The sequence below is a fragment of the Maniola hyperantus genome, chromosome 6, assembly GCF_902806685.2.
Source record: "Maniola hyperantus chromosome 6, iAphHyp1.2, whole genome shotgun sequence".
NCBI classification, from domain to species: Eukaryota; Metazoa; Arthropoda; class Insecta; order Lepidoptera; family Nymphalidae; genus Maniola; species Maniola hyperantus.
The window spans coordinates 10,260,321-10,837,036 of NC_048541.1; the positions used below are offsets into that span (position 1 = coordinate 10,260,321).

General features: G+C 36.3%; 22 protein-coding genes and 1 long non-coding RNA gene across 29 annotated transcripts; 9 read left to right on the top strand and 14 right to left on the bottom strand.

The window, feature by feature from the left end:
* The first annotated feature begins 86,714 nt into the window (after positions 1-86,714).
* LOC117982786 (snake venom serine protease homolog KN4-like) lies at positions 86,715-89,871 on the top strand. Its single transcript, XM_034969205.2, has 6 exons — positions 86,715-87,002; positions 87,078-87,136; positions 87,847-88,053; positions 88,382-88,552; positions 88,634-88,789; positions 89,167-89,871. The coding sequence occupies exons 1-6, from the start codon at positions 86,948-86,950 to the stop codon at positions 89,809-89,811; spliced, it is 1,293 nt and encodes a 430-aa protein (XP_034825096.1). The 5' UTR covers positions 86,715-86,947; the 3' UTR covers positions 89,812-89,871.
* Positions 89,872-96,309: 6,438 nt separating this feature from the next.
* Positions 96,310-168,453, bottom strand: Bx (Beadex). Of its 4 annotated transcripts, none has more exons than XM_069499140.1 (6): positions 168,229-168,453; positions 105,361-105,533; positions 103,819-103,994; positions 103,056-103,181; positions 98,245-98,395; positions 96,310-97,627 (listed from the first exon to the last, which is right to left on the bottom strand). In XM_069499140.1, the coding sequence occupies exons 2-6, from the start codon at positions 105,457-105,459 to the stop codon at positions 97,493-97,495; spliced, it is 687 nt and encodes a 228-aa protein (XP_069355241.1). In that variant the 5' UTR covers positions 105,460-105,533; positions 168,229-168,453; the 3' UTR covers positions 96,310-97,492. The 4 variants fall into 4 exon arrangements, with proteins under 4 accessions (XP_069355241.1, XP_034825259.1, XP_069355240.1 ...); XM_034969368.2 differs by lacking the exon at positions 168,229-168,453 and adding an exon at positions 120,653-120,825 and having other exon boundaries at positions 103,819-103,991; positions 105,361-105,516; XM_069499139.1 differs by lacking the exon at positions 168,229-168,453 and adding an exon at positions 120,653-120,825 and having other exon boundaries at positions 105,361-105,516.
* An 18,920-nt stretch (positions 168,454-187,373) lies between these two features.
* On the top strand, positions 187,374-194,998 carry LOC117983204 (malate dehydrogenase-like). The gene is given in 3 exon segments (XM_034969686.2): positions 187,374-187,450; positions 194,052-194,205; positions 194,207-194,998. Coding segments are annotated over 3 exon segments (1,023 nt in total).
* Positions 192,370-193,377, bottom strand: LOC117983202 (malate dehydrogenase-like). Its single transcript, XM_034969685.1, has one exon. The coding sequence runs from the start codon at positions 193,375-193,377 to the stop codon at positions 192,370-192,372; it is 1,008 nt and encodes a 335-aa protein (XP_034825576.1).
* Positions 194,999-198,008: 3,010 nt separating the features above from the next.
* LOC117982798 (uncharacterized) lies at positions 198,009-209,964 on the bottom strand. Its single transcript, XM_034969221.2, has 12 exons — positions 209,409-209,964; positions 209,177-209,209; positions 209,034-209,099; positions 208,353-208,750; positions 207,650-207,784; positions 206,119-206,245; positions 205,204-205,290; positions 203,573-203,633; positions 202,539-202,646; positions 202,085-202,237; positions 201,190-201,465; positions 198,009-200,104 (listed from the first exon to the last, which is right to left on the bottom strand). Exons 1-11 carry the CDS (start codon positions 209,484-209,486, stop codon positions 201,194-201,196), a joined length of 1,518 nt encoding a protein of 505 aa, XP_034825112.1. The 5' UTR covers positions 209,487-209,964; the 3' UTR covers positions 198,009-200,104; positions 201,190-201,193.
* Positions 209,965-210,835: 871 nt separating this feature from the next.
* On the bottom strand, positions 210,836-212,912 carry LOC117983205 (RWD domain-containing protein 2B). Its single transcript, XM_034969687.2, has one exon. It carries the CDS (start codon positions 212,711-212,713, stop codon positions 211,838-211,840), a length of 876 nt encoding a protein of 291 aa, XP_034825578.1. The 5' UTR covers positions 212,714-212,912; the 3' UTR covers positions 210,836-211,837.
* A 1,540-nt stretch (positions 212,913-214,452) lies between these two features.
* Positions 214,453-218,228, top strand: Nup50 (nuclear pore complex protein Nup50). The gene is made up of 2 exons (XM_034969514.2): positions 214,453-214,854; positions 216,146-218,228. Exons 1-2 carry the CDS (start codon positions 214,687-214,689, stop codon positions 217,871-217,873), a joined length of 1,896 nt encoding a protein of 631 aa, XP_034825405.1. The 5' UTR covers positions 214,453-214,686; the 3' UTR covers positions 217,874-218,228.
* Positions 218,229-220,589: 2,361 nt separating this feature from the next.
* mip130 (Myb-interacting protein 130) lies at positions 220,590-223,083 on the bottom strand. Its single transcript, XM_034969515.2, has 2 exons — positions 222,977-223,083; positions 220,590-222,646 (listed from the first exon to the last, which is right to left on the bottom strand). Exons 1-2 carry the CDS (start codon positions 222,993-222,995, stop codon positions 220,923-220,925), a joined length of 1,743 nt encoding a protein of 580 aa, XP_034825406.1. The 5' UTR covers positions 222,996-223,083; the 3' UTR covers positions 220,590-220,922.
* Positions 223,084-226,302: 3,219 nt separating this feature from the next.
* rtv (QVR superfamily protein rtv) lies at positions 226,303-228,688 on the top strand. The gene is made up of 3 exons (XM_034969528.2): positions 226,303-226,506; positions 227,025-227,201; positions 228,124-228,688. The coding sequence occupies exons 1-3, from the start codon at positions 226,443-226,445 to the stop codon at positions 228,333-228,335; spliced, it is 453 nt and encodes a 150-aa protein (XP_034825419.1). The 5' UTR covers positions 226,303-226,442; the 3' UTR covers positions 228,336-228,688.
* An 8,340-nt stretch (positions 228,689-237,028) lies between these two features.
* On the bottom strand, positions 237,029-257,824 carry LOC117983068 (uncharacterized). Its single transcript, XM_069499148.1, has 5 exons — positions 257,614-257,824; positions 239,635-239,845; positions 238,902-239,021; positions 237,822-237,963; positions 237,029-237,614 (listed from the first exon to the last, which is right to left on the bottom strand). The coding sequence occupies exons 1-5, from the start codon at positions 257,614-257,616 to the stop codon at positions 237,395-237,397; spliced, it is 696 nt and encodes a 231-aa protein (XP_069355249.1). The 5' UTR covers positions 257,617-257,824; the 3' UTR covers positions 237,029-237,394.
* A 5-nt stretch (positions 257,825-257,829) lies between these two features.
* Positions 257,830-260,784, top strand: LOC117983057 (E3 SUMO-protein ligase ZBED1-like). The gene is made up of 3 exons (XM_034969513.2): positions 257,830-258,461; positions 258,800-259,002; positions 259,130-260,784. Exons 1-3 carry the CDS (start codon positions 258,268-258,270, stop codon positions 260,665-260,667), a joined length of 1,935 nt encoding a protein of 644 aa, XP_034825404.1. The 5' UTR covers positions 257,830-258,267; the 3' UTR covers positions 260,668-260,784.
* A 1,275-nt stretch (positions 260,785-262,059) lies between these two features.
* Positions 262,060-263,562, top strand: LOC117983214 (uncharacterized). Its single transcript, XM_034969699.2, has one exon. The coding sequence runs from the start codon at positions 262,346-262,348 to the stop codon at positions 263,396-263,398; it is 1,053 nt and encodes a 350-aa protein (XP_034825590.1). The 5' UTR covers positions 262,060-262,345; the 3' UTR covers positions 263,399-263,562.
* A 1,052-nt stretch (positions 263,563-264,614) lies between these two features.
* crim (QVR superfamily protein crim) lies at positions 264,615-269,655 on the top strand. The gene is made up of 4 exons (XM_034969527.2): positions 264,615-264,768; positions 265,875-266,015; positions 267,340-267,493; positions 268,318-269,655. The coding sequence occupies exons 1-4, from the start codon at positions 264,720-264,722 to the stop codon at positions 268,448-268,450; spliced, it is 477 nt and encodes a 158-aa protein (XP_034825418.1). The 5' UTR covers positions 264,615-264,719; the 3' UTR covers positions 268,451-269,655.
* A 707-nt stretch (positions 269,656-270,362) lies between these two features.
* LOC117983062 (uncharacterized) lies at positions 270,363-272,132 on the bottom strand. The gene is made up of 4 exons (XM_034969521.2): positions 271,246-272,132; positions 270,849-270,926; positions 270,603-270,756; positions 270,363-270,526 (listed from the first exon to the last, which is right to left on the bottom strand). Exons 1-4 carry the CDS (start codon positions 272,044-272,046, stop codon positions 270,363-270,365), a joined length of 1,197 nt encoding a protein of 398 aa, XP_034825412.1. The 5' UTR covers positions 272,047-272,132.
* A 26-nt stretch (positions 272,133-272,158) lies between these two features.
* Positions 272,159-274,159, bottom strand: LOC117983063 (uncharacterized). Its single transcript, XM_034969522.2, has 3 exons — positions 273,191-274,159; positions 272,791-272,950; positions 272,159-272,319 (listed from the first exon to the last, which is right to left on the bottom strand). The coding sequence occupies exons 1-3, from the start codon at positions 273,965-273,967 to the stop codon at positions 272,159-272,161; spliced, it is 1,098 nt and encodes a 365-aa protein (XP_034825413.1). The 5' UTR covers positions 273,968-274,159.
* Positions 274,160-274,926: 767 nt separating this feature from the next.
* On the bottom strand, positions 274,927-295,843 carry LOC117983060 (NADH-cytochrome b5 reductase 2). 4 transcript variants are annotated; one of them, XM_034969517.2, is made up of 14 exons: positions 295,684-295,843; positions 291,557-291,688; positions 290,868-291,018; positions 290,565-290,686; positions 289,169-289,253; positions 287,942-288,186; positions 287,336-287,548; positions 286,453-286,622; positions 285,094-285,278; positions 281,671-281,893; positions 280,213-280,331; positions 279,012-279,216; positions 276,807-277,001; positions 274,927-275,101 (listed from the first exon to the last, which is right to left on the bottom strand). In XM_034969517.2, the coding sequence occupies exons 1-14, from the start codon at positions 295,719-295,721 to the stop codon at positions 274,929-274,931; spliced, it is 2,256 nt and encodes a 751-aa protein (XP_034825408.2). In that variant the 5' UTR covers positions 295,722-295,843; the 3' UTR covers positions 274,927-274,928. The 4 variants fall into 4 exon arrangements, with proteins under 4 accessions (XP_034825408.2, XP_034825415.1, XP_034825417.1 ...); XM_034969524.2 differs by lacking the exons at positions 285,094-285,278; positions 286,453-286,622; positions 287,336-287,548; ... (4 more) ...; positions 291,557-291,688; positions 295,684-295,843 and adding an exon at positions 282,786-282,939; XM_034969526.2 differs by lacking the exons at positions 285,094-285,278; positions 286,453-286,622; positions 287,336-287,548; ... (4 more) ...; positions 291,557-291,688; positions 295,684-295,843 and adding an exon at positions 282,556-282,579.
* A 2,845-nt stretch (positions 295,844-298,688) lies between these two features.
* Positions 298,689-305,161, bottom strand: LOC117983061 (proton-coupled amino acid transporter-like protein pathetic). The gene is made up of 8 exons (XM_034969520.2): positions 304,870-305,161; positions 304,373-304,523; positions 303,819-303,940; positions 303,447-303,531; positions 302,059-302,303; positions 300,746-300,958; positions 300,233-300,402; positions 298,689-299,246 (listed from the first exon to the last, which is right to left on the bottom strand). The coding sequence occupies exons 1-8, from the start codon at positions 304,944-304,946 to the stop codon at positions 298,996-298,998; spliced, it is 1,314 nt and encodes a 437-aa protein (XP_034825411.1). The 5' UTR covers positions 304,947-305,161; the 3' UTR covers positions 298,689-298,995.
* Positions 305,162-305,953: 792 nt separating this feature from the next.
* LOC117982936 (proton-coupled amino acid transporter-like protein pathetic) lies at positions 305,954-317,301 on the bottom strand. Its single transcript, XM_034969374.2, has 8 exons — positions 316,686-317,301; positions 315,903-316,053; positions 315,196-315,317; positions 312,582-312,666; positions 311,930-312,174; positions 309,665-309,877; positions 307,276-307,445; positions 305,954-306,323 (listed from the first exon to the last, which is right to left on the bottom strand). Exons 1-8 carry the CDS (start codon positions 316,757-316,759, stop codon positions 306,073-306,075), a joined length of 1,311 nt encoding a protein of 436 aa, XP_034825265.1. The 5' UTR covers positions 316,760-317,301; the 3' UTR covers positions 305,954-306,072.
* On the bottom strand, positions 310,972-311,591 carry LOC138402424 (uncharacterized). The gene is made up of 2 exons (XR_011236802.1): positions 311,352-311,591; positions 310,972-311,111 (listed from the first exon to the last, which is right to left on the bottom strand). It is a non-coding gene; the product is annotated as an uncharacterized lncRNA (long non-coding RNA).
* A 1,907-nt stretch (positions 317,302-319,208) lies between the features above and the next one.
* LOC117982935 (protein yellow-like) lies at positions 319,209-335,187 on the bottom strand. Its single transcript, XM_034969373.2, has 4 exons — positions 335,156-335,187; positions 333,631-333,865; positions 321,458-321,646; positions 319,209-320,777 (listed from the first exon to the last, which is right to left on the bottom strand). Exons 2-4 carry the CDS (start codon positions 333,854-333,856, stop codon positions 319,612-319,614), a joined length of 1,581 nt encoding a protein of 526 aa, XP_034825264.1. The 5' UTR covers positions 333,857-333,865; positions 335,156-335,187; the 3' UTR covers positions 319,209-319,611.
* Positions 335,188-395,225: 60,038 nt separating this feature from the next.
* On the top strand, positions 395,226-395,855 carry LOC117982985 (achaete-scute complex protein T3-like). The gene has a single exon (XM_034969440.2). It carries the CDS (start codon positions 395,226-395,228, stop codon positions 395,853-395,855), a length of 630 nt encoding a protein of 209 aa, XP_034825331.2.
* A 40,016-nt stretch (positions 395,856-435,871) lies between these two features.
* Positions 435,872-436,916, bottom strand: LOC117983048 (achaete-scute complex protein T3-like). The gene is made up of 2 exons (XM_034969506.2): positions 436,196-436,916; positions 435,872-435,911 (listed from the first exon to the last, which is right to left on the bottom strand). Exon 1 carries the CDS (start codon positions 436,914-436,916, stop codon positions 436,203-436,205), a length of 714 nt encoding a protein of 237 aa, XP_034825397.1. The 3' UTR covers positions 435,872-435,911; positions 436,196-436,202.
* A 117,757-nt stretch (positions 436,917-554,673) lies between these two features.
* Positions 554,674-556,938, top strand: LOC117983096 (achaete-scute complex protein T3-like). Its single transcript, XM_034969560.2, has 2 exons — positions 554,674-555,319; positions 556,628-556,938. Exon 1 carries the CDS (start codon positions 554,729-554,731, stop codon positions 555,311-555,313), a length of 585 nt encoding a protein of 194 aa, XP_034825451.1. The 5' UTR covers positions 554,674-554,728; the 3' UTR covers positions 555,314-555,319; positions 556,628-556,938.
* Positions 556,939-576,716: the final 19,778 nt, after the last annotated feature.

The following is a 576,716-nucleotide window of genomic DNA, read 5'->3' on the forward strand; positions in this document are numbered from 1 at the left end:
AATCGACTGTGGCGGTACGAAGTTTGCCGGGGCAGCTAGTATGAGATATAAGAAGAGCTGATTTTGTAGTAAAGTAGTTTGTTGATAATAGTAAAGCTATTTATGAGTAACTACATTTCAAATCTTACATAAATCTGGATTTACGATGCTTTGTATTTCAGTTTCTAGTGGACCGGATTTAATTAATATTAAGGCTGTTTTACATCAGAGTAACAATTTTACGTCCTAGACCATGCAGCAGACATGGTTTGGTGATTATGGTGAGACAACATCGTACTGTAGAATTGGATTATTACAGATTAATTTACTGTACTTTTAGCTACTAGAAAAAAGTACTGGCTGCGCTACATCCGGGAGTGAACGGGAATCGCGAGTGCTGCAGAAATATTTCGCCTCGCGAAGAACAGAGTGGAATACACAAAGCTGACTGCCAACCTTCACTAGTCGGAGAGGCGCGCAAAGAAGAAGAAGACTGCTAGCTGATGCCCGCGACTTCATTCGCGTGGATTTAGATTTCTAAAAATGGATGGGAAATCTTTATTTTTAGGGTTTCGTACCTCAAAAGGAAAAACGGAACCCTTATAGGATCCTTATAGGATCACTTTGTTGTCTGTCTGTCTGTCTGTCAAGAAACCTACAGGGTACTTCCCGTTGACCTAGAATCATGAAATTTGGCAGGTAGGTAGATCTTATAGCTGACATTTGGGGAAATATCTGAAAACCGTGAATTTAGGGTTAGATCACACAATAAATTATTGTGGTCATGAACTAATTATTAGTATTTTCAACTATCGAAGTGAGTGACTATATCAAGTGGGGTATCATATGAAAGTTCTTCACCTGTACATTTTAAAACAGATTTTTATTTATTTTTTAGCATCATAGTTTTTGAGTTATCGTGCAAAATGTCGAAAAAATTCGACTGTAGTACGGAACCCTCATTGCGCGAGCCTGACTCGCACTTGGCCGGTTTTTTTATTTAAAAAGTACTTAGTATATTATGCTACAATCACGTCAATCTATTGCTTCGATGCGGTGTGATTGAAGGACAAACTAACAGAGCAATAAGCCAACAAACAAACACACTCTCGGATTTATAATATGGGTAGTATTGATAAATAAACAGACAGACTGTTAGAATTTTATAATAGTAGAGATAACAATAACAATTATTCTTAGTCAATAGTAATATAATTCAAGACACGTCTAACACCGGGAGGTAGGTACTTACACAGAAAGCCAATTCGCAATAATTTTCACTCAAATCTGACATAAACATGACCGATATTCCCCAATTTGCATGTCCGATGCCTCTGAATAAATTATACTACCTGCTCGAAGGTTTAGCCTCTATGAATATGTAAGACAATGGCTTCCAAATCTTAGGCCCCAATTAGAAGGAGTCATTAAGCCTATCACGATTATATCTACGAACACGAGTCGAATCGCAAAATTGGTCATTGCTTATGTATTTAGTACCAATGAGAAAGCGTATTTTTTAAAGATTTTGTTAACACATATCCATATTTCCATACTAATATTATAAATACGAAAGTGTGTCTCTCTGTCCGTCTGTCTGTCTGCTAGCTTTTCACGGCCCAACCGTTCAACCGATTTTGATAAAATTTGGTACAGAGTTAGCTTATATCCCGGGGAAGGACATAGGCTACTTTTTATTCCGGAAAATTAAAGAGTTCCCACGGGATTTGTAAAAAACCTAATTCCACGCGTACGAAGTCGCGGGCAACAGCTAGTTTTATATAAAAATTCTTGAAAGGGAGATAGTAAGGTAGTACAAGATAGTAAGTTCATCACTATCATCATCATCATTATCAACCGATAGGTCTCTTGTAGGGACTTCCAAAAACCACGGTCTTGCACCGGTAGCGGCTCCTGCGACTCGTTTGATGTCATCTGTCCACCTATTGGGGGGAAATTAGGTTAGCGTACTAACGTCTTTTGTTACTGAGTAACTTTGTCATAATTTAAGGACGATATATACCTACAGTTCGCGACAGGTCGAGATAGCAATTGGGGTATGAGGAGGGGGGACGCCCCGCACACGCGGTATCCCACACCGGGTTAGCACGGGGGCTGTGCGGGTGTGCGGGGCGTCCCAATCCCCGATTGATAATATAGAATATAGATGCGTCTCGATCGAGCAAAACGCATAGGTATCTACCTTCGTCGAGGCAAACGCAAAAGAGGCGCGAAGCTTTCGCGCTTATGTGGGACCCAGCAGTTGAATTATGAATATTATGTTAACACTGCAACACTGCTACTAACAATTTTTGAAGCATGCTCGTATAGTCGTCGTATTACCCAGTTGTGTAAACAACGCGCAGATAGGCAGTCTGAACCGTTACGCGCCTGCCAAGCACGCAATTGGCTTCACTTTTTTAAATACGAATGTGTAAGTTGTAAGAAAGAACGAACTGTAAGCTTTGCATATGTGGACTGTGGAGTATTATCATTGGATAATAAACTAAGACGAAACGACTCTGTATGGAGTAACACTTACTTACTGCTGTATGCTATTATTCTGTTGAACTATTTATTTGACGCGCTTTTTTTTAATGAAAATATTACAATAAAAATTAAAGGTAGCCTTATCTAATTACTATACAAATCATGCCCACGTGGAATGGTGCCAAGAATACTGGCTGCATTTCCGCGCTGGACAGCCAGGCTGATTTGATGCGCAAAAAATGAGCCAGCCCTTCTGTCAGCGCTTAACATATTTTGTAAAATATTTAAAATCGAGTTCATTTTGAGTGAATATTTTCCAGTCCGCTCAAATGATGCGTGGAGTAAGACACATATTACATTTACAGCATAAATTAATTGAATGACGAATCGATTAAAGTACCAATATTACTGATCGTCCGTATTTGCATTTTATACCTACACTGAGTCTGGTCAGAGTATGAGATCTATAATGATATTAATACAAGCGTTATTTTTTTAAACTTTACAATACCCAATTTAATAGACTACAAATTGAATCGATTACACTACGTAATGAAACTACTACTTCCAACTAACTTCTAAGTGTCTCTCTTTGTACCAATAATAATCTATTTGCAACGGAATATGATTATATGCAGCGACGTAAAAACGATTACATAACGTTAAATCGATTTAACGACATAACAAGATTACTGACACATCACGACGTCTATCTAGGTGTCGACGTCCGATAATCGACTTAATTACTCGATAAAATGTGGAGGTGGCAAAATGTGATATCACGACAGAGCTGCTAACGTAAAGAACATGGGGCAAAACTTGTAGGTAGTGCTGCCATCACTGCTATTCAAAAATATGCAAAACTTAATCAAAAACAGTGATAGCCTAGTGCGTTAGGACGTCCGCCTTCTAATCGGAGGTCGGGGGTTCGATCCCGGGCACGCACCTCTAACTTTTCGGAGTTATGTGCGTTTTTAAGTAATTAAAATATCACTTGCTTTAACGGTGAAGGAAAACATCGCGAGGAAACCTGCATGCCTGAGAGTTCTCCACAATGTTCTCAAAAGTGCGTGAAGTCTGCCAATCCGCACTCGGCCAGCTTGGTAGACTATGACCAAACCCTTCTCACTCTGAGAGGAGACCCGTGCTCTGTAGTGAGCCGGCGATGGGTTGATCATGATGATCATGAATCATCAACAAATCCCTTTTTACATATAGCTACTTAATATTATGAATGTAAAAGTGTCTTTCTGTCTGCTAGCTTTTCTAGCTAGCTAGAAATAGCTTACATCACAGAGATGAACTTGGGATTCAGGTTTTGAAAAACCTAAATCACAATGAGGACGTCAGAGTATCATTGGTACAAAGATCCCTTGCATCCAGAAAATGGATATAGAGTACTTTTTATCCCTCAAAATCAAAGAGGTCGTACGGGATTTTTTAAGATCTAAATCTACGCAGACAAAGTCGTGGTCATCAGTTAGTAGGTATGTTATAAAACGAGCTGACGTAAATTTTTAGTTAATATTTCCGTCCACACCTCAGGTGAATAATCAGGCGTTAAAATGACCGGTGATGGTTCAGGTTACAGCGGCCGACTGAATCGATTTAACGTAGGATCGATTAAACGGCGTAACAAGATTACTGACCGACGACGGCTAAGTGCTCCTCACTAACCGATAATTGACTTTCGGACCTCGTACAGTTTTGGTGATGCAAAAATGATCAAAGTGTGCTACGAAACGTAGCACGAAATTTTTGAATACTTGTTCTTGTTGCTGCTAATTAGGTACCTACTGTTCCGTCCGTTCCAATTTGCAAGCTATCCCTATACCAACTAGTCAAAATAGGTTGAACGGATGGGCCATGAAAGGCTAGCAGACAGACAAACAGACACACTTTCGCATTTATAATACTAGGAAAAGCCCGCGACGTCATCCGCGTGGATTCAGGTTGTTGAAATTCCCGTGGGAACTCTTTAATTTTCCGGAATAAAAAGTAGTATATGTCCTTCCCCGGGATGCAAGCTATCTTTGTACCGAATTTCGTCAAAATCGGTTGAACGGATGGACCGTGAAAGGCTAGCAGACAGACAGACAGGTAGACAGACACACTTGCATTTGTAATATTAGTATATGGATTAGTATGGATATGGATTTTTTTTTGTAAAAATAATATTAGCCATGTTAAATGACTAATATTCCCCTTTCCTCTCCAATTAAGCGTCAGGCTTGTGCTAGGAGTAGGTACGACAATAGTGCAACGGGCGGGGTTTGAGCCGTCGACCTTTCGGTTTTCAGTCCACTCCTATACCGGTTGAGCTATTGAGGCTCAACCGGTATTTATAAGTAAGTAGTAGGTAGACCAATAGTATTATTTTGATGTAAATAAATAAACGAATGAAGTAGGAAGCCCCCATATCCGTTCAACAATAAATAATAGCTACGGAAGATTCAAGGATTTTTAATCTAAATCATATAAATAAAAATAACATGCATCGCGTTGTTATAACGAGCTAATTATTCCGGCGAGTGAGCGCGACTGTACCCATAAATACAGAAAGCAAACAAGTATTAGCACCGGTCACGGTGCACTGTTTGTCTACGGCCTAAAACAACAGCGTTTGCGGCCACCGACTAAATTTGTTACTGTCGGTCATCTGCTGACTCGACATGCTACCATGTACATGCGCTTACATAATGCGTGAAAACTCAGCAAGCCACTTTGAACCAAGATAATATATTGTAAACTAATTATGTTGCCCACGACTTCATCCGCGTGGATTTAGATTTTTCAAATCCCGTGGGAACTATTTGATTTTTCCGGATTAAAGTAGCCTATGGGATAAATTTGCAAAACGTTTAATATAATATGAATTATAAGTTAAGGTAAAAAAATTAGAAATTCAACCAAATCCGCCCAGTAGATTTTGATTTTGACGACTAACAAATTAACATAAACATATCACATACAAACTTGATAGACTTATCTCAACTAAATAAAGCTTTTAACTCATTCATCATCATCATCATCATCACCGATAGAAGTCCACCGCTGGACATAATCTATTGTAGGGACACGCTACGGTCTTGCTTTTTCTTTCTTCATTTCTTATTTTCAGTCAGGGGTGGAATGTAGTATATACAAAATATTTTATTTATAAAGTTAACCCATAAGTGTTTTTTATTTTCTTATTTTACAAGTCAAACAAATATAAAGCCAACTAGCTTAACAAACCATGCATTGATGCACTTTTATGTAACATAATATTTAAGTACCTACTTGTAGGAAATTTTGAATTTGTTAATAATACCAAAAACATGATCCCGTAAATAAAACACTATACACCATAAGTGTTACTCGTATAAACGTGAGCAACGGATCGGTACGGATTTTTGCTTGGATATAGTTAAAGACCCAGATAGTGATATTCTTGGAAAATCAAAAATTCGCACGAGATTCAAAAAATTTAAATCCACGCGGACGAAGTCGCAGGCATCAGCTAGTAAATTATATTTTGCCATAATCAAATTGTATTAAGTTGATATAGCTAATCGATTTTGTATTCGACTGTACTCATACATGACTACGCTTAAATGGACAGATAAGGTTCATTTTATAATATTTTGTTTCGTGAAATTAAAACGACAAATTAATTTTGCCTATTAAGATATTATTTTCACTGATGCTTATCTATTTTTAAATACATTTTTCATTTTGAATATTATATCTAAATTGATAAAGTTAGGGTTAGAAATAAAAGGGTGTAAAGGTGTAGGTAAATGAATCGAAGAATTTATTTGATAAGTTCACGTAAAATCATCAAATTAGGTATGTGGCTTATTTCTGTCATACTTGGTAAATCTTAAGTGGCTTGTAAAATCTCTAATTGCAGTAAAAAATTGGAAGTGAGAATCTAGATTAATACTGTAATGAAGTTCAAAAATTTAACCTAAAAAAAAAAGATTCCGACGAATTGAGAACCTCCTCCTTTTTTTGAAGTCGGTTAAAAAAAAGACTCACAATATTTTTTTAACTTTATAACAGTGAAGGAACTGATTTGGCTTAAAATGTTATAAAGATATCAAATAGAGCTGGTCTCTCTCTCTCTTAGATACCTACATGAAGAAGTTAAAATTGAATTTTTCTCTTGTTTTCTCATTTAGAAAACGTGATGGTTTTCCTTTTCATAAATTTCGCTACGTTTTCGTTTTATTCACGACTAGCTTATGCTCGCGACTTCGACTGCGTGGACTACACAAATTTCAAACCCCTGTTTCACCCCCTCAGGGGTTGAATTTTCAAAAATCCTTTCTTAGAGGATGCCTACGTCATAATAGCTATCTGCATACCAAATGCATGCAAATTTCAGCCCGATCCGTCCAGTAGTTCGAGCTGTGCGTTGATAGATCAGTCAGTCAGTCAGTCACCTTTTCCTTTTATATATTTAGACTACTTAGCCTGTGTCTGCAGATCTTCGAACTATATATACCCATGCAAAAATCACGTCCATCCGTTGCTTCGTTGTAATGTGGTTGAAGGACAAACCAATAAACAATTACACTTTCGCATTTATAATATTACTAGCTTATGCTCGCGACTTCGTCCGCATGGACTACACAAATTTTAAACCCCTATTTCACCCCCTTAGGGGTTGATTTTTCAAAAATCCTTTCATAGCGGATGCCTACGCCATAATAGCTATCTGCATGCAAAATTTCAGCCCGATCCGTCCAGTAGTTTGAGCTGTGCTTTGATAGATCAGTCAGTCAGTCAGTCACCTTTTCCTTTTATATATTTAGATTATGGGACTTATGACGGAGTATGATAATCGTACTGTGCGACAAGGCTATCTAGACGCGTGGCGAAATTCGGAACTAACGTTGCCGTCAAGTGTCCCTTTTGTTCTTTTTTGAATATTAGCCTTGTTTGTAATTGTATAGCCTTTGTTCTCCAACAGCGCCCCCCTTTCAGTGTCATTCAAGTGCCAAGAGAGCCTTATCGTACTTTATTTTGTCTTCAAAAACTTTTACAACTCGTAGATATACCTTACTAGAAAAATTGATGACCTGAAGAAGGTGGTGGGGAGCGGTTGGATGAGGAAGGCGGAGGACCGTGTTTGGTGGCGCGCTCTTGGAAAGGCCTATGTCCAGCAGTGGACGCAAACAGGCTGATGGATTGGATTGGAGAAAAATTGGTGAGCTTTAATACTTATGGTTTTAATGTATCTTTAATGCAATTATCTAGGTGAAACTTTTACTAAACTATAGATAGACCGGTACTATAGGATTAGTTCAGTCTAAAATGTACAAGTCGCCAATTAGCATAACTAGCAGAAACGAGGAAATAGAGATCACGTCGATTTCAGCTAATGTCGCCGTGTCAACAGCCAACCGCACAGTGTGGACAGGCCTAAACAAACAGTCATTACAACACCGCCATACGTGATCGTTGTAAACGATCGCATACGGGCAGTATTTGTATGTATTTGAATAAAGATAAATGTTTAAATAATCAGATAATGATAATGTATAAAAATCTTTTTTAAATAGTTAAGTCTAATAATAATAAAAAAATTGGCAGTCAGTGGTATAAACAACTTAACCTCCAATCCGGGTTTATTAGTCTTGGGATGACCCTAATATGAATCAAACGCAGTTCCGATGTCCACAGTCTTATATTCAGGTACACTTGTAACATCCACTTAGTTTATATCTAGCTTAATTAATCACCTAGTACTTATATCTCGCTTAATTACTTTTATATCGTCCATCTTTTACTCTCGCTGCGTCCGTCCGACGCCGCTCCCACTGTCACACCTCCACTCACGGGTGACAGATGGCAGGTTTTCTGTGTTGCCTACAGTGGGGACAGGCGGTTGAAAACTTATTAGTATGGAAAGAGGAGCTGTTAGGTGGTAGGTACTTCGATTACCGAAAACATACACTTCCATTAAAAATTATGTAGATAATAAATTTTAAAAGCGAGTAAAATGAGCATGACGTTCACGCTACCTTGAAATTCTTACTTCTTATCCATCCCAAAATCGTTGAATGCGTTATAAAGGCGTTATTCAAAATTCTTGTACTTAATTCGCAGCGATGTAGTATCGGCGATGGATTCAAGTCCATGGAAAAATAATATTTTAAAATAATACCTAATAGATAGTACCTAGGTACCTAGTTAACCGTACCTATCGCCTGTAATACACCAATGCTTTCCCAACGCCCTTTATGCCATCAAAGGCTAACAGCCGCACTCAGAGTCGCATAATCGTTACTAAAGGCATTCCTTATCCATACTAATTAATGCCTTAAGTAACGATAAAGCGATTCTGAGTGCCGCAGTTAGTAAAGTTGTAAATGCATTGGCGGGCAAAGGAGTAAAAAAGATTTATAAAAATACAGCATGGTTACGATACATTATTGTTTCACTGTTGCTTGTAAATCGATCTGAAATTATAAGCTATGCTTGGGTGAAGGATAACATGCTAGGTTTCTATGCAGATCACCAATATTGTCGCAAATATTTAGGATGCAGCGGGTAACCATCGCCGGTTCGCGCCACCCGCTCCGGACCGAAGCGACAAACACGCGGCGCATGACTGATTGCATGCACGTGTCGGCTGCGATGCACAATCTCGTCCATGCGAAATATTGCATGAAATAGCCGGTTAATACATGAGCTGTTCAATTTTATCGATATGTTTAACTTTCTATAAATAACGACAGTATAAATTATCTTTATTTCATACATATGCCGTGGGAATTTCGTAAAAATCCGGCCCTATTACTTGTTTACAATATAGAGGCAACCTCTGGACAACATTTTAGCTTTCTAGGAAGGGCTGGGCGTTGATTAGTCAATCAGTGAGTGAATTAGGATTTTTCAGTGAGTGAGTCAGGATCAGATATTAGAAATAGATATATCAAGCATAATTTCTAGGGGTGGACCAAAAAATATTTGGCTGGACAGGGGTATAAAAAGCCAAACTTGTCCGGCTAATGTTGGACGCTTGGCAACGTTAAACGGGTGTGATTTGAATCTACGACCTTTCAGATTTCAGTGGTTCTAGTTCCATCTTTGTCATTTGGCACCCAATCTGGGGCTAAAAAGCCCCAGTTGATTTGTAAATCATAATCCCAATTCTCCACTACACAGCTACCTCAGTTACTTAAAATATTATCTTAGAACGTTATATGCTCACGTAGTAACCTGTCGTTCATTTCCATAAATCTACCGAAAATGTACCTACCTGCCCCGAGGCAGTAGATCACAGCACCTTGGCAGGGTCTAAGATAATTGCTTAAGTGGCATCTCACTTAGCTTGTCCCTTCGAGGGCCCTTCCTTGGCCCTTTCACCGAACTCCTTACGTAAGATAAGCATAGTTTATTGTTCGAGACAAATCTTCTTAGGCTTACGATAACAAATTGGTATTAGCATAAAGGATTATGTCTTTGGTATAGGTATAAGCAGAATGTGTGATTTTTAACAAATTTATACGCTGGTGTTTTCACTTATCACTCACATAGGTATTCTATTTAAATACGCTCCATCAACATAGCATCAGCGAGCTAGGCGATCCGCTGACTTTATGAAGTTGATGTATTAAGCGTATATCCATAGAAATCCATATAAAGTATACCTACTAACCGTTCGAGGCGAGGCGGTGCAGGTCGCGTGCCGAGTGGCTCTAATGAGCTATCACCTTTATTGTCAAACAAAAGGCACACAGTCTACAAAATCTTTCGCAAATCTTCGCTTTCTAACTTTTCATGCACGTGAATATTTAATCACTCATTAATTATTAAGCAACGTGAAACCCACGCGAGTAAGAAACTCTAAGAAGGGTCTCGACTCTTGACGTCTTCACTTACGCTTTCTACGTCTTGCGAATAATTTAACATGGGTTTAGAGTATCGCATTTTTAATTATATTGTCTTTAACGCTTTGGAATTCTGGCTTTGCTTAGTACCCATTTACATTGTGAGTAATATTCTGGACACTGAGTGTAATAAAAAACGTCACACACGAGCTGCCTGAGTTCAGACAAGCTTTCTTGGCGCGCTCCCCCGCACTTTTATACAAACGTTGTTTGGTTTTCATTTGAATATTAATATTAACTCCATAAAATTTTGTAGACACTATCTAAAAACCAATATCTGGGTCTGTTGTTTGCCAAATTTCTGTAAAAGTATCGGATTTTAAAGTTATGCGAGTTTAAAGATTTGTATGTAAACCCTTGTGCCCGTGTAATTGTATAACGTGAAACTAAATTAAAAGTCAAATGCATCTAAATCTATATAATATATAAAAGGAAAGGTGACTGACTGACTGACTGACGGACTGATCTATGAACGCACAGCTCAAACTACTGGACGGATCGGGCTGAAATTTTGCATGCAGATAGCTATTATGGCCTAAGCATCCGCTAAGAAAGGGTTTTTGAAAATTCAACCCCTAAGGGGGTGAAATAGGGGTTTGAAATTTGTTAGTCCACGCGGACGAAGTCGCGGGCATAAGCTAATTTATAATATTAGTATAGATATTGGCTGCCACTATATTTGTGACAGACCTACCGATAGGTAGGTCTGTCACAAACGAAACCAGAGATTTACGATTTAAATGTCACTGAGAGTCCGGGTTCCGACAGTCCCTGGACAACAACATTGACGATACTAAATAATCAACTATTCAGACTACTCATCGATCTTTAGTTGAGTGATGCTTTGGTTACTCGGGAATGGCATGCCTTTGTAACATTGAGCGAGTCTAAACTCAGTCGCTAAGAGCCACTCGAGTCGAGGAATTCCTCCCGTACAGGTAACTGAGCTGATTTGATTTGTTCGTCTGTAATTCAACGTTAAGGATGAATTATATTATACCTACTGCTATAAAATACAAACTATAACAAAATTCTTCTATAACTTCTAAACGTCTAAGCGGATTGCAATGCTGTTTGTACCCGCTATAAAAAAATATAATTATTACGTATTAATATTAATTTATACGTAAGTAACTCTCTGCAAATTATATGACAACTTAAACTTGCTCCTAATAATGAAAAGTAGTTTACCTCCAATTAATTTCTATTTACAATTGTTATTGAATAGAAACCGGTATATTGCAAACCGTTCGAAAGTTTCCCTTTGACGCCGCCCGCTCGTGGTGTACCTTTCCAAATATCTAAACAATCGCACAGTTGTAAAGTTTTAGCTTCCCAACTTCCCAACAAGTTGAGAAACTGCTCGGTTTCACTAAAATAATGCAAGCTGTTTATTCGCCCGCAAATATTCAAGCCATGAGAAGCTAAATATCATATACAGTACGCGGCCGAAAGTATTGTACATCGGCCTTTAAGAATGATATTTCGGCTTTGTAGAGCGTTGTCTCTGTCACTTATACCTATATGACGTTTTATGGGTCTCAACGACTGACACAGTGCTCTACAAAATCTGTAATCTCCTTCTAAAGGTCACAACACACAACTTCAAGGCACATTACTTTCTGCTCCGTACTGTACTTAATACCTACTAGATGATGCCCACAACTTTGTCCGCGTGGATTTAAATTTTTTTAAACTCTAAGGGAACTCTTCGATTTTCCGAGATAAATGGTAGCCTATACAAGGTGTAACCAGAACGCTAGCAAAAACTTAGGGCTATTATTATACTACCTAATCGATCTCACCATATTATGTTTCCTTGTCAAAACCAATCTAGGGTTAGGTCATCATATTGATAAGTTTACTTATTTTTCAAGTCAAGAACATAGACTGTAAACATAACAAAAATGAATAAAAGTTAAAATCAAATCAGTCTTCATTTCACAGAGCATATAATTAATTCCTGATTGATTCAAGATGGTGGCTGGTATCTCCTAAAACATCCTCCGCCTCCCCTCGTTCGCCTATACGTACGGTCTAAGCATCAGACAAAGATACGAAGTTAACGTCAACTAGCGTTGTACAAAATTTATATGAAACTTTGCTTGAACCGCTGCGGGCTCTATGCGTCGAATTTAAACACACAATAATTAGCCTAATCAATAAAACACACACTGTTTACTTAAGGCTTATTTACGCCCTTATGACAAAAGTATGTGTGAGGTCTAAATATCTTTATTTCATGGGATCGATAAAATAAATGTAAAATAAGTAACGTACCGATCTCTTTATGGTAAACAAATAATAATAAAGTACTAAATTATACCTACGCCTTACAAAAATTAAAAATAGAATTAAATAATTCGACATCTCCACATAATTAAAAAAAAAATTGTTATCCCGTCGTAATTTTTTTAAAATTTACACTCAGGTAAGTATAATCTATTGGTGTCAGAGACACAAAACTTTTAAGCTTGATATTGAATAAAATACCCAGTAGGTACTCCCTGGTATATGAAAAATTGGACTAAACGAGTTTAAAAAGCCGACGTCCGTTACGGCACTCGTGTAAACACAGGTGCTTGAAAAACTCGAGTTTTGTGTAAATGAGTGGGGGGAGGTACGCATATGGCGGAGGAAGCGACGGGCATAAATATGTGCGACGGTGGTGCCGCGGCCGGAACAGGAAGTACCGACGTCGTTTGCCGCATTGTGCTATCGGCCGCCGGGCCGCGCGGACGTTTCTTTGTGCACACCACTTTATGGAGGCACTTCATTCACTAGATATCGCCCTATCGCTTTTCAAATGCTATTGTCGCGCCACCTTTACTGATAGCACGGGGCCGTTTATTCTTATAGTCATACCTGTCGGGTTACAAATGGTATTTACATTTTAGCGTTTTGACTTTAGATATTTTTCGTATAAAACTTAGTTTACGAACCTATTCGAAAAGGAAGAAGATTAAAAATGTAATAATGGATTAAACAACCATAAGGTATCTAATTAGTGGTAAAAAGCTACAACTTAAATACTCATGGCTTGGCATGGACTCAGGCTTATGTCCTTCGTATAAATAAAAGCAGGAAGTTAGGTATTTATATTAAACTCAGCCCAATCCATCTCCGGATTTTTTAGGTCTCGCAGACCTGTTTTGTTTGAAATTGAAACAAAAATTAGACTAAATATGCTATTGAACTGCAAAAGTTTCTTCACGTTTAGTACTTATTGTGTTACATGCGCACTGTCAAGGAAGTAATAATTAAAAAAAAACAATTTTCAAAAAGTTATAGCCACTGTAAATCAGGGTAAGTAAGGATTCTAAAGATACCCTATACATGCAAAGCTATTCTGACCTTTAGAAATTATAGTGGAATAAAGAATCTCACACACATACATAAAGAACCCTGAAAAAATGTATTCAGGGTTCATTTTTGTATGTATGGTTGTATGAAAAAATTATGATTTTTAGGCAGCGGTGTAAAATATATAGATACACTACTATTACTTACCACAATTTTATTTTAATATAGAAGAGAAGATAGAAAAGTTGTTTTCGTCTATGATTATTTAAAAGTGGACTTTCCCCTCCATTAAAAGTGAAACCGATGCGCTTGAAAAACAAAAACAATAACTATGAATGCTTATGCAAATTGAATTGTCCAGCGCTTCGGCGTGGGCCTCCCGTTGATTGCTGATAACGCACTATTTGTGGGCTCACAACACGATTCTTAATATCAACTTTACGATCGCAAACGACTGGCAGCGGCAAAGCAATCGTTATGTTTTTTAGATAAGCTTTTCGAACCAAAAATCGAATAAATTCGAAGTATTATTACTTGATTCAAAAATACTAGGTAAGTAGCGATAGATGAAGTTTTATAAGCTACGAATATAACAGAAACTGAGACTACAAATAAAACCCCATTTTGTTAATACAGCTATCCCATTAGGTAAGTATATGCTCTATAATATGCTTGCCGTATAAAGAATGTGATAGAGAAAAACAGTCGAGCAAATCTTTTTACTTATTTGTTTATTAATAAAATTAATGTAGTGAAACTCGAGATTGCTTTCTTGTTCTGCTAAATTTTTTACGCAAGAAAAAATAACTTTCAGGTTTTTTAATATTCGACTAACTTTTACTATTGTCAAATCAGTAGATTTTTTGTGTTGCCGGAACATGTCTTATAGGTTTGCACGTTACATAAAGTACCTACATACCTTGCCCTTCCTGATGGTTTTCTCAATTGAAATGCATAGTAAGTGTCCACTTGCCTTAAAGCAAGTATTTTACGTACTTATCCTCATTTCCGCGAAATCTTAGAGGCAAATAAGTGAGAAGAAAACATTTTTGCAAAAAGCATTCAGTTAGGAAAACTATTGCGCAGCGTGAGTTCGCCTCAATATTTATGAAGCCAACTTTGGCCGCAGCCGTCATCAATCACAAAGTTATAAATAAAACAATAAAAGGTGAAACTTACCGAGGGTCGACTTGTTCCAGCCAATATTGGAGGAAACACACTTATTGGAATAATATGTAGATTACAATCATATTAGAAGTGTTCTGAGGGATTCCGATACTTTATTACACAACCGCGTCTGTAACTCTTTTGGGTAAAATGTTGGTTATTATGTTTTTATACAGTGTTGAGACACGACGCCTTATAATTGAGTACCTATATGAGTACCACTTTTTTAGAAACCCCTTTTGAGTTGCTTTGTTTTGTGATCCACATGCTGGCCAATGAATTGCGAATTCTATTTATAGCCATGTTATTTTGAAAAGCATAAGTATTGGATAGCATAGCTAAGTGAGCAAAAAACCATGAAGTTAAAAAATTATACATTGCATCTTTGCAAAAATATCATTCTTTAGAAGAGAAATATATTTCAAATAGTATGAAAAGTATCGTAAAAGGCATCCCGCAGACATGATTAAAAAATCACAATCCATTTAAAAAAGAAGAGCATCACACAGCTAATATCATATTGATAAGTTCGATTCCAGCCGCCCCCCACGTCCGCGTACGCTTTTTGTTGCTTATTTATGGCACTACAGATACGCCGACGGCGATATCGTGAAATATTAAACGCATTACAAGTGGCATATAGGCCGGAAGATGAGGTAAGAAAAACGTTCTCATTTCAATTGGCAACGTGAGATTTGTGTGGACATGGATTCTTGGTGTGTGGTGATAACGTCAAAGTTTATCATACAACTTTAATGCTTCTTCTATTTAGTTATGTTTTACACTAATAATATATTTATTAGTTATTATGTTGATTAGTTATGGTTTTGATTTTCAGTTGTTGTATGTTAAAACTAAGTTCATGATTACCTATGTCAAATATGTTTAAATCTAAAGAACTTATTAAAAATACCATATAAGCTTACATTACACTAGAATAGAATAGAATAGAAAAGAATGTTTTTTTTTCATGTAAACTAATTATTTATTTATTGTACTCTCGTCCGATAGTTCAATGATTTTTCTTTACAAGTATGTACGATTTAATTAATAGTTTTTAGCATCGTTATAAAATATCATGTTCTTAGAATCATGCACATCGAAATGAAGTAGGTATATGACAAAAAATATTACAAAAAAAAAAAAATTTAAATAATAAAATTAATAAAATACTACAGAGAGAATATCCCCAATATTCTTTTTGTATAAAGTCAGGCAGCAGTGCCAACTTTCTGTATCCACCGCAGTAGTATCTCGCTTAGGAATCACACAAAAGTTTATTCGTTTGCTTTTATCGCGGCAAGTCGAGCGTTAGCAAAATGATTTATACGATTTATCATAAATAAGTTATTCCCATTCACTGTGAAAAACTATTCTTTATTATACACGTTCTCATGTGAAGAGGGGAAATTATATCTGGTTATAGTTCATAGATAGTATTTTGTTACAATACAATGATCTTTACTGTGTACTTATCTAAATCACGTTACTTAGTCGTTATTATCTTAAGTTTTAAGTTGACACTTAATTTATATATTTATGAAGGTAAACATATAGAAGAGTTAGTATGGTGCTTTTCTATTATGAAAAGAGAAGTGTGTTTTTCTCTTTAGCCTGAAATTGAGATTAGCCATCTACGTGGGTGAGGCGCACTCTCTATTTTTGCATTCTTATAGTCCAATGAAACGGCAATCCGACACGACCGGAGAGTGATCAGGTGCAGACCGCTGAACGTGATATCCGAGGCATGGAGGACCCTCTATGAACGGGTCATAGGCAGTCAAACGGGCTAACCAGTACAACAACAAGGCAGTTAAGTTTCTTTAAGTAATTTTTTTTATTTTTTATTTTTATTTTAGTAGCTCAAGGAAAACATCGTGAGGAAACCTGCATGCCTGGGAGTTCACCATAATGTTCTCTAAGGTGTGCGAAGATCCGCATTTGGCCAGCGTGGTAAACTATGGCTAAAACTCTTCTCAATCTGAGAGGAGACCCGTGCTCTGTAGTGAGCCGGCGATGGGTTGATCATGATGATGATGATGATGATCCTAGAGCTAAATCTAGTTAATGCTAATTACACTATACCTAATTATCGGATGTCACCCCTAATAATTAGTATGCATAAAAAGGCCTCAGCGGGACATTTACACGAGTTCAATAGTTACCATTGTAGTATCCAAATTGGGCCTTGTTTGAAACCAAACGCGTGCGGGAATTTATCGCGTGTTTCCGATTTAAATCGTCGAATTAACGACATTGCAGCCGTAGCTTGCTGTTTATCGGATTTATTCGCCGCCCTCGGCGACGTGGAAATTCTATTCTATTTTCATGTAATTTTAGTGCCGAAACCTATATATATACGAATAGGTAAGTTATTAAAAAGCGAATGACATCAGCAGCATTAATCTACTGCAATAATCTGCATCTACCTACTAATTCTTCAGTAAGCTGTGGCCTGCAATCCTGAAATATGTAGTGATGCCATTTTCGTCAACATTTTTACTGATCTACGTTGTTCTACGTTTGAAAGAAAAAATACTTATAATATTTTATTAGTAAACAAAGATAGATTTCCTTTCAAAATGCAGACCAAATAGAAACGGTGAGTTAGCTATAGATATAAGTATATAAGTATACATTAATTAATGTTATCCCAGTTGGCAGTTTACTATAAAGCTATACGTTATCGCTCTCACACATTAGTAGGTTTGAATGGAGCTCGCTCTGCAAGTTAGCTCTGAATTAAGCTACTAATTAAACTTGGTACTTTTGTATTATTGCATTAATTCATAGCGGCTATGCAACTCTTAATTAGTCGCTTTTCAGACGTGGATTTGCTTTATGGCTGGATTATGATTAAAATACTCGAAAAATTAATATGCACTTTATACTGAAAAATGTAGTTCAGTTTGTGAACTGAAAGCCGACCTTGCGTTTTATATTTCTAAACTTGAATAAGCACAAGCTTGACTGAACTGCATTTTACAAAGTGAACTTACCGTAGTTTTTAAGCGTTTCTTGTAGGTATAATTACCTATGTAGCCGATTTCTCGGAACTAGATGGACACTAGATGGTGCCACAGATATTATCTTCAATCACTTACTATGGAGCTTGAATTGCGCAAACAAAGTTTTCACTATTATAATAAACATGTTCCAAGATTCAGCAGTCGGACCAGCTGGATGCTCGAATTTAACACTATGATGGACGAAGATTTTCGTATTGTTTTACGGTCCAGCGCACATCACCTGCGTTTCCTGTACAAACCCTTTTAATTTTTTATTATTTGAACATATTACAATAAAACTTGTACTTAGCTAGTCTAACTACTAAATTATGTTCCCATAGAATGGTGCCAAGAATACCTACTTGGTTGTGTTTCCGCGCTGGATAGCCTTTGCTTAAATCACCTTCGTGTACTATTTCGTTGAGGATAATACGGCTTTATCCACATTTGGCAAAAGTAAAAAAAAATCAAGGATCAGCTGCGTGCCTGAACGGCTCATCTCGATTTACGAGCACAAATCAAACATTTAGTTGGAGGCTGTAAATCAGGCTGCGCGGAATTTATGGCGATTCACGGATTTGTTGGCGAGCGCGTGACGGAAATATGCTACGAGGATGGTGTTTACGAACAATCATCCGGATAGAGGTAAGTGCTATACATTGCAGATTAGTTACATATTGATATGTGTAAGTACCTACTTAAGTGTGATTTAAGTTTGCATTGGCAAACATATTATTTTCAAACTTAATGAATACAAGTTTATGTCCAAAAATAATTGAGCATTTATGACTTAGTATAAGCAGGTTGGTAGGTACCTACCTAAAATATTTTGATAACAGTTGAGTTTTTCTATAGGTAGGTATTTTCGCGCTAATTCTTTGACTCTTTAGACTAAGCCAGAACCTGGGTCTCAGAAATGGCGCCTAGATGGAAAATGGGTTACATATTTCATTGGGTGTATTTATGTAGTATTAAATGTTGTTTTCTTACACAAAGACTTAACCATAACCCACATTCAAGCCTTATTTGTTAGTGAAAATATCGCATTCAAAAGCAAGACAATTAGATACAATACCGTCTGAATTTTTCCATACAAAAGCTTGCACTTAATGGTTTTTTAAATATCGCAGAGAATGGTGCGGCTTCCACACGTCCGTGAACAATAGCGGATAGGGGGGAAAATATAATTTATTTTCCAGTTAAATCTTTTGTGGAAATAATATGACATTTCTATTTGAAGTTGGCGCGTGATTTATCGGTTGCCTTGTTGTGGTCGTGCTTTTGAGCAATCCGTTCAATTGGAGGTGTCGTTCGCAATCAAGGTTTGTTTCAGTTTATAAATCGATGGCATGGTAATCGGCAATATTTTCTAAAGCGCCACTTATTTCTTTGTTTGAAATTTCCCAGGCACTTCATGGAGTTTTGATAGTTGTTTTTTAGTCACTTTCAAATTCCAACAAGAACGAACTCTGTTATTCATCTAAGTTGTAAAATTCTAATCCCAATGCATAAATAATTATTAAATCATTAGCATATTTTTTTGAACAGGTAATATTTAAAAAACTAATTAAAAGTGAGCATTTAAAAAATAATATATTCCATTTTGTTTCGAGAAGCACAGTCCAAGTTGCTCGCTAACATGTAAGCTAAAATAAAATATACAGAGCACTCAAATACGACTGTAAATTAAGCCTCTCGTATGTGAAACGAAAGGATTTAAAAACGGGAGCGCTTTTTCGCATAACTTCAAGCTCGATACAGGAGTTTTATATTTCAATTGAAAGCCGAATGGCAAAAACTCCATTGCGACGTTAATTCAAAAAGTTGTTTTCATTATGGAACGTTCTCGCGGTACGCTGCGTGCTACGGGTGCGCGAAAAAGTTAAAAAGTTACATAAAGCACTACGAGTGGAAAGAATTTAAAGTAGAGAGGAGCAAATAAAACGACGGCAACAGCCACGGTATAAAACGAGTCGCAACAATTGCTGCATTCCAGTCTGAAACGCTTTTCTGTTCTTGGTGGTTGGACAATGCCCACAATCTAATTGTTTCATGATGGCAATTTCATTTTAAAACCCGTCCTCAACTTCGTTCTAGATAGCTTTTATAAAAAGGCTTTTTGAAATGCAGGATTTCCTTGAGTCCATGCAGGATTTCTAGTCGCATTCCAAAAAATAAATTGTAAATTGAGAAAAAAATAAAAAAATACCTGTTTGGTATTTGCTGCTTTCTTTATCAGAATAAATATTTATTTTATTTGAATCTCGACAGATTTAAATTAAATAAATATTTATTCTGATTAAGAAGCCAGCAAATTTTACCAGAGAGGTATTTATTTATTTAGTTCGAATTTATGAAATCGGCCTCTAAAATGAAAATGTATCGACGCTACTTGAAACAATACCACTAACCATAAGTCAATGCCTACAACAAACCTTTTTGTAAAAGTTTTCAACAAAGCACAAAAAATAACATTTATTTTTTATAAATTATGTTAAAACAAAAACAAAATATGAAATTAGAAAACATGAAACGTGAAAACATTTTCGTCAAAGCGACCCAAAAACTGCAGGCCGACTGTGGGTGAACTGTCACGCAGCCGTGCCGAAAATTAAAGGATTCCCGTCCGTCCAAAACAAATACGAATATTTTTATATTTTATTTCGTTACATAAAAAACCGGAAGGCAAAGCTTCTGTTCGCAGGTGGGAATTTAAATAATCTGACAGGGATTAAAAGGAGAAATATCAGCTTTTGACCGTCGCGGTGAGCCCGTAGATTATGCACATTATGTTATGTTGGATTTGTATTTAGTCAGGCTTTTATAATTTAAATGAGGATTATAAAAATGCGAGTGTAATTGCCTTATTTTTTGTCAAAATTGTGGCGAGCACTTTGTTCAAATAGAAAACGAAGAAAAATATTTATTTAATGTAAGCCAACTTACGGCAGAGTCTCTTTTAAGTTAACTGTGCGTGAATTTGTCTTTGAGTATGGACGGCACTAACAATTTTGATTTGATTTTTTTAAATAAAAATAATACTATAAGACTTAAGCTAGCCTTATCTAATTACTTACTATACAAATAATACCCGCGTTGCATGGTGCCAAGAATACTGGCTGCATTTCATATTTTCACACAGCTTGCGGCAATTTCAACAGTTAATGTTAATTTAATGAACAACAACATTCAGGGCAGATTCTACTCAGAAGAACTGGTGAAAAAATCAACTGTTACTTACTCTTTTTATACTCAATATTATAAATGCGAAAGTGACTATCAGCTGTCAACTAGCTTTTCACTAGCTTGCTTCTCGGGTAAGGACATAGGCTACTTCTGTCTTGAATTAATATCAAAGAGTTTCCACGAGATTTTTAAATGTACGTGGACTAAGTCGCGTCATAAAGAAATTGTTTGTACTTTTTTAGCAGTAGGTAATTTAAATCAAACTTCGCTGAAGTATTTAAGTTTTGCAGAACCCCAAGCTTATTATAATTGAGGTCGCCAAACCAAATTAACATTAGAATATTCATGCAGACTTAAGCACGTCTTTACGACACGGTACCAAATCGAAAACCTATGCATAAAATTGTCTCAACCGCAGAGGTTAGTTCGGTGTCTAAACGTCAAGTTGATTAATCGCAGTTTCCCCCACGTTATTAACATGGTAATGACCGCGAATCGCTTTCTTAGCGATACTTAATGATACGGGATTTGCGGGATGATTGGGCGGGATAGTCGGACGATTCCAGGGTTATCTTGTGGCTACAGGTTACGGCGCTCATAATCCGTATTTAAATTGCGGGAAAATTCGTCCGCATTAAGTTACGAATTCCGATTTTCTCCCTTTAAGTGTGAAGCATACAATATTTTTCTGTGAGATAGGCTTGCGCTTAAAGACAATCCTGATGATAAAAAGTAATATTTGGAGCACACGTGCACTAGAAAGATGATTATTCACTCTTGTCTTGAAGGTAGGTATTTAGGTTATACCTACGTGGCAGCAATAGGAAACATGAATGCAGCAATGGCATTCCATTTTAAGCGGTTTGTATCATGCAGAAACGTTCAGTGCTATTGTTTCTTATTCGAGTGTTTGATTACAATTTCACCTGGTATAAAGTCAAGATGCAGTTTAATGCTGATCGCGCATTAATCACTGCATTTTTCGGCATTGAAATACAAATGACGTCTGTTTGAATCAAAAGAGCAGTAATTAATGAGAACTAACTCTTTGTTGCTAACATACCCACATAAGTTTAATAAAATATCACACCAACATCATCAGTATCACAATATGACTCTCAATTTATTTTAATAGATGAGATTTAAATATAAAATTATTAACCACAAAGCGTTTTGTGTGCTAAAAAAATTTCAGAAACAAAGCATTTAATATTTATATTTTGTTAATTCTTTCCTAAAAGACAACATAATTATGAACAAGTCAATCTATAAAAACGTAAGGTATTCTGGCTGGCATGGCTGTAAAAATAGATGAAATGAAACTATGCATGAAAGTCGAGTTGCGTCATTCATAACATCATATACGTGCTAAAAGGTGCTCGACGAGTCAAAATATTTGTTCACCTATCCAGTGTCCCGTAGGAGTGTTGTTTCTATGAATAAAATAACAATTATAAGTGATCCCCGTCCCTGCGGCGCGTGCCTAATTCCGTTTGAAACAATATTCATCTGGCATTTCACTTGTGAGACACACGAACGATAAAATATTACGACTCGCCAGTCGCGTTAAAGTGTGGAACAGTCAGGCGTTGTCCTAATACAACGCGATAACGCGATCATCGCAAGTTCGCGCGAATTTTACTCGTACAAACACCGACAAACATATTGATCTCGAATAGGTGTTCTAATTGGCATTCGCCAGATGATCACATATTCTCGTTCTATTTTGACGCAAGCACGCAAAACAGTTGGTAATTTTCGTCCAGCCTCCAGCCAAGTACCTATACTTCTACTTCTACCTACTGGTAATGAATACCTACACAAACATATAGTAATAATTATATACCTAAAAAAATCCCCGGCATTGTAAAAAAATTACACAAGTAACTGACGTCATTAAATGCGGTTTCCTTTAGAGGGATATAGAAGAGAAACTGTACAATTTTCACGTCAATCTGGTACCTATATTAATTAGGTCATATAGAAAAGACATGCTTCACATCAAAGCCGTCGGGTCGGGCGGACTTATTTTGAAACAATCATGGCTGCACGTACTGCCCGGAGGCATGCCAGCTAATTGCGGTTCTTTGCCAGGCACTGAGTTGCCAGGCCTGGTTTCATCACTAACTGCGAACGGAACATGCCGCAGATGCCATGACTTTTGTGCCGCCCAGCATAGTGGTTTCGGTTGGGCTCGCGGCCTTGGTCTGTAGAGCGCCAATTCCATTCTAATGTACTCGTACGTGGCGATCATATTATTAATCGCTCACCGAACACGCAGCCCGTGTGTTCGTAGTACAAAATGCGAAGTTTGTTCTGTACGTCATTCCTCCAGTTATTTGATGTGGGATTGCGACTCGTTTCCCTTTAGTTTCGATGATGCCTGACGATAAGTGGCGGGGTGTCGGATTAGAGGTTTTATAATTAGAGCGCTTCTGTTTGTATGGTGATTATTTTTTATTGCTCTTGAGAATGTACAACTAAAAAACTACATACATAATCTAGATAGCTTAATGAAACGCAATACCTATCTTATTATTTTAAGTAGGGTTTATGATCTTTATATTTTAAATAGGTAGGTAGATTGAATGGGAAGATGGCAGAAATCTCTGTTTAGAGATAAGCATTTCCAATGTAACTTAATATAGTATTACTTTGTAAGTACAATTTTGGTACATGAGAAATAAAAATAAATAAATAAAGTGAAAAAGTTTTTATGACACTATTTTAAAATGTATCTTTATTGTTATAACCGCTAACAGTACGGGGCCAAAAGTGATGACCATTGATCTTTAGAAGGAGACAGCAGATTTGACACAAGATCAGGGTATGGGAACCATCCTGGTGCTGCTTGATTTCTCTCGTGCGTTTGACTCAATCGATACCACACTATTACTTTCAAAGCTGTCATATTATGGATTTGGAATGTCGACCTTAAAGTGGTTCAATAGCTTCCTCAGTGGCCGGGCCCAATCTGTGCATATAATTAAAAGTGATGGTACTAAACTGATTTCGTCAACATCTCCGGTACTTCGAGGTGTACCTCAAGGATCCGCGCTCAGTCCATTGCTTTTTGCTATTTATACAGCAGATATAGTTCACTGTTTTTCCAACTGCAAATACCATCTATATGCTGACGACGTGCAACTATATCTCTCTTTCAAACCACAAGACGCAGCAGACGCAGAATTTAAAATCAATGAAGATTTAAATAGAGTATCTAACTGGTCAGAGAAAAACTCATTATTATTGAATCCTCTCAAGTCTAAGTACATGATACTAGGAACAAATAAGATGACAAAAACAATTGAGTCTCTGGGTACACAAGTCAGAATAGGAAATACTAGTGTAGAAAAAGTAACTGAGGCAAGAAATTTGGGAGTAATCTTTGATTCAAACTTGCACTTTGAATCACATATTTCGAATACAGTCAAAAACTGCTTCTACAGATTAAAAGTGCTTTACAAGATAAGATCTTACCTTAGCGTAGAAGTCAGAATACGAATATGTGATTCACTTATTTTGTCAAAGTTAAACTACGCAGACACAGCATATGGACCATGTTTGCTTGGAAGAACCAAAAAGCTAATACAGAGAGTCCAAAATGCCTGTGCTCGGTTCTGTTTCCCCATTGCTCCTCGCTCACATATTAGTCCTTACCTCAACAAAGCAAACCTCTTAAATATGTCAGCTAGAAGGAATCTGCACTTGGCTACTATGTTATTTGGGGTGATCTCCACTGGAAAACCAGAATATCTTTTCACACAGATTAAATGGGCAAGACAGCAGAGCAGGTTTACGCCAAGAGGTTCAGCGTGTCAAATGGCCGTGCCAAGGCATAGAACAGCAGCATTCCGAGGGAGTTTCAGGCTTGCTTTTTCCAGGATCTGGAACATTATCCCACCTCCAGTACAGCACCTTAAGTCAGTATTTGCTTTCAAGTCTAAGCTCAAAAAGATACTCTTAGAAAAGCAAAAGACTTTGGAAGCACTTGCTTGAGTTCTTGAGGTATCGATCACCCACCATTCCAGTATCTTGGAAAGCGGCCTAAATAATTAGCACTGGGAGGTTTCTAGAGACTACCCAAGAATCTAACCCTCGCACACCGTGGGGGACTCGTCATAAGCCTTGTTTTTTGAATAAAAAGTCAGTTAGTTTACTAAGTAAGTATTAGTTACTATGCCAGACCACCGACCGAGAAAAATACTCAGTTTCAGACAATTTTTCGCCCATCCATAGATATTAGTATGTCAATTTAACGCCGAGGGGTCAATCGCACAGATAAATTATGAAACCCGGACCGGTCCGGGACGTCGAGCGGAATTTTTCAGGGGATGCCTGAAAAACAGCGCTGAGGTAGTGTACCCACATACACTACTACAGCATTACGCTGAGGCAATTCCCTTTTTTGGGACAGCTATGCGCCACAGACACGCATTCGGGTTTATGTCAGACATTTATTTTATTTTATTTTAGATTAATTTTACTGTAATTCCATGCAATTCGGCTGGGAAAATCGCCGCCTCTATACACGTACAGTCGTACACTATCTATAGGAGCTAAGTAAGTGCGATTGTTTTCTCGGTTGAAATGCATGGAAAGCCGTACGTATTAGTTAAGTATTTGTGATCTTTTTGTCTTCATGCTCTGTTTTTTGTTGTGTTTTTTTTTTTGTTTTGTTTATGTACGTTTGTCTGGTGTTGTTCTGTTTTGTACTGTGCGCTATGGTCCCAAATAAAAGGTTATTTATTTATTTATTATTTATTTATTTATTTGTAGAGTTCTACAAAAGTGACTCTCTCAGTCATTGAGACCGACAAAGCGTCATATGGGTATGAGTGACAGAGACAACGCTCTACAAAGATGAAATGTCATTCTAAAGGCCGATGTTCATCACTTTCGTTCGCGTACTGTAGACGAGGTAGAAATCGTGATGTTTTGTTCATATTTTAAGGTAATTAGGTACCTAAATGTTTTCTTGTTCACTATTACTTAGCCGGAAATCAAACCCGGGACCCTAATTCTCGCAAGACGGGTGAACTACATACTTTGTCACCAAAGTAATGTCCGCGTCCGTTGCAGTAAAAATACCGCAGTAGGTATAATAAAAAGAAGGCAATAAATCGATGGCTGTAAAGTTGTTTTTACTTAAAGTTGCCTTTATGGGGGAATAACCGTAAAGAGTTGGAGATAGGGGATATCAGGACGTTACCGATCTGTCTTTATCGGAACAATTCGCCGTTTAACGTTTCGAAGGTAGACAAGCCGAAGTTCTCGACTATCGAAAAATTTGTACGATACGGTGCAACGCGCACCTACGGAGACAGCCGGTGGAAATAGAGTAGACTCAGTTTTATTTCATTTGATTGTTTTAAATTCTATTAACAAGTTAGTGAAGGACTAACCGCGATATCATAATATTACGGTGATAAGTGATGATGCAGTCTAAGATGGAAGCGGAGTATGTTAGAAGCGGTATGGCAGTTTTTATGAAACCCATTACCCCTTATGGGTTTATACACGGCAACGTACCGGAACGCTAAAATGTTTGGTGAGACGGCTTTGCCGATAGGGTGGTAACTAGTCACGGCCGTAGCCTACCACCAAACAAGACCAGAGATAATTTTAAAATTCGAAACTGATACTAAGATTTTGCTGTACAAAATTTCGTCAAAATCGGTTAAGCAGATGGGCCGTGAAAAGCTAGCAGACAGACACCTACAGATAATGATACCTATACGAAATACTAAATAGGTAAAATATTTATACTACATTCGAGTGTTTTGTTTGTTTGTCTTTTCTTTACGCCCAACTAAGCAACCCATCGACTTGATTATTTGCATAGAGATAGTTGTAGGGGCGATTTTTAAAAACCTAAATCCACGCGGACGATGTCGCGGGCATTAGCTAGTACCAAATAAAAGATTATAATTATTTATTTGATTCAATTCGATGCACGTAGCATTGCATGGCAAGAATGCCATTAGGCTAATGAATGGGTTTTTGCCATAACTTTGACATACACTAGCTCAAAGCGACACGCGTAGTTCACAAGCGAAATGACCGTCACCGCAGACTTATTCAATTTCGCTCATCTCATTTACCGATAAGCGGTAACGTTACGAGCGAATATTCTTTTTTTCTCGTCAGAAGTTCACCCCTCGGTAAATGATCGAGTCGCTTATTATTTGGCGTGTGCGCAAACATTTAGCGCCCTTATCGGGGCTATTAAAGATATGGCTTCATTACTCGCCCGCGAAAGGTTGCGGAATAGCACCGCTTTGTGCCGTGTTTTGTTTGCTATTTCTCTTTTGGCAATTATTTTCCTTGTTTGTGGTTCGTAAACGTGAACAGTTGGACTGTTTACAAGGTTAAGTTAAAAATGAATTAAAGGGGGAAATAAAAATCTTTTTTTGATAGAGTAAAATCAAAGTCATAAATAAACGAACTAAACGCAGCTCGAATTAATATTAATAAATAAGCTTTGTTAACTAAATTATTTAGGGGTAGAATAAAATCTAAATGGTCGCAAATTAAAATCCAATTCATTGGTCTTTTGTCGTAACCAACACGATCGATTATTTAATCAATTAATTTTTACGTTCGTAAAGTTAACAATTTCACTAACTAGTGTAGTGTGTGTGTAGTTAAACTAACTAGCTAAAACTAACTAAACTAGTGTAATTGGTTATTATTAAAAAACATTAAAGTCTTTGTGTTCTTGGCAAAAGCATAAGTAATTAAAATATTCGGTACTAAGTTATTAAATAATTATTTGCGATTCATTAATTTTTTTATGTGGATTTAATCTTGCTTATTTTATTTTTGGGACCAGAATTATATTAGCGCTATAACTCTTACAACATTAAGCAGTAGGTATGTGGGTAAAAATTTTATTTCATTATTTATTGTATCAAGCGGGAATTTTACGCCATTTTTACGTTCCTCGCTGCCATTTAGATAAAAAGAGCTGATGTTCATTTCCTAAACGACGAGCGACGGTGAACCGCTCATGTTTATGTGTAATTTATGTTTACATAATTGATACACAACATTACACGGAGTGGTAGGTACATATACCAATACACAGAGGAAAGGAAGGAGTATTACGATAATAATTTAAATTAACAATTACATAAAAACCTCGGCTTTTTAGTAAACCTCATTTTTCCTCCTTTATTGGTAACTTTATGGTAATGTAACCGTAGTTATTATGCTTTATAATATAAAATTCAAAACACAGTTCTGTGGAATATGGAAAATCTGTTATTCTTAGTTTCTGAAAAAGTTTGTTTTTGAGTTAAGATAGTTTTGACTTAGGGAATAGATATACGAAGTAGGTACTTTGCCCGTTTCATATAAAAATCGCTAAGATCTGTACTAATCTTCCGGCTTCATTTTTGCTCTACTTTTAATAGGCATATTTTTGCAACGGAGCAATGGATCGGCGTGTTTTCTTGCAGGGATATAAATAAAGACGTGGAGAATAAAATGGACTTTTTATCCCGGAAAGTCAAAGAGTTCCCATGCGGACGAAGTTGCGGGAGTCAGCTAGTATGGTATAGAATGGAAGAAGCTATATTTATAACATGTGACGCCATGCGCGGGTCGAGGGAAATGAAGCGGAATCTTTCAGATAACGCACACAATTACACACGCGTACTAACGAGGATGTTACACACACACACAAACACAAGCAACACTTAGGGTAGAGTTCACACAATGATGTAGGTGACATCGATAATTTGCTTGGGGCATAAGTGCCAAATTGAATGTGCTTAAGAACAAGTTGATGTGCATTCATTGTGACATGGCCTTATCTACCTACATTATTACAATAATTTTCTAATGTGCGCTAATCTGAACAAATGAACATCTAAATACGAGTAGGTACATGCTTTATAATTAACATGATTATACATCCATGGTTGGCAACTAGTCTACATAATTTACTAGATATATACGTAATTATGTATGAGGCATTCTATTTAGATTAAATACAATATTATGCACCTATTTTACATGATATTTGGCCAAATAGTTAGTTTTAATTTTAATTGCGCAAGTAGGTTAGTAGATCCATTACAATTTTTCGATATGGTATTTACAAAAATATTGAAAAACATAACAGCTTAATAGAGAATAAAAAGTATTTCAAATTACACGGTATAGCAGGTACGCAACAGGTTGAGCTGGCAATCAGGGTGGGGACGCCCTGCACACCCGAACATCCCCCGCGCTAACCCGATACGGGCGAGCGCGGGCGCTGTGCGGGTGTGCGGGGCGTTCAACCGCCTCAAACCCCGATTTCCAACTCAACCTGTCGCGAACTATAGGTATGCGAACATAAGTTATTATTCCGCGTCATCATTTATTTAATAAATTTAATTAAAACTTATTTAATATACCTATTATCTATATATATATAAAAGGAAAAGGTGACTGACTGACTGACTGACTGATCTATCAACGCACAACACAAACTACTGGACTGGTGGTGGATAACCCTAATGGTGTTAAATAGGGGTTAAAATTTGTGTTGTCCACGCGGACGAAGTCGCGGGCATAAGCTAGTGAGTAAATAATACAATTTCGTTGGGGAAGTTATAGAGCCACGATTTCACAAGTAAGTTGGGGCGTATCTGTAGACCCATTAGTGGTGTACAGACACATTTGTGTGTCCGCACCAGTCCGCACAATTGACCGGCGAAGGAAGCGGCTGAGATAACGGTTCGCTCTGGGTTCCATTTATTGTTCCACTCGTACGAGTGTATGGGAGAAGTAAGGACGTAAAGGAGATCAATCTTTATATAGAAATTATAGACCGGTGATAACCTAGTGGTTAAGACGTTGGCCTTCTATTAGGGAGGTCTGGGGTTCGATTCCGGGCATGCACCTATAACTTTCTAGAGTTAAAAAATTAAATATCAGATGCTTTAACAGTGAAGCAAAACATCATGAGGAAATCTGCATGCTTGAAAGTTCTCTATAATGGTCTCAAAGGTCTATAATGGTGAAGTCTGCCAATCCGCACTTGGCCAGCGTGGTAGGCTAGGATCGATCCCTTCTCATTCGTAGAGAAGACCAGTGCTCAGTAGTGAGCCGGCGTGGCGATGGGTTGATTATGATGACAGAAATGATGTTTGTGGTTTTTTAAAACATGTCAGCCTCGAGTGTACTTGTTCAAAATAAATACAGTTTACTCATAACTTCTCTGGCGCAGTGCTTAGTCTATGCACTGTGGCCTCTAGAGGGAAGTTCTAGGTTCGATTTTGCATTAGGTCAATTTTGGGTTTTTTAGTTTCTCAATAGACGGGTCTCGTCAGCTGGCGTTACCATCCTACTGACATGAACGTATTGCCAAAATACAGATTAAAAATTTAATACACTAGATAGTAGTGCCTAATTATCTTAAATTGCAACATTTATTTACTATCTGTGAGGTCACAGTAAATTCCTAAATTGTCAGTGAATAAAAAATTAAGTTAGGTTTCTATAATGTAGGCAAACCAGGAGTGGAACCTGTGGAATAATCTGACCGCTACGCCCGAAAGGTCGTCTAGTCTATCAAAACAACTTTGAAAGAAACCTCCCAGTCTCATCTATCACTCGTTATATTGGATACGGGCTTTGTATGGGTATTATTTTCCCTAATCTCTGTTATATGGGAGGCTGGCGTGTTGAATACAGTATGTTATCAATCTTCTTAGCGCTGTTCCTGCAATGAGAAAGATATTATGATATATCTCATGTGTGTTATTTTATAAATTTTCCTGAATATTTATATAATAACAATATCAATAAGCACTTGGGGTTTACTCTGGCATGCAAAGATTTATAGGAAATCGTTGATGTTTAGGCAACGAACAGCCCCACAATGCCAACAATAAATTTTATTATTCATTGCATTTCGTACTAAAATTATAGTCTAAGCCTTTCCTTAGACTATTAGTTTTACGTATATATATACGCATTTGCGTATAGGTATAGGTGCTTACTTAATATTTGACCGTAGCCTTCAACAACTTTTGTGTCTGTAGAAACATCCAAGACGTCGTTTAGATTACAGTGTGGATGGAACCCAGAATACTGACAGTCGACAGTGTGATCGATGATTGACTTTTTAGTATGGTTTTAATGAATAAGTGAATCATTGAAGATAATAAGGCAAGGGGAAAATGAATCAGCCCACTAGTTACAACGTGCAATTAACTGCAAGATGTTTCGATGTGTCGACAAATCAAATGAATGCTATTATCATTGAAAACTGCATTAAAATATCCATTAAAAATAAAATTGATATTTGACTAAAGAAAAATCACCGTCAAATTAAGTACCTAATACACATTTGTTTTAGTAGGAACTGCAAAACAAAAGTAAGTAGACAAAAGAAATAAAATTTATCTCGAGCAAAACACCCCATAAAATGGAATTGTCTCGAGAACTTTATAAATGCGATAACGACTAAAGTTGTTCAGAGCTTTGTTGCTACGCTTATATAAATATGGCCAGTTTAACTGAGCTCTCATGACCCCCTACGCGGCTCGTTACAGGACGGGAGACGGGAAGCTGCGAGGAATATCGCAGGTCTTGTTAATTGGACGTCGCGTACCTAAATACGCGTTGAAGTAAAAAAGAGAAAACCAAGGAGTGTCCGTCTCAAGCCCCGCCCTGCGATGGGAACGCCCACTATGATCTTCACTCCAAACTTGAGTGAGACACTTCTCTTTTATATATATATAAATTAAATTGTTAAAGCTCGTCTGACATTTGTTACATAGGCGGCGAAGCTTCTGCTTGTATGCCTGCCTTTATTATGTTGATAGATTTTACCAGACTGGTCTTGTAAATATAATATATATATAGCTTTTAATACATTGCCATCTTTATTATGGTTTTATATGTTTGGAGATATATATTTATAGAGTTAATCATGGCAGGTTCCTGCGTTGGCTCGGAATATCAAGATGTAGTTTATACTTATACTTACAATAAAATCACTTAAGTATCATATTATGATGCTCTATTTGTTATTACTATACTTATTAGTTAGGGACTCTAATAAACTTACTTGTATACTTTATTGGCTGAGTAAGATAACCACATCACTGGTAACAACCATGTAACAACACCACGATCATGGCATTGAAATTATTTATTACACATTTCAAAATGAAAGGCATTTAGAAAATCGAAATTCAAAATATTTGCATGTTACCTATTTTTATTTTTTTAGGACAACTTGTCTTGTCACCCTTATTGCACATCAAGACTCAACCACAGGTTTGAAAAGCAAAAGAGATATAGACTAAGACCCGTTTTTGGAAGTCGTTTTTTTATAGTTTTTTTTTATTTCAATGGTTTTAGTGTAAGTAGTCATTGCTTGGTACCTAAAATATCAATTCACCAGCAACACTTTTAAAATCCACACGGCTTAGGAGTTCAGTACCTTGCAGCATCAGGATTGAAGAGTTGTGACTTGAAATTCAATAACATAGTCTATGCTTGGCATTTACAATATAAAAAAACGGGCCGAATTGAGAACCACCTTCTTTTTGGAAGTTGGTTAAAAATAGCAGCCCGTTACCAGGGTTACAAATCTACAAAATCTATTTTAATATACAAAACAGCAAACAAACTGAGTGACTGACTGACTGATCAACATATACAGTAGCCGGCAAGAAATATTGTAAATCGACTTTTAGAACGAGATTTCGGCTTCGTATAGCATTGTCTCTGTTACTCACACCTATATGTGACGTTTTATCAGTCTCAACGACAGAGACAATGCTCTACGAAACCGCTATCTCTTTCTAAATGTACAAAATTTCCTGCCGGCTACTGCAGCTTAGCATTGGGTCTAGAATTAGAGATTTTACCCTCTCACTAGGGACTCATAACTCGGAAGTCGGACTCTTACTTAGAATCATTTTTCAGATATTCCAACCAAACAAAGCCAGGACTGTAAAACTAGTATTTTTATATAAAAGAAAATTGCAGCAGTCTACAATATTCATACAAGCTAACTTCAAAAATATGAGTCAATCAATTTATTGCAATGGCAGTTGTAAAATGGCATTTTTTCACAGCTTTCATAACAAAAATAAAATAGAAAAATATCATGGTACCCGGAAACGGATACTTGATTAATTTTTAATTCGCCAGAGCAGCGACGCTGTCGTCGTCTTCCTGCCCGTCGCTTCCGGTTGCGAGCGCTCCTTTTTTGATTTTTCTTTTTTCAAGTTGTATTTCCGGTTTAGCGCAATTCAGTGTCAAACAAATATTGATACTGAGGTCATTGAACATTATTTTTCTTTTACTTAGATAAGGTACCAGGTAGAGATTTCACCAAATTATCTGATAAGTATTTCAGATAAAAATGATTTTAGAAGCGGATAAATTTATTTATTTGAACTGTTCAGCATTTTAAAATTATTATGAACCTATTTTAAATTTAGAGTAAAAGAGCAGTGATAGCGTAGTGGTTAAGATGTCGGCTTCCTATTCGGAGAGTCGGGGGTTCGACTCCGGCTTTTCGAAGTTATGAGCATTTGAAGCAATTAAATACCACTTAATTCGGTGAAGTAAAACATCATGAGGAAACATGACCTGAGAGTTCTCTACAATATCAAAGCTGTGTCAAGTCTGCATGCCAATTCGCACTTGGCAAACGTGGTGGACCTAAGCCTTAACCTTTCTTATTCTGAGAGGAGACCCGTAGGGTCAGGTGGTAAACAGTGGCCCAGTAGTACACAGTGCACCACCACTCATATCTCAAAAACGTGACGTTGCTAAACTGTACTGCAAACGCGAAACAATTTGCCTTCTACCATCTCCCGCACTCACCAGTCGACGGCGCTCTCCCGCCCGTAACAGTGGCACAGTGTATGGTTTTGTTCTTGGAGCCAAAAAAAGTAAGTACACGTGTTTTCATTTATTTTCTTTCTAGAATCGTTGTATATTTAGTAACATTATATTGCACTGTTACCATGTGTAAAGTAATTGTTCCTTAATAACTTAGATATATAAATATCCTTTGAATTTGGTATGTTTAATAGTTATGTAACCTTAAAGGTTAGAAAGTGGTGTCTGCACACAGTGGCTCAAAATCGTAGGGTACACAGTGAGCCATGGTTCACTGTGTACCAATCACTTGTTCATTATGTCCGATACAATTTATGCATTAACTTTCAACTGTGATTGTTATGAACAAAAAAGGCGTTAATAGAAGATCTAATACTTAATATAATAATAGTAATCTTTTTGTTTCAGAATGTGTCGAACTACAGTAAAAAATCGAAAAATTGGCGGACATGATGCAAAAGACATGAAAAAAGCTGTAGATCTTGTAAAGAACGGAATGAGTATACACAAAGCAGCACAAGAATGTAATTTAAAATATTCAACTATGAGAAGATTTATGTGAAAATACTAATAAGTGGAAATATAAAAATCCAAGCTTTAATTTATATAGTCAGTATTCCTAATTAGATTTGTAAGTTAAATTAGTATCTACTAGTTTGTTTTTGTACTGATTTTATGTGATTGTTGCTAAAGAATACAAATATATAAAGAAATGATTAAATATTACTTTACTGTAGTTTTAGTTAAAGACATTTATATCAATAAATATTTTTAAATATGTGACAAATGTAGGTAATTAAAATGATGATTCACTGTGTACACATTGGTTCACTGTCGACTCACACCCTGATTCACTGTGTACATATACTGGTACACAGTGAACCATTCGCCATCTTTTAAATAAAACAATATTACTTATAAACTATTACAATTAGTGCTGAAATTAATATGCAAAACACAAGTTTAATAAATTACCTTTCGTCTAATGCCAATAGTTGTTAACTACATTCACATACGGTGGATCTATAAATGTTTGAAATTTTAGTGGTTCACTGTTTACCATGTCACCCTACTCGATGTTGGCCCACCACGATGGATCATGGAGTGATCATGATAATAACTTATCTTTATAATCTTATATATCTTTTTGAGAGGAGATACGTTCTTAGTAGTGCGCCGCTGATAGGTAGACGAGGATGATGATGAATACTTATCCATACTAATATTATAAATGCGAAAGTGTGTCTGTCTGTTTGTCCGTCTGTCTGGTAGCTTTTCACGGCTCATCGGTTTAACTGATTTTAATGAAGTTTGGTACAGAGATAGAAGGGCATAAGCTACTTTTGATCCCGGAATATCAAAGAGTTCCCACGGGATTTTTAAAAACGTAAATCCACGCGGACGAAGTCGCTGGAATCTTCTAGTAATAAATACTTTGATCAAAAATAATTATAAATTACTCCACATTTTTAAAAAGCCGTTGATTGTTCAGTTTTCTTTCATAAAAGAGTGATGTTCAAGCGATTATTTTTCCGGCGGCGGGACTTTTTCTCGTCGGTGAAAAAGTGAAAAACTCGCCTCTGCCGGATATTATCGTTAATTATGAATCGGGAGATTTCAGCAGTCATTGCTTTGACGGGTATAAATGATGCCAGACAATCACGATAATCTTGTTTCAGTTTTTAAAATCCTAGGGTGTACCTACTCGTGTATATTTTGTAAAGGGTTGTAATTTTTGGTTTAATTAAAAACAAAAAAAACAAATTGTTATTCTAAAATACACCCTTTTCTCATTTAAAATGCATGGGGGTGCATCCATAACACACATTTATATTTTAAGTTTTGTTAGTAAATCACAACTAAGTAGAACTATTTTAGAGTTTAAATTAATTAATTAAAGTAGAGTGGTACTTGCATACCTAATGACGCTGGCTTTTCTCATGTCTGGTTTTCCGCCGATCTAACATAAATCTACGCCAAACTAGTTCCGAACGCACCATTTTTTGAATACTAGCGAATTTTTTAAGATTTAAAAATGATAATCCAAATTGAAATTGCGCACCCTTCTCATAATTTTTTTTCATTCTTTTAAACGGGAGATTTCCCTATTTAAAATGTGCAATTTTATAAAATTAATATATATAAGTCCTCGGTTTCTAAGTAATAGAACCCTAGTGGTCAGACTCCGAAACAATGTCATTGATCTGTTGTATTCGTCCACAAATCAAAGTCCAAAGACAAGGGCCGGCTAATGCGCGTCTGGGGCATACACCGACCCGGACGAGATGAATGGACGGCTTTTTAACCGACTTCCAAAAGAGGAGGAGGTTCTGAATTCGGTGCGTATTTTTTGTTATGGAAATTTATTTAATACAAATTCGCTAAGATGAAAAAAATGCGCTAAAAATGGAAAAGCTCAAAACTACAAAAAAAATTAGAAGCTGTTAAGAGGTAGTATCTTTTACGAAGTCTATAGGAATTTTGGAAAAAATATATTTTTTTGTGTGTAGCTGCACTCATGGCCTATACAGTTTCTAATAATAGTACCTACCTATATACCTTTTTGTATTATAGTAAGACATGAGTAAGACAGATAAAGTAAACTGAAACTAGGTTTACCTTTATAATTTAACACAATGTTTGTTTGAAGTGGACAGCGAAATCCTCCACATAAATCGCAAGGAGATAGGAGTTAGCGAAATATAGAGAGCGCCCGAGGGAGCCCTCCCGCACACAAATCATGGCGTCTCTACCTCGGACATACCCACGTTAAGGAGGTTAAGTTGTATTTAGTTACGGTCTGATTCAACGTAACCATTTTGTGTTTCCATCTATCTTGAGAGTTAGACATTAAAATTAATCTTAATTCCTAATCTGGAAAATGTCATTGTTAAACATAGGTACATTAAAATTTAGCTATGATTTCGTAATTTGACAACATTAAGCTTCACCATAACTTTAACATAAAATGTAACCAGCCCATCTTTGAAAAGTATTAAATCCAACGATTCTAAAACCGATATAAATTCGTGGATAGAAAAATTTGGAATAGTTACATAAAATTTCATTATACATCCCTGATTTTGACGAAATTTGATATAGAGATAAATTTATTTTCGGAGAAGCACATGGCTTCTTTTTGTCCCTGAAAATCAAGGAATCCCGACGGATTTTTGACATCATCTACTTGATACAAAGGTAGCTTGCATCCTGGAGACGGATATGATACTTATAGACTACTTTTTAGCCCAGAAAATCAAAGTTACCACGGGATTTTTAATAGTCTGAAATCACGCGTATGAAGTCGTGGACATTATCTGGTATGATATTAGAGAGAGCCAACGCGTGTCAGACCTTCGTTATTTTAAAAAAGCTGAAAGTTTCTCTGCGTGTTGTCCCCAACACTGGGAGGAACGTTTGTTAGGATGTCTGTTTGGATCATGGTGGCTTTGGGATATAACAGGAATAAAGTTGTAAAATATCTCGTCAAAATATAAAGTCTAATTTTTTTGTATTTTCTTCGGAATAGTATTAGAAATCACTTAATGCATTGCAAGACACTCAGTGTCGTGGCAACCACCTGCCAGACACCCCTTAACTTTTAAACTTTAAACGTTTCTCCCAGTGTTAGAGAGATAAACTTTTAGCTTTTATAAAATAACGAAGATCTGGCACGCGCTGGCTCTTTAGTAACGAATATTTTTCAGTAACGAAAAATGTGGAATAAACTATCACGATTAAACAAACTTGACATCCCTATTTATGTCGTTTACATGTTACAAGTAAAGTGTTGATTTAGTATTTTCACACAGGCGTCATTTATACTCGTGATCGAGATCATTAGTCGGTGCGTGCGAGGCGGAAAAGTTCCCGTATAAATCCCGCCGACACTCGTGCGTTCCCATCGATATGATTAATAGACGCTCCTGAATCGCGCTTATCTCGCTCATTGAGTAATCAACTATTTCTTTAGGTAGTTGCCTTTTTTGCTTTATGTTCCTAATATAAATTACTTTTTGAATCAGTAAGAAAAATTACCAGTGGTTAGAATGCGTGCTCAAGGTAAGTATATGACCACGCCACAGACCACAAAGGCTAAATTGTCTGTGGACCACGCATTCTGACCACTGGAAATAATTTCTAATGGCCATAGAATTTTGTATCCTCCTCCATCTTTATCGCGTTTCATTTTTCATCTTAGCTTATAATGAGCTGAGAAAGTTGAAAATTAAAACCCGTTAATCTATGTTTAGGTCCGTAATAATTCATCAAGCATTTTCTGAGAAGAGAAAATATCTCGACGAAACCAGCGCATAATACCTAATTGAGATTTTTTTTGAGATATACCTAATATTAATATTTTGTGTAAATCGATAACTTGATGGAGTTCACTCATATTTTCTACCCAGCCGGAATGTTTGATAAAAATAGTATGTAGTCAAAAAGATAAATAAAAAATTGCACTGATATCATAGTGAACTGCAAATGCAAAGCCAATATACCAAATCCGCGATAAACCGTCGCGTTCCGGCTTCGGGCTCTTCGCGTAATGAACGATTCACGCATCGACATTATCGCCCGCCGACCAACACCTATAAATAAATATGGCGGCAAAAATGGCGTCAGTTTATCAGCGACTGAAAGTGGACGCTGGGGAGCGGCGGCCGAGTAATAAATGTTATTAGATAGCCTCTGGGCTTAGTTGGGCTGTTTTTTCGTACTTCTTTCGGGCCGGCCTTTGTTAATGCGTCTGGGTTGGAAAATAAATTGGTCGGGCCGCTTTTAAATGAGTCCGCACAGGTTAAATACTGATTTTTCCGGCCCGTGATTAAGCGTGATGCATGTTCTGGAATAATGGTATCTGAAAAGCGATTTCGATTTTGTACTATGGTATACGAGGAAGCAGTAACAGTCTTAAATTTTTATTTTTAAGTAATTATAAGTAAGTCATATAGGAATGTACTTAATTTTTCAACAAAAATATGTAGACCAACAGAAATTAATTTTAATTAAAAAATATTATAAAATTATTTAGGTGTTAGGCAAGACTAAGTAAGGAGTTTTTGAAAACTGATCCTTGATATATCGCCAATATATTAATTTTTCTTTAAATTATATTGATAAAGTATCCTAGCTAGAATATTTGCACCAAATATACTACCTACTAGCGAGCGCAAATAGCAGTTGTTTGCGCGAAAATAAAATAAAGTCAGTGCAAATAATCGGTGTGTTTGCTCGACGCTACGGCTGCCAAAAGCATCGGTAAACGATCCTTCGCTATTTACCTGCATCCAGCCACCTGCGAATTTCCAGAAGATATTAATTGCTATTATTTTTCTGAGCTTCGACTTCGTCCACGTGGACTACATTTTCAAACCCTCGCCACGCCACGCTCATCAGCAATTTGCGGGACTTATACTAAGTAACTTATAGATAGATTACAGATAGGTACCTAAATAGATTTAATATTGGCCGTTAGAGATACAAATTTAACAAATAAAAACTTGTCAAGTAACTTATCGACAGATTACATGAATTAATGAATGAATGACTGAATGAATCAATGAATCAATGACTGAATGAATGAATGAACAAAATTATTACAGAAAAACACTCACAATGCAAAACGAAAATAGGTAGATATAGGCAGGGTAGGGTTGATTACTAATTTCGGTCGTAAATAGACTCACACACAACAAATAATTCAATGACATACAAACGTGTACATGGCGTTTTATAAAATATGCTGTATACACAATAAGGCATCTTCATCACCAGTGGAATCATCATTATAAGCCTATCGCCTTCCCACTACTGAGAACGGGTCTCCACTCTTAAGAAGAAGAATGTGGCCATAGTCCACCACGCTGACCAAGTGCGGATTGGCAGACTTCACACACCTTTGAGAACATTATGGCTCTTAGGCATGCAGGTTTTTTCACAGTGTTTTCATTCACCGCTAAAGCAAGTGAAACGCACGTAACTCTTAAAAAAAGTGTGGTGTGCTCGGGATCAAACCCCGGCCCCCCGACATCTTTACCACTAGGACATCACATCACACTCACAAGTGCAATAAAGTGCTTGAAAAATCTATTTCATAATATGTACAATCATATTTGCACTGCAACCTAATAAAGTTTTGAATGACGAATATTTGAACAAGCGATATTAAACGAATGCCAATAAACGCCTGCAGCTACCTTTGTGACAGCCATTTAACGAATAACCCGTACATATTTGACCAATTTAAGGATGACGGGCAGAGGGTGTCGTATTTTTCACTTCAAAAAACGCTTCCATAACAGACTAGTAAACCCTGTGTTCCATAATGAGAGCATCATCCAAACCTGCGCCAACAAAGCGAGAACGTCAGCCTAGCGGCGGCGGGTGGCCGGGCGGTCGCCTCCACAATATTTTTAGGATCACTTCGTTGTCTGTCTGTTTGTGTGTCTGTCTATTTGTCCGTCTGTCCGTCTGTCGTGTCTGTCAAAAAACCTATAGGGTACTACTCGTTGACCTAGAATCATGAAATTTGGCAGGTAGGTAGGTCTTTTTATACATAGGTAATAGTTTTTGATTTAACGTGCAATATGGCAAAAAATACATGAGTACGGAACCCTCGGTGCTCAAGTGTAACTCGCACTTGGCCGGTTTTTTGTTTAGGTACTTACATCAAAAATAAGTTGGAACTATAGTTGTATAAAATAAAAATTTGTTCTCGTAACTGTTAATACAAGCGAAATTAAAAATATGTCTGGGATAAGTTTCATCGAAAACAAATCCTTATCACATTTTTTTTGGTGTAAACCGGGAATTAAACGTAAATTTACTACAAGACATGCATTAATATTGTAGGAAATATAATAATGTAACGATCATGCGGCACTAAAAAGAGTAATAGTTACGCATACACTATCGAGGTTTTCGCGAGTCAATTTTGGCAAGGCTCCAGGAAGAATATAGATGATATTCTTTAGTTATCAATATAAGTACTATAGTATTATGATTTATGACAAAATATCAAATTATAATGTACATTTACAGTATAATTATAAGAAAACTTGTTGTTAAGAGTAATAAAAGCAGTTGAGCAAAGTATACAATACATCTCTGCCATCCCTAAATTGAATAAATTGCCTCAGTTGGAATCAAACTTAATAATTATGTTCGTTATAAAATAATTGTTCCAATATGGCCCATGTATAGGTAGGGACCTACTTTGACGCAAAATAAACACGAATAAAATAAAATACTACCAGCTTCCATGTCATAGACAAAATATTCACGATATTTCGTATTTAGGATAATTAAATTTTCATTTTTCAGGGATAAACTTCGTTAGTGAAGATTTGCTTACGTACAAGTAGCAAAAAATCAAAAATTCACACTTCAGTACCCAAGACCCTAAACTCGTTACGAGCGCCACTAATTACACCCACAATATCACAGCTTAAAATTGTACATTGCAGCTCAGTCAAGTTCGCTATCTCCCTCGCACACGTTGAAACAATACCCACCAACTGTTGCAAAACGCTCACATGTACGCGCGGGTTTACTGTGTGCGTGGGTAAACACCGGTTTAAGCCTAACTGGCCTTAATGAATCGTAATGGCCCCTATAATTCGCGGCGTAACTAACTGGCCATGTGGGGAAGCTACCCCTTCTCCCGTAAGCCCTTCGCCCGCGCGGCCCCGATATTTTGGAACCCGGCCATATCGCGTATGACAGCGCCGATTCTCTTTTTGAAATTTTCAGCCTAACCGCCCTCGGTACTATGATTTGCGGTTACGTGTTTAGATTTTGCGTTGCCACAATTTGTCACATCGAACTTCAACGTGTTTCTATCATCGGCTGAACTCGGAATCGGCTCTTACTTTATGATTGCGCACTGTTTACTGCAGTAAAATACTGGTGTTTGAAATTGTAAGAGTTATGTTTCGGGAACTGCAACAGCCGGCGCCCTAAGTTTAAACTAAAGCCCGAAGGAGGTCGTTATTCCTACTGTAATTTATTTAATTGCGCTGTGGCGGTAATTATTCATGAAATTACGGCAATTATGTCTTGGGAAACAATTATTTATTGTGCAAACTTGAGTCTTAACTCACATTTTATTTTAACTTGCATCGGAGATAACACGATGGTCGGCGTTGTTTAATTTTAATGTTAAACTTAATTTATTTTTAATGGTTGATCTGTTTTGTTATATGACTTGAACTTTAATTAAGTTTTCTTTTTTTAACCTTTTACAGTTTTGTTTCATTTTTTATTTCTAGTGTAACACCACTATTAATGTTTTCTAGTGTTTCAGAAGTTAATAAGAGCAAAATTCCAAGTCTGCTGGATGCCAAAGCCATTAGCGGTGTACTAAGGCAGTTAGCCACACATGCCCCAAACACTAATTGCCGAAGCATTGCGCCGTCGCGTTGGTGCGTAAGCTTATCTCGATAATGCCTTCGCCACCTGAAAAAATAAATATAAAACTATTTAAATACGTAAACCTTCTGTTTTGATTCTGATTTGATATTAAAAAGACCAAGAATAAGGCAATAATCTCACTTTATTCTATGAAGAGAATTAAGCCGAATTCTGCACAACATTGACAATGGTTGGTACTACACTACTTCAGCTTCAATGAGCTATACAAAATAAATGTCAAATTAACTTGGTGGCTTTCATTCAGTGATGATCACAAAGTTAGATTAATGGGAATCAAACCCAGGCAGGAAAAAAACCCAGGCAGGCATTTTAAAATGCCACAGTGCACACCACTACGCCCAAAGAGGTACCCAAAATGATATCTTTTTCAGTCTATTGTGTTAGTTACATATGGCTTCGTACCAGTGAATTCAAAAAAGCAAAACAAGTTAACGAATGGGCGATTTTCGTCCTGCATATTAATCACCGGTCGCCACATGTCGCCGCGGACTGGTCTTCCAGTGTCCACTTGGCTTAAATTAAAATATTTGGGACGACGACGCCTGTGTCCGAATATTGGGTAACATTTGGTAGTAATGATAAGTCCTTGTTAATTTTGATAGGCAGTAATAAATTTACATAGCGTGGCGACCGTAAGGATAACGATTGTAATATAGTCTTGATAGATTTACCGACTATATTTCGAAACATCTCTGTATACTTATTAGGAACATAAAATAGTTCAATCATAAGAAATCATAATAGATCCATATGTCATCACTGCAACGACGCCACCACCACTTTACAATTAGGTATTAGATGAGTAATAAACTCACCCAGGTAAAAATTATTAATGCCCATAGTTTCAATTCAATTCAATTCAATTCAAATTTCTTTATTGCGAATATGGGTAAACAGTGAAGATGTTACAAAAACAAAAAGTTACAGCCAAATTCTGCTTATTAGCATGCAATCAAAACATGATTGCATGCTAATAGGCAGGTTAAGACATAATTGTATAGTGCAGGTGGTGGCATCGTTACAGTGATGACATGGATCCGAGACTTGGTCGCTAACTATGGGCCTCCTAAGAAAGCTCAGGGTCACTTAGCGGGCGATGGAGAGAGCTATGCTCGGAGTCCATCTACGTGATTAAAGCAGAAATTAGGAGATCCATAGGATCTCCTCATTTCTGATTTGATCAGTAGAGTACTAGAGTAACATTGTAAGGACTGCCTTACAATTTTACGCTATTAAGTAATCTTTTCGATCATATTATTGTTGTTATAGGTTTACGTATTAGAGAATCATTAAAAACTATCGAAGTTTCGCAAAAGAATGTACGTGACAAGCAAACAAAGTGCGGCCAGCATTGTTCAAACACAAATGGATAGTTAGCCAGAGCCGCGTGGCCCGTCCTACGTGATAAATTCATTTTTGGGTAAGGTTTAATTTGTTTGCCGGCGCGCCGCTATTCGGAAAATGCCATTTCTCATTGAACAGATTACAGAGATTACGAATTCATTAGGGGTGCAATATCTTTTGTTCCTAGCCGGGGATTCGCCTAATTGATATTTTGAGCACACGTGTAGTTTGTTCAAAATAATTAGAATTTTCGTTAGATATTAAAGAGATTTACCTCAATAGATAGATAATTTATTTTACGGGTCATAAAATATTTAACAATTCAATGACATAAGGTATGCTTGATAGTCCCTAGGGAATATTAGAGAAATGCTTAGAGCTGAAAATATCACTACCCATAATTATAAATGTAAAAGTGTGTTTGTTTATTGGTTTATTAGTTTTTTGTTGGTCCTTCAATCACGCTGCAAGGTAGCAATGGATCGGCGTGATTTTTTGCATATTCATAGTTAAAAACCTGGAGAGTGACATAGGATACTTTTTATCCCGGAAAATCAAAGAGTTCCCACGGGTTTTTTAAAAACCTAAATCCACGCGAACGAAGTCGCGGGCAATCAGTGAGTGATAGATAATGGGTAAGTATATCTAAAGATCTTCCCAGAGTATGAAAAACTTGATCTTCCAGGTAAACAGCGGCGGATTATGATTTTTAAAAATTGTATTACCGTATTGTATGAGCTTTGCCTATCTGGAGTTTTATAATATCTTTGTATGACGAACCTTAGATGATATAGTACATAGATCAGTCGATGTATAAAGTTTGATACCAGAATATTGCGTTGTCCACAGGAACGGTAATTACGGCGCACCTCAGGCGCGAGCCGCAATTAATTCCTGTCCGATCCGCATCCACATCCGCGTCCGCACTCCGCACGTCTCGCTGCGGTATTCGATGTCCCAGACACCATTCCTGGACCCGACCACTCAGATTACCATAAACTTTGTTCTAGAATTAAGATGTTATTTTAATATTGGCTGTCATCATAGATTTGTTTTCTAAATAATTTTATTAGGTAGGTACTTACTTCTGTAGGATTTCATTTAAAAAAAGTCACTTGAATTAATAATTATTACCTATAATAAGCGTCGAATTAAAATAAGTAAGTAAAAACGTTTATTTTCAATCATCTTATTATGTATGTACTGTGCTTATAGGTGTAAGTAGGTGTATACCATTTAAAAAATATTTTCCTCCTTTTTAAATAATTATTTGATTGTATGTTTATTATACTAATACACTTCTTCTAATTCTAAGTTTGCTTGGCAAAGATTTTCTTCTTCTTGTTCTTTCATTAAGTCCAAGTGTACCAAGTGTACCAATAAAGAGTATAGCAGATATAAAAATAGATTTTCATATATACCCATTACAGGAACTGTTTTCAGTTTTCTACACCAATAAACTTAAGCTGTCTATTAATTACGAGTTTCAGTGGTGCGTTTGAACGGCAGGACTGCACGCTGCGAGGACAGGGGACACAAGGCCCAGAGCACTGAACCTATTAAATTAGTTTCTCCAACGTAGTAAATCTTGATATTTTGTGGTATTGATTAAAGTATAATAATATTTGAAACCAACAATATACCTATATTATTTTAAAAGCCACCTTTATATAACAACGGGCATCGAGTAGGTACTATTAAAAAAGTTAAATGTAATAAAAAGATTTTTAAAGTCAAAGTTTTTTAATGCACCTACTTACTAACTATACTAATCACGAAGTGTGAATCGTGAAATAAAAAACTGTCATGCTATAGGCAATAGAGTTCCAATATACACCTCACTTCTATCATTAGAGTCGCATAATGGTACCATAACCATCTATTGTCATCCGAACCACAAGTTTTTGTAAAAATTTCAACTCAGAACAGTAGAAGTAGCTAAAAAGTTTCGACAAAAATAACAACATACGAATAAAAGTTTTTAAAAAGTAAGTAAGTAATCGTAATTTTATTATTAGCTCTAATCATGAATACATAAAATAGACACATCAAACGGTTTTATGTACCTATATCTCAAAATGTCTCCCCTAAAAGATAACAATAATCGTAAAATAATCCACGTACAACATTTGTAGTCAATCTTGATAATACCACCTTTACCTGAATACTTAATCGAGGTAACAGGCAATCAGAATTCTGTTGGAGTTCGTTCGATTCTCCGGGTTAACGATAAGCTTTAGATCCGGGCTGTGTGAATTCATCTCGCGATACTTGTGACTAATCGCCGGGATTCACCTCGCTCCGTCTCGCGATAATCCCGGACAAATTATAGGGGTGCTTATAAGCTGCGTGGAGGTTTTGTCCTCATTATTTAGCAGTCAGTTGAGGAAAGTCTCTTGGAGAAAGGCGAAAATATTTAAGAGTTTTAGTTTGCTGTGCCGAGCGAAGATTAACATTAGCAGTAGCATTAACGTTGATTTTGGTTTTTTATTCGCTATATCGCTTCAACTATACGCGCGACAATATCACTTGCCAGCAAGTTTTATTGCAGCCAAGCGCCAAGTCTATTTTAAAATAAGAATAGTTTTTGATAGAGAATATAATGAACTATCCTAAGATAAAATGTGTTTGCCAAATATCGAGTGACTTGATAAAAATACTGTCAGTATCATCTAAACCTATCAATACCACAGTGGAAAAATAATTGAGCCTGAAAAAGAGATAAACAAAAAGAGAAACGGTGGTGGATATAAAAGAGATTTTGCGTCACAAAGCCGCATGCGGGCCAGATATTGACAGTAAATTTCATTCATACAGCGTTAGTGCCGCTCCATCAGACACAGGGTCTGTCGCAAACAGTCATTGCAAATGTTTGGACTGGCTTCTGTATCACTCATCAGCTTAATAGTTAATACTAGAGAAAAAAAATGACTTTATTTCAAAATGAACAAAATTAGAAGTATTCTTGATTACATAAACCCGAGTTATAGTAACAGTTTTTCTGTTTTCTCAAAAATGTACCATTAGTTAATAGTTAATACTAATTATTGTTAAGGAGCGCCAGCTCGCCAACAAACTGGCTCACCAGTTTGGCGAGAGAAAAACTATGTATTAATTGGTGTACGCTTGTTATAAATAAATTTAAAAAAAAAAAGTTAATGTGTGCCATGATTATGAATGCCAGACTATTAAAAACGTTTGACTGATTTGTGCAATGCAATATTATAATAAAAATAATATTCTGGTCGACTTAAATAGTAGTTAGTCGAACGTCTGGGTTGTCATAGCTCTATGGTAGCCTACGACGTAGCGGCACGGAGCGGTGACTACGGTATCCCGCTACGCGCTCGGCGCTCGCACACTTTTCAATACTACCTAATATAATACGCATGACAATAACTTCCTCTGAAATAGCATCTTCATAACGTGTGATAGAATTTATAGCACTTGGGGACAATGTAGCTATCTCTCAATGGAATAATTTTCAAAATCGGATCATCAGTTCTGGAGATTTTACAAATCCCTTACAAACAAACTCGCAAACTAACAAAATTTATCTCTTCATAGTATCATAATTACTAGTATAGATTTTGTATAATTAGATTAAACATTAGCTAAACAAAAGTCAAAAAGTTTTTTTTTTAGCTTCGCCTCAAATTTTTGACAAAACATTTTACAACAATATCATTACAACTATTAATACCAAATATTGTAACATCTATTATTATCATTTAAAAAAATTCAAGTAACATCATCCTAGATAATATATCGTAGAGTTAAGTCAATATTTGGGAGCGACTTCCGTAAGTGAGCGGGTAATTTATCGGGCAAAGTGAAGTTTATCGAAAGACGGGGAATAACTTTATTATAGAGTGACCGGAACCAGCTCGGACGCGCCCCTGGATACGTTACACTTGCGCTCACAAGTGGCTTGAATTATGAGTATAATTTTGCTAGCAACCCTGGAAAGGGCTGCCATTTTTTGAAGCACGTTCATAGGTGTCAAAAGGTGCGTAAACTCCGCGCCAATCTGTGTCGCTACGCGAATGTCTCATATACACGCGTACGAATTTGTCTTCACTTTTTAAAACAGAATTGTGCAGTACGTGACAGAAAATATTGCACATCGACCTTTAGAAAAAGATTGCGGTTTCCTAGAGCGTTGTCTCTGTCGTTGAGACCAACAAAATGTCACATAGGTATGACTTCTGTTTTAAGCTATAATAAGTTATAGCTCCTCCCAAAACGCGTAATACTTAATTAAAGTTACAAAACTTCATTAATACAAGTATGAAACGATTTTTCCTCTGACTGTACAGTTTTGCGTCGCCTCATTTTTGTAGAGTCGCAGGCATTTCTTCGGAATGATGAAATATGTCGTCATACGCTCGGCCTTCATTGTAAACACATTTCGGGAATCCACGTCCGGTCCGGCGACGGAAATCGTCCACGTTTTAGTAATTTTATTTCTTGGACCTCGCGTTTTCCTTTGTTGAAAGTATTCCAAACATCTCTGTGATATGACTGTTTGTAATTTAAGTATATTTCATATGTAACAAAATTTTATGGTAAGTGAGTATGGTATTTGAGGAGAATGTGCTTATGATATTTTTATGTAAAGATTTTTTTAAGCTTGATTATAATAAAACTAAAACGTAAGCTTCATTTTAAAATAGCTTCATGTAGCGAAAGTAAGCTAGCCTCGGTCAGTTTTACAAGAATATTAAGTAGTTTCCAGATACTAGATACTTATAATAGCTGCTATATAATAAGGAATTTAGTGCATTGTATGCGGACTACGGTGAAGGAGAACTCTCCATTTTTCAAAGGTGTGGACTGTGGAAGTCTGCTAATCGCCACTTGACAAGCATGGTGTGGTGGACTATAAGCCTCGCCCTTTCGCATTCTGAGAGGAGACAGGTACTCAGTAGTGGGCCAGCGATGGGTTGATGATGATGATGATGATTATGTGGATTATTTAATACTATAAAAGCTATATAAATATTTGTTTTCTAATTTTTTTTAAATGCTTTTCTAAAATAACACTGTCCATTTACAAACTGCAAAAAATTATAATTTTATTATTTCTAACCACAAGACGTACAAGGGTCTGCGAACAATGAGAAATGTCCAATAAAGTTTAATTTGGCGTGGGCGCTACAAAGCAGGCTTCAGATATAATACTGTCAAGCCCGCTCGCTTCAGTGGACTTATTCATGGTGACATCTTTAAAAAGAAACCCCGGACTATAGATGTAAAGTTGCTATTCAGTTAAATAAAGTTGACTCATACTCACATTCAAATAATTAATATTACAAGACAATTACAATACATAATATTAAGTATAATAGTAACTGATGTCCATGACTTAGCTCGCGTGGATTTACGTCTTTAAAAAATCCGTGGAAACTCTTTGATTTTCCGGGATAAAAAGTAGCCTATGCTACTCTCCAAGTCTTTAAATTACACCCATGCAAAAAATCACGTTGATCCATTGCTGCGTTGTGACGTGATTGAAGGAAAATTTAACAAACCAGTAAGCGAACAGACAAAGACACTTTTGCAGGTCAAAAAGTTATGGGTAGTGATGATAAAAAATAGTAGTAGGTAGTGTTGATAGTAGTAGATTACGCACAACAGACGGAAACGTTTAAGTGCGGAAACCAGCCCAGAGCGAAGAAAGAAGTGTTGATAGTGTCAGATAAATTAAAAAACAAAATGAAACAAACAATTTATTAATTGAAGTAAAAAAAATTACAAGGGGCACACTACTCAGCAGAAGTACGTCTTCACTTGTTCCGAACATCCTGTGCCTGCAGAAGCGAAGCTGTTCTCTGTCTCGCTCATACACGTGTGCAACAAATACGCGCAGTCCAGCCAATGCGTTAGTTAGTTCATTCGTCATTCTTGTTACTTAGATACTATTATAAATATATATTTTAAACATCCATATATAAATATCAAAAAATACAATGTATATTTTTGCGCCAGTAAGTTTACGTTCTACGTCGTAGCCGTGTCCAGTAGCCAAAGAGTCCCTGTTTTCGATAAAGGCTCGCTTAATTCTACAAAGTGATCTCAAACGAAACCGGGAGTCGCCCGGGGCGACGCTTTACTACCCGCCTCTTATGAAAATTTTGTCAAGAACCTGCCAACCTACCTTTGTGAGGGTTAAGTGAAACTACACGTTTGAAGTTTGTATTTTGCTATCAGATACATGAGTTATGAAGATGTGGGCAAGGACAATATTAAAGCAAGTTGTCCGACAGTTTGAAAGAAAAAGCCACAGGTTAAAGTATCTTTCTTGTAATGTTCAAGGTCTGCCAATCTGCACTCGGCGAGCGTGGTGGACTACGGTTAAATCCTTCTCATTCTGAGAGGAGGCCCGTGCTCAGTAATAACGCAGCGACGGGTTGATCATCATGATGATAAATGTAAAGGTAGGAAGGAATTCGATACTACATAGGTACTTACCTACAATTTTTTTAATGGATTAACGTGGTAAACTATGTACAAAGTATTACTTGTTAATAAAAAGACAAACAAATTGTAACATTAATAAATAAAATTAATAAAATAACTATATAAAACTAATATTGTGTGATCCTGTGGAGTTCTTAACCCTGATTGAAACCAGAACAATGTTAGAAATAAAAACAGTACCATCTAGGTACCGTTTTTTTTGCAGTTGGTATCAAAAAATCTCAACAGTGACGCATTTCTTGATTGTATGAATAATTTATTTATTCAATAAAATGCAAGTACAGGTTGAAATAATGTCTGGTGAGCCTTATACATTTTACCATTGTAACTGATTGTAACATTATAAATAGCAAACAATCCCAAAACTTCGGTATTTTCATCGTAAATAGGTATTTAGATACCTAGCAAAAAACCTCAACAGTCAGGCAGTAATTAAGCTTTATGCCCGGCGGCACTCGCGCCATCTATCCAGGCGCCATATTTTGTCGCCAAGGCCGATAAACCGTGGATTTTTTCTCGTGCGACACGTAAATACGTTTTGGCTCGTTTCCGAGCTTATCGGGAAATATTGCCGGCACTTCTTTTTGCTGGACTGCCCGGTTCAATATTATTCTGTTTTGGAATACCTTTCAAAGTACGTTCATTGGATAAGATATCTTTTGTTTAATGAATAATTATTGAAGTTCATAAATAAATATTTAATTCATTTAACCCAAATAGCTCTATATAATTACTGCTTATTCCCACAACTTCGTCCGCGTTCTGAACTTACTCAAATTTCGAACCCCTATTTCCCCCCTTAGGGGTTGAATTTTTATAAATCCTTAGCCTGTTGTCGTAATAGCTATCTGCATGCCAAATTTCAGCCCGATCCGTTCAGTGGTTTGAGCTGTACGTTGATAGATCAGTCAGTCAGAATTTCGGTTTTTAAGAACCCCGTGGGAACTTAAATTTACTGGGATAAAAAATAACCTATATTCGTTTTCGCGGTGCAAGCTAACTCTGTACTAAATTGACTATCCTACCCGTAACTTGATCGGCGTGGATTTATGTTTTTCAAAATACTTACAAAAAAAAGTAGCCTATGTCCATCCCCTGGATGCAAGTTTATACCAAACTGTACTTACTCAGTATCAAATTTCGTCAAAATTGCTTAAACAGATGGCCCGTGAAAAGCTAGATAGCATAGATCTCTTACTGCTTACCATTATACCTTAAAAGGTTAAAATGTAGAAGTGTAAAAAAATTACCCGTATAATAATAAATATTTTTTACGTAGTTGGTATTTATATCAATCTTAAAGGGGAAAAGTTGACACGAAATATGGGCTCATATCCCGTTAACTTTTTTCACGTTTCCCATGATTTAGTTGGATGTGAGGTAGAAACAATATAGAGTCAACACGTGTTAACAGTGCCATAACTGTGCGAAACTGCCGAACTTACGGCACTTGATGAAATATGGCGCAGTGTGTAACGGCCCTTAGCACCTTACATATTTTTATGTATCCATAGCGCTTTACAATATTGGGCTGATGCTGATATTTTTAAACGAATTTTAAAATAACTTGAATTCAGTTTCTTATTAGTTGTGCATAATAGGTATAAAACTAGTGAAAGTTAACCAAATAAAGCTTTAATCATAAAAAGCTACACACCTACTTAAGTACTTAGTCAATTTCATAATATTATATCTAGTATCTATTGCTTATTTACTAGGTATATAGGTACCTATTTCACTAATGGGTAAAATTAAAACTGATGGTAAAAAAACAGTAAAAGGCTATTACGTAAATAACAACATGATTTAAGAAGGATCATCGGCAACAAATCTGTTAGGTCATTATTTTTAAAGGTCGGTATTTTTAGTCAAAAAAAAAAAAGAAAAAGTTTTTTCTTATAAAACAAACCTTCCATTTTCAAACATAAATATATTGTTATAAGTCATATGAACATTACAAACTGTAGTTTTTTATACATTTTATGAGTGAAAAGGGTTTGTACAAAAAGAAGGTAATATCCATAACCATCGAGTGAGACTCGCGTTTAGAAAGTCATTCGCATTTTATGACGGTTTTATAGTACGTGCTACATACAGCTCTGCAACATACGCGGGTGACGGGAACTTGGGAAGTGTTAGAACATTTGCTATTATGTTGTATAGAAGCAGGCGTTACTTTGCGGAAGTCCATGATATACTATGAACCAAAAGATTAATTTGCTGTAATCCGCTGAAACAGGTCGAATCTGTATGGTGCAACATACCTACAGCATGCGAAATGCACCGCCCGCCCTCCCACTGCTAAACATGCAGGAAGAAGCAGCCACCAGGCAAGCAATACGCACCACCACCACGCACCACCACACAAATCCCAAACACAATCGACGCACGTTTCGCCCCGACACCGGAGCATCCTCAGGAGATGTAGACCTTACAATGCACAATTGCATTGTAAGGTCAGTTGCACAATTGCAGGTGGTGCGTATTGCTTGCCTGGTGGCTGCTTCTTCCTGCATGTTTAGCAGTGGGAGGGCGGGCGGTGCATTTCGCATGCTGCATGTTGCACCATACAGATTCGACCTGTTTCAGCGGATTACAGCAAATTAAGCTTTTGGTTCATTGTATTTGCTATTATGTATAGTTCGCGACAGGCTGAGATGGCAATCGGGGTATCAGGCGGGGGGAAGCCCTGCACACCCACACGTAACCCGCGCTATCCCGCACGGGATTAGCGCGAGGGCTGTGCAGGTGTGCGGGGCGTCCCCACCCCGATTGCCATCGCAACCTGTCGCGTCCATCTAAACTCTATATTTCTACTCCGTGCTCTATACTAATATTATAAATGCCAAAGTGTGTCTTAAATATAAAAGCCCCTAAATAAAGAAACAAAACTCTCTGTCTATCCGCTAGCTATTCACGGCCCATCTGTTTAACCGATTTTTATGAAATTTAGTACAGATATAGCTTGCATCCCGGGGAAGGACAAAGGCTACTTTTTATCCCGGGAAATCAAAGCATTCCCACGAAATTTTAAAAAGTTATCCACACAGACAAAGCTCAAAGGCATCATCAGCACATAAACAGCTCACATGATCTACCTGCGTTTAAGAGTAGAACTAATTTAGGTAATAACCTACCGATAGTGTCAAAAGAAATCACTCAACGTGTTATACGTAAACAATAAAATCTTTACCGTCGGTTTTTTTATGTAAATACACGAAATTAAACAATAATTTGCACAAAACAACTTCTTAAAAAATTTGTTTCCCAATTTTAACTTTTCAAAGGCTTCAGTTATTTTTCACTCCAAGACTTTTTTTGCAATACTCATTTCATGATTTCAAAATTTTTATTTTCGGTACATTCAATTCCAAAAGTTGTTTTTTATTGTAATTAGCCCCGGCCACATCTGTCCGGCTTCTCTTGAACTTTGACCAGGGAATCCTCGCGAGTGCTTGTTGTGTAACGCGATCCTTTCTCTATGCTTAGCTACTGCTTAGAAACTTTACTATTTTCAAGAAGTTTCGATTACCTTCAAGCAATCCTGTATTAGAACAACTACCCTTAGTTTCGAACGAATAAAATTTCCACCAAGTTAAAGGGTAAATCATACCTAATAATTATAAGCATGTTTAGGTTGAAAATCTGTTTCCTGAAAAAATGTACGCATAATTATTTATATTTTAGGAGCACTTTACCTGATGACAGATATAAAAATGTTATGTGTCAACTATGCGTGATAACTTAAAATTCGCGATAAGGGTGCTTTTCCACAGAAGCGGAGCGGAGCGGACACGTCGCGTCGTGTTAAATAGACGAATTAGATTATAGATAGATGACGTGATTATTTTATCATAAATCATCTCCAATAATCTGATTGTTCAAAAACGCACATCTCCACGCCACTCCACTCCACTTGCAACTGAAAATGAACTTTAATTCTTAGGTGTTACGGTCATTTAGCAAGGAAATTACAAAGTTCTGCCAGTAATGCAGCACAGATAATAATATGAGAGCAAGTAGACTCAAAAAACTGAAGCTTTAGGATGCCTATCAACTGAAGCGGAGAGGAGCTGAGTCGTGTTCAGCAGACCAATTGGATTGTTGATAGATTATGTGATAATTTTATCGTCTTTTTATTCAAATATACTTTTACAAGTGCCTTTGAATCGTCACTGAATTTAACAATGTACTTAATTGGTTTTTTCAACACATCTTCACTTCTCTCCACTGCAGTGGACAGTAATCGTAAGACGAAACAAATTGTTCTAGAATATGCAAGATTATTATGAATTATTTATACGAAAGATATTATTTCTGTAGATCGAAATTGGCTCAACCACGTACATAAATTGCGGTATAATTCTCAAACACAAATGTAACAATTTGGCAAGTTATAGGCAAGTAAGCACTTAGTTATGTGCTCGAGGCGTCGCAACTTAGCGGTCCTCACCGCTAAACAAATTTGACAGCTCCGACTTGGCCCAACTTTGTGTACACATGTGCAAAGTTAGTTTCACACTCACAAATTAATGTATACTACTTTAAACCACAAAAATAAAGCTCAAAATTAAATGAAATCATGTTAATTGAAGGTAGCAGTAAATTGGTCAAAATATTAAAGGGCAACAATAATTTTGCGAACGCTAAAACTTAATGTAGCTTTTATTCTACTTTCTATAAAGTTTATTTTCCTAAGGAGGTTATAATGATTAATTGCATTGTAAATTGGTGAAAATATCAAAGTTACATCGGTCTAGTTAGCATTATAGCTACGTTGAATCAAGTTGTTGTGATTATTAAGGTGTTTAGCATAAACGTAGGAGCTTTGGTTACTTTATGTTCTATACACTAACATAAGTAGGTAAGTATGGAAAAGCAATTAAGTTTTCATAAGTATAATCATATAATATTATTAATAATAATATTATGTGATTATACTTCCCTATCTACACATAATAATTTATTACGTGTAGATACGGAAGTATCTAGATTCTCAGTAGAAAAGACATTCCGAACCAGTGGTAAAGTCACTTGACGAAAAACACATTGTAAAAGTTTATTGGAATAAAAATATTTCACGTTCTATATTATTATTTTCTAAGCGCAACGTCTTTTCAACACCCATCTGAAAAAGTCCTAACAATACCTTCAAATTTTTGACTGTATACGTTATACATATTGTAGAAGCAGGAGCTGCCTTGCTTTATTAATCAAATTGGAAAAAAATATAATAATGTGTTTATCAATTAACCAAACAATTTATCAATTAAAAAAAATCATTCATTATGGTAGTCGGTATGTAGTTTCATATTTTACAGATTCATAAAGAGTAATTACGGCTGGCTAACAAATTAATTAATTAATTAATTAAAATAACAGTAAAATGTATTATCGGTCGCTAAAAAGCAGCTGTCATTTCGGGGATTGATCGCGGGAACATGTAATTAATTCCCGTTTTAAATCCGCGATTCGGAAGATTTAAAGGCCACAGCACACATGATACTTTTTAATCATCAGATTTTGATGGCACTGGACGTCCAAATCTGCTCAAACTAAGCTCTCAGTTTCTTAATATTTATTCTTTAATCTTTATATTATTGACAGTCTTTATCACTTAACTTAGTGCATAGGTATATTTCATCATAAAAATATTGGCCATATAGATAGATGCCCATGGGCATGTCAGCGTGAGTTATTTTTTAAAAATCCCCCGTGAACTGTTTGATTTATAGGGAAAATTACACAAATTTAAAAACACGTATTTGCTGCCGTATTGTATTTTTTCCAAAAATATTATAGCCCAGATTCTAATGATACTTCATACATACGAATCTGTTCAGGCTTTTCAGTGTTCAGGTGGCAAAATCAGTGATAGCAGATTGTACCTAAAAGTATTATCTGTGCTTTGGCTCTAATTCCGCGAGTCGGAAGCTTTTAAATACCCATAAATACAACATGTCATGGTGCGAACGCGTGTGCCTTTATCAATTACACAAGACCGCCGTCAAAAATGTACGAAACGCTGGCCGTTTAAAATTCAACCGCATTTTTTTCATGCGCCCTAATGGAGGAAGTTTGAAATACACGCCATTTACATGACTACATATTTAATTTTGCGTTTTGGTTTCAGGTTTGCGCATAGTCGACGACTGTAATATTTTATTGCCTATACATGCTTAATACTGTTTTAAGCTGATGATCTTGTTGTATAGATTTGTTGTGTAGGATGTAGTCAGTACGCACGAAAGGTTGAAATGGCAATCCGGGTAGGGGGGGGGGGGGGGGGGGGGGGGGAGGACCGCAGAACCCCTTTGTGGCTCAAGTCTATTCTACAAAATAAAGCCTGGTAAAAAACTCAATAATATTCTTCATAAACAGTTAGCAAGTACCAACTCCTTACAATAGGGTCAAACTGATTTGAAGCGACACCCGAACATTCTTGTTAGAATCAAATCGCACTGCATGGTATTTTATGTAATGTTTAATGATAATTCTTACACTTCATATTAGTAAATACATAGATATGTATTACCTGTCTTGTAATGTGATATACTTATATTTACAAAAAATATTGAATAAGTGCGTCTCTTTATCAATATCAGTTTCATCTTGGGCGCTCATCGATTTTCCGCTTTGCCGAACTCGCTGGACAGCGCTTCAGCGGAATATTTCAATTGGCTGTGAACGACACTTCAGATAAAAGTGGAAACTTGTGTACTCGTGCGTATATTTTATTAAACTTGCAAGCTCTTTATTTATTTACTAGGGCCTTAAAAATTCAGCTGCTACATTACATTACACTTTAAATGTTACTGTAACCATTTTATTGGTAACGAGTTTTACATCCTATTCGTGTATAGGTATAAATAAAATAGTTTTAGTGGTAATTAGCCTGGACACCCATTGGCTACTATCGCCTTAGCGATCGCTTCTTTTCAGTAACTGAGCGTCTGATTTTTAGCAGCTTCCATGGAGAAGCTCAACGACTGCTCGGGCATGTGAACAAAGGAACTTGAGCATTTCATAGCTGCCGACTTGACTTGATCTTATTATTCCATACAAGCTCAAGGAATAGCAGACAATGTGCATCAAGCCTTAGCAATAACTTTTATTAAACTTTGTTTACATTTAACGAAAACAAATCAAATCTTCATTACCTATTAATTAATGATATACCGCAGGCAGCAAGTTAATATTTAGTAGGTAATATGTAAAATGAATACTAATAAACGAAAGCTTCAATGAACTTATTACGTATAGCTTGTTGGTAGCCATTATCGGTAACTATTTGTATACCTACTTCAGTTCCCGTTTTAATGAAAGCTCCGACAACGAACACAATACGAAACCACATTTTCAAATAAAATTTTAATATATTTAATTACAAGTGGCTTAACAAACGAAAAATATTTGCTCATTTGCAGGCGAACACGATAAATTGTAAATTACTTGGAAATGTGCGTTTTGAAGCCCTGGCCAGTTTAAAATTTAAAATGTTGGAACAACGGTGGAAATGAAATTCACGGGCAAATAATGAGGGGCGGATTAAAAATGCAAAAATTGATTAATGGACCGGTGTCGAGCAAATATGTACTTAATAAGCATGACTCATTGTGACTGCGACCTGTCGTCGAGGTTGCTTTTTTCACACAAGCTATTGGCCGCGACTTCGTCCGCCTGTATTTAAGTTATACCGGAGGAACCACTTTTTCACAATGCAAAAAGCCTGTCTTATTTCTGTAAAATATGACACTGAAGTACTTGAGAATGAGATAATGTTAAATAAAATAGTAGTCTATGTTTTATCACGGGATAAGATTGGGCATAGTGGAACTGAGGTATATAAGTAACTAGCTTATGCCCGCGACTTCGTCCGCGTGGAGTAAACAAAATTTAAACCCCTATTTTACACCCTTAGGGTTGATCTTTCACAATGAGATTTTAACATAAAATATGTCATACTGCTAATTGCAAAAATATTAACTACAAACTACAAACTACAAACTACAAAACTACAAAACTTCAAACTTCTAACTTGAAAACTGACTGACTTTCATACAAACTTCAAAACCCTATTTTACCCCTTTAGGGGTTGAATTTTGAAAAATCCTTTCTTAGCGGATGCCTACGTCATAATAGCTATCTACATGCCGAATTTCAGCGCGATCCGTCCAGTAGTTTGAGCTGTGCGTTGATAGATCAGTCAGTCAGTCAGTCAGTCAGTCAGTCAGTCAGTCAGTCAGTCAGTCACCTTTTCCTTTTATATATATATATATAGATGTAAAATTTATGAAAATATAGGAACATACTCTAATTGCTATTGTAATGAATAAAAAAACAGGTAGCAGTAGCAACGCAAGGTAACTAGTAACTTATATAGTTAGTTTGTGTATCTATATGTATGTAGGGGCTAGTATAGGCAATGATCCGATTCTGAAAATTCTTTCACTAATAGATAACTACATTATTCCCGAATGCTAAATATAGGCTTAAAACTATATCACGAAAGCGAAGTCGTGGGCAAAAGCTAGCAACTTACCAATAACAACCTATGTAAATTATATGTAAAGATTAATTATTGTTCTTTTATTTTTACACTAGCTTATGCTAGCGACTTCGTCCGCGTGAACTACACAAATGTTAAACCCCTATTTCCACCTTAGGAGTTGAATTTTCAAAAATCCTTTCTTAGCGGATGCCTATGTGATAATAGCCATCTGCATGCCAAATTTCTGCCTGATTCGACCAGTAGTTTGATCAGCTGTGCGTTGATAGATCAGTCAGTCAGTCAGTCAGTCACCTTTTCCTTTTATATACCTATTTAGATTTTCATTACCAAATAATTACCATGTCCGTTTACGTTACTTTTGGATAGACCGACAAATTCAATATTAACGCACTACATAAGCTCCGTTTAATGAGATCAAAAGGCCCGCAGCGAGGCGCGGCTGAAATCCACAGCGTCCACCGAGTCACAGTTGTAAACTAATTAATAATGACATCACAATTAAACATACCATTACCATTTAGTAGTAAGTACATGTGGCACGGAATACATTAAAATTATTGCAATTTTCATCAACCTACCATGATCACGGTATTTGAGCGGGAAGTGCTTATAATATTATCTGGTCTAATTTAACCCAAAACCATTAATGTATTAATTATGCCACAAGCGACTGTTACCTAGTTATGAATATTTGCATTTTGAATGGGTAGGTAGGTAGATATATTATAAATTAAAAAAAGTAATAACTTAAAGAATTCATGAAGCAAAATATTTTGAAACTAAGTTTGGCTCCATTAACAACATTATTTTGTGGTAATGGCATAAGAGCCAGCGCGTGCTAGATCTTCCTTATTTATAAAAGCTGAAAGTTTCTCTGCGTATTGTCCCCAACATTGGGAGGAACGTCTGTTTGGATGTTTGTTTGAATCATGGTGGCTTTGTTAGATAACAGTTAATAAAGGTGTAAAAAGTCTTACGTCAAAGTATAAAGTCTATTTTTTTTATATTTTCTTCAGACTAGTAGGTACCTATTACAAATCACGTCATGTATTGCCAGACACTTAGTATGGTGGCCAGACGCCTTTAAAGTTTAATAAATTATATTATTAACATTTAAGGGTGTCTGGCGGGGGTTCCCAATGTGGCAATCTACTCATAATTTCAGATCATAACTATATTATGATTCCAAACAAATGAACCTATCAATCACGGTCCGCCAATACACGGTTAAGCGTTACACAAAACCATTAACACGGAGCAAAGGCACCGCACGGAATCGCGTGCCAAATGCATATTAGGTGTCATAACATCAGGCAACCCGCACCACCGACCGTCAGCCTTCTCTTTAGATGCATTTTATACGGTGCCATTTCACCGCGAGATCGGGCGATAACGCGCACCATGCAACAATGCCTCACTAAACACCGTAAACTTCTGAATTATTAATCTTTTTATCGAACCTCAACATGGCTCGCTTGATGAAAATTTTAATAAATCGCCCTTTGAATTTATTAATGGCGCATTTCTGCTGTTACGGCCTCTGCAAATACTCGTAGCAATAACAAGCATCGCATGTGCATTTATTTTTAATGAACACACATTAACCGTTTCAGTACGTAACTACTAATCGCCGGGAATATATGACGTAGATTCAAATATTTATGACTAATAGATAGAGACTTCAACCACGTGGATTTTTTTTTGGAAAATCCCGTGGGAAGTCTACATCTTCCTGGGATAAAAAAATAGCCTATAGTACTCTCCAGATCTTTAACTATAGGATCCATGCAAAAATATGCGGCAATCCGTTGTTTCGTTGAGGCGTGATTGAAGGGCAAAGAAACATCCGCAAGGAGCAAGAAAATGTAGAATGTCATAAGAAATTCGGTCAAGAGTAAGAGTTTGCGTTTCCGTAGGCAACTGCCAACTTTACATTCGTTTCTTATGCTTTCTGCTCTCTATTGATATCTGATTCGTTCCGTTATCAGAAATGATTGTGTTAATATTAGCTGCTTAAATTTTTAAACTTCAAAGCGGGGCAACCCTGATTTGACCGATACACGATATTTGTATTAAATCATCAATATTGGTAAGAATATTAAAGAGTTAGAAGAATTTATAAAGTAAAATTGTATACGAACCGTTAATAAAGGCGAAACGTGAAAATTCAGTCAACCCTTTAAGCAAACAGAGCGAAAGGAAAGCGGGGTGCGGCGAACAAGGAACGAACAAATTCGCTAATTTTATCTCGAGCACTGAATAAAGATATATTAGTGGCCTGCACAAAGATAAAGGAATAAATTGTGGACGCGATAAATCAGTAAAGGATGGTTTTAATTACACGTCCGGCGGAACCTCCTAGAATAAGGCCGCGGTACACTGGTCTTTGAAAATTTTGGATTATTTATTAATATTAGCAAAATTTTTAAATCATGTTAAATTAATTATTAATTATTTATGCAATAGTGTGTATCTTTGCTTTTTAATGCTCAACCGCTGCATTTATCTTAATGGTAGAACCACAGAAATCCATATTATATATTATATATTATATTATATTATATTATATTATATTATATTATATTATATTATATTATATTATATTATATTATATTATATTATATTATATTATATTATTATAAATGCGAAAGTGTGTCTGTCTGTCTGTCTGCTAGCCTTTCACGGCCCATCCGTTCAACCGATTTTCACGAAATTTGTTACTATACCTACCTGTACCCGTAGTACAAGATTTTACGTCTCACCAAACCAAACCAAATTCGAGAGTCGAAATACTTCCGCGTTATAGTAAACTGGATCTTAAATGCCTTGTTTTAAAGCTCAAGTTTGTCTACACTTCTACAGCCAGCGCTCCAAGCGGAAACATTGCGAAATTAAAATCAGTGGCATTGAATATTTGACTTTAATTCAAGGCTGTTTAGGTTCATTTTACTGTAACGCGGAAGTATTTCGACTCTCGAATTTGGTTTGGTTTGGTGAGACGTAAAATCTTGTACTACGGGTACTGTCTCATGTTCTTACCACGGTGGGAATTTTTTAGAATGAAAAAGATTTCTTATTCAGAGACACATAAATGGTTAGAATTCACAAGATGATGTAAATCTAGGTGAAGAAAAATGCATGTAGATTTACGTGTGCCTCTGCCCTAATATAACTGCCTGAAGGCGAAATGTAAATAAAGTTAATTATTGCTGGTAAAGTGATTCCAGATGCACCGAAATTATATTTCGTAGCGCGCGTTTACCTACCTTTGTTTGCTACATTCGCAATTTCTGATTGGCAATAATTTTCTGAACAAGAAATTGACTTTATTTTCAACAGTTTCATTTCACTCGGCTATTAAATACTTATTACATTTTTGTTTGTGTGCCCTTGACTATACTTTAATTAAATTATCCTGCAGTGTTCATTTTCATCGTGAAAAGCGCTGACAACTGACTCTGTCCGTGAACGAGAAAAACACAGTTGACACAAAAGTTTGTCGTTCTATTACTAAGTATTAGGTGCAACGCATACGTGCAAAGTATTAGTGGAGCTAAGACGCATCGTTTTTTAAATAAAAACTTAAACTCAACTTTATTTAATTGGGTATACGGTTGATACTGTCATGCATTGCCAGACAGTATCGTGGCAACGTCCTGCCAGACGCCCAAACTAAGTATAACAATTTATTAAACTTTAAGGGCGTCTGGCGTTGCCTCGACACTAATGTGGCTGGCAATGCATGACGTGATTTCTAATACCATTCCGAAGAAATATAAAAAATAGTCTGTATACTTTAACGAAGATTTTTTACACCTTTATTACCTGTTATCTCCCAAAACCACTATGATCCAAACTTCATAGTCGCTGATCATTCCTCCCTGTGTTGAGGGCAATATGCAGAGAAACATTCAGCTTTTTATAAAATAACGAAGGTCTGGCACGCGCTGACTCTCTCTGTATAATGATAACAAAACGTGGACAACCCATACAGAACACGTGGCTGCCTACACTGCCATTATTCTAAAGTAGGTACACATACCTAAAGCTGAGTTTAAGTTGTGAACAAAAAAAGACGCTGCCCCGCGGCTCCAGTCCACACTATAAAGTATGCGTTGCGCTTTGAAAAAGATAATATTATGTAGTCGGTACAAACTCAATCGATGTTTATCTAACATCAGCTGATCAGTACGTATAGACGGCAGTAGACAAGCGGGGTGGCTCAGGGCGAGACATGCACGGCTTAGCACGGGCCACATCTAGTGCTGGGGCTGTTAGAATGCTAATTAAGGGCTCGACTGTATACGCAGACTTGTGAGAGATTAGCTTATTTTTAATAGAAGGTATTTGAAAGGCAGTTGAAGGCACTTGAAGGTGACACTGTGATACTTTATATGTTTCAGGGAGATGCGGCTTACCTAATTGTCACGGCTGACGGCACACATCAAAAGATTTCGTTAGATTAGCGCCGTTTGTTTTTAATCGAAGTACCTACCTACCTATTTGTATGGCTAGAAACTGGTTTTAATAGAAATAGAAATATGAATAAAAGTAAACTTTTACAAGTAGGTAGGTAGGCACCTAGATATACTTTTGAATCGTCAAAATGCATCTACTATTGATTCGGAAAGTCTTTAAACAAACTTAAATCTTTTTACCATTCCGATAATAATCTATTGATTTTACCAAACGTGTACCAATATGTTTATGTATGTTACATAGGTAGGTTATCTACCTATATTAGGTATTGATGAGAACGCAATCAGAGGTATGATAACTACAATTTTGCTATCATAGCCATACAAAACCTATTCACCAATCCACCTACCTACCTACTAAATTACCTACATCAATGGTGGTCATTCTAAGATGCGTACATTCGCTTCTAAATCAATTGTCTTTACGTTCACGAAACATTCTTCAAAAGTTTAAGATCTGTATAGAAAAACGTGCTAAGCTAATTAACACTAACGTTTTTTGTTAAAGCCAATTAAAACTTTCATTACAACTTGCAACCCTCAACTGCAGAGAGATATGCAAGCGTACAGAAAAATAGCTCATAAATTGAAGTGGTCGGGTTAACGCTTCAGCCGTTCGGAATCTCGCTTTGATTCGTGGCCCAAGAATAACGAGTGTTATTTTAATTATAAACATCATTTATCGTAATTAGAGTTCCAGCCAGAGGGCGCTTGTGGCTGCAGCGAGCGACAAATCGGCGGTCCACTTTAAATGCGACGGCTATGGTGCAGGGGAACACAGCTCGAGTGGCGTGTTTGCTAAACTATGGCGCTGGAAAGCGGTAGCACCGCCAATTAATACGGGGGAATGGGAACCAGACATGTGTTGTATATTTGGAGATAAAAACGGTGAATATTGCCATTTCAACATCATCAACGCATCGCCGCCTCACTACTGAGCACGGGTCTCCTCTCAGAATGAGAAGGATGAGGGTTGGCAGAATCTCGTTTTGATTTTTGGCCAAAGAATACCGAGTGTTATTTTCATTATGAACATCATTTATCGTAATTAGAGTTCCAGCCCGAGGAAGCTTGTAAGTAGTGACTGAAACGAGCGACAAATCGACGGTCCACTTGAAATGCGACGACTGCGGTGCAGAGTAACCATTGAAGAGCGCCATTGTTTAGCAAACACGCCACTCGGGCCTTCTTACGGCGATTACGCACTCATCAGATCCGAAATACGGATATAAAAAAATATCTACGATATAATATGTCATAAGCTACATACAAAACAAAAAGGAACGTATTTTCATGGACTCGGATCGGATGAGTACGTAACCGCCGTAACAAGGCCCGAGTGGCGTGCTTACTATAAACAATGGCGCTGGAAAGCTTTAGTACTAGAGATGCCCAAATCCTGTCCTGGAACGGATTGAACTTGGAAAGGTTCCTTTTTGGAAGAACTATGTTCAGGAAACATGTTCGCGGAACGATTTAATTCTAGTAGTTCAAGGTCCCTTTCGGGTCATAGCTCTGGAATTTCAACAGGCTCTCACAGTTCTGACATAAGAACGGGACACAGTTTTGTGGTTTTGACACTTCGAACGAGGACTTCTTGGACTTAATTTCGAAGATCTTTCTTTGCATCAAGATAGGCATTTTATAATTTTTGGGGGAATCAGACATGTGTAGCATATTTGAAGATAAAAACGGCTAATATTGCCATTTCATCATCATCAACCCGTTGTCGGCTCATTACTGAGCACGGGTCTCCTCTTGGAATAAGAAGGGGTTTGGCCACAGTCTACCACGCTGCTCTAGTGCGGATTGGCAGACTTCACACACCTTTGAGAACATTATGAAGAACTCTCAGGTGTGCAGGTTTCCTCTTGATGTTTTCCTTCACCGTTAAAGCATGATTTTTAACTATTTAAAATGCAAATAGCTCCGAAATGTTAGAGGTGCGTGCCCGGAATCGAACCACCGCCCTCCGAATAGGAGGCGGACGTCTTAACCACTAGTGACCTAGTGCTACTACTGCTACCTCATACTCGTACGGTGCTCGTATTATATTACCTATGTGTTTATACTTTACAGTATAGAGAGGTACCTTCAGATAAGCGTGAACAAGGTGGGTTTCGACCGACCTTATATCTCCTTACATAAACTTAGAGCAGAGTATTTATGGGCGCAGGGTATCAGGTGTCGTTAAGCTACGTTTACAGATTCTCACATTCTCTTTCAACTACGAATGAATTTAAGTGTTGGTCTCACAACACAATTTTAATAAAAACTATCTGCTTCTCGGACTTTTGTCTGTTTAAGAATTTTGTCTTCATGTGGAATTTAAATCTTTCCTGTTAGTTGTCGTGTACCCATTATATATACCTGAAAAGATTTTCAAAGAACCAAAAAAAATGTTTATGTTCCTTTATAACGCGACACCCATGTAAATTCTTATAATATTAGGTATAAGGTACTTTATGGACTGGCTGAGTAGGGCACTGCTTCAGCTTAATATTATTCTACAGTACATTTTCGGCCAGGGCTTCCGAATTGTGTGTCTTCATGATTTTCTCAGTAAGTAGGTACAGTGATTTGATTGTGTTAAAGCCAAAAACATAAAAAAGACACATAGGTACACTCTCGACGTATTAGATAATAGTACCTAACTACTTAATCTTTAACTACTTAAACCTATTAGTTTTTCAGAATTGTTCTGTATATGGAAATTAATGCGTTATAATAAAGCAAAACAAAGACTAAAAATTTATAAGAATTATAACACCTAAAGCACGCTTTTGTCATCAATTAAGCAGCATTTTTAATGAAGGTGTGAAAAGGCCATTATCTCGGTCTATTTGCGTACAGTGCGCCATAAATCAACGGAAGACAATGCTAATGCCGCGGAATTAAAAAATACTTTGCGCTGGCTCCAAATAAGGACTTTAAATCTTTGCGGGTGGTTAATGAATTACTTTTGCTAATTTTTCATTCGGGATCGTACTCTGGGCCTTGATTTTATGATATTGATTTCATTATACTACTTACTAACAGCAGAAACTAGTAACAATTAAACTATCACAGGGCCCAGTGATTAGTCTAGCGCCTACTAATCGTACGTCGTCGGGGGTTCGATGCCGGGCACGCACCTCTAACTTTTTGGAGTTATGTGCGTTTTATGTAATTAAATATCACTTGCTTTAACGGTGAAGGAAAACTTGCATGCTTGAGAGTTCTCCATAATGTTCTCAAAGGTCTGTGAAGTCTGCCAATCCGCACCTGGCCAGCGTGACGGACCATGGTCAAAACCATTCTCACTCTGAGACTCCGCGCTCTGTAATGAGCTGGCGATAGGTTGGTCATGATGGCTTATATATATTTTGTAAGTAAACGTTAACTGTGTATAAATCAGCATAAATCAGTCATTTAATATGACCAAAAATCGTGATTTACTGATATCTCCATACTGAATTATAGATTTTTTGCCGTTTGAACCATAAAAAATTGAACGTCATGCTAAATCCGTCTCTGTGTTAAAAATAAAATGTAGACGAGATGATATTATGATGTATATTCGGCGCGCGCGCCCTCCGCGACTTCTTAATTAATCATTGCAGATTAAACGTGAAATACGACACTGATAATAGTAGCACTCTGGACTTTTTGTGATAAAATTAATAGAGTAGGTACGGGAAAGTTTTTAATTTAAAACTTAAGCTCACTTTTAATTTAAGCGTTTCATGTCGAATATTAATAACTAGCTGCTGCCCGACGTCGTCCACGTGCATTTAAGTTTTGAAATCCCGTGGGAACTCTATGATTTTCCGGAATAAAAAGTAGCCTATGTCAGTCTCCAGGTCTTTAACTATACCTACCTACCCATGCACAAAGTCACGTCGATCCGTTGCTCCGTTGACCGTGCTTGAAGGACAAACGAACGATTATAATGTTTTGTGTAAGTTCTTACAAACCTCTTACAATTTATATTTGGTAAAGAAGCACTAAATCCAAACTAATATTATAAGTGCGAAAGGATGCCGTCGAATATTAATAAAATTATTATATTTTGCACTTGTTTTATTCAAAACTCTTACAATAGATATCTATTTGGTATAAAAAGGTACAAAATCCACACTATCCATATCTACTCATATTTTTAATACGAAAGCCCATATAAACCGCTGAATTCAGGAACTTGATATTTTGCAAATCAGATTGATTTGCAAAATATCAAGTTCCTGAAGTACAACAAGTACTACTAACAAGTAGTTAAGTAGTCAAATCTCAAGTAGGCGGATTGGAATTTCTGAAAATAATTTCTTATTGGGATGATATTTTATTTTTTATATTATTTTCAGTAATTTCTAAGAGTCAAAATCTCCATTCTCTATAGTCGTGTATGCGGAAAGATTTGGGAACCCACCTCATTACCTCTACCTATATATATTGTATTATAAACCCCTATAAGTAAACCTCTATAAAACTCCTACCAGTAGGTATGTGATTAATGGAGAGATACGACGACCTACAACTTACAGACCAAAATATTAGATTTTACCTAACGATAGGAAAAAGTGCAGTAGATATAATTAAATAATCGTTATGTAAATGAGACGTGTGAGAGCACCCGGCTTCGCGTTCTGAATAATATTACAGTTTCTCTCCGTTAGAGCTCTCCAGTGCTCTGTTTAGCATTTTATTCGAATACAGAATATTATGTTTTTGTATTTTTATACGAGCGCTGCTATAACAGCTTATTCCGAAAACTGAAAGAGATAATAAATACCTACACTTGAAAAAAATAACATTTATATCTAGGTAGGTAAAGATATGGTAAAATATGCTTCTATTGCTTTTTTTGAAGCTGTTGAATTTGGTTATTGGAAATTTTGAGGCCTATTTTGGTAAATGAAAAAATTATATCTATGAATTTCTTCTTTTTAACCAGCACAGTTTTTTTTCGTGGCCCAGAATGCCACAGTAGATAGCGAAGTACCTACCTAAGTCTTTCAACTAATGGTAATTGGTAACTATAGAAATTTTATTGCAACTAGAAGGTGTCTACTTCTGTTCACTTCTACACTAACGTTATCGAATATCAAAATCTATATTTCAAAATTGACCCGATCCGGGGTCGAAACTAGGACCTCTTTGTTATTGAGGTGCATTATTTCCTTAAAGAAAAGAGATGTTTTATAAACTTACTATGTCTATATAGTCCGTTCGTCAAAATAATGTTATGTAGTTGCTATTAAAATATCGTCAGTTTACAACCTTATTAATTGCAAAAATCATCAACTGCCTACTGTCTACAACAATAAATTGTAAACTCAATAGTGTAGTTCTATATCGTCAAGATGAGTTCTCGGTATGTAAAACTCAGTTCATAGTTCATATAGTTCTGAAAGATTTGTTCTTGCGGTAAACATATGATATTCAATAACGATAAATTATTCTTTTATATAAGGTGAGAAATGAGAGAGAGTTCAAAGAGTCAATGTGAATATTTGATAGCAAGTTGTATTCTTTACTCCCTCATCTGATATTCCAAAGTTTTTAAGGATCTCGGGAGATTCATTCCAGGCGACGTTCCGCCAGTAACTGAAACATCACCGGGTGGGCGTGACCGTCGCTGGGCGGGGCCACCGCCCAACATTATAAGCCCCGCCCATCGCAATCCACGCCTCTCCTGGACGAAAAACAAGCCAGAAGGGAGGTGCCTCTAAAGCACTGTCGCTATGGACAGTTTATCAAGTAATTTGTTAACATTGATGTCGATTTAAAATTTATTTCGATCGTTAAATTGTTGGCTCAGGACTCTTAGTTGTTGGATGACGATAAATAATGGTTTAAATAATTATAGAAAACGTAAATCTTTATTTATTTATTACTAGATGATGGCCGCGACTTCGTCTGCGTGGATTTAGGTTTCTAAAAATCCCGTGGGAACACTTTGATTTTTCGAGATTAAAAGTAGCCTACCTTTCTAGGGATGCAAGCTAATTCTGTATCAAATTTCATTAAAATCGGTTAAACTGTTGGGTGGTGAAAAGCTAGCAGATAGAAATACTTTCGCATTTATAATATTAGTTAAAAAATGGACATTTAACATCAACCACAAAATTGCTTAGGTTAAGTAGGTTGAATATTATAAAACTATAGAAAGTCTATTTTCGCTTTTTACATTGGTACATTTTTACATTTATAAAAGTCTGAGCTTTCGTAAACTTTAGATTTTTTGAAAGTTGTCAAAAATGATAAAACAATTTTATGGTCGACTAATGCAGAAAATTAACACATGCTCAGAGCTAATCTAACCGTATTTGTGTCAGTTTTATAATCCATACTAATATCACAGAGTAAGGATAATATCTATGTGATTACCTACCTACTTACCTACCTACCAGAGGTTCGGCAAAGCCATCTAGACAGAGCAGTTGTGCGGTACCTAAGGGAGCGACCCGAGACGGCCCCAATAATTCCGGGACCCATAGGTCCCGGAATTACTGGGAGAGTCATGGCAGAATCCTTGTGGTCGTCATTTACCACGAGATCAAAGGCGCCCGAGTAGGTACATACTGTGTCTTTCCTTATCTGTCTGAGCTTCCTTTTGTTAGAGTTTCGAAGACGCAGATGGAGTCGCGAGCAACATCTAGTTACTCACGTAGAGCTACGTGATTACCTTACGACAGATTTACTTATGTAAACACTCTTATAAGTAAATTTACATTAGGTCGAGAACATACCTGGAAGTTTTATCCACGTAAGTAGCTTACATGATTAACTTACGACACTGATGTAAACACTCTTGTCAGTAGGTACATTTACCTTAGTAACATTGTCAATTAATTACGTAAGTTACTTACCCGAGTAAAACTTACAGCTGTAATCGCGACCTTAGTAAATTTGCAGTAGGTAAATTAATGACGTAAGCTACTTACGTGAGTAAAACTTACAGGTGTGATCGCAGCCTTATAGAGTATTCACGTTGTTTTCGATGTTAAAGATAAGGCTCTGTCAAATTATTTTTATAACGGTGAGTCATCGTCATCATCGCCGACCCTCTATTGGGCATGGGTCTCCTCTCAAAAATGAAAAGGACCACAGTTCACCAATGGCCAAGTGCGCATCGATAGACTTCACCCACCTTTGAAAACGTCTGACATATCTATGAAATGTAATGAAAAAGCCTTAGGAAAAATCGTTATTAAAAGACAGAAGTTTTACCTGAAACCCATTTCTAAATTAAAATTTTAAAAGCCGAATTTTCATAATCCTTCTTTATAATTAGAATACTTACGAGAGTGGTATTTAAAAAATATACTAAGTATAGCTTCAATTTATTCTGTAAAGTAATTTAGCGTAGATCTCCGAGAACGTAAAACAAAAACTGCCGAGTTATTCTAAAGAGTTATCAAAGCATAGCGGGGGACGACACTTGAGGAATGTCTTTGAGAAAATTCTTGGCGTCGCTTAACAACGACGCCGGTATTTAGATGCCTAAGTTGCAAATTAATTAAAGCTTTTTCACACCCCCCTTCATTGCATGATGGTTAGATTGAAGGGAATTCATAGGTAACAAGATTTCAGGTTCAAACTTAGGTATAGATAAAAAACTTCTGAATTACCCAGTCCAAATGTAAAATTTGAACAATAGCAGTCCCTCGCATTGCTGGACTGAATCAGATCCACGCTTATTTTATCATTTACATAATCTTCCATTGTACAATATATGTTATACATACTATACTACCCAATAAAACCAGTGTATCATTGTATGTGAGTTTCATTATTCCGCCATGACTTCTAAATGCCAGAATATATTGGAATGCATGTGGTATCGTTAGAATTCTCAAATCATCCTAAGTGCAACTATTTTAGTTGAAAAATTCAATATGGCAAGGCAAACGAGTTTTTAAATTATTACTTGTTTTAGGAGCATATAATTTTAATAGATTTTTAAGTAGGTATGTGTAGAGGCAACTCTAAAATTGACTGTGGATTTTTATTATCAAATATATTATTATACTCATTCCAACAAATGACTTTCCGACTTTTATGAGGCGGAGCGTAAAAGTCGAAGTCGCGACTCGAACCGGGGACCTCATAATCATAATCCGTTGCCATGATATACCAAAGAGGCAGTCGAGATAATTTTAGAATAGCTAATGGGCAACATGCCTTTACTGCTGGAATGTTGATGTTAGCAAGAATGCAGATCAGTCTCGCAAGACGACGCGACGTGTCTTTAATGTCCCGCTCTTTGATGTCGAGATCGCTGAGTTGCTGAGAGATACGCGAGGATGCAGTATCTAACTAAATTGAAACAATGTAACCTGATAATATTGTCTTACACTAACTGTCTCCCGCAAAAGTTTAATTTTATTAAGTTACTGTTGCACGCGACTTAGTCCGCGTCCCGCGGAATCTGTCTTATCTCATAGAATTTCCAAACTAGCATACAAACCTTGTCCTCTACAAACACAACAAAAAAGAATTATCCAATTTGGTGCAGCCGTTCGGAAGTTATGCGCGAACCTACATACCTACCGGCGACCATTTTTTTAAATATAGACTACTTAGCGGATACACAGCGTGTGCTACTACGCTAAAAAAACTTAAAAACCACTCTAAAACCATGTTCGCATTATTGCCTTTCTAATAAAACCGGTTTGGAGCACATCAGTTGGATGGTTTCAAAATCCATAACAGACAACGGTAGAAATATTTTGTATTTTAAGAAAGTGTTCGAGTGGCAAGTTCGAACCACGCAATTTTTTTTGTAATATCTTTAGGGTTTATAGGTCTATCGCAAAACTAAAATGCTGTATAGAAGTAGGCTAAATTTTTCTATTTGGCATAACGCCGGTGCCGCGCTGCCCGGCCCGGCGCTTGGCCACTGAAATGAGATGCCGGACACCGGACATAAGACTGATTTACGAGCCGCGAAGCCTAATCGACTTTCGCAGGCAAGGCTTTACTGAAACCTGAATTTTAAAATTATTGTTTGAACTTTATATTTATTATCAGCTTTTACACACGACTTCGTGTAGATTTAGTTTTTTAAAAAACCCTGTACCTTACCTTGTGTTACCTTTTGTAATAGGAATAAGTGCATAAGTGCATAAGGCATAACGGCTCACCTATTTTAAATCGTAAAGATTTAAAAAGCAAAGAGGCTAAAAATATTACGTTGGCCCAACTCACTCGGCGAACTTGAACTGAAATTTACAGTTACAATGTCAATTGGTTCTGTCATTTGACAGACATTTTTTTGACACATTTGACATTCGTGGCTAATGCAATTACACCTTTAAGTTTTATTTGCGTATCTAGCTTACATGATTAACTTACGACAAAGTTACTAATGCACTTTATCTGTGTAAACTACTTACCTGAGTAAAACTTAATGCAGCCTTATCTAAAAAATGACAGTTCTAAATATATTGCAATTTCTTTCATAATACTCCCTGCGGAAAAGATATCACTAGATTTAGGCCTATCAATTTAGTTTAGAGATTACCTAAATGCAACAGAATTAGGCACATAACAGTAAATTTCAGGGAAAACCACTAGTTTATATGTAGAAATGCATTTTTCACTGGAAACACACTGTTAAACTTGAAATTTTAGCCTTTTCCTGCTCGATAAGCGAAGTCTTAACTGAAATTTTTGAATTAGGTATATGCGGTAATATAAATTCTATGAGTGTAACAAGCCGGGAATCTACACAATATGGTCAATTAGGCCCGACCAGCGACATCTGTTATCAGTGATTACTGCCTAATTGTGCGTTAATCAGTCGTTAATTACTGGCCATACAGCGCGTGACGTCATTATGGAGGCTAGCTTCTACTCGAATGTGCTATAAGTATACCTACCTACTGTACCTATAGGTAGGCATGTCTGATCTAATTACTCATGCTTTGTAAAAGCTTACAGCAGCCTTAGCACAATCAACGAAGCATACTTACTTCTCACTCACAATTTTTGCAACGCTTTATCGATGAAAAAACTGCGAGAAAGCGTTATCACGTTAACTGTGCTTGGGCTACAATGCGTAAAAGGAAATACATAGGAGTGCGTCATGCGTGAACCTACCTCCTTTATCCTGGAACATGATTAGAACCCTTTTGAAATAGCGACAATGTCCTTTTGTCGTTTTTACAGCCACATTTTCAATTCCTTGTTTAGGTATGCCTTGTACGGTGTACTACCAGAGTAAGGGAACTCTCGGTTTGATCTTGAACCGACGCTATGACAAATGTTACCACATAAGCCACTATTTTTCCCGTCAAATTAAAGAGTTCCCATGGGATTTTTAAAAACTATACAGTGTGGCTCCAATCATTTGATCAGATGTTCTTGTTTAGAAATTATGTTTTAATATTCAACCCTTGTATAGGATTGGTATTGAGCTTGACAACAATATGTGCACAGTAATTAATTAGCGTCACTCACATCGGCCGAGCCGCGTCGTTGCGATCGCCGTCAATCGCGAGTGATTAGCGAGTGTGATTGCGCATTGATCGCTCGTTACCGCCTGTTTGCGGAGCACACACGGTTAATCACAGATATGGCACGTCCATACGTTGATATCCCGTAGGAGTCGGGGCCGTTTGTTTTAAAACCCGAACCGCCGAGTTTCTAGCTGGTTCTGCTTGGTCGGATTGGCACTTTAACCAGTGGTAAAGTTAATCTTTAATCCGTTAATCCTGCCAAAGTATGGACTAGTGGCTGAAGAATTGTTAAGCCTCATTCCACCCTCTTTTTTTACAACCGCACCGCACGCCACCCGCATGCACTGTCAATTTTACCTTTACCACATGAGCGCCTGGTGCACTTCAACCGCTCGTTGTGCCACCCAACCTTTTTTCCACGCACATGCAAACTGTGGAATCAACTCCCTTTGGCGGTGTTCCCATTAGATGGGCCATGGGGTTATTTAAAGGGCGGACCAACAAATTCCTGAAAGGCCGGCAAGGCATAGGCGGCTCTGCTAGTCATCTGATGCTGCACATATTCATGGGCGGCGGTAATCACTTAACATCAGGTGACCCGCTTGCTCATTTGCTCGCTATATTTATTATTAAAAAAAACCATCCCGATAAAACTGTATAGAGAAGTAAGTATTTTTAAGTTTACCTATATCCATGCCAATGAAGGTAGATTGATTTGAGCTCACCTTAAATTGCCTGCATTTTTGAAGTTAATTTAACCTATAATCAGTTAACCCAAAATATAAGCAAGTGGCGCACATTCAGATAAAACTGGAGAGAGAAGTATTTTTATTCTAGAGTTTAATATAAAGCGCAATGAAGGTAGATTGATTTGAGCCCACCTCTTAAATTGCCTGCATTTTTTCGCAGTTAATTTAACCTTTAATCCGTTAACCCTGCCAAAATATGAACTAGTGGCGCCATAAAAAAGCGCCATAAAGCCGTGAACGGAGCGGAACGTGCAAATAAACGCTCGTCGTAAAACTGTCGGATTGAATGGCGACGCAGTTGACTGGCTGCACTTACTCACCCGGAAACAAAAGCCTTGCCAAATATAATTTGTTGTCTTCATTTCTGTTAATTAAATTTACGAGACGAGACCTCCCTGCTTATATTTACTTACTATGTGCAAACAATAATAATAATTCTAAAAAATATGACTTATTCTGTGTCGTACACAATTTTAAACTAAATTAAATCCCAAACAAAAACATTTCTTGTGAATATAAGGTCAATATATGGGACGACCTCCAGCCCGCTGGACTGAGGATGACCTGAAGAAGGTGGTGGGGAGCGGATGGATGAGGAAGGCGGAGGACCGTGTTTAGTGGCGCGCTCTTGGAAAGGCCTAAGTCCAGCAGTGGACGCAAACATGCTGATGGATTGGATTGGATTATATAAGGTCAATTTCCTATCAAAAAGTTTCGCCCACTGTACGTTACTGATATCAAAATTATGACCAATTTCTATGCTAGCCTCGACAAATGGAACCATACAGTTTTAGCAGGTAGGCTTCTTCGACCACCTTCAAGCTGTCATCGAATCCCTATACCTAGTACGCGACAGGTCGAGATGGCAATCGGAGTAGGCGGGGGAAACGCCCCGCACTCCTGCACGTTGCACTCTCGACCAGAACCAGTCGCGGACTATTACAGGGATCCTGTTAAAAAATGTTTACATAATCTATGTCCGTAACCGACATAGCTCAACGGGTTGCGAAGCTGAAGTGGCAATGGGCAGGGCACATAGTTCGTACAACCGATAGACGTTGGGGTCCCAAGGTGCTAGAATGGCGACCTCGCACCGGAAGACTCAGCGTTGGAAGACCCCCCACTAGGTGGACGGACGACATCAGACGAGTCGCAGGGAGCTGCTGGATCCAAGCGGCGCAAGACCGTTGCGTGTGGAAGTCCCTACAAGAGACCTATGTCCAGCAGTGGACGTCTATTGGTTGATTTACACCATAATTTGAAACCCATTTTGCAACTGGCAATGATTTTCTTGTTTTCAACTTGGCAACAGTTTTGAAATAAAACATTATTATTCGAAGGAGTACAAAAAATTAATTAATTGTAGTATCAAAAACAAAAACTTCGTAATTTGTAAATTACCTAAAACTATTAACAATAGTTTAGTTTTACTTTTAACGTCTTTTGGCCTATCGGCACTCCGAGCATGCAACACATTGGCATATCGATGACTCGACCTTGCTGTTTATACCCATTTCAAAATCGCCCAACGCATAGAAGTTTTCACTTCAAAAAAGAACGTAAGGATCTTTTGTCAGACCAAAAAGTACCACACAGTCTTACTCATCGTACAAAAACAAAAGGCACCATCTAAACCCGGCAGACTGACCATTCCTAATTCTAGCCGGCTTTGGGACGGATTAGCAGACATTTGAATGCCGGCCCGACGCGTCTCGTTGCTAATTGAGTTAATATTTGGTTATCGGCGGCGCGCACTCGCCTCCAAGACTAATCCCAACGAATTAATGACTCGAATTTATCATTATTAATGCCCATATGAACCCTACGAGCACCTGATATTACGTTGTGTCCTAAGCTCGAGTGATATGTTCGTTTTTGAAACATGAATGGCTGGGTATTTATTCTGTATGAATCTGTTTTAAACTTTAAACCTACCTACTCAAAAGTTTTACTTTAAAAAAAATGCTTTTATTTTTTCCAACGATTTCTATGTTTTTGCATACTTACGACATATTTTCTATCACATAATAATCGCATTCGAATACAATTTCATTTCAACACAAAAATATACTTACAAAGTACATATTAACTAATCCAAATTACAACTTCGTAAGGGCCTCTTTTCACGTTTCAAAAGAATGTTTAAAATTTCAAGGTTTTTTAATATTCATGTGTGAAATAAGATGACTGAAAGCTATGTTTCTCAAATTGGATTTGAATTACATTGTGTTATAGTGATAAATAGAAGCACTCTAGTCCATAATTATTATTATCTAATTGAACAGGCGCGTAATTAGCATTAATTCAATTAATTGCGTCCAATAGTGCCGACAAATGCATTGTTAGCATGACAGATTACTAGAACAATAAGTTCTAAGGAGCAGTCTAACTCCAGACATACAATGGCAAGCGTAATATTTATTTTAACGTAAAAGACTTTTCGACGTTAATTCGCTAAGTAATAGAAAATGCTACTTACTTTGAGGTTTTTAATTCAAATTTAATCACTACCCATCACTACCCATAATATTATAAGTGCGTAGGTGTCTGTTTGCCCTTCAATCACGCTGCAACGGAGCTGCGGATTGACGTAATTTTTGCATGGATATAAGTAGGTAGTTAAAAAGACCTGGAGAGTGATATACTTAGGCTACTTAATAAAGAGTCTTCAAGGGATTTTCAAAAACTTAAATCCATGCGAACAAAGTTGTGGTATCAGCTAGTTGCATAAAAACGTTGAATGCTTTAAAAATAACAAAATTAAAGTTAGTGTGTCGTTTCAAAGTTCGATTATATAATGCACTACATTATGAAATATCAAAAGAACTAGGTTTGGATTCTAGTATCAGTTCCAGAATACGACTGCGTATTGTCGAACAGCTGACGAGACAAAACGTTATGCTCGGTGACTATGACGCCAATCATTTATCAAAGTTACCTCCACACTGACAACAGTACTTACTAATTAATATTCTTACTAACTAAAAAGTTTTTTTTTTTTAATTTCAATATTACAATAAAACTTAAACCTAACCTTATCTAATTACTATACAAATCATACATGCCCGCGTGGAACGGTGCCAAGACTTTAATTTTAGGCTGCATATCCGCGCTGGACAGCCAGGCTGATCCGTTGCGCAAGAAATGAGCCAGCCCTTCTGTCACCAGGTGAGGCTATTAATGGCGGTGAATTGTCCACTAATTTTTTTTTTGCACTAAGACTCCGTGACCCCAGGGTCTCCACGGTAAACGGAACAAAAATTTAGCTCTCGATAAGAGAGGCATACTTGCGCCGCTTGCCGTTTGCAACCATTTCTGCTGCGGCTCCCGGTCTTGATGCTGTCTCCCTGATATGATACGGGACCAATATGTCAAAGCAAGTTGTGTCCTACATTAGCGCCCGTCTCTGTTCCTAGGGAACCAGCGTCAATCCATCACGTCTCTTGCCATCATCCCGACTAATCCCTGCCGTCTCAATGAGCACAGGAAGGCAAGAGCCCTTTTGAGTTTTCCATTTTCTGAGGGTTTTCACCCAAGGATTTTTGTGCAAAATTCACAAACACCTTTAACTTTTAACATGATGGCTCATGACTGGTACTAAAATGCATCTGGTCATTGTGTATAGAGCCACAAGATAATACCCTACAATTACCTAACATGATTCTCTAGCTGAAAAGCAAAAAATTAAATTTGGCGATACAAAATTAATTTAAGGTTAAACCCATTGAAGAGGAAGTAAGCAGTTTATTGTTTAAACACAAGCGATTCACAATTGATCCACTCAAACGCTTTTCTCCTAAAACAAACGTACCCAACCGAAAGCAAACTTAATCCAATCCGCGACTGAAACGAACTAAGACGTCGTCGTCGGCTCAAACAAATTATTTGACATAAAGTCGTTAATTAGAAACCCTCCTTTGTAACCGAGGGTAGGGTAATTAGGTTCGGATGCTCTGAATGGGTCCTTTTTCTGCTCGTTACGGCTAAAACAAAAGGGGCAAAGAAGTAAACAGACCGTATTCAGGCAAGAATTTGCATTACAGTTGACAATGAGAGAAAACTTTTACATTTCAAACTAACCATCCAGCTCCATACAAAGCTGCTCAGTACAAAGTGGGAAATTCTGAGAACAAACGTAGGTAAACGTTTTTCCGTGTAAGAACATAATATTTTGATGGCTGGTTCGGATGACTTGACTAGAGACTAAAGCTTATTTCACACTACGGGATATAAATTATATATCACCGGGTTGAAATTTGGTACAGAGATAGCTGTTATGACGTCGACATCCGCTAAAAAAGGATTTTTGAAAGTTCAATCCCTAAGGGGGTAAAATAGGGGTTTGAAATTTGTGTAGTCCACGCGGATGAAGTCGCTGGAATAAGCTAGTTAAAAATAAATGTCATGCAGTGGCTATCATTTAGTGATGGTCACTGAGTTAGCAAATCACCCCGCAAAGTTCATTAATTATTACCTAGGTTATAATATTTAAATTCTTTATTTATCATAACCACAATAACACAGAGGATAGTACCATGTTATTACCTCACCTTATACTGCGACTAGCTTATGCTCGCGACTTCGTCAGCGTGGGCTACACAAATTTCAAACCCCTATTTTAAAAAAAAATTGAATTTTCAAAAATTCTTTCTTAGCGGATGCCTACGTCATAATAGCTATCTGCATGCCAAATTTCAGCCCGATCCTTCCAGTAGTTTGAGCTGCGCGTTGATATATCAGTCAGTCAGTCACCTTTTCCTTTTATATATTTAGATAACACCATTCAAATGCAGAGGATGACTTTGACAGACTTTTAAATTCAATTACCACTTCGTGATGTTCATTATCATCGTCATCAGCCCCTTGATCACAGGCTTTCTCTCAGAATGAGAAGGGCTTAGGTTATAGTAGTGACAGACATCACACATCTTCGAGAACATTATGGAGAACTCTCTCATTACGGAGAAGAATAGGAGGCTAACATCTTGTAACAATCATGGACTCCCATACTAATGGTCTCCCATACTAATAAAGCAATAGGAAAATTTGTTGTAAAGAGTACAAAAATATTAGGTTAAAGTTTATAAAAATCAGTTTAGTAGATTATAATAATGCTGTACTAACACATAAAAACATAAAATGACTATTTTAGAAGGTCAAATTTACAAAACGTTATAAACACTCGTATAACGAGGAAAACTGCAGTTGGGAAGGTAGTACATGGGAACGACCCAGCGGTCGATGCCTAAATGCCAAATGAGTTGTCGCGGGTGTTGACGGACCACCGGCACGGCGGGCGGTGCTTGCATACATTTAGTACTAAGTGCAAGGAAACGTGCACAGAGGGAACACGTTCTTATCTGTAGGGCTACGCATGTGTCTGAAACTAGAATTGAATTGACTAAAGACACAGATAGGTCTGTTGATCTCTATGTAAAACTAATATTGCTTGGAGTTCTGCACTCTTCTGATGGCTTTTATAAATACAAATACATAAACCAACTTTAGCGTTTGAAGACACTCATGCGAGAGAGGGTCGGAGCGCTCTGATGTTTGTACGTCCTGCCTAAAGGAAATCCTAGCGTCTCAGTGCTCTGAGAATCTTTGCTAAAGTGATTTCGAACGTGAAATATTTTATCGCTTACATGTATAATACAAATACATCTACAAACTAAAATTGTGTTGGGATAGTTATAATATACCCTTCTGAATGGCAATAATATATTAATACAAATGCATACACGACAAACTCGAAGGATTGGGGTCTGGCCTGCGAATATAGCTCGTTTCGACGATACCGTAGTGCTGCCGCTCGTCCTTGGGATCTTCTAAAGATCAAATGTGGGAATGCACCACGATAAAAATGCAACTCATGTTTATATTCATGATCATTATCATTATCGTAATCGTCTATTCTCGATCGAGCATAAGCGGGACGCACCGCTTTAAATAGTATGCTTGCATACGTTGCGCTATACAAAAAAAAAATGATGACGTGTTGTGGGGGGGGGGAACTACTGTTCGTTGGTATTTCATGAGATAAATTGCTCTCTCAATAACTTGAGAAATCAAGAACAAACGATGGGATACTAAGGGAAGGTAGAAGTTCACCGTTGATGGCGTGGCGGAGCGATCAACCATCATTTATCTTTTAATCTTTTCACCCATAAGGTAAATGATGCCAATACACAAAGCTCTTCTCCTGCTTCACCGGAGAACAGCTTGCACACGTCTAATAAATTTGGGTTTTAACTAATGTGTTCATCTCGTTGATTGCGGCATGATTCTATCTTGTTGTCCATACAAACTAAAGGAAGAATTATTTATTTAGATTCATGCTTAATAGGACTCAATACGTGAACCAACGAATTATTGATTAGACAAATCCAATACACGAACGCACGTTTCAAAATAATGTGTTAGTTTTCAATGCGCGATTACATACTACCAAAGCCGAACACCTACACTTACAATCATTTGGGTTTCAATGTGTGAACACCCACTTCCTTTGCCCAAACCCCGTAAAGTCATTTGTCTGATGAACTCATTACTTCTGATACTCTAAAAGTTCTTGGTTTATTATGGACACAACACTGCCAAAAGATCCTTCTGCTAGATGATGCACGTGCCACTTTAAAAATAAATTAGGAGTAACATTTATAGGTAGTTCTGTATGTGAGGTAGGGCAGGGTTTTCTTAGGTAGGACCACAGGTTAGTTACAATCTTAACCACCATCTATCACCGCTTCCGCGATTTGTTACGTAAAGTGCAATCATAAAACAGTTATGTTGAATTATCAGCAATTAGGTAAAACTATAATATAATAGTAGAGCTCTATTCCTTCACCGTTATAAGTGATATTTAATTACTTAAATCGCACATAGCTCCGAAAAATTAGAGATACGTGCCCGGGCTCAAACCCCCGACCTCCGATCAGGAGGTGGACTTCCTAATCACTAGGCTATCGCAGCTATCGTGTGGAAACCTGTACAATGGTTCTCAAGGGTGTGTAAAGTCTGCAAATTCCACACTTGGCCAGCATGGTAGACTGTGCTCCGTAGTGAGCCGGCGATGGGTTGATCCTGATGATGATGATGATATAGAGCTGTTGCATTTGTATAATTTGAACTACCAAATACCAAATACTGACAAGCGTATTTGCAATTATCATTATCATGATCAACCCATTGCCGGCTCACTACAGAGCGCGGAGTCTCAGAGTGAGAATGGTTTCGACCATGGTCCGTCACGCTGGCCAGGTGCGGATTGGCAGACTTCACACACCTTTGAGAACATTATGAATAACTCTCAAGCATGCAAGTTTCCTTGAGATGTTTTCCTTCACCGTCAAAGCAAGTGATATTTAATTACATAAAACGCATATAACTCCAAAAAGTTAGAGGTGCGTGCCCGGGATCGAGCCCCCGACGTCCGATTAGTAGGCGCTAGACTAAGCACTGGGCCCTGTGATAGATTAATTGTTATTATTACTGTTATTAATTTCAGCTGTTAGTAAGTAGGTAGTATAATGAAATCAATAACATAAAACCATAGTCTACCACGCGGATTGGTAGACTTCACACACCGCCGTTGAGAACATTATGTAGAACTCTCAGGCATGCAGGTTACCTGACGATGTTTTCCTTCACCGTTAAAGCAAGTGATATTTAATTAATTTAAACGCACATAACTCCGAAAAGTTTGAGGTGCGCGTCCTGGATCGAACCCCGACCTCCTATTAGAAGGCGGACGTCCTAACCACTATCACAGCTTGTTGTATTTGCAATACGGCAGGAAAAACCTGTGCCTCGTGGGTCGGTTACAAGACTTCCCCTCGCGGGTTTAATTGCAGCGCCATTGTTCCGTCTGATTTGATTCTGTATCTGTGTATAGGGCAATCATAATAACGAGCTTATAGCGGCCGTGAGCCTGCCTCCGCCTCGTGGCATTGAGACGTAACTGATTTTATTTTGAAATACATACGTTTTTCCACGCGACTCCGTGACTATATTTGTTGAATACATCTTCTGTTTTTTTTTTCAAGATGAAAAATTACCAAAAATTTGTCACTCTCCGGTAACGGATCTACAGGCCGCCACAAGTCGAGATAGCAATTGGGGTACGAAGCGCGGGGCACCCTGCACACCCGCAACGGTTTAATATCAACGTACCTAACTACCTACAGCAGTGCTGCTGCAGCTCAGTCGTGGGTTATTTCTTAGGCGCATGAGGCGCTAGCCTCGGGTTTCCGATCCTAGGGGGCCTCTCAAGTCCAAATCTCCGATAGGTTGCAAGACAATCTTTTGCCAGTAAGTGTTAGAGATTTGAGTGTTCCGCATACAACTCGACTAAGAGGACGAGATTTCGACTCTATAGGCGTTTACAGTTTATTAACAGATGTTAGTGATAATAACCAGGCCACACCGACGTAACGGCTTAACATGCTTTCACATGATTTGACCTTTTCATTTTCTTTAAACCTACTTAGAGGAAAATAAAAAGGCACAATTCAGATCTCCAAAGACGTACCCACACTCGTATGTGTACGTTTATTGTGACGTCGTTTCGACTCCGTTGCGTTTTGTGTGTGTCCAAACCTTTAACAATTAAATTAAAATGTCATTTACGTGGTGATGCGTCTCAAACGTGTCACGCACACTCTTTCCCTGACATTTCGCAATTTCGACAAACAACAACTTGCTCCTAATTGTGTTTGCGATTCCTTTACAAATCTCTTTCGCCTCGGCTACAATAATTGTGAAAACTCGTTTTGAAACGACGTTAAATACGACTGAATTTCAGATAATTAACTCAGATTACGGTCTCTCGGCGTATAATTCGCTTTTGTTGCGGCAAATTTGAAGAAAGGCCAAGCTAACGCAGTATTAGATCAAGCATAAGTAAAACAGACAAACGAGGCTATTTTTAGAGCCTTAAGATCTCGGATTATTTTTTAGTTTGATTGCTTTTATTACTCATTCTTATACTTTTTAATAAATTATTTAGTATCAAACGAAGTCCAAATTCATGTTTGTCTCTATATTCACTTATTTTACGAGTACAGTTTTAAAATACAATAAGTAAGTAATAAGTGCAAATGCTCGTGCGAAGCCATGGCAAGTCAGCTAAACCTAATGTCGTAAGTTCTTGAAATAGTTTCTATATTATTCAAATTGTGTGATAGGCAAGGAACAACTGATAACAAAACACAACAAAACTGAATAATTATTACCAATTCATATGCGAGTTATAAAATGTTGTGAAAACAATAGTTCAACCACCGTGAAAAAATTCAATATCGGGTTACTTAAAGCCCATGCAAATTCGGAAAAATCTATTATAATCTGCATTGCACACTGACGCTCTTTTCATTCGATGCCTTTTGTTGGCGGATTCAATTAAGTTTACATCGGCGCCGAGGTCAGTTAATAAAAACCGAAGCCTACAAAAATTGGCGTAAATCAAATTCAATAAAGCCGTGCACAATAGCGCGGGACGGCATCGGAAAATGACGCCGTCAAACAATGCCATGCGATGCGTCCCAATCAAATTTATATTACAACGGCGCGAGCCTTGTTTCTACTACCTTTGTAAATGTTCGCCCACACAGAATTCTTAAAATATTTTTAATGTTATTTTCTAAACACATTTCTAAATTCTTGCGACTATTAATAAAAAATCTCAAGGGAACTTTTTTTATTTTCCGGGATAAAAAGTAGCCCCCTTTGATCTGTTGCTCCATTGATTTATCGTGCAAAATTTCGAAAAAAAATACTCTGGTACGGAACCATCGTCGGTGCGCGAGTCTGATTCGCACTTGCCGGTTTTTTTTTTGAAAATAAATTGTTACAGTGTATATCAATCAATATGCAATGCATAAGCAATGTAACTTTTGATTGAATTATAAAAATTAGTGATAGTATCGCATCAAATAACTGTAGTTCACAACTTTACATTTAATAAACAATCAGCCATAATTATTAAACTGTTAGGTGTAAATAATACTTAATTCGACTTAACGTTGTGCCACTTTAGCGTTTACGATCTCGATACTATGTTAAACAAAGAAATCATCCGAACAATGCATTTAATACATCGATTGGAAAGACACCCTTTCACATTAAGAATTCCCGTCCACCATTCCACGTCTCGGAATTAATCGCCCGAGAGCCGCTGTCTATTAAAGTTTTCTCAACTTGTTAAGAGACTTAACTCCCTAAAACTGCGCAGATAATGTTAAACATTCATTTAAGTGGGGCTCCTAACTTCCGAATCGTCGTATAAATCTTCTAATTCTTGAACCGTTTAATATTCATATCACCTCCCGCGTTGAACGTAGCGGTGCCAAGGCACTGCAGAAGTTTAAATTCCTACTTATGTTCCAAAGTTTTTAAGTAATATCACCATAATAATTATGGTACGTTTCATACACCTATAACTTATAAATTTATGAATCTTTGAGAGCGTAACTATTTTTATTATGTATCTAGCAAAGGAAGTGATAATGATAACGTACTTGTATATATGTAAAGTACGCGACAGGTCGAGATGGCAATCGGAGAGGTACCTAATGCCTCGCACGCCCGCACAGCCCCCAGGCTGACCCGGTGCGGGTGACGTGTGGGTCTGCGGGGCGTCCCCCCGCCTCATACCCTAATTGCCATCTTTACCTATCGCTGACTATAAGTACCTATACTTAATAGTTAGTGTTAGTAAATTGTTATGTATGGTCAGTTTTAGTATAACTTAATTCAATTCTAATAGGTTAGTAACTAATGGTATTCTGTATTGAAAACTAAGTATAAAAAGCATTAGAAATGTTTAAAAAAATTCAAATCCAGGCTAAATCTTAGATAGCAGACTACGAATGTAACTATATTTGTAATAGGTATACTGATGAACCAGAGCTACACGTACTTACAAAGTCAAGTTTAACTGCGACTTTTATACCGGCTGCTAAGTAACCACTGCCAATTCTAAACGTACCTTCGAACACTGCCATAGCTTGAATTATGCAGCATTTGCGACGCTCTTCAATACTTTCTTATCAGATATTTTTGTTTGTTTAAGAGTGTTAAAACATTCTTAAACATTTTTAGTACGTGATCTACTCCGTAATATTTTAATGATCTTTCTTCTTTTATAAAAAAAAAGCTTATGGTCACGACTTCGTCCGTGTGGACTACACAAATTTCAAACTCCTATCCCTTAGGGGTTGAATTTAAAAAATCTTTTCTTAGCGGATGCCTACGTCAAATAGCTATCTGCATGCCAAATTTCAGCCCGATCTGTCCAGTAGTTTGAGCTGTGCGTTGATAGATCAGTCAGTCAGTCAGTCACTTTTTCCTTTTATATATTTAAGATAATAGGGATATTATTTTATACTACAAAATCTATCAAGCGGTCGAAAGCAGACAGTCAGCAATGGAACAAAAATGGTTTTAAAATAAGTAAACTAAGGCCACTCCGAGGAAGTGTAAGCAATTGCGGGAAGCCGCCAAAACACGTAGCTCGTTCATTCGGGTCGTTATAGACACGCCAATATCAGTGGACACCTACATCCCCGATGAAGGTGTAGGAAACAAACCAAGCAACCAAGGTACGGAGCATTAGAGGAGCTCCTGCTAAATTGGTCGCGCAATAACCGTCTGAGCAAGTCGTTCTGACGTCGCCACATCAGCGGTTTGGATACGATCCTTCCGCTCATTTGTGGGTGATATCACAATGTTATCGGTCTTTCGATTTAAAAAGTACCTCAGGACCCTTTCATTGTAAGAACAACAAACTACAGAAAATTTTTCCTAATTCTAAAGTCCTCACTAACTTAGATATTTTTACGGAATGTAAGCTTAGAATACATAAGTCAGCATTCCGTCTCTTGAAGTCATCATTCTTCGGCAATTAATTCAAATAAAAATATCATGTGGGTTAAGTATCTGAAACTTTGATTCAAAAACTTCTCTACTCCGCACTTTTTACTTCAGTATAAAATTTTCCAAAATACGTCAACAAATATACGAACATTATTTTAAGCATTTATCTGATTTTAGAAACGAAAATGGTGTGGTGTGCGCCCGCCCAATCCATGTTCCTGTCTGCAATATTTAAAAAAGTAAACGACACTTTTTATACTCTTAGCAAATTTCTCAAAAGTTGACATCGCGTCGTCTCAAGCGTATTAATACGCGTTCTTAAACACCCCCTTACATGAATAATTAGATGTTTCCCGGATTTATGTTGCACCTTATCTAGAAAACACGCGTTTTAAATCTGCAAACTCATTCTTTTTGCCTTATTGAGGATAATACGTCTTAGCTCCGTTGCGATTCTGATTAATGCGTTCGACTAGACTCGTCGCAACTTTGTCAGAGATAACGGCGGAAAATAATGGGACGTGACTCCACTAATTCGGTTTTTACAAGAGGAAAGTGTAAAAGAATTTAACCATTTTCATTTTGTTTGAACAAGTGATTTATAAAATTCTAGAGAGTCATCGGAACTCTTTGCTCTTATTCTTACTGTGAGTTGTGACATAAAAAATTAGCATGAAAAAAATGGTTTTACATTCTTCTTTCAAATTGTACCTACTCTGTCAAAATATTTCACGCCAAAGCAAATGGTTTACTATCGAAAAATAATGCGTGTTTTCTTGCTCGCCGTTTTCTGTGCTGGTAAGTCTTAAAATTAAAATCTACTTAATCAATTACCTACTTCTTTGTTACAATAAATTGCTTGGTGTGTTGTAGTTGCATCAAAAGGCGCGGTAGCCGAAAATGAAGTGAAACGAGGTGCATTTCCTTTCATGGTAAGCTTCCCGTCCCGTTTAATAAAAACTAATAAGTAGATGAAAGTTTAAGTTTAAAAATATGATATAATTTAACCTTAAATACGAATAGTTACTATACCTATTTTATTTTAAAAAAATTAGAGGTGTCTACGAACATTGTAATAAGCTACCCATGCGAAGCCGGGGCGGGTCGCTAATTTTGTATATAACTTTGCCTTTGACTTTAATACAGTCACCGAGCCAGATCTAACGTCGTGGGTGCGCTATATGTATAATATTAGACGATGCCCGCGATTTCATCCGCGTTATTTTATGTTTTTTAAAATCTCGTGGGAATATTTTAATTTTCCTACCCCCGAAATCCAACATCTGTTCAACGGATGGGCCGTGAAAAGCTAGCAGACAAAGATACAGACTTTCGAATTTATAATATTAGAATAGAATATGGATTATCCATACTCCATACTATTACTACTTATTACTATTACTATAATATTATAAATGCGAAAGTGTGTCTGTCTGTCTGCTAGCTTTTCACGGCCCAGCCGTAGAACCGATTTTAACGAAATTTGGTACAGATATAGCTTGCACCCCGAGGAAGGACATAGGCTACTTTTTATACCAGGAAAATCGAAAAGCTCCCACGGGATTTTTAAAAACTTAATCCACGCGGACGAAGTCGCGGGCATCATCTAGTAGTCTATAAATTACGGATATACGGATTACAGGCTTTTCTATACTACACGGATGAAACGATACTCGACAATGGTGCAAGATTTACTAGAAGCGCTGCATTGATTAGAAATGATTGGCTTATATCTTCTGGAGATGTGTCAGTTGTATTCCCACTTAAAACTCTGTTAGCTAGACTTGGAGCCGTCAGCATAGATAAGAATTTCACTATAAATGAGGATGAAGAAGAACAAGAACGCGAGGTAAACATCAATTTCACTGGCATTTACTTTATCCATTCCTACATAATAAAAAACTATATGGTTGTATGTTCGTTCGTTACTTACGCGCTCGTGTATCGTTCATCCATCTCCAATGATGTAGTTTGAAACTTTGCACAGTAACTGTTGTTTGTTAGTTGTATATTCTATCGTGATAAAAATTATATTTTTCGGCCGTCGCCGTGATTCACGCATTCTCTGTTAATATTATATCAAAATTAGTTTATCGATAGTGCCATAAAACAATGAATAAATAAAAAATTCTTTACACTCTTGCTTAATGAAAAATGTACGTTTGATTTTATTTTAGGTAATCTTGATTTTACGGCCGTACAACTATAGTGCAACAGAATGGTGGAAAACTGATATATCCTTGCTGAAGACTCTGTTGCCGTTCAATATGACATCGTCTGTTGCACCAGCTACGTTAATCATCAATTTTGATATCGTATTTAAAAACTGCTACATACTTGTTTATGCTGTAAGTTGTACGAATATTTTAGTTATTAACATATGAAAGTGATTTTTACGATAATCTTTTAATGAGCTTCCTTTTTATCAGAGACATGGCAATGCTACAGAACGCACCCTTATACAAATTAATGTTGAACTTTTACCACCGGCGCGAGAACATTGTGGAAATTATTATAGGAACGGAACTATGGTATGCGCAGGAAGTGAAAAGAGTAACGCCTTAGCGGATCCTAATTTTTGTAAGGTAATAGATTCTTTTTTTATATTCTTATGACGCCCTCGTCTACTTGGTTGTAGTGAATTTAGATATTTTAAATCCTGGGAAACTCTTTGATTTATCTCGTTTGATTTAACTCTATGATTTAACTCTATCATCTATCTCGGTAGAAAACATCAAAATAATTGGTTAACAAGATGGGTCATGAAAAGCTAACATACAGATAGAGACTTTAGCATTGATAATATGTATGGATGATGAGTTTGCACTTAACTATGATCTCAGTGTGGCAAGTGATATAGTGGAAGTAGGCTAACCTGGAATAGCAGTTTTATTTAACAGGTTTCCAAGGAAACACTAAATCACTTGGCAGCACAGCATTTATTTATCTTTTTTATTTATAGGGTAATAGTGGAGGCCCTCTCGTATGCAACAATGAATACCTTGGTCTACAAACATACATTAATAATTGTAAGCAGCCTTATCTCTATCAGTTTGTCCCTGGATGGAATAAATTAATTGCGTGTGCTGCAGAAGAACTGTACTTAACACAGTCTTGTGCTGACATTTGCGTTGCAATTTCTAAAGATCCAGCAATTTCTCCTATGCCAGTTACGACAAAAGTTTCCGATATAACAGGCAATATGCTAGACGATAAATTTTACACTCAATCGATTTTAACTGAGTCCGAATATACTCCGTTTACCACTGATGCAACTGATAGCTCTACAGTGGCTAAGATAGAAGAAGCTGCAGCCATAAATGAGCATAATACAGAAGTTCTGAGCACTAAAATAAATGAAGAACCGACAGAGATAATAACGATTAGAACTTCTATTTTGATAGAAAATTTCTCTCACGATACTACTTCAACGTCCACTGGTTCGACCTATGCGGAACAAGACGATATGATGAAAACCACAGTAGAACGTGAACTAAAGAATCATATTGATGCTAAGCATCAATTAGTACGCGGAGAAGCGTCACTTAATATGCCATCTCTATTTTATTATTTAATGACCTCCGTTTATGTTCTGGCATGTACTTAGATCGTTATTTTATCTATTCAATTAAAATGTATTGAATTCTTAATAAATTTTTCCGTTTAACATTTGTCTTTTCTTGACTATTGTTCTTGCAGTGCCTACTGTTTAGCATCTCTTTCTTTATAAAATTTCGATAACAATTTTGAAGGTAAATCTGGTATATAGATTCCTACTAGGATCTTTATTTACAATATGTATAAGATTTCCTCAATACGGTCTGGAAACTTGTTAATGCTATTAGAGCAAACTGCGGAGGCGTTAAGCCTGCAACCTTACTTAATTCTACTTATTCGCAAAACTTTAGCGTGCTCCGACACTCCCAGAACCTCATGCCAAATTGCAATATTCTCTTCTAAAAATTATAATATTTCTGGCTTGTACAAAAATTCAAATTCCTCGTCCTTTCTTGTGCGACCTTCTTGCTACTTATGCTTTTATCATTACGTCAAGACTTTTCAGGAATACAGGATGTTATTTTGAGATCGGTCACTGACGAGAAAACTTAAACTGTGTAAGTATTAGTCTTAGATATCATGTCAATTTTATCTCTACATGTAAAAATTAATCGCTGAATGTGTTGCTGATCGCAAATCTCGAAAACAGCTGAACCGATTTCGCTAATTTTTTTTTTTAATATTCCTTGAAGTACGAGGATGGTTCTTACGGAGAGAAAAAATTAAAGTATTAAAAAAAATTAAAGAAACGACTGTTAGGTGGTACGAAGCCGGGTCAGCTAGTAGAAAAAAAACTGCATTCTCAGCTTTTCAAAACCTTTCAATTGTCCACTTGCAATAAAACTTGCACAAGCTACTAGCTCGCGCTGGTGAGTCACTTGCAGTTGCACGTCACCATCTTCTTCATTCTGGGCTGGTTTCCGCACTTAAACGTTTCCGTCTGTTGTGCGTGTCACTTGCACCATATGTAAACACCTAGGCATAGATGTAGAATTTCAATTACATGGTAAATTTTTAAGCAATTATTGTTGCTCGGCAACACGTATAGATCAATCTGGAGCAATAAGTGGAGCAATGTGGGGTAATCATTTGCATAACATTGCTGAAATTTTCAGGTATTGCTGGTTATTGCAGCAAATTGCTTCATGTGGTTGTGACGTCATAATTGACTAAACTGCCTGGAATTGAGGAATTTCAATTGCTCGTGTAAGCGTACCTTTACTGATATCTGAACAACCAGCGGCAATGTATTTAAAACAGCTTGCAGAAATAATAAAAATGACTGCTGAGTTCTGCAAGTTTTATTGCTAGTGAACTTTATTGAGTAACTAGCTGATGCCCGCGAGTTCGTCCGCGTGGATTTACATTTTCCGGGATAAAAAGCAGCCTATGTACTAATCTATCTCCATTCCAAATCCGTTCAGCCGTTTTTGCGTGATTGAGTAACAAACATCCAAACATCCACACTTGTAATAATATTATATTAGGAATTAGGATTAGGATTAGCACAACTATTTTTAGGGAAGCTAAACAGCTCGATGGCACAGGTTTTTAGCATTTGCGGTACCTGTTCCTACTAGATAGTTGGAATTTATAAGTGAATTTCTTTCCCAAGTTCCCGAGTGCAGTAGAATGGGAATGTATCTTAATACCACTCGATGTATTTAAATTCCGAAAGGGGATCGCATCGGAAAACTGTTATGCATATTTTAAAGTTAAATTTACTTACTACGGTCTCACCGCCGATTGAGAAGTCGATGCGAATAGCTCTTTATGGTCTTAAATTATACGATATTTTACGGACATGATAAAGCGTTTAGGAATATGATGGGACACGTGATTTTATTGTAGTGGAAGTTGTGGAAGTGGAGTGGTACCCACTGTAGGTGGAATACTTGCTGTAATAGTAATATGAAATGCTTTTATATTTATTTTATACTTACTAAAACTTAAAACTATAAAGTACTATAAACTATAAGTACCTACATAAACAAGAAAATGCATAAAGACTTACCTATCGATTTAAGAGATTCCTAGTGTTTCCTTACAGAAAAAAACCGGCCAAGTACTAGTCGGACGCGCACACGAAGGGTTCCTTACCATCGCACAAGAAATAATACTCCAGTAAATAATAACGTTCGCTCCAACAGCTGCCTTTTAAAATATCTACCAAAGTAAATAAAGGTTAGGAACCTACAGTTATTACCAAGAAAAACGCCACACCTCGGTTCTACTCCAATCTGCCGGTATGCGATGCGCAGCTGTCTTAAGTTGCAATCGAAGATACCTAGTAGTATCGTCTTACTTAAGATTAAGGACTTATACCTACGTCCTTATGATGCAACAGGTTGAAATCGCAATCCGGGAGGGAACACCCGTATACTCGCACAGCCCCCGCGCTAACCCCGTGCGCGCAAGCGCGGGTGACATGCGGGTGTGCAGGGCGTCCACCTGCCTCATACCCCGATTGCCATCCCAACCTGTTGCGGACTATAGGTAGTTGCGACTATGACGCGTTACAAAGCGCCTTTTAAACTTAAAAAGCAACATGATATACAAATAACTTTGCTGGAAACGTAAAATTTTCATTTTGTTCTTGTTTACAAAACAAAGTCTGAAACGGCTACGAAATTTCAGCAATTAACACTGACGGCAATGAGTTAACAAACAAAAGGAATTAATTTAACAATCTCATAAAAAGAAATAAGCAGTTCATAAAAGTTTTAATAATTAAAACTCGAATAAAAATAAGAACTCCCCTGGTAGATAATACCTCCCAACCCTAAAAAGACTCGGTTTCCCTTTCGCGGGGAAATTGTGATGCTAATCGGAATCGGGGAAAGATTCGGTTTTAAAATTATATGGGTGGTCGTACTATTTGGGTATACTAATTTAAATAGGTAAACTTAATCGCCACTGATAGTTTTACATTATTTTACGTTTACGTTTTTAGGGCTCCGCACCTCAAAAGCTTTAAACGCATCAATTGACTAATGCTAATGGTTGAGTTAGTCTTTGACCCAAACTTTCCAGCTCTAGGCTATCGTTATATCACAAGATGAGCTGCAAGAAGTAACGTAGCAAGATTCAGCTGCATGAGATGCATTGAAGAAATGCAGATCATATCGTGACCTCGACTCACTTCACTGTTTTGCAGCTGTTGTACCTCCGTCCTCCTGTGATCTATTCGGTCTAGCAGCCGAGTGCGATCGAGCTAGGAACTTAAGAAATTAAGAAAAGCTTCCTACTAACAACTTATTTGGTACTAGCTTATGCCCGCAACTTCGTCCACGTTAGCTACAACCCCCTATTTTACCCCCTTAGGGTGCGTTAGGCCCATACTGACCAAGGGTCTTCTCTTAGAATGAGAAGGGTTTAATCCCCATAGGCCACTATGCTACCCAATTGCGGATTGCCAGACTTCACATATCTTTGAGAACATTCTGGAGAAGAGAACTCTTAGGTTTGGGCAGATTTTCTCGGATGTTTTCCTTCACCGTAAAAGTGACTGTTTAAAATTAATACGCCCATAAATTATTAATTGAAGTTATTTACAAATCAAAGAGAAAGTAAATCATACACTACAATAAAATTCCATCGTATATAATAACGGAATCATCAAATCTACCGGCACCGCCTCTGTAGGCAATTTTCAATCTCTTTTCTATTTATGACAGTAATAAAGCGACCGGGAAAAGTCAACAATCAATTTTGTATTTCAATTTATTCCCAACCATCCTAGTTCGTGCGGTGATAAGAAAAAGAAAAACGCGTTCATTGAAAACGGAAATTATTGCAAGAAGCCATCAGTGGTGTGCGCTCGGATTACGCTGTTTCCATTTTTAGGATTCCCTGTCCTCAGTACTACTAACAGCTTTTAACTAAGGTCATATATTTGATCTGCTCCCACAGAAAACCAGCGCTAAAGCATGATGCTGAGTGGGAGACCTGTATTTGGTTACAAGTATCAATTTTAATAAGAGAATCCATACTTAATAAAAGCGAAAGTGTGTCTGTTTGTCTATTTGTCTGCTAGTTTGTACGGCCCATAATAAATATGTTTAATCGATTTTACCGAAATTTGTACCAGTAGGTAAAGGACATTCTGGTAAAAGACAGGCTACTTTTGATCCCGAAAAGTCAAAGAGATCCCACCGGATTCTTAAAAAACCCATCTGACGGATTTTACTTAATATCCGCACAGATAAAAGTCGCAGACATCATCAAGTTTAAGATGAAACTTTTACATATGCATAGAAAAGGATAAACTCACCAAGATATCAACCTAAAACCTAAACTGCTTCGTCTAAAAACTTAAAATTTACTCTATAACATAGAAAGGATTTTCAAAAATTCCACTATGCGAAGTCGGGGCAAGTCAGCTATAGGTATAGCCTGGCATAGCGCATAACTGAGTAGGGGCCTGCAGTACTGCAGCGGTGCGGGAATATGAAGTCATCACAAGTAGACGAATCACTGAGCTGTCGCGTCACGTCATCACTATACTACAGCAGGGACCTCCTCAGTTATGCGTTGTCTGTAGTTTGCATACATAAAACACGGAACCATCTAAATGCCAGTTTAGCTCGAACTTGGCCTTCATGTTTATTTTCGTTTTTCGAACGGTTTCAGTTTTGATTTGTGGGCCGTCGTTTCGGTCGGCGCCATTTTTCACGCGCCTCATTGTGCCGCTCACGCTCGAAGAGGCCTGCTGCAAAGGCTTGTTCACGCGTCACACCTTTGAGCTCTTTTATTTGAATATGCCCTGTTTGCCTACGCTTGTCAGTAGACAATAGTTTCATCATCATCATTAACCCATCGCCTGCTTACTAATGAGCACGGGTTCTCCTCTCCGAATGAAAAGGACATAATACACAACGCTGGCCATGTGCAGATTGGCAGACTTCACATTACTTTTGAGAACGTTATGGAGAACGTCAAGATGGCAATCGGGGTAGGACGGCCCCGCACACCCGCACAGTCCCCGGGCTTACGGGCTTACCCGGTGAGGGATAGCGCGGGCGACGTACGGGTGTGCGGGGCGACCCCCTGTCTCGTACCCCGATTGCCATCTCGACCTGTTGCGTACTGTAGGTATATAATATGACGCAGTTTATATACATCATCGGTTTTGTTTACTGATGAAATTAAAGATGGCATTGATAACATTTCCATCAGACTACTGGGCCGACAATGAGGACAGGCGGAGAGGTGGGAAATTGGGGTGATTTTTCTTCTCTTTTCATGTCCGCCGTCGAGAAGTAGCGTTAGAAAATAAAACATCGACAGTCGTGCAAGCTGCAAGGTATAATACCTTCAATTGCTATATTTTTATTACATTTTAATATAAGTACTATATACTATCTTCGATAGTGATCGTGTATTCCTGTAATACTTCCCTGAAGCAGTTATCTATATACATAACGTTACACCATATATAATATTATTATATTATACACTGTGTTATAAAATCATATCAAAAGAGCACTCTAGAGTTGTACTAATTTTGAATATTTATATTATAAACTAGATGATGCCCACGACTTCGTCAGTGTGAATTTACGGATAAAAATCCCATGGGAACTCTTTGATTTTTCGGAAACCCCTATCTCATTTTTCAGGTTTTTAACTACTTACATCTATTTAAAAAATTACATCGATCCGTTGTTCCCTTGCACCCTGTTTGAAAATCAAATCAACAAACAAACATATTTCCGCATTTATAATATTACTAGAATATATTAATTACAAATTCTGATTTGTTATTTAAAATTGTTTTTATTGTATTAGTTTCATTTTTTAAATTCGCATTTACTTTTTTGCTATCGGTACAATATTTCAATACAGTACAAAATAATATACGATGCCCTGAATGATGATCCAATAATGGTGCGGACATTTTGTGTGAGAGTTGATCATATTGCATCACCTATTGAATGAGGCATTTTTCTAATTTCCGTTCACCTCTGAACCAGTGATACAGTTATTATAAGATTTCTTACACTTCTTACGGTCATGCTGAAACTGCGTCGATTCCGGTTAATATTTTTTAGAGATCGGCATTTTCATTTCGTGAAATTATTATTTTCTTCATAGTGATATTTTGGCAGGCGGTTTTACATTCTTTTATTATCTTAATTGAACTAAGATTTATGAAAAAGATCAATATTTGTACGCCTGCCTCATACCCCAATTGCCATCTCGAACTGTCGCGTACTATAGGTACATCAAATGAAAAGTACATATTTTCAAGTGATTTTTCATAATATGCTGCCTGTTAAATGGTCCATCTCTAGTATGTATGATATATATTTTTTTTAGAGAAAAGAATATTAGTCATGTTAGTCATGACTAATATTTCCCTTTCCCCTTCAACTAAGCGTATAGCTTGTGTTAGGAGTAGGTACGACAGTAGTGCAACGGGTGGGATTTGAACCGCCGACCTTTCGGAAATCAGTCCACTCCTTAACCGTTGAGCTATTGAGGCTCTCATATCTGAGGTCTCCCTGCAATAAACGCATATAAAGAGGTGATTAAATAAAATAAATTTGATTTTGAACGAGGCTTTAATCAGCTACTTCTTTGGTCATATCATTGGTTTGGAAAGAATCCGACACATTTAATGTAAATTGTTCACATAAGGTTTACATGATAGCAACATTTTATACAGTTAGGAATGCATGAGATTTTTACCTACTTACATAAATGCGGAACTGTAAATTATTAGTACAATATAATACGAGGATTTAAAATATGACTAAACAAACTAATTTGAACTATTATGATTAATTATGAAAAATTTATAACAGTTATTTCCACATTTTACTATGCTTAAATATTTCTTAATATACACCAATGTAAAGTCATTTATTGTAAGATACAAATAGTCTACTTACGAATACTTTTATTTACACAAATAATACAAACATTACAACAATGTTTATAATAAACTTAACAGTAATATACATTGTAAGTACAAAACGAAATAACAAGGTGGCGAGCTTATGAAAAAATTAAATGTTTGGCCAGGCCAAAAAAGTTATATTAATAAAAAAAATTGCAAAATTAAAATAAACTTGATCTTTGAATCAGCTCGCTTCATATTGATAGTTACTTAGGTACTTAACAAATATTCAAAATACAATTTCTATATTTACATAAGATTAATAAGTAATTATTACTAAAATTCATTAAACATTTTTATTTTAATGCACTTAAAAGCATTTTAGAAAACAATAACTTTACAAATTAATTTCTTAATAATGCAGTCTTCCCCGCATATTTATTCACTTTTATAATCGGATCTTTACTTAGTCATCAAACATTATTCTAAGTCGAGATTGCCCTTATGAGATCATCTTATGAGATTAAAACATTTTATTCATTACGTTTCAATAAAAGTCTATATAAATCTTTCACATAGGAAGAAATTAATTGTCTAACGGGAGCACCTCTGAGCTCCCGAACATCGAGTTTTGGCATTAGCTTTGTAACAACACTGACGCGGACGTACTTACAATGAAACGTTCGTCTACATTTTTTTACACTTATCAAATTGAGTTACACCGAAAATTGTAACAGTTCACATGTAGTTGAGTCGTTAAAGACACTTCTCTGGGTCGGTGTATCACGCAACACTAAGTAATTTCACTCGTTCTCATACAGTTCACACCTACTTTTGTTCAGTTATGATACTTGACGTAGGGATGGACGTCTCAGACGCGATAGTCTCAGCTGGACGCAGAGAGGCCGAGGGGCTTGAGGTGCGGGGGAGGCGCGAACGGCGCGGGGGAAGAACTGGACATGTTGTTGTTCAGGTCGCCGGAGCGGCTGGAGCCGTTCATGAGGCTCATTGCGTTGCTTGTCTGTGTAACAAAATACAAAGTTATAAAACAAACATGATGTTAACTGGTTATTAGAAGAGTTGGTTTCACGTAAAAATATCCTGGAGCAGAGGGTGATATGGTGGTGGAGAGTGGTGGCGACGGTGTCTATACGGCTCGTCAGCAGAGTGAACTAGAGTGAGGGAACTCTCGGTTTGATCCTGAATCGACGATATTATGTCAAATATTAGGCTATGGTGACGTGAAATCAAAGAAAAATAGGGCTAGTTTAGGGCTCCCTGTGACAAATGTACACATTTGACTGCTGCCTGTGACGTCAAAGGCTCGGCGTTTTATTAGAAGTTCCCCAACAATAGCAAAATGTAGCAAATATTCCAAAGACCCTGGCAATAAGGCACTCTTCCGCTAGTTTTTGCATTGATAGACGTCAGAAGACAACAGCAATGTTCTGTAGGTTGTTAGACTCATTCGATCAATACCGAATATTGCAGAGGTATAGACTTACTTTTAATAGTGTAGCATGTATCCAATAGACCTGGCAATAAGGCAGTCTACCGCGATTCTTTGGATGATAGGTACCAGGATCCATATCTAATACTGCAGAGGTGACTATAGACTAGAGCCACATATAGACTTACCGGTGGCGGTGGTAGATGTGTAGTCTGCCTCTTAAGATGCGCAAGCGGCGGAGGATTGTACGCCATATTGGCGAACACCAACCTCTCTTCGTAGTCGTACTCGCACAGGATCTTGTTTTCGCACAGATAGAACCGATCACCGACGCAGAATCTGTGAGAATAGAACAACTATTTAGACAAAATTGTACAATTCTATGGCATGAGGCATCCTATTGGACTGACCAACTTATTTGAAATAATTTTTAACCTCTGAACAATGACGGAAGCTGCAAGTAGATGCACTTTGATTACAATTGATATGTTTTATCCAAAATGGCTATTATAATGGATATAAGGACGCCAGTTTAGAAAATCTTTTTTCTTGTACAAAAAGTGACGAAGAAATTCAAATTGAAACAGTTCTAGAACAAATGTCAATATATTGAATAATACTATTTCTATCGAAAGATAATATTTCTAGAGTTCAAAAAGGTATGTAGCACGTAGATACTACATAATGTTTAAATGTGGTAAAATATCAAATGTATACCGAAGACATTGAACAGAGTTACTGAAGGTGTAGTGTAGGTAAAGGGAAATCCAATTAGTGATTTTCAACGGGCCATAATAATATGACTAATGCTTGATATAGGTAGTTTTAGTAGTGCATTACTACGGATGCCGTGTACATCCATGTACAGTCGATAGTCAAATTTAATTTATTTATGGTTACTAAAATATCTATCACGAACATTCAGATTCTATAGGTCTACGGGGAGCTCTAAAAACATTGAGATGTTATCGTAATTTTATCATTGTTGTAGCGTAACGGATGCCCGAAAGAAACCGAAAATGTCTAAGAAGTAAAATTTACTAGCGTGAGTGGAAAGGTCAACGCGAAGCAACGGAAAGGAGCAAGATAACGTCACGCGAGCGCGCATCCCTCAATGTGGCAAAACAAAAGGTATCGCCTTCGACTCGCCACTGGCCGCCCGGAACCGCCGGTGATAACACCGAACCTTATCTCTGCACCCCATTCTCCCTACGTCTTCCTCCCGCGACTCTCGGCCACCCGCCAACTCTTTTGTTTCACTTGTCACAAAAATTAAACGCAATAGCTCGGCTACAAATGTCTCTTTTTTAAGGGGCCAATTTCCACCGCAACTCAGTCGATTTCGCTGCTCTTAATTAACTTTATTTCCTGTTCTCTCCGCTCCCGACTTTTGTTTTTGGGGGTTGTCCTTTTTATTTTGCTATTTTTTGTCTGCAGTCGCGTAATGGAAAAGATGTAGAACGAAATTTTAATGACTGGGTGCAAGTTAAGCTTTGTGCGACGAGCCATTGTGCCGCTACGCGACGCGAAGTTTGACGTTTTACGTAATCGGACGTGTCTATTAAGTAACTGTTTTCTGATTTCTCCCAGCCGTGAAACAATACCGATTGAAAAGCTTTTTAAATTAGCCGTTGCAAATGTCCTTTCTCTAAACTCTAAACAAACGATCAAACAAGAATCACATATAGTTATGTTAAGTCAGTTTGTCCAACCGTTTGTGTGTCACAGCAATTTTAAAAAGAAATCCTTAAAACTGTAACATTTAAATTTACAGTTATAGTACCTTGTTGAACCCTCGAGCGGAATTCGTTGAATAGGTAAGTATTTTAAACTCACTTCGTCTTTGATGTTTTCCTAAAAAAAACCAGAGAAAAGGAACTACTAAAATCGAGAAAATGACATTCAAAGTTGCAGTTTTGGATGCTTTGGACATTGGACTAAATCATATTATAGCGTGTTCTGACTTCTGACACGCAATTGACCAATTCTTCAACTAAGGGCAGAACCACCATTACTACCCTTCTACCCTTAATTTAACATATTTACTAGCCGTGCGCCTGTTTTGTGGTCTATATTCCTTACCAAGTTATCCGTAATAAATTGTCTTCAATTTATAAGTGACAGTGGCACTTAATCCAGACCGTGTGCAGACATTGATAGGAACAAGGCATAAAGGCCCACACGATCTGCGCAGCTTCCGTGGCGATGCCGCGGGCGCGCCAGCAGATTGCTACTAAATTATTTAGCCGTTTAGCGATATTCGCCCCCCTCGATATCTGGCGTCCGCCGCTCACATCGGACAGCCAGCAAATTGGATTCAGATTTCTGCCGGCCGGCCGTGGAAATTGATTTGTACGTGATATTTAATAGCTTGCCGTATTGTTGAGTAAATATGTATAAATATGCAAAACTATTTTTATTTTATTTTTCGGTTTGTAGGTACTTTGTTTTTACTTTTGTTGCGCTGAGTCTATGTTTATATGATGATGCAACTGCTGTGTCACGATATTTAACTTTCAACTCTGATCATTTTCATTCGCATACTAGTAGAATATGATCACTACCTACTAGTAATATTGTAAATGTAAAAGTGTGTATGTTCGTTAGTTTATCCTTCAATCACCGCAATAGATCCACCGTGAATTTTTGCATATATTTAAAAACCTGGAGAGAGACATTCAGCTACTTTTAATATCGGAAAATTTTCAAAGATTTTCTACGGGATTTTTGAAAACCTAAATTCACGTGGTGTTGCGAAAATCCCCCTAGCACCAATAGAGTACATAGCTGCTTAGTTACTGTGCACTATCAACAATTTTGACCTTAAATGAGTATTATAACAACGAGGTCATTGTTCTCATTACGGGTCGTGAGTACTTTCACTGAAGAATTTTCATACATAATATTGCATTATGTGACTAGTAACACCTAGTATGTCTTAGACATAACACTATTCTAATAAATTAGATCAACCGTTAAAAATATAACATTATCCGTTTTAAGAACCTTTATAACGTTGAAACTGAAATAACATAGCAGTCAAAATGAATACACAATAGAGGCAAGGCATCACACAGATTCTTGCGAAGCGGTAAAGGTCCACAAGTGACGTATAAACCATTCAGACTGGCTCCAATCTCGCGACCTCTCTATTATTTACGCGGACGCAGTCCAGTGGATTGCTACTTTGCGCCTGCAATCTTATTCGATATTTTAACTCAACCCATCTTGTGCACGAACGTTTCAGCTACGAGCAATTTAAAGCACAGTAAAGAGATTGTGCAGTGTGATAGCCTGGTGGTTAGGACGTCCGCCTACTAATCGGAGGTCGGGGATTCGATCCCGGGCACCTCCAACTTTTCGGCGTTAAGTATGTGCGTTTTGAGTAATTGAATATCGCTTGCTTTAACGGTGAAGGAAAACATCGTCAGGAAACCAAGTAATATTTGATTACTTGAAACATACGTAACTTCACATAATGTGAAACAAAGTGTGCTATAAATAGATTAAAACTTTTAATAATGTGTTCTTTGTCACTTAACCTGTTGTCCAACACTAGTGTATATATTTCACAGTCAGCTAGATAAATTCCTCTTTATCTCTACAAGTCCCTAGCGACGGAGACTATAAATACTCTCCACATTTAATATCCTGCACTAGTCAGTATCGACAGATTCATTAATAAGTTCCAGTAAAGCGGTGCATCATCGCTCAGCGCAATATCTGAGCGAGCGCGGGGAAATCAAGCACAGTTTACCTGTTTACCGACACACTACTCTTGGGCTCGTACTGTACTGACTAAACACAGCTCTACTAAATTGTGTTCAGGGAATTTGAAGTTAATTTGTTATTTTCCGACCTTAGGTAGGTTACCTTCTATCATTTTTATATGAAGCTTTTTCCTATATTAATCTAGTTTTCCAGCTGTGACGTGTTCCCAATTGTTTTTCTTAGTGATTGACTACATCACCAGAATATACGTCCCAAAATTTGGGCTTAAATTTTTAAGCACTAATGGTGGCTCAAAATTTTTAATTAATTGATACCTCTAGGTGTTTCTGAGAAAAAAGGTCTTGACTGACAGACTGATAACGAAGTCGTGATCTTATATAGGTTTCTTATTCATAGTTATAAATAGGAACCGTAACATAAGTAAGTATACAACTAAATCGAACATTAAAACTCTACACCTATTTTGCAAACTCTTGTTTTGTTGTAAAACATAACAAATTTATGCAACGCACAAAAGCAATCGCGGGTGTTTTAAAAGCAAATTTCCTTTGCATGTAGCTTCTTATGTAGCGGAAAATTTAATCGCGCTCTTTGTTTGTCGTCCGTGAGTTGAATAAACCATAGAGAGCTGCCGTTAGACAACGCAACCGTCCCTTTCCCGCATCATATCATTTTGCATATTTCATCTCTCTCACAAAAGAAGTCCCAAACTGGACCTGTATTCAATATAGCAACGTCCCTGCTCAATTTTCACGGACGCAATCGCTTTTGACAGGTGAGAAAATGAAGTGAGCTCGCATCGCGAATCTACTTGTGATGCGATAAATGTGGAGAACAGCATTAAGGATTCATACGATACAGTTTAAAGTTTCAACTGTGGCCTGAATACATTTTTAGTTGTGTACTTATTTGAAGTCAGATTTCGCTGTTCGTTTACAATCTCGCGCGGGATAGTTTGGAACTTGGTTACTCGTTATGCTCTTAGCATTGATAAACTCGTATATAAGTCGCAATTTCTTATAGTAAACTAGCATAATTCGGTCATACTTCACTCAGTTTAATATTAATTATTAGGGAAATAAATCAACCCCGTTCCCCCAGGAACTCCGGTATAAAAAGTATATAAAAACACTAAGGTACAAATTCAACGTTGTCTAAAAATTTCAAACCAATCCATCGACTACTTTCAAGTTTTGCGGACACAAACAAACATACGAAAGCTGAATTTTTATATATTTATAAAGAAGATAACTATAGCATATCTTACCTGTGATTACACTGTTGACACGCGAAGCACTCAAGATGGTAGACGTTACTGCGCGCGCGCATCACCATCTCGAACGCCGGGATCACCTTATTGCACGCTGCACAGTAGCCCGTGTTGCCGAAAAGCCTGCCAAAGATTTTCTTTAAATATAATAATTACGAGCTAGATAGCTTAGCGGTTAAGCTGGGGTTACATAACGGCCCGGTATAGCCATTCGTAAGAGCATTTGAATTTTGAGGTAAATCAGCATTTACTCATATTCGACCATAAAACCAAGAAGTTTAACTTCACATAGGTAGTATCCCACTAAACTTTTACGCCTCCTATAATTCAGGTGTCGGCGGTTCGATCCCGGGCACGTATCTCTAATTCTTCGGAAATTGCTTTAACGGTGAAGGAAAAACCTTCATGCCTGAGAGTTCTCCATAGTGTTCTCAACGGTATGTGAAGTCTGCCAATCCGCACTTAGTCAGTGTGGTTGACTGTGGACAAACCTTTCTCGTTCTGAGAGGAGACCAATGCTCACTAGTGAGCTAGTAATTGAGCATGATGATGATGATGATGTGAGCTAGAAAATAATAGATTTCTGGGGTAAAGAGGCTCATTAAAAAGATTTTTTAGTTTGGATAGACAAAGCAAGAAGCCATTAACGCTGCAACTGCAGCAATTCATACAGTTCCTCGTATTAAAACTTTCCGGACTCAGTAGTGGGCCGGCGATGGGTTGGGGTGATGATGATGGTGAATATTAAAACTAATCTCACCTCAAATAATCCCTCTTGCATAGTATAAGATTCGCCCGCGTGTACAGCGTATGTCCAACCTCGCCCAGCCGACAGTCACAGCAGCCGCACTTTAAACAGTCTTCATGCCACAGCTGGTCCAGCGCCTTTAGCAGGTACCTCTCTGTGATCACCTTGCTGCATCCAGCACATATCTGCTTCAATAAAAAAAACTTTATATTGTATTTATTTGTCATATCACGGGAATTACCTACCTATGGGAATTGAGAAAACGAACTCTCTTTACAATTATTTATCTAATTTTTGTAAAACGCGGAAAACAAGCGAAAAAGAAAGCAGTTCGGCAAAACTCTAGGCAAAGGCGCATTCATCTTCAATTTTTGACTTATAGTCTGTGACTTCCTTGGTTCCTTCCTTGGTAGTTTCCTTCTAACAATTTATACTTACTTAATATTTTAACTAATGAAAAATTTGAAAGGAAATAATTAATTAGTCAATGTAAGTACCACATCCTGTTTTTGCTGCACATTTAATTTTCTGTTAAAATTTAAATAAATTATCAGAAACCATAAATTTTAGGGCTTGCGGAAATGTGGGTGGCATCAAAGATAAAACCGTGAATATAATTTCCTAACAATATGAACCAAACCTAGGGTGAGGATAGTCTCTTCTTATACTGTGGCTAATATAAGATAGAGCTATCTATATAATATAAAAAGAAAAGGTGACTGACTGACTGACTGACTGATCTAGCAATGCACAGCTCAAACTACTGGACGGATCGGGCTGAAATTTGGCATGCAGATTGCTATTATGACTTAGACATCCGCTAAGAAAGGATTTTTGAAAATTCAACCCCTAAGGGGGTAAACTAGGGGTTTGAAATTTATGTAGTCCACGCAGACGAAGTCGCGCGAATAAACTAGTTTAAAATAATTATATAGGCTTGTTGTGGCTTGAGCTTTCTATTGTGTTCGAAAAAATAACCATCGTAACTGGAGTTTGGAATTCAGTGAAAAAGAATCGAATTTTTGCCTGCTCTCATACCTACTTATAGGCTTTTCACGTCATATCATTGGGAAGATTGAGTGGCTCCTGTAGCACTGACTACTCTGGCGTAACTTAGTTTTTTATTTTTTAATGCACATACAAGTTAGCCCTTGACTGCAATCTCACCTTGAGGTAAATGATGTTGCAGTCTACGATGGATGCGGACTAACCTGGAAGGGGTATGACAGTTTTCATTAAACCAATACCCCTTTGGTTTCTACACGGCATCGTACCAGAAAGCTAAGGGTAGTTACGCACTCATCCGATCCGTGAAAATACGATCCGAAGTAGTCATAGAACTATTTGTATGGTAGCTTATGACATATGACGCAGATATTTTTTATATATTTTCACGAATTCGAAGCGGATGAGTGCGTGATCGCTTTAAATCGCTTGGTGGCACGTCTTTTGCCGTTAGCTAGCCACGGCAATTTTCTCTGATCTGACCAGATCAGATCAGGGAAAATTTAGTCTTGTAGATGAGAACTGATGAGATAAAGTAGCAATTTGCACCTGTGGTTGAGAAGGTTGTGCGGCCGCGGAGGCGCCGGTCTGGCTGCCAGCAGGGAGGGGAGATGCGCGCGCCTCCTTGGTGACATCCATGGCGAGCATGTGAGAACCCAGCCCTGGACTGCCGCCGCTTGCCTGCTGCGGCGTCCGCCTCTCGCACTGTAACAAACAATAACGTACTATTGACACAAGAGCTACGGAGTTTATCTTACTTACTTGATAGCGACTTCATCCGCATGGACTACACAAATTTCAAACCCCTATTTTATAACCTTATGGATTGAATTTTCAAAGATCGTTGCTCAGCGAATGTCTCCGTCATAATAGCTATCTGCATGCCGAGCAGTAGTTTGAGCTGTACGTTAATAGATCAGTCAGTCAATCAATCAGTCAGTCAAAAATCATGATATTTTTTAAATAATTCTCTTTAATAATGAATTCTAGCCCCATAAACTACCGCGATAAAAAAAATCACATCATTTTATTACTATCTACAGTCCAAGACCCTATTTTATTGAACCCAGCATCTCATCTCACCTTCTCAAAATGATAAAATATATTATAGTCTAAAGGTATTCTCAGCAAAAATTCCGTTTACTAGAAACACCTATCTAATAAGTTCAGTAATATTGAAATGTATAAATAATCGAAACTCTTTTTGTGTTTGTTCTACTTAGTTTCTGAGGTAACAATAACTTTTTACAAAAAGTTAATAAGGTCAATGCCAACGAGTTTACTTCAAGCGAAAAGACAAAACACAGCAAAAAGTTGAATATCACTTTTATCTATTTTTATAGCATTAAATCATCAGTTTCTTACCAAATAATACAAAAGTGTAATTTTACATCAACTCTTCGGCTATGACGAAAGGATCATCTAAATAAAAACAAACTGGGTCCAGTGTATAGAAAAAGAAAGGAAAAATATGTTTAAAGAAAGCTTTTTCTAGAGATACCTATGTAAAAAAGTAGTCTTCTTGAAAATCTTTAGTTTAATTATTCATCTATAATTATTCTTTCTATGAGTTTTTTATCTATGTTGATTTGGAAATGTAATTGTTATAATAGTGATTTAAGTACTTTTTATTTAACTTCGTACAAGAAATACTATTGAGTTAAGACAATTAATACAGTAATGCTCTTTTCAGTAGATCCGTTGCACAATGGTTGCATAACTTGAAAAATATGTGGTAGGTATTTTTTTCTATCCACGCTCTAAATTTTTATGCGGGACCCCCATAGACAATATTTGAGAATATGTAATGGGTAAACACACATAATTATATTTTTGCATGCAGTTATAACTGGTTACAAACATTTAATTATTTCTTTAAAGTTGTTATGTACGAGTGAAAAAAAAATACCTAGCATCTTTCAAACAATATACAAAGTGTACCTACTTGAACGTTTTTATTTAATGTATAGACTAGGGCTTGGCTGCAATCAGACCTGGTGGCAAGTGATGATGCAGCCTAAGATGGAGCGCGCTTGCCTAGAAGATGCCTATTCACTCTTGACTCGAAGGTACCCATATTAAAATTGGAGAGGAAAGCTGGAAGGACGTTCGAATTAGAAATGAGAAGGCAAATTGACTTCACTCTTACTCGACTTACCTCTTTAAGCGTAGTTTTTGTGTTCATTATTAACAATTTATAAAAAATAAGTAGTAAGAAAACCATAGAGATATCATAAGAAAGCAGAAAAAAATATTTTGCATGAAGGTTTATTTAAGGTATTTTGCATCCAAAATGAATCCATGAAAATATCAACGGTAATAATAAATAATAATCGTTGCAAAAAATTAGCACAACTAGTCAACCGGTTAATGAGAACGTGAAACATGACTCCGTTCACGAACTCTAGCTAATTATATGCCTTCAAATATCGAATAAATGCTAATAAAAACAGTAATTTAAACCACCCAGATTAAAAAAGTGGCCGTCAAGCAATAAAGTCAGGCACGGAGCAATCGTCACGGTTAATCCTATATATTGATATAACCATACTTCCATACTAATATTGTAAATGCGGAAATATGTCTGTCTGTCTGTCTGCTACTTTTCACGGTTACTTTTACTGTTTAACGGATTTTGATGATAGCTACAGATAGCCTGCATCGCGAAGATAGATGACCACAAGACTAGACCTACAATTTTAGTGTCTCTTTTAATAAAATAAAAAACGTTTACAAGAACAATACGTGAGAATAGATCAAAAAATATATAGCGGCCATTTTTCATAACTTTGTTAAACGACACTTTTGTCGCAGTATGAGGAGGTATTACCATCCTCTGTGCTTTTGCTTTAAACGTACCTAAACAGTTTTAACTTTTGTATAGGTACTCCTCAATGTTTCTCAAAGTTGTATAAAATCTGCCAATCACTATACCTACCAATACACGTGGCCAGCGTAGTGGACTATGGCCAAACCCTGCTCATTCTGAGAGAAGACCGTGTTCAGTAGTGAGCTGGCGATGGGTTGTTGAATTAATGTAACATTTTAACACACCCATGTTTTCCATTACTGCAGGTCTAAAGTTCGACGACTCTTCGGTTTCTATTTCTAATTTACTAGTAACAGTAACCCGTAGTGCAAACTGGCTAAAACAATAAGCATTGTGAGCTCGTGACGAATGGGAGCCGGTCATTTTTGTATGTTTTGGAGCGATCCGGCATAAATAATGGGTCCGGATATTGACCGGAAACATGCGCACCGCGTCTCGAATTGTGAACGTGATTACTTATTCCACGGAAACTAATCAACTGTACCAACTGGAGCATAGTCACCATAGCTTTGTCTACATTTTTGTACTAGTAGGTACCGATAGTTTTAAGTGAAAAGAGCTGTGGATGACATTGTAGCCTGGAATGTGTCTGCACATGGGTATATAGATACACTAGCTTATGCTCGCGACTTCGTCCGCGTGGACTACATACAAACCCCTTTTTTACCCCCCTAGGGGTTGAATTTTCAAAAATCCTTTCTTAGCGGATGTCTACGTTACAATAGCTCTATCTGCATGCCAAATTTCAGTCCTATCGGTCCAGTAGTTTGAGCTGTGTGTTGATCAGTCAGTCAGTCAGGCCGTGAAAAGGTTTCAAACATACAGATAGACAAATAGCTACACTTTCGCATTAGTTATTATATTAGTATGGATTTGTTCTTCTCTATGGCGGCGCAAGATGAATGATTGACTGACGAATGATTATTTCGTGGGTTTTCAGAAGATTTGTGCCCGAATGTTGAGGGGCATTTAAACTAATTGTCATTCACCATCATCATCATCATCAACCCATCGAGTTGTTATTACTCAAGGCTCAAGCTTATTTAAAGTTTTTTTACACCTTCCTACGTCAAAGTAAAATTCAGACTTGAACCTTGGCATAGAATACTCATTAACCTAGTTAATTAAGAACTTTTTCTACCAAAACTAGCTAATTATATGCAAGCGCAAACTAAAGCAAAATCTTGTAAAATAAAACCGGTTACATGAGTATTTAATATTCAGAACGTGCGACATGATAAATTGTACCTAATTATACTTTTATATGGTGTCAACACACGTGTAAAGAGTTGCTCATAACGCTGAAACTAAAATAAATCAGTGATTTAATTACAAGTTATAAATATTTCACGTCACCATAAATTTCAACGCATTCATTAAGTACATATTTTTACAACGCATAAACCATTAGGTTAATGTAAAATAAAATAAATATGCAATTGACGACATGTACCTACGTGTATTGTAAAATACAATATAATATCGATCGAGCACAAATGTGCATGGAATATTATATTCAGACTCGCTCGTATATACATTCTTCGCTCCTAAGTAAAACTCATTACTAAGGAAGTGTATGGGTATCTAAGTGAAATGTCAAAATTGGCATTTAAAGAAACTATTCAAGAACACGAGATATGAATTTCAAGTGAACAAAGTTGCTGGTTTGTAAAATATTATATTATGAATTTATTCAGTGTGAACGGAATAAGAGTTGTCGATTATCGTTGAAGTGAAAAGAATTGAATTTTGAACAAACGTTAACTGAATTCCGTACGATTGCGGACTGTCGTGTCAATTTGTGGCACGCTTCCTGTCGCCTGTCGCGTCACAATGCGATACGATAATATGGTTACTGACTCACTGAGGATATTTCGTAAAAAGAACAACTGCAATTTTAATAGTAATGACTTACGACTGTTGTACATGTAAATTGGTACATTTTGACGTATTTTTAAAGTTCCGTACCACAAAAAGAAAAAATAACCCTTACAGGATCACTTCGTTGTCTGTCTGTCTATCGTATCTATCAAGAAATCTACAGGGTACTTCCCGTTGACCTAGGATCATGAAAGGCAGATAGGTAGGCACACGTAAGGGAAAAAATCCGAAAACCGTGAATTTGTGGTTTCTAGGTCAACGGAAAATATCCTATACCTAAGTTTCTTGACAGACAGACAACAAGATGATCTTATAAGAGTTCCGTTTTTCCTTTGAGGTACGGAACCCTAATAAGAATATTGGATCAAATTTAGAATTTGATTGGACAAAAATAGGAAGTACAAATTCCATACTGGTATATCCCCGTGAATTTTTCGAAGTAGACAGTTAGTGAAGGCTTCGTATAAATAATTACCGTCCGAGATGTGACAGCGACATGCCACCGCACTTCCACAACAAACCGTGGCAAATGCAGCGAGATTAGGCGCAAAAAAACCCACGCCGACCATTAGCATTGACTTTCGAATGTCAATACGCACGAATTAAGATTTCACGATCGGTCGCGCATTGAATAAAAGTACGGATTATTTCCTGCCACTGAATGAGTTTTGTGATTTTGGTGCATGATTTGTTTTATTCGTAGGTGAGTAATAACATTTTTATTAACCCCATGCGTAGTTTACAAGTGCTGTAATCTGTTTTCATCATCAAATCTGAATTAGATTTTAAAGTGCCAAATAAAAACCGAGTAGGAGGACTGATTCAATAAACCTGCCATACCTGACATTCATACTGCCAAATATACATACTTCTAAGTAACTTAGCTTCCATCATGGACTGCTCGTCATTTTCCACCAGGTGCCATCAAATATAAAATAATAAAAGAATTAATAAAACAAAGAAAATACTGCATTTTCAATAGCTGCTAATTAATTATTATTAAATTAGTAGCGCACGGTTTATAAACCATTTCTTGCAAAAAAAAAACGTTTGTACACGCTTTGTGAATAAGCTCACAAAATTTAAGATTATTAATAAAGTGGTAGGTATTTTTATTCATTCAGAGGAAACATAACATAACTTCATTCATATCTTCTTAATAATGAACCTGCCTGTGAATATTAGGCTGTTTTGTTATTGAGGAAACTTTATCGCTGAACCTTCAAAATAATCGCTTAAATTCTTAGTAGAACCCGATAAAATAACAGGAAAGTGCTCACGACGACCATAACAATACACTTTCGAGTGTAAATACACACGAGTTAAAAAAATTATGAACAAACGTACATGTGTTGTACCTATTGTACTTGTATGTTTTACACGAAGTAACACACAACAGGAAAAGGTATTTCAGTGTTCAGAGAATCCCAAAAATACGTAACAAAGGACCCATGTCATTTAACCTCCAGGCTATCACGGCTCAAAGCGGGCTCGGGCTGTTCTTTGGAATGATAGATTGCAAACGAGCAGTGAAGTGAGACTCAGTGCTAAATTGAAGGCTGCCCGCGCGGGCCGCGAGGGACCGGCGCGGCGTTGCACCGACGTAAATGATTAACACAGACGCGGAGAGAGACCAATTACACAGCACCGCCATACTCCAAATTAGAAACTATTTTCGCCCATTAGTGGCCAACTTCATAATCAATTACACGTTAAAATTTCACAGCGCTGTTTCGGGAGCTCTATGTTTGGATAATCGGAGTTTGTGGTCCCAGGGCGAGCTATTACGCGGCTGCACGGGCCATAAAGGTTTTTGTTTCGGCGGAAAATTTTAATGCATGTTCCGAATGCATTTAACTGCGCCAAAAGTTGCAGTCGAACAAATTAATTTATATATGAGAAATAATAGCGGTGCAATTGCACGTTTTGAAGCTCCAGGCTGTTGAATAAATAATTAAGTTTTTCCAGGTTTGGAAATTCAAACTTCATTAATTAAGTAGCTGAAAGAGAGAGATTTTTCATGACAGAAATAGACAACTATCGTATCGATTTTGAGTTCTTACAACAGACTTCACCAACCCTAAGCTGAAACACTACCTAACACTAACATAATTATTTTCTATCCCGGGTAAATAAAGGATTTTGACAGCTATTTGGGAACCGAAATACTCGCGGATATGGTCGGGAGCAAGAGCTAGGAAATGATTACCAAAATTAATGACGTCCTTGTACTGCATACTAGACGGCTATTTCCGATCAAAAACCACACCGGATGTGTGTGGTTTTTGCCCACATTTGGCAAAATAAAATAATTTCATTTCACTTAATTTAAAAAAAAATGCGGGCTGCAACTCACTTTTGCGTAGTTGTCACACTAATTTTGACAGCTTTATAGAATACAATATTTGTTTAGAATGACCCATCTAGACGTCTAAAACGTTCTAAAACTATTTTAACCCCGAGTTCTAAGCCCGTATCAATTCAAATGTATCTCTTTACAGGAAGCTTTTCAATCAACGTAAAGTACTCCTAACATCTAATAACCATAATAGCTAATAAGACAAATCTTCGAGTCCATTTAAGGCAGCGCGTAATAGGATAGAGTGCACTCTGCTAATCATAATTCATCAGCGAGATTAAAGAATAAGCGCGAGGGAGCCTGCGCCCCCCCTCCCCCTCCCCCTCAGCCGTGTGGAGACAATATGATTGCCACACCTGCGGAAACGACTGGAGTAACGAGCCGGGCTAAATAATTCAACCAACTACACCCGACTTGTACTAGGCTTTACTTTGTAATTTTATTTAAAAAAACCGGTCAAGTGTGAGTCGGACTCGCACACGAATGGTTCCGTACCATCTATTTTTTTCCATCGTACTACACACACAACACTTTTTTATGTGACTACAAAATCACTTAATTTTGAGGATTTTTCAGACGTACTAAACAGTATGTTTCAAATAAATCTTCAAAATTTTGGATATCCTAGAAATCCACTTTAAAAGTTATAAACTTTAACTTTCTATAAATATGTTGTACAAATACAAAAAAGTTGCAATATTAGTCATTACTCATTACAATCATTAGTCTACAAGGTTATTTATCAATGCTGAAAATTATTTACATTTTTTTCAACCAACGGTAACGTTTCTAATTTCCTAATTTCAGTAAATTGATAAAATAAAATCTTTTTATTGATTCGCACGTTCAGAGTGCCCTGATTTATTTTTATGGAAACTTTTTGACTTTTTACCAGCAGAAAAAACCAATTAAGGTAATATTATAGCTTACCTAATCTATTTCTGATAAACTAATCAACTATCGTTGAATTAGCTCATTTATTCTTAGAATAATAATTGTACCATACAAATAGGCCTTATTTCACAGAAAATTAGTATTAAATTATACTTTATTTGAAATAGTATTTGATAACTGTAAATTTTATAAAAACTATCTGATATGGAGCACCGAAAATAAAAGGATACTGACTGGGTGACACAATAACTAGAGCCGCCGCACCGGCAAGAAATATTATACATCGACCTTTAGAATGAGATTTCGGCTTTGTAGAGCGTTCTCTGTCACTCATATATGTGACGTTTTGTCGGTCTCAACGACAGAGGCAACGCTCTACGAAACCGCTAACTCTTTCTAAAGGTTATAATTTGTTGTTATGGTTCAGGTTATATAGGCTACATTTTATACGAACCAAATTGATTTGACGCATGTTACATCCAAAAAGTGGGGGTCTCCAAAAATTTTCTTTTGCTATTGTATCGAGTGAGATGTCAAATTAAAGAAGAAAAAATACTGAGGTCATAAATACAAATATAGTACAATATTATAATATACCAAGCAACAGAAATCCAATTGAACTATTATATAAATATTTCAGCGTTTATTAAGAGGATCCTAGTCGGGTTTCAGTTTTGAACTTTATTTGAAATAAAGTCTCATAAAAATGTAAACCGTAATGATAGCAGAGCATACTCAACGTTGAGATTCAACAGCGGCACTTATTTAGCAGATTGCTTTCCTTTAAGTTGTTCTTTAATCTAGCAATGTACGCGCCCCCCTGTCTCGCGCCGCATCTGCCTGCACATCCGATGTATCTACGAGTAGCTCTGTTTGTTCTCCAACACCTACTTAATGAGTAGTGTTTAAAGCCTCTTTCATTTACTCAAGGCTCGATTTTGATATGCTGTTTGCATCTCTTTTGATGACTGGCTCTGTTGTTGCCATCCTGGAATTTCTGCTTTGCGATGCGACGGTGCTAAGATATTTTGCCGCGCTAAAAAGTATACTCTCTAGGACGCATGTCAACAGATTTTTTTTATTATCGTAATTTTTATGGGACTTTTGTGCGAGACGGACATGCCAGCAATACTGTAGCTTAAATTACTTAATTGAATGCAATAGATACAAATGAAGAGATATTAATGCGTATCATGCAGAAATACATATTTCAATAATCGATTTAAAACCTTCTGTTGACGATATACTGAGAAGGTTCGTAAAACCATCTATATTTTATTACTTTTACTTATAGATATGTATTCCTACACAAGAAGAATCTCAAAAAAAAAGATTCCGACGAATTGAGAACCTCCTCCTTTTTTTGAAGTCGGTTAAAAAGAACTATGCTCATCGACTCTATCAACTAGCAGTAGAACTTTTATTCACCCGAGTATCATTTAAACTGCGCCTAGCACTCGGTGTTCGTTAAAAGCAAAATTTCGTTAATGCCACACGATATTGGATTACCGTCGCTACCGGGCCGCCGCAATAATATAACGAAATTCAAACATTAATAGGCTCAAACACAATCACGGATGGCCACATAATCGAGTTAGCTGCTATTCGGCTAAGCCCCTATCGCGATCTGGCCCATTGTCTGTCGCCCGTTGCGTTGATCATGAGGACCGATTATTGTGGCAATTTCGTGTTTATTGTTTTCAGGTGTCTCCGTCAACTAGTTTAAGGAATAATCAAACCGTATCAATGAATCGAACTAGCTCGTGAAATGTTAGTGTAACCGATTACATCCAACTATGTACCAGAACAGTTCACAAAACTATAAAGTCGACCACCTTACAGCCGCGCTTTTACAAAATTATGCAATTAAACCAAAACAATTAAAATTATCTAATTTGTAAAATGTTTAAGAATGAAAAAAGATGTGAGAATTACTGAAGTTAAGGTCATCGAAATATATCCTCTAACAACGACAATTCTTTGCGTATTGTAAAACACACTTTATCTATAATTAGACCGTAGACAAAAAATAAAATATGCATCTAAGTATAAAACAGAAGCAGACTAGAAATGCTATCTTCGAACGGTAGGTATTAACGGTGAAAATGCAGGCTTCGATAATAAACCAAACCAAGTCCCTCGACAGCCAAAGTAAGTGATACTCAGGTAGAATATACGCTCAGAAAGTTAAAAGTTTCACAACTGTTAGATGCAACTGTAAGAACAAATAAGTAGATAGAAGCGGTGTCAAAACTGCCAAAAACAAAACTATAAAGTTTGCTTTATAACCCGGTAGATACCGCTTTATCTATTTGAGATGTCGAACTCAATTTGGATCGGGCAACTGGACCACAGACTGGACTTTCATAACATACAACTCACACACACGTATGTTTACAACTGCAGATAAAATAAACACATTTTTAAAGCTCGGAATTTTACGTAAAGAGCAAAAGATGTTTACTCGTAAGTCGTATTTCTCTCTAATTAGACTAATTGAGTATTAGCAAGGAATCTCTACATAGAACTCGTTAATTTTAACTCGTAAAAAAGTTTGTGATTTTACATTTTTAGGTAAGTATAGTACGCGACGTGTCGACATGGCAATCGGGGCGCGCGGATGACTTGCGGGTGTGGGGGGCGTCCCCCCGCCTCGTACCCCAATTGCCATATCGACCTACCTACTTATAGGTATTATTCTCAGTCTCTATGATAAAAGTTTTCAAGTTAAAAACGTGAGACCAGAGCTGAATTAATGTGCCAAAATATTATATCAACATCATCACTATCATCGTTAACTGACATGATGTCCACCGCTAGACATGGTCTTTGATTGGGACTTCCACACGCCACGGTCTTACGATGCCTGAATCCAGTGGCTCCCTACGACTCTTTTGATGTCGTCAGTGCACCTAGTGGTGGGTCTGCCAATGCTGCACATTCTGGTACCAGGTCGCCATTCGAGCAAGTTAGGACCCCAACAACAATCGTTTTTCCAAACTATGTGCCTTAACCGTTGCCACTTCAGCTTGGCAACACGTTGAGCTAATGTTGGTTACTCTAGTTCTCCCAAGGACCTCCTCATTTCTGTTTTGATCACGTAGAGAATCTCTAAGCATAATTCTCTGTGTCTCCCTTTGAATGATTCTGAGCTTTCTTATGAGGCCTATATTAATTAGCGGTCGTTGTCTTTGATCCATAACATGTCACTGGTATTTGGCAATACGCACTGTTCGAAGACTGGTCTTAAAGCACTGACTCAAAATTATTTGGAGGTTGTATCATCTATACTTATTGACAGATTTACGCCAGGCCCTCTGGGTGATTCAATAGTATTTTGGACTCGAATGGATACGTAACACTGGCTCAACCCCACACGCAGGAGGAGTATTCAGTGCGTAGGCGGTTCGATGATGTTTACTTATCTAAATTATTATACCTACCACCGATTCCACTATCATATAAAAGCCATTTCTATGCATGACAGAATATATAATTAAAATTATTCTAATTAACTTGAGTGTTTCAGTAATAAAATTTAATAAGGCGATAGATAACATACATATAAATTAGTGACGAGTATCGTTGAGCTTTCAAAACAAGTTACAATAAAACCGCGCTATCAAACTATGTATTTTATTGCGATATCAAAAGCGATGGTACCCTAGTGGTTAAGACGCCCATCTCCTATTCGGGAGGTCAGGGCTTCGGCCCGCCTATCACCGTTAGCAGCTCTAACTTTTCGGAGTTCATTATATTATATGTGCGTTTTATCAAGCAATTAAATATCATTGCTTTAACGGTGAAGGAAAATATTGTGAGGAAACCTGCATGCCTAGGGTGCCTCCATAATGTTCTCAAAGGTCTGCCAATCCGCACTGGGACAGCGTGGCAGACTATGACCTAAACTCCTGATTCTGAGACGAGACCCGTTCTTGGTAGTGGGCTGGCGATGGGTTGATCATAACGATAATGATGATTGCAATATGGCACAATAATTCAAATAATTTGATAATTTAAAAATATAAATAAAGAGACACTAGCTGACTGACATATCAACATACTGCTCGACTCGCTGTGTCTAGAAACTTCCGATTTTTCATGTAGGTACTCCTCACTAAAAAGGATTTTCGAAAATTCTACTAGCATTTTATAAAACCTAAATCTACGCAGATGCAATTATGAAGAAAAACTATACCTATACTAATCATTAAAACGTCCTCAAGACAAAAACATGTATTTTTGTTATAATGTGCAATTGTGATTAAGAATATTAAGTCTGTTTTTTTATTCATGTTAATATAATAGCAAAACTGTCTCCGTCTGTCTATCTGTCTGCTACATTTTCACAGAACATCCGTATAACCGATTTAGATGAAATTCGGTAACTAGGTAGCTTGTATTCTAGAGACGAATATAGGCTACTTTAATCTTGAAAAATCACAGAGTTCCTAGGATTTTTGAGACATCTAATCCACTTGGACGAAGCGCCGACGTCATATATTTCGTACAAAGATAGCTTGCATCCTGGAAACGGAAATAGGCCACTTTTAAATCCCAGAAAACCAAAAAGTTCCCACGACATTTTAAAAAACCTAAAACCACGCGGACGAAGTCGCGGGCATTAAGTAGTAGAAAATTGTTCCTATTTATTTACTTATTTGATAATCTATAAAGTAAAAAGCATTTTATTTCGAGTAAGGGATATGAGTTATGATGCGTGTTAACATAATATAACGCATGTGTAACGGAGCTGTAATATTAGCCAATACTGCTGATGTTTTATTACATTATAAAACAAACGTCTCAAATTAATTACGAGACATACTACAGTCACCATCGCAATCGATCGTAAAGAATCTTTCATAGCAGTTGTAAAATGTTCCAAATCGTTGTCATGATAATTTATGAAGCATGTTTATGGATGACTTTATGACAAGAAAATTTCTACATTCCCGGAATGCTACAAAAACTTATGTCGAACATATTATGAACTTAAGAAAATGCTTGCCAAAAATAGTACTTACAAGTAATTTTTATATCTGTAAAAAGGGACGGACTGAAATGTATATTTCGGCGGCAACAGCTCCGATTAGCACGTTTTACAAGATGAGCACAAAGCTAAATTAGTAAACGAGTCGCGCGGCGAGGGGCAAAGTGAATTAAAGCAACTCCGAGCCTATTACGTGAAGTGAGTTATAAAATAAAGCCGCGGCGAGTAAGTTCATACATTACAAGCCGATAACCAGACGAGACTTCTGAGACACAAACCAGTCCCTTTTAGTGAAATTGAAAACTTTTTCTGTTACTCATACCGCGCCCGCGACACCACTCAATTTAAATCAATTGCTTTTTATAATTAACTTACTCCATTATTGAAGTGCACTCCCTCGTTACCTCAATTAAAATTCAATCGAGATGTAAATCTATTAGAGAACGAGTTTTTCTGGAAGAAGTAATCAAGTAAATTGTTTCTCAGATAAGTGCTATACAGTACACACCCGCTCTACGCAGGAAACTGGATATACGGTATCTCCTACTCATAATTATTCCATTTACTTTAATATTCAACGTTTTCTGCTACGTGATCAAATATGAAGCTTTATCTCTGACATCGCTTCTCCATTTCAATAGCTATCAACATACAATATCGGGAATTAAAGGGAATTAATAAATTTGATTAGTCCGAGTTCCATTAAAAATATTACGATATAATAGTGATGGTGCGGGCGGGCGTGTGTCAATTCTGACATTATGCAGTCGCCCTCACTAATGCAATGAAGATCCCCCAGCTCCAGGGAGTGCCACTTTTACCTAATTCTTATTAAACATTTATTAGCTTAGACAAAAGCTATCGGGAGGTATCGGTCGATGTTTTATTTATGATCTCTTATAGGATTGCTATTTTCACATTCCGACAAATAATAGACTAATGTAACTAGTTTCGGAAACAATGAAACTTCTCGGACAAAAGTTTATTTCGGTATCGGATATGATTTATTGCGGACGTTGAAATATTTAAAAATATAGAGATTGAAATAGGAGTTTGTCTTGTAGCAATGGATTAAAATAGAATGCAATTTTGTTCAATTGCATCGAGAAGTTGCCATTGGCTCGGTGTGATCCCACGGTCCTGTTGTTCAAAGCCAGAAATAGTTTAATCAGTGTTATGCGAGCCATTAATTAAATTACACTTGCCCTGGGCAGGGCTGCAAGAAAATTGCTTTTATTTGTGGGGAAGTTATTCTATTAAATATTCATTCGTTTGCGGCCTATCGAGTAACGTCTATTTCATTTAATTAATTACTTATTATAATTTACACGGTCTTTTTAGTGATTACATTTTTTAATGCATCTTATTGAATATGCAAAAATTAAGACTTCCTGGAAGTAATAAATAAACATTTTTGTTGATGCAGTCTGAATGAATGATTGTAAGTAGGTAGGTAGGTAGGTAGGTAACCTATCCATTTTGAGAAAATTGCAATTTTAAAAAATTTCATCTTATTTGATTTAGTATGGGGAATCCTGATTATAGTATTTTAAAGCGGTGATAACCTAATGGTTAAGATGTCGGCCTCCTAACCGGGGCGGTCTGAGCTTCAATCCCGGACCCGCACTTCTAACTTTTCAGAGTTATGTGCGTTTATCACTTAGGAAAACATCGTGAGGAAACCTGCATTCCTGAGAGTTCACCATAATGTCCTCAAAGGTGTGTGAAGTCTGGCCATCCACACTTGCCCAGCGTTATAGACTGTAGCCAAGGCCTTCTCATTCTGAGAGGAGACCCGTGCTCAATAGTGAGTGCGGGCGATGAGCTTATGAAGAAGATAGTAGTAGGTAGTTCCAATGTGGTCCCTACATTGGAACTACCAATCAAAGTTTAGCCTGATAAAAAGTACTTTATTAAGGTGTATTCTTAATTAATTACCTGAGTAGGTATAATTTTTAAAATATGTAAAATCTAAAACAATTGAAAACGTCGTAGCTTTTGCAACGCTTTAGTTCGAAAGATCATGGTTTCATTAATGTTTTTATTTTATTTCCATTATTGGATTATGCCCCGGAGAGGTGGCTATCAGACTAATTTTTCAATTAAGATATGTATTCAATTTCTTAATGACGATACGCGTAATTAATTTCAACAATTTGGGGTTGAAAACATCAATTTAATAAAGTAGAATTATTACTTTTTTACACTGTAATCCAATTTAAATTAATTAAAATATATGACCCTTAAGCTAACTAAGTAAAAAATGATAACGAAATTGCTTGTTTTTATTTACCTATACATACATACATTATACCTAAATTGGTAGGCTACATCATCACTAACAATTTTGTAGTGCTGCATTTATTTTCACAGTAGATAAATCTATATTTTTGCGCCAAAACTTTTACTTATATAATTATGTACCTACTTACATAATTATATAATTATGTATTTAGGGTTAATCGCCCAAGCTAACTTTTGTGTAAAATTCAAATTAGGATTAACAAAAATGTACTGTCTTATTTTTTTTTATTTACTTTGTATTGTGTCAAAATCTTTAAGTGTTGTTATGCAGTTATAGTAAGTAAGTAGGACAACAATGCATTATTACAATAGTTTTTACGAATAGTACCTACTTAGTTATTTTCTTTAAAATAATGAAAATATAGTACTTACAAAAATAAACATGCAACTTTCCACGATCAACATCCCAAATATAAGAAGCATATAAGAAGTCAGTGTCCAAGCGTAATATATTTCGAAGGAAAATAATACGTACTTTATTCAGTATTTAAATGAAAACTGAATTACTTAAAAATAGTTACTTAACCAAAAACTGACTTAAGTACCTACTTAATTTAAAAAATAATCAAAATTCACTTACAAAAACAAACGTGTTACTTTCAATGTATTCCCAAAGTTAACAACCGTTAGTGTCGCTGCATATTATAGTAATTTTATTACCAGATATTACGAGGAAAAAAGTACTACTGAAAACCGTAAACACAACGACATTAACAGGACACGTGTTCCCGATGCCGTACTCAAGTAAAAACTGAATGAAATTGAATGGTCGCGCCGAGCCCACGCACAACACTATCATCTTCCTGTTGATAAGGCTTTAATGAGTCGCTTGTTCCAATGCACTTCCCAACTGATAATGTGTCGTTATATTGGTAATTGCTCATTTGATTGGGTTTTATTGGAATCATCTTTTGTATGCAAGTTTTTCCTGACCAGCAACACGTAGTCTAGCTATGAAGCATGTACATGTAAAATACAAAAGTTTCCCATTTTTCAGTGTTCATTCCGGAGAAATGTCATAATATTAGGTATCAATTACCAAAACTCAGTGCTTTTTCCGGAGAAATATCATAATCTTAGGTAGCTACTGGTCAACAAAAATCTGGCACCTGGAGTCAAGTAGTGCTCCCGCATTGCTAGATATTCGAGAAATTTGTACGTTTTAATCTTTTTGATATCAGCTTTTATTGAGCTTTATAATTTGTTTCATTCAATTTTTAATGTTTTAAAGTGTATTTTTTAATATAAAATTGTGTTTGAGCAGCGCAAACTATAACTGAACAGCTAATTCTAGCAACTAACAATTCCAATAATATCTTAGTTTAGCGTTTAGTTTTAATTTAGCTATTCAACTTAATTTATTTTCAAGCAAAAATTTTAGAGCAGATCAAAATTGCAAAATTATTATAATTATTTTTTTCCTTTTAAACTTACCTACTAGACAATCAGTCAATGAGAAATCCCTATATTATTAACCTTATATTATGTAAACTTAGCTAACAAAGATGAATGAAACTGTAATTTCTGTAGGTACTTAATGATTTGTAAATATTTTAATCATTTTGCGGTTACTTGACGTATAAAAGACAATACAATTAAATTAAAATCATCTATTTATGTGCACATAAATAAGGAAAATGAACATTTTGTGTTTTTACGTAAACAAATATTACGTAGCATGTTATTAGCGTCATTAAAATCAAAGTATGTACCTACCTACTTTAGATGACTTTCCGAGTTATGAATGAAGTATGGATGAGGATAAAATCATGCTTCCTCACAATACTTCCCCGGTTTAGAATCTATAAAGATAGAATAATTAAAACTTATAACATTATTGTTTAAAATATCGACATTCAATTTAAAAAAGAAGGCTTTACACTAAATTGGTGTTGTAAGGTAACTATTAACACTTGTTGCTTCAATTCGAATGACAATTGGCAATTGGCATACACAGTTCCTATATAAAGGGAACTATAGAAGAATCATAGTTTATTTTCGAGATTGCACGCGCACGTGGTAGAAAAAAAGAGTAATATTATTTTTCAATTCCCATACAAAGGTGGTCGGTGCGCAGCGGCAAATTGGTTGTATTGTGAATTTGGGCAGTGCGTGCCGGGGCGCAGATGAAATGTTTATTTTCAATTTCCGCCATTTTCCCAACGCGCCGGCCGCAGGATTAGGATGTGAAACAACGACACTATCGCTAGATAGTTTTAAAGAAACACACCGTTTTATATTGGATTTTTTTACTAGTAAAAATATCAATTGAAACCTATCGAAACCTATTTCAAAACTTTGGTTTTTGGACCTTGCATTTGCTAAAATAACGTAGGTACCTATTGTAATCTAGAAGTCTTTATTTTCGGGCTTTTTTAATTTAAATTTTTAAACAATAACCTAACACCTAAAACCATTTTAACATCGAAATAATCAGATAGGTAGGTACCTCCTTCTGCTAAAAAGTTCTGTCTGGAAAATATTGGCTTATTTTTTATATGAAATCGACTTGTGAAAGATCGTAACCTTAAACCGCAGCATTGTGCTTCATTCTTGAGAGGCGTTAAGCGGAATGAAAGGGATTGGTCTAAATCGCAGATCACGAACGCTTAATCTGCCCTCTTAAAGCTCTTAAGAATCAAGCGGTACGAATTGTTCGTAGGTGCTAATTGCGTATAATCGCTGACTGACGAGCGTGCTGCACGTTTTCAATTCAAACCCACGACCTTTTCGCGATCACTGTATGCTAAATGCACTATTAAATGTTATTCGTAATCCGAAACTAAAGGTATACCATTTCTCACAAATTCCCAAAAGATTTCAATTGAAATCGTTCTCATAGGTTGGATGTCAGTTCACTTACCTAAAACATCAGGCCAGTCTCCCTACTTTCTTACGCTCTACAGGCCTAAGTCTTTTAAGAACTGCTGGTTAACAGGCATCGGCTTCGCTCTGAAGGCCTATATTAATAATAAAATAAGAACAGAAGGTCAATTCGAGAGACACTATTGGGAAGTAAAAAATGAATAAAATCTGTTCAGCTCGTTTTTGAACGCCTCCAGACAGACTGAAGTGGCGCGCCGGGCTGACTATGTAGGTACTACAAGGTAATATTTACCTATAATAATTAAGTGATAATAATGATCATTTCTACTTAAGCCTGACTAAACTACGAACTGGATACGGTACTTGCCTCTTGTCGGAGAAGCGAATAGGTATATACCTAAGTGGGAATGCAAAACGAGGCCACAATGACTAAACCGATTCGGCTGTTTAGTATGGAGATAGCTTATCCCCGAATGCTTCACGCGCTAATTTTTATCCATGGAAACAAAAAAGGTTCTGTGGGATTTTTTGAAAAACTTATATCTATTCACGTTGACGAAGTTCCGGACATCATCTAGTAGGTAATAATATATTTAATATGTACTTAGATAAAAAAATACTCCGAAAAATTTTATACAATCCATCCATCTTAATTTTATAGTTTAAGTAACGTGAGGGGTATGAAGCACCGAAGCAACTTAAATATTGGCATACTTTATTGCCCGTGTTTGGTTAAGGCTTCCTTTGAGATCTTGCTCAGGATCCGCCGTCGGCGACTAGATAAAGGGTTACAGCCGACATACATATTGTCTCCACCTCGAGGCATGCTTGTGTGAGCTGATGTAACGGAAGCTGTCCTTTCTAAAATATATTGCCTTATAATTCGGACAAACTTCCTAATCCTGCGTCTATAGAGCTACTAACATACAATCTTTAGACTAATTTTAAACAAACTATTCTTTTCCGCATATAGCGCTACGAACGAGACAGTACTATATTTAGATCTGTCATTTTAGCAGTTTGGAGATTATGTATAGTACGCGACATATGGAGATGGCAATCGGAGTGGGGACGTTCCGCACAAACGCACCACAATATTATTATGTATATAATGTCCTGCAGTGGTTTGATGATATTGTAGGTAGGTACTATCTCAATTTATATTTTGTACTTATATCAAGCAACATGATGACCTCATGCGAGAGAAGCCAATGCTAAATATTTCTAAGCCAATAACAAACTACTTGGGTAAAGTACTTACTACAATCTTAAACTTATTTGTTTAATGTCGTCACTATAAGCAAACCAATTTTCCTTTGTCGAGGAGGACAACAAAATGTAATGTTTGTCTGCATAATGCAGCAATTTACTAGCAACTCGCCATTTGTTTGAAAGGGCCCGCAGACGATTGTCTGTCATTTAAAATTAAGGAGTTGTGTTCGCTTTAAAATGGCTGACATCGACATGGCATTAGATTTCGATTTGACTGAAAATACTTTACTTAGTAGATAAGTGATAACATAAATGTTAGATTCCGGGAGAAGTTACTGAGTTTTCTACATATTACGGTGAGATTTATCAACATGATTTAACTTAGGTACCTACTTATCTTTTTTCACCACTGTAATAGTTGTAGCATAATCACTAATTAAGGGTGAGACCCTTAAGTAGTGATTATTCAGGTACACAATGATAAAATACCCAGTAATAATTTTTCGCGTTTTTTGTTGTATCATATCAGTAGTCAACCTGTCTTCGTTATTGCTAGCGTTCTGTTTACTTTCTGTATATATACCTAATCAGCCCAGGGCAAAAAGTTTTTTGTATTAATTCTCTAATCCATCCTACCTATTAATATTATACAAATGCAAAAGAGTATCTATCTGTCTGTTGCTTCTCACGACCCGTCAGCTTAATCGATCTTGAAGAAATTTGGTTCAACTTCAGAGGCACCTTGCATCCTGGAGACGGACATATTATATAAATTACTTTTGGTTCTGGAAAATTAAAGAGTGCCCACCCACGCAGACGAAATAGCAGGTATTATTTAGTCTGTTACTTATAGGTACGTATCTATACCAAAGAATACAAAAATGATACTTCTTATGATGTACAAATCTATTAAATTAGATACGTAATTTGATCTTGATTCACTTAATTAATTTTTGATGATAATAATGTCAATACAGGCTCATAGATGTCATAACAAACAGATCATAACACTAAACCAAATTAACTTAAGTCACCATAAATCAATAGTAATAATAATCATTAGGTAGCAATAACACCTTCGATACATGCCGTGTATAGACTAGGTAGGTAGTCGAACCGAGGCGCGAATGCCAGCGCGTAACCGGAATACCATTAGGACGGGCGGCTTATTAACTCTCTCCTTTAATTAAATTATTAGAAATCTCGAACCGGGCTAATTAACGAAGAATTCCAACATTTCGGTCCACCTATCGGGTATTAATTAAAATTGACAAAGCCGCGGGCATACGAGCTCGCCAAATATCGCCTCTATTAATGAAATGATCACTCCAAACTAATTAAATTATGGAGGTAATGGTGCGTGCATGTGATACCGAAATTTTCACTAGTGCTTGTTACACCTGCACTGCTTTGAATTTTCATATAAGTCCTCATCATTTATTTTAATTTTTATGTCCGACACGTAACTTGACAAAACTTATTCCTCTTTATCACGTTACCTCCCAAACATGCCATGTCTCTTCCCGGTTAATGTGTTTCGTTTTAAAATACATCTAACATTATCAATGTAGCAGGAAAATGCCAATTTTTTCCAATTCTTACCAATTTACAAGTACCTGAGGCCCAGCTGGCCCTATAATCCGACCCTAAAATGGACACTAGGTTCTTAAGGTCCTACAATGGCGATCTTGCATCGGAAGACCCCACTAGGACTAGGGGGACGTTGGATTCAGGCGGCGAAAGACCATGGCGTGTGGAAGATCCTACAAGAGACTAATGTCCAGGTAGTTGACGCACCTATACCTGTTGAAAATGATAATGGTGATATCTAATCTCTAATATATATAATATATAAATACTGGTAAATCTGAAAGTGTGTAGCGTTTATTTGTTACTAATACACGCCTCAAGCTTAAAAAGCTGAAAAAATCAAAAAATTATGTCCTACACAACGTTTTCTTCAGAGTTTATCTCCGTACTAAATGACAGCTCTACGAACAACTTGAAAAGTTACATTAGAACATCTGTCGTGTAGTTTTCATGACGCGTTATATGTTTCAAGCTTTAAAAGCTGAAAAAATTCAATTTCCCACAACCGGGACATGAAAGAGTCGTAACGGTGTAAAAGGCACGGCACCCGCTAGGCGCAGCGGCATTAAAATGAGTAATTATAATAAAGCTGATATGTCCTCATAATTAACTAAGCCTGATGAAGAGTGCTTTGACGAGAGCAGGTGATAGGAAAGCAGCTGAAGCGCTGAGATTTACTTGCATTGCTTTTATTTGGATTTTTTCAATTCATCACTACCCATATTATCAGTATAGGTACTCATATTGTGTGTTTGTTTGTTGGTTTATTGGTTTGTTTGTTTGTCCTTCAATCACGTCTCAACGGAGCAACGGATCAACGTAATTTTTCAACGTCACTAAAACTACAAAATGAGGCAAATAGTTATTGGTATTGGATTGTGTTCTGGTAGTATAACAATAACGTTAAGTTTTTGCTAGTATACTGGTTACACCCTGTATCTTAATCATTTTTAACTAAAAGTCCGAAAATCAATTTTCATCGATATAACTTGAACATGACGGATTTTCGCACAAACTTTCCTGCCTTATTTAACCTCCTCGGGGTGGAATTTCAAAACATTATCAAACAAGTGTCTTTATTTTTATTTTTAACGAAATACCAATTTTCATGCATATGGCTTGAAAAATGACAGACTTTCATACAAACTTTCAGAACTCTTTATTACAACGCCTCACTTACATTGAAAGGGAATGGAAGCAAATTTCTAAAATATTACATAGCATATTGATTTTTATCTCCACCTCTTAAAATACAAATTTCTTGCCCAATTGAAAAAGTCGCCGGAATGCGCGGGAACTCCCGCTACTTCGCGGGAATTTTCTTTCTCTTTGACTTTCCAAAAGCGTATCAGTACATCAGTCAATGCGTTTATAGATCGGTCAGTGAGACAGGTAGGACAAGTCTTTTTATAATATTAGAAGAAGTGTAGAATGAAGCGCTGCAGCGCTGGCGTGGTCCCCGCAGCAGCACTAGCGCTAATTAGACGGAGTGACAACCCACTCCCGCCATAAAGCGCCGCAGATTTATCGCCACAGATTATTTATATTTTGTTTATATTATGTTTATTAGGCTTGCCCTGCGCCCCTCGCAGCTTTCCTGCTAATTGAATTACTCAGATTTTTATACGTGGCAATACCATACCTGAAGATTTGATTATATTCTGAGTAACTATCACTACGTCATCATCATCATCATCATCATAATGAACCCATCTACTGAGCACGGGTCTGCGTTCAGAAAGGGAGGATTTAGGCCATAGTCCGCCACGCTGGCCTAGTGCGTATAGACAGATTTCATACACCAAGTAAGCAGGTTTCCTCGCGATGTTTTCCTTCAACGTTAACGAATTGCTTAAAATGCACATAGCTCGGAAAAGTTAGAGGATACCCGAAATCGAACCCTCGACATCCCTAATAGAAGGCCGACGTCTTAACCACTGTATTTTAAGTCACAAACTTAAACCTCTTCTATTATTAAATCCACAATTGATTTATTTTATGTAGGACAACAGCTAATGTCTCTTTTGCTACTGTAGGCTGTGACTTTAACACTTGCACCGGTTCGGAAAGCAGATTCTACCTACTAAAGGATCTGGCAAGAAGCCCAGCAGTTGCTCTTTTCAAATCTTTATGATTTGAAGTTACAACATTTTCAATGTAACATTCACTACACCATCTTGTGGGCAACTGACAGATCCGCCGATTGCTTCCACGCAACTTTGTCATTAAGGAATTAATCAAATTGTATAATAACCTCGACTAAATAGGTGTGTTTTAGACACTTTAAATTCGTGTACAGAGAAATAATTTTTTTTTTAAATTATATCTAAATTCTTATTAACCTCTGTGCTGCGTGAAAACGTGTACCAATTAAATTAAAATTAATGTTAAGTCAAATAGTAGGTTAATATCGCTTAAACGTGTTGTAGATACGCTATTTTAATTAGCCTAATTTATTCACCATATAATTGCTTAATGATTTGATACAGGTTTTGATGCCTTTGTTAATAGTCAATTATTAAGCAGACTTTTGATAATAGAATTTCCATTTAAAATTATCACTAGGTAACCAGGTAACCCATAGCCGGCTCAATACAGAACACGGGTCTCCTCTCAGTATGAGAAGGGTTTGGCCCTAGTCCACCACGCTGGCCAAGTGTGACAAGACTTCTCACATCTTTGAGAATACTATGGAGAACTCTCAGGCATGCAGGTTTCCTCACGATGTTTTCCTTCACCGTTAAAGCGAGCATTAAAACGCACATTACTCCGAAAGTTTAGAGGTGCGTGCCCAGGATCGAACCGCCGACCTCCCAAATAGGAGGTGGACGTCGTAACCACTAGGTTTTCACGGCTTAAAATACTGCGTTTCTTAAAATTTAAAAGTCATTGAAACACTTTGAATGGTTTTTTTAACAAAGTGGATTACGCAAATGTAACCTGCATATTTTTATCTCCAAATATAGAAGGTAAGAGTTATTTCATTATTTAATCTTTTAAAATTAAGTAGGTAAGTATACGGACGCAGCGTTGGAAGACCCCCACTAGGTGGACGGACGACATCAGACGAGTCGCAGGGAGCCGCTGGATCCAGGAGGCGCAAGACCGTGGCGTGTGGAAGTCCCTACAAGAGACCTATGTCCAGCAGTGGACGTCTATTGGTTGATGATGATGATGATGATGAAGTATACCGCCATTCGATATCAATAATATGTGGGATTAACTCTATTTCTAATTTTAAACTCTCTTCCAATGCAACATCAACTTATGTACCTTTATTATATTACAGAAGTCAATTACGCGTGACCCAAACACATGTAGATTGTAATTAAGTACATTGTGGATCATTAATCATATAGCACAGGAATACTAGTTATTTTGGCAATCGTTACCTACTATGATTAACAGCGTCTCCACCCGCGCGCCGCTATGATAAATTGACATCAAAAATAACCACTATTTTAATAACGAATCCAATTTATAAACGGCATTGCTTAGTTTCCGTTTCAGGCCACGCGTATTAATACCGTTTTATTTATATTATATAAAGTCAAATGAAATCATTTCTTGTTCGTAACAAACATACTAATACTAAAAATAAAGCAGAATCTGACAAAGGGAAAGGCGGCTACACATAGTGGAGCTTATCCCAAAAGTATAGCAAGTCAAGTTATGTAGGGACTCGATTGCGGTACAATGACAGCTACAATGGCACGTTTGCAATCACTGCTGATTGGTTGACGCTCGCTCACTATTGGCTACAATGCATTGTTGCAACAAGAATACCATAAATTCAGCCAATCAGAACAATTGAGATTATAATAATGATCAATCAATCATTCATGATGCAGTTTTCTCGCAATCGATCAGCTGATTGTCGTCTCTACCGATGGACAATCACAGCTGGACGTATAGGGAACTTCGTCATTTCGCTTGTGGCCAATGGCTCTCTGTGATTATGTCGATGTTGTCTGAATACCTTGTGGGGGTCTACCAACACTACGTTTTCTGATGCAAGATCCCCAAGCAACTTAGGAACTAAACATCGAACTGTTGCCCTCTCCGCTTCTGTCATTTCAGCTTCGCAAACCGTTATGCTATGTCTGTTACTCAAGTGCTTCTACGGATCTTCCCATTTTTCTGATTTGATAACGTAGATAAACTCGCTCCACCATAATGTTAGGCTGGTGACTCTGAACTTTTACATTAGTGAAGGTCTCAATGTTATCCAGCCCGTTTCCACTTGTCGCCTGTCGGGCCCGGATTTTAATCGGAAGTTCCAGTGGCAGAACATTTTGACAAAAATCGGTTTCAGGCAAGTGTTCATATAAAATGTTCTTCCACTGGAACATCCGATTCAAATCCGGGCCCGACAAACGACAAGTGGGTTAGTAGAATAGGTATATATTGAAAAATATTCCTATATAATATTATTAATTATCTACGTAATTCTTACTAAATAGAAGTCATGTGTGTCTACAAAAACACAGCACTAAAATCTCTATGAACAAAGCTACGAGTATAAAAACAGAAACTTGGCGATTTTAAGATTGCCTCCATGAGGTATATTTACGTATTATTTTATCATTAAATAATTTCGATAGCAGATATCACACAAATACAACTTAAAGAACACGAGAAACAAGGGTCCACATCTGATACAATATACCACGAATAACAAAACCAAAGTTATATACCAAAGAAATTGCGACACTAATAAAGAATATTTAGAATTAAATTCGCAGTAGCGATGTTTAAAATCGCAGCCATGTCCTTATCCACGGACATCGCTATCCGAGGTTGTATCTTTCGTTGATTTGTTGCTTGGCTGTAGTGTGTTCTGAAGCTAATTAATTTTAATTGGATCGCAATGCATCTATTGTGCGCCCGACTTTTGACCCCTGTGCTCTGGACGTAATTTCAACTCGTTATGTTGCTCGTACAAATCACTGTTCCTAGAAATAAGTTCATAATAATTATTGCTGGGAAATATTGTGTACATTTTAAGATTCAGGTGTTTCTGTCTACTTATTGATATTGTTACAGTGAAAAATTGTTATTTCTGATGTTCATTATAAGACAAGTTTTAATTGTTTTATTCTGTGAAGATTGAATAGTTCATTGTGTAAAGTTTAGATTAACTACATATTCGGTATATGCTGGTATGGTTGCAGCACAATTCAATACACTGCAGTAGATGTTATCAGTGACTTGACTTTGAATACGCTTGCTCTTAATCCGTGCATTAGGGTCATATTAGGGCTGCCATATTTAGGAACTCCTAGATGTAAATAATCAATCAGTTACTTATTAATAGAGCAAAATGATACTAATCTTTACGGAAAAATCCAGAAGCCATGATTACAATGTATCATTAATAAGCTGAATGAAAAGTTCCAACGTAAACAAGAGCTAATTACCTACTTTAATAATATAAAGCAAGAAAGACGATTCCACGTGGACATGGTTTGTATAGTTTTCTAAATATATAAAAGGAAAGGATGACTGACTGACTGACTGACTGACTGACTGACTGACTGACTGACTGACTGACTGACTGATCTATCAACGCACAGCTCAAACTACTGGACGGATCGGGCTGAAATTTGGCATGCAGATAGCTATTATGACGTAGGCATCCGCTAAGAAAGGATTTTTGAAATGATTTGAACACCGGATATAAATCTGTTGTATCTAGAACTTCCGTCCAACTTGAGCCTTTAATGTGTATGCAAAATTAATGGTTAAATATTTCTTATCCTATCTTATCTACCTAATAGAATGTTTGTAATGCTCTGACAGAGTCTCATATTAGTTACATTTAATACCCTAGTGATTGCACGTAAACACAAATTAATGAATAAATAAAATTAAAGAAATGACTTCTACTTAGATTTGATAGGATTACTAGCTGATGCCCGCGACTTCATCCGCGTGGGATTAGGTTTTTAAAGATCCCATGGAACTCTTTAATTTTCCGGATTATAAAAAGTAGCCTAATGTCACTCTCCAGGTCTTTATCTATACCTATACAAACGTCCCATACCCATGCATAATGACGTCAATCCGTTGCACTGTTGCGACGTGATCAAAGGACAAGCCAACAAACTAACAAACAAACACACTTTCGCATTTATAATAAGAGTACTGATATATCAATCGGTAAATTACTGCTATGTACCAATGACAGTGACATGTCACCGTGAATGTGAACGGGTGGCAACCCTACGTCACATTCAGGGTTGTCGCTCACCATTCACACTTGCAACAAACGCCATTCATTTTACGCTCGTGTGCCTCCGCTTAGTCTTTCAAATTAAAACGCCAAGAAATCTCTGTCGGATTAATGAGATTAAAAAACAAATACTCTTTTGATCTGATTTACATTTTCTTGATTCAAATCGCATAAAAAGATTTATTGCAAAGTTACAGGTGAGTACAGTAACTTCCTCTTTATGGACATCTTATTTTAAACACAATTCATGTATATTAAGTACCTATATATTTTTAAATGAAGTAACTATCACATCAATCTCCATCGTAACATTCCCGCAGATTTTACGAAATGTTTCTCATTCAAGCCACGAAAGCATATTTTACAGTTCATCTATACCTATTACTTACGTGTTACAAGCTGATGCCCGCGACTTAGTCCGCGTGGATTTAGGTTTTTAATAATCTCGTGGGAACTCTTTGGTTTCCCGGGATAAAAAGTAGCCTATATTACTCCCCAGGTCTTAAACTATACCCATGTAGGTAAATCACGTTGATGTGTTGCTCTGTTGCGTTGAATGACAAACCAACAAGAAATGAGACAATGCTCTACTTACATACTCGCTATCTCCTTCTAAAGGTCGATGTACATTATTTTCTGCCGCGTACTGTACTTACCTATCTCATTTTTTCCACTCATGTACATAATCTGTACTCGTCTTCAGAAGAACAATTTCGCATGTCCATAACAATACACGCTTGCCATATCCCATTCATTTTGAGGCGGCCATTATACAAGTTGACAGTAGCTGCAGGCAAGGGTCGGTTTATGAAAAAATGCAAACATTCTACTTGTTTAATCTCATGAGCAGGCTAATTGTGCCGGCAGTGACGATGGCAGGGGGAGGCACGTGACCCGTCACTCGCAGGGAAATTAAAGCATTCCGTTATTTTCAATTCGCGGCGCGACTATTGTAGAGCCGTTTTGATAGGCCACTTTTATCAGTTTTTTTATTTATTTATTAAAAATATTTTGCACACTTATGGTAGTTATTACACATTGAAAAAAAACACAGGGATTTGACCTCAATGCAATCGTATACGCCCAATTCAAAATAATATAAAATTGTAGTTACTTAATTAATGTCATACACTACCAGTATCCACGATGAAGACTGTTGGTAAATTATTTTCTGGCTAATTTTATCAGTGGCACATCTTTAAGAGCCGTTAACACCTGAGTTAACTTAACTGACAAAAAAAATAAAAACCGACTTCGGACATTGGCACCGACCCCAAAAAATATTATTATGGAACTATATTAACTCTTGTATACATAATATATTCGGTAATAAATTAAATTATTTTTCAATTTTTAGTGTTTGTGTATCGAAGTCGGTTTTTTTTTTTTTTTGTAAAAAAAAATTATTTCACAATTTTTAGTGGCCCCATGGAATTATGCTATGACTGGTTAAAAATCTACTGTTTACTAAGCTATTACACTGATCGCGAGCAATTTACTCTTATCCGTTGAGGAGTTCCAGTATCTATCTTCGAAGATGTTCATCAGATCTTCACCAAATTTAAATGGGACCAACTTTGAAGTATACCCTTTCAAACAAAAAAATAATTTTCAAAATCGGTCCAGGCGTCTTCGAGTAATCGGGGAACATACATTAAAAAAAAAAAAAAAAAAGATTCCGACGAATTGAAAACCTCCTCCTTTTTTTGAAGTCGGTTAAAAAAACAAATCATCACAAACTTCTTTGTAGATAATAAAAGATGCGTATAGACAGGTTGAGATGGCAACCGGGATGGGGACACCCTACACACCCGCACAGCCACGGCGTTAACCCGATCCGGGCGTCCGCGGTTGAACGTGCGGGTGTACCGGGCGTCCCCACGCCTCATACCCGGATTGCCATCTCGACCTGTCGCGGACTATAAGTATGATAATTTAATATATGTGGTTTTTGAAAGCAAGCCTCTAGAAGATACTCAGGAAGTAATATACTAGATTGATGAATGTCCTGCATACTTTTAAAATTTTAGCGGAACGGATACCATTTTTTTGGAATTTTAATCAGTCATTTTGCTATTTTTATTTCTTACTGCAACCGACGGAGCCAAAAGCACTTTTATAAAGCCAAAAGTGGAATGCAAAAATTAAAAAAAGGACTGCGTGTGACTAATGGACAATAATATCTGGACGGCTAGTATCAAAGTAATATCGGCAACCGCCGCTGGCGTAGAAATTTTATTAATTAAAAATCACCCCTCCCACGTACGGAACACACTGTACATTATGCTTTAACACTTTTAATTAAAATTTCTTATCACTAGTCTTTAATTATACTCTTTTTAAAGGTGATGCTATATTTTCTGCAATATGAATGAGGGCTCCATAAGTATTTCAATTATAAATTTTTGTCCCATCCCCTAATACAGAAACCATTCCAATGTCAAACAGTTTTTATTAGAGCTAGTAGCTATTCAGACATATCGAAAAGGTCCGTATTATTACAAATTTTATTTATATTAAAGTCTTCATGGTTTTTCTCGCGGATGACCGTGAGAAGTGAGAACATATCGGCAAGTAAGAAGAGGAAGGAGAAAGGATGACTGATAATTATTATTATTAACCCTTAGCCCACATCAGAATGTAGTAATTAATCAGTAGGTACTTTAATCAATGATCTTTACAATTAGTTCTCAGCACTTTAAACAACCTATCAGATAAGTCAGGATTTAATTTCTCAAAACGAACCAGGCCGCATATTATGTGAACTAACGATATTCTTGTGTCATCAAATTACATGAACTATCCTCAATTACAATCATTGTAATTCTCACGTATCACACAGGGAAAACCATCAACGTAGCGCAACCGGATAAACCTAACCTAACCAAGAGATTATACCAGTCCACACTGCCAAGCGATTACCGACACTCGATCGCTGAAAAATTATATATCCGGCGTCCACACAGTGCTATTAGGAGACGCCATTGTCTGCTCTTAGGTGCTGGCAACTGAGCTTAGGTACACCCGCGCTCTCTGTGTATTCATTGTCAGCCAGGGTAAATTGCCAACCTAGAAACCAACTTGACTGACAGTGTACGGCAATTGTTCAGGCCCTTACCCTTAATTGGCTACACACAGCGCGTAGTTTTAGTGAGGGTAAGAGAAAGCGACCTTCTCAAGCAAATCTCAATTAAAAGTAACCTTTATTCAAGTTCTTTACTAATAAGTATATTACATAATATTACGACCTCTATACGCTATATAAGCTAACTCTAATACCTAACTGTTTGAAACAATTAACTAAATCCAAATAAGTAAATTGGGCACCATTCATTTACTTAATCCAAAGCATCAATGTTATTAAAGCATTATACGAATAAGTAATATAGACACGAAACCGCATTATTTCATTAACATGTCTGCCAAGCTTATTCGATGCAGTCCACATAATATTACGCCGGCGATTTAATAATGGAATAGAAGTCTGCATTGAACAAACAAACTATTTTTAATTTCCGCTTCATTTAAACGTGCGTAGCGATATAGAAAAAATAGCAAACATTCATAGCGAATCCAATAGGCTAATCGAGAGTTATTAAGCCCCGGTTCGACCCACCTGATCGCCTCCCGGCTATAATAGAAATACCAGGGACTTATTATTAAAATTGCTGCTAAATTGCTCCCCGCTCTCCCCTTGAAATTCGGTCGAAGGTGAGTTATTGAAGATATTTTGTACTAATGTTAGCACTGTCGTTCGATGTTTGGTATTTTTAATTGACTTTGAAAAGGAGGTACTTTGGTCCTCTGTTGGCCTTTCTTTACTTATTTTCAGGCATCTTTCATACTTACACTGTAAACGCAATAAGTATAATTTGTAATCCTTGGCCTGACTTACTTATAAACGCGCAAAACTAAACAAAGTGCGTTTCCATTACGTGTTTGAACGCCTTTCTTAGTGAAGTTTCTTACATGAATTACAACTTTTAGGAGCCGGATTTTGGTGATGGTTTTTCATGCTCTCTCTTACGTTTGCGAACACTTGATCATTCACTCAAAAAAATTCGGATGTGTGAAGGCAGCATTGAGCTAAGCTGTTTAATGCGAATATAGACTTTGAGCATGAATTGAGAAGCAGATGCTTCAGTCCTATTTGACAGTCTTCATGGGGCGTGGGCTTGAAAGAAGATACCGTTATTTTTTATAGAAAACAAAGGCACAGAATACTACTATATCAAAAATACTATAACAAAGATTTTCTCGAAAGTGGGTCACCATACACGGTCTCCCTCCCGCTTTCCTCATCCACCCAATTCCACTACCTTCAAGGTTGTCAAACTGCGGGCAACTGGAGGTCGTCCCACACTGCGCTTGCTAGTACGCGGTCTCCACTCCAGAACATGACTGGCCCAGCGTATCGATTCTACGACAGGCATGGCCTGCCGCTTCCACTTCAGCTAGTTAACTCGATTTGTGTCATATAAGGCTATATTATTATCTAATCATATATTTAAGTATAAAATCATAGATATATATAACTCGTTATTGTCTAAACCTCAACGTCCAGTGTGCCAATAATACGCTCAATTAATTAGCAAACCGAGTGATGTGTTCTACGTACCTACTTACCTAATTAATATCCCAGAACCGAGCCAACAATACCCTGTTATTATAATACCACTGACTGCTTCTGATTGAGTTACATACAAACAATATCGTCTAATGAACGTCGTACAAGATTATGACATCAATTATCCTTTGTCATTTGAAAACATGTTCGTCATGCAATAAATAATTCGCGACAGGTCGAGATGGCAATCGGGGTATGAGGCGGGGGGAAGCCCCGCACACCCGCACGTCACCCGCGCTCACTCGCACCGGGTTAACGCAGGTCCCCACCCCGATTGCTATCTCGACCTGTCGCGTACTGTAGTCGTGTTATAGAAAATAAATAATAGGTATGCCTAAGTAAATTACTTCTGATAGAACCTTTGGATTGCCTGAGCTATAGTTTCTTTCAGCTGCAGTGAGGGGGTGAATTTCAGCAGTAAAGGCGTCCGTCGAAACGTTCGGGAACGGCTCGGGAGTCAGCAGCATCTGTTACCACACTGCCATAGTAAAATTTGAGCTGCTTCTTGTTTAAACAGTATCGATGGCTACCAGAGAGACCATCCAGTGATGCATTGCGATTACTAAAACCATTCTGTTTGGATAATCACACGCATATTTCTATTAACATCAGTTAGTTAGTTAGTAGAGTTATTTTTTATTTCTCATTAAGTGTATTTTGTATACCTACTTACCTAAATTCTTTTGAGAATAAATTTTGTGACTTATATTACGTTTTTAATTCTAGGCAGTTTACAACATTTTTCACACAACCGGAAATACTTTTTACCAACAAAAGGAGTGTAATATTTTCACTGTAATGTTGCAGTTATGTATGGGAATTTCTTTATTCTACCATAACTTTTAAAATTCTGAACAGAATTGAACGTATGGCAGCAATCCACCTACATCATCCCGAAATACTGAATACATTACCTATACCTATATTATATTTTTTTATAAAATTCAATGTGGCGGCTGTATGGCGCCATTTTCAAATTTAAAAAAATTACTTTATACCATTGACTTATACTTAGTTCGTCTCTAGTCGTTTTTTTTTTAATCACCTAGTCTTGTTTATGCGTGATACGAGTAACTCTCCTCAGACAAATGTGCGCGAGACGCGAAAAGCGATTCGCTCGCTTAGGTAGTTGCATACTATAGTTATTTTCACTCCGCGTCCTTCGCAGGATTCGCCTGGATCCGACCGAAGCTTTAACGCAAAAGGCTCTATATGCATACACGCCCCAAGCAAACCGTTCAATGTACGAGTGGGTAATTAGTTATTGTTGAGACCGCAGCGACCGGCCTGCACCAATAATACGCTCAATTAATTAGCGCACCGAGTGACGTGTTCCACGTACTTACCTAATTAACTTCCCAGAACCGAGCCAACAATACCCTGTTATTATAATACCAGTGATTGAGTTACATACAAACAAAGTGCCGTACCGCGCAGTTTGCAGAACTTGTATTGCAAAAACATTACACTGTGTTGTAATGTGTCGTAAGATCAGAGTCATACATTTTATATGAAGACGTGACATCCACACTATATTAGTTTGTCGCGTCGCGTCGTGGCATTCTGGCGCACTGACACTTATGATTTACCTGCACAACACAGTGATGTGTTTGTAGCTTTAAACACTGCCTTATAATCTCTGTTCAGTTTCTTTTTTATACTGGAAAACGTCATAAGTAGCCGCCTTACGTCCCTAATCAATCGTGTGTGCTGCTGGCTGCGCTATACAGACGTCATCTGCATTTTCAGTATAAAAAATACTTTGCGTGCGGCGCTTGTTGAAATGTGCGATCATCTTTTTGCATTTACTTGAGTAAGCAGTTTAATTCAGTGTAACCCAAAACGTGTTGTAGTTTTGTGTTACATACCTGTTACCTACGCCTCAGATGGGTTCGAAATAAACGCGATAGCCTTGTTGCGAGGCATAGATAGCTCTTATTGTGCTGTGAATATTTTTTGTGACAATAGGTACTGTTTTGCTCTCGATTAGTAATATGCACAGGCAAATGTATTCGAGTAGATCAGAATTAATTATCGTGGAAATCGCGGCGAGTGGCGACCAACTTTGCAGCAACAATATTACATTCGCCGTTTAGCGCTAATTGGAGTTTCGAGTAACCTATTCGTACTTTCCCAGTAACGAACCTACAATCGTTCAACAATTACCTGCTGTTATTGTAATACCACCGACTGGCCGATTGGGTTACAAACAAATTAACTGTGTATGGTTACAACGTCGGATGATCACTCCTCATTTAAAACTGTAGGCAAAGAGACGCTATAATATTATTAGAGACTAGCTTAGGTATTCCCGCGACTTCGTCACACAAATTTCAAACCCCAATTTCACCCCCTAAGGGGTTGAATTTTCAAAAATCCTTTCTTAGCGGATGCCTACGTCATAATAGCTATCTGCATGCCATATTTTAGCCCGATCCATCCAGTATTTTGAGCTGTGCGTTGATAGATCAGTCAGTCAATCAGTCACCATTACCTTTTATATATTTTGAAGATTGCAATGACCCGCAAAATCTCTCGGTATGAAAGGCATTTTGTACCAGTGGTTCAAAACCGTGGATTCAAAAGTACTTGTAAAAGTGAGTTGAATAAAAAATATTTGTATTTATTTAAACATAGTTTAACTGTCAATCCGACCAGTGAACAAAGACATCGTCTGTCTTTCAGTACTACTATGACACTAGATAACCGATGGACCCGTTCGCTATTTGAATAAGACGGAAAAAGATAAGACAAACTCTCGTTGGTTCTCTTCTCTCGACGACATCACTAAGCTCGCGGGAAAAACTTGGCGCAGCTACGCTCGCTCAACACCAGGAAGAATGGCGTGCGCATGAGGAGGTCTACGTCCAACATTGGATTAATAATAAAGGTTTATGAAGAAGAAGAAAGAAGACTGAGTCCACACAACGTAATTTGAATGATTATCAAACAATTATCAGATAATCAAATAATTTAAATGAAACTTACCTATCTACTTTGGTCAGCTGAACGTCATAGTGATGGGTTTTCATCATGTTTTCGTAAAGTATCCGTGGAATTATAAGGACTTTCCAATACAATGGGTAATTTTTGAATAACAACAAAACAGGATAATTCATAGAAACTGTTTGACTCATTCATTCATTAAAAATATATTAATACTATGATTTATGAATGAACCAGGTATCTATGCTGAAATATACTGAAAATCTTGGCTTTCACACATTAGTCAGGAACGATTGCTTGTTTATTAACTTTACAGCCACGGGTGACGTCTTTGGATTATGGAAATGATGGAATAGTGACTGATTAATTGAGCGTGTAACATGACTCGTCTAATTAGACTGAATCTCAAGCTGATGTAATTGTTGTCTGTCCATCCTTGCTTAGTGTCTACACGCACGTGTCAGGTGTTCGGATCAAATCAACTGAACATGGACACCTTTATTTTATATCTAGGTGTATTTAAATACAATTCATACTGATATTATAAATGCGATAGTGTGTCTGTCTGTCTGTCTGCTAGCTTTTCACGGCCCAACGGCTTAACCGATTTTGATTAAATTTGGTAAAGAGGGAGCTTATATCCCGGGGAAGGGATAGGGAAGCTTTTTATCCCAAAAAATCAAAGAGCATCCACGGGATTTTTAAAGTCATTCTTCTAAAAAAAACTTTTTTCAAAATTTCAATATGCCTCTATGTAGCGATACCCACTAGACAGTTTTATAGTTTTTTTTAAACAAGCTAATTATCCTCTCGACTTCGCCCGCGTGGATTTAGGTTTTTGAAAATCCCGTGGAAACTCTGATCTTCCGGGACAAAAAATAGCCTGTCTTTCCCTGCATGCAAGCTATCTCTGTGCCAAATTTCGTCAAAATCGGTTAAGCGGGTAGTTTGTGAAAAGCTAGCAGTCAGCCAGACAAACACACTTTCTCATTTATAATATACTAGCTTATGCTTGCGACTTGGTCCGCGTGGACTACGAAAAATTCAAACCTCTTTATTAACCCCTTAGGGGTTTAATTTTCAAAAATCCTTACTTAGCGGATGTCTATACGTCATAATAGCTATCTGCATGCCAAATTTCAACCCGATCCGTCTAGTAGTTTGAACTGTGAGTTGATAAATCAGTCAAGTCAGTTACCTTTTCCTTTTATATAAATAGATTAAAGATTACTATTAATTATGGAAGAATATACTTCTAAGGACATAAATTGTACTAGGTAAAGAATAAAAGCAATGAGTGCCTACCGTTCTAATAACGGTGTGAGCGAATAAGCTATATGTATAGGTACAATTAACTTCAATGAACATCGTAAAGTTCGTCCACAATCAAACATATGGGCATTTGGGCACTTATATCAATTGAACAGGCCACGACAATCCGGCATAATTATAATTAAAACTCGAACACTCACAGTATTGGAGTTTGGTTCGTCAATAATAAAAGGCACAGAGCCAACGGTGAAAAAATGATCATCAGCTATCATAGGCTATCTTCAGTCTACAGTTTAAACAAGATTTTTTTTTATTTTATTCAGATACTAGTTAGCCCTTGACTGCAATCTCACCTGATGGTAAGTGACGATGCAGTCTAAGGTGGGAGCGGGCTAACCTGGAAGGAGTATGGCAGTTTTTATTAAACCCATACTCCTTTGGTTTCTACACGGCATCGTACCGGAACGCTAAATCGCTTGGCGGCACCACTTATTTTTTTGTTACAATAAATAATACTTGCAATACGAAACAAACATATCATTAGATTTTAGTTTTTTGGATTGTTGTTGTTCAACCTCTTTCGGTAATATTGATATCGTGAAATAAAATAGTGTCAATAACTATTACCGATGTACCTACATTGTAGTGTAGTACTCAGTACCACGATTAAGGAAGGATCATGCAGTAATAAGAATAACATTGCTATTTATTCATTACTAATTGTTTGTATCTTAATATAATAGCTCTCAAATAATTCATTTCAAGCAATTTTTGTAACCATAATAATATCACAGTATAAAGAGACGTCTGACACCTTTGATCTCGTGGTAAATGACGACCACGACGATCCTTCAAAATAGGACCCTAACTACGTAGGCCAGTTCGGGTCGCTCCTTCGTCACGCACTTGCCGTACGATTGCTCTGTCTAGACGGTTTCTTTGAACCTCTGCATGGACCGAATTTAATATTATATTCTTATTCTGTGATAATACTACAGACGGAAGTCGTCTGTCAACTCTTTTTTCCACCAGTTCTTAGACCATGAATGGCCTTTGACTGAATCGATGGCGACGCGTGTCCCATAACGGTATGTTAAGCGATATTCGATCGCAATTAGTAACAAAATTAATTTGATTTGCTATAATTAAAATTTAATATATTACTTTTACAGCCTGTACCTATACCATGTGTGTGCTATCAATTTACCAAACCAATGCTGTACGGTTTAGTGGTTTCATGATTAAGTTAAGCAAAATCAATACCAGGCCCTGTTTATTAAAAAAAATCCCATTCTTAATAATTATCATACATTAAAAAAAACAAATTTAAAAATGGCGTCATACAGTCGCCATATTGATTTTTTTACATTCATAGCAATTGTCACTCGGGATGATATAAGAATTCTAACGATACTCCATACGTCCAAATCAGGCATGGTGGAAACTCACATACATCGATAGTACATACATACTAAACCATCAAAACATTACACTCATATTTGGAAAGGCGTGTAAAAATGTGCCAAGCCATTGCAATTTCGAGAAAATAAAACTACTGTTCAGTCATTTCCCATTAATTCATGAATTTCATCGATTAATTTTCTCATGACTTTTTTTTAAGTAATGTTCCCGAAATCAAGACGAATACGACGTTAAGTATGTACGCGACAGGTCGCAATGTCAATCGGGGTTTGAGGCGGGGGGACGCCCGCACGTCACCCGCGCTATCCCGCACCGGGTTAGCGTGGGGGCTGTGCGAGTGTACGGGGCATCCCCATTCCGATTGCCATCTTGACCTGTCGCGTATTATACCTAGCTCTTAATTAAAATTTAAATGCGTATAATTATGATCGTAATAAAATTTAACGAAACATGTAAACAAATTCCTACCGTAGCAACTTTAATATCGAATTGTTTACTTTAATGAATTATTTTAATTAGCTGACTGCAATAATCGGAGAAATGTAGATATGCAATATTAATTTAGCAGTTATTGGAAACGCGAAATTAAATTTCCGGTAATATTTAGTTACGCTGTTGTAGATTACGAGTCATGCATATTGCTATTTAAACGAATAAATCCATCGTTTAATAAATGCTTGTGAGTTTTGTACAGTTTCCGAGAATCGGGTAGTTATATAGGTATATGGAAATGTCCATAATATTAACAATCAATCATTTTATTGCAAATTCTGGTCTTACTCTAAACTCATGTAGGTACTCGTACGTAGCAGCGTCCGTAGTAACGCTACGTAGCGTTACTACATGAGTATAACGTAGGTATATATAACGCAGGCAAAATGCGGATTGGTAGACTTCACACACCTGTGAGAGCATTATGGAGAACTCTCAGGCATGCAAGTTTCCTCACGATGATGTTTTCCTTCACCGTTAAAGCAAATGATACTTAATTACTTAAAACGTACATAATTCTGAAAAGTTAGAGGTGCGTGCCCGGAATCGAACCCTGGTCTCTACGACTAGAAGGCCGACATCTTAACCACTAGGCTATCACCGCATTTAACCAATTTAAGTTTCATAACAGAAAAAGTTAATCAACACAATCTTTTAATTAAGTAAGTAATTTAATTAATTAACTTGTATAATTTCAGCTAATCTAAAAACAAACTTCAAACCTAATTGACTATAAACGCAGTCTCAAGTTATAGAATAATAGGGTACCGTACCGAAGACTAAAGTTCCCGAGTTGAGCATCCAGTTTCAAAGACGGGTTTCTGATAAGTGGATTAATTACGTGGATGATCTTCCTTCTAAATTAGTCTAACAACCGTATTCTGTTACACATGCTTCTCTTTGAGACCTTGCGTATTATATAGAGTTTCATTTTACTACAGCACTTCACTCAGAGTATGGGTTCTTGGTTAAGTAAGTAGGGTATAGTTTACACCACTTAAATGGACTTATGCAGGTACGCTGGAAGAGGTGTGCCATACAAAATTACAGTTATTTTGTGGGCCGGCACCACCAAGCCTTTGACTCCTTGTGTCAAAAGTGGTCTTCGTGTTGATACTACGTTAACAAGACATAATTGTGTCTCATTCAAAGAATTTCTAAGTACTACTTTCCTATGTCGATGGTCTCATTACTAACATGACATCTGTCAACACAGTGTTAACAGTCAAAACAAAGACTATTTGACACAAAGAGGTAATTTTGATTCCCGGTACGCTCGATGGAGCGCTTTGAATCGCATCAGAAAATAACTGCAATTTCGTACGGCACACCTTATCTAGCGTACTGGTATATGTCCGTATTATCTGTGGTTCACACCCGTTAAGCTTTGACCAACAGCTGACTAAACAATACGTACGCAGCTGTATTCTATAAACTGCTAGCAAATATCGAGTCGTTGGAGGTTATTCGTGATCAATTGGTCGGAAAACTTAGGGGCCGCTGACAAAGTCAAATACTTGCTCGCTTTCCTGAGGTGCAGTGCTCATCCAACGAAAATAATATAATTAGGTTAGCTGCGGACATGTCTTGTATGATAAATAAGTAGGTAGGTTAAAGTAAAAAACATGACATTTCACTGTGGTGAATAAGTGCGAGAAACCTCATCGTAGTAGGTAAAAACAGGACTAGTGGCGCATTTTACGCGTAAAGGTTAGTCTGGCCGTTCGGCCAAGAAAAATATGTAGCCTGTGTAGAAGGAACCATTTCACGTGGCCATGGTTTGGACACTTAATTAATGAGACTCTACTTAACTCTACTACTACGAACTATAATTTTTTTCAATAAAAAAATGACGAAAAATGTTAAAATTTAAAATTCAAATAATTTATTCCAAATAGGTAATAAATTACTCTTTTTGATTGTCAGTTGTTGGATTGGTAAAATATAGTGGTGATAATTATTACGCAAACTTAAAACTAAAGCTAAGAGGGTTCCAAACGCGCCCAGGTCTGAGACTCATTGCCTGATTATGTTAAGTTTCATTGCCTGATTATGTAAAGTGAAACATTTCTACTGGATTATATGTAATAGCATCTCATCACATCTGATTGTAAAAAATGTTTCTGGAAATAAAGAATCTTGAATCTTGAAAATTATTTTTGTGCAGTTACACATACTTAGCACGCAAAAAAAATATAAAACAATAAAAAAGTTGCATATCTTAGCGTTATAAATTACACGACTTGTGCAAGAGATTATTATAATTTTTCGAGCAATGCCGAATTAATATTATGTTGCAAAATTAATGAGGCAGCACAAAACATTCCGGGGGAGTATTCTATTACCAAATCACAATAGCAACACGATCTAAATTGGCTACTAAATATTCAAAACCAATACGAAACATACACGGGTAATTCCACAACGGCGGGCTAATTCAATTTGAATCACACACAATATTCTATTAATGGTGACGGACAGGTATAATCAGCCGCCCGCTGTCCTCATTGTTCGTGCGAGTGACGAAGACGACGTTCTGGAACTGAAGTCTTATGGTTACTTTACCATACGCAATTTCAGAAATATCTTTTTCATCTTTATCTCCTTTCATCTTATTTCTCTTTCATTTCATTCATGTATCCTTTACTTTGCCCATAGTTCATGAATGTACATTGTGCATAATCTAAATATATAAAAGGAAAAGGTGACTGACTGACTGACTGACTGATCTATCAACGCACAGCTCAAACTAATGGACGGATCAAGTTGAAATTTGGCATGCAGATAGCTATCATAACGTAGGCATCCGCTAAAAAGGATTTTTGAAAATTCAACCCCTAAGGGGGTGAAATAGGGGTTTGAAATTTGTGTAGTCCACGCGGACGAAGTTGCGAGCATATTAAAGCTAGTAATAATATAGTTTTTTGTATAAACACACCAGAAGTGAAGTTTAATATTAATTAGGCCAGTTTTCATAGACACGACTATACCTGATTTATCTCACAATATTCTATGACTTTGAGTTGTCACATTATTTAAATAATCTATTGGCATCGCTAGCGGTTCTAAACCTAGGCTTGGTCCACTATACGTCTTTCCACTTTTCCACCAGAGATGCTCAAGGATGCGTAGTAAGTGATGCCTGTGAAGCAAACCAATAGAGTTGCTGCATTCTCAAATCTCATACCTCATTGAACTGTTTTTCACCAGAGGTAGGTTTTCTCACACATCTCTCATAATATTGTAAACTCCTTCATCTCTGGTGAAAAGGAAACTATATAATAGTAGACCCAGACTAACTGTCACACTAAATAAAAACAAAAATGTCACAACTCAAAATTTTTAGTTTACCTAATGAGGCAAAGCTGGCATAGGTACCTACAGTTCTGCTTCACCCTATTATATTATAATTTTTGTTTTATGTCTCTTTTCACGCGCAAAGTGACGTAAAACAGGAAAAGTGGCGATGTCGAGTGAGCATTGCTAACTTAATTGAGAAACCATATTATATGAGCATTCATAGTATCTCTTCAATAATAAGGTCTCATCGTATGCCTTTATTCTTATAAAGCACAAAAAATAAGTTGGGGAAGTTGTTGGAGAAGATGAAAATGTTACTTGAGTCTTCACAATTTAGTTATACTTTCTATAATTCTAGATGAAAATGAAGATACCCATAACCCACTTAGATAAATTGTAATAAATAACGTCTTAACGAGTATACCTAGTGCTATAATATGTACGAAGTGTCATTTGGAGGAAAGGTCCTTTTTGACAAAATAGTCAGTCTTGTACTAAAATAATATCGATATAAACAACTATTATGAACTTTGCATTGTTACGGTACACCGCGCGCATTGTCCGTTAAATAATGATACCTACTCTAATTAGGTCCACTACACCAATGTTTGTAATTAATTAGTGTATTGTTTAATTGGCATCTCTTGTTATCTGTTTGTTTGGATTATTTATTCATTAGTGGTGTTTGTGACAGCTGTTGCTGAGGTAGCTTACATTGGTGCATAATTATCGTATAATATTATTACGCTCTTATTTAAACAAATAATATAATATTATTATTCTGTTTTAAATTTTATTCGAGCACTTTGGTCTATTTGGTAGATTCCCAAAAATAAGTAAGATGCAGAATAAAAAGTGCCTAGTATATTAAATAGACATTAATATTAGGGAAAATATACCTACCTCATCTCGTTACAAAAAGTGACGAACAAACAAAAGACTGTCCCGCGTAATCAATGACATAAAATTAATAAAAAAACAATAATGACCCAATAACAATAAATGAAAAATTATAACCCTATAACGTGTAATACAACAAACCCATCCGAAAAACATAAACTTCTTTACGACTATCTAATAAAAGAAGCCACACTGTATATGCGGCTTTTTAATATCAGAGGCGAGAGCCGGCCGACTGTCCCACGAAACATTTTCCATTAATAAAACGCGAAAAAGGAATATTACATATGAAAAAGACATATATCCGTATCGCCGGACCCGCCGCTATCTCCTCGGAAGGTAATAACTTCTTTACAAGTCCAAAGTCCGAGGGATTGAAAAGCAATTTCAGCACACCCCCGCCCTAGAGCGGGGCCGGACTCGCCATATTTCTTTTTCGCCGCTACTGTAATTCGCCTTTGATTTAATCTCAAGAAACAAATCTTAGAATGTGAAACTAGCGATAGGCATCAGTGAAACTAGTTTCGCTGATTGGATTCCATCCCGCTCGAGTCCCGACTCTTCCTACAATTTGAATTGGTCACTGCACAAGCTCGGCTATTTGTTTGATTTCGTTAAAAGATTGCAATTCTTATTTTCTCCGTCGAGATTTTGTCTGAACGTCTGTATTACGGGACCTAACCCTTAAAACGGGCTCTGAAATAAAAGGGACGCCCAGTACGGTGCTTGTTCGGTATAATTGTCATTTGTCACCGGCGTTTCTTATTTAAGTAAGTAGGTATTAAGTTCAGAAAATTAATCTTGTTTAAAAAAGACCAAATTTGAGTCAGATAAAGAAAAAACTTAGAATAGGCAGAAATCTTTAAATGCTTATTATTGTTTTGGTTTTGGTGTACAATAAAAAATATTTTATTTTACTTTACTTATTTATAAGAATTCTGATGTGTGAATTGTTGATACGTTTCGGAAAAAAAACTGCTCCATATTTTTTAATGGCGAAATCACGTAAACTTTGAATGAATGTAATATCATACTTGAATCAGTATCATATTATAATATTCGAATAATTACTGTGGAATTGATAATACAATCGTAATATACATTCAGTTTTAACGGAATGTAATCGATTAAGCCGAATACAATAAAACATCAGGCGAATATACCGCTCGAACGGCGAATGTATCGCTGTGTTAACAATACTTCGTGTCTGGTAATTTAATTATCAAGAACGCAGTGAAAAATCAATTGAAATAAATCAACGGGCCAATATACATATCGAGTGTCGACGGCTCAATTTGTAACGTATCAGTAAACTGGATAGAGATGTAACTCTAACCAGCTTATCCGTGGGCGGCGAACCGTCTCAAAGTATTGAGTTACGACAACCTAACCGCAACCTATACTTTACGCAACCACTATTTTATTAATAACTGAGTATATTTATAAAAGCTAGCAGATAATCTTAACATCCTGTAGAGGAAAATCACCAATATAACTTGGTCTCTTAAAAATGTACACCCCTATATGTGATCTGATTATTTTTTTATAGTACCACTACATAAAATGGAATTGAGGTTAGTATGTCATCGTAGTAAGAATATCAAATAAAATTTAAAATAAAAATGTGCGTAAATAAAGCGCGTTTTCAAAAAACTCAAGCATTTGTACAATTTTTATTGTATTACATTTATATCTATCACATAATACCTTTCATATTACAAAAATGTTTTTACAAAACTGTCGCGAAAGGGTTGAGAGGCTACAAGTGCGTAGAACATCAGTAATAAGAAAAAATCTATGTAAACCCGACTCAATTTGAGTTGAGACGGTCTCATCTCATCCGACCGGCCGGCCACAGATCGCTATCGTCTAAACTGTTCCGAGCGCCTTATTTATATAATCTAACTATTTGTGAGGGACAAGCACCCCTTATTATGTTATTCCCTTCGCTTTTAGTTTCGTAAAGAACTTCGAAAGTACGAGACAGAAAATTTTACTCAGTAGTACATAATTAAAGTTCTATTCATGCGTGTATTGACTATGAACGACTCTAATGTAGGTCTTTTTATTATTTGTTAGGTACATAATTACACCAACAAAAGCACTTTCCAAAAACTTTGCACCTGTAAAAACTTGTAAGTAAATAAGTAAAAAAACCAATGGAACTAATTTTACAAAATCTATACCTACTTAAAATGAAACTGTAACTGGACGAATTCTGTATATTAAATATATTTTGAAAATTTTAATCGGAGGAAACATTACTATATAGACCCCAAAACAATTTTTTACTACTTACTAAAGGTGTAAAGGGGAACACTTTCTGGCAATCATAGGGAAGAAGAGCTTGATTGCATTGCAAATGCAAAGTTGCATTCTTCTACTGAGCGAAAAGAGTTTATTTTAGTTAAAATTTAATGATGTGAGTATTTAATGCACCAACCACCAAATTAACAAAAGCTTACTTTGCTATAATCCGCTGAAACAGAATATCAAATCTGTATGGTGCAACATGCAGCATGCGACATGCACCGCCCGCCCTCCCACTGCGAAACATGCAGGAAAAACCAAGTGCGTCGAGTGTGTTTTGGGGTTTGTGTGGTGCTGCGTGGTGGTAGTGCATATTGCTTGCCTGGTGGCTGTTTTTCCTGCATGTTTAGCAGTGGGAGGGCGGGCGGTGCATGTCGCATGCTGCATGTTGCACCATACAGATTTGATCTGTTTCAGCGGATTATAGCAAATTAAGCTTTTGGTTCATTGTATATCATGGATATCCGCAAAGTACCTAACGCCTGCTTCTATACAACAAATGTGAGTATTGTTTCTTTTAAAAAACGTACATACATACATTGATGTCACTGTAAAAAGGACTAATTTATGAATGCAAATAATTCGGTGGAGGTATACGGCACAACTCAAAGGTCGCTCACGCGTCCCGTAGCCATTTTCTGCGCGAATGGAACTCTATATTGAATACAATTCTAATAGAAAACAACGTCCACACAGTACCCAAATTTCGCTCGAAAAAGATTTATTATTTGCATAACAATGTTATGTATTATAAAAACAGTTTACTATCCATCCGTTTAGATTTTATTTTACTTATGTATTTTAAAATTCTTTTTATAGTCTTAAAAATCACAATTTAAAATATTAGAAATAGCACTTATTTTACAGATAATTTTGTATGTTACCTAATTATTTGATTATTTTTTTCGTATATTTGGCAATAACTGTTTGAACTTTAACTGTAACGGCATCAGGATTGCATGTTAGACAAAGCAAAAGCGGCCAAATCATGGCATATTGTGACGTGCTAGGGACGTGCTATAATTTCATAACAACACACGTAACATTCGACATGCACAGGTTGTTAAATTACCAATCGGGTTAAATTGCTAAAAATGGTAAAACATCGTTGTTCCCTGCTTTACTTCACTTGATTTCAACTATTATAATGTTAGTGCTGTGGAGGATTTTTTTAGTCTTTACAACCTTTGAGTCTAGATTCGTGTTATGAATGTAATAATATGCTTTCTTGTTTTTATTTATTTAGTATTTACTTTACTTTTATGTATTTGTTCCGTAGTAAAGTAGGTACTTAAGTTACTATATCAGAAAAAATCAAGATATTAACATTTAGCACTTATACCTATAGTATGAAGTTATACCTACAGAAAATTACTATCGAACAAACCTAGTATAGCGAGGGAACAAAAATGACTTTGTTTCAGATTAAGTAAGCATTTATTCTTCGTTTATACTAAGACGGTTTTTGTAATCTGCCTAAGCATAGCCACAGAACTATCAACTAGATATTTAATACCTGTTCTGACACGCACTTAAACTGTTTTAAGACGTATTTTTTCTTTAGATATATGAATTTCTTCATCAAAAACTAAAGCACTATACCTACATGGATATATACATATGGTTTTAATTTTTTAACCCCTTTTTCCATTTAACAAAATAATTCCCTAATAAAAGAGCAGATTTATACAAATGCCGCCATTGTGGAGAGGTCCGCGAGCCGAGATCGGGCCATTTACTCCTGTTTTCAATTTGTCGGTCGCGACCATACATCAGTTGCGGCACGCAGCGGAACACAGCCCCAACTTTAATACACTTACGTTTGACATTTTTCCGCCCATTATGCATTCTTCTAAGCCAATGCTTTCCGTAAATACTAGGATATTTTGTTCTACGCGGAAACCAATTTAATGTTACAGAGAAAATGCTCACAATAGAGGGTGATCACGGTAAAGTAACAGCTACGTAACCTAACGATCGCAAACACCTCTGTTAGTACTCTTTCGCTATTGGCCAAAATCGACTTTCGCGACAAGTATATGTATCATAAACTAGCTTATTCCCGCGACTTCGTCCGCGTGGAGTACACAAATTTAAAACCACTATTTTACCCCCTTAGGCGTTGAATTTTCGATAATTCTTTCTTAGCGGATGTCACACCAAATTTCAGCTCGATCCGGCCAGTAGTTTGAGCCATGCGTTGATAGATCAGTCAGTCATCTTTTCATTTTGTAAGTATATTTAGATACACATAATCACAACAATTGCGACTGTAGTAATGATATTGATGGAGCTTTTTCGGTTTTCATAGGTTTCATAATGCATAGCGCCTATTAGCAAAAGTCCGTGATGCACTTTCGTGTGAAAGTCTCTTTCCGGACATGTACATAATCTTAGCGTTGTGTCTTAGGAACGAGGAAAAAAAGGGTGCAAGATTAATCATGTAAAATGTAGTGGAGCAGATTTTTATAGTGCCTTGCGGAAAGGTGAGGAAGACACCCAGTCAAATAGTTCTTGAGCACTCTCTCTGAAAATATATCTTGTATTTTAAAAGATACAAGCTGATTTATAACGAAAAACATAGAAGTGGGGTACTGCGTACGCAATAGTTCTCAAACATTTGTCGTGGACATAGCAAGTCGACATCGTTTGTCAACTTCGATGATAAATGCGCGCTTGTAATTGAATCGGGAGTTTGCTCCGCTTTCATACGCGGAATGGCCACGGATTACTTTGACGTTTTCATCCATTTCTAATACAGGAAACAATATTTTAAGCCCAGTTTTGTACATGAGCGACCATGGTGTTTTATATAGTGTACTCTGCACAGGTACAGTGCGACAAGGCTCTCTTGGCACTGGGATGACATTGACAGGGGGGCGCTGTTGGAGAACAAAGGCTTAGAATATTCAAACAAGAACAAAGGGGACACTTAATGGCAACGTTAGTTACGATTTTCGCCACGCGCCAAGATAGACTTGTCGCACTGTAGTTATTTTCTTTGGAATTAAAAAATCCCACAGGTTCACTCAAAATCTTTAAAAGTTTGTAAGTAGGTATTTACTTGCCTACATGAAAATATCCAGCGGGTACTCTGTAGTGTAATGGGTACGCTCTCAGCCCTCGGAAGCTAAAAGATGCACATTGCATAGCCGCATGTGGTCGTACAACTACATATACTTCTATCCTCGGTTTTTTTTTTAACTACGTGGTATGGTCACAAAGTAAGGATATTCTTTATACTGTGGTATGGTAATAAAATATTCGATTCGCTCACGATACACGTTCCCGGTGGTCGCAAGTAATATGACACCTGCGTTTATCCACAGCCTATACTCTACTCGGTACAGGCTCCACAGTTGCGAGAGCGCGGTCAGGGACTGGGATTTGTGCTGTTATTAATTCTGCTAAATTGAAAGCTGACCCGCTCCGCTGTTGACTCCGGTGATTACCCGTCCGGTTTCAAACTTCACCGAGTGCTTTGAAATATTTCGCGCCAATTAAGCCATTCAATTTGAGTGACTTATTTTTTGAGAATTTTGTTTAGTGCTAAATGTCTTCACAGTTCACATACTACTTACACAGTATTTTATTTGTCTCCGTTAATCTTGTGCAAAAAAACCACTGTATCAGGATTTAATGTAGGATTCTATAAAGTCTTTCGATTACTTATATTAAAGTGAACAGTAGGTACCTATTACTTAAAATTTAAAATAAACATAGTAAGGAAAAATATAGGTACCTTTTAAAGTAATTTAAAAATATAATGCTCATTATACACAGTACACACGTGGTAAGCACTAGGTACGGGTACTGCCGGTACTAATTTCGAGGACTGTTGGTATGCGCCGGCCCACTGAACGTTCAAATTGCCGTGGCGATCGTTCCCGCTCGTTCATTACAGACTATGTTTGCTACTCCACGAATGAAGTAGAGGAAATGAACGCTTTCTATGAAGGGGTATCAACCTCATTGTGAATTTCATTGTTGACCGGTTAGTTGTATGAGCTATTTATAATTTTTAACTAGCCCTCGCTTGCGACTTCGGACTCGGAGTGATGGGTTTAACTGTCCTGTAATGAGCGGAAGTAAAAGACGAACAATGATGCTAAATGCTACTTCGGTTTTATTGTCAGGTAATGCTACTTTTTTTCTTTAAGAGAAGTAACCCTAGCGGGCTTTCCATCGCTCTTCATACAAACGTGTTTGGTTTTCATTAAAATGTTAACCAAGCAAACTCAATGAAATTTTGTTAACACGTTTTATAAACATATCTACAGTTTTCCAGATTTATGTAATAATGTGTAACTTTAAAGTCACACCGGCTAGCTCAACGATTTACATACAAATCTTGAGCCGGCTCAAAGGTTTACATACAAATCTTTGAGCTGGTTTACATACAAAACTTGGAACTAAGTAGGTACACACATTTTTATGGAAATCTGACAAACGACAGACACAAATATTTGTTTCTAAAATGTGTCTACAAAATTTAATTGAGTGAGATTGGTTAATATTCAAATGAGAATCAAACAACCTTTGTATAGACAGCTCTGAGAAACCTGCTAAGTACGCCTATTTCTCATGAGGGACCAAAAGAATAGCAGGATCTTTACAGATCTGTGAGTTTATTCGTGTAGAAATTTTTGCACAGCCGAACCATGTTGTATTTTTTTCATAACATCGAGCAAAATATCAAGATTCAAGACCCATAATGGGGCAAACTTTTTAATGAAATAATTCGGACAAGGCCTGCAGTCCCAATACCGAAGTAGTAAAACGTTAAACGTAGACACAGTTTGTCCCCTACTTAACGTGAAGTTGTCAAAATTTGCATAAAATCGTCCGAACGAGGCCAGCGCTGCAAACTTTTGACTGTTTTTAAGAGCACTCAAATCGGGAACGGCCTATAAATTGACGAAGTCATTTTTATATTAAATCATTTTAGGTGTTTTTAATTTAAAAACGCTATTTTTTATACAGTTTATTCATATTTAAGTAAACGAGTATACTGGACAGCGTACGGGGAAGCTTCGAGATGTTTTCTCGTCCAAAATTATTCAGTGCTTAACGATCAAAGTCTTTGAACAGTGCATGTTACCAATGATGATATACTATATTATGGACCCGAGAAGAAAGCTGAAATAGAGAGAGAGATGTTTTCGGAACCCAAACACTAAAAAGTTTCTCATGACAAAACCGATTTTAAGGGCGCAGCTCAGCAGGGTGATTCACTACACAGTGTCTACAATGAGTTAGCGAATCGGTAGGCAGGTCTCAACTATTCTTTACTATCCTACTAAATAGATAATCACAGGGTTTTGAAATCCATGCGAAGTCACAGGCAAAAGCTAGTTCTGAATAAGATTCAATTAAAAATGTTATAGACGGAGAGACATGTGACACAAATGTTACAAATCAATTTTATACCTATTTGTAATACAATATGTCGCCAAAAGGTATTCATTTTTTTGTTAATAATACAGCTGAATTTATATGAAAAAAGTTTATTTTCATGTCAACAAAAGATTTATTTTATAAAACGCTGCAACTTTTTTCATATCTGTGTTTCGATATTATGATGAAAAGGGCAAAGTGGGTGGGCCAACGAGGAGTCGATGACGTTTAATAAACACTTCAAACTTGAAGCTTCGAATGTGCTACAGCAGGCTACACTAGCACCTGTCTACACGGAAATTACCATTAAAATGGGCTTATCAATGGAGAATCAGTTACTAAGGTGGACGGAGCCAATTTTACTTATAGGCTCAATGCCCACTAACAGAATGCTGGAGTTTTTTGACGTTTCCTTTGTAGAAAAGTGCAGTACCTAATCCATGTATATTGTATACTAATATTATAAATGCGAAAGTGTATATATCTATCTGTCTGCAGCTTAACGTTTGGTTAATAGACAGAGTTCCTAAAGGATTTTTGATAAACCTGGTTTTTTAACGAAGTCGCCGGGCATCATGTTGTATAATACAAAAGCATTTGTTAAACTGTTTTTAAAAGATAAATAAAGAAACTATCCCTACTACGCACAGTCGAGGGCCAAAACACGCTTAGCACCCATTCACTGGCACTGCACGGCACGGTTGTGCGCACATCTGAGTGTTTGTGTGGCGTGTTTATTTTTCTCAGACCTGGGCGCGTTTGGAACCCTAGTAGCTTTAGTTTAAAGTTCGCGTAATAATTACCACCACTATATCTTTCAAATGCGACAACCGACCACCAAAAAGTGTAATTTATTACCTACTAGATGATGCGACGACACGACTTAGGATATAGGATTTAGGTTTTTAAAAATCCTCTGAGAACTCTTCAATTTTCCGGGATAAAAAGTCTGCTGATGTCCTTCCCCGAGATGCAAGCTATCTCTGTACCAAATTTCGTCAAAATCGGTTGAACGGTTGAGTCGTGAAAAGCTAGCAGTCAGACAGACAGACGCACTTTCGCATTTATAATATTGGTATGGAAGTATGGATTTTGAATAAATTATTTGAATATTGAAAAAGGTCATAAGTGTGACTGGTTTTTAGTACAATAGTTTTGCGGAATTGCTACTCGAATTCTGAGGCCGACCGTACCTACCTACCTACCTACCTCATCATCTTAAATGCTACCTACTCATTATTATTTTGATAAAACGAGATAAGTGATTATTTACTGTAGATAACTGCAACTAAAATTAAATAAAAACATTGGTGATACTGATAACATAAAACCCATGGTAAACAGAAAAACAATTGATATATTTTTCACATAAAAATACCTATCAAGCCGTTATGTCATTATGATAACATTATTTACTCCTTTAGAAACAAACTTTACTCGTACGCAGATAACTTTAATATTGATGGATCTCATATTTTGTCATAATGAAGGTTATCTCGAGTCTTGACTCTTGACTAAATGAAGTAAGGTCTCTAGTCCACGGAATCCCATACTTTCTGTAAAATATCAAGAGTAAGTGAAATGATTCACCATTTAAATATTTTTGTTCAAATAACAGAGAAGTATAATATCACAATAATATATTCACAATAAAAATCTTCTTTTTTTTCAAAGCAAGCAATAAGCTATAAACCAATTTAGCGAAACCAATAATTAATCTATGGATTTACCTATAGTTATTTTGCTGTTTTCAAGATAGCGTCAAAAACTCATTTTCGACTAAATGGCTTTTACTACATTTCAGCTTGCAAAGCACACTACATCATTTTGTTGATAATAATATTTTTTTAATTTTTTTTAACATGGACTGCGCAAGTTTGTGTTGCATATTAGCAGACATTGCAATCTTTAGGTTACCCAAACGATCGATTTCAATGCACATCGGCAGGCTGATATTATGATGATGATCATCATATCAGCCTGTCGACGTTCACTGTTGAATACAGACATTCCCTTCTTAATGTCACCACACTTGGTCCTTAGCCTTCCTCACTAAGCCGCTTCCCGCTACTCTTGATCATCAGTCCATTGTACGGGAGGGTGCCCCACGCTACGCTTACTAACATACGCGGACCACGCAAGATTTTTCGACTCCAAAGTGGTACTTTAGTCGGACATCATTTTGATGGTCTTTGTCCCAAGTCTCCCAAGGTACTAGAATGGCCCCCTCTAGAGGGACAGACGACATCAAGCGAGTCGTAGGCAGCCACTGGATTCAGGCAACGCAAGACTGTGGTGTGTGGAAGTCCTTACAAGAGACCTATGCCCAGCAATAGACGTCTATCGGTTGACGATGATGATGAAATAAAAAGGTAGGTATCTATAGGTAGAAATTAATTCCTATAAGTGTTTAGCCACCCATTACCACCCTATTACCACCCTACCGACAAAGCCGTGCCGCCAAGCGATTTAGTGTTCTTGTGCACTTTAGTGGGTTGATGTGCTTATATCGTCAACCAGCCCGATACTATATTCGACTTGACGTCAAATATGTTTATCGGCGGTTCATTCTAATTGCCGATAGCCCGCCAGCAGGTCACGACTTCCTATCGATGACAGAATTTACAATACTGGAAGGAAATGACATTTTGCTGAAAGGACAACTAGTAAAACAATAGTGAAATTCTGAATGGGAATCGATTGATTTGAATTAAAAACAATGGATGGCACAACAGATCGCTATTTAGCGATAAGACCGCCTTTTTGTACCTACTTTTTAAGTTTTTAGGGTTCCGTACCTCAAAAGGAAAAACGCAACCCATATAGCATCACTTTGTTGTCTGTCTGTCTGTCAAGAAACCTACAGGGTACTTCCCGTTGACCTAGAATCATGAAATTTGGCAGGTAGGTAGATCTTATAGCTGACATTTGGGGAAAAATCTGAAAACCGTAAATTTAGGGTTAGATCACACAAAAAAATTAAATTGTGGTCATGAACTAATAATTAGTATTTTCAATTTTCGAAGTTAGTAACTATTTCAAGTGGGATATCATATGAAAGGTCTTCACCTGTACATTCTAAAACAGATTTTTATTTATTTTAATGCATGATAATTTTTGAATTATCGTGCAAAATGTCGAAAAAATACGACTGTAGTACGGAACCCTCAATGCGCGGGCCTGACTCGCACTTGGCCGGTATTTTTTTGTAACTTGTCATTTGTGTTTTGAGCTGTAATAGGTAAAGAATGCACATACATACATATGTATGTATTCAGAATGGAGAGAAGCCAAGGCGCTCATCATCATCATCATGATAAACCCATAGCCGGGTCTCTACAGAGCACAGGTTTCCTCTCAGTATTAAAAGGGTTTGACCATAGTCCACCACGCTTGCCAAGTGCGGCTTCGCAGACTTCACACACCTTTGAGAACATTATGGAGAACTTTCAGGCATGCCGCTTTCCTCACAATGTTTTCCTTCACCGTTAAAGCAAGTGATATTTAATTTCTTAAAACGCACATGATTCCGAAAAGTTAGAGGGGCGTACCCGGGATCGAACCCCTGACCTCCCGAATAGGAAGCGGACGTCGTAACCACTAGGCTATCACGGCTCACCGTATAATATGTGTGCATTACGTTGACTTAAATATTTGAGCTCATGTCGTGGAATCAGCGGCTCGATTGCGGTAGACTGACAGCTACAATGTCACAATCGCATTCATCTCTGATTGGTTGATGCTCGCTTACTATTGGCTACAGTATTGTTGCAACAAGAATACCATAAATTCTGCCAATCACAAAGATTGCGATTGTAATAATGATTAATGCAGTTTTCCCGCAATCGAGCAGCTTGTACGCTTAGCGTAATCGGTAGTTAGGTACAATATAAACAATACCTCTAACAAAAATCTCTAGAACTGGCCTTTGTTGTGAACCATGTCTTAAGACTAAAGGTGGGTATTATGTTTAATTAAATTACTTAGCATTAGAAAAATGTTAAATGAAAGAAGCCAATGCAGTGCAGTAAGCTAAGGTTACGTGTTGTACAATGCAGTCTGAATGTGTGAGGGAATAGCTAAGTAAGTGTTTCCTTTATTTCAATTATTAATTATATTTAGTTTCCTTCAAAAAGTTCAAAAACTGCTATAACACCTACCGTCTGGTAAATACTATAAAACATTACACCAAAAGATATGATTTTAGACAGCGTACATTTATTCTAAAGGACTTTTTAAATTAACGATCCGTCCATTTTATATTGTGTAGTCCACAACAGGTAGGGATGGCAATCGGGGTATGAGGCGGGGGGACGCCCCGCACACCCGCACGTCATCTGCGCTCGCCCGCACCGGGTTAGCGCGGGGGCAGTGCGGGTGTGCGGGGTGTTCTCTCCCTGATTGCCATTTCAACCTGTCACGTAGGTACTATACAATTCAAATAAAAAACGATGAAATGAAGCAAAATTATAATTATTTTTTGTATGGCTGTAGTGTATAGGTACCTATATTTCTGACGTGAATAAGTCTAATTGAGCTAATGAAGAGGAATTTCTTAATTAGTGGTGTTTGTACGAGCCATGGGCACACGTTCTGTACCGAAACGGGTTAATTACCAGCGATAACTCTTTAATTAACCTGCCTAATAACAGAGTATTTGCATTCGAGCCGCCAATGTAGTAAGACCAATTAGAGTGAATGAAATGTATCGAAAATATGGGTTTATTTACTACAATGTACCTAATTGGTTTCCAAATTCACACTAATGATACCTACTAGATTCTAATAATATATTTATAATTCTCTAAAACTCTGGAAATCGGTTTTATCATTTTCTTAAAACTACTTAATCAAGTAGTCTAAGATCAAGTACCTACTTAGTGTATTTTAGCTGACTATTGATTAATCGAGAAACTATTATGTACGTCGTTGGTATGTGTGGTTATTCTTGATCCTGTGGATTTCTTGACTTCCATAGTCCTTGTATCAATACTATCAATAGCTGTCAAATCGCATTACACACGTGTTAAGAACTTCAATATCACCTCAAACTATTACTTACACTTGGTAACATACCTACTTATATAAAATTTACACACATAATACAATATTATACCTCTAATTTTTACTTGGTTTATCTGTAGTAGTCTGTATACATAAAAGGAAAAGCTGAATGACGGACTAACTGATCTATCAAAGCACAGCTCAAATTACTGGACGGGTCGGGCCGAAATTTGGCATGCAGATAGCTAATAATATGTCGTAGACATCCGCTAAAAAAGAATTTTTGAAAATTCAATCCCTAAAGGGTTAAAACAGGGGTTTAAAATTTTTGTAGTCCACGCGGACGGAGTCGCGGTCATAAGCTAGTAGGTAGTATTATATCTGTCAGATTAAACGTTTAATATGTAATAAACAGTATGTAAATGTTATATAAGTATAGATCCTAATAAGTAATCCTAAAATAGGTTGACATTTGACAATATTTACTTTATTCCTTTCGTCACAAAAACAAACAGACGTCAGCGCGCGTCATTAGTCACGCCACCAGAGGTTATCTGTGCTTAATAAGTAAGACTGGGACCAAGATAACTCATTAATTAATTAGTCTAGGTACAATATGGATTTATAGAGCGATACCCTAACTTGGGGGCTTTTCTATTTTTTATCAAACGTGCTGGAAAGTGATGACTGATGAATGATGATGCACTCTAAGGTGGAGCGCGCTTGCTAAGAAGATGCATTTTTGACTTAAAAGTACCTATGTTAAAAGTGGAGGTCACCTGGAAGAGCATTCCATACCCTACCGGTTCGAATATCTACCAAACTGAATGGACAAATCTAAAAATAGTGCCATCCTTTCCTACTTGAAATATTGGGAAAGTAATAGCAGTACATTCAGAACCTGTCAATCTACGTATGTTATAGACACATCCGTAATCACTGAATAGACACCATTAGTTTCATTTTCACTATGGAATGCATAACATACATGAGACATAATACTATTGCAATTATATAATAATTACTCTTGTATACAAAAGACTGTAGCTACTTTGGTAACTATGAGTTTGGATAACATTGACTCCTACACTATAATAATTAAAGTAGACGTAATTAACTTGTACTGACTTCGTAAAGTAAATATTTACATACATTTTTCTCTGTTCTAATTAAAACAAAATATATTTTACTAAGAATTTGTTTTTAGACGTTCTTAATTAGTTAAAAGAAAAAATAATTTAAATTGCACTTTGTAGTTTGTGCAAAAAATATGCTTAATATTATGCTTGACATTTCGTTAATTCCTATCTTTTCACAGCTGCAATTTATCCGCAATTATATAGGTATTTAGAAAAGAATCAAATGTCAAATGTACTCTACCTGTTTTTTCTGACTTTCTGAACATAGTTTGATAGTTTTTCTGAGTTGTTCAGATATTTACAGAAGCACGAACTTTTTAAACGAAAACTTGTCCTATGCCTATTTTTCTTAGTCCTATTTGCATTTTATCGAAGTTAGCTTTCTTTTAATTTCTCCTACAATCAATTGCGTCATCCAAATAGGCATGGATAGGGTTTCAAGATTTTTTTAAATTAAATTATTTCTGTAGGACAGTGTCTCTTATGCTTACGACTGTGATACAGAATATATTATATATTATAATAGTACTATATATAGTATTTATAAAACTAATCTATGTATTATAAATATATTACCATAATTAATTATTATTATAGTACGATACAGGGTTACTACAAGGGTACATCTTAACTTGAAAGCTTGGGAATTCCGATTGAAATTCTTAAATCAGAAATAACCAAATTCGGATAATGGTATTATATATGAGAAAATAAGCTGCAAATGAGCTCTACTTTAACACTTGCAAGGAATGTATCACATTTCCAGTCACCCTGTATAACAGTAGGTACACTACGTCCTATCTGTGACTCTATCACCGGTTCGGAATGCAGATTTTACCTGACAGTATTCCCTATCTCTATATAATTATGCATACCTAGCCATAGTATGTTCACTGTTGACAATATATCGAAGCCGGTGCTTGTAATGAAGGTGTACATAATACTGGAACACGAGACAGCGAACGGCGTTCGTAATTAAATAAGTAACAAGAGGAAGCTCCACCGCCACCCGCCGCTGCTGAAAAACAAGCCCGCCAACCTAATTACTGGTGACCTTCGATCAGGGCTGCCAATTGGAATGTTTTAAACTTCTATTATACATAGCCTAACCAGAAAAATAAGAATAACTTCGCCATATTACGAAAAAACACTCATTTACCTATACAAGACTTTATAGGTAGGTACTAGGTAGGTATACTAATTAGACAAGATATACTTAGTATGTATTGCTATAAAAATTCTAAAATGGCACCCCCAGAGCAAGTTTTTATAATTATTTTTCAGGCTTTAGAACGTATTGTAAATTTTAAGTGATGAATTTTTGAATGGTGCTTTTTTGTACAAAATTATTTGTTCAGGCTTCAATCTAAGGAATTACTGGCCCGAGAGCCGGAACAAAATTGTAAGTGGCTTTTTTTTAATTTGATTACAAGATTGATACTCTTTGACTGTGATCTAACTTGATGGTAAATGATATTATACAGTCTAAGATGGCAGGCTAACCTGGAAGGTACCTAATCTAAATTTATTCGTATCGTCCGTCGCTCCGGAACGCTTAAAATCGACTGTGAGCTTCTTGAAAACAAATTTTTTTGAAGATTTCAGCTAAAAATTGTAACTTATTTACAAGTGCGAGTCACACTCGCGCACCGAGAGTTCCGTACTACAGTCGTATTTAATCGACATTTTGCACGATAAATCAATAACTACATAATATTATGCATAAAAATAAATAAGAATCTGTTTTAGAATGTACAGGTAAAGCCCTTTCGTAATATGATACCCCACTTGGTATAGTAGTCTTTACTTTGAAAATACTAATTAGTTGTTACTTGTTATTTATTTTATATCTTATTAGAACGGCAGTGCCACTTACACTAACTAGATGATTAATAATAAATTTAAATACAAATAAAGGTACAAGAAAAAAGACAGAAAATACAAAACGATAAAAGATCAAAGGATTTTGAATATGTACGCTGAGAACATTGAATGACATATTTGAATGTTATATAGGTACTATTTTTTTTTGTGTGTGATGTAGCCACAAATTCACGGTTTCGGATTTTTTCCCTTAATGTGTGCTATAAGACCTATCTATACCTTCCAAGTTTCTAGATTCTAGGTCAACGGGAAGTACCCTATAGGTTTCTTGTCAGACAGGACAGCGAAGTGATCCCTTAAAGAGTTTCTTTTTCTTTTTGAGGTACGGGACCCTAAAAAATCAAGAAATATAATTTATTTATTTATTTTAGATATATTTTCACGTAAATTATATATTGAAGTAGCCTATGTTTCTAATTTTCTATTCATCTCAAATCATAAATTACCTAGTAAAATTAGTAATCTAGAATATACCTTACTTATACCTTGCTACTTAAGTATAATAATAATTGGTCATCAGGAAAAGGATTTCCGATAGCTAAGTCTTTTCCTGTATTTCTTAGAAGACACCAACGCAGCCCATCGGATTCAGGATGTATAAATTTCTATCCAATTAATTTGAAATAATTGAGACGATATAACGGAGATCTTCTTGGAGATAAACGTGTAAACAACATAGCTGACCGTGGTAACTGCTGCTATCTTAAAGTCAACAATTTAGTTTTATTTGTAACTATTTTTTAAGCTTTCTGGGATGATTTCTTCATCCACGAGGTAGTGAAAAAAAAACATTAAATCAATACATATACAGCTTTTAAATCTCAAACCACTACTCATATTACAAAATTGCGAAAGTGTGTTTGTTTGTATATTAGTTTGTTGGTTTAACTTTCAATTACGTCGTAACGAAGCAACTGATCAACGTGAATTTTATGCATAGGTATAGTTAATGACCTGGAGAGTGACATAGTCCATACTTTTGTGCCGCAAAATTAAGAGAGTTTCCACGGGATTTTAAAAACCTAAATCCACGTGGACAGAGTCCGCGAGCATCAGCTAGTTTTATTATAATTTAAAAAATGCACCCTATTTCAATGGTTTTGGGATTAATTTTCCTACCTATTTTTAAAGAACCTGTATGAATAAAGGTTTTTATTTGTTTGTTGAAAAAAAATATTAGCCATGTTAAATGACTAAATATATTCCCCTTTCTTCTCCAACTAAGCGTCAGGCTTGTGCTAGGAATAGGTACGACAATAGTGCAACGGGCAGGGTTTGAACCGTCGACCTTTCGGTTTTCAGTCCACTCCTTTACCGGTTGAGCTATTGAGGCTCTCCAAGAGATTTATTGAGGATTCACTCTAGACTGCATAGTCAGGAATTGCAGCCAGGATGAGGTGCTTTCATTCATAGTTTTGTATTTAATGCTAAACCGGTGCGGGTGTCTGTGCCTCATCTGGGCATAAACCTTCAGTAGGCTGGTTAGTTAGGGACTTAGATCCAGATTTTTATTGCTTGGCCTAAAAAGTGACGGCAGTCAAATACAGCAACATTTTCTCTAGATACTATTTTATGGTTTTAGTTTACAATAATTTTATGGTGGCAGCCCTAAGCGCGGGGCACTTGTTCCAGGGGCTAATTTGTTTGCAGTAGAAGACATGAGGCACCCAATTAGCGCGACATCACCGCTACTCCATGCTATTGCCAGTGACAACACTGCATTGCACGTCATTGATGTTAACTAAAAATGTAGACAAATACCTAAGGTACTAGTGTAATTTTTTTTTCATTCCCATTGACTCGAATTCACTTATTGATAAGTGATGATGCAGTCTAAGATGGAAGTGGGCTAGCTTGGAAGGGGTTATAGCAGGTTTTAAGGTATTAAACCCGTACCCCTGATCGGTTTCTACGCGGCACTCGTACCGGAACGCTTAAATCGTTTGACGGCAGGTGCTTATTGCGTTTTTGTAGGATTCCGTACCTCAAAGGAAAAACGGAACCCTTATAGGATCACTTTGTTGTCTGTCTGTCTGTCTGTCCGTCTGTCTGTCAAGAAACCTACGAGTACTTCCCGTTGACCTAGAATCATGAAATTTGGCAGGTAGGTAGAACTTATAGGCTGACATTTGGGGAAAAAATCTGAAAACCATGAATGTAGGGTTAGATCAAAGCAGAAAAATTAAATTTGTGTTCATGACTGACATGACATGACAGCATTGTTGCGGCAGCGCTGGCTGCGTGCAGCGTGTTGCGGATCATACCTTTAATGTGTTAAAAAGTGTTTGCCACCCTTTTAAATGAATAACTTACTGATGTTTAGGTACATTACCAATAATTATTCAAAATGTCAGTATGGAAATTAAACTTGACGCAGTTGTTACCAATTTGCGTCAAATAGAAAACTGGTTATTTCAATAATATACCCATCTACCATCTAGTTATCATTAATTTAATAAAGCGGGCTAAACAAAATGGAATAATCCTAACTGTAATTAATATTAGACGCGGCCATAGCATAGACCAATCAGCGTTGATTAATTTGTACAACAGGCTCGTTAATTAAACAGCTTTATTAATTAGCCCAAATGAATTAATGGATATGCAGCGTATCCTACCTTTGAAAGGGTTGTTACCATGTTTTGGAAATTGAAATTGAGTTGTATGTTAATATGTATGTATGTATACACTTTATTACATCACAAATACGAATAGGTTACAAAAAGAAAATTTAAAGTGTAGGTACAAAAATGTGTGTGTGTGTGTGTAATAGTTTCTGAATATTTCATTTTGCAGCTCAACAATAGATTCCACTGGCTGAACAGAGGATTCTTGATGAGATTTCTATTTTTCCACACACAAACGGATCTTGCGACTTGTTTGATAGTCCACCTAGTGGAGGTCGCTATACTATAATTACCTATAGGACACGACAGATCGATATGGCAAGCGGGGGTATGAAGCGGGGGACGCCCCGGACACTCACACGTCACCTGCTCTATCCGGCACCGGGTAAGGTACGAAAATCCTTCGTGTGATAGTCCGACTAGCACTTTTATTCTGGTCTTTGTCTTATTGCTTAACCCTGCTTAGCTTCGAATCAGCGAACCCGACATGGATGGAAGTCGCGAGAAAAACTACAACGCATAGAAAACAATAGAGCGAGCGAATTCGTTAAAACAGTCATTATCGTCTAGATAAGCATAAATGTTGTCCCTTAATTGCTCTCCGTAATTAAGAAGAGACTTGTGTTTATAATTAAAACGAATGAAGCATTGCTACACTCCTCTTTAGGTCTAGTGATGTAGTGCAAGAGATGACTGTAAGAATGCTATGTTTTATCTTCTCATGTGTTCCAACTTCCAATCTGAATTATTATAAAATACTTTGTGATTTTAAGAATGCTGGTGTAAGTTGTCTTTGCTCCAATGTTTTATCTATCAGTACCTTTATTACCTTTGCTTATAATGCGGAAGTGTGTTTGTTTTTGGTTTGTTGTGTTTATTCAATTTATGTCAGAATATTAGAAAAGATTTTATCTTTACCTAATTTTGTAAATGTCAAAATTTCAGTACACGTAAGTTGATGTAGTCAGGGTGTTAAAAATATTACCATCATCTCTAGACCTACTTCTACACTCTTTGGTCCAGTGATATAGCTAATGAGCGACTTGCTAATTAGAGAGGAACAAGCGGATATGCCATTCTAAATTCTAATTGGCTTTTGAGCCCATGTCGTGCAACTAAGTTATAATTGAAGAGGCTTCTCATGTATTTTTGAATCCACTTACGACACAATGATTTAAAAAACTTATCTTGGTAGGTACAATGTTTGTGGCTGTCTCTACTTATTTTGTAAATGAAAAAAAAATCAGTACACCTAAAGTTCATGTATTCAGATTGTAGAAGATATTAGCCGTGGTCCTAGGCTGACATCTACGCTCTATTGGTCTAGTGATGTAGCTAATGAGCCACTTGCTAATTAGAGGAGGAACAAGCGGATACTCCATTCTAATTGGCTTTTAGGCCACGTCGTGCAACTAAATTATAAATTAAAAAGACTTTTCAAGCATTTTTTCAAGTCACATTAATTTCAGAAATACTTTTCGTTGATTTAAAAAAATTGATTTTAAGATTTCTGAAAAAACTCTTTTAATATTACTTACTGTAGCCTACCTAAATTTTTGACTTAACTGATTTTAAGTTTTAATTGACTCTACTGATAAAAAAATCCATCCAGTACCTAGAGTCTATTTTTGAAGACGTAATTTTATTTATGGGTAAGTACCTACTTATATTTCGTTCGAAAATTTCATTTAATTAAACTTTTTAAATATTGTTTACCTTTATATTTTAACAAAAATATGATACCTTATCAAATTTGGACATATGAATAAAAAAAGTTCAAAACATAGTTCTAAATTATTTCAAACTTTAGAGATAAATATATTACCATGAAATATTCATAAAAATTATATTAAACAAAAATAAAAGCATTTTGTTGAGGTTTTTTTTTAAACCACTCCAATCAATTTTCAAATTTCATATTCACAATCTAAGAAACTTCAGTAGTGACATAAGACACAGTAAGAAACATAAGAGAGTGATTATAATAAATAAGTACAGGGACATAAATAACATTACCGCATCTACATTTTCTTGCTGCGTGTGGGGCCGGCTATTCTCAATATTATTCATTAGCTAAGATATACGATACTACTTACTCCAATTAAGGATATACCTTTTCTTTAATATCTTGTATGAACGTCTAGCGGTATCCCGTTTATTTTATGACTAATTTGTTTAGCATGACAAATTTACTTTTATACTTATCGCTTTTTTACCACCTTTGAAAATTTTTTCCGAGCAATTATTTTAATAGTTGACGGAAAAAGTTAATGACTGTCGAGTAAGCTAATTCATAATTTCAATAATTCGTTTGTTGCATTTTTTCAAACTCGGTATGTTTAAGATTACTTAAAAGGCAAGACCTAGATAATACACACGAGTAATATCAATGATCTCTACCTCGTTATATTGTTTTTTGCTAATAAAAAAAATCCTGTACAATAGCAATTATGCTGATAGTTAAGGGAAAAAGTGAGTGAGGTATTTTTTTTTACAATTTCAATTGATTTCCCGCAATTTCTTCGCATACTGTACTGGGTCTATTTATGGTAACTTTAGGCAATAAAAATTCTTTATAGGTATGTATCACGACCTTTAAAAATTCCTCGCATGGTAGTTGAATGAAAAAGTAATGTGCTAATTATTATCAAACAATTGCAATAATTCATTTACCGCAAATTTACAGACTTACTTTATATGGTAGCTTAATTCAATAAAGAACTAAACAATGCTTGTCTGTTTTCCTTTAAAATTTTCCCCCGAACAATTATGTTGATAGTTGAAGGGAAAGTGAGTGAGCTAATTACTCACATCGCTATTTCTCGCTATTTTTAATAGTTTGTTCAAAGACTTCAAGGCACTGTAGAGATCATTAAGCGGACTCTTCAAAGCTGTCGCCGCATTACCCTAATTGACGCAATTAGAGGGATTGCCGAACGGAAATAAAGTCGGCTCACCTTCATGAAAACGCAGCGGTCCCGCCATTAGCCTAGCTCGTAATTAGGCTCTTCAGTGCAGCCGCTGATCAGTCTCTTTTCACTTAGCAAAACTCACAGCACTATCGGATCGTGTTCATATTTCGAAGACCTAAATTCTGCTAATAACTCAATAGTTCGTCACCGCACCGAAAAGTTTTTTCGCGATCGTGTTCACTGAAACACGGCGTACGTTGAAACATGTACGCGCTGCCGCGGTCGGGGAGCGAATGAGCCAGTTGAAGCCAGGCGGGGAGTGATGCCCTTCCTTTTCTCGTACGAAAGCTTTCACCATTGCGGAGCTTTTCGCACAAAGCTGTAAATGCCAGATACGCCGTTCTGCCCCTGAAGTGACGTTTAACGCCGTAAGTGGGCAGATTGCGCGGTATTGCATTTAGGCCTAAATAAAAACGATACTGAATCAAATTATTCGCGGATGGTGCATTCATGGATTACGTCTTTATGGTTTGTGAGCTTTATTAACTCGTCTAGTATGTATTAATAGTTTGTTTAATACAAGTTCTTGGCTACAAAGCTAGAAATGCTAAGTGGAATTATGGATAGAGTAAAAAGTAAATAATGAAGTTGTGAAATTATGTAGGTAGGTATACTCAATGTAGCTAGTTACGTATATATTTCTTATAATTACTGGACTGAAAAACTGTTAGGTGCCTATCTATAAATCATGTAGTAACTATATATAAATAATAAAATAGTCATGTAGTTAGGCACTTGAACCCATTTGGACATACATAAAAGTAAATACAAATACAAATGTACATTGTTAAAATAATAACTATGCTTAGGTAGGTTTATTTTTGTTTTACCCAAATTATTTTTCAATCCAATTTACAAAATAAGCTTTATTTTCATCAAGCACTTCGATGCGAGAACATTCACTTACAATGCATGCTACATTAAATAACTCAAGTATCGTATCATATTACAATAACCATACAAAATTAATAAGTAGATAACCCTATTATGCAAGTGACATGCAAGAAAGCATTTATCATTGATAAAACTAGCCGGCGACAGTCGACAGCTCATTCAACGCATTGTGAAGGGCCATCTCTTGCGTTAGATTACCGGTAACTTAAAGCTAGACTATTGCCGTCGGTATCTGTAACGGTAAAGGCAGAAACTTTCTTATCATTGCTGCATATCGTAAAGACTAAAATCAACCAATATATATAGGTATTCTTTTGCTCAGTTATTAAGTACAGGCTATTTACTTACAGCTTTAAAATAAAGCCTATCGGTAAACGTATAAAGTTCTAGGTATAACGTCTATAAGTAAAGCCTGAATAAGAAAATAGGTACAAGCAAAGAACTTTTATATTATATCATAATTAATGTAGCTTTAATTAAAGGCGGCCTTACGTAGCAACACTTCTTTCTCTAAGGCTGTCTAAGCAGTAATGTAATGATTGGTAGATAATAGATATTGACGATTTATATTAAAAGGACATGAAGAAAGTTCTATTTCCACACTAACAAAATGTTTTTTTATCCAAGTGGTTGTCATTTAAACTATTTTGTTAAATATTCTTATGGAAGGTATGAATGTTATTAGTTAAAAATACCAATAAAATCATTATTATTTAGTCAACCGGACTTTTACAGGCATCTACAACATTTTATTCTATCTATCGAGGCAGAGTAGAATTTGCTGACAAACCGGGTACTACCTAGCCTAGTACAAAACTTTAAATAAAGATACAATTTAGAATAGATTCCAAAATAAAAAATACATAAATATCTCAGGCACTTGAAATGCACATCACAATGAAGCATATGCTTAGGATTAAAATTCAAGTCACAAAAGTTGTCAAACAAGAGAACTGCATACCCCCTTTGTACCTCCCGTCTTGTTATATCCATCTTTCCTGTATACTCTGTATTGAATCAATTAAGGCACAATAAAAAGGGTTCAATAAAAGATGATGTATTGCTATAACCCACCACAATACTTTTAATTAATATCTCAAGTAATATCCTAACTGGTTCTTAACAAAATTTATAACTTGGTGCATTAAATTAAGTTTAGTTTTTAGCTTTGAAGGTATGATTTTATTGGACTTTATTATTTGGTAGCTGACTGTCCTCGGCTTCGCTCGGTGGCCTATGATAATATATAATATTTTATTATATTCATTATCTTCCAAATTCTTTGACGATTCAAAAGCACTTGTAAATGTTTATTGGAATAAAAATCTTTCTATTCTATTCTGTTTTCCAAGCCATACTCTAGTCTCTAGGTACCTATCTATTCGGGAAAACGAAAATTAAATACATTGCTGAGTTACACTATCTATCCATTATCACATCTCAATCCTTCGACCACTGCTAAAAACGGGGCTTAGCGCTTTTATAGAGACAGACCCGGATGACTGCTTTATTTATTCCAACTACTTACTTACGTACTAGGTATAGGTTACTCGTCCACATATCGCAACTTTATACAAACATCGAACTACATTATATCAATTAACTCCTTAGGGTGAGCTTTAGAAAAATCTTTTCCAGCGGATGACCTTATTGATTTATGTAATTAATTAGGCAGTTGGTAAATTAATTTCCGTACCTATTCATGTTTATTTACATCAACAGTGAACGTTTAAATAGCATTGTAATTGTGGTTTGCATCTGTTTTCAATAAAGTAAATAAAAAGAATTAACGGCAATTGACCATACAAGTTCGACAATTGTATTGAAAATAAAACCGTACATAACTAATAATATATCAGCCAATTCCATTGAATCAAAACAGTGGTATTTGATTGCTATTACTCTGAGTAGAATAGATCAATTTAAACGTACACGGCATGAATACGCAAAATTCCTAAATAAATCGGAAGGAACGCCTTTGCGTTTCTGTAATCAATTTGCAATCCATTCAGTGCGACCCCGCCGAAAATTAAGGTTGCGAATACGGTCACTTTTTATCGTTTCCAAAAAAAAAACTCATATTAAGTAGGGAATAGGGATATAATATACCTACAGGCTCATAGTTTTGGCACAAATAGTACCTAGATAATTAATAGTTTGGTTTTAGGAGGTACCTAATCAACTAAAAGTTCGATTTGTTTACCTATATTGACAAGTTTATTTGACTGCGATTTTAACTCGAAAAGCAAAAAATAAGTTCTAAAATATGATTACCGCTTCAATTTTTTACTAACAGAGTTCAAAATAATAATTTTTATTTTTTACCATACATTAAGTATGTATAATAAGAATTATATTTTTATGTAAAACATCTGATTTAGTGTCCAGTTAAATTTGGTTCACAAAGCCTTCTTCGTAAATTAAAATTATGAGATAACTTTCAAATTCTAGTTACCTAATGTAATCTGATAGCTATAAATACGAAAAATCTATAACTTCATAAGTATTAGGCGCACGTTGGTGGTTGGATGTCCTTGTAAATGTGACGTTGATACATGAGTGCGCTTGTTGTGCTTGTATGTTCTATCGATAAATCATGGGCAGCATCCCTACGTACAGTAAACCCGAAGCGGGCCACGTTGACGAGTATTTCTATACTCCGATTAATTTATTGCTATGTAACTCGAAACATACATTTTTTTGCTTACAATCAGAACTTTAACTAACATTTACACGTTTTTTTTCTACATTATTTTGTCAACTAGATTACACTTTTCTGAGTTACTTCAGGTCATTATTATTGTTTTTAAATGGCTCTACATTCCCTACAAAAATAAAGAAAGCTCCGGCCTTTTATAGAGATTTAGACTTGGCTATTCTTAAAAAAGCCGTTTTCTGAGTCAGCTTTCATTGAATTCGGGACTTAAGCCAATTAATCACTCTTTATCGGGGTTTTTTCAAGGGACGGCTGACCGGCGCGCATTGTGGGTAAGCGGCACCATTGTGAGCCGTTTTGCCCCATTGTTGGCACGTATTGTGCAGTAAACTGATGGTGTCCGCGACCGCGTAGTGTAAGCTCACGATTAGTCTTCCAAGATTTGGTCTACGTATCCATTTATGTGATATATTGACAGCTGAAATCTATATATTTATTATCTACCTATACTTATATAAAAAAGGACTTGACATCTGAAATATTTTATCTGAATTAATAAAAACAGAATAAAATAAATTAAATAGTTTGTATGAACATAACAATTTATTTAGCTAATAGAATAGTAGAAATAGAATTGGTTTAATAGAAGAAAGAAAAGTCTACTTTTAATTTTTTAATCTTGTGAACTCTTTCACGGATAGTTGCCAGCCGGCTGAAGTCTCCCACCAGACAATGTTATTAACCAGATTAAAGTTTTTACAGATTTAAGCAATTATTGCTTCAAATGCGCAATCTGACCTACAAAATCTAATTTATTCATTTGTCAAAATTTAAATTATCCAAATCGAATATATGCGTAACTCTAGCCTTATTGCGGTAAACTGTATTGTTGAGAAAAGTGCACCGAGGATTCCGTACTACAGTCGTATCTTTTCGACATTTGGCACGATAAATCAAAAAATTTATAAAAATAAATTTATTTATTGATAAAAATAAATAAAAATCTGTTTTAGAATGTACAGATAAAGCCCTTTCATATGATACCCCACTTGGTATAGAAATCTTACTTTGAAAATTGAAAATACTTACTAATTATTTGTTCATGAACATATTTTTTTTTGATGTGTAACCACAAACTCACGATTTTTAGATTTTTCCTCTTATGTCTGCTATAAGACCTGATTCTAGGTCAACGGGAAGTACCTTCTAGGTTTTCTTGACAGACACGATAGACAGACAGACAGATAGACATACAGACAGACAGACAACGAAGTGATCCTATAAGAGTTCCTTATTTTCCTTTTGAGGTACGGAACCCTAAAAGTAAGCAAAGCCAATGACAAATTGTAGCATGACGTTAACCGCGATTTTGAAGCAAGTAGATATACCTATTCATCACGAAGATGAACATTTCCATACAGGAACAGTCTCTAAGGCTCCATTATATTTTTTGGTTTATTCCGTATTCATCCTATGATGTCCTCATCCCATGCACTTTTTTATGTTATTTCACTATAAGAAACTAAAACCATGAACAGATTTTATTACGTAGGTAAGTACCTAATTCGTACTTTATTATTTCTAACTTATAATCTTTTAATGCAAAGAATTAGTCACAGATTACCGCAAAAACCACCACGGCCATCGGGGCCACATTTAAATGATTATCATTTATTATTTAAGTGCCTATTTTACTTTACACTAGAAGATGGCTACGAGTTCACTAGCATTATAAAATACAAGGTGGCCCACCCCGGCGTCGCTGAGAAAAAGAAACTAAGGTTAAAGAAATGTAAGGAGGAGCAATGTGAGTTGAGGTAGAAACTAGGAGTCTCAAAACCTATATGCAATATCTCAAGTTTCTACATCCTGCAAAGTGGTTTGTGCGGTAGGATTGATGTGTAATACCGCCTTAAATACACCTTTTGTATAGCTTTCTGGTTGTGCAAGTTGTGATAAATTTAAAAGAGAAAATAAAGAAAAAAAGCCTCATGCAGTCGAAAATTAGATAGATTTAGGGCTTAGATAGATCTTATCCGTAAGATTTCTTACTAAAATAACAATATCACAAAAAAAAATTCACGTTAGATATTTTCAATTAATAGTCTAACAAGGTGCGCGAGCCTAGTGCTATAGGTAAATCACAATTGTGCTTTTTTGCCTCAAATGTCGCAATAAACTCCGAAATTAGATTTACTCTGTTCTGACTAACTTCGTTATCTTTAAACGTTCTTGTTCTAATTTCTAGTGACCTTGTTTTTTACACAAGATTTTTTATTTAATTAACACCTTACTTTTGGCCGCCTTCTAAGTTCCAAGGCATATATTGATATTGTTTCAGATAATTTTAAAGATTGTTTTGATTATTATTTTCACCTGCAGCAAAGAGTCATTATTAGTAGCACCAGGTCTGGACTCTGGATGAGATAGCAAGGTAGCGACAGGGCCGATTACTGATTGTATTAATGTGCCTGCATGCAGGCAATCTCACTTAAGCCCACTCTAGATATTTCTTCATTTTTGAGAACATTATTCTTACTTACCTACGGTCTATCTCTACTTAATGTAGTAACTCTACCTTAAGAGAAGTTTTCCTAGCGCGCTCCCCAGCACTCTCCATACAAATGTAATTTCATCATGATCAAGCCGTTGTCGGTCCACTACTGAGCACGGGTCTCCTCTCTGAATGAGAAGGATTTAGGCTATAGTTCGCCAGTGTAGACTGGAAGACTACGTATTTGTAATATCGATTATTAAGTTTGTTATAAAATATATCTATCCTCCTTTAAGATAATTAGAGCAGTAAAATAAAATTAACTTAATTCTTCGTCAGGAGGCTTGTTATTATAACAACTGGAGTAAACAAAATTTGAATAAGTAACGCAAACTTGGCAGGCTGGCCCGTTTTACATGCCATCATTTGCTTATTACGGGGCCCTGCGTCGGTACTCTGATTTTAAGATAAACGATAAATTATTCACCTACCAAATACTGAGCTGAGCAGTATACACAAAATTTAATAAGGTTGGTACTTTCTCGCACTACTAGAGATATATTTCACGGCTCAACTGTTGAACTAATCTTAAAAGGAAATTCCAGCAAATAGGTACTTTTCATCCTGAGAAAACAATTGGTTCCTGCAAGATTTAAAAAACACAAATGTTATGTCATGGGCAAGTTCCTTATGGACAAATGCTACAAAAAAATTGATGGAATTCAAATGATAGCGCCGAGTTATTGCGTTTTGTATTTCATCTGAAAGAATCAGGTAGGTATCATAACAGATATATATCCAAAATCTGAAACGTGGAATAAAATAAAATAAATATCTACTCATGATTGTTGCAAACACATGGCGCGTCACGTGACACCAAATCAGTTCGCATGAGAGCCTTAAGTCGTCATTAGCATACTTTATTTGAAGCAAGAACCCCGTAAAGCTTTGCGCCCACTTACTCGTCAAGAAAAGAAATCATAACATGTCGACAATGAACGCTAAATTAACGTACCCACCATTAAAATCATGTTAAATCGGCAAGGATTCGATGGAGTGAATGGCATAATATCAATAAAATATTTCATTCCCTATCCCGAACAATTCTATTCAGTAGTTTTAGCGTGATGCGCGCACCGCCCGCGCCGCACCAACAGGCACACAAATTTTTTCGGGCTCTATATCGTTAACAATGGTTCCTCCGATTGAGATTTCCAAAATATATTTTATTGTAATGTACAGAAATCATCTACTTAAAATATTTTTACTGTAAGATAGATTGTGCTTGATTGGATTGGTTTGATGTTCCCCATTCTTTTAGTATGTGCCCTATTCTTTTTTTGCGTCCGGGAACCTGAGTACTCTGTGGACGGAGCCGTTCAGTGATGCAGCCCCGGTCCCCGGATCACCCCTGACCTCCGATGAGCTTTGTTGGCCACTGCGCGGAGTACTACAATATCTAGGTATATACCTACCAACGGTGTTTACTCTTTTCTAGTTCCAAAAGCTCACATGTAGGAAGTCTCTATTCTCTACGTGTCTCTACCGTCTATCGAAACATTTTTAGGGTATTTTATTTAGAAGATGGGCATTAGATGGGTAGGTAGGTGAGAACCTTAAACCGTCATTAGCACACTTCGTAAACTGACGAAAGGTGCCACTTTAATTTATGTAAATTTCTCTTTCCCCGTTTTCTTTGCTAGGACTTAACGCGGGGGGTTTAAGCAGCCAGGAGGTGAGGATTATGTTGGATCCGTTTAAGACAATTTGGAGACAAAGTTTCTTAACAACATCATTTAAACGAAAGAGTTATTTGTAGGGCTAAGTGTGAGTTTTGCAAACATCTAATAATTATGGTTAGCAGCTTGGTTCCAGGAGTGCTATCAAAGTTAAATTTAGAATTTGTTCTAGTGTACTTTTAAGGGTGGCATCATATTGTTATCGAGTAGTCCAGGAAATTTTTAAATTGGGCTCGCACGAAGGATATAAATTGATTTAGGTACAAAAAGGCAATGGTTTAGGATTGAAAATGGAATATGTAATGTTATGTAAGTCTTGAAATGTTGTTGTATTGTAAAATGTACTTACATATAGTTTTTACATGAATGATTTTTCAGTGATGCACTATTTCAACAAAAAATATCTGAAAAACGTACGTGACAGGTAGTAGCCAACGGGGCGTACCCCCGCTTACGAACCAAAATTGCCATCTCGACCTGTTGCGTACTACATTCTTATAAGTAACTCATACATAGGTCTACCCACAGACAACTAAATGTGTAATAGTTTTTATTTTAATGTAGCCCAATTAAAACATTGTTTCGACCGCAATAAAGCATTGGAATATAGCATAGATATTTGTTTGCGGTCTGCATTATTTCGTGTTTATCTTATAATAATGCCTGTTTGTACCAGTTTCGTGGCTTTATCAGTATATTGTTTAGCTATTAATATAATTGCAACAACATACTAAACAAGCTCGCAACCCGCGTTTGTTTGTTGGTACTATTCGCTTTTTTACCGTAAAGAGTAAGGTGCGCTGCGCTGGTCCGACGAGCGACGACATCGTAAGATTATGGAGCTGTCTTGGGTCGGACGTTCACAATACCTGGAGTGCCGTAGGTACATGAGGAACGAGGGCTGACAAAGATGAAGAGATTCAGTTTTATTTTCATAAACTGATGTACCAATTCAACCATTGATGTCGGAGTTACCTATCGCTTTTAACTTCTTATCATTATCATCATCAACCGATAGACGTCCACTGTTGGACATAGGTCACTTGTAGGGACTTCCACATGCCACGGTCTTGCGCCGCCTGAATCCAGTGGCTGATATCGTCCGTCCACCTAGTGGGGGGGTCTTCCAACGCTGCGCCTTCCAGTGCGAGGTCGCCATTCAAGCACTAGTTGGGGCCCCACCCAACGCGTCTATCAGTTTTTCGAACTATGTGCCCTGCCCATTGCCACCATTGATCTCCTAGGAGGATCCTACGGATCTCCTCATTTCTGATTTGATCACGTAGAGAAACTCCAAGCATAGCTCTCTCCATCGCCCGCTTTCAATGCTGTTTTCGCCTTTAGCCATTCACCACGTACATTTATGTAAAACGTAACAAATCGTTTCATTAGACATGAGTCGTAAGTAGATTAAATTAATGAGATCATTATCATCATCTCGCAGTCAAAATCGAATCGAATCTAGCTTTAGAATCATTTTGATGATGTCATATTTGCGAGTCTTTGAGTCGAAGATACCTACCACTTAGGCCAAAATGATACATTACCTATAACTAGCTTATGCTTGCGACTTTTTCCGCGTGGACTACACAAATTTCAAACCCCTATTTCACCCCTTAATGGTTGAATTTTCAAAAATTCTTTCTTGGCGGATGTCTACGTCATAATAACTATCTGCATGCCAAATTTCAGCCCGATCCGTCCGATTGTTTGAGCTGTGCGTTGATAGATGAGTCAGTCAGTCAGACAGTCACCTTTTCCTTTTATATATTTAGATTACTTTACCCAAGCTATCATTGGTAAAAAGTTTCGAACCGTGCTGACGAAATTCACAACGTGACGAATCGTTGCATTACGGGTCGGAGATTAATTTAATGAGATCATTCTTGCCCTGCAGCCCGACCGAGGCACGGCATGGGAAAAGTAAACATGGGGGAACACATTGTATACCTACTAACTACACCATTAGTTAGCAAACAACGTAAAAAAATCAAATCTATCTGATTCTGTAGCCGCATACCGTGAATACCGTGTTGACAATTTAACGCAAAATAAATCAATATTTGTTCAGTATAAGCTTTTCGGTTACCTTAATTGTTGACTAGATGATGCCGGCGACTTCGTCTGCGTGGATTTAGGTTTTTTTAATCCCGTGGGAACTCTTTGATTTTCTGGGATAAAAAGTAGCCTATGTCCTTCCCCGGGATGTAAGTTACCTCTGTACCAAATTTCATCAAAATCTAGCAGCTAGCAAAGCTAGCAGACAGACAGACAGACACACTTTCGCATTTATAATATTAAGTATGGATTTCCGTTTCTTATTACACGACTGCCGAAAAAAAAGGAGTGTAATATGTTCGGGGTGTACGTAAGTTTAAGTATGTGAGTTTCTTTATTCCACCATAACTTCTAAATGCCTGAACAGATTCGGAAGTATCGTTAGAATCCTTACATAATCCCGATTGACACTTGCTATTTTTTTTTATATGGATATAGCGGCTGTATGGTGCCATTTTCAAATGTGGAAAAGCCTTTTTGTCTACGAAAGTATGTTTTTTTGTTGGTTTGTCCTTCAATCACATCGGAATGGAGCAACGCGCAACGTATTGACGTGATTTTTACGTTGGACGTGGGTATAGTTAACCACTTGGAGGGTGAAATAGGCTACTTTTTAGGACGGGAAATTAAGGAGTTTCCAAAAAATTTTTAAAAACTTTAATCCACGCGGACGAAGTCGCGGGCATCAGCTAATATCTACCTATTAGTATAAAACTTTGAAGTTCTCTTTTGTTTTAGGAACTTATAATGGATTGCGGTTTTTACTAAGCAAAGAGAACTCTCTAATTTATTAAAAAAAAAAAAAAAATTCGATATCCAAGAAATAAAACGGGAGTGGGACTGTCCACGTCCGCAGTCCAATCGTCCATTCAGCACGTGGCGAGGCCATAAAATTAAATAAATCCGTTATTTTTCAGGCTGAGAAATGTGCGGCCCGCTCCGGTCAATCGGGCGGCACGATAACGGACCACATTTGTAAAGATTTTGCCGTGCGCCCGCCCAAGACTATTGCGCTGTAGTGTGGCCATACGGTTACGTAGAGCTAAGAAATGCGTAGAAGTAACATCTTTTATTGCCCGATTACGGCAAAGCCAAAAGATAGGGTTATGATTTTAGCAGTTTATGTATGTATGTAATATATAGTACGTGGCCGGTCGAGATGGCAATCGGGGTATGAGGCGAGGGGCCGCCCCGCACACCCGCAAGGCACTCGCACTATCCCGCAACGGGTTAAGCCCGCGTACTATATATACACCGCGTATATACTATATATAAACATTTATACCGCGTACTATGTATAAATGTTTGTTTGTATTTATATATGTTCCACCGTCACCTCAACTACTGAGCCAATTTTAATGACTGAAGTGTCAATCGATTCAAACAAAATAAGTATTATGACACATGTTACCTACTCTGAGTGCCTGAGTGCAGACTTACTATTGAAATATACCAAATGACATGACATAAAAACAATCTAACGGTAGTTCTCACTCTCCATGTTTCGTGCTGTGCGAAGTAAGTAGAAATCGGATTTTAGTGGTTTAAATTTATTTATATTATTTTAAAAAATTGCTTTAAGTTAAGGAAACTTTTTCGCTCTAGAATCTAGACCAATGATATTATATTGCTGACGGTAGAGTTAATTCTGCAGTCGGTGACTCGGACGAGGCGAATCGCAGACGCAGTTGACTTTAAAAGTCAAGACAGAATATCTTCGCGCGCTCCTAGATACAATCGATGTCTCGCGTTTCGATTTATTATAGGACTGCTTATTTTAATAGTTTTCATTAGCCTACAATTTCTTAGAATAGTTTTTGCGACAGTGAGAAAACGACATTGTAATTAGAGAGTTGTTTGTCTAAATTTAGATTCTTCTCAATTATTTTGCAATTAATCTACAAAACTTACTTTTTAAGATCAGTGTTTTATATACTTTTTTGGGTCATAAAAAAGTTGTTTTCTATTAGTCTGTAGAGTTCCTTGGCAGGCCTTTTCTATTTTAGTAATTAGCTAAGTAAATAAAGATATTTTTACTAGTTTTTATATGCTGGTTTTCCTGTCTACTCTTTGAATAGGTCTATAAAAACGAGTGTGTAGGAGGCGAACTAACGCGGATAATCTTCGAATAAATGAAAATTGATTTTAAGATTGTCCCCGCCCCAGGCCTCCGTTGACAAATAATACGGCTTTGCTACAGCCTTCACATTAACTCGCCTTTTGCTTTCCTTCTACTGTTTGTGTTACATGTGTACCTCGAGTGTACATTGCTTATTGAATCTTTGTTGATCTTTTTTTCTCTTGTTACTTTATGGCAAAATGAAATAGAAGAAGTTTAATATTATCTTATATGTATTATTAAACTACGAGCATGCCTTTTAAGTTTTGTCGTTTGAAGAAAAAAACACAACTAGAATCTTATAGTACTTTTTATTGTTTTTCAAAGTATTCACCACGAAGCTTAATACACTTTTCCATTCGCTCAAACCAGTTATTATAACATTTATTCCACTCTAAAGTGGGGGTGTTCAAAATGGCTGACTTGAGAGAGAGACTTCAAATACTCAATCGTTTGACGAGGGCTGTGTGAGCTTGCGTTGTCGTGGTGCAGGATGATGCGTCGCTTTGAGTTAGATTTTTGAAGTTCGGCGACTTGTGGTAAACAAACTGTTGTATACCACTCTACATTAACCATTCTACGATCTTCAAGTGCAATAGTTGCAACATGGCCGGTTTTTCCAACGAACGAATTCCACCATCTTCTTTGAAGTGGTTCGAGAACGAACAACTTTAGTTGGCTTTGGCTCGTTTTGAAAGACCCAGATTGTAGATTGTTGTTTGGAATCAGGCTCGTAGGCATAGATCCAAGATTTGTCACCACTGATGATGTCGTAGACGTGATTTGACTCTCCTCGGTTGAACCTTTGCAGAGTTTTCTTGCACCATCTGACGCGGGGCGCCTTGTGCTCGTCGGAAAGCAGATGCGGTATCCAACGGCAAACTAGCTTTCTCACACCAAGCGCTTCACGCAAGATCTTCTGAATGGTTGTCCCTGAGATGTCTAATAGATCCTCTATCTCTTGATATGTCACATGACGATCTTCGAGAATTAGTTGTCTCACAGCAATGATGTTATCTTCAGTGAAGGCGGATTTTGGGCGTCCTTCGCGAGATTTGTCACTAGCACTAGTATGTCCACGCTGGAATTCTAAATACCAGTGTTCGACAGTCCGCAGACATGGGGCTTCATCACTGAACACAGATGTTAGCTTTTCAAAACACTGCAGCCGTGTCAGGCCTCTTCTAAAGTTGTAGAAAATTATTGCACGAACATTTTCCTTCGAAAGATTCATTTTCGTACGTAACCTGACAGATTCCAATCGACGCTATGACTAAACAAAAGCATTAATCCTGATACTTTCAACTGTTTTGAGATCCAAAATTTAAACGCATTCGAATATAGAACCGTTCTAAATTCAAAATTGCCGGGAAATATGGAAACGACAGAACTTAAAAGGCACGCCTAGTACTTAATTTCATTATCCTAGTTAAATAAAATCTAAGATTAAATAAAATAGAAATAATTTAATTTAATAAAGTAACTACGTGTCGTGTAGAAAACATTAATGTTTTTTACCTGACACGGAGCCACTTTGTTACAACCCTGGTAATGGACTGCCATGTTTTGAAGCAAATTCGTACTCATCGACACCTTCGAATACGTAAACTCCGCGCCATCCAGTATCGGCCATTAGTAGTCTGTGCCGCTACCCGCTACGCGCATAGGTTATAATATGTGACACTCACTCAAAGGGGATTCGTTTTAACTCTCTCTAATTCGAGTCTATCTGGAGTTTTATAATATCTTTGTACGCATCTACATACCTATTTAGCAGGTTCCTAATAACAGACACGACAGGTAGTAGTTAAAAGTATTCATTTTAGTATTCCATTTCCTACTATACTACTTCAAAATGTCTTTAAAATGCATAAAATGTACATTTTCCGTTCTCTGTTCTCCCGTCGCGGGGTGTCAATTAGTCGTGCGGGCGCACGTGACGTCACTCATCTGCATCACAACCGCCACTGATGCAAATTTAAATACAGTTTAAACTCTTCTTTTTCGCTTCGCCGAATTTTTTCCAGCGGCAGATGTTCGCCCGCTTCACTGTATAAATACAGTTACGGGCCTGATATTTTGCTAATTTACTTATCTTTGGAATGTTTTAAATTTGTTTAATTTAAAATGGAACAATGAAAAACTATCGATGTTTTTAATTATAAATCTTGTTTTACATTTTTAAATTGTAGAACTATTTTAAATAGGTAGGTCACGAACGTATGAAAAAGAAAAAGTATTGTGAACTTTCTATATAAATAATTAAGATTGTTTAAGATTGAATAATTAAGATTAAGAAGTGTTCCGTACCTCAAAAGGAAAAAAGGAACCCTTATAGGATCAATTCATTGTTTGTCTGTCTGTCTGTTCCTCCGTCCGTCTATCCGTCTGGTCCGTCTTTTGTTTTCACTTTTTGTCTTCACTTTTTGAAATAGATAGGTACAATTGTATGAGTTTTGCTGGAGATTTACAATATCTTTGGTCTAGACGATGTGTTCTAGATATTAATTTTATTTAGGGCTGTCTATAATAAACTTATATTATAAAGATAAAACACACATAAAATTTCAGCTGAGTTATTTTTAAACATAATATTATTATGTAGGTGCACGAACTAGATTTTCTAAGATCTAAATTCAATTCAATTAAAAATTAAAATCACATTCGATCGACACAAACGTTCGGAACACGTGATCAAACTTACAAAATAAGGCACAGATAAATTAAATGCGCGTTACGTCTATTGTGATGCGAATTATTCACCGACATAATGTTCATTCATTCAATTAAAAATGGAACGTTAAGAACATTCGAATGAATTGAATGACTTAGAAATTATGCAGCGTGAACGCATTACTTCCAAACGTAATTGTGATTAAAGAATGGTGGCCGTAAAAAAGTTGAAATTCGTGGGAATTTAACGGTGTAATGAGTGGCGTAAAAAATTCCTTCCACTGTACAATATTGTATGAGAAGAGGGACGTGATTAAGTTTGGGGGCTTAATATCCGGCGGGAAGGCGCAAGACACAAAATGCAGTTTGGTTGCCCAATCAGGGTTGCCACATACAATACATAGGTACACACCTAACATTTAACATTTTTTTCTTATTTCATTAATCTTATTTCCCTCTATCAGTCAGTCAGTCAGTCAGTCACTTGACTTGACTGACTGACTGACTGATTTATAACGCGTAGCTCAAACTGCAGGACGGATCGGGCTGATATTTTGGCATGCAGATAGCTACCTATTATGACGTCCGCATCCGCTAAGAAAAGATTTTAGAAAATTCAATCCCTTAGGGGTAAAATAGGTATATACTATTTAAGTCTATTAAAGGAAAAATTCAGATTTTTAATTATTATAATAGATACAACCTACAATCCTTTACCTATAGAACATACAATCTTAATAAAATCTAATTTATTTTTCAAAATCCTAACATTTTATAAAGTCATTGTATCATTGGAGTTAAAAATTCATGAAGCATCTTGCTGAAATAACTCTACGCTTCTCGCTCGTAAAAATTGATTTACTTATTTTAGATAACGACAACCCTACTAATTTGCCGCATCAACTGGCCAGTAGCGAATAGACAACGACCGAAACAGTAGGGACCCATGCTATTGAAACTACAAAATACCATGCAATGCGATGCCACTGGAATTTCAACCTTGTGGGTTTGTAACAACAAACTAATTCACACGGACCATTATTTGCGATGTATTTAGCAAGGGAGGAACGTGTGTATGACGTTATAAAATAAAATTGAAGCCACAAGGGCGCCCGCTGGATCTAATTAAATGATAAGTGCGATCTAAGATTAATGTGATGTACTGAGGAGATCACAGACTAGGATCCTTAATGTTTGACGTTCTCTAGGTCATTCATTAAAGAACGTGGACGCATTAAAAATAATTTGCTTAGAGACTCAGTCGGGCGTAAGGCATTAAACAATCGTTTAATTAAGTTCAGTTGTGAAGCATAAGAAGTGAAATTTTTAATAGTAGAGTGATTTTAAATAATAATCATGACTTAAACTTGGTAAGTAAGTATATAAAATCAAAATTTATAGGTATCCACTATCCATACCAATCCATCTCATCCCAATATTATAACTGCGAAAGTGTGTCAGTCTGTCGTTAGTCGGATCTTTTTCACGGCCTGTTAACCGATTTGACGAAATTTGGTACATGCTTTCATCCCGGAAACGGACGGACATGAAATCGAAGAGTTTAAAAAATTTTCACGGTTTTGGAACCAAATAAATCAGCGCCACGTCTTAGATACCCGTTTGAAATCCAGTCGTCACTGAGGTTGCATTAGTGCTAAAGCACCACTGAGTCGGTGCCATTTTGTTTGTGCACTAGCCCTGTCCATACGAAGTAATATACAAGTCAATGGTTTTAGGCCGTTTTCCTTGGAAATGAGTTCAAGTGTGTATTCAGTCTTCGAAATCATAAACTTTGGACACAATTTCAGTGCAGTTGTAGGTCGCTTTGCTTGGAAATGTATTCAGTGGATTATATTCAGTGTAATAGGAACCTATTCAGTTGTTTTCACTTTTCAGTGAACCAAAAACGTCCAGATTAAAGAAAAAAAAAGTATCTGGATAAGAAGTGTGACTACACCGTTTTGTTTTGCTCACCAGCTCCTCAATTTTACGAGTAGTGATTTATTATTAGCAGTCGTTTCTCACGACATTTAACTAGTAGTTAGAATAATCCTTATTTATTCTGCGGCGGGAAGCAAAGCCAAACTTAATGGAGTGTAATCCCGATTTGGTATTAACACCAGTATAATGATTAGAGCCCTAGGGGTTGGGATCGCCAGTCATGACGCACAATAGCATAACAGTTATCTTTAACGTTATGTGATTTGGTCAACGATTTTGCATTATCTATTTATTACTAGACTAGCTGATGCCCGCAACTTCGTTCGCGTGGATTTAGGTTTTGAAAATCCCGTTGGAACTATTTGATTTTCCGGGATAAAAAGTAGTAAAAGATAATGTCACTCTCCAGGTTTTCAACTGTATCCACGTCAAAAATCAGGTCAATCTGTATCTTGTGTGGATATGTTGCGGCGTGATTGAAGGACAAACAAAACAATAAACCAACACACAAACACATGTACATACATATTTAATATGGGTAGTGATACTACCGCGACATCGTCCGCGTGGGTTTAGGTTTTTACAAATCTCCTCTTTGTTTTTCCGGGGTAAAAAAGTAACCTACCTAGCATTAGTTTATGTTCGTTAGGACGAAAACTATCTCTGTACCAAATAGATGATGCCCACGACTTTGTCCACGAGGATTTGGTGGAATTGGAAATCCCGTCAGAACTCTTTCATTTTCCGAGACAAAAGTAACGTACCTACCTAATATGTCTATCGCCGTATCTCGGTGCAAGATATATTGTCTTCAAGCATCAGTTTTCCCCTCCACGTTTAATATAGGTACCTTCAAGTCAAGACTGAATAGGCATCTTGTAGGCAAGTGCGCTCCATCTTAGGCTGCATCATCACTTACCACCAGGTCTGATTGCAGCCAAGCGCTAGTCTATATATTAATTAAAAAAGTTAGAAGTGGCCATAGACCGACACAGGCGCCCCACTGAGGCGGTCTTTAGTAGTAGGTACCTACTCAAAGCAAGTGGCTGTTAATTTCATAGGAAAACTGAATGGTAATAACGCATATGCAGCCACAATAGCAGTGATTGGTGACATTGTAAGTATGGACGCGTGCTAATTGATCGCTTTTCCTAATTCACAGGCACACGTTAAGTATTTGTATCAAAGTAAGGCGGTTGGCGCAGAGCTAACAATGTCTAGACAGGACAACAACGTTTTTTGAGGATGGCTGGAGAATAGTCTGTAATATTTCATGTAAGTTTTCTTTTCTTGAACAATAAAAAAACATTGTTTTATACTTTTAACCGACTTCCAAAAACAAGGTGGTCGTTCACAATACGGGGAGCATATAATATTTTTAGGTAGGTATTTGTAAGAACTCTGTCGTTACTACAAAATAAGTAGGAAGGTACCTACTGTTCTAACGGTAACCTAATTAAAGGATCATTATTTTAATGTAGTAAATTTTCCATACACTTTCGCAACTACCTATCTACCTACCCAGATAGTGCCGAAGGACATCTCTTGCTTAAGTTGGGTAGATAAATGGATTCACCGTTTGATCATAAAAATTATGAAAAAGATAAATATTTTTAGAATAAAGTAGAGACCACTCTAAATATAAAGTGATTGAAGTAAGTACCTATTCTTTATTCTTTACCTATCTTTAACTAGTATTATCTAGATTACCTATATGCCTTATTTTGTACAATTATTTTATTATTATATTGTTCTATGCCGATCTGACTTTCGTAAGCGCTTGTAATGAGTCTAAATCAAAAAAAAAATGAAGTACAATCAAAAACTTAAAAATTGATTCTACACGTAATGTCTCTTCTATAAGATGCCAAATGGTTTCAAACCATGCCATAGAATAAATGACATAAAATGTGCACACGCGCCGCGCACGCGTCTTCGCGGTTTATCTATCAGTGCAGGGCCGCGCGTGCGTGTGTCATCAGCCTAAGGGCTCTGATGATCTCTGCGCAATTTATAGGTCAAATCCTATTGTGAGAAACCATTAAATTATGCCTCGATTACAATATCGGTGTTAGCAGTGTATGAACAATCAAAACGATACGAGTAAGTAGGTATAGTCCGCGACAGGTTGAGATGTCAATCGGGGTATGAGATAAGGGGCGCTCCGCACACCTGCACGTCACCCGCTCCGAACGATTGAGATAGTAGCTTGCAGATTCTCTAACTTTTTGAGATTAATTAGGGACTCTGGCGTGTCACGATCTTTCACCCCGTTGATGTGGGAGAAATTCACATAAAAAGAGCACGATTTATAAAAGAATTTTGGGAAGAAAGAGAGTAAGAGACCAAAAAGTTTATCTATCAGTTCAGGGCCGCGCGGATAGGTGCCTACTTCACTTATTTTCGAGTTTTGGTCCTTCGAACCTTTTAAACGCCTACTTAAATTGTGAATCATGAACAGGTTCAAAATATTGTAAGTAGATAGGTATATAGGTACTTAGTATCTATCTAACATAGATAGAGGCATGACATGGGCACAAACGACATAAAAATTACCAAGAATATTACCTACATGTCATACTTCATTTCATGTATGGTGCAACGGAAATATTACGTTGTAACCTACGTTTCATTCGATTCCACGTCATAGTCGGCAGTTCCTATAAAATTGCTCCATTGCCGCTAATTATTGCGGCTATCGAATTATAGTCTCGACGGCAGCTTTCAGTTTGAGTTGCCTTGTCGCTGTAATGACATAAAATTAAAGCTTTTTTAATAATAGTGAAACGTGGTGAAACTAAGAACTGAAACATGAACACGTAATTGCAAATTAAGTTTGAACTGTTTGAAATATCTAAATGAATTTTGACCTGCTCTTATACCTGCTCTAAAGTGTACACATTACAAATAAAATACCTAGGTAACTAGGTTGATACCTAGGTATTTTAACGTTCCACTGAAAAATCCATACTATTAATATTATAAATGCGTGTGTATGTGTCTGCTAGTTTTTCACGGCTCAACCGTTGAACCGATTTGGACGAAATTTGGTACAGAGATAGCTTGCATCCCGGGGAAGGACATAGGCTACTTTTTATCCCGGAAAATTGAAGAGTTCCCACAGGATTTTAAAAACCTAAATCCACTCGGACGAAGTCGCGGGCATCATCTAGTACTTAATATTTTTAGGTATGTGCCGATAGGTGGTAATGCTATGTTATTACATCGCCAATTGTGTCTCCAAATTTTTTGGTTTAAAGAAGTCTGGCGACCATTGCTTTTCTGACTATGTGGTTACATCACGTCATCTTGAAAAAGAACGAACCGTAATTAATAATCGATATAGGTATACAGTATACTACTGTGAACTATAGATAGCATTTAATTAGGGGCAATTAGTGTGTTATAAATTGATGTTACTTCATTGCCTGCTGGTCGCCTCCCGGGGGTGTCATCAATAACTAATTTATAGCTTTTCTCGATCTTGTTCCTAATAGCCAATATAGTGTGGACCGGTCACTTGCACATTATCTGCACCGCTTTAAGGTCCGCGACACATCCTGAGGCTTCTGCTCCTCAAGACACCGAGCAAACAGTTGAGCATGTCTTAAACGAATGCCCACGCTTTAGTGCACGCAGGTTGGAGCTCGAGTTCGAGGTTGACTCAGAAATGACAACCTCGAACTTATGTGATAAGCGTTTAGGACCAAAATTCACCGATTTTTGTATCGGTGTCATGAAGGCCAGTGGCGAAAATAAATAAATTTAATTAAAAAAATCCTATAAAAACTGTCAAATAAAGAAAATTTAATATTAAATTTACCGACACTCAAGGGCCCTGAAATATAAATATCAGGGGGTTTGCCGGAAAAAAATAGGCAATATAATTAGGTATTTTATTACGCTAACAATAAAAACCAGAAAAGGATGTCCCTAGCTACTATAGATTGATTTAGGTAGTAGACAGTTTTTGTTTCATTTTCACTAGGCTCTAGGTAGAGGTACCTAGTTAAATTGGTAAAAAATTTAGAAGAAACAATAAATAATTAATAGAAACGTGTAAAATAGGTAAACATAAGTAGGTACCTAACTAACTAGTTAACTATATTATATCCTATTTACTTAGAATTTATTTTATGGAAATGTGAATAATATTTTGAAGCCAAAGTAAAGAATTCGAATTTATTTTCACATTTTTAACAAAATATTTTACAAAAACAATAATATAATTAATTAATTAAATGTAGCACTAGCACCAGCACTACGCTAGTTTTGTTTGAATTTTGAAATAGGTTCCTAGTTAGGTATACTTAAATTTAATAGTACGGGGGCGACATAATCGCAATGCGATAAAGCCCCATTAAAAATAAAGATTTTAAAAAAACCCACACATGTAATGTTTAGTGAAATGTTCTAACTAAATTCGTATTTGTTTCTAGCCTTAGACTTGGTTATTGAGGATGAATTGAGGAAATCAAAAAACAATAAATCGGTGGGAACCAATTTTGCATATCAAAGTGAACTCTTTCCCTAACAAGTAAGTAGGTAACACATGCTTGTACAGTTCCCAAAGAAAGTTTTAAGTAACGATCAATCACCAACAATAGGAGCGAGGTGCACCCTAGAGGAAAAAAGTTGAACGGGTGTAGCTGATTTATTGGCGTAGTTAGAATTATCGCCATTTGCAATTCTTGCCGCGGGTTAGCAAACAAGTTGACGATAACGACTTGCGAGACCCGGGCGGTGCTTAAAACTTGGCTCTCGGCTCTCGGTCTTATACCCTGGGTCTCGTGAGCGCATTTCGTGCTAACACTCATGCAATTTCTATAAAACTCTAACTTAGAATCTTTTATATTTTATATTCCAACTGGATGATTTCCGCGACTTGGTCCGCGTGGATTAATTAGGTTTTTTTAAACTCCCGTGGGAACTCTTTAATTTTCCGGGATAAAAAGCTACTTAACTCTATATGTACCGAATTTCCTCAAAATGGGTTAAACTGTTGGGCCGTGAAAAGCTAACAGACAGACAGACACAATTTCGCATTTTATAATATTAGTATGGATAAGTATGGAGTATTGCCAGAGTTTGATGAAGCTTAATTGAGAGGCCAAACAGTTTAACCGATTTTGATGAAATTTGGTAAAGAGTAAGCTTACATCCCGGGGAAGGACATATAGGCTACTTTTCATCCCGGAAATCAGAGTTCCCACGGGATTTTCATAAACCTAAATCCACGCGGACAAAGTCGCGGGCATCATCTAGTTAAATATAAAAAGTTTTCATTATAAATCATAACTTAATTTTACCTATTTACTTTTACCGGCATTGTCTTTACTTATCTAACCAAAACTCATAGCCATTCCCGATTTTGCACAGATAGAGCGCAGAGTCTTCGATGCGTCAACAGATGACACCCAAGGGACTGAAACCTGCTATTTGTCGGCATTCGGCTTTTCCGATTACCTAATATCAGATAAAATATGGCAGTAAGTTAAGTTGGTAGGTACCTACCTACCTACACTTAACGAACTTCCCTTTTCAATGAACGTCCATATTGTATGAAATGCATTAATCTTTTATTAGAACTTGAGTTTTTATATGAGAACTAGCTTATGCTCGCGACTTCGTCCACGTGGACTACACAAATTTCAGACCCCTATTTCACCCCCTTAGGGGTTGAATTTTCAAAAATCCTTTCTTAGCGGATGCCTACGTCATAATAGCTATCTGCATGCCAAATTTCAGCCCGATCCGTCCAGTAGTTTAAGCTGTCCGTTGATAGATCAGTCAGTCAGTCATTCAGTCAGTCAGTCAGTCAGTCAGTCACCTTTTCCTTTTATATATTTAGATTTACATAATATCAAACCTGGTAATATGGAAGACTTCCATACCAAAACGTTCATCACGGACTAAGTACATGAATGAATTCTGCCAAAACCAACACAATTAATGAGAGCCTCTGTCTTAAACTTTCTAAGAACTATTATTTCCTACATCCATGAATTTCTCAAACATCTCTATGACTTTGGTGATCTCCACAGTATTAGATTTAAGTTTGCCTACCTACCTACATATTTTCAAAGGATAAGTACCTACTTACCTACCTATTTTCTCTAATATTAGGTAGATAGATATACATAAGTATCACAATATTTCAGACATGATCCCGTAGCCCGCCTAAGTGCTTACTCTTCAGTTTTCCGGCCTAACATGAGTAGGTACCCAAGGTGCTACTAGTATTAATGGCGCTTAATTTTACCAACGTATTCGGTAATTTTACTCAATAAATTTACCTAGTGACTTATCCAGCGGAATCCTAAAACATTACACATGCCGGAGCAAATAACACAGCTCATATAATCACAGGCTAGTTTCACACCATCAAGTTAAGTTAAAGGGCACATAATCACCCGTCTTACGATCCTTAACCCTCAAACAGCTATGCAGCAGTCGGGGTCTTACATTAAGAGCCACGTTATAGGGCCCCCGTATGGCCGCACGACGATTATCTTAAAGTTAACCCTGTCGTTACGAACCTTATTTGCGGTTGCTCTGAGCAGTGAACGGTTTAGTTAAGGTTAAGATCACACGAGATAGCACTCGTGATATTACTCCTACCTATACTTATTTGTAATTTTATGATTGATAATAATATAATTAATTGATTAAATGTCTTTGAGTTCGGTCTGTTATTTGCTATCAGCTAAAAAACAATTATCTTACCCTAGTACGTTTGGCCCTTCGGTGACGTCGTGATTACCGATTTTGTTACCGACGACGACGCGACGTACCAATTTTATCAACTTCTCTTTAAAGACACAATTAATAGAGACCTTTCACAATTACTATTAGGAACATGAATCTCTTTGTAGTAGATAAGTGTTTTAATATTTTTTCATTAGTGCGTGAAATATATAAAATTTTACTTACGGCGGTTACGCACTCACAACTCAACAAAAAGGAACGTATTTTCACGGACATGGATCAGAATCCATGTCCGTGAAAATACGTTCCTTTTTGTTTTGTATGGGAGCTTATGACATTATGTCGTAGATTCTGACGTAGATAATCGCTGGTCTTCTCACTGATGACGGATAGAACTCTGATGACGTAAGTGCATTGCGTAATCGCCGTTACTGAAAATATAGACATAGATACCAGTCATGTGCACTTTGCCCTAAAGCCAGTAGTGGCTAGCGTAGCGGAGGTAGTTACACGATCTATGAGATGAGATGCGACTCCGATGGCCGCTTAGTGGCACACCATGCTATTTATCCGATATTGAACTTTTACTATCCAACCTATCGCGTTCAAGTCCATGTCTGTAACAATGATATTACCAACTCTTGTTTGCTTTTTTCTCGAATTTTCTTTGTGATTCTTATTTCTAGCATATATCTATACAGGTTACATCTTTACATATGCTAGTAATAAGAATTCTATTATTATTCAGATTTATGGCAGGTGCTGTAGAAAACGTGCTAATAAACAGAGGTAGCGGTTTTATTTAAATTCGTAAAACACAAATAAAAGCAACAAAATTAAACTATAAAAGACACATTTTATTATAAATTGGGTGCTGTTTCGACAACTTGAACGTGCTCTTCGCCTTGAGCGACATCTCGATTTATTATGGGCACAGCTCGTTCCAAAAGTCGACGTTCAAAGTCGCTCATCGGCAAATTAGTGCAAGTCTCTACAATACCAAGGGAACCCACTTTCGTAGGACCTGAGAAAAATTTTGTTCCATAATGCGGGTTAGAAGTATAACTGTTTACTATGACATAACCCCCGTACAAAGCCTCAATGATTTTCTCGACGAATTCGTTAATTGACCAAGCTACGGCCAGAACTGCAGAGTCATTACCAAGTTTGTGATTCAACACTTCTGTTCCACACTTTGTCAATAAACGCGTTAAGGTGTCATCTTGGCAAGGTTTTACGCGGTAATGGCTTGGAGTTATATTTGAAAATAACGGTATTATAGTCTCATCCGAGTGACCCCCTATAACAGGTACGTTGATTGATCTAGGATTTACGTTTAAAGTTTTAGCGAGGAGAGTCCTTGCTCTTGCGGTGTCGATGTGGGTTATACCAAAAATTTTGTGGGAGCAAAATGCATTGTAATGAAATAAAAGTGCACTTGCGAACGGAACAATTGAGTTAATAGGATTAGTCGAGAAAGCTAAAAAAGCGTCTGGGTTTGTATTTGATATCGTTTTGCAAAGTCTCTGTACAGGCAGCGCATTTGTCGCCAACATTTGCTCCCGAGTGCTACCAAGTTTTCTTGGAATCCTTGAAACCATTACCACAAGATGAGCATTCCGAATAGCGTCAGGCAATGTATGTTCTTCGGAGAAGGCGCTTATTGTTGGTCCTCCAGGTGTGTGAGACAGTTCCAAACCCAGACCTAGCACGCTGTTATTATCATCATATAAGTGTAGCTTGTTTATATGGTGATTTTGTTTTAGAAGCAATACTGTATTTTTCCCAACTTCACTTGCAGCGCCTATTATGGATATTTGAACATGTCTTTTCTGGCAGTTTTGCATGAACGGCTGCTTAAAAAACATTGAACGCGAAGAATATGGTATCGACCTCAATGAGATCATTATTGGTGGATAGTCATGGAAATCATTTATAATTTATCAAAATCCATATTATATTCCCCGACATATTCATTTCGATTCCGAACCCCCATGACATTTGCATCACTACTTGTCTTATCAAAGAGTAGATATATAATCACCTTGTGTGTCTAATATTGAAGATGTATTGAAGATACAAGTGTCAACATTTTCTGTCTCCTTATCATAGATAATATAGATCTAACCTCTAAGCTCAGCTCCTTATGTTCTGTCTACGGTCTCCTTGCTATCTCCAAAGGAATTCTGTTTTAAACAAAGATAAAAATATTGATTAGGTACTTTAAACAATTAGAATTACTTCATAAATATATTCTCCACAAAAGCCCAAAAAATAACAGCAATTTTAGCAATAGGTACAAGGTAAATAATTAAATACTTACAAAAAATAACAGCTGTTGTTTAATTCCTGGGCTGCAATACCTACCTATTGTATTTTGGCGTTGTACACTTGTCAAATTTTTGTTTAACAAAGTAGGAACATGGTCTGAACAAAGCCGTATTTTTGCTACGATTTTTAACATACCTACATTCCATTTAAAAACAGTCATGTTCCGAGTAAATAATTTACTTCGTTTTATCCCTAATAACTTAATTTCAAGAAATTATCAAGTTACCGTTGTAGGAGGTGCGACTGAAATAGGGCAAACCGTTTCCTTGCTACTAAGAACTTTACCTATTATCACGAAACTCGTTATTCACGATAACTTGGAACACACATCGGGTGTCGTTCTAGATCTGTCACATATACCTACCTATCAACTCTACTCTTCAAGGTTTCATCGGAGAAACCACTCTCGAACGAGCTCTACAGAGTTCAAACCTCATAATAGCAACTGGCGGCATTATATTAAGTCCTAGAACATCCAGGCAATCCTGGTTCAAAACGAATGCTAACTTTATTAAGACGTTATCAGCACGGATTGCAAAAATTTCTCCCAAGCCGTTCGTGGGAATCGCAACTGAACCGATAAACATTCTTGTCCCGATGGCCGCTGAAGTGATGAGAAACAACGGTGAGTATGATCCGAGAAAATTGTTCGCTATTACGAGCGGAGACCCGTTGAAAGTACAAGCGATGTATGCAGCCGCTAATTATTTGAATCCCCAAGCTTGCTACGTACCTGTGATAGGAGGTCACTCGGATAGCACGATCGTTCCTTTGCTGTCTTATACAAAGCCCACATGTACCATGGATGAGAAAGATATTCAACAATTCACAGCGAAGATTCGCTCTTTACAGGAAGATGTTACAAATGCAAAGAAAGGCTGGTCGCCAACATTATCAGTTGCCTATGGAGTTCTTGCTTTTAGTAGAGGTATTTTGGACGCGCTGTATAGCCAACCTACACAAATTAATGCTTTCGTTGAAAACAACGACTTTGGCACATCCTATTTCTCCGGGCTAGTGTTTGTAGATAAAAATGGGGCTGGTGAAATGCTGAGATATACGAATTTAACAGGGTTTGAGTGCCAGTTGTTGGAACACAGTATTGACCAGCTAAGAACAGATGTTATGTTAGGGAAGAAGGTACTGGAACTTGCGTAGTTCCTATTAAAAGAAATCTGTGAAAAATATTCAATTTCATAAATATGACTAGGAACTTTCACGGATTAACATATTTTTGTTAAAATTTTAAACAAGAGTTTTTACTTCTGAAGGATTCATAAAATAAACAAAAATATAGCAATTTACACAAATTTATTCTTAGGTACTCTTACTCCTAGGTAACAAACTAATCATTTAAACAGTACAGGAAAACATACCTATTATCACAGAAACAATCAATTAATACGGCTTCATCGTGGAGAGCTTGTGTATTTTTCCAAGTTAAAGGGCCAAGGGGCATGTTGGCATAACGCGTTCACGCTTGGTCGAATACCAAGAACTCGGCGAACGAGTATAGCCTATTCGTACAGAGTGATTCGCTAACTCACTAAACGATACCCACGGAGCTTATTTGACATTTATTTTTAATCCATTAAGTACGAAAAATTATTTTAAAGTCACTCAATGAAGCAGCAATGTACTCGAAATGAACTCGGTGGCTATTATTTAATGTCATGACACTGAGTTGGCGAATCGCCCCTCAGAACTTCTTGACGCTGTCCAGCACCTTGAATACAGGAGTGGATTTTTATACACACATATATCACAAGTATCTTGGCGAAATTCACCAACAGCGTTTACATGTTAGCCCGAGCCGGCATCCGCTGAACGCATCAGACCCTTTTGGTCCTTTGAGCGACATGTCACATGCCTAACAAAATACACAAAATATTTCGAAATATAATTTACATTTAATACTTAGTGTATCTTTTATCTCGACTCAATACTGAACAATTTTTGTCTAGCCAATTCATTTCAAATTAAAAATATTTAACAATCAACCGTTTATAAACGACGTAAATAAAAATCGATCAATCTTACCGAAAAATACAAACAAAGACATGGCTAACCTGTAGTAGTATGTCTGTCTATTTATGAAAAAACCATTTTCTCCCTAACCACTAGTCCGTTCCGATTTCAAAAAAAAAATTATTGATTCGGTGGCAGATTAAAAAATAATTTTACTTGTGTGGTCCTAGCACCAAAATTTGATATTTCCCATACATACCTTAAACTTATATTTATCATATCATACCATAATGTACCATTTACAACGTTAGTTTTAGTATACGCAAAACCTGAAAGTAGTTTGTTCAGAATCAGAAACAGAATCGATTGCAATAATTTTTACAGTTTTTTTTAGTGGTTACATCACAACCACAAATTCACAGACAGACACAGACAGACAACAAAGTGATCCTATAAGGGCTCCGTTTTTCCTTTTGAGGTACGGAACCCTAAAAATTGTTTACGAAAACGAACAAAAAATTGTGGTCTTGAACTAAAAGTTAGTATTTTCAATTTTCGAAGTAAGATACTTTATCAAGTGGGGTATCATATGAAAGGGCTTCACCTTTGCATTCTAAATGAGATTTTTATTTATTTTTATGCATCATAGTTTTTGAATTAACGTGCAAAATGTCGAAAAAATACGATTATAGTACGGAACCCTCGATTTTTACTACGGATACGCGTACGGGTACGGGCTAATCCTGCAAGTTTGAACACCTAGTTGAATGACCGCATGCACCAGCTGATTCGAGCCGCGCAAGCGGGAGCGCCCACGTCCACGCCGCGCCGGCCGCACCATGGTGCGAACGGGTCGATTTCATATCAAAATTCAATTTTTCCAATAGTCTTACATAAATAAAACAACAATTGTTTCTAATTCCTCAAAACCTATATTTGTTCATCCCGCAGAGTTTTTTTTTACTAGTCTTTCTGTTAATTTATTATGACACCTCAAACTTGAGTCTTTTCAATCAACTATTTTAAGACGTAATTTTAAGTGAAACTTAGATAGCATTAAAAAAAAATTAATTGATGATTCTATTGATTATTTTATTTTATTCGCTTAATCTGTAATCCATTTAAATATTAAAGTGCTAATTGTATTTAATTTCAATATGAAAATATATAAAATTAATTTGGGAATTAATGTCACCGAAAATAGTGCATATAAAATGTTTAGCTCGACTTTTAACAATTAGCGCATTTTGCCGATGATTGGATATTATGGTATTCTTATTAGTAAATTAATGTACTTTAAGAAAATATAATAATTGGCTGCCCCAATCTGCCCCCCTTTTAAAAATCAGCGTTATACTACTAAGTGGCAGTATTAAAATATTGCCGTTTATTTTTCACCGTATGTTATTCTTAGCCTTATTTCATTTTTAGAATTTAAGTTTTATTTTTTTAAGTTTTAATGTCTCTTAGTTATTATTTACACTAGCCAGCACCCACGACTTCACCCGTAAAAATTTAGAATACATATAAATAATGAATTTTTATGTACAAGAATATGAGTGGTATGTATGTACGAATGAGGATGTGATGCATACTCTCATGTAGATATACCTCAGACCCATACATTTCTAGTATGAGTTCGTCTAAGGTACGTAAAGTCATGGGATTGGAAGAAGAAGCTAAGGCACTTCTGGAAACAAATCAGGATTAAAAATATAATCTTGATTATTTTTTTATTATAATCTGTAGCCAACAGATGCTGAAATCGGTAACTAACTACATACATATTATTATGTTTTGATATTTTTAGGGTTCCGTACCTCAAAAGGAAAAACGGAACCCTTATAGGATCACTTTGTTGTCTGTCTGTCTGTCTGTCTGTCCGTCTGTCTGTCAAGAAACCTACAGGGTACTTCCCGTTGACCTAGAATCATGAAATTTACCAGGTAGGTACATCTTATAGCTGACATTTGGGGAAAAATCTGAAAACCGTGAATTTAGGGTTAGATCACACAAAAAACATTAAATTGTGGTCATGAACTGATAATTAGTATTTTCAACTTTCGAAGTGAGATAACTATATCAAATGGGGTATCATATGAAAGATCTTCACTTGTACATTCTAAAACAGATTTTTATTTATTTTTACGCATCATAGTTTTTGAATTATCGTGCAAAATGTCGAAAAAATACGACTGTAGTACGGAACCGTCATTGCGCGAGCCTGACTCGCACTTGGCTGGTTTTAATTATTTAAATACACGGTTTTTATTTCACGCATAAATAATCATGTATAAATTAATTTAATTACATTTATAGAATAAATAATATTATGAATAAACTGCAATAAATTGCTTACTGCATTTTTATTACTCGAATTTAAATATTTATGTTTTAATAATAAATAAAATCTTTACAAAATATAAAACTGTGATTATTCATCTACTATCATTCCAAATTTGATTTCAATATTCCAAGTAGTTTAAAAGTTATTGAATTTTGATATGAAATCGACCCGTTCGCACCATAGTGGCCGTCCCGTTCGCTCACAGCCGCTCGTTTGCGGTGACCATGTTTTTCGAGGACGACTCAACACAATCTTAAAACTTCGTAAATTTTCATTAAATATTTTTGAAATTTTGTATATAGGTACTATATATACTATTTATGTAAAAATATTCGACACGTGTTTCGGTTTTTGCGTTAACTAAAACTAACATGTATATTTTTTTAAAGGTAAATAAACCCTTTCTTGCAGAAATGGCTAAGAGAGCCGCTGTGCACGGCCTCATGGGACGTTTTACCGCGAGCTACAATGAAACCGTCAAACAACTGAATAGCCAAACTACAGAGCATCTTAAGCGTCGATCAATTCGTGGCGCTTACGCATTTCTCCAAAAAGTCTTTCTGCTATTTGTTTACCTTTTAAAATAGGTAAGGAAATTACCCAACGAACCCAGAAGATGCAGGTTCGATTCCTGCCGGTCACGCAATTTTTGATATGTATTTAAAATTATTTAGGTAAGGAAAACTGGGTTATGGGTACAGATGACGATAGCAATCGCTTCTATGACTTCAATGACTTACCACAAAGTGAAGATTCTGTAATAGTGATTAAGATAACCGAAATTTGCAATTTCCGTGCAGACTATGATCCGAATACAAAGTAAAATGGCTGTTCGGTATTTATCCAAATATCTATAATATTTTCTTGAAATCGGACCGAAATATTTATGCAGTGGCATGTACTTCGTAAAGGGATTTGTTTACCATGCAATTAAATATTATCAGCTTATAAAACGTTCTTAAATCAAACTAAACTTAACTAAACAAATAACTGCAAATTTTTTATTACGTTTCTTAACAAAACATTTTGATTAAAATGAAATCTGTAGAAGGTATTAACTTAAAAAAAAGTACAATTTATTATTACTAGATAATGCACGCGACTTCGTCCGCATGAATTTAGGTTTTTTTAAGCTCTGTGGGAACTATTTGATTTGCCGGAACCGAAAGTAGTAGTAGAAGGGACATAAGTCCTCCTTGCGATGCAAGCTATCTCTGTACCGAATTTCGACAAAATCGGTTAAACGGATGGGCAATGAATTCTTGCAAAAAAACACAGATGAGACAGACACATTTTCTTATTTATAAAAATTATAATACACTAGCTTATGCTCGCGACTTCGTCCGCGTGGACAACACAAATTTTAAACCCCTATTTCACCGCCTTAGGGGTTTATTTTTCAAAATTCCTTTCTTTGCGGACGCCTACGTCATAATAGCTATCTGCATGCCAAATTTCAGCCCGATCCGTCCAGTAGTTTGAGCTATGCGTTGATAGATCAGTCAGTCAGTCAGTCAATCACGTTTTTTCTTTTATATATTTAGATAATTTATTTATATACAATATAAATAGTATAAGCATATTATTAAATACTTAATCATGTTATCAAAACAATCATTTTTAGTAAGTATTTAAAATTATTACAATGCAACATATTACAACAAAAAATATAAAATCAGTAATTGTACAAGTATAATATTGAGACAGCTTCATCAAAATGTCTCAAACAATTAATTAATTACTTAAGACAAATTTATTACGTTTTATGGCAACAATTGATATGTTTTTTATTTATTTCATTTTTATTAATAAAATAAACTACTAACATATCCACCCGATTACGTATAAAAATTTCTACTACATATTTCCATTTGAAATAAGAATATTATTCTACCACAAAAAAAATATAACAATTGATATAATCACACAACATTTACCACTAAGCGTATCTGAAACAAATACAAAAATAAACATTGAAAATTTTTGATATAATTATTTTATCATGATTTAAAGTTTCAACTATAGGTGGTACCCTAGAAAAGCTAATCAAATCAACGGTAAAAATATTCAATAATCGCATCCATCAAGCTCACAAACTATGAATTTTTGAAATATAATAATGCTTACCCAACTTTATAGCAAATATTATACTCAAAAAGTACCGTCTCTAAGCTACGGCACCCTCGGTGGGCTAGTCTGACTCGCACTTGGCCAGTTTTTGATTGGATTGCAGGAACTTTAATCATCGTGATGACACAAACAAGACTGGCACGTGAGTTTTTTGTTTGGGAGGTTTGAATGAAAAACTGTCAAACTATGTCTGTGCTTTTCTTTTCATGTTACATTAGTAAGAAGAGGATGCGAATACTCTAAAATTTAGGTGTGCTCAGAATCAGTACCAGTGTAGGATCAAGAGATTAAGCAACAATGTCACTAAAATTAATTTAGGAGCAGATAATTTTTCGTTTTGATTTTTTTGGGGTATTGTTTAACACACTATGGCAGAGTGAACTAGAATGAGGAAACTCTCGGTTTAATCCTGATACGACGGTATGTCAATATTTAGGCTATGGGTGACGTGAAATTCTTGAGAATCAAAGAAAAATGGGCGATTCATAAGCAACCTAGCGTCAAATGTCGCCTGTCTACATTTGACGCCTCTCGTCAGAAGTCTGGAAGTTTTGTTATAAATTCCCTATGGTGAACTGTGACTAAGCTATGGCGTGATGATAGTACTATCGAAGCGCACCTCAAAAGACAGTGTGCACGCCTTCATATAAAATGTATGACTCCGATTGCTATCTGTGGCATCGCATTCCACGAACTATAGGTAGTTTGTATAAACCTTTATTCAATAAAATTTTTTTAAATATAGACTAGCATTTGGCTGCAATCAGACCTGCTGGCAATTATGATGCAGCCGAGCGCACTTGCCTAGAAGATGCCTATTCACTCTTGACTTGAAGGTACCCATATTAAAATTGAAGGGGAAAACTGAAGCTGGAACCAAACAAAAGTACAAAAAAAATCTTACCATCTCAATCTTCGTTGCTTTTGCTAGCTTCACTGCCAGACTCGCTGGCAGACGTTGATCTGACACTAATGGACGTTTCTTTGAACTGGCTTATGAAGTCTAATAGTTTCTGGAGGTTCCTTTGCGTTTTGATTTGGTCCGCTAACAATTGCCGCTTTTCCGCATTGTGCTCGTCTAAATTCTCCTTTAATGTAGCCGCCCGGGCTTCCAATTTACGCAACTCTACACACAATTCGATGTTCTTTTCTTGCAAGCGTTTCCGTTCCGCGAGTTTATCTAAAAAAAATACAAGACATGTCAAATACCACTCCAAGAAAACATCATAAATTGGCAAGATAGTACGTCGCACAAATAGCTAATAACGCTATTAGCACATCACCGGATTTTGTCCTCAAAGCCAACCGCCTTTATGTCAAAGGCACAAATGGAACTCGGAATGCACCGATGTGCTAAAGGAGTAATCTTGTTAGGCTGTATTCAATATCATAAAATTCTCTCTTACACTGATCGGTAGGGTACTAGTTCCTGACTTATACGTCTCACGTTGAGGCCGCCCGCCTGTTACATCCGCTTACATAACCGGTAGGCATTAGCCAAGCCCATCGTTGATGGATTCATCAAGGAAGGTCATATTTTATTATACTACAAAGTTACGCTACAACCAGCACAGCAGTTCGTGTGCTGCCACACGGCGCACGACACGCACCACACCAGCAGCGACGGAAAGTCACTCACCTCTATACAAGTCAAGGTTCTGTGTGGGCATGCTGACGCAGGCGGTGGGGTCCGGCAGCAGCACGCTACAACCAGCACAGCAGCCCTCCGCGCCGCACCCCGTGTGCTGCCACACGGCGCACGACACGCACCACATCAGCAGCGACGGAAGGTCACTCACCTCTATACAAGTCAAGGTTCTGTGTGGGCGTGCTGGCGCAGGCGGTGGGGTCCGGCAGCGGCGCGCTACAACCAGCACAGCAGCCCTCCGCGCCGCATCCAGTGTGTTGCCACACGGCGCACGACACGCACCACACCAGCAGCGACGGAACATCTGAAAATAATATCAGTTTCATTATGTGCAAAATCGGCACAGTCAAATTAGTATAAACAGACAGTGTATCGCGCTGAGGAACCTCTGAATATGAAAACGAAAGATATTCTGTAAACTAGAAATCAGTATAATATCGGCTAGACTAGAGAACTGGTTCTATTTAACGTGCCTACCCAGTTTGCAAAGTACGAACCGCTGCCAACCCATTTTTTTAACTAGCTTGACAGCTCTGAATTTCCAAGCTACATTAAATCAAAGAAATACAGTCACAGCACAAAACAATAATTTAGAATTTATTTACCATTTCTGCCACATCCATGGCAAACTTTTTTAGTAGGTGTATATACAGGTTCTACCGACAGCCCGGCTGGCAGAGCCGCAACCCAGGCCGGCTTACTATTGCTCCAACCTAGGACACATTAAAGATATACAATGGTTCTAATTATATTGTACAACAGATCTAAAATTCTAAATGTAGGTATAATATATAAGGGATACCTTTCACAATGCTTCCTGTGGAAAAGGCAAGTATTAGATTTAAACCTGACAGTTGGGTTAAATTTAGAGGTTGTGTACAATAGAATTAGCGCCATTATTAAAATATGTATGTATGTTCCGCCAATTGTGATGTTTAACATGGCTATTAAATGCAGGTCTGTAAATATTATTTTAATACTAATAAGTAGAATTTGCACTTTGATATTTGTGTAAGTATAGTGACAGGTCGAGATAGCAATCGGGGTGGGGACGCCCCACACACGCACACAGCCCCTGCGCTAACCCGGTGCGGAATAGCGCGGATGACGTGCGGGTGCCATCGGTTGCTATCTCGAGTCTCGACCTGTCGCGTACTATAGAGTGTACAAGTGAATTTAATTCATTTTTAGGGTTCCGTACCTTTCCGTTCCGTTCCTCAAAAGGAAAAACGGAACCCTCATAGGATCACTTTGTTGTCTGTCTGTCTGTCAAGAAACCTACAGGGTACTTCCCGTTGACCTACAATCATGAAATTTGGCAGGTAGGTAGATCTTTATAGCTGACATTTGGGGAAAAATCTGAAAACCGTGAATTTAGGGTTAGATCACACAAAAAAATTGTGGTCATGAACTAATAATTAGTATTTTCAACTTTTGAAGTGAGTGACTATATCAAGTGGGGTATCATATGAAAGGTCTTCACTTGTACATTCTAAAACAGGTTTTTATTTATTTTTATGCATCATAGTTTTTGAATTATCGTGCAAATTGTTGAAAAAATACGACTGTAGTACAGAACCCTCATTGCGCGAGCCTGACGGTTTTTTTAACAATAAAATAATATAATATCGTTTAATACCTGCTTTGTTCTCAGATGACGAACCAGAGGGAGACCCTTCACGAGATGATTTATTCTGACTCTGAAAATTGAATTCAACATCAACATTCCTACTTTTTTACGAATTTTTTTACTATTTTTGCACTTATGTCACACTCCGAGATCAAAACTATTTCAACTCGAAAAACACTTTTTTAGGGTTCCGTAACTCCAGAAAAAAGGAACCCTTATAGGATCGCTTCATTGTCTGTCTGTCGTGTCTGTCAAAACTCATCAAGGCCAAGGGAATCAAAACCTATAGGGTACTTCCCGTTGACCTAGAATCATTTTTGGCAGATAGCCATGTCTTATGGTACAAGTAAAGCGAAAAATACTAAAACTGAATTTGTGGTTACATCACAAAAAAACTGTTATTTCTTGTATGATAGTACAGAAGCTTTCGAGTGCGAGTCCGACTCGCACTTTTTAGTAACTAAGAAAAACTGATTTTTAAAATCTACGACGAATTATTGTGTTTTGAATATTGCATAAAGCATAGTTACTAGTTTTCCCGGACAGACAATCGAGTCAGGGATCAGACACCGAGGTTATACAGGGTGTAACCAGAACGCTAGCAAAAACGAATATAGGTGATAGTACTGATGATTACTAATGTACCACAAAAAAAAACCGCGAAAAAAAAATTCCTATGTTTTGTAAAAGTTCACAATATATTGCCAATAAAACATCTGATTGACGGTACAGGTCAACGAACTTTGAGTAAGTAGGTCACTCGGAATCATCGCCACGTCGTAGGTGGGGCATTGACCCCAGTTTTGAATGCTATACATTGTGGGTTTGAAAAATACTAAATCACTAAAACTACAAAATGAGGCAAATGGTTATTGGTATTGGATTGTGTTTAGATAGTATAACAATAACGCTAAGCTTTTACGGTTAAAGAACTTTATTCTCACTAAGAATTAAATTCACTTACATGAGAAATTTAACAAATTAACAGTAGGTATCTTATCCACACTTCAACTGCGACTTTATACAAAACAAAGTGGGTAGAAATAAAATTATTACAAAGTAAGCAAGTCGATCGAGTGCGCGAATGGCACGGACATAACATGGATTATTAGAGACTAGATACCGCTGGCATAGTAGTATTTTCTGTACCTATGTGTATGTATTATTTATAGTAAAGGGCTTATAATATGTAAATGTACACAATTGTACAATTGTACAAATACACTGTATATTTAAGTATATTTATATGTATAATATGTATTTTATTTTTATTTTTATAGTCGTGTATGTGAGTTTAGTATGAAAGTAGATATTAATTATATTTATATATAAATATAAATGTAGCAGAATATGGATTTTTTTATGTTAAAGTTATTTTTGTTAATGTAATTTATGAGTTTTTTATAAGTTTATAAAGACTGTGTGTTTTATGTCACTGGGGAGCTTATTGTATAATTGTACGCCTTCAAACAAAACATTTTTCATCCCGTAGAAGTGCTAGTGCTAGTGTTCTGGTTACACCCTGTATGTATCAAAAGCAAGTTTTTGAGTTGAAACAATATTGATAATTGATTGATTGATACGGTGCGACGTGATATTTACAAATGTATATTAAAAACATGTTACAATGTTATAACTACCTGTTGTTTCCGTAACTTCGCCGAGCGTGTTTGTGGTGGGTCGCTGTGACTTTGCAAATACGGAAATTGATTGTATTTTTTGCGTTTCTGAAACAATGTTTAATACACATTAGGCTAGACTCCTCTCTCTGTTCCCTACTTTCGTGTACATCTTGAGGGGGACCCCAGCATCGGAGCGCGTTCTCTCAGTCCGGTAAGAGACTACATTCATAACCCTGACTGGCCGCTAGCTTTTATTCTTAACACTATTTTGCATCGTATCTTACAACATACATACAGAGCCGTCTTTAACCTATTGGAGGCCCTGGGCACATCAGAATAACGGGGCCCCTATGATCTTGACAGAGTAGGTAAAAACAAGAAGGCTCGGATATAAGTCAGTCTTGACTGGTTAACAATTTCTATGGTCCTATGTTTGAGAGGGACTTTTTGACCATAGATTTTATAGAAATAAATATTACTTAAATAGGTTTTTCGGTAATAAAATGTCGGTCCGTCGTTTATAGTTTGGTGATTTGGTGGCAGCGATTAGTGGACCCCTATCTATCGTGGGCCCTGGGCACGTGCCCAGAGTGCCCAGTGGGAAAGAGGGCCCTGACAACATATTGGCTTTTCTTCGGTATCCTAGTAACATTATTTAAATATATAGTGTAAACTTGTACCAAGCCTACTGTGCATGGTTGCAAGCATGGAATTCATTGGAATGATTTCCAGGAATCTGCTTACTTAATTTGTATTGTGATTTCAGCATCAATATATATGACAACAAGGTATGCCCAAGCAAACAAAATTTTTCATGGTTTTGGAAGCCAGCGACTATTGTTAAGAATCTCAAAAATTATAATACAAAGTTAGTAAAACAAACCTTTTAAATAAAGTATGTAGATAAAATGTTGATAATTTGTTGTTACTTACCGGCAGCATCTCATAGTTGCCGTAAAGGAAATCATTCTTATTTGTACTTGTTGTAGATCTTTTCCGTCGTTCATTTATTTTCCTTTCAAATATTTCTTTCTGAGCGGGGATAATCAAACCAAGAAGCCTAGAAAAATTGCATAAATTAGGTAAGTAATAACACTGGCATAGTCAATCCTAACAAAATGAACTAAAATTCATTTTGTAAATATTTTTTTAATTTGCATTTTGTTCCTGGTAGGAACTCTTATAAGATCACTTTGTTGTCTGTCTGTCTGTCTGTCCATCTGTCAGTCTCTCCGTCGTTTCTGTCAAAAAACCTTTAGGGCAGGCAAGTAGGTATTACAGCACAAGTAAAGGAAAAATCCGCAAACCCGTGAATTTGTGGTCGCATCACAAAAAAAAATTGTTTACGAAAAAATTAATTTACTACTAAATCAGATATAATATACTAGCTGATACCCGCGAATTCGTCTGCGTGGAATTAGGTTTTCAAAAAGTACCGTGGGAACTCTTTGGTTTTCCGGAACAAAAAGTAGCCTATGTCACTCTTTCTATGTCTGTCTTTATCTATACCCATGCAAAAAATCACGTCAATCCGTTGCACCATTGCGACGTGATTGAAGGACAAACCAACAAACCAATAAACCAACAAACAAACACACTTTCGCATTTATAATAAAGGTAATTGATGGCGCAGGTGTTCTACATAAAAGTGTTAGGTATACCTTGTACGATGGCAAATCCTTCGTGTGCGAGACCGACTCGCACTTGTCTGGTATGTTTATGTAGCTCTACAGTTTTAATGGTAACAACAAAAAACGAATTTACAAAAAGCAGTTTTCGCTAAATTATTTCTTTCATGCACATTGGTCCACGCCAATTAAATAGTCGGTCTTGAAGTTAACCGCAAGACGCGTCGCAATAGCATTTTTAGGCGTCATTTAGTGCGACGCGAGGGAGTGGAACAGACCAGTCTGAGCACCGCGCCGCACCCCGCGTTCGCCATCTGCATTAAGGTACGGACAGACGTGCTCATTACTAGCACGAAAGCATGCTTTTATTGAGCAAGTGCTCATTAGTAGCACGTGTGTCATGTAATGAGCATGCTTATTTCGAGCATGCTCAAAAATCAACCGACGTTTGATTTTCGAGCATGCTACCTGAGGCGCGGGTAGAAGGGGGCGTGCTCCGAGCGCGTCTGAACAGGGTTTGCTTATTAGCATGTACTCAGTACAACATACAACATATAACTCTACAGTTTATTTAAGCATGCTTATTGCTGGCAAATGTGAACAGTTGCATGAGCATGCTAACATTAAGCTAGCATAAAAGCACGCTTTTTTTGAGCACGTCTGTCCGTACCTTTAGGTGTGAGTGCTAATCCGTACACAGTGCACGAGCGCGTGCAACAATACCTACGCGAACTCTCTCTTGCATAGTAGGTCAGACGAGACTATTTAACTTCCAGGAACTAATAAGTCAGTAGGCATATAATATCCGAGCTAGGAACCCTGCACTAACTGTGTACCTCAGAAAAATCTCCTTAGAAATGGGTTCACCAGGTTCAGGCAAAGGGGGCGGCGAAGGGGTCAGCGATACATCGCGTGATGAGTCAGAATCTGATCTCTCCTCCTGCCACTCCTGCTCTTGAATCTTGCTACCACTACAAAATAATAGTCTCATTTGTTTAAGCGGCTAGAAACAAGCCAAAAGTTGTGAGAAAGACAGATTGTTACTTTTATATAGCTAACGGGTAAGGACAAATTTATTTACTACTAGCTGATGCCCGCGACTTCGTTCGCGTGGATTTAGGTTTTTATAAATCCCGTGGGGAACTCTTTGATTTTCCAGGATAAAAAGTAGCCTATGTCACTCTCCAGGCTTTTAACTATACCCATACAAAAAATCACATCGATCTGTTGCTCCGTTGCGACGTGATTAAAGGACAAATCAACAAACAAACACACTTTCGCATTTATAATATGGGTGGTGAAAGTGAATGGAGAAAGAGATGGCAATAAATCAACGTTAGCCGCCGCAAAATTAAATTAAAACTTGAATTTTGAATAAAATACTTATTTAAAAGGTTATAGATTTGTTTATGTTTTGCATTGTTAAGGCTACACAGGTTTCCACAGGACTTTTAAAAACCGAAGTCCACGTGGAATTAGCCACGGGCATCATCTAGTATATTGCATATATCTCTACAAATTAATGTCCGTACTACTCACATACAAGATTCCTTGACTGTATTTAGTGCATTAGTAAAGTTGCTTCTGCTATCTTGCACAATGTTCGGCAGCTGTGCAAAATTCCTTTGATATTTATCTCTATCATCTCTCTCACTGCTGTGTGAATTCTCCTTCTCATTGTATTTGTTTTCATTATCAGAATCGGAAACGTTATTTGTTTCATTATTAATATTTTCAGATTTAATCTGTATCTCATTAAGAACGGAAGGCTTCAAAAGTGAAGTTGTACGGCTTCTGTTACGATACTGTAGTTGATGGTCTCTTAATTGTTGGGCAACATATCTATTATCATTTTCTATATTAATCTGCCTGTTTCTAGCCCTAAGGCGCTGCTGATATAATTCTAATTCTCTGCGGAGTCTGTCAACCACCAATTTCTACAAGAAAAATTTGAAAGTATTAATTAATATACACTTACAAATACTATTTTGGTTTTTGTTATACATCGTGTTTTTTTTAACTGGGACTTAGTTACCCAAAGTTAAAATTGGCGGCTTTAAATAGAGAAGCTTTTCGCATGATGACCTCCAAACTTCGTTTCGAAGAAGGCACACGATGATGATGATGATTCCAATGTAATATACTGTACTGCGTTTTACTAATAAAGATTTTGTCATTTCTATTTTATAGGGATTAAGACTGATATGATAATACAATTACCTGTGCTTGACTAATAGAAATTATATCTTTTTCTGCTTCACTGACTTTATTTTTAACATGTATATTCTGAAAAATAAAAATAGGTACATTGTTAGGACACGTTTATTTACTTACAAAAACAATAAATAATGAACTATGCTTACATTTTCATCTTCTTGTAAACGCGCTACCCATATCTGAAAATGAGTTTATTTAAAGCTATACTCGATTTTACACTTAAATAAATAAAATCCGAATTTATTCATAAATAATACTGACTTGGAAGTTGGAACTCTGTATTAATTAATTATGTATGAGTTGTAGGTACCTACGTAACATAAAAATTTTACCATTTGTTCGCGAACTAAAATAATACGTTTCCTAGTTTAATCTTACCTGATGAATTCGTATTGCATTTTTCAAGTCCGATTGTGTCTTCCGAATATCTTCTTTTATTTCATTTGATACTTCCATTTTCACACACCAAAAGTGCACAGTTTATTGTAAAAACCATAAAAATATTTACATTTTACAAACAAGTAGGTACTGCTTTAAATAGGTACCACAGAGTACATTATATATGATAGGTACCTAGGTAGGTAGCTATACGCACAGAATATCACTATGCCGTCACTAGGTATGCCCTATATTCTCAGGCCTCAGGCTAAGAATATTACATTGTCTATGGGTAGGTACAGTCTGAGTAGGTACCTCTGGTAGGAACCTATCAAGGTACCTATGTACAGTACGACAAGGCCGACAAGGCTCTCTTGGCACTTGAATGACATTGACAGGGGAGCGCTGTTGGAGAACAAATGCTCAGAATATTCTGAATATTTCTCAGAATAAGGACTATTAGAAGTAGCCCTATTGTGACACTTACTATTAGAGCGAGATAGCTAAATGCAAAATATTAGTTCCGATTTTCGCCACGCACTAAGATAGCCTTGTCGCACTGTAAGCAAGGTACCTACCTATTAGATATAATATAGTTAGGCTAATAGTAGGCTCTAGATAGTAGATACAATGCGACAAGGCTATCTTGGCGCGTCAGGCCAAAATCAGAACTAACGTTGCCGTCAGGAATCCCCTTTGTTCTTGTTTGAATATCCTATATTCGGATATCTCTATGATTCTAAGCCTTTGTTCTCCAACAGCGCCCCCCTGTCAATGTCATTCAAGTGCCAAGAGAGCCTTGTCGCACTGTAACGGAGAGTAATACAAAGAGAGAAATGTATATAATAGCAAGTAAAGCAAAGAGTATCTAATCCGTACATTCAATGTATGTATTCTTTGATGCAATGTACTCTGTGTACAGTGCGACAAGGCTCTTTTGGCACTTGAATGACATTGACAGGGGGGGCGCTGTTGGAGAACAATGGAACAAAGGCTTAGAATAAATAGAACAAAGGAAAAGGCTTGGACACTTGACGGCGTTAGTTCCAATTTTCGCCACGCGCCGAACCATAGATTATCTACTATCGCCGAACGAACCTATGACCTTGTCGCACTGTACAAGGTTGAAGTAATCTACGTTTTAAGAGACCACAGACAAACAACCAATCATTTCTTCAGTACCTATAGTAGCAAATTCCGAACAAGTCGAAGAAATAGTAGATTACATACCAGGCCTGAAATAAAGCGATTACTGGCAGAGTATTATTGGAAGGCCGAGACGAAACCGAGGACTTCACAAGTGACTTTGAAAGGACTAGGCGCAAGCCGAGTCCTTTAAAACAAAACGAGGTTGATAATCGCTAATTTCGGCCGAGAATCGTATAGTACTTTTCTTCCAATTGCGAGGAATCAATAAAAAATTAATAGAAGAAACAAAGTTTTAATTCATATGAAGATGTATATTGTTATGTATGTGTACCAGTAAAAAAAAACTCAAATTGGCCGAATAACAATTTGCAAAATTAATAAAGGATCATCTTCAAATCCAATATAGGAAAACTTTTTAGTCAAAATGTAGGTACTAGTTTGTATGAAAAGTCGCCCAAAAGAACCAGGAATTCATAAGAATGAAGAAGACACAGTGACTGTTGTTCTACGAGTCACAGTCAGTCCGCCCTCATATGGAACGCGTGTACTGTCGCTATGCCCACTAGCAGCTTGTGTCGTGTAAGGTAAATTGATATGCATGATATTTTCAGGATTTATCGAGATGCAAAATGATGAAAAAAAGAATGAAAAAATCATTACCTACAAAATTTTAATAAAAAATAAAAAAGTTTATTAAGATAAATAAAATAAAGAGTAAAAAATCATTACAAAAGATACAAAAAAGAGTAAAAAATCAATTAAAAAAATTAATAGTTACCAAAAAATATGTATTAGAAAGATTGAAAAAACAATAATAATAAAAAATATATAAAAAGGATATAATACCTAATTCAATAAATAAAAAGTATTAAAAAAATTACTTAAAAATAGATAAAAGAAATTAAAATTAAAATAATATAGTTATATACAATACATATATACGATTTTATTAATATAAGTCAGAATATTAATAATATCGTGTACCTAGTTACCTAAAAATACTCAATTTATTTTAGTCTACACCATAAAGAACCTCGTCATCAGTATGAAACTGTCCAGCAAGCAATTTCCATTACAGTCAACAGTCAACAGGAAATTGTTGGCGTGCGGCCAGTAAAGACCCGATAGCAGTCCTCTGTAGTGAAAACCTTTCTTCGGTAAAGTAGCAAATTACGAGCAAGTGGAAGAAATGTACTATTACATACTTAGGTAGGTAAGTACTAGGAAAGTAGGCACATACCTACTTATTTTACATAAAACAAATCATTAATTGTCAGTGGTCAAGTGCTATTGCATAGCCCAAAAAAATCGTTAAATGCTCGAGTCAGACCAAATTGTTCCATATATTTTGAAAATTCACTCATATCAGCATGATTACTGCGTTTTGATGAGGGATTTTGAAAATGTATTTCTTCAAAATTCTTAAATCTTTGCTCTTCTATTTTAACTGATAAGTCGAATATTTCTGTTTTCCTTAATGTAATTTTCTTCCAACTCATAGATTTAATGATTTTCCACCATTCATTGCAATCATCTTCAATACCCTCTACACAGATTATTCCTGGTTTTCCAGGCAAGCAGAATCCTGTCAATTTATACTCTCTTGCCATTTTAGTAATTTCTTCCCTCTTCCTTTTGTTATAAATATGATGTGAAAAGATCCACAATCTTGCAAATTTTTCTTCACGTGTCGTGTCTTTATCAGTAGTAACTGTGCTTGAATTTGGTTGTATTATTGTTGTATTGTATTTTTCAAGGTTTTCTTGAATCCATGATATAGCAGTGTACAGACATGGCTCTCCAAAGTGATTATCTTTTAAGTAAATAGACAAATCTGTGTTCAAAGCTGTTTCCTGCTGTCTGTTTAATTGATTACACCTTACATAAATATCAGGTTCCTCTTCTGGGTAAAAACTAGGTAAATTTATTGACACTTCCAATTTTAAACCGTCTTTAAAAAGATTTAAAGTAAAATCCAAATGATTAGGTTTAAATAATGTCTCATGATTTACAAAGTGTTTCATATCCCTGAGAACATTATCAGTAAAACATAATTCCTCTTTATTAGGATACATACACGTTATTAACTCTATTTCACTCAATTGTTGTGTGAAACAATCACTTAACTTAGATCTTAAACTTTCTTCTAGTTCCATGTTAAAATCTGGTGATTGCAGTAGCTCACAGCTGTTGCCTGTTATTGTTTATTTAATATTTAATTAGGTGTATAGTTGTAATCACAGAGTACTTTGGTTGTAATTTTCATGTAATACACCGAATGTAATAGAAGCATAGCATGTAAATTGTAATGCCGGCTCCGCACAGTCGGCCAACACTCCAACTCAGGTATACATATTAATCTATGCTCCAACTGTTCATCGAACCTTCCACATGTGGAGGAGAGATAGTTCGTACCTACCTACCTACATGTTTGGCGATGTTGGCGCGTGATCGCTCCGAATTGTGGTAAATCGTGTCCAGATCAAAGGAGTTGGCCAAGGTGTTGCCAATGCGAGGATCTGTGCCTGTCCATCATCCACAGAATCTGTGGATGATGGACACGGGACGGTCCGTGGCTCACAGTGTGGTCCTCGGGTTGGTTGGCGTGCTGTGGTTCCGGCATGCCTCTGGCGGTGTTTGGGGACACGTAGTGCCCCAGTGGTGGGTCTGCTGTGGCGGACACTGCGGACATCCGCTGGCGGAGTAACGAGGCGTTGCTGGTCCCTTGTGCTCCGTCGTTAGCGGTGGGGTGGAACTTTGTGAGGTTTTTAGTCCGACATAACCACTGTGCACCCCCGTGGCCGGTGGTATCCATGATGAATTTTCCTCACGAGAGGGGGAAAAAAGGTGCTGCCAATGCAAATTTTTAGGCGGCCGTGTACGTTAGGTAAAAAAGCCGTGTTTATAGGGAAAGAGATCAACGGTCGGCCGTGTCACTTCCCAAAAAAAGGAAAAGTTTTTCAACATTAGCCGAATGGCACTGTTTTAAAGTTGCATGCATTAATTAAATTTTTGCCAATCTTCTCTATTATGTTTGGGGATGGAGATATGTGTAGAGTCGGTTTTGATCGTGTCCACACTATTGACGTTTGTTGGTTGTTGGAGCGTTGGCCGACTGTCTGGAGCCGGCATAATGTAATACTTAGCCATAGGCCAAAGTGTCACTACGTAGGCCACACGTAAGCTTGTGCTTAGGCTAAAGACCACAGAGTACTTTTTAGTTGGCTCACCCCGTAGATTGAATGAAAAAGCTAGATTAAAGTACTGTGTAACCGCGTATGAGATAGCGATAGCACGACGTAACGATGAAAAACACGACAATAATTGTTACTATGTTTAGTAGTCAGTATTTGTATTAACCGATCAACAATATTTGTACCTATTAAACGTTTCTTATGTGAAAACAAGTAAATAACTAATGAGAAATACAATGACGCCACGAATTCTCAAAGTTTGTTTTGCAACTAAAGTTGTAGGTATTCCTTGTATGTATTCTTGAAAAAAATCGGTTACACGATTAGGGACAAAAAATAGGTTACCTGCGTTTCTGATTTTTTTTTTTTTTTTGTTTATTTGAAAGTAATCAACAGCGTAAATACATAATTATTATTTAAATTTAAATCTAGGTATAACAGAAGGCCAAAAGAGATTACTTAAAATTATAATTAAACTATCACAGTAGTAACTTTATCTGTGCTCTCTTTTTAGTGTAAATGAGAAAGTAAATGTTCTTTTATCTAGCTTTATTACTCTATCTACGGCTCACCCACAGGGCTCACATGGGGCTCACTTTTGGCTTCACCAAAGAGCATAGATTAATCTCAAGAGGATATAATCACTTTCACTACGCCCGTACCTAGTATCCCTATTAATCTGTGACTACGCCGGACAAAGAGTATATCTAATCACTACGTTTTACGCCGAATACCTCTTTTTATGCGGTTTTGATTTGATACCTATAAACTTATTTTTTGGTTAAATTTAATGTAGAAATTGATCCTTGTTTCAGGGAAATTACTTGATTACCTACATTTCCATACGTTCTTATCGTATTCGCATTTTAGTGTCGTATTATAAGTGCTGAAAAATAATGTACTGAGACCCCGGAAGAGCCTCTTTTTTGCTAACAATGTCTGCAAAAAGACAAGCAACGACTCAACTGGGGCCTGATAATTGGGATCAAGAAGAGGCAGCAGAAACGGAGGAAGATGGTGATTCTAAAATGGCTCCAAAAGAAGTTCTTGAGAAACGTGTAATACGAACCGCAAAAAGGCGGACACTAGCTTCGGGTGATGCGGTATGTACCTACCTAATTTATTTAGTTAATTATAATGTAAATAATTTATTAGATCCCAATAAGTATGTTATTTACCCAGCGCATACATAGGGCATATTCAATAGTAGACGACTAGACTAATGCTTGACTAAATGGCCTGGATTCGCGAGTCTGGGGTTCGATCCTGGGCACGCATCTCTAACTTGAAGCTATATACGTTTAAGTATCACTTGCTTTAAAGGAAAGGTGAAGGAAAACATTGTGAGGAAATCTGCATGCCTGCGAGTTCTCCATTATATTCTCAAAGATATATATTATGAAATCTGCCAATCAGCACTGAGTCAGCGTGGCAGCTATGGCCTAAAGCGCTTTATTCACCATCCATCTTGCTGTATGTCCCGCCAAGGCCATGCACGATGCAAAAAGACCGTGAATAGGCTTGCTGTACATCGATAATTATTATTAATTGTTGTTATTAATAGCGCGGACGTACAGCAGAGTCGTCCTGCGTCGTGCATGCTTGATGGTGAATGGACTTGCTATACAGCAGATTTTACCATTTAGAGGTTGTTTTGTAACGTGAGTGCTCTCTCTCTCGTTTAAATACTGATTTATTCTGATCACGCTTGATGCGTGCACGATGGTCTGTGTGCTACATCCAGTACCGCTGCCTTGAGCTGACGTACAGGCGGGATGGATGGTGAATAAGACGTTTAAGCCCTTCTCATACTGAGCAGAGACCAGTTCTCAGTAGTGGGCTGTCGATGGGTTGATGATGATGGGACTAGTAGGTATATACAAGGAATAGGCATTATAGGAAACAGACTGAAAGAAATAATATATTAAGTACTTACCTAATAGACAGAATTATAACCCAGGGTTGACAAACATTATAAACTGTGGATGTGCATTTAGATTTTTTTAAATTGAAGAATGGGAAATCTTTGATTTTCTAGGACCAAAAGTGGTCTATATTTTAAAATTTCATCAAAGTTGGATAAACAGTGAAAGTGGACTGTGAAATTCTATCAGGCAGACTGACACACTATTGCATTTATGATATTAAGTTTGGATGTTATGTAAGTAGGTATAAGTCCCGCCAATTGCTAATGCGCGTGGCCACCATTTTAGTGACGTCAGCACTAGACTGAAGTTTCAAGCTGATGGTATATTTTTATTTAAAAATACGTCAATATGACGTCATTTCGATGTTAATGAGACATTTGCGGAACTTACCTATACATATTTTCTTAGTCATAAAAATCACAATAAAGTCTATTGAAGTACAATTTGTTGTTTTCTTGTGTTACAGGCACAAAAACCAGTCTTCAGTGGATTTAGTGGATTCAACAAAACACAAAAACCATCCTTTGATTTCCTAGCTAATTTAACAAATGGAAGCAAATCTAATAATGAATCTTCAACTCTCAAAAGTGACACAGCATCAGTTTCATCCAGTTCTATGATCACTAAGCCAGCAACTAGTCCTAGTAGTGGAATCTTCAGTTTGTCAGGAACAACAACGCCCATTACAAAATCAGCTTTTAGTCAACCAACATCAGAATCCACAATATTTGGTGGAACTGGATCCACCACTGCTTTTACACAATCTGTATTTAGCTCTTCAAAGCCAGATTCAACAGTAAATGATAGTCCATTTAAAGGACAGTCTTCAGTTCAAAGTTCCACACCCTTTACTAACTTTACCATGAAATTAAATGCAACTTCAGAAAAACCAGTCTCTCAAGTCTCTTCCACCTTGTTTGGAGTGCCCTCTGCAAATGTTAATAATAACAACTCCCCATTTTCAACTAAAACTAATAATCAAACCGGATTTAAAACAACTGTTACTAGTTCACCACAGTCTACTGAAGTTAATAAAGCAGTGAAACAGTCGGTTGTTAAAGATGAAAAAGAGTTAGTTTATTACAATAATCTGAAGGGTTTAAATGAGTCTGTATCAGCATGGATTAAAAAACATGTTGAAGAGACACCTTTGTGTATTTTAACTCCAATATTTAGAGATTATGAAAAACACCTAAAAAATATCCAGGATGAATATGAAAAAAGTAAAGAGCCTTCGTCTAAAAATATGTCAGATACAAAAGATGATAATAAAATAGCTAAAAGTCCAGCTACATCTGGAAAAATCTTAGGCTCCACGCTATTTTCTAATAGCCCTGCAGCCAATAATTCTGTATTCTCATTAAGTCCAAGCTCAACAATAGACAAAACATCCAACTTTACCTTCGGAATTAATACACCTACTACTACAGCTGCTAATAATTTTGCAACTATTGCAACACCCAGCACAGGTTTTTCTTTTGGGATAAAACCATCAAGTACTAATACTTCCTCATTTGTTGTTAACACAACCACAAGTGCTAATAATGGTAGTGCTACATCTGCTAATAATTTTGCAACTGCTACAACACAGAGCACTGGTTTTTCGTTTGGGATAAAACCATCAAATGCCACTTCTCCATTTGCTACCAGCACAACCACAAGTGCTAATAATGGTACTCCCAGCACTTCTCCATTTTCTACTAACACAACAAGTGCTAACAACAGTAGTACTCCATTCTCATTTGGTATTGGAAAACCATTTGCTTTTAATTCCAACATCAAGAAAAGTGATGAACCTTCCAATGAAGGTGAGGATAATGAAGATGAGCCTCCTAAAGTGGAATACAAACCAATTGCAGAAGATAATAGTATATATGACAAAAAGTGCAAGGTGTTTGTGAAGAAAGATGGCAACTTCATCGATAAGGGTGTTGGCACACTTTACATTAAGAAAATAGAGGAGACTGGCAAGCATCAGTTGTTAGTTAGAGCAAACACATCTTTGGGCAATGTTTTAATCAATATGATATTGAGTTCATCATTACCTACTCAGCGTATGGGTAAAAATAATGTTATGATGGTCTGCATGCCTACTCCAGATTCAAAGCCCCCACCAACATCTATTCTTCTAAGAGTGAAGACTTCAGAAGATGCTGATGAGCTACTTGATACTCTGAATAAATACAAAGCATAATTTATTGACACAGTATGCTAATAATTGATAATAAGTTGATTTATAAGAAGTGGAAGACATTTTAGGCTACCTTCAGTGTTGGGTTGCTTTTAGGTCCTAGATGTACAAAATTGTTCTTATTGTAAATCATCGATTTAATATTTTGCAAATCCATTCCAACTAATCAATTTATGATTATTGTTATGATTAATGGCAATTAAGAACAATTTTGTGTATAATTACAAAGCAAAAAATGAATGTTTATGTAACTCTTGTGTTGACTAAATGTTACAAAAATAATTACATTCCTGTATAATGTATATTATGATGTTATTTATATACAACACTGATATACTATGACGTCTGCTCACTCATTCATTATTGTTTTATTTTATCCTAAATCAATTTCCTCTGCAGTTTTGGGATCAGCAGAGTAATTCGCTAACTCAGTGTTCAACACTGAATGATAGTCACCAAGCTCATTTGACATTCATTGGCTCATTCTATGTACATTGCTACTTTCATTGAGTGATATCAAAATAATTTTTCGTAGAAAACCTTCAGTGGATTAAAAATGTCAAAATGAGCTTGGTGGCTGCTATCATTGTGTTAGACCACAGACAGTGTTAGCGAATCACCCTGCAGGTGTAAAATACACTGGTTCACAATCAATATACTTATAACTAGCTGATCCCCGCGGCTTCGCCCGCGTAGATTTAGGTTTTTAAAGATCCCGTATAGCCTATGTCACTCAGGAATAATGTAGCTTTCTACTGGTGAAAGAATTTTTAAAATCGGTTCAGTAGTTCTAAAGATTACCCCCTACAAACAAACTTAACGACATTGGGGCCGATTCTCTTGTACACAATCTCTAAACTAAACTAAATTAACAGGTCTAAATTTAGTGCCATCCTTTTCCCCAAGCAACATTATGAAAGGGATAGCATTAGATTTAGACATGCCATTTTAGTTTAGTTTAGAGATTGTGTACAATGGAATTAGCCACAATACCTCTTTATATAATATAACGGGCCGTGCAGCAGAAATCGTAATATTTTAATTTCGCCATAACTTCAAAACCAAACGTCCAATTTTAATCATTCAAAGACCAAATATTATCTCCATAAACTGTTCTTAGTGATGAAATCATTTATTTTGATAAGGATTAATAGCATGAGTAAAATAAACGCGTTTAAATGTAGTCCAAAAAAAATTCAAGATTTTTAAATAAAAAAATGGTTGCTGTGCCTCACTCGACATAGATGGGTATAGTGTGTCGCGGACTTTTTTGTAGATATTTATAAGATCTACAATTAATTAGAACATTTTATGGTTCTATCTTTTATAGTTTAGGCAGCGTACGCAAAATAAGTAACTTTTCTGGTTGATTTTTTACACCTTGTGTCCGAAAAAACCCAAATATCTTACGGAACCCTATTTTTTTCCAAAATAAAATATAGCCTATGTTACTCGTGGATAATGTAGCTTTCGAATGGTGAAAGAATTTTTAAAATCGGTCCAGTAGTTTTTGAGCCTATTCAGTACAAACAAACAAACAAACAAACAAACAAAGTTTTCCTCTTTATAATATTAGTGTAGATGTAGACAACGGGCCGTGCAGCAGAAATCGTAATATTTTAATTTCGCCATAACTTCAAAACCAAACGTCCAATTTTAATCATTCAAAGACCAAATATTATCTCCATAAACTGTTCTTAGTGATGAAATAATTTATTTTGATAAGGATTAATAGCATGAGTAAAATAAACGCGTTTAAATGTAGTCCAAAAAAAATTCAAGATTTTTAAATAAAAAAATGGTTGCTGTGCCTCACTCGACATAGATGGGTATAGTGTGTCGCGGACTTTTTTGTAGATATTTATAAGATCTACAATTAATTAGAACATTTTATGGTTCTATCTTTTATAGTTTAGGCAGCGTACGCAAAATAAGTAACTTTTCTGGTTGATTTTTTACACCTTGTGTCCGAAAAACCCAAATATCTTACGGAACCCTATTTTTTTCCAAAATAAAATATAGCCTATGTTACTCGTGGATAATGTAGCTTTCGAATGGTGAAAGAATTTTTAAAATCGATCCAGTAGTTTTTGAGCCTATTCAGTACAAACAAACAAACAAACAAACAAAGTTTTCCTCTTTATAATATTAGTGTAGATAAAACTGTAACAGGTCAAATTCTGTACATTGAAGATATTTTGAAATTTTTTTTTCGAGGGCACTATAATTATCCTATAAGTTATTGGTCTGTGCTCTATAATCGATACTGAACCCAAAACTGTAATTTTTTTCATTTTTGTCTGTCTGTCTGTCTATCTGTCTATCTGTCTGTCTGTCTGTATCACGGCCGCGCATCACGCTGAAACTACAGAATGGATTCCAATGAAACTTGGTACGATTTGAGGTCATACTATGAGGAAGAATATAGGATACTTTTTATCCCGAAATTCAGCATGGTTCCCGTAGGAGAGGTGACGAAAGTTAAAATGTATACTGAGTTGTAGTTCATTAACGCGTAGTCCGATTTCATTCATTCTTTTTTTTGTTAGGTATTGTAGGTACCAAGCAACGACAACAATCCCGAAAAATCAAAGAGTTCCCACGGGATTTTAAAAAACGTAAATCCACGCGGACGAAGTCGCAGGAATCAGCTAGTGAAAAATAAAATGATAGAAATTCGTCGTGTTAATAATAATTTCTAAAGGGAAAAAAATAATAATAAATTTTATAATTACATTTAATTGTTTCATCCAAGTGCACTACTCCACTAAAACTATTTCATATTATTATAGATAGGCCTATCTACAGTTGAATAAAGTATTGTATCAATATTTCTTGCTTCACACAAATACAATATTGTATAGTACCTACTTTATATACATAAAATCTTTTATTTTTAGGAAGAATATAAAAATGCATAAAATTTAACCAAAATAAAATAGTCTACTTAACATAAAACAATGTATCTGTAATATATTTTAAATTCATTTATATTCAATTGGGTATACTATCAATTATTTCAAAGCACTAATGAAAATGAATAACATATTATTTAATGTAGTCCGCCTGGTAGAATTGTGCCAGGTGCATAACTATTAGATGTAAATTGACCTAAGCCCATCTGAATTCTTTGCATATGAGGCTCCACGTGATTTTGAAACAGTTTTTGATATGGAGCTTCTAATTTAATTTTGATTTCATCCATAGTACCTTTCAAAACACTCAACTCATAGGCATTCTGATTAGAGTCTGAAAGATTCCTGACTTGTAACATTAAAGCGGTAAGATCTGTTATAAGATCTACAGTGTTTGTGTCTGAAATTGTTCCATTATTATTTTTTTCTACAAGTAAAGCTGCTTCTTCACGACATTTCTCTCTGAGATGTGAAGGCGCTAACATGGCTGCTAAACTTGGACCTGGGGCTATTTTCTGGCAATGTGACTGTATGTCATTGATGTATACATTCAAATCTGAATTCATTCTTTCAAGATCTATAACAACTGCAGCATATTTCCTTTCAAAATCTTCAGGCATTCTCTGACCAAATGATTTTCTTTTCTCAGCTTCGCAATTGTATTCTTTTAGTCTGTTAATTTTGATTCTCTTTGCTTGTAATATTTTTGTAAACTTGACTATCAAGTCCAATAAAGGAAACGGGTAACTACCTACATTTGAATCAAGGTGTTTTGATAAATCACTGCATCCAATCATAGGGTCGCCTTGGCTATGTTTATTTGACATATTACATGGTTGGTGCAGATTATAAATTTCCTGCATTATATAGCGTGGCCTAAATTTTTGTTCAATACTCGATAGACAAATTGTGTCTGGTGGCTCATTTGACAAAACTTCATAATCTGGAACAGAATGTGTTCCCAATTTTGGCCTTTCAAATGTTATCCTGTATGTATTGTTAGAAGTGTCAACAGCATCAATACAGCCTGTAAACAAACCATCTTGTGGCTTGCGTAATCTTGCTGTTACCTTACTTCCTACGACCAACTGCATTGGTATTTCATTCGGCAAATCTTTAACAGACATATCTGAAGATTTTCTTTGTTGGATATATCTTATTAATTTTCTTTTTCTGTCTAACTCTTTGCGCTCTTCAGCAAAAAATGCTTGAGAACACCGTCGAGGTTTACCCATCATTCTCCGGATTTTAGCCCATTGAACTTGTGTTAACTTTTTAGTATTCAACAGAGGAAATGTTTCTTTGAGGCAAATCATGAAGTCATTTTCACCATCAAACAATGTTTTATCAATATTGCTGTAAAAATATTCAAAGCAGACCCACTTATGCGCTTTAGGCAACTTCAAAAGATTCCTCAACCTCATTCCAATGCGCTGACCACTCTTACGATCTGGTGATTGGTTTTCACTTTTATCTTCAGTCCTAACATTATTTCTAGGAGTTTTCGTTGGGGACTTCTGTTTTTTTGCACTAGAGTGTTTACTAGGAGTCTTCACTGCCAATATTTTTGGTGTTCGCTTAGGTGATTGTCTCGGTGGAGAGGTGTTAATAAAATCGTCAACAAATATAAATCTGTTTTTCTTCCTGATCCTAGCGGGCATCCCTCTAGCATTAAGTTTTTGTACTGGTTCACTTGGCGTAGGTTTTGGCGGTAATTTGGTTCCGACTCTGTGGAGACCCAATGCTGCAGCAAGACCGAATGCAGGCGGACTTTCTTCCTCTTCAGGCAAATCAGTGTCCATTGGTTCATCTTTGATTCTATATTGAAATTTAGTTGCGCCTCTTTCATCACTTTGAGAACCTGCAATAGAAATAATCTTTAAAAAAACGAGTTATATTTTGAAGTGACAAAATTCAATTATTTGACTATATTTCACGAAAAGTTAGACATTTAGCAAGTGGTTTCTTACAAACATAAATAATTTATTGGAAAATAAGTGTCAAATCTGCTACAAATTTGAATTTTTTCTAATTTTAAACATTCATGTACATTTTGAGTTCGACAGTAGACGTTACACTACGTCTTAAAACAAGAGTTTAGTTTGAATTTTTATAAAAAGAATATTAATTACGTGACTTATTTAGACAAATTACAAGCCTCTAAAATTATTAAAAATTTAAACAAACTTACTTTCCCATTTATCCGCCATATTGATGTTGTAAATTTGATTCAATTTGAAGATTGAGAGCGCCAAGTTTGCCAAAAGACAATGTTAGTCTATAACTCTTTTACACTATAGAGCCATTGATAACACTCATACTCTATGGTTTAGTTCCACTATAAAAAAGCTAGAAGCCACAGTCATAAAGTTAGTTTAAAAAAAAGTAGGTTCAACACTAAAAAGAGAGCACAGATAAAGTTACTAATGTGATAAACAGAGACGCAGCTAACCTATTTTTTGTCCCTTATCGTGTAACTGGTTTTTTTCAAGAATACATACAACTTACATACAAGGCATGCAACTTTAGTTGCGAAACAAACTTTGAGAATTCGTGGCGTGATTGTATTTCTCATGAGTTATTTACTTGTTTTCACATAAAAAACGTTTAATACAAATATTGTTGGTCGGTTAATACAAATATTGACTACTAAACAATGACGTAATAATTGTTGTGTTATTCATCGTTACGTCGTGCTATCACTATCTCATACGCGGTTACACAGTACTTAAATCTACCTATTATTCTATCTACGTAAGACCGGCAATCACAAATATACACAGACATGTCCAGATATGCAACTAGCGTGGCCCCCTCAGTCCCTCTCGCTTAAGCAGAGGTACTTACTTGTGAAATGTAATTCCGTCTATTTTACGTTCGCTTCGGCTATTGTAGCCTAGTATACTGCAACCCACTATTGCACAATAACTTCAAAAACAAAAAACAACACAACGAATCAATTACCTATTTATTTACAATACTTAAGTCAACATAACCTCACTTCACGTTGTTAACGTTGTTTGCTAAAATCTCACGTACAAATACATTTTGGCAAACAAAATAAAGTAGCCACGGCGAAAAGAACAAAACATAATCATTTTGTCACGTTCTAATAAGAGCTTAAATGCATTTAGCTATCTCGCTCTAACAGTAAGTGTCACGATAGGGCGAATAAGGGCACAATACTTCTAAAGGTATTTATTCTGAGCCGGCAATACACGTGAGGTTTTTTTCTTCCATGTTACCTGAAGGCACGGCGATACACGTTCGATTCTTGCGTCAGTTTTTTTCTGAACTCAGTCGTTCCCGAATCTCGAGCTGTCGTCCCGTGTGCTTGTGTACGGAGCAAAAAGAAAAGATGCGTGTTACTGTTACTTATTGTATAACTAGTCGTGTTGACGCCAAAATTACTGAGACATCCTGAAAAGTTTTTCATTTTTAGGGTTCCGTACCTGGAGGGTGCCTAAAAAATTAGATTGTGCTCAGAATCAAAGGTACTGATTCGGAGCACAACCTAATTTTAGAGTATTCGCATCCTCTTCTTACTAATGTAATATGAAAAGGATAAAATCGGTTACACGATAAGGGACAAAAAATAAGTTAGCTGCGTCTCTGTTTATCAAATTAGTAACTTTATCTGTGCTCTCTTTTTAGTGTGAATGAGAAAGCAAACGTTCCTTTGTCTAGATTTTTTACTCAGTCTACGTGTGCTCCGGTAGGAGTACCTACCACCTATTATACCTATTGTCAATGACATTCTAATAAGCATGCACATCGTGGCATACAACACAAGAGCCCAAACATGGCACACGTTTCTAAATTCACCCTATTTAGCTTCAACTGCTCCATTTATACATTCCCGCTAACATTCAAGTCCTGTAAACTAACCTCAGTGATTAAGCCGCAATGTAAATCGATTAAGCACTCGAAGCTGAATAAGGTGATTTTAGAAGCAAACTTGAACAAAAAATGGAATGGAGTAGTGTAGCACTATTAGTTTTTGTTATTTCTTTGAGAGATTTTTCGTTTTTGTAAATATGAAACTATTATACTATATCTATACTATATAACTATTATACTATATCTGCTCGTGCTGATTCACTGACTGACTGACTGACTGACTGACTGACTCATTTGATCACCTCTTCTGTAATATTTTGTATGCTTTTTTACCGATGGTTTCGTATAGAGGACAAAAAATGATTCGGAGAAAAAATATGGATAAAGCTGATGATTGAGGATTTCGGTGAGAAGCACGGCCAGGGTATTGAAGATAGGTGGGGGGTGCTCGAACAAATGTCACTCAGAACTTCATCCAATTGACAGGGAGCTGAAAAATAAAACCAAAATGGCGGATTCAATATGGCGGCCATACAAATTTCGCCGGTGTCTATCTCGAAGATTATAAAAGATGGAAGAGTGGTTTCCTAGCAAAAAATGATCAGGACGCGAAATTCAACTTGATGAGCAGAAAAATTGCGGTCCGCTTGCGGGCCGCGAACTCACGCGCCCTACTAGTTATATGTATATGGTTTTGCGTGGGATGATTTATATTTTTTTATTCACTACAAGCTAGCCCTAGATTGCAATCACACCTGGTGGAAAGTGATGATACAGTCTAGGATAGTAGCGGGCTAACTTGTAGTGGTGGGGTAAAATCCACACCCGTTATAGATGTTTCTATATGGCATCGTACCGGAACGTTAAATCGCTTGGCGGTAGAGTGGTAAGTAGCCACGGCCAAAGGCCTCCCACCAGCCGACCTAAACCAATTAAGAAAATCTCAATCGGCCCAGCCGGGAATCGAACCCGGGACCCTCGTCATACAAATCCACCACGCTACCACTGCGCACCGGAGGTCGTCAAAAGATAATAAAATAAATGGGATACAAAAAAAAGCTACTCCACAGTTTTGTTTTTCCGACATTCGTGACGCGCCCTTCCATCTGTCTCTTTCCGATGTGCGTGAGAGAAAGGAATGGGAACATTGTAAATAATTTTAGATATTTCTAGTGTTTTCAATGGTTTTACTAAGTATTTTTCACTTTTTCGCATGTTATCTTACGTAAATAAAATTAACTTACCGGTGGTAAGTCACACCATCTCTTTTCTGCGTCGTTAACGTATTATTTCGGCACTTTTTGATCGCGCATTTAGGCATCTTGACAGCTTTGCAGTCAACATGCGACTAATGAAGAAAGTGTGCTTACACCGAGTATAAGCACACTTACTTGGTCCCTTGTTATGCACGCCAGTGCGATGTCCTTGCTTATTAGAATGTCATTGCCTATTGTAGTAACGCCGCGCTATAATAATGAATATAGATAGGTACCTACTCATACTGTTCTGTGACTGTGTACCATAGTGATCTGTGACTGTGTGTCAGACAGATGGTCAAGCGTGGTACTGTCAACCAGTCAACCACAGAGTACTTTGCAGTCAACTATTGGTCTGTGCAGTCAACTGTGGTCAACTGTCAGGTGTCAATTCAATGTTGTGTCATTGTTGACACACCATTGTTGACGTGCTGTTGTGAATAATTGTGGTGCTGTTGGTATTGGTGATTTGAGATTTTAAATCAAAATGAAAAGTTTAAAATAATTTTGAGTGTTCATTGAGAGTTTGTTTTATCTATTGAATTAAAGTGAAGCTCCATAATGAATTATCAACCGCTTTTTCTATGTATATTAGTGGGAGTGATCGTAGTTAAGGAAGCAAGCTGTAAGTTTCACTGTTCTTTTCTATGACACGGATATGTTTTTCAAGGTAAAGTGAGAGTTAGCGACTACGCGAATAATTTTTATTTTTTTAATGAAAATATTACATTAAAACTAAAAGCAGCCTAACTAAGCCAACCTATCTAATTACTATACAAATCGTGCCCGCGTGGAATAGTGCCAAGAATACTGGCTGCATTTTATTATTTTATTACTGGAATGTCCCATACGCTTCTCTCGCTTTACATAGCAAGTACATAGCAAGTGTTTATTAATTATTATATCAGCTGTCTTGGGCACACACTGGGCACATGACTTTCACACCACACTTATATTTTTGTGCCTCATTATTATTATTTTATTAAAGTTTTGTTTACATGACGGATCAAATTTGGTATTTAATAATCCACGGTGATAATCCATAAGTATAATGAAAATTTGAATAACACTAGGCAAGTTTTAAATATTAGATGCTATACATTTTGAGTTTCTAAATTATGCAAAATTAATGCTATTTTCTAGGCCTTCATAAGCGCTGCATGAAATGTAGGTCGAGAGGTGAATTAGGTACCTGCGGAGATCCTTTTCCATTCAACGTAACAGATGCTGATGCAGAAGCCGGGATCCATGTGGTGGCATGTCCATCCGGTTGGTGTGGAAAGATGATCGAAGGAACAACTGGTGCCTTTAGGACTGATGGTAAATCACATTTACATTATAAATGCGAAAGTTTGTAAGTGTGTGTGTATGTTTTTTACTGTTTCAAGCAAAAACTACTTGACTGATTTGACTGTTTGGAATGGAGATAAATTTTTCCTTGGATTAAACACAATAGGCTACTTTTGATCCTGTACAATCAAGGGTTCCAGCAGGATTTTGATACATTTATCAACGCAGGCGAAGTTGCGTGCATCATCTAGTAATTCATAAAATAACTAGTGCTTTTGGGTCTGTGAAATTAAGGGTCAGCCTGTATCTTAAGTTAAACTCAAATGATTTAGATCAAACTTAGTGCAGTAGGCAAATCTAGCGTTATATTTTATGCTTGTAAGCACAGATGTCCTGTTTGAATTGGTCCTATAGTTTTTATGTGATGTACAATTAATGTAACCTGTCAAACAGTAGCTGTATGATTTAATGTAACTTTAAAGAGAATTATAATATGCAATATGCTAAACTACACTGTTTGCCTTCTCTCCATAGCTTGGAGAACATGACATTGCCGTAAGTAGTGGCATAGATTACAGAAGAAATCAAGAGAGTGTAGTAACTTATTTGATCAAATCCAGTTAAATAACTATCCATATTATTATAAATGTAAAAATGTACTTGTTGGTTTGTCCATTAATCATGTTGCAATGGATCAATATTATTTTTTACGTGGTTATACTAGCTTTAAAGACCGGGACAGTTAGTAGTGATATAGGGTACTTTTTATCCTGGATAATCAAATAGTTCAAACAGAATTTTTCAAAAACGAAATCCATGCAAATGAAGTTGGAATCAGCTAGTTCTTTAAGCAAACTCTTTTAAAGGTTTCAAAAATTGCAAGAAAGAAGATGACTTTGAATTATTCACATTGACTTTGATTTATTACAGTACAAACATTTTTTCTTTGCAGACTATGGTGCGGCAACACAAAGGATGTGTCTGCAGAGATCGCCAAGTGATGATGAAGAGAGGTGCGCCTACACAATGTGGAATCACAGAAAAGTTTATATGTGCTTCTGTAATGGTGATCTATGCAATTCTGCCTACAAGATCTCTGCACCTCCAATTATGTTAGCTACTATATTAGTTGTTGTATATAATTATCTTCAATTTAGCTTATGAATGTTGTTAGGTAACTCGAATTAATTGGATAAATGATCTGTACATACATTCCATAATTGTGATATTTGGCCACTGACTTAATATGGGTGGGTATTAGCAAGACTATCAATTCTTAAGAAAAGTTCATTACAATAATTTTCAAAATTAGTTCATTAGTCTCTGACCTAACTGTAACCATACATACATATTTTATAATTTTTATGATAGTGTTTTTACCTATACACTTCAAGGAGATTCCTAAATGATTTTATACAAATATCAAAAATGTGTTAAGTGGAGATTAAACTAATTTAAGCCCAAGACTATAATTTTTTGTGATTTAATTAATGTAATACATTACAATCATACACACACTGTTGTAATTTTATTTTATTATTGTATATACCTACATTTATTCTGACTCTATTCTGTTAAAATAGTTTAATTATAATTTTAAGTAATCTCTTTTGGCCTTCTGTTATACCTAGATTTAAATTTAAATAATAATTATGTATTTACGCTGTTGATTACTTTCAAATAAACAAAATAAAAAATAAAATAAAAAATGAAATAAATACTCCACTTAAATTTTTGTATTTGTTTTGAACAACTCAGTATAAGTCAAACACTTTTCATTTAAATTCTATCATCTATTTATTTCGTTTTTAAGAACTCGAAATACATAGCCATATCATGAAAAAGAAGTTAAAAGTCATTTTCTTTATATTATCTACTATGTTTAATTAATTATCAATTATAACAATGAGGTCTATTAAGATAATAATCTTAATAATAATTGATAATTAATTAAACATAGTTGATAATAATATAAAGTTTAAATTGTTTAAAATACTGGTTTTTTCTAATGACATGATATTGTGATAAGTTATTATCTAAGGCTTATCATTTACAGTCCATTATATTATTATTATACTATATATAGCTCAATTACCACTCACTCACTGATTGACATAATTGTTCTCCTAGAAAGAGACAGAAAATGATATAATAATGTATGGGAGATATGTTCAGAAGTGGGATTCGAGTAGGGAAAAATTATGACATTTCAGAAAAACAAGATGGCGGCCGACTTGACTTTTGTAACTTTTTTGTTTTCCAACCGATTTCGTTACAACTTGCAACAATTGAAGATATTAGTAAACGATTTTTAGGAAATGTAAAAAAAATTGGAAAAACAAGATGGCGGCCGAGATATTCAAAAAATTTCCTCCTGTAAAATTTTGTATGAAACTTTTTTTTTTCACTTAAGGTTTCATATACAAGACAAAGATTCCTTTAGGGCAACATATGGAGGGAGCTGATGATTGAGGATTTCGGAGACGGGTGAAGGGCACGCTCAAGGTATTGAAGATAGGTGGGAGGTGCTCGACCAAATGTCATTCGAAACCTCATCCAATTGCCAAAAATTTGAATTTTTTTTTAAAATTCCGAAAAAAAGATGGCCGCCATACAAATTTCATCGGCGTCCATCTCGGAGGGTATGAAAGATGGAAGAGTGGTTTCTTGGCAAAAGATGATCAGGATCTGAAGGTCTATTTGATGACTTGAAAAAAAATTCAAAATGGCGGAATTTATTTTTTCCGCCGACTCACTCATTGACATAATTGTTCTCCTAGAAAGAGACAGAAAATGATATAATAATGTATGGGAGATATGTTCAGGAGTGGGATTCGAGTAGGGAAAAATTATGACATTTCAGAAAAACAAGATGGCGGCCGACCTGACTTTTGTAACTTTTTTGTTTTCCAACCGATTTTGTTACAACTTGCAACAATTGAAGATATTAGTAAACAATTTTTAGAAAAAGTGAAAAAAATTGGAAAAACAAGATGGCGGCCGAGATTTTCAAAAAATTTCCTCCTGTAAAATTTTGTATGAAACTTTTTTTTTTCAATCACGGTTTTATATAGAAGACAAAGATTCCTTTAGGGCAACATATGGAGGGAGCTGATGATTGAGGATTTCAGAGACGGGTGAAGGGCACGCTCGAGGTATCGAAGATAGGTGGGAGGTGCTCGACCAAATGTCATTCGAAACCTCATCCAATTGCCAAAAATTTGAATTTTTTTTTAAAATTCCGAAAAAAAGATGGCCGCCATACAAATTTCATCGGCGTCCATCTCGGAGGGTATGAAAGATGGAAGAGTGGTTTCTTGGCAAAAGATGATCAGGATCTGAAGGTCTATTTGATGACTTGAAAAAAAATTCAAAATGGCGGAATTTATTTTTTCCGCCGACTCACTCATTGACATAATTGTTCTCCTAGAAAGAGACAGAAAATGATATAATAATGTATGGGAGATATGTTCAGGAGTGGGATTCGAGTAGGGAAAAATTATGACATTTCAGAAAAACAAGATGGCGGCCGACCTGACGGTTGTAACTTTTTTGTTTTCCAACCGATTTTGTTACAACTTGCAACAATTGAAGATATTAGCAAACGATTTTTAGAAAAAGTGTAAAAAATTGTAAAAACAAGATGGCGGCCGAGATTTTCAAAAAATTTCCTCCTGTAAAATTTTGTATGAAACTTTTTTTTTTCACTTGTGGTTTCATATAGAAGACAAAGATTCCTTTAGGGCAACATATGGAGGGAGCTGATGATTGAGGATTTCGGAGACGGGTGAAGGGCACGCTTGAGGTATCGAAGATAGGTGGGAGGTGCTCGACCAAATGTCATTCGAAACCTCATCCAATTGCCAAAAATTTGAATTTTTTTTTAAAATTCCGAAAAAAAGATGGCCGCCATACAAATTTCATCGGCGTCCATCTCGGAGGGTATGACAGATGGAAGAGTGGTTTCTTGGCAAGAGATGATCAGGGTCCGAAGGTCTACTCGATGGATGGAAAAAAAAATCAAAATGGCGGATTTTTTTTTTTTTCATACAAAAATTTTTATTATTCAAAATGGCGATTATAGACCTCGAGAGCTGCTTTAGCAGCTCGAGCAGCGAGCAAAATACTAGTTATACTATATATAGCTCAATTACCACTGACTGACTCATTGACATAATTGTTCTCCTAGAAAGAGATAGAAAATGATATAATAATGTATGGGAGATATGTTCAGAAGTGGGATTTGAGTAGGGAAAAATTATGACATTTCAGAAAAACAAGATGGCGGCCGACCTGACTTTTGTAACTTTTTTGTTTTCCAACCGATTTTGTTACAACTTGCAACAATTGAAGATATTAGTAAACAATTTTTAGAAAAAGTGAAAAAAATTGGAAAAACAAGATGGCGGCCGAGATTTTCAAAAAATTTCCTCCTGTAAAATTTTGTATGAAACTTTTTTTTTTCAATCACGGTTTTATATAGAAGACAAAGATTCCTTTAGGGCAACATATGGAGGGAGCTGATGATTGAGGATTTCAGAGACGGGTGAAGGGCACGCTCGAGGTATCGAAGATAGGTGGGAGGTGCTCGACCAAATGTCATTCGAAACCTCATCCAATTGCCAAAAATTTGAATTTTTTTTTAAAATTCCGAAAAAAAGATGGCCGCCATACAAATTTCATCGGCGTCCATCTCGGAGGGTATGAAAGATGGAAGAGTGGTTTCTTGGCAAAAGATGATCAGGATCTGAAGGTCTATTTGATGACTTGAAAAAAAATTCAAAATGGCGGAATTTATTTTTTCCGCCGACTCACTCATTGACATAATTGTTCTCCTAGAAAGAGACAGAAAATGATATAATAATGTATGGGAGATATGTTCAGGAGTGGGATTCGAGTAGGGAAAAATTATGACATTTCAGAAAAACAAGATGGCGGCCGACCTGACGGTTGTAACTTTTTTGTTTTCCAACCGATTTTGTTACAACTTGCAACAATTGAAGATATTAGCAAACGATTTTTAGAAAAAGTGTAAAAAATTGTAAAAACAAGATGGCGGCCGAGATTTTCAAAAAATTTCCTCCTGTAAAATTTTGTATGAAACTTTTTTTTTTCACTTGTGGTTTCATATAGAAGACAAAGATTCCTTTAGGGCAACATATGGAGGGAGCTGATGATTGAGGATTTCGGAGACGGGTGAAGGGCACGCTTGAGGTATCGAAGATAGGTGGGAGGTGCTCGACCAAATGTCATTCGAAACCTCATCCAATTGCCAAAAATTTGAATTTTTTTTTAAAATTCCGAAAAAAAGATGGCCGCCATACAAATTTCATCGGCGTCCATCTCGGAGGGTATGAAAGATGGAAGAGTGGTTTCTTGGCAAGAGATGATCAGGATCCCAAGGTCTACTCGATGGGTGAAAAAAAATTCAAAATGGCGGAATTTATTTTTTCATACAAAATTTAAAACTTTTTTTAAATTGTTCAAAATGGCCATTATAGACCTCGAGAGCTGCTTTAGCAGCTCGAGCAGCGAGCAAAATACAATATCTAAAAAAACTTGCAGTTATTTTAGATATTAGCAAACGATTTTTAGAAAAAGTGAAAAAAATTGGAAAAACAAGATGGCGGCCGAGATTTTCAAAAAATTTCCCCTTGTAAAATTTTGTATGAAACTTTTTTTTTTCACTAATACTTTCGTACAGAAGACAAAGATTCCTTTAGGGCAACACATGGAGGAAGCTGATGATTGAGGATTTCGGAGACGGGTGAAGGGCACGCTCGAGGTATCGAAGATAGGTGGGAGGTGCTCGACCAAATGTCATTCGAAACCTCATCCAATTGCCAAAAATTTTAAAAAAATTTCAAAATTGTGGAAAAAAGATGGCCGCCATACAAATTTCGTTGGCGTCCATCTCGGAGGGTATGAAAGATGGAAGAGTGGTTTCTTGGCAAGAGATGATCAGGATCCGAAGGTCTACTCGATGGATTGAAAAAAAATTCAAAATGGCGGATTTTTTTTTTTCATACAAAATTTAAAACTTTTTTTATTTATTCAAAATGGCGATTATAGACCTCGAGAGCTGCTTTAGCAGCTCGAGCAGCGAGCAAAATACTAGTTATTGTATATTATAGAATTAGTTAAGTTTATTAGTACCGTTATATTTTGTCCGTCCTATTATTGTGATCTAATAGACTAACTTTTTAGTAAGTTTTTTTTTAATAATATTGGTTTTATAAACATATATTTTATTGTGTTGAATCTGGATACTAGATAGTTACTACCAGAGGTACAGAATAGCCCATAGATCTGAATTTACGCATTCTAATTTAAATTATGATATAAGTATGGATGGCCAGACCTCCTAAACAATTGTGTTCAATTCAATATAGGTATTGCACTTATTTTAAAGTGTAGGTTGTACATACTTAAATAAGTGCTGTTGTGCTCTTCAATAGGGATGATAACTACTAGTTAAATCAGCGACTTTGTCAAACGTCAAAACGTTCACATAGTAAGGGAGCTGGTATGAAATTCACAGATGTGACGTCACACACGTTTCACGTAATTTGATGAGATAATTTAAAATGGTTAACAAACTCAAAACTAACAGCGGGTGTGGATTTTACGAATTTTGGATGACCCTCTAATTAGTAAATCCTAAGAAATAATTTATTTTTGACATCGTCGTTCATCATCTCAACAGTATCGAAAGATATTCCAAATCCAAAATGACTTGTCTTGTAGTATTCATACTTATAACTATATACTTACAAATATTTTCTCAGATTCTGCAGAAGCTGGCACTAATGACATCCGAATTCAGTCATAATTTTCTAGATCCGTTTTTTCTCGGTTTGGATCAGACTTCTGCATTTGACTGTGAACTGGCAACTGGACCTATCTCAACTATGACAATTTTACAGGATGAAGGATGAACTCGTTCCCCTCAGCTAAATAGGTAGTGATTGTGTAAATGGCAAATGGCAAATGGCATCAAAAAATGTTCTAAGAAAAAAAGGGCACTACTATGGCAATACAGGAAAAAACGAAATGAAAATAATAAAAATAAATTGAAAGGGTACTCGACTCGGCTGAATAAAATCATAAAATTAACACAAAAAGCCCAGAATTCGTATGCCGTCAACTGTGCTACTAACAAATCGAAAGCTACATGGAACATTATTAAGTCTAACTACAAAATCAATGAACCTAGAGAAGAGATACAGCGAATAGTAGTCGGTAGTAATATCATTGACGATCCTTTAGAGATAGCTAATTCTTTTAATAATTTCTTTATTGACCAAACTGCTACTGATGGCATACAAATAACAAATACATCACTTACCAAAGTAATTAACTGTAACAGTTATAAATCATTATTTTTAATTCCTACTACGCCATTTGAAGTCGATAAAACTATCAAATCGCTTAAAAACACAAACAGCACCGGATATGATGAATTATCTACAAAAGTCTTGAAATATGTATCACAAATAGTTTCACCGGTATTGAGTTTCGTCATTAATCTATGTATTTTTGAAGGCGTTTTCCCTGATAAACTTAAAACAGTAATTGTAAAACCCCTCTTTAAAAAACTTAATAGGGAATCTATGAGTAATTATAGACCTATAGCTCTCGTCCCCGTTCTGTCTAAAATTTTTGAAAAGATTATTTATAAGTCATTAAATAATTATTTTGAGAAAAATAATTTTTTTGCAGATGAACAAATTGGATTTCGTAAAAATAAAAGCATAAATATGGCAGTTTATAAATTTCTTAACACTGTTATGCATAATCTAAACAGTAAAATTCCAGTTTGTGCTTTATTTATGGATTTAACCAAAGCATTCGACTTCGTTGACCATGACATATTATTAAATAAACTTAATGCCTATGGTGTAAGAGGAAATGTATTGGACCTTATAAAATCATATTTGACTAATAGAAAACAAATAACTCAGATTTCTGCAGTCTGCTGGAAAAATAAAAAGCAAATTAATTACCATTCACAGTCGAGAGTAATTCAGCGCGGCGTACCTCAAGGCAGTATCTTGGGTCCTTTACTATTTATCATCTATATCAATGATCTACCGAAACATGTGACTCACCATAACATGGTATTATTTGCGGATGATAGTACTGTGATATTTGCAAACAAAAACATAGACGACCTTAAAAGTAATATTAACTTAACCATAGACAAAATCATAAATTGGCTGGATTGTAACAAACTTAAAATTAACTTAGATAAAACCAACATCATGACTTTTAGACTAAGAGAGAAAATGTCGCGTGCTTTGGATATAAATTATAAGGGCAAACCTATCAACGAAGTAAATGTAACGAAATTTTTAGGACTGAATATTAATTGTAATCTAAATTGGAAAGAGCATATAACTCATATTTGCACTAAGTTGAGCCAATTCTCCTATGCGCTTTATATGTTGGGTAAAACGGTTGATGTTTCGACACTATTAACGGTTTACCATGGATATGTCGCCTCACTGTTGAGATATTGCATTATATTCTGGGGTAATTCTACAGAAAAAGAGGCTGAATTCAAAGCGCAAAAGAAATGTTTAAGGGCAATATTTAGATTAAAAATGACGGACAGTTGTAAACCCTATTTTAAGAAATATAATATTTTGACCATGCCATGTATATATATTTATGAGACTATCATTTTTATTAAACAAAACTTGAATTTATATGAAAACTTCAATAGTAAAAGGCATGTGCTTAAACTGCGGCACCCTCCTAGTAGAACCGCTCATTTCTCCAAAAGTTTTTTTGCCACTGGGCCACTCTTGTATAATCACTTGCCCAAACATATAATTGAGACACGAGAACTTCCTTTATTTAAGATAAAATTGAAAAAACTATTGTTAGAAAAGACATATTATTCGATTAATGATTACCTTGTAGAGAAATTTTAGTTTTATTTTAATTTTTGACATTTGTAACATTATCATTTAAATTTGTACTTTTTTGTGACTAAGTATTTAATTTGACTAATTTTATCAAAACTATGTACACGTTGTTCGGTATATCATAAGTCATAACATATTGCATGCTAATAGGCAGAATTTGGCTGTACCTTTTTGTTTTGTAATATCTGCACTGTTTACCCATATTCGCAATAAAGAAATTTGAATTTGAATTTGAAATTTGAATTGTATGCGCCTGCCAGTGGAGGTGAAGCCTCGCTTGTGTGCAAGCTTTGTCAAATTTTTGTTACAAATTAGATAATTGTCGTGATCTGTGATACGAAATATAAGTATAAATAGTAATCGTTAATTTTAGATAGGATAGGTACGTTGCCAGTTCACAGTTGATACTTGATATACCTACACTTTAATGTGCATCCACACATGAGTACAGTATGCGGCAGAAATAATGTACACCGACCTTTAGAATGAGATTTCGGCTTTGTAGAGCGTTGTCCCTGTCACTCATACATAGTTGTTTGTCTGTCTCAACGACAGAGACAATACTCTACAAAACCGCTATCACTTTCTAGTACATTATTTTATGCCGCATACTGCAGATTCATATTCTTGCAAGGGTTGGGCCCTGTCCGGGCACAAACTATTGTATTGAGATGTCTGTTTTATAAATATACACTTGTCTGTTCTTTACCAACGCGTTTGCCGCGTTGAAAAAGAACGATTCATCCGATTCAGTTGAAACTATGCACAGTATTAGTCACTTGCGTGAAGGTTTCTCATATAGTACCATCCAACATACAGTACGCGGCCGAAAGAAATGTACATCGACCTTTAGAAGGAGATAGCAGATTTATAGAGCATTGTATCTGTCGTTGGGACCGACACAACGTAATATAGGTATGAGTGACAGAGACTACAAAGCCGAAATGTCATTCTAAAGGCCGATGTACATTACTTTCGGCCGCGTACTGTACAATGAGTGCTACAAAATTCTTTAAAAAAAACACCAAAAAAATTGAGAGGCATCGTAAAGTATAGACATGACGGGCTAGGCTAGTACTTAATTTGTTAAAAGGAAGAAAAATATAATTAATGCTCAAATTAGGGTAGAAAATAAATGTACTCAAAAGTTGACTCAAATATATTTTTATATATTTTTTACAAATGCAATAATGTAATGTAGGTATTTAGGTAATAATAAAATGAGTATTCTTTATTAAGATTTATACGGAAATATACAAAATATGAAACATTTAGTTGTTTTATTTTGTGCTAAAGTCTATTGAAGGGCCATGATTGTCGTATGCTTGCGATCCGGTGGGGTTTCAGATTGTTTTGGACCCTGAGGTCCTGGTTTGCTAGAAGGGACCGGATGTGCGGTATGTCGTGGAAGTACAATTGGCCGTGACGGGTGGACTTGATTACTGCCGCTACAGCCTCGGAACCTTCGAGTAGATACGGATCTTCTGGGTCGGATTCTGTAAATAATAGTCTTCTATATTTCTTGACTATGTAAAGCCGTTATAACATAGTATGTACGCGACAGGTCGAGGTGGCAATCGAGGAGAGCACACCCGCACAGCCCCTGCGCTAACCCGGTGAGGGCGAGTGCGGGGTGTCCCACCTCATACCCCGATTGCCATCTCGACCTGTCGCGGACTATAGGTATAGAATATAGAAGTAGAATTTCTTACCAGACATAATATGGATGTCTGAACGTCGATGAGAGTCAAATCGCTGCGGCGGGAGAGGCGGTATAAACAACCCTATTGGCCACAAGGATTCCGGGTCGGGGGAGTCCACTTTATACGGCGAAGGTGGCAGCACTTGTATCGGCACGGCTACCAACATAGAAATTAAAAAAAAAAACGAAATCTACATTTATTGCCCGTTCGTGGCCCGTTCACTATAACTTGACACCTGACGTTATATGGCACCATTGCTTTGTTTGCTTTATTCCTTAGTGCTTAGGGTTTATTATTGTGTGATTTGTAATGGTGCCAACATAACGACAGGCGTCAAGTTATAGTCACAAACAGTTCAACACTACACCACCTACTGTGTTGTGGTGTGAAATAACGCCACACTCCACAATATACATAACGCATAGGTTTTATATGAAGGCGTGCATATATTAAATGTCATCGATGTATAGTACGCGACAGCTGTTGAGATGGCAATCGGGGAGGGAATGCCCAGCATACCCGCACATCCCCTGCGCTAACCCGGTACGGGCGAGTGCGGGTGTACGCAGTACGGGGCGTCCCCCCGCCTCATACTCCGATTGTTATCTTCACATGTCGCAGACTATACCAATACTAATTTATCGTGGTCGTGGCTTTCAGGCGACTTGAGCCTTGAGATTCGCGTTCAGATTGCTTGGTCGTCCTATCAGATTGCATTGCGACACTAGGTAACACAAGTAAATGTGTCTGCAGCTTTACTATTTAAGAAATCACCTAACGAAAAGACCAGTCAAAATTTTGCTCCAAAAAAAATTGCTGTAGGTACCTACTTTGTTGGAGCCTTTCCATTTAATTTTTAAGAGGATGCTTCAAGTTTCAGTATAAGTAGGTAAAGTCCCGCAAATTGCTAATATGCGCGTGGCCGCCATTTTAGTGACGTCAGCACTAGACAGAAGTTTTGAGCTAATGGTACCTATATTTTTATTTCGGCTGACGTCAAAACAACGTCATTTCGATGGTTCGAGACATGGTTCCAGCGCAATAGCAATTTGCGGGACATACATTCGTATGTAAAAGTGAATTCAAGAAATTACCCATAAAGTCATTGTAATGCCAAGGTCTACTCATGGAGTTGCCGCGCGGTATGTCTTCTACCTGGAAAGGTATGGTTGGCTTTTGTCTGGGATAGCCGCCATGACTTTGCGTGTTCGGCCCTGTAACATAATTGTGTTTGTGATTCGATTACAAGTTACGGTTTAGGCCCTTGACTGCGATCTCATCTGGTAGTAAGTGATGATGTACTCTAAGATGGCAGCGAACTAACTTAGAGGGGGTATGGCCAGCAGTTTCCGGACTAAAGATAGTTTGAAAATGATAAATGCCGAAACTGCTTGCTAGGAATCGAACCCGGGACCTCCCGCTTATAAGACAACTGCGCCCAGGAGACGGGAGTAGTCAGTAGTAGAACCATTGAAAGTGAGTAGGTGCGATACTGTTTCTTGTTAAATATCAAGGTACTAGTAGGCAGGTACCTACAGTACCTACGTGGTAGAAAATATTGTACATCGACCTTTAGAAAGAGATAGTGGTTTCGTAGAGCATGGACTGCTTCATATAAAATATTCGTAATGTTTTGCAACCGTGCCTTGTCCGCGCCTCGTACTTGGCACGGCTCGTGCCCGCAACGTGTTGGCATAAATCATCCCTTAGGTGTGCAAAAGGGCAGGGCAGACCCGTCAAGCGAACGATCGGAGCTACCAAATTGAGTAGGTACCTATACTTAACTAGTAATTTCATTATGCAGTAGATACATAAACGGTTACGTACTTCGTAATCTCCTTATAGGTGGACTTTGCGGGAGCCGATGATACGCTCGTCGCTCCAGTACGGACACGGGATCTCCCACTCCGTGGGAAAAGCTTCGGGCGGGCGTGTTCACGCTCACATGGGACGCGAACTTTGTCGCAGCCATGGTGTAGCTCAAGTGTAGTAGATACAGGAGGCTACAAATGTTTCCCAGAGGTCGCCTTGACAGTTTCTGTAAACAAATTATTTTTTATTTTTATAAAAAGAATATCAGCCATGTTAATCATGAGTCATGACTAATATCCCCCTATTTCCCCTCCAACTGAGCGTAAAGCTTGTGCTAGGAATGGGTACGACAATTAGTGCAACGGCCGACTATTCGTATAGGTATTTCAGTCCGTTCCTTAACCGTTTTGCTATTGAGGTTCTATAGTAAATTAGAAGTCCCGACAGTTCAAGGTTACCATTAATGTTGCATTATAATTGGGATTTAGTCCATAAGACAAGTCAAAGTCAAAGTCAAATGATTTATTCAAAATAGGTAATAAATTACGCTTATTGATTGGTCTGGTATGGTGTTAGATTTGTAAGATATAGGGGTGATAATTATAACGCAAACTTAAAACTAAAGCTACGACGGTTCCAAACGCGCCCAAGTGCAAGTAAAGTAATAAAAATATTAATTGGGTGACTGAAATGAATAAAAGAACCCGCATTCAAATCGGTCCGTCTACTCTACAGACACAACAACACACACACGTTAAACTTATAACACCCCTGTTTTGGGTTAATGATATGCGATAGGTTTTGCTTTCAGTTTTGCCACAGTCACTCAGGCATGGCTTGGCACCTCTGTCAGATGAGTAGATATCATACTAGGCTTTGCGGGAGAAAGGAGCGACCCGAACTGGTAGTACGTACCTAGTTCGAGCCCTACCTTGAAGAGTTGTTGTGGCGGACCTGTGGTGATACTAAAGTTAGTGACGTACTACGAAGCACACCACAACTTCACAAGAGCTCGTCAGCAGCAGCACGAGTAAGCTGTAGAGGACCCCTGACTCTCACGTCATCTGCATTTCTACAGCACGCATAATGTCTACGACTGGTGTTGTTGAGACATTCGTATTTGCTACCTAAAACGTTATGTGCGGTTCTTGTAGATTATAATGAAAGGTTAGGTACCCTAGGTTCTTATACTTAGTTGCAAATACAAAGACAATAAGTATTATACTGCAGGTACATAATACAAATATTTAACAAGTGCAATAAATGTGCAACACAGCGTAGGCAATTAGATCTGCTAGGTAGTTACAATGAACGAAAGTCCGATTTGTATCCAATGATGTTATCCTAAAGTAATCAGCACTATTCGCTTCTAAATAAATTCCTTCAAGTGGTAATAAAAACTACCCACTGGCTACAGCAGCAGGTAGAGAGAATACTACCTTTAAAGTTCCTAAATCGTGCATTAATGACTTTGGTCTTTTTACCCGACTGCGGCGAAACCAGAACGAGGGTTATGTGTGTTTGATTAATTTTTACTTCATACCTATTCCAGCACCTTGCACCCAACGTCTGTCAGTTTTCCGAACTATGTGCTGTGCCCATTGCCACTTCAGCTTCGCAACCCGTTTAGCTATGTCGGTTTCGGTTACCTACTCTAGTTTCCTACGGATCTTCTCATTTCTGATTTGATCACTAGAGAGAGAATAGACATTAGTAGAGAAACTCCAAGCATAGCTCTCTCCATCGCCCGCTGAGAGACTCTGAACTTTCTTATGAGGCTCATAGTTACGCCATATGCTGAAATGGCGACTTCACACCAGAAAGTGCAGCGTTTGAAGACTCCCTACTAGGTGGACGGACGACATCAGGCGAGTCGCAGGGAGCCGCTGGATTCAGGGGGCACAAGACCGTGGTGTGTGGAAGTCCCTATAAGAGACCTATGTCCAGCAGTAGACGTCTATCGGTTGATGTTAGATAACTATTTACGTACATAGAGGTTTCTTATTTTCTTGAATTTGTAGGGTTAAATAAGTAGGTACCTAGTTTATTATTACCCTGATGGAATCTAATATCTATAACCTACCTACCTTTAGTGATAGATCGGGCTTGTACGAAGAGGGGTGAGAAACGCTACTCAAGTTGTGTTCCAAATCTTTCACAAAACATATTTATTTAGATACCTAAGTATGCATTTACTATGTTTTAAAAAAATCGGTATAAATCCTGGGTAGGTAGGTACGTGGTAGGTACCTACCTATTAGGTACCGCATAGTCTCACGCTGCTCTTGCAACATGTCATATGAATTGGGCTGATGTGGCGAAATGATGATCCGTGCTATGTGCTATCTTTATTGCTCATCTGTGGAATTCGCCTCTTGTAAGTACCTACACATTTTGATAGTTTTACTCCAAATGCGATTTATATAAAAGGACGTTTCTATAATCTATTGAAGGCATCAACGAAGGTCGTTCGGGTAGCGACCTTCGTTGATGCCTTATTTATTTAAGTTTAGAAGGTCATCGATGATCCCTTCCAAAAAGCCATGCACTTATAGGATACCTACATCTACATAGCTTACATCTATTTACTAGATTGTTGGTAAGTAGGTAATAATTAGTGGCGCACAATATAATATGTATTCGTTCGCGTGGACACTTAAAAATGTCGTACCTATCCGGGACTCTTAGATTTCCCGGGATGAAAAGATTTTATCAAAAATTAAAAGAAACTATTTTTATTTAAATAAAAATATTGTTTACTCAAATAACTTTTATACTTGTGCTTTTGAATCGTCAAGTGAATTTATCACTGTTTCCGAATTCGAAATGCCCTTTCTACGGCGAAGACCCCGCCAGAAACTCTGCGATTGCTGACGGATGTTTCGTATCAAAATAACAAAACTATATTTGGTCACTAAAATGTCCGCAGCCTAAAATGATAATACCCCTACGAACCTTTTACTATTTCAGTCTATTTAAATTTTTGTTTGAATGAAATCTAGAGAAGCTACGAAATACCTAACAAAACATAATAATATCGCAGGTACCGATATCAGCTTATCTAGAAGTAATTTTCGGTTGGTAATTTGCGGTATGATTAAGTGTCTATTTAAATATGCCAACAAGAAAGACCGTTAAAGTTTACCTATCTACCTTTGAGAAGTCAATTAACAATTAATTTATTCGATTAACACACGATTAACACCATTTAAATTAATTCTCATAATACACGTTACACCTTTCATTTCATTCATAAATCCGACAGCATAATGAATGAGACAGACGTGGGAAGACATTCTCATGGGATCTTTTAAAGTCTATCCTAGCAGTGCATATCGCAATATTGGTTATAAAATTACTAACTGCTGCAAGCTAACTGCCTTTCACCCTCGGTGTCCGCATTAAAAAAAAACCGGCCAAGTGCGAGTCAGGCTCGCGCAATGACGGTTCCGTACTACAGTCGTATTTTTTCGACATTTTGCACGATAATTCAAAAACTATGATGCATAAAAATAAATAAAAATCTGTTTTAGAATGTACAGGTGAAGACCTTTCATATGATACCCCACTTGATATAGTTATCTCACTTCGAAAGTTGAAAATACTAATTATTAGTTCATGACCACAATTTAATTTTGTTTGTGTGATCTAACCCTAAATTTACGGTTTTCAGATATTTCCCCAAATGTCAGCTATAAGATCTACCTACCTGCCAAATTTCAAGATTCTAGGTCAACGAGAAGTTACCTAGATAGGTACTAGAATGGCGGCCTCGCACCGGAAAGCGCAGTATTGGAAGACCTCCCACTAGTATAGACGACATCAAACGAGTCGCAGGCAGTGGGGATCTCTAAAATATTTTTTGCTATTATATCGAGTGGGATGCCAAAAGAAGAGGAGAAAATTCTGAGTTTATAAATATAAGTAAGTAGGTAGTAGGTAGGTATAACAGATATCTATAGATAGTTTCTTTGGATAGGTAGCTAGGTACTTATGTATGACGGTTACATCGCTAAAGCAGTCCACTATAAATCAATCGGAATCACTCTTATCATTAGCCGCTTGCAGCCCATAAACGTGACTTAAATTAAAGCAGCACCTAATTACCGATCCACTGGTCGTTTAGAATATTAAAGGCTTCGACAAACCAAACGCACGACGTTAGTGACGGGAGACCGCAACGCGTACAATGCGGATTGCTATTGGCGACTCGATGAGTGCGTCTATATTACAAGGAATGGACTATGGATGAGTTCACAGTATTGCAGAAGCAAGCGGACTCGAGGGATCCTAGGTTTGATCCCGATCTAACTTTTCGAAGTTGTGTGCGTTTTTATTTAAAGCAATTAATTATCACTTGCTTTTACGGTGAAGGAAAACATTGTGAGGAAAACCGCATGTCTGAGAGTTTTCAGCAATTAGTGCATTGTGTTGACGTGCTGCAGCCGTCACGCCTTCTGTTTGTTCAAGAGTTTAAAGCCTTACAACAAATGCTCTATGCACGCCTCTTGAAAGCGCTTTTCTGTAGAACCTTACCTTGGCATGGGAGCTTTTGTTCTGTTGACTAGCATCTAATATCACGTTGAAGACGTGTGTAGTGATCAATCTACACACGTCTTTGATCAATTTATTAGTAACGCCTTGCTCTTTATACGTACGGTGATGAAAAGAATTACTTCCTGGCAATTATTTGGTGAATGAGCAAGTTAATATAATTTATTATATAGTACTAAGCTGTGATAGCCTAGTGGTTAGGACATTCGCCTTCTAATCGGGGGTCGGGGGTTCGATCCCGGGCTCGCACCTCTAACTTTTCGGAGCTACGTGCGTTTTAATTAATTAAATATCACTTGCTTTAACGGTGAAGGAAAACATCGTGAGGAAACCTGCATACCTGAGTGTTCTCCTTAATGGTCTCAAAGGTGTGTGAAGTCTACCAATCCCCACATGGCCAGCGTGGTAGACTATGGCCAAAACCCTTCTCACTCTGAGAGGAGACCCGTGCATTGTAGTGAGCCGGTGATGGGTTGATCTTGATTATTTAGTAGCCGCGATAGCCTAGAGGTTAAGACGTCCGCCTTCTATTCGGGAAGTCGGGGGTTCGAGAACGCACCTCTAACTTTTCGGAGCTTTGTGTATTTTAAATCATTAAATCACTTGCTTTTAAACAGTGAAGGAAAACATAGAATTTTCATAATCGGATCATTCGCTCATAAATATTACCTTACAGTTACATGTACAAATCTTTGCCTTTTCTTAATATTACTAGTTTTTGCCCGCGACTTCGTCCGTGTGATATAATTAATTAGGTATATATGTAATTGTATACCAGTTTTAGCTATCTATCAGTAAAAGCACTCTCAGAAACGGATCATTAGCTGTTCCGGAGATTACCCCTATGTCAGCCTAACTTACAAACTTTACCTCTTTATACATAGTGCAGATGTAAATGTAGATGAAGGCTAGATGTAGTTCCAAGCTAGGAAAGCTTAATTTCAAATTCAGAATGAAAGAAACAGCTAAGTACCTACCAATTAGACCCAATACGTAGGCGAGATGAATTTATCACGATGTTTAGTCATGTCGGCTTGCCGTCACGATATAAAGCCACGGGACATATCAAGGACAGTGTATCTTTGAGCGAGTATACAATTTGTTTCGCTGGTGCAGTGTCAATGATCGTGATGCAACTATTTGCATGTGCAACGCCTATTCTTTGTAAAAGCGGTCAAGTCCGGTGCGTGTAAAGTAGATCTGTGAATGTATTGGAAAGGTATCGTGGAACTAGCTGCTAGATAGATATAGTACTACTGTTTTGTAGAGCTGCTAGACATAATAATAATTAATATAGAGTGGTGAGTTGGAGACCTCGGGCACCTGAACTTTTTAACCGACTTCAAAAAAAGGAGGAGGTTCTCAATTCGTCGGAATCTTTTTTTTTTTTTTTTTTTTTTTTTTATCTATGTTCCCCGATTACTCGAAGACGCCTAGACCGATTTTGAAAATTCTTTTTTTGTTTGAAAGAGTATACTTCAAAGTTGGTCCCATTTAAATTTGGTGAAGATCTGATGAACATCTTCGAAGATAGATACTGGAACTCCTCAACGGATAAGAGTAAATTGCTCGCGATCAGTGTAATAGCTTAGTAAACAGTAGATTTTTAACCAGTCATAGCATAATTCCATGGGGCCACTAAAAATTGTGAAATAAAAATTTTTTACAAAAAAAAAATAAAAACCGACTTCGATACACAACCACTAAAAATTGAAAAATAATTTAATTTATTACCGAATATATTATGTATACAAGAGTTAATATAGTTCCATAATAATATTTTTTGGGGTCGGTGCCAATGAGGTGGCATTGTGGAGTCTCATAAACATAATATGAAGTCTAGACGATTCGCGCAGCTACTAAAGCTAAGCTAGTGACTTCGTCCGGATAATATTTAAATAATCCTTTACCTACATTGTAATACTTAGTTTTTTTCAATAAGTTTACGTTTTATGAAAACTTTGAACTTGTTGAGAGACACCTCCGATATGTCTTCAAACAGATAGGTTAGGTACATACCACCTAATAAGTACTTAATATTTTTTTAAATCAAGCTATGATAGCCTAGTGTTTAGGACCGTCGCCTTCTAATCGGAGGTCGGGGGTTCGATCCCGGGCACGTACCTCGAACTTTTCGGAGTTATGTGCGTTTTAATTAATTAAATATCACTTGCTTTGACGGTGAAGGAAAACATCGTGAGGTAACCTGCATGCCTGAGAGTTCTCCATAATGTTCTCAAAGGTGTGTGAAGTCTACCAATCCGCACATGGCCAGCGTGGTAGACCATGGCCAAAACCCTTCTCACTCTGAGAGGAGACCCGTGCTCTGTAGTGAGCCAGTGATGGGTTGATCATGACATGACATGATTGTTTTTTAAATGATGCGTATCAATAAGGTCAAGTTCATCATTATGATAAGTGCTATAGACAGATGAATGTAAGCCTCGTATGAGTAAGAGGAATGACTAAGCAAAAATAACAATCTACTGCACGAGGTAACATCTACCCTCAATAGGGTCTTGGACTGTTAGTAATAAAATGACGTGATTTTTAGGGTTCCGTACCTAAAAAGGAAAAACAGAACCCTTATAGGATCACTTTGTTGTCTGTCTGTCTATCGGTTTGTCAAGAAACCTACAGGGTACTTCCCGTTGATTTAGAATCATGAAATTTTTCAGGTAGGTAGGTCTTATAGCAGACATACGGGGAAAAATCTTAAAACTGTGAATTCAGGGTTACAACACACAAAAAAAACCGGCCAAGTGCGAGTCAGGCTCGCGCACCGAGTGTTCCGTACTAGTCGTATTTTTTCGACAATTTGCGCGATAAATCAAAAACTATGATGCATAAAAATAAATAAAAATTTGTTTATTAATGTACAGGTGAAGCCCTTTCATAATATGATACTCCACTTGATATAGTTACCTTAAATTGAAAATACTAATCATTAGTAAGTACATGACCACAATTTAATTTTTTTGTGTGACGTCATAAATTCACGGTTTTCAGATTTTTCCCCTTATGTCTGCTATAAGACCTACCTACCTGCCAAATTTCATAATTCTAGGTCAACGGGAAGTACCCTGTAGGTTTCTTGACAGATAGACAGACAGACAATAAAGGGTTCCGTTTTTCCTTTTAAGGAACGGAACCCTAAAAATTGGTACGAATGTTGGGAACACTAATATTGACTGGACTACAATGTAATTTATATCCCGTAGTGTGGAATAAGCTTTGCCTAACTATTATTATTTTTATGAAAAATGTAGGTACCTACCTTGGTACATTCGATACAAACAAAATCGGACCTAACCTGAAATACAAAGATTTACAAATAACTGCTAGAATAAACAATAGCCATTGATTGCCAGAATTTAGCAATACACCCACTCGGCTCATGTAGATCGTAAATAAGTTGCGTAACTTATTGTATGGACACTATTTTAGCATCCTGGGACAATTTATAAGGAGATGTGAATTTTGGTTGATGAAGTTTCATAAGATTTGCTTATTGGATTGTTTCATACTTATCTATTGTTTTTATATCTACGGTACCTAGTCATATGTTTATAGGTATTCCCCCGATTATTCCAAGCCCAGTGTACCTACTTAATCATGTTTAGAGAAAATTAGGTATTTAATTTTAGGTATTCCTACCAAGGTAATCGGGACGGTAAAAGTTTCTGCTGTGATTTTGTTTTGCATCTAAGATCTTCAAGACGTGTTTAGCTTCAAGTACCATTGTAATAGATTTTATTTCACTTTCACGTAAGAACGTCGAGATGTCGAGATAAAATGTTGTTTGTCACTAAAGTTAAAAGTGCTTCCACCTTCCACTGTTATGATGACTTTCTGACGGGTCACATGATTCGATGTGTGACCACGCTACTAGGTACCTACTACCTAGGTATATTGTCCCTTGAGAGCATTTCACTTTCACCCGGAAAATCGAAATCTTTCTTACCTTTAAGTATCCTATGTATACAATGAACATGTCTAGTAAAAAGGTTGTCTTACGTTGTCTGTCGTTACTTGTATACGTAGGTACTAACAAACATTCAAGGCATAATACCTACCTACTTATATGTAGGTATTAGGTAAGTAGACTAGGTATATATATTTGATGCATATAACGTAAAATAAGTAATGGGCATACGGCATACCTAGGTTTTAATAAATTAATCCATCGAGTCGAAAACCAATAAGTACGCGACAGGTTGAGATGACAATCGGGGAGGGAACGCCCGCACACCCGCACAGCCCCCGTGCTAACTCGGTGCGGGCGACCTGTGGGTGTGCGGGGCGTCCCCCCGCCTCATACCTCGATTGCCATCTCAACCTGTCGCAGACACCTCCTCGACGAATCGAATCGTGGCGTACGGTGTAGGTACCTATCACAAAAATGGAAATGAAATTAAAAATTATTTACGGAGACTGAAAAGTTCTTTTGAATAGTTTATTAATTATTTTCAATTAGTTTTCGTTAAGTAATTTCAGGCTTTTTTTTTACAAAATTTGTTAGGTAAGTAGTCTAAGTACAACTATATAAGCGCTATTTTTACCCGAGCCATAACTTTCCTCCCTCCGCTCCGGCTCGGGTATTTGGTGGACATAAATTATTCACGATGATCCTTTTTTTTGCACTCAATTTATACCTACCGGCTACCATGACATATTGTTGAGAGTATTCAATCTTCACTCATCTCCGAAATCTCGTAGGTATCATGAGTTACAAAAACAAGAGTTACGAAAAATGCAACTAGCTCATTGTGATGATCGGTATCCACTATGCATTAGCATAGGACGTATTAAGTATGATGGACAGCGCATCTCAACTTTCCAACAGCTAGTTGCAAATACAACGTAACAAATCATTTAGTCATACTAAATATCTCGCCTGGAGAGATGTAACTCAGTCTTCCAAGTCTTGTTTATATATCGAAGTTCATATCGACTAGAGAGTAGAGAGCGTGACAAAATTGTTATTGTTGATCATCAAAGTTTACCAGGGTCAGTGACATACGAAAGGGTAAAATTTTAATAAAAATTATCAACCCTCTTGATCTGACCCACTGTTGTGACCCACTTGTTTTTTTTGGGGTAGAATTAAACCTTAATGGCTGTTTACCGGTCACCTTAACTACCTGATGTGTAACTGAAGCTAAGGCGTAGCCTCGATCCCTCAATCCACGTTGTAGAGTTCTGCCAACACTTCTCTATATATACCTATTATACTCCAGTCCAAAGCCAAAGTCCTTCCATTTGATCAGATTCAAAGGCGGGCTATTCGACTTGTGGACGATCCCAAACTAACCGGCTCGTTGGAAAGCCTGGAGCATCGCAGAGATGTAAGCTCTCTATATGCGTGTTCTGTCGCCTTTATAATGGGGAGTACTCTGAAGAGCTTTACGATCATCATATCAGAGAATTATTGATCATTCCACCCTCCTTTTTTTACAACCGCACCGCTCGCCACCAAAGCAATTTTACCCTTACCACCTGGGTGTCTGGTGCACTTCGACCGTCCGTTAGGGGGATTCCAACATCAATGGTTGTGCCAGATCCTTCTTTCCACGCACATGCAAACTGTGGAATCAACTTCAACTCTCATCGGCGGTGTTCCCACTAGATTACAACATGGGGTAATTCCTGAAAGGCCGGCAATGCATCGGAAGTTCCTCTGGTGCTGGAAATGTTCATGGGCGGCGGTAATCACTTAACACCAATTTTCCCGCCTGCTCGTTTGCTCGCTCTATTAAAAAAAAGCTCGCTCTATTAAATATCTTGCACCAAATCAATAAATATAATATATAATCTAACACCATACCAGACCATCAATAAGAGTAATTTATTACCTATTTTGAATAAATCATTTGACTTTGACTTGACTTTGAATAGGTATGTACCTACATAATTATAAGGTACATAGGTAATGTAGAAGTAATTAAAAAGCATCTAGTCGTAATATCTAATAGTCTTTTTTTATATTACAATAAAACTTAAAGCTAGCCTTATCTAATTACTATATAAATCATGACCGCGTGGAATGGTGCCAAGAATACTGGCTGCATTTCCGCGCTGGACAGCCAGGCTGATCCGTTGCGCAAAAAATGAGCCAGCCCTTCTGTCACCAGATGAGGCTATTAATCGCGGTGAAATGTCTCGTAAATAATAGTCTAGATGTCGTTTATTCGAATAATGTGCATAAATCACAGATTTATCTATAATTTTCTGTAGGTAGGTAGGTATAGCTGTTAAATGTGTAGCCGAAGGCAGGATGCCTCTTTGGCCAATATATGTACCTACCTGAGTAGGTATGTGCCGCTTCGTCCATTCTCTCAGTAATTTTACACCTATAAGTACTAATCATGAATCAATATACAACTTGGGCAATGTCCATTAGAACTGCAGTTTCTTAAGAGGTAGGAATTTTGCTTGTAGGAGAATAAATATTATACCTATGTATGTTCTATTTCAATAGCTAAGTTATTGTACCTACCTACTTACTTTATATTATGGGTAGGTAGTTCAAGGTAGGTATTTGTTACCCAAAACGTTCACCTAGATATAGGTAACTGTTATATGTATGTAGATAATAATTATGTATTTTAAAATTAAAATAACCATTCTATTTGTTTATATACATAATATTGTTCGTTGGTATGCTCATGATGATTATGTAGGTGCCTATAATAAATAGGGTTATCTGTACTTTCTGAGGTAGGCACATCATCACATTATGTTGATAATATTTTAACAGATATCTATAAAATCATAATTAACTTTCACTTCATGTAACGGTTACCTATCATAATATCATTGTGTTTAAAAATACAGTTATTAGTTAAAATATATTCTTGTCGTTATCGACCACGATAGTCGATAGCAGTCGATAGCGTTAAGATTTACTTAATCTTTAATTCGAAATTTGGATAATAATTTGAATTCTACTATAGCTAAGTAATGGTGGAGCAAATTAAGTGTACCTAAGTAGGTAGGTACCCTTAACTATTTTTAAACGTTTGAATTATATGTTTGTACTTTTTATTCATTGCATTAGTGATCTAATGTTTATATAATAAAAAAGTCGACAAGCACTGCAATCATTTCTTAATTGATATTATAACCTTTTAAGGCAATATTCCTTTTGTTTTTTTGTGATCTAAGCTCAAATTCACGGTTTTTGGACCTAACCTACGAACTTAAGACCTACCTACCTGCCGTCTAGGTCACCGGGTAGTAGGTACCCTAAGGTTTTCATGACAGATACGACGGACAGACAGACAGACAGACAACGAAGTGATCATATAAGGGTTCCTTTTGAGGTACGGAACCTCAAAAACAACGTTTAAATCACAAAAAGCATCCGTTTATTAGCGTCATTCGTCGTGAATTTTATCACTTAGGTAAATACCAACGAGGCCGAGCTTTAATTGCAATGCATTGAGAACAAGACCATATTTTATCCAAGGACCATCACGTTATGCGTGATACACTTTGGCAATTAGGTAGGTACTAAGTTATTCCTTATTGCAAACAATTAGGGTGGTATCTACTTACTACATTATACCTAGGTACTTAATATCAGAGAGATAGAATATTATGATGTGAATTTTCTATGCCTAAACGTCACAAGAACAATAAAATTATAGGATCGAAATAAAGTACCTACCTACTTATACCTAGTCTTGATTTTGGTAATAATATAGTTCGTCTTAAAGTTCTTATGTAATTAAGTAAGGTCCTGTATCGATTCGATGTACCTACCTATCTAGATCTTTGCTACGAAAGAATTTTCAGAAATTCGAATACACAGAAATCCCCACGGTAAAGGAGGAAATAGAAAGGTCAATTGAGGCCTACAAACAAAGACTTGAGCGTCATAAAAACAGCCTAGCAGTCCAACTTTGGCCAGCATAATATAGCCTAATAATTCATATTGAAGAAGGGATGTCAAATCGCTGGATGTGCAAAGCATAAACTGTGAACATTTACGAACCTCCAATCTGTTTATAGTCCAGGGACTGGTCGCAGATAGAAGAGAAAGAGAGAAAAAAAAAATCGACTCGACTGAAGTCGTGCGGGTCACGACTCACAGGTCATAGCTAAGTAGCTGTTGTAAATACAGAGTGTAGCCAGAACGGTAGCAAAAACGTTGCGTTATTATTATACTACCTAAACACAATTCAATGCCAATAATCATATAATTGCCTTATCCAAGTACTTTATTGAATCAGTATTTTTAAACCCGCAATGTATAGCGTGGAAAATTCGGGTCATTGCCCCACCCACGAGGCGGCATCACGCGGCATTGATTCCGAATGGCCTATTTACGGAACGTTCGTTGACCTCTTGCGTCAATTAGATATTTTATTTGCAATACATTGTGAAGTTTTAAAAAATACAGGCTGTTTTTATTTTCTTTTTTGCGTTTTTTTTGTGGAATCATATCAGTAATCATCGGTAGGTACCTATACGTTCACCTGTCTGCGTTTTTGCTAGCGTTCTGGTTACACTCTGTATATGTGTAAACCAGCTGAAGATTGAAATAAAGTGACCTTGGATTACTTAGAAGTAATTTAGATGTGCTGAAAAATTAGAAAATCTGGTAAATTGTGTAGCAGTTTTAGTTTGTCCTTCACTCAAGGACAACCGATTTAGTCTCAAAACCAAGAATGTTAATTATAATATAATTGCCTAGTACCTAGTTACTGTCCCAAAGAACAAAGTTGAGGATGGTGGCTTAAAACTATAAGAAAAGCATCTTATACTTAATATGGATTTGAAGGATAGGATAATAGATTAAGGTAGTCACGTCTAACGCCATAATTAAATATTTACGCAATGGGTAATTTCCATAATGCACGTAATTAGTTCTTAACATCAATCAGACTCATCAAATATACAATAAGTACTTCGAAAGTTTGATGGTATAATTATGGTGCACCTGTTTTATGTTTTGTTCCTTGAAAAGTTAAACCGTTTGGAACCATCGTTACTTTGTAGGTAATTATTAGGGTTCCGTACCTCAAAAGGAAAAACGGAACCCTTATAGGATCACTTTGTTGTCTGTCTGTCTGTCTGTCTGTCTGTCCGTCTGTCTGTCAAGAAACCTACAGGGTACTTCCCGTTGACCTAGAATCATGAAATTTGGCAGGTAGGTAGATCTTATAGCTGACATTTGGGGAAAAATCTGAAAACCGTGAATTTAGGGTCAGATCACACAAAAAAAATTAAATTGTAGTCATGAACTAATAATTAGTATTTTCAACTTTCGAAGTGAGTGACTATATGAAGTGGGGTATCATATGAAAGGTCTTCACCTGTACATTCTAAAACAGATTTTTATTTATTTTTATGCATCATAGTTTTGAATTATCGTGCAAAATGTCGAAAAAATACGACTGTAGTACGGAACCCTCATTGCGCGAGCCTGACTCGCACTTGGCCGGTTTTTTGATTAGCATCATGTCTGTCGCAGAACAGACGCGGGCATGACGCGGGCTAAAGAGGCAACGTGTTTGGAGTGGAGACCGCGTACCAGTAAGCCCACTGAGTAAGTCCAATAGTGTACTTATACCAACATCCAGCCCATTGGATGGATGGATGTATCATGAAAAGGTGGTGGACTTCATGAAGAAGGCGGTAGACCATTTTTTATGGCACGTTCTCGAAAAAACATCCAGGAGTCTGCATACCTAGGTACTGATGAATATGCTTCAGTACCTGTAGTCCGCGACAGGTCGAGATGGCAGTCGTGGTATGAAGCGGGGGACGCTCCGCACACCCGCACGTCACCAGCTCTCGCCCGCACCGGGTTAGCACGGAGATTGTGCGGGTGTGCCAGGTGATCCCTCCCCGATTGCCATCTTGACCTATCGCGTACTATTGGTAGGCACCTAACAATTTAACATCATCTCTTCGAAAAAATCCTAATCAACATAGGGCTGTGACATAGGGTTTATATTTTATTCAAATATTTTAAAAAACGGACTAGGTAGGAATTGATTTTTCTGTAGGTAATCCAAGTTCTTCGCAGTAGCATTTTGAAAATTAGACGTATTATCATATAACTAATTTAATTAACGCACCAATGAGTAGTAATATTAACTACCTATGTAAATAGATCCGCACCTACTTCGACCTTCTTATGAAAATAATTATACAATGCGAGGTAACCGAAATTGATCACTTTATTTGTTAGCTTCTAATATTACTCTGTCACGTAAAGCTGTAATATCAAAGTGATGTATGTAGACCGTACGAGTACCTATATAGGTAAGCAGTGGTTTATTTTATTTGTTGAACTTCGGTGTTTGATGACCATCGCCGATCCGATTTGGCATCAAGTTTGTTTGAGGTTCAGTCAAGGTATTGTTTGATAACCGCAAAAATCTTTCCGTGATCAGTATAGGTGTAGCACGTATTAGGTTCATTTATCCATACTAATATTATAAATGCGAAAGTGTGTCTGTCTGTGTCTGCTAGCCTTTCACGGTCCATCCATTCAACCGATTTTGACGAAATTTAGTACAGAGATAGCTTGCATCACGGGGAAGGACATAGGTTACTTTTATCTCCGGAAAATCAAAGAGTTCCCACGGGGTTTTTAAAAACTTAAATCCAAGCGGATGAAGTCGCGGACATCATTTAGTATCTAATAAAATAAGAAATACCTATACCTACTCAAATTTTTTTTTTAAAGTATAAATAGAATTGCAGCAGTAGGTAGGCAGAACTGAATCTGTCATTTCAAAAACCGCATAGGACCTACGTCGGTCAACTAGAATTTTTCAGAAATCAATAAAAATTGTTTCAAAGGCTTTTTGGGCTGAATATAGTTTTTGAACTTTTTATGGAATGTTATGACTAATAAGTACATGGTTTTTACCCAGGCTGTGTAGATCTGTCTACCTTTGAAAAGTATGTTTGAGTAAAACTTGACTTATGCATTTTTTGAAATTACTGATTCAATTCCAATTTCCACTAACTTTTAGGTATCTACCTAGCTAATTGTTATTATTAAGACGTCTACCTAAGAGCGATCACACACTCATCCGATCCGAATCCGTGAAAATACGGATATAAAAATTATTATGTACGTCATAAGTCACAAATTTATGTATTTTCACGGACTCTGATCGGATGAGTGCGTAACCGTCCTTATTGTACCAAGGGAAACGTGTCATGTGGAGCAATTTACCGACTCTATTGGGGCTGGACTACTTATTGCAATCAGAGTCACGGGAATCTTATGCGCTAGTCACGTCTGTGACCTAATGGAAATTCAACGATCAGAGTCTAGACTCTACCACGAACCAATTGGACGGTAGATTCGATATTACTAACAAGTTAGTATCTATATAACATTCATCATTTTAAGATTGTTTTCTATGTTTGTGCAATATTATTTTTGAAAGCCCAGAACGAAGATCTTTCTACTTCATGGTGTTGTGGGCATGGCTGAGGCACATGAGTAGATGTTGAGCGGTCAAACCGTCAGACGGATTATTTAATATAGCATTTGCACCTGACTATTGCACCTGACATTCTAGCTGTATCAAACGCGTTACGCTTTCTATACTTCATATGGAGCTGTGTGTAAGTATTCAGTTTATCAGATCCTAAACCCCTAAATCAGATTTAAATCCACCTGGACGAAGTTGCGGACATCATTTATTTTGGTAACTACTTAACAGACCTAATTTATATCTCAGGGACGAGCATTGGCTACTTTTTATCCCGGAAAAAAACAAAGGGTTCCCATGGTCAAAAACATAAATCCACGCAGACGAAGTTGCGGCACCATCTTGCGTATTATATAATTATATATTGTCATACCTAAAATCCATTCTTTCTAATATCATAAATGCGATAGTATGTCTATCTGTCTGTCTGCTAGCTTTTCACGACACATCCGTTCAACGGATTTTAGTGAAATTTTGTAAAGAGATAGGTAACCCGGAAAATCAAAGAGTGCCCACGGGATTTTTAAATACCTAAATCCTCGCGAACGAAGTCGCGGGCATCATCTAGTCATTATTAAATAAGATACCACAATACAAATTATTGTTTCATTTGCGCTACCGCAACAAGAAATCTGAACCGTACATCATCTGTATACTTATTAAATACTGCTAGTTAATGATATAAGTATTTGTAATTGTTTAAGAAATACTCCAGACCAGACCACAAACCGACCTTGTGGTGGTTTATGATACTATTTGTGGATAAAAGTTGTGGGAGACCTTGGCCTAAAGGGTGGGTAGGTATAGATATATTACATTTCAGAAGTCAGAACGAATGTGAATGGTATTTCCATTTGATATGTGCATATCCGATTAGATGTTGGGATCCCAAGGTGCTAGAATGGCGACTCTCATTTGATGTCGCACCGGAAAGCGCAGTCATATTGAAAGACCCCCAGGGTGGACAGACGACATCAAGCGAGTCGCATGGAGTCTGTCTCCTAGCTTTTCACGGCCCATTGGATTTTGGCGATTGGTAGACTCTGACATAGCTTGCATCCCGGGGATGGATAAGTATATAGAATAATTTTATGCCGGAAAATCAAAAAGTTCCCACGGGATTTTCAAAAACTTAAGTCCAAGCAGACGAAGTCCCGATATCATCTATTTAACTATAAATATTAATTACAGTACGCGACCGGTAGCGGACTATAGTTTCTAGGTCTGTAGGAGGTTTTCTGAAAATTATTGAAAATTCTTTCACTGATAGCTATACCTAGATTGCGTAATTAGGCTCTACCAAAACTATGTTATCACGCGGCCGAAGTTGTAGGCAAAAGCTTGTCTTCGTAATCACCTAGGAAAGTAATCTTCAAAATTACTGCAGTACCTTAGTATCGAGTTTACAAAGGAAAAGTAAGTATGGTCTGTTAAGTTGTACCTATGCCAAAAGTAATTTGTGTTGGGCAAGTGAATTGCGGCGACGACGCGGGCGAGACGGGAGTTAATTATTTAATGAAGACAATTTTGCTGAGCTTCATTTTGGATTGTATGTAGACTTTTAGACAAGGTACATAATAATACTAGACTAAGCTTTTATTCCGCATGCGATGTATACCTAAGCAGGGTATAGGTACCTACAGCTCTAGACTTGCCGGTTCGAATCGACGAAAATCTCTCGACGAAGGCTTAATATACCTACTTAGGTACCTAAAATGCAATGAAGCTAAGTCAAGCAAAAATCCAGGTTTTGAGATGATTTGTGTACAATAATATGGGATTGTTTATTCAAAGGATTATTTTTATAGATCGGTTATTTCAGCAAATTAATAGTTTATGGAGACAAACGGCTTCTTTAAAAAAACAGTATGTAGGTAGCCTAGATATGGTTCTCATACAAAATAACCTAAAACGTCTGAAAGCTAGGTGAATTCTTAGTGAATTAAGTACATTTAAATAGGTGTCTACTTACCATCTTGAAAATGTTGAAAAATAATATAGCTCTCTTTAAAATACAAAGGATTTAACACTTTACTTCACACACAGGCACCTACTATTGAACTACTTAAATGTACTTAGATTGAAAATGAAACCGTTAACAGATTCCCGCCAAAAAGCGCGCGGGAAAACAAGTTGAATGAGCGCAAGCGCGATGTTCCCGCGCGATCCGCCTTCTAAATTCAAATGTCTAGGGATATTCCGATACTAATAAATACTAGTAGGTACTCGATACTTTTGATTCGATACCAAGTATTTATTGTATCGAATCAATTTTGCGATACATAATCGGTATCGAAACAAAAATACTTGGTATCGAATCGAATCAGCAAACGCATCATACAGAACTAAGAGAGCAAAAACGAGGCAAAAACAGTCAGCTAATCAGGTTACCGAGTTACCGGTATTCGTCGCGTGGCGGCGTGAGTGACGCGTTGTCTCGCGCTGGGCTAGCCGAATTCGTCCGACTTCAGCCGAGCCCGCCCGAGCCGAAAGCGAGAGAAGAAAACACCCGCACCCGCTCGCAAATCATCTCGCCATTCCGCCATTGTGAAAGTGTTAAGTGATTGTTTACAAGTAATTTTATTAATTGTAATCATCAAATTCATCGGTTTATTCCAATGTTATCATGGCACCACCAAAATCTATAATATGGACACATTTTACCAAAACAAACGAAACAATTGCAAAATGTAAACAGTGTTTTAAGTCTGTGAAGTATTGTGGGAATACGTCGAATTTATTCAAGCATTCTAAAACTCATGGAATTTCTGTGGACAAAGGCAAATTACAGAAAAAAGAAAATAATAAGTCCAACGAAAGGTAGGATTCTAAACTTTTCTTTTTTTTTGCGATTGCTTTCCTAAGATGTTAAATAAAAAATCCTACCTACTCCTACCTATTTTATTTGTATAAAAAATAGTTTTGCAGCAGTGGTACTGTGATTGTCTTGTCTATATATTAATAATATATGAATAATAATTGATGACCGGTGATGAGATATTTCCTTTGTATAAATACGATTTAAACAATTTAAGGTTATGTGTTTGTTTTTGTTAGTGTAATAGTGTTGTTAAATGGCGGTAGTGTTGGAGTTGGTATTATCGATACTTTGAAGATTATCGATCTATCAAGTGTTAATTTTTGTTATTATGTTTCAGTTCAAAAAATACAATAGTGTTGGCCAACTCAAGGCATTTAATGGAAGATGATCAACCCCAAGCATCAACATCGAAAATTTCAGAAGATCGTGATGATTGCTCTAGTGTAACCACATTAACAAGTATGGACTCGGAGACTGCAAGGGAGCTATGTCTGAGCAATTCAATAAAGAATGCGTTTGAACGAATTTCATCTAATAAAGGTAAATAAATAGATATTTAATTAAATATTAGCAAAATAATATTAATACATATAGAATTAGTGTTAAAGAAAAATATATAAATATTTAATTTAATATTACATGTATTAAAATTGAGTTTTATTTTTAGCTGGTGGTACGAAGTATAACAGAATTGTTCAAGCATTGATATTTTTTATCTGTCAAGATATGCGTCCATTTAATATAGTTGAAGGTGAAGGCTTTTTACGACTTGTAAAAGAACTGGAGCCTACTTTTAAAGTTCCTGGCGCAAAGTATTTAAAGAAAATGACTACCGAAAAGTACGAAGCTTGTATAACTATTTGTAAGTCCAAATTATCCAAGATAGACAATTTCTGTTTAACGCTGGACATATGGACAGAGACAATGAATGAAGTAGGATTCATGGGCGTCACCATACATTTTGTAGAAAATGGTCAAATGTGTATGTATTATCTTGCAACTCGTGCATTAAGAGAGCGACATACAGCTGAATACATATCGGAAAACCTGCTGGATATTTTGAAAAAATGGAATATTCCACTTACCAAAATTCGTGCTGCTGTATCAGATAATGCCAGTTCAATGTTGGCTGCCATACGAATGTCTTTAGGCGAAAAAAAACATTTACCGTGTTTTGCCCATACTATTAACCTTGTAGTTGAAGAGGCACTAAAGTTGCCCAGTGTTAAATCAGCTGTTATAAAAGTACGAGAAATTGTTAATTGGATAAAAAATAGTGTTGTGCAGTCGGATAAGCTACGAAAAATCCAAATGCGTAATAATGTTTCGGCAGGATCAGTTTTAAAACTTATTGCAGATGTAAGAACTAGGTGGAACTCAACTTTTTTTATGTTAGAGCGATTTCTAAAGTTAAGAATAGTAATATCAGAAATTGTAATTGAGAGTGTAGTGGCTCCAAATTTGCCAAGTGCAGTGGAAATGGAAACCTTGAATGAGCTTACAACTGTATTAAAGCCTTTTGAATATGTAACAAGAGAATCATCGGGCCAAAAGTATGTAACAATCTCCAAAATTATACCAATGCTTAATTGCTTAACTACAGAACTGAATAGTATCACTCCAAACTCCGCTATCGTTAAAGAATGTAAGGATGTTTTATTGAGAGAGCTGAAAAGGAGGTATGGGATGATTGAATTAAACGATCATGCAGCCATTGCAACAATTCTAGACCCAAGGTTTAAAAATCTGCATTTCCAAGACCCCTCTGCATGCGGAAGAGCTATTCAAAAACTTAGAACCATGGTTGTCGGACAACTAAGTAGCCCAAGTGAGTCAGAAGATGATGTCTCATCTACTGCACCACCTGAATACGATTTTTGGAAACATCATAAAGAGTTAGCACATGGGCACAAGAAGAAAAAAAAATCTCATCAGGGAGATGAAGTTTCTCTTTATTTATCAAATCCAGTAGTTTCTCTTAAAAGCAACCCATTTGCAGAATGGGATGACATGAAGTTGGTGTTTCCTTGTCTGTACAAGTATGCACAGCAATATTTAATTGTTGTTGCAACATCAGTTCCTAGCGAGTGCCTTTTTTCCAAAGCCGGTGCAACAATGACACAAACAAGAAACAGATTGTCTTCTAAATACCTTGAACAGTTACTGTTTTTGGGCAATCTTAATGCTGAAGAGTTTTTTGTTTAAATTATAATAAGCCTAATAAACATTTATAATAAATAAATCGTTTTTTTCGTCTCAATTTTCTTTAAATTATTATCCTTCAACGTTCATTGATAGCACCCTCAAAATAATAAAATAAAAGTTCCAAAAAGTATCGATATCAGTAAGTATCGATACTTGAGGAGTACTTATTTGTATAGTATCGAAAAAAGATTTGAGTATTATCGAAATGAGTAAGTATCGATACTTAGGTGGTATCGGAAAATCCCTACAAATGTCCTCTCGTTCACTTCAAACAGACCACGCACAATGCACACCACCGCTCACCATCGTTTGCCAGCATCTTTCTCCGAAGCACGTGATGTGCCTTTTGAAAGCGTTGGCCGTGGAATGATAGGACTTTTAATAGGTCTACATTCTATTTGAAAATTAGTCGATCACTGTTGTTGCTATGTTGGGTAGTAAATATTACATTTACTGCAGCTTCTGTAGACAATTTGTATTGGAGAGCTTCAAGTATCTCACGGTTGTTTTGTTTTTAAAATGTCTCTAACAAATAACATAACATTACAGCTGAGAATTCAACAGCTTCCTTGTGTGACTATACTTATTGTTTGAGGCCAGCTGAATACAGGAATAAACATAGTGACTATATTTACCGAACTAATTACCTACCTATATGGGTACTTGCTAACTATATATTATGAGGAATTAAAAAAAAATCCCACGAGACTTTGATTTTCCGGGTCAAAAAGTAGCCAATGTCCTCGGCATGCAAGCTATCTTTATAGGTATGTACCTTTCGTCAAAATCGGTTGAACGGCTGGGCCGTAAAAAGCTAGCAGACAGTTACGCATTTATAACTTTAAGTTGGAAAAGTATGGATTAATATAACATATGTATTAGCACAGTTTTACGATTAAGTAGTACTTTACTTAATAGAAGCACGTCTGACTTCGTAAAGCGGAAAATTTTATGGGCATGGGGAAGGTAAATAACAGCAACTGCATTGCATCAATATTTAGTGGTTTAAAACTTTGGAATCGATTCTGAAAATCGCCCGCTGGTAATTAAAGCTTGTGGTTTGTCATGTTTTTGCACCAAGTTTTGATTGGTAAGTATAAGGTAGGTATTTTAACCTACTAATAACCGTATTGAAGCTATTATTTTCATGAAGTGAATTGGCAGTGTTTGCAAGATTTTCTAGGTGTCTAGTAAAATTATCAAAAGTATATTCATAAATAGATAAATAGGTAGGTAAGCTTGTATACTTTCTGCCGCGTACTGTACCTAGGTACCTACTAAAAAAAAAAAAATCGCGATCTGCGGTTATAAATTCTCTTTTTATTTAGTGACATTTAAAAAGGTAGGTAGCTAACTATCTACTATTTTTTGTCCTGTCAATAATAGGTATTGGAATTTTTCTAAATGTTTGATTTTATAGATAATGTACGAGATGCACTTTTAGAAGATTTTATTGATATTCTTGATTTTATATCATTCGAAAGTCTTAGTCTATATGACAGACTTACAGAGAATTTAATTCTTACTTTAAGGACGCAGTTCAGGAAACCCAGATGCAAGGACAAATTCTTGGTATGAAGTAACTTTAATACGGTTTTTATAAAATCTACTTGTACATCCAATATAATACTTACAAACAATAAGAATTTAGCAAATGTAAATTGGAAGTTTTCAAAACATGGAAGATGAAAACGCTGTTGTAAGTGGTACTGAAACTCCTGAAACTGGTGCCGGTGAAGGTGTAGAAATAAAAGAAGATGAAAATGCAGAACTTGAAGGAGGAAGATTTGAGAAAGCAGAAGGAGAACATGTTGAAGGGGAACAAGTTGAGGGAGAACATATTGAGGGAAAACATATTGAGGGAGAACAGATTGAGGGAGAACATGTTGAGGGAGAACAGATTGAGGGAGAACAGATTGAGGGAGAACATATTGAGGGAGAGTATGTAGGGGGAGAGCATGTAGATGAACTTATTGTGGGAGAAGAAAAGCAAGAAGAAAAAGTCATTGGAGAAGATGAACAAATTGAAGGAGAAGAATTAAAAGGTGAGCAAGTTGAAGGGGAAGAAAAAAAAGAACAAAAAAATGAAGAACAACTTGAGGAGGAAGAATATATAGAGCCACCACCACCAGATCCAGCTGCACCATTTAATTTTACCGATTCTTCGGAAGCCATTAAACCTAAATTCGACTTGAGACCAGATCAAATTGCAGAAGTGGAGCAGCTTTGGGAAATATATCAAAATTACACTCCAGCGTATTCTGATATTGATGAATACATAACTGAAAAAGAATTAGTTTACATGCTAAAATCACTGCTTCTGATGACGTTTACACCAGAACAGTTACAGGAGCTCATAGCGTTTTGTGTCAGACCACCGCATCCGGAAGGTCATATTAATTATGACCAGTTTTTGAAAATGGTGAAGTTACGACAAAGAGATTTTCCAATTGAGGAAGAATTACGTTCAGCTTTGAAAGTGTTCGATCCGGGTAATACAGGCTTAATAGATAGAGAATATTTTAGAGAGACCTTATCAAAATTAGGTCACAAAATGGCTCCAAAACTTGTAGACAGCCTAGTAAAGGAAGTAGATTTAAGTAATGATGGGACTATAGGAGTAGAGGATGTTATTGGTACAATGTGCATTGATTTGAATAAAGAAGATTTGATGATGCTTAGGGCGGCGGTATACTCAGATGAACAACCAACTGAGAACAATGAAGATTAATTGGATAGCGTTCTGCATCAGTAGTCTAATTCAATTCAATTATTGTTATATTAATGTACCTATACCTACGCCATATTGTTTTTGCTCTTGAGTTTAGATTGCAGACTGAGATGGTTTCCGAAGTTGCAGATAAACAGACAGTAATAAAACCTGCCTACTAAACAATAGCTTTTAATAAGTATTTCTGTGATAGATTTAGGGATAATTTATGCCAACACGTGGCTGGCGCGGGCCGTGCCACGTACGAGGCGCGGACGAGGCACGGATTCAAAACATCACGAACATTATTTTTATAATATGAACTTCACATTTCACCGTGTGGCGTCCGTGCACGGACACGGCACGGTGAGGTTTAATAAGTACTTAATTCTAAATAATAGGTATAACTTTTGTGTTTTTAAAAAATCCAAAGCGGATTTTTTAAAAAATTCCTGTTGAAAACTCTTAGAATTACCGGGTTTAAAAGTATCCTATACTTATAGTTCGCTACAGGTCGACATGCGACAATATGACAATCGGGGTCTGGGCCTCTGGCACGGTAATATTATCATATAATTACCGTGCCTCTGGCGACACTCGCACCGAGGCTGTGCCGGTGTGCACTGTGCAGGGCGTCCCGCCGCCCGCCTCACCCCGATTGCCATGTTGACGAGTCGCGAACTACCTATACCTACTTACCTACCTACCTATAAATATGTAATATGAATCTTCGGGAATCGGGATGCAAACTATCACTGTACTTAGGTACCTACTACTACTACTTATAACTTATAATGCCAAAATTAATTAATATGCCCGCGACTGCATCCACGTAGATAGTGGATACTGTTTTTTAAGGGTTCCGTACCTCAAAAGGAAAAACGGAAACCTTATAGGATCACTTTGTTGTCTGTCTGTTTGTCTGTCCGTCTGTCTGTCAAGAAACTTACAGGTATTTCTCATTAGTCAGTTATTTACTTGTTTTCACATCAAAAACGTTTAATACAAATATTGTTGATCGGTTAATACAAATATTGACTACTAAACAATGGTAATTGTCGTGTTATTTATTCATCGTTAGGTACGTCGTGCTATCGCTATCTCAGACGCGGTTACACAGTAGGTACTTTAGTCTAGCTTTTTTACTCAGTCTACATAGTCTACGACCTAAGCCTTAAGGCACTTGAATAGTGATCTGTGTTTGACTGTATCAAATGCAAGTATCCCTATAATCTGTGATCAAATGTGATATCAAAATACATTGTATCTAAATTTAATTTTATTATAATTTGTAATTTTACCGACAAGTAAAAGTAAGAGTCAATATAATTAAAACCCCGATATGAAGATACTTGTGTTCGTTTCAGTTTTGTCAACAATTTTCAATGGATGTGAGTATTTATTAGAATAAATCTGCCACTGAAAATGCAGGAAACTATTGGGTGTGGTTTACCGGGACATTTGAAACGTCTTGTATTGAAGTGCAACAAAGCTTCTTTGTTAGTAGAGAGGGACTGAGCAGTAGTTCATGTTATATATAATTATGAAGAAATAATAAAACTCTTTATACTTATATACACACAATCTATGCGATAATGTATACCATGTATTTTGTTTATTTTGAAATTAGAGCATTCATGTGTATCAAGCAGGCAGGGCAGCTGGCTGCTGGAACAGTTGACAACTACTATAATAGACTGAATATCTTAGTTGCATGGGGCAGATTTGAAAAACACTTTGTTTCGTCCATCCAGGCAAAAGCTACAAATTACCTACAAACTGAGTGGTTTACCAGAGACAACTACATATATGCAATACCACTCTCTTATCTGACAAATATAATGGACTGAATATCTTAGTTGCATGGGGCAGATTTGAAAAAACTTTTTGTTTCGTCCATCCAGGCAAAAGCTACAAATCACCTACAAACTGAGTGGTTTACCAGAGACAACTACATATATGCAATACCACTCTCCTGGCACACCTGGCATTGCCTAGCGTGCATTGCAATTTGACTCACGTTTGGACAGTACCTACCATCAATGTTACACGTGACTCACGTGTAACATTGATGGTAGGTACTGTCCAAAATCTTTATGCAAGTGCCAACAATAAATTATTGTATAAAGTTTCAACTTTATTAGGTATTTCTCCTACTTTACTTTGAAAATTAAAATATGTAGTTAAATAAATTCACTTTACATCATTCCGTGCTGGTGGTGAGATTTGACTGATATGTGACTTAAAAAGTGCTCTGGCTGAGTTCTAAAAAGAGTACTTCGACCAAGCTCAGGCTTATGACACTGCTTAAATATAAATCTTTCTCGAGTCTAAGCAATGTCTCAGTGCACTCTATAGATTTCAGCCTAAGTGAGTGTTGCTGATACATTACATTACAAATGTTTCATTCAGTCTGTCTATTACTTAGTCTCTATAAGGGTACGGAACCCTTTGTGAGCGAATCGATTCACATTTGACGTGATTATTTTATTACCAGGCTATGCTATATGGTGTTACCAATGCACAACAGCTACACCAGGATGTGGTCAGCCATTTAACTGGAGAGGAGTTGGATATTTGGGGAATCCCTGTCCTGACAATGAAGATGTTTGTGTTAAACTGATAGAGAGAAAAGGAGGTTAGTACCTATCATAATCCATACTAATATTATAAATGCGAAAGTGTGTCTGTCTGTCTGTCTGCTAGCCTTTCACGGCCCATCCGTGCAACCGATTTTGACGAAATTTGGTACAGATATAGCTTGCATCCCGGGGAAGGACATAGGCTACTTTTTATCCCGGAAAATCAAAGAGTTGCTACGGGATTTTTAAAAACCTAAATCCAAGCGCACGAAGTCGCGGGCATCATCTAGTTATTCATAAACTATTTTGTCATTTTAGTTGAAAATTAAATTTGTTAATAAAACAACTATCCAAGTACAGCGCGGCTGTGGTCTTATAAATGGAAGGTCCCGGATTCTATTCCTGGCAGGAGCAATTTGCAGATTTTGTATCTCTGAATTGGCTCTGACATGTGGGATTCGTTAACTCAATGTTCAAAATTGACTGATAGCCACCAAGCTCTGACAATTATTTTTAATCCATTGAAGGTTTTCTCAGGTGAAGCTGTGGTAGCCTAGTGGTGAGGACGTCCGCCTTCCAATCGGAGGTCGGGGGTTCGATCCCGGGCATGCACCTATAACTTTTCGGAGTTATGTGCGTTTTTAAGTAATTAAAATACCACTTGCTTTAATGGTGAAGGAAAACATCGTGAGGAAACCTGCATGCCTGAGAGTTCTGAATAATGTTCTCAATGGTGTGTGAAGTCTGCCAATCCGCACTTGGCCAGCGTGGTAGAGTATGGCCAAAACCCTTCTCACTCTGAGAGGAGACCCGTGCTCTGTAGTGAGCCAGCGATGGGTTGATCATGATGATGATGATGAAGGTTTTCTACAAAAAAAATGATTGAACTGACCAGTGTCAAATGAGCTTGATAGCTATCATTCAGTGTTGAATACTGAGTTGGTCTGATGGGTGGATTTAGCTCTGGTGTAAAAGCCTAAACATTAACATAACTTTTATACACCTATTTTTAATTTTTATTATAAACTTGATGATGCCCGCGACTTTGTCTGCATGGATTTAGGTTTATGAAAATCCTGTGGGAACTCTTAAATTTTCCGGGATAAAAAGTAGCCTATGTCCTTCCCCGGGATGCAAGCTATATTTGTACTAAAGTATTGGTCAATATTGGTTGAACGGTTGAGCCGGGAAAAGCTAGCAGACAGACAGACAGACACACTTTCACATTTATAATATTAGTATGGATAGGTAATTTTGGCACTAGCAGTAAATATGGTAATTTAGGCATTGGCTTGAATATAATATTAAACGACCATAATATTATGCTAGAATTTACTGAAACTAGAAAACTGAATTTAATATGAAATATTTTATTTTCAGCCAAGGAGGTTATCACAAGAGATTGTCTTAGTAACTTCAAAGCATTCCGAACTGATATACCAGCTGATACATATGAGGGTTGCCGTACAGCTGCCAAAGATGTCAATTTAGGCAACTATGTCAATAATACCATCAAAGAATTGGATATAAAAAGGTACAATTTAAATTATAGTTTTCCTTAACCCATGGTCACCAATAAAAACAATTTCAACTTTGACACCACCAATCACATACACATACATTTCTATAGTGGTATGCAAACATGAAACATTTGACTCTTAGTACAATGAGACGGCAATCTGACACAACTGAAGAGACGTCAGGTGCAGGACTGATGGCTTTATGTGCTCCCCTAAGCATAGGAGTGAAACATTACCATTACCTAACTCCAGGCTAGTACATACTGAGAATTTCTTACAGAAAACCCCAATATTTGTCTAATTAATTTTAGCCCATTACAGCCATCTGCAGTTAAACATGGTAACTACTAGATCAACAAAGCAATTAAGATATTATAATATGAAATGGACAGAACTAAACAATCTTTTGTACGCATTACAGAAAGCTGAATGCGACTAAAGTTTTTTTTTTTTTTAAATGATACACGGGATGATCTCATAATCAATCGACAAAATGGAAGCAAATGCTCAAGGACAGAGACAAAGTTTTACAAAACCGCATCTCTTTCTAAACGTCGATGTACAATAATATTTCCTGCCGGATACTGTATGTGTGTTGTAAGCAATTAAATATCACTGGCTTTAATGATGAAGTATAACATTGTAAGGAACCCTACATGCCTGAGAGTTCTCCATAATGCTCTCAAAGGGGTGTGAAGTTTGTCAATCTGCACTGGATCAACGTGGCTGACTATGGGCTTAAACCCTCCTCACTCTCGAGGAGACCCATGCTCCTGTAGTAGGCCGGCGATGGGTCGGTTATGATGATGATGATTAATCAATTTTGTTTCATTTTCAGAGACTGGTATGATGAAACTGTTTGGTGTTTCTGCTTCCTTGACCATCGTTGTAACAGTGGAACGATAAATTCTAATTCAATTATATTGTTAGTCCTAACAAGCTTAATGTTCTTGACAAAGGTATTGTTTTGATATTAGTCTATAATACCAAAATCACAAAATTTTGACTGAAACAGGAAATTATAAGGTTCATTTGAAATAAATAGAGAATTAATGTTGAAGAAAGTTATTCAATTTATTCTGAAAAATTCATAAAGTTTTTATTTCAAATGCATTTTGTAATAAAATAATTTGTATATATTATGTATTATGTAATGTAATGATAATACTGTAAATTGACAGATCTGATATTGTCTCAGTCTTGTTGCAATTCATAGAAAATAGCATTTTGTATTGATTTTGTATGTCAATCTCTTAAATGCAGCATGCTGCAAAACATTTTAGTCAATAAGTTGTAACATTTTACATGAAGCAGTTTATACATTACCGTGCCGTGTCCGTGCACGGACGCCACACGGTTAAGCATGAACTGCTTCATATTATGTTCGTGATGATGTGAATCCGTGCCTCCTCCGTGCGTCGTACGTGGCACGGCCCGCGCCCGTCACGTGCTGGCATAAATCATCCCTAAATCAAAATATATTTATATTTTATAGTTTTATAAGTGTAATTATTGTTAAATGGCAATATTCCGTCCAAACAAAGTAAGATAATCGTAATTTACTACACTATAAGTGCCTACATGTAATTTATAATCAATCCAGTAATAATTTTTATATCCTTAAGTAGATTTTAATTTAGAATACACAATTATTTAGGTCCTCTACAAAAAATGATTTTTTTTTGTTAGTAGGTAGTCAATGGGGCCGATTCTCTTGTACACAATCTCTAAACTAAACTAAATTAACAGGTCTAAATCTAGTGCTATCCTTTTCCGCAAGCAACATTATGACAGGAATAGCAATAGATTTAGACGTGTCATTTTAGTTTAGTTTAGAGATTGCGTACAAGAGAATCGGCCCCATTTACAATACATTATTTTATAAAATAAAAATAAAACTGCACATTCAAATTGAATCCGTGCCTCGTCCGCGCGTCGAACGTGGCACGGCCCGCGCCTGTCACGTGCTGGCATAAATCATCCCTAAATCAAAATATATTTATATTATACATTTTATAGTTTTATAAGTGTAATTATTGTTAAATTGATAATATTCCGTCCAAACAAAGTAAGATAATTGTAGTTTAATAGTAAGTGCCTTCATGTAATTTACAATTAATCCAGTAATAATTTTTATATAAGTAGATATTAATTTAGAATAATAAATGATCTGGTACTGTATAATAAATGATTTTTAATTTTTTTTGATAATTGATAGTCATTTGACAATAGTACATTATTTTATAGTACCTACACAACATGATGGCTCACGATTGTGTTCGCGTATATTTCGGTTTTTAGGGTTCTGTAGTCAAAAGGACTAGAAACTAGTATTTTGTTATTTGACATGGGTATACAGTAGACCCCCGGTAATCCGGCCCCTGTCTAATCCAGAACCCCTTGTACGCACCACCATTATTGTGCCCGACGCGTACGGTATTGTTTTGATTCTGATTGCTTAGTTTCAATTTGAAGTTTGGAGAAGATAGCGGTACGGTCTAGCGTGTGTTCATTGTTTACTGTTTATCACAAAATACTGTCAATTAAAGAAAAATGTGATATTTTAGCCCGCCTAAATCGTAATTTGTCGGATTACAAGGCACTCTTTGGTAAAAAAAAAACCGGACTATAGGGGGTCTTAGGCAGTAGGTACTAATCCGGCAAATTCGATACACTGCCCTGCAAAATGCTTGTCGGATTACCGGGGGTCCTCTGTATATATATATCAATCACGTCGACAAAGAAGTAAAATAAATTCTGGACAAATAAATTTTAAAAAATAAGCTTCAGATCAGCATATACAACTACGAGTAACTTAGCTTCATATAGTTCTAAGTCTGAAACCGGCTTTATACTGTGAATTTGTAACTATCTGGGCCCGGCCTAAAGCAAAGCAAACTGAAGTAGTGAGACCATGAGTGTTGTGACCAAATTAATCATCTTGATCATAGTTGAAGCGTCCATATACCACATGTCGTATACTGAAAATCGTGGTGGTTTCTCTAGGATCATTTTCAGCATTTTAATAGCCCTCCGCCTCAAAGGTCCTAAAAGATCAAAGAGCTAAAGATTTAGATATTCAATTAATAATGAAGATTATATTAGAACCAGTTAAATACTTGCCTCCATAATATAGAGATAGAACAGTTGTACACAAATATTTGGTCTTTTTAATTTCCCACGAGAACGCTTCACATCGTATACAAATGATGATAACTATGAGCAAATCGACAGCAGTTATTGTTGGTAGAACCACATACTCTAACCATAACAAAATCTGAAAAAAAAACCCAGAATCTTATGTATGTCATAGTACCTGTGGGCAAAATACTACAGCTAAATAAAACTTTGTATTTATTTTGTACTTACATTATTTTGTAGTGCCAAAAGCCCATACTCAAAAGCTAGTAGAGTGCTTGTAACAAATTTGAAACAAAACAGAAATATCTGAAATTTGTATTATAATTTTAATTTGTTTTATTATTCTTTAGGTATTAATATTATTGGGATACCCTACAAAATTGGTATGGGGTATTATGTGCTGTATAGGTATGCTGATGTAATGTTTTATAATCTGGAACTAAGCGTGGTTAGATCTTTAAATATAGGATCAATTTATATGAACTGGTATTTTACTGACATAATCAAGATACTAGATTAAACAACTTTTTTTTTAAATCTAGGATCTTTATTACATTTACCTATTACTTACTAATTGTATTTTGATTCTGGACTTTTTAATAAGAGTATTTTATTAGTTACTAACCTGAAATCGGTATAAGTTCTGAAATCTGAGTAATTCCTCAAAAATGTCTTTTAGATAAATCTCCGTTTCGCTAGTATTTAAATCGTGTACGCTTGATGCAATGAAACGCAATACTTTCATACTGGGAAATTTTACTTTATTCATATTTTCAATCTTTATATCCTCCGTACCTTCGACGTGGTTAGTTATTATTGCGTTAATGTAGCGCAGTCGAATGTAGAAAAACATTAGGAGATTTGAACAATACAACCATTCTAGCGTACAACTCAATTGGCTGTAAAGTAATCCAATTAAACTGATGCAGATTATAAAATCCTGGGATAAAGCGGCAGCGTATAACAGTAATAAAATTACCGTCATCACTACAACTGTTACTATGTTTGAATTAAATATTAAATCATTCACGAACTTATTATTATTAATCTTCAGCTTGCGATCGATTTCTTGGGTTTTCATGTAAAACTTTACATTTTCATCATTATTCAGGAAGCGGGCGTGCACGATATTGCAGAAAAACGTCGTGTAATGTAATGCAAGTGCTGTTAAATTCAAGTAATATATATTTTGATACGGCCAGAATCTCGACAAAAAGTTGATCGCGACACTTATATAGAAGGCTGTGCAAATTACTACACATAATAGCGTGTAAAGCTTTTGTGCCTTTGTTGGCGAGGTTACAAATCTATTTCTAGCGTCCACTCTACACGAGCCCAACATCATTTGTATGGTACGAAATGGCCTGAAAAGTCTTAGGTAATTCTCTTCCAATATATCATTTGATAAGTATTCCGCATTTTTCATAATTACAACAAATTCAAATAGATAATTTTAATGTTTACACTTAACTATTATTAATTATATTAAGATAGGTAGGTTGGTAGCTAAAACTAAAGAGAAGCGTTAAACCACAGGCTTATTCTAATGCAAACTGCAATAGAACGATCGTGTATGTAGCAATGATCGCCAACAGTTTGACTTGTACACCAGTACCTAACGTGTAAATATCATAAATGGATAGCTCATATTTAGTGTCCAATAACAGTAGCATACGCTTAGCATTGCGTCTGGAAATGCCTGGAACAAAATGTGTATTTTTAGAAGTTTTCAATAATTAAGTATTATTTATGTTAAAGTTTTAAGTAATATGGGAAACATGAAGTTCTGTTTTTTGGTTAATTGATTTCCAATAAGTACCTACTCGTTAGTTATTTAGTAATAATTTACGTACATTTTCTCTCCAGTGTGAACTTTTATCTTTTTGTATATTTTGTATATTTATTGCAATAACTTCCTAAAAATATTAAGTAAGTAGGTATACAGCAATTCTATCACGCTAAATTTTTCGAGCGTTCTATTCTTTATAGCTAAGTAAGTAGGTAATACATTTAGTATTAATTTGTGGTAAGAGTCCATTAGATTGATTGGAATGTTCAGTTTTATTATTCATAAGACCACTATCAAACTAATCTAATTAATGATTTAAGCGACTCCATCCAATATTGATATAATTACTTATTTATATTATGTAGTTGTAAAAGTACTTACTTTCATCAAAACTATGTCTGATACCAACACAATATTTTTTTGACTTTTCCAATTTATTTGTAAGCATATCGGCTGCCTTACATAATGCAAAAAAAATCACCATTGTCATAATCAAACTCGCAGAAATTACTACTGCAGCTTTTATATTGTCGTGCGGACACTGTAATACGATATAATTTGACGATAAATCTCTAATAATTTCATAAAGATAGTTATTTAATAGTTAATGTAGATACGTACTTGATTCTTGATTTTAAAGATACTACTCTGAATGACAATCATCATCCATACCAGCAGTTGACACGTATATGCAAATATCTGAGTAGAGACAAAACCTTATAAGTAAATCATTGCCAGTATAAAGATATTAGATAAGTACATATATGAAACTGTAATATACCTGATATTGATGTAGATCCAAAAAATCTGCCATTACGGTCAAAATACTCCTCATACCCATTAACAAATGATTCCATAGTATTGCATCCGAAGCGCATGAATTCTTATCTAACAAAAGTCTTTCACAAGATTTAATTTCATTTCGGGTTTTGGTTTTGATAGTCTCTAGTGTTTCATTAATGTAATTGACTCGAATTGAAATATAATAAATGGTAAAAGTAAGTATGACTATGTCGAGGCTGCTTGCCACTTCAGGTAATAAAACAATCAATGCGAACGGACAAAACCTTTTCATGCAGTAAATATTAAACAGGATGGCCCATGTAACGCCGTAAGTCAAGAGGCCAATGGAAAAATACTTCACAAACTTTGCAAGCTTTTTATTACATTGTTTACCATCTTTAAAATTTAAATCCTGGTCTATTTTGTTTAACTTTACATAGAACTCGGCGCTAGAATTTCCTTTTATATCCCGTACAAAGGTTTTAAGCACGAGACACATATTTAAAATGTGCCCAATTTTAAAATAATCGTCTGTCAGAATGGAGCCACTTGCACTTTCACATTCTACTGTAAAGCCAATCAAAAGTAAAATGCACGTGGTTAAAATTGCGATCGAATAAAAAAAGCACCACTGGGATGGGCTTGTGGCAAAACCGTATTTGATTTGCACACTCAGTCGCCCTATTAAGCCTTGTAAAAGGTGAAATCCACGGAAAACTCTACTAAAGTCTTCGTCTATTATATCACTAGACAATTTTCCCAATTGCAAATCCATGTCTTGTGTGTTTAGATGTAGTTAGATTAGTAGTGATGAGCTCAAAATGAAGGAAAGTTCTTGGCGTTTACCAAAGTATAAATAGAATTCTTATATGTATAGAAATTCCCATGAGCCAGCTCAACGTATAATTTAAACCACTGGGACTGGTTAGTGTAATAGTAATTTAATAGCTTTTTAATTATAGGTTTGGAAACTAAAAGCCTAAAAGTTTTTAGACTGAACATCAGATTTTTCCCATCAATCATTTGTATTATCATGTTTTCCGTGAGAGAATTCATAGGTTTGACTAGATGATGTATTTTCACTGTTTTGATAGATAGATGCACAAAGACTATTTAAAAATAACAATAGTTTATTGTCTTTTTCTTACAATATAAAACTACTACTACAACAAAATCAAAGATTCAATATAGGTACTTAAAATTAAGAAGCTTGTACAAATTATAATAAATATTTAACCAGCTTGGCTTTGAAACAAAGTATAATAACTAAACTGGGTCATATAAAATAGTATTGTCAACATAATGTATTTGGTTCCCTTTCTTTTAATGATTACTAGTATCATTCAGTGATTTTGATGGACATAACATACAACTACGCTGGAAAAGGTCTGCCATAAAAAATATACTTAGTTATTTTTTGTGCCAATTCAAAGCGCCCCACCGAGCGTACTACCAGGAATTAAAATTGAAAAATGTGTCAAATAGTCTTCGTGTTGACATTATATTGACAGATATCACTAACCGAGTACGTTAACTAATGCAATCAGTGTCAAAATAGCAAAAATCATGTTGCTTCAAAAAGAACTCGGCAATCGCAAGTCCAGCGTACTTGTAAAGGACAAAGGTCAGTGGTTAAATTAGTCTATATTGCAGATTTATTGACGGAATGTAAATCACGAAAAATTTATCATTCGAAATGAATTCTATTACATTTGTGTTCCGTATTTTTATAAAAACTAGTATGCGAAGCGTGAATTCTCTGCATAGCCTAATTTGTCTAAAGCGGGGTTGCAAGCGAAGTTTATCATTGGGGGAGGGCCACACATGAGCACTATGACGTCATCGCCGGGCGGAAATAGATGGATTTTGATCATTTCGTCGTTAATAAATCCGGTGCTGTACTGCCAACCTGAAAATACGATATGTCTATAGTACGCGACAGGTTAAAAAGATTCCGACGAATTGAGAACCTCCTTTTTTTGAAGTCGGTTAAAAATGGCAATCAAACTAACCAAATTTAGTAGCCCAACTGTCGCCTCTTAAGTATTATAATTTGCAGCACTAATGGTGAGATCTATAGAGCGCACTCTGATTTAGCTTAGACTTAAGACAGAGTTAAAACGTAACAGAGCTATATCTCTTACGTAAATCTGCCTCGTTTTACATCAATCTTAGTCTGAGTAAAGTCAAAGTGCGCTCTATAGATCTCAGCTAATGTGTCGCCGTCGCGCGTATCGTAAAATCTAACTTTTTACGCTGATATTTTATATTGTTATAACTTATTAGGATTCCATACCAAAATGGTAAAAAGGATCCAAAACGAGTGTGACTAAGGCTGAGATTTATAGAACATGCTTTTTGTTCAGGTTTGGACTTAAAACGAGACAAAATGTATGTCTCTGCCATAAATCTATCTCGTTTTAAGTCTTAAAGTATGAGCAAAAAGAAGTAACTAACCAGACTTACGAACTAACTAAAGAAGAAGATATATAGTACGCGGCAGAAAGTAATGTACATCGGCCTTTAGAATGACATTTCGGTTTCGTAGAGCGTTGTCAATGTCACTCATATATCTATATGACGTTTTGTTGGTCTCAACGACAGAGACAATGCTCTACAAATCCTATCTCCTAAAGGTCGATGTACATTACTTTCTGCCGCGTACTGTGATCTTTTTTTTTTTTTTTTTTTTTTTTTTTTTTTTTTTTTTTTTTTTTTTTTTTTTTTTCAAATTTCATTGTTTTATTTTATTTTATTTTGTTTATTTGAAAGTAATCAACAGCGTAAATACATAATTATTATTTAAATTTAAATCTAGGTATAACAGAAGGCCAAAAGAGATTACTTAAAATTATAACTAAACTATTTTAACAGAATAGAGTTAGAATAAATGTAGGTATATACAATAATAAAATAAAATTACAACAGTGTGTGTATGATTGTATGTGTGTGTGTATGCGTGTGTGAGTGTGTGCTTATGAGTATGTGTGAGCGTGTGTGCATGTGTGTGTGTGTGTAAATGGGAGTGTATGATTGCATGCATATTTAGATGTTAGCTACTTTTTTTTTTTTTTGTTTTACGATGATAGTTTCTTAATTCCTTTTTAAATTTATTGTTTGATAGGTAAAATAAGTCAAACTCAGCGAACTGATTGTTATAAGTACGTACCAAGCGTGGAATTATAGAATTTCGCGCATAATTTGATTTAGATTTGGGAACATTTAGAAGGCGCGTGTGACGCGTTCTTAAAGGTTGAGCATTAAATGAAAAGGCTGAGAGTAAGCTAGGACAATCGATTGAGCCGGTTAAAATTGCTTGCAGTAACAACATATCACATTGTTCCCTTCTATGCTCCAGTGAGCCGATACCGTAGTGAGTACACGCTTCCTCATAACTATTAAATTTTTTAAAGTCTTTAAAAGCTAAGTATTTAAGAAACTGCCTCTGTATGGTTTCAAGCCTATGGGCATATATTATGTATTGAGGCGACCAGATAATACACGCATATTCTAGAATACTCCGGACAATACTTATATATATATACTTCTTTGTACCAATGCTTGTCATGAAAATTGTATACGATATACTTGATTATGTGTGCTGGTTTGCCTACCTTCAGTTGCTCTATCAATCGTGTACCACAGTTTGAACTGCTCAGGGTGTTCCCTCTGATATTTCTCAAGCTCCTGCCTCACTAGGATATCTTCTTCAGTTTGATTTGCGAACAACAACCTCAACTGAGTCTTGTCAGTTGGATCTGTACAGATGTGCCTTACAAGTTGTAGCATTGGTGTGATGCCAGTGCCGCCTGAAACAGAAATATCAGCATTTTTAGTAATGATTTATTAACATTCAATCACTACAATGATAAACTAAGGATACCATGGGTTATAGACACACATTAATAAGGTAATAGACAAAATTAGTAATCTATATAAATAAAAAAAATTGCCGAAATGTATGTACACGCAGCAGCAAGCTGTGATAGTCTTGTGGTTAGAACGTCCGCCTTCTAATCGGGGTTCGGGCGTTCGATCCCGGGCACGCATCTCTAACTTTTCGGAGTTATACTGTGCGTTTTAAGTAATTAAATATCACTTGTTTTAACGGTGAAGGAAAACATCGTGAGGAAACCTGCATTCCTGAGAGTTCTCCATAATGTTTTCAAAGGTGTGTGAAATCTACCAATCCGCACATGGCCAGCGTGGTAGACTATGGCCAAAACCCGTCTCACTCTGAGAGGAGACCCGTGCTCTGTAGTCAGCCGGCGATGGGTTGATCATGATGATGATGTACACGCATAACTTCCGAACGACTGCACCAAATTAGTAATTTTTTGTTGTTGTGTTTATTTGTCAGGACAAGGTTTATAAAAGATTTTTTTGGAAAATCCGCAGGAAAAGACAGTCCCGCGTGACAAATTACGGGCAACACCTAGTATGTACTAATCCTCAGAAAAATTGGCTAAAATATATTGGGCAGAAATTCTAGTGTAACTTTCAAGTTAAGCTATGCGTAAATCTGTCATTTAGTATGGACAGGAAAGGGGTGTAAACCTTTTTCTATCTCTTCACATATTAAATCGTATTTTTTCCATGGATATAGTTAAAGACCGGGTCAGGACATAGGCTACTTTTTATCCTGGGAAACCCAACTGTGCGGGATGCCATGTTATTTTTTATGTTTCTGTCCTTTAATCACAATTTCATTTCGGAATTATTCATTCCCACGGGATTTTAAAAGCTAAATCCACGCGGACGAAGCGGCGGGCAACATCTAGTTTATTTATAAAATACTTAAGCCTTATCATTTAATAGATTATTTATTTATTTTATGTAATAAATCAATGTTTACATTATAATATTAGATAGGTACTTCATGGTTTGTTCTACATGACTTGTAGAGGTCAGATGATGTTTATTATATTCTCAACAGGCATATTATAATGGGTGTAACAAGTAATATGAGGAAACTGATATTGAAATTAAAACTACAGGCTTAACAATCAGAATACCTATATTATTCTAATTGTCTTATTATCAGTCAGGTATCACAATATACCTTTGGCTTTACAAATATACTTTTGGCACTCATTAAGTAATACAAAGATTAAAACTGACAATATTTTTGATTATTCTGGTTGCCTTGAGAATATTATCACAAATGGATAGGAACGCGCATAATCAAGGTCGTTTGGTGTCCTCTTCCGTATACTAACCACTAATTTTTAACTCCATAATATAAACATATTTATCTGCTTAAACAGAATTCGAAACGTTTATGCAATCGAATGCGTTTTTGTAATCGAATATTCGAATACCCATATTCGTAAAAAGTAGCAATAATAAAATTGGTCAAAATATAATACCTACCGTACCTAAGTACCGTAGGTACCTACCTACATGTTGTGCGTGGCGTTGCCATGCTTTTCGTAGCAAAAGGTTAGTGTGTTTGTTTCATTTATTCATATTTTCAAAACAAACAAAACTTTATTAACTCAACAAAGTTAATAAAACTCTGACTGCACATTTAAAACAATAATTTGACCGGTTTTAATAATTTCACTATTAAAGAACTACATTATCCAGAAATAACTGCTATAAATTAGATATTTATGTACTGCATTCGAAGTCGCAGCCAAAAGCTATTGATAAAATATAAGATTGACTGATATATATTTCATATGTAAGTAGTAAGTAATATATCAACATACTACGCTTGAAACTCGAGATCTTGCTACTACCCCACTACGAAAGGATATTCATAAATTCTACTTCACAAATGAAGTAATGGGCAAAAGCTAGCCTTTTATACTGACCTGCAATCATATTCAGCTTGTTGGCCATGATTTTTACTGGTGGATCTTTTCTTAGTTTCTTTATCAGGAATGTACCGTTGTTAGCATATTGCAGTCTACCAGATGGTCCTCGTACATCAATTGTTTCGCCAATTTTCATGTTATCCAAGTGTTGTGACATTTTACCACCATCAGGGAATTTCGGATGGACATTTTTGAAATAAACCTAAAATAAAAAATAGTCTCAGTTTAGAAAATAACAACAGGCATTTTTCAGTAGGTACTTTGTACAGCTTATTTCATCACTACCCCTATTATAAATGCGAAAGTGTGTTCGTTTGTTGGTTTGTCCTTCAATCACATCGCAACGGAGCAACGGATCGATGTGATTTTTTGCATGGGTATAGTTTAAGACCTGGAGAGTGACATAGGTTACTTTATCCCGGAAAATCAAGGAGTTCACACGGGATTTTTAAAAACCTAAATCCACGCGTACGAAGTCGCGGACATCAGCTAGTGTTAAATAATGATGAAAATCAATTGTTTATAGATACTAAAGTCTACAATTGTTAATAGATAACGCATAACTCAGTAGCTTCTTACGGTAGTGGAGCGGTGCGGGAGGAGTGTGATGACGTGACGCGAGAGCTATGAATTCGTCAACTTGTGGTAACTGTCACCCTCTCGCACTGCTCCACTACTGCAGGAGCCTTTTCAGTTATGCGTTATACCTATATCTAGCACGCGACGCGTCCCATGTCACATAAGTTTTCAAAATTTTATGGGATTTTCTGATTTTGTGGGACAAAAGGTAGCGTATGCCCATCCCCAGTAAACCTGTACCAAATTTGGTCAATCAGTAAAAGGTATGGGTCATCAAAATGTAGCAGATAGATTTAGACAGAACCACACGATGCGTTTCCGGTGCGTTGCGGCGCCGTACCGCTGTGGATTTGAGTATTGGATGCCAGTGTCTGCGTTGTCGCTTCGGCCAAAAGTATGGCGTTGCAACACACTACTCCTCCCCGCCTCGTCTCTCTGGTCCCAGGTCCTCGTGTGGCATGGTACAGCGATTTCTATGTAGGATGACGCAGCGGCATCACTCAGGCGCCGCACCGCCAACGCAACGCATCGTGTGGCTTCACTCTTCACATTCATATTAGTTTTCAATATTAGTCTGAAGTCTGAACTAGGGGAAGCATGGGTTGTTATAATAATTTACCTTAATAACCAAATCCACATAACCCTTCTCCTCATCACTGGATACTGGAGTGTAAGCTCTGATAATAAGGTCATCATCTATCTTGACTGATAAATGGATGTGCTGGCCTATTGGCAGTCCTGTAATAACAGATATTGTTATCACCACTCAAGGGGATGATAAGCTTCATTATAACTATCTAATGTAGGTACTCAGACAGCTGGTATTAATATAACCACTCATAGGGGAAGACTGATGCGATCATTCTATAGAACAGTACCAACATCGCCATTACATTGGTCATAACAGGCGAGTTGAACAAGTGATCAGTTCAATATATGAAGACCAGCAAGTGTGAATTGATTAAGAATTGTTATAATATTCTAGCAGTTGCGTCACAGTAGACCAGAGAGGAAGCTTCATACAATCGTCCCGCTGTAGGTACACTCATTTCATTCGGTTTACTAATGTAGTACCTAGGTAGGTAGTAAGTAAGTACCTGTAGGATTGACAGCAGTCAATCCTACAGGTGGCAACCCTATAAGAATAGGTATAAAATTTTGAACGAGGTACATGTAAGTATTATTTGCAATAACTGAAAACAATTTTAAGTGGGCAAGTATATTATATCAATAGCAACGCTAAAGTATGTGATGCAATATAATTAAAAAACTATAAATACATAATATTGTATGTATTCTCATAATATTACTGTATTGGAATTTGGTCAAAATTATGTATTACTATAGTAAGTGCATTAACAATAAAATAAATAAATAGTTAAAGAGGTCTTCTTATTATTTTTCATTTCATAACTCTTAATTCTCTACTATTTTTATTTGTTATTATTGCGGCAATAGAAATACATATTCTGTGAAAAATACAACTCTCTACATATTATTGTTCACGAAATAGCCCACTGGCAGACAGATGGACAGATGGCTTTGTAATAGGCCCCAGTCAGCATCCTTCAGGTACGAAACCCTAAGAAGCAACAATTGCTAGCTTTCACCTCAAGGGTAGCTTGCGAACCTTATTATGTCTTTCCATCTTCATACTTAATACATGTTCATCATTGACTTATAATAGTAGGCTCACAAATGAATTCACATCGCTTAAGTGGCCTGGTTTGCACACATATACACATGAATGTTTCTTAATTACGAAATGTAGATTTTTTTTTATAATATCAACAACTTCAGTTTATTATAAACCTTAACACTTGAACATAAAGTTTACTAACGATTGCAAAATATTTATATTTAGGACTTTTTGTCATAATATCATTAAAATATTCGAATTTTACAAATGACAACAAAAATATTTATTCTAAAATAAAACTTAGCAGCTAAGCAATAAGTCTAAAAATTTTAGAGATTTGAAATAAGCTTTTTTGGCTTTTTCGGCCCACATTTGTAGCACTTATTTCATTTCTTGAGCATTTTATTTCAATGATGTTCATAGAACTTGTAAACTTACCTAAAACATGTTCTAGGGTGGGCAGACCAAATCGGAATCTCCTTGTATCATGACTGATTTCCTCACGTTCAATCAGCGGTAATGGATACTTTGTATTTGGATCCACTAAAGTTATAAGAGGCTTACTTTTTCTGGGGCTTTTGGATTTCTTACCCCATACTAGGTGAGCTAAAACTGATGTTAAGACTACCACAGCCCCTACACCAAATACAATGGGTAAAACCTGGAAATGACAATGAATTACAACTAAGTAATATTTAATACTAAGTACCTAACTACTTACTGCAACCAACATTTTGTGGGTATTAAATAACACAATAGGTATAGAAGCAATGAGCAATTAGGTTATACACAAATATCATTGAAAAACATTTCACAACTGTTTACAAAACTATAATAGGTACAAGGTACTTAAATTAACATTTTTTTGTAAAAATAAAGGGTAAACTGTTGAATTAGCAATTTTAAGCAAGTTCCTAATTAATTTATTTATCACCAGTTAAAAAAAGACTTCGGATGTCTAAATAATTATCACTTTAATTACTTATATCAAAAGACTATTGTAGGTATTACATACTGGTAATGTCTCAAATAATTCTGATAATGACATGATGCGCATGTTTTCACAAAACATATATTAGTTTATTAACACTTCAGTAACTCAGAGTATGGTACTTATAATTCGCAAATATATCCACAATAAAATAACATGAAGTTCTAATAACTTTACGAAAGAAATAACAAGCCGCCAAGCAATGTGATCTTTAGCCCACGTCCGACTTAAGTACCTATTCGACTGAATAATAGTTGATTGATAGCATCGTTATTCAAGTTAACCAAACAGGAAAGCACAGAAAATTACGTAAAATATACAAAACTACTAACCAGACTCATATTAATTCTTGTTGAACTAGCTACGGATACGGATGGATTACTACTAGATTATCACAGAGTACTTTGTAAATATAAGAATAGATTATTGCAAAAAATATAAGTAGGTATCGGTTCACTTATCAGTAGGTAAAAATGATAAGAAAATACCAGTCACGACACGTAGGAATCTTATAATTTAGGCAGTCTTATCTACATTCTGTCTATATTAATAAAATACTCACATAGTTAGCGCCCACTTTTACACTGGCATTCATTTTAATCTAAGTTTCTTGATAATCACTAGATATTATCATAACCTATCATCTCACCACTTTTTTTGTAAAGAGGTACTTCATACACAAGAAGGGTTTTTTGCGTTACATTTTCATTAAACCTAATATCAAGGTTTTACAATAAGTTTTCCTTATTCTCGAACTGGTTCAGGTGATGTGGTGTCACCACTGGGTGTCACGCAAATTATGACTTGAGACTGAGAGTTTTGGCTCGCGTTATTGTGAAATACAATCAACTGGTAGGTACTGAAATAGTTGCCGCCGCACCATTTCCGCACTGGTTTATTTACCTTTCAAACATAAAAACACAAATCCAAGAATAGGATCAACCACCGACAGAACAGCGCGGTAAAATGGGTAAAACTATTTGTCTGGCAGGCTGCCCTAGATTTTGGTTCTCAGTTTCTCACTTCTCGGAAGTCAATTCATCACTCGAATATGTAACTAAGTACATATACAAAAAAGTATTCGACATTTTAATTTTTTAAGTCATGGAAATAAATTGGTAATAATACTATATTGGATTTTCAATGCGATTATCATGAACCTCCAAAACAACAACAAAACCAAAGAAAGATGCTTATTTATATGAATTTATTTAAAATTGGCGCCTCACATCTTTTCGTTTGTAATTGCTCTGTGGTTACTATTCTAAGGTAACCACAGACAAACAAGTAAATACAATACCTATAATAAGTTCTATACACGAGGTATGCTCTAGTTCTATAGGTAGGTACAGCGCAAGTTGCCTACATCACATAGCTACATACAATGTACTCGTACATACACCATAACGTTCAATAATAATAATAGGCTTAAAGCCAAAATCAAGATATGAGAACTACAAATAGGCAAGAATCCAAATTAGAATTAATATGAGAACTACATGCAGACTACAGTGCGACAAGGCTCTCTTGGCACTTCAATGACATTGACAGGAGGGCGCTAATGGAGAACAAAGGCTCAGAATCATCTACCTACCTATCTAATGGTATTAGAATATTCAAACAACAACAAAGGGGACACTTGACGGCAATGTTAGTCCCGCTTTTCACCACGCGCCAAGATAGCCTTGTCGCACTGTACTATGTCATGTGAAAAAAATGCCTCACTTTTTTAAAACCGGATTCTCCGAAGCTAAATCATAACTCCGGATATCTGGACTCACAGCTCTAGGTTCTGGCCTTTCTATGTAGTACAACCTACACAATTATGAACTTGCGCTATGTAGAACCATCTACATTACGGATATCTACAGTGCGACAAGCTATGGCGACAAGGCTCTCTTGGCACTTGAATGACATTGACAGAAGCGATGTTGGAGAACAAAGGCTTATAATATTCAAGCAAAAACAAAGGGGGCACTTGACGGCAACCTTAATTCCAATTTTTGTTACGCGCCAAGATAGCCTTGTCACACTACTCTTGTTTTATTGCCAGCACACTGTACTCATGTGCCTCGTGCATGCACTGATTACAAGTATTGCACAGTATTTACATTTACTTGCTTGTCTGTGGTAACTGTCAACCACAGAGTAATTACAAAAGAAAACATGTTTCATAAATTCATAGAAAACGTGTACGAGTACTCATTTTCTAACTGTTCTGATAGTCTACCACGCTGGCCAACTGCGGATTGGCAGACAGCAGACTTCACACACCTTTGAGAACATTATAGAGAACTCTCAGGCTTGCAGGTTTCTCACGAGATGTTTATTCCTCCACCGTTAAAGCAAGTGATAATTTAATTAAATACTTAACAACACATAGTTAACGCTTAACGAGTGCCCGGGTTCGAACCCCGATTAGGAGGCGGTTGTCCTAACTCCTCCACTAGGCTATCACAGCTTAGATACCAATAGGATAGGGCATCTGGTAATATTTTGCATAAATAAAATAGGTAGGTAATACTTACATTAAACTATAATATTAATTAGTATCATAACCAATGTGAAATCATATTTTTAATATTGTTGTCAAATCATTCATATTTATATTTCAATTTTAATTAAATTTCAAACTACCTACCTATCTGAAATAACCATTGACTTGACTGGAAATAACTGATTTTGTGAAAAAATTAAGTAAGTTTTACAAAGTCTTAGTTTTTTAAATAATATTATTTAGTTATTTACAAGCGTATCAACACCTACATAATTGTTACAGTTATCCTAAATTAAGTATCACCTGAAATGACGTGCTATGTACTAGTCCTAATAATTTCTCTAACACTTTGCATGACTCCCGTTACTAGAACGAAGCAGCCAAAGATGATCAGTAAAATATCTTTGATTAGGATGTAGTTAAATTTTCCGAGGCCGCGATCCCAGCAGAAGACGAGTTCCATTAGCGATGGAGCTATGAGGCCCAGGAATGAATAAAAGAAAGCACCTTCGAGTCCAATCACTTGTTCCAGTCGTGGCAACGAGGCCGCAGCAATTACTAAAAATGTAAAACTTAGATAAATTTTCTATTCAAATAAACTTTTACAAGTTTGTATCGGAGGTACTTTGGAATCGCCAAGTGCATCTATAGTGTGCAACAGGTCGAGATGGCAATCGCAAGGGAGGGAATACCCCGCACACCCGCACAGACCCCGCGCTAACCAGATGTGGGCGAGCGCGGGTGACATACGGGTGAGCGGGGCGTCCCCCCGCCTCATACCCCTATTGCCATCTCAACCTGTCGCGTACTATACACTAGTTCGGAATGCCTTTCTATTCTACCGAGAAAACCACCAATAAATTTTAATCAAATTAATTTGACGTGGTGACGACTTTCCTGACGCAGTGGTAGGTCTATAAGTGGGATGGGAGGTCCCGGGTTCGATTCCTGGCAGGCCAATTTAGGAATTTATGTTTCCTAAATTACTTTTGGTCTGGTCTGGTGGAAGGCTTCGACCGTGGCTAGTTACCGTCCTACCGGCAATGCCGTGCCGCCAAGTGATTTAGCGTTCCGGTACGATGCCGTAAGAAACCGATTAGTATGAAGGGTTTAATGAAACTGCCGTACCATACCCCTTCCAAGTTAGCCCACTTCCATCTTAGACTGGTAAGACGACAAGGGCTAACTTGTATCAGAATAAAAACAAAGAAAAATTTGGTACTTAGCTACCTACTTTGCAACGTTAATATAGCACCCGGCAAGAAATATTGTACATCGACCTTTAGAAAGAGATAGCGGTTTCGGAGAGCGTTGTCTCTGTCGTTGAGACCGACAAAACGTCACATAGGTATGAGTGACAGAGACAACGCTCTACAAAGTCGAAATCCATTCTAAAGGTCGACAGGTAGGTAGGTACAATATTTCTGGTCAGCTACTGTACAGAAAGCCAACGAGGGGATTCCAAATTTTCGTTTTATTTTTCTACTTCGTTCGCGTGGATTTAGGTTTTTAAAAATCCTGTGGGAACTCGTTGGTTTTCCGGAATTAAAAGTAGCCTATGTCACTCTCCAGGTCTTTGACTATACCCACACAAAAAATCACGTCAATCCGTTGCTCCGTTGCGACGTGATTGAAGGACAAACCAACAAACCGACAAACCAATAAACCAACAAACAAACACACTTTCGCATTTATAATAAGGGTAGGTATAGGTACTGATCTTACGGCTTACCCGTCAGAATTGCGAACAACGCTCTCATAACGCTCTGAGCAATATTATGGTATTTCTGCGCCACACGATGTTTTGTATTGCGCCATACGATTTCCATTGGCACGTAGAATTGTAGAATATAAGTGAAGAAGATCGCCAAGATGATGAAGACTTTCGCCATTAATGCAGGTCTAAAAGCATAAAAATCGAGCTATCAAACACCATACTGATCACTTTACCTATATTAATGGTTTTTTTAATCCGTAAAAAATAACAGTCATGTCAAAATTACGGTTCATCTTTAAATTAATAAGGATTAAAATCGTACTTTTGACATGAAATTTAAAACAAAAAGTTAAAATGGCGCGTGAGGAGTTAAATTTTACGCATTATATCTGCCTCATTGGTCTACTGGGTTAACTGGGTAGCATGTTCGACTGCAGATGACGAGGTTCTAGGTTCGGTTGCCGGGTCAGGCCTTGAATAGTTAGTCATGGGGGTTTTCTGTCAATTTCTTATTATAAGCCTGAAGTTTGGCGGTGTTTCATCCCCGTGCCTCTCTCGTGATCTTTCTCCGGTCGTGTCAGTTTACCGTCCCAGTGGACTATAGAGTAAGGGAATACTCTGTGGTTATTTGCCATCGTGGTGGGCGAAATTCAGTCAGGAGGACAATAATAATATTACTTATTAGTTGCATTTTAATGATTCATTATCATTTACGAAAAAATTTTCTAATCTTCTTTTTTCTAAATAAAAATAATGAATACTTACCAAAAATTCCGCCAATTAGGTAGGTAGGTATCTACGTGCATTAGTCGTGGTTATCGTAATGTGATAGTCACAGCAGCTATCATGCAAGCCCTGAGGCTTAGTTATTAGTATAATATTTAAAATACCTACTTACATTTCTTTGGTAGGCAGATTCAACGTAATGCTGCCTTGTGCGGCGTCTCCATACCGCAAATATCCCAAAATCCCCATGATCATGTAAAGGAGAACTACAATCGTCATCGTTATATTCAAAACTCCCGGACACCCGAGAAAATGTTGAGGCTTAGCCATTGTATTTTCCACGGGCAACACCACTCCGATGCCTTCCATTGCAAATATAACTGTACTGAAACAAATTATATAGGTACAGTGTTACTTTCGAATATGGAGTGTAGAAGTAAGGAGCATTGTCGTGGCTAGTACAAACATTTGCGCAATGCGTCCGATCTGAATCCGAGTCGCCATGCGGGCGCAAAATACGAAAGGAATATCCAGCGAAACCAGATGAAAACTCGGAACGAAACGGATGCAGTGTAAAATCCGGATTCGATGCGAGTTTTCTAGATCTGAATTTTCTCGGATCAGGCGAGTTGTAAAAAGTGCGGTGTGTTTACGTCAAACGCGGTATACGACCACGGACCACCACTTCTATGCACTACGTGACCTACTACTTATTATATGTTTATACCTAATAGATCAATACTTATAATAAATAGAAAATAATAATAAATAAACTAACCCGATGAATAGTGGTAACCGTCCAACGGGAACAGACATTGGTTGTGAGTCAAAACTTGGGAACTCAGCGCAAATGTAGTACAGGCAGATCACGAAAGTCAGCACCAACAACACGTTGGCAAAACCAGAAAATGGGGCGATGTATTTCAGAGTCTTGATTTGGGTGAATATTAATATTGGTACCAGGAACATCAGGCAGTACAATGTGATTGTGAGATTGTTCTTTTCGTAAAAATGATCGACGATCTGAAAAATTGAAAAAGATTTTTTAATTCAAACAATCATAATCAAATTTGACGACTTAAATACTAGCTTATGCCCGCGACTTTGTCCACGTGGACTACACTTTCCAACCCCTATTTTACCCCTTTAGGAATTGACTTTTCAAAAATCCTTGCTTAGCGGCACGTCATTATAGCTATCTGTATGCCACATTTCAGCCCGATCCGTCCAGTAGTTTTAGCTGTGCGTTGATACACCAGTCAATCAACCAGTCAGTCAGTCAGTCAGTCAGCTTTTCCTTTTATATATTTAGATTATTATCGATCGGGGACAGATTATTATTAACGCGATGCGGGCTAGCGCGGGCGCTGTGCGGGGCGTCCCCCGATTGCCATCTCGACCTGTCGCGAACTATAATATAGGTATTACACTTTTCGATTGTCAATTGTTGAATACTGTAAGATAATGTATAATAATGAAGCCTCAATAGCTCAACCGGTAAAGGAGTGGACTGAAAACCGAAAGGTCGACGGTTCAAACCCCGCCCGTTGCACTATTGTCGTACCTACTCCTAGCACAAGCCTGACGCTTAGTTGGAGAGGAAAGAGGAATATTAGTTATTTAACATGGCTAATATTCTTAAAAAAAAATATGTTGTAATGTTGATAATAAAAATATCAATTATGTACCTACGTTAACTTAAAACTAAAGCTACAATAGGTTCCAAACGCGCTCTGGTCTGAGAAGGGCAACAAACTCAGCCGGATATTCTTTTTTATCACTATTTTACAAAATCATTTAATTTTAATAGTTCCAATAGAACTATCAAATCTGTTAAGCAACTCATTCCTATGTTTTCTTATCATTTTTCAATAAGTTTTCTTTTTAGGATAACTTTGAACTTGTTAAGACACATCTCCAATATGTCTTTTGGGAGTTTATTATAAAAATTAACAACGGAAGATTAAGAATGATGCAAGTTGGAGTTGACATGTGTCCAAAATACCTGCTGAACGGATTCCACGAGCAGGATGACATAGACTGCACAGGCGCCAAGAATTGTGACAGCCATCGCCCAATCTATAAATATCCTGAAACGTGATTGAGTAGATACATTGATGTCTCATCATTTTGATTGCATTAATAATTAATAAACAATAAATAATTTCCTTATACCTATATACAAACTAGATGATGTCCGCGACTTCATTCTCGTTAGTATAAGATATAGATTAGAAGTAGCCTAAGTCCTTCCCCGAGATAGAAGATTTCTCTATATCTTTCATCAAAATCGGTTAAATGGAACGGAAAATCTAGTAGACAGACAGACATACAGACAGATATATACACTTTCGCACTAAAAATATTAGTATGGAAGTATGGATTAGGATGATTAATGCATGGAAGTTCGTATTACATGCGTGCAGTGTACCTACGAGATAGTGATAGGCGATAGTCTAGTCGTTAGGTACGATGTCGGCCTTTTATTTGGGGGAATACCTAAAATAACTCAAAAGGATAAAAAGAGGAACGGATAAATTTTCTTTGATAGTAAGTGGTATGTGAATTTTATTATGTTGGGAAAATTAAACGAGTTTTTGCAATATGCTTATAACGTAAGGATCTGTAACATAATATTATGCATACATACCTATTATGTCTACTAAGTATATTTAAAAGACTACAACAAAAATTAGTAACAACATCAGAATTTTCTGAACAAATAATTTCTTTACAACTTTGGCGACGACACAATTAATTTTTAAATGAGTATGGCATTGACTCGCACATTGGAACCTATTGAGTACTTATTAAGTAACAAAAAATGCCTGTTTCATCAAAGTATCTCCCCAGATCTTAATAGTGTAATAAGTAAAATAAGTATAAGTAAAATCATATATCATATCCTACACTATAAGTAAAATCCTGTCTACTTTCTTTCGGTCCATCCATTTAATTGATTTTGACGAATTTTGTACAGAGGCCGTACCAAACCGTAATAAGTAGGTAATTCAAAAAACAATTTTTCAGAATTTATTCATTAATCGAATTAAATCCGCGTTAACATCTCGGGGACGGCCATCCGGAAAATCAAAGAGTTCTCACGGGATTTTTTTTGAAATACCTAAATCGACGTAGACGAAGTCCCGCGCATCATCTATCTTGTAATGAGATAGATATTGCATCCCAAAGATAAAGATAGACTTCTCTTCTCTTTTATTTCGGAAAATCAATTTATAAAATTAAATATTAAAATTACAAATCAAAAATATCACCTAACCCATCGTAACGAGGCAGATTTCAAATTTTAATATTTAATTGTTATAGGCTTGTATTCTATTTTTTAAATTACTTAAATCATCTACTTAGTAAGTAATTAAATAAATTATCTCTTAAATTACCTCATAGCTTTTGACAATTTCCGCAATGGTCGAGGACCTGTTGCAAATACTGCTTCAACAGTTTCGGCATATCCCAAAGATGGAACTTTTGTCACTTTGCATACATCTTGTGAAGTTTTAACCTAAAAAGTACACGAATTTTAAATTTTTTACGCAGATAAGTACAGCAATTTTAAAAGAATTTTCTGAGTAATATTTAATTTTATTTTACTATGTAATGTAGAGGAACCTTCGTTTGACGTATAAATCTAGGTATTGGGAGTCTAATGTTTTAAACCAGCGGAGAAAAAATAAAAGAATTACCAATAAATAAACACAGTGCGTACATATATATCCCAGGATTATTGTGCCGAATATACCAACAATAGTTCCAGCATTTTTGAATGCAGCGGGCATTGCGAGTATTCCTGAGCCTAATGACGATTTCAGAAGGTTTGCAAACGATCTGATGTCCCTGAAATTGCATAAGAATAAAGAAATGAATGACGTGACGACTTATTATTCACATTAGTGCTAATAGGGAGCTTGAAATCAGCTTATAGCTTATTATTTTAACAATAAATTATTTATGTGAATGAATAAAGCAGTATTCACGCTGAGAGTTCAACACCGGCTGAAGTCTGCTGACTATCATTGTGATACCAGATGCATAAGAGATGCGCATGACTGCGAAAAAGCAATACTTATATATCTAAGCATAGTTAGTACTTAATTTCTGATGCGTTACCAAAACTGGGTAGCTTCATCAGAACTCTGAACGGTATTTTTTGACCCGGAGGTTGTTGTGTGACTTTTGCTTAGGTATAATAGCTAAGTTATATCTCCAAAGGCTGCACAGTGCACATGCTTGTAAATTGGATTCATTCATGTTTAATCATTTTAGTTTCGTTATACTTACTTGCAATTATTGACTTGATGGTATATGATCAATGACATTTGGTTCCTTCATCAATTAACAGCACTAGTAATTTTTTACATATTTTTATACTTACGAATTAGGATGTTCCAGTTGTCTATTATGAAAAGGGTCATAGATATTTTCAACTTCATTTTCTTTACATTTTGTATTAATTGTGTTGATTGATATTGTTGAGGGGAAAACTCCATGTTCTGCGATGACTGCTCTGTAATTAAGTACATGATTTTTTATCAGGTACATTTTTCTATAATACAAGCTTTCCATGGCGCACATCTAGCTTTAGAATATGTGAGACGTGAGTCCAGCCTTAGCATAATATTACAAATAATGCAAAATATAATTTTACGTTCTATCGCTAACACACCGCGTGGTCAGAGTGAACTTTGCCGTGGACCGTGGTGTACCTATAACAATTCATGAAGAACTCCATCAAAACCTACACGTACTATCAGTAAAGGAGGAAGGCTGGTGGACAGCTAAACGTTACAAAGAACGCGGTGCCTTTGAAGGTCTTCTGACACATCCGAATCCACAAGTTACCAGGCTCGAGACGCCTTTGGAGAAAATGCATACTGTGACTACGCTTTAATAGCAGTAAAGTAGAAAATCTGGGAATTAGAAATAATAGCTACCTACCTATGGGTAGCTGTAATTTCTATTTTCAAATCCCAAATATTTCCTTATCTGTAGTATTATGTTGGTACCTTATACCTATGGTAGACAAAACTACTTTAAGGGTTAAGATTTCTTTAATTTAGAAGAATAGAAAATGGTCTGAGAAATTTGTTTATTTTATAGCTAGTGTTCAATAGTAGCTTTATCAGACGGTATTTATTATAATAACAAAAGAAATCATTGTCTTCGTTCTGTGCATTTATTGTCTTTACATTGTGTAGAAGTGATGATTAATGAGATTTGTAGTTATGATAAACTATGATGTCACTGTATTAGTTACAGCTATCGCAGACAATAACCCGTAATAGTCGGGTTGGACCTACAAAGGTTGGCGAAAATGTAAGATGATAATTTAACTAGGTACAATTTACTAGGTAGGTACATATCTACGCAGGGAGCCCAGGAAAAAAACGGTTCTACAAAAATCATAAAACCACTCTTAGCAAGACCAATCGAAGAATTTTAAAGTGTAAACACGCGCTAAGGTGAGTTAGCGTAAAATTAGACACCGCTTTTTAGAGGCAGAGTCTAAGTAGACGCGTACTGTGAGTAAAACAAGTAAACGAGTGGTTGACATCTTCATACAAATTTGGTAGATTTAAGCACAGTTAATGTTAACTTGACTAGTTATTCTAGGGCTCTGAGTTCACGGCTCACCGTCTAAAGGTGGACGTTGTTAAGCAGAAAGCGTTCTACTTAGATAAATTAATGAGGTCATTTTTAGTGTTCCGTACCTCAAAAGGGAAACCGTAAGTCCGTAACCCTTATAGCAACACTTTGTTGTCTGTCTGTCAATCTGTCGGTCTGTCAAGAAACCTACAGGGTACTTACCGTTGACCTAGAATCATGGGCAGGTACATAAGTAGGTCTTATAGCAGACATTCGGGGAAAATCTGAAAACCGTGACTTTGTGGTTACATCACACAAAAAAAATTAAATTGTGGTCATGAACTAATAATTCGTATGTATAAGATACAATATCAAGTGGGGTATCATATGAAAGGTCTTCACCTGTGCATTTTAAAACAGATTTTTATTTATTTTTATGTATCATAGTTTTTGAAATATCGTGAGACGTCCTAACCACTAGGCTATCACGTCAGACAGTGTCGTGTGCGAAATTTGCAGATAAATAATAGACCATCTTTCTTTACATAGGTACTTAAACACTTATATGGGAAGATATAATGAGGGATCATAATACTATTATCTTAATTAAAACGTATGTCATGTCATGGAGCTATTCAAGAGAGCTTTAAGAAGATTTATAGTAATAAAATAATACGAGTGCTCCGTCATACTCGTATGCGATATAAATAGCAAAGTGATTTTTTAATTTTATTATTAACTATATAAGGTGTAACCAGAACGCTAGCAAAAACGAAGACAGGTGATACTACTGATGATTACTGATAATATGATAATACAAAAAAACTCTATATTTTGTATAAAAAATATATAATTAATATAAAATCCTATATTTTAGCGTTTAAACTACCGTGAGTGATTTACCATTATAAATAATATTTGTCCCGGCTGTACTCACGTGTTTAGTCGACGTTAGCCCGACTAGTTTCGAACCCATCCGGGGTCCTTTTTCAACGGGCTCTACGGGCAGCGGCACGCACAGCCCGCAGTCAAAACCGCGGCGCGGGCGCGAACTGACTCCCTTGAAAAAGGACCCCGGATGGGTTCCAAACTAGTCGGGCTAACGTCGACTAAACACGTGAGTACAGCCGGGACAGATATTATCCTATATTTTCTAAAAGTTCACGATATATTGCAAATAAAATATCTGACTGACGCTAGGGGTCAACGAACGTTGCGTAAGTAGGCCATTCGGAGTCAATGCCACGTCTTAGGCGGGGCATTGACCTGAGTTTTTCACGCTATACATTATGGCGTTGAAAAATACTAAATCACTAAAACTACAAAATGAGGCAAATGGATGTTGGTATTGGATTGTGTTTAGCTAGTATAACAATAACGCTAAGTTTTTGCTAGCGATCTGGTTAGTTGCTAGGTCCTGTAGATACTGGGGTTATTTTTGTAATAAGATTTATGTCTTTTTTCTGTAGTAGATCTGGAGATTACATAAGTTTTTAGACACGTTTTGCACGAGCAGTAGGTAATTATGCATTGCATGAGTTGACTGCGCCTTATCAATACGCTAGGAATTTGGCACTAACCTCTGCACATTTCGTTGCTAGTTTATTTATAAAAATGCAAATGCAACGTACCTAGATATCAAAACATTGATGCACGCTTACGTGATATGAAACTTTAGGTGGCATATAGGTAGATATATGGACCTGCTGGGAAGTGATGGAGCCGCCTAAGATGGAGTCTAACATAAGGATGGTGTGAGGTCTGCTATTTCCGGGAGCTTTAGATTTAGGCCCTTTAAGTAATGGTCCACTTAAAAACAAAACTACGGGTTCGAAACAAATTTTTAACAAAAATTTAGAACTAAGCAGTGCTAAGAGATGCCAATAAAGAAAGTACAATTAAATACATATCATTTTAAAAGTGAACTATAAAGGAAAAATAATTTCGTTTGGTAATTGCAATTATCCACATAATAAAAAATATTACAATAAAATTAATATTATCGTTTCTGATGAAACCATAAAAAATTAGATGAGTTTTTGTGTTGTTATTTTTCTAAGAGAAATTGTAAACAGTCATCTTTCTATTTAATGACGAACTTTTAGTTTAAAGCTCAAAAAGCAAATGCATTTAAATTCAAAAGAACAAAGTTATTGTATTTAAGTACACGGGGTTTGATACAAACTTGTTACAGCTATATCCAAAGAAACTTAGTCTACCTAGCCTACCCTACCTACCTAAAGATACGTCCAAAAACCTCATTTTTTGGCGTCGCTATAAGTTGCAACAACAAACCAGATGCTTAAACTGCTCTCAAGAACAGGTTCTGATACATAGATTGGCAAATTTTTGGTTTAGCGAATAATAAACACGAACGTTGAAGAGAATTTTATACCACTAATCTCTAAATTGCCAGTCACCAAGTTTTTCCTAAGGGATGATTTCAACGAAAAAAAAGAAAGTTTATATTGTGAAGGTAATAAAACCTACTTATCAATAGCAAAGATGAAGTAATTTATTAAAATAAGTATAAATTGCATCTTCGGAAAATAGAAATCCTGACACTAACAATTACTCTCCTCGTCTAGGTAGGTACCTTTTGCTTTTATAAACCGGCTTTAGCTTTGCAATTTGCAAGTTGCAACGTAGTTTATCGACTTGTGGAAAAGTTTGAAATAGACAATAGTTATGATAGAGGAAAACATTAATTACTTAAGCTCTGTATTATTTTCTATTATCACTTTTCCAACTGTATATAAATCCTGTCCCTAGTTATAATAATCCAGGAATAATCCTGTAGTATTTTAACAAAGAAGACGTTTTGTAAAATTGTTATGAATAAGAATAAGTCTCCAATTAAGTAGCATGATTAATATTAGATAAAACAAAATATGTAGTAGGTAGGTAAATACTTACGTGGAGCTGAATTCCTTCATATTAAAACTGTTCGCCATTTTATGTATTTACAAAAATTCTTCACTGCAAAATTCACGTTCATTTGTTTACATTAGTTACGATATATTTACTTTCGGTCTTTACCGGTGCATGTTCTTGAATGAGCGCGCGCGCACGCAATGAGCCAACGACTGCAGACTTGGAATCTCGTCTAGCCAGCATTTAGCAATAACGCTAACAAATTAATGTATGAAAATACAGAAGTAGGTACCTACTGTATGGTTCGTAAAATCTGCGTAGTCAATTTGGAATGGAATCGCAGATTTCACATTGTGTTTATACTTACGATAGGTATATTTAGACAATAAATTGTACTTACATAGTAATCTGTAGGTACTTCTAAATATATAAAAGGAAAAGGTGACTGACTGACTGATCTATCAATGAAGCTCCAACTACTTGATGGATCGGGCTGAAATTTTCGATGCAGATAGCTCAGCTATTATGACGTAGACAACTGCTAAGAAAAGATTTTCGAAAATTCAACCCTTAAGGGAGTAAAACAGGGGTTTGATATTTGTGTAGTCTACTCGGACAAAATCACGAGCATAAGCGCTAGTTATAACATAAGACTAGCTTATGCTCGCGACTTCATCCGCATATTCTAGCTAGTGCGGGGGTTGTGTTGCTAATCGGGGTTTGAGGCGGCATGAGGGGTATTGTCATTTCGAACTAAAGTCAGAAAGTCAAAAGTCAAAACGTTTATTCAAAGTAGGTAAAAGGTAGGTTTGATAGTCGGTTTGCATTTTGTAAGGCTATCGCATATTATACCTATAAAGATTTTCAAATGAAAGATTTTTCACTCAATCAAAATCCAACATGCAGCGGATGGGGTTGCCTGTAAGCCAAAGACCCTTACTTTTACTTATTTAGAGTAAGTAATTAACTAATTTTTTCGATATCCTAAACAAATTCAACACAAATAGGAAGCAAACTTTGTATAAGGAACAAGAAAATGTCAGATTGCCATACATAGGAAATTCGGTCAAAATTCAAGGTTGCCGCGTTTTAAAGTATGAAAATTCGGGCAATATAATTATTTACACTCATTAAAATCAAAATTTACTAAACGAATTCAATACCAATCGAGTAGATAATAATCCATAATAATAATATTATAAGCGCCTGCACCTAACCTAAACCCTTCTCATTCTGAGAGGAGATCTGTGCTCAGTTATTTACCGTGGTTATAGTGAGCCGTTTGATCGTGATGATGATGATGTGTGAATTGTTGATGTGTTTGAATGCTTTCAATGTCGTTGCAACCGAATAAACCTTGATAGCATTGATGTCACAAGCGCAGACAAGCACGCGATGCGGGGTTTGAAATAAATGATAGTGTTGGTAAAATTGTGGGTACTTTGTGTTTATATAATGCCGGCAAAAGTCACGGGAATCGCCATACACAAATAAACCCTATGCGCGACAGTCTCTGATATTTTCAGAGAACTGTTACTTTGTAAACTATGTCAAGGGTTAACGGATAGCTGTGGGACGTTTCTTTTTCTAAATATAATTTTATTGTGGTTGTTAATTGTGAAACTGTTATATTTAACTAGCTGATCCACCTCGGCTTCGCTTGGGTTTAATTTCAGACAGTTTATTTAGAGATTTGTTTTATTTATCCTCCAAATACTTACCCGATGTGACCGGTGTACGTCACAGCAGCGTTGACCTAAGTCACTAATCGGATGGGTGACTGACTTTGAAGATTTGGAGTAGGATTTGACGTTCGTTGGGTACCGGCTGCTATCGCTAACATCTATTAGTTAAACCTAATCCATAAACCTAAGTATATGAATATACTAGCAGTTGCCCGCGACTTCATCTGCGTAAAATTTCTGGTTTCATGCAAAATTTATGTAATGCAAGGTTGTGTTGTGTATGTCACTTATGTCGTTCGAATCGTCTTCTAAAGCAGCCCCTATTTTGACTATGAATTCTGGTGTTATTGAGGTAGGTACCTACATAGGTAAACGTCTGTGGTTGTAACCTAGGCTACCTATTTAAAGCAGTTTTTTTTTTATTTTTTTTATTTTGTGATGAGTAGTTAGGTACGTACCTACCTACCTAACATTCCTAAGTGGCTTTCATATAAGACATCTATCAGTATGGTGCTATACTGCGCAATTGGATCAATCACGGCATAAATTGCTAATATGCAAATCGTGAATGAATATACACGTGGACAAGTGAAAAAAAAACTGGCCAAGGGCATAGTCAGACTCACCCACCGAGGATTCTGTAGCATAGTTAATTGTTTAATTTATTTACCGTCTCAGAAACTTATCTTTACAGTTATTGAGATTTTGTTTTATTTTTCCAGTAATGTTTTCAGACACCTCTTTATATTAACTCTAATTTTATATCGCCCCTTTTGCCCGTTCGGATTTAGATTTTTAAAATCCTCGTGGGAACTCTTTGATTTGCCGGGATTTTTAATTGCGAAATAATAATACTTATGTATTATTTAAAACTGTTTCTTTGAAGTCGATAGCATTAGTAGCTTTACTCAAATATTGCAGCTGTGACATCCGGACAGACAGACGGACTACACAAGGGTTCCTTTTTTACCATTTTGGCACTGAACCCTAAAAAGACAACCGCAAACTTGAGACTGCCTTTACTATATTATTATTTTGACCTAGCCCGAGAGTCCGTGGAAAATTTTGAGGAAGTGCTTGTTAAACTATAAAAGTTTGTATTATGTCGCTCTGCCGCGTTACCTACTTGTGTTTGGTAAACAAAACCTACCAGCCGGATTGACGTGAATCGGGGAATTAAGACCTTTAAATTCAATATTTTTAATAAAACCTTAAACTATAACATACTTAATGCCTTATTGTATGAGATGTTGTTAATGGTACAGATGATCAGAAATACTCGAAGTTTGATCTCAAATTCAAAAAAGCCACGTGATATTGAAAAACCCAACGCAAGCGAAGCTGTACTATATCTCGCTCACTCATAATATTGACTTTGCCCAGCCAATAAAGTGCCACGTTTGTTCGTTTTCACTTTTTCCTTTACGTCACGTCTCAATCATCTTAAAAATTGTGAGGCCATTACGAATCTTAGGCTAGCTTTGCCAAAATCAGGAAACACAAATACTTATAACCACTACACCAGTTTTCGGCTTTTATAATAAAGCATGTCTTCAAAATTTTCTACGAACTCCGGGGCCAATCATATTCAATCAAAGTCCAAAGCCTTCGTGTACCTAATTGAAAATGAAGTATTTAGGTCAGAAAAATACGTTGTTATGACTAGTTTTTATTCTGTTTCTTGATCTAGATTAGCAATTATGTCTGATATTGTGACCGTCATTCCTGAGATTAGGCTGCAAAAGCCGAAGAGTACAATGAGAATGTTCTTCCATAAGACCCAGTTGAATCTGCCAAGGTCTTCCCATCTGCAGACAGTTTCTACTATGCCGGGGATGATGAGGCCTAAGATGGAGTAGAAGAGTGCTCCGACGATGTTAATGATTTGCTCAAGCATTGGAAGCGCTATACCTATCCCGCCTGAAAGAAGAAATAAACTGGTCTGCAGTCAAAAAATGCAAAATGTCGGGTTCCATAGTCATGTCAGTAAAAAACTTCTTTACGTAAACTAATAGCCAGAATTATAAGGAACATAGTTGTTTCAAAACAAGGTAAAGATTTTTACACCTTTATTACCTGTTATCTCCCAAATCCACCATGATCCAAACAAATCCAAATAAACATCCAAATAAACGTCCAAATAAGCGTTTCTCCCAGTGTTGGGAACAATACGCAGAGAAACTGTCGATGTTGAACTTTTATAAAATAACGAAGGTCTGGCACGCGCTGGCTCTCTCTCTATATTGATAAGTACCAAGTAAAATGGACGCAGGAAGATTTTTCATACCTACCCTATTTGAGATACTTACCTATCTTTTGTAATTTACCTAAACTATAAATCTAAATTGCTGCGACAATTATTTATTTGGGTTAAATGCTTTTAACAAAGATGCCATAGATAATTTTCTTAGTAAATTAGGCAATTATTATGTAATACTTAATTGTTGTAAAGGAACCTTATGTTTTTCCCAAATTAAATAGATAGGCTACCTTGTCTTTTCCAGGCAGTCTTTAGGTTTTAACAAATAATAAATTTATTTGGGCAAAAAGACCTAGATACCTATCTGTCTATCACTTCCTTCCTTGCCTGGGTCACACGAGTCTAGTTTTTAAATCAAAATTATAGTGATAAGCTAGCAAACAAAAACAAGTAAATCGTTTTTTTTAATGTTTTCTATATTTTTTATTATTATGTAGTATACTGTATACCTATATCAATGAGTACGCGACAGGTCGAGATGGCAATCGGGTTATGAGGCGGGGGGACGCCCCCACACACCCGCACGTCCACCGCGCCGGGTTAGCGAGGGGGATCTGTGAGTGTGCGGGGCGTTCTGCTTCCCCACCCTGAACCTGATTGCCATCTCAACCTGTCGTGTACTATATCTATGTCGAAGTAAACTTACCACAGAAACATACAATGACTATTCTCATAACGATTTGTGCCATATTCATGTGCTGCTTTTTTATGTGGGCTTTCAAATGTTTAGACAGTACGTCGACTACCACGTAAAAATGTAGCGGGTATGTGCAAAATATTGATATTGCGATGAAAGCCTTCGCACATATTGCTGGCCTGTAATATAAAAAATATTGAATTATAAAATTTAAGAAAATGCAGTATTTTTGATAACCTTGTGAACAAGTTCTATTGGCCCGACTTGCCAGGGCTCCGGACTTCTGGTCTGAGTGCAAGACTTTTGTTTCAGTAGGTAGATAACTAGAGAAGATTAGGTTTTGAAAGTGAAACGGAAATGAGCTCATCCATCACAATTTTTTCGTTTTGAAAACACACAAGTAGCAGTCAAAAGTTAGAGACAAAGTAAATAATAAAAGCAAGAGCGAAGCGAGCGGGTTTTTAAAATATTAACCTCTGAAATCCCCCCCTGATTGAATGATTTCATTTGAAAATTCCTTACCAATCGTCCAACGGCAGATTCAAAGTGATAGTTCCCCTCAACGCATCGCCGTATCTGAAGTATCCGAACAGGCCCAGGATGCAGTACAGCAGCATGATGAAAGTCATGGCAACGACCAGCACGCTGGGGCAGCCGAGGAAGTGCTCAGGCTTCTTCATGTCGTTCTCTACGGGCATTACCACACCGATTCCTTCCATTGCGAATATTACTGTGCTAAATACATTTTCCACTCATAATAATGAACTAAGGGCTTATACAAACGGACTTCAATCCGAATGCAAAGTTGCAGTTAAGACGCAATTAGGATGATGACTATCTCAAAAATAAATTATTTCTAGGAAGTATTAAATAATAGTTCTTCCAAAATTCGTAAAATCCACGTCCGCTGTTAGTTTTAAGTTTACTCACCATTTCAAATTATCGATTTAACATAAAAAGTACGTCAAATCACGTCAAACGTTTATGACTGACACATCTAGATGTACGTATTTCATACAAGCTCCCTTACCAAGCAAGCGTTTTGACGTTTGATAAAAAGTCGCTGCTTTGACTAGTAGTCTTCTTCTTCTTCCTTGCCTTATCCCACGCTACGTGGGGTCGGCACAACATGTCTTCTTCTTCCACTCATTCCTGTCATTCGTCAACGTATTATCCACCTCTTTTTCACGCATATCCTCTTTCACGCAATCCATCCACCTTTTCTTTTGTCGTCCTCTCCTCTTTTTTCCTGTTTTGACTAGTAGTCATCATACCTAATTGATCGCAGCTGATACAACTGCATCGTAACTGTTGACTGCACAGTCAATGTAAAGGCGGCGTGCAGTTCCAGTATGGGTACACAATGTCTGCACGGCAAACACGCAGCCTGTCGGAGGTTGCGATGTAGTTGTGTCAACTGAAATCAAACTGCATCCCAACTGTAATAGGTACCTAGTTTGCAATCAGCTTGCAGTCCCATTGCAGTATATGTCCAGAACTTCGAATATAGACTAGCTGATCGTCAATAGTCCTCGACAGGTCGAGATGGCAATCGGGGTATGAGGCGGCGGGGCGCCCTGTACACCCACACGTCACCCGCGCTCGCCCGCACTGGATAAGCGCGGGGGCTGTGCGAGTGTGCAGGGCATTCCCTCTCCGATTGCCATCTAGACCTGTCGCTTACAATAGGATGAATTATTTCTCGAAACAATAAACAAGATAAAGATATCCTCTTATGTAGGTACTAAAGTTAAATTACTTACAACTATGTGATCTCGTTTATGTTATTGTGCTAATAGTATTTTATTAGGCGTTTGTAATATTTTGATACTTACGAAAGGAATGCCGGAAATCTTGCTGGATATCCCACCACCAGTTTATCAGATATTGTGATTTCATCTTTGAAAATGTAGTAAATACAAATAGCGAATGTTGCTAAAAGTAAAATGTTTGCCGTCAATGATATAGGCGCCAGCCATTTCAAATATCTGATCTGGACCATCAAACATAGTGGCGCAAGTAGAATAAGGCAATAGTATTCCACGGGTAGAATATACCCCGGTGCGTATTGATCCAGTAACTATGAAAAGTAAGTACAATTTTATTAAAGTTTCGAAATCACGTTGTGGTAAGTGGTAATGCAGGACGGTAGTGGACTGACTTGACAGGGATAGTGCTAGTTATAATATACAGGGCGTAATTAGAACGCTGACAAAAAAGAAGACGGGTGATAGCTCGGATGATCACCGACAAGATAGGTAGGTACCACAAAAAACGCAAACAACAAATAAAACAAATCTGTATTTTTTAAAAGCAAATAAAACAGCTGACTGACGCTAGAGGGCAACGAATGTTGCGTAGATAGGTACCGCGGGGTCAATACCACGTAGTAGGCAGGACATAGTCCCCGAGTTTTGCACGCTATACATTGCCAGTTTAAAAAATACTAAATTACTAAAACTACAAATAAAAGACGAATTGTTATTGGTATTGGACTACGTTTAGGAATTATAATAATAGCGCTAAATTTTCCCTAGCGTTCTAATCTAATTACACCCTGTATTAAACCCATACGCTTGTAAAGATGGGGCTGGCATATTATTATGTACTCACCTATAAAAGCCCCTTAAAAATATGAGATTTAAAAAAAACCTATAGGTACGCCTGCCAGTTTATACGCGGCATCGGACCGGATCTATCAAAGACGTCCATTATGTTCGTGTGCAAAAATAATACATAAGTAGGTATATTATTATACACTTATACGTGTTGTAAAAATATTCTGCGAGTTAAACCTAAACATTTATAATATAGGTATACGTATTTCAAAGCTAAGGCTCAAGAAATACGAGTAGGTATTGATCCACAGTTAAAGCGATGCGACTTTTCTGAAATGTTTCAAACGAAACTGAATTGCTCTACTACGCAATTTGTCCTATTAGAAACCCATTCAATTAACTTTCTTTATAGTCGTTATTCCTCATCGCTTAGGGTCGTGACTCTTTTTCATTAATCCCATAAGGGTCGGAGTTCTCTTGGGTTAATAATGCAGTGGGTTCCCAGATCCATCCGCATACCGATTCTCAGATTGTACAGTTATTATCAGATGTTACCTCTCAGAGGCACGTAGGAAGTGAAAAGGCCAAATTTGGTCAATTCGCTTGAATGTGCCAGATTCTAAAAGTTTCTACATTAATATTAGTGTTGTTCCTTTTTTTGATACCTGTTTAATTGAATCAGCTATTAATACTGTGAAAATACAGCAAACTCCAACGTAAGTGAAAACCAGTGAAAATTCAGCGAACAGGCTGCGAATAAAAATACATTTTCATTATAAAGCTCATCATTTAAAGGCTATGTTTAACCTATGATATTAGAGAAAAAGGAATTAAAAATAGAATATAATGTATGATAATTATATAAATAGTGATGCCAATTTAATATATTTATTGTTGAATGTTGTGACGGGGTAGGCCGTCACAGGTAGTTAAATGAAAGACCAGGGTCGTGGATCGTCTAAATTTTATTTAATCTTTTCCACCGCTCAACACTGCAGTAGGTAGAACTGAGCTATAGTGTTAAAAAGTTAACTCACCCTGCAGCTTTCGCTAGGGGCCTAAGCCTTTTCGGACCTAAAGCAAATGCTACTTGACACGTTTCTGCGTAACCTAATAAGGGTTTTCGAACTGCCTTACAACATACCCTGGATACGTTCACCTGCACAAAAATATCTGATGTAATATTTTATATTTTTCGTTTAAAATATCCCTAAGTATCATATAATCCCTATTATACTGATACAATAATTAGAGATTTTACACGTTCTACATTTATTGGGAACATCTACTACAATATATATCCCCAATATATTTCTTGATACGAAGAAATATATAGGTATATACCTACGCGTAGGTACCTACTTCAGGTAGGTAAGTTTATGCAGGGATATTAAATACTTTTCATATCGAAAAGTACTCCTTTAATTCAAGAAGATCAACGGAAGAAAAAACTTTCCTTTATTTTCTACCTATGTATTTACTTTGAGAAAATTAGTTAATCTATAGCCACTCCAACAATAGGACCAATTATCTACCTATATGCTTGTCTAATTTAATCAATTGTTAAAATATATGGTGATTGTTAACTTACGAAAATATGAACGCAGTGTCCACAAATGAAAGCAATGATGACTGTACCAACAATAGCGACTCCCCATCCTGCATTGGCAAACGCTAGTGGAATGGCAAGAATACCAGAACCTAAGGAAGCTTTCAGCAAATTGGCTAAAGATCTGATATCCCTGAAATATAAACAAGTAGCTGATAAAGAAAACTATAAAACAAACATTGGTAAAAGTTTTACTATCTTAGAACTCAATCAATAAAATTGACAGCAATTTTTTCTTTTCTCTAAATAATATCTAATTCATATAGCTGCATTAACGTAGGTACTGGAAAAACTTGTAAAATTAGTGGATTTTAATGCAGGTCTCACCACAATTTAGAACATTTCAGTAAAAAGGTTCATATCTACAAGGTTTAAACTTTATAGGATACACATTGAGTCCCAACGACATCAATGGCTATAGTAGCAACTTATTTTCAAAATCAGGTTTTCAAATTAAAATATTATATAACGATACTTACGAATTCGGTTTTTTAACCTTACGATGTTCAAAAGGATTGTAATCCTGTGCATCTAATTCCTTTTTATGTATATCCATATTTAAATTTTCATAACATGCAAACTATAGCTTCTAAAGTTGCAAAACTAGTACATTCACTGTCAAGGACTCGCACTGTCCTAATAAAGACTAAATAAAAAAATCTGTTAGGTTAAGCCATAGTAGATAACGGTCTGAAAAGATAATTTTCTCTGTTACACATGAAATGTAAAGAGTTGTTTCTAATACTGTTGATCCAGAGTGACAATCTTTATCTGGCTGTAGTAAATGGTGTATGAATAGTACCTACTTAATCTCAGCATTTAACTCAAAGATAACAGACAGATAACCCAAGTGTGAGCGCCTAATAACCTGCAAGGCAATAAGACACATTACATGAATTTTATTACAGCGTTTTATTAGGGAAAACAAATATTTACATTTCTGTGGGCTCTTTCGAATTTTCAAAGCTGCCTGCCTCTATTTTGATACATGTTCTGAATGAATATTTCTAGAAATAACCAACATCCCTTTTCAGTTTTCATAACAATTTACCACTTAGGCACTTGGGTCTAATTTTGGTTTGCGTAAACATTATTCATTTATCATTTTACTAGCTTATGCTCGCGACTTCGTCCGTGTAGACTACACAAATTTCAAACCCCTATTTCACCCCCTTAGGGGTTGAATTTTCAAAAATTCTTTCTTAGCGGATGCCTATACGTCATAGTAGCTATCTACATGCCAAAGTTCAGCCCGATTTGTCCAGGAGTTTGAGCTGTGCGTTGACAGATCAGTCAGTCAATCGGTCACCTTTTCCTTTTATATATTTAGATTTAGGTGCTTATACATTCATTTATTTTCAGGCTATATTTTCATTGTTTGTTAGGTAGCGCATTTAGGATGTAGGTTTCCAAAATGCGCACATATATATTAATCAACTGGTGAATTGTATTTTTGATTGGCTTATTTTACTATCCCGGTGAAAATTGTCGTTGTGCTATCAACCTAAGACCAAGTTATAGACGAATAAAAATGGCTATTTAATGGATAAATAATACAAGAAGTTACAAAATTAAATGCTCTTTAATTAATAAACAATAAGTTACTTAAAAAAATCATTCTATTCAATAAATTAAATTAAATATTCTCACAATCTAAAGTTTTTTGAGAGTTTCTGTACGTATCAATCTGTTTGGTTGTTCATTATTTTGATGATATCCATGACGGTGACGGTGCAACCAGAAACCAGACTCCCTAAGCCGAAAATGACAATAATGGTATTCTTCCAAAGAACCCAGTTTCCTTTTCCGAGATTCTCCCACTTGAAAACAGTCTCAATAATCCCCGGAATGATGAGACCAAGAATTGAATAGAAGCAGGCGCCAACAAGGTTGATAATTTGTTCTAATAATGGCAAAGCAATTCCGATTCCCACTGAAAATGATAAAATACACTATAAATAAAATCAATCTGTAAAACATTACGTATACTATTATTACTGAGTTTACAGATCATTATTCTTGGCTTGGTTTTTTATGAACCATTTGATTTAATAATAATATTATGAAGTACCCTTTGTTTGTGCATTAGGTATTCTACTTATGATTTAGGTATATCAGTACCTAATAGTAGGTAGACAGGTAGTTCATTATTTTGCACTGATTTGTTTGTAATATTTTTGCCGCATGCGGCGTTCATCTGTCTAGGTGAGCTCCATTTTTTGAATTTTCTCCATCTGGAGAAATTTTTTATTGGCGTGGACTGGTGGCTTTACAATAAAATCTTTTCTCACAATTTTTTTTAGGGTAAAGAAATTGCCTATAAATCCTAAATTAAAAAAAAACCATACCTCGCCCATAAAATCTGGTTAATTGTTACATTATAAATAAGTTACTGCGTTTGATTTTAATTGTTGCTATGCACAATTGTATAAAAGAGAAAAGACAGGAGGAAACAGTCCAGGGAGCAAGCCAGGTCACCAACATGACATTCTTAAGAATAAGTCCGAGAAATATGCCAAGTTACGAAGTAAACAGAGTACATTCCAATGACTAAGCCAGGTCAACGTAAAGCCAAAAATCTAGAACAAAAGTAAGGAGCACCAAAAGAAACGACGCCTGCACCATAAAAGAGACAGAATAATAAAACAGACATTTTGGTCACAACGTAAACCTGCCCTATGTCCATTATATGATGTGCGGTTTCTTACTTCGTTATTAGCTCGTCTCTATGAATAAATAGGGTACCTATCTATAGTTAATGTGTACCTTAATATATATAAAGGGATTCCTCGGATAAAAAACTATAAATCGTGGCTCAGCTCATTTTAAATGAAATTGCTACTTTAGGAATTTATTACACTTTTAGTAATAGATATAAATCTTACCACATAGACAAACCCCAATAGTCCTAGCTGTCACTTCTGTTACAGTGCGGTAATTGTCTTTGATGAGGGGGTCTGCGTATTTCTTGAAAATGTCATAGACCACGAAATATTGTAGAGGGTAGGTAAAGAAAATAGATAACGCTATGAAGATTTTAGCGCATATTGCAGGCCTGAAATAAATACATAATATTATAATCCGAGATACAGTTAGATACGAATACGTCATTTCGATGTTAATGAGACATGATTCCAGCGCAATAGCAATTTGCGAGAGTGAATAGGAAACTAAATAAAATTGTTTGTCATAAATAGGTATGTATGTGGAATTATGTACCTTTTTAAAACTATGATTTACATTGCATTAAAATTTATTTTAGAATATCCTAGGTAGATAAAACACTTTAATAAAATTATAAGTTTATGCATTGCAATGTTTATATTTTAGTTATGCCCATTATTTAGTTATAAAACAATGCCACTCGACAATTAATCACAGTCCATAATAATTATCACTCCATAATCACTTAAGGTGGTATTAATTCCCTAAGCCGTGGCTTCAGATATTTTCACCAAATAGAAAAATACTAGTTTTCAGGAAGCTTCATTTGACTGAAGTGTTTGTAAATCGCCGACTGATTAGATGATAAGTATTATGAGCCAAACACTTGTATCAGCAAGTAGTTGGTAGTCGGTCACCTACAAGTAAACAAAACACACTTGTAGTGACGGAAAGTAGTTCAAGTATGTCATATAGCAATAGGGCACAACTTTGTAGTATGTAACACAACAAAAATAATAACGAAAAATTTCAGGTTTCCTGGTAGTAGTTTCCTAAAACAACCGTCTTCTACATTTATCCAATGGGGCTTATCGATGATTACCATCGATGGTGATTACTATTTTTATCAGCATAAAATAGTTTAAAAAATCATATATTAGACCGTCGATTTGAATACATAACCAAATCCTAAATTGCTATACCTATTTATAGTGGCCGGCAGGAAACAAGAGGAACGACCTTTAGAAAGAGATTTCGACTTCGTAGAGCGTTGTCTCTGTCACTCATACCTATGTGACGTTTTGTCGATCAACGACCGAGACGACGCTCTACGAAACCGCTATCTCGTTCTAAAGATCGATGTAGGTACAATATTTCCTGCCGGGTACTGTACCTATTGTTAGCTCGAGCGATTATTTATTTAACCTATCTAGGTACCTAATAGACGAGTATTTTTAATTCAAAAGTGTCTTTGTGTCATTTAATTTTTATATTATTATTATATACCTACATAATTTTAATATGACATTATAATATATTCTGTATTTATGCACAAAAACAAACACACCTACTTCATTGTTTCTATGTGACTGCACATTAATGCGAGAATAAATTAACAATATTAGTTAATTAGAAAATTTAAAAATAAAAACATATTTAGGTAGGTACTTATTTGAGCTGCATAAGGAAAAAAAAACTTAATATTATTGTATTTATTTGATCAAACTAATAAATGATTTGTGTCGATTAAGAAAACCCAGGGTCACTCAGCGAGTGATGGTGTAAGCTATTATCATAGTTTTCCATGTGACCAAATGTACTTAAATCAAGAAGATCCATAGAAGTACCATAGTATAATCGTAGCTGAACGAGTTGCTAAGCTACTGGCAATGGGTTTATAAGTACTTAGAGAAAGAGCCTGTGAGGGCCTGACCTTCGTTTTTTTATAAAGGCTGAAATTTTCTCAGCGCATTGTCCCCAACACAGGGAGGACGGACAGCGACTATGAAGTTTGGATCATGGTGGCAGATAACAGGTTACAAAGGTGTATAAAATTCGTCAAAGTATAAAGTGTAATTTGTTTATATTTCCTTCGGAATAGTATTAGAAATCACGTCATGTGTTGCCCAGACACTTAGTAGGTATCGTAGCAACACCAGCCCCTGCCAGACACCCTTAAACTTTAACAATTTATTAAACTTGATTAACATCATATCAAAGTTAGGTCAAATAATTGCTAGATCCAGATACATGAGATTATGCATGAAGTGTTTCTGTACAAAATAGACCCCACTTAAAGAATATTAGAAATTCTACATGAGAGAAATCAAGGCCTGTCAGACAGTCCAATCCAATCCAATCCATCAGCCTGTTTGCGTCCACTGCTGGACATAGGCCTTTCCAAGAGCGCGCCAAATTGGCGCTGCTCATTAGAAGTAGTGCCCATACTGACCACGCTGGGCAGGCGGGGTGGTCAGCGCAGGGCGGCAGGCTATGTCGCACCAGTGACGCTGCTGCCCGTCTCTAGTCTGTATTATTTAAAGCCAAGGCATATGGAATGTCAGACAGTAATAAATAATAATAATTATAATGTAGGTAAGTCTTATCTACCAGTCATCGATAGGAAGGTTCAAAGTGATGGATCCTCTTAGCACATCTCCATATCTCAAGTAACCGAACAGACCCAAAGTGCTGTACATAAAGACAATCATGCCCATTGCCACCACCAGCACACTCGGGAATCCGAGGAAATGCTGTGGTTTCTTCATGGCGTTTTCAACTGGCATCACCACTCCTATGCCTTCCATGGCGAAGATTACAGTGCTGCAAGCAAAAATGTTGTTTTAAGGATTTCATTATTTATGTAGGTGGGAAGAAAGAAATCGTTTATTTTTGAAAGTTGTGCCACACATTACCAGTTACACCTTAACCTACGGGTTTGGTTACGCGTATCTAATACTTTAGCATTATAGCAAAATACCTCAAGCAGAAGAAGCGCCGGAATAAACTGTGTCATTTGTGTGTCACAACCCGAAAAAAGGTCCCAACTCAGCATAAATGCTGTATGCCTTGCACATACAGCACTGGTTTTCAGCCGGACCCCTTGTAAAAGTTTATTTCAATAAAAAAATATTTCTAGTCCTGTTTTTGTTTCTATTTCTATTTCAATTTTTACAACCTTCCTGGTAATAATGAGTGTTGTAGCCAATGATATTAGAAGAAAAATAGGTAGATAGGTTACTTATATCAAATTCGATGTTTATTAATGGCACGCTGCGTCAGCGCCGAAAGACTCAACACACATAAACGCATAGATAGTATTTTAACCTCACACAACAGAGAGTAAAGGACGGTGAACTGATAACCTCAGCTTCAGTTGCGCACGAAAAAGAGACGGTTATATTTTGCACTACCTCGTCCTGCACAGAAGAGTGGAAGAAGGACGGATATATGCCTAATAATGCGAGCGTAAAAGAGACGGGACGAGACGGTAAACTAGAAACTCCAAAGAAAAAAAAACAGTAAAGTCTTTTCGGCTAATGCCGATTTATGCCTACACTGTAGTTGTATAGTAAAATAAAAACCTTATACTGTGGTATTTAATATATTACGAACTAGCTTTTTCCCGCGGTTCCGCTCGTTTTTAGGGTTCCGTGCCCAAGGGGTGCCAACGGGACCCTATTACTAAGCCTCCGCTGTCTGTACGTCCATCTGTCAGCGGGCTGTATCTCGTAAGCCGTAATAGGTAGACAGTTGAAATTTTCACAGAATGTATTTCTATTGCCGCTATAATAAAAATAATAAAAATTAAATTAAATTAAATAAAGGGGGCTCCCATACATGGAAAAGAAGTCGAAAGAAAATTACTAAATTTTACGCGGACGAAGCCGCGGGAAGGTAGGTAAAGGAATAAAATGTGAAATGAAAATATTTTTTATTTTTGAAAATATTTACTATTACACAATCTACATACCCATAGCCAAAATTCCCTCATTGTATGAAGAGACCCAGCAGTGGACCGTAAAAAGATGTTAGACCATAGTTAATTTATCCTTCCCTAAAACAGGAAATATGCACACTATTTGAATTGTCAATACTCAGAAGAGACCTATCTGTTTATTTTATATTCTTTGATCGGAAACTTTAAAATACGTACAACGATAACTTGATACGTACTTATGGCATGTGACATAAGGTACAAATTGCAATGAGTTGCATTTTACACGAACGTGCACGAGTTTGTTATTGTTAAATAAGTGAAAAATACGAATTATATAAAAGAAATAGTTTTACTTACGAATGAAATGTGATTCCTTGACTTTTGGAAACCTTGCTTGTGTAGTTTGTGCGGAATCTCATCACACACGACGGCATTTTCGGTTGTTTTGGGAGACGAAAACAAAATACACATTACTATCAACGACGTCATCGATAGCGCGACGCCAGCGGGCGACTGAGCTCAGGTTTGCTAATTAGCTTAGTTTTAACGTGCCACTTGCGGTCCGCGTATAACGTATCTACCTATTTTCTTCTAATATCATTGGTTGTAGCCTACTAAATTGAAAATCCGGGCTTGAATTTCACAAAAGGGCAATACGGGAATTTATGATTTATTTCCAAAATATCTCTGGTGTGTCTTAAGTCTAGTAGGTAGGCTTCCGTCGTGGCTAGTTACTTCCCTATGACCCACTAGCAAAGACGTGCCGTAGGTACTTTGCCGCGTAGGAAAGGATACCTATAGCAGTTCGAATACTTCCACTAGAACAGACCCGCGACAATTTAGAAATTATGAATTCCTAAATTCCCCTGCCTTTGACGAAACGATTGATTTTTTTGCTCGGATATCCCTTATTAACTTGGTAAGTAGGTACTTACGAAATAAATGCGGGAAATCTTGAAGGGTCACCCACCGCTCTCTTGTCCGAAAACGTAATGTCGTCTCCAAACACGTAATAAAGGCAAATCAGGTACGTGAGAAACAGAAACAAGTTCGCTAATAACGAAAACACTGCCAGCCATTTTAGATACTTTATCTGGCATAGCAGACAGATCGGAATTAATGTGATTAGGCAGTAATATTCCACTGAGATGTTAAAACTCGGTACGTATCTGTCAATTAGCTGAAAAGAAAGATTACATATTTTTATGTTTCTCAAGGTAAGTAGGTAATATAATCAATACATTATTTTAATACAAAAATCTGTCTGTCTGTCTCCTCTGCCGATGTACATTGCGCCTAAGTTTACAAATAATGCAGTTGTTGTTAATTACTCAGTCAATCAAAAAGAGTCACGATATTTGGTCGTACATGCAAAACACATTTTTTTGAAATTTTCCTAGGATTTTTGGCGTTAAATCAAGTTTTTTTGCAGTTAACGGCTTTTTAGTAAAAGGACGGCAGACGTAGAATAGTTTTTAATTTTTATTTATTGAACTTAATGATGTTTATTTCGCCCTAGAATCTAGATGCTTGACGATTATTGATATCGTATAAATAGATATTGTTAAGAGTATATTACACACTTACCTGTTTAATAGAGTCCGATATGAGGATAGTGTAAATACAGCAGACGCCCACGTACGTTAATAACATTGCAATCTCCGCAAAAATGCTGCAAACAATTATAAAAAATATGTAAATAACATAAAATATTATGTGGTTCAAAAGCGGTGATAGCGTAGTGGTTAAGACGTCCACCTTCTTTTCGTAAGGAAAAGGAAGGGGTTTGATCCCGGGCACGCACCACTAACTTTTCGGAGTTATGTGCGTTTTTAAAAAACAATGAAATATCACTTGCTTAAGCGGTGAAGGAAAACATCATGCATGCATGTTTCATGCATGCACGTTTCATGCATGCCTGAGAGTTCTACACGTTCTTAAAGGTGTGTGAAGTTTGCCAATCCGCATTGGGCCAGCTGGCTATGGCTTACACCCCTCTCACTTTAAGAGGAGACCCGGCTTAGTAGTGGGCCTATAATGGGTTGATTATGATGATTATGTGGTTCATATTTTAATGTAAATAACGGGTAAATACCACGAATAAATTTGATGTTTTTATTTGTCGATTTTTCAACCCAATTGCACGGTTCGTGGTCACGACGGGACTGTGGTGCTGCGAGAGATGAAGTTTGAGCTGTCATGGGCTGTAGCGAACTACCCTCTTTCTTTGTTCTTCAATCGTGAGGATGCTTTTAAACTAGCAAGTATGTGGAATCCAGTGGTAGAATTATGCAAACCGAGACAGCATCGCACATTCATAGAAAGTTAGTGACGTTGTGAGTGTATTTTGCTTACAGCTCGTGAAGTTCCAGCGACAAGAACGTAAAGAGGGTAGTTCGCTGCAACCCATGATAACTTCATCTCTTGCAGCACCGCAGTCTCATCGTGTCCACGACCCGTGCAATTGTGTTGAAATATCAACAAAATATAAAAACATAAAATTAATCGTGGTATGTCCCGTTATGTACATTAAAATATGTCGTTAAACCACGAAATAAGATTAAAATCATTACGTTTTTCATGTTGCTGCAGCTGCAGACATTTATTTGTTCAACTAGGTGAGGATTTATGATCACTAACCGACAATATTAACGGCGGACTCTGCGTCACTAGCTCCATACAAACGTAGTTTGATTCTCATTTGAATATTAACCAATCAAACTCGATTTTATTTTGTAAACACGTTCTATAAACTAACACCTATATCAGTGGTTTGCCCGATTTCCGCAAAAATAACTAGTTTTATAGTTACACGGGTGTAAAGATTTGTAGGTTTGTAAATTCTTGAAATCGTGTAACTTTGAAACTGAATTTGATTTTAACGGAAATTTGGCAAACCACAGACACAGATATTAGTTCCTAGCAGGATCTACGATTTATTTGATTGTGTTTGATTGATTAGTATTCAAATGTGAAATAAACTACGTTTATTTATTGCGCATTACAAATCCTCTTAATGACGAAATCTTCATCATCATCATCATGATCAACCCATCACTGGCTCACTACAGAGCGCGGGTCTCCTCTCAGAGTGAGAAGGGTTTTGGCCATAGTCTACCACGCTGGCCATGTGCGGATTGGTAGACTTCACACACCTTTGAGAACATTATGGAGAACTCTCAGGCATGCAGGTTTCCTCACGATGTTTTCCTTCACCGTTAAAGCAAGTGATATTTAATTAATTAAAACGCACATAATTCCGAAAAGTTAGAGGTGCGTGCCCGGGATCGAACCCCCGTCCTCCGATTAGAAGGCGGACGTCCTAACCACTAGGCTATCACTGCTGACGAAATCTTACATGCTATTAAATGTCATGTCTAAATATATAAAACGAAAAGGTGACTGACTGACTGACTGATCTATCAACGCACAGCTCAAACTACAGGACCGATCGGACTGAAATTTAGCATGCAGATAGCTATTATGAGGTAGAATTTAACCGCTGAGAGGGTAAAATAGGGGTTCGAAATTTGTGTAGTCCAGGCAGACAAAGTCGCGGGCATAAGCTAGTTTTTTATATTTCTTAATCAAACCTACTATAGTAGATAACCACTTTTTTTCAAATCCATGTGATGATGATACCTATATGCGATATTTAATACGTGTCGAATTGACAATTCATCTCTTTTTCAGAGTCGGTAAATAAAATGAATATGATCGAAACGGCTAATCAAACAAAGGAATTTATGTTTTGAACGTCATACATACCACAATACTATTATTCGTCACAATATCTACTTATTTTTCTGTATTAAATGGTGATATTTAAAGTATTTTATATTATTATAAAAATAAATAAAAATCTGTTTTAGAATGTACCTACAGGTACCAATAGCCCTTTTATATGATACCCCACTTGGCATATTGATCTTACTTTGAAAGTTGAAAATACTACTTATTTGTTCATAAACATTTTTTTGTGATATAACCACAAGTTCACGGTTTTCGGATTTTTTCCCCTTACGTGTGCTATAAGGCCTACCTACCTGCCAAAATTCGTCATTCTAGGTCAACGGGAAGTACCCTTTAGGTTTCTTAACAGACACAGCAGTAGACAGACAACGAAGTGATCCTATAAGGGTTCCTTTTTTTCTTTTGAGGTTCGGAACCCTAAAAAGATTGATTAAGTAGTACCAGTTACCTTGCTCCCATGGCATATGGTCGCAAACATTTTGGTCCATTTTGAAATGCTGCTTTGCATGTTTCCGCATAGGTTAACTGTGGTTTTCGTTCTAACTTGCAGCAACCTCGAGATGTTTTAACCTAAAATCAATTTCATTGGTATAGAAAAAAGGGTTTTTTCAGATTACCTACCTATAATGACATAAAAACTTAAAAATTATAGTAAGACTTATTAAATATGAAAGGATGCTGGTTCTAAAGATCACTGTCCTACACTCTTCATCAAGTGCTTAGAGAATGCTATGAGCATGCACCAATAGATACTCGAGATATAAAATGTAAAGTAGGTTAGAAAAATTATATACTGTTTGTAAAATAACATTTAAACATTTTAATGAAATAAAACACATAAAAATATTTATATGAGTTGCCAATAATGGTCAATCATAATAATGTACCTGTACCTACCGTTAACATGACGTAGGACTAACATTAACTTGAAATAAAGTAAGTTAATGCCATTTTAATAGACTTTAATGATATAGGCAGGTTTCTCGATATTAAACTACAGTATATTTACTTTAGATATTAAAACTCAGTTTCAATTTGCTTAGCACAAAACAATGTAATTATAAAATCAGCTTCAAATCGTTAATTTTTATAGGTGGCGTAAAATCTTGCTTTGGTGAGGGTTTAACTTTCCGTTAATTTAAATTTTCAACTTACTAGTATGTGTACGCAGTGGCCGCATATAAGGCCGACCAGAAACGTGCCAAGTAAACCTATGCCCCATCCAGAGTTGGCAAATGCTAGAGGACCAGCCAAAAGTCCTGAGCCGAGAGAAGCTTTAATTATATTAGCTGTAGCTCTCACGTCTCTGAAAAAGAAACTGTACTAAGAGCAGGAAGTAACCATAAACTGTAATTTTTTTTTTTAATTTATGGACTAGCGCTTGGCTGCCATCAGACTTGCAACAAGTGATCTTGTAGTCTTGGGCACTTGACTAGAAGACGCCTAGTTATTCTTAACTTGAAGGTGTCTATTTTAAAAGTTGAGAGGAAAACTGATTATAAAACTTGATAAAGTTGAAAAAAACAAAAATAATAAAATTAAGTAAAACCTATAATTAAAAAATGTTCCTGTACCTAAAAATATTAATAATAGTCTGCGTTAGTTTTAACTTTTTTATATTTTAAAACAAAGATACATTTTAAATATTACATGACTATTCCGGTGTGTCAAAAATAAAAAAAACTGTACCTTAACTGTTTTATCCACATGCAAAAACACGAGAACTTTACGATATGTGACTAAATCCACGATTACCGTGTTTTAAAGTTTAACAACCTCCACAAAAACAATACTTTGAGTAATTTACTTAATAAAGTTAATTTAATAAATTTTATAACTGATGTGGAACGTTTCCAAATTTCGATTTAAGATTAGATAAGTAAGGTTATCTCGTTTTTCACTGTAGAAAACGACATAATTAAAAACATGTATACTTACGAACTTGGCTTTTCAACTACTCTGTGTTCATACGGATTATATTCTTCTTGTTTTTCCTCTTTATTCATTTTCATCAATTTTTAAACACGTTTATACTCCAAAAACTACGAGATATCACATAAGCACATTTCCAAAAGCACGTTTTTTCAGTTCAGATACTTAAAGTCTATTTGAATTTTAACCTGTTAGTAAACCATCGTGTAAGTTTAGATTTCTCGAGTGAGACTGGCGATTCCTTTATTTTCTTTTAAAATAAAATAATGTTCAATAGCAGGCGGGGACAATAATAGTAAATGTATGGTTGTACAAACACAATTGCGGGTAAACCTTAAGTTAATACTAAACGGTTTATTTGATAAACCGATAAGCCAATCACAGCATACCTTTCCGTACTGTATCCACAAGAGTAGTGATAATGCTTAACGATTGTATATAACATGACCTTGGTTTATGAAAAAAGTAATTAAACCTCACGTCAAATTTTAATGGCTTCATATTATCGTATTGGTTTCCCACGACTTTGGCTGTAAAAAATATTTTTGACACCATTTTTAAAATCTTCGCAGCATTTACATCGACATAAATCGGTTAGTTTGTTCATTTACACTTTTTTATTGTATGGTTTCATTTTATTTTATTACGAGACTAGCGACCCTCCCCGGCTTCGCATGGGTGCAATGTAGATACTAATGTGGTGTCAGTGAGGAGTGATTAATAAATAATCCATACTTCCATACTAATATTATAAATGCGACCACCGCCGCCTCCGTCTCGTTTTCACATTATTTCAATTTTCCTAGGGAACTTTAATTTATTGAGAGTAAAATGTAGCTCATGCTACTTACTTATAATGTGGCTTTCTATGGGTGAAAGAATTTTTAAAATCAGTTGAGCAGTTTTTGATTTTATCCTACTTTTTTCTTATAATATTTGTTAAATTTCGATGGAAGCTTGATTTCTTCAGACATTTTGTTCAAATATCACCATATTTCAACAAATTAACACAAACTAATATTAAACTATACATACGACTGCCCGCAACTTCGTCTGCGTGTATTTCGATTTTTTTAAATCTCGTGAGAACTCTTTGTTTTTCCGGGATAAAAAGTTACCTATATATCTGTACCAAACTCATAAATTGGTTAAACGGATGGGCTTTTAAGCATCCCGTTACCCGTAGGAATTCGTTTATTTTCCGGGGCAAAAAGTAGCCTATGTGCATCCCCGGGATGTAAGCAAAGTTTTGACGTTTATTACAGAGATAGCTTGCATCCCGGGGAAGGACATAGGCTACTTTTGGTCCCGAAAAATCAAAAGCGTCCCATTGGACTCTCAAAAGTCTATTCATTTAATCGATTTTCCTATATGTGGTCACAGAGATAGCTTGCATCTCAGAGACTGGCATAGGCTTTTTTTTATTCCGGAAAACAGAGTTTCCACTTCCTACGGGATTTTTAAAACCTAAATCCATGCGGATGAAGTCGCGGGCATTATCTGGTGCCTAATATATTTTACATAATAGGTATATCCGGTTAAAAATCTTCTGCCGAAAAATACTTTTTCATTAAATGTATTATTTAAAAGCATACCTACGTATAGGAAGATAGCCTGAAAGTTTTTCAATATTATTGACGTATTTCTGCCTAGCTATGTAGGTATCGACTGTGCGATGGGTAATAATACCATAGTCGAGAGTGTTTTAATCTAGGATTATAAAACGTGTTGTTGTTGTATAACGAGGTTTTAATATAAGTTGTTTATGCCGATGTAAAGTGATTATTTACTATAGAGACGATGCGAAAGAAAACATTTTATGTAATACTAGCTGATGCCCGCGACTTCGTACGCGTGGATTTAGGTTTTTAAAAATCCCGTGGGAACTCATTAATTTTCCGGGATGAAAAGAAGCCTATGTCCTTCCCCGGGATATAAGCTAACTCTGTACCAAATTTCATCAAAATTGGTTGAACGGTTGGGCCGTGAAAAGCTAGCAGACAGACAGACAGACACGCTTTCGCATTTATAATATTAGTATGGATTATTATGAATCTATAATTTTCTATGAATTTCCTACCGTAACATCTCGTAAACTTGGTATGTAATCTGAATAATATGTAATTATGTCCTCCGTGTAACGCATTTATTCGCCCTATGTGTTATTGTAATCGCCCTCCGATTAGCGCTTTCAAACGTTGCGGGCTAAATTTATTCTACAATTTAAGATAAATTGTTGAAATTTAAAAAAAAATCGATAACTCTAATAATTAATCCTTGACTGCCATCTCACCTACTGGTGAGTGATGATTGTAGTCTAGGATAGATGCGGTATGGCGCGTATTAGCGGATGGCCAGCTTTAAAGGGGTATAGCAGTTTAAATAAGTCTAGGATACCCCCTTACCGGTTTTCTACTTATGTAAGTATATTATAACGGTAGGGTACTTTAGATATTACGGGATTTTTAATTATACTTAACATTGGACGATAGGAAAAATTAAACAAGATTTTTTTTTTTAATATTCGGAGATAACTTTAACAGATAAAATTTTAAATATTATTTTACAGGCAATCATTTATACAGGTACAATATTTATATACTATAACAGGGTTTCTTTTACATGACCTCACATCACTTTATAGTACATTATCTTGCATCATATTACTTCAGAATCTTTCAGAACATTACAACACACAGAACCATAAAATGTAAATCTAACATACTCACATACACCAGAGTCTAGATACAAAAATATAGGCTCCATTCTCACATCTTATTTAAATAGTTACGTACAATTTATAATGTAGTTGCATTATAGCTATCAATACTTATAGCGTATGAACCACATCAATATTAAAGTCTTTATTAAGGATTTAACATTACTCTAAAAACATTTAAACTGTAATACATTACACGTTTTAGGTATTATTTTAAAGGTTCTCCATTACCTGGTAGTCATTTCTCAACCACCATGGACTCACGCTGTTGGTGATAGTTTGAGGCGTCGAAGGCGTAACAGAAAATGGCTGTCTAGAAGTTTGCTTCGTATTTAATAATGGATTATAAAGTTTCGAGATAGCATTTGGAGATGTTACCGAAGACGTAAGTTGTGGATTGCTGGGGAAAGTTGGTTGATTGCGAGACATAAGTTGTGGATTGTTGGGGAACAGTGGTATTTGAGATCTGCTGGAAGTGCTTTGAAGGAATATTCTGGGCGGAACTTGTGAGACGCTCTGGAAACCACCATTGTTATACAGATTAGGCCGTGAAAGGAGCGGCATTGATGACTGAATCGAAGGTGGCGATGTTTCACATACTGTTCCTTGAGTAAGCTTGTCGACAGAACTGACGAAAATTCTGAAATTGACATCACCATAATTTAACTCTGATTCCAAAAACACAGGCATACGATCAGAAATCACCCATACATTTCTTCCTTCATCAATTTTAATATCACATGGAAAAACTAGACCGACATCGTCTTTGTCTACGACGGCTATATTCTGTGGTTTCAGTGCAAAGTTTGTACTCCAACATCCAATAGCGTTTTGGTCGATTAGATTAAAAAGTTGGACACCAGTGACATCCATTACTTTAGAAGTAGTGTGTGTATCACGTCCACGGGTTCCGACTACTTTGAAGTCTTTATAAGATCCAGTTACTTTAGTTTCATCTCTTAAGATTCTAGTTGACACAGAAAACTCTGTATAGCTTGATAAAGGACTGAAGTACAGTGTCCTGAATCCATCAGCGCCCATCGGAGATGCACTTATGCCAAATATACCTTCTGCGCCCCATTGGAAGTTCAGACCAGCTATGTTAAAGTCGCCAACAAGTGGATCCGGCATGAAATAGCTGTGGCTGAATCTCCACGACTTGTTTTGTTCCCAGGAGTAAGCGATGAGGCCATAGCCTAGTTCATCAGAGAAGTAAGCAAACGTATCATCACAAGTGAGACCTTCGTCTAGAGCAATGTTTGCGATGAAGGTAGTCGATACGATGTCCTCGGGTCTGAACACGTATCTTCTGATACGCCTATCAGTGTTTAAATCGTATACGTTTAAAGCGTACGGGCACACATTTGTCACATTAGGATCTGAAAGAAGAAAAATGATATTGATTATTAATTTAGGTTAGTATAAGAAATATTAAATCTTTCTAAAACGGTTCACGTATTGATGTTTACTATTATTGCTTCGTACGAGCAAACTTTTTAGTTGAACTTTATCGAGTTTTTGGCATTGAAAGGCTTCATTTGGTCCAGTAGATGTGTCATTTGCTTGACCGAAGGATCGACTTTTACTTCGATTAATGCATCCATATCCCGTACCCGCTGGCCCCGCTGGCCCCGCTGCCTCATGAGGTGGACGCGCTTAGTAGGAAGCATACAAGTAAACGTCTTATACGTCATTGCAGAAATCGGTGATAGCCTAGTGGTTAAGACGTGGGCCTTCTATTCGGGAGTTCGGGGGTTCGCTGCCGGGCATGCAGCTATGCAGCATAACTTTTCAGAGTGATGTGCGTTTTGAGCGATTATATATCACTTGCTTTAACGGCGAAGGAAAACCTCGTGAGAAAACCTTGCATGTCGGAGAATTCTCCATGTTATCAAAAGTGTGTGAAGTCTGCCAATTCCCACTGGGAAGGCGCGGCCGTGGCGATCTATGGTCTAAAGTTTAGAATCTAAACCCTTCTCATTCTAAGAGAAGACACGTTCTCGGTAGTGGACCGGTGATGGATTGATCATGATAATGATTATATGTCATTAGTACTCACCGTATCCGTAAGTGCCAACATCCAAGACCCACAGACGGTCACATTTGTCAGCTTTAATTCTGTAAACCGTTGTGAGTCCATTTTCACAGTCGCCCAACTCGTTGCCTCTGAAGCTTGGATAGGGAGTGAGCTTCGGAGATGGTTCGTATGGCGCATCCAGAGGTATATAGTTCAGCGTTGCAGGTATACCTGGAATATAAATTAAATGGTGGGTTACTTTTAGTTTCTAAATTAAATACCGAACAGTTTTTTGACGTGTTTTCTTTAGTGGTTTGGTATGACACAAAAAAGAAAAATAAACGAACGCAACCATGAATTTGTTGTGTGAGTATAATTTGTTAAGTAAGGAAGTACAAGATTTTTGTATAGGTACCTACAAAACATAACAAGCTTTGCTTTTGAAAGGCATTCCGAACCAGTGGTAGAGATGCATCCGACTATTCGTAAGTACTTGTAAAAGTTTATTCGAATAAAAAAGATTTTTATTTTATTTATTTATTTTGTCGGGTGAGCCACGACACGACACAATATCATGGATTTTCATATTCGATGACACTTGGCGAAAATTAATTATTTACTTTTATATGCTTTTTCTATTTTTCTATTGAAAGTGCTAGAATATAGGATGTTCTGGCTTTCGTTTCTCCGGCTAGCTACATATATTATTGCTATCTTCATCGGCTACTGATTTTGTTGTTTTGCTGATTGGTGTGATTGTAGACAAGTGCAAGCCTAATAATTGTTAAAAAAATTGCGATATATCAAATTCATTGTACGTTTTGGTCTTAAGTCCTTTTTTTATTGTTGTTTAAGGCGAGTCACCGAGGCTAAGTGGGAAAAACTGGTTCGCTAGATCAAATGTTTTAGGTATTTACTATTAAATAACGGCCATGCTAAAAATATACAATATACTTTTTTGAAATTTTATAGTTTTCAATGGCAGAGACAAGCTTGTGAATCATTTTTATGAACGGTAATAAAATACCACACTACTAGATTTATAGAGATAAAATAATTACACGTGAAGTAAGGATACAGTAGATTACATTCTTTCAAGGTACATATTTTGTACCTAATCGGTATTATTTACTATGAGTTTATGTTGAAGATTACAAAAGGAAAATTTTCTTTATAGCAATCTCCGCAATCATCATCATCATAATAGGCTACTTGACTCATATCTAATTTCGTCCAATAAATGATTATTTATTATAGTATTTTGCTTAAGACAACGAAATATATCAATAACAATTATTAAAAACGCAGGATGGATATATAAATCCAATTTTAAAAAATACAGTTTTTATTTTTATTTGAAACGCAGAAAACGCTGTCAGCCATGATGTGACGTCATTAAATATGTAAACAAAGAAATGTCATCCCTATGTCACGCGTGGACTAACGTAGTATCCATATATAAAATTTAAAGTCCTGACTAACTAATATATCAACGCACAGCCTAAACATCTAAACAGCTGGTCCTAGATACATGAAATTTGGTGGGTGTGTTCTTTGTAGGTAAAGAGAAGGTATCCACTAGAAAAGGATTTTTTGAAATTCCACCCCTGAGTGGGCTAAACGGGGGTTTGAAATTTATGAAGTCCACGCGGGCGAAGTCACGAGCATAAGCTAGTTTTTATATATTTCTAAAAACTCATAGTAAACGTAAAAAATTATCGTTTTCTCTTTATAAATTGAATAAGTTATTAAATAAGACTTATAACAAAGTGATCTTTGCAAAAATAAATTTTGGGTTGCAGTCGTTAGTCATATTATAGGATCCCTTTAAGCAAGTCTTCGCGTGTTACGTATATTTATTTCACTGGGCACTCTAATCCACAACTTTCCTGTGGTCTTTATCGATGCGTTTTTACATTCTCGGATGATACAATAACGATAATTACTATATTTTTCATGTAAACTAGCATAGAAGTCATGTTTATTAAACTTTGGGAGGTTACGCTGTTGTTTACAAATGCATGACGTCAGAGCACAGATAATCCATCGGCCAAACATGGCCGACAGTGTTTTCACCTGTCTAAGAAAAATATTTTTTTAAATTAAAGTTTTACGGTTTTTAGGGCGCAAAAAAATATAGTGTTAATTTTTTTGATATAATAGGACAAATATTAACCATTTAAGACCAACTTAAAAAAATTGTCAAGTAGCCTATTACAAGGATCTCTAGGTATACAGCCGTTAAAAAGCGATGATAGCTTAGTGATTAAACGACGTCGGCCTCCCAGTCGGGGGTCGGGATTTCGAGTTTACGAAGTGCATTTTTCAAGCAATTAAAATCACTAAAATATCACTTGCTTTAACTATGAAGAAAAACTTAGCGAGAAAACATGCACACGAAACGAAAGAAACGAAAAGGTGACTGACTGACCGACTGATCTATCAACGCACAGCTCAAACTACTGAACGGATCGGGCTGTAGCTATTTTGACGTAGGCATCCGCTAAGAAAGGATTTTCGAAAATTCTACCCCTACGTGGTGAAAAAGAGGTTTCAAATTTGTGTAGTCCAGTTTTAAATGTACCTATAATGTTTAACCAACCCCACGCGACCAGCGAGGTAGACTATGAAATGAAAGGAAATGGGAGGAAAATTACCTACTTTACTTTATGAGAGGAAATTTACTTTACTTTTAACTTTGTTCGTGTTAATTTACGTAATTAAAACTTTAGCAAGGTGAATTATTTTTAAACAGTTGAAAATCGTGTTTTTTCGTTGGTTTGTCGTTCAATCACACTGCAACGGAGAAACGAACCGATGTGATTTTTGCGTTAAAGATATTCCGGAAAATCAAAAAGTTTCCATGGGATTTTTAAAAGTCATCAAGTGCTTTATAAATTTGCGTCTTTACGTGCTTTTCGACTAGCAGGTTTTTAGTGTGTGTGTCTTCTGGTGGCAGAAGAGCTTGTACATTTACTGCGCTAAGAATCAGCCGGGCTGTTCAGCACGGATATGTAGCAATTAGCCGTTATTCTTCGTACCATGCTACGCGAGCGTGACTTGTAGTTAGTAGATACTGTAAGAGTTAATCTATTTAACATTTTCAATATAAAATAGCTATGAGTCTCCAAGGTAGATATATTATGTATAAATCATGTATGATCATTGATCAGATAGTGATTGTGGTTACTGAGGATTGCACATAATAATACCCAATTCTACTTTGAAATCCTGCTATAATCATGGTAATAGCACAAAAACACGTACTACGTTACGTACATACGTAATAGTTTTGCGTTCTGTAAAATTACGATGAATGGTTTAAAATTACGATAGATGGTTGAGACCTATGATTTGAGAAGAATTTTATGTATAAAACTTTTAAGAGACATTTCAACGTGATTAATAGCCTCATCTGGTGACAGAAGGGCTGGCTCATTTTTTGCGCAACGGATCAACCTGGCTGTTCATGCGTGGAAAAGCAGCAGGTATTCTTGGCACCATTCTCCACGAGTGCATGATTTGTATAGTAATTAGATAAGGCTAGTTTTTAGTTTTATTGTAATACTAGCTGATGCCCGCGACTTCGTACGCGTGGATTTAGATTTCTAAAAATCCCGGAGGACTCTTAGATTTCCCGGGATAAAAAGTAGTCTATGTCACTCTCCAGATCTTTAACTATACCCATGCAAAAAATCACGTTGATCCGTTGCTCTGTTGCGACGTGATTGAAGGACAAACCAACAAACCAAACAAACTCACTTTCACATTTATAATATGGGTACTGATTTTCAATTTAAAAAAGTGTACATTATACTCGTACGTAGGTATAGGTATACCATAATCGTTTGAATAACGAAATACCTATAGGCAAAGAAAACTTTTTCATGAAATATTTTTACTACTAGTAGGTAAGTATGTAGTGGAAGCTGTGATAGCCTAGTGGTTAGGACGTCCGCCTTCTAATCGGAGGTCGGGGGTTCGCTCCCGAGCACGCCCTCTAAATTTCGGAGCTATATGTGCGTTTTAAGTAATTATATATCACTTGCTGGGGATTCCAACATCAATGGCTGTAACGGTGAAGGAAAACATCGTGAGGAAACCTGCATGCCTAAGTGTAGAGTAAAAAATACTTGCTTTTTCAATAAATTGCTTTATTGCATTATTGGCTTTGCTAACGAATGGTTAACGCCAATCAAATTTTCGTATTTCGCATCTAGCAAATTAAGGCTAAGCTAGGAATTACAACTGTAGGGATATTGCATTCGGCTCAGTCAATTTAATTGCTGTTAGGCAAGTTGCCGTACCTACTAGCTAATATTTTTTAATGGAAAGGTTTTCGGTTGGTTTTACTAGGATTGAAGGTCAACAGATACAGACGGAGTGGAGCAGAGCCAAGTTTTGATAACAATTTGAACTTAGCATAGGTAATAGGTATAGGTACACTTTGACATAGGTTTGAAATTGGCATACGGAAACCAAATACGGATGGAAAAAAAAATACGGAGGACGTGCTGCTTCTGGTCGTCGTAAGAACGTCCGCCTTGTACTCGTGACGTCAGTGTTTCGATCCCGGCCACGCACCTCCAACTTTTCGGAGTTATAAATGGTTTTTCACAATGCTCTCTGAGAAGTTTAGATTTGTTATTTTATTTAGTTTAGTTTTCGAGATTATGTAGAACTGAAATAGCACTTATCCAATTATTAATACTTAAGTAATCTTTACTTCTTACTTTAATATTTTAAATGTGAAATTGAACGTTTATTATTCGTTCACAGTTCACATCACTACAGCTGAATAGATTTGGCTACCCGGAATCATTACATGGGCTACATTTTATTCTGAAAAGTCCCTAAGTTCCCGCAGGGATAACTAACCAAATTCCAGGGCAGGTGGATGAACCATACTGCTGTAGCTTGCATCAAGGAGGCGTAGGTACATACTACTGCTAATACGTGCTACTTTGTATCCACGGGATTTTTAAAAACCTAAATCCTCGTAGACAAAGTCGCGGGCATCATAATATAGTACCTATTAGGGAGTTACGGATATTCGCATTCGCATCCGCAAATGCGGAACATTCGAATTAATTCAGACATCCGCATCCGTATCTTCATCAATTAATGCAGAGCTTTTACGGATGCGGATTCATATTTTCTAACAAGTAACGACCTGCAAAGAAAGTTTGCGGAGCCAGAACGGCGCGTGCCTCGCGCGTGTTTGCTAGTTGATATCTACGTTCGCTAACTGACTAATCAAAAAGTGCACAATGGTAACAGGAGTGTTACGGATATTCGCGTCCACATCCGCAAATGCGGAACATTCGCATTAATTCAGACATCAGCTTCCGCGGATGTGAACTTCAAATAATCCGCATCTGCCTCCGCGGATGTCAAAATTTTGGCATCCTCAACAACCCTGGTAAATATTATATATCTGGTAGATATGTCACGGTTTTTCATCTTGATTCAGTATGTATAGCTAGATGCAATCTGAACAGACCTCTTGATACTGGTTTCTGTGGTGAATGAAAAGTAATTCTTCAATAATTAATTTACTCGATTTTCCGCCACACCCGTTGCTACTAATAGATTTGTAAGCAATCGCCGAATGTGCATACTGTTATCATAGTTTACCAAGTTTTGAGAGCGTGTCGAACATGCACTATGTCCGCTGTTTCAATAATTACAATAAACTGAAAATCCATATTTAGTTACTACTAGTTACTCTCTACTTACTCAACTAGATGATGCCCACGACTTCGTCCGCGTGGATGTAAGTTTTTGAGAATCCCATAGGAACTTTTTGATTTTTCGGGATAAAAGTAGGCTATGTCATTCCCAGGGATGCAAGCTATGTCTGTACCAAATTTCGTCAAAATCGGTTGAACGGATGGGCCGTGAAAGGCTAGCTGACAGACAGACACACAAAAATTTTAAAAACATGTAATTCGTTTATGGTACAGTTTAAATAACCATAATATTGTGAGATTAATAATATGAGGTAGTTATTTCGAAATTACAGACAGACACTTGAATTTTATTTATTAGGATATAGATATAGATTGGTATAGATAGCTTAGCACCACTATATTATGAGAAATTTTGTCTGTATGAAATATTCTTAATAAGACCGTTGTAATTAATTAACGGTCATATCACGTTATACTTACTTATAGCATACTACTATGTTATAGGTAGGTATACCACTTGTCGGATGGTTATGATGTTTTAATAAGTCATTACTTCTTTACTTGACTTTGTAATTATAAATCAACGACTAAATGAGCGCGTGTTTTAATCTATTAACATGCATAGTACGCGACAGGTCGAGATGGCAATCGGGAAGGGAACACTCTGCACACCCGCATAGCCCCCGCGCTAATCCGGTGCGGGCGAGCGTGGGTGACGTGCGGGTCTGCGGGCCTCTGCCAGCCTCTGCCCCGAATGTTATCTCGATCTGTCGCGGACTATACCTACCTACATAGGTACCGTGTTTCATATTTTTAACCGACTTAAAAAAAAGGAGGAGGTTCTCAATTCGTCGGAATCTGTTTTTTTATTTTTTTATTTTTTATGTATGTTCCCCGATTACTTGAAGACGCCTGGACCGATTTTGAAAATTCTTTTTTTGTTTGAAAGGGTATACTTCAAAGTTGGTCCCATATAAATTTGGTGAAGATCTGATGAACATCTTCGAAGATAGATAATGGAACTGCTCAACGGATAAGAGTAAATTGCTCGCGATCAGTGTAATAGCTTAGTAAACAGTAGATTTTTAACCAGGCATAGCATATTTTAACACCATGAAGTCACTAAAAATTGTGAAATAAATTTTTTTTACAAAAAAAATAAAAACCGACTTCAATACCTAGCCACAAATATATATTCGGTAATAAATTAAATTATTTTTTAATTTTTAGTGTTTGTGGCTAGGTATTGAAGTCGGTTTTTATTTTTTTTGTAATACCAAATAAATTGATTAACATCCTAAGCATGTACGCAGAAACTTAGTTGGTTAATTCGCCTGGTATAAAAACCGATAATTTACAGAAATACGAGTAAGTTTATTTATTTATTTTATAAATTTAATAAATTAAATTTATAAAATAAATAAATAAATTAAATTTATAAAATAAATAAATAAACTTACTCGTATTTCTGTAAATTATCGGGTTTTAATTAAATTTATAAAATAAATAAATAAACTTACTCGTATTTCTGTAAATTATCGGTTTTTATACCAGGCGAATAGTGCAGTCATAGATGTGAGCCAGATTCTAAGTGGATTTAAAAACTTCATGCCTGACAATTCAACAAGACGTATGTTTAATAGCAGTTATTAATATTCATGTACCTAAACGTATTCGAATTTGCAAACATGATAGTTATGCAGAGTGAACTAGTTATGGTTGTAATTAAGATAATTTGCCTTTTCAAGATTTTAGTGACATGTTGATTAGAAACTTTGTTATGCAACTTTACATTACTAATTTGGTGTAAATCTGTTTATATTTTCTGGTTAGTTAGTTTTTTGATTGATCATATTATTCATGTTAATTTAAAGATAATAATCGCATATTTTAATGGAGATAACGGGTACATACACCACGATTAATTTAATGTTTTTAATAATGAGTTCTTAGATCTTGTGGAAAAAAGCTTTGTTGGAAAAATATTACCAAGAGGGTGTTATGACTGTTATTCCATTTATTCAAGGCTCCCACTGAAAACCAGCGCTGCAGCATGATTCTCAGTGGGAGATCTGTATTTTGGTGTAACCAAATATACCGTGACACTTTATTTAGTAGGTATATTTATGCTTATAAATATAATATGTAGATTAATTCAGTTAGTTTTAAGGTTTATCGTAGTACTTACATTGTAGTATTATACTGATCAGATAAAAAATCTTTCACGATCCTTCCTAATTTGGGAGCGACGCAAGGAGGATCATTAAATTTAGAATATCTTGGAGACAATACACACTTACCTACTGATACAAATACTGGCTGCCCGTTGATAAAAAGTCGTGTCAAGTCAAGGCTTTACGAATAATTAATTATCTAGTCGGATACTGACCTATATAATATTATAATCAGAATTTCATAAATAAAATAAATTGTATTAGTTACTTAGATAGGTACATATTGACAATAATAATAATTGTGAACCCTTCACTTTATAAATATTCATATAGGAGTTGTTTAGTTCCCTACCATTTTAAGTACAGGAGCACATTTTTGTGTGTCAAGCTGTGTTCATACCGATAATTGCGTCGTGTGTTCAACGTTACTTGTAAGAAATATTTAATTGTTAACAAATTCGAAATCTGTAATTAAGTGCGTCTGTGCAGCAATTCTCGGTAAAAATGACAGGACAAGGTAAAAGATTTAAATTTAATGCAAAAATACTGCGGCATGCAGCGTTCAACACACTACACACATTTTTAGCCGACTTCAATAAAGGAGGAGGTTCTCAATTCGTCAGAATAATTTTTTTGTTGTTTTTTGTTGTTTTATGTAGGTATGTTCCCCGAGCACTCGAAGACACTGGGACCGATTTTGAAAATTGTTTTTTGTTTGAAAGGGTATATGTACTTCCAAGTTTCGGTAATAAATTCAAATATTTTTTATTTTTTAGTTTTTGTGGCTGGGTAGGTATTGAAGTCGTTTTAATTTTTTTTTGTAATTTTTTTAATGATGTGGAAGGGACTTTACAACTTTAGTAAATCTCTCAGAACTGATAGGTGCACAAACGTGTTTTGAAAATGATTGGCATTAGACGCCTTTATACAGTTTTATCTGCAAAATAAGAAAAGTTGAACGACATAAATTATCTAATCGTAAGCATGGAATAATAATTTATGTAAGTACCTCCCTATTTCTCATTAAAATACAACTAGATGATGCCCGCGATTTCATTTTGGGTTTTTAAAAAAAATACCATCGGAGTTCTTTGATTTTCCGGAATAAAATGAAGCTAAGTATATCAGCCACCAGAATGCAAGCTATCGTTTTACGAAACAGAAGGAAACAGGTGATATTTGCGACCTTCGTCCACGTAGACTTAGATTTTTTAAAATATCATGGGAACTCCTTGATTTTCTGAGACAAAAATTAGCCAATGTACGTCCCGGGACGCAAGCTATCTTAGCACTAAATTTCGCCGTGAAAACGTAGTAGACAGACACACTTTCGCATTTATACTATTAGTATGGAATTATTGGCTGCCCTAAAAAAATGGTACCGTCATGGATAATTATTAGAGACATCGTTAAATTGCGTGACTGATTTCACATAGGTATTTGATTAGCCATCGTATTTTATGTTTCCTGCTTTTTTTTAATTTATAGACTAGCGCTTGGCTGCAATCAGACCCGCTGACAAGTGATGATGCAGCCTAAGATGAAACGCGCTTGCCTAGAAGATGCCTATTCACTCTTGACGTAAAGGTACTCATATTAAAAGTGGAGGGAAAAACAGAGGCCAGGAGGGCGTTTCATATCCTAGCGGGTCGGATAAGAAACGAGGGAGCATATCGCTTCGTATAATACGTGTCTGTTGAAATTCAACTAAGTATGGATGTAGACCTTGACGATGTCTTGCGGTACGATGGTAGAAAGGTGAAGGAGGAACCACAGTTCAAGAACTATGGTTCCTCTTGAACACACTCTTCGAAATATATCCTGTAGAATACCGATGGACAGGCAACTTTGGGCCGATGTTCCAAACTTTGAAGTTTAGAATTACTCAGTGTTTCGTCACCAATGAGTCTTCTAGGCCGGCTATCCACCGAATCTAATGCTTCAAGATGGTACTTAGCAGAGCCATCCCATAAATGGGTGCAGTACTCCATGCGCGATCGAACTTGAGCTTGACACAGAGTAAGAAGCTGTTCCGGCGTAAAGTACCGCTTGACTTTGTTGAAGATGGCAAGTTTCTTGCCAGCTGTTTGCCTTGGGTTCGATGCATTGCCAAAGTTGAGATTGGACGATATGTTGATTTCTACTCAGAAGCTCAACACTATCGGTAATCGGAACGGGTATACTTCGGAAAGTCGGAGTAAGTGGGAATGAACTCGGTTTCGCGGTGAATAAACACGCTTGCGTTTTGGTGGCGTTAAATTTGACAAGGGCATCCCCCCAGTCGGACACTTCCTTCAAAGTCAAATCAACGCGTTCTACCAAGGCCTGTCGCCTGTCTATGCTCAAGGATTCAGCTCCACTTGCACGGGGACCGGATATGTATCTATAAAGGTGCTCTCGTCTGCGTACCCAAAGATACCGGGATTTAGCAGGTCGTTTGTTTGCAGCAAAAAAGCGCTGCAGAGAAAACTGATCCCTGAAGGACACCGGCATTAATCGCCATTAGATCAGACGGGGAGCCATCCACAACTACTCGAAATGATCGTCCGCTCAGGAACTTTGATTTCCAGTTGCAGAGACTAGTGTCTAGTGGAAGTTTTATTTAATACTAGCTGATGCCCGCGACTTCGTCCGCGTGGAATTAGGTTTCTTAAAAATCCCGTGGTAACTCTTCGATTTTCCGAGAGCCTATGTCACTCTCCAGGTCTTTATCTTTATCCATGCAAGAAATCACGCCAATCCGTTGCACTGTTGCTACGTGATTGAAGGACAAACCAATAAACCAACAAATCAATAAATCAACAAACGAATAAACCAACAAACAAACACACTTTCGCATTTATAATAAGGGTACTGATTTCAATTTAATAAAGTGTTTTTCTTACAAATAGTAAACACTAGAAAATCGCTTTATTACTTAGCAATAACCCTAAAGCGTTATCTGTGAAAAACACTGTAGGATGTTTACTTGTTTAATGGATGTTGCACTTATTTTTCAATTACGGGTTTTTTCAACGTTTTGTTCACGTAACTGTGCCTAGAAGGCGGTTTCTAATTTCCTATAACAGAGTGCATCAAAAGTATAGGTAGGTAGGTACTGGCTGATGCCCTCGCGTTCATTCATGTGAATTTAGGTATTCTAAAATGTCATTAGAATTTTTCAAATACTTTATAATTGGGGGTTATAGGTAGATTCACGTACGTAGGTACAAAATTCCAAGTTTCTTTTCCCAACGGTTTGATATGTCACTTATTCAGTTTCTACTTTTATATAGACATATAAAATAGGTAGGTAAGTCATTATTTTATAGTTATCTGCATTATGTTTTATGAATTCTCAAATTCTTTTAAGTAATAATGTTACTGCCTCCAGTTTAGATTCTTAATTATTTTTAGCATATAGGTACATCAGATTAAGTCTATGTTTGATCGCTATTTTATAGTTCACCAGCTGATGCCCACGACTTCATACGCGTGGATTTAGGTTTTTAAAAATACCTTGGGAATTGTTTGATTTTCTGGGATAAAAAGTACCTATGTCACTCTCCAGGTCCATTAAACTTTACCCAAAATTACGTCCTACGTTGCTACGTGATTGAAGGACAACCCAACAAACCAACAACCAAACACACTTTCGCATTTATAATATGAGTAGTGACATGGGTACCTAGTGATTTGTTTTTTGTAGACTATAAAAACATGTTCTATTCAACCTTACATCTTCACTGTTTTTACGATCGTGAAATATGTAAATAAGCATAAATTTAAGGTTTTTTTAAGACAGGAAGCGAGAAAAACAAATCGCAAAAGGTAAAATCAAGATAATTGTAGGTATGTTATTAAGTTTCTAGGGCACACAATTTGTTAGGAATTAGGAGTTAAGTACCTACTCATATTACAGTTAGAGTTGGTAACTAAATCAGTCAATTATTAATTCTTCATGCTGAAAATTTTCACGTTTCATTTCAATAACTATTTCGTTAACTATCTGAATAATCCATACATACACTATACGAATATACTAATACTAATATTATAAATGCGAAAGTGTATCTGACTGTCTGTCTCTCTGTCTGTCTGCTAGCTTTTCACGGCCCAACAGTTTAACCGATTTTGATGAAATTTGGTACAGAGTTAGCTTACATCCCGGGGAAGGAAAAAGGCTTTAATCCCGGAAAATTAAAGAGTTCCCACGGGAATTTTAAGATCCTAAATCCACGCGGACGAAGTCGCAGGCATCGTCTAGTAAATCATAATGGAGTGCACCTGCCTACAATATGCCTATTCACTGTTGCGATTTATTTTAACAGATCTTTATAAATATGGTGTATTATTTTATGGAACTTACCTGGACGCCATCTAGGGACGCTGACGAAGAGCTTATTCCTCCAACGCTCAATACCAACAGGTAAAGCATTTTGTCTGATCAGTGCACCAGTCTGGAGGGCCTGCTGCTTTAGGTACTGGTCCGGATAGTTCCAGTCCATTACATTCCAGGAATATACTTCTTGGAGCTTCACCGCTGCGGAGGCAACGGCTATAAGCCCACAGAATAATAATACTCTTCCGACCATGTTGAATGTCTGTAAATGTAAAAGATTATTTGCATAAGATTACCTCACTTTGTTTACCACAATGTGGTAGGTAAACTGTAATTATTCTACAATCTACAGTAATATATTATGCGCATTAATCATAGGCTAAACTTGGCGAACAGTTTTCAAAAGTTTTCATGAGGATTAATTAGTGTAATAAGCTTATCGCAAAAAGGTTACATTTTCGGCCGAAGTTAATATTAATAATCAATCACCGTAGATTGTCGATAATTTACTTTTCAATCTATCTATAATCTGAATCTGTATTAATATATAAAAGGAAAAACTGACTGACTGACTGACTGACTGATCTATCAACGCACAGCTCAAATTACTGGACGGATCGGGATGTTTGGCATGCAGATAGCTATTATGACGTAGACATCCGCTATGAAAGGATTTTTGAAAATTCAACCCCTGAGGGGGTAAAGTAGAGGTTTGAAATTTGTGTAGTCCTTGCGGACGAAGTCGCGGGAATAAGCTAGTAATCAGTTAATAAGTTAGGCAACGTTGTTGTTTGTCGAAAACACCATACACTTTTTGAGTTAATAAAATTGCTAAGTAACTTATCTTCAGATTATAGATTGATCAATTATTAATTTTAGCCAGGTCTTAGCTTATGGATTTGAAAATATTGATTCGATGGATTTTTGTTGTGAAATAATTAGGTAGGGTGCATTCGGAAATGAAAATGTAAAACTAGGTGATGAAAACCTAGTCAACGGAAGAAGCTAGTCTGTAATAAATAGTATTGAAGCAAATTGCATTCAAAGTGTAATTATATATGATTATGTCTAGTATTTTCTTGCAAATTGTAAGTTGAAACAGGTTTGTGATATACTGATTTCGTAATTACATAGATACATGTCACATTGCAGCCACGCACGATCAATCAGTGTATAACATTACAATCTGACGTTTCCGTTCACATCACATAAAATTAAGCACTCATTTATGAAAAGAATTTAATTTGTCAGTAGGTCAATTTACGCGGGAAAATTTCGAAGATTTATAATGTACCTATACTTATTATAATTATCAATATTATAACATACAACACGATTAGTTTGTGATGCCCGTGACTTCGTCCGCGTTGATATTTAAAAATCCAGCAGAAACCCCATATTTTTACAGGCTGAAAAGTAATTTGTTAATCCAAGCTATAATCAATTCCAAATATCAACCAAATCCATCCAGTAGCTTTTGCGTGAAAGAGTAACAATCATACTAACACACACACACATACAAACTTTTATAATAAATATTAGTGTGACGTACATTTCGCGGTAAGCCGTCCAAGCCAAAAGTGCTGGCAGTTGGAATTAAACTGAACAGTGTAAACTTACCCCCTACTATTTAAAACGTGCCTCCATCTACTCCTTCCTAAAGCCTTCCAACGTTAAAATTACCGAAGGAATGAGCGTAGAGTTAAGAATTATGCAACTGCTCGCGTTTTATTATCATTCAAAACGGCGTAGATTTTTGAAAATTTCGAGATGTATAAACTAGTTCATATTATTTAATAACGAATGATCAAATTGATATTTGACGTAATTAATTAGTTTTTAAAGCTATTATTTTAATTAATTTTCCTGTATTTATTAGAGTTCCGGAGAAGGGATAAATATTATCTACTTAGATAATATTTATTTTCAATCACACAACTTACCTAATATGTAATTGGGTTGGCACTGATTCCTAGACTCGGAAAATCCTACAGGCTCCCAGAGAATACCTACTCAAGAAAAAACGGGCAAGTGCGAGTTGGATACGCACACGAAGGATTCCGTACCATTGTACAAGAAATAACACTTTTTTGTGATGTAACCACAAATTCATGGTTTTCGGATTTTTCTCTTTACTTGAGCTAATGCTACCTGCCAAACATGATTCTAGGTCAACGGGAGTCAGTCTACGCTATAGGTTTTGATTCCTTGGCAGGTCTTGACAGACAGACAGACAAACGAAGTGATCCTATACCTAAGGGTTCATTTAATTCTCTTGAGATACGGAACCCTAAAAAGGATTTATTTATGACCCAATATATTTAATTAATTGTAATGAATAATATTAATGGATATGGAGAGAGCCAGTGAGCAAAGTCGTATTATAAATATATTACATAGTATAATTATTTTACTCCTGTTATTTTGCTTGATTATTAATTATTACAGAATAAAAATTCAAAATCCGTCGTTGATAAAAACTGGATATTTCAAGACTTTTCAAACTGCTTATCTTCTTGTGCCAGCAAGAAGTGCCATGAAATGAATTTATTTTTACTGACGTGTCTTAGTAATTGCTAGATCTATGGTCGACCGTCGAGTGCTCAGTGCACGCATTTAGGTTATTCGAGCGATATGACCTACGCATAATCTACACTACGCATATTTTTTGCCCACAAAACCATGAATGAAAAGTGTCAACAAACTTATTCTATTCAAATCCAATACGAGTTATAGATATTACCTACTAGATGACGCCCGCGACTTCGTTCGCGTGGATTTAAGTTACGCAATATTACAGTAATAAATATTACGTACTGTTAATAAGTCCACTTTTCTTTGAATAACTAAACTTGCAACCTTGCCAATATTATATATATAGGTACATAATATTTTATTTACATACACAAACCTGAAATGTCAAAAGTGTATTTAAAAATGCATTTGAAAAATATTGATTTAATAGGTAGGTATTTTGATTTCGTGTGCATGCACTATGAATTATTAAGTCTGTATTTTGACTCGCATTTGACCTCAAATTTCAAACTAGGACAACCTCCTCGACCTTTGAAAGTTTACGTAGGTAGTTTTGAGAATTAGAGCGGACATAGCTACCTAGGTCAGTCGTGCTTACTAATTTACTCTCTCTAAATTCCACATATTTTATGCTGTAGACTTTTAATTTCCAATCCCTCGAAGCTTAAACTAATAACCTATTCATAGGTATTAGATAGGTACTTGTATATTTTTGTCAATATGTAGGTAGGTATATAAATTATTTATAAAGATTTTTTCATTGCATTTATCCTATAAGTATTATAGCGCCACCCCTTAGATACTAATGAACGGCCCGTTTGAAATCCAGACGTCACTGAGGTTGCATTGGTGCTAGAGCACCGCTGAGTCGGTGCCATTTTGTTTGTTCAATAGCCCGAAGTTATTTATAAGTCAATGAAGCTGTTAGATTTTTTTATAACCAACTTGTTGGCATAATTAGGCCTATGACGCACTTATATGGTAGGTATTGAAGGCAACAACTATCATCCAAATATTAGGAAATACATGTCATAATGATCGGACATACTCTACACTGTGATTTCTGTCAAAGATGGCTGAAGTAATGCAAGGACATTTCTACGAGCCATCAGTTTAATATTCTATATATATACATATAGGTATATTATAAATAAAATATAAATATATCTAAATATTATATAAAAGGAAAAGGTGGCTGACTGACTGACTGACTGGTCTATCAACGCACAGCTCAATCTACTGAATGGATCGGGCTGAAATTTGACATGCAGATAGCTATTATGACGGAGGATTTTTGAAAATTCAACCCCTAAAGGGGTGAATTAGGGGTTTGAAATTTATGTAGTCCACACGGACGAAGTCGCTAGTGTAGGTATAAGTTCATGAATGATTGTTGCATTACCTTGAGATTGAAGTTTTAATGTTAACAAGCAATTACCTAGAACAATATAGATTTCTACTCATGTAAATATTGTATTGTATTACATGTAAGGTTCTTTAGTTTCATTCATTGTTATTATTATTACTTATAGACAATAAAATATAAGTAAGTATATATTATTAAATAAACTATTCAAAGGGCAGACTAACAAATTTCTGAAAGGCCGGCAACGCATCGGCAGTTCCTCTGGTGCTGCAAATGTTCATGGGCGGCGGTAATCACTTAAAATCAGGTGGCCTCCTTAACTCCTAAAAAATGATACGAAAATTGATGAACAATGATAAGAAAGCGCAAAAATCAGCGGGGTGATTCGCTAACTCAGTGACATCACTAAATGAAGGCCACCAAACTCGTTTGACATTGGTTGGTTGTACATTTGCTGCTCTATTGAACAATGAAGTAATATTTCCTAGCAAATCCTCAATGGATTAAAAATAAACGTCAAAAGAGCTTGATGGCTTTCATTCGTAATGATTAATGAGTTAGCGAATCACTCCGCTGCTGGTGTGGATACACCATAAAATGCTAATTAAGAGCACGTGCTCTCGCACAACATTATTTACATACTCCACAATATAATTTACATAAGCATATGAATTTATTCATTAGAATTTTTGCGGAACAACTTTATTTAATACATAGTAATAGGTGTGATACTTAATTACGTATTAGAAATAAAAGGCTTTTTTATTTATTTATTTTATTAATAGGTGTGATAAGATGATTAAATCTTTTTATTTTCATTCGCCACGTTGCCGTTTTATGTAAAGTAATAAGCAAACTTAAATGGGTTAGCGTTAAAGCAGTTGAATATTTAAGTTATATGCCTATAGTAATAATGAGAATCTAATTAAATTTAGGTACCCAACCCTACTAAGCTAGAATAAAATTAGAATAAACGGAATAAACTAGTAGAACACGTGTACCACATGTAGAAATAGAGACACGGTAAAGTCCGAATTATTTATATGAGTTATAACTAAAAACATTATCCTCCTTCTGGTAATATTATGTTTGAATACAAATTTACTAGTGGCTACCTAGGTTTACCCAACACTCACTAGGAGATGATTTTAAGGAAACTCGGCTGACTCTTTTTTTAAAAGTGCTACGCCAGAAGATTTGGCCCATATTCAGTTTCACCATCTCAACAAAACAAAAACACACTAGGAGTACCTACAACAGACAAGGTTGCATGGAGTCGTTTTCAGATTTCGTTCTGGTTTAGTCTAAATATTATACAAAAGGAAAGCTGACTGACTGACTGATCTACACACAGCTACTACTGGACGGTTCGGTCATATCTAGATATAAAAATATAATAATAATAAGAATCGCTAAATGTGTTGCTGATCGCAAATCTCGAGAACAGCTGAACCGATTTCGCTTTTTTTATAATATTCCTTGAAGTACCAGGGTGGTTCTTACGGAGAGAAAAATTTAAAAATTTGAATCGACTGTTAGGCGGTATACGAAGTACGCCGGGGCAGCTAGTACAGAATAATATAACGTGACATCCGATTTTTGAAAATTCAATCCATAAAGGGAAAAACAGGGGTTTGAAAATTTAGTCCACGCGGATGAAGTCGTAGGCATAAGCTAGTTACCTATAATGTGACTTTACCGTGAAATTAACGATTAGGAAATTAACTGTTAGATTTTCTTGAGTTTTACTGGAACATTTTAGGATTTACCGTGGTTCGAGCTTTTACAGTAGGTAATTAACATAATATTAAAATAAGTATTATTATGCAGACATTATGCAAACATACCAAGATTTCGTTATTATATAGGTGTTAAACCATAAATTATTATTATTATGAGAAAATATGTTAATGGATTTAAGCGCTCATCAGTCATCATACAAAATCTAGAGTAAATAGTATGCTTTAACTATAATTTTCACGAAGGTAAATTGCTTGTTACTTCCTTGTCAATTTAGTCGGGACAAACTTCATTAACATGCAACTACTCTAGGTACCTATACAGTGTGTTTTTTAACTGGGACAATACTGTCAATAAACCTTTAATAAGGTTAAGGTAATTTTTCAATATTTTGCATAGGTATCCCACTGGTTACAACACATTTTAATTTTTCTTGTGATGTAACCACAAATACACAGTTTTCGGATTTTTCCTTTACTTGTGCTATAAGACCTAGATACCTTTCTGCCTAATTTCTGTTTTTAGGTCAACAGGAAGTACAATATAGGTTTTCTTGACAGATATGACAGACGGATGGATGGACAGACGGACGGACGGACCAACGGACCGACGGATAGACGGACGGATAGACGGACGGACAGACGGACAGACAGACGGACGGATAGACATACAGACGGACGGACGGACGGACGGCTCGACGGACGGACAGACGGACGGACATACGGACGGACGGACGGATGAATAGACGGACGGACGGACCGACAGACAGACAGACATACAGAGAACGAAGTGATCCTATAAGGGTTCATTTTCCCTTTTGAGGTACGGAACCCAAAAAAATTCAAAATAAAGACCTAATGTTTACTAAGACCTGTATCTCCTATGGTGTTGGATTTCCCCGTACCTACTGTTTCAGTTAAAAAAAACACACTGTATACTTAATTCTACCATCCGTTGCCTCTAAAGAGTTTTGTGATAACTTAATGAGGCCCCAGGAACAATATTTTAAATACAAAAGTTTCACTTATAATTTAGGTATTTAAGTAAATAATATTTTATTATCAACCATAACCAATGTTACATAACATTCATTTATCTTGAATTCAAAATTTTTATTACTATGATGACATACATACATTTTGATTTTTGATTTTGAATTAGGAAGTGAAAGTTGAAATTCCAAATAGCAAAATTAACGCGACATTACGAAATTTATTTTTTGAATCTAGAACGTCGATCTGTTATAAATTAATAATTTTAACATGACGTGTTAATTCGCTGCTTCAGCATTTCAATTTATATAAAGCGAACAATCCGCGAGGCGGCGAAGCAGTCCACATTTCCATATTGAATAGTTAACACTGAAACTACTGTATTCGCGTGAAGTAAAAGTTCCGTGTGTGTGAATTTCCAAATTAAATTCGTTGGACATTTCTTGTGGTTTTTTTTTTCAAAAGACTGTCGAAGCGGACCTCCTAACAATTGGTGTCAGAAGTGGGATGCTGAGAAGGTTCACGCAAGAGGACCCTTAGCATCCAAAGAATCCTGAGGTCATCGCAGTCGTGATCGACGATAAGCCTCGCCCCCAGGGTTGAGCCCGCATCACAACCACTAAGCACCGGTTCTACTCAAGATCGACGATAAGTCTCAGCCTGCCAGACTGAGCCCGCATCTCACACGAAGAACGCGAATATCCTGGACTCACTCAAAAACATCAGTGAAATAAATTTTAAGCCTTCAAAATTACGAAATACAATTTCTTCAATATCTTCAGAAACCTACTCGATATCGTCGCCGCGTGAAATACGAGACGCATTCCGTACAGTTCAAAGCCTTCACGTGTCGCAAACGCATCGACCTAATTTAACTTTCAGTGCAGTGACATCAAAGTGAAAACCTTTTTGTGAAAAATAAATCGTGATGTTTGCCGTTATCCTGTAAGTAGTTTATATTAATTTTGTATAAAAAGCGTAAATTGTCTAAATTGTATATTTTCGTACTGTATTTTAAATTTAAATCCTTTTTTTTTTTCTCTCCATATCTCAGTTTCAGTAATCAAAAATGAGTTTAAAGTCAGAAAGTTCGGACGCAAAAGTGACTCTCTCTATACTCACTAAATTCGTAAGGTCTTATGATGGGAATCGGGAAACTCTTGCCGCGTTCCTAACTAACTGCGATAACGCAATTAGTTTAGCTGCTCCCGACCAGCAAAATATCTTATGTAAATATATAATCTCCCAACTTGAGGGCAAAGCTCAATTAGCCTGCAGCCTTAAAAATTTCAATAATTGGGATGAATTAAAATCATATTTAAAAAGCACGTTTGGCGAGAAAAAACACTCGTCCCATCTGCTACTTGATCTCCAAAACTGTAAACAGGGCCAGTCCGAAAGTGTGACACAATATTCTATCAGACTCGAAGCATGCCTAACTCGACTTCAAGCTGATATTCAAAATTCATGCACTGATCGTAATCTCCTTCTAGGCAAAATCACAGCTATGGAAGAACTCGCCTTAAGCTTATTCCAATTAGGTCTTAACCCTAATATTTCTAATATTGTCCGCTGCAGAAACCCTTCGACACTTAATGAAGCAATTTCTCTAGCAGTCGAAGAAGAAAAAATTTTCAAACTTGTAAAAATTACTCAACCAAAACATCCAACTAAATTTTGTTCCTTATGTAAGAAGACCAATCATAGTTTCTCAGAGTGCTTTAAGAAAAAGCACGATTTCACACAGAGATCATCTTTCCATATTCCTCCCGCTAACCCTCAATATTCTGCAGAAACAAGTCAAAGTTCATCAAAGGACTCAAATTTCGTCAAAACCTGTGCCTATTGTAAACACAAAGGACATCTTATCTCAGAATGTCGTAAGCGCCAATATAATAATAATCAGCGTCGGATGAACTCTCACCCTCCGTCGGGTCCCTCTCATAGTAACAGTGCTAATGTTAACATGTATGAATACTCTGAATCCTTAAATGAAGTGACGAATAGTTACGTCCCTGAATCAAAAAACTTAAACTGATTTCGGATGCGTGCCTGCCGAAATCAACAATCCAAAATGGCACTCGAACTACTAAATCCTTTTATACTAATTCCCCCAAATCGTTTACATCTCGGCAATCGCTACATGACTGTCCGAGTCACACTGAATCTTATACCAAATCTTTTATATCCCGGCAATCACCAAAAGACTGCCAAAATATCGCTGAATCATATCCTAAATCCTCACTGATTCCTACAAAATCGAATACAAAGCATTCCAAAGAAGATTGCTCAAATAATACTATATCTCATTCTAATTCTTATACTAGCTCTTATACTACAAAATCCTTTAAATCTCAGTTTCCTTCAAAGGATCAACTGAGTCTTACAAAATCTAAAGTCATTCAAAATGACCCCCAAAGCAACGCAAGCAAAAGCTCATTGCCTCTTAAAGACGTCCCGATCTTCGAAACAAGCACCCTGAAAAAGTTGGTGTCCTTACCTCATGCATTTTTACAAATAGAATGTAATAAAAAACCTCTCTGTTTCTTAGTTGACACAGGCGCAAGTGTCAGCATTATTAAGCGCTCGTGTTTACCAGCAGAGCCCCAATTGTCTCAAGAAATTATAAAACTCAAAGGCATAAACGATAAAGATTCCTATAGCGAAACTTTAGGAACAGTTGTGCTTAACCTTATTATAAACGACCACACCATTTCTTTTAAATTCCACGTCATAACTGACGCTCTGAATCTGGAATCAGACGGTATCTTAGGTACCGATTTTCTACATTTTTTCCATACTAATATCGATTATAATACTAAATCCCTTACTATCTCAAATTACACTTTACCAATTCATTATTCGAGCCCTAGATATATAATACCGGCTCGCTCCGAAGCTATTGTTGAATGCACTGTCTCAAATGACAAGTTCGAGTTACGTCATTTAAAAGACGCACTCGTATTAGATCACTCTATATCCGAAGGTGTATATATAGCAAACTGTATAGTAAGTTTGAAGCCTAATTATAAAGTCAATGTCTCTGTTTTAAATACCACTGAATCTCAAATAGAAATCCAAGACTTCAAGGTCCATTTAACTCCTATAGACTTCTCTGAACTACGCCAAGTGTCTCAATCCCCCGAAATTATCAACCACGTTTCTAATTCTTTATCAAATCGACTCGATCGTGTTCTAAGTCTTATAAGACACTCACATCTTAACGATGAGGAGAGAAAAGCTCTCTTAGAGTGCTGTTCTGAATACTCTGATATATTTTATCTCGAAGGAGACACTCTAACTCATACTAACGCTATCCAACACTCTATTGACACGGGTAATAGCTCTCCTATTAATGTAAAATCTTACCGTTTTCCCGAATGTCATAAAAACGAAGTCGATTCCCAAATCCAGAAAATGCTACAACAGAAAATTATAAAACCGTCTATCTCTCCATGGAATGCTCCCGTTTGGGTGGTTCCCAAAAAATGGACGCATCCGGGAAAAAGAAATGGCGAATAGTTATCGACTACCGCCGCCTCAATGACGTCACTGTATCCGAAGTATATCCTATTCCCTTGATCACAGATATCCTAGATCAACTAGGTCATTCCAAATATTTTAGCACACTGGACTTAGTCTCCGGTTTCCATCAAATTCCGCTGAATCCTTCAGATGCACCTAAAACTGGTTTTACTGTAGTCAACACAAATGGTTCAACAGGCCACTACGAATTCACTAGGATGCCGTTCGGACTTAAGAACGCTCCCAGTACTTTTCAACGTCTTATGAACACAGTGTTATCAGGTCTTCAAGGTTTACATTGCTATGTCTATTTAGATGACTGTATCATCTATAGTGCAGATCTCAAATCACATTGTGAAAAACTGAAAATGGTATTCAACCGTTTCAGAGATTATAATCTCAAATTACAACCGGATAAATGTGAATTCCTTAGAAAGGAAGTCACCTATCTAGGTCACATTATAACGGATAAAGGTGTCTCTCCAAACCCAGAAAAAATTAAATCAGTCTGTGATTTCCCAATTCCTAAAAATCCTAAAGAAGTAAAATCATTCCTCGGTCTCGTTGGTTATTACCGCCGATTTATTGACAATTTCTCCAAGGTCACAAAACCTCTAACATCTTTACTCAAGAAGGATGTCACTTTTCATTGGTCTATAGAACAGGACCAAGCTTTTAACCTCCTAAAGGAAAAGTTAACCTCAGCTCCTCTTCTCCAATACCCTGATTTTTCTCAACCATTTATCGTTACCACAGACGCCAGCAACTACGCCGTTGGCGCAGTGCTATCTCAAGGCCCTATCGGCAAGGACAAACCAATAGCCTATGCTTCTAGAACCTTAAACAAACAAGAAGGAAATTACTCGACCACAGAAAAGGAGTTAGTTTCTATTTTATTCGCCGTTAAAACTTTCCGACCATATCTCTACGGCACTAAATTCAAAATCGTAACAGATCATCGGCCCTTAGTATGGCTCTTCAACGTCAAAGATCCTGGTTCCAAACTCGTCCGTTGGCGCCTCAAACTTGAGGAATACGATTACGAGATTATTTACAAACCTGGAAAATTAAATTCAAATGCAGACGCTCTGTCTCGCATCCCAATTCATGCTATAAATACAGATAATCTTACTAAGCTTTCCTACGAGGCATATTTTAAGAAACAACTTACAAACTCTTTACCAGATTCTAACACAAAAATTGAAGAACACTCACAAGCTTTACATCTTTCCAAATGCAAAATTATTGCATGCCCCGTTTCTCTAGATTTCGACAACTCAATGCCACATTGTGAGGAATTATTATCTCAGATAACCGACACCGCTTCATTGTTAGAAGCCGAACGTGAACAATGTTCGGTAAGGTCAGTTACAAAAAATAATAAAACATATTATTTTCTTTTTACCAAGGTTCATCATTACGATGAGACAACTTTTCGCTCCATTTACGACACTTTGATGATGCTTCGTGATGAACTTATATCACATCACCCTAGCATTGATGAAATAGCTATCTCCGATTTCTCTGAACCTTTTACTAAATTATCCTATACCAAAATTTATAATATGATTTCCTACGTATTTCATAACACTGATATCAAAATACATATTTATAAAAATCAAATAATATTTCCAATTCCAGCTGAAGTTCCTACAATTCTCAAAGAGAATCACGACACTCCCATAGCAGGACATCCTGGTGTGAATAGGATGTATAGTCGAATTAAAGCCTCATACTACTGGAAAGGAATGAGAACTGACATAGAACGCTATGTGAAGTCTTGCAAACTATGCCAAGTTAACAAACCTTTACGAGCCTGCAATAAAGCTCCTATGGTTATTACATCCACGAGCACAAAGCCTTTTGAACGATTAGCTCTGGACATAGTTGGTGTCTTACCTGAAGCAGGTTTCCAAAAGTTCAAGTTCATTCTGACTCTGCAAGATGATCTTACCAAATTCCTATGTGTCTATCCTATGATTTCTTCAACAAGTGAAGAAGTAGCCCGTAATCTGGTCCACTTTATGTCCTTATTCGCTATTCCTAAAATGATCCTTACTGATCAAGCCATGACTTTTACATCAGAACTGTTTAAACAAGTTACCGATATTTTCAAAATCAAACCCTTACTTTCTAGCCCTTACCATCCCCAAACTAACGGTGCGCTGGAACGCAGCCACGCTACTCTTAAAGAATACCTAAAATCCTTTGTAAACGAAAATCAAAATGATTGGCATTGCTACCTAGCAACAGCTGTTCTCGCGTATAATACAACTCCTCATACTACTACTCAATTTACTCCGTTTGAACTTCTGTTTGGACAGAAACCAACCCTTCCTAATTCTCTCTACGACACAGATAATAATGTTACATACCACGAGTATGTCCGTGCGCTTCAGTATAGAATGAAAGTAAGCCGCGAAAAAGCTTTAGAGTATATTAGATCAAGTAAAGAATCTTCAAAACAAATCTATGATTCAAGTTCTAATCCTAACATAGAATATAAAGTTGGTGACATGGTATATTTAAAATACCATCACAGACTTCGTAAAGCCTTATCTCCAATATGGAAAGGCCCTTACAAAATCGTTAAAATAAATGGAAAACATAATGTTACTTTATTAATAAATAGAAAACATGTTAAGTATCATACTAATTTAATTAAGCTCGCTGTAACTTAAGCTTATCATTCTTTTCAGATTTTTCTCCTACGTCTCGTCTGAGCCAATGATTACACCCATAACGCATAGCCCTGGAATATATTTCGACCCCATTACAAAAAATTATTTCTACAATGATTATTGGAGAGTAATCACGCATCTCAACACCGTCTCATTGGAACCACAGCTTGACAAAGTTGACCGGTTGATTGTTAAAACCTCTCTAGTTTGTGCTAAGTTGCAACCAGAAGAGTACTCTAGCTGCAAAAATGTTTTTAGTCCAATTGAAGTACTTCTAGAATCCAATTATCTCAAGGCTCAATCTCTATCTCATATTATCTCAAGCGAAAATCCTGCTAGATTCAAAAGATCTTTAGAATTTGGTGGTGAAATCCTTAAGTTTTTCTTTGGCACTTTAGATGCTGAAGATGCCCGAAAATATGATGCTGCAATTAGCTCTTGTCAGAGATCTGAATCTGAGATATTTCATTTAATGAAAGATAATATTCATATAGTTAAGTCGTCTATTAATACTTTTAATTCTACTATTTCTAGGTTAAATCAAAATGAGATAAAGTTAAACTCTCAGATTAATAAATTAAACGATATATTGTCTTATGTTACTAGTGATAATGAAAAATTAATGTATTTAACTAGATTTAATAGCTTAGTTAATATAATCGAAAGCTCTTTACTAGCTATCTCAAATTTTCTCGATACTGTAATAAACGCAATTTTGTTTTCAAAAGTTAATGTTCTACATCCTTCTGTTCTAAGTCCTGTAAAACTGTATGATGAACTGTCTAAACACAGAAACTCAATCAATAAAGGTTTAGATTTTCCTGTAGCACTAAGTATAGAAAATATACATACCATTATAGATATATCTAAGTTAGTCTCCTATTTCTATAACAATAAGATAGTATTTGTAATACAGATCCCTCTTGTCTCTCCCGTTAAGTATAACGTCTATAAAACAATCCCGCTCCCGACTCCTCATTACGAAGGACAATCCAAAAGTTTTGCCTTAATCAAACCTACTAAACCCTATTTAGCTATAACTGACGATAGATTAAATTACGTATTATTAGATACTTTAAGAGATTGTACTATTTTAAATAGTGAAAATTCCATCTGTAAATTAGAGTCAATTTATTCTGTAAATTCGAATCCTTCATGCGAGACAAAACTTTTAACTGAAGTGACTCTATCTTTACCAAGGCAATGTGAACCGAAAATCCTATATGGTCTTATTGACATATGGCATAAATTAAAAAATAATCAATGGATATTTGTACAGTCAAAAACAAGCAAACTAACTATCAATTGTAATGATAACTTTAAGGATTATTCTATATCTGGCACTGGAATATTAAAACTGAACAAAGGTTGCATTGGTTACTTTAAAACGATTCAATTTATACCTTCTACCATTTCAAATTTAACTATTGATAATAATAACTTTAATATTAATTTTGATATAACTAATGATAACTGCTGCAACCAAGAGATTGTTAACAAAACGATTCCTCTTCTATCACCTATTAACCTAAGTAATATTAATTTAGATTCCTTAAAAAATTCGATAAACCAATTCAACGATCTTGAGTTGCAAATCAACAGGATCCAAGAGGAATCTCATTTTATAAAATATAGCTCGTATTATTCTGCTTTTACTTATATAATTATTTCGTTAATTTTTCTATTTTTATGTTATAAGATTATCAGATGTTTTAAACAACGTAATTGTAACAAATTCTGCATTCAATTTTTTTTCCAATGTGATCGCAAAAAGATTTCGCATAAAGAAAACAAAGCCCAAAGTTCTATTGAAATGTCACAGATAACAGATGATGAAGATAACGCATCTGTAGACCTTCGAAATCTTAGTGCATCAGTGCAAAGAAATCTTTCAAATAATTAAATTATGTAGAATATTTTACCATTTCTCTCCTTTTCCTTTTCTTTTTTTTACTACGCTTTATTTTAAATTAAAGCTTCGTCTAAAGGGGGGAAATGTTATAAATTAATAATTTTAACATGACGTGTTAATTCGCTGCTTCAGCATTTCAATTTATATAAAGCGAACAATCCGCGAGGCGGCGAAGCAGTCCACATTTCCATATTGAATAGTTAACACTGAAACTACTGTATTCGCGTGAAGTAAAAGTTCCGTGTGTGTGAATTTCCAAATTAAATTCGTTGGACATTTCTTGTGGTTTTTTTTTTCAAAAGACTGTCGAAGCGGACCTCCTAACAGATCGCAAGTTTGGAATACAAAAAATTGAGAAGTATTTTTTTTACAGGCAACGTAATTTACACTTTTCTAATCTAATAGATATGACCTTTCGAAATCGCAGTCCGATTACTGCAGGTGCTATTACAAAAGATCAATGTAATTTAATATAATCTAATAAATAACAGTCAATTAATTTGAGCATAGGTTTTTTTATTTTGATCCATTGAAGCAATTCAAAAATATGTAGCTACTTCTAACTAATGTCTTTAATTAAAAAAAAAAACCAGCAAAAAATGCATATACCTACGTAAGCCTTTCTAATGGTAAACTTGAACCCAGTAAATTATATTTCATAGGCCTAAAGTCATTAGGTATTACCTAGTGTGGCCGTTATGCAAATACTTACGTGGCGTGGCATAGACTAAATTAAGAAAAACACTTAGGCATAGTAATAGTCTAAAAAAATTTGCAAATTTATGTGCATACATAAATTGCGAAAACAATGATTATTATAATACACTAGGGTTTCAACCAGTTTTCTCTCGGCTGTGGTTTCAGCACTTTCAGCATAATGTATGGTCTGCTTCCAGATGAGTATCGGGCAGTGGCATTCATATGTGGTGAAAGCAAATTAGGGTGCCTATCAGAATATGAGCAGGGAGCAGGGATTACCTAATCTTAAACCGTTCATCGTACCGGCCTCGTCTTGAACGACGAAAGGTGAATTAATTGAAGTACCTACCTATGAAAAAGAGTAGTAATTTTAAAAGGGTACCAGAAGTAAAAAGGGAGTGAGTTAAAAAGTTAGACAGAAAAGCAGGGCATTATAAGCTATTTTTGGATTGGTTATTGGACTGTCCTCTCCTTTAAACTTGCGCGATCGTATCGGATTTCCGTCCCATTGGGCTATGAGGGTGAGGGAATAGAGAGGTCACCTGTGTTTGCGCACATAGAAACTTTTGCACTACTTATAATATCTCCCACGCAATTGGCTAATCTGTATAGGGATTGGCCGCCGCGGCCGAATTCGCTCGGTAGGATATTATAACATAACAGCAGTACCACAGCCCTAGTTGCTTTACTAATATTATTGAGCAGAAACACAACAGCGTTGCAACAGCGCGAAATAGTGCAGTTTTAATGTTTTATGCTATCTTAGCATATCAAAAATTATGATTTTGCTGTCTCATTATTATTATGGCTTTCTTTGTAAATCGTTGCGTTGTCATTGCGAATAATTTGGTCGCGTGGGTAATAATAAATTATAACTAGACGTGTCACGTCCAGTTATTATTGTTAATTATCTCAGAGTTAACCTTATAGGTAAAAAATATATGTCTTAATTAATATAGAAGACCTTCACCGAGTGCGTGGGAGCTCGCTATCCCTTACTCCAATGAAAAGTGGCCTTGGACGTAAATAAATAATTGGGGCATTATATTCACAAAATACATATATTAACAGATTAATTTTAACATCAGTAATGCTACCTTAAGTACGTAGATACCTAGTTAATTTCATTACATTGTATTTAACGTAAGTATTTTAAAATACATATTATTATAAAATGCCCCTTACTAGCTGTTAGTCTACTCTTCATTATTCTTTTTTTTTTTTAGAAAATTTAATACCGGGAAGTTCTGGAGTACCTATTCTATTTTTGCGTGTTGTACCTATGCACAAATAGAATAAGTACCTCTATCTACATAATATTATTGGTTCAAAAATACGGTCCACTCACTTTATGTTTCATTCTTCTTATGAACAACATTTTTGAGAAATACCCCTAGGACCGGTCGCAGTAGGTATTTTGGATTTTCAATAAACTCATTCATAAGGGCAATGGTCCGTAATTTTTGAGTTCAAGATCAGTTTTTTTACTCAGAAACCGGATGTCAGTTTTTGAACTTTATTGCAATTTCAATTTTTTGAAAGTTGATACAAATATTTGCGGTTAGAACCTATATTATGAGTAATAATTAAAATCTTTTATGATTTGACCTTATTTTCTTGCAGAATCGGTCTTGGACTGTAGTAATAAAATGATGTGATTTTTTGTATAGCGGTAGTTTATGCGGCTAAATTTCATTATTAAAGAGAATAAATAAAAAAGTTCATGACTTTTATTTATTTTAAACATATTTAATTACTAACGTCACGCTGTACAGAAAGCGAATAATGACGTTACAATGTATAAAAGACAAATGTTTTTCAATTTTTTAACATAAAAAAAGAAACGGGCCGAATTAAGAACCACCTCCTTTTTGGAAGTCGGTTAAAAATAGAGTGGAAAATATTTTTTATGTTAATAATTTTTTTGTGTGATGTAACCACAAATTCACGGTTTTCAGATTTTTCCCCAAATGTCAGCTATAAGATCTACCTACCTGCCAAATTTCATGATTCTAGGTCAACGGGAAGTACCCTGCAGGTTTCTTGACAGACAGACGGACAGACAGACAGACAACAAAGTGATCCTATAAGGGTTACGTTTTTCCTTTTGAGGTACGGAACCCTAAAAATATAAAAGTATTTGTCGTTTATGCATTGTGACGTCATTAATCGCTTTCCGTAGAGCGCGACGTTATAAATTAATTATATTAAAAATAAATAAAAATCATGTTTTTTCTAAAAAAACTATTATTTTTAATAATACTTAAATTCTAGCCCCATAAACTACCATAATACAAAAACTCACATAATTTTATTTCTACAGTCCTATTCCTACAACTAGTTGAGAGGTTATCAAACTGTATTTAGAGCAAATGCTTATAATTTAATATTCAATTCCTATATTAAATACGATTTAATGGAAATTGCAACAGTCAAAACGCCAGTTCTTGATTAATTAAGTAGATGATCAGAATAAGGAGGCTATACACTAGTTTAGTTCAAACGATTAATATCAATGGTAACAATATCGCAATGAGACAGGATAAATACCTTATGTACCTATTATTATTTTTACAGCTCATGACGTGTGAAAATAGTATTAAGGTCTCTCTAGACTAATCAAATTTTCCGCGCGGTTTATTATCTTTCGAAATTCGTAATGACAATAAGACGAATATTTTTCCGCGTTGTCAGGTAGAGTTTGTTTATTCTTGTTTCACGAATTAATTGTTCCTATACAGTAAAAAATACAAATGCTTGTCTTGTCTTATTCTTTATAGTAAAGTCAACGTGTAGTTACTAGTGATTTAATTAATTATGATTTAACATTTAACTTAACGGCCTCATTAGTCTAGTAGTTAGCATGCTTGACTGCAAATGACGAGGTCCTGGGTTCTATTCTCAGATGGGGCTAAAAAAGTCTATCATTTTTAAATTCACATCGATGAAAATTGGTATTCAAGCTTTCGGTTAAAAATAAAAAATATTTCATGATTTTTGAAAATTCTACTGCCAAGGGGGTTAATTAAATAGGTGATGAAAGTTTGTATGAAATTCCATCATTTTTCAAATTATTTCCATGAAAATTGACATTTGGGTTTTCGGTTACAAAAGAAAAACTACGTAGGTACCTATTTCAGGATTTTTAAAAATTCTACCCCCACGCTGATTTTCTAAATTCCACCCGAGTGAAACCGAGCGGGTCAGCTAGTCTCTAAATTATACAGAATGTCCGTTGTAGTCGGAAGGACATTATTATTCATTATTTACTTAGCAGGTACCTAATTTTTTGTATATGTTCAGTTGAGAAAAAATAGTTTGTAGGCACATAAAAATCGCAAGCGCAGCTATGCAAATTCACGCCGCGCTGTCTGTAAGTGTAGTGTGATAACATCGTTAAAGGCGTAGGCTACAAGCAATCAAGTGTATCGATAGCAATACTAACTGGTTATTGCTGCAATAACTCATTGGAAATATTTTAATTGAAAAGTATATCAAACTGTGTTACTCAGTACCCGTAGTATAAGATTTTACGTCTCACCAAACGTTGCTAGAATTCGAGAATCGAAACACAATTACATCAAAGTAAAATGGACCTAAAGAGCCTTGAATTGAAGTCAATAATTCAATGCCACTGATTTTAATTTCGAAAGGTTTCCGCTTGGAGCGCTGACTGTAGATGTGTAGACAAACTTTAAAACAAGGCGTTTTAGATCCAGTTTACTATAACGCAGAAGTGTTTCGACTCGAATTCTAGCAACGTTTGGTGTGACGTAAAATCTTATACTACGGATACTGGAACTAGGGTCATTATTGAATAGGTAATAAGTAAATAATCCTACGTAACGGTTGGACGAGTTTACCTACGCTTTGTACCGTTAGTTTACACCTATATTCAATGTACTCTGTGGTTTACACCTACGAATAGGTATGTATAGTACCTACGCGACAGGTCGAAATAGCAATCGGGAAGGGAACGCCCCTCACCGGTGCGGGCGAGCGCGGATGACGTGCGGGCAGGGTGTGTGGAGCGTCTCCCCCGCCTCATACCTCGATTGCTATCTCAACCTATCGTGGACTATACTTGGTTGTATCACTATAATATCACGACTTGCAAGACAAGAGACGAAAAATCTTCCAGAGCCGAAAGAGGCGCACGCGACGCATTTTTCAATAACCAAACACGTTTATGACATCATAAAAAAAGCAAGAAATGCAAAAAACCTTACCGAATTTTATTTCAGATTTGCATACTGAAAAGTGCCCTTTTTCGGTTCTAGCTCTTCTGCTCGTCCTGAGGGACTTGCAGACGTATGCGATCTCCTTTATAATCTATTCAGGAGTATCTTAGCTTTTCTATACTAGGTGACTTCTGCCTCCTTTTTACAAACGCCGAACTCCTGAAACCTTTGTGGCGGAACGCACAGGGTCGAGATAGGGGTGTTTAATTGATATAGAAACTATATTCCCCTACACCTTCATTTTATGAGTGATATTATTTTCAGTCTTTTGTCTTTTTTAATTTGGTGGCTTCTAGATCTTTCTCCACATCTCTGACCTTCTGGTTTCTTATCAAGCAACTCTTTTGGAGCTCTTGTGAGCTGTGCCATCCAAGCGTTACTTTTGCTTTTTTATCGCGCGTTTTGATCTAAGTTTACAGCTAAAACAAACAAAATTGGGTCGTGGTCTCGGCTTGTCAAGTCAATTATGGAAAGTTACTGTCCCTATTAAGATGTAGATCAATTTGATTTAAATAATTAACGTCCGATTTATTGTGGCTTGCGCAACAGTAGTATAAAAATTCGCCGCTATTTCGTTTGCGTTTATAAACTAACCCAGTTAATTAGTAACCTACTACCTACCTACGCACCGGTAACGGACGTCACGCCATGATCGCACAAAAACTGGTTGCATGCCGATACCAAAACTGCAATGAGTTTTAAATAAAAATTAAGCTGAGGTCAGGGCAGCTACTTTTTCATTTTAATTTTAGCCTGCTTTACTTCATTACTATAAATAATGGGTATATACTTAGGCTTTCAACACTGCGTTTATTTGTATTTTAATTAAACCCATAAAAATCTTTAAATTATTTAGGGGAAAGGAAAATTCTTCTCTTCTGGTCGCTCCTTCCTTTTTGAAAATCATAGTACTGGCGTGATTTCAGCCTAAGTAGAGTAGATCAGCTGTTTCTATTTTCTTTCGTCGATGGATTTTAGCAATTGTACATAAAACTTGCACGAATTGGACTTCTTCAGTTACCTTCAGTTCAGCCTACTGATTTTCTACTACTACCGTAAAACGGGGTGAATAGGTACGAAATCTAACTTCGCATTGAAATTTACGGATGTTTTGGTACAAATTATGATGCTTTAACTGTTTGTAAGCATCTCCGGTTGTAAGTATTCTAAGGAAACATCCAAAAAATATAAAATAATGATAAATTACTGGTATATTTTAATCAAAATATATGCTGTCCCTATTTATACTTGATCCGGGGTGTAACGGAATGGCAAAGGGGTGAATAGGGAAAAAAGGTTAGGGTTGTCAAACACAAGTTAGCTCTATCCTCTAATATTACAAAACTAGCTTATGCTCGCGACTTCGTCCGACACAAATTTCAAACCCCTATTTCAACCCCTTAGGGGTTGAGTTTTCAAAAATCCTTTCTTAGCGGATGCCTATGTCTTAATAGTTATCTTCATACCAAATGTTATTATACATGGCATAGTAGGTATCAAATCTTTAAAAAAAAGCAACCGCCGAGTTTCTTGCTGGTTGCTGGCATTCCGAATCAGTGGTTTGACGATTCAAAAATAAATAAATAAAAATATTTTTTATTTAATTAAACTGTTACAAGTAGGTAGTGTAGTTACCTATACTTGTAAAAGTTTAATTGAATAAAAAATATTTTTATTTATTTATTTATTTATCAATATTAAACAGTAAAATGCCATTTAACTAAATTTTACTAGTCGACTACACAAGAAGGAAGAATTTTTTTGAACAATTTAATTAAATATTTAAAGTGACAGCCCTGTCCCTATATAAACCTTACTGTTCCTATTTAACCTTGATTCGTTCCAATTCAGTAAGTATAGCGTTCCTATCCACCCCTTTCCCGTACCTATAATCCCCATGGCAAAGCCAAAACCACTTGGTTTCCAATTTTTTCTTTTTTACAGAAAAATATGTAACATTTAGACAAATCTGCTTTTGTGACGCCTCTTAGATAAATGTTTAATGATTTCTAATAGTTTTTCTACTGTTTTATTCTCGTACTGCGTCAAAGTAAACAAAGTTTTGAGACCTACGGCTTAGCGTGTTTTGAACAACGTTTTTGCAATGACGCTTTCGTTATTTTAATGTCAATTTGTCTCTGGTTCAGTGCTGCCAAATAAAAGATCAAATATTCTACTATAGGGAAAAACAATGCTACCAAAATTCTAAGCTGTTTTGGGTATTATTTTTACGTTCAAATCTCATTCCCAGTTTTGTCCCTATTCACACCCCGATTCCTATTCACCCCGTTTTACGGTACTCAGTGTCTAACACCGAATGGTAGCCACCGAGCTTATTTGACATTTATTTTTAATCCATTGGGGGTTTACTACGAAAAATTATTTTAATATCACTCAATGAAGCAGCAATGTCATACGAGCTTGGTGGCTATCATTCAGTGTTAGACACTCAGTTAGCGAATCCACCTTGTTGGTAAGGAAAAGTACCTTTCTTCAAAAAATCAAAAGCAGACATTGCGATGCAAGATCGTCAGAAATAATAATGAAAATGAATTTTTTTAGGTAGGTACAGCTAATGCTTGAGAAATTAAATTCTTCCATTAGATAGGTAGATAGGTACCTAAGGTTGAGGAAGTAGGTAAGTAATGTAGTGGTTGAAGTGAAATTAAATTAGGTACTCGGAGTAATCACAAATAGGATCAGATTAGACTAATTCACGCCGTGGTTGCTTTGGCTCCTAAAATGTTCGTACTTCCTAATAATTTCGACAATTACTTACCTAATTGTGGTTAAAACTTCTTATGGAAGTGTACAAATTATTATGGTATGGGTAAACGTATATCCAATTAGCGATCCGCCCCGGCTTGGTACGGGTAGCTTAATACAATTTTCGTAGAGATCTCTAACTTTTTTGAAATAAAATATGGCCTATGTCACACAGGAATAATGTAGCTTTTTCCTGACGAAAGAATTTTCAAAATCAGTTTAGTAGTTCCAGAGGTTACTTCCAAACAAACTTACATACTCTACCAATTTAAAATATAAAATATTAGTAGATATGGATGACGTATATTAATGTACATACATTCATCATTACCTTAACACGTAATATGGTAGGTATATTTTTTATCAACAAAAATCTTAATAATTAATTCAAAAAGAGTGAAACTTACAAAAAATTATAATTACCAAGGAGTATTGTTTTCTTAACAAAAGAATGCTTTAATATTTTTTCCGTTATTATTCATTGTGTCTCGACCAAAATTTCAACTTTCAATTCCATACCATGACTCTTCTGTGAAAATTTATAATTTTGATTTTTGACATGACAAATTTATTATTAATTGTAATTTTAACAAATTTTTTGTAAGTATATTTATGTTAGTTAGTAGTTTAATTAGTGTAATTGGGCTTTATGCCCGTTTTAATTAAATAATAAATAAATAAATAATAATAATAATGGCTCAGCTCAATTTGAAATCAATCAAGTCTCCTCGTATATTTTTCACTCCTTGACTCTAATGTTTGAGTATGTTATTTAAACTATATAGTGTCTTTCATTAAAACAAAATGAAGTTCTCGGATACATATTACATACCTAACGTTACTAGCGGCCCGCCTCAACTTCGAACAACAGAAAGAAGAAGGGTAGAACAACATAATTTATTTAAGTATGCATGCACCTTTCAAATGGTTTTTTTCGAATTTTTCAAGATGCACGTGGTCCTGGAGATTACCTCCACAATCCACATACACACAAACTTACAAAATTTGCACTCTTTCTGTATAATAGTACCAGCTTATGCTCACGTCTTTGTCCGCATGGACTACACAAATCTCAAACCCCTATTTCACCCCATTTGGGGTTGAATTTTCAAAAACCTTTCTTAGCGGACGTTTACGTCGTAATAGCTATCTGCATTCCTTTCATTAATCCGTACAGTAGTTTGACGTGTGCGTTGATAGATCAGTCAGTCAGTCACCTTTTCCTTTATTTGAAACTTAAAAGAAGATATGAAGTAGGTACTAGGCGTGGTAGCCTAGTGGTTAAGACGTCCGCCTCCCATCCGGGAGGCTAGGGGTTCGATTCTGGACACGCAATTCTGTCTTTTTAGAGATAAAGGCGTTAATATCACTTGTTTTAACGGTAAAGAAAACATTGTGAGGATACCTGCATGCCTGAAAGTTCTCCATAATGTTCTCAAAGGTGAGTGAAGTCTGCTAATCCACACTTGACAAGCGCTGTCGACTGTGGCCCTTCTCATTCTGAGAGGAGACCCTTTCTCAGCAGTGAGCCGGCGGCGATGGGTTGATCATGATGATGATGATGAAGTCAGTAGGTACATGACAATATCATCCCCAGCTATCCCACCTGTTGCAGACATTTCTAACATTGACTGCTCATTAGGAGGAGCATCTGCTTTCTAAGCATCGGCGATTCCGTGTTTTGCGATCGTTGATTTAATACGCGATTAGGTTTCAACGAGGGATATAATAAGAGCAAAAGTAAAACTGTACCAGAAAGTGGGTGTTCTTCATTGAAACAATAAATAGTTATTACTTACTTATATCATTAACTTTTTGACAAATGCGTAAAGTGCACTTCGCCATTAATGTTCGTAATACGAGGAAATAGCATTGTTTAGTGGGTTCGTGAAGATTCTGAGGCCTGAACTCCTTCATCCAACATTTTATGAGTACCTAAGATTTATTCAATGCTGCTTCTTCCAAATCCTCCATACTAATACTTATTATAAATGCAAAAGTGTGTCTGTCTGTCTGTCTGTCTGCTAGCTTTTCACAGCCCAACAGTTCAACCGCTTTTGATGAAATTTGGTATAAAGGTAGCTTTTTATCCCGGAAAATTAAACAGGTTCCCCGGGATTTAAAAAAATCTAAATCCACGCAGACGAAGTCGCGGGCATCATCTAGTATTATATAAAATGAAAAGCTGACTGAATGACTGATCTATAGACGTACAGCTCGGGCTGATTAGACGGATCGGGCATGCAGATAGCTATTATGACGTATAGACATCTGCTAAGAAAGGATTTATGAAAATTCAATCCCTTTGGGGGTAGAATAATAGGGGGTTGGAATTTGTGTAGTCCACTCGGACGAAGTCACGAGAATAAGCTAGTGAATAATATCTAAACATATAAAATGAAAAGCTGACTGACTGACTGATCTATCAACGCACAGCTCAAACTAATGGAAGGATCGGGCTGAAATTTGGCATGCAGACAGCTATTATGACGTTGAGGGGTAAAATAATAAGGGTTTGAAAGTGTAGTCCACGCGGATGAAGTCGCGGGAATAGGCTAGTAAATAATATAATGAATAAAGCTAAAAACCAATTAGGAAAAGTTTTTCAACTGGAAATTAACCCGAAAAATCTAAAAAATTAAAAAAAATCTAATGTTAAACGGCATAAAAACTAGGTGATTGTAGGTGTAATCTGTGGCGTGCTCTGCGAAGTAGCGAATCTATGGGAAACGTCACTCTAAAATGGCGCGTATAAAGTGGAGTTTGGTCTTGTGCTGATATAACTAAGAATTACTATGTGAACAGTGAATAAAAGCCTTCTAAAGTAAATCAAAGTGGTTTTCATTCTAATACTAAGTAGGTACATGAAAAACTCTAAAATCATAAAATGTGCTAGGGAAAAATAAACCTACATTTTAAATACCTATTACCTAGGTACCTTTTGAGTGAGTTTACTCTTATGATTATGGAACCCTAAAGTAAGTATACTCTGATGCAGTTTTGAAATTACGATGTTCCAATTAGCTCGATGTCGGCCGAAAATCATGAATGGTTTTACTCCTCACTTCTGACTATAAACATACCATCCAGAACAATGTTGGTGCTTGAAGCTTATTTGAAATTAAAATCAACGCTATGAAAGACAAAGATATTCCATTCAGTGACAATGGGTGAATGAAAACGAGGTGCCGGTTCGACGTATCGCATTGTTAAATGTTTTAATATAAGAAGCAAAAATCTAATTAGGGAAATTGAATATCATGGCCAAAGGCCAGGACGCCGTGCGATGCTTTTATTGAAAACTAAAAAGTTATCTCCTTTTGTGATATCGCTGTTTAAGATTCAATGGCATTTTACAAACGGTTTCCGACCGTTCCGTATTTTTTGTATCGTTGATTGAGAAAGGCGTTTTCACATAGTCCGATCCGATAATGGTTCACTTATGTAAAGTGCACGATATTTAACATCAACCGCAAAGACTACGACACACTTATGCTAAAATGTGAAACTGTTTTTGTCTATCTGTTACCTTTTCACTTTGACAGAATCTGGTACAGAGATAGCATGCAACCCGGAGATGAATGTAGGCTTCTTTCTATCCCTAAACATTTTGAACTATCCTGAGAGTAGACCTTCCATGGATTTAACTACAACTCTTTTTTGAAGTATTAAAGCTTCGATACAACTAACCCGAAAAAAAAACATATCCAGCCCGGCTCCATTGCCATTGCGCTCTCTAGTGTGACGTGCTTCATACAGACATGTGTAAGACCGAAAAAAAAAGTATTAACATCACTGTGCCACACAATAACAATTACAATAAGTACATACTTTTTAAATAAATAAATAAAAATACTTTTTATTCAATTACACTTTTACACCACTGCTTCGGAATGCCTTTCCTACCGAGAAGAACCAGCAAGAAACTCCGCGGTTGCTTTTTCAAAGATTTGATGTGTATTGCCATAAAAGTCATTCCCACGCATTGCTAGAACAAGCTGCAGGTCAAATCCACGCTCCTATTACCAGCTCTTTAAAATGTGAGCTACCCCGGCGCTTCTACCAGACGAGCATTTGCTTAAATTAATAGAAGCGTTGGGATAATAGGATATTAATTGTCGTGTGACACAACCTGAAAAAAGGTTTCAGCTCAGAATAATAGTGTATTTCTTCACCTCAGATAGTACTACACCTAACCATTGTCGCACGATACTTACCTATCGATATCGGATCAGATAAAATGGAAACGCGCAGATTCGCGGCACGCACGTGGCACGTGCCGAATATAATGATTTTAAAAAAGCGAACTCGATGTTTTAAATACGGGATCCACGGAATTGTAAGTGTTTCGAAAAATTGTCAAAACAAGTTCTTAAAAATATTCAGAGTTTTTTTATAGGTAGAGCAAAAGCTATTAGTGAAAAATTAATAATCATATTATGTAAGTATTTCTTCTGGATACTTTTCATATTTTGATTTACTAAAGAGTTTGGCATTGCATTTAGTTTAGTGTAAAATAAAAAAACCGGCACGAAGGGTTCCGTACCATTATCTATAAAAACAAGCAAAAAGCCATCTTAAATATTTCTTTTATTCTGTTTTTAGTATTTCTTGTTATTTGCTGTTTTCGTACGGAACCCTAAAAATTAGCATAGTTGAAAAAAGTTATCGTAGGAATGCTTAAGTATATTCCGGAAGATTGACAGGTCGATAAAGAGGGTGGCGGGAATTGGCTGGATGAGGAGGGATGAGGATCGGCTGTGGTGGGAAAGGTCTATGTCCAGCTGTGGACGGCCATAGGCTGAAATGATAATAAATATTAAGTATCTGTTAGTATTCTCTAGGACCTAGGTGTAGTAGTCACTACGGAAGGACGGACGACATCAGAGTAGCAGGGAGACGCTGGATTCAGGTGGCGCAAGACCGTGGCGTGTGGAAGTCCCTACAAGAGACTTATACCTATGACCAGCTGTGGACGTCTATCGGTTTATGGCGATGATGATGAGCATCATCATCGTCATTATTAGTATTATTAATAACAATTTATGGTTTGTCAATTTTCTTTTTTGGCAAATTGAAAACCGAAATAAAGCCATAAAGTTCTTTATTCTCTGTTTAGGTACGTATTAACAATAAGACTAAAAATACTTCATCGCACTTTATAAATAGGAACATTTTGATTGTATCTCTAAAGTTCTTTAAAGTTATTTTGTCATGAAATTTTCACACTTACCTGTCTATCAAAGTCGTTCCATTGACCATGCCATAACTCTGCCACTGACTTCAACATACATAACCGCTTCGGCCTCATCCAAGGACGTCCGAACAAAGTAATACGAACATCAATGTTCAATAAAATCGATTTCTGTATCCAGTAAATCCATATACGGATCCTCACTATTGTTCACTAAGTGCATAAAGTTGTGTTAATACATATGGAAGTACAAATGCGAGCAAATTCTGTGATCGTACTGAATGACTTACACAGGACAATCACAATATCCTTTTTCGTCGACTGACTGTACCTACTTTAAAAAGTCACAATAAGTTTCTAGAGCACACAAATCTATCGCTCCAAAGCGATTTCAGTACCTAATATAGGTTTAAGTAATAAAAAAGTTGTCTTCTTATATTCAACCGCACCGCACGCCACCGCAATCAATTCCACCCTCACCTCACCACCTGGGTTTCTGGAGCACTTCGACCACCCGTTGTGCCAGATCCCTTTTTCCACGCACATGCAATCTGTGGAATCAACTCCCTTCGGCGGTGTTCCCTTTAGATTACAACATGGGGTTATTCAAGGGGCGGACCAACAAATTCCTAAAAGGCCGGCAACGCATCGGCGGTTCCTCTGGTGCTGCAAATGTTCATGGGCGGCGGTAATCACTTAACATCAGGTGACCCGCCTGCTCGATTGCTCGCTATCTCTATTAAAAAAAAATTGTGATACGCCAATATTTTTATCTTGAAGAGCACGTCTTCTTATCGGCAAATAAATTTTAGACAAAACCGTGTAATATGGTGATGAGTGTCTTAAAGGGCTTTTATTTTTAGTCCTCATCGCATTCTTGGTAGAGGTCCAGAGTCCAGTTTAGGAAACCTGTCGGTGCGTCGACTGTTGAACCTCTTTGTCGCGTGCCTAGATGTAAGGTGACCATAATTTTTTTTGTTCACATTATCAGGACTATGAAATAGGTAGAGGACCTACTACATACCTAGTAAGTAGTTAGACGAATGTTCAGTTTCATGAATCGACGATAGATAAAATTTTCCCTTATAAGACTTTTAAATTTAAAGTTTATTGTAGCTACTACTAGGTACTTATATTTTGTTTTGATGAAGTAGGTAAACACATTTCATAATATTTTTTGTAAGAATGCTTTAATTTATGGAGATAAGAGTCATATCTTAATTTGTTCGCAACGAATAATAAAATAAAATAATTAATGAGCACTTTGTAAAAAAGTGTTATTGTACCCAGTAGTTAAAAGTGGTCTATTAAATATTGAGGTTTCTAGATTACTCATAACTACAGTATCTACTGTACCACGGTTACCGTGGAACATAGAAGCGCATACTAAAGGTGTTAACATATTACCTGTGTTGTGATGTGTGACTGAAGACGATCGGAGTTATACTTGTCAGGGTTGTTGCGGATCCCAAGCGGATGCGGATTATTAGATATTGACATCCGCGGAAGCAGATGTTTGAATAAATGCGAATGTACGTAACACCTCTGATTTTTTATGGGTTTTACATCCTCTGGTATTTTGCATTTTGCACGTTAACTGACGCTGGGGGCGCGCTTTGATTAATCAGTCGTCACACCCGACTGCTTTGCAACAGTTTTTAACACTCCTTATTGTGTCCTCAGCTTTACAATAATTTAATGAGTAAGTTTGTTTTGACGAAGGCACAGGTTCATATTAATTAATAAAGAATTTCCTAATTCGTTGTTATGTTACCAGTTACCGGATAGGCCTCAATTTTTAGCCTAAAAGTACACTTTGCGGTACGCGACCGCAACGTGCGACAGCGACACGACACTCTAGGGTCGCGCGATTGTTTGCATAAAGTCGCGCGTCTCTGTCGCTCACCTTAAATGCTTTTCTTAGATCGTAAATTCCGCATGCATCTACTACGGTGACGGACGGTGCCAGCGATAAAGATCTCCAATCGCGCACCAGGAACCGAATTTTTATACAATTATATAAATTTGAATTTATTTGTTAGAATTAGATTACAACTTAGGGTTGTTCAAGGGGCGGACCAACAAATTCCTGACAGACAGCTGGAATTAGTGGTTCCTCTGGTACCGCAATTGTTCATGAGCGGCGGCAATCACTTAACATCAGGTTCCCAAGTCCCGTGTAATCTCGTGTCGCAGTTGCGCATCGCGGTAGCATAGTTCAAACTTTACCATAAGGATTTCACCATACCTACATTAAAAATAATTTAAAAAAATTATTTGTAATCCGAATATTTTAATAAGTTAGGTATTTGAGTTGAAAAAAAATTGCCTACATGCATATAGAGGTTTGGCGTCAAACTTTTAACTAAGTAGCTAAGCTTTTTAAACACTTTGCCTACCTGTTTACTTGGACATTAATAAAAGCTTGTATATGGGTAAAATCCGCCCATCACCTTTTGAGATGCGCTTTCAAAGAAGAAAAAAATGCTGCGAGCTAACGCGAAAGTTAGGAATCTTTCGAACCTACCTACTTCGGTTATTGAAATAAAAACTCTCAGTCTTGTGAGTTGTCTTGAAAGTAGCGCCAGTGGTAGAAAAGATGAGGGGTAATAGGCTGGTATGGTATGGACATTATAATGCGGAGGGAAGAAAGCCATGTCACTAGAAGAATGTTAAGTACCTATGCATGTGGAAGGAAAAAAGAGGAGAGGACGACTATAGAAAAGGTGGATGGATTGCGTAAAAAAGGATATGCGTGAAAAAGTTAATATATCGTTATATAAATCGTTAATAAAATAATATTTCGTGCATAACGAGTAAAATAAACATGCGAAATGTGTGATTACGAGATCAAAAAGTAGCACTTATCACATATTATTTAAAAGACTTAAATAATAATTAGTAACAAAAATAATTCACCTAAGAAATTGTTCAATAGTAGGTATGTAAAACTCATTATTTGAGAATCGGCCCATACTTATTTCATTTGAATCGGAATTATTTTCAACAAATTTTGTTGTCTCATTAAACATCTCACAAGAAAACATATAAATATTTTATCGGTAAGTATCGGTTGCAAGGCAATACCTACACGAAACGTCATGTTGGTCTCCGGGATTACAAATAGATTATAGGATTTGACAAAACGATTTTGAAGTTTGTCCTTAGTTTTTGTGCTTCACTCATGGTCGTCCCTGAAGAAGAATTCATTATGAACACCTTCTCAAAATAGATAGAAGAGTTGTGGTCACAAAACTAGATAGATATATGGGCCTGTATTTTAAACGTGATGGGGAATGGGAACAAAAGTTGAAACTGGTTCTGATTACCCTTGACTGATCGTATCTGCAGTTTTACTTTTATCATCACAGTCTTATCTTCATCTGTTTGTAAATTATAATTTATAATATTATTTTTCAACACCATTATAAATTACAATAATCTCGAATGCTTTTTACTTTTTTAAGCTACTAAAAGTTCTAAATAAACCGAGCAATCACTTCAGTAAAAACCTTTGCGTTAATATATTAACCAGGCGCTTTATGAAATGCGTCTTAAAAAGTTCCGACCACGGCGGACATTCAATTCAAGTCTTGACGGACTCACTCTATTTCCTAACTCTCATAGTCCAGCATAGGACGGGTATCCAACACGAGTGGAGAGAGGTTTATAACCAACGGCTTTACATGCTCTCCGAGGCACGGGGGTGCAACATGGCTAACAAATAACAATTATTAGGTATATTAATTAAGAGCGTTGTATACTTCTATAACGTGGCTTTTTCATGCCGGACGCAACGGGACGATTTATTGACGTCGTTGCATATAAAAATATAGCGAAAAAATATACGGGACGATACATCCCGTCCCGTCTGTATTCTAACGCTGCCCAATAGTAATTCCAGAAAACCTTACGTCCGGCACGAGAAAAAACACGTTACGTATGCTGTGACCTTAACTTTCAAATTCCAGGCTGCTACTTGATTTCCATGATTCCCTGCCAAATAAGCTAGCCACGAAATGAGACCAGCGAGGCAATTTTCAGGAATGAAAATGCATTTTAAGGAAATTATTGATTTCCAGAGTTTCTGTGATGTCCCACAAATTATGATTAGGTACCTACTGGTGTACAAAGGGAACAGCTATGGGATAAAATTTTTGTTCTTCAGTTTTAGTGTATTTATCTACTGTGTTTGTCAATAATACCCCTGTTACAAAATAATCAGAAACAAGAGTAACTGATAGCTACTTAGATTACCTAATGTATACCTACAAATAAGTATTTCGTTTTAATTGAATGTTTGTAAAAAAAATATTGACTAATTTCTGTTTCATTTTGGAGAAATCCATATTTGTTGTCTAGTTTTATGGGATGAAACTTTTTCGTTGTTAAATTTATTAGAATATTTCGTTTCATAAATGTTATTAAAGTTATGTAACGTTACAGTAACGTAAGATGTATCACCATCATCATCATCATGATCAACCCATCACCGGCTCACTACAGAGCGCGGGTCTCCTCTCAGAGTGAGAAGGGTTTTGGCCATAGTCTACCACGTTGGCCATGTGCGCAATGGTAGACTCCACACACCTTTGAGAACATTATGGAGAACTCTCAGGCATGCAGGTTTCCTCACGATGTTTTCCTTCACCGTTAAAGCAAGTGATATTTAATTAATTAAAACGCACATAATTCCGAAAAGTTAGAAGTGCGTGCCCGGGATCGAACCCCTGACCTCCGATTAGCAGGCGGACGTCCTAAACACTAGGCTATCACTGCGTAAGATGTATAAAAAGACATAAATCACGTAGGAATCTTGAAATATTCAATTAGTCTTTAATTAGTCAATACTTATTGCAGATGATTAATTATAATTATTTTAAAATTTTCTTTTAATTACCGTTAAGTGTTAATTAAACAATTAATTATTTATAATTACTTGTGCGAGTGTATTCGTTGTTTATAGCCGGGGCTTGTAATTGCAACATGAAATCAATTATTGTGTTTGTGTCTACCTACTTGTATTAGGCCTATTACTCGTTTGTCTTCATAATAAGTCAGAGTATGGCACCGCACCGTTGACCCTGTCTAGTGCCTCTGAGAAAAAGTAACCCTCAGATATAGAATCACTTCGTTGCATGTCTGTCTATCAAGATCCCTCAAGGGAACCAAAGCCACACAAATCACAAATTCACAATTTTCGATTTTTCCTTTACTTATGTGCTAAGGACTACTACTAAGATATTGCTACCGCCTACCATGATCAACGGGAAGTAGGTATATACCCTAGGTTTTGAGTCCCTTGACGGGTAGTGGCAGACAGACAGGCATACTGACAGACAACGAAGTGATCGAAGTGAACGAAGTGATTCAATCATCTTTTTTTCATATAAGATTATTTATTATCATTGATAGAGGCTTATTATTATTTTTGTCACTAGGTAGGTAGGTACTAATATCAGCACTAAGTATGAGTCCGAAAAGGGTTTGTGATATAAATAAAATCTTTATAAAAATATTTTAACTATTCATAATTTTAAGTAAAATACAAAAGAATTGTGAGTTTCTTAGCTTCAGGTTCCCGCAAAACGAGCTTTGCAATTCTCAGGATCGATGGTGAAATTATGTTAAATTACACCATCAATTGCCTACCAACATGGGATAAACATTGCATGCGACAAAGTGTTATCAGGAGAATATAAATTTTCGGAAGACGCTTCGTATGAAAAATTTAAATATCCCAAAAAAGCATTAAACAACCTTTGATGGACATATACCCTATAGCATTCAGCTATAGGGTAAAGTGCGGATAGATGCCCCATTTTTTGAAAAAGCGTTCTGATTTAAAAATTGTTAATTTAATTTGAATAATTCCTGTTAGTATAGCTAGTTTAATCTTTCATGTAACGTTAATACTAGTTTTTGTCGACCTATCAATTACTGATTTTGCATAAAGTGAGTTTTTGTAGACCCATTTTTTGGGGATAGATGACCCGTCATGAAAATGCCAAGGAGTATTATATAGGGTGCCCTGTGTAAAATAAGTAATATATATAATTTTAATTATAATCTTCTGAACATAATTCTAAAATGAATTCCATAAACATATTAAAATTAAAAAAATCCTTTCGAATAAAATATAATTCGTCATTTAACTTTTAACGTTCCCCACGTTATTTCATTTACCCCCATGTTGTTTCAGTCCATTTCTATGAGAACTATATTTCAAAATATATAGAAGAACATAATAATAGTAAAAATACGCTGACATATAATATTATGTAAAAGGGTATGGGACATATTATATATACAAGGGGATAGATGCCCCTGAAGGCATCCATTAAACCAATAAACAAACACTTTCACATTTATAATATGGTAGTGATGGTGCCTGGACAGTGAAATCATAATATTATGTAGATTGACATTAATCACTACCCATATTATAAACGCGAAAGTGTGTTTGTTTGTCCTTCAATCACATCGCAACGGAGCAACGAATTAACGTGATTTTTTGCATGGGTATAGTTAAAGACCTGGACACTGGACAGTGACATAGGCTACTTTCTATCCCGGAAAAATCAAAGGGTTCCGACGGTATTTTTAAAAACCTTAATCCACGCGTACAAAGTCGCGGGCTTCAGCTAGTATTCTTATAAAGGTTACCTGTGCGAAGCCAGGGCAATACAGCTATAGTACTACCTACCTACCTACTTACTTGTTGGGAAAAACCGGAATAAAATCTGTTTACTGCTCTTGAGATTACGATTAGCATCAGCAACAGACAGACGGGGCGGACTGACTTTATATAGTGGTAAAGGGATTTCTCTTTTGCTCGTAGTGAAGGTGTAGGTCAGTTTAGAGGGTTGAGCCACGTGCCTTGCCAGCAGATGTTCCGTGACACCTGCCTTGCCACTACATCCATCACATTCTAACTCACACCTATGGTATATCTTTGTCCCTGTCCTTATGTACTTATTTTAATATAATTTATACGAAATGACGGCAACTAGAGTGGACCTTGTGACGGTTATAATGACCACAGCTAATTTGTATTAATTGCGCAATTATATGGACTTATCTACCCAAATTTTGACAAAGCTCTATAGCTACTCTAATCAGCTGTATGCAATCGGGGTATGAGGCGAGGGGACGCGACGCCCCGCACGTCACCCGCGTTCGCCCGCACCGGGTAGCGCGAGGGCTGTGCGCGTGTGCGGGGCGTTCCCACCCCAAGTGCCATTTCGATTTTCGACATGTCGCGTACTATATGTATTTTACCTTGGTCTTATAATCTTGTTTTAACAAGTTTAGCCGTTGACTTTGGTTTCGAAACCTGTAAAACTTATTTTCATTTATCTATAACATCGACCCATCCGCGTCTCGCCAACCCCTCATGTTTCTTCGCAGAGGTTAAGGTTTTTAAAAATCCCGTGGGAAATCTTTGATTTTCCACGGACTTATCTAAAACGATTCAAAAGTTTTCAACCACTTGTAACATTTTGTTTAATAGCAAAACAACATTATGGAAAGCGGTAGTGAAACTCGTAGGCGCAACTACTATATTTATTGAGCGAAGGAGGTGCTAAGACCTAATTTTTTTGATGTTCTAAGACCTAAGTTACTTGAATTCCGTTTAGAGGTGGCTAGAGTAGATTTTTTATTTTGCTATAACTACACTTTATACCATCGTGATCAATCCAACGCTGGCTCACTACTGAAGCACGGGTGTCCTCTCAGAATGAGAAGGGTTTGGTCATAGTCCACCACGCTGGCAGATTTCACACACCTATGAGAACATAATGGAGAACTCTCAAGTATGCAGGTTTCCTCTAATTAAAAAAAGCATATAACTTTGAAAAGTTAAAGGTGTGTGTGGTGGTTAAAGTAAAAGGCGAACGTCTTAACTAATAGGCTGTCACGGCTCTCTTAATAGTTAATAATAATAGTATTTTTTTTAATATATTTTGCTTTTAACGTTTGCATATTATGATTTAATTGTAAAGTAAGAAATAAAATAAGTGAACCGGATAAATTAAAATGTAATCTTGCAACAAGTTAATATCCTTTCATGTTGTTTGGTAATTTGGAGGGCACTTAAAAGGACTTCTTGGCGGTGTTTAGAAATGATGCAATTAATATTTAATTAGATGCTTCGCGAATTCCAGGGAGCCAAAATTGGAGGCATATTTATATTCCACAGTTATCGTGCTGGATTTGAAATCTTTTTATTAATCTGAACCCTTCGGCTGTTTTTCATTAGGAGCATACTTTTCGCCGTGAAAATAATTTAGGCTCAGGTGAAATTTAACATTATAGTTTACCTAAACTAAGCTAAAATACTATTGTAACAGCAGTATATATAAGTATAATATTATATAGGTATAATTATCTGTAATCAGCAAATAAAATATGATTAACGGAAATCTCCAATAATTTTTTTGAAGTTGATTAATTGTCCTTCAAACACGCTGCAACAGAGCAACGCGCGAATTGACGTGATTATTTACATGGATATAGTTAAAGATCTGGAGAGTGGCATTGGCTACTTTTTATCCCGGAAAATCCGAGTTTCCACGGGATTTCAAAAACCTAAATCCACGCGGATGAAGTCGCGGGCATCAGCTAGTACCTGGATAATAAATAAGTAATGGTAGGTAGTGTTTACAAATTTGCTGCCGGCAAAAGCTTAGCTCATACCGGTTCTATGGATTGATGATCTATTTTAGTAGTAGAACGTTATATTCGTTTGTAGGTATATGTAATGATTAACATTATTTTTCTAAGTGCATGAAAATTTTGTGGATTCAGGAGCGGTGGTAGCTTAGTGGTCGGTATTCCTTTTCAAAGTTATGTGCATTTTAATACCTTAATATTTTAATAACTTAAATATTCTCAAAGGTGGTTGTGATGTCTGCCAAAGGACCAAACCCATTTTGAGAGAAGGCCCGTACTCAGTAGTGACCTGTACCCGTAGTACAAGATTTTACGTCTCACCAAACGAAATCAAATTCGAGAGTCGAAATACTTCCGCGTTACAGTAAAATGGACCTAAACGGCCTTGAATTGAAGTCAAATATTCAATGCCACTGATTTTAATTTCGCAATGTTTCCGCTTGGAGCGCTGGCTGTAGAAGTGTAGACAAACTTGAGCTTTAAAACAAGGCACTTAAGATCCAGTTTACTGTAACGCGGAAGTATTTCGACTCTCGAATTTGGTTTGGTTTGGTGTGACGTAAAATCTTGTACTACGGGTACTGGTGATCGGTCAATGATGAAAATGTTTTTTTACTAATTTGTGAAAATTAGTGGTCCCAATTCATGACGGTTCTAGGAGGTAGGGAGATTGCGCTGATAAATCCAAGGCTCACTAATTAAGATTTTACACCCAAAAATACCTGAAAGATTATTGTCGCCTTCAAAGGCTGAGTGATCGACTTCAGTTGGCGGCGCGGGCGCAATGCGCAGGTGCAAGTGATATTCCATTAAATTTTAATACAGATGTCGCGTGCACCGCCTTTTTACTTTGCGACGCTCCATTATAATTAAAGTATATTATACTGTCGTAAAACCGCCTTCGCATACGCATGCCACGCGCCTTATTCGCTACTTCAACGGGACTCTCCGAAACTTACTTTATCTGATGCTTATTGAGAATAAAGAGAGACATTAAAAATTCGATACCCGTGAATTGTATTGTATGTAATATTTCAATATTTAATATACTTACCTACCTACCTAATTAACACCCGGCTGAGTTTGTTGTGGGCTCTTCTCAGACCTGGGCGCGTTTGGAACCCTCGTAGCTTTAGTTTTAAGTTTGCGTAATAAATTATCACCACTATATCTTACAAATCCAACAACTGACAATCGAAAAGAGTAATTTATTACCTATTTTGAATAAATCATTTGACTTTGACTTTGACTTTGAAGAGCCAATACGTGGTGGGCGCGGGCCGTACCACGTACGAGTCACACGGTGAAGCATAAATTGCTTCATATAAAATGTTCGTGATGTTTTGAATCCGTGCCTCCTACGTGGCACGGCCCGCGCCCGCCACGTGCTGGCATAAATCATCCCTAATGTGGAATAAATCATCATCATCATTATCAACCTATAGACTCCACTAGTGAAAATAGGTCTATTATAGAGACTTTGCTTTGAGTTCTACAATTCTACATGCCACGGTCTTGCGCCCGCACCGATGTAAAATTATCTAATGTGTTGGTTTATTGGTTTGTCCTTCAAACACGCTGCAACGGAGCAACGCGCGAATTGATGTGATTGACGTTTTTACATGGATATAGTTAAAGATCTGGAGAGTGGGATAGGCCACATTTTATTCCGGAAAATCAAAGAGTTTCCACGGGATTTCAAAAACCTACATCCATGCGGATGAAGTCGCGGGTATCAGCTAGCACCTAGATAATAAATAAGTAATGGTAGGTAGTGTTTACAAATTTGCTGCCGGCAAAAGCACTAAAGCTCATACTGGTTCTATGGATTTCAGTGAAATATTTCTCACGATGTGTCACAGTACAGTCAGTAATAAATAATTCAGTTGTATTGTCCAGCTGTAATGATATTATTCAACAGCTTATTCAGGACAGGATTTCAGCCCATCTATAGGTGTTAAGATCTCGTTTTACAATCTTAAAGGCTTGAACTTTACGCATTGGTCTAGACTCTTCAGAGTTTTGCGCCAGTAACACAGGTATCGTACCCGGTTGATGAGAGGGTCTTCTCCGTTTGGCCCGAACGGCCAAGCGGGGGTACGGGCCTCGAGGCATGGCCTCCTTACCCGGGTGGGGCGCAGGGCAACTTTGTGCCCTGGTCAGTCACCAGGGCACAAAGTTGCCCTGGTGACTGACTTTTTAAGTCGGAATTACACCGACTTGGGCCTGCCAATCTTGGCTTATGGCCCTAGGGGACTTGTTCTGTGTTTGTTTGTTCTCCGCGCGCGGGCGGCGGCGTTCGCACTATCGCGCGCGGAGATGTTTTCGGTCCAGGGTCGTCCGGGACCTCCCACATTAATGGTTCCAGCTCTCACCACTGCACCAGAGAGGTCGTCTTTATAAGGAGGTGGTTTCAGCGATACAGCCAAGCTCTAACAAATTAACTGTATTATTTTTGAGCTACTAACTGCTTCTACGTACCAGTAAATCTTATCTGCTTATTCGTTTACCATAGACGATTTCCTTGACCTGTCACTGGTGCAAGCGTGAAGCTAAATAATTCTGCGATACAAAGCTACTCACTACTTACTTCAAACTAAGCTTCTACAGTAAATCTTATCTGCTTATTCGTTTACCATAGACGATTTTCTTGGCCTGTCACTGGTGCAAGCGTGAAGCTAAATAATTCTGCGATACAAAGCTACTCACTACTTACTTAAGTCTTCAAACTAAGCTTCTACAGTAAATCTTATCTGCTTATTCGTTTACCATAGACGATTTTCTTGGCCTGTCACTGGTGTAAGCGTGAAGATAAATAATTCTGCGATATACAAAGCTACTAACTACTTACTTAGTCTTTAAACCAAGCTTCTACAGTAAATCTTATCTGCTTATTCATTTACCATAGACGATTTTCTTAGCCTGTCACTGGTGCAAGCGTGAAGCTAAATAATTCTGCGATACAAAGCTACTCACTACTTACTTAAGTCTTCAAACCAAGCTTCTACAGTAAATCTTATCTGCTTATTCGTTTACCATAGACGATTTCCTTGGCCTGTCACTGGTGCAAGCGTGAAGCTAAATAATTCTGCGATACAAAATAGCTCAACTTTTCTCGAGCTATCTACTTAATTCTTCAAACCAAGCTTCAACAATAAATCTTATCTGCATAATATCCTTTTACATAAACGATTTCTTTGGCCTGTCACTTGTGCAAGCGTGAAGCTAAATAATTCTGCGATACAAAGCTACTCACTACTTACTTAAGTCTTCAAACCAAGCTTCTACAGTAAATCTTATCTGCTTATTCGTTTACCATAGACGATTTCCTTGGCCTGTCACTGGTGCAAGCGTGAACCTAAATAATTCTGCGATACAAAGCTACTCACTACTTACTTAAGTCTTCAAACCAAGCTTCTACAGTAAATCTTATCTGCATAATATCCTTTTACATAAACGATTTCCTTGGCCTGTCACTTGTGCAAGCGTGAAGCTAAATAATTCTGCGATACAAAGCTACTAACTACTTACTCAAGTCTTCAAACCAAGCTTCTACAGTAAATCTTATCTGCATAATATCCTTTTACATACACGATTTCCTTGGCCTGTCACTTGTGCAAGCGTGAAGCTTAATAATTCTGCGATACAAAGCTACTCACTACTTACTTAAGTCTTCAAACCAAGCTTCTACAGTAAATCTTATCTGCTTATTCGTTTACCATAGACGATTTCCTTGGCCTGTCACTGGTGCAAGCGTGAAGCCAGGTCTTTCCCGCGCTTCAGGCGCCCGGGGCCAACCCCGCCCCCCATTGTAGCCCACAATGCGTCGTACCTCATGCTAACGAGCGCTCCGAGCGAAGCAGACACATTTGTAAAAACCACAATAAGCCCTCCATTTCGGCATATTGTTTTGACATACAATAAATATTTGCAAGATTACACCGCGCACAGATTGCTGGCCGATTCGGTATCGATCGTTTCCTTTTTAACTAGGGAGCTGGTGGCAGGTTAGATACGTAGAGATCATGATAACACTATGTAAGTCGTACCCCATTCATCTCATAATTATTGCTAAATATATGTATATTTTATAAAAAAATATAAAAAAATTAGTGCTATTCAAACTGCCTTTCCGATTCATGATCCATCTTTGAAAAAATCCCCATATTATAAATGCGAAAGTGTGTTTGTTTGTTGGTTTATCCTTCAATCGCGCCGCAACGGTTCAATGGAATGATCTAATTTGTACATAGATAGATAGGTATAGTTGAAGACATGGAAAATGTCCTGCCGTGCTCAGAGAACGCTTAATCGTTACTTAAGTTTAGTTAAAACAAGACAGAGCTATATCTCTCACATAAATCTGTCTCGTTTTAACTCAATCTTAAGTAACGATTAGCGACTCTGAGTACGGCAGATAATCATGTAGGCGCAGATTGTTTAAAAATTCGAATCTATGTACTTATAATATGTAGGGATATCTATGTAGATCTAAGGATAATTGGGACAATTTGCTAAAGAAGCGAAAGCTCCAAGCTTTTTTAGAATCAAAAACAAACATGATGAAATTACTTGAAGTTTCTCAATTTCCGTTTCAGCTTTTTAATTATTTGATTTTGCATTTAAACGCATTCGTTAAAGAAAACATTGTGAACTTTCTGCTACTTGCTCTTAGCAGAGAGTTCTCGATTGGTTGCTATTGTTTTCCTGATCGGTAGACTCGTCCGGAGCCCGGACCGTATTACACACGGTTGCGATCAGCAACCCACTTTACCAGGTGGCTTTAGGGATTATCAGCTCGATACCATCTTAATTTGCCACTTAAAACCGAATATAGCTCCCGAGAATATTAAAATTTTGTGATTTACAACATTGTTCCAAAAAATTATATTTTAGATGCCAAATTAATATTTCTTTTCATATCAATACCCAAAGTATCATTATCTTTATCATGAACAGCCAATCTACTATTGGACATAGCTGAAATTAACGCTGCTTATCCTCGACCTTTCGGATTAATTCGATGCCAGCCACTTTCCGGATGTCATCACCCTACCTTGCCGGTGAACGCGGTCTCACTTGAGAGCCTTAGATAATATAGCTCTAGTGGCCGTCAGTCTTTCGACAAACGTCACTAGCCCACTGCCACTCAACGTGCTAGCCTAGCCTAGAGATATACTTCGGTTACTTTAGTTATTTTGTGAATCAATGCGTTTCTGACTAGGAAATGCCCAGTGTAGTTAGTATTATTTATGTAATTTTTAAGGAGGAAATTCAGGAAGATTTCATTATTATTGCTACCGCTGTCTGCAATCTGCAACAATGTTCCAAATCATATTTCACATACTATATAACTAAATTCGCGATGATTTAAATGGAAACAGTGTGTAGAAAATCAGAGGCTCGAGCGCTGGCCGGGAGCGTAGTTACATGTAACACTTCAAGTTCGCAAATTGTAGGGTGCACCCAGTTAGCACCTCGTAGGTGTCATGATTGCCATAATTTGCGTCCCGGGCTGTGGCCCCAAGGCCCTGTCGTCACGTCTTATCATCCAAATACTCGTATTAAAGCACTGATTTAAAATGTACCTAACTAAATGTATGGTAAGTTATGTTACGCCCATTATCTGGATACTTCCATCACTTGCTATACATGCACGATTTGACGTTGAAATTTATTTTCAAATTAAATACATAAAAGTTAAATGTTAGGTACTCTTCGTAAAGACCGTAGTTTACTTGAAACTGATGAGCTTTGAGGAAGTAGGTTGTGACATACAGACACTAAGGTATGCTACGCAAATAAAATCAGTAGATGAAACTTACTTTAGTATCTACCTACGCCAATATTAGGAAGGTATTTTGTTTATTATTTCATCGGATAACAAATGGTTGCAATAAATAATTCCAGTATTGCTTTCACAATAGCAACGTGTAAGGGCCAATATGTAAAGCACGATCTAAACCTATTCATAAACGTTGCATCTATCGCTTATAGGGCGAAAGCTGATTATTTCGCCTTTTTTATTCAACAAATAAAGTCTTCTAAACCCAGCGGGTGCTAAATGTGCTAGCATGCATATGCAAATCAGAATAAACATCCACCAGTGTATTATTGAACGATTAAGGAATTCATGAGAGGTTCTATTCTCTGGAGGTGAGGGAGGTAAGATGATTTCATTTAATCTCTTCATGGTACGTGCCTGGAAAATTAATGTCCACAGTTTCCACATCAGCTATTTATCATACTTGAATAATGTGACATGAGTCGGACCCTAGGAAGAAGCTTAAACACTTCTAATAAATATGAGTCCCTATCTGTTGTGTAGATGTTTCGTGAAGGCAGTTCATGTTTCCCATGCATGTATATAAACGTAAACACACATCTTCAATAAGTACTCGTACTACCAAACTGTAAAAGTCTAAGTCTGATGAAATCTTTATTTCCGACGCTCTAAAAGTTCTTGGTTTAGTGCGGTCACATTATAAATTGTCTTACGCTAGACGATACATATACCATTTTAAGAAAATTATTTTAGAAAGATCTATAGGAAAATCATGATAAAGTTCCTAAGGACCTCATTAGGTTAGTCACATAACCCTTGCTTCGTCGGTCATTTCATTCGCATTCATGCGCGTGCACGTTTATTACGATTACTTATACAACAATTCCATCACAAAACATTTCCCAAGCACTGCTTAGTGTATAGGTATAAAATATGTTTATTAATATTATTGAAATTATAACTTTTTGACGATCACATTCAATTGTATTCCGCGAACGAAAACCAAAATATTTCTCTAATGATCTCTCGGGAGGGTTCATAAAAATACGTCATCGGAGAAGAGATTGCTTAGAAGGTGACTCTCTTCACACATTAATAAGCCATATTGACTTTGAGATTTCTCTAAGCATTGGCCATAAATATAAAGAACATCAATATTGTATGACGAGATTAATGCCCATGTTGGGAGGACCATTAGGGCCGCATAATCCCATTGTATTTTTTCTCATACCTTCGCTTTTCATCTCTACAGCCGCTAAATTGACGTCAGGTCGACGTAAGGTACGACAAAAAATGATAAATTCACTTTTAATAAATTCAGGGGCATTTGAAATTAACCTTTATCATTGAAAGACAAGGCGCTGTTGGTCGTTAAAATCGAGAGCGAACATGAAAAGGCTTTGTGGAAGAATTGAAAGTCAGAAAATATTGGACTGCACACGCGATGTTATTGTGACAAGCTATAAATCTAAAATATTGGTCGCAGATTGAAAAAGATTAGAATTTAGAAGGTATATGGAATCGCATTTTTTCGTCACAAGGTTTTGTTAGTATTTTTTCGTACAGTAAAGTTCGTAAAGTAAAGTTAAAACAACTCAACAAGTTGGTTTATGAGTAAAAAGTTGCTTAATATTTAAAAACCGATCCACCCAATCATTCAGGCTTGATTGAAAACTTCCTTTTATTAGTTAATTATCTTGTTCATCATACTCAAAGTCAGATCGCAGAGAGGCTTCCATATTTCAGTTCTCTCGTATCGATTGTCAAAACGTCCTGTATGAGGTACTTGACATCGTATGGGGCTTCATGTATGGTCATCGCTCATATCGCGGCCCCATTCATGTATGGTAACGACACTTCGCTTAGATTTATGTTTCTGTATATGCCGGCTCCTGCAAAGATACGTTCTCACTACTCCTCCAGTCAGCTCTTTGAATTTATTGCGAGTGCGTAAGCATGCAGTGCCGCCCATTGTATCAGATTTGTTTGATGAGTGATTCAAGATTGAGATTAATGACAATTTGCAATAGTAAGGTATGTACCTAATCTGTTCCACTATGGTTATTACGAGCAGTAGAAATGAATAGCAGTAGAAGATACACTGTTTGGGCTTAGCATTCTAAATTTTCATTAGTTGTCTAGTTCCTTTGTATCACAGGTATAAGAGATTAAGCGTCATAGAATTGTATAGGTAAATTACAAGATTATAAATTTATACGATTATATGAAGCCGTTCGTGCGTATTGTTTTACGATACGATTTTTACGATACGTACGTACCTACTATCGATTTCCATATTTCACAGAATTTTGCGGGATAAATTCGCAGCGCAGGATTGCCGTAGCTCTTTTTGTGGAATGGAAATACTGTAGTAAACTTTCTATCTGAACGTTTTACACAAAAAAAAAAATAGTGGAAAGTAAACTTTTCGGTGTCAAGTTCCCATCAGCCGTATCATATCCGAACCAGTGAAAGCAATGCATGCGTTTCTTATTTGATTAGCAGCACGGTGTCATGATACGAAATAGATAATAGATTTAATGTGGTTTTAATATGATGCATTAACCGCTTCTTTATGCATTTCGATCACGTCGAGATATTATGTCACTCTAATAGGTTGTTTGAAAGCGTAGCTGAGAAGACTGCGAGATTCACAGGTGGCTATCAATAAAATATACACGCACCACTCCCAGATAGGTTCACCAAGCTTCCGGTAGTTACTGGACTGTCCTATTATTGTGTGAGCATTACTTAAAAAAGCGAGTACTATTAGGTATTTCTAACGACTAATTTAAGATTTTCTCTTAAATTTACTGAATTTATTCAATTTTATTATGGTTAACAAATAAACTATTAATAAACTTAAATCTAAAAAAACAACATTAAATCTAAAACCTCATCGAGACCACCGCAGCGAGGCATTGTACCCAAGATGCTGGCAGCATTACCCCTTTGGATGGCCAAACTAATTCTTTGACCAAGGTAGCTGCCAGCTCTCGGGTCCCCGGTTGACTCGATAACTCTTTTCTCTTAAATTAAACTTGGGCGGGGACAGTAATTAAAATTGCGGCGAATTAATCTCACTTCTATATAATTTACTCACTTTAAAAAATGATCGCCCCTTACTAGAGGAGTTAAACTTTGTATAGTAGGTAACCTGTTCTACCTACTATACGAAGCCTACCTATTCAATCAAAACAGATCAAAACATTACAGTATAGAAAAAGAAACTATCTGACTATCTAACTGCTGGGTTGAGACTTGAGGTGAAAGGGTTTGCATGTAGGTTGACATTATAAAGTAGATACTCACTAGAAGACAGATCCTTTAGAAATTTCAGCAAAGCTGGGCCGGGGTGGTATAACTATAGAATTTTCAGGTTTTAATACAATTATTGCAATCAATTTTATCTAATATAATTAAACTAAGCATAACGCGTAAATAAACAATGCTCCTCAAAATGCTTTCAAGAATATCCCAAATTAAATTGTTTTCTGGCAGCACTAGCGCATATTGAAAAGAATTTTATATCTACTAATAGAAGTTAAATGTTGATTAAGGAAATGGTGTGGTAATTGAATTTATTCTATTTCGATATCACACGTTGGAACATAGTTCCGATGGGTAATAGATTCCTCGATATAAATTGTAATGGGTAGTCAGGCATATCATTTGCCCCTTTATCAAGGAATGAAATACGAATCTCGAAGCTTCACATAAAGTTATAATTTGGGGCGGAACTAAACGAAGTATAACATTTAATTGTAACTACTTAGGGCTTTTACTTTTTTGGTTAATTTGTGGAATTCCTTTACTTAAAAGTTACAATTATTTTAAATTTAAACTTGGTTTTAGATAGGGTTCGCGCGGAATATGGATAGATAATGTATTTTTTAATAAATTATTGTTATCGAACATAATATTTTTATTGTCAACATATTATTAACATTGATACGTATTATCATCGCCAAAATACAAAAGTCGTAATTTAAATTATTAATGTATCTGCTTTAAATATTATATTATAAGTAAGATAAAATTAAAATTTGAAGTATCAAAAGAAAACAAAGACTGAAACTTAGCGCGCGTAGCGCACAATAAGACAAAGAGTTGCAAAATTAAACAAATAATAATAAAATATGTAAGATAGAGGTAGTTACGAGCAATATCCATTATATTGTTTGTTTATAAAACAACCAAAAACAATCGCCATTCGCTAATTTAACAATGAAGCCGTAAATTGCTTGAGACGTAGTGAGTAGTTAAAGAAATTGGCCCTTGACAAATAAACGTGGATTGTTGTAGCTACGTACCACCCAACAAATTACCTACTGAGGATAAAATAAACTCTATTTAAATCGGTCAACCCAGAAGCGAGAAAATTCGTGGACATATGTACGTACATACGGACATACATACAGGTCGAATGAGAACCCCATTTATAACTTCAAAAGTTGAATAAAAATGCGTATCAGAGATAACTAAGTGAATAAGTAGTATTATATTATGTTGAATCATAGATAGGTAAGTAAAATAAAAAAAGCTGATGGATTGTCTAGATTTGAATATAATTATCTACTGTCATATTTTATTTAAATGTAACATGAATCTTTTGGAATAAAATATTATTGACCATGTTATAGTTAAACTTATACCTAGGTAGCTTCATCTAATTACTGTAAAAAACATGCTCGCTCATGTGTCTAAAATACTGGCTGCATTTCTGCCCTGAATAGCCAGGATGATGCTATGCGTTATAAATGAGCTGACCCTTCTGTCAGCGGATGAGTCATTGAACCGTGGTGAAAAGGGTGGTAAATTGTTTATCACTAAAATTCCATAAGCCCAGAGCCCAGAGATAATTTTCAGAATATACTCGGAAATAATATAGCTTAGCTATGTTATCCTCAAGTACTATAAGCTTAAATGGTTGCGAAAAATTCACAGTTCCTGTAGGGCATGTGGAGAAAGTCACGGGTAAAAGCTGTATGTACGATTGAAAAATATTTTACGTACTGAATAATTTTACAATTACCTTACACGAATAAAAAGAAATAATTCAATTATATATCGCACTGTAATTAAATGCTTACGGACAAGCCAGAAATAAAAAGGTGTTGCGGTATTCAGTTGCAGACGAAAGGGTAATATGATTTGGTATTCAAATAAAAATCACTGTGAACCGTGTGCTATATGCCGAAGACGGACGTCGCATGCCAGCGGCTTGACATTGACTTGAAGGTTTATTTAATCAAGAGTAGGAACTGAAACCCTGAGGCTTCGGGAATCCATTGCCGTCTCAATCTCGAGTGCCTCCGTGCAATTGCAAATCGTCCTCAGGTGATAGTGGATTTAATGGAATTTCAAGACTCTTACATCGCTTTGCATTTGAAATCAGTAGTGATTTACTGTGTTTCCATCAGCCAGATTTATAATATCCTCAAATATTTTAAAAACTGAAACAAGTAATCTTAGTAAAATCGCCGTGATCTTGATTTAGTGGCTTTATTGCTTTATAACATAAAACTAATCAACAAAATATCTATATTTTATATTTTATTTTGTTGATTAGTTTTATGTTTGACATAAAAAAATGGTCATGTTGAAATAATTGATTTATCTTGTGTTTGTAAAAAAACGAAAAATAATTGTAGTTGGATCGTACAATTTTTTTTCGGTATTTAAACTGTACTTCTAATTCTAGACACCTATTAAATGTAATAAAAACACTTGACTGGGGTGAGCAAACACTGGATACTGGTACTGGTGACACTGAATCTGCTGCACGGTTGTAGGGGCAGCGTAATTCAACAACTTACAGTCAGAAGCCCAGAGGTATCTCGAGAGATAGAAAATAAATAATAGGATGTGATTCAACAATGAAAACGTAATAGTTATTTCATAAACGATTAGTATAATGGATAAATGAAAATCACTGTAAGTAGTTTTCTATAATATCTGTGCTCAAATAAATAAAAGATGACGAATTTATATACTTGATGAGATTTTATATACTAAGTAGACAGATTTTCGTGTTTCCATAGAATATTTATATATAGTTGGGATTTCAAATCCACAATACTCGATAAAAATTCGCCGCCGTTGCCGAATGCCGTTTAATTTTTAGGTCATTAAGTAGTATGTATCTTTAGACCTAGATGAATCATTATAAAACCGAAATTATAAAAAATGTTCCATAAAATCTGAAAAGTCCATAGATATTCATTATTCTTGCTCATTTTGAGAAAATTTGCAAACTTCTTGCATAATCGAGCGTTCGATTTTGTCCATTGTTCCTCTGGAAAGCTCTGCTGCGCTTTAGCTCGGAGGGTAGTATAAAATTTGTATAACAAATGAGGGGCGTGTCGGGGATCCGTCACAGTGGCCAAGGACGCCGCGTGGGGCGCTAGATGGGTGGCCTATAAGACATATTAACCGTAAAGATTTGAACACACTCGTGCGATACATAAATCGTACTTTATTCTTTAAAGAAAAATGTTTAGAAGAAAAGCATAGGTGCTCTCGTGATGTGGTGCTAGATCTTCTCTATATTCCCGAGGAACTAGGTTGAGAGTATCTTGGATTGAATTTTGGTACAACAAGTTATTTTTGAAGAATTCGGGGTCAAGCAGCGTCAATCCTTTACTTACAGGCTCACATTATCACTTTCTTTGGTCACCCGACGATGTCTCCATTGAACGTCTAGTAGTTCAAGGCATAGACCAAGCGAGAGCCGTGATGGACTTTTCCATGAGTGCACAAGGAAGGCAGCTATCAGAGGAATGGAGACGCATAGCTAAGCTTGCCACAGCACTGTAGTGGATGATCATCGTATGTACGTAACTGGATCAAGGAGGTGATGGTGTAGGCTAAGCTTTACGCTTTACGATATTCCTAAAGAATTATCTATAGGAAAAATCTTTATCTGTAATTATTATGCACTTACACTATTTCACACACTATAATTGTCAGATTATCGCTGGTTAATAACCGTTAATGCTACTAATGGCATACTGCATAGGTTCACTGCGGATTAGATCACTATTTTTATGAGCATCGTTAAATTTTGCGACGTTGACTGAGTTATTTTTGATGATATAAAAAGTTTATTAAACTTACATACATTACTTATTTGCAGTTCCATGGCCGTACTTAACTAGAGATCGTAGAATAGATGACTTTTCATATGAAGAAAAAAACCATTTAAACTTACACGAATTTTCGTGCGTAATTCAAGTGATTAGAGTATTTAATTAAAGTTGTTTTAGTACAGTCAATATTGCGGTGGCAATCAACTTTATGATCGATATCGAATTCGATCATCAAAATCTTGGTTTTATTGATTTGTTCACGTGATCAAAATAAAGCCTGATCGCGCATAATCGGCGAATTTGAATATCAAACAAACTTGAAGATCCATTGTTATCGGCAGTTATTTGTAAACGTCTGGGGTTGTTAATACCATGTATTTATTAAACGGGACCTCGCGTTTACAATGCAAGCTGAGAAACCAGGCACCTTAGCGAGTGCAACATAGAATTAAGCTATTACTTATCCCAACAGGTTGCTTGTTTTGGCGATTTTTTTGTTTTATACAGCGTTCGCCCAGTTTTGATCCTTTCTGTATATATTTTTTAATGTAAATAAAAATATCTTCAAGACTCAAACCATACTAATTACTCAATCAATAACTACGTAAGCTATATAATATCAAAGACGTCTAGCATTATAAATAAAGTTAACGTCAGAAAACAGTGTGTAATACTTTACGGTAACAATTCCTTTTTCAAGATATTTTTTATATATTAATAAATTAAATAGATTGCCATAGGTATACTTGTTGGGATCAAAATCATTTAATCCATCTATAAAATCAGTTAAATCTACAAAGTTAGATATGCAAATATCTGTTTGTTTAACAAAGTGAGAGTATTAATTTAGTTTCGGTAATCTGAGAGATGATCTGAACCAGAATGGATGCATCATTTGCTATCCAAATAGCTTCGGGCAAAGTTTTAAAGGCTCAAGTCAGAGGAATATTTTTATTGATACGCAATCAGATAACGTACGTGTATATGTATAGGGCACAGTCATACATTGTTGTCTTCACGTAAGGATTTAATTTCTCGAAATTAAGTAGGTATACTTGGATAGATAGATGTTTAGGTTTATTGACAGCGTGTGAACGCCTTGTTTAAAAAAAAGCCCCGTCATTTTCAGCATAGGTATTACGAAATGATAAGTAGACAAAATTGGATTTTGACATTGTGTATTATTATGTGTTGTATAGAAGCAGAGGTTACTTTGCGGAAGTCCATGATATACAATGAACCAAAAGCTTAATTTGCTATAATCCGCTGATTTGCTATATTTACTATATTCAGCGGGTTGTAGCAAATTAAGCATTTGGTTCATTGTGTATTAGTTTTAGCTCATAACAATATACATTGTGTATTATTATGAGCTAAGAAAATTATTTCGAAATCGCGAAATGCGAAAAGAGTTATCGAGTCAACCGGGGACCCGAGAGCTGGCAGCTACCTTGGCCAAAGAATTAGTTTGGCCATCCAAAGGGGTAATGCTGCCAGCATCTTGGGTACAATGCCTCGCTGCGGTGGTCTCGTTGAGGTTTTAGATTTAATTTAATTTATTTTAGTTTTAATTTAATGTTGTTTTTTTAGATTTAAGTTTATTAATAGTTTATTTGTAATTAAAAATTGATTTCGAAATCTAAATATATAAAAGGAAAAGGTGACTGACTGACTGACTGACTGACTGACTGACTGATCTATCAACGCACAGCTCAAACTACTACTACTACTACTACTACTACTACTACGGATCGGGCTGAAATTTGGCATGCAGATAGCTATTATGACGTAGGCATCCTCTAAGAAAGGATTTTTGAAAATTCAACCTCTAAGGTGGTGAAATAGGGGTTTGAAATATTTGTAGTCCACGCGGACGAAGTCGCGAGCATAAGCTAGTTATTGATAAATACTGTTTTATTACTACGAATTGATTGCAAAATAATTTATGGATTAATTGGCAGATCGAGTTCTAATTAAATGGTAGGTAAACACACCAACAACACCTACAAGACGTTTAAATTGCATTTTGATTTAGATGTACACGGATTCGGATGCGAAACGAGAACTTATGTGTTGTTTTTTCACACCTCCTAATCAAAGGGAATTGTAATTTGTGGATCGAATATTGAGGATACGATTTTTTTAAATCTACTGTTTTTTTAACGAGAATTTTGTGTGAAAGTAACTATCAAAGTAAAAGATTGAGAATAATTAAACTTTATTTTTATTTTTATTCAGATACAAGTTAGCCCTTGACTGCAATCTCATCTGGTGGTAAGTGATGACTGATGATGCAATCTAAGATGAATGCAGGCTAACCTGGAAGGGGTATGAGAGTTTTTATATAACCCCATACCTCTTTGGTTTCAACACGGCATCGTACCGGAATGCTAAATCGCTTGGTAGTCCAATACTAAACTAAGTCCAAACTTATTAATACTCTATAGTCTTTATAGCCTCAATAGCTCAACGGTTAAGGAGCGGACTGAATTCCGAAAGGTCAGACGTTCAATCCCCACTGTTGCACTATTGTCGTACATTACTCCTAGCACTTGGTTTTACGCTTAGTTGTAGGGGAAAAGGGAATATTGGTCATGATTAACATGGCTAATATTCTTTAAAAACACATGCAACTATCGATTCTACTTTGGTAGAGGTAGATATTTTAATAGAAAAAGCAATACTAAAATACCTATACGTTTATTTGTACTTTATGAGTTCTTGTTTGGCTTTGAACATGCATCGTCAATTAAATTTAAAGGCTCTTTAAAACTGGCCGTAGTAATTAATGATCACATAATCTATTAAAAATACATTAAATTGAAGCGCACTATTTGATGTAAGAAGTACGAGTATCTTGAGTGCTTTAGTATTTCACATGTGTTTCAGTAATAAAATATTAATGCCCTGCTGCTGAATTTACTGCTATATTGACATTATGGCTTAAGAAAAATATGTTTTACATACATTAAGTATGGTAGTCTTCTTCTTCTATATACTATCACATAAAAGGAAAAGCTGACTGACTGACTGACAGATCTATCAACGCACAGCTCAAATTACTGGACGGATCGGGCTGAAATTTGACATGCAGGTAGCTATTATAACCTAGACATCCGCTAAGAAAGGATTTTTGAAAATTCAACCCCTAAGGGAGTAAAATAGTGGGTTAAAATTTGCAGACGAAGTGGCGGGGATAAGCTAGTAATTAATTAAGAGATTTCATATAGATAACACATTTAATTTTTATTCTTTCTTGCAACAGGTGACAACCCTATAAGAATAGGTATAAAATTTTCACGTTGTTAGGAAGCTTCCGCTCTGTATGGATATCTACTTGTGTGGTTGATCCGTTCAGTAGTTACAAGCGGACATAGGAACGGACATACACACATACAGGTCAAACACAATCATAACCCTCCTTTGGGCTTCACCGCAGTCGGGTAAATAGAGCAACTTAACAATCTCTTTGCCTCAGAAGTCTTTACCTCATATTATGTCTTTACCAAGTAAAGGTGATGAGGCCCGCAACTTCGTCCATGTGGATTTAGGTTTTTTAAACATAGGAACTCTTTGATTTTATTGGACTAAAAGTAGCCTTTGTACTTTCCCGGGACGCAAGCTCTCTTTGTACCAAGTTTTATTAAAATTTGTATAACGCATGGACCGTGAAAAGCTGGCAGACAGTCTGACGCATTTATAATGTTAGTATGGATTTCAATAATTTTTATTTTTACATTATTCAATACAAAAAGAAAGCCAGTTAGTTATCAAGTTCGGAAGCTATTGTATTCTTGGAGACATTTATGAACCCTAAAAGGTCGATATTTGACTTCGCGTTGGCCCGTAATAAATTGTCACGGTAAATCACACAACCACTTTTTAATCGTTTCAACTCTGAAATTTGCTTTTTTTTAAATAACCATTAGTGTGTCTAATGTTTGTTAACAGCGCATATAAATTTTGAGGCCACCGTGCCAGCAGCTATTGGGAACCTCCCAAAAACTTGAATATCGTCTGTTTAAAGTCTTCTACTCAAATAAGTTAAGCCCTCAGTTCTTAAAAATATCCTTCTCACTATCCCATTGCATATTTTGTTACCTCGGACAAACTTAATTCTAACTAGATCATTGATATGGGAGCAATTTATGTCTATGCGTCCGCGTGGTTGTAGGTCTTTTGAAAATCCCGAGGGAACTCTCTGATTTTTCGTGATAAAATGCATCCTATTAATTCAGAGTACTTATACGCTATCTCCGCTCCCAACTTCAGCTAAATAGGATAAATCATTGTGGCGTGAAGGCATGACAAACATCCAAACTTTCACATTTTTAAATAATATGAGTAAGATCTGTGACCTGGGTAAGGTAACCCAGAATGTCCAGTTATTTTCGTAATAATTTGATTGTTTTTGCAAATCATAATTATTTCAATTGTAAAACTTTGATTATGATTATCAAAAATGTATGACGAATATACAGCGCAAGTCTTTGCAAACTCGGAGACAGTAGAACAGACTTATGCTTATTTCAACGAGCAAATTAATTATGGTTTAGTTAACATTCTCTGTATCTCTCCTTTTTGAAAATCGCGTATGCCATCTGCCGAAAAGGGATAGCATTACACAATATGTTTAACTAAACGGGGGTTAAATGCTTGGTGAAATTGGGTCTTAGTAAAGAGTTCAACGCGCTTGAAGCTTTCATGTCTGCCTGTTGTAGAATAGAATACGAAGATTTTTATTCAAATGAACTATTAGAAGTGCAAATCATCAAAAAAATTTACCATTTACATTACATATTGCTATGATTATGATGAATCGTCGACTGTATAATATGCTTTTTTAGGAGCATACGTGTGATCGATTTTTTTAACTTGTGTAAAGGTAAGGCTTAAATTGACTGTAATATAGTGTGTAATATAATATTTGTATAGGTATTAACAGATCTAAATATTTTTCTATCCATCAATGAGAAATATTTACAAACATAGAGTATTCGTGTTTTTATGATTATTTTCCTGGAAACATTATAGTATTATAGAAAGCTATGAAAAATGGGTAGTTTTAGAATGGGTTTCAAGGAAATTAGTCTTTTAATGCGTTTTTTATTCATATTTTCTATTAATGTTTAACTAAATATGCTTATTAATGAGATAGATTGTAATATAATCGTAGATTTAATCTAATGACATTTACACACTAATAAGTTAGTAAAATGGCGTATTATATTTCTTTAAGTAATAATTAAGTTGTTGATATCCCCTACTAGTATAATGTTGATATATTTTCCAAATTAGACGCAGAGATAAGTCAAGACAAATTAATATTTTAGGATAGGTACATGCATGCAGACCAAATTTGTAATTTTATAAAAAAAGTAATTTTATAAAAAATACTTTGTGTTTAAATAAATAAATAATTACAATGTATTAAACTTTAAGATTTTTCACAACACCAGAAAATTACTGTTGTTTTTATTTTATGGATTGGTCTGTATTATAGTCTGTTTGAAATCTTTGACTGAGACTTTTATCACATCCTGAATCAAGAAACGCTTTTTGAGATAAAATAATAAAATAAAAAATATACATTTATTTTAGGTATATCGAGCCCATAATTCTGTGTTAGTAGATACCTACGGATAAAAAAGTTGAATGAATTTTTTTTTTCACCGTCAAAGCTTTTTAATGTACTAAAAAGGGACTTTACCACTGTCGGTAAAACAACAACATGCTAAAAAACTTATTTTGTAGTTTGTCTGTGCTTGTTCTGAAACTTTACATTGGTATTTAATTGTTTTTAAAATACCATCGCGCTGCAGGGTGCACCGCGGATGGTGGAAAGTTGATAAGCTTAGAGAGTAATTTACCAACTAATTGACCATAGTTTTTGTACTAACTTTACTACAAAAACGGTAAGTATCACTAATATGCCTACTTAAAAGTATAATTTAATTTTTGACTCTCAAGAGGTGTCACTTTTATATTCAACGCTTCCATGGATATATGTACTTAATTTAAATTAATTGGTTTTCTCCTAAACATTAAATAGTAATGAATTCCATTTTTAGGGTTCCGTACATGAAGCGTGATACAAAACAGATCTGCGATCTTTTTTGTTGCAATCTAAGTGAAGACAAGGATTACAATGTAGTCTATATGTTATGCTAGTAATTAATAATTAGATTAGGTTCATATAGGTGTTTATTTTGAATGTTAGATTAGGTCTATATGTTAAGATACTTAGTAATTAATTCGGTTAGGTTTATAAGTATTTATTTTAAATGTTACATTAGATCTAATTTTTTTAAGAAGTAGGTACTTATGTTACACCAGCGTATTAGGAATAATCCTGTAAAGCCAGATGTACCTAAGTGTTGAAAGTAAAAAAAATAAAAAAAAATGAGTTCAACTCGCATTTGACCGGCTTTTGCGGTTGATCAAACTATAATATTCATATTGAAACGCATGTCGCGTGCTTGCCTAAGAAGTTTGTTGAAAAAAAGGCATTTTAATGTAAGGATTCGGCGACAATGGGATGAGACCACTAAAAAGCTAATATGTCAATGGGGGGCCTGATGTTGCGTAACAATGCGGTTCTGAGGGCACTGTCAAGCGTATAACTTTATTAAATAGAAGCGAATGGAAGCTAAGAAGCTATCAAATGAAAGCGTGGAGGATTGATAGGTTTAAATGTGGCTTAGGTGCCCGCAATATTGAGTTACGCGGGTATATTTTTTGCAAAGGTAAGCAAATAAAACTAAATGCGTATTGTACGTACGTACTTTTATACCTTCTGTTTATTTTGTTCATTGAACTTTTTCATGTTGGACTTGTGTCGTGTAAGATTGATGTACTTTTTGTTGCAATTTTATATGAAAAGTTGCATAAGTAGCTGCAAAAGGTCCTGTAATTTTTTTTAATGAAGGCTATTTCAAATAATAAAGATTGTTAATTTAAAAATAAAAATATTTTTATTCAAATAAACTTTTATAAGTTCGCTATTATGACAGCAGCACTTATAAGTAGTTTTGTTAAATGAATCTACCACGGTACACTGTTTCAAATGCTTTTTCTACCGCAAAGGACCAGCAAGTAAGCGCTTGCTCTTTTTAACCGACTTCAAAAAAAGGAGGAGGTTATCAATTCGTCGGAATCTTTTTTTTTTTTTTAATGTATGTTCCCCGATTACTCGATGACGCCTGGAGTGATTTTGAAAATTCTTTTTTTGTTTGAAAGGGTATACTTCAAAATTGGTCCCATTTAAATTTGGTGAAGATCTGATGAACATCTTTGAAGATAGATACTGGAACTCCTCAACGGATGAAGAGTAAATTGCACGCGATCAGTGTAATAGCTTAGTAAACAGTAGATTTTTAACCAGTCATAGCATAATTCCATGGGGCCACTAAAAATTGTGAAATAAAATTTTATCAAATTGTCATCACAATATTGCGACCCTAGGATTCGATTATTGTATATATTCGTATTATGTCATACATCTATATGGTAACTTAGGGTCTATATGGTAATTTTGGGTGTATTACTCAGCAAAATATTTGGCAAACTCCATCTATCGAATAGTAACATCCGCCGCACATCCGGAAAGGTGGCAGCTCAAATAAAAGAGGCCATAATTCGTCATATTATTCATAAATATAAATCAGTGCAAGATCGGCAGATGCGAAAGGATTGCACACATGTCGGCAAGGTGTGTTCTTCGCTATGCATGTATGGCTTGTGCCAAACTTCGCAAACAATCCCTAGTAATATTAGATGATTTACGCATCTGTCATAGGTATCTTTTGACCTATTTTTATGAAATCCAAATCAATGCCATAGTTCTGTTCACGGCGCTTTAAATTATCAAGAATTAGCTGATGCCCACGACTTCGTAAACGTGGATTTAGGTTTTAAAAATACCGTGGGAACCCTTTGATTTTCCGGGATAAAAATTAGCCTATGTAACTCTCCAGGTCTTAAACTATACCCAAAAAATAACGTCGTCATTGCTCCGTTGCAATGTGATTGAAGGAAAAACCAACAAACCAACAAACAAACACACTTTCGCATTTATAATAAGAGTACTGATCCCATTTACCACCTTCCCGGAAAGTTGATTATGAAAACAAATAGTAGGCATATTAAAAATGAATTATTTTGCCTTCGCCTTTCTTTAAAGTGTAAAGCATGTGCTAGGACTGTACTGCAAAGAACGGGGTTTGAATACCTACAATCTTTTGAATTTCAGCCTGCTTGGCGGAACTGTTATTTATTAAGACTTCATCAGGCTAAAAAGGAGACGCCAGTAGGTAGTCGAATCCTGTTAGGCATAATATTACTAAAGGTCCCATTTCTTCTCCAAATTAGCATGAAGGCTAAGTGCAACAAAATCATACTTAGTATTTCATTTTGTTTCTTTCTGTGATATTTTAAGATACAAGTCTTTTTGCGTCGCATGTAAAAAACTTTATAGATTAACAAATATTCACCGTACAAAATTCATTACAGTTATTAAATATCCTACATTATTTATACGGTCGAATATAAACTGCTTTAATCTTAAAATATCAACATGTAATAATCAAAACACAGATCACTTATGATATTCCCATACGTTAATAACATTGTTAGTTCCTAGCAATAATCCGATAGTAAAGAGAATGGTAAGGACACGCGGCATCTTTGAAAGCCATTTCAGTTCCAGTTTAGTAATTAAACTTACATCTTTATCGATCAAAGACTTATCGAATACACGCAGACCACCGCGCCGCATATTTGCATGAATTGTATGAACTGTCCATAAGCGCGGCCGCATACATGCCGACACTATGATGTCGAGCCGGGTATATACCTAGCCAGCTAAGAGCGGTTTCAGAAGTAAAAGCAGTTTAGCATTTATTGCACGTATAAGCTCGTTTTTGTATGCGCGTATATATGCATCATTACGTTTATAAGCTCGCATAATATGCGCAAGCTGTTAATTCGTCGAAATCCATTTACAACTGATTGAACCAATGGTTCGAGCGGAGTAAGCACGAGCACGCGTATTCGATTTATTGAAGTGCGAAAATGCAAAGCGCGTGTAAGTGCACAAGAAAAACGTAAAATACAAATATACATAACGCAAATACAACGAAAAACGCTTTAAAATGGAAGAATATTTAATAACCTATATTGTTGTATTTATGACTCGGCTGTATTTAAAGTGGGCTTTAAAAATATTTAGGGTTAAAATGTTCATCATTTTATCCTCAGCATACAGCTTTTTGCAGTCCATTGCAGGACTGAGGCTTTTTGGTTTGCGCGACATTAAAAAAAAAAGCATTTCGTCGCGTCGCATCGATGTTTCTAAAACCATCACTGGACTGGGATGTGTGTGTCCGCGCTATGTTTCAGCTACGCATTGCTCGGGTAATGGAACTGTCGGACGATCGGTTCTTGTCTATAATCCACCGAATGAGTTTATTATGAGCACTGCCCACTTATATGTAGATTCGCTTGGATATGTTCGGATAAACACTAAATTTCAATGGTAAAGAGGAATGTGTCCAACTTCTTTGCCTTTATTAACGAGCAATTGTGAAGGCAAGATGTTTCGAGGAATTTTTTCCTTATAAAGAAACAATATTAGCTACACTGTCGTATTAGGCATTAAGGCGAATGTTTTTGTCAGAGGATACTAAAATACTAGACGAAAGTACAAATCCAAACAGTCAGACATTTTTTAAATTATGTATAATATTTTGTCTCAGACACTATAGTTACCACAGTTATTACCACGACTCCATCTGCGTAAATTTATTTAGGTTTTCTAAACGTCCTGTGGGAACTCTTTGATTTTCATGGATAAAAAAAGCCTAGTAAGTACGTCTACGGGATACGTGCTATCTTTTTATCCGTCAAAATCAGTTAAACTGATAGGCCGTGGAAAATTAACAGAGTTGTTTTCACATTTGTATGTAATCATGGAGAAAAAATACATTATCTTTTTATTATAGAATAAATTATTCTTGTTTTGAATTCATTTTGTAATGGACGCTAAATCTTATTTTTTTTCTATATCTATTTTACAGAACAATCAAAAATGTTTCCAATTTTCCTTTAGATGTCTACTAAGTCATTGTTATACACATCATCCGATCGCATTTAAGCTTATAAGTTACAAAGGTTGTAATTATCGAGGATGGTCCCGTTTGGCCTTTTATAGTGTTTTGTGCGAGGATGTCTCTATTTGCGATTTTCTAAGGTGTGGGCTGGCTAAATGTTATTTGACGACGGTATTGTAAGCGCCCGTGGCGCTTTTGTCAAGTTTTGTGCTCGAATGTATCACTCCCACAATTTTATTATACTTTGCAAATTCACTTGCAGGAAGAAGGCTAGGTAGATGATGGATGGGCGTCGCTTTTATATCATTGAAGTGTACGCGTTAAGTTATATGGCTCTGGGGAAAAATTTGCTATATTACGTGGGTTCTGTATGTAATAAACTGTATTACTGAGATAATAAACTAAATAAAGACGTTAGAAATTCTGCAGAGGATTGCATGGTGAAGCCGCGACAGCTTAATGTATTAATCAATTGCATTGCAATGTCTTCTGTTGTACTACAACATGAGAATATACCGACTTCATTTGCGTGGATTTAAAAAATCCCGTAGAAACTCTTTTATATTTTTCGGGATAACAAGTAGCTATGTCACTGTCAACAATAAGTATCTAGTATTGTTTCCAGCGTTTCACATTTAAAAGACGTTAGCAGGTAGACCATACAGAATCAATGGGACAAAATTAAATATGAATAACCTTCTCAAAGGCGACATAGAGTCTATTAAACTCAAGTTTAGCGCCTGCGTCAATGGGATGATTGAAGGCTTCTAAACAATCCATTCATCCTCAATAGCCTGCCCCACATTCCTTGTGTAATCTTTTTACAGCACAATGAATGTCACAATGGACATTTGCCCATTGACTGTTTAAAATATCGAGTCCCATAGTTCTAAATTAATGTAACTTTTTTCAAAAATTCACTGAACGCACACCGCCCAAGGTGCTTACAGACTTTTCATTGTGGAGCAAAGAAAATAACAATATGTATCTTAAACGCAAAGCTTTAGTGTATATTTTTGATTAAAATGCTAGGTCTGTGATAACTATTGCTATTGGTTCTGGGCTTTGTCGTGGGCACAAATACCATAAAACATGCGTTGTTTCGTGATGTTGAGGGAGTGTCATAAATTTACCATTGCGCATTATGTTAAGCATTGAAAGTCGCACTTGACTTAAAGAGATTTTAATAGATTTTAAAGTGAAATTCTCAAGATGACCATACATGATTGAATTCCATTTTTGTTGAGTTATCCATACTGATATGTAATATAAAGGCAAAAGTGTGTCTGTCTCTCTGCCTATCTGCTAACTTTTTATGGACCATCCGTTTCACCCATTTTGACGAAATTTGGTACAGAGATAGCTTGCACCCTGGGGACATCTCTACATAGGCTAAAATCACGTTCAATCAGTTCCCTGATTTCTTCAAACGATATTTTTGATAAACCTTAATCAACGTGGACGAACTACTTAGTAGGCATCGGCTAATTGGTATAGAGATAGCTTGCATCCCGAAGATGGTAATAAGTTTCTTTTTATTCTGAAAAATCAAAAACTTCCCACGGTATTTTCAAAAACCTAAATCCACGTGAATGAAGGAAGTTATTGGGCACCATCTAGGTTGAAATAAATCTAGCTTATATATATATAGAAAAAAACCTTCAAAGCTTTCGTAACATCTAATAATTTTTTTTAAAAATGTGTAGGTACGTCGTAGTTATTTTAATTGATATAAAGACTTCTGTATAATATAATCCATACTAATGTTATAAATGTGTGTATGTCTGTCTGCTATCTTTTCACGGCTCAACGAAATTTGTTACAGATGTAGCTTACATCCCGGTGAAGGACATAGTAATATTTTATCCAGCAAAATTAAAGATTTAGTTAAAAGTAATGAAAAAAACTAAGTAGTACTAAGTAAGCCATATTTTTAGTATCGTGATATAATATGCATTCAGTCTTTTAAAATCCTACGTTTATATGTGCCTTTATTTACTTATACTTAACTTAAACAAACACAAAATCTATGCAGTAGTCTAGTGGTTTTGAATCGTCCCACATATTGGTGAATGTTAATTCCACGGCACGTGTATAAAGTTTGGACTACTCGCGGCGTTTTCGAAAAAATCATATCCCAGGTACCGACCCAAAAAAAAGGATAGGGGTGGGAGTGTTCCCTATTCATTTTTTTGGTCAGGCGAGTCTTATAAAGAGCCGCGGGACCCTATCGGACTCATTCATTACCTCGCCGTCGAGTACGTTGAAACTTCGGAATTTTGTTAACAGTCTGCGTTCTTAAATACGAGAATGCTTCAGAGTAAGAACTACGCCATGGCCTATATGACGCCTTATAAGAACGAGTCGCCGAAATTCGTCCCTATTGCACCGAACACTGAAAAAAAAATGGATTGTACAGTGACACGAAAGTATACGTATAAAAATAATTACACAGGAGCACAAGCAGCATCTATTGCGAGGAGGAACGCTCGTGAAAGGAATCGGGTGAAACAAGTGAACGATGGTTTTACCGCGTTAAGGAAAAGGTTGCCTGCAGCGATCGTCAGCGCTTTATCCGGAGGTGCGCGCCGAGGATCAGGGAAGAAGCTAAGCAAAGTGGACACTTTGCGAATGGTCGTCGAATATATAAGGTACATGGAGCGATTAATAGACGAAAGTGATGCAGCAGTGGGCGTTACTAAAGAAACTAACGCTCCTATGAAAACTTCGTTATGTGAACTCGATGAAGGAATTTTTGGCGGAAGAAGTTCACCTTACTCCGACTCAGTGCCTTCACCTGCCGATTCTGAATGCTCCTCTGGTGTTTCTTCAAGTTATTCTACAGCCAATGATTGTTATACCAGTAATTACTATAGTGAAACCAATCCTGTGAATGATAGTGAATTATTAGATGCGATTACGTGGTGGCAACAAAAGTAGCAAAAATTAACTTAGATCAATTGTGTATATCTAGTCTTGCGTGTAAAATATTATTGTTCTCAGTGTCAAGAAAAATGTACAATTAGGTATAATTAATATATATAATATGGCTGTGAAGATAATAATATATGTTTGTACCTATATGCTAATTTGTAAGTAAATAATAATGTAAAGTACTATGTAGCATAAGTGTAGAATAAGGAAAAATAAAATAAAATAATGATGAAATAAATTTTAGTTTTTTTTTTGACAGGTAAAGGTACCTGGTAGTACCAGATAAAGATAGGTATAGAGCGCGACAGGTCGAAATGGCAATCGCGGAGGGAATGCCCCGCACACACATCCGCACAGCCCTAGCGTTAACCCGATGCGGGCGAGCGGGGGTGACGTGCGGTTGTGCGAGGCATCCGTCCCCCCATCAGATTGCCATCTCATTCTCATCTCAACCTGTCGCGGACTATACTAACTTTAACAGCTTTATAACACAACTTTTACAATCATAGCCCTTCTACCTATAGGTACTAATTTAGTTTAAAATTAAAAATTAGATGAGTAGGTAATACGCGACAGGTCGAGATGGCAATCGAAGTATGAAGCGGGGGGACGCCCCGCACACCCACATAGCGCCTGCGCCACACCGCACCGGCCTGCCGGTTAGCGCGGGGCCTATATGCTGGTGTGTGGGGCAATCCCACCCCGACTGCCATCTCGACCTGTCGCGTACAAATAGGTAATATGTAATATGGAGTGAATTTATAACATGTAGGTATCAGCAGAAGTAAGTAATTAAAGTCCAATCTATAATGAACAGCTAATTAATAAAGAACACACACTGCGCTATTTAAACATGAACATTTTTCAATTATTTTAAATACTTGTAAAGGCGTAACCCGTTTACAGTTTTACTAGTATTAAATATTAATACAGAAATTGATTTAATGTCCAATGTAACAAGCGTTTCAATTTATCTGTAGCTCTATATTTTAATGATAGAAGTAGAAAATCATTTTTATATTAGCTTATTCCCGCAACTTCGTCCGCGTGGACTATACAAATTTCAAAGCCCTATTTTACCCCCTTAGGAGTCGAATTTTCAAAAATCCTTTCTTAGCGGATGCCTACGTCATAATAGCTAGCTGCATGCCAAATTTCAGCCCGATACGTCCAGTAGTTTGAACTGTGCGTTGATAGATCAGTCAGTCAGTCAGTCACCTTTACCGTTTATAAGTATACTAGCTTATGCTCGCGACTTCGTCCGCGTGGACTACACAAATTTCATACCCCTATTTTACCCCCTTAGGGGTTGAATTTTCAAAAAATCCTTTCTTAGCGGATGCCTACGTCATAATAGCTATCTGCATGCAAAATTTCAGCCCGATCCGTCCAGTAGTTTGAGCTGTACGTTGATAGATCAGTCAGTCAGTCAGTCAGTCAGTCAGTCAGTCAGTCACCTTTTCCTTTTATATATTTAGATTTAGATTTAGATATTTATTATATTACTCTGTCCTAGTGATATTAAATCTGAAAACCGTGAACTTGTGGTTACATTATACAGAAATTATCAAAGTAAGATAACTATATCAGGTGGGGTATCATATGAAAGAGCTTCACCTGCGGATCCTAACTGCGACTGTACCTACTACGGAACCGTCGGTGTGCGAGCCTGACTCTCACTTGGCCGGTTTTTCCTTTTGACCTCACCCCTGACGGAACCCTGAAAAGTAGCATATTTTTATATACAGACCATAATCATACTTTCATTCTTTTCTTTTCAAAGGCAACATTATTTAAGTGAGAAACATAATTACCGCAACAAGTAAAAAAGTGAAAGCGTTTTATTAATTATTATTATTTAAGCGAGATATCGATACATTTAACGATAAACTGCGGTCAAAATGTATGTTACAAGTAACCGCAACAGTAACACGTTATATTTGATACAGTTTGGTTCTAATTAAACCACCTGAGTTAACCCGCACAAGATATGAACAGGCAATTAAAATATGAAATGTGTTCATAATGTTTACTGATATGGTACATAGATAAGGCAGGTACTTACCTTCATAGTCTTAATTAAAAGTGTTTTTACGTGGATTTAAAGAAAGTTCGAAAGAGGGTTAATGTCGAAAAAATACGGTTGTAGTACGGATACCCTCGGTGCGCGAGTCTGACTCGCACTTGGTCGGTTTTATTTTATTTCAAATTGGCTGCCCCGGCGAAGTTCGTACCGCCTAATAGTCGATTCTTTTTCAGGCAATTTTTTAAAATTTTTCTCTCCGTAACAACCATCCCCGTACTTCAAGGAATATTATAAAAAAAGAATTAGATTATATAAAAAAATTATATAAAAAAAGAAAAATGGTTTATAAAAAAAGAATGGATTATATAAAAAAATAAAAATGGTTGCAAGGAAAAAATTTTTACTTCTTAGAAGAATTTTTCCAACATGATAAAAAGCGTTTTTGACATTCTATTGTTGGACATTATTAAAAAAAAAACTTATTACGGTGCCTATATTCGCTTGGTTTTGACATTTACAATTATTGTAAAAATGTAAAATGTTATGGTATATTTATTACTCATACGTACTTAGTTTAATTTTATGATTTGCCTGTATTTTATAAAAAAAATATTTAGTCTTACACTCAATAATCTCAACTGTCAACTATATTTGTACGCCGACATGGCTAATGTGCTGGACTGTTTCTTAGATTCAACATCTTATGTACCACATTATGCAAATAAAGAATTATTCTATTCTATTCTCTTCTATTCTTAGCGAAATCGGTTCAGCTGTTCTCGAGACTTACGATCAGCAAAACATTTAGCGATTCATTTTTATATATAGAGACGTACCTATGTATGACTTAAGTACTTAACTGGCTCTTGGTTTCTATTTTAATAGAAACTATTAACCAAAGAAAATGAAAGATTAATTTAAAATAAATCTTATGAACGAATCTATTGTAATGCGTTCAACACAATTAGCTTTAACAATAGGATTAGCGAATGAAAGCTTGACCAAGTGAAATCGGCAAACAATAGTCAAAGAGATAAAAGCTCACCTAACAACATTATCGCTTAAGTAATGTTTAACTCAAATTGTATAAATAGATAAGGCAAGATGCTGAGCTTAATTTAACTTTTTTGCTGCTATGGGAAATCTTTGATTTTCAGGGACAAAAAGTAGCCATTCTCGGAATGCAAGCTGTCTTTCTACCAAATTTCATTAAAATCGGTTAAACGGATGGGCCGTGGAAAGCTAGCAGACAGACAGACAGACACACAATCGCATTTATAAAATTTGTATGGAAGTATGGATTAAAGTAGTAAAATGTATTATTACTGTTATTAGGAACGTAATCTCTATGCAGTTTATCGTTAACTTTTCGCAAATATCACGAACGGTATAAAGCTCACGTGCCACGTAATAAGATTACGGAATCCGGATACAAAGCGGAAAAAAAACGATTCAAATCAACAGTTTCCGGAATTTGTTGTAATATCTTATTGCCGTCAAATATTTTTTGCTTCATAGTTAACAAAATAAAAAACATTTAAGTTGAAATTTCTTTAAAGTTTATATTATAACACGATTTGCATTCAGAGTTAACTTAAACTTAAGAATAGTGTAAAAGTCATAAATAGGTAAAACGCAGTGAACTGGAATTTGATCCCGTTTTTAATTACGCTCGTTAGTTACGTTTCTATCACAATAACGACCATAATCGTAAACTTCAATCTACGATACCGAATAATCTACATTAATACACACAGCTTTTAAGTATTACAAACAATTTTTACAAACATTTTCTCTTCAAAATAAATATTCGCTATTCAGACAAACCGCCCAAGTGCGAGTCAGACTCAGTTCTGTACTACAGTCGTATTTTTTGACGGATAGATGGACAGACGAACGGACGGATGGACGGACGAACGGATGGACAGACAGACAGGCAACGAAGTGATCCTATAAGGGTTCCTTTTTCCTCTTGAGAAAGTTTTTGGATTGCTTTTTCACGTGGAAAAAGGTGTGACCAGAACCCTATCGAAATCTTAGGGTTATTATTATACTACTATCTAAACATAATCTTGTACTTTTAGTGATTTAGTATTTTTCAAACGTATGTATTGTACGTTGTTATTTAGTATGTTTCAGCGTGCAAAACTCGACTGAATGCCCATCTACGACGCGGCATTGAATCCGAGTGGTCTATATTACGTAACGTTCGTTGATCGCTAGCGTCAGTCAGATGTTTTATTTGCAATCTAAATTGTTTAATACCTCAATAGGCCAACGGTTAAGGAACGGACTGGATTCCGAAAGGTCGGCGGTTCAAATCGCACCCGTTGCACTATTGTCGTACGCCTAGCACAAGCTTTACGCTTAGTTGGAGGGGAAAGAGGAATATTAGTCATGATTGAGATCGCTAATATTCTTTAAAAAAATATGCAGTGAACTTTTAAAAATACAGGATTGAAAAAAAAAATTTGTGGGTTTTGTGGTACCTTATCAATAATCATTAGTACTATCACCTGTCTTCGTTTTTGCTAACGTTCTGGTTACACCTTATATGATAGTATAATAAGTGGAGTACAATAAAATTATATCTTACGTACTCAGAAAAATAAACATCTTTCTCTATTTTATAAATCTCATTAAAGAATCTTTTAGAAACTCGGCAGGAATTGAAATACCTTTATATTTGCTATATGAAATGTGCTTGGTAATTGTATTATTAGAAAACACAAATGAATTGAAATATGCTTTCATTTGCGATCGTTAGTTACAGAACCGTTTGCTTTTCGAACGCTGAAGATTTGTGTCTCGAGCATAACGATAAAGGATGGTGGTGGATATTATTCGAAGCGAACTTCTTTGTCGCTTTATCAGGCCCGCTTTATTCGCACATGTAAATGCATTTAGCTCCCACCTCCTTATCTCAGTGAACACCATTAATCTTGTATAACAATGTCGCCCCAGTGTAACCACATCAGCAACTTAATCAACAATTCTCGAGTATAATTTCAGCACACCGAAATCGGAGTGCAGATAACTCGATATCGGTGCAAACCTATAAAGACAAAAAGATTTATATCTGCCTTTAATCAAGCCGAAGCAGGTTAATCTAAGAGTTGGAAACGGCTTCCTATATTTTTTATTTTCAGCAGCTTTCTGCGAAATGATCTCTTTTTAGGGATTTATTAATAATATATTGTTATGCTCGCTAACTATGGGCTCATAAGAAAGCTCAGAGTCACTCAGCGAGCGATGGAGAGAGCTATGCTTGGAGTTACTCTACGTGATCAAATCAGATATGAAGAGATGGAGGAGAACCAGAGTAACCACCATAGTTCAGAGAGTGGCAATGGTCAGGGCACATAGTTCGAAAAACCAGTAGACCCATGGTGCTGCAATGGCGCACCGGAAAGCGCGGCGAAGTCCCACCATTAAGTGGACAGAAGATATTAAACGAGTCACAGGGAGCCGCTGGATTCAGGCGGCGCAAAACCGTGGCGTGCGGAATTCCCTACAAGAGACTTATGAGCAGCAGTGGACGTCTATCAGTTGTTGTTGATGATAATGATATTATTATGGTGCCAACGAACCAAACATGGTACTTGTTTTTTTGGTTAGCCTGGTTTACGCTTCCAGCATTCTATATCTTGAGTTTATCATCTACTTAGGCTTGGAATTCATCATTACCTATACCAGATTTGACAATACAAAAACTATTGAAGATTTTGAGTCACGAATGGCCGAATACTGAGCTGTCAATTTGCCACTCGTCTGGTGTAAAAAGAAAATTAGGGTTTGTTTTAATTTACAGACTAGCGCTTGGCTGCAACCTGCAAAAATCGAACCTGCTGGTAAGTTCTGATGCAGTCAAAGGTGGAGCGTGCTTGCCCAGAAGATGCCTATTCACTCTTGAATTGAAGATATCTATAATAAAGTGGAGAGGAAACTGAAGCTGGAAGGGCATTCCATATTCTAGCGGTTCCATTATGAACGAATGTTAAATACAATTTAAAATTATATTAAGTAAACTGTATTTGGAAGAAAGCTTTGAAATTGAATGCGAATTGAGCCATATATTATGCTGTTACAGGAATATCTCATTTAAAATTAGTACATCCGTGGTAGTTCCGTATAAATATAATTAAGTGACAGACCGGGACATGGGCCGTCGCTTATGCAAATGTTTTATGGCCTCCGCCTCGTCTTTCGTTCACGATTTATAGAATTGCGTTCGGTTAGTTACATTGAATGTTATTTGTTCTTCGTAATCGAACATTTGTGACTGTTTGTATAATTCTTATTTTAAAAAACTTACACACTTTGATATTGTACAATATGTACTAACTTGGTTTAGGAACATCTTAATGTTTCATTTTTAAACTCCGTTGATACGTGGGTATCTCCTTTTGATGGTGTGTAATACGTAGTGCAAAATAGTTGTGCATATCTAAGGCTTAAATTCAGATACAAGTTAGCTTCAACTTTGACTTTGATTTCAACTGATGGGAAGAGATGATGTAGTCTAAGATAGAACCTAGAAGGGGTATGGTAGGGTATGGTAGAGCAGTTACTAAGCCACGGCCAAAACCTCCCACCAGACCAGATAAGAGCTAATTTAGAAACTATTAATTCGCAAACTGTCCAAAATCGAACCCAAGACCTCCACTTATAACACGTTGTATATTACACATTGTATATCAAATCTTTGAAAAGAGCAACCGCCGAGTTTCTTGCTGGTTCTTCTCGGTAGGAAAGGCATTCCGAACCAATGCATCTGACGGTTTAAAAATACTTGTAAAAGTTTAATTGAATAAAAAATATTTTTATTTTTACTTTTTATTTTACCACAGCGTTTACTATTGTGCCAGGGAGGACATCAAGTAAAAGACCTACTAAACAAGACATTGCAATAATCAACAAAATTTAAACTGATTGTAACAAATGTTATCAGCATGGGAGAGCATCAGGTCATGAACAAAACATTAATATTAAAAACTGCTGTTCATAGCCGAGAAAACAATAGTAAATGCAGCCTCATAAAGTATATGAAATCGTTGCCTATAGCCTGCGGCTTCATGTAAGTAAAGATACGAGTAGTAGACGAGTCTGTAACGAGCGGCAAATATAAATAATGGTCGGATACCGGCTTCCTCTGCCGTCGGCGACCACGTATGTAATGTGTAAGGTCAGATAGAGCAAACAATTTTCGCACTGCAATTTCTTATCTAAGATAGAGTGTACCTACCTATCCAATCCCTGCGATCTATTGAGTATTAAGTTTTTGAGTAAATAACCTTAGGTCTCTTGAGGGGAGTTCCACGCACCACGATCTTGCGCCGCTGAACCCAGCGAGGTCACAGGGAGCGACACCTTTGAAAATTTTCAGCACATGTTTCAAAATACCACAAAACCAGTTTTGAAGAGTTTAGCTTTTTTTAAATTTCATGTTTTTCCGGAATAAGATGAGGTCTAAAGAACAGCTAACTAAGCACATCATGTGTGCCAAATTGAGAACCTTCTACTTTTTGGAATCTGGCTAAATAATATTAAATAAGAAAATATGATATCAGTAATTCAGAAGAAAACAATTATCTGGGTAGGTATGTGTTGTGTTTTTTTTCTGATAAAAACATAATAGAATACAAAAAAATGTAAATGTTCCGTGGAATTATTTTAAAGAAAAAGGTGTGATGCATCTGTCGAAAACTGGAAGCTGTTACCAAATCCAATTACCACTTATAATTAGGCGTACCTGTAACGCAAGCGTGCCCACTTGACCGCAAATTGTAAAGTATTGCATTACGCACAGAAATATTATGAATGACTATAGCGATATTCGATATGATCTACGAAAGTCCGAAACGAAAGTATGGAATATGATTAAAAGAAAAAATCTCTTATACTATGATTTCTTATAAACTGACTAATAGACTGAGAGACAGACTGAGTGATCAGACGCCATTATTGAAAATCCATGAAATTATTAATTTAAAATTATTTTGTATCACTGAACTATGCATTTAAATAAATTATTTGTAATTTTCCCGGGATAAAGGGATTCTCAATTTTGTAAGAAAGTGTACGTACATGTAGGTATGTGGAATAATGTGAAACATCGCCTTTCAGGTTATTATATTTTAGTCTAGTGTACAATAATCCACACTAATCTCTACATAGTATAAAATAAAGTTGCTTCCCGCTGTCTGTATGTATGAACGCGTAGATCTTTTAAACCACGCAACGGATTTTAATGCGGTTTTCACTAGTAGATAGAGAGATTCAAGAGGAAGGTTTATAGGTATAACTTAATATTGGTTTGTGTTAATTTGTTGAAATATGACGATATTTGAACAAAATGTCGGAAGAAATCAAGCTTCCATCGAAAATTAACAAATATAACGCGCAACAAATGAGACGGAGGCGGCGGTGGTCGCATTTATAATATTAGTAGGAAGTGACACTACATAAGTATCTACACTACCACCCATGCGAAGCTGGGGCGGGTCGCTAGTATCATAATAAATGCGAAAGTATGTCTATTTGTCTGTCCTGTCAGTCTGTCTGTTACCATTTCACCGGCCATCTGTTTAACCGAGCTTGATGAAATTGGTACAGATGATAGCTCGCATTCCATAGACCTTTTCTCGGAAAATCAAAGAGTTCCTACCGGATTTATAATGCACGTGGACCAAGTCACGAGCATTATCTAGTGAAGAATATTTTTTAAAAGTAAATAAGTACTTAGGTATGTAGATTGAGGGTCTACGAAAACTTGAAAGTTCAGGTGTTGATAGTCCCTTGGGCACGTACGTAAGTCATTAAAGTTTTGAAATCAGAGGTAGGTAGGCACTCTAATTATTATTTTACTAGCTTATGCCCGCGACTTTGTCCGCGTGGACTACACAAATTTCAAACCCTTATTTCACCACCTTAGGAGTTGAATTTTCAAAAATCCTTACTTAGCGGATGCCTACGTCATAATAGCTATCTGCATGCCAAATTTCAGCCCGATCCGTCCAGTAGTTTGAGCTGTGCGTTGATAGATCAGTGAGACAGTGAATCAGTCAGTCAGTCACCTTTTCCTTTTATATATTTAGATTCTAGTTACACATTTTTTGTATGACCACTACGTCGTGTCACGTCTATGTGATAAAAAGCTTAAAAGTTCGAAACACTGAGTAAATTGTATGCCCCCTGATACGAGCTCTTAGATCATATTATTATTGGACCCTCTCAAGAAAAATTCGAATTGTGTAATCGAAAGATACTTTTTGATGTGCAATTTGAGAATCATTTCCGCACGAACAACATCAAATACTCAACATTTATTGCGTTTGTAACAATTTTTTCATACTTCCTCGTCTTTTTCGTTTTGCGGTTGCTTTCTTTACGTAACTATTATTATGCTTTTGAAAATCGCTTAAGTGAACTTCAAATTAGAAATAGTTGTAATTTTAACTACATGTGGGTAGGCTCTCTCAAGTATTTTTTTAGCTGTCAAGGAAAGATTTATGAGCTTTCGTAAGCCGCCATGATTTGAACAATTACATAGGGTAAACTGTAAAGTATTTTGAAAAACTTATCAACATAATCAACCCATCGCCAGCTCACTACAGAGTAAGGGTCTACGGGTATGGGAAGAGTTTGGCCATAGTCCACCACGCTGGCCATGTGCAGATTGGCAGACTTCACAGTTCACGCGCCTTTTTGTACATTATGTTGAACTCTCAGGCATGTGAAGGTTTTAGCATAAGATTTTTGCACAGGCATAAATATTTTCCGAAAAACTTTTTAAATTTTTTCTTATTTAAGCAATGCGTTATTTACTTTTAAATTATTAAATGCCTATTTTTGGTCAAGGCATAGAATATTTATTTCTTTAATTTTTTTTTTTTTTTTTTTTTTTTTTTTTTTTTTTTTTTTTTTTTTTTTTTTTTTTTTTTTTTTTTTTTTTTTTTTTTTTTTTTTTTTTTTTTTTTTTTTTGATTAACTTTTATTATTTAATAATTACTTGAAGATGGAAACAAATAAACTATTAATAAACTTAAATCTAAAAAAAAAGAAAACAATATTAAATTAAAACTAAAATAAATTAAATTAAATCTAAAACCTCATCGAGACCACCGCAGCGAGGCATTGTACCCAAGATGCTGGCAGCATTACCCCTTTGGATGGCCAAACTAATTCTTTGGCCAAGGTAGCTGCCAGCTCTCGGGTCCCCGGTTGACTCGATAACTCTTTTCGCAATTTCTTCAAAAAGAGCTCGAGCCCCCGGGCCCCACGGCCCCAAGGTCTCCACACCAAAAGGCACGAATACGAAGCTCCCATCGAGGTTTTCATATTTGCGCCTTTTGGCCTGTTCGGCGCTGATGGCCGCTGCACCCGCCATAGAGGAGGTCGCCTGAATGTGGGATGCAGCTAAAGTGTCTACACAAGTTGCATCCCAAACAAGCGACCTGCCCATCTTCCACGGTACGAGCGTCATACCATCAGGTCTCTTGCCATCGCCACGTGCCAAACCAATAGGTTCTAGTACAGCTGGCACATGGGCGGTGGCAAGGGATGATTTCTTTAATTGATGTGCGTACCTTGGTCAAAATGCTTTTATCGACTGGGCCTTTTAAACGAATTTTGGTAGAATTCAAATGCGTAGACATTTGACTCTACTACTAAGTAGGGAATTAAAAATTCAAAAGACACCGTTGTCGTACACCCTTTGCCTCTCGATCCTGATTTATTAGATAAAAAATATATAATGCTTAAGGAGACAGTTGAGTGCGTGATCCCTAAGACGCCGGCGTGATTCCCATTAAGGAGATTATACCCTGAGAAGGCTTAATGCTCTAGGATTCAATTAGGTGAAATAAGCTTAAATGGCCTGTATCCGTTGTTATGACAGCGATCAAATTATCAAGAGCTATATAGCTTCCGTGACATTAGGCACTTAGGGAGGCGACAAAATCATTATTCGGGATATGAATGGATAGGGACAAGAGGTAATGGTTGTTTGATGAGAACTAGCGTGACTTCTCTACGAGTAGCTTATGTCTGAGGTTCTATTTGTCTATTACAATGATTGAATCTGATCTCGTAATATCATTTAAGTAATTGTTAATTGAAGCTGTAATAGCCTAGTGGTTAAGACGTCTACCTCCTAGTCGGGGGATCCGAGGTTTGAACGCAGATTTTATTTAACTTTTCGGGATGATGTGGGTTGTAAACAACTAATATCACATGGTGAAGGAAAATATCATGAGGTATAAACATAAACACTCTTTACAAATTAACCATGACCTTAAATGTACAATGAATATCAAGATTTACGTGTTCATTAATGGGCACCTTTGATACAGTTACAGTACTTAGTTAACAGTAAAAAAACTGTCTTACAAAGATAGCAGAGACGATATGAAGTACTTGAAACGTGGGTTACATTTAGAGTCAAGTGTACAGATAGTATTATCGACAATGCATTGACGCGTGTCTGTACTGTGCCTACGTGTATGCGGGCTTAGTTGATACGGAAAACAATTGATGCACATGAATTAAGACCTTAGAATGATATGCAACAAGGTTGCAATTCAGTTAAGATTATGGACATGTTTTTAATTCATTGTCGGTGATATTCAGGACGTGACTGTCTGGTGGCAGGGTTTGTGCTGAGTAAATTTCTTTGGATACGTAATGTGAACTAATGTGTAGTACCTAATCAGGAAATACTGACTATTTATTAAGGGGGATTACCTTGTGAATATTTAAATAGTAAAGTTTTATTTTTTGAAAGTTATGAATCTCATTCAATTATTATGAAATCAAAATTATCTTTGAAATATCTAAATAATTATGTCATCCCAAATGAGATTACTTTGTGCGTAAATAAACCATGTAAAAATCCATAAAATTGCAAAACTAACTGCTTCAAGGCAAACTTTACTTAATTGTAATTTTAAATCAGTTAATAAAAAATATTGATTGGTTTTCAAAATAACGAAAATCGAAATACCAAACATTATAATTTGCGTCGTCCATCTTTCCGACTGTAAATATTGGAACAGAATTCTTTGCACGATCACGTGCTAATGAAGACAGCAATTTTAATCAGCGCTTTTGAAATAAAATTACTTATACTGAAAACTTGAAAGCTACCCTCATATATAAAGTTAATTTACCTGAAAACTATAAACCTCAAAAGAGTCTGGGAACTTAACGAACCCGTACAAATATTATTATTACACACGAAATGCGCGAAAGGCTTCCGCATAATGCATCAGGTGCTCTACTTACCTCCCGCCTCCCCGAAAGGGTTCGTAAATAATTCTCCATTTTTAAAGGGTTCCCATTATTCTTATTCTGATCGACAATCGCTCTCAAGTGTCAGCTTTTTTCTGACAGATATAAAACTAATATTGGTAGGTCCCATCCTCTTCCGCTACTTTTTGCTCGTCATGGCCCTACGTACCTTCCTACTATTTCAATAAAGATAGTATTTGTATTGTTTTATCTACCTAGTATTAAACAAATCTTAGATTGATCCTATGCCTTTGTATTTTAATGAGTAGGTAATATTTGGTTCAATGGTCGTCCTTGGCCAGCGTGGTAGACTATGGCCAACCCTTCTCACTCTAGGAGAAGACCAGTGCTTTGTAGTGAGCCGGCGGCGATGAGTTTGCTCATGATAAATATTTGGTAAATTAAAGAAAGAATGTGCTGAACGAACTTATAGTGTTCCTTCCAAACTAAGTTTAAAGCTTGCTAGGAGCAGGTATACGACTATAATGCAACGGGCGAGGTATGAACCTGCATCGAAATAGCGGATTCAAGTCCGTTATCTAACCATTTAGCTAGAGAGGCATTAATTTACATAAAAATCACATTTTGAATAACAGAATAAAATTTTATTATTGAGTTTTGATTTCCCGATAGGTACCTCCAACCTAATAGGTATCGTTGTGATATCTAGATGCCAAATTTTGGTGTGTTTAATTAGTTTAATATTATAATTTAATAATTTCCTTAACGGTATCAAATTAATATTATTAATTTATTTAGAGATGGGAAAAGGTTTAGTTCTCCAACGAAAATGCATTCAAACGATCAGTATGGTTCAGTGTTATCAATTTCTTAATGTATTTCCAAATAGAAAACCTTTAAAGCAATTCAAATTTACCCTCGATAAGGGAATCTGAATGTTGTACCACCAAAGGCGAGAATGGGTTTTTAATTTAATTATTTTATCTAATTAGATATCGAGACACAGTAATGCTCGAAAAGCCATTTTTTTTTTGAAACGAATTAAACTTCTTAGGAGATTTTTTTGAATGGATTCAGATTTGTGTTAGGCAGTTGTCCGACCACCGACGATTAGCGAGAAACGAGTTGAGCTAAAAACAAAAAGCTGGAGAGCAACAAGAAGCGAGTGTGTAGTTGGGATAGTTTTGTCGCTGGGCTATGAGCGAGTATGCGACTGTGACGGGAGAAATCTTGCGCAGTAAAATTAATACCTGCGCAAACTGCGCAAGTGTTTCGATCGAAGAGAGCGTTACTGAGCGAGTTTTGCATGTGATAACTTTTGTCGCCATAACAAAATAGTGGAGAGAGAGTTCTCGTGGACAGTGTGCACATTCCTGGTCAACTATATTTATCTCTTTCATTGACATGGAATTCTATTACATTGATTGTAGGTTTTTTAATTGATAAAATAGTCGGTAGCTAGTCATTTCCTCGTCGGTGGTGGGACAATTGCCTAAAAGTGGGAATTCGTCGTTTTCCGTGTGACACTTTGCTGCCATCAATAAATTAACAACAGACGTACGCGTGATGAATGGTTCAAGCCTTGATTTAGGAGGGTAACACTATAGGCTTGACCTTACCCTATCATCCTATCCTACTAATAATAAAACTACAAAACTAATGGACACATTCTCAAATGAAGGACGTTAATAAAATACAACGATTCAAGGTGTTACAATTATTAAGAGGTGCAAAAAAATCGTTCTCAATATTGAGATGGAATCTTAACTTGTAAGACAAATTGTTCCAATTTTTGTCAACCCTTAGGTGCTCAAAGACAGCGCTCGAGGATCATTCATCCATTTTTTAGCTCCCGGGATACAATTAACTATGACAGCGGTCAGGTTGCATACAAAAAGTTTCTTACATTTTTACAAAATTTAGAATCAAGTTTTTTAATCCAGCGTAGGTAAACCATGAATGGAGAGGCTAAGAAATTTATTGCGTTTAGCGCTTTGTTCATATCTATATTTTATGGGGACGAATCGAGACGATTTTAGCGGCGTATAAAAGTAAAGATTTACATCGGTCCCTTTTGTATTTCGTGTGGGTGATCTCGTTTGACAAAAGTGTTAACATTTACATCCATAAAATATTTTGACTACTCTTTTAGTGGACTTAAGAAGACAGGTTATTTTTATGTCATAATGTAGTTTTTTTAATATGTGAGATTTAAGAATGCATCCGACAAAGCACAGTTTTGGAAACTTTGATATTTCTACCGCTTCTTGATTCAAATCAAATATACTTATGCTATTGTTCTTGTGTGCAAGGCAAGGCAAATAAGGCAATTTTAACTTATTTAATAAGTATTAAGAGTTAGTTAATCTATATTTTTAATATTTTTGATCAAACGTGAGAGGGAACAAAAAATACTCACCCCACAAGTAAATAGTAATTATAACCCGCCAGAATTATTTAATTGTCGGTTGTCTTGTGTTAATAAGAATCGAGTCATTAGAAACTATTAGAATATTTCAAATTTTAAATTTCTGTTTTTCATTTTGTAGCATCACGTTAAAGCCTCTAATTTAGCTAAAAGAATGATTATAATTATTGTTATTAGTTACACCACAAGTAAAATTAATAACTGAGCTTCTTCTGAGGAAACAAGTAAAAAATACTCAAAGGATTGTAATCGTTCTTCTCTTTGATATAGAAAAGTAGGTAGGTACAATGAGAGAGTTATTGTTATTCCATATCTGTATTTGAATTCACAAATGACAAATAAAGATAGCATCGATGCGTGGTCCGCTGTCAAAAGTTATATTTATTTTCTTTAGAAATTCATAGAATCCATGCGAATTCAGTATCGAGATGTTTGCGGGTTATTCGCATTATGCGCGGACGCATCGTTTGTGTCGCGTACAATGGACGCAACCCTTTGGCGACACAATGTGCGTCACTAATCTAGATCAGTGCACTATTGTGCGCTATTGTTGCGGTCGCCGCGGCCCGCACCCCGCGCGCCACTTCTCCCCCTCGCAGCAGGAAAAGACCCGCAACTCTGGATATCTCACTCGATGTCGATTTATAAGAAATTACCGCGCCGCGGGGGCCAGGTAAGCGCTCCCACGGTTGTGTGCGAACAACGCAAAAACTACTCTCCAAAATTTTACTTGCTTGCCAAACAGGAAATGAAAAATATTATAACTTCACTTCCGAATGCTACTATGCACAAACATTGGCAACGTTTCATACAATGAGATGTTTTATTTACAAACATAACATAAAATAAATGCATAGTAATATTATAAATGCAAAAAGTGTCTGTTTATCTGTCTGCCAGCTTTCCACAGCAGGTCAGTTAGCTTTCATCCGGGAGGGTTATTTTTATTCTGGAAAATTGAGGGGAGGTTGAATTAAATTTTTCTCTCCGTAAGAACCATCCTCGTACCTACTTCAAGGAATATTATAGAAAAAGAATTAGCGAAATCGGTTCAATTACCGGACCAATACATTTGGTGATTCATTTTTATATTATAGAAGACTGACTAGCTAATGCTCGTGACTTCGTCCGCGTGGACTACACAAATTTCAAACCTCTGTTTCACCCCCTTAGGGGTTGAATTTTCAAAAAACCTTTCTTAGCGGATGCCTACGTCATAATAGCTATCTGCATGCCAAATTTCAGCCCGATCCGTCCAGTAGTTTGAGCTGTGCGTTGATAGATCAGTCAGTCAGTCAGTCAGTCAGTCACCTTTTCCTTTTATATATTTAGAAGATGTAATCAGGTTTTACAAACTATCTTACTTACTTAGCAATTGTTGTGTTTGGTTAGACATAATTATTTAGACAAGAGGTGACTGCAATCGTCACACTGTACCTCTCATAGCTTTTTTTTTTTTTTTTTTTCTCTAGGAGGAGGAAAAATCCCTAATGGACTTCTGTCTATCGACAGGGTGTGTCCGACTCGCACGGACTAAAAAGACCTCCCCCTCTGCGAGATCAGCACGGAACCGTGTAACATTACTTCGTGCTGACCCTCTGGTTGCTCTCTCTCCTTTTTTTCTTGTTTTTCTCTATCCTCCCTTCTCAACATTATGGCTCTCAGCATCTGACCGTATCTGTGCCACTCATTTTCGCTTGACACCATACGGGCTACCAGATTTTGGGCGTTGACACTGTCGCTTGCTCCCTGTGCTGCTTCTCTAAGATCCGCGCACGCGGGACACTCAAAAATCGCGTGTCTCGGGGTGTCTTCCTCTCCGCAAAAGTAGCAATTTTCAGTAGGCGCTTTCCCTATTGCGAAGAGGTAGGTGTTGAACACCCCGTGGCCGCTGAGTGCTTGTGTCAGCCAGCGGTCTACTTCCCCATGCTTCCTCGTGTGCCATTTTTTCAAGTCGGTAATGAGTTCTCTGGTCCAGGTCCCTTTGCCTGCTCCCGACCATTCCTTTACCCACTCCTTCAAGGTATCTTCTCGCACTTCTAAAAGTGTTTTCTCCTTGCTATCGAACAGCTTAGCACGTTCTTTTACCAGTTTTGCAATAGGCACAAGCCCGGCTATCACTAGCACGGCTTCAGTGGAAACTCTACCTCTCATAGCTGACAAACTACGGCGGTGAGTCCCCTGGTTTATACCGTACTAGCTGATACCCGCGGAATAAGGTTTATACAAATCCCGTGGGAGCTCTTTGATTTTCCGGGATAAAAAGTAGCCTATGTTATCTCCTTCTAAAGGTCGATGTACATTACTTTCTGGCGCGTACTGTACATACCTACTTTAAAGAAAAGTCCTGAACTAAATTACTGACTGGCCCATCAACGCCCAACCAAAACCGTTTGAGCTATAAAACTAAATTTTGCCCAGAGGTTTGGGGTTCAGTAGTAAAGTACGCGGCAGAAAATAATGTACATTGACTTTTAGAAAGAGATAGCGGTTTTGTAGAGCATTGTCTCTGTCGTTGAGACCGACAAAACGTCACATAAGTATGAGTGACATGGACAACGCCCTACAAAGCCGAAATCTCATTCTAAAGGTCGATGTAGGTACATTATTTTCTGCCGTGTACTGTAATGATTAAAATACGTAATTTGTTCACAGGCGTAGCATTAAAACAGTGAAAAAAAAGGAAATGAAACACATTGAGAGCTTCTTATTGTTACAATGACTTTATCTTGAGAACGATTTAACACCTCGAGTACAAAAGCTGAATGAACATGAAAAAGTATGTCGTCTGTATTGTACTCGATGTTTAGTTAACATCTTATCTGAGCTTTTTATTTCTTTGGAAAAAATGTTGTAGTTTGTATTCTAAATGGCTTCTAGTCAGTGATAATTTAATGCAAACATTTCTAGTTCAAACTTTGTAAATGTTCTAATTTAATAGTTTGTTATAAATGGTCTAGAAAATGTTACACTAAATTTAATGTTAGCCTTATCTTATTACTGTACCAATAATTATGCCCACGTGGACTGGTGCCAAGAATACTGGCTGCATTTGCGCGCTAGACAGCCAGGCTTTGCGCGAAAATTAAGCCAACAGATGAGGCTATTAACCGCGGTAAAATGTCTCGTGAAGATTACTTTCGATGAAGTTTATTGCTTTCTTATTTGTCTTCACGAGTATCATCATCATCATCATAAACCGATAGACGTCCACTGGACATAGATAGGTCTCTTTTAGGGACTTCCACGCGTCATGGTCTTACGCGCCGCCTGAATCCAGCGGCTCCCTGCGACTCATCTGGTCTGATCTGTCATCTCACGAATATAATAGGCTTTTATTTTACAGTAGGTAGGTTGATGGCCGTAACACCTTAAATAATATAATCCCAATTAACAAACCAGGACAGCCAATAAATCAATGAGAAACCGATTACTGACCAATGTTCGATGACGCTGGTTTAGGGAAGCAATTTGTCTTACATCGGCAGATAACGATCAGGTTCATTCCTCACACCAGAGAGATGTCATATTATTGGAGAAGCAAATTCTCTCCCAATTGTCCTTTCTTTTGACAGTGTAAAGAGGTTGGGCATAGACTACCACTTTGTATTTGATTGGCAGAATCCACACGCCTTTGCGAACATTATGGAAAACTCTCAGGCATGGATGATATTTGTCATCAAAACCGGAGCTGTTCTTGAAGACTTCCGAAGATTTCCTGTTTGACGTATACATTAACGTGACTACACAAGACTTAAAAAAAACACATTCAGATGGAAGGCTCATGAAGGATTAATGCACTTCACAGTCTTGTGCTATTTGTATCGAGCTACTCCCTGCGATTCGTTTGCTCCCGAAAATTAAAATAACTCATACATCAGACGTCAAAAAGTGCTCTCATCTCATGATTAAAAAGACGAAAGTCAGTATTCTATCTTTTTAATTCCTCTTGTAATATAAAAGTGTCATAATACAGACAGGTTGTAACAATGTACCTACTGACAAAAAGCATGAGTGATGTCGAAAAACACATTTGGGCCATTTCATAGGTATTGCACGCTCTATTTATTATTATGACATCTCTATGCTTCACACTCATCTATTGACCCTTATACAGAAACCACGAAAACATGGATTTCAACATAGTAAAATTAACGAGTGCAATATTTAATTCGTGTTCTGTTAGATTAAAGATCTCAGATCGCTTCGGGTCGCTTATATAACAAGCATAACTGTAACAAATTCCAACTAAAGCTGTTAGTAAAAAAATCTGGCCTTTTTGAATCGTATGTTAACCTTCATAATGTCACTATGCCCTTCATGGTTGGGGTTAATCCATATTTCCCTACCAAGTTATAATATTATAAATGCGAAAGTGTGTGTGTCTGTCTGCTACCTTTTCACGTCCCATCTGATTAATTAATTTTGACAAAATTTGGTACATAGAGGGTTTCTTGAAGTAGCGGACATCCTTTATTTGATACTTAGAGAGAAAGCTTGCATACCGGACACAAGTATAAGCTAATTTTTATACGGGAAAATAGTAGATAGAGTCTCCACGGGATTTTGAAAAACTATCATCCATGCCGGAATGGATCCGGAAAGTCCTTGAGTGGAGACCGCGTGTGGGACGCTCCCTCCAGCACGATGGACCGACGATATAAAGAAGCTGGCGGGAAGTGGCTGGATGAGGAAGGCTGAGGACCGGGTGTGGTGGCGCTCTTTAGGGAAGGCCTATGTCCAACAGTGACGTCCACAGGCTGATGATGATGATAATCCATGCGGACTAAGTCGTGGGCATCACATAGTTAATTATATAATTTTATGCGTGACATATTTGAACTTCTGGTTTGAAAACGGCCCTTGTGAAACTTTTTGAATCTCTAGACTAGAGAGAAGTGCAGGTGCAAATAAAAGTTAGAATGTGGTAGTAAAGTATCGCTTGTTTTGCTTCACAGTTGCTTCAGTAACACTCTGACCTGCTGTCGTGAACAAAGCAAGTGTTTTGTTCAAGTGGTTCTGCGCACTCGCCTAGAGGCACGATACTTTTTACTTTACCTTTGTTACGCTTGCCAACGAATTTATTTCTTATTCGCGTTGATTTGCGCTTCCTGGGCGGCTAGAGGTAGCCGAAGGCGTAACTTAACCAGTGCACACACTGGTAAGAAGTTAGGTAAACTTATTTCGGATTCGGAAGCAATTAAATCCAAATACTTAGGGCTTTAACGGTGTAGAAAAACATAGTGAGGAAACCTACATGCCTTAGAGGAGTTCTCCATAATGTAATAAAACTGTTGAAGTTTAACAATCCGCAATGGTGCAGCTTGATGGAATAATATTGAATATTCTTATTTAGAGATGAGGTACCTGTGGTCAGTATTGGGCTAGCGATAGGATCCTACTTTAAGGATAGTGGTGTCAGATTGAAACTTTTGGCTGTGGTGACAGTCATGGTTATAAATCCAAGTAGGATAATTCAGTTTTCGAATCAAATGTAATACATATTATGCAAAAGTACATACACCAATTTGTCTATCTGAATTTATATTGCTGAACCATTCTTGATGAAATCTAGTCGATTTACCTAATAGCATGCATTTTAGAGACGAAGGCTGGTATTTTCAGTTCGGGAAATCTAAGAACTCCCACGGAATTTTCAACAATCCAAATTTCAAATGTAGCGTTGATAATTTTTAAGTATGTTTTTTTCCGGAAAAAGAAGCCGATTGATTTTGTTGGGCACAATTTTCAGTGATAATTTTTGAATAAGAATAAAGATGATTTATTTTAAACAGAAGCAGAGATAATAAAATGGTCATGGCGATTTTTGCGATCTGTATTTGTATTTTAAGCTTCTTGTTAGTTGTATCAACTTTTCAGTAATGTGTAGCGACAAGTTTTATAAAAGTAGTTGGCAGTAAAAAAGTAATTGTTAATTCAGACGCATCTTTGACCATTGATTTATCAAAAAAAAATTAAATATGCCTTGGTCCAACTCTTTCAACACCACCCAATCGTAACCACAAAAATAATATTTATTGAAAGGCAAAACCTAATATTTATTAAACTTCTTCTATAATAATATTGTGGCTCAACTTATATAACTATAACTGAAATAATAAATCACTACTAAGTTAAGCCAAAGTCTCCTTAACCAAATTAGTACTTCAACCTCTTGAATACATTATGATAACTTCGACGGTAAACATGAAATCATAATGAGGCCCTTAATTCATTTACAAAAGTGATAAAATTATAAGTAATTTATAGGTTGGATTTTGAAGCATTCAATATACTCGTAAAATCCAAGAAGCGAGTGATTTGATACGGTATATCACAAAATACGAAATTCTAATACACCTAATTAGATGCAAATCTGCCCTGAATACTAACAAGTGTTCCGAGCAGAGATTAAGCGGCTTTAAACAATAAATCACGGGAACGAGATCCAGATCCCTGGGATAGGGCACAATTCTCATAAAATGTAGCAAAAAATATCCCAATGTGGACTAAACAGTGGCCCTCCACACCGTGGCCTCCGGCTGGCGATTTTTATCTTATACGTGTTTTCCTTATTTCCTTTCCAAAAGTGCACGTTACCAGTCATGACATATGGCTATGAGACATCGAAATGCACAGTGTTGATTTGATAGAACCTAGTAGAACTTCTAATATGTGGGCTGACAACATCAAACGAGTCGTACGAAGACGCTGGACCCAAGAAAGTAAAGCGGAGAGGCCTCAAGAGTCTTACGGCTGGTAGAAGACATATTGAAGACGTCTCAGTACACTAATTAATACAGAAAAAGTTTTATCAATTATTATCATCAGAAAAGGTATTGTAAGTATCATCAATTTTAAATGACTGTAATTTGAAATTCTAAGTTCAGTGAATTTCATAACTAATTTTTTATAATATTTCCCTACTTTTTTTTCGACTATCTCCAGCCGAAAAATTAGTCTCAAATATTGTAAAAAATACAACCACGTATCGAAAATTAACAACAAACTTCACAAAATGATGAAAATTAAAATTACTCATCTAACTTTATTTTACAAAATTACTATTTATTTAAACTGCATATTTATTCATTAAAACTTATGTAAAGCTATAAAATATTATAATTAGTAACAAATGATCTTTAAATCATTTCATATTAAATTTTTAGTTTGTAAACGAAGTGAATATGAATTATAATTTCTTATCTAAAGCAGATCGCATATACTAATGCATATAACATATCCTCTACATATTAATGGTGCATATGCATAATTACTTACGGACATAAATCTCTAAAAGTAATTCATAAGATTTATGATGTACCGTATGGCTGCCGGAGGAAACGGATTCCCACGTTCAATTATCATTTTACAGTTTTAATCTTTAAGAGCAAAGCCATATAGTTTAATAATTCAAGCAATCACTTAGTCAAATAGGTATTTTAATAAATTGATTTTTTATCAAATTCTCAATTAGTTAAAACTTCGAGAGGCATTTGAATTTCAATTAACAAATCTTTACTTAATGCCGTGATATTATCGTGTTGACGTAAGTGCTTTGAATTTACCGTACATTTGTTTAAGAAAATAGGAAGTAGCGTGGTTTAGTGTTAGGTATTAGCCTTTGAAGAATCTAAATATATAAAAGGATCGACTGACTGACTGATCTATTAACGCACAGCTCAAACTGCTGGACGGATCGGGCTAAAATTTGGCATGCAGGTAGCTATTATGACGTAGGCATCCGCTAAGAAAGGATTTTTGAAAGTTCAATCCCTAAAGTGGACCACGACCCGTGCAATTGGGTTAAAATATCGACAAATAAAAATAAAAATTAATCGTGGTATGTACCCGTTATTTACATTAAAATATGTTATCTATTAAAACATTAACCGAAGCTGAGCTTTCCCATTCGAGACAACACCTATAGTCCTTTCTAATTAGAATTAATTTGGTTCAGTTTTCGCTTGCGTGGGAACTATCGCTCGAATGCTCCAAGGTCCAAATTATAAGCAAAACTATTAAAACATAAATTACATATTATTTATCTGTAACTGAGGAAACGCTAAGCAAGGGTGGTCTCATCGTAAAATACATCCCTTGAACCATTAATTAACGAAAGAACCGATGGGTTTTTTGCATAACGTATCCCGTTCTATAGGAATGCCCTACGGTTATATTTGATAAAGACGTCGAGACTGTTATCAAGGGGTAAGCTCTTTCAGGATTGGCGCCAAAGAGATTAAGATATCTTTCCTTTATGTGTTAATTAAAAAAAACAACCTCTCCTTACGGACCTTATCGGCCACTTAAGCTGAGACGATACCTAGCCTTTATCGCAATTTTTACACTTCGAAATCATTAAAATTTTAAATTTTTAGATAGCTTCACAAACCCCTTTCGTGCATTTAAGGTTTATTTAAAAAGGAATGTGTCAATATCTTAAACAGAGCTTAATTAAGAGATTATAATAGGTACTATAGTCATACTCTGTTAAACGTCTTATATCGTATAAATAAATAAATTATCAACATTAACTAAGCGGGTAGTTAGTGGGATCAAAGTTATGTCTGCAGTTATTATTCTTATTGTTTTAAAAACGGTCAAAAAATGGTGCTGTTTAAAAATACTTAACTTATACCTATTATTATTAATCTCGGCCAGAAAAAGTAGAGGTTCAAATAATCTTGACAGATAGGAAAAATGAATTTTGGTTTGAAATCCATAAAAACTACGTTGATTACAAAAACCTATCCTCGACATCGTTTCCGTATTTTTTGTTTTATCTAACGTTAAAAGATAATTTGACCTATTCTTAAAGACCTTCGCACATTATACAAGAAAAGGACATTAGAGTATTGACCGCAAGAGATAAAGTTCGCAAAATATAGTGACAAAGAAAAGCTTTGAAAGGTTAAAAAAAACGGATGAATTGATCATTAGTTACTTCACAGTTTCAATTTTTTTACCAGAAAGAAAAAACAAAAAACAATATTGCTATAGGTAATAGGTATATTATCAAATACCGTCGATATTTTTAGTCAGTTAAAAAAACCGGCGAAGTGCGAATCATTTACATCGTAATTTTTATCGGCTAGATCACGCTCGCAACTTATACGCGTGGATTTAGGTTTCTATTTTGACTCTTTCGGGATAAATTATTCGGGGGGAATTAGCCTATACCCATCTCTAAATCAGTTAAACGGGGAACAGACAAACGATTTCAAATTTATAATACATAGTAGTAGTTCTAAGTTACGCTGACGAAGTCGCAGCTAACTTTAGACTGGATCTATATTATTTTTATTAATGGTTATTTCTGACGCTGGCGCTGTTATCTAAAAATATTATTTTACGTTATCTCATTGAAATGTCCTTACTTAAATCTAGGGAATAAGATTTATGTCCGTTCACAAAGATTTTATTAGGGTAGTCCTCGTTAACACCAATGTAAACGTCCGAAGTAAAATATTTGGACTGTGGCCAGTTGTTTACTTTACGTTCACCGCTTTGTCATTTAAATTTTGACGAACTAATAGGAAAAGGCTTACATTTTACATTTAAAATTCGTTTTAATATTATACGTGAACGAAGAGCTAGCAGTAGATTTTTCAGAGTTTGTAATCGCTCAGAAAATGTTTACAAGTAAAATTTTTTTACGTTTTCACGTTAACAGTTGACAGGATGTACGAAAAATAAACTGTAATAATTAATTACATAATTATATTTGTTATGATAATAGGTAGGTATATTCTAGATAATTATTGGGTACATACTAGGTACTTCCATCTTTAGCAACAAGCTCTTTTCAACTTAGTGTATAAAAATATCGACGGTATTTGATATTATAAAAAAAACGTTGGTACGTAGTTTTTCTTTCTGTAACATGTGTTTACATCAAAGTAAAGTCTACGTAAAACCACTGATTAAATAATCAAGCATAGTGGCTGTGTTGGTACAAAATATTTTTCTTACTTATATAAATAAGATAAGTTAAAAATGGAAATATCCACATTCCATACTAATATTATAAATGCGAAAATGTCTCTGTGTGTCTGTCTGCTAAATTTTCACGGCCAATCCGTTCAATTGATTTTGACGAAATTTTGTATAAGTATAGCTTGCAGCCTAAGGATGGATATAGGATACTTTTATTCCGGAAAATTTAAGAGCTTCCACGTGATTTATAAAACCTATTATTAAACCTATATCCATGCAGACGAAATCGCAGGCATCATCTAGTAATTAAAAAAACTGCCATACCCCATGTTATCCTCCCTCTATCTTAGACTCCATCATCGTTTAACGTAATGAACGAGAGATTGCAGTCAAGGGTTCGACTTCTATCTGAATAAAATATTTTTTTAAAATATATTAAAAGTCGAAAAAAAAACAACAGGAATTTGGTCGGGACAATGAACAACACGCTCCCAGTCTATGACGCAGATTAAGTTATCGACTGTAAAGTCTTTCAAAGCAAGTGGATTCAGAAGTCAAATAAATTATTTTAACTTATCCAACCGGTCGGTTTTTCGTATAAATAAATAATATTAACTTACTCTTTATATAATAATATGAGAGACCGGAGTGGAAAAGCACGACAGTTATCACATCGATCGCCAACTTTGAAAGCTATTAGTTTTTTATTACATTAGGTACTATTTAAAGTTTTAAATAACGAAATTGAGCCAAATAATTAGGCTAATGAGTAAAGCAAAGTTTTGTTATTTTTAGGGTTCCGTACCTCAAAAGGAAAAACGGGACTCTTTTATGATCACTTTGTTGTCTGTCTGTCTGTCAGTCAAGAAACCTATAGGGTACTTTCCGTTGACGTAGAATCATGAAATTTGGCAGGTAGGTAGGTCTTATAGCACACGTAATGGGAAATATCCGAAAACCGTGAATTTGTGGTTACATCACAAAAAAAATTAAAATGTGTTCATGGTTTGATTTATCGTGCAAAATGTTGTAAAAATACGACTGCAGTACAGAACCCTCGGTTCGCGAGTCTGACTCATACTTGGCCGGTTTTTGTCTTACTAAGCTGAGTTACGTCAAGCCGCTTCCTCCTCAACTTTTCATATAAGTACAACTTTGAAAATAAAGAAACAGTTTTTTCCGAAATCTATTTTATGCTTCCGCTTATTCCTTCTACTGGTACCTCAGCTTTCTCGACTTGAAGTGATTAAAACTGTATTTTTTAATTTGAAAGTCCATATTTACTTCCCTGATTTACACATTAATGATTGACATGAAATATACAAAAAGCTCATCATTGAACGCTTCCACCTGGCGAAGCATGCGTTCGATATTCGAAATTGTGTACAAAATAAAGCAATAATAACTATAAAGGGTTTCACAAAATGAAAAGGGTTCGCAAATAGAAAGTTTTTGCGCAAATACACGTGTCTTTGACTCTATCTGATTGAAGGTATGTCAAGATTTACAGCTTTCGTCTGCTCTGTTAATTTTACTGTGCAATAGCATGAGATAAATCATCTGCTTAAATTTTAGGGTTCCGTACCTCGAAAGGAAAAAAGGAAAGGAAGGAAATAGGATGACTTCGTTATCTCTCTGTCTGTATGTCTATATGTCTGTATGTCTGTCTGGCGTGTCTATCAAGACCCATCAAGGTAACCAAATGATCAACATTTGCAGGTCTCTCAATATCTTAAAGCACAAAATATACTTACCTAAAAGAAAAAATCCGAAAACCGTAAAGTGGTTTCACCAAAACAAAATTAAAGAGTGTTATTTTTTGTATGATGGTATGCAACCCTTTGTGTGCAACTTGACTGAATTCATTTTCTACTTTTTCTGTTGGCTCTTTCTGAATTTGTAGTTTGGTACAGAGATAGCCTGCATCCCAGACACGGACATAGGCTACTTTTTGTAAGTTCCCACGGGATTTAAAAAACCTACATCCATCTGGATGATGTTGCGGGCATGATCTATTTGGCAAACGATTCCCAGGTTTGGGCGTAGGCTACTTTTTATCTCGGAAAAATAAAGAGTTCCCACGGGAATTTTCAAAAACTTAAATCCAGGCGCATGAAGTCACGAGCATCAACTAGTACAAGTAAACAATAATTATAACACGTTGATTTATTCCTGGAAAATTAACTGCAAGTAATAAATTATGACCGGCAAGAAATGTTTTTTGATGGAAAATTTGAGCAGTTTATTGTGTGTGCTACTTTTACACTGTACGCTTTTATTGATGAACGTATAAAAAGTACGAATAAATGTGTCTACACCCTGCAATTATTATTGAAAGTACAATTCCATAGTCAAGGCACTTAAATAAGATACACACTTTTTGACAAGATTATTTATTTTTCTATTCTTTTAAGTTTGTTAATAATTAAAATGGAATAGACGTCATATTGTTTAAAAAATGAGAACCTTACAATATTAGTGCATGGATTGCAAGTTTTTCAGTGATACATAATAATAATGTACTTGTTACTTGAGTTGGCGTTCTACTAAGGTGATTTTATTGTAGTGAGTCAACATTTACAGGTGCATTTAAATGTGCCTAAATAATAAAATAAAAATATTTTAAATAAGATTTTTATTTTATTATTTAAACACATTTATATGCTAGATGCATTTTCTCTTTTGATTCGTGTAAAAAGAGTTACAAAATAACTGACATGAAGAAGACATAAAGAAGATTAAAAAAGCAGGAGACGCGGGTTCGAATCCTTCCAGTCCGCAATTTTTGATATTGTATTTAAAATTATTTAGAAATTTTCTTGAAGTGTAGGTAAAACACTATAAAATTATAAAATATAGTAAGAAGCAAATGTCATTTCTCGTTCAAAGATCTGCATTGTAATACGTGCCTTTGAAAGTAGTTTCGATAGCTGCAAAGTGTTGCTACAAGATGGCATGAACAGTCGTGTCGTTTCAAAACTGAGTGAACATACATGTCACAAATTTCGTCACTGGCGAACCGTAGTTTAGTGGTTCTGCGGAGTGTCGGGCGCGATCCCAGGAGACGCGAGTTCAAATCCTGCCGCTCCGCAATTTTTGACATAGGTATGTATTTAAAATTATTTAAAGATATCGCAGGTGCAACAAAGTCAATCCTGCTATTCCGGACTATAATACAAAAAAAGTGAGTAAAATGCCAATTTTTTTAATAAATAAATAAATGATAAATTATAATCAGAGTCTTCATAATTAAATGATAACTATTTTTTGTGATACTTTAGTGTAACGTAACTATTTGCGTAAAAACGTAAGTGGTTGATAAATCTTTCATGTCTGAAGAAAGCAGTTTTGTACTCACCAGTACGATGACAACTTTGTGGCTTGTGCCGATCAGCACCTGAATCATGGGACACCTTGCCTACCCTCAATCCTTTGACATCTGCCTCGGGACACTCCATAACAATCACAATTTTTTTAATGAGTTGTAGACGCAGAATTCTCAATAAAGTGATAGAAATGAGTAATTATGATTTTATAATAATGCCCTTTTTACAATGACATTTAGGTACATAATTATTTGCGTGGTCACAAGCTCACGTTCCTTTATCAATTTTATATCCCTTCTGGATTCTGCAGTTGTAGTAGACATAGGTGTTGAATTATAACTTTTTGTAACGATAAACTCTTCAAATATTGATCTCGTCATTGACGTCATATTTATGCTACAGTTCTCTTTTCTTAAGTAGCAGTTGTTCTATCGCCTCGTTTTCAGATTTATACACCAAAATACGAGTAGCTCTCACATTTTCAAGAGCTCGGTGGTGATCAGTCACTGCACCTACTTAATCGCATGTAGATAAAATATTTTCAATCGGATCAAGCTCAAATAAAGTCCCATACAACAGTTCCCACGTGTACAATCGTAAGTCGTAAGCGAGAAATGATAAACTTTATTAGATGGAGATAAAACTAATTTGATCTAAGGTATGTGAAGAGAGAACGTTTCAGTTAATTGAAGGAGATAGAACAGTAGCTGATTACATTATTTACTTTTATTTTGTTTTTATTATTAGTCCTGTCTTCATCTAAATGTTTTACATTATAATAGTTTAGCTGTTATACATAATTATAGCTTTACGCTTACGCGTCCGCGTGGACTACACAAGCTTCAACCCCCTATTTCACCCCTTTAGGAGTTGAATTTTCAGAAATCCTTTCTTAGCGGATGCCTACGTCCTAATAGCTATCTGCGTGCCAAATTTCAGCCCGATCCGTCCAGTAGTTTGAGCTGTGCGTTGATAGATCAGTCAGTCAGTCACCTTTTCCTTTTATATATTTAGAATGATTATGTAGTTATGAAAAAAAGCACTGACTTACCAACAACCCCCAGCACAAATCCTTTTAACTAGAAAGCTAAAAGTTTTCATAGAGGTTCTTTGTATAATGTGGACACTAGACAGGGAATAAGGCCAGATTTTTCGAAAATCCCACTGGATAGGGGATAAAGAGGATTTATATTTTCGCCGAGCAATAGCGCGATGGTCGCTTGTCATTATATTTTTCTATCTACATAGCAATGAACTAAAAAAAACCAGCAGAGCTAAAAAGTTAATGCTCTACTCATGAACATGTTCGACATTCTTTTCGAGCGAATGTGTAGCTTGAGGTGAGTCCTAACTCCTGACTAAGGAGCATTCTGTATTCACTTGTAATGTAGCAGCTTGGATTAGAGAGTTACATCGGTGAGTAAGTCAAGCCAAGCATTACAAGAGCAAGTTACACGGGACACAAGACTTATATGTAAATTTTTGAGCATGTGTAATTTTGAAACTAAATATTTTTACGGAAATCTGGTGACACATACACTTAGTCATGATATTAGTTTCTAAAACGTGTTTATATTGAGTTTGATTCGTTAATATTCAAACGAGAATTAAACTACGCTTGTATGCAGCGCGCTCAGAATACCCTTATCTTTGGCTTTTGAACTATTTGATAGATTTACAGTCCAGATGACTGTAAATGCGAACGATTAGGTAGGTTAATAAATTACTGTGGTTATAATTAGATATTGGGCATCATCTAGGCAAGCGCGCTCCCACCTAGACCTCATAATTGCTCTTTATTAGGCATGATTGTCGTCAAGGGCAAGGCTATTTTGCAATTAAAAAAAACGTTTGTCAGCACAAAAGCTGCAATACTGAACGTATCCAAAGATGGTAGCACTGCGGATTTAGACCGATCTAAGATAAGATTCAACCAACGTGTAATTTCGTATACAATTCCCAAAGAATATCCAAGAATCAATTTCATAGTACAAAACGTTGTTTAAAATAATTCTGTTAGAATGACATGTTTCGTAAACACTATTCATTTTTGAACGCGCACAATTTGTCTAGCGGAGCAAGAGCTCCGATCTTATCTACGCCATTGTGGTTATGTTTACTAACAGATTATATTGGTTGCTCTACTGATTCTGTATTGCTTTTAATTTGTATTTGTTATCTATCTAGGTGGTGAGAATTCTGAATAATTTCATGAATTATGTTTCAAATATTGTTAACGAGTAATTATAAATATTATTTCGTCAAAGTAGGAGAGGGTTTTTCTATTATCAGGTACCTATTAATAAATTAGATTACTAAATCATTTTATAGCAGGTATTTACGACAGAAATATAAGTAACCACTTATATAATCTAAACTAGGTATTTAAACTTAGAGGAGAGCTAGGTATTTAGGCTTTGCCAGCACAGTCTAACCTGGTTGAAAGAATAACTAATAAATAAAATACTAGCTTATAAGCGGCAGGTGTAGTCATGCTACTCACATGCCGCTTCTGTGCGGTATGAAACTATGTTACAAACTTTCCCGCAAGTCCTAACAATAACTGTATAAAGTTTCAACACAATGATGCGCAAACGCATCGGTAACGAACATACGTAAAAATAGACAGACGAACATTAACTTTTAAGATTAAGTTCCCTAAAGGGAACCGGTGTTCGAATCTGGGATCATTTTCTAGTAGGTACAGCAAGCCTTTGCTGTCCCAGAGAAATCGTCATAATTATTAACATTTACCTTTGGAATTCATAGAAAACATTTCAACATTACATTTTATTACAGAAATATAATTCTTATTTTGTAGAAAATAAAATTCACTTTTTTCGATGTACTCACTGACAAACATGTACAAAGGATGTAACCCTTTGGGACACAATGGATTTCTAATCTAGATCACGTACGTTATTGTTAAACTTCACAATACTTTTGGATAACTCATTCGATGACGATTTATAAGAATTGCACTGATACTGAACCTTACTTTTGTTATAAATGTGATTTGGATTGTTTGTATTTACATCATACTTAGTTATATACTTACGAGGTTTTAGTGTCTCTAAGTTTAGAATGAAAGCCCTCTAATGTTAAAATGCGATATGTGTTTTCTACGAATAACAACCCGGGTATCTTTAAAACAAGAGTGAATAGGCATCTTCTAGGTAAACGCGTCCCATCTTAGGCCACATCGTCACTTTCCATCAGGTGTGATTGTGGTCAAGCGTATACCTATAATGAATAAAAAATGAAAATAAATAAATAAATAAAAGAAAATATGTTACCGATGGTTCGATGACATCCTCAAGCTTGAGGGAAAGACTAAGATGAGACTAGCTTAGCACCGAAAGAAATGTCGTGCACCTAAGGGGGCGTATGTAAAGTTTATGTAGACGAAGATGTCAAGTTCGCACGTTTCGCACAAACAGGAAAAAATGGTGTTATTCAAAAATTTGCAGTTCTAAGTCAAATTGAAATCTGCGAGAAAAACATGTCTTTTGTGAAGAAGTCTTGTATTTTGTCGTTGTTCAGACTGATAATAATTTAAGCATCGCTGTTATAAGCTGAATAAAGGAAAGCACTCTATATTTCTAATCCAAACCATCATAATTTTACGAGCGCTTCCGTAATGTAGGTTACCTGATGTATCGTCGATAGTTATCCTAAACATGCGTAATTATAATCGTAGCATCGGATCCGCGCCGCGGGCGCGCGGCGTCCATTCCTTTGAGTGCATCCATATATCACGGCTCCTAAGTAGACAGTATATCACCCGTATTCAGAGTAATTAGCCCTTTGGCGACGGACCTCCGGGATTTATTGTGGTAGGGCGTTAATTCGACCGACAGCCGTATTGCCGGCCTTTGTTCTCCCTGCCCGAAATATTCAATTGAAATAATGCTGCGTATTCCTTCAATTAGCGTTTGCTTGAAGCGTTATGACTAGTCCCCTGGTGTGCTTTGATTGGTCTGTAATTTTAGTTACGGGTAAGACTTTTTTGTTGATGGAAGGGCTCGCTCTTGATGACAATCATGGCTTACCTAAGTAAGACTATGGCGAGGTCTAAGTTGAAGAATGCTTGCCTAGAAGAGGCCTATCCACCTTGAAGGATATGTTATATAGAAAATATATCATGTCATTAAATATTACGTGAAAACTAGAAGATGCCCATGGCTTCTACCGCGTGGATTTAGGTTACTTAAAATCTCGTGGGATCTTTTGATTTCCCGGAATAGAAGTGCGTCTATGTATGTGCGTCTGAATTGCAAGCTATTTCTGTACCAAATATGTGGATGCCAAGAATTTCGCCCGCGTGAATTAAAGTTGTTTTAAAAATCCCTTGGAAACTCTGTGATTTTTCGGGACAAAAAGTAGCCTATGTGCGTCCCCGGGATGCAATATTAGCTCTATACCAACGTCGAAATCGGTTAAACGGATGGGCCGTAAAAAGCTAAGTAGCAGACAGACAGACAGACATGCCTACTTCCATATTTAAAGATTTTGCAGTAACGTGCCCGAATGACAGTTAAAAAGTTTACAAATAAAAACATTCTTGTCAATTTCTAAATTAAGATCCAGAGTAGGCAGCCAAGTTTTGAGATAAAAGACAATAAAATTTAGATAACTTCGATATTAATTGAACTGTACGAAGGTAGAGCGTGTTGGAAATGGATTTGAATCATATTTAACAATCAGGCACCTCTCATATCAGTAATCATTAATAATTCTCACTTCAGAGTAAGATGCAGGCGTTGCTATATCTTCGAGATAAATTTCGTGACAAAAGAGGTTCGATGTCACACAAAAAGGCCGTAATCAATACGGCTACCGCAATCCGTCAATTAATTTACTTTTGAGATATGAAAGGCGACAAAGGGACGGCCGACGAGAAAATGCTACCACTATTTTGCTATCATATAACTACAAATGAAAGTTCAACTTAAATAAAACTGCTATAAGGTTTTAATTGCTTTGTCATGGTAAATGAATATGCACTGGCTACCGTAGGCGACAGCTAGTGATAAGGCGAAGTAGAGCTGCGTCGTTAAACATCATTAGCAAGATAAACTTCCTAAAAGCCTCCATCGAAGCACGCGGGAAAGGGCTGCCATACCTACCTACTCCTTGATTAATGTCAAGGAACAATTCAATATCGATGTATTATATTATTATTGCTAAAGCAATATTGTAAATATTGCATTCTCTCGAACGCATCGTAATAGCGTAGGTAGGTAAATAAGATTCCTCGCATTGAATGATTGATGAATTAATTACATTACATATCAATTGATGAATTAATTACATTACATATCCCATGTGATTTTTTTAACTATACATTTATAGGCTTATGGTCGACTGCAACCACACTAAACAGTAGGTGATGAACTAAAGTGAAGCACCGCCTGCCTAGAAAATGTCTATTGACTCTCCTTTAAAAGCGTCTATAGCTGTCGGGGAAAACGGAAGGCAAATGAGTGTTTTATATTCTAACAGTGCGCATTACAAACGAGGAATCTAATCGCTTCGTAGGTACGACTCTGTGGTGGTGGTCAAAATGGCGAGGCAGTAACGAATAATCATTCGTTAGAACACATTCTCTAAAAATAATTTTACTTTTCATAAAATATGTAATAAGAATTTGTTATATCGTACACATTACGTGTGAAAAATACTTTTTTTTTTCATAAAATGAAGTAAACTTAATTAAGTAAACCTTATCGAACTCAGCGAAGAATTTTACCCCCAGATTAGAGAATTCTCCAATATGTGATTTTACCTCAAACGGAGTATTGCTCCATCGGAGGACCAAGCGAATTGTACCTATAGCCAAAGTAGTTAATATAATAGCTTTAGGATCTTCGGTAGACGTGTTGACCCTAATTCGTCAAAAAGGCTTTTGAGGCCCTGCCCCGATCTCACGGCCCTAAGGTCTTTATCCTAAAAGTCACAAGAAAAGCCTCTGTCAAGGTTTTCATAGTTGCATCTTTTAGTAATAACTTTTAACCATTTTGTTTATAATAAATAGCGAGCAAACAAGCTGGTGGTCACCTGATTTTAAATGATTTGCAACACCAGAGGAACCGCGAATGCGAACTGGTTTTTCATAAATTTGTAGATCCGCCCCTTAAATACCTTCACGTAAAATTTAGTGGGAACACCGCTGAAGGGAGTTGGTTCCACAATTTGCATGTGCGACTTTACTTTTGATGAAAATAGAATAGAACAAGGCAATTTATCTATAAAACTTCAAAAATTATATTATTATTACATTTTAAATGCTAGTGTGAGATCATCCTCAAGCGCTATTAATAAAAAATAGTAGCAAGAATTTCCTATAGTAGGTAAGCAATTACTGTCAATTTGTTTGTATACCAAACAATCGGAGACTAAGCGGAGTCCAGGAAGTGTGATAAGAAAAAACTTACAGACACAAGCAAACAATAGACGTGGGTTGTTAGAAAACTTAATTTTACACCCGAATCAAAAACTCAACCCGTATTGTGTTGTGTGGTGCTAACCAATTTTTCTTTTGTTATAACCCCGCCTACGCTTATTATCGGATACCTTCATGGCATATCATTTTTTATCAAAACAATAACGTTTTTATAGAAATGCGCGGGTCACACGCAACTAAAAGTGAATTTGTCAAAAGCTTAACAATCGAATCAAAAGATAATTTACGTTCAGTTATTAATAAGAAAATAGATACATGCCTCTCTTTATGGAGCTTTATTTTAGGTTATAGCGTGGTGTGGTCTGGTCCCAATATCTATACTTTTTCTATCAAATCAACTTTACTTTTTAATAAGATGATGCCCGACTTTTGACTTTATCCGCGTGGATTTGGGTTTTTTGCAAGTCCCGTAGAAAATTCTTTTATTTTCGGAATGAAAACCAAGCTAGGTATGTCCCGTCTTCAGGATACTAGATTCTAAACGTCAAAATTGGCTAAAAGCATGAGCCGTGAAAAACCTACAGACAGGCATACTTTCGCATTTAAAATATGGATACGCCATGTGCCTTTATTTATATTTCACTCATATCTTAAGGGCTAAAATCAGAATTTTTTTTGTTCTGTTATTATCGTAACCTTATCGTAGCCTATGGATAAGTATCTCGGATTTCAGTTAGTTGTAACTGTACATCACTTAATAAAAAATCCTTACCTATCACCTGAACTTAAAAAAATTGAAGCCTATGATGCAATATAAACAACACTAAATTACAGTTATCCAAATACTAAGAACAAAAAATAATGTCCTGTTATCCACCCACATTGGTTATAAATTAATAGAACCCTTATGGTTGTGTCGTATAATATAATATTATAATAATGCTTGATTGGTTTCGTGTGAGGTATTTTTTTGTATGTTTTGGGGAATCTCCGATGGCATCTAGCCTCGCTAATTTTGTCCCTGCGGGCAATGATTTATGACGAGAAAGGGGTAAAATAGAATCACTGTCAACCGAAGATGACATTTATAATTGATACTAATACAAAATTTATCATCATCATCATCTCAACCCATCGCCGGCCTAGAAAGAAGAGTTTAGGCCATAGTCCACCATGCTCGATTGGCAGTCCGTCTGCTGATGATGATTGACTTCACACATCACAAATTTCAATTTCGGCAGACTTTACACATAAAGTCTGCCAAAATTCAATTTTGGAGGCGTCATGGAACTTGCGAAAATCAACTTGATCGCTACGTCTTAAGTTTGTATAGTACGCGACAGGTTGAGATGGCTATCGGGGTATGAGGCGGGGGGACGCCCCACACACCCGCACGTCACCCGTGCTATCCCGCACCCGCACCGCACCAGTTAGCGCGAGGTATGTGCGGCTGTGTGGGGCGTCCCCAGTCCGATTGCTATCTCGACCTGTTGCGTACTTTATAATATTGTGTGTGGACTGCGCAGTCGAGCGTCAAACAAGGCAACGAGCTTCCAATAAGCAACTAAATCGCCCATCGTTGATGATAAAAGCATCATATCTGCTATGGCTCTTACGATCTCTCTAAGATTCAAAAGAGTTTTACATAGTTCATTCGCACCTGATCGGTCTTCATTGAGCTTGCCAGTCGATAAATAAAGCATGAAGAAATTAATAATATTTCTACGATGTTGTGTCTTGTTAGCATAAAATCGATTAAGCGCCATTGCAAATTAAAATAATAATCGTTACGTTAAGACCAAGACATGTCAAACAGTACGAAATAAGTGAACGAGTTATTTAAAACCTTTAAGTCTTAAACCCACTTTATATTGGAACGAGACACTAATCTCAGGACGGTCAAATAAAATTCTCATATTGCATGTGGGTTCTTATAGGTTGAGAGACAACAATATATAAAGTACCTGCTTCATGCATACCATGCTAGCTAAATTATGTCACAATATCGTGACTCTTGTAGTGTCAAAATGCCCAAGGATTTAAATCGTTAATAAAATGAACATTTAGATATAATAAGTAATAAAAATAATAATTAAAAACGTAAGAAGCGGCTGAACTGTTCCGCCGAGTCTTTATAATATTGTTCTCTACACCAGCCATTATATTATCATCTTTTTCAGAGTACAGTATTCCATAAGTTTAAAAGATTTGACAATCATCTATTTTCAGATGACATCATAATGCAGTCCAAAAGTGTTATACTGTAACTCAAAAGCCGTTAACTGCAAAAAATAGTGCTAGGGTTATTGCCAAAAACATAGGAATTTTTAAAGACGAATGTTTCTAAAAAAGAGTGCTACTTAAGACTAAGAATTTTAGCAAGATTTTAGTTTGGCTCTACGTAGCAAACTTTTTTAGAAATATCAGTTTTTCTGAATTCCCAAGTTTTTGCCGACAAACTAATTTTTGCTAACTTATTTTTAGGTTGGCATAGGACCTAAAAATCAGTTAGCAAAAATTAGTTTGTCGGCAAAAACTTGGGAATTCAGAAAAACTGATATTTCTAAAAAAGTTTGCTACGTAGAGCCAAACTAAAATCTTAGGTTAGATTTTAGGTTGGCATAGGACCGGCATAGTAGTATGCAAACTGCGTTCCTGTGCCGCCTCATCATGGCGCTGACGGGTCCGCTGGGTTTTAGTGGGTATTCTGGGTTACAGTGAGTCCCACATACCTCCCCGGAAGAAACGTGGTTCAGCTGCGTTTCTTCCGGGGAGGATGCGTAAAAGCATTTCCCAGCGAAAAAAAAAGAAAAAAAAAGGTTGGCATAGGACGGCAGAAAATATTTAGTATGCGAGTGCTATGTCATCAAAATTTGGGTGGTCAATTTCAGGCATGGTTTTTAATTTTACTCAAGGCTTATAAATTATCATGTACGCATAGTATTAACATGTACCTAACCGTACCTGTACTAGTTGCTTATCTTGTCTAATATTTTATTACAAGACTAGCTGACCCGCCCCGGCTTCGCTCGGGTGGAGTATTTCGGACTGGGAGTGTCATCGTGAAGCCGTTGCTTGATACCTTAAATTTACTATTAGAAATTCTAAAATCCCCACGATTTAGGACTTTAGTACTTTGCAGCATCAGGATTGAGGAGTTAGGATCCGAAGTTCAATGATGTAGCCTATGCTTGGTACCTAAATTAATTTTGCATCATCCGCAGTTACTGAAACATTATAGTTTAGGAGTGCTGTACCCTACATCATCAGGGTTGAGGAGTTGGGACTTGAAGTCTGAGAATAAAGTCGTTGCTTGGTACCTACAATATGAATTCACTATGAACACTTCCTGAATCTTGATAACTCAGGCGGGCAGTAACCCTGCAGCATCAGGATTAAGGAGTTGAATCCAGAATTTTTTATGTGACCACCACGAAATCTTTTTTTGTTGATTTAAAAAAAAATTGCAAATCGGTGCAGAAACCTCGAAAAAATCGATGTAGAAAAAAGAACCACCTCCTTTTTGACAGTTGGTTAAAAACCGATGACCTTGAAATATTTACGGAACAATCTTTAAAATATCCCCTTTCTAACAAAAAAAGAATAAATGAAATCGGACTACGCGTTAATAAATTACAACTCAGTATACATTTTAACTTTCATCCCCTCTCCTACGGGAACCATGCTGAATTTCGGGATAAAAAATATCCTATATTCTTCCTCATAATATGACCTCAAATTGTACCAAGTTTCATTGGAATCCATTCAGTAGTTTCAGCGTGATGCGCGGCCGTGATACAGACAGACAGACAGACAGACAGACAGATAGACAGACAGACAGACAAAAATGAAAAAAATTACAGTTTTGGGTTCAGTATCGATTATAGAGTGCCCTCGAAAAAAAAAATTCAAAATATCTTCAATGTACAGAATTTGACCTGTTACAGTTTTATTATAAGGAAGTAAGTATAAGTATATAAGTATATATTGAAGAGTACGTAGGTAAGTATAATGAATGACTAGAATGTTGTACAAATTAACATTAAATTTTAAAGAGCCCTGAAAAGGCAAAGGCGTTTTGCAATAGCGTAAAATTAAATGGCTAATTTTTGCCTACGACTTGGTTTTTAAATCGTGCTTATATTATAAAACATGCGAAGGTGTGTCTGTCCATCTGTTACCTTTCAGGATCCATCCTCTCCTGTCGTCGTTTACCAATCCCTGTGACGTCATTACAGCTCATGAACCTGAAAAAATGGCGGGTAGCGTTTTCGCGGGGAAATATGAAATACAAAATTTAAATGCATTTTTATTGCACTTGATTTATTTTTTGAGAGTTTTTGATAGTTTATTATCACCTTTTCATAATTTTTATAAAAGGGTGAAATACCCTATTTTGTTGATTGACAAAAAATACTGACTGTACTTCATTTATTTTCGGCCTCAACCTATTAGAGTCCCCGCAGATCACAAACTTTTTATCGGCCGATAGTTTGGTCAGTTTCTTAATCAGTAGGTATGAAGATGGAATCGTTATAATTTGCGCACTTACATACATCTTCCCATCCATACTGATTAAGAAACCGACCAAACGGTCGGTTTCTTAATCAGTATGGGCCGATAAAAAGTGAGTGGTCTGCGGGACATTACTCACGGTCCACGGCCTTATTTTTAACAATAACGTTCACATTCATCTTTTTTCGAAAATCTAGCAGGCTATAGTAGGCGACAGATCGAGATGGCAATCGGGGTGGGGACACGCGCCGCCTCATACCCCGATTGCCATCTCGTACTACCTGTCGCGTACTATAGGTATACCTATCTCTAGCCTGCTAGATGCAGTCTGTAAAGCTGTAGAATCCGGTTACTATCTCAAGTTAATCTTAGGTGGAAAACTATTCAAATGTATGCGCCACAGTTCCTCACTCAACTGTTTGCGGAGGTCACAAGCGGTCAGAATATTTCAATATATTAAGTCAAAACATATTAATCGATATCCATACTAACACATAAAATATGTGTGTTTTTACGGCTCAAACACTGGCTGAACAGGACTATACTGAAGGCGCAAAGATAGCTTGCATCCTGGAGATAGACATAACTTTTTATCCCAGAAAATCAAAGAGTTCCCACGGAAATAATAACAAAAACACCGTTGGCATAAGGTAGTTTTAAATACAATATGTGTAGTTAAATAAATAGATTTTGATAAATTGGAATGATCAAATGTAAAAATAAAGATAATTAATTTTAGTAAGTAGGTATATCTACATTCTTTTTTGTCAATCAATCAAAAATATTATCAATAAGAATAATAGGTATGCAGATTTTAAAATAATTACCGAAACACAATTCAATAAATAATTATTTATTCAGTATCTTATAATCTATATTTACAATATTTCGGTAGGCTCAATTTACTCTCAAAGCCTCGATTGCTCACTTAGGGAAAAAAACTTAAACAAAACTTTCAAGCACACCGGTGAAACTTAAATGGTTTAGTCCCTTCTTGGAATATTTGTGAACGTTTTCTAATTTACTATTCACTAAAACCTAACAACTAAATTAAAGGCACAATTTTTTTGACTAGATATATCGAGAGTCTTTTCGTCTTCACTATAAAACAATATTAATTTACAGTAACTCGGAGGGATTCGTCCGAACTTGATTTCGGCTCGCGCGTTACCTGTAAACAAAAATAAAATTTTATTAGCGTCTTTGTTTTGTTTGCTCAATACCGGTTCGCGACAATGAATGAATGGGAGAAAGTAGGTACCTACTATAAAATTTATATGAAATCTCAATGATGGGAAAAATAAACCTCTAATAGAAACCCGGAAATAATTAAAATCGTGTACTGCAAAAAATTAAATAAAGGTCTTTACACATAAAAGAAAATGAGGAAAAAGAAGAGTTAAGTTCCATAAAATTATTGCTAGAAGGGTTAAGTATAATAAAAGTAGAACTTACATTATTGCTATTTCTGCTGCCACCAAGAGATGACATCGAGTAGCTCGTCTTCATCCATGGGTCCAAGGGATTGTTGCGTTGATACTTCGTACCGATCTACTGCAGAATACGCCGATGATACCCCCGAGGAACATTCCGAAGGTGCAGGTGAATCCGCCTTCTCCGAGCAAGGTGATCCGCTTCCATAAAAGAAACCGTCATCCATATCCGTCACTGTTATTGATTGCGAATTACTACTAGGTATATTTTCTCTGTTTTCCTGGTCGCGCGTAATACCTAAGGCTGCATCGCTTTCATCTAATAACTGTTGTAAATATCTAATATACTCGACGACCATTCTTAACGTATCCACTTTGCTGAGTTTCTTGCCGGATCCCCGTCTAGCGCCACCTGATAGAGCGGCTACTACAGAGGCAGGTAGATGTCGGCGGAGTGCATTGAAGCCATCATTAACTTGCTTCACACGATTGCGTTCTCTAGCATTACGCCTCGCGATCGATACGGCTTGAGGTCCGGTGTAAGGGTTAGTCCTGAAATGCACCTTCTTTCTATACTGAAGGCTTGGCGGCGTATCATGTGTAACGTAATTTTTTTCTGGTGCCGGTGCAATCGGTACAATCCTTTTCTCTGCAGATGTTTTGGTTACAGTGGCAGAGGGGTAGCCCGACGAGACGACAACATAGTTAGTCTGGCCCTGAACGAGTTGTATTTCTTGTAACATGTTACGTGTTTACGCGAGCGGTCGCGGAAACGGGCACACAAGTAGCGCGCGCGGCGATCGGAAAAGCACTGGCCGGGCGCGTAAATGAAGGCTTCGTGGGAGCTTTCGGTAAGGCGAGCGAGCGGCGGCAACGAAGCTTCACGCACAAGTGAGCCGGCGGCGCACGCGCACGCGTTATATCACCTGCGCCGGCTGCAAAAAAATATAAATTTTAAAATTCTTCTTCCCCTATTATTTTCCATCATCCCTTCCCCTCACTACGTACGGGTCCGTACCTGGCGAGGTGGTTAGGGGAGCGCGCAGGGAACGGCTAACGCGTGCCCAGTTTTTTCTGATGACCAGTGGATAGTGTGGTATTACACATAAAAATAATACGCGATTAGTTAACCTTGTCCCCTTGAACCCTCAAAAGAAGTACCTAGTGCGAATGCTACATCTTCGTAAATGAATCCTTACTTAGTTTTTATGAAAGACTTCTTGACAGAAAGACAGTATCACATAAAGATCTTCCAAATTTTGTAGTACCTACTTGATATAAATCAATCGCTATAAGAATTTTATCTGATGATATCTTAATACGTCTTCAGTATTAAGTATTCTTTATAAAGAACCAATATTATGTAGCGGGATAAAAGTCACTTTGCTTTAATCGAAGCTTTATCGTTGTCATTCCTGTTAAAACATTTAGGTCTCTTTAGTATAAAAGGATTATCTGCCGTTGCATATTTATGTGCCCGTATGTATTTTAGTACTTGCAGCTATTAACCTAGCTTAATACCCGGTTGCCACCATTCTTTAGTAGCAAATTGCTAGTGGTCAATATGTTCGGACGTACTAAGTGGTCATTGTGCCGACTATAGGCAATGAATTAAAAGTATTTTCACCACCACAAAAAGTGAACATGAATAAATTAGAGTTCCACTTGCGTTTGGGGCAATGAATCGATTTCGAAATGAATCTCATTATTTTATTTCATAGGCACTTTTAATTCTTTTTCATAATAATGATAATTTTATTGTTAAAAATAAAATTAGATAAGGCAGTCTGGTCTATCTGGCTGTTTTTAATAATCATTGTTATGGTATTTATTAATCCAACAAAACAATGAGATCAAATATATTAAAATACAAAAAAATCCTTAGAACTTACTAAATTAATAGTGCTTTGTCAAAGTAATGGAAATGTTACATCCATCACCACCTTTACCCATATTACATTATCGTGTAAAATGAGTCTGTTTTTTGGTTTATTGGTTCGTTGGTTTTTCCTTCAATCAATCAAACTGTAACGAAGTAACGGATCTAAAAACCCTAAATTCACGAAGCAGAAGTTAAACTTTTCCGACTTATCTAGTGCAATTCACTCATACCAACGCGGCGTTGACTATCGACATTTTTAGGGTTCCGTACCTCAAAAGGAAAAACGGAACCCTTATAGGATCACTTTGTTGTCTGTCTGTCTGTCAGTCTGTCTGTCTGTGAAACCTACAGGGTACTTCCCGTTGACCTAGAATCATGAAATTTGGTAGGTAGGTAGATTTACGGCTGATATACGGGGAAAAATCGGAAAACCATGAATTTGTGGTTATATCGCACAAAAAAAATTAAATTGTGGTCATGAACTATTTTCAATTTTCTAAGTAAGATACTATATCAAGTGGGGTATCATATGAAAGGTCTTCACCTGTGCATTCTGAAACAGATTTTTAATTATTTTTATGTATTTTATGAATTATCCTACAAAATGTCGAAAAAATACGATTGTAATACGGAACCCTCATTGCGCGAGCCTTACTCGCACTTGGCCGGTTTTTTAAAACACAAAATGTCTACGCATTTATGAGGTAAAATCTACAAATCATTTTGTTACAGCCACGTTACATACCAACTATCTTTTTGGTTACTTCTTCAGTAAAGTTTTATTTTGACTTATTGAACGTGTTGTGTCTTTACATTTTTCACATACTTATTGGGAATTTAAAAAAATATCGATTAGTTGAGAACGCTCGGCCCTTGTCGTTCGTCTCTCTCAAATAATTCACATACCAATTGGTTAATTTAAAGTGGGCTATTAATTTATTGTTTTTGAATTCTAATTAATGTAAGGTGATAGTGGATTTTATTGAAAAATTCGAAACATTCAAGCGCATTTCGTTCGTTGCGTACGAGCCCGACACACGTTGGAATCTTTTCTATAAGTGTAAATTGAAGAGCTTTCATTAGGTATAGAGCTCGCGTTACAAAAAGGCGCTGGCAGACTATCTGCTCTGCTCAGTAGAGGATTTACAGAATCAATTACTTAATTTCTCTCATTAATTTAAACATCTCATCCTTATTGTATTTAAAAAAAATGTTTACAAAAAATAAAATAACTAAGGTGGCGCTTGTAAAAATATTTAGGAAAACAACAATGTCTAAAATACGTACTTACCTAACTTTAATTTCTGAAGATTGACGACAGTAAAGAGAGACAAAAAGCACATTTCAAACTAAGCAATATAGTTAATTTAATCAAAATAACTTTCAAGATAAACGGCAATTAAAGAAATTAAAGCAGGGATATGGCCTCTTTTTCCTTCCAGATTCGATAGAGGCGGTGGCTTTTGATCGAAATTATAAAGTGACAAGAAAACGTACCTATACATACTCGTATTAATATTACTTATGTACTATTGAATGATTTGGTAAAAACCATTGGAAAAATACACCCGATAAGGCTGTTTTTATACCCTATTTTGTAAATATGTATTATGTAATTTTTTTTTATGCTATTCGTATATAATTTGTGTGTAATAAAGAGAGAGAGAGAGAAAGATAGGTACTGACTTACGCGATATTCTTAAAGAAAAAAATGTTTGTATCCCTGTATAAAGTGAGTATGAAATAAAAGGTTATTTATGGGCAAAGTAACACGAGTTCCTTGTATAATAACCTTTTATTTAAGCCAATTAACCAGCCTTACCAAATTAAAGTATTCTGGGTAAGTCCATTGCATTCCTGTTTTATCAGACTAATTTGCGATATCTTTAAAAAGTGAAGAAAAAAGCTATTCGTATCTCTAATCTCAAAGAAAAACTCCGAATATAAAACGGCTGTCTTGCTATATTTACCTGATTGTGGTAATAGGAATGAATGTTACTTAAAAATAGGCAAGAGTGTGAAAATAAAGAATGAAAATGCAGAGTAGGTACTTATACCTAAATAAATATAATATTAAGCTCTTCTTATTGTCATGTAATATAATATTAATTTATACATAAGTAGCAATTACTCTTAGATAAAACTGGTCAAGTGCGAGTCGGACTCGCACACGAAGGGTTCCATACTATCGTCCTACAAGATATAACACTGTGCACTTTGTAATTTTTTTATTTGCATTGCGGTCATTTTGAAATTTGTTAACTTGGTTTTGTGCACAACGGATCAGCCTGGCTGTCCAGCGCGGTAATGCAGCCAGTATTCTTGGCACCATTCTACATGGGCATGATTTGTATAGTAATTAGATAAGGCTAGCTTTAAGTTTTATTGTAATATTTTCATTACAAAAAACTTGGTTTTTATTATTAATTGTTGTTGTAGCGACAATAGAAATACACAGTCTGTAAAAAGTCAACTCTTTACATAATACGATTCGTGACAGACAAACAGACGGACGGACAGCAGTGTCTTAATAATCCCATAGGTACCCTTCTGGTACGGGACCCTAAAAATTAGTAGGCAAGGTGTTAGAGAATTTATATGATGATATCTTTAACAGTATAGTAAGATATTTTGTTTTTCGGTAACACAGCTTTTAGTATAATTCCAGCAAATTTCAAAACAGTTAAAGTTTTTTTGTAAATCGCTGCAAATCACGTGTACAAATTAATCAAACAGTTGGGCGGTTGGACGCACCAAGTATCAGTGATATTTCAGCTTTCTGTCTCATAATTTGTATGCTTTCATACCTTGAGAGCTGTTGCTGTGTCAATTTTATCATGTCATAACAATTGACAGGATATTTTAGCCTCCCGTTGTGAAATTAACCCTTAACCATCGTGCAAAAGAAGTTGCTTTGCGTGCGCTGTTTGGTCCAAAACCCAATGTTCACCAAGTGAGACAGTTTGAATAAATTATTGGTCAAGTGAGTGTCAGAATACACATAAAGTAGGGTTCTGTTATCAGAAACAACTAGCTGCTTGTAGGTATAGAAGCAGGCGTTACTTTGCGGAAGTTTGGCTGCACTTATTATACCTAAGAATTAACTAAGAAATAAGTAAGAATACTGAGTAAGAATTTTATTTTTGAAAATCTGAATATACATCTCAACTCATCTGATCTTTTTAATTAAAATTAAAAATATCTTTAGTGCCGAGCACTTTTATGATTTATGATTTTTACTTGCGTAAAATGAAGAGCCCGTCCATTTTTGCAAGTTTGAATTTTACCGGTCCTCTTGACACCAAATAACGCATTTGGCGGGTTAACATAAAACAATGTCCATGTTAAATTTTAATCGCTACTTGAAAAGTTACGGTCGCATGACTACTATAAAGTTGACTGTCATTACATTACTGTCGCTCTTAAATGTTTTCAACCAAACAAATAAATTGTTAAGGGCAAATAACCAACGTCAAATACTCTCTTGTAGTGAAAAAACTAATGTACCTACCTACTAATATAATCCTTACTAATAATAATATTATGATAAATGCGAAAAAAGTGTGTTTGTCTGCTAGCTTATTACGGCTCATTTATTTAACCGATTTTGACGAAATCTGGTACAGAGATTTATCTCACGGACGGATAACGCTTATTTTTATGAAAAATTTAAGAGTTCCCAGGGGATTTTCAAAAAATCTACACAATCCGCGGCATAAAGCTAGTGTAATATAATGTACATTTTTAATATCTGTAGGTTAGTAGTCGGCTGACGTCAGCCGGAATAAAAATATACCATCAGTTCGAAACTTCAGTCTAGTGCTGACGACACTAAAATGGCGGCCACGCGCATTAGCAAATTGCGGTACTTATACCTACAGAAGTAATAACGTCACAATTGTGTGACATAGATCAATTATTTCAGCTAAAAATAAAACAATTACAACTGACAAATTACGGAGATGTAAAACGTGGGATTTGGGGGATGTGATGATGGGAAATGTGTCATCTGCCGATGTCATGACACGGTTGAGTGGTGTGGGATCTAAAACAAATATATTTAATCGCTTGATTATTGTTGGTATTGAGTAATTTGGGATGTGAATTGTCATGAATTATTATTATTAAGTAAGAGTAAATTTACTGACTTCCAAAAAGAGCTGGTCCGTTTTTATTAAGTTTTTGATTTACTTGAGTAGGGTAGTTACTACTCGTCTGTGTTACTACCATTGAGCTAAGTCAGAGTGAACTAGCTAAGTTTCAAGCCTAAAACTAGGTAATTTATTAGCTACTTTGTAGAATGACTAGGTACTTTATTGCTATAATCCCCAATTTGATTAAATTTGATTAAAATTTTCTGTCTATCTAATCTATATATATATAAAATTCAAAGTCCTGACTGACTGACTGACTGACTGACTGACTTATCAACGCACAGCCTAAACCGCTGGTCCTAGATACATGAAATTTGGAGGGTGTGTTCTTTGTAAAGAGTATAAGTATCCACAACGAAAGAATTTTTCGAAATTCCACCCCTAAGGGGGAAAACATGGAATGAGTTTGTATGAAATTGTTTGTTTACAAGTTATTTCCATGAAAAATTATATTTGGGTTTTCGGTTACAAAAGAAAAAAATACGTAGGTACCTATTTCAGGATTTTTGGAAAGTCTACCCCCAAGCCGATTTTCTAAATTCTGGGCGGGTCAACTAGTTTTGTATATCGCGAATAGCTCGTTTTACATCTATTGACATTTACTTTACATCTTAAACATCGATTGAGAATTTTATACCTTTGCAAAATAGTTCCAAAATTGCGGTCCAAAAATACTTGTCAGCAAGTAAATATTTACAAATATCGCGTGTTCAAGTGTTATTATTTTAACCAGTTCGGTAGCCCATTACGCTGCCGGTTGCGAGTTTCTGTGAAGAATGGTCCCCGTATTAACTACATATTTAAAAATTATCTTACCCTATAAATCATATGCATAAAACGTTGTCGGCATCTTTCACACAATGAAACTACCTGATTCGTACCCAATATCGTTTGATTAACGATTTGTTGAGTGACTCCTATTCATCGCAACGTCAAAGGGTGATATTATTAAGCATTAATAAAGATCATATTATACATTTCACCTTCGGTTTGATAACAAAGCCTACTTAGTTAAATATTCGGCGAGGAATACAAGCATGAGTTGCGGATTTATCATTTACAAAACATGATTAATCAAAACATTTTAACCCCTTTTAAAGTTTATTGTTTAAAGTTAGTATTTTTTTAAATGCTTCAAATGAGCGTTGGCCTCAAAATATTTTTTAGATATTAAAAAGAGTAGCAATCCGCGTTGTTCTGTGTTTATAACTTCTTAGAGGATTTCAATGAATTCACTATTATTTTGAACTAGCTGCCCTGGCGACCTTCGTTCCGCCTAACAGTCGATTCAAATTTTTTAAATTTTTCTCTCCTTAAAAATTATCCCCGTACTTCAAGGAATAATATAAAAAAGAATTAGCGAAATCGGTTTGAAATCAGAGATTTGCGATGAGCAACACATTTAGTGATTCATTTTTATATTATAGAGTCACGAGATATTTTTGTACTTAACACGATTAATTTGTAAAACATATTTTTAATTAATTTTTGTTTTATTATTGTATATACCTACATTTATTCTAACTATTCTGTTAAAATAGTTTAATTATAATTTTAAGTAATCTCTTTTGGCCTTCTGTTATAACTAGATTTAAATTTAAATAATAATTATGTATTTACGCTGTTGATTACTTTCAAATAAACAAAAAATAAATAAAAAAAATAAGTAATACCCGCGCGAAGACGATGCGAGTGAGCTAGCTAGGTACTTAAATAAATATTCCAAAATATTGCTAAGCTACCTTCGCAGGGAATAAATAAATAAATGTTTTCGTGAATTATTTTGACTCCATTGAGTTAATACCTAAACGTTTTTGGATTGGGGCACGAATGAATCTCTCTAAGCTACTGATTTCACAAAAAGGTGTCGGACATTTCTCACGCTCGGCATTCAATATACAAAATGCAAATTTCCTGTCACGAAAGCTTGTAAAACAACAGAGGCTATCTGCGGATCGCATCGCATCGGGTTTGGACAGTCCGACACAGGCACCCATAGCCCAACGTCTGTGTCGCACATTGTGACGGGAAGCCCTGAGGACACTTTGACACGGATCCAGAGATACGCTATTGAATCGCTCGTCATGATGCGGCACCAGATTTCTCAGACGTAACTTTTGGGGACATACACAGGACACAGGTGCTATAAAATAAACTTAAAAACATGATCTTGATACTAAGGTAGGTAAGGTACCTAAGTGTTATCAAGTGTCACTTCTATTTCAGAAGAAACCCAGCTTTGCAATGTTAGGTACATTAGTAATATTGTATCGATGAAACATACTATAAAAAGTAATGTAAATAGTAGTTCAGTTTTTAGGGTTCCGTAGCCGTTATAGATTCGTCATGTCTGTCTGTCTGGATGTATGTCACAGCCACTTTTTTCCGAAACTATAAGAGCTATACTGTTGAAATTTGGTAAGTAGATGTATTCTGTGAACCGCATTAAGATTTTTACACAAAAATAGAAAAAAAAACCAATAAATTTTGGGGTTCCCCATACCTACTTAGAACTGAAACTCAATTTTTTTTTTATCAAACCCATACGTGTCTATGGATAGGTCTTCAATAATGATATTGAGGTTTCTAATATAATTTTTTTCTAAACTGAATAGTTTCAAACTTATATATAAATGTAATAAGCATGCACTCGCTCATTTCGGAATATTAGCTCGAACCAATGAGTCAGTCAGTATCAATATGGATTCCGACAAATAAACGGCTCAAGTGCAATAGGTATTATGAGCTTATGAAGGCGTCTGCCGTCTATGCTTGTCTACTAGATATCTATTACGTTTGCCAAAAGGCGCGTATCCAAACACCGCTATTTAAAAAGCAAGTTTTCTTAAAAAATACAATTATAAGAAAATCCGTAGTAATATAAACATAATATTATAATATTTTAACCCTCTTCGACCAACCCGTTCTTATTCTAAGTGAGCTGGCGATAGGTTGATCATGATGATGATAATGATTATTTTAACTCATAAAATCGGACCCCATACTAGAAGATCGCCACATCATTTCAAGCGTCTTTCTTGAGAACTCACCGATAATAAACCAAATCTACGAGCACAATGTAACTCATTCCTTTATAAGGCTAACGAAAGTAGAATGTTTTTTAACTAAAGTTATATTTCCTTAGGGGTACGTTGTTGTTAATAAATAAAGCTAGTTAGAAAATTAGTCGTATTCGCCGACAACCTTGTTTCTTTTACAAGTTTACGACACCTCGTTAGTGGTGATAAGATGGGCCTAAATAGATGATTAGCTTTGTTCTGAATTGTAGAGTCGTTAATTTTTTTACCAATCATTTCATTTAAATGTGCGTTAACAAGGGTGGATGTTCAATAAACTTTGAGTTTTGATGTCCTCTCTGTCAAAGTCATTAAGTTACTTGCCTTATACTTTATATACTTAGAAGGGGTTGTGGGTTCAATCTCTTTTAAATCTATCTGTGTCAGGTAGAGTCAGAGAGCTAGGTTGTTAACATTAATACTAGACCTTAGCAAATTAATAAAAAGACTGAAAAGTTGTAAAATGAGATATTATGGCAATATTTAGGTACACGTGTGGGTAAGTTTTGAACAGAAATCTAGCAAACCACATACACAGAGGTTCTACTTTCATTTATATATTTATACCATAAAATAATCTAATTATTTTATAATTAAAATTGGCTGCACGTTGCAATGAGACGTAGCGGTAGATGCCTAATTACCTATTTAGTTTATTGATAATTCGATAGTATGTTAAAAAACTTACTTAATGATCTATTATGTAAACATTGATTGCTATTATAATTGGGGTGACGTACAAGAGTTTGTGATTTGACATAAATATACCTATCCCTGTGTGTATTTATTTGTGATTCTTACCTATATGCAAGTAGTTTAGCTACCAGAATATATTTTCATAGGTGATTGATTTGTGGGTATCAGTTTATTTACAAATTATCTGATGACTAAATTATGAATAACTAACGCAGTAGGTAGGTAAGTATACATTTTTTGTTTCCACTGTAGTCAGTGAAATTGATCGTCACAGAATTAGCAGGTTAAAAAACGGGGTGCATAAATAAAATGTCGAATGCTGATTGCCAATAAACAAACTCGATATTTTGTGTCATATAATCTTGATATGAAGAAATGAGGTTCGAAGAAAATTTTCAATAACGCGCAACGTACACTTAATGAATTTTATGCACACAATTGACGTAAAATAAAAGGAAGATAATGCTGATTGGTAATAAAAAACCCGATTTTTCGTGACATTATAATCTTGATATGCAAAATACTACTAAGTATTAGCACCTAAGACTTTGGTAATAATTTAAACAAAAGTTACGTATAGCAAAGAGTATTATGAAATAAGAAATAGATTTATTTCCATTCAGTGTACATGACCATTAAACCGCAAACGCTGTCAAGAATGAGGCGCGTGGCAGGCGCGCGACGTCGTTCGCACACCGCGTCAGATGGGGTTGCTCGTTTTAACCCACTTTTAACCATACCTACTTTAATTAGGTATGTCGAGAAGTTTTTGGAGAAGATGCCGCCACAGTGGTAGTAAGTTTAACAAAGTCACCTATAATAAAGCGTACAATAATATTACAAAATAATAAATAGATCAAATTCGGTTCAGTGTACATGATTACTAAACCGTACACGCTGTCAAGAACGAGGCGCGTGGCGGGCGCGCGACGTCGTTCGCACACCGCGTCAGACGGGTTTGCTCGTTTTAACCATACCTTAATTATGGCGAGGCGTTATCGAGTAAGAATGTGCACACGCGACATTGGTATTAATTTTAATGAAAGAAGTGTGCGCCCGCACCTGCCCGAGTCGTCTGAAAACTACGCAAACCTGTACTCGGTATTATAAGACTCAGTTCACTTGTTGCAAGGCTTTTAGTGTGTGTTTACTTAAGATGATTAAAACATTATTTTCGTCCTTTTGTACAAAGTTAAAAATATACAGGTATCTCCACTTTTTTTACGTTCACAGGCGATGGAAATCTCGCAAAAATAATAGGTAGATACCTACCTACTATGATGTAAAAATGTAAAGTATTAAATAAATCAGAAACATATTGTAGAGTAGGTACTATAAGTTACTAACTGATGCACAATGACTTCGTTCAAGTAGAATTTCTGAAAATCCTTTCTTAATCGAGGTCTACGCTATGGAAAGAACATAAGAGAACCTACATGCTAAATGTCAATGAAAGCTGTACGATCGGTAAGTTTATCCTTTTATTGGTTGAGTAAGTTAGTACGCGACAGGTCGAAATGGCAATCGGAGTATGAAGCGGGGGAATCCCCGCACACCCGCCCGTCACCAGCGCTCGCCCGCACAGCGTGGGAGCTGTGCGGGTGTGTGTGGCGTTCCCACCCCGATTGCCATCTCGATCTGTCACGTATAATCATTGATTTTGTCAGGCATATTACCTATTGTTGGCCAGCGCAAGTCTATCATGATTAAAAAAGTTGTAAGTTTTTAATCAAAGCCATCCCAGATCGTTGACGAGCATGTCTTTGATTTAAATATTCGTCTAATTTCATATTTGACACACGCATGAAATTATACATGCTCGTATGAAATTTTCGTTTATGGCTTCATAATATTTTATAATTATAGTACGTAGTAGAGACACCTGCAAAGTCGGTGTCAATGTTTCTGATTCACAGCTGATCGGCATAAGATGTTTACATTCTATCAAAACATAAAAAAACTTCGAAGTACGAAGTTTAGTCACATATATCTACTCGTGTGGATTAGTGATGTGAAAATACTAAATACTAAACACCCACCCCGATTGCCATGTCGACCTATCGCGTACTATACTTTATCTCTGTAATGCCGACAAAGACGTTGGCTAACATAGTTTTCTCGATATAGTTTAAACTTAATAAATTTGTAGATACATTTTGACAGGGCCAAAGTTACATAAAGGTACATTTTAGTGTTCGCGACGAGTTTGATTTAAAGAGGAAGCCGATAGATTAGAAATTTGAAAACTTAAAAGTATCAAAAGTTATTTGCTTGATTAGGTATGAATTTAATTAATTATTCATGACTAGTTACGAGAAAGAGAGATTAGATAAGAAATGTATGAGTTAGTAAGAGAGAGGCAAACTGTCGAAGGGCAGGTGTCTGTGTACATCTGCCCTTGCAATAAGCCGTCTATGCCCCCTTCTTGAGCCCCCTTACCTTGTCTTTTATAATAAAAAATATAAGCTAACAAATTAACTATGATTTTGTAACAAAATTATTAAAAAAATTAATGCATTACTTTTTCTATTAAAACGGTACAGAGTAGTTACCTACAGACTACGAAAATAGAATAATCAATTTCTAAAAATTAACAAAAAGTAGATATTTGAAGTGCTTTTTATGGCGAAATGTATTATGTCAACTCAACAACAAAAACGTGCTATGTACTTACTTAAAGTAAAAAAATACAATGTAATTTTCAGGGGCCTGTAAGATAAATTAATAAATATAATATATGTTAATCCATAAAATTATACCATGCACTGTGAAATAAAAAGAAAAACATCTTTGTTGGGTAAAATAAATTTCTATGCTAATAGGGATAATTATTTTTTCGATGTCTCGTGTAAAATGTTATCAACATTGTAGTACAATGTATTCAGTATTACCGATTTAATGTTAACAAATTTAAATTTCGAAGTTTCATGGGATTGCATAGCAACTTTTGACAGGTGGCAAGTATAACTGTACGGTGAGTAAAAAGGCAAATCGTATTAATATAAACAAGCAGTATCGTGTATAATTAATACATAAAAATTACCATTGATATCTGAAAATAACTGCGATTTATTTAAGGCTTACATTCATATGTACTTGCAGGCGCCGCGGGCTAAAAGTATGTTTTACAAAATGCGAAAACGTAGACATTTTTGTCTTACTTACAATTGTGGAAAATTGTCTTTAATAAATTGACACGATTTTGAAAAGTCCTTTGATAAGAAATAAAAATCAATGATCAGAGAGATGAGAGCCTGGTAGAGATCGCTTCAATGCGATAAAGCTGCCTATTGTACTTACTTCTATTTGTGTTGTTTACTGTTTTAATTTTGTATTTTTTTAACATTGTAATAAGGAAAAGACATTCATCAGAAATAATTTTTTAACTTGAAATCGCAGCCGTAAATTCGCATTAAAGAAGGACTTGCTGCAACGATGATCTTAAGAAGATCGCGGGAAGCGGATGCACGATGAGGAACGAAAACCATGTTTTTTAGCGCATTCTTAAAAAGGCTTGCAACTAGCAATGCATGCATTGAGTGGATGAATATTTGGTAGAATTCTTTAGCTGCTCTATTTTTGAGTAAACTCTTTGTTATCATTATTTTTTGTGCGCACAACCTTCGCGACTAATAGTAGCTTAATCTGTGATGAAAAAACTCACCTTTAATGAATGCGACAGGTTAATTTAAAAAATAAATTGACGCTCGTCTCCGTCGGCTTTTATGAGATGTGGTGTTTATGTGAGTGGGTACCGTAATAGAGGCTTAGCATGTCCTGTGAGGACACAGCTGCCTCTGGGCGGGGAAAACTGAGTGCCCTCTCTTGAATTTTTAGCACATATTAAATTTGAATAAGTGCGCTTTTTAAACGATATTTTTTTTAATTTCTACCCTGCATTTTAATAATATCCTGGTACGCTTGTTTTTAACTAATTTTACATTAGTTTACAAGTAAAGTAAATTAAAGGACGTATTTAAGTACATACAATAATGACGAAACTTAATTAAAAAATTTAGGTAGGTACCTACTGAGTAGAAAATAATGTGTTAGAGTATAAATTTGCATAATATTGTGATGTTCGATTTCCCACTAAACAAGTAGGTACCAGTCAAGTAACTAAAAATTGTATTAAATTAATACATAATTACAATAACAATAACACATACACAAATAAACAATACCTTTAGTACATACCTACTCATAATTTTTATTAAATTAATATTAGTCGAGTTTGTTTTTCCTTCTATGCTTAAAAGCATACTCATAATATAAATTTAGTTTTTAAGATCTCCATCATAAAAACTAGAGAGAGAGTCAGCCTTTACAACTCATAATATTATGAATAAAGCGGCCTCTAACCCTAGGCGGGAGGAAAAATAATAGAATCTGTCCTAGAAGCTCTCCTGCGGAAAAATATAATATGCAGCTACTAAAAATTACAATAAACATAAATATTCGTACATCTGAGTGTTAAAAACCTGTGTACGATTGTCGTTAAACTTAGAACCAGATCCAATTCTGATAAAGCGACAAAAGTTTCAACAAGTGCATATGCTTTTGTACATAAATGCTATATTTTTTCTACTCATTATACATTTTGAACTTTATGTATATTCTTTTAGGGTTGTGGTTATTCTTTTTGTTGTTTTGCAATAGCATAAATAAAGTGGTCAGGATTAAAGTAGTGGTTTGATACGGATCAGGAGCTCACGTGGATAGTCAGATATAACTGAACATTGCTAACTACTGCTTGAATTTTGTTTTCGTTTTTGCTTCTGCTTCATAGGTATCGTTTCTTGGAACCTATGAAATAAAACTAATTAGGTAATAGATATTTGCTTAGGATAATATTTTTAGCATAAATCACATAGTTATTAATATATCCATTAAATAGATATGTATTTAAGCTTTCGGTTAAAAACATAAGGAGTAAGTATTTCAGGATGTAAGGAAATTAATCAAAAGATAAGAAAGGGAAAATTTAAATGTTCAGGCAAGTAGAGGGCTGTGTGATCTAGGCTTCACTAGATTTTCAAGAACTTTAATCCACGCGGATGAATTCGTGGGCAAAAGCTAGTTTAATACATAAAATCATAGATCCTATATTTTACTTAACTTTTAGGTACTTTTGTCTTATATTAAAATTGAGAAATTTAAAACCTTTTTGTACGATTTTCTCTTAGTATTTTGTACGTGTCAGTATGTGGTTTTAGTACGAACAATGAATTTTATTTAATTTTAAGCCTCGTTTCCCGGAAAGTTGTAAGTACGTGCACGTCTGCAATTATTTTATTATTCCTCGATATGGGAGATAATGTTCGAACGACACTTCTCAAGCGGGACTGCAATGAATGCATGATTTTTTATGACGCCTCTGACGCAAAACAAAGGTTACGAGTTCGATTTATTGTTAGGTGTCTTTACGAAATTATATGTAGGTAAGTAGCGATTTTTTGCATGAATAGGAAGCTGTGTTTTTGTACACGGCAACATTTTCACGAGCAGTCAAGCCGCAATCTCTTCTCGCTACTCGCTCCTCGCTTCTCGCTTCTCGGGATTCCGGTATTACCCAATAGCGGTATTTCGGTATTGGAAGTCCTACTTGGGACCCCAACGTCTATCGGTTTTTCGAACTATGTGCCCTGCCCATTGCCATTTCAGCTTCGCAACCCGTTGAGCTATGTCAGAAATATACTAGTAGGTACTGGTAAATGAAATCGTTTAACGTTCAATAGGCAGCTGTTGATTCCAAGGTTTCCTTTTTGTTTACGTTTTGATTGATTGATACATATATTATGCGACGCAGAAACGGCGTGAAGGCGACAAAAATAAAAATAACAAGTGTCGGTTAGTTTCGATGTTTGCATATAAATGGAATTGCCCTAAGTGGATAAGGAATAAAGCTAAGATAGACTTGTAAATTTGCAGAGTATCTTGACATCACTTACATTGGTTTTTAAAGCAAGTAAGTATTTTGTATTCATTAGTAGTTGTAGGTTATTAGCATACCTAATTAGGTTTTATACATTTATAAACCTAGTAAATTAAACTACCTGACGATTCAAAAGCACTTGTAAAAGTTTACTTGAATAAAAATATATTCTATTCTATAGTATTATCTGTTTCTATACTAATATTATAAAGAGGAAAGATTTGTATGTTTGTAATGGATAAACTCTGAAACTACTGAACCGATTTTATTATTTCAATTATGTACAACGGACGAAGTCGTAAGCAAAAGCTAGTAGTAGGTACATATAGTAGTTGTCTAAACTATCATAAGTAAGTATTTGTAGGTATACCAAATGACGCAAAACGAAGATAAAATACCTACTTACCCAAAGTTTTTAAGATTTATTAATTAATTTATCAAATTGTACATTTTTTTAAAAGTTTAAAGAATTTATTTTCACTCAAAAGAGCTTTCGGAGCCGTAAGAGAGTTTTCATTACAAAAAAAAAAACAATTTTTAGGTTTCCGTACCTAAAAAGGAAAAAAGGAACCCTTATAGGATCACTTTGTTGTCTGTCTGTCTGTCTGTTTTTAAAAATGCTTGGATCTATCAACATAATATCAGGCGTTACTTTGCGGAAGTACACAAGCCACAACAATCTTAATTCGATATAATCCGCAAAAACCTGCGAAATGAAACTTTTATAAAACGCGATTTTTCACTTAGGCAGGTATATCTACGAGTATTTTGATGTAGTGTGCCTGTAAAGATTTAATCAATACAAAAGCTTGACTACCCATTTTATTATAGTCGTAGATCTATAGATGCGAAACAGCAGAGATGTCATGTGTAACATAAAATTAAAGCGCGAAGCTGAGCCCATAAGGCACTCGGAGGCGAGGCGCTGAGTTTATCTAGATTTGACTTGTAAAATGAAATGGCTCAATCTGGGCTCCGGGCTAATATAAACATTGGGTTATCTCAACGGTAACAACCAACAGCCCTCGTGCGATTGGAAACATTAATGGTGTGAATATTACTAACCGACTTAAAAGATGAACTAAGAAAAGTTTTTAACTTAAATTAAGTAGGTACATAAGTGGTAAGGCGTCTATTAGATATTATAGCAATTTTGGCACTATACTGTACAGTCATTTAATTAATGTTTTAAATAAATTTAGCTAATTTTGAGATGTTATAGAAATATGAAGAAATGCCTTATTCAGAAAAATTCTGGTTATCTGAACAAAAGACAGTTACTGAAGGTTGATTACAAACGAATAATCTCATAAATGAAATATTGTGTCTCGTGAATAAAATCAAGACAGGATCTTAAGTAAATAACTGTAATAAAGAGTTACTAAAACCAACAAAACACTATTTTTTTTTAAATTTATCAATATTAAATGCAAAAAAATAATTGTAAAAGTTAAATGTATCCAATTGTACTTGTACGACTAGTAGGTAGAGTTTGCACGATCCGATATACGTATCTTGATGCTCAATGAAATATAAATCAGGGTAGCCTCTATCGATGAAGGCGCTGAGTTTTATGCAACGGATACTGTAATTTGTACAACCAAATAAAAACATTAGCCATTTAGCTGCGTTTACTGGCGAGATCAAGATAAGTGCGCTGCTCGAGAAAGTGTAAATAGAATTAACAATAAATTACTCTAGGAGGCTACTTTTACACGGACCACGTTGACGTTGAGCCTGTTAATTTTTAGGGTTCCGTACCTAGCTCAAAAGAAAAAAAAGATCCCTTATATGATCACTTCGTTGTCTGTCTATCGTGTCTGTCAAGAAATCTACAGGGTACTTCCTGTTGACCTAGAATCATGAAATTTGGTAGTTAGGTAAGTCTTATAATAAAAAAGTGTTCATGAACAAATAATTAGTACCTATTTTGAATTTTCAACTTTCAAAGTACGATAACTATTACAAGTGGGGTATCAGTACCCTTGAAACAACAAAGAGTTCCCACGGGTTTTCTAATTTGCTTGAACCCTCGCGGTCAAATTCGTGGACATCTAGCTGTTGTTCTATAATTTAAGGCAGCAATGAAATATACTTTTTATAATGCATTATCAATTAATGTAGAAAATCTAAGAAAACGTGGCCCGTGTTAAAGAAGCCTAAGATTTATAAGATACGATTAACTGTGTAAAATTTTATTCACGTAAAATTTATGCACGCGTTTTGATGTTAGCTCTATCGATACAGGTTTTAGATGTTCCCCCGTGATAGTATCAAAAATATGTAAATTTTGCAAGTGGGATTCTGCGTGGACATTCCTTAGAGACGTTCTCTGGCATCAGCATTGAATTATAGAACATTGATTGTAAGTAAGTAACGATTACGACGACGTCGTGCTGGTGGGAATGTCAGTTCTTGACTTCTGTTCGTGCATTGTAGCTGAAATGGTTAGAAATGCAGTAAGATTAGAAACATAACTGCTGACAAAGTAACAGACAAAAGTACCTTTGATGTCTAATATTACGCTTAGCTTAAGGTAAAATTACAAATATTTGTGTGTAATTTAAGAATAGATCAAATTAAATTGTATTGTTTGATAAAATACTTAATATAAGAAATTAAATAGCGAGTGCATACGATGATTAATGTAATGGTTTGAATTATCAATATTCCGATCAAGTTTAATGTGCAACATTTGTTTAACACAAAACGAGTAGAGGTCTATGAACAGAAAGTTTTAATTGGTATTTTTTTGGCTTTTATGCTTTTTTAGTTTTTGTTTTTCTTTTTTAATCCTAATTACGTTTTAGATTCCTTAAACTTTTTTTCACGATTGCACGGCCGTTTTCTTTTTGACTTTTTTTCATTTGTGTTAAGATTTGTTTTTTTATTTCTTGTAGGTATCTAATCCAATACTCTGTAAAACAATACAGCGGCCCCGCAGGCTTCTAAATGATAACTATAAAACAAACGCGTGTAGTCGTATTGAAATGCGAATTTTGATATCTCAATCTGCCGGGTCAGAGATGCCGCGGTCACGACACCCTTCGGTGGTCACGAGCGTGTCGGAGAGCTTGTTAATTATTATCAAGAGTACAAATTATACGCGCTAAGAGGATGCTCATTTCTACAGTATTGTATCTATAGGTATGTATGAAAATCGATCTATAGTTGAGTCTTGCTATGGTCTTGCTCATAGGTGGTTGGATTTTAGGAGTAAGGACGTTTTTTGTTTGTTGTAGGTAGGTATTAAATACAACAAAAACACACGGAATACCTATGTATGTATACATGAATTATTATTTATTTTCGAAGTAAAGTAATTATAAAGAAAGCACAAATTTTGAACACAATTAATATGTTATAATGACTGCCATCATTACTATTTTTTAAACTTTTTTAGGTTTTTTAAACTTAGGTACAATATTAAGCTAAAAAAAATTTTTTTTCAAGTCCTACATTCATTTTATTAATTACTAGCTGATCCCCGCGGCTTCGCCCGCGTAGATTTAGGTTTTTAAAGATCCCGTATAGCCTATGTCACTCAGGAATAATGTAGCTTTCTACTGGTGAAAGAATTTTTAAAATCGGTTCAGTAGTTCTAAAGATTACCCCCTACAAACAAACTTAACGACATTACCTCTTTATATAATACAACGGGCCGTGCAGCAGAAATCGTAATATTTTAATTTCGCCATAACTTCAAAACCAAACGTCCAATTTTAATCATTCAAAGACCAAATATTATCTCCATAAACTTTTCTTAGTGATGAAATAATTTATTTTGATAAGGATTAATAGCATGAGTAAAATAAACGCGTTTAAATGTAGTCCAAAAAAAATTCAAGATTTTTAAATAAAAAAATGGTTGCTGTGCCTCACTCGACATAGATGGGTATAGTGTGTCGCGGACTTTTTTGTAGATATTTATAAGATCTACAATTAATTAGAACATTTTATGGTTCTATCTTTTATAGTTTAGGCAGCGTACGCAAAATAAGTAACTTTTCTGGTTGATTTTTTACACCTTGTGTCCGAAAAACCCAAATATCTTACGGAACCCTATTTTTTTCCAAAATAAAATATAGCCTATGTTACTCGTGGATAATGTAGCTTTCGAATGGTGAAAGAATTTTTAAAATCGATCCAGTAGTTTTTGAGCCTATTCAGTACAAACAAACAAACAAACAAACAAACAAACAAAGTTTTCCTCTTTATAATATTAGTGTAGATATCGGTAAGCTTGACAGCATATCCTACGATTATTTCAGAGTTGCAAATAACAGAATATTGTACAAATTTTTATTAACTAACACAATTTACTAAAACAATATTATAAAACAAAAATAAAACAACTAGGTAAACTAAGTATACCGTATAAACGTTCTCGAATAGACTAGTAGACGGAATTATAAAAGGGGAACTGAACTTAAATTGAAATGGCTATAAAAAACCTAATTTTATTACTGTCTACAATCGTAAATCCTATATCAATCTAAACGCTGGCACCCTAAAACGTTGTAAATAGGCGACTTTTTATATAGGAGTAGGTACGGCAACAGGTAATAAATTAACCTTCTTTCCTCTGCATTTTATCTACATCAATTACGGTAATGTTCTTCGAATTACCACACGTTATCAAACAAATATTAAGCTATAAAAATAATCAAATAAATTTGAATTCTAAGTAGGTTGACCAGAAAGCGATAATTCTTATAAGTCTTAAAAGTTATCACATTCTAATAGCTTACAGCTATATATTTATTTAAAGTAGTTCTGTTTTTATTTACCACCTGATACATTTTGTCTTACAACTTATAAAACGTTATTTAAGAGAAGTAACCCTAGCGCGCTCAGCACTTTCCATACAAACGTAGTTTGGTGATCAGTTCTCATTTGAATATTAACCAATCAAATAAAATAAAATTATGTGCGCACGTTATAGCAACAAATATCTGTGTCTGTGGTTTGTCAGATTTTGATAAAAATGTGTAGTTTTAAAGTAACAGGGGCTCAAAGATTTACATACAAATCTTTGAGCCGCTGTAACTTTGAATCTATACATTATCACGAAAATCCGACAAATCACAGCCACAGAACCAAACTATGTTTTTTTTTATTTGTCACCAACAACTTCCATACATATAAGACCATAAAATATTCAAATACGCTAACAGTACGGTTGTCAATTATTACAGGTGTAAAAGAATAGTAATAAACTAACATGCACTACCTTAAGGTTACTTATATTAATACAAAAATTGAGCAACAGAGCCAACAGAGAGTACCTACAACATTTAACTATTATCAGAAATTACACTAATTGCACTATTGCACTATTACACTATTTACATTATAAAACAAAAACCAAGTTACTCAGCCAAAGAAGAACTAAAAATAGAATAAAATATCAAAGTAAGAGTAAAACATTACTCATACATAAAAATGAAAACAGAAATTAATTATTATGCGGTGGTTTAGATGATATTTTTGATCTGTAATTTTTATATTCAATTGTTTAGATTCATTTTATGATTAAATATTTGTCAATTATTATTGAAGAAGATAATTAAATCACTATTGTTAATATTTAAAATGAATTTAAATTATAAAAATTAAATCAACAATCATTATTATGGTAATAAATTAATTTTTATGGAAAACGCTGTAGACCGCGCTGTGAAAAAGTACGATTGAGTTCAGACTATGAACACAGAAATTCACATGGAGTTTAAGTACAATTTAAATACTGCGGCTAAAGGTTCCGACCCGCCAAAATTAAATATTGAAAACACTAGCTCAAGGGTCAGTCGGATGCAATAAATTCTTAGCGTAAGTGATATGTGAGTAATTTTATTAGCCTTTAGTTATAAAAAAAAGTATCTCTCATTTATTTACTTTCAAATTTTCGATCTTTTACATTGTTGTTTTATGATCTTTATTACGTCGTACGTCGTACATTCCAATTTCCATGTATGGTTCGTACGTAGGTATACGTTCGTACGTACGTCTGGTTCGGTGCTTTACGCAGTGCTCTAATTATCTTATTGAAATTGCCTAATTGGTCTAGTTGTCCATGTCATAATATGACGTCCCGGGTTTGAATCCCGGATCGGGCCAAAACAAGTTACTGGGTTTTATGACAATAAACTCTCAGTTCTGAATTGGGAAGTTGGTGGTATTGCACTCACGTGCCACGGAAAGCACGTAAAGCTGGTTCTGCGCCTGATCTCTCACCAGTCGTGTCTGATTGCCATCCCATTGGACTATGTTTGTGAGAGAATATTCCGAAATTCTGCAGAGAGGAACATTATTACTTGAAAAATATTCCCAAAAGGTTGCCGACTACGTCTTGGTCCCGCAACAATAATTTCAGTCGTGTCTGATTGCCATCCCATTGGACTATGATTGTGAGAGAATATTCGGAAATTCTGCTGAGAGGAACATTATTACTTGAAAAATATTCCCAAAAGGTTGTCGATTACGTCTTAGTCCCGCAACAATAATTTCTAAGCACGTCGCCAACATCGTGCGGCGCCGGGGAAGTTTTGATCCCTAAATAACCGGCCAAGTGCGAATCTGACTCGCGCACCGAGGATTCCGTACTACAGTCGTTTTTTTCGACATTTTGCACGATAAATCAAACACGATTATGCATAAAAATAGATTAAACCTGTTTTAAAATATAAGTACAGGTAAAGCCCTTTCATATGATATCCACTGCCAAGTTTGTATCATAATATGAAAGGCATATTAATCTTACTTTGAAAGTTTAAAAAACTAATTTTGTGATGTAACCACAAATTCACGTTTTTGGGATTTTTCCCATTACGTGGAGGTCAATCATTAGGAAGTACCCTCATACTGCGGATTCTTGACGCACGCGACCGATAGACATACCTACAGGCGGACAGACAGACAGACAACAAAGTGTACTATAAGAGTTCCTTTTCCTTTTGAGGTACGGAACCCTAAAAAGGAGCTATAAAACAATTCATTGTAATATTAAAAGTTTATGAGTGTGTAATTTTGTTGGACGCGGAGGGTGGCTTGCGGCGGTCATCCCTTACCGTCCCTTACCTGGAAGGGATATTATGAAATCATTAAGCGAGTATTAATGTAGTTTGATCACATGATTCGACCAGATTCATTTGTCATTAGAGGTTGCACGATTTTCAAAGTCATTAAATTAGATTCCATACCCTATACTACATGAATATGCAGTAGGAAATTATCAAGTTGAGTTTATTACTTTAAACAAGTTTCATGACAAAGTTAATTAATATAAACATCTTTAGATACTAATACGCACGGTTTGACACTTACTAATTTTTCTCACAAAATAATAACTATTTAATGTACTTAATTAATTTAATAATAATTAAATTAAATATTTATTAAATTAATAATTTATTTTACGAAGATAAGGAACTAAGCACAAGGTGACAAATTGTGATTATGTAATTATTGATAATAGCTTTAAGTCTTATCCACTGTCCTATAGTCCATAGTCCTATCAACTGTCGACGGCATTGGTGTACGGAAAAACTTATGATTTAAAGTTTATGATTACACCTAAACTTGTTGTAAAATGTACATATTCTTCCTAAATAAATAAATTATAAAAAAAAGTAGTCGTATAGTTATAGATAGTTACTATTCCTTATATACCTAGTAAACATCACAAATGCATTTATTTTTGAATTTCAATAGGTAGATAAAGAAACCAATTATTTGTGAGAATACAATAAACAAAAATACCAAACTTATTCTAGAACATAAAAATTACAGATCGAAAATAGGTAAAATTATTTACTACTTAGTAGTAGGAGATTCTCAGGATTTTACCCTATTGTAATTTTTTTAAACGTTTTGTATTAAATGCGTGAGGGTGTGATTCATCATTACTCGTGATTCATCGACCCCTTACAGATTGTATTAAGATAAAATGTGTTTTACATTAACGTCTGACAATCAAACAAAAGTAGAGCGTTTAAAATCTAAAAAAATATGTTCATAATACTATGGGGACACGAACTTACCAACATTTATTTAAAACTAGATGATGCTCCCGGTTTCGTGCGCGACAAATCTAAATCTAATAATATAATAAAAGAAAAAGGTGACTAACTGACTGATCTATCAACGCACAGCTCAAACTATTGGCCGGATCGGAATGAAATTTGGCATGCAGATAGCTATTATGATGTAGGCATATGCTAAGAAAGGATTTTTGAAAAGTCAACCCCCAAAGGGGCGAAATGGAGGTTTAAAATTTGTGTAATCCGCGCAAACGAAGTCGCGAGCATAAACTTGTCCTAATATATAAACACAAAAAATGTTTGAACTGATGTGCCCCGAACCAGTTTCATTAGAACGGCAATAATGCGATTATGGTTTAGACCACTAAAACAATGCATTAGGCATATTTTTTTTTTAGCGTAGTACTTAAGTAGCTACGCCGGGTATCCGCTAGTGTATATACTTACGAATATACTTACCTTAAAACCCTTCATCCACCTATAGCATAGCACTCGGGAATAATGTAGCTAGGTATCTATCAGCTCTTCGTTAAGTAAGGCATTCAAGGTTTTCTAATCAATAATTCCTCATTTAATAAGTGGAAATAGTTCGTCAACAATCTCACTTATTAACCATGCATTAAAACCATAGATATGTATATAAATAATATCTGCTTGACCCGTTAGTTTTAGTTTAACGACCACGTGGCATTGGCAGCTCGTCCGTCATAATAAAAATTTAGATGCATAATTATGTAAATTACACTGCATCGACTGTCATTCTTTTAGGGCAAGATCCCAGGACCACCAGACGTTGTACTTGCAACATACTTACCTACTTGCATGCTTACTAGCTTGTGCCAACGCGACGGCCAATTTATAGGTGTCAGCTACTACAGATACGTAAATACATTACTCAGTTTCCTTAAAGTGCTGTTAATTATGTATGTTTCCAGAAATCCTGCATATTCATAATATAAAAATTACGATTCAGACTATTAATAAGATTAAATAGGTGTGTCATGTATGCGAGTTTTAAAGCAGGACGGGAAGTGTCTGGCAGTATTGAATTTTAATTAAGTGTTAATAATATTATTTAAAACATACATACAAACCGAAGTCGAAGAGTCTTTAAAAAAAGTGGCTAATGTTTTTATGCTGATACCTATAAAAAGGCCAGAAGCCCAGACTAGTAAATAATATGCGTACGATAAAAGTACACAGTAACACAACTCAAACATTTTGTTTTTCAGAAAATAAGTAACGTCTGGCGGTCCTGGGGTCTCGCTCTATTATGTAAATTACGCTGCATCGACTGTCATTCTTTTATCATGTACCCGCAGATAACGATCGAAGCATTGCTGCGACAAACTGTCTAGTGTCTACGTTGATTCGTGGCGTGATGGCGAAACTGATCGTCCGTGCATTTAATTAAGAACTCTTATAGCTGTAAAATTGTTCTTAGGTATGTTTTATTTGATAGATTGGGTGTATTGGAGCAGGAAATTGACGTTTGAGGGCTTTAGTAACAGTTTTTTACATGAATATTCCTATCACGACTCATAGGTATGTGTAGCAATACTAATAATATGATTGGGAAGTGCTCAACGATGTTTTCACAATCCAGCATGTTTTATTTTAAAATATTTTTGGCACATCTATTTATATAATATGGAAAAGGAAAAGCTGGCTGATTGACTGATTGATCTATCAATGCACAGCTCAAATTACTGGACGGACCGGCCTGAAATTTGGCATGCAATTGCAGATAGCTATTATGACGTAAAAAACGCGACGCAGCATCGATACAGTCGCAAAATCGCAGATCGCTGATGCCTAAGCATTGTGTCTACTGTCGCCCTAAAAGTTGAAAAATATGCCGAAAGCTAAACATTTTTTTAAAGAAGGATACCTTTAGTGTGTAGGTATAATAATGTCGCGTGTACGTGAACAAATATGAACAAGGAAGCGGTAGTGGCGATTTCAAATAGTTGCAGGGGTGACCAACAATGGGCCGCATTGAGATCGGTTCATTGACAACTGTCGCGTGCCGTCCGCCCACGCAACTCTGATAACAAGTTGAACACATCTGCCTGTTTGATATAAGTAGCAAGTATGATCGAATATTTGAGATAACATCACCGCATAAATAGTATCTAACACCGAATATTATGTCACATCGTTCCAGACATCCAGCCGGTGAATAGGGTTGCCAATTATACCGTTTTAACAATAAAAATCTGTCAGTAGGTGCTAATATTATAAAAGATAAAGTGTGCTTGTCTGTCTGTTACCTCCACTTAACCTATTTTGACGAAAATTACAAAGATAGCTTGCATCCCATACACGGACATATTATGCTACTTTTTATTCCAGAAGTGTTCCCACATGCAGCAACCGCCAAGTTTCTTGCTGGTTCTTCTCGGCAGGAAAGGTATTCCGAACCAGTGGTAGATGCACCCGACTATTCGTAAGCACTTGTAAAAGTTTATACGAATAAAAAAAGATTTTCATTTTCATTTTCATTTTCATGATTTAAAAAGCCTAAATCCTTCGTCACGAGCATCATCTATTTTATTAAGAGAGCACAGATCACTACCTATAGACGCCTAACAGCCGGACAGTCTAAGATGGATGCGGGCTTACCTGGACGGGTATGGCTGTTTTTATCAAACCCATACCGTTAGGTTTCTACACGACATAGCAAAGGAACACTAAATCACTTGGCGGTACAGCTTTGCCGGTACGGTGGTAACTAGCCACGGCCAAAACCTTCCACCAGACCAGACCAGAAATTAAGGAATTATAAAATTCCAAACCTCTGCCGGGAATCGAACCCACGACCTCCCACTAACAAGACCACATCGCTTACCACTGCGCCGGGAAGGTCGTCAAAAACTAACAGAGCTACTGGATATAAGCTCCACAAGATCGTGCTCTGCGGCGATCTTTATTATTATCATTGTAGATGTATCATTGTAGAGAAAAGATTATCATACGTACATAGGTTAGGTATATACCTACTTAAAATCTAAAATTAATTAAATTCTAATTTCGTAATAGGTGTGAAAGTTGTAATTGCATAATAAATAATCACCTTAATCCGTGTAACGATTCTGATAACGATCTTCTAAAAGTTATATCTTATCTCTACCGGATAGATAGATAAGAAAATTAAAGATGGGATAAACTTGACGTGTTTGTAATTTAACTTATGGTGAAACAGATTAAAAGTACGAGGAAAAAACACCGAGAACATGTAAAGAAACACAGGTGGATAACTCAGCAAATTTATGTGTGAATACCTGACTATACATTTTTATCTAAATTATAAGCAAAGCAAGGAAATTCGTATAATTTAATTAGTAGATCTAAATAAAACGAACAAGCATTCAAAATATATATGTAAATATATATGATTAATATAAAAAAGGTTTTAATGATGAATTTCATTAGCTGCATTAGCTGTAGTTACAATTTTTTTCTCTTTATATGGAACTAGCGACTTAACACTAAGTATTTTTGTTTTATGTTTTCTGTTTTACCCCTTTAGGGATTGAATTTTCAAAAATACTTTCTTAGAGGATGACTATTGTCTACGTCATCTGCATGTCAAATTTCAGCCCGGTCCATCTAGTTGTTTGAGCTATGCGTTGATAGATCGGTCAGTCAGTCAGTCAGCTTTTCCTTTTATAAATAGCTATTATGTACTTTACTTTATTTCCATTAACAATACATTATTTGGCTACTCATATTTAGTTAATACAAAGCCAGTTGTATTGATGCGATGATAAGTTTTATAGTAAGGTTACATAGGAAGTTAAATAAAAAGTACTATGTAAAGTATTGTAAAGTATCAACAAACCATTTTACGAATAGAGATAGAGAAGAAAAAATCATTTTTCCGATTCCGATTGTACCAAGGTAAAAATTGACAACCTTGGCATTATAGCTGTTGGATTAATGTTTAGTACCGACAAGGTACTGATCTATTAAGCGTATGAATAAATACGAAATGTGACGTGAATATGTAACACGACTCATGCTGGAGAATTCCTTATATCGTGTGGTCTTTTAATGGTACTTCAATATTGATGACAGTTTAATGATAGTCCGAGAGATCACAATAATATCTCTAAACATTATTTTAAAGACCTCTGTGCCATGTGGTGCAGCGTAGGGCTCTGGCAACTGCAAGCATAAGGCCCAAGGTCAAGTCTCGGTTGCGTTACTTTTGGAAGTAGTATTTTTTAGTTGGGCTTGTCTAGTTGCAGCTTCCATCGCTTCTAGGTGCTATCATGATGGTGGATCATCATCTCACTACAAGCTAGTAGATAATATTATGTACCTTCATATTATAAAGTCGATAAAGAATTTCTAGCTTTCTTTATATTATTGTAAGAAGAGAATTTATTAAAATGAGATCACAGAAACTAAAATAACTCTTAATGCAAATACTAGCGTTCCGGCTTCGATTGGGCGAAATTTCTGGTCATCTGGAATCCTAGTCAGGTTAACCGTTGTGATGGGCAGACCATGCTTGTCGTAGGGCCGTTGGCCGTTGATATAAAGAGGCTGGCTGTTAGTGACTGGAGAAGGAAGGCTATGTGTGGTACGGTGGCATTAAGAAAATCTAGAGACGGATGTCCACAGGCTGATGTTAGATTTAGAGGAGTTAAAACACAGTTGAAATTAAAAACAAAAGAAAGATTTTCTATCTTCGTTGTTGGTCCTACCTTCATCACATAGTTGTATAAACAAACAGTTTTTTATCCCTAACTCAAAGGGTTCCGGTGTCATTACAAGTCGTCTCTGACCACTTACGGGAAGGTTTTCAATTTACTTTATTATCTATTTATTTATGCGTGATTTCCAAATGATGACTGATGACTGGTGTGAAATAAACAAAGAATGAATTGAGTCGAAGTAAAAGTAAAAAATCATTTGCCAGTATTTTATTAAGCAAAATATTTTTAGATATTAGGTATATTATACTAGCTGATGCCCGCGACTTTGTCCGCGTGGATTTACGTTTTTCAAAATCCCGCGGGAACTCTTTGATTTTCCGGGATAAAAAGTAGCCTATGTCACTCTCCATGTCTTTATCTATACCCACACAAAATCACGTCAATCCGTTGCACCGTTGCGACGTGATTGAAGGACAAACCAATAAACCAACAAACAAATACACTTTCGCATGTATAATAAGGGTACTGATATTTTTTTAAACAGATTGTTTTATATGGGTGCGATTTTTTATCTGAAAGAGCTTATCTATAAGTTTATGAATCAACTCCATTAAATTGTCCTACACCCCTGTTCTAAGTAACAAATAACCTGGCTAGTGGTCCCCATGATTAGAAGTATTATGTTTATGGGCTCGAATTGCTCCAACATTAAGTGGACTTAATAGGAGACGTTTAACTTAATTCTAGTTTCCACAAAACGTTTGACGGTTGTTATAACATTATAGCGTCTTGTAAGAAGTTGTGAAAAAATGTAGAAATAAACTTATCTGTGTTCTTTCTGAAAACCTTATTATTCAAGAATCTCTCCGATATTCTATTACATACATACATATTACAATATGACGTACCTATAGAAGGTGTTGGTATTTAATCTTTACTATTACTACCTCCTTAGTACAGTAAAATAATCATAAAACTAAAATAAAGCCTAAAAGTAAACCCATTTAAAGAGAGCCTGTGTGGTAATGCAACCACATCGATGATCCATCAGTGTTATATTTCTGTAAAGTCCCATAACACATCGGCATAATAATATTTTATTACACTAAGTGAAGTTTTTATTCGGAGCACAAAATTATGGAGTGTGTTATTGAATCCAAGTTAGGAAAAAAGTGCTCCAAAACAAACAAAACATAATTAATAGCCTTCGTATTTTCATATTCCTTCTAAATTAAATTTGGGCGTGATTAACTCACTTGAGGCGTTTTCTCTGTTCATCAATCAAAATGTGGTCGCAAAGAGTGGAAGCGCCATTTACTTCCTACCATCTTTCTCTTTCCTGTCTACGACTTTAGCAACTCGTTGGGATGAGAGGCGAAATGGTATGTTGATTAGGCAGTACTTATTTCAATTTTCAGGGTTCACACGGAGGCCTCCGGGTGCTTCGCCAGACCGTCTTCAGAAGTGGTAATCAATTTTATATACAAACGGCGGTTATTAATTGATTTTTTTTCTCTAATGACCAAAAATAACATCTGCCATATCAACAGAGGCGGTCGTTAGCATACGTGCCAAAATATTGTTTTTAGAGGTGTAACATTTTTGTGCCGAGAAATTATATGGTGCACGTGCCATATCATAACACCTTGAATTTGAGAAGCTATAATATGGTTAAGCTTCATTTCGAGCTTTGGACTGTGACAAATCCAAATAAATATTATATGTAGATTGTAACCTATAGTAGGTACCTTATGTATAGTACGCGACAGGTAAAGATGGCAATGAGGTATGTAGTATGAGGCGGGTGTGCGGGGCGTCCCCACCCTAATTGCTATCTCGCCCTGTCGCGTACATTCTAAGTTTATTTGTTTATTTTTCGTATAGAAGGATTTTAAAAGTTATATTTCTTGTGCATAGCACCATCATACATAAGTAACCTACCACCATTTAGCCTTTGGGCTAGTAGGTAAGTAAGTAATATTATTAACTTGGCTTAAATTTCCACTTATGATTAAATTTGTAAATCTATTTTACAATCTAATATACTGTCCTTAGTTTATTCTAAATCTAATAGGTACCTACTTGTTTATTATGTTTTTGTGACCTAGTTTAAAAGCACAATTTTTAGCAATCAGAATTTTTACAGCTTTTAATATGTCGATAGAGGTTATTGAATCATCATCTTCAATACTTATAATGAAACTGTAACAGGTCAAATTCTGTACATTGAAGATATTTTGAAAATCTTTTTTCGAGGGCACTCTATAATCGATACTGAACCCAAAACTGTAAATTTTTTCATTTTTGTCTGTCTGTCTGTCTATCTGTCTGTCTGTCTGTCTGTCTGTCTGTCTGTCTGTCTGTCTGTCTGTATCACGGCCGCGCATCACGCTGAAACTACTGAATGGATTCCAATGAAACTTGGTACGATTTGAGGTCATACTATGAGGAAGAATATAGGATACTTTTTATCCCGAAATTCAGCATGGTTCCTGTAGGAGAGGGGATGAAAGTTAAAATGTATACTGAGTTGTAATTCGAGTTTCGTAAATATTTCAAGGTCATCGGTTTTTAACCGACTGTCAAAAAGGAGGTGGTTCTTTTTTCTACATCGATTTTTACGAGGTTTCTGGACCGATTTGCAAATATTTTTTTTAAATCAACAAAAAAAGTTTTCGTGGTGGACACATAAAAAATTCTGGATTCAACTCCTTAATCCTGATGCTGCAGGGTTACTGCCCGCCTGAGTTATCAAGATTCAGGAAGTGTTCATAGTGAATTCATATTGTAGGTACCAAGCAACGACTTTATTCTCAGACTTCAAGTCTCAACTCCTCAACTCTGATGATGTAGGGTACAGCACTCCTAAACTATAATGTTTCAGGAACTGCGGATGATGCAAAATTATTTTAGGTACCAAGCATAGGCTACATCATTGAACTTCGGATCCAAACTCCTACATCCTGATGCTGCAAAGTACTGAAGTCCTAAATCGTGGGGATTTTAGAATTTCTGATAGTGAATTGATATTTAAAAAAAATATATATTTGAATCGAATGTTAGGCGGAACGAAGTTCGCCGGGTCAGCTAGTATTATATAAAATAATAAATAAATAATAGTTTTAGTAATGGAAAATCTACCACGATAGATTTTGTTGCAAATGAAGCCTAAAGCACCCTACGATTAATCAATTTCTTACTTTTTATTTACACAGCTATTTTCTAGTTAGTCACTGAATAAAATGTTGTATAAATTGCAGGTGGAGAGGGTCTTGCGTCTGATCACGCTTCGATAAAACTTTATTTATACTGTCGATACAATAAATTTTAAAATGACAAGCATTTGAATTTGCATTACTAGATAGGACTTGCTGGGCAGCCCAGTGGGACGTTGCCCTTATTTTTGTTGGACCTCTATAAATTGTACCCGTTAATTTTGGACTCCCCGCGACTCTATTTATTTATGAGGCGAGAACTAACCGCCTAATATGATGAATATACACTACAGGTAGTTAATCCTAAATTAGATTAGTTACGGTAATTTAAAATACAAAGAAATATGTAGGGTTGGCTACGATTTCATCACGTCAATTTTTCAAAGGTAGAGTAGTTTAAAAGGAACATAATTATATTAGGTATATCAAGAGAATTAGCTGATATTATGTATTCTTTTTGTCTGAAGAGATCTACGATGAACCATTTGCCAAACTTTTTTAAGAAATGTAATAAAACAACATCTAGATATCTATGCAAAAAATGCCGGAGTCAAAATCGATGTTTCTCGGTTCGATAACAAAAGCGATTGGAAAGATTAATAGATGAATTTCGTAGATAGTCAAATAAGTATTTGTCATGTTTATTTTGGATTATAAATTCCGTATTGTTTTCCAAATTTTATTGATTCCGGTCCATCATCATGTCTGCGACTGAACTAAACAAAGCTGATAAGCAAATTGTTCCGAACGTTAGACTCTTCATACAAGTCTTAGGGGAAGTGTACACTTACATGTGAAGTCAATTCGAGAGACATTTATTACATTGCATGAAAAAACAAACCGTTAAGATAACCTTTATATCATAACTAGCTTATGCTCGCGACTTTGTCCGCGTGGACTACACAATATTCACACCCCTATTTCACCTCCTTAGGAGTTGAATTTTCACAAATACTTTCTTAGCGGATGCCTACGTCGTAATAGCTATCTGCATGCCAAATTTCAGCCCGATCCGTCCAGTAGTTTGAGCTGTGCGTTGATAGATCAGTCAGTCAGTCAGTCACTCACCTTTTATATATTTAGAAGTAAAAGAATAATACTTTTTTCTCTCTTTTTTAATAATACTTTATTGTACACAAATTATAAAAAGACACAAATTATACAGAAAGAAATGAGTATGCTAAACCTTCTCCCATCCTATCCGCTTAACCAATTTTGACGAAATTTGATAAAGTGTTAGTGTGTATATACCTGGGACGGACATAGACTTCTTTTTATCCTGAAAAATCAAAGAGATCCAACGGAATTTAAAAAAAAACTATTTTCACACGGATGAAGCCGCAGGCATCATTAGTACGTACACTAGCCAAAAAAAGTGGTACACACAATATAAAAAATCTCGATATTTTTTTTATCTCGATCTCGATATGTTACAGTGAATACAGTATGTCGAGTATAATCACCGAGTATCAAGGCTATCGTGAGAGATCGGTGATTTAAAAGTAGACCTTATAAGGCTATTTTGGAACACATCGACGACTGATGCATTGAATAGCAGTTGATACCTACAAACTGACAGTCGCTATATAACTTTAAAATGATATAAATAAAAGAATATTCAGACGATATATTTTCTTACCATAAAAAAGTGTGATTACAATATTTAAGAAATTGCTGTATACCAATGTGTACTTAGCCTTTTTCGGCTCTGTCAGCCATCTTACATTTCCTTAAATCAAACCGGGAGGCTCGGAGAGGATCCCGTTTTGCATCCGTTCGTACATCAAGATTGCTATCAAAGATAGATTTACAAGAACTGTCGTCGACTCCCTTTCGAATTGATGCCAACGAAGTATTTGTTTATTGCAATTGTTTAATGGACGATTTTGGTGACTAGCGTGCCGATGACGATGAGCAATTGAGCATGGTCGATAAGAGATTATTGATGGAGGTGTGATAATTGAATATTTGTCAAGTTTTTGAAATTATTATTATTATATTTCTTCTTTCGGTTTGTCTCCCTTTTTACAGGGGTAAATTCACTAAATAGTCTGTCACACGGGCCTAAGCCAAGTATTATTATAATAATTATAATAATAATTATGATCATTGGAAGGACTATTTATGCAATTGTAATGACAGGTGTCAAGTTTTGTTTCAGAATATTATATTAGAGAAATCAGGGATGCATGTAAATGTCTTGGTTAAGAAACTGTCAATATAGGTAGATTTGTACCTTTACCTAATAACTTTGCCTTTTTTTTGTAATGAAAATATTACAATAAAACTTAAAGCCTATCTAATTATTATAGATATAATGTCCGTGTGGAATGGTGCTAAGAATACTGGCTCCATTTCCGCGCTGGACAGCCAGGCTGATCCGTCGCGCAAAAAATGAGCCAGCCCTTCTGTCACCAAATGAGGCTATTCATTGCGGTGAAATGTCTCTTAAAATTTTTTTGCACTAAGGCTTCATGGCCCCAGGGTCGCCACGGCAAACGGAACAAAAATGTAACTCTTCATAAAAGATACATACTTTCGCTGCTTGCCGTTTTCAGCTGTTTCTGCTGCCATAATTTCATCTTCTTTGTTTAAATATTGGTATGTTCAAAACACTCTAAACTAAAACATACAATAAAGTTAGTGTAGCACACCCACAGCACACCACACTTATAAATCTCCACAAATCGAAGCAATATTTCATTCATACAACATACCTAGCATCGAAAAAACTTAATGTAATTTAAACAAAACAAACCGATTCCAATACAAAACTCGGCGGCGTCGAAGGGCTAAACAAATAACACATTGGGTAGTATTAATGTGAGTAAAGTGTGTTTAATCTCCTCGCTGTCCACACCTATGGGTGGGCTATCCCCCGCTAGGTTATGGATCAAAATCTGAAGCTAGTTTTATATGGCCATAATAATTCCAATCGTAAATGATTTTTATAAATTATGATAAACTACCTAATGCCCGCGACTTCAGCCGCGTGGAATAAAGTTCTTTAAAAATCCCGTGGGAAGTCTTTGATGTTCCGGGATAAAAGTCGCCTATGTCATTCTCCAGGCTTTATCTATACCCATGCAAAAATTACGCCAATCCGTTGCACCGTTGCGACGTGATTGAAGGACAAACCAACAAACAAATACACTTTCGCATTTATAATAAGGGTACTGATCTTGACTTTTTCGAAAGCATTGATGAATTTACGCTTGCTTTGAAGTCACACCTCACCTTACCTCACAATATACGTAGGCCATGTATCAAGAAAAAATTGTCATTGCAATACGTTTGCAATGACAATTTCAACTTCAAACTTTTTATAATAAATCTAGGTACTTACAACTTTTTTAAATATTGTAGTAAGTTGACCAGGAAAACATCAACCAAAATGCTGGAATGAAAATGTAAATTTATGCAACAAAAACATCGGAAAGTCGCTTTGAACGTGTGGATTGTAGAGTATTAGTGCAAAAAAAACTTTGACAATATCACCACCTCCTTTGTAGTTTTTTGTGATATGAGAGGACACATCTTTTTCACTGGTAGAATTCGTTTACATATTCAGCATGAAAAATGATGTTACTTTATTAGGTTAACCTTAAAATAAAAATTGTGTGCCTCGCATAATATTATCAATACTTATCTTACTTAATTTTTCAACACTAGGTATCCTTTATAGGTACTTTTTTATTTTTTCCTCTGACTGCAATCTCACCTGGTGGCAAGCGATGATGCAGTCTAAAATAGATGCCGGCTAACGTTTTTATAAAACCCATACTACTTTGGTTTCTACACGGCATCGTACCGGAACGCTAAATCGCTTGGCGACACGGATTGGCCGGTAGGGTGGTAACTATCCAGGCCGAAGCCTCCCACCAGACCATCAGAAATTTAGAAATTCTAAAATTCCAAACCCCTGCCGGGAATCCAACTCGGGACCTCCCACTAACAAGACAACAGCGCTTACCACTGCGCCAGGGAGGTCATCAATACTTGACATTATAAGCGATGTCTAGCGTATCAATGTGGCTAATTCCGTTGTACACAATCTCTAAACTAAACTAAAATGACACGTCTTAATCTATTGCTATCCCTTTCATAATGTTGTTTGCGGAAAAGGATAGCACTAGATGTAAACCTGTTAATTTAGTTTACTTTAGAGATTGTGTACAAGAGATTCGGCCCCAATATTTCTTATTAGCTTCGGTTTAAATCCTTTCGTTTCGCAACAACAAAGCCGTTTCCGGGTTGCGAATACAAGTAACTACATCTCAATCGATGCAGGAAGTGAAGACGCTTCGTTAGTCTTATATAATACTTCCAGAGCGTATCTATATAAAATCTTTTGCAGTGCCGACAATAACTCTTTCATAAAATTGTACTTTCTACATCGGAATTATGCCTATTAATATTTTTAAATGTTTATAATTTCAATAGAATTCCTTGGCGGTGAGGTACCTACATCGTTGCAATATTTCAGTTATTCTAACATCATGATAAAAATCAAATTATTTCATGTCGCATACTTTAGATGGTACAGAAACCAGAAACTTTAAAGCTTACTTCACACTACGGGATATAAATTATTATAGTCCTGTTAATATTGGCGTTCTCAACATTTTTTACTCTAAAAATTGATACGAATGATGGGTACGTAGTTTGAAATAAGCTTTATCTGTCGCTAAAGTACCTATCTGTTGTTCTCATTAGTACGAGTAACTATAATTAGTGTAAACAAAATTTAAAAAAATTTGCACTACTCCTAATTTCTTTGTAAAAATGCCGCCATCAAGAAATCAGATCCAAAATATAACTTAATTCCATGTGGTGCATTTAAAATAACGTACTCCCAGGACATTTCAATCGACGCTTGCCTTCATCAATTAAAACGCGGAGGCAACATCGTTCGTCTAGTTCTGTCCCATACTTTTTGTTCGCTGACTAAATTATGTCTTTATTGTGACGGTGTCGTGTTATCGCCGACCACCATCTCGAGTGATCGAGGCCCGTCTCAGTAATTTGTACCTGCCTTTATTCCCAATATACATGTTTTAAGGACACGTTAATATTTACAACCGGAGTTGCGAGCTAAGCGAACTCCGGTTTTAGGACGCGCATGCGGTTACTTCGTAATATTATGTGGCGAACGATCGTCTTGTAACAGTTTTAGCGGTTTGATATTTTTTTGTTAGTGTTTATACCAAACTGAGGGCTTTTATAATGTTCTGTGATAAAGTGCTGTATGACTTGTTGATATGATATTGTGATTTTTTAAATCTTAATTTTTTAGGGACTTTCATCCTTTCAATGTCAGAATAGTGACATACTCGTCGTTAACGATATGATGATTCTTATCATGAAATTCAATTATGTACCTAGTTTGCAATACGTAAGTACGTAATTTACGTGGTTGTTGTATCATTGCTTCATCATCATCATGATCAACCCATCGCCGGCTCAGTACAGAGCACGGGTCTCCTCTCATCAATATCGCAAACATGTGTTTTGTTTGGCAGTATGATTTTTTAATACTATTGTGTTTATCTGTGTATGAAATTTCAATAACCTCGCCAAAGTTGGTCAAACAGCTATCAAGTTACAGGCGCCAGTGGGCAAACTGCAACGTTTGTTTAGGCTTTTGTGGTTTGACCATTATTTTTAATATTTCACGCTGCTGTGACCGCGTTTGATTTCATTTGAACATGTTACTGCTTTCAGATTTTTTAGTAGGTACTAATGCAAAAAATGTGTAGCTAGTAGATACTACAAAAACTCCGTGACTTTGGTCTATTAAGGTCTAGTTACATGATAAGCAGGTTAAAGTTACGTAACGATTAGATACTTTTAACTTTGACCACCAATAAAAATCAAAGTGGGTTACATATAAGTCGGTATTCAAACCTCTGGTCCAAAGTAAAAAAACCTGAGACGCAAAAGTTTGAAAGAAAGAAAGAAAAAAAGAAAACTTTTAAAGCAGTCACGACCGACTGTTTCAAGCTTTATACCTACTGCTAGATAAATTAGTAAGATGTAACAGTGTGTACTACTATGTAGTAGGTATGTAGATAGTTAGGTACATTTTATGTTTAAGAACCAAATTAAACCGATATAACTCAATGAGTTGCTAAGCTGAAGTGGCACAGGACACACAGGGTTCATACTTAGTTCGAAGAAACGATATTACCAAGGCACTGGAATGGCAACCACGCACCGGAGGGCGTTGGTAGATTCCCTACTAGGTAGGTAAGTCTAAAATATAAGAAATTATATTTTACAACAGAAAAACTATAATAATATTTTTCCCTTAGTTGTAACAATTTATTGATAGGGGTGTCAAACATAGCGTACAGTATTGACAATGTCAAAATTTCGCTAATTTTTCTAAAAGTGATGATTCGCACACTTTTCGCACACGTGCTGAGGGTAATGGAGAAGGGTTTTAGAGAGTGTCGAGTTACCTGAATTGACCGTGAAGTAGAGTGCCCTTATGAATTGCAGTGGCATGCACTCGAACCCTTTATGTCATCGCATTGTGCAACGGATATGTCATCTGCCGGCCCTTTGAATCCGCCGACGAATCGATATCTGTCAATTCATTGAAATCCAAATGAACGATGCAGGCGTCAATTTTATGCAGAGATATTGAACAAAAATAAGCGATTATAGAGTAGTGTTTAAGAAGTTAGGCTCCTATTCGAGGGGTCGAGGGTTAATTTCGACCACGCACCTCTAACTTTTCAGTTATGCGCGTTTTAAGAAATACCAGCGTGGTAGACTATGGCCTAAACCATTATCATTCTGAGAGAAGACCCGATGGGTTGATGATGATGATGGTGACGAAAGTTGAAAAACAATAAGTAGGTAGCTAACTTTTGCAATTCCTCGGTTCAAAATTTGTTTCCCGAGGGCGTAGCACTAAACTTTGACAGCTCTTGCTTAGTTACCACTTAGTTGAAGGCTAAGTGGTGTGTGCCAAGAAAGAAATTCATACTATGATAATGCTACTAGCTGATACCCGCGATATCGTTCGTGTGAATATAGGTTTTTAATATTTCTGTGGGAATTCTTAAAGATCTTAAACTATACCCATGCAAAAAATCACGTCGATCCGTTGCTCCTTTGCGACGTGATTGAAGGACAAACCAACAAACAAACACACTTTCGCATTTATAATGGGTAGTGATTATAACGGCTATGTATTTTTTTTATAGGTAGGTACGTACCATGACTGATACGATGACTTTTATAACCTTCGATATTTTCACGACCGATTATATTGACCACGATTCTTGTACCTACTAACTAGGTCAAAATATCTATAATTTAAAATCATCGTATTAATTGTGGTACGTACCAGTTAGTAAGATTTATTCATTAATAAATAATAATAATAGAATAATAGATAGATAGATGTTTTTATAAAATGGTTAAGTATATATTATATCATTGTTATGGAGATAATAATATTTTCTATGATAATTGTTACCACTGTAATAATTATCATCTACCTTTATATTATAAGTAAGGAAGCTATAAATATCTTACTACGTTTACAAATTGATTTATTTGCAAGCTATGTTCCTAGTAAATGTAATATTTTAATTTATCCAACGCTAATTATCATAATGCGATTATTTTAAGTATTATATTAATTATGCATACAGTAAACAAGTCCTGAAAGTGCTTGGTTTAACTCGGTAAAACTTTAATCGTATTGCACTTAAAACATACAAATTGTTCTGAACAAAGATATTATAACTAGGTACAAGATATTTTTATCACTAAAAGCCACCGCAGTTATCTCCGTGTTTTTAATAAAAATGAATGAAATCTTAATCGACAGTATTAACCATAAAGTACCTATGTAAAAGTCAAACGATACGACAAAAATTATTTGAGTCGCTTATACTTTGGCATAGCTTTGGAATGAAACCAGTAGTTTATTGGTTTTAAATGGTAATTCGCGTGCAACAAAACATGAGAAAATAAAAGATTCGTAATATCAAACGATAAAAAGCTCTCTCGATACTGAGACGGTACAGATTTCCAACATCTGTTACGCAATACCGGAGCCATGATAACCTAGTGGTTAAGACGTCTGTCTCCTACTTGGGAGGTCGGGGGTTCGATCTCCGACACGCACCTCTAAATTTTCAGAGTTATGTGCGTTTTAAGCAATTCAATATCACTTGATTTAACGGAAAAGGAAAACATCGTGAGGAAGCCTGCGTCATTGAGAGTTCTCTATAATGTTCTCAAAGGTGTGTCAAGTCTGCCAATCCGCACTTAGTCAGCGTGGCGGACTATGGCCTAAACCCTTCTAGTTATGAGACCTGTTCTCAGTAGTGGGCCGGGGATGGGTTGATGATGATGATGATGTTACGCAATTCAGAAGACGACATTAGTCGCGCATCTTTTGGCTTCAATAAAACTAATGAAATGTAACTGAACAAGTTACTATCTAGTTAACATTTATTACGAGTAAAGATGCTCCAAAACTCTTTAGAATGCGGTTGGGAAAAGACATGTTTTATTGGTGACATAAAACATATTAACGGACACACATATTAATTACTTCAAAATTCATTAAACTAGGGTCGACTACCGCTTACGGAACGCTTGACCAATTTCAATAATAATTAGAATCATCACATATGAAACCAGATTATCAAGAATGTTTCAGGTTGGACAACATTGCCCAGCTAATATAAAATCATTTGGCGCACGCCGCTTTAGAAAGTCAGGTACACCTTGCTATCCATTGAATTGAAATAACAATTCACAAAAACCCTTTAGGTACATCTGCGTTACGAATCATACATCGTTCGTACAAGGACGCTGCCCTAGCGCATCTTTTCTATTAAATATAGAACAAGGTGTAAACTTTCATATTGAACTATAAGACACGTCAAGGAACGTGCCAATCTGATTCACCTGGAGTCATTATTGTAGATCTATACTCTAACATTTGGTAGGTTAAATCTAGAGACTGTACCATCACCTTGCAACGTCACAATTGTTTGCAAAGGAGATTATATTACATTATCTTTATAAAAGTGCACCGTAATTAAGCGCCCACATCTCAAAGGCACTCTACAATATCTGCGGAGCAAAAAACACGATCGATCAGCAGATGCGTACGCACTGCAAACAGTCCTAAATTTCATATTTAAAAGTAATTCAATAACATAATGTCGATCAGTGAGCAAAATGTATTGCTTCCTTCCACCTTGAAGCAAACCGTGACCCTTACAGCCTTCAGAAGCGAGTAGGTGATACAGTTATGTCAAAAAACTGTAGCACTGTGAAAGATTCTTTGTTTGTTATAACGGAACAGTGCATTACGGCACCCTAATATTAGGTGTACAAAAACTGTACCGTTTTATAAGGATTTAAAGAAGAGCATTGGTAAAAAAAATGTGTAAGGTGTTCGTATAGTTTCTTGCGACCCGTTATATCTATAGAGATTAGAGGCACGCGTTTGGTACGGTACGGTACGGGCGTATTGTCGGCCAAGGCTTTGATGTGGCTGGAAAAGACAGCAATTTGGACAATGGCTTTAAGCTAGGAGCTCAAATCAGGTGTAAATCCGCAGTAAAGTATGTCACACGGACACAACTCCTTTTACACCATCGTTCGTAGCCAAATATTTTAACTTACAAGACAGTGTGTTGTAGCTCTTTGTATAAACTGTACTGGCTACTCACTATCTTGTTTTGTTTTTCAAAGTATTTTTTAATAAATACAATCTATCTAATACACAGACATTTAAAATATTTGTCTCAGTAACCTAATTAGTAAGATTTAGCTTGAAAACAGCCTTATATCGGACAAAACGAATGCTTCTGTATGTACGCTCCAGTTGCTTTTATTTTAATTGCATTTGAGATTCTACTAAAGAAGACACCAATTAAAGTTGTACGATTAATGCAACGGCGATGTTACTTAACATGGGGCTGATAAACCTTCGTTAAATTAATGTCGAAGATAATCTCGACACTCTACTAAAATCTCATACTCTCTTTAGAGAGTTTTATAAACATAAACATCGAAACGCCGATGTAATGAAGAGTAACATCAATACTTTAGATAATATAGACACTATAAAATATAATCTAAGTCACAATTTATTGCCTTTAAAATGTAGAGCATAAACGTGAAGAATGAATTACTGAGAAACTGGCTTATCATATTACTTATTCCGGTGCCGATCGTTCATATAATTAATTTTGATAACTATAACGCCTTTCTACAGATACAGAAGTCGATGCTTTTAGCTACTATCTCATAGTTTAATTTACTCCCAACTTTAGAGACACTACACACACGGCGTTGCAGTTGTATTGTGTTTTGTAATTAAGTAGATTGTTTTCTTTTAAATAAGTTAGTTATTTTGTGTATTACACAAGTTTAAAAAATGTGTTAAAAGTATGCTCCTAAAAAAGCATATTATACAGTCGCAGACTATGTAAACGATAAAAAAGCTTGGATTTGACTCGCTCCAGCAATGCACGGGGCTGCAATGGCTTGTATAGTACGGTATAATAACATTGTAAATTGAAAAATTAAAAAGAGCAACCGCCGAGTTTCTTGCTGGTTCTTCTCGGTAGGAACGGCATTTCGAACCATTGGTAAATTAAAACTACCTGACTATTCATAAGTACTTGTAAAAAGTTGACATGAATAAAAAAACATTCTATTATATTCTATTCTTATGATAATATTATGTGTTAATACTAAAATAAATTTCTAAAAGTACTAAATTAAAACTCGAAAAGCGAGCGAGAAAAGGATTGTGTACGAATAATATTTCAGCAATGACAAATTGTTAGCCAAAAGCGTGATATACCTACATACTTATTTACGAGATTTTTCTATGACGACGTACCTACTTTTAATTGTTTAATCAGATACCAGATTATATAACAGATTATTATTGCTATGTTTATCATCAAAACAACGTTATTTATAGGTTTTTCTATGACTATATTATTTTTAAATTGTTCAATCTACTACCAATTTATGACGTCATACTACTGGTAGAGATTCTCATAGTTACTGTGGCGAGAAAATTACTTAAAATATTCTGCCTAGCAATTAATTATTATTTATTTGGTGTTGGCGTTTTCACGTTTTGTGTGTATCAACCCTTAGACACGATGAAAGATGAATCAAGCTTATATTATACACTACCTATGATTGTGACATTTCCTTTATTCCTTCAACCAATCTTAGTTGACCAAATAAAATTTACGGTTGAAAATTTTCTTAAAAAAATTTAACTTTTATTGAAACTTTTTTCTAAAAGTTTACATCAACAGAGCTAAATATATTATTATGGTAGTTCCAAAATAGTATTGTGGTTAAATTATTAAATTTTAGTTTTTAGAATTATGGCCATGGCTGCGATTTATGTTTTGTATTTTGCTTCCTACTTATTTTTCTAAAGTCTAAACTAAACTAACCCGCCGTCAAAGAGTATGTAATCACTTGCCGCCACGCACAGGTCGCCTGTTCGCTCGCTATTTTTGAAAAGAAAAATTATGCCATTTTTATGTCAGAAGAACCTAATTTATTTATTTTACTTTATTGAATCACCCACAAAATTAAACAAAAAATATTTAAGTTATAGGTGCTAGGTCAACATAATAATATTTCATTTACAGGCGGCTACAGCATGCAAATTTAGACGAATAAGTCATGCGACAGAACCTAGAATTAACAACCTATTTGAGAAACGAAAAGGTTAAACATAAAAGGTAAGAATTAATATATCATGGTATACATACTGTACCTACCTATACTTTGATATATTAACTGTGGTGTTTTAGAAAGATTTCTTTTCTACTTAAGTATATTGTGTTGTTTTTGTCTCGTCATTATGTTTCACACCGATAAGGATCGCGGTCAAATCATGCAACCCAATACCCAATGTGGACATCCAAATTGGTTGAAATTGAAGAAAAAACGCAGAAATGGTCCGTTACATTTCACACAAAAATATGTTTATGGTTTTTGCTCCCGTTACATCAAATATTTTATTAAGTATTCTTCGAAAGAAATGTTTCATTTATTCTCTCATCAGTTTTTGATCCAAATTTTAGTTTACCTACGTAATATTCTATTTTACCAAATTATAGGGTCACCAACAATTCGATACCAATCGAATGTAGTAGCAAGTTGCATTTACTAAAAATAAGGTAAGTGCTTACCAAGGTTTTACTTTTGTACGTGAGCAAACCGCTGGAAAGATACTCTAACAAGTAACAATTGAGTTATGGCAAAGAAGACAAACAAAAACAGGATTTCGGCGTAATCTTCCATTCTTCTCGGCTTAAAATCACCCAAAATGTTTCATGCGTTCCATATTTGTTTAAAATCAGTAGGGTGTTCAATAGATGCGTCGATAAAATACTTGAAAACTTCCGGACGAGTGCTTTGTGCGTAATTGGCGCGCCATTTATTTCCTTCCCCGGATTCTAGGATTATTGTGTGAATTTCTAAAGTTGGATACAAATTTACGAGCTACTTTGTGTATTGAAATATAAATCTTCGATTTGGCACGAGCGTTATCGAATAAAACGAGGGCGTGATTGTGTTGAATTTGGTATAGGAAGTGGCATTATATGTATTATGTCAACGATTCTTTTTGCAATAGGAGAGTATCGAAACCTTTGCTAAATTAAGATTTATGGCTGTTTTAAAGTGGTGCAGTATCCGGCCACTTTATCTAAATTACATACGTTGTAAGTGGTTGCTATGAATAGGTACATAGTTGTAACCATTTGGACGCACAACGCCAGAATCCAAACGCCAAGTGGTATTTTCTTATATTGAAACATTACGTATACGTACATAATATAATCAAGCATCACGCGGATAATTTATTATACTTAACTATGCTTTAGCACTAAAAGATTTCGTATTTTGCGTAGCGTTTTAATCCTTTGGCATTTTGCGTTTATGGCGCTGTGCGTCGAACTTATCACCCCAAAAGTAGATGAAGGCTATTTAGTTTTTTATATACAGAACCTAAAATCTGTAAAAATAGGGTTAGATAAAAAACTGGTTCTAATTTTGACGTAACTAATATTTTCTACTTTATCCGATATCGTTAGCAAATTTTGATGCCACGCGTGATATCGTTCTTTTGTTGTTAACAGTTTTGCACAATAGGCGTATCATAACACCTTTTTAGAATAAAAAAACTGAAGAATTGGTTTCACACCCGTTTAATTTTATTGCAAAAAAGTTCTATTAGAGAAAGCCGATAACATTTTCCCAACTTTTTTTACCGACTTCCAAAAAGGAGGTGGTTCTCAATTTAGCCCGTTTTTAAGGTTCCGTACCTCAAAAGGAAAAACAGAACCCTTATAGGATCACTTTGTTGTCTGTCTGTCGGTCTGTCAAGAAACCTATAGGGTACTTCGTGTTGACCTAGAATCATGAAATTTGGCATGTAGGTAAGTCTTCTAGCAGATGTTCGGGGAAAAATCTGAAAACCGTGAATTTGTGGTTACATAATAATGTAAAATAATAATAGGTAGGCATCTGTAGGTTTTCAATTTAAATATTTCCTCCTCAAACCTATTTTTTCATAATACTCTTTACAGTCTTGCGGTTAGACGGAAAGGCTTAAAATTGGTAATCTCCCTGCTTAGCTCCAATCCTTTCTTTAATTTAAAATTGGTAAACTAATAACGGTTGTAAAAATTCCGAAAGGGGATCGATGAAAAAATACTATAAAAACCAACCGTGGTCTATTGACCGTGACGCAACAATTGTTTAGCAGTTTGCCGATAGTGCCCTAAGTCCACCTTGTTGACTTCGACGCTCGAGAAAATTAAACATGCGAAAAAAATCCAAAGGCCCTTAAGAAGATTGAACGACGAGCTATTGTGAATATTGTGTAATGTAGCGAGACCATGCCGTACACTGCACCGCTAAAGTTTTGCCATCACACTATTCGTTAAATTCACACTAAGTAGGTACTTTCTGATTGCCATGACTGTGTTAGAGAACTAGTAGATTGATAATATACTAAGGAATACCAGATCGCAATTTTGATTTTGATCAATCTGATTAACATCGCGATCTGATCTGATTTGAGAAATTTATCATACCTAATCAAAATTAAAAAAAAAAAACAAAAAAAAACATGTTGGACAACTACTTAGTATATCTTTTATGCCTCTGTCTACCTGTCTGTATGTCTGTCTGTTTTATCGTCTGTAATTTTATCACCAGTTAGGAATGAAGATTCTACTAAGAAGAGCCGGCAAGAAACTCAGCAGTTGCTCTTTTCAGATCATACAAAATTACAGTTAAATCAGAACTTAATACAAATTTTATAGGTACGTAGGGAGTTATTTTCATTAGTAACATCGAATAAATATAGTTACTTAATAAGCTTAGAGATTAAAGTTACTTAGTTAAAAAGCTCAGAACAAACAATTTTCGAAAATCTTCCAACCGCAACCATAATAATATGATAAGTCTATGACCGCAACAAATATACCCACGATAGGATTTGGTTTGATTTCTAGTAATAGAGAACACAAGCTGTCTGTACCACTGTACAAAGTTGCAGGTAGAACCCTTTTTGCACAATTCATGGTAACTAACAGGAGTAGGTACGTAACTATTCAGTTGTTGTCGCCACACTTGTCTTGCCGACAAGCAAACATGTCCAATTTCACGATCAGTTTGCTGTTGAAAACATGCAATTAATTTTGTCTCCCCACAATATGGCCAGATGAAATATTGTGTTTGGTACAAAAGGGTGGGTAAGTTGGCGTAAAATAGCCGATTTAGCGACAGAAGCTTGGTCTCAATGTGGCTTTTACATGGTTTATCAAGGAACACGCAAATTAAGGATAAAAGAAAACTTTTGTTATACCAAAATGGCCTGCAATAAATCCTACCCCTCTAACATAAAGACCCTTAAACCAAGATTCTGAGTTTTCATTTTTGCAATATTTTAATTTTTCGTAAATGATTGTTTCTTAAATAAGAAACTGGCTGATGCCCGTTACTTCATTCGCCTGTATTCAGGTTTTTGAAAATCCCGTAGGAACTTATTGATTTTCCGGGATAAAAGGTAGCTTATGCCATTTTCCAGGTCTTTAATTATACTCATGCAAAAAATCACATCAATCCGTTCCTCAATTGCGACATTTTGAAGGACAAAAACCAAACACACTTTACCATTTTTTATAATATTAGTAGTGATTATTAGATGATTCCCGCAACTTCGTCCACGTGGATTTGACTTTTTAAAGAATCCTGTGGGAACTTTTTTCGAGACAAAAGTACGCTATGTCCTTTCCTGTGATGCAAGCTGTACCTAGCTAGTAGCTGTACCAAAAAGGGTTACACATATGATCCGTGAAAAGCTAGCTGACACACTTTCGCATTTATAAGATTAATATGGTTTTTAAATTTGTAAATACACGTACAACTCCCTCCCTGCTCCTATCTAGCATTTGTTTTTTTTAAATATTTGAAACAAGTTTTGTTGGGCTAGTTAGACCACCATGGTAATATATCGATGTTTAAGACATCATTGATGCTAATACAGTTCGATTGTCCTGAATCGAATACCTCAATGCTTTGAAAAGAGCGCGACGAATCGAATCACAATGATTGTAAACGACTCTATTAATAATAGATATAAGTGGTCCTCTAAATTAACCTATTAATCAGACCATAACACAAAAGAAAATAGAGTATAACTATACAAATATCTGTAAGGTTCTGCCATAATGTTTTAAAATACACATAACGCAATATAGAGATTTGTGTAATTTTTTAAAAATTATAAAAGTAAAATTATGTAAGGGTCCTATTAAATAAGGAAATCACATGACGAGGACTTGATGAACATAACTCAATCGGTGCAAATAAGATCTCCTACTGTAAGATCCTAACCACAAAAATGCATAAAGCTTCCATGTAGGTACCTGGTCTGATTAGAGATATATTTTAAAAAGAGGCATTGATCCTTAAATAATTTTCACACGATCGATCGAGGTTTTGTTTCCGATCGTCCAATTTCGAAATATCGGTTGCGGCTACAAATCATTAAAAAAAATTGAGTTTGAAATTTTTCGGAATGGGCAAAAAGGCGGCTTGCTTAAGGGAGGCGTGGTGGACACCGCTTCTGGAAATTAGGGGCAATTTTGACACCTAAGAAGTGCTAAGTTTAGTCTTTCCCCCTGTAATTTAGTCGACGTGTACTGTCGATACCGCAGTTTGTGTATTCTATCCTACATTGTACGTGCCCGTCGGAAACTGCACCCTGATCATAACTCTCATGTTTTATAATAGTAGCTATGCTTTTCTGCGGAGTCATTGGATTTTAATGAGGAAATGTTATCGTAGATTCCATGGATCAGATTGTTATTTTTGTAAAAAAGGACTTTTTGATATAATTTACACGATGTTATGTCAAGTAAAAAATTTAATAGATAAGTTCAGAATTAGGCCCTAGTACTTAAAAATTTTGTCATAAAAGGTTCCAGGTTTAAAGATCATACATTGAAGTTATTTTTTAAAAAAAAGTCGAAATATTTTAAAAAGTAACATTAATTAAACTTTCTTAGCCTTAGCTTCAGTTTAAAAATATAGAATCTGAGACTTTTTAAAAAAGCACATTTTTGCAGGGTCATAATAGAGAAAGTGGTGATAATATATACCTACCTACTATGAACTTATATGAATCTGAATTACAGAAAATACTTGGGTACGGGTTCGAATAAAGTTGTGATTTTTTAATTTGCAACCAGGAAGTGTTTTATCGACGTTAACATTTTTTTTTTGCTCACATTTCCCGTAAGCTTTGAAATAATAGCTTTTGTTGGAAGCTTATTTTTTATTAATATAAAAAGCGGTGGCAAATATGAAAAATTGCTGATTGCTCGGGAGCCATTACTGTACCATGTAATTTAGAGGTAAGCCTATGATTAAAGAAACACTGCCTACCTGTTAAATTAAATTAGGCTTTTTAAGGGTGGCGCTCACATTCCGATATTCTCAGGCTTGAAATAAAACAAAAAATTAAATAATGAATACAAAAAAGGAATAATTTACTAACTCGTCGCTATTAAAGGCATACGTGTTAATGGTTTTTGTGATTGCTTCTTTTTCTTTGCACTAAGAGATTTATTGAAATAAGTAGATATATTTCATGTGGGTGTGTCGATGTATGTTACACGTTACACCCTCGGTGATTGCATTGAGCACTGAGATCCGTTATAAATTAACCTTTCGAATTATAATTGCTTAATTTTTTCCTTTGACTATTTATATGAGACTTTGCTTTTGATATTCGAGTTACACTTGAATTTTCAAAAATCCTTTCTTAGCGGATATCTATAGCTATTTGCATGCCAAATTTCAGCCCGGTCCGTCCAGTAGTTTGAGCTGTGCGTTGATAGATCAGTCAGTCAGTCAGTCATTCCGTCAGCTTTTCCTTTCATATACCTATTTGTTATCGCCTGCTCATTTGCTATTTCTATTTTTTTTTAATGTAGAAAGTGTAATATATTGTATTGTTATTTTTGATCATTTTAAAAAATCTGAATATTATTCCTCGCTTGAACACCTCAAGTTAGAAATATAAATAAGTACCCATACCTTCAAACTATGGTGAAAACGCTTGTCTTACAAGTCATGGAACATTCGTAGCTCTCGTTAGCAAGGAGTTACAACGCATTGTACAGTACAATGGTAGGAGGAGCGTGCTCGTGGCTAACCGTGATACCATGCCAAAATATGATCTGAGATCAGAAGTTTTATCTTTGCCAAAATATTACAGAGAGATACTCGTATGGGTACTTACCTAAAGGAATTTATTTTGCACGAGCTGATGCCCGCGACTTCGTACGCGTAGATTTAGGTTTTTAAAAATCCCGTGGGAAATCTTTGATTTCCCGGGATAAAAAGTAGCCTATGTCACTCTCCAGGTCTTTAACTATACCCATGCAAAAAATCACGTCAATCCATTGCACTGTTGCGACGTGATTGAAGGACAAACCAACAAACCAATAAAAAAACACACTTTCGCATTTATAATAAGGGTACCTACTGATAAAGTAGGTAGGTACATTACACAATAAAGAGAGCAATGCGCGGGTCCGCAACCACTTACACACAAATGGCATAACAATAATTGTTAATCAAATCTTTGAAAAAGGCAAGAGTCTTGCTGGTTCTTCCGTCTTTTAAAGTCCCGTGAGTAAGTAATATTTGATTTCCGGAATAAAAAGTAGTTTATACTTTTGCCGTCCCCGAGACAAGTTTACAGGTATTTGCACCAAATAGATGACGTGTTGCTTCTTCGACAATTGATTTAGATTTTTTAAAATCCCGTAGCAACTCTTTGATTTTCTGGGCCCAAGCTTATGTCATTCACGGGATGCAAGATATCTCTCTACCAAACGTCAAAATCGGTTAAACGGATAGGCCGTGAAAAGCTCGACGAACAGACGAACAGGCACACTTTTGAATTTATAATGGAATAGTTGATGCCGGCGACTACGCCTGCGTGGATTTAGGTATTTAAAAATTCCGTGGGAACGCTTAGATTTTCCGAGATAAAATGTAGACTATATGTTACTATCTCCGGTCCTTTCAACTTTCTCTATGAAAAAAAAAAACAAATTGATAGGTTGCTTAGTTAGGGCGCAAAGGAAGGACAAGCAAGTAAACAAACACACTTTTGCATTGATTATATTACTTAGTATAGATGTTCGACTGATTCATGGGGTGTGGAAATCTGGAGTAATGCATCTCGAAATAGTAACAATTATTTAAAGGGAATCGCAATAAATAAAGGAACTACTTAAATGCATCACGAAGATCTGACTCCCACACTTGGGTAACCGATACGGGAACACGTGATTACTTTATCGATGCGCATGATCAGCATCTGGTCGGTATTCGGAATCACGCGAGCAGATCTTTGCATCTTGCCGCGACATCTATCGCCTTGCAATAAAATACGTAGCAAGCTGGTTATTGTATTTTATATACAAAGTTGTTGGCTGTTTAAATACATTTAAGTCCAATAGATCGACTAGTCGTTCAATTACCGAAACATACTTGAGGAAGAAAAAACCGGCCAAGTGCGAGTCAGGCTCGCGCATTGAGGGTTCCGTACTACAGTCGTATTTTTTCGACATTTTTCACGCTAATTCAAAAACTATGATACATAAAAATAAATAAAAATCTGTTTTAGAATGCACAAGACCTTTCATATGGATACCTCACTTGATATAGTTATCTTACTTCGAAATATGAAAATACTAAGTATTAGTTCATGACCACAATTTAATTTTTTTTGTGTGATATAACCACAAATTCACGGTTTTCAGATTTTTCCCCTAAAGCCAGCTATAAGACCCACCTACCTGCCAAATTTCATGATTCTTGGTCAACGGGAAGTACCCTGTAGGTTTCTTGACAGACAGACAGACAGACAACAAAGTGATCCTATAAGGGTTCCGTTTTTCCTTTTGAGGTACGGAACCCTAAAAAGCAGTTCACTCACGTCCTTGAGAACACAATTTAATTCGAGTACCTAATTAACATTGAAGTATCGAGTGATAAAGACTGAAAATATTTAAGATATTTATTGGGTCAGTCACCGGATGCTTAACTTTTAAACATTGAAATGGACCTACAAGCTATAAGCATACCCCTTCCAGGTTAACCCGCTCCCATCTTAGACTGCATCATCACTTACCACCAGGTGAGATTGCAGTCAAGGGCTAACTTGTGGGTATCTGAATATAAAAAAGACTCGTGTCACACAAAATGACAGTTTTTTGTCGGGATTCGAACGCACTTCTAATTTTTCGGTTGCTTTAACGATGAAGGAAAAACATCGTCAGAAAACAAATCTTGAGAGTTTTCTGTAATGTTCTCAAATGCCCGACTGAAATGGTGAAAAATTGCTTCCATTTCCGCAATGAAGAGCCATGCTTATATGAACTGTCGTATTTAATAAAACTGTATAAAGCCATAAGATAATTACACTTCTAATGTAACCATTACCTTTTCAAATGCATTAATATCGCCCAACTTTATAAAAAGGTAACTAACAAGATAATTACACGAATCGATTCCTATCGTACTTATTTGAGCATTTTCCTCTCCGGTGAGTAAGGCATTCGATATCAGGTAGCGTCTAAATTACAAAGAAAAGCAATTTCAAAGTGACGGCGTAGATCTTACAGTGGATTACCGTACAAGGTAGACGGGTTGAGAAGTCGGCCCATCATACTCTCTAACAGTCTAACCATTCGTTTAAATGGTCATAATTGGTTCAAGAGGCCCTTAAAACCGCACTTGATCATTAGAACACTGCTTTTAACTATTTCAATCGTGACTTGCTCAACGCAATCAAATATTGATGGTGATATTTTAGTAATCCTTTTTTTCTTTTATTGAACTTTCTTCAATAGTTCGTGTTCGGGAGCGAGTGAGATTCGATATCGTTTGAGTCGTGCGTGACTAATATACGGTATACCTATAGTAGGTATGCGACAGTTCGAGATTGCAATCGGAGTGGGGACGCCCCGCACATCCGCATAGCCCCCGCGCTAAACCAGTGCGGGAGAGCGCGGGTGACGTGCGGGAGTACAGGCTATCCCCACCCCTATTGCGGGTTTTCAGAGTTATGTGTGCTTTATAAATTAAATATCACTTGCTTTGACGGTGAAGGAAAATATCACGAGGAAACCTGTATGCCTGAGATTTCTCCATAATGGTGTGTGACGGCTGCCAATCCGCACTTTGCCAGCGTGGCGGCCTATGGCCTACACCCTTCTCATTCTGAGAACAGACCCACCCGTACTCAGTAGTGAGCTAGCGATGGGTTGATCATGATGATAACAATTCACTCATAAAAGAAAAGTACAAAAGTTTTTACAGTGGCACTTAATCTCTAGTAGCATGAAGGTTCAGTTCAGATAGTATCGACTTGTCAAGTTTAGATAAAAGGTTTCGTACTTTGAAAGTACCTACCTAGTACCTAGTGCGTGACTGAATAGTTAATTCAAGTGAAACTATTTAACGAAGTCTAGTAGGCAAGGGACAAAACAAGACTACCTTGTAATACCTGTACCTACTGATAAAGATGAGATTAAGTATTTTGTTTCGTTAAAAATAAATCTGAATAGGTACATAGGGATTTTTAAAAACAAAACAAAAAAATGCTCTATGTTTCCTATAGATGTCAAATCGCCCCGAATACAAATTTCAGCTCAGTCGGTTGAGACGAACCGGTCTAAATTTCAATGTTTGGGATTGCTGGCGTTTCAGGCTTCTGTGGGTTCAGGGATACTCACCGACCTTGGTTTCCTGGTTCACGGCGCTCCAGCGTTATGATTATCCAGGATTTTTAAATTAAAATCACAGCAGCTTTAAAACACGTTCATTTTATTTCACTTCCAGTGAAGAGAGATATAATATATTATAGACATTCATCATCATCATCATGATCAACCCATCGCCGGCTCACTACAGAGCACGGCGGGTCTCCTTTCAGACTGAGAAGGGTTTTGGCCATAGTCTACCACGCTGGCCATGTGCGGATAGGTAGACTTCACACAGACATTACTTCATATAGACATTAGACACAGATTGTTATACAATCATGAAGGTACAAAGTTTAGTGATGATAAAATACTAAACATTCACTACACCACATATTGACACGGCAAGTTATAAATAAAAGCTTGTAAGAAAGAAAAAGATTACTTACCTATTAACATTACAAAGTTACGGGGGAAATTAATATACTTAAAGCTTTTATAAAGTTGGTATCTACGATGCAAAATTAAATTATTTCAGAGTTTATACTTCAAGATGTTCAAGTGGTCGCGGTGACAGAGGCGATGGAGTGATAAAGATGTTTATTGATGATCTTCGACTACAGTAATTGCCAACGGCGGCGCTTGTGTTGCGACGACGCAGTCAACTCGAGCGAATGACAAAGATTCGAGTCTCGATATGTATCGGTCGGTCAGCTTTGATCTTTACTGACGACCAGCCAATCAAAATATTGGTTGACATGTACTCTTTTAAAATTTTAACAACATTTATAACTAGATGATACCCGTGACTTCATACGCGTATATATAGGTCCTTTTTAAATCCCGCAGGAACTATTTTTCAAGATATAAAGTAGGTAGTCTATGCGCTAAGTCAAGGTAGGTAGGATCTTTCTCTTTTCAAAATTTCAGCCAAATCGGTTCAGTCAATTTGGCCTGACGGAGTAGGTAACAAACATCCAAACATCCTCGCATTAATATTATAATATTAGGGTTGATCTGAAGTCTTATACTAAATGATTGAGGTTTAAAGAAAAATGTAATGCTTTGTATCCATTAGCTAGAGGAAGACGTGGGTTGAGATGGCTTGCAGACCAAGCGAAGATGCTGCTTCACCATGAGGCACATTGAGCTATGTGGAAAATTAAATCAAGGCTTATTTTATTGATAGGTATTTATATCTCCTAAAAGCATCCTCAGTGGAAACGTTGCATTTGTTGAGATAGTTTTTTTTCAGGTTAAGATTGCGACGCCTACGAAGGTTACGAAATAATGAGCCTCGTGCTATTCAAGATATATTTAAAAATAATTAAGCGACTTTCAGTATCATTTTTTTCTTACCACGTTCTTCGTGTTATACTTATTATTTTTCATTGGCATTTATTAATTCAGGTTCAACAATAGTTCAGTAACCTGCAGTTATGACGTTTATGCGAAACATTTCAAGAAGTTAAATTAAAACAACCATATAAAAGTAACAACTAGTTTATTTATGCTTAAAACCTTCAACACGTTTCCAATACTTGATATATTGGAATACATAAATGTTGTCTTGCAATATATGGGAGGGAATTCGGTGGCTGCTCTAGGATTTTAACGAAAAAACTCCACCGATACCGAAAAAGGCTCGGCAGAAGCACGTCCGCGCTATAAACTCGAAGAAATAATCTTGGCATTTTATCCAAGGCCGTCGCGTTTCATGCCTCTGAAAAAAAGACACGATACAGATACTTAATGAAGTAGGTTTGTGCAGAAGTCATAAATTAAAAAAATAAATATGTTGACGGGGCGCCTTACCGGTCGTAGTAATTAACATGGCGTAAGGCGGCGCGGGCGCAGCACGAGGCGCGCGCGGGCGCTTGACGGGTCACTCACATTCCTCACTGGGCACGCGGCCTTCGCGAAGGACGGTTGTTCCATACGTTGCACTTTATAATATCCTATTTCCATAATTAAAACGTTAACTCGCCTCGATCAATGTCTTTTTAACCCTTTTTGATGGGAGACGGAGCGACTGTTTTAATCTGTATTAAATAATACGCTTTCGATATAATCGACACTAGTTTCTATATGTACTGTATAGAATAATCAATTATAGGGACAAAAGATTTATTATTTTTAGTTTTAATAAAGCACAGATGCATTCGTACACGTGTTAAGAAAAAAGTAGCTTAAAGGCTGATAATCTTTTCAGGCTGCCAATGCAAACTAGCTATAGACAATTAAGAAGTGGTCATAATTATTGAATTTTAGCAGGTGCAAGTCCCTTAGTGGGCAATAATTGTCGCGATACCCAGTTTGTGTCTTACCCGCGTATTAAAACTAGAGAAAAACGTCGCCTTGTTATAAGGGCATAATGATAGAATACGCTCATAAAAGAACAAAAATGCAACAAGTCATACATATGAAAATATTTACACGTATATACACGCCATTCAGGTTATCATCAGATTGTACTGTTCGAGTCATCTTTTAATATAGGTAGCACACTTCGCACATTACACAGACTCGAAGCCGTGCCGACTCCACTCTGATTCTACTCACAGTAAAACATGGAAATATGATTTTTATTGTGTTACTGACGGCGGAATTTTCAACATTGAAGTGTGTAATTGAAGTGTACAACACGTAAACCATGCACTTCGTTCAATTAAATATTGAAACTTCCACCTTAGTATAAGGAGGAACATGATATTATAAACATACATTTTCATGTTTTGTGAATTGAATCGAAGTAGAGTCGGCGCGGCGTCGTCGGCCGTAGAGTTTGTGTAATGTGCAAAGACACTTTATAAGAATAAACCAAGAGCGTTTCAATAAGAGGCTAGTGATTATTTGAAATGGATTTTTGCTTACAACGTAAGCTCCTCTAATGCTGCAATATTTTATAACGAGGCCTTTTTTCACGATTTGCATAAAAATGGTTTGTCGGCTAATACCTAAGCGTCACCTGCAGGCTGGTTTTGCATATGGCCGACCACACTGACCGCTAATGCCTTTTTCAAATTGTTATGATCTATCATAGAAAGCATCAGAGACATAACGAAACACACTCATAAAATTTGTATGAATGTTCTAGTTTCACGAATATGAAACTACATACATACTTACTCTATTTAACCTAAGTTGACCTGACCTCAAAAATAATATCTCCCATACCATAATTTAAAAAAGAACTTTTGTTTATTACAAAGCACTTGAGTTGACTCTGAAGAAGACTTAAGTTCTTGATTGACAAAATTCTTAATTTTTAGGGTTCCGTGCGTCCAAATAAAAAAACGGAACACTTATAAAATCACTCGTGAATGGTGTGTATGTCAGTCTGTCCATCTATTACAGCCAATTTTCTCTGAATCTTTTGAACCCAAACTCGGGCAAATTATAATGTAAATAAATAAACTTCGAATAGAGGGCGCAGTTCGGCTTTCTTCATACAAACGTAGGAAGGTGATTACTAAAGATTATTTGATATTGTACGCTCAAAACTAAGTATTAGGCATATCGGGTTGTCTTGCCATTATCTTGGTTCATTGATTGGTATATAAACCATTGAAAAACCATATGTAGATTACAGAAACACCTACAAGAAGTCTTTAGGATTAAAATACATGCAAAATAAACGTGGTAAATTTTTCAATATTGTGCGTGCAAACTACGCGCGTACGCGACAGGTCGAGATGGCAATCAGGGAGGGAACGCCCCGCACGCTCGCATAGTCCTCGCGCTAACCCGGTGCGGGCGAACGCGGGTGACGTGTCGGTGTGCGGGGCGTCCCCCCGCCTCAAACCCCGATTGCCATCTCAACCTATCGTGGACTATACATATTCATCGTACGGAACCCTGTCCACGTGACTTCAACTCGCAATTGTCCGGTTTTATTATTAAATGGTTGGATCTTCATTCCTTCAATTATTATTTTCAAACCTATTTAATAACCCTTTAAGTACAGGTGTTTAAACACCACCGAGCTCGTTGAAGTCTTTTAGTAGAAAATAGATGGAATTGCGAAAACAGTTCCAGAAAATTAGGCAAATCAGTCCAACAATAATATCAAAGAAATCAGTTGACCTATATAGATAACTATCAAAAACATTGGTGACATAATTGTGCAGTTATGTTGTGTGGACGTCCACTGTTGGACATAGGCCTTCCCTAAAGAGCACCACCACACCCGGTCCTCAGCCTTCCTCATCCAGCCACTTCCCGCCAGCCTCTTTATATCGTCGGTCCATTGTGCTGGAGGGCGTCCCACACTACGCTTGCTTAAACGCGGTCTTCACTCAAGGACTTTCCGGCTCCAACGGCCATCGCCTCTACGACAGGCATGACCTGCCCACTGCCACTTCAGCTTGCTTATAGTTTGGGCTATGTCAGTGACCCTGGTACTCCTGTGGAGGTATTATCTATGTGCTTATTAATACCTTTCTGAAAGTATGACGTAAACTACGATAGATAAATTATCAAAATCGATGCATCGGTCTTTGAGATAATAACGGACGTACGTATATTATATATACATAAGGGTTGAATACGTAAATACGTTTTTGAAGTCGGTTAAAAAGTAAAAGGGTCAGGCATCTCCATCACTTTCTCTACGCACAAAGGAATAGCCTACTAATAACCAGCTTATATTTTTATAGCTTGATGAATACGGGCAACAGGTTTGTAGGTGAAGATAGCTAAGGAGCGTGCAGAATCCTAATGCATGCAGGTAGCAATCTGCATGAGCCCGCATTTTTCTACTTGTTTCAAATTGCATCTGCTTGATTCTCGTGTACTATGCTTAGGATATTAAACTTGTATAACTCTATATAGAAACTGTAATAGTCTAGTGGTTAAGACGCCGCCTCCTAATCGAAGGCCGGAGGTTCGATCCCGGGCACGCAACTCTAATTTTTCAGAGCTATATGCATTTTAAGTAATTATAGATATTACACTTTGCTTTAACGGTGAAGGAAAACATCATGAGGAAACCTGCCTGCTTGAGAAAGGTGTGTGAAGTCTATCAATCCACACTTGGCCAGCGTGGTAGATTATATGACCGAAACACTTCTCAATCTGAGAAGAGCCCGTGCTCTGCAGTGAGCCGGCGATGGGTTGATTATGATGATATATAAGAAAGAACAAGATATTTCACCGCAGTGGATTGTTAATTGTCTCTTCTAATGACAAAAGAGAGAGAGTTCTACAAGGACATGATTAGTATAGTAAAATTAGCCAATAACTCTAATATTATCCGCTTATTGTAATATATACCTATTGTATTAAGTAGGTACCAAAAAAGTCCTGAATCACTCGCTTACTGATTCAACAACGCCCAGCCTAAATCCTTAGATAGGAAATCAAAATTTTACACAAACTTATAATAATTGGAAATATAGATTAGGAGTAAAGTCGGATTTTTCAAAATTTCCATGGGACAGGAAACAAAACCGATTTATAAGCCACGAGTTTTAAGTTAATTATATTATGAGACGTAAATAGATTAAATGAAATTAAACAAATGAGCGATTGCTAGTTAAATCACGCCATATTTCCTAATAGAAAATAATTATACCCACTAATATTCGATAAGAGCGTAAAAGGGCGAAGTTGTTTTTGGCCATATTTCTTTGTTAATTTAAAATATTGCCTTTTAATCAGACATTAATAGGCTATTAGTTTACATAATACATTATAGAAATTGCAACAGCTTACAGAAAACACGGCTATAGTTAATAGGCATGACATATCGCCACTTTCACTAAGTAGGTTTATGAGTAGGACAATGAATTAAATTTCATTTTCATCTAAATATAGATCGGCAAACCTTTACGATTTCGAAAAGTAGATCAGTTTAGAGCCTCAATAGCTCAACCGGTAAAGGAGTTGACTGAAAACCGAAAGGTCGACGGTTCAAACCCCGCCCGTTGCACTATTGTCGTACTCCTAGCACAAGCTTGACGCTTAGTTGGAGGGGTAAAGGGAATATTAGTCATTTAACATGGCTAATAATCTTTAAAAAAAAATCGCTAAGTAGGTTTATGAGCATGACAATGAATTAATTTTCATTTTCATCTATAGATCGGCGAACATTTACGATTTCGAAAAGTAGATCAGTTGTTTAAAATTTTTGCTCTTACTGTACACTGGTACACTAATCAAACTTATTTTAAGAAAAGTAACATATCTTTTCTTAAAGTTTGAAATATTACTTTTTTGAAATATTGCTTTCTTGCCAACTTAGGCAAGGTATAACTTGTCTACTAGTAGATATAATACTTATGCATTTATGAAAGTCATATTTAACTACACAAAAGTTAATTAATTATTCATCGTAAGGCCTCATTTCTACACCTCGCTTACGAATCATGTGTTTTTGTTTATTACGTTTATCACCGTCTCGGATATCATATTTTTAAACCTTAGCTTTTATAAGAACACCTGTGCTGTGTCGCGCGTCAGTTAGGTCGGTCGTTTATCGCGCGCATTTGCATAGCAAACACGCCAAATAAAACACTTCGATCATAGTAAAGTATGCATGACTAATTGGCGCCTCTCTCAGTTTTGTTTTGAGTTTTAAACAAGTCTCTGCGGCTATCATAAAATTGTTTTTTATTCAATTAATATTACCAGCAGCCCGAGCGCAATCAGAGTGACATAGAGCTTTTGCGGCTATTACAACGTGTTTATTTATTATACTGTGGTTTCGTCGATGAAATTACAGCGAGAAAGCTACGAGAAAGTCTTGTCGCACTGATTGTGATTGGACTACTGCATACATTGTGGTATATCCTACATTACAGGTCCACATATAAGAAGGATACTACATCTTTGAAAATACTTGAAATAAATATCTTCTGATTGGTTTGTAATACATATTGTATCCTACTATCTATTCTCTTCTCTTAATACTCGTTATATAAAACAAAATATTTAATTCACGTTTACTACTACGTAGGTGTAAACCTACGACGAAGGTTTATAGAAGTAACATGTAAGTAAGTATGTATAATAATTTGTGCAAAGACGCGGTGAATCAGCTAGTATCTGCATTTGTGTTAGGTAGATGATGAATACGTTTACTTAATTTTTTTTTTTAAACTAAAATTTGTATTTCTGTTAACTCACGAACGCTACTAAAGTACATCAATTTACAGAAACAAAATGATCGTGGTGAACTATAAAAGCTCCAAAAGAATATGACGTCTTTTATTCTCACAAAATTAAGTTAGCCCACATAAAAGAGTTTGTTTAAAACATTAGGTGTTTTAAGATGTTATCGAGAGTGTTTGGTGTCAAAATTCTCGCATCATGCTGAACGCATTTATGGAGGAGATATTGATCTAACCGCTTTGTTCGGCAATCACTTTATAAACAAGAATAGCGGGAGCCCATATAAATCATTTTTTTAAAAGAAAAAACCAATTCTTCATAGCATTGGGTGGCGGGACTCCAATTCGGGAACATCCTTGAACAAAAAGTAGGTATCCAGTTTATCTTGTACATTAAAATAAAAGATGTAATAAAACTCCAGATAGAAATAGCTGATACATTCGTATTTTAAAAAGTGTATTACTTATACACTTATTATACAAATTGGTGCACATGTGTATGTGAAACGCATATGCGTTAGCTTACAGACTGCGTAGATACTGGCGCAGTATTAGGTAATGCATTTTTGGGTAAAACGACTCCTATGAGTATGCTTCAAAATATGGTGGCCCGTTACCAGTCTATAGATGTTTGATTAACATATCGTAAAATTACTACGGAGTGTTGATAAAATTCGTAGAATGTCAGTTCCCATACTAAGTGGAATGAAGACTCAATAAAGACGACAAAAAATGATCTCATTATTGTAGTTTAAAAGCGTTTATGCGGATAAGTACCTAGAAATATAACGTTTTTGAAAAAAAATGTGGAACTTTGAACTTGCCTAATCTATAAAAAATTATGACGACCTCCCTGGGACAGTGACGAGCGCTGTGGTCTTATTAGTGGGAGGTCTCGGGTTCGATTCCCGGCAGGCGAGATTTGGAATTTTATAAAATCTAAATTTTCTCTGGTCTGGTCTAGTGGGAGGCTTCGGCCGTGGTTAGATTACATATTATTTTCTTTTACTTTGCCATAATAAGTACAGTACGTGGCAGAGAGTAATATTTGCAGATACTGGCATGTTCCATACAGGTTCCATAGATTAAATATTTCCATTGTATTCCTGTTACTTTGTCATAATAATAGTGTAGGCATATTTAAGTTTTCATCCCTTTGCGATATTATTATTAACACTTATTGTAGGGTAGGTATGAAATATACCTACTTACCACCTTGTGAAAAGTATAGTTTACTAGTTAAAACATACCAATTAAATAATAATTAGGAGCTGGTGTTAACGTTTATCTTAATAAATAAACTGCTTAGCAAAGGTAATAACTGATTTTTTCTCGTACCCCCTCGTTACGTTACTTTGTCGTCTTGTCTCTACTTACATTTACAATTCCTTAGGTAAGTATTAATAAAAAGCCCGGCCAAGTGCGAGTCAGACCCGCACACCGAGTTCCGTACTACAGTTCTAGTATTTTTTCGACATTTGGTACGATAAATCAAAAACTACGATAAAGCCCTTTCATAAAATATGATACCCCACTTGGTACAATAATCTTACTTTGCAAGATAAAAGTACTAACTATTTTTTCATGAACACATTTTAATTTTTTTGTGATATAACCACAAATTCACGGATTTGGGATTTTCCCCCTAACATGTGCTATAAGACCACCTACCTACCAAATTTCATGATTCTAGGTCAACGGGAAATACCCTCTAGGTTTCTTGATAGACAGACAGACAGACAACGATGTGATCCTATAAGGGTTCCGATTTCCTTTTGAGGTACGAAACCCTAAAAAGTTTTCATGACGGAACGGAGACTACCTAATAATGATTATGTTAAGTTTTGTAACTCTTTTCCTAAAAAAACTGCTAGGTTGGTAAATTTTAATGCGGTTTTTTTGCATATGGATATTAGTATGGAAGTATGGATTAGGTATGATTTGAAGTTATATGCAACAAAAACCACAAGTGCTAAGATAAAACATACTATAAAAAGCCTATATACCTACGTATATTTAAAGGTAATTTAATTGCCTTAAATAACTTATCTATTAAAACTAATTTAATTACACTAGTGCTAAATCGGGACGGGTCACTAGCGTAGTGACAAAATACTTGTATACAAAGTAGGTAATTACCATTCTACCTAGAAAAACACGTGACACTAATTGCATATAGGTACTCATTATGTGTAACTTTTGCTTACATTTATTTCGCATAATTGTCATGTCACTCATATTGCCTACCTTATGATTTACGTTATATTTATTTTGTTTAAAACTAGTTTAAATAAACGTAATAAACAAAACCACCTCCCTTACCGTGTTACGATTAAAACTAATTTTAAAGATGTCATGCATCGTCATCTCTGAAATTAGTAGTTATCTACTTAATAACTGTCGTTTTCATACTTGTCAATAATAAAGATAAGTTTATTTTTAAATATATGTTATTACCTTACATATTATGTATTCATTTTAGCCAAGTATATACAGTGGATTTCGAATTTACATTAGAGTTGTATAAATAAATGAAATTAGCATACACAAATCATCATAAATTTGCGGAAGTATTTATTAGTTTTAAATGATGACGTGAATTATTTACTTCACTATAATATTGTGTTTTGGTGAGAGTTGATCTCTAATACCTATTAATTAATCTACAATATTTTGACATAAAGGTACATGATGGTGAGAAACGATGATTATAAAGGACTAGCGACTTGCTTGGGTTACTACGGGTTAGCTTAATACAATTTTACAATTTTCGTAGGGATCTCTATTTTTTTTTGAAAAAAAAAATAGCCATGTCACGCAGGAATAATGTAGCTTTCTAGAATCTACTGATGAAAGAATTTTCGAAATCGGTTCAGTAGTCCACAGATTACCTCCTACAAACAAACTTACAACCTTTACCTCTTTATAATAGTAATATTTAAGTACCTAGTATTACTTAGACACGCGAGTACGAACTTTTTTTTATTACTCACTGATAATAATGGGAAAAGTTCTTGGGAAAGAAAAAAGTAAAAGTATTTATCTACAACATCCAAAAGTGAAAAGAAATCGCGACTGCCGCCGAGTGGTTTCATTTCATGAAGAATACTTAATTTATTATTAGAAGAGGTACGCCAACCTGACTGCCAACCTTCCCCAGTCGGAGAGAAACGTGTTTGTGATCGAAGCCTGGGCCCCCGAATAGAAGGCCGACGAAGTCTTATATAGCTAGGCAGGTAAGGTACATAGGCACTTGAAGTACAATTTTTTTATTTGTTGGTATAAATCTGGCAGTGTATACCGTCAGCGGATACAGGTGTATTTCGAAAACAATCAGGGCTCTCCCCTTGGACTAAACAAAATCTTGGCACACTGTCCAAATGTCCATTTATGTAAATCGTGAAACTTTCTTTGCATTGCATTTACCAATTGCATTTATATCATTTCCGATATAGAATATCTACTTAGCAGCTGTTTTACAGTATCTTACTTTCAGGAGTTAAATTGAACAACATTCATTGCATTTTCAATAAACACAGTATAATTTGAGATGAAAAAGTTATTTTATAATAATTTTGTAAATTGATCACTTGAAAAGAGCAACCGCCGAGTTTCATGCTGGTTATTCTGGATAGGAAAAAGCATTTAGAACCAACGGTAGGTAGATTCGATATTTGTAGATATTACCAGCACCTACGTTTTTTTTTCGATCCATATTTTGTAAGTACCTAGTAAAGGTAGTAATTATGCACTATACAGAGTGTTACCAGAACGCTAGCAAAAACTTAGCGGTAGCTTAATCCAATACCAATAAGTAATAACCATTTGCCCCCATTGTATAGTTTTAGTAAACTCTAGTATCAGTCAGCTGTTTTATTTGCAATATATCGTAAACTTTTATAAAATTATAGGATTTATTTATATATATTTTTCGCGTTTTTCTGTGGTACCATATCAGTAATCATCAGTAGGTATCACCTGTCTTCGTTTATGCCAACTTTTTGGTTACACCCTGTATTTAGAAAGAATAATATCAAGATCAACTTCCTTTACCATTGGAACGGTTAATGTTTTTTAGAACTTATACAGGATATTATATGAATAAACTATGTGACTTAAAAACTGCCACAAGCAAAACTGCGCGACTCTGCTATTATTTTGTAGAGCATAATATAGACCTTACTGAAGTTTTCTTAATTACAAGTTTGCATTTGTTTCTGATACAATAATTGATATAGCGATCTGCATTTATTTATTATTCCGTGGTGTGGTCCAAACACTGCCGGACGCAGGTGTACTGAACACGGATGTTACACCCCCCGTCTTATATCCAAAACGTCAAAGAAATCTTACTGTTAACGAAAATTCAGCTCGTATACGAAAATTTAATTAACTGACCTCTTTATAGCGACAGGTGATTGTAACTATTGGAGTTTTATGACACTGTCGCAACTTATTACAAAAGAATTAAAAATACATTTCTGTTAGGTATGGTAATTAATTGTTAAGCTATTTTCTATCGTCGCGGGCATAAGCTAGTGACATATGCATATTATAGCAGAGTAGTCGTGTTAGACCTTTTATTTTGGTTTCAATCCTTTTTAGTACTTACATTTAAAAAAGCTTTACTTAAGAAAGTTTTTACTTTTAACTTACTTTACTTACTCCAATGCCGATACTTAGATGAAATGCTTAAAAGAAATTAACGATAAATGCATAGTTTCCACATTCATAGCGCTCCCGTTAGTGGGAAGCGTGACCAGTTTACGCTTGACCAAGTTATCACTTCATCTAACAACACGACAGCAACTATGTCAAAATTGTGTAAGTACCACATACCAGAAAATTTCAGAGACGATATTTTATTTTATGAGCCAAAACAAATTCACTTTGAATATAAACGTCGTTGCATTCTCAAAACACCGACCGGCTGGTTAAATTATTGAATACAAATTCCATACATTGCAGTTAAACAGAGGTGCGGTAACTATGTGAGCAGGCGGCTTATTGGTACACTCAAAAACCGACATCAATTAAAGAGAGATGAACGTAAGTAACGAGGTTGCCAGCTCTATGCTGCTTCTTGGATAGTCCCTATTTAGTACCGCGATTTTCATAGATTTTTTATGCACTGTACACTGTAATAGATGACCTGCGAACTGATGATGATGATGAAGATGACCTGGGTTTCGGTTTTTCGAAAATCCCGTCAAAATATCCTAGATTTTCCGTGATAAAAAACAGCTTATGTGCGCATGATATTGCGTTCCTTTCGGCAAGATCAGTTAAACGGATGGGTCTGAAAGGGTAACGAACAGGAAGACAAATAGATATACTTAGGTACACTTTCACCCTACTGACATATGGATAAAGATTATTTTTTGCCTTTATTTGTCTAGCAAACCCGTAACTAATAAAAAAAATATATCTATAGTAGCTTATAGTAGGTAGTGTTGGGGAGCATTTATAGAATTAGCGATGGCAGAAACAACTTAACTTAGTATGGCTTTAGTAGTAGGGGGACATGGCGGTGCCAGGGACTAATTCCCAACTAAAACCACAAAATACTTTTTAAGTAAGTAGGTACCGATTATAATTATTACTAAAAAAGTAGAAAAACAATTATTGCAGATTCAATTATAGAAGTATCTAAAAAACCTAGTATTGAATATGGTTACCGTATTCTTACTTACCGAGTAAGCATACGAACGTATGGTGAGTCCATCTCAGATCAGAAGCGGCGCTTTGATAATGTCGGTGTTCGAAGGAACACCTCCCGTTCGATCCAGCAAACCCGTGGTTATTCAGCATCACCACAGACTAAGGCAACTATAGACTAAGTCATACCACCTAAAATTGAGACCATTCTGGAGATGCTGATCAACCTAGCACGCCTATATTATAAACCTGCGTGGTGCAATACTTTGTGGTGTATATACTTACATAATTGGTTTTATTTTTAAGCCCAACCAAATGCGTTGATCTTGCTGGTGTTCGGGGGAACATCTCCCGTTCAACACAGCGAACCCATAGTTATTCAGTATCACCACGGACTAAAGCAACTAGACTTAAATTGGATCATCTAAAATGAGACACTTGTGGGGATGCCGATCCAAATAGCACGCCTACCTGCTAGTGCAACACTTTGTCACCCACCCAGTGTTTTTTCCCCACAAAGTGTTTTTCCCCAATCGAATGCGTTGAAGAAGTCAGTGTTTGTGGGACCGTATCTTGTTCAATCCGGCAACCCGTAGTTATTCGGAAAAAAGAAAAAACATTTATTTAAAAAATTGTGCCACATTATAACTGCTTGATACACATTGAGAAAACCGAAAAATTAACTAGGCCATCTAAAATTGAGACTTTTCTGAATAAAATCTCCTTAATTAAGGCCCGCGAGGGCTCTATACAGTATGTACACTGTTTCCTTTAGTCCGTGAACTTCGCTCGATCCATGACAAATGTTGACTTTTGTACCAGAATCGCAAATGTAACTTTTGCATTATATTCGATCATTCCGACAGGAGATGCAGTAATTCAATCCGTTGTAATGAGTTAAAGGAATGTGATTTGCGAGGTATAAACGAGTATGGTACAGGATCTACATTGTTCCGTTGCCGTGTAAGGCAATATCTTTTAATTTATGCTGTAAAACTTTTATCTAAAAAACTTAATATAAAGTTTTTTAGATATTTTTTTTTGTAAACTCATTCGTGTAAGTAATAATAATATAATAAAATAACATAAACTTTGTTATTTTTTATTCACTGGCCAATCTAAATGACATTGTGTAGTCATGAAACCTATAGAAGAAAAAAAAAATATAAAAAATAGTAAGTATAGAGTAAACATAACGTTTCCCCGAAAGTATAATTTCCGTTATGGATATTGCGTGAGTCGTTATATATTCTGTGCTATCGGCAATAATTTTTTAGATAAAGAGTAGGATACGAGGCGGGCGTTATTTTTAATTACTTCTATATTCATCGTCGGCGTAACGAAGTCGGAACAATTTTATGTCGCTCATAAGAAAGCTTAATGCTTAATTCAATTCGAATTTCAGAGCGCTTAATTGTTCGATCTGATGAGATCCGAGATTGGAGTAGACTAAAGTGATATTTTAGTTTAATTATAGCTCTTTTAACCAGGTATGAAGATATAAATGCTGTGTAACGCACGGCGCTGGCGGTAAATTACCCGAGATTAAACTCTTGGTGTTATTAAGTTATTAAATGACGTCGCAAATTATCTGCTTATATCCGCCGCACATGATTTAATGTATTAAGTATCGAAGTGATTCAATATTAGTAGCTCTTTATTAATCAAAGTCCAGGCTTGTATATAGTTCACTTTATTGCCTACTTCCTTAGCAGTAATACCTAATAACCTATTTATTTATTTTATTTTTCAAAACTGAAACAAAGAAATTTTTTATTAGGTACGGTAGATATAACTCTCTATTTTAGGCCGTTAAGTGTTTTCTTATAATAAACCATTTATATGTCCATCTTTATATTTTATAATATTTAAAATAAATAAAGCTCAGTCGTCAAAATGTGTCTGTCGTCATATTGTGCCTTTTGTCCAAAGTTGGCCCTCTTGTATTTAGTCAGTATTTAACTCTACAATCAGTATCAAATAATTTCTCATATTATGCCATCGATATAAATGACAAGATATGCCAAGTAATAACTTGTACAAGAATAACTTATATGGTTTTGGAACCAAATAAATCAGCGCCACCTCTTAGATACTAATGAACGACCCGTTTGAAATCCAGACGTCACTAAGGTTGCATTGGTGCTAAGTAAACATTTTAGGACCAATGAGTCCGTGCCATTTTACTTGTTCAATGGCCTGCCCCTTACGAAGTAATATATAAGTCAATGTATTATGCTTTATATTAGATTATTATAAATACAAGTCTCATTACCTAATAGAATAATACGTCTATTTAATAAACAAAATAGGTACTTATGTATGTTGAAAAATTATTCGCAATATCTATACTTATGAAGTAATGTGAAATTCAATGAGAGTTTTTATCTACTTTAGAGAGAAATAAAAGTTAGCCAACTAATTGCTCAATAATTTCAAACTCGTAGTTAACCTTCTAGTGCATGTATTGAAGTAACTCAATTAAAAGTTAACGTTATGCTCACTTATGAATCACACAGTTTATTACTGAGTTCACAGAGTGCATATCTAACTCAAGATTCTGAGACATTCAGAGTTCATTCACATTTCTAATAAGTGATAATTTTTTAGGCATAGCATCATTGCAATTATGTATTACAATTGTTTTGTTGTTATTGAGTGATCCAGTGTTATTCTTTTCAAAACTGCATTTTAACTAATAGCTAAGAGTCAGCCTATCAAATGGAAGTGATTAGGATCTAAGCTGTTGACCATTGGCCAGATTCATTACCATTATTGTCAACCGATAGATGTTCACTGCTAGACATAGACCTCTTGTAGAATTCAGCGGCTCCCTACAATTCGTTTGATGTCGTATGTGTAACTATGTGCCCTGCCAATACCACTTGCAAAGTTGTCGTTACTCTACTTCTCCTCCTCGGGATCTTCCCATTTCTGATTCATGTAGTGAAACTCCAAGCGTAGCTCTTTCCATCGCCCGCTGTGTGACAGAGCTTTCTTATGAAGCCCATAGTTAGGGACGCATGTCTCTGATACATAATAAATAATATTATTATGTTGATGACATATTAATAGATCCGAAACTGGCTTGGCCGCTGGCACCAAAAACCAAGTGATAGAATATTTTAAAATAATTAATTATAAACACATTATTGCATTTCATGAAAATAGATCCACTAAACTCGTAATCTAACCAAATAAATTGGAATTCGAAATTTTCGAAGCCGGTGAGCTATTGTAAGTTAAAAGTTAATTGTGAAAGAAGCTGAACGTATTTTAGAGCATAATAATATATTCACGAACAAGGAGATCCACAAAAATTGGCCTAGTTATACTGATAAAGATCTGATTAACATCTACTTATCCCAAAAGTATAATCTGTATCGATAAAACTAACCGGAAATCTGAATGCCCGAACGAAAAGTTATTTCTCGACCACGGAATCCAACTTGACCGGTTTAATTTTCATAACACCAAAATGTATTTGCAGGTGTCAAAATTATGGACTAAGAGCCCGCGACGGCCAGACCTTCGTTCCTTTATAAAAGCTGAAAGTTTCTCTGCTTATTGTTCCCAACACTGGGAGGAATGATCCACGACTGTAGTTTCTTTATTGGTACTGTTACAAAGAAAATATAAAAAATACACTTTTTACTTTAACGTAAGATTTTTTACACCTTTGTTACCATGTAATCTCCCAAAGGCACCATGATCCAAACTTCATAGTCGTGGATCGGGACTCCTTGTGTTGGGGACAATACGTAGAGAAAAAAAATTGCTTTTATAAAATAACGAAGGTCTGGCACGCGCTGGCTCTTAGTCCATAACACCAAATGCATTTGCAGGTAGGTATCAAAAATTAGTCAAAATATCACCGCATCATAACTAAGCTTCTCTTTGTGTCGTGCAATTATTAATTTTGTATGCTCCGAATCCAATATCGTGACTTAAATATGATTTGTGATGCTTGTTGCAGTGATGATGTTGTTAGCAACGTCGGTTTTATTTCATGTTTGATTTGAAGGGTCTCCTTTGAGCCGAAAGAAATGCGCTTTCTTTTTTAATGATGACTGATATCGAAGGTATGTTTTTGGTAACATATTCACAGGTCCTGGAATGCTTATTACTTTGTATAAAATCAATCGAAATTTATTTTACCGGCATTCATATACCTACATACTTAGCTCCTTCCCAAAATAAGTTTTACGCTTCCTAAAATAAGTTTTAAACTTGGAAGAATAAACAACTTAGGTCTATGTCATGCATGTGAGAAATCAATTAAAAAAATATTACTTAAGTTAAAATTAGTACGCCCCCAAACCACTAGCGTAAAATTGAAGAGCGTGTACGACAAATACCTAGTGCAACGAGTAGGATTTTAACTGTAGCACTTTCGGATTTCAGCCAAGTCCTTGGCTGTTGTACCTAATATACCTACCTAACCTACAGTGGCGTGCACAGGGTTTGAAGCCAGGGTAGGCATTAGTTAGGTAGGAACCTTTACTGGCAGGTCATAATGTAAAATTTGCATTGAGCTATTACAACTGGGGTAAGCAGTGCATTTTTGCCTCTATGACCTGCACGCCACTGCTAACCTAGTACCCTAGTATCTAAATATTGTAGCCATAAAACATGTTGGCTACGTTTATCTACATTGGCTTCTGAAAAACTAGTGAGGTCTTAACATCCATCCATACCAATCAGTACCCACACAATGCGAAAGTGTGTTTGTTTGTTGGTTTATTAGTTTGTTGGTTTGTCGTCAAATTACGTCGCAATGGAGCAACGGATTGACGTGATTTATGCATGGATATAGTTTAAAACCTGGAGAGTGATATAGGCTACTTTTTAACCCGGAAAATCAAAGAGTTCCCACGGGATTTTTAAAAACCGAATTCCACGCGGACAAAGGTGCGGGCTATTATATTTAGTGTATTATAATTTATGGCCTCAATTTAATAATATTCGTCATTTCGGTGACAATGATTCTATCTCCCATCATCTGCGTCATTCAACATCTCACGAGTGTCGACATCCCATCGATATTACTTGACGAATTGCCTTGTCCCAAATTAAGTTAACATAACAATGTTATCAAATGACACGCTGACAAATAGCTTGAATTTTATTGAGTTTATTTTAATCTTATTCAGATTATGTATCTTTTTATTGTGGATCTTCATCCATCACCATCTCAACCCTCTTAGAATGAGAAGGGTTTAGACCATAGTCCACCACGCTGCGCGCTTCACACACCTTTGAGATCATCTCATTCTCATCCCATCCAGTTCCGACGGGATTTTTAAAATTTTAGTCCATGCTTCTATAACACTAGCTTATGCTCGTGACTTCGTCCGCGTGGACTACATAAATTTCAAACCCTTATATCACCGCCTTAGGGATTGAATTTTCAAAAATCATTTCTTAGCGGATGCCTACGTCATAATAGCTATCTGCATGCCAAATTTCAGCCTGATCCGTCCAGTAGTTTGAGTTGTGTGATGATAGATCAGTCAATCAGTCACTTTTTCCTTTTATATAAATAAATAAATCAAGTGCTAAGTTTATCTAATCATATCGTAATCTTCTTCTTCTAAATATATAAAATTCAAAGTCCTGACTGACTGACTGACATATATATCGACGCACAGCCTAAACCGCTGGTCCTATAGAGACATGAAATTTAGAGAGTGAGCTCTTTGTAAAGAGTAGGTATCCACTAAGAAATAATTTTTTGAAATTCCACCCCTAAGTGGGTTAAATGGGGGGATGGAAGTTTGTATGAAAGTCCGTCATTTTTGAAGTTGCATTGATGAAAATTGGTAAGTATTCGGTTAAAAATAAAAATACGGATTTCACGATTTTTGGAAATTCTACTACCAAGGGGGTTAAATAGGGGATAAAAGTTTGTATGAAAGTCCGTCATTTTTCCAGTTATTTACATGAAAATTGGTATTTGGGTTTTCAGTAACAAATGAAGAAATATGGATTTCAGGATTTTTTGAAATTGAAACCCCACCTCGATTTTTTAAACTCCACCCGAGCGAAGCCAGGGCGGGTCAGCTAGTAACTTATATGAATTTTTCCTATCACATGAAAACTTTCGTTTCCTTACATTACCGTTGAAGGTTCATAAGAGAAAATCCGTTCGCAATGGCTCACTGTCCGATGGTAGTGATAATTGTTTATTGATAACGTCCGTTTATATTAACCAGCTACCCTGTCGCTTCGGCGTGTACGCGCGATCGAGCAGGACATGGTGATTTCGCGAGATACGATACGCCATCGCGATGTCTTATAGCGTTGGACGATCCATTACCCATCGTGGGAACTTGCGAGCGCGGTAAAAATAATTGAACGTTCCGAGTTTTCAACGAAGCTGTGGTAGCCTAGTGGTTAGGACGTCCGCCTTCCATTCGGAGGTCGGGGGTTCGATCCCGGGCACACACCTCTGACTTTTCGGAGTTATGTGCGTTTTTAAGTAATTAAAATATCACTTGCTTTAACGGTGAAGGAAAACATCGTGAGGAAACCTGCATGCCTGGGCGTTCTCCATAATGTTCTCAAAGGTGTGTGAACTCTGCCAATCCGCACTTGGCCAGCGTGGTGGACTATGACCAAAGCCCTTCTCACTCTGAGAGCAGACCCGTGCTCTGTAGTGGGCCGGCGATGGGTTGATCACGAGTTTTCAACGAATATAACGTACAAGCTTATCCCCGCGGCTTCGTCCGGCAGGGACTATTTATAATTTTCAAAAATCCTTTCTTAGCGGACGTCTATGTCATAACAGCTATCTACAGTACGCGACAGTTCGAGATAGCAATAGGGGAGGGAACGCCCCGCATAGCCCCGCGCTAACCCAGTATGGGCGAGCGCGGGTGACGTGCGGGTGTGCGGGGCATATCCCCCCACCTCATACTCCCGTTACAATATGGATGGTTGTCCTACATAATATTATAATAAATAAATTTTAATTTTAAATTTTAATACCGACGACCTCCCTGCTAGGTGATTCTCTAAGTCAGTGTCTAACACTAAATGATAGCTACCGAGGTTGATTAGTTCTACATTTCTGCTTCACTGGCTGGTATCAAAATATTTTTTCGAAGAAAACCTTCAACGGATTAAAAAATGACTATCATTCAGTGTTAGAAACTGAGTTAGCGAATCACTCCGCAGGGCAGTGGTAAGCGCTGTGTTCTTGTTAGTGGGAGTGGGGGTTCGATTTCCGGCAGCGGTTTGGAATTTTATAATTTCTAAATTTCTGGACTGGTCTGGTGGGAGGCTTAGGCCGTGGCTTGTTACCACCCTATTGGCAAAGCCCTACTTACCCCCAAGCGATTTAGCGTTCCGGTACGATGCCGTGTAGAAACCAAAGCCCGTATCCATCTAAGATTGCATTATCATTTACCACCAGGTGACATTGCAGTCAAGGGCTAGCTTGTAGGTATCTGAATTAAAAAAAATATGTTAAAAAAAAGGAAGTGTTAAACAAAATAATAAAAATAAAACAAGATACAGTTTGCACTGTCTCACATCAAGAATGTAGGTAGAATCAACCGCTTAATTTTTCATACCTTTAATTGAACTCGCTTATTTATCATCAGTTTGATCGTAAACTAAAACTGGTTCATTAATGTTCATAACTTTAAATTTATCCCTCTTTGCATACGTGCCAACATAAAAACAAAATAAGTGCTTAAAACAATATCCATAAAGGAGATCAATAAATGTAATGAGTTAAATTGGAAATAATGGATTTTAATTATTTATGTTCATTAATTTAATCGATCTATATTTCAGATCAGTTACAAACATGTAGAACTTAGTAGAACTTATCCAATACTTCTTAGTAATGTATGTATATTCTTTATTGCACCACAAAAATTGTTTTGTGCAATGAATGTAATAATAACAATCATCATCATCAGCAACCGATAGACGTCCACTGCTGGACGCTTGATGTCGTCCGTCCACCTAGTGGGGGGTCTTCCAACACTGCGCTTTCCAGTGCGAGGTCGCCATTTCATCTACCTAATAATACTTTAATAAACTAGCTGACTCATCTGCCATCGCTCTGGATGAGTTTGTAAAAATCCTTAGAGTACTTTGCAACAGCTAAATCTCACGTTTATAGACCCAGTGGCTTGAGCTGTAGGTATGGTGAATGGTGACATGACGTCAGTCTATCAGTTACTTCTTTTATACCAGACGATAGTCACGACGGATGTGAACTCCAGAAAAAATAATTTTCTGGAATAGACGAATATAGGCATGAACCAAACGTCAAAATCGGTTGAGCGGACGGGCAGTGAGAAGGTAACAGACAGAGAAACAAACAGATAGGTAGGTACACGTTCACATTGATAATATTTGTATGGATATAAAATAAAATTATGGGATACATTGTATTATAATATTATAATATATTGATGAAATAATATCTACGTCAGATAAATCAAATAATTGTTTTCTTACATGGCGAAAAGACGCTTAAGGGATATTTTTATCTATGAATCGAAATGGTTCAATCGAATAGAAAATTATCCTTCTCGAAAACTTTAATGACCATTTCTTAATTGTATTTATTATTTGATGTATTATGGATGTTATCGATGTAAGAGCAGTCCTAATGAAAGAGGCGCTTTGAAGCTTCTGTTCACTAAAGTTTATGGGGCTCACAAGTGCAACAATAAAACAATTTATTTTATCTTGATTGGCCCTTTAGCCGTCACGGACATTGTTTTGAACGCCGTACTTTGTATGTCGGCTTGTCGAACATGATTCAGAGCAATTGATGTAAAAACTTTGTTGACTCGATTACACCGCAATTTACTCGACTTGGAAAAGGTTCTATAAATATTTATTGTTCTTTATAGTCCTCTTGAAATTATACAGTCCATCGCGAAAGTCGTATCGCTGATTACAATAGGGCATCGCTTATTATTATTGTTATACCAATAGCTTCTTTGTAAGAAAGTTACGATGGTTATCAATTATTATATTACCCAATAATAAATAAAGAAATACGTCGAATAACTAATGTGAAAATATTACAATAAAACTTCAAGCTAGCCTTATCTAATTACTATACAAATCATGCCCGCGTGGAATGGTGCCAAGAATACTGGCTACATTTCCGTACTGGACAGCCAGGCTGATCCGTTGCGCAAAAAAAAAGGGCTAGCCCTTCTATTAATCGTGGTAAATTTATATTTTAAAATAGTAACGGTCACAAAAGTGAACGTTTAGTTTTACTTTCTAGTAATTTTATTTCTTTTAAATATTGTAGTTATATTTTAAAGAACTTCAAATTGGACTGATCAATAAGTTATGTCTTATTAATGACAGCAACGTAGACGTCGAGGCAATTATAAGCAATGCACCATAATCCAAGTTTCGTTCCCACAATATTGCGTGTAAACATGTTAAATTGTATTTACTCACGCAGTTTTATAAGAAAACGCGTTGAAACAAATACCGATTAATATATGTTAACAACCCACGCTATGGTTAAGATTTTTAATCCAGAGTTAGCGGGAGGTCGGCGCCCACCCAGAGGTGTGGACATCTCTAACAAAATCGAATTAGAACAAACCCACTAAGTAAATACAACTCAAACTAAACTTTAATAACATCTCGCTAAAGAATAAGATTCAAATATGAATAAAAGCGATGGAGAAGGAAGCAGAATAATATATAACACGATCAAATCAGAATATGGATCATAAAGTACAAGATGTGTTGAAATACATGTGCATATATTTCACATTACTTTGATACATGCGGTAATTTCGTTTATGAGATCATTTTAAATTTGATTGCATGGTAAATGATTTACTACGTAGTTCTTACTTTACCTTTATTACTTTGATTTACTAACTCTAATTTTCGCTTCACAGACTTTTGTGTATCTACGGAGAAAATTCAGAAGCTGTCATCTTTGAACTTCATAATATCTTCGATTTCATGCTGCATTTTTAGGATTCCGTAATTCAAAAGGAAGAAAGAAACCCTTATAGGATTACTTTGTTGTCTGTTTGTCTGTCTGTCCGTCTGTCCGTCGTGTCTGTCAAGAAATCCTAATAGGGTACTTCCCGTTGACCTAGAATCATGAAATTTGGTAGGTAGGTAGGTCTTATAGCACAAGTCAAGGAATAAATCCGAAAACCGTAAATTTGTGGTTACATTTTTATTTGTAGGGCGGCAACGTTAAATTTTTTATTATTTATTGTTATAGGGGCGATATAGAAATACACAGTCTGTAAAACTTTCAACCCTCTACATATTTTGGTTCACGAGATACAGACAGACGGACGGACGGATAGCGGAGGCTTATTACTAATAGGGGTTTATTGGCACCCTTCGGATACGGAACCCTAACAACATGAGTCACTAGTTTCGGGAAATTCATAATTCGAAAACAATAAATTAAGTATAGTACGCGACTGATTGAAATGGCAATCACGGAGGGAACGCCCCGCACGCGGGCGAGCGCGGGTGACGTGCGGGTGTGCGCGGCGTCATCACGCCTCATACCCCGATTGCCATCTCAACCTGTCGCGGAATATACGTATGCATGAACCAAATAAATAACCGCACTAGCACATGAATCTATTTATACACTGAATGCATTTCCACCTTTAAGTCTTTCTAGGCTTCCCACAAGTCTTCCTGTCGCGCCTAATCTTGACAGAATAGCCTTGTTAAAGGGAGGTCTGTCGCCGACCCGAGAACAAATTGCCAGCTAACAAGCATAAAATTTCCAGCAAAACTGCTCCTGCCTTTTATAACGTTTGTGACATGGAATTTATTAGAACTTTTTTTCTGATCGTGATAGTAGGATATTGGATTGTATTTAGGTAGTATAACAATAACGTTAAGTTTTTGCTAGCGTTCTGGTTGCACCCGTACCTATAGTATAAAAAGAAAAGTCTTGACTTAACATCGACGCTCAGCCTAAACTCTTGGATTTAGAAAGCTGAAATTTTGCTCAGAGGATAATATAGACAAGGAATAAGATCTGAACAATTCCCCCAGGAGCGAAGCCACTAGTCAATTATCTATCACTAAATACGATACGATGATATGACGCGATGTGGCGAGTTATAGAAAATGTATCCATAGTACGCGACAGGTCGACATGGCAATCAGGGTATGAGACGCACACCCGCACGTCATCCGCGCTGTCCCGCACTGGGTTAGAGCGGGTGTACGGGGCGTCCCACCCCGATTGCATTCCCAACCTATCGCGTACTACCTCCGTTAAAAAATCAAGCAATTTTTTGCGTTGCAACGCAAGACGACCTTTTGAATTATAAATGTAGATTTCCGATAAACAAATGAAGTTTAACGCCTCGACACTATACAAATCAGTGTCACCACTCGTTGTTACAGTCCTCCACGCCTAGTTCTACAGGAATTGTTAGCGCAACGTGGCTGGCTGATATTTGCATGTGCTCGTTAACGCTGTACTAGTTGACGGACGTGCGTCCGTCTTGGTGATTGTCCTTTGGGGACATCGGCGGGACATTTGACGTGAGGACTTACTTATACCAAAACATTGTTACCGTGCAGTGCCGATGTTGCTGTTAGCGTTATAAGGGGTAATTGCTAGCACACGGGATTTGTGACACCTAGAGAGACATCACTCTACTTAAAAAGGATTTATCTTAGTAGCTATTCGTATCGCCACAAGGTAATATTTTCGACGATCTCTCTGTAATAGCTATACCTACCTACCTGGCATATTCTCCTCACAGGCCAGAGTATAGTATGCGACAGATCGAGATGGCAATCAGGGTGGGGACGCCCCGCACAACCGCACAGCCTCCGCCTCATACCCCGATTGCCATCTCAACCTTTCGCGAACTATACCTTACCTTTGAATACGAGCACCTTTATTTAAACCTGCAGCTTGTTTGTTTAAATTCTTTGTGGCACATAAAAATGGAATGTATACCTAGTATAGATAAATCTAATACCTACCTTGTCTATAGAGGTATCCCCTTTCAGTTAATCTCCTTTGGTAGAGGAGAGGGAGTGATAGAACAGTGCGTAAATTGAGTGAATGAAGTAAAAAGATATCAGTTCCTAATAGTTGCAATATTGTAGGAATTTGTCAATTTCGATTTCGCTTCACTTCATTTCCATCAACTAATTACAAATTCAAAGCAGCTGTTTTGATCGTAAACTTTAACGTTAAATAAATCAATCAAATGCAGAAGCGGAATGTTTAACAGTAAAAATTAATTTAATTGCCGTAAGTCGATTAAATCCATCGACTTTTAGGCGTATCGAATGCAATTCGAATTCGTTCGGGCAGTTCTCAAGTTCGGCTTGTTAATCGAGCAATCACAGATCTTTTTGAATACCATTCATGGCTTGATAACTATCCTTGGCTCGTGCGTGAGGATAACCACCTCAAAATACGAATACAAGTTGAAACAAATCATAGCACCCTGTGTATTCTGTTTCCTCTCGATAAACACATGCATATAAATTCCTTTTCCTAGCTCTTTTTGTCTTCATATATCACAAAATTTTATTTATAGATGAAGTAAACACACAAAAATCGACTTAAATCCAACATATTATTATGATCTTCATCGTCAACATCTTCAATTGATAGACGTCCACTGTTGAAACTTGAACATAGGTCTTTTGTAGGGACTTCTACAGACATGACAATACAGATAATCCGCAGGAAAACCAAGGGCACTGGACATAGCTTAAGCTGAAGTGGCAGTGGGCATACCATGCCTGTTGTAGAGGCACTGGCTGTTGGAGCTGGAAAGTCCTAGAGTCGAAATCGCGTATAAGCAAGCGTATTGTGGGACACCCTCCAGATATAAAGAGAAAGGTGAGAAGTAGCTGGATGAGGTAGGCTGGGTGTGGTGAAGGCTGACCGGGTGTGGTGGCGCTCTTTAGGGAAGGCCTATGTCCAAGAGTGGACGTCCACAGGATGATGATGAAGGTCTGTACATTCTTGCTTATCGTTAGGATTTCACGAAAATAGTAAAATAAGGAATCAATTACACCAGTTAAGTAGTGCCGGCGCAGGGTTAATGTAACATTTTATGAGCCAATTTAATCGACACAGCTTTATAGGCCGTCCTGGGCGAATTGCGATCCGGTGCTTTAAATGAATTTAGGATAAGATTATCCTTATCTGTTCCACTACTTAAAGCTAGACTCTTATAAGCTTTTACTTTTTGCATGATAAAGTAGTTATTTAACGAGCGATAAACCAATTAGAACTCAGAAGATTTTTCTAATATAATCATCAGTATACCCTTATTATAAATGCGAAAGTGTGTTTCTTTGCTGGTTTGTTGGTCTATTGGTTTGTTGGTTTGTTGGTTTGTTGGTGTATTGGTTTGTTGGTTTGTAGGTTTATCCTTCAATCACGTCGCAACGGAGCAACGGATCGACATGATTTCTGCATGGGTTTTAAAGACCTAACCTAGGTTTACTTTTTACGGGAAATCAAAGAGTTCCCACGGGATTTTTTAAAACCTAAATCCACGCGTACGAAGTGGTGGGCATCAGCTAGTATTTAATGCTTGAAAAACGTGACGGATACCTACTCATCTAGTCGAAAAAAAAAACAACCAAATGGTAATTAGTTACCAGGTTCGTTAATGATTTAAAATAATTTCAAATTCTTTGTGAGCGAAGATTAATTTGAGAAATTTCGAGCTACCATCCTCAAACTTCTTCACTGACCGACGAACGCCCACATAGAGCTTCCCTAACGAAATTACACACTCATTAGTTCTACGGAATGTTTGTTTTATTTTTTATCAAAGATGGCGCCGGCGCTCCTAAAACTAACAGAATTAGTCACAGTCATAATATCACTGGGGGTTTATTAGGGCACCGGACGAACGGATATCGAAAAGTCATTTTATTAACCACCTTTAATAAAGCAGGGGCTTAATTAATTCGATGCGACTCGCCGAGCGTAAGGTGTGATCTAATTTACTACTTAATATTACATTGATTTCAGCTACAGCTATACCTACTGGGATTGATTCTTTCGCAATGAAACCATCTATTTTGTGACGTCAATTTTGGTAATAGGAGTAAGATACGAGTTTAAAGAATATAGATAGAGATAATGGAAACCATTGTGTGGGACATTGAATACGGATGATGCGATGAATCAATCGAGCAATATACCTAATAATTATGTATTGGAGTATCAGTGACGTCGATGGTTACCTATTCTATTCAAAATAAGTGGGTACCTATCTAGGTATATTTCTAATGTTATAAGTAATAAAATTAGAGGAAAGAGCTTTATTTTTGCTTGTTAAAAATCTTTCATTGGCAGTTGTATCCTACGACTGATTAGCATTTCGATAAACAACCGACTTTCATTTAATCGGACATCGGTAGCAAAGGATTTCTTGATGGCGACACGATGAATCCAAATCGAAACTAATTAAACAGTGATAGAGATTCGACACCTGACTCAAGATTTTCGTGTTCGTTTTGCGACAGATGAATAAGTGGAGGTCGCAATTTTAATGCGTTAATGGGCGGGACAATAATAATCTCGTAGCCGACGGAGATTTTATCATTTCTATGTGCTGATAACTGTTTGATTGCCGGCAGCTTCAAAGGCAAATTGCGGACAGGGACGTCGATAGTGCTATACGGTGGTCCCCGGTAAATGTGCCCGATACATACTGCACGACAGCAAAATAAAAGATTAGTATAATTACTTCTTATCTTTACAGATACAATAACACGGGTATTTTGTATATTGAGGTACATTAAGCTGAATGCGGTAACATTGGTGTACCTACGTGTTAATTAATACTAGTTTGGTTCCGTATGTACGAAGTGATTTTAAATTGACTACAATTTTACGACTCAAATTGAACTCTTTGTCTGTATCGAAAGCTTTTCCAAATAACTATCCGTAGTATTTTAAATGTGTGGTCCTTGAGATACTTTATGTCTTTTATAGTTACGAGTAAGAGCGCACGCGCACTTATCCGATCCTAATCCGTGAAAATATTGATATAAAAAACTCGGACTGAATTCGGATATCGCTTACGCACTACTCCGATCTCTGATCCTAATCTATTCAGTGGATATCTTTGACATAGCGTAGTAATGTTATGTCCAACTTGAATTCGAGGCACATCCGAGATATTCTCATGGATGACGGAGAGGATATCGAGTGACGGAAGTCGGATGTAATGCGTACCTGAGCTACCATACATATAGTTATATGACCACTTCGGAACGTATTTTCACGGACTCGGATCGGATGAGTGCGAGATCTCTCTAATACTTAGCTGTTTTTTGTATAATTTGTAAAGTCACCGTCAAAATAATATATTACGATGATTTATTACCGGTAGTGCAAAGTGTGAGAAGGGTTGGAAAGGTGACAAAACGCACAAACGGATATGGGAAGTGGACACAATTTATGCCCTGTCAATGCGCCGTAATCAGTGTTACCGTGTCTTGCGTGGGAATGTGTCACAAAAGGGACAAATGTTTACCCTTTGCTTTGAACTATAATTATTAGAGGTATGTATGACGCGTCAAATGACCGCGCAGTTTTTTTAATTCTAATATGAACCTTACTGTGTAGAAATAACTATTATAAAATTTTTCATACACCTTCTATTGTAATTAAGAAACAAAAATGTTTAACTTATTTGCAAAAAGAAACTCTCGAGCAAAGAATCTATTGTAGGTACGTGACAGGTCGAGATGGCAATCGTGGTGGAGACGAAACCGCACAGCCCCCACAATAACCCGGTGCGGGATAGCGCGGGTGACGTGCGGGTGTGCGGGCGTCCCCCCACCTCATACCCCGATTGCCATCTCGACTTGTCGTGTACTATAGGAATTGGTTATTTAAATAATGTATCGTGATTGGTAACCGAGCCAAATTTAGTTTTAAGCTTAAAAATATAGTTCGAATTGAAAACGTTACATTCTTCTATAACTAGCTACAGCTAATTAAAAATTAATTAATAAGAGTTTTAACTCGTTTTCAAGTTCTACATTCGTTTAGATAATAACTTTCTTTGCAGGAAGGAGAATTAAATGCTTCTGTAAATCATTTCTTTAGTAATAATATTATAAGCTAAACGATTTGCCCAAAAATCTATTACACAAGGTGTCATAAACTATAACATTTTCAGTCATATATTACAAATTGGGCCTTTAATTTTTAAGTCATTCGCCGCGTAATTGCTTACAACTAATTCTGTTTAAAGGCTATTAGCAATAAATACGTTAAGGCAATTTAGATAACACATACTATATCACGGTATTAAAAGTTAAAGGGTTACAGAGAAGTAACCGGTGTCTATGTTATTTAACTAGATGAGGTTTGAGCTTGTAGTCTAATAAATTGGATAAGTGCCTCCCACTTAGCCGATTTATTTCGTCAGTGGGAAAGTGACAGATGGTTTGTACCAAATAAAAATTAATTAGCAAAATTGTTTGCGCAGTCATAGTGTTACCAAAGTAAGTAGATAATATTTCAACTTGGTTTTATGTGATGTCACCACCTGATTATAATGTAATTATATGTACCAGCCTATCACTTAAAAAAATAAAAATAAAATCATCTAGTGGGGGAGGGGATCTGCCAACACTACGCTCTTTTCGATGCGAGGTCGCCATTCAGCACATTGAAACCCGAATATTTTAAACTACTATGTGCCTCGTCCATTACATTGCCACTAGGTGAAAAGATGACATCCAAAGAGTCGCAAGGTATCGCTGGATCCAGGCGGCACAAGACCTCTGGAAGTGCCTTTAAGAAACCTATGTTCAGCCTGACAACGACGACTGCGATTTTTTTGATTTGTTTATTTACTCGTATGACTGAAAAAGATTTCTGGTAAATTATCAGGTAAATTATTTTAGTTAAAAGGCTATTCAAAGATTCAAAAATGAGAGAATACACACTATTCAAAGTTTGACTGTAGGTAATAAAAACTTTGTTAATAAAACAAACGTTAAGTATTTTAACATTTTCATTTAAATAAAGACTAAAATTGATGGTTTCAATCCCAATATTTTTCGAATTTAAATACTTACTAAGTAAAATATTTATAGCAGTATACGTCTACAACTTTATAATGGATGCAATGGTATTTTAAACGACCGGGAACTATGTATCCGTTGCTGACCTTTCGATCATTTGTAGTGTTTAGGGTCAAACAGCAGGGCAATTTAGATTTAATGACTGTCAGGTTTTGTATGCGTGTGAATTTTTAAATAATTTTTAATAAAGATAAAAGGGATGTAGATACCATGCATGCATCTTTGCATGTAGTAAAAAAATCTGGTTTCAGTTTCCGTAAATTGGCCCACGGTATCCTGATTTAAGAAGTAGGTAGCTTAGGTCTATGTTTGTATGCAAGGGATCGACGTGATTTTTGCATAGATATAGTTAAAGATCTGAAGAGTGACATTGGCTACTTTTGTCCCAGAAAATTAAACATTTCCCACGGGATTTTTTAAAAACCTAATTCCACGCGGATGAAGTCGCACGCATCAGCTAGTATATCATAAAATTAAAAGATGGACCAGAAAATCAGTAGGTACCCATATTATAAATAGGAAAGTATGTTTGTTTGCTGGTTTATTGGTTTGTTGGTTTGTTGGTTTGTCAATCACGTCGCGATTGACGTGATTTTTTGCATGGGTATAGTGGAGACATAGGCTACTTTTTATCTGGGAAAATCAACGAGGTCCCACGAGATTTTTAAAAACCTTAAATCGACGCGGGCGAAGTCGCGGGCATCAGCTAGTTAAAAATAAAGAGAAATAAATAATAAAAGCAATTTGAAGAAAAATATTATTTTTAATTCTTATTTATGTTATACCTACCTGTAGGTATAAATGAAAAAAATCATGGCTTTAAAATTCTACTGTAGGTACAGCTGATTTTTTTAATCGATGGATAAATGTATAAATATTTTGTGTCGCGTGATGCTATTTTTATTTATTTTTATTTATTGACACTTTATTGCACACAACACAAAGTAAACATTGAAAAAACACAATACAGGATCTTATTCTAATAGATGTAGCATGCAAAGGCGGCCTTATCGCTAAAGCGATCTCTTCCAGGCAACCTTTGACGAAAGGAATCACGAAAGCACGGGTTGGTGCGGCAGCCGAAAATGGCCCTAGTTATTATTATAAATTAGACTACATACACAGTACATTCAAATAATACACAAATAAATATAATTATATATACCCATATACATATCTCTATAATATACTACATAATTCTGTTTACATAGATAAATAATAGTTCTTCAAACGATTTTTGAAGGTGTTTAAGGATTTCGCCTGACGTATTTCAGCTGGGAGAGAATTCCAGAGCTTGACACTGTTAGTGGTGAAAGAGTTACCATAGTATACCGTGCGGCTGTGTGGAGTCATAAGCTTATTGTCGGTGCTGGAGCGGAGGGAGAACTGATGGTTCTCACCAAGATAGGAAAACCGTTCTTTTAAGTATGATGGTGTTTGAGGGTAGTACAGAATACGATATAGGAGCGACAAAGCGTGCATCTCCCTCCGCCGAGATACTGGCAGCCACTTTAGTTTAGCACGGAACTCTGATACATGATCATATTTTCGTAGGCCGAAGATGAAGCGAATACACATGTTTTGTAGTCTTTCCAGCTTGTTTAAAAGTTCTTGTGTCAGGTCCGGATAACAAGAGTCACCGTAGTCTAATATTGGCAACAAAAGTGTGTTAGCTAACGTAATCTTAGTTTTTATTGGCAGAAGATTTTTCAACCGTCTTAGGTATCCAATAGTGGCGAAGATTCTCCGCCCCACCTCCCCCACTTGTGGACCCCAAGAGAGAGAATTGTCCAAGATTAGGCCAAGGTTCTTGACTTTATTGCTGTATGGCAATGCTATACCATCGAAGCGGACTGCAGGTAGATTATGTAGCTTAGAGAGCATTCTGGGATTACCAATAATGATTACTTGCGATTTGATCGGATTTACCGCAAGTCCATAGCACTTACACCACTCGCAAACCTTGGCCAAATCTGAATTTAGTGTGTTAATTGCAGCTGGAATGCGCTCAACGGTTTCTGAAGTGTAAATTTGTAAATCATCAGCGTAAAAATGAAAGGAAGATGAAATAACCGAGGAGATTGTATTAATAAAAATAGAGAAGAGAAGAGGAGACAGGACCCCACCCTGTGGGACACCTGCAGAGAGCGGTGAGAGCGTGGAACACTTGCCATCGATTTTGATACATTGTTGACGTCCGCTTAGGTACGATCTGAACCAATTAATTACGTCAGAGGATACATTCAGGGAACTTAATATCGCAAGAAGTAGGTCGAAGTCGACATTATTAAAAGCGTTGCTGAAATCGAGGAGAATGAGAACAGTGACTAACTTGTTATCCATACCTTTCCGTATATCATCGCAGACTTTAATTAGCGCAGTGACTGTGCTATGGCCGGGTCTAAAGCCAGATTGAAATGAAGATAGGATGTTATTTTTAGTAAGGAAGAGACTCAGTTGTTTGTTAACAATGCGCTCAAGGACTTTGGACAGAAAAGGAAGAATGGAGATTGGTCGAAAGTGTGTGGGGGATGTCGGATTGGAGGTTTTAGGTATTGGGATAACAAAGGCTTTCCCCCACTCAGAAGGAAAAGTACACGAGGACAGAGAAAAGTTAAAAATGTGACATAGGATAGGAGCGATGCTATCAAGGAGCAGTAGGATCATCCTCCGACTGATTCCGTCATACCCCATTGCATCCGACTTTATGGCCACAACGTGTTTCTTCATTTCATCCAGATTTACGTCGCTGAATTGGAAAGGAGGGTAATTAGGTATAGGTATGGACCTCAAATTATTGAGCGTCGCTTGTTTTATTTGACCATCCAGTGTCCCAGCAGTCGTGAAATGCTGGTTAAGTGTGTCAAGGTCCGGGATGCGATGAGTCTTTTTTTGTTGGCGTCCAATGCCCAACGTATTCAGAAACCTCCAAGTTTTGGAGGTATTGGAGTCTTTAAGGGAATTGCAAATGAAATTACGCTGGGCATCGCGACAAACTTTACTACACCGATTGCGAAGCTTTTTATATTTTTCACGGTTAGTAACTGTAGGACATAGTTTATATTTGCTTTTTGCTCTATTACGTTTGTTCATGAGGGCTTTTATCTCTGGTGTTAACCACGGAGCAGGGAGGTGTTTTAATTTGACGGGTCTCAGGGGAGCGTGCACATCAAAAAGTCCTGTCAGTAAAGAATTAAAGACATCCAGCTTATTATCTATTGTATTAGCGCTAAATACGGCAGCCCAGTCAATATTGTTTAGGTCAGACATAAATAACGAATTGTTAAGATTTTTAAAACTGCGGCGCATTACTACTGTTGGTTTAGCTTTTGGAGGCCTAATTTTGTAGGAAGTGAATATCAGATCATGGTATGAAAACGCTTCCGCGGGAAATGCTATATATTTAATAGGATAAGAAAATAGTAGCCCACATAAATAACTCATCAATTTATTTTTGCTTAAATGAATTAATTGATTACGTGATCATTTTTCCCAGTAGATAAGGTTGTTCTGGAAAAGTCAGTCCCATTTTCATCAGACCAGACCAGAACGGTCGGTCGCTTTACGATTTTTACAGTTTGAAGTCTGAAGCGTTCTTATAAGGGAAAGATCTGAGTCGTATCGGCGACCAGTCGTCGGGACTCGGGATACAATAATAACCCTAATGATACCTTTAGGGAAAAGGTGTTAAAACGTTTATTGAAATACGTCAAAATTGAATTAATAGCTTTTTAACAAGCCGACGACGGCTCGGTAAAAATATTTTTTTTTTAATAATTTTAAATTGAATGGTTTTAAATTATATCTATTTCAGAAATTGCTTTATAGTGTGGGAGGATACATTATGGCTAAAATAACTAAGTAATGTAAATCAGTTTAAAATTCCATCAAACATGAGTTCACTCATAGGTTCAAAGCCAAAATCATTCGATGACTGCATCGTACAAAAAGCCTAGACTGGCTGAAATATACTTAAAATATTGAAAGCCGCGCTGCAATAGTTATATTCCAGTAGGTACCCTTTATATATTTAATCAATAATGCATAGATAGTTGAAGTTTCTTTCTCATCATATCGTGTATCACTGAATTAATGATTAACTTATTATAAGTGTTAATATCTTGATCACGGTGACTGGAAAGTGCCGTTTCATTTTGATTATATATCGACAGACGGACACTCTGACATTGAGATTCACTAAGTAAGGGGTAACGATCGAAGTGCCAGTATTTAAATGAATTTAATTGACGATTCCTGTAACTACTATAAAATTCTGTGTCCAGCAGAAACCGTTGGTTCCCGCCTTGAGAGGTTTTGGACCAACGTCGTTAATTTTAGGGAACAGACAAACGGACCATTTTTAGGGCTGCCATCTATGATTAAGTTATCTACAACTCAAATTCCTCTACACAAGTGCACGAAATAAACAGTCACTGTATCTAGAGAACTGTGGAATTTATGCTATTTACAAAATTGTTAGAATTATAAGAAAAAGTTTTGGCGTTTTAAATCCAGTTTACAAATGACAAAAAATATTTTAAAACCCATGATTTTTTCATCTAAAAAAAGATTAAACACAAGGCTATCTGGACAGGTGACAGCCCTAATTATGACTCCGTCAATTTATTATTAAAATCAGGCTGTCGCGCGCGCTTCCTGCTCCCAAATTGCTTATAAAATTGGCGACCGCTCGTGCCGATGTTGATACCAAAAAAAGACACGACTTTATTTTTCAATTATGATCCAAGATTGTTGTATAGAGAGCAATTTATCTTGCATGCCAATACACGATATCTGAAGAATCTGCGCGATACAAAGTAACGGTAAAAAATTGCCAGCAATTCTTTATCATAAATAATAAGCGTTTATTAAGCAATAATCGTCGTATCAGTGAGATTATTAACACCTGAGGCTTTTCTTTACTTAAATCCCCTCTAAACTGAAATATCTTCGATGTAAGGGTACATAAGTATTTTCCAGGCAAGCTTGCTCCAATCTAGTATCATAATTGCATTCCATGAGGCAATATGGGTGTCAATAAGCGTAAGCTTTTACTCTAAAAAGGCTTTCGAAGGCTATAATAAAGGCGAGCGACATCTTGGCCTTCAAAACCATAAGTTTCTACTACTACTTCGCGCAACTTCATGCCAATCGGCTTTTCTCAGGACCTGCACGAAGAGGGAACAGGATCATGCCGTAAGTAAAGCATTGTTGGGGTGTCCGATAAGAAAGCATACCTTAGCAACAAACAACCTCCAGAACATAGCTTTTTACAATAGCCTTCTGGATAATAACTGGCTCTAACTGATATCTACTTGCCATCAGAATGTTTAGTATTGGCATAATTTTCAAAATATCGTTTTTTAACCTAATCTGACAACAAGGAAACCAACCCAGTACACTTTAAATGGGTGATGGAGCATTTGAATCACATCAGAGAGGTCATTGAAATATTGTGGGGACAAAACCGGAAAAATACGCAACATTCCGTACCATACGTGACCATACTCCAATTTCGAAGAATACATTGATTTGAATTTCGGAATGTAGCCCTTTTTATTTTATTAATTAGAAATTATGCAGAAAGGTTCCGGCAACCGCAGCGGACCGGTTCATTAGTTGCGTATGCGGCACGTGTTACATATGCATATCCAATAAGTTAATCGTTGGGCTCACATTTTGTCATTAGAAATCTGTGACAAGTTTGGCAAGAATGTTTCGGACTGAAGGCTTTGGGGACGCACGTGCGGTCAGTGCGTATGCGCAGATGTATCGCGACACCTGCCTTGACGCCGGCTGATCCCTTTCACACCTATCGAAAACTATATTTCTATCCCTTTCCTTTAATAAGCACTTTTAATTCCAACAAAGTATACGTAAGCGCGGTACCCAGATCAGCGCCACCGCATTTTACTTTATGTGACCTGTTTTTTAATGATATGGTCTAAAATAGTTCTTAACTCTCATTAGTATTCCTGACGCGAGCGTTTCAACCCTGCAGTCTATGGCCATGTTTAAAATGCAGCCACCAACATGTTTGGGAACATGTTCTAGACCTAACTATATTTGGTCTTCCATTATTTGTCCGATCATCGTTAAACGGCAATTTGAAACTGTCCATGACTGGTCTGTATTCAATATCGTTCTCGTTATCGGCGAACGAGATAAAACAACCAATAAAACAATGCAACTGAAGATTTTACTACTCACTCTCAACTACATAAAGCGACACATGCTTTTCTGGCAAAATATTATAATATTACATCTACTGTAAAATAAACATTTTCCTAAAAATTTCGTATGCAGGTCTTCGTCTTTATTTTATTGTCTATTCTATTTAGAATGGACCCGTGCCGTTACACGGTTCACGAGATACAGCCGGATAGACGGACGGACGGACGGACAGCGGGGTCTTAGTAATAGGGTCCCGTAGGCGCCCTTCGGGTACGGAACCCTGTTTTTCTTTGCTTTTATGATAACAAGTTAGACAAATTCTTGTATGATTTTCAGAGCTACGTACCCAAAGGGTGCCAACCGGAACCTATTATTATTAGTCTTCTGTCCGTCCGTCCGTCTGTCTGTCAGTGGGCTGTATCTCATGAACTGTAATACGTAGAGAGTTAAATTTTCACAGAATATGTATTTCTATTGCCGCTATAACAACAAATAATTCAAAATGGCCCCTATAAAAATTAATAAGTGTTAATTTTTGTACGAGGGTACGGAACCCGCCGTGTGCGAATCCAACTCGCACTTGACCGATTCTTTATATACCTTCCTAGGTAGATCTAAAAGCGAGCAAATGAAAAGGCGGGTCACTTGATGGTAAGTGATTACCACCGCCCATCAACATTTGCATGAAATTACACTGTAACTACATCATTTTGTGACGTCTTTGGCTAATTTTTATTTACGAACTAATTTGACATCACGAATCGCACTTCTGTGGCAGCAAGATACAAGAGTAAATAAGGTCCCGGGGCATAATGGTAAAACAGATACCTACCTAAACCAACAAAATAAAGTTCAAAATAAAACTGACTTAATAAATAAATAAAAATTTACGAAACATTTCACCGCATAGCCTCATCTGCGGGGTGATTACGTATCTCGCGACAGGCTAAATCTCGCGATCATTGCTGTCCGGCTAGAGAGACAGCAATAGCCACAGAGCAAAATAAGAAGAAGAAGAAGAGAGACAGCAAATGAACTGTCGCATTGCTACTGCTGTCGCGTTGCTACTGATGTCGCGTTGATGTCGCTACTGCAACGTTTTACGTAATCACCCCTCGGGTGACAGAAGGGCTCGCTCATTTTTTGCGCAAAGGATCAACCTCACTGTCCAGCGCGGAAATGCAGCCAGTATTCTTGGCACCATTCCACGCGGGCATGATTAATTGTATAGTAATTAGATAAGGCTAGCTTTAAGTTTTATTGTAATATTTTCAATTAAAAAGTCATAAAATAATATAATATAACATATAGTTATTACATTATATTGATTTTGGTCATATAAAATGTAAACAAAATCAGCCCATATCTCCCAGCCACATAATAACGAATCGATTGACACCTCATTCATCAAAATCGGCTCAGTAGTTTAGGTGCTACGGTGGAACATATAAATAATACATACATACATAGACAGCTATAAAGCCAAAACACTTCGTTTTGGCCTTGCCATAGTCGAGTAACAAAAATAACGGTTCGTAACAAAATTAGCTACACTCAGGGGAATGGGTTGGCAACAAAGATTCTTGCGTATGTGATTAGAAGTTGATTAATGACATTGGTATGACAAAAGCGCAGCATGATATTACCTCTGGCTGAGTAAATTAGACTCACGGGCCTACGGAAGCGAGCCGTAACTACAATTACTCGCATATTTTGTATCTAATATGTTTATTAAAACTCCCAATAATAATAGGTAGCCAAAGTTTGTCGTATCTATTGAATGATTGATAATAATGTCTCATTTGAGTATTGTTCCACTTTGATAATTGTAATGTTGATTGAGAAATTACCTGGCTATAGTAATAAGTAGCTGGATCTGCCCGGCTTCGCTTGGGTGAAATTTAATATATCTATACATACCTACATAATAAAATCTAGTAGGTACATGTTACTTCTGGATAAAGCAGTTTTCTAATGGTTGAAGCGGGCGTCCAGTAACTTGACGGTAATCAGTATGCATGATGTTATGCACACTTGACGGTGTATGGCAGCGATATAAAAATCCATGTTTGTGGTGTATAGGTAAGTAGTACTTAGAAATTCTTTGGTATAAGTATAGTTGACTGAACGCCGCTTCAAGTCCGCTGGAAACTTGACGGTTAACTTGATCGTGTAAAGGTGTATGGCCATCGGCATGTCAAACAAAATTGACACCCGTTCGACTTCTATATGTATAGCAGCCCCCCTAGCATGGGCAGGAGACAAAAATTTTATCCCCCAATTATATCCACTGACGAGGGATAAAATTTACTTGTCCACCTCTCAAAGCACGGCAACAGGGGAGAGGAGAAGTTTATCCCTAATTCGGGGACAATTTTATCCTCGACATTAGACGTGGGTAAAATTGTCCCCGTGGGTAAGTTTATTCTCATAGAACTTAAAAAATCAAAACATGTCTCGCGGTACCTGTTGGGCTTAGGTTATGTTTGGGTTGTGTTTGGGTTATGTTTGGGTTGTGTTTGTGTTATGTTTGGGTTGTGTTTGGGTTATGTTTGGAATATGGTTGGGAACCCAAACATAAACCCAACATAGGTCCCAAATACCAATTACCATTAACCCAATAAAGGTAAAGGAAAAGATCCAAAAACCGAAAAGTCCCCCGTTTTATTCACTGTGGATAATTATAACCACCCGTGAGCCCATGCTCGGAGAGTGGATAAAGCTGTCGGAGGGGATAAAGATTTTATCCTTTCCCCGGGGAGAAAATTATATCCCCGCCCATGCTAACCCTGCAGATGGGTACAGTTACACGTACAATCAGTACCCTTATTATAAATGCGAAAGTGTGTTTGTTTATTGGTTAGTTGGTTTGTCCTTCAATCACGTCGCAACGGTGCAACGGATTGACGTAATTTTTGCATGGGTATAAATAAAGACCTGGAGAGTGACATAGGCTACTTTTATCCCGAAAAATCAAAGAGTTCCCACGGGATTTTTAAAAATCCTAATTCCACGTGGATGAAGTCGCGAGCATCAGCTAGTATGAACTAAAAGTGAAACTCAATTTGAATATTTTCTCGAAGTTAAAACTCCTCATAAGTACCTTAATTAAAGTTACAACGGAACGACCTAATTAGTTTATCATACAAGTAGAGATAATAATAAAAATATGCAATTAAATTAATAACACAGCGTAACCGTACTGAGGGCTATTAAGGGTTTCATAACTAAGGTACAAATGAATAAAAATGTCACCCAGAGTCAAGAATTTTACTGCATCTTCAAGACTGCGGCTTAACTTAACCTTTTAATTTAAAATCGTTAAAATGTTACGATTACTGCCCACACATTGTCCTACTCTGAGAGACCGTGACTAATAAAGTAACATTATAAATATAAATATTTCAAGATCGTGGCTCTATAAAAAAGATAAAAAATATCATATAGTAGGTATCTAAATAAACACGCATTGCATAGCATTTGGTTGAATCTATAGTTACGAGCAAAAGAAGCAGTTAACTTGTGATAATTCACAAGTCTTTTTATGCCTACCTACTAGGCTAGGTCATGCCCACAACTTAGTCCGCGTAGATATAGATTTTTGGAACATCCTGAGTCTTTGATTTTTTTTTTTTTTTTTTTTTTTTTATTCAGATACAAGTTAGCCCTTGACTGCAATCTCACCTGGTGGTAAGTGATGATGCAGTCTAAGATGATAGCGGGCTAACCTGGAAGGGGTACGGCAGTTTTTATTAAACCCATACCCCTTTGGTTTCTACACGGCATCGTACCGGAACGCTAAATCGCTTGGCGGCACGGCTTTGCCGGTAGGGTGGTAACTAGCCACGGCCGAAGCCTCCCACCAGACCAGACCAGAAATTTAGAAATTATAAAATTCCAAACCCCTGCCAGGAATCGAACCCGGGACCTCCCACTCTTAAGACCACAGCGCTCACCACTGCGCCAGGGAGGTCGTCATTCTGATTCTGCGAGAAAAATAACTTGCATATGTATTAAGTCACGGTATAAGCTATCTCCATTTTCAACTAAATCTGATCAGTCGTCCTGGTATGAAAGAGTAGATAACAAACATCCAAGCTTTAACATTGATAATATCTTAATCTATAAAAGGAAAAGGTGACTGACTGACTGACTGATCTATCAACGCACAGCTCAAACTACTGGACGGCTCGGGCTGAAATTTAGCATGCTATTATGTTAAATTTCAGCAATTATGACGTAGGCATCCGCTAAGAAAGGATTTTTGAAAATTCAACCCTCAAAGGGGAGAAATAGTGGTTTGAAAATTGTGTATCCCACGCGGACGAAGTCGCGAGCATAAGCTAGTGTATTGTAAGATTTTTGGAGTTTTAATTTCGTAACAGGTTCCTAGACTATACAACTCATCGATTACCTGCAAGACCACCAAAAGAGGATCTCAGCGAAATTCGCTGAGACGTTACAATTTAATTAAGAGCTCTCTACTAATTAATACTTCCCTCACCACTTTGTACACTTTACGTGCGATTGAGCATCAGCTTGTTTTTATTTAGGCGACTAACCTATCAAAAACATGCATTTCAAAATGTTTAACAAAGCGTCATTTGTATAAAAAGGGGTCCGAGTGATGAAATTGTCTCGCATGAAAAATTGAGAAAAATTTAGAACTTGCAACGTCATTTTATTTAGCAGGTTAGACAAATACACAATAACTCAACTTTTGTTATCATCATTATCATCTCAATTTTCTTAACCCATCGGAAGCCCACTACTGATTATGGGCCTTCTCTTAGAATGAGCAGAGCTTAGGCCATTGCCCACCACTCTGGACTAGTGCGGATTGGCCACACACCTTTGAGAACATTATAAAGAACTTTCAGCCTGCAGATTTCGTCTTGATTTTTTTCTTCACCGTTAAAACAACTGATATATTATAATTGGGTAAAACGCACATTATACCGAGAAGTTAGAGATGCGTGCCCAGAATTGAACCATGGACCACAGGAGTAAAGTGCCCGGACCCCCCGGGCCCCCGAATAGAAGGCCTAAGTCTTAACCACTAGGCTAGGCCATCACCACTTCAGTTTTCATACCAATACTCATAGGTATAGAGAAATTCAGTTTAGCAGTTTCAGTTAGTTCAGTTCAGGCTGTGAGAAAAAACCTATACTGGCTTGACTTCGCACTGCTTAATTGCTTATCGCTACAAATAGTTATTCAAATTCATTATCACAATAAAACTCTTCCCAAGCACTCATCCAGAGTACAGAATAAATGATCAAAATTTTATCAAAAAACAATCTCCGGAGCCACCGGGTAAGTGATGTCTTAATAATGACTTAAGGTTAAAATATCACAAGATGCATCTCGACTTACATACAGAACCCGAGCCGGCGACAAAGGCCGACCTGCCCCAAGTATTTTGTCACTGTTTGATCCAATCGTTCGGTAGGACAGAAATATCTATAAAAACGTGCACCGACATCCGAAAAGGGTTGAAACAAATTTTATTAAAGGCATGCGATTATCTGGCCACGATAAAAAATCTAATAAGGCTGACGAACGAACTCGTTAATTCTACCTTCAAATACCACCAGTAATATTGATGTACAATGTCACGAAAGTATCTTTAATTAAATAAATAATGTCCATTGTTAACTCTACTTAACTACCGACAAGTCAATATAGAGCCGAAAAAGAAGAAGCAAGAACGACAAAAACAAATTAAATACACACAAAATAGAAACGTGTAATTTAACAGATTTAAAATAAGACATCAAACCAATTGTTTGAAAGGGTTTTTTATGAATCAATCATGTTATTATTTTTAATTGAGCGATATTAAAACATCTGCATCTTGTAGGAGGGTAAAGTAAAATTGAAAATTTTAGTGCACAATATAATTGGAGAGTTTATTCATACATTAAAAATAAAACTCAATTTGCGAAGGATTACTCAATATAACCAAAGAATGAGTCACAAAACAGTAGGTTCTTTTGAGAGAATCTCAATACAATCCCCGCGATTTCATCCGTGAGGAAATGGATACTTCAGCTTTTTTTTAAATTTCGCAAAAACTCCTTGTTATCCTTGATAAAAAGTAGCCTAGATGTAATTCAGGATATAAGTTATCTGGATTCCAAATTTCAGCCAAAATGACATTTTGGTGTAACAAAGGACTAAGGAGTAATAAACATCAAAACTTTCAAATTCAAAGAAGTAAGCTTAGTAGTATTTCACGACGACTATATCTTAACTCAAAAATTGCCATTCGTTTTTCGAAAGAAACAAGCTTTTTTAAATGTAAATTCATATAAATATTGCATTTTCGATATATTATCCTGATATTTTTACATCCCGCCACCCAACGTGCAAAAGCGTTGAATGAAATATCAATTAGAGGAGTTTTCGGAGTGAAAAAACTACCTTGATTTCTCAATTTACTAAGTGAATTCATTCGTGTATTGCCGTATGTCATTTACTGTTTTTGCATTAAGTCTGTTTGGGCGGTAGGGTAATAAGGAAAGCAACAAGTTTATTGCAAAGTACTCGTAGCTTCCTTAAGATTCATCTGTTTTATGTATTTATCATATTAAGTATATTTTAAGCTATAAAATAAGTTATTGAAAAATTCCAATAAGCTAGTCTAAGTAGAATGGCCTATTTGAATTTTTACTAGGTGTCTTCAGACTTTTCCGTTTTAAAAGTCATCACTACAAGATATTAAGTCAGCCTACTGCGTATGTCTGCTTGAAAAATTTGTCTTGAAAATTAGCAAATTGATCCATACTAGGTACCACACATAGATGTACCACACTAATATTATAAACGAGAAATGCTCTGCTGTCTGGTCTGCTAGCTATTCACGGCCCATCCATTTTACCGATTTAGTCGGGTAGAGATAGCTTGCAGTCCGGGTACGGACGTAGGCTACTTACTGTCCCGATAAATTAAAGAGTTCCCATGGGATTTCTAAAACATTTAAATTCACTTGGATTTACTCAAGAAGTCACGGGCACCATATTATATTTCGTACAGTGACGGATTGCATCATGAAAACGGATATAAGCTACTATTTATCCCGGGAAATCAAAGAATTTGTTCTGGATAAAAACAAAATCCACGCGGACGAAGTTGCGGACATTATCTAGTTTTTGTTAAAATTTTCACACACAGTAATAATGTGCCTTATACAAATTAAATCTTAAAGCCACTGCCAAGGCAAAGCGCGTCATGTTTAAAGTCTTCGCTTTAAGAGTGTAAAGTGAAAAAGTTTTTGGTCTCGCGACAATGTCGTTCTGAGTGTAAACAACGGGCAATAACACGTATTTTTTGTACATTGATTTATTGTTTCAAGTTTCAAAAATTTTGTTTTTTGTCTCGCGCCACACACAGGCTTTGTTGAGCTTGACTTATTATGCATATAATACCAGTTTCATGAAATTAACATGTGCCTATTGATTAGCAGTTGTACCCCATACTCTGATACACCTATTATTATTATTATTTGTCGGAGCATTCACATCCAATCTCTCCTCTAAAAAAACTTTGATCAATTTCCTGTTATTCTTAATTAAGATATGAATGAGACGAAAACACTGAGCAAATCCCAAATAGTTAGCCTAGAATTCGATCAAATTTTTTCATTTTTCTATTTTTCAATTTTGCTAAATCAATACTTTAGCGAGGCCTAATACAGTTTAAATGGGTAGTTTTTAATTGTTTAGCGTGAAATGATAAAAATAAGAAATCTTGTGAAATATACAAAGCTAGAAACTAAATATTTTCAAAAAAATATTTCGAAAGATGATATTGCAATATTGTCTTAGATTACGCAAATATCAATATAGCCAAGAAAATAATCTTTACTGAGACTTTATTATTTTGCAATAATTAAGCTGGAAGTTAAAGGTAGATGCACACTCAAGGTGAGTACATACCTACTCATTGGACAAAATGGGCCTTAGAATTCATTTATATAAGTATACCTAGATGATGCTTTCAACTTAGGTTTCTTAAAAATTCCATGGGAGCTATTTGATTTTTCAGAATAAATAATAATTAACTCGCTCTCCAGGTGCAAAAAAAAACATGTTGCATCGATCCAGATAACCAACAAGCAACAAACATGTCGCATTTATATTATAATAGGTATTAAAAAGGAGAGTAGGGATACAAAATCTAAAAATAAAGTATAGATATTTTAACTTTAAAATATATCGAAGAGATTTTTTTAAATCGACCCATATTTACATTAGAAGTATTATAAGTAGGTATTTCCATTTGTAAAAAATAAAGTACGTAGTTATTGTAATCAATTGCAGTAAAACGACTCTATTTTCCAATTCAAATAAGAATTGAGACTCGTTGAGACTTACAAAATGAAAACTGACCTGATATTTTTCATAATTTTAAATTGATTCAAATGAAAAAGGCCAGAAGACGAAGCTTTTGTTTAATATGTCTCCATTTTTACATCGTCGAGGACTCTACATCGGACGCCGCCTGTCTAATTGGCACCTTATTTAATTCCCTCTGGTCATTTTGGTAGTGATTCCTGTACTTACTTGTTTTGAATATTAAGGCGAATATCTGCAATAATCGCTATTTGAAAAAGGCAATCACCGAGTTTTTTGTCTGGTTCTTCTCGGTTTAAAGGGCATTTCATTTCCTTTCACTTTTACAAACTGTTTTTCACTTATACAATTTTATTTTATTCAAAAGTTTTGATTATATTTTTCTTTCATCGCAGCCGCTTTATTCTAGACTTCTCTCTCAAAATGCCGTTTTCATTAACAAAATCTTGCTTTCTGTGATAATATTTCGCCAGGCTCCCAACTATGTAACTTTTTTTGTCAACTGTAACACCAACGCGAAAATGCAACAATTCACCTTAAGCTACTTCTTAATTATGGCTGGAATTTTTATATTCGAATAATGGTAAGCATCTTTGCTAATAGAGAGAGAGCCAGCGTTTGCCAGACTTCGTTATTTTATAAAAGCTGAAAGTTTCTCTGCGTATTGTCCCCAACACTGGGAGTAAGGAACGTTTGTTTGGATCATGGTGGCTTTGGGAGATAACAGGTAATTTACTCAAACAAGTTAAAAGGTGTCTGGCAGGGGGTTGCCATGATACTAAGGGTCTGGCAATGCATGACGTGATTTTTAATACTAGTCCGAAGAAAATATAAAAAAATACACTTTATACATAAATTACTTTGACGCAATTTTTTTACCTATTTATTACCTGTTATCTTTCAAAGCCACCATGATCCAAACAAACAACCAAACAAACGTTTCTCCCATCCTAGTGTTGTGGACAATACGCAGAGACACTTTTAGCTTTTATAAAATTACGAAGGTCTGGCACGCGCTGGCTCTTAGCGCATAAGCGGTCCGGCGATTTTATTTCCACTTTATAGCAGTAGTATAAACGTCTCGGCTTCTCTTATGCAAGAACGAAAGGAGACCGGTAATCTTGTTTAAGTACTTCTTACTCGTACCGAGAGGAATAAAATCTTAAGTGTTATGTGGTAAAAATGATATTTTTATACAGCAATTTTACGGAATATCTTTATTTAAGTCGCGCTGGTAATATTACAGAGTTTTATCCGAATGGCATGCGAATCGTAAGTAACTTTTCGTATTATTATTTTTATTCTATACCACTTACTATGCTTGTTTAAAGCCAGGTAGATTATTTAATTTATTTTTAAAGTACTTACCCCTAACCGACGACTTATGAAAGTCAAAAAGTAAGTAGATAAGGCTATTTTTCTATCCTTTTTTATGTCCGCAGTTTTATCCATATCAAAAGTCTAATAGCCATCTACTTCCCGCTGATCCGATGTCATGTGGGGGGTACCCAAGGAGCGATAAATCGATTTCTATCCCTATCTACCGGATAATGATTGAAATAGACGTGTTATTTATGCATCATCTATAGCGCCCCATGGCGTCATCATGTTAATTACTCGGAATTTCATCAATAACTCATTATCAACATACTGGTATGGTTTTTTGTTTACGATTATTATCTGTGGTGGCGTGGTAGAGAAATTGTATGGGATAACCGATTAATTGTATAATAGGTATAAATAATAAGCTGTATGTATAATTGTATAGGTATGTATGTGGTAAACCTCTATGGAAGTGCTAAAGAATGGTGTAATAAAAATACATCGGCGCTCTACCAGGTTTTGGGTTTTTTTCAGCCCGTAAGTAAATGAAGTTAGCCTGTAGACTTTTTTATCGCTGGGAAATGCATTTACCCCGCCCTGAAGCCAGCCAGCCAGCTATCCAGCCAACCAGCCAGCCATCCAGCCAGCCAGCCTGCCAGCTAGCTATCCAGCCAACCAGCCAGCCTGCAGCTAGCAGAAATCTCCCCCCATGCCAGGTCATTAGCCAAAGCCAACAATATCCCCAAAGAGAAATTATTATTCGCCATGTTACCAGGGTGCACTGCGCTGCCCGAATATTGCTCTTCCCCTCAGACGCATCCAAAAGGGACCAGCAGCACTATACTGTTAGGTTACCTGGCTGGCACCCCAGGCCTGTAGACTGTACTAACATAGTGTAAGTAAATTATTGATTACTAAATACTAATAAATTAATACATTGTTTTTATAGGTACGAGCTGTGCTTCAAATAAAAAAGAGGTATATGTTTTAATGCAAAAACAATACAACAATAAACCCTTAATTTACATTTACTACTTTATTGCTGAAAAATAATAAAGAAGATAGCCAAATACTATGTACCCTACTAGCTACTTACGATACTAGTCATTCGACTTTGATACAGTACTTAACTTTTAAACACCATTTTTGATATAACCTTTTATTTAATATTGCCAAAAGAGAGCTATTTATAGGTAAGCTTATAAAACTATCCCAACTACCTTTTCTACATAGTTTAAAAGATTTTTGTAAGAACCTATAATCATGACCAGTTTTTTATTGCCAATAGAAAGGTATAGGCTTATAAAAATATCCCCGTTCCTAGAATTTTATACCTCTCAAGTTATAATTTTGTCTATCAGGAAAATATTCGACGTTTTGCTGTAGACTTCCGTTTGTACACATTCATGCATATTAATGATCCACGCATTACGATCTGTATACGATTTAAACTTTTTAATTAGTGGTAATGTCTTAATCAACTGTCTAAGACAATAACCGATGGAACCCATGTGAACCCAAGGTTCGGGATCTATTTTATTTATTTATGGCCCCGTAAAACCTTAGATTGCTAATTAGTTTTATGGTCATTTTTATTCTAGGGACGGATCACTTTCAACTTTGAATGAAGATGATCGTTGACTTCATAAACTTTTTTATCTGTATCGTAGTTTATTAAAATTTATGTTTAATTACCTTGGTTTCTGTTTTCTCTGAAACTAAACTGTTAGTAACTGAAGCGTTTTTTTTAATGAATATAATATTATGAAATGCGTTAATAAACTAAAGTAAAAAGAAAAAATCAAAGAAGCTATGTAGAAATATAGACCTAAACAAGTATTATATATTACCTAATAGAGATTAGGTTCAATTTACTTTGTAACATTTTAGAAATACGCGAGCCTCGACTCTTTCGCCATGTGCTTTGAGCCTTAGATACAATAAAACTTTGGATATTTTATAAGTAATCGAAATTTTAGTTCAGTGAAAAATATCTAAAAAGTAAAAAAAACAATCATGTCCTTAAAGTAGCAATTTCTTAACCACCTAAGTATCAATAAATAATTTGTATTGTTTAATTTTGTTTCTTTTGGCGATTGCTACAATTAATGTAAGCTGTTGTATCCATAATTATCTAATTGTCACTACGAGTAAGACTGTGTAATGATTGTGACAAAATATACACGTACAGTGATTTGTAACCTCAATTTGTAACACTGGACAGAATACTAACAAAACTACATGGTTCCGTATATTCTTAAATCTGAAACAGCCACTTAAATATTGTCTATATGGGCTTGTTTACAACTTTCAGAAAAACTTTATTGAACGAAACAGGGAGATCATTCTAGCTCCATACATTTTTGAAAGCCTTTTCTGAAAGTGCCGGCCAACAAAAAAAAACACATACCATAAATAGATGTATTTTTCGTTAAATATACGTCAAATCACGTCAAAATGACGTCATTTCGATGTTAATGAGACATGGTTCCAGCGCAATAGCAATTTGCGGGGCTTATATTTCTTGTACGGTACGGAATCATTCGCGTGCGAGTTCGACTCGCACTTTTCTGTTTTTTAGAATCTATTACAAAACAAATCACGTCCAAATCCAAATCACGGAAGGATCACAGGGAACAATAAAAATCTGGCGCCAACTCCTCAGAGAATTATCACACGTTTCTGTAATGACGGTGAAATTAGTACTACGTGACGATTCAATGAGGTTTTCTTGTACAAAAGTAAAAGTTCCGACCACTATTCCATAGTGACGCGTATTCGGAAGCCAGGAAGGGGACGTGACTTGACTGTTTGAGTGTTTGTGAATGAAATACTTTTTCTTAGTAAGCTATGAGGCAGTTGGCCTATCTTTGGTGTTATGAATGAAAAAATTTGTTTGCTGTCGTCATCGTCTCAAGCGATAGACGTCCATATTTCAAAAATACAGTATTTGCCTATGTCAAAAATAAATTATTTCTCAGTGATTATTAGGATAGAGGATCGTCCAAAATACATAAAACCCACATCCTTTGTTAGTTTTAAGTGTAATAACCATTTTAAATTATCTAAGCGAACTAAAAAAGCTCGCCAAATCATCGTAACGTCACATGCCAGTATTTCATAAATGCTCGCATATCAAGCGCGTATTTTGACGTTTGATAAAAAGATACTGGTTGTCAAATACCGGATTGGTCTCTTCTACGAACATACGTAGAACCTTGGTCTAATGCCGTTTGTGACCAATAGCTCCCACTAGCACATCGTTTCAGAGCATATTTTTTCTACCTAGTACGGGTGTCCCAACGCTGTGTTCGCCGAAACAAGGACACCATTCCACTATTCAACGTCTGAATAATGTACCCCCATTCAACTGGTCTCCGATTATTCTGATTCTACTATTTTTACATTTCATGTGTGATCGCCTAGAGATACTAAGAGCATGGCTTCATCGGTAACTGAGAGACTCTTTCTTATCAGTGAGCTATCCATATTTCAAAGCCGTAGTTCCCCACTAATACCTACGCAGTACACAATTTTGGTTCAATTAAAATTTAAAACGCAGTACGCAGAGGCTACAGCCACATGAGTAGCTAGATTACAAGTATTAGTTTAACAGCATGAAATATTTTCATACTTTTATATTTTGCTTTTATATAGCTTAAGATTTTTTCAGATTCTAATCTCATGATGGCTATCGCTTTATGATAAATAAACAAGCATAGCGCGTGTTTCCATGAAATTATGCTACTATAACAAAGATTCAGGTTTGGAAAAAATCCTTCGGTGACTCTTTGTTTCATCATCATCGACCCATAGATGTCCACGGCTGGACATTTCCACACGCCACGGTCTTGCCGCGCCGCCTGAATCCAGCTGCTCCCTGCGCCTTCCAGGGTCTTCCAACGCTGTTCTTTCCGGTGCGAGTTTGCCATTCCAGCACCTTGAGACCACAACATTCTATCGGTTTTCCGAACTATGTGCCCTGCCCATTGCCACTTCAGCTTCGCAACACGTTAAGCAATGTCGGTTACTCTAGTTCTCCTACGGATCTCATCATTTGTCCTCATGAACAACATATTTAAGTAAATTTATCCACTTTATTTGACAGGGTACTAGTCGCTTCTTAGAGCATTAGATAGGTACAGTTTTAGCAGACTGGTTGTGGTTTGACTCCTGCCTGAATTTTCACTTTCTCGTACATTCATGTAGGTGCCTATACCTACCTAGTTATTTCCATTGTTTCCTTAATTCTATCCGTTCTCATCATGGGCGAATTACTGTCCTTTGAGCTTCGACTACTAGGTATAGTACGCGACAGGTCAAGATGGCAAAATATTTAATAAAAATTTACGAACTTATAAGCCTGTTGTTTCAAGTCGTTATCGTCGCAAAAACATGGTCACCCCAAGTGAGTGGTTGTAAGCGAACGGGACGGCTAGCGTCAATAGTGCGCGCTCCCGCTTACGCGGCTTGAATCAGCTGGTGCACGCGGTCATTCAACTAGCTATCCAAACTTGCAGGATTTAAAGTATTTTTTGGTCAAAATATAACACGTGACGACCTCCCTGGCGCAGTGGTAAGCGCTGTGGTGTTATTAGTGGGAGGTCCCGGGTTCGATTCCTGGCAGGGATTTGGAATTTTATAATTTCTAAATTTCTGGTCTGGTCTGGTGGGAGGCTTTGGCCGTGGCTAGTTACCACCCTACCGGCAAAGCCGTACCGCCAAGCGATTTAGCGTTCCGGTACGATGCCGTGTAGAAACCAAATGGGCATGGGCTTATTAAAAACTGCCCTTCCAGGTTAGCGCGCTACCATCTTAGACTGCATCGTCACTTCCCACCAGGTGAGATTGTAGTCAAGGGCTAACCTGTATCTGAATAAATAAATAAAATAAACGTTGTAAAAATGATTGCAATGGATTCTGTTAGTGATTCTGAACAAACTACTTTCAGTTTTTCGTATACTAAAAACCGACGTTGTATATCACATCACTAATCGTTTTATGGAAGTAACGGATAGTGCAATGGAAACTCGGTTCAAAGATCTAGCAAGAAATGTAAGGTGACAATGAATTAATGAGACGATAGCCTCAGACTCGGCAACTAAGTATTTATAGGACGCTCGGGGGTGCAGCATTACACAGTCCGTATCGTGTTGCTAATTTAGTACGCTAATTTTAATTTAACGGGTGTATTTAATCTAGACATGCTTGTTAGATATAGTTCAAAATTTACATTCTTTCGCGGTGGAGAAAACGTCGTAAGTAATCCATCATAATTATTTCTATGTTGAAATCTTCTTAGGAATATCTTAATAACAAAATGAAGAATCTAAACATATAAAAGGAAAAGCTGACTGATTGACTGACTAACTGACTAACTGACTGACTGATCTATAAACGCACAGCTGAAACTACTGGACGGATCGGACTGTGGCATGCAAATATAGCTATAATAACATAGACATCCACTAAGAATGGAATTTTGAAAGTACAACCCCTAAGTGGTTAAATAAGGATTTGGAATTTGTGTAGTCGACGCGGATGAAGCCGCGGGGATAAGCTTGTCTAAATATATTATTATTTAAAAGGAAAAGCTAACTGACGGACTGACTGACTGACTAAATGATCTATCAACGCACAGCTAAAACTACTATACGGATCACGCTGAAATTTCTCATGCGGATAGCTATTGTAATGTAAGTACACATCCACTAAGAATGAAATTTTGAAAATACAACCCCTAGGGGGGTAAAATAGGTGTTTGGAATTTGTGTAGTCCACGCGGACGAAGTCGCGGGCATAAGCTCGTCTACATAATAAAAATCAATTGCCATAATATTATGTGTGAATATATATAATATCATTAGGTAGATAGTAAGTACCTACTAAGTACTTGAAAATGGCTTGACCGATTTGACTGTTTTTTTTGTATTAGCGTTAAAAAAATAACTTATGCCCCTCCCTGGGGCGCAAGCTACCTATTTCAAATTTGGCCCTTAAACTAGCAGACAGATAGATAGACAGACATAGTTTTGCATTTATAATATTAGTATACCTAAGTATAATTAGGTGGATTCCGTTATAATCAGTAACTTGATTCCAACAAGAACATTTCAACTAGATTTGCCTAACGAGGTATTCAAGCTACATAAATCTTATAAGGAAACTGGAAAACTCTACAGTTAGCCTTATACTACGCACGCGTAGCACTAAACACGCTTGCAAATATCTATGCCTAACTAGAACCTCTAGCCGTGATTGGAGGAGCGTAGGCAACGCAAAGTGAATGCCCGCCAATCGCGGAGTGTGGCGTAACAATTGGTTGGCCTACGCTTGTAGCAAAATTGCGATCCGATACGATAGTGCTTAGAATATAGGTACTTACTTACTTAACGGTATACTTATATTCAGTACATAGGAGCTTACTTTACGGCGCTTTTAATGTTACGCTAAGTTTTCTTGGCAATCGCATGCCGCACACAGTTTCTTCGACGTATTTTTGTCTACGCGATTTTCGTAAAGCATTTGAGAGTGATAATATTGGTACACGTAATAGCTTTAAATTTATATTTATATTTTTTAATAGAATAATATCTTCTATAGATTTAATAGTAGATACGTACTAGACTAAAGGCCCTTACACAATACTTGCGCTGCGATATCGCACCTGTGTTCATTCCCATGTAAAAATTACCACGATGCGTTGTGCGTTGTTGTAGAATTTTACGATGCGACGTCGTACCACAAATATTGTGAAAAGGCCCTGTAGGTAGGTATAGTCCGCGACAGGTTGAGATAACAATCGGGGTATGGGGCAGGGGGACGCCCCGCACACCCGCACGTCATCTGCGCTCGCTCGCACCGGGTTAGCGCGGGGTGTTAAAAAAAATGCAATTTAGTATTTTCTTTAAAAAGCGTAAATTTCAAGTGACATTTAGCAGATAGAGATCATTGGTTGTTCTCTTTTAGTCTTAGGTTTTTCCAATGGTAAAAAAGACAAGTCAATAAGTAAGTAGATAATGTCTCCTGAACCTGTGTAACTTTTTGAGTAAAAACTAAGTAGGGATAGTGACTTTATTGCGATCCCGCATTCTGCACTGAATAAACTTCATGATTTGAATACGTTTATACCTACCTACGTTTTAATTCAGGTGTCAAGCTTAACACTAGGGCCTCTAGATAATTTTAGAATTAAGATGACCCACAAAAACGAACTGCAACAGCATAATGTGCTAGCACATATATTATCTTTCACCGTAATATATTATGCTGTTCTACTAAGATAGAAAATACTTTGGACACTAATGGGAAATTAATGTAGTATTATTGCAAGTTTCCGTGATGAAACCCAATTAATAGACTAAAACAGATATAAACAACACAATCAATACAACAAATATGCTAATATATATGTTTGACATCACATTTTCAAACTCCACGTAAGCAGATGTTCAGCTAATCAGCGATTATCATATTAATTATTTTGTTATACAAAACGTTAGTATTTGAAATATCGTTTCATAATCGACATGATTAGAAAATTTGTTCAAACTAATGGTGGAAAACGTTTTTAGGGTTCCGAACCCGAAGGTGCCAACGAGGCCCTATTACTCTAAGCCTCCGCTGTCCGTCCGTCCGGCTGTCTGTCAATGAGCTGTATCTCATGATCTGAATGAGGTAGGTAGAGAGAGTATTGAAATTTTCACAGTTACCTATTTGGCAGGTAGTAATGTTTTATAGCAAAAGTAAAGAAAAAAATCTGAACACCGTGAATTTGTGGTTACATCCGCTAATAAAAAATGCAATTGTGTTCACGAACAAATATAATAATATGTTGCAAATCACATCAAAGATGGCTCTATTACACGAGGTCACGAGTGCACGGTAAGCTAGGTGAGGGAACAAAAAGTGTTAGGTATTTCTTGTGTTCACGGAGCCCATGAAGGGCGGGTTCGACTCGCACTTGACCGATTTTTTATTTATAACGCCATTATGATCAGCTACCGCTTTGAAATCGCCCGTTGACACTACAAACTGGTCCATCATAGAAAGTGCGTAATTTGTGTACACCTGCTCAATAAAAACAACAGACTACCTTATTGCAGCTAATGAGATTCCAATAAATTAGGGATTATTTCATTAAGCCACAAATTAAATAAATCCAGTTTAGGCGTTGCTTAATGATAAGGTTTGGCCCCGAATCACTAATTGAAATCAGTTAAATTGGATGGTAAAAATTTTGTGGAAAGGATAGTAATTTTGTTAATTTTTGCCCTTTTACTTATGATTAATTTCACCAAGCAAATTAATCATGGTTTCTCCCTGTGTTAGGGATAATAAGAAACTTTCAGCTTTTCTAAAATAACGAAGGTCTGGCGCTCCTCTCTCAATAGGAACAACTGCAATACATAATTGGATAAGCAATAAAGTAGCATGGGATCACACATAAATTTTACTGATAATGTTTGTCAGTGTGTTTGTGAAACTTTAGTAATTGTTACGTTCGTCTAATCTGAAATCGTTGGAATAAATCAAGCTCAAGCAAGAAATCAATTTGGACTTTTTAAGACGTCGTCGTAAAGTACCTAATTACTTCGTAATTGTAATGACAGGTTGAATTCATTGAGCACATTGAAACACGTAGCGTTCTTAAAGAGGATGAGATAAATTAAATCTTTTAAAACTGACTTAAAGGGTTATAACATATAAATACAGGTCAAGTGCGTGTTGGACTTTTGAATTGAGGAAGCTATCTTTTTCTTTTCATGGCTCCGTTGTAAACAAGAAACCAGCACCGTGTCCATCTGTCTGTTCGTTCGTCCGTCCATCCATCCGCGGCTTAGCTCAGAGACTATTAGTCCTAGAAAGCTGTAATTTGACATGAGTATAAATATATTAATCATGCGTTAAAATAGTAAAACAAAATCTTGAAAAAATATATTTTAGGGTATCTCTTCTATGCGTAAAATTAGGACGATTTTTTTTCGTCTATCTCATTGGTTTTTAAAAAATACTGTGGGTGTGTGAAACCATTTTTCGATTTAGGAAGTCGTTTGTGAAATGTTAAAAGCTACAGAAATGTTAAAGTGCTAATTTTTGTTAGAGAGAAGATCGCTTCAACTATTACAGTACGTAAGCTTGAATAGACAGACAGACAGATAGACAAAATAATATAAAATTGAATGTTTGAGTTTTGATTACGTTTGAATAACCATCTGAGTTTAATTTAAAGCATTTATTTTTAAATCACAGACTTCAATTTTATATATATTATTATCCTTGCATCTAAATGTTACTAACAGCACTGCATAGTGCAATTTTATTACGATAGAAATAAATAAAAACGCAGTACTTTGTTCGCCGTCGAACGTCAGTGAGGTACAGTTGAAGAAAAAATATTATGTTGATAAGAAGCCAATTAAATTAACATAATAAACTGAACACAAGAATGGTATTTCCGAGATTACATCATAAAACTTATGTTTCCACACCCACTCAAATTTTAATTCTCTTAATTAGTTATTTGTCAATTTAATGTAGGTATCAGTATAGATTTTCTCCTAATTTGTGACATCTTCCCACTTAGGAAATTGATGGATTAGAATAGATACAATTTTGCGAAATAGAATGACATGGGCATTATTATTACATTTAAATAACTTTCATTTGGTGATTTCGTCTTCACAGCCCACAGGTAAACATAGAAGGCGATTTTGTAATTTTCGCACTTATTCCTTACAAGCAGCAATGCGAGTGTTTTCGCTCGCACACTCTTTAGCGTTTTAGTTCCAGAAGCGGAATGAAATGCTATAATTTTCATTAATGTGAGATTTTTCTCACATTATGTAAGGTAGGTATAATAAGTGTTACATCATTTAAAAAGGCTTTTCACGTGATTTTTCACATGAACGCATGAAATGGTCCATTTCTAGAAATATGCCATGAATATACTACGCTTTGTATAGGGTATACAACCCACACTGTACCATGAATATCCTCTTAGAATGCTTCATACAATGTTGTACTACAATTTTTTCAACAGTGACCTATCCGTGATAAAATAAAAGAACCCTAAAGTTGCTTTGTAGCATTCCGTTATACAGCGTCGCGTGCTATTATACCTACTCAATAAGTGGCATGTGCCCTCAATTTAAGTAAACGCTAAAAATAAGACTCTATGACACGTATTTAATACATATTACCATTAATCAAGATTAACCAACAATCAAGGCAAGAAGTGACCGTTTATAGTTCATTTGACATGAATTGCTAAACGCTGGGTTTGCATTGCTCCAGGCATATTGGACTCGACTGTACATAAACGCGTATGTCGCGTGGTTATCCACTATTAACCGTGTCCAGACTCGCTACTACTAGTAGATATGCAATAAATTATACGAATTATATGCTGCGGCGCGTACGTGCGCCTGTGATATATTGTGGAATGGCAACAAGCGTAGAGCCCCAGTGTCAGCAAACACAAAATTATACACTCTCCTGCGATATTTGCGGCCAACAACGCTAATGCCCGTATACATGTGCGATGCCTCCTTTTATTTTTGATTGTTTCGGTAAATGATAGCCTTCTAGATGACTAGAGAAATTATTGCCGCAACTGAGTATAATTTAGAGGCTGATGGAGAGCGTTTGTTTCGATGACAATCGGAATCTGTCTGTGTCTGCTGTCGCCGCTTTGTCATTTATATGACTTGTATCTTGTAACTTAAGTAATATCTTATGGTTGTCTTTAAAGTGCGCTTTCTTACCGATGCGACGACTTTTTGCAAGTGGAATAGGCATTTTTTATACACATTATTATTTAAGGGTTAAAGTTTATGACATTATTAAAAAGAATTATTTATTTCAGCGTTTAAACTATCATTAGTGATTTCCATTATAAAATAGAAGTACCTATTTAGTGTCTGTGAAACCCCAGATGAGTTCGAAGCTAGTCAGGCTAACGTCGACTAAATACGTGAATAAAGCCGGTTTCTTCTAAGTATATTTGTAACTATTAGTTAGTATAACGACAATATAATTTTGTAGTCAAAATGTTGAAACAATCAAGAAACCACAACTAGAATCTTCCAATTGCTAATACCTAGATCTAAATACTAATAAAGACTTGTCCTGACTGACTGACTGAGTGGCTTATCGATAGGGCTTGAATGTAAGTAATCACAGTAGGTTGCTTTTATAACGTAGGCCTGAAACCTTGTAATCACACTAAGAAATATTTTTTGGAAATTATGCCCCTAAGAGGATTCAGTACGGGATGAACGTTTGTGTAAAAGTCCTTCATTTTTCAAGTCATAGGTACTTACCTGTGCATGAAAATTAGTATTTGAGCTTTCAGTCGAAAATGAAGAAATATGTATACGTGTTGTTCTTTTCTAAACCTCCCCCTCACCGATTTCCAAAAATTCCACACGAGCGAAACCGAGGCAAGTTCTTCATCATCATCATCATCATCAGCCTGTGGATGTCCACGGTTGGACATAGGCTTTCTCTAAAGAGCGCCACCACACCCGGTCCTCAGCCTTCCCATCCAGCCACTTCCCGCCAGCCTCTTTATATAGTCGGTCCATCGTGCTGGACGGCGTCCCACACTGTGCTTGCTTATACGCGGTCTCCACTCAAGGACTTTCGGGTTCCAACGGCCAATGCCTCTACGAGAGGCATGATCTTTCCACTGCCACTTCAGCATGCTAATAGTTTGGGCTATGTCAGTGACCTTAGGTCTCCTGCGGATCTCCTTATTTCGGATCTTTTCGCTCAGGGACATTCCTAACATAGCCGTTTGTCAGTGTCTACGTTTCAGCACCATAGGTGAGGACGGGACGGACATACGAGGCAGGTTACCTAGTCAAAAATATGGGTTGTTTTACAACTCAATACGTGTAAAATATCAAGCAAATATTCATATGAGGCTTTTATATAAAGCCCAAATATTAATATAATTATGACTGCATTAAGTCAATGATTGGTTCCGGACCTACTGTTAAGTCTTTAAATTTGACGACCATTTTAAACAAAATCATACTTTATGCAAGCTGTGACGAATGCAGAAGCGTAACCGACACGGCCATTAAGGGTATCAATAAATTCAGGGAATGACAACGTAATTACAACGAGCGCACACTGAAAATGTCCGTATAATAAAAGAGCCCTGGCAACCGTAGCCGGCTACCTCCTTCCATTAAGTAAAAGCTTTGTAATCCAATTAAATTATAATTTCAGAATTAAATTATACAATATGCCCAGTCATAAAGTGCACATATGAAAGAACTTGAAACTAGGCCCAAAATAGTCAAAAAATATTTTTTTAAAAAACGGGAAAGATTCTCGTTATGCATGAGCTCCTTATTTCAATATCAATAAATTACTATCAGGGTTATTGAGCTAAAATGAACACAAACATTATCTTGAATAACATGTGATTAAAAAATGGACATAAGAATTAGCATTTCTTTCCTCTGTTTACAGTACACACACTCTCTATGGCAAGATTATATCCAATTCTTTGGGTTCCATAGAGGTGTCTAGCTTAACAGAGGCAAGAAATGAATGGTCCATGCATAGTCCCAGCCAAGTGCCGGTTTCTCTTTCTTCCCAGAGACAGTGGGACGACATTATTTGCAAAACGACATTTGACACTTTACTAGCAAACGCAAATTCTAAAAAAGACCGTGCTCGTCTTCTCGCTGTCTCTGCAAAAGAGTCCGGCTACTGGCTACATGCTCTTCCCTCTGCCAACCTGGGCACTATGTTAGACCATACGACACTTTCTGTTCTCATTGGTCTTAGGCTTGGCGCCACAATAAACCAGCCTCACCGTTGCCACTGCGGTGACTGCGTTGACGCCTTCGGCCACCATGGGCTCTCCTGTTCGAGAAGCGCTGGACGCTTCTCCCGCCATAGTACCCTTAACGACATCATCCGGAGGTCCCTTGCCACCGCCCATGTGCCAGCTGTACTAGAACCTATTGGTTTGGCGCGTAGCGATGGCAAGAGACCTGATGGTATGACGCTCGTACCGTGGAAGATGGGCAGGTCGCTTGTTTGGGATGCAACTTGTGTAGACACTTTAGCTGCATCCCACATTCAGGCGACCTCCTCTATGGCGGGTGCAGCGGCCATCTGCGCCGAACAGGCCAAGAGGCGCAAATATGAAAACCTCGATGGGAGCTTCGTATTCGTGCCTTTTGGTGTGGAGACCTTGGGGCCGTGGGGCCCGGGGGCTCGAGCTCTTTTTGAAGAAATTGCGAAAAGAGTTATCGAGTCAACCGGGGACCCGAGAGCTGGCAGCTACCTTGGTCAAAGAATTAGTTTGGCCATCCAAAGGGGTAATGCTGCCAGCATCTTGGGTACAATGCCTCGCTGCGGTGGTCTCGATAAGGTTTTAGATTTAATTTAATTTATTTTAGTTTTAATTTAATGTTGTTTTTTTTAGATTTAAGTTTATTAATAGTTTATTTAAATAATTTAAATACAAATAATTTACATGTCATTTTAGAATACATTATTACATAAGAATTTCATTTTTAATTTGACAAATAATAATGAAAAAAAGTCCTAAAGTTTTTACCGATGAGCCTAATTTCACGTCCTTTTGCATGTACAATTTATGACTGGGCACATTGTCTAGAGAACATCAAAGTTGAGACAGGAATGTTATTTGGATTGTAGACATAAGAATTTTAGTTTTAATTTGACAAATAATAATGAAAACATGTCCCAAAATTTTTAACGATGAGCCTAATTTCACGTCCTATTCCTTGTACAATTTATGACTGGGCACATTGTCTAGACTCTAGAGAACATCAAAGTTGACAAAGGAATGTTAAGTAAGTATTTGGATTGTGGGATTATGCAAGGATTAGGTCAGAACTCAAAACTCTAATAGGATAAAAGTACCTAATTGTTTAATTTCTTAAACTCATTAAATTTTTAGTTTCTTTCAAATTGAAATACTACAGAGCAGTTGCCAAAATGTAAGTTCTGAAACAAAATAATATTTTTTCATTAGAATTTAAAGTTAATAACAAAATCCACTGTTTTGGTCTCTTCACAATAAATGACAAAGCTTTCAACTAAATCCTTTACATTCATTCTGGTACGTTAATATGTCTTAATAGGTTATAATTCATTTCTTAAAATGTACCTGGCATACCTGTACTTGGCAGGAGATTTATGACCAAACATGATAAATGAACAGTTTAAAAGTACCTACTGATTATTTCGCTCATGATACAAGCATGAAAGATTAGGCTTGACCAATCAGGAGTGCCATATTCTACTAATTGGTCGTTAGCTACTGTACGTTATGGTATTAAAATTTATCGCCTTACGGGTTGAAGAAAGTTTCATGATTGATTTCAACAACTTTACGAATATGGCCGATCAGATCGCGTTTATTGGCCATATCGGATCGAAGACGCGGTTCGTTAAATGAATGAATGCATTTATACTTTGTAAGATAATACAGGGTGTAACCAGAACGCTGGCAAAAACGAAGACAGGTGATGACAGTAAATGATGACCACAAAAAAAAACGCGAAAAAAAAAATTTAAAAATCCTATATTTTGTAAAATTTCACGATATATTGCAAATAAACATCTGACTGACGCTAGAGATTAACGAACGTTCCGCATGTAGGCCACTCGGAATCAATGCCACGTCGTAGATGGGGCATTGACCCGAGTTTTGCACGCTATACATTGCGGGTTTGATAAATACTAAATCACTAAAACTATAAAACGAGGCAAATGGTTATTGGTATTGGAGTGTGTTTAGGTAGTATAACAAAAGCGCTAAGTTTTTGCTAACGTTCTAATAATACCAGCAGAATAAGTACCTACACCAAAGTAGTCTACTACTTTGTCCGACTTATTTTTAATATGGGGTGGTTTGACTTGCGTACCCACCAGGTATATCCAATCATATTGTTAATATTATAAATGCGAAAGTGCGTCTGTCTATCTATCTATCTATCTATCTGTCTGTCTGTCAGGTACCCTTTGAAGGCCCACGCCTATAGTAGGTACGTGACTGTTGCGGACTTACTCGATTTTGACAAAATTTGGTACAGAGATAGCTAATTGTGTTCCCGATATGGATTTAGGCAACTTTTTATCGCGGAAAAATCAAAGAGTTCACACGGAATTTTGAAAAACACGAAACGTGGAAAAGTGGCGAGCATCATCTACTCAAAGTTAGTAGGAACCTATAAAAATTATATCAGAACAAAAATGAGCTTCATAAAACTTAGAAAAAAATATAAGCCTACATATTACAACAACACGATTCCTATCCTACGTTTTATGGAAATGATATTGTAGCTTTGTAGCTCCACCTACAAAGTTCACGATGAACTATTTATGGGGTTGGAACAGGTAATAGGGTGTGTTAGTGTAACGATTTTGGTAACCTCGTAATAAGGGTTGAATACAGATGGCGACAGCGTGCCCGTTTAAGGGATGAAACATTGTTTCGAAAAATTACAATAGACTAGCTGACGCCCGCGACTTCGTCCGCGTGGGTTTAGGTTTTTAACAATCCCGTGGGAACTCTTTGGTTTTCCGGGATAAAAAGTAGCCTATGTTACTCTCAAGGTCTGACTATACCAATGCAAAAAATCAGGTCAATCCGTTGCTCCGTTGCGACGTGATTGAAGGACAAACCAATAAACCGACAAACAAACACACTTTCGCATTTATACTAAAGATATTTAGTTCGTTGTTATTAATTTACTTCAAAGAAAAAGAAAAAATAATTTTAAATAGGTACTTACACATTATAATATAATTGTGTAGGTAGGGTAGGTCTATATTAGAAATCGATAAACTGACACATCAACATACAATTGAGACTGCTTGGGTCTTCTTGGGTGGGCCTCCGAATACCTAAGAAAGAAATTTTGAATATTACACACAATGACCAAAACGAAGCTGCGGCGAATTAGCTAGTAATTACTAATTAATAACACATAATATGACGAAAATTCCTGAAAGGCCCGCAAAGCATTGGCGATTCCTGTGGTGCTGCAAGTGTTCATGGGCGACGGTAATCACTTGACATCAGGTGGCCCGCCTGCCCGTTTGCTCACTAGTTTTATTATTTTAAAAAATTAGTGTTGCTTTTATTGGAGAGTCCACAAAACGGCACTTTATAGAGTACCTGTCTTTGCAGTATGTAGCTACAAAACGGGAACTCTATGAATAAAATATGTGCGTGACGTCATGGATGACGTAGCTTGATCCGCATGGTGTCACACTGCGCACACGCTACGCACCTGTGCTAAATAACCTGACATTTTGAAATATGAGAAACTATTATCCATACTAATATTTTAAATGGAAGAATGTGTATTGTCTGTCTACTAGCTTAACACGGAAAAATCGCGAGCATCATTATATTTTATCATCGATATAATATGAGGTTGTCTGAGAAAAGCTTTCAGTAACTTCCTAAGCTTAAAATAATAGAATGGTAAGAATGTATAAACACCACTGATCCCCATGGAGGAAGAGTTTTTTGCAATAAAAATATAATAGGTAGGTACTTATTGGGTATATTTTTAATATGTAGAAACATTAATATTACAACGGAACGGAACAGAATTCTGAACGTTAATATGTAGCTAACGACACCTCATTCATAAAAAATCTTAAGCAATTATGAGGGAACAGGTGAACAGACATAGATACAAACTCCCGTAGCCAGGTTAAAATAGAGGTCAATAGAGGTACGTGACGTTACGGATGACCCAACTCGCTGCCGACAGTGTCGCACTGGGCACACGCTACGCACCTGTCGTCTAGGTATAACCTGATATGTCTTGACAACAGTTATAAAAAGTTTAAGCAGTTATGAATGAACAGATAAACAGACATATCACATACATACAAATTGAAACTTATAGCACTACCTATATACCTAGTGGAGTTAAAATAGAGGTCAATATTAGTGCGTGGCGCTACGGATGATGCCACTCGCTGCGGACGGTGTCGCACTGGGCACACGCTACGCACCTGTCGTCTAGAACCTGACACTTGACAATAAATACACCTATAGTACGCGACAGGTCGAGATCGCAATCGGAGTATGAGGCGGGGGAACACCCCGCACACCCGCACGTCATCTGCGGTAAGGAAATAAATAGGTAATAACTATTTTATTCTCATTTTTGATTTTAAAATCTCTATTCTCTAAGTAGAGTTTAAAACGACAAAATAGAGTTTAGATTTTTGTTTAAAAAAAATTAAAATGTTATGTTTATCTAAAATATATCCAAAAATAAAAATATACTAGTTAAACATTAATTGGAAAAGTACCTACAGAGAGTACCTACCTAGATAAAAGGAGAGTGATTTAAATTTGGATTAATTCCATGTTTATACCTTAGAGCCTAGACAGTAAAATTGCACTAGAAATCCAAAAAAAAACTTAAAAAATCAATTAACATTCCTCTACAGAGTCAGCGAATAACTCACAGCCAAGCTAAAGTAAAAGTGATGTCTAAGTTAGGCTTTGATATTCCGAGTTCCCACACGCACCTGTCTTGGACGTAGGCGCACCGCTCCCATTAACATCTTTTACGGGAATGGATAATTTAAGCTTAGAATAGCGCCATAATAATGGAGCAGATTACAAAATCCATCAGACATGTTGCCCTATTAACCACATAGTAGATTCAAGAAAAACAGGATAAGTAGTAGACAATTAGTAAAGATAAAACTAGCTTTTGTAAGCGACTTCGTCCGCATAGATATTTAAATACTCTTGATTCATCTCGTTTGCCAAAGTTTCATTTACGTGTGACAATTACCATGCTTTTGAAGTTATACATCTTAGGTGTAAACTTGGCCCCTTTATACACTGTAGAGTCTGAGAGAAAAGAGAAAAAAGGCACCTAATATAGCGGAGCGAGACCAATAATTACCTATCTAGTACCTACGAGACCTAGTAGTACCTACGAGATACCTAACTTAAAAAAACATACAGATCTGTAGCTCAGTTCCTACGAGAAAGAATAAAGAACTAAGTACCTATTATTGGAAGAAGAAAATAAACTTGACTAAACAAGTCGCATAGGTAAACCATCCCCGTTCCGTCAAGAAGAAAATCGCTCAAATCTAAATAATTATATAAAGGGAAAAGTTAACGGACTGACTAACTGATCTACGCACAGCTGAAACTACTGGACGGATTGAACTGGGTATGCAGATAGCTATTATGACGTAGGCATCCGGTAAGAAGGGATTTTTGAAAAATTCAACCCCTAAGGGATTAAAATAAGGGGTTGAAATTTTTGTAGTCCACGCGGACGAAGTCGCGAGCATAAGCTAGTTGGTCATATAGATAATAGAGATATTATTCTGGGCTGATTGAAACAAATTCAAAAAAGCGGCACTCTAAACTAATTTAATCTCGAGAATCCTATGGAGTCTTGTTAATAATATTTTCTTGTTGATAACCAACCTTAGAACCTGGTATTTTTAGTTTGTTAAAAAATTATACCCAACAATATTTTTTGTTGTATAGTTTATAACCAGGATAATGTTCTACATGATATTATTACAATTTTCTGCAATAAACAGCTTTAGTTAATGTAAGCTCAACATTATCAGGATCGCAATATCGTCCGTGACATCTTTTACAGCGTCTATTTTGCCTAACAACCTCTGGAGCGAATCTCGTCCGCCGAACAAGGTAATGGTCGGGGTAATTATGCGCTACAACCACTGACAATAGCTGTGCGAGATCTAGATCTAGATAACGTATATGTAAAAATGTCTGTACATGGATGCTAGGTTGGTACAAGTATTTATAAAAGCTAGCTGAAATAAGATGTTATGCCTTCACTAAACCAAAAGCGCTACATTTTTTGGGTTCCGTACCTCAAAAAGAAAAAAGGAACCCTTATAGTACCTATCACTTCGTTGTCTGTCTGTCAAGAAACCTATAGGTAGGGTACCTACTTCCCGTTGACCTAGAATCATGAAACTTGGCAGGTAGGTAGATCTTATAGCACATGATAGCGGAAAAACCTAAAAACCGTGAATGTGTGGTTACAAAACCGAAAAAAAAATTACAACGTGTTCATGAACAAGTAATTAGTACTTATTTTCAACTTTCAAAGTAAAATTAATGTAGGTACCAAGTGGGGTACCATATGAAAGGACTTTTTTACCTGTAGGTACCTACATTCTAATACAGGTGAAGTCCTTTTATTTTATTTAAGTATTTATTTTTATGCGCAGTAGTTTTTTATTAATCGCGCGAAATGTCGAAAAATACGGCTATACCTACATCCTATATTGTATACCTATACTACCTACTACAGAACCCTCGGTGCGCGTGTCTGACTCGCACTTGGCCAGTCTTTTTTCTGCATCTAAGTTTGATTGAAATCATTAAAAAGCTGCAAAAATTCTTTTCATTGCAATGAAAAAGAAGTGGTTTTGTAAAATTATCTTAAAATTATGCTCAACTAAGTAGGTAGAGATCATAGAGCAGAAACAGAGATACAGGCCTAAACAAATTCTAGAGAAGATTAGGGGTCAACTAGTAATGTAAAATTACTACGCGAAAAGCATCGCGGGCAAATCTAGTGGCATAATAATAAGTGCCGGTGTATTTTGATCAACAGACAACGTGCAACAAGTAGCCGAGGCGGGGAGAGCGTAGGCCCGTGCGTGCGCGCGCGCCGGGCACGCGCCCCACCGCGCCGCGCGCCGCTGCGCTACTTAGTGTCGGGGGTGCGCGCCACCTCCGCCAATCCACCGGCAACCTTCGCGGCACGCACTCGTGCGCTCCACTTGACTTACTATCGATACACTCGCGATGCCCATGGCGGCGATTCACGCATACCAAAACCTCGGCGTCAACCAAAAGCTCACGCAACTGCAATCTCCCGCGCCGAGACGACTGGCGCCTGCTCCGGTTGACACGACGCGGTGCAAAAAGAAGACTTACCTCCACCACCAGCCTTACCCTACCCAACCTGCATCTGTGGCTAGAAGAAATGCAAGGGAAAGGAACCGAGTGAAACAAGTTAATAATGGATTTGCAGCGCTCCGACAGCATATTCCATCAGCTGTGTCGGCTGCTCTGGCAGGTGGCAGAGGCTCTTCCAGAAAATTGAGCAAAGTGGATACTTTGAGGTTAGCTGTTGAGTATATCAAGAGCTTAAAACGATTGTTGGAAGAGAGTGAAGAAGGATGTTCAGATACGCAACTGAGTTTGGGTTTAAACAGCAGTGGACCTCAGACACCTCCTTCATCCGAAGAATCTCATTCACCCGCACCGTCACTCGTATCTGAGGGTTCAGCCGGACCTACCTGTCATGATGCCTACGATTCCTACGATCCGATGAGTCCGGAAGACGAAGAATTGCTCGACGTCATTTCCTGGTGGCAACAGCAATGATTTAAGGTTAGTTACACATTTTGTTTCTTTGGTTTTAAATATTTTACCAGTCTCTGTTTAAAGGACAAGGGTAAGGATGACAATGGAATCTACCTGCCAATCTTCTACCTAATAATTTTTAAAAGTAATTCCTGAACTTGGCTTACTTAAGTGTGGCAATGATAAGGCGATATGGTTACGTGAAAAATTGATAAGATAGGTTTTATGAAATCTCGTGAATGAGTCCTTGTGTTGATATGAGCGCCGCCGGAGCTTTGACAGTTCCAAATTCTTATCACTTTGTTTACATTTTGTCGCGACTTTGTTGACTCTACATTTAGGAGAATTTTTTTCACCTCAGTGATAATAAATTTTAGCTTTTAATTATTTTCGGCCTCCTTGTCAGTATAAAAAGCTCAGGTAAATATCAAAAACATGCTAAGCTTTTTGTCCTATTCGTTCGTCACGGTTACCTACCGGGTCAGGTCTATGCTTTTATGTTGCACAATTTCAAAAGAGATTTAGAATCCTCTGCCTTACGAGCCAAAAGGTAAACACATCTACCATTATAGCTACGCATTGAACCGTCGTCGGGTAGACTTTATCTATTCATTGTTAAATAACGTTGGCACAAAAGAATGTCTTTGACAATAGCGAATCTTAAAATATGTCGTTTCATAAAAACTTTTATAGGATAAGTACCTAAAATTTTTTGCTAGATATTTCACTAGCCAACCTTAAGACAGGTTTAATAAGTAGGTGCATTTGAACCCGCATCTTAGCTTCTCATTTTGCTGGATAACAATTACTTCTAACAATGTTGTGGTTCGTCCCGCATGTAGTGAGAAAATTGCACATAAAAAGTGTTGTGTTCTAATAAAACAACAGGTCCTTGGAGATCGCTCTGATTTGTTACAAGTGGGAACAGGTTTCGCATCACTGCCAACTTCTGTTTGTTTATCTTAAATCAATATTGCATCCGGTCAATGAGAGCTGTCGACACATATTTTTCACCATATGGTCAATCTCTTGAGATCATCTCGAATACGGTAGCGCAATCGAAAAACTTGAAATTAAAACTCGCAAAAAATGAGTAGCCTACTTCGCCGCCCATTAATTTATTGTACCGGAAGACGAAATCTCAAGAGGAAATAGAAGGGCGATGAGGGAAGCACACGTGTTACAATATTTGCTAAGCATAAAGCAAACATCTGGTGATACCAGTTGGGTTTTCATGGGAACGATATCTCGAATCGACTAGTCGACTGCTACGAGTAACTAAGTATTTCAAAATAAATAAATATATCTGTATGTAATCGTGTTTCCTTTTTCCAGGTATCGTGATTTACGGTGATCAAAGTGCGGCCATTGAGCGGCTTGTTGATTGTGAAAAAAAGAAGTATTCGCATCAAGTAGGACTCAAACGCTGGAGCGCAAGGGACTCCGAGAGAACCTCTAATTAAGCGCAATCAGTATATTCCTAATGAGAGGGGATAATGGTGGACTATAACGACCCCATCGATGCATTCCGCCGAGTGACTGAGCAACCGAACTCTGCTTACATTTCATACATGGATGAAATAGCAGTAACAAGACTGAAACGATTTATTGTTCCATTTAAGCATTTAGCTATATCGTAGAAGACTTGATTCACGCTGTGCCTTTATGTAGCCTTATCTTAGCTTCCAATAAGATTTAGTTTTGTACCTATCTAGTTAAGTTTTAAAAGTCTATCTAGTCATTATGTTTAAAAATAGTTTATATTGTACAGATTTTATCAAAGAAAGCTAAGATAGGACGACTTCGTATGACTGTATTATCGCGTTTTAAATTGGCGTTTATATTTCGAGACAAAGACTTAATGTAAATAGATAAGTTGTAGTACCTTAAGACAGATTCCTATTAATAATTTAAGATTTTTAAAACATGATGGTTGTTAGTAAATACTATTGACGAAATCCTCAAGACGCAACCGACATGGTTGTTATTTGTAAATAAATACAAAATTATTTTAAAAACTGTATTGTTTCCTTTTTCAGCCACCTGTATTTTAAAAGGCAAAGTTTCAGATTAAGAAACTCTGTAAATGAACGGATGAATAATTACATACATAAATTACAAAGTTAATATAACAATAGTAGATTTGTATGTCACTGCATAGATCGGTTGCTATTTCGATGACTACTTAAATATACTTGCCAATTTCTTTGAAACCTCCTGACTACGAGTAGGTACAGCTATAGACACCTACAAGCCCATTGTAACTGAGACTTGAAAATGATAATAAATATATGATAATAAATAATAATGATGCATTAGGAACAACAAATTGTTTATTTCGCTATAATTCGCTATAAGTGGAGGACCGATGATGATGGTCCAGATTTTGCCGAACTGGGGGAAGATCTAGAATTGATGGAGTGAGTGACGCCGGAATTGTGGGGTAGAAAAAAAACAAAACACTCAACATTAAAATTCATAAACCTACAGATCATTTTTCGACGTTCGCTTACCTTTCTTGCATTAGTGAACTCATCATTATCATCAACCCATTACCTATGAGAGATAATTTATTAAATTATCTCTGCCATTACAGGCCCACTACTGAGCACAGGTCTTCTCTCAAGATGAGAAGAATCTTGGCCATAGTCCACCATGTTAGCCAAGTGCGGATTAGCAGACTTCACACACCTTTGAGGACATTACTGAGAATGCAGATTTCCTCACGATGTTTTCCTTTTAATTACTTAGTACAGCGCACATAAATCTCCGAAAAGTTAGAGGTGCGTGCCCGGAATGATGAGAATTCAATTTTATTGGCATTGTAAGCGAAAAAGTTAGGATTAATTTATAGTGAACTAGCTGATGCCCGCGACTTCGTGCGCGTGGATTTAGGTATTTAAAAATCCCATGGGAACTCACTGATAGTGGTAGATTTTTCTTAAAATGTTCTGAATACTAATTATTAATGGAACCCGTATTGAATTGTACTAAGAAATTTAGGTGAGTACCTACCAATTTTTTGTCCGGAATCAAACCTGTTACTAAGTAATAGGGAAGAAATGAAAATGGATTGTATGCTATAAGCTATGTATTACGGTTACGAGTCTACTTTTTACCAAGCTATACTGATCGCGATCGATTTTCTGTTACCCGTTAAGGAGTTCCGTCCTCTATTTCCGAAACTGTTCATCAAATCTACACCAAACTTACATGGCACCAATATGATAGTATAAACTTTGTAAAAAAAAGGATTGTGAAAATCGGTTCAAATTTGACGGAGTTATGGAATAAAATCGATAAAAAATTGATCCCTTATCCCGAAGAATCCCTAATTTTTTTCGGGTTAAAAACTACACTATATGCTAACCCGAACTATCAGCTACCATCGTACCAAATTTCATCAAAATCCGCTCAGTAGGTTTCGCGTGATGCGGGCACAAACAGACAGACAAAAATTCCAAAAAGTTGTTTTGGGGTCTATATCGATAAAAATGTTTCCCCCGATTCAAATTTTGAAAACATATCCAGTTACAGTTTTATTATAAATATAGATAGCTGTTTTAATAGGCAACCGAAGCTATCAACAGTTAAGGGTCATTATTCATAACAGTTTCATTTCTTAATCTACTTGGGATTGTAAAATTATCCAAGCTTTTCTGTTTATAAAATAATTGACAATATAAAGTAGCCAATCGTCATAAGCCCAAGGCTAAGGTATTTGGCTCAATTTCCGGTTGAAATCTGTGGCCCTATAATAACTATTCAATCAATCATAATTATGATCCAATATCAAAATAAAATCGCACTTGCTATAATTATGTCTCTAGAAAACCGTAAACAAAATTTATAGGTATATGATTACTCTTTAATTTTGTTGATTATCGCGGCGAAAATATAGAGTCGCAACCAGTCCTGATTGACCTATTTTATGATTGTTTGAACACGCTGTACGAATCAGGTGGTGGAGGCCTTTGGCTCTGGTGTATCTACTAGCCTGCTTATCAAAATATGGCGGAGAACTGGCTGCGTTTAGAACGGGCATAATAGGGTACCATCGGAAATAAGATCATGATCCTCAGTAGGTAATAAGGGAGCAACGTGAGGAGGAAGGAGCACGACTAATGCTTAGGACGACGACGAAACTTCAGGGTGACGAACTCGTGGCCACCAGAAAGATTTGCAGTCCAAATACACTATAAATACAAACATGTTCAGTCGCTAAATTAAAATAACAAAAAGGTGCCGTACCTACACGTGCCTCAGCTCAGATTTCATTTCGCAAAGGAGAAATAAGTAATAACACACGCGAAATACCCAAATAGGGGTCCTAAAGACCCCGATGTAGCATTTAATTTGAAAAAGACAATGTGGTTGCAACGCGATCACGTCGTTGCCCGCCCAGCGAATTCAAATTGCAATAGTAATTTTTGGATAATGGAAGGGAAGCTCGCACCATTATGGGTGGATGTTTCCGTCGGCATTAATTGTTTGAACTTGTTGCTCTTTACGAAACGGGACAGACTAGATGCGACGGAAACGTGTACAGTGTACACCTGTACACATTGCCGTAGTTTCGTTCGTTTTGATCATACTTCGCCTCATTAATCTATCTTCATCTATACGTATAGTGAAAATTTATCGTCTGTCCTGTCTGTATAAAATTGTTTTTATCTGAACATAACTTTTAATTATTTGTTTGGAGTGCCAAAACCTTCCTACTACAATTAGCTAATTTGAAAATCTAAAAAAAATCATTTTTATTTCATAACTAGTTTTAAGTTTTCGGTTCTGTCGTTTTCACTTCTGTCGGCAGTCCCCGCTGACAGTTTTTTTAAGTCCTTTAAGACGGATCATCTGAAAAGGTTAGAATTTTTTTTCAAAAAGAATATTAGCCAAGTTCATCATGATGACTAATATTCCTCTTTCCCCTCTACCTAAGCGTAAAGCTTGTGCTGGGAGAAGGTACGACAATAGAGCAACGGGTGGGATTAGAACCGGCAACCTTACACTAATTTTTTAATGTCGAAATTTCGAAATAATACCTATAATAATATAATATAATCCATATTAATAATATTATAAATGCGAAAGTGTGTCTGTCTGTCTGTCTGTCTGCTAACTTTTCACGGGCCAACAGTTTAACCGATTTTGATGAAATTCGGTATAGAGTTAGCTTACATCCCGGGGAAGGAAAGAGTTCCCGCGGGATTTTAAAAACCTAAATCCACGCGGACGAAGTCGCGGGCATTATCTAGTATAAAATAATTTAAAAAAAAATCTAAATCAGATTTATTTAAAGCAAGCTGATATACCATATTCTTTAGTAATGCGAACAAAGTCATACTTATCAGCTTAGCTGCATAGTTATCTTTTTATATTAATTGTTAGGCGCTGCTTAAACTTGCATCCGTTTGCAACGAAGCGGTTTTTTATGTTGATCATCTTGAATAACTGGTCGATTAATAGGAACAATTGGCAGGAGGTGATTATTTGACGGGAGGGACAGGATACTTGTAATTTTAATCATATGTTACCTTTCAGCGTCAAGACGGCTAAACCCGCCTAGGTGCCTTTCACAAAAAATGGGGGACCTAGAGGCTCTCTATGACAAAAATTCTGCCTAAAGAGGTCTAGGTTTCGACTACTTGTACCTACACTAGCAGAAAAATAATGTGTGACTACAACTCTAGTTACACAAAAGTCTAATAAATATAAGTCAACAATTCATACATAGGTATATTATATTATTTTCTCATAGCTTCGAATTGATCACTTGATCAATTTGCTAAGCAGAATCGATAGTTGCCGTATACGGAGATGCAAGCCGCGCAGCACAACACAGGGAATGCGCGACGCAGGTCTGCACAGGCCGTACCTGTGCCGCTATATACGCTCTTGTATGATAAATATTGTGTACAAAAAACGGCGCTGTACTGAACCAACTGAACTGTGTCGCCCCCGGCTCTGTATACGCTTAGGCTCAGGCCAGTCGGCCAGTCTTGTTCTAGAGAGTAGAGAACGATTGCGTCGGTCTACGTGCATAGCTTATAATCACCCTACAAAAGTACATATAAACGTATACGTGATAAAATAATGTCTTTTGTGATGTTGGGACACGAGAGTATGAATTATTTATTATTTTATCCATCATTATCTTATAAAAAATATTTGTTATGAATAAATATTGCAAATATAACACAGCGGTATTAATTTATTTTTAGATTTTTAAATTAATTGTAGCAAAATTAAAATTTAATGTTTCATAAATTAAAACCACGCTAACATCAGTTTAGTTTTTACATTCTATCCGCACTCTGAGGATGCGGCCCATTATCGGTTAAGCGACCTTGAAGTTTTTCAAGAAGTCGCCCAACGCGCCTAAAGAAATTTATACTTCAAGATTTATTTGAGTCATATTTTATAATTATTACTACCCAAAGCTTCCTATTTACTCACAATTCACATTTTGTCCAAAAAATGAATAAATTCTTTTACTGAAAAAGTTCAAAATATCATAAAAGCGCGTGTCATGTAAGCGCAGTAAGCTTCAAAGTGGCCGAACTCGATTCGCCCGCCTTGGCGCACTCGAGCGCGCTCGGCTCCACTCGTGCGTTGACGGCACGCGACGGACGCGCGGCCGCCGCGCCGCCACACCAGCTGCCCGCGCCGCTTGCGCAGAACCGAACAGATTGCTTTTCGAGAGTAAAAAACGCATATTAATTAACTCTGGGCCGTGCTTTTGGTTTACGTAAAAATGTAAATTACGAGAATTAGATTAGAAAATTCGATTTCGGTTGTGGTTATAGGCTTGAGAGTTAGACTTTGGTTTTTGTGGTATTCGAACTTTTGATGAAGCGGAAGTAGCTTTTACTTTAACTGTTCCGTACCTTTAATTATTTTTATATGGGTAAGTAGTAAGTAAGTAGGTAGGTACTATAAAAATAGACTGACTGAGCCGCGTGACCCTATTAGCGTGAATTTAGGTTTTCGACATTCCGTGGGAACTCTTTGATCTTCCGTGATAAAAAGTAGACAGGTCTTGAAAAAAAAAAATCCATGCAAAAATCTAACCGTTGCTTGTTCCGTTGCGGCGTGATTGAATGACAAACCAACAAACAAACACACTTGCTCATGTAGGTATAATATAGATCAGTAGACACTAGACAGTGAGATAGATGGATAGTGATTTTAAGTTTTAACCATATGAGCACAAAAGTAAACAGCAGAAAAATACGTGAGGCAACAAGAATCAAAACCAAAAACAGAAGGTTTACGATTTTTGAAACACTAAACCAATTTTGCCGTGTAAGTGCGTCCTTGAATGAGAGCGTATTGCCTTTGCCGCCAATGGGCGTGTGACCCAATTCCATGCACATGCAGCATGCTATTTTTGAATATCGAACAAGTTCAAGTGCCACCATAAACATTGGTGGAAGGGAATATGCTTTCATGCACTTTACTTTTTTTTTTGGCCAGAAAACAATATGAACATGAAAATAAATTTCCTACCTATTTTCGGTTAGGTACTACTATTCCGATTTTATATCCATACAAGGAGACCCGCCCCGGCTTCGTTCGGGTAGAATTTTTAAAATCCTTCCTATATCGAAAAAATTTACAAGTAGGTAGGTATAATAATTTATGTTAGTTAGTAAGTTCATCATACAGTACTTAAAGTGACAGCTGATACTAAATCTATAAAAATATAAGTATTTCCAGCATTGTTTAGTAAAAAACTGAAGTGCCAAGCGATTTATAAAGTAGAATCAAGATATCTTACAACTTGGTTAAATATGGCCTGAATGAACAATGTTAGCAAAAACTAGGCTTAAAATAGTCTTGAAACTTTCAATGACAGTTTTTGTTCTAGCTTATTTAGTTTACTTTTATAGACGCTCAATGCTTACCGACAAACGTTTATCGTAACTACACTTCATACACGTTATCCCATTTATTGTAGGTATCCTCAATTAATCAGAGGCCGCTGCATCATAAATTGTCAGATCGTAATAAAGTTCATTAATGGACCTTAATGAATTGGGGATTGGTAACAGGTAGCGGTTTTTCCAAATGTTTCGAATAGCTTAGCCGAAATTCTTACAAACTCCGAAACAATTATGTCACTCAAAACCCCACTATCAAATTCGTCCCTTCAGGTCAGATCCTTAAATATTTTATTTTAATTATTGACGCCCAAATACTTGACGTGCCGGGTGGTGCCGGAACTTAGTTTAGAGTTTTAGAGTGAACTAGTTTAGTGGTTCAATAAGAAGTTTTGACTTTTACATAGGTACTATTTTGTATATAAAATGTTACAGAGAATTTATACTCACAATAGATTTAAATAAACTATGGTTTTTAAAAAATCTTTCATGTATTACTTGTTCTAATTAAATAGTGGTAGGTAGTTGTAACTTGTATGTATTTAAATTCAATTTGAACAACTTAAAATTACGTTCGATCATACTTGATACTGATGGAAATCAGTCCGTTGACATTTTAAAGAACATAGAGACAGTAGAGAAGCGTAGGTAATTTAAAATTTATTGTTAAAATAAAAAAGCAACAGGTTGTTGTTCGAGGATTTTTCAGAACATTTTACTACGTACTTACTCATAAAAATCTTATAACTATATAGAACGCCAGTCAGTTACATTAATAATGAACATATTATCTTTATTATTGTCCGTTAATGTTTTGGAAATGCGTATTTGAATAATTTAAAACCGATAGATATATGTATCCATTTTAAATGTGATATAAGGGATAATGTGTATGAAACTGCTCAAAAGTTTTCTGTTACACAATTTATCGGCTTGACTCAAAGCCATGCTCTTCAAATAATTAGGCTCAATCCCGCAACAGGCGAATTAAACTACATAAAAATCGTTCGGTCCACCCACAAAAACGTGTACAATCGTGATATATCACACAAGTAATCCAACAACATTTATAAAATACATAAAACCTTATCGAATTGCAAAAGTAATGGTCGACGATTATTGAAAAATATTTCGGAATAATAATATAATCATTTGCTTCCTGAGATTGTTTTGCCATATTTGGGATAAGTGGTTGCTACCGTATAGTGATATAAGCGCGAACAGATTTCGATCAGAATTTCAGATGTTCTTGAAGTTTTGAACAAAAACGATCGGTAGTAGTACCTACGAAGAAGCAATTGCTGAATATACATGATACTGGAAAACATACGCGTCAAAATAAGTAACAGCCTCTTTTTTTTATCCGGTATGAATCACACAACGAATCTTTTGTTGACACCTCGAAATAAATAGTGGTCAGTTATATTCCTATTCAATTTAAATGTTTTTTTCAGTTTCAGTACGATTTATTACATCAACCTTAACCGTTGTACATGTCCATCAATAAATCGAACATTATATAAACCTCGTTCCTGGTATTTTTGTGAACGAGTTTTTACACTGTCAAAATATAACCGATCGTAAATATCAAAAATAAAAGCGGACCATAAACATTTCCCTGTTGAACTCCAAAATCAACAATGGTTTCGTCGCTAACCCAATTCTAAATCTTAATTAGTTGTATCCTTCCCGTTAAATACCTAATTAGAGGATCGAGTGAATGCCCAGGATACCAATTGCCAATATCAGTCTAAAAGAGTGTGAACAAAAACGATATCAATTGTTTTGGCAAAGCCTAAAATGACGCCAAGGCATTTCCGTTTACGATACCAATGCGCCATCCATCAAACCTGTTTTGTTGGAATTTTTCTCTAGCCACAATAAAACTTAAAACTAATGAGATATAGCAGGTAAAACTAGCAGAATGTATGTACCAACTAAATTAACATACAAACTTTAAATTAAATAGTTATATTTTAAATAATTTGCCGAAGTGGCTGGATGAGTAAAGCTAAGTACCGGGTATGGTGGCGCTAATTAGTGAAGGTCTATGTCCAACAGTGGATGTCCACAGACTGATGATGATGATATTGTAAATGGAATCTTTGAAAACATAGCAACAACGCGCAACCACCTTCTAGCTGGTTTTTCTCGGCAGGAAAGGCAACTACTTAGTGGTAGACACATTTGACGATTTAAAAGTACCTGTAAAAGTTTATGTAAATACAAAATCTTTCTATTCCTATTTCTAAAAACTGTTACTAAAGTGCGTTAACCTCACCAGGTGTTAATGACAGTAAATATTGAACTTATCTATAAACGGAAGAAATTACGTGCCATCGGTGATAGTAATAACGAATCCCCTATGGAACTGACCTCACATAATACCGCTCTAGATTACACCGCATTGATATCAATGACTTAATTCTGTCATTCAATATGTATTATAAATTGTAATGCCTGTCCAAATGATTGACTCATTGACAAACAGATTTTTTCCATCTTATTACGTTCAATTATTAATTCATTAACTCTTGTTGGTAAATTCATATTTGGTTGGGTTATATAATACATTATTGGGTGGTAGGAATTTTATTCTTACAAAGTATAAAGTCAGCCCGTCGTTTTTTGTTTAAAGGTGATAATCCCAAAAAGTGCTGAATTTGATATTTCATTATTAAGATACTGATACTAGATAGAGTCTTGCAAAAAAAAATCTTTAATTTATGCATGCAAAGACGTGAGATGTCAATTATTACATTATTTGCTTACCTAACTTAAATCTTTTTTTTATTTTTATTGCGTGATTGGTTTATGCTTTTCGACAATCATGCTTGAAAAAGCAATGATGAGGGTTGAAGCACGCTTGCCTCTAGAAGATGCCTATTCACTTTTGCTTTGAAGGTATTTTAGGTCATATAAAATTTATAACTGATGTCCTTTTTTCGTTAAACTTAGTACATGCTATCTATCAAATAGAGCTTAGACTTTAAAAAAAATACTGTTTTTTAAAGTAAAGATACAAATCTTGTTAATCTGTTCTTCCGCGTAAACGATTCAGTATAGTCTCAATCCCCAAGTCACTCAACAATTCCTTCTAATGAAGTTGGCTCAAAAAACACTCTCTGCCGGTGGTCCGTGTCACCGGCGGCCATTATGCAGGCTATATGCATGTGAATTACTTCCACGGTAATTGACAGTAGCTATGGAGTTTTATATGTCGATGACCAAAGATCAAAGGTTAATTTATTCGTCAACAGATTGCAGGGCCACACATCATGGGTTTGAGAAAAAACGCGGGAACTTATTATTTGTCTTGCCCACATCAATGCATTTTAATACTACATTACCAAACCATTGAACCTTCATGATGGATCCTTATTTACTTAGCAAAAACTAAATAGGATAATCTGAATATATAAAAGAAAAATGTGACCGGCTGACTGACTGACTGACTGACCTATCAACGCACAGGTCAAACTACTGGACGGATCGGGCTGAAATTTGCCATGCAGTCAGTTATTATGACGTAGGCATCCGCTATTGAAGGATTTTTGGAAACTCAACCCCTAAGGGTGTGAATTAGGGGTTTGAAATTAGGGTAGTCCACGCGAACGAAGTCGCGAGCATGAGCTAGTATTACCTATAACATGAATCCACCTTAGATTGCATCTTCAAAACATCGTTATTAATAAAGTCACACAAAAACCAAGTGCAATAATAGAATTAACGAGGGAAATTCGAATAGCTTTTTCTGCGATTTTGCTTATTCAATTTTGCAAATTATTTTCTGGCAACAGATTACCCACCAGTTTCGCATTTTTTGTAGCATCAAAAAAGTAATCAGTTTTTATACTCCAACTTTACTCGTAAGTATAGCGTCATACACGCTTCTGAATAATAACACACGATTAAACATCATTAGCAACACTAAACATCGGTTCTGCTTAATTTGTAACACACTGCTCATTTAGTGTACAAACCAAAATTTGCTAATTGCACACTATTGTAAAGGCATAAACACATCTCAATTTCGATTTGCGTGTAGGCGAAAAGCTATATTGTATTATTTACCGATACTACAAGCTGTGATAGCCTAGTGGTTAGGACGTCCGCCTTCTAATCGGAGGTCGGGGGTTCGATGCCGGGCACACACCTCTAACTTTTCGGAGTTATGTGCGTTTTAAGTAATTAAATGTCACTTGCTCTAATGGTGAAGGAAACCATCGTGAGGAAACCTGCATGCCTGAGAGTTCTCCATAAAGTTCTCAAAGGTGTGTTATGTCTACCAATCCGTACATGGCCAGCGTGGTAGACTATGGCCAAAACCTTTTTCACTCTAAAAGGAGACCCGTGTTCTGTAGTGAGCGATCATGATGACTGTACTAACTACAAAATTTCCAAGCATGATTAAATAATCAAAATACGTTATTTTTATCTAATAACTAGCTGCCCTGGCAAACTTAGTTCCGCCTAACAGTCGATTCAAATTTTTTAATTTTTCTCTCCGTAAGAACCATCCCCGTACTTCAAAGAATGTTATAAAAAAGAATTAGCGAAATCGGTTCAGCTGTTCTCGAGATTTGCGATGAGCAACACATTTAGCGATTCATTTTTATATTATAGAGAAGATGGAATTAAGTGCAATAAAATCAGTAGGTAAGCAAAAAGTAAGAAGTAAGAAGTAAGAATATAATAAATTAAACATACTGCTTACCTCCTTAAATGATCTTAGACTTCAGAGAAATCTACAGTCATTAAGTATACTTTTTCTAGTAAAATATCTTAGTTGTTAAAAGTGAATGCATAGCTTAGCAGCCTTGCATTATTTAATGAGATATTAGACGATAAGGCCCTGTAGGTACTCATTATGTAGTAGCAGCCTTTCGATGTAATGATCGATTACAGAGCAAAATCGAGATACAAGGCTATCGAAGCAGGAAGTCTTTTTCCATAAACATGCAATTTTACAAAACATCCAAGTGTACTGAGCTTTTAAGTAAGTAGCAAACTGTTTTTAAAGCTTGGTGCACATTTTTGTAAAAGTTTACATAATTTAAAATTTTAAACTTTTTCTCAGTAAATTCTGTTTCAAAACATGGCAGGAACACGAGAAATAATCACTATCAACCCATCGCTGCCTCCTGTCTCCTGTCGCTGGCACGGGCCTCCTCTCACAATTAGAAGAGTTTGGAAGGCCAAGTAAGTATTGGCCAGACTTCATACAGCTTTGAGAACATTCCCGTTCCCATTGCATTAGCCTGTATGCGTCCACTGCTGGATATAGGCATTTTTAAGAGCGCGAAACACGGAATTTTGCCATCCTCAGCCACCCGCTCCCCGCCACCTCCTTTAAGTCATCAGTCCAACAGGCTGGACGTCGTCCTACACTGCGCTTACTGGTACGCGGTCTCCACTCCAGAAAATGTCTGCCCCATCGGCCGTCGGTTCTGCGACAGACATGGCCTGCCATTTGCCACTTCAGCCCGCTAATCCTTTGAGCTATGTTGGTCGCTTTTGTCCTTCTGCGAATTTCCTCGTTCCGGATTTTATCCCTGAGTGATACACAACATAGCTCGATCCAGAGCCGCTGAGCGACTATTAATTTGTGGACAAAAAAATATTCTCACATTAATATTCGTAATTCGTAGTAGATTAGATAATACTAGCACGATATCCTAATTCAGAGTCAAACGACATAGAATCAAGATTAATTTGTCACCAGCTAATGAGTCAATTAATCGTATTTCTAAACACAAGTAATTTTTTCAAAAGAAAGTAAGTAACAAAAATTTCTCTCTGGAGCAATTTGTTAGCTGCTTTTAAAAAGGTAGCGCCCCTGTCGGCCGCTTTAGGTACTTATTACGCTTTATAAATGGCTGTGATCTTTAATTTATAACGACTTGCTATTAACACAGTTAAATAAACGTATACAGTACGTTTTTTACCAGAATACTTACTACTTACTAATAATACGACGTGAGCTCAGCAAACTCGTGGCTTTATTAGAGTACAATAAGCATACTTCCTAAATAATTTTTAAATACATATCAAATATTACGGAATCAGCAGGATTTACCAGCGCTCTTTATATCCCCAGTGGCGAATAATTTCAGATAAGGTACCTGGGTTGAATATGGCCAGGCGATAAATATGGCCACATACTATTATTTCTAAAACGACGCAACATTTTTTAAAACTAAACGTGGCCTTACATGGTCGAGATTCGCGACTTGATCCGAACATCGCACCCGCCACCCCTCCCGCACAGACACCAGCTCCTCAGGAGTCGTCCAAGTAGGAAACCATGTCACCGTAATTAAAATCTCACGTTAGTTTTGTCCTGCATTTTAGGTTAGTTTTCGATTTCATTAGTTTCTATTTGTTTTCATGCTGTTTGGCAATTGTATTTTGTAATTTCTGTGTGTATTTCTCAAAATACTTTTGTGTTTATGATCCGTTTGAATAAAAAGAAAAAAGGCGTGACTGAAAATATGGCCATTGGCTATTGGCCATATTTACTGTATAAAATTATGGACATCTGAACTTTTACTTTTTATTTTAGGTCATGCCACAATACTGGCCCTGTAATAAGAAATATACTATCTAAACTGGTATCTTCTTTTATTTAATTAAGCTTTCTGCAGTTACTACAAAAACAGTAATTATTCATACAATAAATATGGCCATATCTATCATATTACAAAAAGTAAAGAAAATCTGTGACTATTCAATGTTTTTCATATTTTTTTCAGTATTAATATAGTTTAATAGGTACTCTTTGAGATAAATACTCTGATATGCCCTCTAGTCTTCAAAAACATGAAAAAAATAGACACGAAACCTTAAGGTGGCCATATTCGACCCAGGTACCTTACATGTATTTTATTAAGCCAGTCTAAGCTACTTGTTAGTAGTGCCTTAAAATTCCTTAAATTTGTTTTTTATATGTAGTTAGATATTTCCTTTAAAACACTATCAAAAAATTCATAAACAGCATACCAACTTTTGCGGCTGAGTTGATTACTGTAAAAAGCAGGTCTCATGAAGAGCTTACTACATGAAGCTTTTTTTTTTTTTTTCTAGGAGGAGGAAAAATCCCTAATGGACTTCTGTCTATCGACAGGGTGTGTCCGACTCGCACGGACTAAAAAGACCTCCCCCTCTGCGAGATCAGCACGGAACCGTGTAACATTACTTCGTGCTGACCCTCTGGTTGCTCTCTCTCCTTTTTTTCTTGTTTTTCTCTATCTTCCCTTCTCAACATTATGGCTCTCAGCATCTGACCGTATCTGTGCCACTCATTTTCGCTTGACACCATACGGGCTACCAGATTTTGGGCGTTGACACTGTCGCTTGCTCCCTGTGCTGCTTCTCTAAGATCCACGCACGCGGGACACTCAAAAATCGCGTGTCTCGGGGTGTCTTCCTCTCCGCAAAAGTAGCAATTTTCAGTAGGCGCTTTCCCTATTGCGAAGAGGTAGGTGTTGAACACCCCGTGGCCGCTGAGTGCTTGTGTCAGCCAGCGGTCTACTTCTCCATGCTTCCTCGTGTGCCATTTTTACAAGTCGGTAATGAGTTCTCTGGTCCAGGTCCCTTTGCCTGCTCCCGACCATTCCTTTACCCACTCCTTCAAGGTATCTTCTCGCACTTCTAAAAGTGTTTTCTCCTTGCTATCGAACAGCTTAGCACGTTCTTTTACCAGTTTTGCAATAGGCACAAGCCCGGCTATCACTAGCGCGGCTTCAGTGGAAACTGTTCGATATGCTCCACAAATACCTATAGCAAGTCGCCTTTGGACTCCTTCTAATTTCTTTCTATACAGTTCCACCTTCATAGCTTCACTGAATATTGGTGCCCCGTAAAGAATAATGGAGTGGGCCACTGATGCCAACACCCTCCTCTTGCTTGCTCTAGGCCCTCCTTTTGTAGGCATAAGTCTGTATAGTGCCTCTGTCAGCTTCTGGGCTTTATTGGCTACCTCTTCTATATGTTTTTTGTATTTAAGACTCTTGTCAAGCCATATTCCCAAATATTTAACGTGCTCTTTTGGTGTCACTCTAGCACCTTGAATCCAAAAATTAATAGGATCTATCCTTCGCCTTCCACTGAACACTATTGCTTCCGTTTTTTCTGGCGCTAGGGCGAGCTGCCTTTTTTGCATCCAGGTGTTTATTCGGTCAAGTGCTGTGTTTGCCCGTGTCATGAGGGTAGCTTCAGTTTTGGCTACGACTACAAGAACCAAATCATCGGCAAACCCTACCAGTTACCTTCCTCCGTACCTTCTTCCTGCTTTAGCTTAAAAACGCCATCATATAGAATATTCTATAGAGTTGGGCCAAGTATGGATCCTTGTGGAACTCCACTACTAACTTGAATCCTCTCCTCCAAACCCTACACTACATGAAGCTGCTATGAAGTAACGGCAAATAAAACGTGTTGCGTCAATGTGACAGTCACCTGCGGGCTGCGATAAAACACGTTGCCCACTGTATGATTGTTGAACTATGGTGCAAAGCTGCTTGAAGATAGTGGACAGGATTTACTAATTCGAGGCTTGAGCCCATGCGGTGTATATTTTTTCTTTTAACCAAGATAACAATTCAAAGTTCTTACTTACTCTTAGCGGCAATGGTTTCTTGCTTTACGGGTCCTATTAATTAAAGGGTCTTCACTAGAAAATAGTTAAAATGCATTTTGGATTCTCGTATCAATATTATAATTGAATCACAAAATAGATGAAGGTTTCAGCTTAAAACAAAGATTACGGCTCTACTTTTACTATATTAGCGTATCTAAGTTATCATCCTCATCCTTTTACTAAGTAGGTATAATTTTGTTAGTAATTGATTGCACATAAATATTGTACATAAATACAGGAACAACTAACTATTTACTACATTTATTAGATTACTTATTGGTTTTTCCAACCGCAGAATCCATTTCTCGGCTCCATTACTGCAAAAAACGGGTTATTTTGTGTCAGTGACATTCAAAATTATCCATTTCTAAGTAACAGGTCATCGTCTTGAGATTCAAACCGCATCAATCTCCTCGTCAATTTTCTGTCTCATTGCCCTCATCGGGGTAAAGCACGAGTCATAATCACTGAACTGTAAAGTTTATTGAGGATATAAACTATGTAGACTTGTGTACTTACATAGATATTATTATATCGTCAGATTTCTTTTTATTGCGTGATAGAATTGCGTTTGACGACAACTGCTTAAAAAGGCTGGAGCGTGCTTGCCTAGAAGATACCTATTTACTCTTGCTTTGAAGGTATTTATTTATTAAAGGTATACCTACCTTTACCTACGCTGTAGGTGTTTCTTACCACATAGGTAAATTTTATAAATACGAGTAAGTATAATTATAATATGAAAATTGTAATTAGATATAATATCTACGTACTTGAGTGTTCCTTAACTGACTTAAAAGACAAATAAATCGCAGAAACCTCACCGAAACTTTAGTATTCATTATACCAATGTGTATTTGCAGTCTGCCATCATAAAATCTATCTTACTTACAAGGCAAAGTAAAAAGTTCAAGAAAAAGAGCACAAAATATAAGTAATTATATAAAAGAGAGAATAAAACTGCAGAAGTAATAAAGCGAATAACCGCGTAGTTCCGGTGTAGATTTGCTGCCAATGTACTTCGATTCGATTGCTATACACTCAGAACTCACAGTACTAAGTTTATGAGATTCAAACACGCAACCAATGAAACAGTAGTGCTACAACTGACACAATGAAATTAATTCGAAATTGTTAAAAATTCATTAAAAGTAATTTTAGAAACCCATAACTCGTGCTCGAAACGAAATACGGCTCGTTTTATATTATGTCAATGTTATTCGAGGTCGAAAAATTATGAGCGCAATACTCAGCCAAAGCGTTCATATTGTATGCGACTAGTAGCTTTGTTTATGGAATCGCGGGGGTAAAAATAAATTTTTGATTATTATTAGTTTGCTTTGCAACTTGTAGGATGTAGTTTAAGGGATAAGTAATGATCACAAGCACAACTTATTTTGAGGCGCCTGAGTAACTTTTCAAGATTTAATGTAAGCTTAGCTAGGTGACATGAGCGTTGAGGTTTTGACATTTTCCTATGTAATATGGATGAGCAAACGTCTCCATATTTTGGCAGATTCATGTTACTTGGGATATTAAGTTTTTAGAGTTAAAATCTTATACTCATAGCACTGATATTATAGCGAGAGTAAAAAATATTTTATAACAACAATTTTTTTCAAAAAAAAACGTGACACATTCTTAATAATCTTCAAAACACTTGAGAGAAAAATTGCCTAGATAATAATTGGTTACTTGAAGTTTTAATGAAAAACTTGATAAAGCGGCTGCAACTTCTACTTAACTTGATTTAGTTTACTAAAAAAGAAAATGAAATTTAAAATAGGTCCGACATTTTAATTACTGATGAGGCGTATCCTATGATAATGGTTATAATTGTCGTTAAGGCAACAGTAAGGAAAGAGGTAAACCATAGAGAATGAAGCTCGGATGAGTGTAATCAGATTCAGTAGCTAATGGGTAGCTGCATGACGAATTAGACAATTAGAGACCGCAATGGACAAATCGGAACCGGTTAAATGAGGAAATGATTTTGAGAGATTTTAAGTTCTTTTTTGGTATTCTTATGTTTTACATGACCTACTAATAATTATTATTATGGTCTAGTAACTAGTTAGTAATGCACTCCAATCTATCCAAACTTTGAATGATTATTCTTTGCATATTCTTTGACATTAATTATTGATATATTATGGAGACAATGCCAAAAAATAATAATAATAAGAACGATCATAATCATTCTGTAGTTTAAAAAACATGGGTTTTCTTAATCTCAAGGAGAGAGTGAAAGAACTCCTACCAATACCATAGGTAATATTATAGAAGGTAGTTACTGCCAATAAAAAATAACGATAAAAGTAGTCGTGAAAATAAAAATAAAAATCCATTGAACGATTTTAATATGATTTCTGTTAATACACAACGAAATTAAATTATTTTTTACACCTTTCAGGTACCTAACCGAAAGTTGCCTCAACTTTATTATGACTATCCTTGTCTTCAAACATTTTTTAATTACATTTATCTCCTCAGGAACCATATTATTACAATAGAACACCGTATTTAATATTCAAATTCGATATGATTCTATTCAAAATAAGTCATAAGGTAGAGAAGTCGGAAGCTTTCTGGTGGTCTACGCTGGCCAGTGATCGGTGTAACGACGGTGACGAATTGGCCTACTACCGCCCACCGCTATTAATTTAATGGTTTTATTAGGGTTCCGTAGTCATATTCCTAAATCGAAATTATCACAATTCAACTTCTTTATTTTCTACCTTGCACTCCGACATTAACGAAATATTTTTTAAAGATAATACCCAAGACATAGAGTAGGTATATTTAGGGGCACGTGGTGACCCGCTGGTGGGTCTGCCTCGGAGTAATGAGGTGTTGTCGGTTCCTTTTGCTCCATCGTTAGTGCTGGAGTGCAACTTCGTGAGGTTTTTAGTTGGTAGGTGTCCGACAATACCACTGTGCACCCCCATGACCAGTGGTATCCATGATGGTCGATGGATTTTCCTCTCGAAAAAAAGGGTATCTTTTATTCGAGAAAGTCATTAAAATAATGTAAACGAGCTACGGAACTCTTAATATTCCTGGCTTCAACTTCACCACCTTTTAATATGACGAAAATTTGAATTAACTAACGCCCATTAACGGACGCTACGAACTTTGATATTATGACGCTTTTTTCACAAAGTGTCTCTAATAGCAAGATTAATCGATTTGAGAACGTATGATTTAAAAGCCTATTATGGAACCTAAAGGAAAATTTATCGGCGTTTTGTAATTACTTAATATCAAAGCGCACTTGTCAATCTCGGTCAAAATGAAAAGTGCCCGCATTGGTATTTGGTATCGATGATGAAATGAAATCGATTTAGCACCTTTCCCGTTATTAAGTATGACTTGTACTGTGTATATCATTATTTGTGTAATGTGTGTGTTAAATAAACACCTTTTAGACTTCCGTTTGTTTGTGGTTTAGCGCAAGTCTAAATAAAACAGATAAGGGACTTAAATGGAAATAAAAGTCTTTTATAGAATGTACAAAATGAAGCCCTTCCAGCCCCTTTTGCCATTATTGTAATAATTAAAAAATATTTTTAAGTTCTTCCATTTGTTAAAGTTGGATAAGCAGGTACATTTTAAGCTAAGTATTTCAAATCGCGATCAACAAGTCGATAGGTAACATCAATAGTTAATGAAAAGCGACAGATGCTTCTTTTTTACCATATGGGTACGGAATCCTAAAAAGGCTTCGGTATGAGACAAATTTTCTAAATCAATACTAAGGTGGATTACACAGTAGGTACCCAACACTTAAAGTAGCAAAGCTTTACTTAATGAAAATTTAGTGCAGTCCAACTAATAAGTGCGATTAAAACAAAGTAAGCGCAACCGCCGTGCCGAGGCTCTTCATATCGTACAAAGAACGATGTAAGTTTTAATTATGCCATTATTTTTAATTTACTCCTCGACTACGGACAATTTCTCATAAAGAGTCTCAAGAACTCGGATGGTAGCGGTCACGCATACTCACGATTAATTCAAGCCAATCAGGACCTGATTACACGCATTAAGTGTGTACAACCTTATTGTTGCGATTTGAAGAGATTTTATTACGGTGCCATAAGGTCTCTTTTTATTTATTTTACTGATATCCCACGGTCATCGCCCGAGTTGATAGCAGATATCATGCAATGTCACTGTTCTAGTGCACCTAACGATGTAAATACTGTCCCGCGGCAATCGCTTAGGGGTTTCGTATAAATCTAGCTTGCAGATCGCGCACTGTAGCTACCAAGTCTTTCTTTTATGAGTATCTGTTTAAAATATTAACTTTAGCGTTGTTCTAAGTAGTAAGATACATTTTAAACTATTACCCCCCTTTCCACTTGTCGTTTGTCGCTTGATGTTCCAGTGGCAGTACATTTTGACACAAAATCGGTTTCCGACAAGTGCGAACAGCTTCATATAAAATGTTCTACCAATGACACATCCGATTTAAATCCGACAAACGATAAGTGGAAACGGGGGGTTATTGATTCGTTGACTTGAAGTTTGCAAGGTATTGACAGTAGCAGTTATTTTACGGAAAAAATATCATTTACCTACGTAGCAAAGAAACCTTTGCATCAATATCTGAATCAATTATAAACTAATAGTTTCTTAACTAGACTGGCAAGATTTGATCGCATTTAAATTTTTCCGAGTGTCGTCCACCTGCCCGCCCGTTATAAGAAGAAACCGTTAAAATTGACAACCGATTGGAGTTACCTGTTAAAATTTACTCAACCGATGCCATCTGAATTTTTAAGTTAACCAATTTCGTATTTACGATCAGAAAATCGAGCGGCACAGTGTTCCAATATAACATATTCAGATCGCTTTAGTTTAAATCATTCTTTAATATGACCGCAAATGCGAGGTA

Excerpts from the sequence above, each read along its gene's own strand:
- crim (XM_034969527.2), top strand. The coding sequence starts at position 264,720 with ATGAAGATACTTGTGTTCGTTTCAGTTTTGTCAACAATTTTCAATGGA. Across the intron at positions 264,769-265,874 it reads GTCAACAATTTTCAATGGAT|GCTATGCTATATGGTGTTAC; the intron begins GTGAGTATTTAT and ends TTTTATTACCAG. Across the intron at positions 266,016-267,339 it reads ACTGATAGAGAGAAAAGGAG|CCAAGGAGGTTATCACAAGA; the intron begins GTTAGTACCTAT and ends TTTTATTTTCAG.
- LOC117983214 (XM_034969699.2), top strand. The coding sequence starts at position 262,346 with ATGGAAGATGAAAACGCTGTTGTAAGTGGTACTGAAACTCCTGAAACT.
- LOC117983060 (XM_034969517.2), bottom strand. The coding sequence starts at position 295,721 with ATGGCGAACAGTTTTAATATGAAGGAATTCAGCTCCAC. Across the intron at positions 289,254-290,564 it reads AAATTGTCAAAAGCTATGAG|GATATTTATAGATTGGGCGA; the intron begins GTAATTTAAGAG and ends ATCACGTTTCAG. Across the intron at positions 281,894-285,093 it reads TGATCATCTTTGGCTGCTTC|GTTTTACCCATTGTATTTGG; the intron begins GTTCTAGTAACG and ends TGTCATTTCCAG.
- LOC117983062 (XM_034969521.2), bottom strand. The coding sequence starts at position 272,046 with ATGAAAAATGCGGAATACTTATCAAATGATATATTGGAAGAGAATTAC. Across the intron at positions 270,927-271,245 it reads AGAACTTATACCGATTTCAG|ATATTTCTGTTTTGTTTCAA; the intron begins GTTAGTAACTAA and ends TACAAATTTCAG. Across the intron at positions 270,527-270,602 it reads TCTATCTCTATATTATGGAG|GACCTTTGAGGCGGAGGGCT; the intron begins GCAAGTATTTAA and ends TTGATCTTTTAG.
- LOC117983063 (XM_034969522.2), bottom strand. The coding sequence starts at position 273,967 with ATGGATTTGCAATTGGGAAAATTGTCTAGTGATATAATAGACGAAGAC. Across the intron at positions 272,951-273,190 it reads TGGATCTACATCAATATCAG|TGTCCGCACGACAATATAAA; the intron begins GTATATTACAGT and ends ATCGTATTACAG. Across the intron at positions 272,320-272,790 it reads CAGACATAGTTTTGATGAAA|GCATTTCCAGACGCAATGCT; the intron begins GTAAGTACTTTT and ends ATTTTGTTCCAG.
- LOC117983068 (XM_069499148.1), bottom strand. Across the intron at positions 239,022-239,634 it reads ACCTATAAGGAGATTACGAA|GGCCGAACACGCAAAGTCAT; the intron begins GTACGTAACCGT and ends ATTATGTTACAG. Across the intron at positions 237,615-237,821 it reads CGTTCAGACATCCATATTAT|ACTATTATTTACAGAATCCG; the intron begins GTCTGGTAAGAA and ends GAAATATAGAAG.
- LOC117983096 (XM_034969560.2), top strand. The coding sequence starts at position 554,729 with ATGCCCATGGCGGCGATTCACGCATACCAAAACCTCGGCGTCAACCAA.
- LOC117983048 (XM_034969506.2), bottom strand. The coding sequence starts at position 436,916 with ATGTTACAAGAAATACAACTCGTTCAGGGCCAGACTAACTATGTTGTC.
- LOC117983061 (XM_034969520.2), bottom strand. The coding sequence starts at position 304,946 with ATGGATATACATAAAAAGGAATTAGATGCACAGGATTACAATCCTTTT. Across the intron at positions 304,524-304,869 it reads AAGGTTAAAAAACCGAATTC|GGATATCAGATCTTTAGCCA; the intron begins GTAAGTATCGTT and ends TTTATATTTCAG. Across the intron at positions 303,532-303,818 it reads CCCCTAGCGAAAGCTGCAGG|CCTGTTCGCTGAATTTTCAC; the intron begins GTGAGTTAACTT and ends TTTTATTCGCAG.
- Bx (XM_069499140.1), bottom strand. The coding sequence starts at position 105,459 with ATGCTCGCCATGGATGTCACCAAGGAGGCGCGCGCATCTCCCCTCCCT. Across the intron at positions 103,995-105,360 it reads CACAACCTTCTCAACCACAG|CAGATATGTGCTGGATGCAG; the intron begins GTGCAAATTGCT and ends TTTTTATTGAAG. Across the intron at positions 103,182-103,818 it reads TGCAAGAGGGATTATTTGAG|GCTTTTCGGCAACACGGGCT; the intron begins GTGAGATTAGTT and ends AATCTTTGGCAG.
- LOC117983205 (XM_034969687.2), bottom strand. The coding sequence starts at position 212,713 with ATGGAACTAGAAGAAAGTTTAAGATCTAAGTTAAGTGATTGTTTCACA.
- LOC117982936 (XM_034969374.2), bottom strand. The coding sequence starts at position 316,759 with ATGAAAATGAATAAAGAGGAAAAACAAGAAGAATATAATCCGTATGAA. Across the intron at positions 309,878-311,929 it reads AGATTTCCCGCATTTATTTC|CACTGTAATCTTCGCCATGG; the intron begins GTAAGTACCTAC and ends TTTTGCTTGCAG. Across the intron at positions 307,446-309,664 it reads AACCTTCCTATCGATGACTG|GCCTGCAATATGCGCTAAAA; the intron begins GTAGATAAGACT and ends TATTTATTTCAG.
- LOC117982985 (XM_034969440.2), top strand. The coding sequence starts at position 395,226 with ATGCTTCAGAGTAAGAACTACGCCATGGCCTATATGACGCCTTATAAG.
- LOC117982786 (XM_034969205.2), top strand. The coding sequence starts at position 86,948 with ATGGTTTACTATCGAAAAATAATGCGTGTTTTCTTGCTCGCCGTTTTC. Across the intron at positions 88,553-88,633 it reads GCTACATACTTGTTTATGCT|AGACATGGCAATGCTACAGA; the intron begins GTAAGTTGTACG and ends CCTTTTTATCAG. Across the intron at positions 88,790-89,166 it reads CGGATCCTAATTTTTGTAAG|GGTAATAGTGGAGGCCCTCT; the intron begins GTAATAGATTCT and ends TTTTATTTATAG.
- LOC117982798 (XM_034969221.2), bottom strand. The coding sequence starts at position 209,486 with ATGGAAGTATCAAATGAAATAAAAGAAGATATTCGGAAGACACAATCG. Across the intron at positions 209,210-209,408 it reads ATGCAATACGAATTCATCAG|ATATGGGTAGCGCGTTTACA; the intron begins GTAAGATTAAAC and ends ACTCATTTTCAG. Across the intron at positions 209,100-209,176 it reads GTTTACAAGAAGATGAAAAT|AATATACATGTTAAAAATAA; the intron begins GTAAGCATAGTT and ends TTTATTTTTCAG.
- LOC117982935 (XM_034969373.2), bottom strand. The coding sequence starts at position 333,856 with ATGGTCGGAAGAGTATTATTATTCTGTGGGCTTATAGCCGTTGCCTCC. Across the intron at positions 321,647-333,630 it reads CGTCCCTAGATGGCGTCCAG|GTATACCTGCAACGCTGAAC; the intron begins GTAAGTTCCATA and ends TTTATATTCCAG. Across the intron at positions 320,778-321,457 it reads TGTTGGCACTTACGGATACG|ATCCTAATGTGACAAATGTG; the intron begins GTGAGTACTAAT and ends TTCTTCTTTCAG.
- LOC117983057 (XM_034969513.2), top strand. The coding sequence starts at position 258,268 with ATGGCACCACCAAAATCTATAATATGGACACATTTTACCAAAACAAAC. Across the intron at positions 258,462-258,799 it reads AATAATAAGTCCAACGAAAG|TTCAAAAAATACAATAGTGT; the intron begins GTAGGATTCTAA and ends ATTATGTTTCAG. Across the intron at positions 259,003-259,129 it reads ACGAATTTCATCTAATAAAG|CTGGTGGTACGAAGTATAAC; the intron begins GTAAATAAATAG and ends TTTTATTTTTAG.
- Nup50 (XM_034969514.2), top strand. The coding sequence starts at position 214,687 with ATGTCTGCAAAAAGACAAGCAACGACTCAACTGGGGCCTGATAATTGG. Across the intron at positions 214,855-216,145 it reads CACTAGCTTCGGGTGATGCG|GCACAAAAACCAGTCTTCAG; the intron begins GTATGTACCTAC and ends CTTGTGTTACAG.
- LOC117983202 (XM_034969685.1), bottom strand. The coding sequence starts at position 193,377 with ATGTTTTTTAAGCAGCCGTTCATGCAAAACTGCCAGAAAAGACATGTT.
- rtv (XM_034969528.2), top strand. The coding sequence starts at position 226,443 with ATGAATTATCAACCGCTTTTTCTATGTATATTAGTGGGAGTGATCGTA. Across the intron at positions 226,507-227,024 it reads CGTAGTTAAGGAAGCAAGCT|GCCTTCATAAGCGCTGCATG; the intron begins GTAAGTTTCACT and ends GCTATTTTCTAG. Across the intron at positions 227,202-228,123 it reads TGGTGCCTTTAGGACTGATG|ACTATGGTGCGGCAACACAA; the intron begins GTAAATCACATT and ends TTTTCTTTGCAG.